General features: G+C 44.9%; 1 non-coding gene across 1 annotated transcript; it reads left to right on the plus strand.

Annotated features, from left to right (window-relative positions):
• The first annotated feature begins 392,300 nt into the window (after positions 1 to 392,300).
• LOC120364842 (small nucleolar RNA U13) lies at positions 392,301 to 392,402 on the plus strand. Its single transcript, XR_005579979.1, has one exon. It is a non-coding gene; the product is annotated as a small nucleolar RNA U13 (small nucleolar RNA).
• Positions 392,403 to 576,716: the final 184,314 nt, after the last annotated feature.

A 576,716-nucleotide genomic window follows, 5' to 3' on the forward strand; every position in this document is an offset into this window, starting at 1 on the left:
TGTTTTCATTTCTGAGGTGCTAGGAAAGTACATACATACACCCCAGCGGAAGCCGACTCAGGATCCAGCCGCTCATGGAGTTCCTCATTCTGCTCAGACACCAGGAGGGTTGCTGTCTGAGACTGAGCAGAGTGGGGGAATGGGGAGATTCTCCACTGCTTTGAACTTAAATGTAACTTGGGCAATTTGGACTTTCTTTGGGCTTTAATTCGCAAGGGTTAAATACTTTGATTTTGGACTTTAATCTCTTTGGGATTTTAATTTCTAAATTTTTCCCTAGGAATTTGAAAATTGGAAGGGTTTATATCCAAATTTGGGGCATCTTATTTTGGCATTTATTATTAAAGAAATCTTTATGCATTTTTTATTACCTCTTTATGCATTTTATTACTGAAGTATCTTCACTCTGCTATTAAACCTCATTACAGAACCTCTGATGAGGTTATTGGGCCATGTGGCTGGACATAAATTTGTATTGGAAATAGAACAGACTCTGAACTTTCCATCTTAGACACAGCATAGCCTTGGACTTGATTTTATTAACACACTGTTCTGGCCCATCTCAGAGGATTATGGAAGTGAAATCAACCTTGTCTTAGGATTGTCCAAGGAAGACACAGGAAGGAGCAGAGGTTGATGCTGGGGGAGCAACTTCCTGCTTAGATAGTTAGCTCATCCCCTCCTGAAGCCAGTGACCACAGACCTGGTTGTCCAGGGGTTAAATGTTAAGCCCAGCTGGTTGAGAGAACAAAAAGCTAGGGAGTGTTTATCTCTTTCTTTCTCTAGTTTTCATATAGAAGGACTTCCCTGAAGCCACACACCTGGCCCCTCTCTGCTCCTTTTTTGACCCAGCTAGGAGTGATTTGTCACTTGAATTTATGTGTGACCCACTCTCTTCCCCTTCCTCTCCCTCTCTTTTGGTATATGTCTGCCCTCGGAGAACACACCAGCTCTGCTGTCAGTGTTGTGCTAAGATTCGTGGGGCTGACTGTGCCCTGACTAGGGAAGCTTCAAGTTCTGGAGGATCAGAGCAGCTCAGGGGTAGAGTAGCAGGTCATTCTGATCAGACACAAGCCACACCCTCTATTTTCACATTATTAGGAATAAAGGTGTGATTTTGATCTTCATTTCTCTGGCTCTTGATCTGTCAATGGAGTAGTTCTGTAATCAGAGAGGGAGAAAATGGAGTTACAAATTTGTCCCCCTCAAACCTGAGAAGCAACCTTTTGGACCAATAGCGAAGTGATTTCTCAGCTGTGAACTAACAGTTTTCTTTTGGAATGAATCGTGTGCGTTCAATTTTCCACTTCAAAAACACACACTTCAGCAGAAGTCACTTTACAGCAAATGAAAGAAGAATTTTTCCCAGGGGAGAGAGGGGTTTGATACTTAGAGGATGGTAGAAGGGATGACTTAGGAGCATCTATTTTTCCCAACTGTAAAGTCACCAGGAGGTCTTTTTGATATTATTGCCCTTCCAGTTGGTAAGGCAGTGGTTTGCAAAATGCTAGCAATTAAGCAGTGCTCTAATTGGCCAAATTGTATCACACTGTCCCCGAGTTCTGAGAGAGAACATCGGAAGGGTTAGAAATGGAAGAATGTGTCTGACTCACAAGGAAGAAAGGAAGGAAGGGTTGGGTGTGTTTTATTGTGGGATAACTTTCTCAGAGCCTCCTCTATCTAGCTCTCCATATGGAAGCAGGGCTATCAAAATGGTAAGTTGTATAGAGTGGCCCATTGCAACTGCTTCTCATTAAACTCACTTCAGAGTCCAGAATGTGTTCACTCTCCTCTTCCTCTTTGTATTCTCACCACCACCATCACCACCACCTTCACCCTCATCATGATCCCTCTCATTTATTGAGCCCTGTGCTAAGCCATGATCTTCTCCTCACAACAGCCTTGTGAAATAGATACCATTATTCCCACTCCCTTTCCAATGGGTAAATTGAGGCTGGAGGAAATTGAGCCAATAAATGGTAGAGCCAGAATTCCAGCTCAGACCAGTGTGACTCCAGTACATTACACAATGCAGATGCCTATTCAATGTCTTCTTGGATGCTTCCGGTGACGACGTGCTCAGTAGCGCCTGAGCTTTCCATTGCACTGCTGAACAGAATGCAAGTCTCCCTCCCCAGGTCTTTTGACATTCTGCTGTCATTACCCAAAATGCATCCTGTAACACCACAGTGGCATGTTTGATGAGGCAGGGCCCCAGTTAATGCTTTGCATTCGAGCAGGGACATTGGGCTGGTGCAATGTAAAAGGCTGACCTGGGGAGTTGGCATTTCACTGAACTCACTGAGGCTTGAAATGGGTGTGCTGTGAACTGTACGGCCTTGCCCTCCTGGAGGGAGGGCCCCGAGGGACAGCTGGATGGCCTGGCGGAATGCCTCTCCTCCCTCTCAGCATGCCATGGCCTTCTGGAGATTTCTAGTTCCATGCTGAGGCTGTACTTCCCTCTCAGGGAGAGCCAGTTGCTCCCGCATGCTGTTTGCAGTGTTTTACATCTACCTCTGCAAACCTGCTGGGCGTTCTGGCTGGATGATGCTGTTCACATTCCGAATGCTTGTGTTTACCCATCTCCTCACTGAACAAATTTACAAAGTCAACATTTTGGGACATCTCAAAGATTAAAAAAAATCACAACACAAAGCTAACACAACTGTGTTGTCCTCTCCCACCCCCTTGTTTCTAATACATAATAGAGTGGAATTAACCGAGATTCTGGTCCTGGGCACTGGATCAATTCTGAGATGCCACCTCCACCCCAGTCTTTTCCCTAACTCTCACTGTTCTGAGAAGCGGTAGTAAACAGAACATAGGCCATTGTGTCAACTCCACCTGGCTCCCTATCCCAGCTCAGTCTTTCACTAGCTTTGTGATGTGAGTTACATAATCTCTCTGAGCTTCAGTTTCCTCGTGGAAAACTGATACCTACTTTGCATTGTTGTGCTGAGCTTTAGGCAAGGTGTCCAGGATGTAGATGGTTGTGGTTGTTGGTTGGTCATTCCGGGATTTCATCCTTTCCACCTTGACCAGTTCAGTGATGAATCGTTTTCATCAGTGAAGTCTGGATGATGGAGTAAGGAGAGGTGCTCAAAAGTCTCTGAAGAAAGATGAATAGCCCATTGTAAGCCCTGCTCGCTGCTGCCCACTCCTGATTATCTGTGGCCCTCGAGGAGAGAGCATACTCCTACAACAGAGGAGCACCCAAAACTGCTGCTCGATAACCCTGGGTGTCTCCTGAACAAAGACACTACTTCTTGGGGTATTGTTGATGTTCTTCATCCTCTGGTCCCAGGAGACTTTTGCAGTGGCATGTCTCTGCTCCCCTCTGGGACCAACCACTGCCTTGAATATACTGTGCCCATTTGCTCCTCTGGTCATCTTTTATTATTGGAGTGTCCTCACTTCAACCTCCTTTGCTCCCGTACTGCCCCACCAGGTGAACTACAATTCCTCCTCATGGTTTCCTCTAGGGTCCTCTGCTGTCTACACGGTTTTCTTGTTTTCACTCCTCCTGACTTCCTCTCTATCTTTCCCCCTCTTCTCTGCTCCCTGGACACGCGGCGACAGCCTCTGCTACAGCAGCTCGCATTGTGCTGCAATGTCTGTTTACATGACAGCATCACCTGCCAGATTTAGGGCAGGGACTGTGCTCATTCTTCCCCATGTCTCCAGTGCCCAGTAAAGTGCCAGGCAAATAATAGACAATTAATAAACACTTGTTGTTGAATTGCGTTCGGAGCTCTGCATGCCCCAGCTCTCTTGATCCACCTCTCCCTTCCCACAGCAGACTCACGGCCTCTCCTTCTCACCCTGCCCTCATTTCTCCCCTCCCTTGCCCCCTCACTGTCCTTGCTATCTCCTAATTGAATTTTTCTGGACAGTAACAAGGCCAGAGATATCTTGCAAAGTGAATACACCACCCACAAATAAATGAGTTGCTACCATTCTCTTAGGCAAGCACTATTTTGGGGATACTATTTATCTCCCCTACTACCCCTATGTCCACCCACAGGGTGGGTCATAAAGGGGACAGAGCAAGCTCCTCTAATTTGGTGGAGTCCAGCGTGGAACCAAGCAACCCATGTCCCTCCTCCTGCTCTTCTTACCTCTGCAGGCAGCTCTGGGCAAACAAGTCAGTCTTCATTAAGACAAGGCACACCTGTTACCTTCGAGCACTCTGCCTTCCTCCCCGGTGGCAATTAGCCGGGCTCCGGCTGGTGGAAAGGCATTGGCTTCCCCTGCTCTCTCTGTGAGCCTTTCGTAGTGAGCGGGCTATCAGAATCTCCTGCCCAGGGGTCCTGCTGTCCGTTATTATGTCACCGCCCCTGCCATCCTGCCTTTACAGTGGCCCTTGGAGAGGAATCTTAACATGTGCTGAAGACAGCAGCAGGATTAGGAGGGGCAAGACTAGACAAGAGATCCGGTTTCTGGGCAGGTGAAGGGGGCCTGCACTGTATTGTTTTAAACTTCAAAGAGACAGTTTCAGGGACCTTGTATTTATTTATTCCTTATTTCCAGTAAAGGTGAGAATGCATGGATAAAATAGAGCCGCCTGCACGGCAGGGATTGGGGCAGGGCTGGGGAGAAGAAAAAGTGCCACTTTGAACAGAGCAAGGAGGAAATGGGCTTTGTGAGGTCATTTAGTCCATCCCCCTGCCTCCCTAGCCTTCTGATCTATGAAAACCTTCCCTTTCCCTCAATTAGGAACAAAGCGTGCCAGGCCTCGCCTCAGACCTTCACACTGGCCCTCATTATGTCCGTGATCGGGTGAGGATTCTTGTCGCATGTCTCTCCACGTCCTTGCAGGGCAGTGTCTCTCTGCTTACAGCCTCAATTCCAGCAGGAAATGGAGGAAGAGTGCCCAGAAGGTGAAACAGAAAAGGCTACCCCCTGAGGGGAACATCCACATTTATTTGAGCACCCATCAGGTATCAGACATTATGCCTGACCGTTTTTACCCACAATTTTATTTAATACTCATGATAACCCAGAAAGTATTAATAGATCGATTCCCCCACTTTACAGAAGTAGTCACTAAGACCCAGAGAGAGGAAGGGATTTTCCAACATTGTCCAGCTGTACGTAGTGCCAGCCACACCCTCCCACCACAATCATCTAATTCATGGTCCATATTCTTTCCGGGGACACACCAAGCTATTGGGGGAACCAGGCTCAGGAACTAAGCGCAGCCTCTCCTCAAATCTTAGCCTCTGTCTGGTTGACCCCTTCCTCTGCTTGGTGCCTGGGCTCCCCTACAGCCTCCTGTGCTCCAGGCATCCTGCCCCAGCCAGTCCTCAGATAGAAGGCCCTTCTCTTTTCCTGATCCCTGAGAGAGGAAGGGTGTGAGTTAGAGCCTGTGTCTGACCAAGCCCCTCGTGAGGCTCCATGCCAGTGGCTCCTATTAAGTGCCTGGTTATCCCAAAGGACACCAACACCTCTCCTATAATGTTGGTCAACATACAACCCTTGTCCTCACTGTAGTGAGGAGGTTCAGAAGCCACCTTCTTGATTGTCTAGATTCAAGGACAGAGGTGCCTGGTGCTTCTGTGGTACAGACTAAAGGTGTCCATTCCCCACTTGAACCCTTCTCAAGACCCCAAGGCTGTCCTATTTGCCTTTCCCAGAAAGAAAACCTCATTTTGGCTCACGAGCTCCTCTTGCAGCTCCAGTTGCCCATGGAGGAGGCATGCTGCCATGCCCAAGCCCCCAGTTTTATTATTTTTTTTTATTTTTATTTTTTCTTTGAGTCGGAGTTTCGCTCTTGTTACCCAGGCTGGAGTGCAATGGCGCGATCTCGGCTCACCACAACCTCTGCCTCCCGGGTTCAAGCAATTCTCCTGCCTCAGCCTCCCGAGTAGCTGGGACTACAGGCATGCACCACCACACCCAGCTAATTTTTGTATTTTTAGTAGAGACGGGGTTTCACCATGTTGACCAGGATGGTCTTGATCTCTTGACCTCGTGATCTACCCGCCTCAGCCTTCCAAAGTGCTGGGATTATAGGCGTGAGCCACCGCGTCCGGCAGCCCCCACTTTTAATGTGACCTTGAAGTGCCAGAGGCTTGCAAGGGAGCTGCCTCTATCTCCCCGCCCCCATCCAGATACGGTTTCTGATTGGTAGCTGCCCTAAGTCCTGACTTCTTTTTCCTAATTATTCTGTCTTCTAGAATCACCCTCCCCTGCCCCCAGGAACTGTATTCCTCACAGTTCTGGAGTTGGGGAATCCGAGATCAAGGAGCCAGCAGATCCAGTGTCTGGTGAGGGCCCACTTCCTGGCAGATGGATGGCCACCTTCTCATTGTAGCCTCACAACAGTGGAGAGAGAGCAAGCTCTCTGGGATCCCTTTCATAAAGGCCCTTATCCCATTCAGGAGGGCTCTGTCTCCATAATCGGAGACTTGTGATCACCTCCCAAGGCCCTATCCCAATACCATTCCTACTCATACATCAATTTTGAGATTAGGATTTCAACATATGAATTTGGGGTTACACAGGTGTTCAGACCATAATGAACTCCTAATAATACTTGTGTGGGAAAAAAAAATGTATATATGCACACACACACACACACACACACACATATATTAAATTATTTTTAAAAATCTCTTATTCCCTATAACTTTACTTTTGTGACAAAATAACATGTGCTTATTGAAGAAAGCATAGAAAATTGAGATATGAAAAAAAAAGTAATGTGAAAATCACTCGTATTCCCATTCACACAAAAAGTACTGTCCACACTTTGGAGTAAATACTTTCAGTTTTGGTTCTTTTCATACACGTGTAAATGTCCATAGACACAGATCTAAATACAATCAAATTTTTAAAAAGTGAGATGATACATATATATTTTTTAAATTATGGTAAAATACACATAACATAAAATGTACCATTTAACCAGTTGTAAGTGTGCAGTTCAGTCGTGTTAAGTGTATTCATCTTGTTGTGAAACAGGCGTTCAGAACTTTCATCTTGCAAAACTGAAATTCTGTTCCCGTTAAACAACGACTCCTGCTTTAGCGCTTGGCAACCACCATTCTGCTTTCTGTCTCTACCAATTTGATGCTCTAACTGCCTCATGCAAATGGAGTCACACAGGATTCGTTCATTTGCGACTAGCCCATTTTGCCAAGCATAATATGTCCGCAGGTGTCACCCATGTGGTAGCATGTGTCAGAATGCTCTTCCTCTTTAAGACTGAATAATATCCCATTTTTGCGAAGCTCTCTGCACCTCAGCTTTCCCATCTCTAAAATGAGAGAGATAATAGTAGCAGCCTCACAAAGGTTGGTGTTAGAATTATAGTTAATATATACGATTCTTAGAAAAATACCCGGTACATCATAAACATCTTGCAATTGTTACCTGCTATTGTATTAATTATTATTACTTGCGACATAGTCTTGCTTTGTTGCCAAGACTGGGGTGCAGTGGCACATTCATACCTCGCTGCAGCCTTGACCTCCCTGGCTCAAGTGATCTTCCCACATCAGCCTCTGGAGTAGCTGGGACCACAGGCATACGCTAACATGCCTGGCTAATTTTTTATTTTTTATAGAGATAGCCTCTCACCATGTTTCCCAGGCTGATCCTGAACTCCTGGCCTCAAGTGATACTCCTGCCTCAGCCTCCCAAAGTGCTAAGATTGCAGGTGTGAGCCACTGCACCTAGCTATTATCATTATTATTAGTCTTTTATTCCTGAATGACAGAGCTTTCTGGGCTTAATAAAAATAATTACTATTTATGGAGCACCTTCTATATTCCAAGCATGTGCCTGGCTCTTTACATTAATTATCTTATTTAATCCCCCAAAACTGTACAATGTAATATTATTATTTCTATATTTCAAAGAAGTCAACTGAGGTTCAGAGAATTTATAGAACTAAGTAAGCAGCAAGGCTGAATCTCCAAGCCAGGGTCATGTAATTCCCACGCCCACACTTGCCACTGCCCTGTACCACTTCCCAGAAGAATCTGTGCGCAGGGGTGCTCTACTTGGAGATGATCCATCTCTGCTTATTATCATGTGAGGCTGCAGAACCTCCTTCTGTGGCAGAACCTCCCACCCTCCACACCTCCACCATATTCCAGCTGCAAAAGACATCTAGAGGCAGGGAGGCAGGTTTGTTTCTTCTTCCTTCCCCTCCCCTTTCTTCTTTCTCCTTGCTCTCCAGTCCTTCCCTTGCACGTTGAAGTAGCCCTGTGGAGCCATAATTGTGTCTTGGTGGGATGTCTCATAACTGAAGGAGGCTCCTGGTAGAGAATTTTGGACAAGGGGATCTTTGGAGGGGATTCCCCTTGTGTCTCAGAATGAGAAGTTCAGAGAAACAGTTGGTAGCCATTCATTATGCATGCCTACTCATACACAGGTCAGTGGGTTTCTCGAGAGATGAGTCAGGGAAAGCCTTGTTGCTAGTAGGGTTTAAACAGGGACTGGAAAACCATTGGCCAGGGTTATGAGAGTAAGGTATGCCTAGTCATACACAGATCAGAGATGAGGGAGGGGAACCCCCGTTACTAGCAGGGTTTAAACAGGGACTGGATAAGCCAGGGTTATGAGACTGTTACTAGCAGGGTTTAATAGGGACTGGATAACCATTGGCCAGGGTTATGAGAGTAGGGTATGCCTAGTCATACATAGATCAGAGATGAGGCAGGGAAACCCCCATTACTAGCAGAGTTTAAACAGGGACTGGACAACCATGGGCCTGGGACCTTATAAGGAGAATCCCCTCTATTGTCTGAGGTTAAAAGAGTTTCTACAGTTTAAGCACATAAGAGGGGAGCTCAGGGGACTTAAACCCAAAATCTGGAGACTCCTGCGGGGACCACAGTGGGTTCTGAGCCATAGAAATATCATTCACATTCACATCCAAAGCCCCTATCAGCTATTCCTAGGAAAGTCCATGCTGAAATGGCGTTATCGTTTTCTTAGAGGTTGCTGCTCTTAACTCTGACCTTTCTCATGCATCCATTTCATTCGGCCTAAATTCCCAAGAACAGAAAAAGACAGCAGAGAGCTAAGAGCCTTCCTACCTGTCTGGGACAAGTATGTGTTGTGTGTGTGTGTGTGTGTGTGTGTGTGTGTGTGTGTGCAGAAGGGTGCTGTAGGGGCAGGATGGTGACTCCTGGTGGCCTTTCCTGGCCTTTCAAGTCTCATGTACTGAATGATGTGGCTTCATGGGAGCTGGCCATGATTCAACTGTGGACAAAATTCAGCCTCTAAAATTCTGGAAATCTAAAGAGAGGTCTATTGGCTTGTAAGCCAAGGATTGATCAAAGTATACCAAATAGCAATGTCTGTGCATGTGTGTATTGGGTTGGGCATGCAGAGGTTCCTCCTCTTTAGGGCCATTATTTAACGCCCAACTCAGCCACATACTTCTCTTAGGACTCTTGGGAGTTTCCCAAAACTCAGCGAGTCTTCTTTTATGGAAGCATAGTAGAAATAATAGTAATCCTAAGTAAAGCAATAATAATGGAACCTATTCCACAAAAATGTGGTAGGACCAAGTGGATAGTGAATGCAAAAGAACTTACTGGAAAGGAAACACATGCTTTTATGGTTTGGCTCTGTGTCCCCACTCAAATCTCATCTTCAACTGTAATCCCCAGATGTTGAGGGAGGGAGGTGATTGGATCACGGGGGTAGCTTGCCCCCACGCTGTTTTCATGATAGTGAGTGAGTTCTCACGGGATCTGATGGTTTTATAAGTGTTTGGGGGTTCCTCCTTTGCTCTTCTCTGTCTTGTCACCTGGCAAAGAAAGTGCTTGCTTCCCCTTCCACTTCTGCCATGATTGTAAGTTTCCTCAGGCCTCTTTAGCCATACCAAACTGTGAGTCAATTCAACCTCTTTCCTTTATAAATTACCCAGTCTCAGTATGGCCTTAAAGCAGTGTGAGAACAGACTAACACACATGGCCTGGATGGGAGAGCTCATTTCATTAATGCTAAAGTCAGCAGAGCCTTGAAAGCAGCTTGCAAGCATGGGCTCATGAAGAGCCATGAGCCAACTGTGATTCCCTCCTCTACCCCAGGAGCTATGGGCTGAACCCCTTGATCAGCAGACTTTCCAGGATTTAAAGGAGAAAAGCTCAAGGAATTGCCATGAAGACTTAGTGTAGAGAGTAGTTTGGTGATAAGTCAATGGTCATTCGCCCCCACCTCAGGGTGCAAGACTTTGTAGTGAATCTTCTGAGTCCTGTGTCTCAATTTCTTTGTCTAAAAAATGGAGTGGTGGTCCTTGCCCTAGTTAACACGTAAAATTGACTTGATTTGAAAACCCTGAAATGTTACTTGGTGGTGGGCTTCAGGCTTCCCCAGGCAGGATCCTGCCGTGCTGGGCCATGCCTATGGGTCTGTGGACTGAGACATCATCAGCTCTTCTATCCAGCCCACTCCTCACACTCTCACCCCATCAAAAAGCCGGAGCTTTGTGCCTGCTAGAGGGAACAGAGTCTTACTTGGGGAGAAACAAATCTTCCTCCTGGTAGAGAAGAGGCAGCACGCTGGGTGTGTGCCTAGGAGCTCCACCCACTCTGGCCGTCCTCCCCTGGAAGAATAGGGAGCCAGGTCAGGCCACCTCCTCTACAGTAGTTTGCTGCCTTTAAACTGCTGTGCTTTGTGCTTTCTTGTGTTTCAGTTTATCTTCTCAGGATTTGGAATTGGGAAGCAGGACGCTCCTTCAGCTCAGATGTTTGCTCATGCCCCAGACCCCAGAGACCCTCTCCCACCTCCTTTCCTCCCTTGCCCCCTTCCAAGGGAGCAAGAAGGGCTCCTCCCTCAGGCCTTGGGGAGGGGCTCACATGCCCTTTGGAAGCTTCCATGAGGAGACAGTGGCAGAGGATGAAAAGGAGGAGCTAAAGCAGCAGAAAAAGGAAGAGAGGAGGAAAAGCCAAGAGATTACAAGGGATCGAGAAGAGGCTGTTTAAGCACGTGGCAGCGTACCCAGGAGCTGGGCTCCTGTGGCTATCAGGGCTGGAAGCTGCGTGGCAGTGGATGCTGAGAAGAAGCTGTGTATTTGAGAAGCCAAAAGAAGATGGTCTGTCCTCCTGCAGGGGCCTCAGGGACCTCAGGCAATTCTGGGCTCACAGAGGGTAGAGTGGGGACATCCATGCCCTCACCTCAGCCTAGGAGGCAACAGGTTTATCTGAAGCACTCTGCATGGGGCAGACATCGACAAAAGCAGTGTGTGTGTTTATGTGTGTGTAGATGCACATGGGAGACATATTTCAGTGTGCAGACTGCATGCGTTCATGTCTGTGTGTTTTCAAATGTGCAGGTGCGCATGCCTGTCAAAGAAGCTCATGGCAATCTGAAACCATGACTGGATGCTAGCCCAGGCTGCTACAGCCCAAAGGACAGCCCTTTCCCCATGTCAGGGCTCCTCTGACCATGTCCCAGCTTAGGCAGGGCAGTTGTTCAAGGCTATCACCTTGCTCTCTGCTGGGCTCAATTCATGATTGACAGGTGGCCAGGACCCAGTGGTTTACCAGGGATATTCACCCTCAGGCTCTCACGTAATCTTGGCAAAAACCATGTGGTGCACAGTACAGTTCTCTTTATATAGACGGGAACCAACACGTAGAGTCTCGAAAAACTGCCTTTTGAAGTCAGATACAGTATTGTGTCCTTTGTCTGCAAGTGTCATTAGGTACTGTTTCTTTATTTTGGGGCCATCTTCTCTTACATCTCTACCTTCTTAACCCCCTAAGGGTCAGAAGATTGCATAAAAGGCCAGAGTAGGGACCTTGCTTTCCCCATCCATGGTCTTTGTGGCTGGACTTAAATGGTCAGGGTGAAGGTGGGTCATGAGTCCAGAGTTCTGCTCCTTGGGGAGCTTCTTCGAAGGCCTGGAGCCTTATAAATTCCAAGCCTAGACTTACAGGGATTTTAAAGCTGGGAGCAGTTCTGTATAGGAGGGAAGAGGTGCTGCTATCAGGAGCTCAGAGAAGATTTTTGGAATCTGTTGGAACTCTGTTCAAATCCCAGTTATGTGACAGAGGCCAATCAGTACTCTCTCTGCATCTCAGCTTTCTCATCTGTAAAACAGGAATCTAACACAAATAATAGCAGTAAATATTTGTGGAATGCCAAAAAGGTATAAGGCTCTGTTTTAAGTACTTAATAGATATTAATTTAATCTTTACAACAATCTTGTGAGTCAGGAATACTATCCCCATTCAACGGATGAGAAAACTGATTCTCAGAATATTAAGTGACTTGCCCAGCATCACAGTGCTCCTACACAATGGATATGGGACTTGAGCCCAGCAGTCTGGCTACAACATCTGTGTTTAACCACTGCAGTACTTCACAGTAGGGCTGGCTGACTACCTGAACCTTGGGTGGTAAAAAACAGCTTAACAACACGTGGTGGTTTAAAACCTGTCTGCAAACTCTTTGATACTCCTCTATCAAAAGGCAGAATCAAGGTCTCCTCCCTTTGAAAATCCTAGACAAACTGTGTGACAGACTTAAAGAATTAGGATGCAGTGAACAGGATGCTATGAAATTTCAGGAAAGGCCTTTGGCTTCTGCTGGTCTCTCTTGGGATACCTGCTTTGGGAGCCTTCTGCTGCTACGTAAGATCCCTGGCCACCCTGGAGAGACAGACAAGAGGTGAGACGCCCGAGAGCCCTAGCTGTCTGTTTCTTCGCAGCCCAAGCTCCAGACATGTACTGAAGAAGCCTTCAGGATGGCTTCAGTCCCAGCTACTCCCTGACTACAACTATAAGACAGACCCTCTCCAGTAAAAACTGCTTAGCCAAGCTCAGGCAACTTCCAGTTTTAAGAGCAAAATAAAAGATGGTTATTCCTTTAAGCTACTATTTGGGGTGGTTTGTTACGCAGTAGTAGATAGTCACAGCACAATACTTACTTTCTAATATTTGTAAACTAAGGAATGAGGAATCATTTTAATGAGGAATTACTGAAAATGTAGATGTCAAGCTCCTGGTAGTGATTGCCACTTCTCTTCCACTCATTTATCAGTACTCTCTGGGTATCCTCACCAATACTTGTTGTCTTAAAACAAAGCCACTGATTCACAAGTTAAATAGCCACCTCCATCAGACTCTGGAAACCAGTGTCACGGACCTCAGCTTTCTCTTGTATAACTGGTGAGTTTCACGGCTCTTTAAAAAACAGAAAAACTGCACATGATGGTACCGGGTGGAGGCACTGGCATGTATAGTCAGGGAATTACCAGCACCCTATGTCATTCTAGAAAAGCTCCTGGAACTTACACTGGGCACACTCTGTTGCTGATCTTTCTCCCCTCTCTAAGTACGCCTTAGGTTCACACTGTGGCAATTTTCCCTTAGATTGTGGTTTTGTGCTGATAAAGGCTTTAGCTTTGTTTTATTCGTCCATGCATTTTGTGGATCTCATCACTGATACAGAGAATAATGCATATTAGAGTATAATGAGGGAGCTACAGGCCTATTCAAGGGAAAAGAAGTGGAAAATGAAAGAATAAAGAGGGAAGGGAGAACAGAATGAAGAAAGACTAAAGAAAAGAAAGGCATAGAGAGGAAGAAAAACAGAAGGGGGAGAGAGAGAAAAGAGAAGGAGATGGAAGGCAAATGAAAGAGAAGTGGGAGAAAGGAGAGGAAGGGGCTTAAGATGAAAGGCAAAATGCAATGAGGAGAAAGTGCCCATTTTGTTCTGACTGCTCTGCCTTCAGCTGAGTCCTGCAACCAGGGAGCCTGGAGGCTGCAGTCCCCAAATCTGCCCGCTGCACTCGGTGCCAGGGCTGGCCTTGCACACATAGCTCTTGCCTGCAGCTCAACACCCTGAGCTCCTTAAATAGCTTTGAACCGCACTGAGTGGTGGATAAACATTTGTTTCACAGCTCACAAAGCAGAGCTGCTGGCTACCAGCAGGTTTGATGTAATGAGTTCCATTCTGGACCCCGGGGAGCATTTAGAATGGGCTCTTCTTTGCCCAGGCTGCCAGTCAAGCTGGTACCAGGGGGAAAGAAAAAACACAACACTAATCTCTTCCCCACCATCCCTGTCCAGATCTGGAGTCCCCAGAAACCAAAGTACTCTATTCTCAGGGGACAGGATTAAGGAGCAGGGTGCCCCAGGAACCTGGAATGTGAGTGCCAGAAAGGGTGGCTGGATAACCTCCTTTTTATGCATCCTCAGGAAATTATTTGGACTCATGAGCAGTTCAAAATCCACCCACTTCTCAGGAGCTGAGAATTGCCAACAGAGTCTCTGGTCTTACCCCCTCTCTGCTTGCTCCACACAGCCTTATTCTGCAGCTGTGGAGCTCAATTCTTAAGAAAGGAGATAGCAGTAGAACAGCCTGGCATTGCTGTCCTCGGTTGGTGGCTGCCCTCCTTGACCACTGCTCTATACCACCCAGATCGTGCCCAGAGCTTCCTGTTTACTTCTGTGCTCGGAGAGCCACTGCCCTGCATTCTGACCACCATTCCCATCACAGCAGGGGAGGGAGGGTGGGGAGGAAGGGGCTTCTGATCTTCCTCTTTACCTCCCCCTTCCCCCCAAACTCCCTACTCCAGGACAATAATACATGCCTCCGGAAGGAGCTGAAGACCAGTTGATATGATGAATAAATGGTAATTACGTGGTTGGCCTTTCAGCACTTCCTCTGTGGATATTAATAGCCATTAATGCCCCGCTGTTTTGCACTGCACTGGAGCCTGCCAGACAGAGCACAGGGCAGGTCACTGCCCCAGCCCTGTGTCCCACCGCCCCCCACCAGCACTGCCTCATTTACTTCAGAATTTCAGGAAGGAAGTGAACTAGCAAAGACAGTGGGTAGAAAATTAAAAGGGGTGGAAACAAATCCAAGGGGGAAGTCATTTAGTTTTCCAGGCAAATTGGTTGTTGAATCGGCTTCTTGGACTGTTATGATTGGGATCGCCTAGGGGTCATCTTGTCTCTTTCCAGACTCCAGGCAGGAGTCACCATGAAAACTTTTACCCTTTTCCTTAGAGTTACTGGCATGGAGAGGAATTGGCAGTTGAGTACAGAGGCAGACTTGAATTTCCCCACCAATGCAAGTTGGGCAGGAGCAGGACTGACCAGGCTTAAATGGCAGAAGTGTAGACAAAAGTGGACAGACTGAACCCTACCATTCTCTGTAGCAGCAGCATAGTATACGGAAGGAGCATAGGCCTTGAAATCAGAGCCTGGGGTTAAACAGCTGGCCCTACCACATGCTAGCTCTATGCTCCGGACTACAGGAGATAACACGAAGAGTGCAGCCACAGCATGAGAAGACTCAACTTTATTGCTGTGTGATCTCGGGCAACTTACATACCTTCTCTGGACCCTAATTTTCTCATAGAAAAAAAAAAAAAAGACTTCCTAGAACAGGACAATATATGATAAATAAATACCAGATCTTGTTGAGTAGTGTGTTGGAGCTAGTGTGTACCAGTTCATGAGAGCCAATGGTATGCCTCCCTTCCCAAATTTGTGTTCAGTGGCACCACGTTGGTAGCTCAAAATTGACCATGGTAGGAATATTTACACCAGAGAAATTGGTAATGCTACAAATTAGGTCTATTTTATCCCCTTTAGGAGAAGTGGTTGTTCAACATATACCAATCAGCACACACTGCTCCTGCCCGTTTCAGCTGTTTGGAATAGCAGGGTCTTAGAGCATGTCCTCAGGCTCCTGAATGCCACAAGCCAGCACTTTACATGATCTATTTGCCTCCCATACACCTCAACGAACTGTTCACTTCTAACAGGGATTGTCAAAATCTCCTTGAGGCCCTATTAGAAAGCTGCAGCTCCTTGATCTATTCAGAACCAAAAGGCAATTGTCGAGGAAGTTCATTGTAGTTCAAATCCAGGTATCAATTCAAAATGTTTTTGCCTCAGACAACCGCATGCGATCAATCAGTAATGTAATCCTCTACTGGTAGAACACAAAAACAAAGCCCCACCTTGCCTCTTAAACACAGCATTATTAGTCTTAGGATAAACTATAAATTGATGCATAGAGCAAACAGCCAGAGCTGCATCTCAGGGAATGGGAACAGATGAAATGGCTTTACTTTATGGTGAATGACAAATCATTGCTCTTTCCATTCCCTATCAAGTGGAACACCATCAATCACATGGTGGACTCGCTGGATTCCAAGACAGATAGGACATCAGGAACAGATGCTACGGCTGGGACTGCTGGCCTGGGCAGTGGTGTACTTTTTGCTTTTCCTGGAAGGGGAAGAAGAGACCAATCCACTCTCTGTATGGTCCTGTCCTTCACTCAAGTTTATAACGGTGAGTAAGTCAAGGAGTCCTATCCATCATAATGTCCTTGAGGATAAGAACCTTCATCTTTTTCATGTTACACAAAGTCCTGTTTGAATGGCAAGGGAAAGGCCAGGCTTCTGACCAAAGAAAGAAGGAGCAGAGGACAGAGCAACTGCTTTTGATTTCAGAAAGTCATTAAAGTCCTGTCTGTCCTCATATAGTGACTCTCAATCTCTGGGTCTGCCATAGTGCCTGTAATCCCAACCCCTTGGGTCACTCTTTTATATTAAGGTATTATGTTCAAAAGAAGCATATTACTATGTGCATCCCAGCTCCAACACAATGGGGCATTATCTGAGCATGTAATAGGCGCTCAGTATCTATCTCTAAATGGATAACACCCTAAACAGATAAGTGGAAGGATGGATGCATGATAACACACAGTAGGTACTTTGGACGGAAGGAAAAGAGGAGCAAGAAAGGAGTGAGAGGTATGATTGTAAAATAAACATTAGAGTAGGCAGCACTGCTTTCAGGGACAGGAGACTGGAATGGGTGATCCAAAATAAAGGTGTTATTAGAGGGAAAGTAGGAAGTCCTGAAGATAATATCCATCTCCTTTCTCGTGTTTCCCAGGGCCAGTTGGTTTTTAAGCAAAGCATGTTGAGAGCAATAAAAATCAAAGCCTGTCTCTATTCTAACGGGAACACGAGGCAAGGAGGAAAAGTTAGGTGGTTGTGATTTGCTGCCGCTCATGCATAATCCCACAGGCCCTATTTCTGGCCTTCTGCCATTCATGGGGCCAGGGAACTGAGAAGCAATGGAATCTTTCTGACTGCTGATTTAATTAAGTGTGGCTAGTCTGTGACAGAGGCTGACTCGGCACCAAGCCAAAGTCACAGGTGAATTGGTCATGTCATTGATGGGCGAGTCCAGCCTTAAGTTTGACCAAATCAACCAGTCATTTGGGACATCTGAAGACTGACGGATAGCAATTGACGCTGCTATGCTGTTGGAAGACACTGGTGATCTGGTTAAAACCTATCAATACAGCCGGGCGCAGTGGCTCAGGCCTGTAATCCCAGCGCTTTGGGATGCCGAGGCGGGTGGATCACGAGGTCAAGAGATCAAGACCATCCTGGTCAACATGGTGAAACCTCGTCTCAACTAAAAAATACAAAAATTAGCTGGGCATGGTGGCTCGTGCCTGTAGTCCCAGCTACTCAGGAGGCTGAGGCAGGAGAATTGCCTGAACCTAGGAGGCGGAGGTTGCGGTGAGCCGAGATCGCGCCATTGCACCACTCCAGCCTGGGTAACAAGAGCGAAACTCCATCTCAAAAAAAAAAAAAACAAAAACCATCAATATATATAGTAAAGGACATACTGGTTAATTCAGGCAATCTGACATTCCAGGGTAGCTGCAACTTTAGTGATACCAAATATTTGACATTATGTAGTCAAAACCATGTTTGATTGACTAAATTTTTTTTCATTTCACCTAGTTGTTGTGGACATTGTGCTGACACACCAAAGGGTGGTTTGGAAACAGTTGGCATGTTTTCTTTATGTATTTTTCACCTTTACCATCTGTAACTGGGAAAGGGTAGTCTTCCTCCTGCCAGTTCTCCCCAGCTGAAGTCTATACAACCTTTATCCAGACATCAGAAACAGCTGTCTCAGGCAGAAGGCACTTGACTCCAGGTGGGCGCTCAGCAGCAAGGGCAGGTGAGATAATGAGCAGCAATAAAGTCCTTTTCAGGGAGGTGGGAGTCTGTTGGAGGGGTGAGTTGGTTAGCATATGCTGGCCCTTTCTTGGCTCCTAGCATTCATTCTTCCATGCAGCTTGTTTCTCAGTGTGATATCAGATTTAGTCTTCCTTCTTTTCCTCCTTTCATGCCTTCTTTTCTCCCTTCATTTACTGTGAATGACACTGTGCTTGATGCCACAGAAGAGTCAAAGATGATGTAGCTATCACCCCTACCCTCAAGGACCCGGCCACACTTTACCTAGGAAAAAGGCAAATCAAATGTAACCATGTCGCTAATAATAATAATAATAATAATGAAGAAATAAGAAGAGATTTAGCGTTTGGAGTTCAGGAGAGAGAAAGTAGTTGTGTGTTTGTGCTTCATAGAGGAGATAAATATTGTACACACAGGGGCCCATAAGGACAGGTGGGATTAGAATGGTTTCAGTACATGGGGTCATCTAGAAAATTATATGCAGGGGGAAAGGAGACAATAAAGATGAAAATGCAAAAATAAATTAGAGTAGTGTAGTTAAAGAAGACAAAAGTCCTGGAGAGAAAATACAGGTAGGTGGGTAATAAGAACAACACTTTTGCCTTGATGAAACAGTAGCAGAGCAAAGATGGTGTTAGATACCAGGTTAAGGAAGCTGGACACATTTTGGCCATCCCTTGGGAAACATGGAAGATTTCTTAACAGTTTATGATACTTAAACTTATCTTTGAGAAGAATAATATTGCATCCACGTGTAAGGTAGTTTGAAAGAGGGCAAGGTAGAGAGTAGAGATAAAAGTTAATAGATAGGAGTCCAGAAGACGCCAATTAAAATCTTATGCTGAGGCAGTCATGAGAAAGCCATGAGGGGACAATGCTGGAGAGCAAGTCTGGTTGGAATAAATAGGACATGGTTTTCATAACTACACACTAAGATGGGGAGTGAAGAGTCAAATGGCACTGCAGTTTTGTGCTTTGATATTTGATGGAACTGACATGGTAGAAAGGATGCTGATGGTGTCACTCTCCCTTTGATTTGCCTCTGATTGCATACGGCACAGCTTTAGTGGAGAGTTCCACATGGCCTCAGACTCACCCAGCACTTTACCTGCATCCCACCTCGAGGGCTCTCTGTGCTTCTTTCCATGTTGTGTCCCAGGACCTTCTTCAAAACCTAAGAGGCTGCTTGGCCTGGCCACAGAATAGCTTGAGTGAAGGGGAGATAATGCCCTGGGAGACTTACAACTAATGGGGCATGGGATCCATGCTGCACCTTGAGTCCTTCAGAAGAACAATTCAAAGCATCTGTCAACTTCTCAGGAGGTCCCAGTGGAATGGAGGCTCCATTGCCCATGGCACTGATCCTGATGATATTTCTTACATCAATGCTTCCTGCTCACAACTAACTCTCCCTGCTCCCTCACTCTTACATCCTGGGATCACCTCCCATATGAACTACCTGCACCCATTTCTTGCCTCAAGTTTTGCTTTTGGGAGAACCCAAGACAGACATACAGGTGTAGCTCTTCCTAAGACAAAGGTAATTAAATCCAGAACTCTAGAGAGAGGCTGAGGTTTGAGATATTTATTTAGAAATTATCTACATGGATAAGGTAACTGAAATTAGGGAAGGAAATACAATTGTCTAGGGGAGAGAATGTGGAGAAAAAAGAGAGAAGGGAAGAAAATCAGATCTTGGAGAATTTTCCACCTGGTAGATGCGAAGAGAACATGCAACCAACACCGCAGACAGAGAATAAGGAGAAGAGCAGAGAGATGGTTGTGGCAAAAGTGATCCTGAGAGTGACCCTCTGAGATGAATGCTGTGGAGGTCCAAGGAGGATGTGGCATTTACAAAGTCCTTGAAAACTTTGCAAGAGCAGTTTTGTTGGTGACAGTGAAAGCATTTGCAAGTGTCAATGGGATAACGAAGTGGAGGCCCGGAGTATGAATGGGAAGTCTTTAAACCTGGCTCTTTGGGTGGTCCATCTCCTGGACTGGGTGCACTGGCTCACGCCTATAATCCCAGCCCTTTGGGAGGCTGAGGCGGGCAGATCATGAGGTCAGGAGTTTGAGACCAGCTAGACCGACATAGTAAAACCCCATATCTACTAAAAAGATGAAAATTAGCCAGGAATGGTGGCATGTGCCTGTAATCCCAGCTACTCAGGAGGCTGAGACAGGAGAATCACTTGAACCCGGGAGATGGAGGTTACACTGAGCTGAGATTGTGCTACTGTACTCCAGCCTGGGCGACAGAGTGAGACTCCACTAAAAAAAAATAATAAATAAAAATAATATATATCTCTCTCTCACAATAGACCAACTGAATTAGCATCTCCAGAGAGAAGGGCTTCTCTCTCAAGTAGATTGAGGGAAAAGAGAGGTAAAGTAATAGTGTGATAGCTTGAGGTATCAAGGCATAGAGAAGTGTTAAGAGTAGAAGGAAAATAGAGACGATGTATCCAAGGTGAAGAGAACTAAGTCAGTGGAAGGGAAGATGTTAAAAATGCAAGATGAAGAGGTAAATGCCTGGAGAAGGACTCAGAGGAGAAGGGATCAAGAACACGATTTTCCTAAGTTTCGTTTTAATAAAGAAGATTCATCCATTCACCCATTCAGCAGGCGTGGGCTAGTTCCTCTGAGGCAGGGCACTCTGCATAAAGAAAGGGCAAGGCATAGCCACTCCCCTCTAGGAGAGAAGGAGGTAGAAAGAATCACTAGAAACTGGTTAGATTCAAGGATAGAAACATTTGTGATACTTTGAAGAGTACCTTTGCCCACTGACCCACTGAGAGACTCAGAAGATAAATTCCCAGGGCTTCAGTTTTCTCAGCTTTAACCACCACTCCCCTGGGTTGCCACAACAATCACACGAGAACATTGTGCTAATGTGCCCGGCACAGTGATGAGCACATCTCAAGCCTTCCAGAGAGCTTTGTTTTCTCTATTTGGGAAGCAAAATACAGTGACCCTGCAGAGGAAGAATTGTTTTGCTCTGCTCCAAGGGCCAAGTAAAGCTTTCCAGAAAAGCTATTGAGCAGATTAAGTTGGACCTGAGAAAGGGATAGAGAGATGCCATCTGAAAACCTGGGAACTGGAGCAAAGAGCAGGACAACTGGGGAAGGTAAATCAGATGGCTCTTGTATTCCAATAAACAGAAAGCAAGGGTGTCATTTGAGGGTACGTAGTATGGGCTACATTGCATTCCTCCCCTGCCAAATTCATATGTTGAAGTCCTAACCCCCCAGTACTTCAAAATGTGATTATTTGGAGACAGGGCCTTTAAAGAGGAAATGGAGGTAAAATAGGGCATATGACTGAGTGGGCTTTAATCTAATAGGACTCCCTGTAAGAAGAGGACATTAGGACACAGACATGCATTAGGAGAAGGCAGCCATCTGTTAGACAAAGAAAGAGGCCTTGGAAGAAACAAGCTCTGCCAACACCTTGATCTTGGACTTCTAGCCTCTAGAACTGTGAGGAAGTAAATTTCTGTTGCTTAAGGCACTCCGTCTGTAGTATTTGTTACAGCAGCCCTAGCCGACTCACACACTGAGGGTGTGGCATAGAAGCAGACTGGAGATATTGAGGAAAATGAGGATGCTTTGGAAGAGCCCTGATGGGGAGGTCAGTGAAAGCTAAAAAAATGGTTTCTGAAGAGATAGATGGTGGCCCAGCTCACCCTATGGACTGTGGGTGGGCCCATGAAAGAAGTGGGCACACTTCTTTCCCCCAGCCGTGTTTGCTGGGGCAGCAGGATGAACCTGTGCTGTGTTTGGGTTCTGGTACCAAGGGACTCATGGGTGAGGAGAGTGGGAACTTCCAGATTGGCTGAGGGCAGGATAAATGACTGGCGAGGGGCACAGGCTCAGGAGACTGATGAAGCCAGAGAGGACATGCTCCTTTCTTTATTCGGGGTGATTAAGGAGAATTCTGAAACGGTAAAAAAATTGGATAATTAAATGTGAGGGCATGGGAGGTTGGAAAGGACAGAGACTGTCACAGAAGGGTAGTGGGCTTGGAGGGATGCTCATGGTTTAAAAATAACAGACAGAACTTTGTCATCTCATGTGAGGACTGAATAGAATGGTGCAGTGTTGGATTTCCTCATGGAGAATTAGGGTAATGGTATTCTCCAGGTTCTAGAGGTCTGTGTTTTAACAGCAATGTACTTCGACATCCTGGCTTGAAGCCCCTTGTTGGGTGGATATGTGAGGCCTTGTACCCTTAATGTCTTGCCTAAAATTATTGTGCTCTAGTGGGGCTAGAATCTATGTCTTTTAATTTCCAATTTAGGACCCTTGACAACACTGCTTCCATTAGCAAGACCATGGTGGTGAGGGCACTGGCATCCTCCCTCCACAGAGAGATCACATTTAAGAGCCATTTTCTCCCCTGCTCTCCAGGATGAAGTGAACTTGTGATCAAGTACAGACAGGTGAGAGCAGGAACCACATGACAGAGCTGTGTCTTAGACTCTCATGCTCTATAGCCCAGACCTGACTCTAGCCCCCAAATCATCCCTAAGTGCTTAAAGAGGAATGGAAAGAAATGGGAATTAAATATCTTGGGAATGTCTTCGACCCAGGCCATTTTCTGTCAAATCTATGCTTTAGATGATTTTCTACATTTTTCATAAAGATATTCACAGATTCCAGTTACTCTTGCAATCACCAATCATGCCCGAAGCCTAGCAAAGAACCTGGCACCAAGCAGGCATTCATTAAATGTTTGTTGAGCTGTCATTGAATGCTCAAGTCTTCCTACCTGGAAGTTCTTCCTTATATCCTGCCACCAACGTATTTGTTATAGTGTGGTTAGCTGATGGTTTTGGTTTCTGTATTCCCTAGCAACAGTTCTGAGCTTAGGTGTCGAAACACACTGGTTTGCCTCATCTGTTTTGAGGTACACTGCAAGTAATTTGTTACCAATAATAAAACAAACCTCACATCTGAGAAGGTTATTTCATAAAACAGAAAATTTGAAATAGTGCTTATCGTAAGGTCTCTCTTGCTTTACTTGCATTTCAGTTTGCTTTCTTGAATGGGAGGGCAGTGGTAGAGTCACAGCTGGATTACAGGGGATTGTGTATCACCTCTGTTAAGGCAGTGGGTGTATTTGGAATTTGTCTCTTTCACCTGAGTGTTCTGAGTAAGGGGAGAAACAGCTATGAGACTCACTGTTGGAACATTCTTTCCTCCACGTGGAATAGATGGCTACATCTTTAGCTTTCTCCTTGCTAAACATTCGCAGATCTGCCCAGTGGCTGGACATTCAGCACACTCCTGAAGAGCATTTTAATTGGCTGAGTGGGTCTCTGAGGACCTGCCCCCATTAGCAGGAGAGTGATTCCTGAGTGTCACCCAAATATAGCAAGTTCAGCTGTGTCCTAACAACACAGTCCTGGGGACCTCTGAACCACGTCTCCCTCCATTGCCCTGGCTATTTCAAAGAGAACGTTAATAAGGTAGAATTGGGTGTCCAGAGGGTCACCGCACAATATACATTGTTACTGTCTTTTAATGGACTTTCCCCAGACGTAGTGATTCTTAAACTGTAGCATCGGCAGCTGCTAAGGCCAGGGAGAGCCATGCTGTCTGCAACCAGAGCCACCCTGCCAGTCCTGTCGAAGCAGATCTGAGCTTGGGCAGATGGATCGAGCTTGGAGAGGGGAGGAGGGGAAGTGGGTTTAAGGGGAGGGGGCATCAACAGAGAAGCTAGGTGGCCCTCAGAGGACTTTGTTATTGATTTAGCGTGAGGACTGAAAGTGGCAGGCAGGCAGGTGGCGGGGGCTGGCGAGAGGGGAAGACAGGTGTAGGCAATTGTGGGCAGTGATGAGCTGGGGTGGTGCAGATGTGGCTGGGGGTGTCAGCTGGTGGTGATTAGCATGGGTGCTTCTGAGAAGCATTGCATCAGATGGTGGTTTCAGAGTCCAGATGTGAGGAGCCAGTGGTCCCTGCCTTCCCTGCCTCCATATCTTTATCCTCTCCCTGCTCTACTCTCCCAAGCATGCACTTGCACTTTCACCTTCCCTGATACGACCACCCCTTTCTGGGCATGCCTCTCTAGGTGAAGGGCATGGACGTCAGATTGTTCTCCCCTCAATCTTCAGTTTTTCAGCCAAGTTCTGAGATGACAACACAGACTGAACACTCTCAGACAACAGGCAAGACGATGTCTACATAGCCGGTCAGTGAAGTCATGCTTATTCCCATGAGAAATGCACGTGGTGACAGAGGACTTTCATACCCCAGTGTCTATCTCCCTGTGTCCCTTTTTATAACCTACTTAAAATTTTTGTTAATATAAATATTTGTATGTTATTACAGTATATATAAAAAGTAAATATGCCAGCATAACTCCCACCCAGATCAAGAACCAGAACATTCCCAGCATTCCCTCGGCTCCATTCTGGTCACTAACTTCTACCTTTCTCTCCAGAAGTGATAACTTGACTTCAATCACCGTAGATTCATTTAGGCTGTTTTCGAACTTTATATAAATGGAAGCATACACAGTACTTTATGTTGGATCTGCCTCTTTTTTGTTTAAAATATATTTATAAGTAGCAGTTTGTTCTTTTTCATTCTTGCATATTATCCTATTTCTAAGTAAATCACAATTATTGGTTTCAGTGTTGAGAAACATTTGGGTCGTTTCTGGATCGGGGTTATATGAATAATGCTGTTATCACTTTAATGGGTCTTTTAGTATATATACACATGTATTTCTATATAGTTAAGAGTGAAATCGCTAGACTCATAGGGCATGGGTATATTGAGCTTTAGTAGAAACAAGCTGGTAGAAAGGATTTTTCAAAATGATAGTGCTGTATCTGCTCTGATATCTCGGGACTGGCTTACCCTCAGCCAGAGGCCCAGGTGCTGGTAGGAAGTTTCCACCATCAGCAGCTGCCTGTCTGAGGCATTCTGGAAGACCCACTGTAGGACTTCTGCTCACCTATTTCAACGCTTGGTTCCCTATATTCATCCTCTCAAGTCTTGGCACCCACAAACCCTGACACCCTATAATGATTTCAGTTCTCCTTGCATTGATGATCCCTTTAGATATGGCTTCTGTGACTTACTGACCAGTTTCTCTGCTCAGTTAAGCTCCTGACTACATTCCTACTCTGTTCCACAAAGCTGGATGAGAAGCATTCCTGTTTGGGCTCCACAGAGCTGATTTAAGCCAGTGCTAGTTTCTAGCCTCTCTGTTAGAGTGCAGGATGATTGGAGGTGGAGCCTGTTATACAAAGAAGAGAAGCGAGTGAACTGTAAGACAGGCAAATCAATGGAATTGGCATTTTTCTTTATTAATGGGCCCAATTTGTCCTGGGTTAATGGCTATTTACAAAGTTTCAAGATGCCTAGCCCTTTGAGTTTTATGGCGTCCTGACCATACTTTCTTGATGTAGTGTGTGTGCATGCGTGTGTGCGTGCGTGCATGCGTGTGTGTGTTGCTATTTCACAGCATCTGTTTATTTCCATGTCCGCAGCAAAGTGCTGGGCATGCAGAAGGACGATGTGACGAAGCGCCGTCACACGGCTGGTAGCGTGTGGTGAGTCACTGGACTTCTCGACTCCCACCTCACTGGGGTGGAAGGAACAGTAACCACAACACTCCACAAGTCGAGCTGTGCCCGCATGATTGGAAACAATCTGTGAAGTGAGTCACATCAGTTGCAAAAACAATTAAGTCAGTGGGAAAAGAAAATCAGTAAAACTGGTTATTTGGCTTGATGAAAAGAAAGCAGTCCATTGTTTGATTACATTTTTCACTTCCCAGCTGGTCATTGTGACACTAACTGAGGCTGGGCTTGCCTACACAAATGCTTTAACAGTTTTGACCAGGACTATGTCTACACAGCTCTAAAACAATCTGGCAAGTTACTCAACAGAGTCAAATAATCCGTCAACTATTTGACTCCACAGTAATTTTAGGCTCATGACCATTTTATGGAGACCCTACAGAAAATGACCATAGACATTTTTAAGAAAGACAGGACTTCCCACTCCTACTACATTCTGTGTCTGGAAACTCAGTGACTTCAGGCAGTCCTAGGTAATATCTCCTAGAGGGAGTGGGAGGCAGACAGGGGTTAGGTGGAGTTCAGAGCTGTGCGGTGCAGACATGATTCCTCCAAGTCATGCTGACTGAATGCCTTGCTTTCATCCTAGGTTGTGGACAGAACAACCCCGAAGAAACAGACTTCTAATTCTAGCCTCCTTGAGATGATTAACCCAACCGCCAGATTTTAGGGGGGAGGAAAGGGAGGCCCAGGGAGGTGGAGAAACATGTGCAGGACCACATGGGTGAAAAGTGAGTGTTTGCTTGGCTAAGTTCACCTGTACCTACTTGTCTCCAGCGACTGCTCAGGAACGAGGAGACCCTGATACAATGTAGGCCCTTGTGATGGAGACATTCCATCAAAAGTGGAATGGGGCATAAAGAAGAATGATCCCCTAAGAACTGGGAAGTTTCTCCTAATCTTTTTTAGGGTTTCTTCCCTCTGTCCCAGCTGCTCTTCAACTGCTGGGCTCTTGTCAGTCCCCAAAGAACAAGTGTCCAAAAGTCAGGGAATGTGTATGATGCCACGTTGGCTGGAGTGTATTTATGTCCTGAAGTGTGCTCTGATTGCCCAGATATTCCCATAAATGCTATTTTATTAAGCTGAGCTACACTAAATCTGTCATCTCCATAAGTAACACCACAGCAAATCTGTAGGTGAGCTCAGAACACTGCAGTGAGCCATGCTGGGCTATTAGTTTCAACTCAACGCTGTTACCTGTAAGTTACAGCATCTCAGGGACACAACTTAGGCACTGATTTTACAAGATTTGGCTCCTTCCAGATGCCCTCAGCTCCCCAAAACAACAGAAATGATCAAAGATGGAGGCAAGAGTACCTTAAATGTTTACCGTCTCTAGCATGTCTGGAAACAACTTGGACCAGTGTAGAGTGCTAGAACAGAGAATCGAGAGCATTAGGTTTGATTCCCACCCTTGCCAACTGCTCAGCCTGTGGAAATTACCTTGTGTTTCAGGCCTCACTCTTGCCATCTTTAAAATGGCAGCACATATACATACCCCTCTGCAGTAAATACAGAGGTCCTGCAAGCCAGAACGTTAAGTACTTAGGATGAAAAAGATGATGATTAAATTTATTCTATCACTTGATCTGATTCTCTCTGACTATTCTGAAGAAGGTAATGACATGGCCTGCAGATGGTCCATAGTCCACCATCTTCTGGTGAAAGAGAGAAAAAGGGGGTAATGTGTGTGTACACACAAAATTTTATATATGTATATATATTATATATATATATACACACACACACATTAACATTAATATATATAATTTATATACATTTCATACACAGTCTTAATATATATAAAATGCATATATACATGTTATGTATATAATATATATATAAATCTATATAATGTATATACATTATATAGATACACACATTAAACCCCCTTTCCTCTCTTTTCACCAGCATATGGTGGATTACATATATAAATATGTATACATTATATATATGCATTATATAATATATAATGTCTATATTTACATATAATGTATATATGTGCATTATATATATATTGTATATGTGTGTATCTGCCCCCAAAAGAAATTTGAAATAACTTGATATCTAAACACATTGTTGATTAACAAGGGTGACTAATTATCTACTTGAATCATAGAAGCCAGACTATTGTAAACATCTTAGCACTTCATAGTATATTAGGAATTTTCCGGAGCGAGCTGGCAATGTCTAAATCAGATTCAGTCCCACATATTGCACTCCAAAATTGAACACGGGCTACCATTTCTGGGACAAAGCTGAGAACATTCAGAGGAGGCTGTCTCTGAAGGGATAAAATTGAGAGGCATTTGCTTTAACAAACAGGCTTTAATTAGTTGTTACTCATTAGAGGAAATCACATTTCAAAGTTTCTAATAAATAAGGCAAACTTGTTCAAGATTTGATTCCATATCCAGCTCAATCTCTCTCCACAGCCTTTTCATTGCATCATTGTGAAGTCTTCTCTTGTTTTTGTTTGTTTATTAACTTGAGAGGAAAATTGAGTTTGGAAAAGGATGTTGGATGGATACAAGTCACAAGAAAGGTTTCCTAGACCCAGGGAAAATATGCTTGAAGAAAAATGTCTCCAACTGGGTCAGCAGACATTAAATTATGGACATGTGCATGGTTTGTCCAGATTGGTTACAGCATGTTTCTTTGCAGCAATAAAAAACAAGAGACATTAACAAGCCAGTGATGTTAGATGGAATTAAGTAGCATTCAAATGACGAAAGGGAAAATTAAGGAGCTAACCTTCCACTGTCCAGCCAGTTTGCATAGCCAGTAAAAATACAAGGCTATGTTTCCACCCTCTATGCCTTCAATGGGAGAAAGTAACTCTCATGGGCATGACCATTATATGCCCTGGGTCAGCTCTCCTGTCAGGACCGACCTGATGGCCTTGGGTGACTTAAATGGCCAGCTATATGCAATATGTTTTGACTGTGAATCTTGCCTCTCATGGTGGTTTCCTGTCACCTCCCTGATGCAGGCAATGCCATATATCACTGCCGTTCTTCAGGCATGCCACCCAGATAGCATCCGAAAGATTGTAAACAGGATGATTCACAAACTGGTGGCAGCAGCTAAAAGCAGTGCAGTTCGTGACCCTAAGCACATGCCAAGATTCTAAATGGGATGCTGCTACAACAAAGCAGCCTGAAGATTCTAAAACATAATGGTGTCACCAGGACATTCATAGGGTGCTGTAACCTGTAACTGACAAGCACACCTGTCCTCGTTTCTCCTCGGGCATGGGGCATCCTTGCACTCCACTGGGCCACCTGTTGCATTGCTGCTATTTATTTGCATCTACAAGCAGGGTAGCAAGTATGCTGTGGAAATAGCCCCAGAGAGGTGTCTGATTCCCATAGGGCCTTTGCAGCCAGCTACAACTGAATGATTTCCAATATCAGCTACTGAAAATCCTGACCATGACATGCAGACCATGGCAGATCTTAATGACAATAATATCATCTCACATTTTGACGGCATTTAACAGTTTACAAAGCACTTTCATATACATTATCACATTTAATCCCAGTAAGGTCGATAGTCTTCGCCATTTTATTGGCAGCTTGGTGTAGTGGAAAGAGCTCTGGAGTCAGACAGACTTAAGTTGAAATTCTGGCTCTGACTATCAAACCATGGACAATTTGCTTCACTTATCTCCCTTTTCTTACCTATAAGATGAGGAATCATTTCTATTTCTGAGGTTTGTGGTGATAATTAAATAACATATGTAAAGACATACAATATAGGGCCTGATGTATAGACGCACTCAATAACCATTAGTTTCTATCCACTTACAGAGGAAGAAAATGAAGCTTTGGAGGTTAAGGGAGTTGTTCAAAGTAATAGCTAGTAAATGGCAGAACTAAGACTTCATTTATTTTACAAACATTATTGAACACCTACTATATGCTGGTGCCTTGGGCATAGGAAAATGGACGAGTCATAATTCTAGTTCTTGAGATGTTCACAGTAGAGTGGTGGAATCTGAAATGCAAATAATCAATTGTATTCGAGCATGATCTGAGAGACAAAATGTACTTAGGGAATGTCCTAAAGCCATGAGTACACCCTAGAATATCTACACAAAGATAAGTCTGAGGAAGAGGAACCTTCCAGGAGGCAGCAGTAGAGTTATACCTGAAATAGAGTTTCGGCAGGTGGATGAAGGTGAGCAAGGAGAGGAGCATTCAGGCTAAGACAACCATGTGTTCATTCATCAAAAGGGTCAGAGGAGCCTGGCATGTCCACTGTAGCATGGAAGAGAACCAAAGCATACAGGAGACAGAGGAGAGGGGAGGAGGCAAAGAAGCAGGAGTGAGAAGAATGAAAGGGTTTGCAGGTAATGCTGAGAAGCAGGCATCTTTGTCAGTCCACACTGGCCCAAACTCTGTGATGAATTACAAAGAGAGCCAACCTAGTCAGATTTGCATTTTTGAAATTGTGGCAGCAATGTGAAAGATTGACTGAAAGAAAGGATAATGGAGGCAGTAGTTCAATGAGAGATAATTAGGCTGTGAACTAAGAAAGTGGCAGAGCAGACAATTTCAAGAGGTATACCAGAGGCCGAATTGACAGGGATCTGGCAATTGATTGGATGTAAAGGCAGGAGAGACAGAGAGGACTCTAAGAGTACTCACAGGTTATTAGCTTTGGTGGCTGGGTAAACGAAGGTGTCCCCCACTGACACAGAAGGAGAGAACGTTTGAAAAGATGATAATAAATTCATGTGGACTTGCTGATTAGGAGAGACTCATGGACATCGAGAAGGAGATGTTCAGTAGACAGCTTAAAATATGAGTCTGGAGTTTGGGAGAGGACTCACGATGAGATGCATTGATTCAGGGATCAATGGTTTTTAAATGATGGTTGAAGCTGGTTTTTTACGCCAAGGGGATTGAGCAGGAAGAAAAGTGGGTCCTGGAGAACTCTAGGGCATATCAATATTTAGGTGCTAGAATGAGGATTGTTGGAGAGATGGAAATACCAGAAGAAAGGGGGGGCTCAGAGGCCAGGGGAGGCAAGCGTTTTGTGATGATGAAAGTAGAGGAAAGTGTGAAATTCAAGTAAAGGATCAAAGAAGATGAGAACTGAGATATGTCTGTGGTTTGGGCAATGACAAGATCATTTTGGCAACTTTGGTTTTAGACAAAGTGGTTAAAAAAAGAGGCTTAAAAAAAAACAAAAAACTATGACTCAATATAACAAAAATATTTTAGGCCAGGCATGGTGGCTCATGCCGGTAATCCCAGCATTTTGGGAGGCCTAGGTGGGTGGATCACCTGAGGCCAGAAATCTGAGACTAGCCTGGCCAACATGGTGAAGCCCCATCTCTACCAATAATACAATAAAATTAGCCAAGCATGATGGTGGGCGCCTGTAGTCCCAGCTACTTGGGAGACTGAGGCAGGAGAATCACTTGAACCTGAAGAGGCAGAAATTGCAGTAAGCCAAGATCGTGCCAATGCACTTCAGCTTGGGCAACAGAGTGAGACTCAATCTCAAAAAAAAAAAAAAAAGAAAAGAAAAGAAAAGAAAAGAAAAATATTTTATATTGTGACCTGATAAAAAAGTTTCAAGAAACAATACTTACATTCTGACATGTCATGCTTCACTTATTCTATTCTGTTCTGTTCTTTTCCGTTTCGTTCCATTCCGTTCGGTTCTGTTCCATTTCATTCTATTTAAATGCTGCTTGGTCCTCACTAAATTGATTCTATGACCAACCAGTGAGTTTCAACCTGCAGTTTGAAAAAACAGTGATTTAGACAAATACAGTTTCCCCACACAAAAATTACATGGCAAAGTATGGGATAGAAGAAAGAATATTGGATTTTGAGTAAAGACACCTGATTTACAGCATGACTCATTTACTTTACTGACTGTGTGACCTCAGTGTGCCCATTAACCTCTGTGTGTCTCTTCTATTATCTGTAAAATTGAGATAATATATCTGCTGCAAAGGGATCTTCTGAGGATCAAATGCGATAAAATGCATGAATGCAAAAAGCGTATGTCTAGAAAAGTCCTGGTCAAACTAAAATTTCCATAGTCAAAGGAAGAGCAGAATGGTGCATGGTGTACCCCAGTTGTTTCTGCATCAGTCATCTGAATCCAGGAGCCACATCTCTCCAGAACATACTGAGAACCAGAAAAGGTATCAAAATAATTTAACCCATCAAAACAGGTGTTGCTGCTCTATTTATAAAATTCAAAAAATTTACTGACACAGAAGTCGGTGTGAAATCCCCTCAGAATCATTGTAGTCTTGTTCTGATACTATTGTGGCCATGTTGATTTTCTGATCTGTATCTATGGACCTGTATTAGAAAGCCATTCGATAAAATCCTATTGGAAGAGGAGCTGATAGAGGCAAGTATTTTCACCACAGTGTGAAATGACAACAAACAGACTGCAGGGAAACATAGCAAGATGAAATCATTTAATATAAGCAATACGTGAACGTCAGCAGGCCCTGGTGGTATCACTGTATTAAGGTATAACAAAATAACTGGTTTTTATGATTCATTCAACAAACTATTTGAGTACTCAATATATGTAGTAACCTAGGTGCAAGGAAGACAAAGATGACCAGGGTATGTTTCCTAACTCTAAAAAGTGTGCACACAGATGAATGAGACAGACACATAAATAGATGACTTCCACTAACATTGTACAATGAAGAAAAATATGCATCTGAGAATGATAAGATATGAATATGTCATGAGAGAAAAGAAGAACAGCTAGCCCAAAGTGGAATTCAGGGAATGCATCTCGAAGGTCATCTTGCCCCAGATGAGTCTTGACGAGGATAAATAAAGAAATACGGGGAAACAATTCAGAAAAATGAAATAGCCTGAGAAAGGCATGAAAGTATGAAACCTTGCATTATGTATATAATATTTCTAGATCATAAAAAGACAAGTATGGGCTATGTATAAAGAGGCAGGTATGGTCCTCAATACTGAGAGTCTTCTATACCAGGTTAAGATGTGTAGTGTGTATCACATTGATCAATGGAAGCCACTGATAGGGATTACACTGGAAGGCTTATGGAGGAGGAATTTAAAAGTGTTTTAGGCAAGTAAGTTAGGGAACAATTGCAGTGGTTCTGGAGAGACATGTTGAGGCCATTAATGAGAGAAGCAGTAATAGGGATGAAGAAGAGGGGTTATATCTGAAAAATATTTTTCATACTATATTTATATATGAAGGCTGAGGCCAGGTAATAAATGCTCTACTTCAGGGACAAAAACATGCCCTAGACCGCCCTATAGTATTGACTTTCTTGAGGTCATGATTGAGTCTATAGAAATTAATGCATGTCTACAAGGCACTATAATATGAGGTAAGTAAGAGATGCTAAGTGTTGAAAGAAAGGCACAGACATGTGGCTATAGGAGTTAGAGAAAAGAAGCATAAATTCCAACTGAACATTTTAGGGAAGTCTTCATGGAAAAAGAGACATGCAAGGAAGATCTTAAAAGACAATTAAGATTTTGCCATGAGTTGATAAGAAGAAACAGCATTTCTGATAAAAGGAGCATCCTGGAAAGAGACACAGGATGAGAGATGGTGTCATTTAGAGCTAAAAACACAGGCTCTGGAGTCACAAAATTGGGACCAAACTTTGGCTCTGTCACATTATAATAATAATATTGGGGATAATTTACTTTATACTTCAGAGCCCCTGCTCCTCATTTGTACAACAGTTATAACTAACACTTATATTATGGGATTATTGTGATGATTTTTCTTATTGAACTTGATTTGTTGATTACAATGAAATTAACTTACCTCTGAGTTTTATACTTTCATGTGTTTTTATATCGCTAATTAGCATCCTTTTTTTTTCAGCTTGGAGAATTCTCTTTAGCATTTCTTGTAAGACAGATCTAATGGTGAACTCCCACAGCTTTTATTTGTCTGCAAAAGTCCTTATCTCTCCTTCATTTCTGAATGATGGCCTTGCTTGGTTGACAGTTGTTGTTATTTTCCTTTAGTACCTTTTTGTTTTTCTTTTCCTTTATTAAAGAATTTATTTTAAACCTATTATGCCATGCAGTATGTTTTAAACACTTACATATAACTTCCTAATAAGATAGAGCAAAGATAAAAAAGTTTATCTTACTAGAGACAACATACATCATTACTTATAGTCTTTGTCAAACACTGCATTTTAATTTTCATAATTTGACAAAGCATTCATGAAACAATCTGCAGACTAGTTTAAACAGGCAAATAACACCTGTAGGCAGACATGATTGTCCTAAGTTGTTTATTACATTGGAATTTTACAAACTTTTTATTAGTAGTAACAGTAGAGCTGGAAAGTATTGTGCCTTCTACAAGCTGCAGAGTGAGAACCACCAATAGTGTGGTGGAATTTATGGGCCTTTCTGAGGCCATGGCTTTCAGCCTGCAGATATCAGCCCATGCATCTCCCTGTGTTCGTGAACTGGTTTGGTGATCCACTGAGTGTCAGAATTTTTTTCTGATACCTTTGTGGAATGGATCAATGAGGATAACCTCAAAAAATGTGTATGTGAAATCTTCACCAACCCACTAACAATTCAGTACTCTTAAAGCTCCACAGTGGTGTCCAGCTTACTCCTCTGCAGTGGACTGAAGGCTTTGAGCGAACTTTAGCTGGTTAACACCATGACAGACAGGCTTGCCATACGTTGTACCCTTAGGAACTGGGCATTTTTGGCCAAAATGTGTTTGGCTCAAAGTAAGCAATCAATACGTGTTAGCTGTTATTCTATTATGATGATGAAGTAACAGGGAGGGGAGAATAGGTCAGGATTTGTCATGAAAGGGAGAACGCATATGATGCAGAACCAAATGGAAAGAGTGAAGGTAGACCAGAGAGTCTCTTAGGGCTTAGGGCTGGGGTAAGATACTTGAACTTTATTGAGCTGGTGACAGGGAGCTGCTGGGGATTTATGCATAGGATTGAGGAGTTGAGCTGTTTTGACTAAGATTAATCAGCAGCCACACTAAAGATGCTTTAGAGTAATGAGGGACTAAAAGCATGAAGACCGTTTATAAAAATTATCATAAGACTTCTGCCTTTGCCCATTGACTGATGAAAAAAAATAAAGAAAAAATTATCGTAAGACCTCAGATGAGAGGCAATGAAGGTCTGAATTTGTGTAAGAAGGGAGAGGAAATCTTAAACATGCAGGAAGTTGTTAAAGTAAAATAAGGGGAGCTATCAGATATCTAAGTTTGCAATCATGAATACTAGAATGAGAATTTATAAATATTAACAAATAGTAGCACATGTTAAGAAGACTAGAGGAGAAGTAGCTCAGGAAAGGAGTTACAGGAGTCAGGAAATAGAGCAAAATGGTGGTTTCAGAGACTGTCAATTGTCCTGATATTCATTTCCTTCTGTGTTGTATAGTTGACCATCCAGCTAGAGACTTTATTTTTCAGGCTCCCTTGTAACCGGGTATTGCTCTGTGATTAAGTTTTCAGCAATGAGATGTGAACAGAGTGATGTGTACCACTTCTAGGCTGTTTCCTTAAAAAAAAAAAAAAGCTATTTGTTTTTCATTCTTTTCAGTTCCTGAAGGTCTGTACAGGAAAGTGGCATTTAGGATTCAGATTTCACCACGTGGGCAAAGGCAACATCCAAGTCAGTGATATTGGAACAGCGTAGACTCTAGCAGAGCTATTCCCATTCCCACACTTCTCAGACCTCTACCAGCTCAGATTTTCACACAAGAGAGAAATAAACCTGTGTATTGTTTAGGCCACGTTATTTTGGCTTATGTGAAAGCAGCTGAAACAGTACGCTAACTAATAGAGAGATGATGAGCTTATCATGTGGAGGTGGCTGGGAGAGAGTTTGGATAGAGGCACTATAGCAATAGAGATATGCTGGGGTGGAGATGTCCATCTAAGAGTCATCTGGATGATAATGATGAGATTGAAACCATCTAATGGAAACACTGTGAGAAAGGAGAGAGGATTGCTAAGGGAAACACTGGTGAAAGAGGGTCACAGAGAACCCTGACAGTACATATGGTGGGGTAGAGGGAGGAAGAAAAGAAACAGATTGATATGGAAATAGAGAGAGATACGGAAAGGCAGAGTTACAAAGCAAGACAAGAAAGCAGAGGAGACTAATGAATGGCAGGGGCAGAAGCGGGGAGGTTTTTTTCCCATGAGAAAGACTGGCCAACAATGTCAAACTCTGCAGAGAGATCACAGAGGATCAGAACTGAGAAAACATCACAGCATTTGGGGAATTTCAGTTTACTTATGGCAGGAGGTGATCTAGAGCAAGTCCAATTATGTTCAAAATAATCTACTTTAAAAGACAGGACATTTTATAGTAAAATTTCGGGATCAATCTAAAATTATTTTTTAATAGAGGGCACAAAACGTATGTATCTATCTTCCCCATCATGCAGTAGTGCTCAGTCCTGCCTTCCTTTCTACTTCCTACCCAATATGGGCTGGAGTTAGTGACTGGCTTCCACAGGAAAGAACACAAAAAGGTTAAAAAGATAGTGACTTCACAATTCAGAAACTTGGCAAACACTATCTACTTCACCCAAGTGATGAAGGTCAGCAGTAGCACTGACAAGTCGCATGGATATAATGCACCCCCTGATACGATGTGATGAGAAAGGCAATTCAGCTCGGTGGTAGGCTTTCTCAAAACCCATAACCCCAGTTTAAACAGGAGAGAAACATCAGACAGTCTCAAATTGAAGGACATTCCACAATATAACTGACCAGTACCCTTTAAACCTGCCAAGGTCATGAAAAACAGGGAAAGCCTGGGAAACTGTCACAAATCAGTGACTAAGGAGACATGATAACTAGGTGCCATAGGGCACCCTAGATGAGATCCTAAAGCAGAAACACATGAACAATCATGGAAAAACTGGTGCAATTCTAATAAAATCTGGAGTTTAGTTAACAGTATTGTTTCAATTTTTTTTTTTTAGTTTTGACCAATACATCATGTGTATGTAAGATGTTAATACAGGGCACACTGGATGAAGGATATACTCTCTCTACTTACTATCTTTGTAACTTTTACGGAAATCTAAGATTATTGCAAGATGAAAAGTGTATTTTTTAAAAGGTATAAGGCAAAGGCAGAGCTTTGGGATAGTGACTTCTAGGAATAAGCAAGATGGAAACAAAATATCTGGTCCCGCAGTTCCCCACCCTTCCCCTCCGCCTTCTCCCTAAGAAAAGTTTTTCCATTAGTCCATTATTACGGTACAATGGAATGTTCAATTTCACACTGTGTGTGACATTCCATGCCAACTAGAATAGTTAATGCAACTTTACATTTATGACTCTGCTTGGGTGTGAATTATTGTGTTTATGAAAATCTCCATATTAATGTCTGATTGTAAATCATTCTGCCGGCTCCTTTTATTAATAGCTCAATTCCCACTACTCACTGCTGCAAGCCATTCAAATTACCGCAACTGTACAGGAAAGGGGCTGCTTCTCATTTGTTTACTGTCTACATTGAACCATCTTGGGCTTTGCTCTAAAGCCCCATCCTCTGAACTGCTCAAGCCAGTTGTTTTTGACTGGGTTTCTTTGTGGGCGAGTTTGAGCAGCTTCACTGAGAAGTAGCATTTATTACTCTATGTTCCTACATTTTCTGCTCTTTAGAAATACCACTGGAAGTGGTTTTGGCATGGATTCTGGAGTCAGAGAGATTTGGGTTCAGATCCATGATCTTAGTAAGTCATTTAATCTCTCTGAGCCCCGTTTTTCTCATCTACAGTGGGAATCATAACACGTATCTTGTAGAGCAGTTATGAAAATTAAATATGATGATGTATGTAAAGTTGTTAGTACAGTTCCTGGCACATAGAAAGTGCTCAAGGGTCCTTTTGTTATGGTAATTATACCAACAACAATGTTAACAATATTAATAGAGGATGTAGTAGAAAGGATTTGAGGCTAGCAGCTGGAAGGCCTGAGTTCTGGTTCCAGTTTGTCTACAAACTAGAGAGATGATCTTTGGGAAGTTGCTTCAAATCTCTGGTCTTCTCTCAGTTGTCTTACCTGCAAAATGGGAAAACAGCCTTTCTTAGAGACTTCCAGCGCTCTAGAACAAGTAGTCCCTCCTGAGAGGTGTGTCCACCTTTATTTCTATTTCCACTCCTTCCCCAATCCCCATCCTCACTGACAGTTCTTTTTCCTTGGGTCAGACAGTGCCTCGCTGGAGGTGACAGAGTCTTCAGCTCGGGCTTTCTCATGCTTCCTCGCAGAACGGCTCAAATCAGATCCCCTACCCCAGTCCCCTTACTGGCATGAGGGGAAATATGAAATCTCAGCAGGCAAGGAGGTTTTTTATGCTTCTGTAAATCATTAAAGGGGCCAATATTTTCCTTTGCTGCGCTTCTCTCACCTCACAATATTTTTTTTTTTTCCTGCAGTGAAATCCATTCCCCCAGCCTGGAAATGTGGGCACTTTATAGAAAATCTTTAGCTTGTACCAGCACAAATGGATGGGTCTTATTTCCTGTCTGCAGTTCACGGTGTTGCAAAGGCATTGCCAAAAACTATTGACTGAGACATAAAAGCAAAAAATGGATGGAAATGAATGTGGACACGTTCACATGTACATTTACAAACATGATCAAGTCCATACTTAAAGAAAAAGATTTCACAAAGTGACCCCCTAATTCATAGCCCATGCTCAGGACCTCCTCTGCATGGGAGGAAGGAAAGGCAGGTATTGCCAGGCAATGGGATTTGATAAGCCAGGGAAGGCCCTAGACCCCTAGTAAGTCTCCCTGATCCTTGTGCCCTGATGTTGGATATGGCATTACTGGAGATCTATCCACTACGTAATTTTAAACATCCGAAGAGAAAAACACGTTGGACCCTCCGGGATTCTCTTTTAGTAATATGATACTTCGCAATAACACTTGTACTTTATGGTTTTAAAATGACTTGATATTCTGGTGTATACATAATGTCACAGATAACCTTCACACCAAATTTGTGAGTGAACTCCCATTGTGCAGATGATGAAACTGAGGTCCACAGGGATGAGGTGACTTATTCAACATCACACAAGTAGGGAGTAGAGTAGCTGGGCTCAAGCACAGTCTCTTGAATCTGGTCCCAGCATTCTTTCCACTCTACCACATGGCCTCCTGGGAGTGTCCTGAAATAGAGAGATAATTAACCTCACAACTGAGGCTTCTTTCTGATCCGAAGGCTCCGGGTCTGCGTGAAAAAAAGCGACAAAGCTCAGGCAGCAGGGAAGAGAGGTGGGGGCACAGAGAGGTGGGGGCACAGCCCTTTGTAGGGGTACAAATGTCACCCACTTCATTTACACCCTCCCTGTCTGCAGAGTACAACAGAATGGTCGGCAGACCCTGAGTTTGGGCATTGAGCTATGTCAAATCCACCTGCCCCATTTAGTTTCTCCCTGTGTGACCTATTTGTGCCCCATTTCTTTGTCTTTGGAAATGGATTGATTATATTGATCCCACAGGGTACTGTGAAGATTACTGAGCTATAATAGATGATGCAAAGAAAGAACTTCCCCCCCCTTTCCTCCTTCCCTTCTGTCCTCCCTCCTTCATTTTCTCCCTCCCTCCCTCTTTCTTTCATTCCTTTTGTCCTTCTTTCCCTCCTTCCTTTGCCCTTTGCCTTGCTCCTTCCTCCCTCCCTATTTCCTTTCTTCCTTTCCTCTTTCCTTGCTTCCTTCCTTCTTTGCCTCCTTCCTGCTCTCTCTCCTTCTTTGCTTTCCTTCTTCCCTCCTTTCCTCCCTCTTTTTCTTCTTCCATGCCTTTGCTCTGTTCTCTTTATACTGTTTGGTAGCTTAGAGCCCATATAACCTGAATCACCTCATTAGAGGAGCCGAAATTGTCCGATGTCCCGCTTCTCCCTGGGTAGCATGCCACTCTTGTCCTCTGGGTAGTGTAGCCCACGGGGCCACAGCTCTCACAAGCAGAAGCCTGCAGGCCAGGCCCACGTACAGGCACTCAGCACTAGCCACCCAGATTCAAATTTGGGGGCTTTCTGGACATCCTCTCATCTACCACAGACCAAATAACCTCCTGGTGCCTTGCCTGCTGTAGGTGAGGACTCCAGGCTTTGCCCACCCACTGCCCCCTTGCTTCCTCCATGGTAAGTAAACTCCCAAGAACAGGAATCCTAGTGCCTGGTGCTAAAGATCCCCGCAGACAGAAGTGGGCTTGGAGCCTGTGCTTCGAGGATCGACACAGTTCCTTTGGTGGCAGGGCTGGGCAGCTCAGGCCTGGCACCATCACGCCTTGCTCAGCTCTAGGTGCCACCTTGGCCCTTCTCCTGGCCCCAAGCTTAGATTTTCCTCACCCTCTTCCTGACTTCCCTCTTCCATCTCACTCTCAGCGCCACCCCCACCACATCACATCCCCCTTCCCTGGACGGCATGGATTCTCCAGAGGTGTGGGGACAGTGACTGTTTTCTTTTTGTTCCTCCTTAGATGTTCTGTTTGTTGAGCGAATTGTTTTCTTCCTGGCTCGGAGCTGGCGGCTGACACGGCTCACCCGAGCTAATTAGCTAAGCCAGCTGGTGCGTTGGTAAGGTTTTTCTGTGCTCCTCGGTGTGTGTTTCTTTTTTTAAACATGATCAATACCCTCTCCGGCTGGGCTCCCTCACACACTCCCCATTGTTCTCCTGTTTGCATTGTGCCCAAGTCCTGGTCAAGGACTCGGGGAGCCTCGGAAGACATGCTTTTCCCGAGGCTGGCGTTCAGCCTGGAGCCAGGGAGAGACTGCTCGGCAGATGTGGCTCGACCCCCTGCTCGGCGCGGCTGCAGCTCGCAGTGGTTTTCCGTAGCTGTGGAGCGTGCCCCAGGAAGCCCACATGGATGCCAGTTAGGTAAAGAAGAGAAATTGCCATGTGGCTCCAGGGCAAATTGCCTTCCCTCTCTGAGCCTCTGCTGCTTTCTTTGTAAAAGTTAGTTCCCAGTTCTAGTGTGAGTCCTCTAGGTACTATGATTCTCAAAGGCTTCAAAGGGCATCCAGAGATGGGGGCCCTCCCAGTGAGAGGGGCAGGAGGTCACAAACAGGACCTCGTTCACTCCTGCTGTGGCCCTGGAGTTAAACAATGCAGATTTTTGCCAGGTGGGCTCGGGAAGAGACCACAACATGGCGGGGGCAGGGTGAAGGCCTGACCACCCTGCTCTGGCTGGTGCTGCCCTCCCAACAGTCCCCTGGGGTCTGTCTGCTTATTTTGTGCAAGAGACATAAGGAGGTTCTCTGAGGCTCTCCTTTCCCACTGTTATTCAGCTGTAGTGACTGGGAGCCCATGACGTGCACTGCAGAGAAGACACCTCCAACACATTTTTGATATTGTATCTATAGAGTTGACCATTGAACAATATGGAGTTTGGGGCATCAACCTCATATACCGTCAAAAATCTGCATATAACTTTTAACTCTCCTGAAACTTAACTACGAAGGGCCTACCATTGACTGAAAGCCTTCTCGATAACAGTCAGTTAACACATATTTTGTTTGTATATTTTGTAAGAATATTGTATACAAAATATTCATACAACAAAGTAAGCTAAAGAAACAATGCTATCAAGAAAATCATAATGAAGAAAAAATGTATTTACTATTCATTAAGTGGAAGTGGCTCCTCATAAAGGTCTTCATCTTCGATGTCTTCATGTTGAGTAGGCTGAAGAGGAGGAGGAAGAGGAGGCATTTGTCTTGCTGTCTCAGGTAGCTAAGACTGAAGAAAATCCACATAGATGTGGACCCACACAGCTCACAGCTCAAGCCCTTACTGTTCAAGGGTCAACTGTGTGTATGTGTGTTTGTGTGTGTGTGTGTGTGTGTGTGTGAAAATATATATATATTTGAAAACAGATGCTAGTTCAAATATGATTTTATTCACAACTCATTCTGGGGTTTAGATGTTTCCTGCTGCCTTCTTTGGATTGATAGTGCCTTTTGAAAATCTCTGACGTACCAGGAACTGGAGAGATTTTCTGGTTCGTCTCTAAGCTAATGAAAATTTCTTTTCTATTTTCAAAAAGGAAAATGGTGATAATAACAACTCATCTTTACTGAGAACTTAGTGTGTGCTGGATATCATGCCAAACATGTAACGTAGGCTATTTTAGTAATCCTTGTGATATGTGTGTGTCATCCTCATTTTGCAAAAGCTCAGAGAGGTTAAGGAACCTGTCTAAGATCACACAGGTAGCAAGGAGCACAGAAGCAAGTCCTGGCCATTCTCTTAATAGCTTCGGAGAACCTTCTATCCTGCACCTTCTCCTTGGTCCCTGGTTTTAGTGTTTGGAAACACAGACTGCCAAGTCATCCACCACAACTGATAATGACACAGAAGAGTAGAGAGAGGACATTGGTCTCAGGCCAAGTCCATGTTTCCAGACCTGACTCTATGACCTCCTGCCAAAAAAAAAAGCTTTCCAAGCCTCTTTTATCCACTTCACACAATTACTATAAAAGTTAAGTAAGATCATACTCATGAAAATGCTCTGAAAATTATAAAGTACTCTAGGAATATTTAACATCACGTTTTGTTTTGACACTGTCCAAGACAGAGACCAGAGTTACCTCTATGCATGGAAAAAGTTCCGTCAACCTTTAGCAATGCCTGCCTCTCCTCCGTCAGCCCTGCCGCTGCAACAGAGGTGTGAGTGTTAAGCTTCCCCTGGCACTGATCTCTGCAGCAATCTCCAACTCCTTTCCTCTTGAGGCTCCCTCCGGACTTAGAGGAGGCCAGGATGGCTGAGTCAGCTGCATTTCCTTCTGTCTCAGGGCTCCCTTAAACCTGTTACTGAAATTGGCTCCGTGGTACCGGCAGGTTTGCTTGCCATCCAGCAAATCCCCTGGGGTGGCCCCATTAATCACATTTGCTCTCTCTCCCCTCTCCGGCTGGCTCTGAGGACAGCAGGTAGGTGTGTGGCACCTCTGTGTGTGTAGGTGTGTGTATGAATTTGTTTGTCCCCCGGGAGTAGCTGGAGACTAAGTTCTCCTGCAATAAAAGTGAGGTAGTTGCTTCTTTCCTGATAACCATAATGCATTCCACTTCTTCCAAGGAAATGACAGGCCCCTTGGTGATGTATCCCCAGGACTGGGAAAAATCGGCTATTTTAGTACTCTTTGAACATGGAGCAAGTTCTTGGAGCTGTCCTGTGGCAGCCTTCCAGGCCCTTCTGCTATGAAGAACACCCTCTTCTAGTTTGTTCCCTGGTTCCCGGGCTCCCCACAGCGAGCTATATGGGCTTCACAGCCCAGGAGATACCCTGCACTGCTCTGTCTGCAAGCTGGCCCATTCTTGGAGGTGGGATATACCAGAGCCTTTCAAATGTCTCCACCCAGCTAAGTTCCCTCTGGCAGAGGAGCCTGAGTGTGTCCTCCAGTGGGGCTGGGGGCAGCGTCTGGAGCAGCCCCACCACAGCATATCTCTTTGAAGTCCTATGTTTTATCTCAGGAATTTACATGAATTCTGCATTCTATTTCATAATATGTATGTTTGTTTTAATATAAAAATGTTTTAACCCCAAATTCAAGTAAAATCTTCAAGTAAAATCGATGCCCCAGGAAGATATAACTTGTTTATTCTATACCTTTAAACTGTCTAGTTTGCCACTGCACGCCCCCAGGGGTACAAGTACTCTCATTAGAAAAGCAGTTGCAATAAGAACAACCACCAAAAAGTGTGAGTCTTTACAACTTTCCCTCCCTGGTCTTCTGGGAAAGATCTAAGTCTAGCTGCTTGGTTGTCATGTCTGTTGTTCTGGACACTAGAAGAATGGGGAGACATGAAAAACTGAGGAAGATGCAGAGGCAATACTGATCCACAATGTCTGGAAGCTTCAAAGTGCTTGTTGAATGATTATTTTTCCTTCCTGCCTTAGCTGAGTCTCGTCATCGAGACTCAAATCCTAATCAGACCGTCTTTGTCTCCCTTCCTAACCCTATTCCAGCAGTCTATGAAGGTAACAGCACAGACGTCTTTATCATTTATCTGCATGTCATTTGTTCCAGCTTTGGAGAATAAAAGGTGGCTTCCTTCTAAGATAGGATGTTCTTAGCCGATATGACCATGAGAAATTTGGGAGAAAACAACAGGTGTTTTTTTTTTTTTTTTTTTTTCTTCTTTTCATTCTAATTGTCTCAAGAGGAAGGCCAATTAAGAAGAAAACTGATATTAGGATTGAGTACCCCAAAGAAGAGAAATCTAGGGGCTTTAGAAAACAAAAGTGGGTGGAATCTATCTGGCTCAGAGGAAGTCTTTTGGCTGATTCAGGGGATTCAATCTGGATTGGACAAGTAGATCTAGCTGGTCACAGGAGAACGTCCCCAGAGGCCAGACAACTCAACTTAAAACAATTCAGAGGCATTTCTGACCGAAGGTGGGGGCTTGTCCAGGTGACAAGCTGCAGCCTCTTCTGCCTCCCTCGCTCTGTCTCCACTACCCATTATAGTCCCCAAAAAGTGCCACTATAGGCTAGATAAATGATCAGACGCAAAGGCACAACCTAATATAATATTTGCAGTATTTCTCAGACAGACAAGGAAAACATCCAGCTCTGTGATTTCGCTTGATACAACAAAGCCAAACCTTCATCACACAAACGTACAAGGAAGCCAAGAGCGAGAGAGCTGTAAACATCTCAGAGCAGCTCTGCAGGCAGCCCCGTATGGAGACACATTTCAGTGGGGGTGGCAGGGGTGGGGAGGAAAGATGAAGCTTGCCAAGTCACAGGCACTCTGATTTGCAGGGAGTGTAGCATGGATATTTCAAATCATTTCCTTTTCGTTAGTACCTAATCTCCCAGCTGTTCTCTAAGCATTGGCTCAAATGCTGGGAAACAGTCAGCCTCAAATGTAAAAGCCACAGGGCTCCTTTAAATTATGTTGTCTTGCTACATTGATATGTCATGTCAACCCAAACTTGTGGTGTACAGCTTCTGGGAGAAGACAATTTTTGTCTGATGATGAATTTAAAGGAAAATGAGCCATTTTTATCAAGGTCACTTAAAATTAAAAACAATTTCAATCTGGTCTTACGTGAGGATTTTGATGTACTGGAAGGAGGCTTATTTCACAGCTACTGTTCCTGATCTCTCCTGCATCTCTCTGGGCTCTGGGACCAGAAGACACTAGGAGCTGATGGGGAAGTATAGCCCTCCTGCTTCAGTGAAGTAGAGCCAGTGTCTAGCCCCAGAGCCCCAGATGGAACTTTATCCCATTCACATTAATTGAATCCAGTGTGTTGAACTCTTACATATGTCTATTCATATAAATAAACTCACTTAGCCTCATGAAGCACACTATATTGGCCCCATTTTTTTTTTCTGATGTGGAAACTGAGGCTCAAACCAGTGAATCAACTTGCCCAAAGATCCTACGCTGAAAAGTTATGTAACCAGGATTGCAATGAAGGTTTCCGATGTCAAAGCTTGGGCTCTCTCTATTCCAACAGGAGTTCTCATTCTACATTCATGTATTCACTTACTTCTTTATTTACATACTCAACAAACTTGCATTGGGCATCTACTGTGTGCCAGGCACTAGGGACACAAAGATGACTTAGACGTGGTCCCTGCACTAAAAGATTGTAGAATCTAGTGGAACTCAGTCTAGTCTTGCAATATTTATTCAACAAATATTTAACATTTAGTAGAACAAACAACTAGCCTGATTAAGCACAGTTCTCAAGCAGCTGTTTTCATGTCCCATCATTGTCCTCGCTATTGTTTTAAGAGTAGGTGGCATTCTGTTCCCCTTACTCAACAGGCAAAGCTAAAGCTAACTCACTCAACAGACAATGCCCAGGAAGGCCTTGTCTCTGATTCATTAGGTCATGAGCCTTGGACATTGTATTTTTTAGAAGCTCTACAGATGCCTTATGTCATTACTAGCTGGAAACCCAAGCTTTGGGGTCTCACAAACCCAAGCTTTTGGGAGGGAGACACATTCCTTTGGGGATGTAAGTGTAATTTTGCCTTCCTGATTTTCATCTTTTATTTAGGGCCTGGAAAAATTAATAAAGAGGATTTTCCTCCATGTTTCATGATTTCTTGGATTATCATATTAGGCAGACTCTCAGTCATAGACTAGACATTAGCAGACTAATGTTGCACATTTGTCAGCAGTTGAGAATCACTCCTTTGAAACTACCATTATTAAATCGGCTGAATATTCATCCTAGCTCCTTCCCTACCCCATGACCCTTCTGAAGACAAACTCTAAAGCAGTGATCCCCAACCTTTTTGTCATCGGGGACTGGTTTGTCAGTGGAAGACAATATTTCCATGGATACAAGTGGCAGGGGGTGGTTTCGGGGTGAAACTCTTCCACTTCAGATCATCAGGCATTAGTTAGGTTCTTATAAGAAGCATGCAACCTAGATCCCTTGCATGCACAGGTCACAATAGAATTTGTGCTCCTATGAGCATCTGGCAGGAGATGGAGCTCAGGCAGTAATGCTGGCTCACCACTCACCTCCTGCTGTGCGGCCTGGTTCCTAGAGCCCAGAGAGATGCAGGAGGGCTGGGGACCCTGCTATAAAGGACTTCATCCTTCACCTCCCACTACTTTGGAAAATGTCACCGATGCTGTCTCTCGGCCTCTTCTAGCCGCCTTGCTCATTCAGTGGTGCCACACCTTTGCCACAGCTCTGCACCTGTTCTCTGCCTTCTTGCCTCATTGTCGTGCCTCTCAGGCCACTATCACCTGGTGAACACTCACCAGTACCTTAAGCCCTCTTTACTCAGGCCGGTTTCCTCGAACCCAAGTCCAAGCTTAGCTCAGCGGGCGGTGAGAAGACTTTCTGAGACCAGGATAATAATGAAAAGAAAAAGAAAAAGATGTACTCCTTTATCACCCCATGCACACATACTGTGGTGCTTAGGACTGATCATGTATCCCAGCCCTTCCACATTCATCTCCCCCTTCTCTTCCTCCTTTTTCCTTTTTAAATTCGACTCATCACTTAATTCAAAACAAAATCATCTGAAAATAAAAAAAAGAATCTAGGAAATGTAAGTCCAGTGACTTTGTTCGTTGCTTTTATTTTGTAGCCAATACAAGCGAAGCCCAGAAAGGGAAAGTGCTTTTTACAAAGGCACACAGACTCCCAGAGTCAGTAGCTAGAACTGGAACCCAGTCTGAGTTAAGACCTTGTGTTTGTGTCAAGCCCTGTCCTGAACACACTCCTCCAGATGGCTGAGGCTGCCAGCTCCACGCTACTCAGCCAAATACCAGGACAACTTCCTTCATAGAACCAGGTAGCAGACAAGTTCCAAGGTGGGTCAGGCTTGAAGTGTAGCCAGGCAGCCAGCAGAATGTCAGCCAGCTGGCCAGGGGGTCATTAGCATTCAGGAAATATGACAAGCCTCTGCTCCCTGTCTACCGCCATGCAGCATGCATCGCATGACACGACAGGAGTGGCCCTGGCTGAGGAAGGGAATCAAAGGCAGGGCCATCCCCGCAGCTGCAGGTTAATAGTGGACGAATTACACACTTGGAAAACAGTTTTTCTCTCGATGCATTATCTGGACCATTTCAAAGCCCTTTGTCTGGGCTAAGCAGGCTGTGGGTGATGTTTGCAGGCCAGGGACTTGCAGAAAAGATGTATTTTCTGACAGGGAGAAGGTCACCTGGGCAGAGGCCATTACAATGTGTGGCGGTCAGGTCAGAATTTCCCAGATCCCGATCGATGTGGTCTCAGGGCATTACTCAAGCATTGGGATTAGAGCACCAGCCAAGAAAATGCTCTTCAAATTGGTCGACAAGTCACACGACATGGGAAAGTCACTCTCTCATTTGTCCTCAGTTCCTCAATGCTTAAAGCTGGGCCTTGGGGTTGGAAGATTTCTGGAGGTCAGAATAGGGAGCTTAGCAGATAAGGGTGCTGCTGAGGGGTGGGCTGGGTGAGGGAAGCTGGGTGCAAGGGAAAGACTGAATTCCAGCTCCAGTTTGGCCCTGAACTCACTGAATAACTGAGTAGGTCGCTTTGTGTCCTGGGTCTCAGTTTACTCATCTATAAAGTGGGACTAATAATACTTTCTGATAGACACCTTTAGTACATTACACACAATAGATATAAAAAGTCTGAAAACCTGATATTAAAAAAAGTAAAAGTGATATTGTCTTCTGAACATAATTTCAGCAAACCAAAGCCCTTCTTTATCAGTCCTTTAGATGTGCATGGGTATGAACAAAATAAGTTCTATTAATAGGGGTGTCTGATCTTTTGGCTTCTCTAGGCCACATTGGCAGAATTATCTTGGGCCACAAAAAAAATACACTAATGAGCTGTATTAAAGCTGATGCGTTTAAAAAATATATCTCTCATAATGTTTTAAGAAAGTTTATGAATTTGTGCTGGACCACACGCAAAGCCATCTTGAGCCACATGTGGCCCACAGGCTGTGGGCTGGACAAGCGTGGGTTTTAATCAGTCCGCCAAGCAATCTGATCAACTTAGTGTGAGTAAAAATAATTCAGACAAAGCTGAGATCTATGAGTGCTGCTTTTAAGTGGTCATTCCCAGGCACTGGCCCAGTTTTGGGAAACAGTCCGTCTTGCCCATCCAATCTGCTCTGAGATGTGTGTTCCAAATGCAAGCTGACCCCAAAATCTAGCCCTGATTTTGGATGGTAATGGAGTTGGGTTGACTGACTTGTAAGATTTCTTGGTGTCAAAATGCTGCGAACCTGTGATTTTGTGTTTCAATATTCGACCCTTGATCATACAGATGTAATGAACTGCATCTGCTCTGAGAGATTTGGGATTGACTGCCTCATTACACCCTTACAAAACACACTTGGGAACAGAGAATGCTCTGCTTTGTCGAGGATTTGTGTCCACAGGGGATAGTGGGACACAGGTGAGACGTGCATGCACTATCAGGATTTTACAACGGACCTTTGGTTCATCATGACCCTACCTCCCTAAGCCAGTTCCACTGGACTCCGCCTGCCCATAAAGGTGGGTAAATGCTCACCGGATGCACAGAGCTGCTCCCTCATCTTCCCCTCTCCTTCCTAGCCAGCCTCACTTTGATCCAGATCTCCAGTTCCCATTCAGTTTCTGTGACTACAGTCATCCTGTCACTGACTTGTCCTTTGTTTCTTGATGGCTACTCAAAGCCCACCACAGAGCTGTTTATCTAGGCACAAATCATTTCCGCCATTGCTTTCTGTGGTGTTAAGGTCCTGAGAGAGGCGTGAGCTCCTTGGATTCTGAATGCCATGATACCATCACATTGTGGAATCTTCTGGCAGGAAGAGCCTTTGGATCTCATTCTGCTAATAGTAGGAGTCTTTCTTCTAACAAACCATCATGCAGAACTACAAGACATGAACTAGATATTTTAAAAGGTGGGAGCTTCTCTGGTAGAAACAGATTCCTAAGCTCCGTCCACTTACCCCACAGTATCCCTAGAGACCTAGCTAAAGATAAGCCATTGATCTCACCCAACCTCTTGAAGACAGAGAGGTGAAGTGACTTTTGCTGTGTCACACAGCTGTAAATAGTAGTGCTGAGAGCAATAGCGAAGGCACTCACCTTCTCAGTCAGTATTCCTTCCCTAAATTTCATCTATATCATCATCATCTTCATTTTCATCACAATGTTTCTCAGCCTTTAATAAACACTGTCCACTAAACCAGCTTCCTTTTGTGGCTGTTGGTAGTTTTGGACATGATCCATCCAGGCTACCGTGGTGTCCCTTCTAGTGACTTGGAGCACAGTAGCCCGGGAAGGAGACAAAAATAGTATAGCTAGGAAGAAATCTACACTGAGAGACAGATCTGAACAGGGCCTCACTTTCCTCTTCTGCAATGTGGGAGGAGCACCATCCACTTGGAAGGTTCCTTTGGAGAATCCAGTAAGGTGGCACCCCTGCAGTGCTTGGCACTGTGCCACAGTGGGTGTGCCAAGAAAATGCATTCCATTTGAATGGGAGACCCACAGGGAACCAGTTCGAGGAGCCTCTCTCTGCTTTGCCTGAGTGGACCCAGCATTTCCATCAAAACAAACTCACCTTCTTTCCTCTGCATTAATGCTGCCTTCTTTGGCACTTTCTGTGGCCTTAGCTGAAAAATAAATAAATAAACATGCGATGGGGTGAAGGGTGGGGAAGGGATGTGGCAAAAGACAAAGGAAGAAAGAGCGAGGAAGATTGATTTCTGGGCAGAATTTATACCGTTTTGGCTTTTTCAAAGGTAAATGAATAGATTGTTGTTGTTTTTCAGCCTGCCGCTGAGAGTGTGCGTGCGCCTCCGTTATGTATAGACCCTTTTAAAGGCTTCTGGAAGCAATCCCTAACATTTTCTATAGGTGCAGACAGATAATTGAATGCTTTCAAAGACCACTGTGAGGCAGGGAAAGTTCAATTTTGCTGTGTGCTGGTGCCTGCATTGACGGAGCGCCCCGTGTGTGTGTTTTCTCAGGAAGTTGAATTTCTTTTTTGCTTTCCTTCTCGCTACTGCCCCTTCACCCCTTGTTTCCCCCTCCACCTCTGATGAAGCACTTAGAGAGAGGACAAGAAACAATATATAATCGCCCCAAAGTCACACCAAATAAACACAGCAAAAGCTCCCAGCCTCTTCTCTGGCTGCGAATGAAAAGCACTGCCTCCTGGCTCCGGGGCCTGACGGACAGGGGGCCTTTCTGCTAGGCTATTATTAGAGCCGATGTGGCAGAAGCCCAGGCAGCTCTGGGCGGTGGGGGGTTCTTGTTTTAATTTGTTGCCTGTGCAGGCAGAACAAAGCGACATGGGGAGAGAGGACGGGGGAATTTCCTCCTGCTGCTGTTTCTCCACACGACAGCCACATCGTGTGTGTGTGTGTGTGTGTGTGTGTGTGTGTGCGCGCGCGCACGCGCGCATGAACTGGAGATGTCTATGTGCAGTGCACGTATATGTTGTGGTGGGGGCATGAACTGGAGATGCCCGTGTGCCCTGCATTGGTGTGTGTGTACATATGTGCATGTGGAAATGCAAAAGCCAAGCCCTGCCTGTGCCCACTGTGTAAAACAAGAACTTGCTGCATCCAGCTAGTGTTATGTTCCTTTAAGGGCTTCAAGGAAAATGCACAGGGGGGCTGAGATAAGGAGGTAAAGAAAGCCCACCCCTCCAGATTCACAGCCAATTCAAGTAACATTGACCAGCCGTCTCTACCAATGATATCTAGTTTCACTCTCACGCTACTCTTTCAAAAATTGTCTTTCTCATTTTATAGACAAAGAAACCAAGGCTCAGAGATATTGAGTCAATTGCCTAAAGTCTAGTTCAACTGACTCATATTACAGTATGATTTCTGCTCTATTTGGTACATCTTACTGGGTTTTAGGGTGAAGCAGAAAAAGAATTTAAGGTTTCAGGTCCAGTAACTGGGGAAGGAAGATTCAGCAAGGTTGTTCTTCATGGTGGACAGAGAAGGGCAGCAGGTACAGTGCCCCTCCTGATTTAGGAAAAAGGATGGCCCAGATGTTGCGTGGCATCACTGTAATATCTCCACTGCTGATGATACTAATGGGCACCTAAGGAGGGATAGCATGCCTTCTGCATGCCAGGCACTGGACTAGAGCCCTAGGTACGTGTTCTGCTATTCGCATGCTGTGCATCAGAGAATGCAACTCACCTGCTCAAGGTAACTAACTAATAAAGGGCTGGGCCAGCGTGTTAACCTAGGCCCCTTCTTTAAGCCATGTGGCTTTGTCTTCTCCAGAGGTATGGAAAGGGAAACTCCTTGGGTTAAGAGCACACTACCTGGCATCTAAGTTTCCTCCATGTTCCATCGCTGCCCCTCCTGGCTGGACTGAAACTGTACTAATTCCAAGCTGCCTTTCTTTGCCCTGAGGAGGACGTAGGAAAGCCAACAAATGCTCTTTTTCTGGAATGTTTTCCCTCCTTGAAAACAAAGCTGCAAGGCCAAGAGGTTTTCACTTGCTTGAATGTTTCATCCAATCTAACATTTCTAGCTACCACATATTAATTGAGCACTTATTATATCATACAGTGTGCTAAGTGCTTTATGTGCATCCTCACCTTAGACTCAGGAGGTAGGAATTACTGTTATTCCCATTTTACAGATGAGGAACTTGAGGTTCAGCAATGTTAGGCCACTGATTCATGCTCAAACACATAGTGAGTATTCAAACCCTATTTGAACCCCCAAATCCATGCTTTACTTCTTGTCTTCTTCCTCACAGTGTATGCTATTCAAATGCATTTTCTTTTTTCCTTTCAGCCTGTACCGTTACCGCTCATCCCAATTATTAGAGGTGTTTAGTGCTGTTTCAGCCTCCCATGGAGCTCTGGATTCCCTTGGTAGGATTTGTCAAACCTTCGATGAAGCTCTGCTATGTAATCACAGTGACACACAGCAGACAATCCCTATTGTTTGGAGAGTTCTAAAGGGGGTTCCCCTTGTCCTCCTCTTGTTACCCTCAGAGGCAGTAGGGGTTAAGAACTCGGGCTCTGAAGCCAGAAAGTCTGCATTAGAATCCTAGATCTACCTCTTATTCACTATGTGACCTTGGACAAGGTAATTGATTCTTTATGACTTGGTTTTCTCATCCATAAAATGGGCATGATTATACCATGTATAAGCAAAAAGTTCTTACGTGAATAAAGTGAGTCACATATATAGAATGTTTAGAATAGTGCCTGGAACATAGGAAACACTAAATAAATTTTAGCTAATATTATTTTAATATTGTTATCTTCTATAGAATCATGGATTTTAAATCTGGAAAAAATTTGACAAGTGGCATGGTTGGCTGAACATCCCATCTTTAGGCAAATACAGGATCTGTAATCAGAAGACCTGAATTTGAATCCCAGATCTACCACTTACATCTGGGATCCATAACTTTGGACAACTTGTTTGACCTCTCTTGGTCTCATTTTCTTCAAATGTAAACAAAATGAGTTGTAATAATAAATATCTTCCCATCTCATAGAATTGTCACAAGGATCACATAAAGGGATGTAATGAAGAAGGCAGATAGAATTTTATATTATTTGATTTTGTTTGAAGACAAATAAGACTCAAAGAGTGGTTTACCCAAGAAGAAACTCCTCACCCAACAAGATGGCATTAGCAACTCAACGATATGCAGTCAAGTTTCCACCACTGTACCCTTGAGTTTGGACTGTAGACCCAACAACTAGGAGCTGAATGAAGTAAATGAATGTTGGATCCAGGCAAGAAATTGTCAAAATAATAAGACTGGGGTACCAGGGTGCCAAATGGCAAACAGACTGAAGAACTGGGAAACAAAACAAGGTCAAACTATGAACAAACTCTCACCATAACAGAAGTTAATATAGAGGTTACATCAATGAAGTGTATGTACCAAATGGTCACAGTGTTAGGAGAAAATAATGTTTATTCGATTCTGCCTACTACCGTAGATTGAAGAAAGAACTACTTTCTTTCTAGGTTTCTTATTAAGGATATTTATTGTATTGCCTTTGACCAGCCCTGCCTTTAAGGACACTGCCCATTCACTAGCACCTAGCATCTACTCTCCCCAGGTTTAATGCAGGGGCAGCCATTTAAAACGCTGGCTCTTCCTCTCTGGTCTCAGCCTAGATAGATCTAGGTACAGGCAACTGACTCAATCTGGGCCAATCAGATCTCTTTCTTGAGATTTTTAAATTTTACACCCAGGCTGAAGCTTTAAGATCAAGCAGCTGTTGGCAGCTCTGTTGCTCCATTTATTACCATTCCTGAGAGCCAGCCCTTGTCTTTGGACCTGGCTTTCACACCTTGTCCCCTTTGTTCCCACATAGCTCCTGTCTTTACCCAAACTGATTGCAGTGGTTCAAGCTGTCAGCCCCACGTATATCCAAGAGCATCTGAATTCACAGGACACACAGGCTTAGTTTTCAGAGAACTAAGCTGAGATAAGGTACGGGATGTTCTATGCCCTTTGTTCGTTCTTCTTGGGAAAGACCTTGAATTCAGATCTCTCAAGGATGCTGAGGTTCTTGGACACAAGGCCCTTTTGATTCTCCTCTATGACATCTCCCTACCTCTCCCCACTCCCATATCTTTAGGAGCTACTAAGTCTTCTTAGTACCTATAATCTCACTCTAATGAGACATGGTCTTGGGAAGCAATGAGTCTCTTTTGTGCTAAGAAGTAAATATTCTCGAATGTGGTGATTTGCACTTAGGGTGTTGGGAAGCAGGGAGTGATATGTTTAAAATTTCTAGAGGGCATTCTCTTAAGTAGTTCAAAAATCCATGTAGAATATATAAATTGTTTTCATAATCTAAAACACAGAGACAACTCAATATAACAGTTTTATCTGGTTTTAGATATGTAGTAGTGTGAGACTATATTGAGGCACAGATTACAAAATTATTGAGAATCACATCGGGTTTTCTTTATCATTTTTAATAAGGTTTAACTTACATAAAGTATACAGGTAATAAGTGTATAGCCCAGTGAATTTTTACATATGTATACACATGTATAATTACCACCCAGATCAAAATTTAGAACATTTCCAATACCCTAAAGGGCTTCCTCGTATCTCCTTCCAGTCAATAGCTACCACCACCCTCCACCTCTCCAAGATAACCATTCCGACCTCTAATTATCATAGATAACTTTTGCATGTCTGGGAATTTCATATAAATGTAATCATACACTATATACCCTTTTGTGTCTGGCATCTTCTGTTTGACATTTTAAATGTGAAATTCATCCATATTGTATGAATAGTACTTTGTCCTTTTTCATTGCTGCATTAACACGAATGCAATCGAATCATTGAATAAACATGCTATAATTTATTTGCCTATTTTGCTGTTGATGGACATTAGGGCAGTTTTTAGTTTAAGTCCATAGGAATAAGGTTGGCATGAACATTCTTGTACATGTCTTTGGTAGACACAAGTGCTCATTTTTGTTGGATATAAACTCCAGTGAGTCATACAGCGCAGGTATGGTTAGCTTCACCAGAGATGGCTAGTTTTTCCAAAGAGGTTGCATCCACTCCACAATTTAAACACGTTGTTTATCAAACAGTCACTGAGCACCTACTATGAGCCAGGCACTCCACTAGGCATTGGGAATACTGAGAGAAAGCATGCACATCCACGGCCTAGAAGTGCTAATAGCCTGGTAATGATATTAACAGGTAATTTTTATATAATATGGTAAATGATAGGTGAGAGGTGTGCCTGATAGAAGGATCCTTTGGGACTCTAGGGTTGGCTTCCTGACTTTAGGTGACTAAATGCAAGCTTGGCCAGTTAAAGAAGGGATGGTATTTGAGAGAAAGGTTACAGAGGCTCCTCTAGCCCCTGCCAAATCTAGCAGGCTCTTCTCTGGCTAGGAGGCTCACTAATGGAGCAGCTAGGCCCAGGCCAGGCTGTCAAGAGCGAACAAACGGCTGCCAACATGAGCAATGATTTAAAGGAGACGGTTGAGACGTCGGTGAAATGAATACCATTGACTTTGCTGCCATCCTGGAAGCGATTCATCAGGGCGGCTTGGCAAAGAGGGGCATAAATCCCCAGCCAGCGAGGCCAAGCAGGGTTCTGGGAGGAGGAACAGGATGTGATGGCAGCTTCCAGAGCTGTCTCCAGCTGGGCTTGTGCCAGCATTTTGAAAAGCGTCGGTTGGGAGGAATCCCCAGAAGACGTCTTTGTAGCTAGGGTCCCTCCTCTCCAGAGTAGTGGGTCGCTGAGGAGGACACCCTCCCTGGTCACTTGCTGTGTGTGCTCCCCATTGTATGCACCCACTGGGGGCTTTTCTTGAAGCTGGTTCTGCCTTGCCTTTTCTTTCTCTCCAGCCTGAATCTTGCCACTCCTGGAGACTCCTGATTCAAATGATGTATTTATTTTCTTAAGGAAAGGGAAAAGTTAAGAGTGGGTGTGAAATGCATCCTCCCCACTCTTCTGACCCTCCCATGTACTTCCCCCAGCAACCCAAGGCCCAGCGCTGCAGACACCTGGGTATTCAACAGAAACAAACATGGGGTGGGCATTGCAGAGCTCGTGAGTGGATGAGAGATTTTTATGAGTGAAATTTGCTCACAAGCTTCTTTAATAATGTTATTCATCTTTCTGTCAAAGTCGTCACATTAATGTAGCGAGAGAGATTTAGAGGAGATGAATTAAGACTTAAATACACAAAATGACTTGGGGAATATTTAAATACAATACCTTTGATTCTGGTGTGGCATCCTTCCTCACGGGTGTTGCTCATGACTCTTGACTGGTCCACACAGCCTGGGAATCAACAAGTCCCCCTCCCCTGCCTTCTCCTTCCAATGCTTCATTCACCCAACGCTTCTGTGCACTGACTGTGTGTGAATTCATCGTCTCCACAGACCACATAAACAATAGCCTGGGTGTCTGTTCTGGCTTAGACAGGCCATTTTGCCTTTGGGGACCTCAGTTTCTTCATTTAGAAAATGGGTGGGTTTGGCTCTGCATTTCAACTTAGAGACAGTTACAGAGAAACAAAGGGAGCCCGGGATGCAGAGTCACGGCCCCTCTCCCATCCCTCCATCACAGTTCATGGCTATCCACCTGTATGTACTGGCAGTTATGTACTGTTTTATTTAAAATAAAGGCACGTTGGGTTTTAAGAAGAACTTATTTCTTCCTTTCTTCCTTCCATGAATATTTAGCGAGCCCCTTCTCTGGACTAAGCATTGCGTTAAGTATTCAGGACAGTCACTAAGCAAGTCTGACAGGGTTTCTGTCCTCTCGTTTGGGCAGTCCAGCTCACATTCCCAAAATAAAGAGTGCTCTGCTGCACTTAAGCAGAGAAAGCTTCCTGAAGGAGGTGGGCTTCAAAGTTCCTGCCTCTCCATTTGCTATGCCTGCTAGACTTCTGGGCAGACAAAGCTCCTTTCTTCCCAGGGCAGTGGGAGACTCAGCTCTGGCTGCAGAGGGTGAAGTGAGGACATCAGATTAGAAGCCAAAATTAGAGGCAAGAAGAACAGCCCAGACATTGGGCATCCACTCAATGCATCTCCCCACTGTCTGACTGGTCCTGAGCCAAGAGCCAGAGGTTGGGATCCTATTCCCTTCTCCCATTCACCATGCTCACCCCCCAGCCCCTACCACAACTCTCAGCACCCTCCCTTCGCTCTCCCACCTCTCCTCGTCCTCTGCTTAGAGTGGCTGGAGAAGGGGAAAGGGGCGCCTTTTTGGACTGGAGCCCTTCCCACCCTACTGGCCCTCACTGACCTCTCCTGGAGCTGCTACCCAACAGCAAGGGCAAGGCCTCTTCCCCTCACTGTCCTCCAAACCTCCCACAGATCATTGCTTTTAAGGCAGGGCCAGAGGAGCCCCTCAACCTAACCTAGATGGGTCGCTCAGGTTCCAGATTATCTCATAGGGGGCACAGAAAAGAAATAGACTGGCAGGGGCCCAAGAAAGCCCTGATCTGTTGTTTTTGCTCTGCCTTCTAAATCCAGGTTTCTCAATGATGTTCTCCGTGTGAGTTTTGGGTTCAAGGGAAAAGAAATATACTGAGTCTGCTGAGATTATTGCAAGAACACAGGAATGCAGCCTGATGAAAAGACAGGCCTGGGAGCCACTCAGGGGCCAACCAGCTTCTGAGACAAGGTCAGCAGATCATGCCCCCAGCAGCAGGCCTTGTCCCTGACCTAGAATCCCTCCACAGAAGAGCCCGGGTGATGCTCGGCATTTGCTTCTCTGGCTTCCACCATCACCAAGGAACTCAGCAGCCAAATCTCTGAACCTCTTACATTCAGAGTTCTGAGGGAGAGCACAACAGATGTGGCTCATCACCATCTGGACTGGCCCCCACTCACTGGGAAGATTGAAAAGCCTGACCACCACACAGTTCACAGGCAAGCTGGAAGTTGGCTGCCCTGGGGTCTGAGGCCTGCTCCTAGTCCCCTAGCTGTCATGAGAGGATTGGTTAGGCCTGGGGTGGGTTTGGGAGGAGAGTTCGAGGCTTGGAGTATGGCAGATCTGGGGTTCCCCAGGGAGAGAAGGCTACCAGTGTAACAGGTAGCTACCTGTTTATTCCCCAGGATTCCAGGGAAACAACAGGGTAGAAAGGAAAGGGATCTGGATTCAGGGATTGAGGCCTTCAGAATGTGAAATGCTCACAAACCAGGTCTGTGTGTGATTCTCTGCCTTGATCTCAAAGCGGCTTACACAAGGGAAGATTCATAACTCTTTAAAGTGCGTGCTTCATTTCTGTTGACCATGTCAGGCTGCAGTGGTGGGCCTGAATGCAGATGCCAGGGTAACGAAGCTTAGAAGACGTACTCGGAACCCAGCACAAGGAGACAGGCTGGGCCCCCAGTCCAGAAAACCAAGAAGAGGGGTTAGCTCACAGTCAGTAGGACCCATGCATTTCTTCAGGCCCTCAGCACCACTCTAGGGGAACATTCCAGGCTGTGTGCTTCAGTTCAGAAAGCTCCCAGGAAGAGATGATGTTCCACCCCTTTTTCTCTCTCTCGTTTGCATTGAGTGGGGAGATCTGGCTATTCCAAAGTCCATCCCAAACCCTTCCCTTTGCAGAACCTGAGGCCAGACTCCAGGGAACAGGATGACCCTTCTCAGATAGATGTGACTTCCGTCCCATGACCATACATTGGAGTTACTTTTCTTAGTGGTGAATTTAGGCATGTGCTGGGTCATCCACACTCTCTTACTGGGACCCCTTTGTCCTAAAGGAAATGGGTTTGTAATTCAGCTGGCTGGAAAGAAAATAGTGTATCCCACAAAAACTTCCTGAGAGATGAAATTGTATGAAAGTCATACACAGGCACACCGAGAACTACTACTTTTTCTCCCTAAGTCCCTTTAAGAAGCCAGGGCAAATCTTTCAGTCAATTGATGGTACAAGGGACAGGGAAAGGCCTCTTCAGCTGCTGCCAGGATTCCTAGCCTAATGAGGAGACATTTATTTTTTCCTGGAGACAAGAGAGACATGAGATGATTCCATGAAGTCCTGCCAGGCCTGCCTCCCTCTGATTTCTATCTGAGAGGGGCTGGAGGGGTCCTGGGGCCAGCATGTGTCTGTGACTTCATGCAATAGAACCCGCTGGTATTAGAGAGTAAGCCTCTAATACCTGGGCCTTAGTGACATTTGCACTGACAGAGTTTTCCAACCAACCCTCCTCTTTTAGGCTTATGGAGAGGATCTTTCAACCCTTCCAAACAAGAAAGAGAACGCAAGGAGAAGCTCACCTCTTTATTGCCTGCCCTTCTGTACCCCAGCAGAAGGGGGAGTCCAACATCATTGCTGCCGGAATTCTTGAGCCCCAGACAGATGGCAGTCAACAGCCTGGTGACAGGGTAAATGTAAGTGGCTCTTTGTGTCCTTCTCAAGCAGCAGACAGGCAATTTGTACGAAAGCATTTTGTGAAATATTTGTTGACACCGAAGCTATTGTTCTATTACCGTTGCTGTTGTCGTTGTTGTTGTTAATACAACACCCTTGCCACTCTCAGAGAATTGAGAACTGAGAACGGGAATGTTCTTCAAAGATTACAGTCCCCTTGGAGACCGGCTCTCTTCCAGAGGTATCTATTTTTAATTTCACTAATGCTTTTTTTCCAAGAGGACACAGAAGTCCCACTCAAAAAGGTGGGACCTACCTATAGTTCAGTCTCACAGCTTGTTGGACTGCCTGCCCTAGGAATAGAATATGAATCAATTTATGTTAGGGAATAAAATATACATTGTAATATAAATGTATTAAGTACAAAGGGTCTTGCCTTCCACCCCACCTTCCTACCACAGCCCATGAATCCATGTACCTCAGCCTATGGCAGATTTGATCCTAGACGCTAAGCTGACACAGAACACCCTCAATCCATGTAGCTTGGTGTGGTGATGACAGTGTTAGACTAAGAATAAAGAAACCTAGGTCAAAGTCTTCATCTCCCTTTACCGGCTTTGTGCCTCTGGGTGACCCTTGGGACCCTTGATTTCTTCAAAAGCTATGTAACAATTGCTATGACCTGCATGTTCACATCCCCCCAAAGTCACAGGTTGAAATCCGAGCCCACAAGGGGATGGTATTAGGACATGGGGTGCTTGGGAGGGGGTGATTAAGTTATGAGAGTAGAGCCATTATGATTGCCATTAGTGCCCTTGTAAGAGAATCCCCAATGAGTTGGATAGTCCCTTCTGCCACGTGAGGTCTCGATGAGAAGGCACCATCTATGAAGCAGAAAATGGGCCTTTGCCAGAGACACCAAATCTGCCTTGATGGTAGACTTCCCCATCTCCAGAACTTTGAGAAATACATTTCTATTGTTTATAAGCTACCCAATCAATGACATCTCGTTATAGCAACCTAAACAAAATACAGCAACAATAATACTGATTATTCTTGTTGGGAGGACCAAATGAGATAATGGAGATACTCCTGAGACCCAGGGCACAGTGAGGGCTTAGTTAAATAGCCACTAGAGTTGAAGAAAGCTGTTTACACAAATTAGGTAGGATTCCAGAGAAGGGCTGGCAGGAATGTGTTCTCCACAGGTTGAAGGCAAAAATCAGACAAGTCTACGCTACGTTTAGACCTACTCAACGACTAATGAAGGGAAACCCAGCTAGATGCCCCTCCATAGGACTGTCAAATTCTAATATGTGGATTCTGTAAAAATCAACAACACTCTTCCACGGATTCATTAAAGCAAACAGCCCCTCTTATTTATCAATGCTATTCACCCCAAGTGAAGATGACAACAATCAATTAAATAAACAAATCAAGTTTAAAAAAGCCTAACTCAAGGCAGACGTGATTAATTTCCTCATCATTGATTGACATTAACTATATTAGCCAGCTTTGCTATGGTAACAAACAACCCCTAAAATCTTAGTGGCTTATATCTACAAGCATTTATTTCTTGTTCACAGAGCATGTTGGCAGCTGCAGCTGTGCTTCATGAGTCTTTTCATTCAGGGACTTAGGCTGAAAGGGCAGCCCCTAATTTGGGACCTGCTGATCTGACAATAGAAAGAATTGACCAAGAGAACTGGCCGAACACACCATACTTTTTGTAGCTTCTGAACTGACTCATACTCTATGAATCCAAGCAGGTCACACGACCAAGCTTTATGGAAGTGTGCGGAGACAGCATACAGAGGCAGGAGGTGGGGGTGTAGAATATACTCCATTTTGTTTTTCTTTTCTTTTCTTTTTTTTTTTTTTTTTTGAGACAGAGTCTTGCTCTGTCACCCAGGCTGTAGTACAATGGCGCAATCTCAGCTCACTGCAACCTCCGCCTCCTGGGTTCAGGCGATTCTCCTCCCTCAGCCTCCTGAGTAGCTGGGATTACAGATGCACCCCACCACGCCCAGTTGATTTTTGTATTTTTAGTAGAGACTGGGTATATTCCATTTTCTAAAGGCCACCACAAGTCACAGGGAAGCAACATAGGTGCACAATACTCTCAAGGAAAAAAAGTGATTATCTTAGAACAATACAATCCTCTACTGTGAATCTGACCCTATCCTTCTCACTCCATACACACCCACATAGATTTTCATAGCATTCTTCTTTAGAAGATATTCTATGCCCTATTAACATTATCTTCATGCATTTGGTGCACTTGTAGGGAATAATTTGCAGTACAGGCCATATATCTGGGTGTCTTCTGAACAACCAGGAGCCCCTTCATCCAGACAGTCTGCATGCTTTCTCCTCCCATCATTCCTGCTAGCTCCCTTCACATATGCCTGGCCTTTCCAGGCTTCCCTTCTCTCAAACTGGGCTTACTCATTAAAGTGACCTTTCTGATGAGAGGGCACCAGACACAGCTACTTTGATGACCTCCTGAAATGCAGTGTAAAAGCTGGACTCTCCTCCGCCCCCAAGCACCCACAGGCTCCTGGGCAGGGCCATCCGCTCCAATCCAACCATCCCTCCAGATTGGTGCCTGAAAAACAGAATTTCTGCTTCAGGTAATGCAGCTGCTTCTCTCTGAATAATGCATGCCGTGCACCACACCAGACCAAGGACAAGCGGTTGAGAAATTGGGGAGCTTTCATTTGATTTCATTATTGTGCTTTTAGACCCAAGCATTTGCTGCTGTCAGACATTTCAAAGAGGACAAGACAACAAGGTGTTCTGAGACAAGCAGAGAAGGTCAGTCATCCTTGGGGGCTGAGGGGATTCAGAAGAAAAGGCTGGGCCAGGACAGCCCTCCTCAGGGGCACAAGGACCTAAAGAGGCACCTCAGCGGGTATGCCCCATGGGGGTCTAGGGAGACTTGAAATTCTGAGTAAACGAGCTTTCAGGGGGATGCTTCCAGGGAGGCTGGGGGCGAATACTTCCAACAACATCCGTGACAGAGGCGAGCAGGACACATGGAGAACTGTGAGATGGCAATTAGGAATCACAGAATCCAAAGCAAAGGATCATCGTTAGTGGAATAAATGGCCCTTGATGAAGGAAATTTGACTCAATAAACAGGTAGAGTTCAAGTCAATGAATTAGCATAGCTATAATAGAATCAGACATCAACCAGCTTGCTGGTTCAGGCTTCCTATAGTACCTGCCTGTGAGGTCCCGATGTGAATCACATTGACCCTAAAGATGTCAGCCTTAAGCACATCCACACCCCACCACCACAGTACACACAGGCTCTGCTCTCACAAATTTGGCTCTTTCCTTGTCCCTGAAGAGGACACATGAGTTCTCATCTCGTGTTCATGCCTTTGCTCACATCCATGCCTCCAGCGGAATCCTCTCCCAACTCCTCTCTGCCTACCCAGATGCTTGCTATCCTTTAAGGAGCAGCACGGGTCCTACTACTATTGAAGCACTGAGGCTCACAGTGATCTCTCCCTTTCTCCATTTCTACAACTACCTCTGTGAATGGCCAATTTGTGTTATCCTTGATAATAATAATAATAATACATTATTTCAAAGCATTTTCTCTCTGGTCCTCACATTATGCTGCTCAGAGCTATAGGGCACTCCTGGGCACCCTCAGGGCCACTCTGGGGAAACAGAAAGGCTGAGGAAGTGGGTGAGGATTATGTCCCTGTCCCTTCTGATTACAGCAGCTCAGCTCTTGATTTGTGTCTCATTTTAGAGTTTCACATACATTTTTTTGTTTATTTTAAAAAGGACTGCACTATTGATTTAGAAACCACTGCATTTTTTATTTCATTGTCATGAGAAGTTTGTGAGGCATTAGGACTAGGTATTATCACCCACATTTTGCAGCTGAGGAGCCTGAGGCTCAGGGAGACTAACTGTTTCATCAAGAGCGCACAGCTAAGGGAAGAGGGAGAATCCTGATTTCTGTCTTCTGAGTCTAAATCCAGTGTATTTACAACCCACACTTGGGCTTATTTCTAACTTAATTGTTAATGTCTCTCAGAAGCAGAAACTGAATTTTTATTATTTATCTAGTTTTCTTTTTCTTTTCTTTTTTTCTTTTTTCTTTTTTTTTTTTTTTTTTTTTTTTTTTTTTTTTTTTTTTTTTTTTTGAGGCAGAGTCTTGTTCTGTCACCCAGTCTGGAGTGGTACAAATGGTATGATCTCAGATCACTGCAACCTCCGCCTCCAGGGCTCAAGCATTCCTCCTGCCTCAGCCTCCTAAGCAGTGAGGACTACAGGCATGCACCACCATGCCCAGCTGATTTTTGTATTTTATGTAGAGACACGGTTTTACCGTGTTGCCTAGGCTGGTCTTGAACTCCTGATCTCAAGTGGTCCACCTGCCTCAGCCTCCCAAAGTGCTAGAATTACAGGCATGAGCCACTGCACCTGGCCTTTCTCTGTTTGCTTCTGACTGGTTGTGGGCACACAGTAGGTGCTTACTACTTACCTAGCCCTGATTGCAGATGCACCCTTGGCTCTGCTGGAGATGCATGGCCTGGCCTCACCTCATGCCTTCGTTAGGCAGCACATGCCTATGAGCTGAGTGATTTACAAGGCTGTACTAGGTACCTGGACATTTTATGTAATCAAAGGGATACTTTCCTGCTCCCTTTCTCTTGCTGTTGACATGGTTACAAAATCTTATCATTAGCCCAGAGGATGGGGTAATAGGACATGACATTCACATTTTCAGTGTTTTAAAGAGCTGTAGTTACCTCCTGGAGAATAATCTGTGTATTGTAGCAAGCAATAGTGCTGCTGCAGCACCTGGTGCATCTTCTGTTCTCTGGCTCCCTCTTCATCCTTCCTCGGTTCTGAAAATGAGGTGTTCCTACCAGGAGGCAAGATCCAGTATTTGGATCTTCTTTGCCACCCTGGCTACACTGTGTGGGTACTCTACCATTCCTGTCCTCATGACCCCAGGAGGAGGCATGCAGGGAACCTCCCTTAGGTAGGAGAAGGAGCAGAAGCAGTGGGCTGACTCACAAAGGAAAAAAAAAAAAAGATAAATCAAGATAAAATTGTTTCCAAATTGAATGTTTTTCACTATTTTCAGTGTGGTATCTGCAGTGCTCCAAGATGATTCCCTCTCGGGGGCTTCAGAAAAGCCGTAAATAGAATGAATTGCTTTTAGGGACTTACTCTGGTAGTTCGCTTCTCAAGAAAATATATGCTAATGCATGTAGACTATCATTATTGGGGAGACCTATGTCCCGACTCTTTTATGTCTATGAAGAGCAGGTTTCTGATTGCTAGCATTTTGCCAAAGTCTTTGTCATGCGTGGGCTGAATATCTAGCAGAAAGAGGCAGATTCAGCCACAGCTACATACTGTGTCTCTCCTAGGCCAAGGTTGGGGGAGGGGGGGTCTTGGTTTGCCCAAGAGAAGTTTCTTATGAACCAGAAACAGGGAAAGCACAGATTTTTCTAAGAGCCCCAATAAGAGCCAACTTGGTCTAGACTCGCCTGCAATTCTGGGTCCTCAGGGAGGTTTAAAGGCAGGGAGACCCTCCCACCAGCGGATGGGGGAACTTCCTTGGCCAGCAGGATGCGGTGCTACACCCAGCCAGAGGGTGGCAGCACCTCCCACACGCACCCCCCCGCCCCCCCGGCCCCCCCCGCCCCCCCCCCCGCCCCGCTTTCCCTGTCTTCTGACTGTTCCAGAGCACCGTTGTGGGATCGCCTTCCCCATGCCCAGCGAGCCTCTTCTGCTGTGGCAAAGTGGGTTAAACAGCGCGCGGATTTGCGAGGAACACAGCCAGCAAATGAGATATCAAACGCAGCTTCCCATGTCAGAGATCAGACTCCGGCGGGCCTACACGCCGGCGCTCTGCTGGAGCTCCTTGGCTCCGCAGCCAGCTTCATTTAGGATTCATAAATACTTCTGCGCAGTCCCGCACATACCGTCGCCAGAGGAATTTCATTCTGTATCATCTGCATTCAAATGCAACAGCGTGAAAAAAAAAATGCGGACGTTGAAAAGAAGGAGAAGGAAGAGGCACTGAAGAAAATCTGAGGCTTGGAGTGGTGGGTGTTTGGTAGCTGATGACTTAAGGAAGGCTTCCTCCATCTCTGTGTTCCTACAGAGAATTCTGTCCTCGACTTCAGTTCACCTGTCGCCTGGTGGGTCAATGCAGCCTAGATCTGCTGGCATGGAGTGTGCTGGTCAATGACATTTTTAAGATAATTAATTGGGGGCTTGTCAAGGTGGGCATCAACCCACCTTTAGTGCCTCCTTCCAGCTGCTGGGGATCTGAGATCTTTTGAGCTCCAATTTGGGTCTCAGCTAGCAAACTCAAATGCTTTTCAGAACCAGCCCGGGGAACCCAAAGTATGAAGCCAGCCAGATGGTAACTGGAGAGTCGCTGCTCAGCCCAAAGAAGGGAGCAGTTACTTCATCCCAGGTGGTTACTGTCAAGTGAGAATTGCCACGTCCCCCCATTTGTCAAAAGAAACCAGAAACGCGTGTTTTTAAAAACGTATGAAATCTCCTGGTTTTAAGTAATGAGCACCAGTTTAAAAACTGTTAAATACCCTGTAGCCTGTAGGTCAAACAGAACAATTCTAACAGATTACACCTTGTAGGAATTTTACCCTAAACACCCTAGTCTATCAAAGACTTACCTTCTGTGATTGTTTAAAATGCTTATCTGTGTCTCATAATTTGCCAGGTTTGATTTTTCTGACTTGTTCTCTAGCCTTTCATTGTTTGCTCAGCAAGACTATATGTATTTCAAGTGTAGGGACATGTCTTTCCACCTGGCGACCCCCCTCACCAAACATTCTCAGCTGACAGTAAATGCTTAGCAATTTTTAGTGAGTTATAACCTGACCTACTATATTCCACAAAATATTTGACAGTTTCTACATAAATGCATGCTATAGAAAATAAAACAAATAATTAAACACATCAGAGTAAATACATGGACTTGGGCTTCTAACTGGGTGCCTCTATAGGCATGGTGCTTGAGTGAGTTTCCTCGGGATACTATCCAATGTCTTCCTTAGATTATATGCAGACCCAAAAGCTTTGGAGGGTCCCTGGAATATGGGGAAGGTTCACATAGTGTGAATAAGGGTCAAGACAAGTGCAATGGCCTTGGAGAAGAGAGATCAGGATGTGAGATCCACCATCCACGTGGAACTAGGAACCAAGAAAATGAATGGCTGCCTCTCTGTGGAGCTTCTTTTGGTTGTAAGTGACAGACATAAAATTGAAACTGCTTAGGCAAAAAGAGGAATATATTACAAGGATGCTGAAATAATATCCCTCCAAGTCACAAGACAAGAAAGGATTCATGTGGACCCACAGGAAAATCTGAACTAGACGTATCATGGTAACACTGTGTTTCATGTGTCTGTTCTTCATTTTCCCTCTGTGCAACTTCATTTTCTCCCTCAGCAGCAGGCTTCCTCATGCATCAGGAACAGAATAACCAACAACCTCCATGCCTCCCATCCTTAGCTTCCACCCCCAGAGAGAACTGCTTCAAACTCTTGCTCATAGCAAGATGGAAACCCTTTGAGAAGGGCTCTGAATGCCTCACTGGAGTTTAGATGCCCACCTCCCCATCCTAATCAATGATGACAGCCATGACACTGGGTGGCCATGACTGCCCTGGCTTTGGAAAGATACCCACACACCAAGTAGCAATAATGGCAGCCTTTATTTAAAACACATGGTTCCTTTTAGGAGAGGATCATTTCCAAGAAGAGGACACTTCCTAGAAGAAGGGAAGGGTGCTGGCAGATCAAGTGTCCCTGAAGTTCATATAGCACTTGACTACAAATGGTTTCTATTTGTATTTTCTCATTTTATTTATTTTATTTGTCCTGCATAAAACTGTGAGTAGTGTGGTGTATCTATAATTGCTTCCACTTGACTGGTGGAATAAATAAGGTTAAGAGAGACTAAGCAACCAAGCTCACATAGCTTTTAAAAATGGCCAATCCAGTAATCAACCCATATTTTTTTTTTCTTTTACTTCAATTCCAATACTCATTCCACTATACAGGAGGTGAGTGGGAAGGTTGTGACTTTCCAGAAAAAGAATCTTTTATTGAAAGATCATGCTTTCCTGAATAATACAAATCCTTGGCTGGTAGATCTCTAGCTAGGCTGCTCTTCCTCTGCTCTTCAAGGTTTGCTGGAATTTTCTGAGCTGTAAGCATCTGACCTTAATGGCCTTCTATTCTCAGTTTAAGGATACTGTTGCCTGCCAAAGATCCATATCCAAAGATTCCAGGTCCATTCCGACGCTACTCCTGAGTGTGTAATCTGGGGTATTTAGAGGTACTTCTGCCTTATTAAATGGCTGGAGTCCTCTGGGCCAGAAGCATGACTACCCATAGGAAAAGAACTGAAACAGGGGAGAAAACACATCTGGGAATGCAGTACCAACTGAGATGAAGACGATCCTTTCCATTTTTTCAGCTGAAAGCAGCACCACTTGCCACTGGTGGATGGGACAGCCCTATATAGAGCACTATGGCCGTGTTGGCAAGGTACTTGGCATCCTCTATGCAAAGATGAAAGAAAGAGGCCTTCTCACCTGTATCACCAGAAGACCCCTGTAGACTCACTGCCTCATGGCCTCTCCTGCTTTTGAGGCAAATCATGAATATGCATCTTTCTTTCAACCTGTCCATCATGGCCCAGAGAAGTCCTGGATCTACTTGATTTGAGTTGGCTCAGCCAGGCCCTGTGTCCAAGCTGCCTCACCTGAGTGTAATAAGTACAGCATAGTCAGAAGAAAGAATTACTCTTGACACCAGGATTATGTCATTGCCAAATGCATCAATAATCTATCAAAGATGTGGGATAATATAACACTAGTTACCAATTGAGGGAAGCCATCCCGAGGAGAAGGCAAGTAAGGTTTCAATTTCCCTTTCTGGATGAACCCTGCCCCTCCATCCCACAATGATTTGCTGTTCCCTAGGTTTGGCCTCATGCATAATTCAGTGATCTGCATGGCAGGAAAACATTTAGAAAACTTCTTTTGCCTTCTCCAGGAGGCTGGGGCAAAGGTGGCTTACAGCTATTCATCCATGCAAGGAAAGCTATCTCTGCTGCAGCCCACTGGAAGAGACGGGGCCACGGCCTCTCTCATTCCTATTTGGGGACTTGCCTAAGGGTGACATAATGAATTGCTCTGACCCAGTCAGAGAAGAAAAATACAGGTTGGGTGAGATAAATTGATGCCACCTCAGTCTTTCCTGCAGTGCTGGTGAGGACAAACTCCTGCCTTGAGGTTTTGCTTTCTCAGAAGAAAACAGTGGCATTTTTATGTTGCTGATGAAGGTGAAGGAATGGAGTTCTCTGGGGTGTTACAGGGAAACTTACACAAGTTGGTCGGTCCCTAATGTTATATTTATTGATTTAAAAAATTTAATGATCATCTATTATGTTCCAGGCACTGTGCTAGGTCCTGGGAATACAATGAAAATGAATCTCAAAACACTCAGCATGTACTGGGAGACACACACAAATATACAGACTATTGTACTTTGCATCTTTGATGCCTGAGCTGTTAGAATCATTTATTATTTTTATTTATTCTTCAGGTAGATATTTTTGAAGCACGAGCTATGTGCCTGAGCCTGTACTAGATGCTGAGAATACAGCAGTGAATGAGACAAGATAAGGTTTCTAGGGAGGAAGATGAACAATAAAACAATAAGTAAAATACATGCACAAGATAGTTATAGATTGAAATATACCCTCTACAGGAAAGAGTGGATGACATAATAGAAACTGAAGGTTGTGGGAGTTACTTGGGATAAAAATATCTCTCAGAAGAGGTGATATTTGAGCTGAAATTTATGGAATAGAAGAAGCCAGTCATGCAAGGAGATAATGAGGAATACTGTTGACAACAATTGTGTGGCAGTAAATGTTTTACAGCCAGCTCTCTGGGGGAAAAGAAAGCCCTGATTTGCAGTGGTTGCCAGTTACCATGGTGTAAATACTCCCACATGGCCAGTTTAAAGCTGCCGACGTGTTATCCCTTAATGCAGACTTGGGAAGAGATGTGTACAGTGGATCCTCACCAGCATTTGAGAGCTGCCTCCAGCACACCACTGTTTGGCCGTTACCTGGCCCTGCAGAGGGCAAGCAGGGAATGTGTCCTGGTCAATGCTAAAGGGTCGATAAAAAGATGATGAGACTAGAGAAGGTTATCTGGAGCTACAGGTTGGGGATCAGAAGTGCTACATTCAGACATAACTACGATATATTATATGGATAGTACACCCCACCAGTCATTGCAAAAGGCATCATACCTTATTCTTTTTGATCCTATTTAAAATTGGATATTCTCATACCACCCACATATTTTATACTTATTTTAATAAGTACAATTTAACGCTCTCTCTGTGTGTGTCTGCGTGTGTGTGTGTGTGCATAGATGGATGAATAAGGCATGGCATTAGGGATACAAAAATGAGAAATACTAAGTCCTTGCCCTCATGGCTCTGGGAGTCTGATAGAGAAAAGGGAAATAGGGAAACAAAACTAACATTTATTAAATATCTACCACTAATATAAATTAGAGAGATCAGTAGAGGGAAACACAGATAGATCACATGTATTTGCTGTGATTTAAAGAAATGATTTTTTATAGTTTAATACAAAGCAAAATATTAAAAGGACAGAATTTCTGGGCCAGTTGGACTAGATGGGTGGTTTCCCTTGGCTCAGGCCAAAAAAAAGAAAGAAATCTGATAAGAGTTAGTCTTACTACTCTTTTGATGGTCATCTTGTTTACCCATCAAGGAGGCTTTGGGAAGGACCCAGGAGCTCAGCTTATAGACTTTGACTCTTGACAGTTTCCAAAACCAAGAATCTAAAACTCAGAGAGATGGATAATATGGGAGAGTTGTCAATTCATAAAATGCTTTAGCAGTAGCCAGAGACTCATGGGAGTGAATGTTCCCATCCTCTATTTGGCATGCAGATGCTATAATTTACAACATGAAGTCTACATAAGATTGTTCTTTCTGATTGGCATTTGGGAGATGGTCCCTGATGATAAGTGCACTCCTTTGCAGGGCTGGCCAATAATATTTCAGTCTCTGGCCTTTTCAAACCACGTTGTCAGAGGCTCTACAAAGGTATATTGATTTATCTTGTGACAACAATAAAGAGTTTGAGATCCTGGAAGGAAAACCAGAGGAGAAATCTGGCAGGGTTTTAAATCCAGGACCAAAAGTTGGGAGAGAGATGTGAATTGGTTATACATCCAGAAGAGATAGCTGAATCCATGGAATAGTGATTATTCCTTCACTTGGAAGTGAAGGAAGAACAGCAGAAAGGGGAAGACAACTTATAGGAATGTGGATGTTGGGGCAGAAAGAGGATCCAGAGAGGAAACTGGAAATAAGATGTTAATTTTTTAGAAACAAATGAAAAGGAAACCATACAAGTAAAGAGTTTCACAAAGATGAGCACGGCAAGTTCAAATGTGGACAAGACAGTATGAAATGGAGAACTGAGGAGAGGCCCTTGAAGCGTGTGGTCAAAGACACCACGGATCATCTTTGTGACAGCAGTTTCAGTAACTCTAACATCTGTACAGTGCTTTTCAATTCGTGGGGAGAAAATGTCTTCCTCATCTATCCGCTCATCTGATACTCATAGCAAATGTGATGAAGAAAGCAAGGTTCGGATAGTGAGTGACTGATCCAGAAACTGATCCAAGCCTTCTGATCCCAAACCTCATCCAGTTTCTGCTGTGTTACACAGCTGTCTCTCAGAAAAGCACCGTGGGGTCGAAGCTAGACTGTAAGAAAGAAGTGAGGTGCAAAGATGTGGCCAAGGTCAAGGGCAGCAAAAGTAGAGCATCTGCTTTACAAATATTAGTGAATAGAGGCTGAATAGTAATTTTAGGAACTTTTTTTGTTCTAGGATAAAAATAATTATAAATGTTTAGGGCCGGTAAAAAGCAAAGATTGGGTACCAGGAGAGATGGAGGAAGATCCCAGAAGGGGGAAAAGGGAAATGGGACCAAGAACTCATGTGGATGATCATGTCATGGCAAGACAGTGGGCCTTTGAGGATGTAAAGGCAGAAGAAACCCTAAGCTGGAGAAAAGAAAATTCCAGGAACACCCTACTGTTGGATGAAAACACAGTGAGGTCATCTTCTGAGGCTAAGAAGGGGAAGGGAAGCTGCTGTGGGGTCATTTTCTTGATGGTCTCCTGACACCTTCCTGGGGTTTGGGAAGTCACAGAGATTACACAACACAGCACCACTACTTTTTGGCACTGGCTGTTCTTCTTTGGGATAACTGTGGTACGATGTAAACAGTACTAGGGTTGGGCACCCCATACTCAGAGTACAGCTTTGTTCCTGAGACGTCTCCTTGGCTTTATGTCCAGGAACTCCAACTCCTGGACGCTGCACCTGAAAGTTGCACTGTTACCTCAAATTCACTGGACAGAATCCAGTATAAAATTATAGAATCTTAAGTGCCAGAAAAGTTACCTGGTCTAATTCTTGGATTCCCTTTGTAGCAACCCTACCAATTGCCCTGCTTGATCATTTCCTGTGACAAGGTACTCACTACTTCTTGAGGCAGCTTGCTCCATTTTTAGACATGTCTAATGGATAAAAAAGTCTTCCTTATATTTGTCTTAGATCTGACCTCTGGGCAACTCAGAGTACAGAAATAAATTGGCTAATTCCTGTTCCCCTGGGAGTGGTTGTCAAAGATTTCAAGAAAGCCATCATGTGTCCCTACATTTTCTATGCTTCAGGGTAAGCAAACCGAATTCTCGCTATTATTTCTAGGTTTCTCACTGACACATTAATTCTCCCCCATACTCATCCCGGGATGCCAACGACTGGTAGGTATGCCTCTGCTGAGCCCACCTTCTGACTCTACCCTTTGACCTATTCAATTTCCGATCCCCTTGACCAGAGCTCTTGCCTCTGATTCCTCTTCTCTCAGTCCCCTCTGAACACTACTGTCAGACTAACCATCCCAAACATAGTTTGTTACAGGTCACTTCCCTTGTCAGAAAAACTTCAGTGGTTCTCCATTTACTATGAGACTAAGTCCAAATCTGGCATTAAATGCCCTCCAAAATGAGGCATTTCAGTATTGCTTCAAGCTCTTTGTTCTGAATATATTCCCCTCAAATGAATTTATTCATTCTTCCTCCCATTTATTCATTGAAGAAACAATTACTGAATGTCTACTATATGCCAGGCACTATGATAGGTTAATGGGGATGGAAAAATGACAGAGAGGTGGTCCTTGACAAAACGGGGTTCACAGTATGATGGGGAAAAACACTATGTATGTACACAGGCAATTCAGTTTATTACATACAGCAAAATACAATCATTAAAGAGCACACCATTGATGTATAGCAGTAACAGGGAAGGAAGAGACCCACTCTTCTTGGAGTGAATGGGAAAGGATTCATAGGGAGGGTGGTATTTCAATTGAGACTTGAAGGATAATAGAAGTGTGCATGGTTAATAAGAAAAGACAAAAATAAGTAGAAGGAACAGCTTCTGAAAGGCCATGTTCTAGAAAGTTCAAGTTGTCTAACATTTCAATAGAGTATGTCTAACATTTCAATGTAGAAATGTGAAAGAAAGCAGTGATGAGCTGGTAAAATTTTAACAACCAGATTTTGGGGGTGGTTTTAAGCATGCCAATTTCTATAGCATAAACATACCCATCATGGCTGAGTTCAAACTTCCATTGTAACATCACTAAAGTCAAAGCTGGAAAAAATATGCTGAATTGGCTCTAAAAAACCAGCATGAAGTAGAGAAATGACAGATACAGGTGAAGGGAAGGAAGGCAGCAAACCACACTGCCATGTGTGTACATATGCAACAATCTTGCATGTTCTTCACATGTACCCCCAAACCTAAAATGCAATTAAAAAATTTATTGATTACAAAACAAAAACAAAAACAAAAACAAAAACAAAACAAAACAAAAAACAAAACAAAAAAAATAAATCCACGAGCTGGTTTTTTGAAAAGATCAACAAAGTAGACTGCTAGCCAGATTAATAAAAAAGAAGAGAGAATAACCAAATAGATGCAATAAAAAACAATAAAGGGGATATCACCACCAATTGCACAGAAATACAAACTACCATCAGAGATTACTACAAACAACTCTATGCACATAAACCAGTAAACCTGGAAGCAAGGGATAAATTCCTGGACACTTGCACCCTCCCAAGCCTAAACCAGGAAGAAGTTGAAACTCTGAATAGACCAATAACAAGGGCTGAAGTTGAGGCAGCAATTAATAGCCTACCAACCAAAAAAAGCCCAGGCCCAGATGGGTTCACAGCCAAATTCTACTGGACATACAAAACGGAGCTGTTATCACTCCTTCTGAAACTATTCCAAACAATCCAAAAAGAGGAAATCCTTCCCAAATTATTTTATGAGACCAACATCATCTTGATACCAAAACCCAGCAGAGACTCATCAAAAAAAGAAAACTTCAGGCTAATGTCCATGAGGAACATAGATACAAATATCTTCAATAAAATACTGGTAAACCAATTGCAACAGCACATCAAAAAGCTTATCCATCACAATCAAGTAGGCTTCATCCCAAGAATTGAAGGCTGGTTCAACATACACAAGTTTATAAATGTAATCCACCACATAAATAGAAACAAACACAAAAACCACATGATCATCTCGATAGACACAGAGAAGGCCTATGACAAAATTCAACAGCCCTTTATGCTAAAAACTCTCAATAAACTAGGTATCGATGGACTGTATATCAAAATAATAAAAGCTATTTATTACAAACCCACAACCAATGTTATACTGAATGTGCAAAAACTGGAAGCATTCCCTTTGAAATCTGGCACTAGACAAGGATGCCTTCTCTCACCATTCCTATTCAATATAGTATTGGAAATTCTAGCTGGAGCAATCAGACATGAAAAATAAATAAAGGATATTCAATTAGGAAAGAAGGAAGTCAAATTGTCTGTATTTGCAGATGATATGGTTGTATATTTAGATGACCCCATCGTCTCAGCCCAAAATCTCCTGAAATTGATAAGCAACTTCAGCAAAGTCTCAGGATACAAAATCAATGTGCAGAAATCACAAGCATTCCTATACGCCAATAACAGACTTAAGGAGAGCCAAATCAAGAACGAACTGCCATTCACAATTGCTACAAAGAGAATTAAATACCTAGGAATACAACTAACAAAGGATGTAAAGGACCTCTTCAAGGAGAACTACAAACCACTGCTCAACGAAATAAGAGAGGAAACAGATGGAAAAACATTCCATGCTCATGGCTAGGAAGAATGAATATTGTGAAAATGGCCATACTGCCCAAAGTAATTTATAGATTCAATGCTATCCCCATCAAGCTACCTATAACCCTCTTCACATAACTGGAAAAAAACACCTTAAAGTTCATATGGATCCAAAAGAGAGCCCGCATAGCCAAGACAATTCTGAGCAAAAAGAACAAAGCTGGAGGCATGATGCTACCTGATTTCAAGTATACTACAAGGCTACAGTAATCAAAACAGCATGGTACTGGTACCAAAACAGAGATATAGACCAATGGAACAAAACATAGGCCTCAGAGGCAATGCCACACATCTACAACTATCTAATCTTTGACTAACCTGACAAAAACAAGCAATGGGGAAAGGATTCCCTGTTTGATAAATGATGTTGGGAAAACTGGCTAGCCATGTGCAGAAAACGGAAACTGGACCCCTTCCTGACACCTTACACTAAAATTAACTCCAGATTGATTAAATACTTAAACATAAGACCTAACACCATAAAAACGCTAGAAGAAAACCTAGGCAAAACCATTCAGGACATAGGCATAAGCAAGGACTTCATGGCTAAAACACCAAAAGCAATGGCAACGAAAGCCAAAATAGACAAATATGATCTAATTACCCTCCAGAGCTTCTGTACAGCAAAGGAAACAATCTTTAGAGTGAACCAGAAACCAACAGAATGGGAAAAATTTTTTTGCAATCTACCCATCTGACAAAGGGATAATATCCAGAATCTACAAAGGACTAAAACAGATTTACAAGAAAAATAAAAAAAAACAAAAACAAAAACAAAAACAAAAACAAAAAACAAAAACAAAAACATAGAAAAATGGGCGAAGGATATGGACAGACACTTTATAAAAGAAGACATCTATGAGACCAACAAACATGAAAAAATGCTCATCATCACTGGTCATCAGAGAAATGCAAATCAAAACCACATTGAGATACCATCTCACATCAGTTAGAATGGTGACCATTAAAAAATCTGGAGACAACAGATGTTGGATAGGATATGAAGAAATAGGAACACTTTTACACTGTTGGTGGGAGTGTAAATTAGTTGAGCCAATGTGGAAGACAGTGTGGTGATCCCTCAAGGAACTAAAAACAGAAATTCCATTTTCCCAAGCAATTCCATTACTGGGTATATACCCAAAGAATTATAAATTGTTCTATTATAAAGACACATGCATGTACATCATCGATATACTAGATAAAGAAAATGTGGCAAATATACACCATGGAATACTACACAGTCAAAAAAAAAAAAAAAAAACAAAAACAAAAACAAAAAAACAACAACGATGAGTTTGTGTCCTTCATAGGGACATGGATAAATCTGGAAACTCTCATTCTCAGCAAACTGACACAAAAACAGAAAACCAAACACCATATGTTATCACTCATAGGTGGGTGTTGAACAATTAGAACATGTGGACAGGACACAGGGAAGGGAGCATCACACACTGTGGTTAGTCGGGGTGGGGGCTGGTGGAGGGATAGGACATGGGGAGGGTGGGGAGGGATATTGAGGAAAAAAATATCAGATATACATGATGGGGGGGGATGAAGGCAGCAAACTACCTTGCCATGTATATACCTATGCAACAATCCTGCATGATCTGCACATGTACCCCAGAACCTAAAGTACAATTAAAAAACAAAACCTCTACACTTTTATTTCTCCCCGTCCACACACATTTTATGCTATTAATGTCATAATTTGAATCTTTTCTATTGTGTATCCATTTATGCATTATTATAGTATAGTATGGGGCAATATAGTTATTTTTAATACTTTTGTCTTTTACCTTTTAAACTAGAGTTAAAAGTGATTTATAGACTGCCATGACAGTATCACAGTATTCTGAATTTGATTATGTATTTACTTTTAGTAATAAGCTGTATAATTTCCTATGTTTTCATGTTGTTACTTCAACATCCTTTTATTTCCACTCAAAAAACTTTTTTAGCATTTCTTATAAGGCAGGTTTAGTGATGATAAACTCCTTCAGCCATTTTTAAAATAAATTTTATCATTTATACTTGAGATTTACAACATACATGTAGATAGTAAAAAGGTTACTATAGTGAAGCAAATTAACATGTCTATCATTTCACATAGTTACACTCTTTTGATAACAGATAAAATCTACTTATTTTTCAAAAATCCCTAATTCAATACAATTTTATTAACTACAGTCCTCAAATTTTTCATTCGACCTCTAGAATTGTTTATTCTACATATCTGCCACTTTTTATCTTTTACCTACATCTTCCCATTTCCTCTCCTCCATCCCATTTCTGGTAACCACTGTCTTATTCTCTATGTCTCTACCGTTGACCATTTTTGCTTTTAGATTCCACATTAAAATGAAATGCAATATTTGTCTTTCTGCATCTGGCTTATTTTACTTAGCACACTGTCATCCAGGTTCATTCATGATTTAGCAAATGGTAGAGTTCTCTGTTTTTAAGGTCGAATAGTAAGTTGAATATTATTCAAATATACATCTTTTTTTGCATTTTAAAATTTACTCATTCATTGATGTACACTTAGGTTGTTTCCATAACTTAGCTATTGTAAATAATGCTGCAGTGAACATGGTAATACAGATATTTTTACAAGGTAGTTATATTAGGCCATTCTCACATTGCTATAAAGAAATACCTGAGACTGCGTAATTTATTTTTTTAAAAAAAGAGGTTTAATTGGTTCATGGTTCTTCAGGCTGTATAGGAAGCATAATGCTGGCTTTTGCTCAGCTTCTGGGGAGGCTTCAGGAAACTTTCAATCATAATGGAAGGCAAAGGTGTAACAGACACAGTGCCTGGCAAAAACAGGAGCAAGAGAGTGAGGTGGGAGATACCACAAACTTTTAAGTGACCAGATCTTGTGAGAACTCACTCATGATCACAAGAACAGCATCAAGAAGATGGTACTAAGCCATTATCACAAATATCCCCCTCTCCCCATGATTCAATAAAGTCCCACCAGGTCCCACCTCCAACATTGTGGATTACATTTCAGTGCAATTTGGGTGGGGATACAGATCCAAACTGTTTCAGTAGTGAGTTCATTTCCTTTGCGTATACACCCAGAAGAAGGATTGCTGTATCATACAGTAGTTCTATTTTAAATTTCTTTAGAAATCTCCATAATGTTTTTCATAATGGCTGTACCAATCTACAGTTTCACTAGCAGCATACTGAGATTCTGTTTTCTCTACACTCTTACCAATATTTGTTATCTCTTCTCTTTTTGATAATAGCCATCCTAATGAGTGTGAAGTGATATCTCATCATGGTTTTAATTTATGCTTCCCTGATGGTTAGTGATATTGAGCACCTTTTTGTATACCTGTGGCCATTTGTATGTCTTCTTTGGAGCAATGTTTCTTTAAATTCTTTGCCCATTTTTTGATTAGGTTATTTGCTTTTCTGGTCTTGAGTTGTAAAAGTTCATCACAAGTTTTGGACTTAAACTGTTCATCATATATGTAATTTACAAATATTTTTCCTAGTTTCAGGTTGCCTTTTTATTTTGTTGGGTTGTGTCTTTTGCTGTGCAGAAGTCTGACATAGTCCCATTTATTTATTTTTGCTTTTGTAGCCTGAGCTTTTGGTGTGATATCCAAGAAATTATTTTCAAGGACAATTTCAAGATTTTTTTCCTGTTCTTTTTTAGGAGTTTTATGATTTCAGGTTTTACATTTACGTCTTTTATTCATTTTTAGTTGATTTTTGTGTCCCATAGCTTTTGTTTGTCTTTGAATGTTTTTACATCTTCTTTTATTCAAATAAGCACTTTTGCTGCATATAGAATTCATTTTCTGCCCAGCTGTGGTGGCTCAGACCTGTAATCCCAGCACTTTGGGAGGCCAAGGTGGATAAATCACTAGAGCTCAGGAGTTTGAGATCAGCTTGGAGAACAAAATTAGACCTCATTTCTACAAAAAGTACAAAAATTAGCCAGGCATGGTAATGTATGCCTGTGGTCCCAGCTACTCAGAAGGCTAAGGTGGAATGATGGCTTGAGCGTGGGAGGCAGAGGTTGTAGTGAGCTGAGATCAAGCTACTGCACTCTAGCCTGGGTGACAGAGGTAGACACTGTCTCAAAAAAATAAAAATAAAAGAAAGAAAGAAAGAAAAAGAAAATACTCTACCACTTATGGAAAAGAATGTTTCACCTTTTATTTTTAATATATATTTAAAAGAATATATGTCCTACTTTTTTTTTCTTTCAGCACTTTGAATATATCATCCCATTCCCTCCTGGCTTGCAAGATTTCTGTTATGAAGTCAGCTGATTGCCTTATGATGTTCCTTTATTTATGATTAGTCTTTTATCTCTTGCTGCTTTCAATATTCTCTCTGCTTTTGACTTCTGACAATTTGATTTTAATGTGTCTCAGTATTCTTCTTTGACTTGTCTTTCTTGGGGTTCTCTGAGCATCGTGAATCTGAAGGCCCATATCCCTCCCACAATTTGGGACGGTTTCAGTCAGTATATCTTTAAATAAGCTTCAATTTCTTTCTCGCGCTTTTCTTATTCTGAGATTCTCATAATTTGTGTAATTGTATGTTTGATGATGTCTCATATCCCTATGCTTTCCTCACTCATTTTCAATCTTTTAAAATTTTTGTCCCTCCAATTAGCTGTTTTCAAATGACCAGTCTTCTAAATCACTAATTATTTCTTCTTTACAATTGAGTCAGCCATTTGAGCTGGATATTGAATTTTTCAATTTCGTAATTGTGTTCTTCAATTTCAAGATTTCTGTTTGGTCATTCTTTTAAAATAATGTCTATTTCTTTATTGAACTTCTCATTAAATTGTTTTCTTATTTAATTTCTGTCTTTTATTGCATCTCATTGAGCTTCTTTAAGATGATTATTTGGAATGCTTTTCTTTTGGCAATTCACAGATCTCCATTTCTTTGGGGTCCATTACTGGAACTTCATTAGTTTTGTTTGTTTCTTTCGGTGGTATCCTGTTTGCCTGATTTTTTGTTATTTGCGTTACAGTGTGTTGGGGTATGCTGATTTGAAGGAACAACAATCTCTTTCAATCTTTAAAGACTGGTTTCAGCAGTTTAAGGCCATCTCCTGTTAGGTTCCTGGGCTGATGAGATTTCCTCCAGCATCATAGTCACATGGAATTGAAGTCAAGTCATGTAGCCGACAATGGGTTCACAGTAGGTTTCATGGTTGTTAGGATTATTGCCAGAGACTCTAACAGGTGTGGTTCTTCTCTGGTTCCTGGTGTACTGCACTGTCTTCAGGATCTTGATCCATAGAATGAGCACTGGGATGAGGATTTGCTTCAGAATCCACAGATGGCCATCTTGTTACCAAGTGCAGGGATGGGTATGGCTTTCTTTAGGGCTCTGAGAGGACTCCCAATGGATTGCTTTGTTGGTCCCTGTGACTAAAATTACTGGCTCATTTGTTAAGTGTATGTTTAAATTAAACATACACTTGGAAAAATGGAAACTATTTCCCAAAGTGGCTGTACCATGTTACATTACTACCACCAATGTATGAGAGCACTTGGTATTGTTAGATTTTTGTTTTTAAGTTTGCCTATTCTAATTTGTATACATTGGGTATCTCTTTGTTCTTTTCCTTTGCTTTTTAATAATGTTGAACATATTTTCATGTACTTCTTTGCCATCTATATCTCTTATTTAGTGTAGTGTCTGTTTAAATATTTTCTGACTTCTAGTTGAGTTGTTTGGCTTCTTATAATTGACCTTTAAGAACTAGTTTTATTTTCTGTGTGCCAAAATTTCCTTTCCACATAGAAGCTTTTTTTCATCACCTTATAGTATCTTTCTAAGAGTAAAAATCTTCATTTTGAGAAAGTCTAATGTACCAGACTTTAGAAAGAGACTACGCTTTTTGTACTATAAAAAAAAAAGTACCTCACCCAAATTAACAAAGATTTTCACCTGTTTTCTTGTAGAAGATTCATACTTTTAGGTTTTATATTCAACTATGTGGTGGATTTCAAGTTAATTTTTGTATATGGTGCAAAGTATAGTTTGAGGGTTTTGGGGATTGGTTTGGTTTTGCATGTGGCTGTCAAATTATTTCACCTCCATTTATTGAAAATACTATTCTTGCTTCATCAAATGACATTAGCAGTTTGTAAAAATCGATTGATTATATATTTATGGATCTATGTTTGGACTTTTTTTTTTTTTTTTGGCCAATACCACATGATGTCAATTACTGTAGCTCTTCATACTAAGTCTCGTAGTCTTACTATAAATCTTTCAACTTTGTTTTCTTATAAAATTGTTTGGTGTGCTCTAAGTATATCAGTTATCTATGGTTGCATAGCAATTTTCCTAACACTTAGAAGTTTAAAACAACAAACATTTATTATCTCACAATTTTTGCCATTCAGGAATTTAGAGCAGTTTAGTTCTGCTTTTCTAGATAAGATTATCTCATAAAGTTGAAACAGAGATGTCAGTCAAAACTACAGTCATCTGAAGGCTTGATGGAGCTACAAGATTTATTTTCAGTTTCACTTAGATGTTGGTTAGGGGCATCAGTGTCTCAACACTTAACTTCTCCATGAGGCTTCTCACAATATGGCAGCTAGCTTCTCCCAAAATGAATGGTGTGTGTGTGTGTGTGTGTGTGTGTGTGTGTGTGTGTTAGAGAGAGGGAGAGAGAGAATGTAAAAGGGTGTCTTATCACCAACAGAATATGGTGAAACTAATAGTATGTCACCTTTAAATTTGGTTAATTCTGCCATATTCTATTGGTTCTACCATGTTCTATTGGTCACACAGAGACTAACCTGAATACCATGATCATTAGGGGTTATCTTGGGGACTGATTACCACAATAGAGTCATTGCCCATCTATATAAACTTAAGAGTAAACTTGTTAATTTTTACCCTACCTGCTAAGAAAAAATCTGTTATGGTTTTGATAAGACTCCATTGAATCTATAGATTAATTTAGTTAAGCTGATGTGTAACAATATGAACACAATATCATTGTGTTTCATTTATTTAGGTCTTCCTTGATTACTGTCATTAATGTTTTATAATTTTCAGAATAAAAATCTTGTATATATTTTGTTAGAATTATCCTTTATGATTTATCTTTTGTGTTAACATTATATATGGTACTCATTTTATAAATTTAACTTTCCAATTGTTCATTGCTAGCATATAGAAAACTGATTTTCAAAAATCTATATTCTGCAAACTTGCTAAACTCACTTTTTAATTTTAATAGCTTTTTTTTGATTCCTTAGGATTTTCTATATAGAAATTTATGTTGTCTGAAAATTTATCTTCCAATTGTGTGTTTTTGCTTCCTTTTCTTGTTTTATTGCACTGTTGGGGACCTCCAGCACAATATTTAAGAGTGGTTAAGAGTAGACATCATTGCATTTTTCCTAACCTGAGTTATAGATATTCAAAGCTGTCATTTCGATGAGTTCATGTCCTTTGTAGGGACATGGATGAACCTGGAAACCATCATTCTCAGCAAACTGACACAAGAGCAGAAAATCAAACACTGCATGTTCTCACTCATAGGCGGGTGTTGAACAATGAGAACACATGGACACAGGGAGGGGAGCACTACACACTGGGGTCCGTTGGGGGGAAATGCGGGAGGGACAGGGGGGTGAGGAGGTGGGAAGAGATAGCATGGGGAGAAATGACAGATACAGGCGAGGGGACGGAAGGCAGAAAACCACACTGCCATGTGTTTACTTATGCAACAATCTTGCATGTTCTTCACATGTACCCCAAAACCTAAAATGCAATAAAAAAAATAAAAGAGAGAATGTTCCCTTTTATTCCCTATTGATGAGAATTGTTATCAGGAATAAGTGTTGGATTTTGTCAAATAATTTTCCTATATGTATTATCATGATCAACTGTTTTTCTTCTTTAGTCCATTGAATTGTAGATTACATTGATTAATTGGTAAATGCTGTACTGACCTTGCATCCTGAGATACCTTTACTTGGTCATGATGTATTATCCTTTTTGTACATTACTAGATCATTTATTAATATATTATTGAGAAGTTTTGCATCTAAGTTCATGAGGGATATTTGTCTGTTGTTTTCTTGCAATGCTTGGTTTCTACATAAGGGTAATGCTGACCTCATAAAGTGTTTCCTCTTTTATTTCCTGCAAGAGTTTGTGCAGAATTGGTATTTTTCTCCTTTGACTATTTAGCAGAATTCATCAGTGAAATCACCTGAGACTGTAGTTTTTTTGTTGGGACCTTTTCAGGTTACCTGTTTTTTTGAGTGAGCTTGTGCTAAGTTTGTGTCTTTCAGGGAATGTATTGACTTTTCTTTTTATATTTTCAAATTTATTGACACAATGTTGTTCAAAACATTTCTTTATTATCTTTTTAATATCAGTATAATCTGTAGGATATTTTCTTTTTCATTTGAGTTATTGTTTATTTCTATCTTTTGCTTTTGATCAGGTTTGGCTAGAGGTTTGTCAATTTTTTTTGCTCTTTTCAAAGAACTGTCTTTTGATTTTGATTCTTTTTTAAATCTATTGTTTCATTGTTTTTAATTTTACTTATTTCTATTCATAATTATTATTTCTTCCCTTCTGCTTTTTTATTTAATCTTTTCTTCTACTTTTGGTTTCTGAAAGTAAAACTTAGGTAATGTATTTGAAATCTTTTTTATTGCCTAATATAAATATTTAATGATGTAAATTTATCTCAAAGCACTTATTTTATCTGCATACCAAAAGTTATGTTTCAATTTCCATTAAATCCAAAATGGTTACTAATTTTTCTTGTGATTTCCTCTTTGATATATTGATTATTTGAAAGTATAGTGTTTAATTTCCAAATACTTGGGGATTTTCTAGATATCATTCTGTTATTGACTTCTATTTTAATTGCTTCATGGTCAGATAATGTGCTTCTTATAATTTTAATTATTTTAAATTTTTTAATTGTTTTCGTGGCCCAAAATATGATCTATTTTAATGAACATTCCATATACACTTGAAACACATGTGTATTCTGTTATTGTTGGATAGAATGTTGTATAAATTTTAATTAGGTTATATTGGCTAATAATATTGCTTATGGAAATTTAATCTTACTATTTTCTGTCTACTTGTTCTATTAATTAATGAGAGAATGATGACGTCTTTGACTACAAATTATAGATTTCTCACTTACTTCTGTAAGTTCTATTAGCTTTTGCTTTGTGTATTTTGAAACATATTTTTTAGGTGCATAAACATTTAGAATTGTTAGTCTTGGGCCGGGCGCGGTGGCTCAAGCCTGTAATCCCAGCACTTTGGGAGGCCGAGGCGGGTGGATCACAAGGTCGAGAGATCGAGACCATCCTGGTCAACATGGTGAAACCCCGTCTCTACTAAAAATACAAAAAAATTAGCTGGGCATGGTGGCACGTGCCTGTAATCCCAGCTACTCAGGAGGCTGAGGCAGGAGAATTGCCTGAACCCAGGAGGCGGAGGTTGCGGTGAGCCGAGATCGCGCCATTGCACTCCAGCCTGGGTAACAAGAGCGAAACTCTGTCTCAAAAAAAAAAAAAAAAAAAAAAAAAAAAAAAAAAAAAAAGAATTGTTAGTCTTCTTAATACATTTATCAAGAGTGTACTTTTCAGCCAAAGACTCAAGGGTATTCCTATGCTGTTTTCTGGAGCTCTTTATCTGCGTAACTTCCCCTCTTCAGTATTTGGTCTTATAAATTCCTGCCACCTCAGTCTCACTAAACTCTGATATCTAACTTCTCAATTCAGTAAGATCATCAGGCTGCTTTTACTTACAGGTCAGGAATTGCTTCAGTGAAGAAAGCCAGGGTGATTTTAGAGCTCACTTGGTTTGTTTCCTTTCTCTCATGGATTACAGTACTGCCTATCTCTTATTCAAGGTCTGAAAAATGTTGTTTTATGTATGTTTTCCAGTTTTCTAGTTGTTGTTGTCAGTTCTTTATAGCCAGAGTGGAATTTGCTATATTAGTGTACAGGCGTATTGCCCAGTTGCTTTCAGCTGTACTCCTCTAACAATGTTTCAGAGTTCCTTAATTTCTCACCACCCCTTACTTTTATAAATCAAATAGATGTGAAGGGACAGCTGATTTTTTAAGTTTGGATTTCCTGATTACTAGTGAGGATAAGTGCCTTTCTTTTTATGTGTTTTTGGATATAAATTTCCCCAGTTTATATGCTTTAGTAATGGTGACCAGATATCTTTGTTTACTAAGAAACTCCAAGGGTATATTTTAGGGTAGAAAAATAGCATTAGATGTTGTATATTTATTGTGCTTACTGATATTTGGATTCAATTATACTTTTCATTGTTTTATTCTTCTGCAGACTTTTCTGCTTTCTCTTGCTTTTAATTTGATTGATTGTATTTCTTTTTAATTCCCTTCTTTTATGCATTATATTCCTATTTTTATGTGTTTGTGGTTAGCTTTACATTTTTAACATAACTGCTGACTTGAAAAATCTAAAGTTAATCAATATTTCTACTCTAAACAAAACAGGAAAGTTTGAACATTTTAACTTCCAACTATTATGCTCAAAATATTTTACTTGATATTATTGCCTGCTATTTTATTTTCCACCTTCTTTTTGTAGTGCTCAAGTTACTTATTTTTATGATTATTGTTTTATATAACCCATTGTTGCTAATGTTGCCCATGTGTTCACCAATTTATTTATTCGGCATGAATTTTGCACCTTGCTTTTTCTTTCTGGGTTCACTTCCTTTGTTTAATTTTTCTCTCAGCAGGATTCTAGGAGTTATAAATTCACTTAACCCTTATTTTTCTGAATATATCTTTATTTCTCTTTCATTCTTTAAATGATAGTTTAGATTAGTGAAAAATATTTTTTTGGTAATTATTTTTCTTCAGCATTTTAAAGACATATTACATGATTCCTATAGTAAACTCTTCTCAGTTTCCTTTTATAAATTTCTCTTTGTCTTTGGCATTTGACAGTTTCATTATGATGTGCCATTATGGATTTATTTTTATTTATTCTGCCAGATCATTGTACTTTTAAAATATGATTAATTAAGTTTGTTATCAATTCTGGGCATTTTTGCCTTTTATGCATTATCTTAGTTCCTTCCTTCTGGAACTCCTATTGGGCATTTATTGAGAAATTATCATTCGATTTCTATTTTTCTATTTTTTATCTGCTATGGTTTGATTTTTTTTTCCCCCAAAGTTCACGTACTGGAAACATAATCCCTAATGCAATAATTTTGAGAGGTGGAACTTTTAAGAGGCTATTATGGATCATGGCAAACAGAAGGCAGGACTAGATTGCAGCTTCAGACAGGTCAGCTTTCAGAAGCTCACATTGTGAATTTTACCTCCAGATGGACTGCAGGAACAAACCAGTAATCCTGAGAGGACCCACAGACCCTCTGAAGGAAGCAGACTGCTCCTACAGGACCCAGGAGACACACTAAATACTGCGAGTGCCCCAACTGCAGAAATAGAAAAAGAAGACCCTCTTTTCCTGAACGTATACTCACAGTCCCTGGAGAAGCTGAAGGTCTGTTTGCAGGAGAAGTTTCTGACTTTAGCTGGAGCTTAGTCAATTTAGAGAACCGAGTGAAATATAGGGGTACAGGAAGCAGCAGAAAGGCCCTGGGAGCTCACTGTGTCCCCTACCAGGCCATTACCACAAGAATTCATCTGGATGATGACCAGAGGAGCAGAGGGTAAAACTCCACAGGGAGAAGGACATCTCTAGCTGAATTTTGTAACAATTTGAAAGGGACAAGAAGCCTCCTGGCCAGAACTTGGTGGAGGGTACAAATCCAGTGTGAGACTCAACAGGTAGGGGAAGAACCAAGCCCTTTTCTTTTGCAGGTGGAAGGTGGGTAGTCTGGGGCAAGTTTTGAAACACATCATGCCCTCCACCTGGAAACACACTCGGGACTGTTGGGGTGGGGGCACAGTGGGAATGAGACCAATCCTTCAGTTTGGGTGGGAGCTGGGTAAGGCCTGTGACTGACCGCTTTCCCCCACTTTCCTGACAACCTGCATAACTCAGCAAATGCAGCCATTATCCTCCTAGGTTCATAACTCCAGTGACCTGGGAATCTTACCCCCAGCCCTCACAGCAGCCACAGCAAGATCCACCCAAAGAGAGTCTGAGCTCAAACACGCCTGGCCTCACCTGCACCTGACAGTCCTTCCCTATCCACTCTGTTAGCAGAAGACAAACGGCATATAATCTTGGGAGCTCTAGGGCCCCACCCACCACTGGTCCTTCTCTATATTACTACAGCTGATGCTTTCTGGAAAGTGCCAGCTCCTGGCAGGAAGCCAACCATCACAAAAATAGAGCATTAAACCCCCAAAGCTAAGAACACTCATGGAGTCTATTGCACCCACCTGCCATCGCCACCAGAACAGGCATAGATGTCCATGGCTGAGAGACCCATGGACAGTTCACTTACAGAATTCTGTGCAGACAACCCCCAGCACCAGCCCAGAGCTGGGCAGACTCACTGGATGGCCAGATCCAGAAGAGAGTCAACAATCACTGCAGTTTGGCTCACAGGAAGCCACATCCATAGGAAAAGGGAGAGAGTACTACAACAAGGGAACATCCCACGAGACAAAAGAATCTGAACACCAGCCTTCAACCCCAGACCTTCCCTCTGACAGAGCCTATCCAAATGAGAAGGAGCCTGAAAAACAACCCCGGTAATATGTCAAAACATGGCTCCTAAATACCCCTCAAAATGACACCACTTCACCAGCAATGGATTCAGATCAGAAAAACATCCCTGATTTACCTGAAAAAGAATTCAGGAAATTAATTATTAAGCTAATCAGGGAGGAACCAGAGAAAGGCAAAGCCCAATGCAAGGAAATCCAAAAAATGGCACAAGAAGTGAAAGGAGAAATATTCAAGGAAATAGATAGCTTAAGGAAAAAAAACAATAAAAAATTTAGGAAACTTTGGACACACCTTTAGAAAGACAAAGTGCTCTGGAAAGCCTCAGTAACAGAATTGAACAAATAGAAGAAAGAAATTCAGGGCTTGAAGACAAGGTCTTCCAATTAACCCAATTCCACAAAGACAAAGGTAAAAGAATAAGAAAATATGAACAAAGCCTGCAAGAAATCTTGGATTATTTTAAATACCCAAATTTAAGAATAATCAGTGTCGTTCCTCAGGAAGAAGAGAATTCTAAAAGCTTGGAAAACATCTTCAGGGAAACAGTTGAGGAAAACTTCCCCAGCTTTGCTAGAGACCTAGATATATAAATACAAGAAGCAAGAAGCACAAAGAACACCTGGAAAATTGATCACAAAAAGATTTTCACCTAGGCACATTGTCATCAGGTTATCCAAAGTTAAGACAAAGGAAAGACTCTTAAGAGCTGTGAGACAGAAGCACCAGGTAACCTATAAAGGAAGACCTACCAGATTGACAGCAGATTTCTCAGCTACCCTATAAGCTGAGAAAGGAACTGGGGCCATATCTTCAGCCTCCTCAAACAAAACAATTATCAGCCAAGAATTCCGAACCCAGTGAAACTAAGCAACATATATGAAGGAAAGATACAGTCATTTTTAGACAAACAAATGCTAAGAGAATTCACCATTACCAAGTAACCACAATAAGAACTGCTAAAAGGAGCTCTTAATCTTGAAACAAATTCTGGAAACACATCAAAACAGAACCTTTTTAAAGAATACGTCACACAGGACCTACAAAACAAAAATACAATTTAAAATGTAAAAAAAAAAAAAAAAAAAACAAGTACACAGGCAACAAAAGGCACAATGAATGCAATGGTACCTCACATTTCAATACTAAGATTGAATGTAAATGATTGAAATGCTCCACTTAAAAGATACAGAACTGCAGAATGGACAAGAACTCACCAACCAACTATCTCCTGCCTTCAGGAGACTCACCTAACACATAAGGACTCACAGAAACTTAAGTAAAGGGGTGGGAAAAGGCATTTCATGAAAATGGACAACAAATGAGAGCAGCAGTAGCTATTCTTATATCAGATGAAATAAACTTTAAAGCACCAGTAGTTAGAAGAGACAAAGAGTAGTCAGAAGAGATAATTTTGTCTTCTTTAATGAATAGCAGGCAGGAAAAGAGACAATTTTTCCTGCTTTTGAAATCATGATACACAGGCATAAACTCATTTTGTTCTAAACTGATCTAAAAAGGATGAAATCTCAATCAGGAAAAAGAGGGGAAGGTGGGACTCAGGTCTTCAGGGTTGTAGTAAAAGAACCATTGCATTTGGGTCTTTGGAATTTGGAGAAGCTTTAGGGGGTCTGCAGGTCTAGGGAGGAGCCTGAGAGGTGATTCTAAGCTGAACCAGCACCTGCAGAGGAAGGCTTAAGGTCTGCCAAAGAGCTGAAGGCTGAAGGATGATTCGTTAGAATCTTCAGCTGCAGCTACTCTTGGCCAAATGCAAGAAGAAATGGGCTTAAGCAATTGCAAGGGGAATCCAGTTAGGGTCGGGAACTGAGAAGGCTTGGGTTGGCACTGGCTTTAGCCAAAGCTAGATTCAGGGCCTCAAATGATGCCGAGTCTCAGTCCTTTTCTAGGCCTCCACTCTGCCTTCTAGAATTCACTGTCAGACTCCTCAGGATGCCTCCTAGTGGGACAACCATAAGATCTTCCTTGATGCTAGCAGTCCTGGTGATAGCAGAAGAGCACTCCTAAACATATCATCAAGGTTTGGTGAGGAGACCAAAAGCCACTTTAGGTATCTGGAAGAGGAACGAATTCAATACAGGAAGTTAAATCTACACAACCATTGGAAAGAGTAGGGGAACAAAGACGAGAAAGGCCGCTGCTAACTTCCAGGAAAACTGGATGCAGAAATCTCAGGGAGACTGCCATTAGTGATCTCAGGTGCCCGTAGTGCCTACGTGAGTGATTCACAGGAGAATCCTGCAAATCTCCATGTGGCTGGAGAAAAAAAAAAAAAAAAAAAAAAGGGGCTTATTCTTCTCTTCCACCTTTTACATCTTGAACAAGTGCATCTTCTTGGTGGACCCTTATAGGGACCAGGCTGTTGTCAAGGGCATCTGGGAAAGATAATTTCCTGGCTGTCTGCCCTACATATCAGGAAAGAGCTCACAATGGTGGGAACAGTACTGAGTATCAACAGCCCCTCTCTCACTAGTTTCCTTGCAAAGGGTTGATTGTATTTTCTTGGCTTTGCCTGGATTAGGTGACTATTCCTGAACAAAGCTCCGGGCTGGGACTTCCCATGTTTCAGAGCTCTCACAGTCACAAGACCCCTTGAAGCTGGGAACTGAGTCAATTGCATTTGAAGCACTAGAACTGACAGTAGGGAAAGGTGTCTCTGGAAAGGAAAGTTGTGCTGTTGTTACTAAAAGCAGCAGGAACTAATAATACTCAGGAGCCAGGAAAATATTCAGATTATAACTTCTGTCTTGAACAGACAATTTGAAAACGGACTTCAGGGCCAAATGGAAACTGGTTCAAATACCCATCTGATGTGGGCAGATGTCTTAAATTTCTTGGAGCTTAATTTCTTCCTGAGACTAAGATAGTGCTATCTAGTTAACAGAATTAGTGAAAGACTCATGAGTAATAAATGCCTATACCTGGTACAGAATACATGCACAAAAATGTTCCTCTGTTTCCTTTATCTTTCTGTTTATTTACTGATTGATTCAATAAATATTAACTAGGAACTTACCGTAACTACCAGCACTCTGCTAGATACTGAGAATCAAAGGTGAATATGATACAGTTTCTAATCTTTACTAGGCCAGAGTCTAGGGGGTAACATAGTTATAACAAGTACAAAAAAGTGCATTAAGTAGAGTGATGTTTAACACAGAGTCTCTCTATTCTGATGATGTAAGGCGATGTACACTAAATGACATTTCACTAATATTCAGTACCACCATTACATGCAACCAGGGCTATCTTGGAAAAAGCGGAGGCGCTGTCACTGCTCTGCCTTCCTCCTTGTCCCTACCATGGCCCAGAGCTGCCTACAGGCAGTGAACTGGATGGCTCAATTCATTGCGGTCCTTTCCTCTTTCTCCATGTCACACAGCATGGAGCTCTTTTCCACAAATAAGAAATGCAGGGCTGGGGATTCCAGAAAATCAGATAACTACCTGCAAGACAAACCGAACTAGTTGTTCTTAACTCTCTGGTTCTCTCCTCTGCTTGGTTCCCTCTCTCTTGGTTTGGACTGTGCCTGGCTCCTGGGGATTTGGTAGGACATGAGGTCAGGGAGGTTGCTGGGCTTAGTTCTTCCTTTGTAAGATAATTCTTAAGGCCTATGAGGAAGAAATTTCAGGAGTTTAAGCAACTTGGTCAATTAGGGGTTAAGCTCCCAAGGAAAAGGTTCTTGGAGGCCCTGGCTGGCCTGTCTCTTCACTTAACAATGGCAAAGCTTCTTCCCTGCAGTAACCTTTGCTCTAATTGCACACTTGCCATCATTCAACTGGACTCACAATTCTTTGCCGAGTAGGGAAATGACAAGAGACTGAAGGGCTGTGAAAGTTCAGCTCTTGGCTTCATGGCTTTTTGCTGCAAATGCCACTCAGGCCCCTGTGGTAGCAACGTGCCACCATGGCTCCAAAGTCTACATGCCCTGATAGCAGGAACCCTGGGGGGTCAGAGCTGTGGCAAAGGTGGGAAGGATGGAAGACAGGGGTGGGGGGACACCCTGAGGTCATGGTTTCAATGCTCAGCTGTCACAGAGATGACATTGAAAAGGGCATTGGAACCCAAACAGCATCCAGGCTGTGTCCAGATGCGTGGCTGCATTTACCCAAAAGTTTGACTGTGGGCAGGTCAGAGAGAGTGAAGGACCTGAAGCAGGTCCAGATAAGAGGAAGCAAAGTGAGGAATGGACGGAAGGTGCTGGGATGCCTCTTGAGTCTTAGAGGAAAATACCAAGAATGCAGATGGCAGAGTCTCCATCAGATCATCATGGGGAACGGGCTGAGCTGGAAACATCACAGGGAGAATGGAGCAGCCAGTCCCAACATCCACTGGATCTCCAATGTGGGGCTTACTTCTGCCTTCGCTCAGGCCCTCAGGACCTCCCGTTGAGGTGACTGGGCCCACCGTGGGCTTGCAGCCTGGGCTCTCTGCCTTCTCCCTTACTGCTCTCAAGGTAAGCTTCAAAAACTACAAGCTAAGTAATTCACCTTCCCCTAAATCTTTCAATAGCTCTCAAAGGGCTAAAGGATAAGTTCAGACTCTTTGGTGTGGCTTTCTCGGGTCATCTCAGAATTGGCCTCAACCACCTTTCGAGTTTCAGATTCTGGAACATCCCTCTGCACACCTTGGGCTCTGCCTACCTCACTGAATCTTCCCTTACTTGAGCATGCCAGGCACTGTCCTTTGTTGGCATGGCCTTGACTGTATCTGATTATCTCCTCTTCTTTGCCCATGGGCATTTAATCTGTGTTTCAAGTGCCTCTGAAAAGCCATCACTGATCTCAGGTGAGAATTTTTGGCTTCTTGCACCTCCTGATTTGACTCTAACTGGAGACAGGCCACCTCTTTGAAGTTGCAAGTAGATTGAGGTCAATGACAGTGTAACAATCATTTGGTGCTGTCTGCTGTGCCCAGCTCAGTGCCAGGCTTATAGCAAGTGTCCCGTGGATGGTGAATAAATGAACCAGAAGCCCTTGCTCTAGGTGAGTGATAATGAACCACAGAGGTGCTTCCAGGAAAGGCAAGGTAGTAAAGAAGCTGTGAAGAGTTGTGTGTCCCTTTTCTTTAACTATCATTATTCATTTACCAGGCTGAGCTCAGCAGCCCTGCCATAGAGTTGGAGGCCTGGAGGCCTATTCCAAATGGGTCCAGCTATTCTTGGGAGCTTTTTGTGTAATAAAGAGAGTCCCCTGACTGGCCCGCTGACCTTTTCCCAGACTGCCTGAAGGCTGAGTTATCACCTTGTGGTGCATAGAATGAAAGCTGCTTCCCTCCCCAGAGAAAGAAGAAAAAGCACGAAGGAGGGAGGATAATAATAGCTTCCACTTACGGAGCATTTGCAATGTGCCAGGCACTCTGCTAAGCATGTTTTGATATATTCTCCTGTTTCATTCTTAGGACGCCTTGGCGAGTTAGGAATGATAAGAATGTGAGGCTCAGAGTGCTTAAGTCACTTGCTTAAGATCACACAGCGAGGAAGTGGTGGAGCTGGACTCTAGACCCGGCTCTGTCTAACTCCGGGAGTCCACATTCTCATCAACTGCACTTTACAGTCTCAGGATGGGGCAGGACATCTGCGGCTTTCTTGCTCTTTGGGAGGACGTCTGTCATCCAGAGGCTGGTTCCAGGGCTCTGGATGGGCAGTTGGTTTGTGAGGGCTACTCTCTCCCCTGGGGGATCTGAGGAAGAGGGAGAGGGAGAAGTGTGGGGGAGAGAGAGAGTCAGAGATAGAGGAGAAAATTTATTCCACTGATTATGCTGCTCATTCTGTTGGGGGCAGCCTGGGTGACAGAAACATGGTATGCCAATAAACAGTGTCTTTATGGTCCTGCCGACCACAGGGGCTAGAGAGTCTCTAGCTGGAGATAAAGTCAGGAGAGATGGATTAGACCCTGTCAGGATCTCGGGCAGCAGAGAAAGGAGGAAGCAGGAAGCTCAGATGGAGCCTGCGGAGCTTGGGGGCTGTGGGGGACTGTGGGGGGCTGTGGGGGGCTTGGCCTGTCATGGCGGCCACTACTCATCTCACAGAAGGTGGGCACTCTTCCTGTGTGCCAATTCCCATCCGCTAAGCCTCTGCTTGCCTCTTTCTAAGAAAACTCTAGTGTTGTACGAAGCGCATTCTAATCACCACATCTAATTACAAAAAAGAGAGTAAATCACCAAACAAAATTAGTTTTCAGAGTCCTGATTATCACCAGAAAGAGTAATTAATAAGGAAAACAGGAAATGACCCAGCCAAGTCCTACAGCCGGCAACGATGTGCTTCTCTCCTTGGTACACCTTTGAGTGAGGAGTGGGCGGGATCTGCAGCACCAGAGGGCAGTAAACATTTCCTAGGGCTGCACACATTCTCAGAAGTTTGCTTACCTTTCACACTTAGTTTGCAAAGTTTCTAGGTCATTCCTTCTAGGCCTCTTTCTTTCCCAGGCCTTGAGGCCAGAGTAAGGCAGCAGAATTAGAATAAATAGACTGACTGTCCTCTCCTTTTCTCTCCTCCAGTGTAACAGGCTCTGGGCCAGAAACTCTCAAACCAATTGATAATAACAAGCTCAAGTTCAATGCCATTGGCTGTCTGGTGAGACCTCCCTGGCTTTTCTTATCTCTGCTCTCTGGTTTGTATTTCTTTATTTATTCATTTTAATAGTAGCATCATATAAATAAAACACCATTACAAAAATGTCGCAGAAAGTTCAAAACTATTCATTATCCATTTCATACAGATTAAAATTGCCATCAAAGCTGTTTGGATTTGACTTGCGTTCTTTTCCTTCTAATGAGCCGGATAGAGAAGGCAAAAGATGCTAATTCATCCTTACATCTCTATCATATCTTGGCTTTTACTATATAAAGCATCAAGGTCGCATTCTGGGGAAATGTCTTTTTACCAAAGGTGCTATAATAATAATGAAGAAGCAATTTGTTTCAGCAAACTGCCTGCAGTAATGAGGCTTAATTATAACCATGTTATTAATACCGCTGCTTAAGGTAATTCACTTCTGAGCAGGGTGCAGAACAGTAAACTATAATTTAAACAAGAATCGAGACCTAATTTAAATCATCGGATCTACTGCGGAAAAAGGCAAACAGAACGACTATATTCTGCATGTGATTTAGAGCTTCCCCTTGGTGCCATTTCCGGGAGAACTAGGTGACTGTCAGAGGGGCAGGGAACTGGGATCGGGTCTCAGTCCTTCCACTCTTTCAGGAGGCTCGGTGTGTGATGCAGTACCTGAACCTGTATCTAGGTGCCGGCTGCCTCTTGAACTTTATCCTCATGTAGGTAGAGGAGGCTGAGAGGCCAAAAGGAAGGTCTTCTTCATCTCAAGGAGATCTCCAATGTGCTCTGGAACCCATTTAAATCCCCCACTAATTTGCTGTGGGATCTTGTTCTGCCTTATAGTCTCTACGGATGGTCATACCCAGGCAAGACAGGGTCGATGTCTCACCTAAGAACACACAGTTGGCTGCCAGGTATGAACCAACATCTTCTGCTCCCCACACCAGGGCTTTTGCAGCAATATCGGCATCAACTAGTGGTCAAAATGTCACTAGGCTGCTCTAACATGGCATCCAGGACATCTAACCCAACAATTCCAAGACCTGGTTGTTCCTCAGAATTTTCTGAGATGCCTGGTAGAAAAATATAAGTCCGTGGGTCCTACCCCACCTCCTAGACTCTGATTTTTTTTTTTTTTTAGTCTGGCTTTGGGCCTGGGGATCCATGTGTTTATCAAGAACTCTGGTTTTCCAGATGCAGCTGGTCTAAGGGACCAAGCATATATTTCATTCATCTGCCCAGCAGCACCAGTACATTTAAAATGTACACAAAAATGTGTGTGTGTTTTGTGTTTTCTTGATTACCTCCTCTGAATTACATTTATTCACTCATCTATTCAACATTTGTAGGGTACCAATTATGTGCAAACCGCAGTTTATGCACATCAGCTCTTCCTATTTGACTACGCATTAATCCCTGCTGCTGTAGTTTCAACGAATTTTCCTCTTTTTAATGCAGGACTGTACTCCATGTTTCTCTAAATGCAAAGAAACAGGAAATTGAGAACAGACTTAAGTAGTGGTAGGTATTATTAAAGACCATATCTAGTTTCATGTTTTATACCAATGCTCTATGCATGTTGAATATCAAGAGCTGCCCTTTCTAAGAGTCTAGCTAACTAAGACCTAAGAATTCCTGGCAGTCAAGGCTAAGTTAATGAGGCAGTTATGAACATTCCATCACTGAGAATTTACAAAGGCAGGAGAAATTTCTGGAGTGGGGGCAATGAAGACACTATTTCCAGCTTTAATTCTATGACAAATCGTAGGGGCCTCTTCACCCAGTAGATAGACGGTCTTTGACTGATTATGTAATTCCTGCCTATCCGTCCTCCATCCAACCAGCCGATCAGCCAATCTCTTCCATTGTCCTAACTCAAGCCTGTCCATGGAGCTAGGAGGATGCAGGGCATGGTGAGCTGTGAAGCAGAGAGAGAAGCCAGTAGCCTGAAACCCAGAGCTCACCAAGAAGACACATACCTTTAAAGACTATGGTCTGCCTGCAAAGCATGGAATTCCTCATACTTCACACTCTCAGTTTTTCCAAGCCCCGTGCACAGAGGCAGGTACAAAGCAAAGCTAATTGTGGAACCAACTGCATTCAAATTGGACATCTTTTCAGAGTGAATGCTCTTCAGCAACCTTTCTCCTAAGTTCTGAAGAACTTTTTTTAAAAGGTTCACTGCTTTGTGAAATGTTAAGTGTGAAGGTTTGATTTCAAATGGGTCAAAGACAATAGAAACTGTCCTTTATTTTAAAGGAGATAAAGGCCTTACTTTGTCTTAAGGTCAGCTCCTCCCCAAACCAACACCCTCAGGCTTGCCTCAGTTTACCTGCAGTGTCACCCATAATTTCTTTGTCTCTGTTCAGGAAACCTGCTATCCCTCACCTCCCTCTGCCTCCTCTGTTTTTTGGTTCTCTCTCACTTTTGTTCTTTTTTAAAGACAACTCCACCATCCTGGGTTTCCTCACTGGCACAGGAGCTCTGCAGAGCCAAATGACACCAAATGATGTCTCCAACTGGTGGTAATGATTGGGCTCTGGCTGAACCACAAAAACAAGGCATAGAGCTGCAAGGCAGAGTCCAGACAGCACTGTATTGGGAGTCGTGCTCTCTCTCTCTCTCTCTCTCTCTCTCTCTCTCTCTCTCTCTCACACACACACACACACACACACACACACACACACAACCTGCCCCACATTTACATGCATGCACATACACATGTACACATACAAATTTACAGACACACAGACATAGATGCTGGTTTGTGTGTGCAAAAACATATACCCATGTGTTAATAGACACAGACTCAGACATAACTTCAATGCAGCAACAACCCTCCCTTTCCCCTTAATTAACCCCTCCTTCCTTCCCAATGTGCTGGATTCACCCCACCAGTTATAGGGGCAGGTGTCTGGAGATGTAGTCCATTTCAATCCTGGAGGCACAGTGAACCCATCCAGATAAAAATGTCTGGAGAGTAGCTGATGGCAGTGGAGTGGGGGAGGAGAAGGAAGGCATAGTGTCTGCCGCATTTCCCTTAGTTGGGGGAAATAAAACACCCTCTACCAGTGTTCCATTTCCTTGCAAGCTCCTGCAGGCTGTTTCATCTCATATTGTGTGAGCTCTGAGGGGGTGTCCAATTTGAGGAACAATAAGTATAAAGTCATTTGCAGTGCCCTGCTGTGGCACGGTGTCTGACTGACCTGGCTAAACACTATGCTAGTTCTGCAGAGCTGTTCCTCACTGTGGGCCTTGCATACAGCCATCTCCCCAGTCCCCAACCCGATGTCACTGGGGCCCAGGCTCAAGTCCCTCAGAGGACAGCTTTTAGTTGTGACTCGAGAATTTCAGAGGGAAGACAAGGATGGGCTTATCCTGTACAAGGAACTAAGAGGGCTAGGCAGCAGGTGGTGGGACACCCTGAGTGGATGGGAGAAGGTATTTAGAGAAGCCCCTTCTCATAGCTTGAGTCTGGAGGCTGACTGTCCTACAGAAACCGATGACTTTTTGTTAGGAACTTCAGGGTTGCATTTAAAAACTCTGGAGTATTGGAAACCCTTTAAAAAAAAGTCATGCTGGATAGTGTCACCTTCATAGATCAATTGGCCTATCACCTGGTCTTAAGATAAAATCTCCCCTCCCTGGGACAGAGTTCCTAGGAGGGTCTCTGCTCTTTGAAAGGACCACTCAGCCTTCCTGGGTCACTATTCTGATTTTTTAAAAATCTCTTTTATCTTATACTTTTCAAAGCACTCTCACATCCATTAGCCCATTAATTGATTCATTCATTGTACACATTTATTGAACACACAAAGCACTTCGAATCTTTTTAGAATAAGGCAGAATCTAGATAAATATATGCATAGATATTGAGTATCCACAAAGTGAAAGTTTCTCTGGTGGGCACTGCAGGGACTGAGGAGGGTTTTATAGAGATAAAGGAAGCATAGGCTGAGAGTCCCCCTTCTCAGATCTATAAGTGAGAGGCACATCTATTCTGCCAATTTCCCAGCCATGTAAACCAAGGGCCAGAGAGGTTAAACAACTTGCTAAGGTCACAAAATTAGAGATAGATCCAGAATGCACCTCCTGATTCAAATCGGATATGCTCTCTGTTTATTATGCTTTCTCTCTTTTTTGCTTTCCAGAAAGTTCCAAGTTCCAATCTCCCCTTCCCTACCTCTTTTCTTGATTTCCCTGGAACAAGCTATCTCAAAGGAGAAATAGTCACATCACATTTTTTTTTTTTCTGGGCTCACGTGAATGTTGCTTCAGGGACAAGAAGAAGAAAAAAATTGTCTTCTCTATTTCCTTAAGAAGGTCAGCAAGACGGAGCAGTTGTTTGCATTTCATAGGCAGCCTCTCCAAGGATGTTCGTTTTGTCCAGCAGAGCCCGGTGCGGGTGAGAAGGGCCAGCTGTGTGCAGCGTCTATTGTGCACGGCATTCAGGACAACATCCACCTCGATCCCCGGCTCTCCTCACAGACGGAAGAGATAAAGGAGCGTTCCTCTCTTGACCTTCCCACCAGGGAGGCTGTTGCTGAGAGAGGTTAAGGGACCTCCCAGAGTCATCCTCAGGTGGGAGCAGAAGGTTGGCATTGCTGAACCCCCATAAGCTTTTACCTGAACTTGAACTCTTGCCTGTCTTTGTTCTGAGGTAAGATGGTGTGTGTGTGTGTGAGTGTGTGTGTGTGTGTGTGTGTGTGTTTGTGTGTGTCTGTGTGTGCATGTGTGTGTTTGGAGGATGTATGAGGCAAGTTCAAGGTCGAAGGCAGGAAGCACCATAGCTACTTTCTCTCTGTACATGTCATCTTGTCAAAATATTCTGAGACTCTTCAAGTCCCAGGACCCTCACAAGTGAGGTCGCGATGTCACCCTGGCAGCAGCTTGATTAGCTACGGGAATGGGATTGGAGTTGCCTGGGCAGCTGAGTGAGGTGCTGGCCTTCCCCGCCCATGCCTGCTTGCCTGTGCCCAGGGGTGGAGCCTGACTGTCAGGAGGGCTGCTGTGGGGCAGACCTGGCACCTCAGGAGTGTCCTCTGTCACCTGCAGGCTCAGTTCTTAGAAACAGAATGTCTTGGCCTTCTGTTCCTTGAAGTAGGGGGCAAGTGCTTTGTTGCAAACAAGAGGAACTCGTTCTGGGTGGAATAAATGGAAAGAAAATTTGTGGAAGGCTATCAGGGCCAAGGAATGTTCAGATGGTCTGGGACAGTCAAAGACAAGGAGGATGATTACTGATTTTTAGCAGAAGTCTGGCCAGGACATCACCCCTCTGCTACATGAGGCTGTCCTGCCTCTCCCAGCTATTCCCTGCAGTCCCTGCTACTACTGGACACCATTTGCCTGTGTCCTCATCTCAAGGGCCAAGGGTCCTTGAATGCCACTCTCTCTGTCTTTTACCCACCCAGAACCAGAGGCCCACATGGGAGCAGGGGATGGGTTGGGCTCAGCCCACATACCAGGGCTGGGGCATGGTAGGTTCTGTTTTTATTTTTTAGGGGGGTTTCAACAGGGGGAAAAAGGCATATGTTCATCAGAAGAATGCTGAAGAATCTGGCACATCTTTTGTGAGGGAATTAATCAGAGTAACAAGGCTTAATAATGTTTCTCAAATAACAGGTGTTTCCCCCTTTTTTCCTTCCAGAATATGATGGACAGATGGCAGATGGAGAATGAATGGGCTTAAATTACTGCAGGAGGGTGGAGAGAAAATGTGTGAAGGAGTTTCCTGATGGTGGTGGGTGGGCTCTGGGCCCAGGGTGGGGTGACTCTGCGGCTGGTAGGCCTTCCCTGTGAAGAGCAAAGGGGATCTCCCCACTGACTCCTTTTCCTATTGCTTCTCCTTGGAGGACTGGAGGCCCCTTAACTCTAGGAGGATTGGGGCGGCATCCTCTCCTGACATATATGGAGGGACATAATGATGGGAGCAGGTGGCAGAGGCTGAGCCTGGAGCTCTTGAACTGGGATTGTGCAAGAAGACACTAATGGGGCCTTTTTAGCCCTAAGGAATGAGACAGAAAGGGAGCTCCCAATCTGAAAAGGTGGTATTTGCTAAGTTAGAAAATAGAAGTACCACCCAGGCTGGGGGATCGCACAGGCACCCAAGAGGGCACCAAGCCACTAGGATCGAGCTCACCTGAGAGTCCCACCCTGCCCCCAAATATGCAGATTTGGTGTCCTGTCCCTTTAAAGCACTCCACCCTGGAAGTGCCGTGGCCCACATGGAATGGGCCCAGCCAACAGCTCTCCAAGGAGCCCCAGCAATGAATGATGAGCATCTCCCCTGAACTCATCCCCCCGACCCGGTGTTTAAAGTGAATTGAAACGAATATCTGATAAATGAATAAACCTGTAGATGAAATCAAAAAACCTTATGAACCTGAAGGAGAAATAAGAGTCCCAGGTCTGTTAAGTCTAAATTGAATAAAGCTGATCAACTCCCTGACGATTTCTGCCAACGGTTTTTGAAGAGGAAGAAAAGAGGTGAGCAGAGAAATAGGGCAGAGGAGGGGAAGAGAGAGTGGGGTAAGGGAGGCAGGCGTGGCTCAGTCATTACACCAGAGTCCCCGGTGTTCCTCAGCTGGGCTAATAAAAAATGGATGACAATAGGAGTTCCTTGCAAGTGTGGCTGCTCCTGTGTGTCTGCCCAGAGAACACCTCTAGAGAACAACAGATCTGACTGAAATGGGGCCAAAGTCTTCTTTGGGGCCTTTCTGGATAAGGAGCTGAGGAAGAACTGTCATCTAACTGGCATCCTGGAATCAGCTACTGGGCCTAGATGAGCTCAGCTGCTGGGATAGGGTCCATCTAGTTGGGTAGCTGGTACCGGAGGCAAGGAGATCACCTTCAGGATGCGCTCAAGGGCGCTCAATTTGGCCTGCACCACTTTTTATGTTGGGCAAGTTATTTCCTGCCATGGTTTTGAACGTGTCCACAGAATTCTGCAACACTCGTCCTAGTGAGAGGTGGTGGTGGTAGTGGTGGATCTGTGTCCTCTCTTCTTGAATCTAGGTGGCTTTGTGACTCCACCACTAATGCAGAATAGTGGTGTTGATGCTGTCTGACTTTCCAGGCTAGGCTGGGTCAGAAAAGCTTGTGGAACTTCTGCCTGAGTGTCTTGGGATACTCTCGTTGGGGGAAAACAGCTCCTGTGCAGGAAATCCAATTGCTCTGAGAGTGCCATGCTGGAGAGGTGTTCCTGTTCGAGGCCACGCCCTGCTGAGCTTCCAGCTGGTGGCCAACATCAATGACCAGCCATGGGAATGAACCCCGTGAGCCACCTGGTCTCACCCAGCCTTCAGATGACTGCAGCTCCAGCCCAGGTATGACGGTGGCAGCTAAGTCACAGCTGCCTCATCAAACTCTCTCCACATTTTTGACTTGCAAAATTACAAACACTATGAACTTATTGTTTTAAGCTGTTAATTCAGGAGTAATTTGTCAATAGCAACCAAAACACACCCCCTCTTGGGTTTCAGTATTTTTTTCTGAACCATGAAGGGTTAGACTAGATAATTTTTAAAACCATATTTTGAAAGTTATAAGTAGTAAACTGTTTTCAATTATTTTTATTGTGAAGTTTATATAAAATTTACCATCTTAAACATTTTTAAGTGTACAGTTCAGTAGTATTAAATATATTCACCATGTTGTATAACCATCATCGCCATCCATCTCCATAACTCTTTTCATCTTGCAAAACTGAAACTCTGTACACATTAAACAATAACTCCCCATTCCCCTTTCTCCTCCAGCCTCTGGCAACCGTCCTTCTACTTTCTGCCTCTATTATTTAGACCACTCTAGGTATCGCATATAAGTGGAATCATACAACGTTTGCCTTTTGGGCCTGGTTTATTGCACTCAGGGTAGTGTTTTCATGGTTCATCCAGGTTGTAGCATGTACCAAGATTTCCTTCCTTTTTAAGACTGGATCATATTTCATTGTATGTATATACCACATTTTGCTCATCCATTCATTTGTTGATAGACACTTGTGTTTATTACATGTTTTAGCTGTTGTGCATAATGCTGGTGTGAACATGGGTGTACAAATGGAAAGAACTTGTTTCCAATTGTGTTGAGTAGATACCCAGAAGTGGAATTGCTGGTTTGCATGTATTTTATTTTTAATTTTTTGAGGAACTACCACACTATTTTTCACAGTAGCTGTCTCATTTTGCATTCCCATCACCAGTGTACAAGGATTCCAGTTCCCTACACCCTCACCAACACTTGTTATATGTATTTTTTTACAGTAGCCACGATGAGTATGAAGAGGTATCTCATTGTTGCTTTGATTCACATATCTCTAATGATTAGAGATGATGGACATCCTTTCAAAACTTTTTTTTTTAAAAAAGGAGTTCAAATAGCATAAAAAGATAACAGAAATTAAACAATTTTCTTCCCTACTCCTGAGTTCTTCTCACCACTGAGAAAGAAATTAAAGAAAATTAAATAAAAGAAAATTCTTTAATTTGGTAACTAACTTTAACAAATGACTGATTCTTCCAAAACAGTTTGATATGATTACAACATAATTATATCTTTATAAAATGACACATAGAATTATATCATACTTGATTTTGGTAATTTCCTTTTTTCGCTTACTAATACAGATTGAAGATATTTCCATATCAATATATATAGGTCTATTTCATTCTTAATTTCTGCATAATTCCATGGCATGGCTGGATCAACATTTACTTCTCCAGTCACTGTTGATGGGTATTTCAGTTGCTTCAGGGTTGTTCGGTTGGTGTTTTTTGCTATTGTGATACTGCATTGACTGTTACTGTACACTTATTTATGCTTTTGTAGGTCAAATTCCTAGAAGTACAGTTTGTGGGTCAAAAAACATATGCATTTACAATTTTGATGATTATCACCAAATTTGTCTTTTAAAGAGGTGGCACACATTGATACCTCCACAATGAGGGAGCTAGTATCCTGCTATCTTTATTATCTTCCAGGTTTTGTCAGTCTGCTGGAAAAAACTAGTGCTCTGTTTTCAAGTTTTCATTTCTTTAATTGTGAAGTGAGCATTTTTATATGCACTTTGATGATTTTTTAAAAATATTTATTTATTTATTTATTTATTTATTTATTTACTTAGAGACAGAGTCTCTCTCTGTTGCCCAGGCGAGAATGCAGTGCTGTCATCTCCGCTCACTGCAACTCCGCCTCCCAGGTTCAAGAGATTCTCTTGCCTCAGCCTCCTGAGTAGCAGGGACTACAGGTGTGTGCAAGCACGCTAAGTTTTTGCATTTTTAGTAGAGATGGTGCTTCACTGTGTTAGCCTGGATGGTCTCTACCTCCTGACCTTGCGATCTGCCCACCTTGGCCTCCTTAAGTACTAAGATTACAGGCGTGAGCCACCACACCCGGACCACACATTGATGATTTTTATACAAAATTTCAATCATATGCAAAAGTAGAGACTATATCATGAACTCCCATAAGTAGATGATCCCAAGTCAACAGTTATTATGGGTTTACCACTTGTCTCAGGTTTGATAATTTTTAATTTTTATCTTTCTTTGAATAGCTGATTTATATCCTTTGCCAATTCTACAGAGTTGTTCATATTTTTTTTAAAACTGGTTTGTAAGAGCTTTTCTTATCATAAAAAATTAACTTTTTGCCATTGTATATTACAAATGTTTTTTCTATTAAACTGTGTTTTGATATTATTAAAGGTCTTTTTGTATATAGTTTTACTTTTTATATCAAATTTATCAATCTTTTAAGATTTGTAGCTTCATGTTTTCAATGATCTTCTCTATTCCAGGAATATAAAATAAAATAATAAAATACATCATCTGTATTTTCTTTCAGGATGTCATATTTTACATTAAAATCATTGATGTATTTGGATTTTATTTTTGGCATAGGGAGTGAGATAGAGATATGATTTTACTTTGTACATATGGTTAGACTACTTGCTAGCCAATAGAAATATAATGTGAGCCGCATATATAATCTAAAATTTTCTATTAGCCTCATTAAAAAGTAAAAGTAATTATAATATATGCTATGTTATTAACCCACTATATGCAAAATGTCATGTCAACATGTTATCTAGATACAAATTATTAATGAGCTATTTTACGTTATTTTATACCAACTCCTCAAAATAGGGTGTGTATATTTTAGACTGGCGGCATTTCAAGTGCACAGGAGCTGCATATGGCTAGTGATTCCTGTACTAGACAGCACAGAATTAGACAATTCCCTCAAATAACACTCATCAAGTACTTCTTTTTCTCCATTGATTTGAAATGCCACCTCTATCATAGGCTAAATAAATTATGTTTTATATTTAGGCCTATTTCTGGTTTCTATTTTTTTCCATTGAGCTGTCTCTGCCTTCCCACGCCAATAATGGGCCATTTTAACTGTGCTGGTTTTAAACTATTTTTAATACCCTGTAGACAAGTTTCTTTATCTTATTTTTGTTTAGATTTTTTGTGGTTCTTCTGGTTTAGTCCTTTCGCTAGATAGACATTAATATCTAATATCAGATATTATCTAATACTATAATATAGATACTACACTATAATATATATGCTATAGTATGATATATGATATCATAATATAGATATTAATATTTATTAGAATCTATACTACCTACTACACTAATTAGTATGTATTACTATTAGTATCTACTAATATTTATTAGTATCTATATTATAGTATCACATATCAAACTATAGTATCATATGTATACTATAGTGTAGATAGTAAAAAAACCAACCAACCAACATAGAAGCAACTGAAATAATATTAGGCATTAATATTCAAGAATATATTAGTTCAAATAGCAAACAAGCTACATTATGGGTATTGATAGGGGGATTGTGATGAATTTGAGGCTCAGGTGCTTAATAAGGGTCCTTCTACTCTAAATCTCAGTGGCTCCACTTCGCTGCCAGCAGACGGAATGTGGGGGCTGGAAACAGTTCCACCCTGTGTGACGAGTGTGGTGGGCTTGTCTGTGCTGTGTGTGGCACGCGTGTCCCCACCAACCGCACGAGCTTCCGGCAGGTCCTAGCTCCCATATGCATGGTGTGAGATGTGTGTTTAGGAACCATCCAGTGGTAATAGTTCAGCAGTCCGACACTAGAATTGCTTTGGAGGCTGGCTGGGAAGAGGAACTTGGGCTTCTCTCTGGGGTTAGTTGTCTTGGAAGATGAAAAACTGAGGAGTTGTTGGGTAGGGAAGAACAAAGGAGTGACAGGCTAAGACGGGAAGAAAGGGAGTGGGTAGGTGAGAAAAATTAGGGAGAAGGGAAGGAAGGGGGGAAGATAAAGGCAGAAAGATGGGAAAGAGAGGAAGGAAAGGGAGTGAGAATAGAGGTAGAGGGTGCAGGGGAGGTTTTCAGTAGGACAGTAGACTGGAAGAGATGGGGTTCAGGGAGAACCCTGGGAAGGAGGAGAACACGCTCACTGGAGAGAAAAATGCTAAGGCTCAGGAGAGCTCTGACAGGCAGGCTGGGGAGGTCTGGAGTGCCCACACGTTCTCAGTGCCGGCATCTCTTTTCAAGTCAGCCTCATGGCAATGATGGATCAGTTGACAATAGGAGGGAGAGCTCTGATCTACGGGAGGCTGCAGTGTCCCTGAGGGACAGGGTTAATGGTACAGAGTAACCTGAGCACAGGCCTGATTGTCAGAATCCATTGTGCCTGGGGAGCTGGGCCAGGAGCCCAGAGCAAAGGCTGACAATTCCCAGCTTTCAACAATGTTGGTGGCTGGGGTATAGAGATCCTTCTTACTCTCAAGACCTGATTGTCCTGGGTGTGAGAGAAATAAAGTTGAGGGATGGTGAAGTTGTGCTAACACTGAGGAATAAGAGAGGGTGGGCTCCGCTAAGACACAGGGTCCTCAAATGTCACTTAGTGTCTTAGTGGTTCGAGGCACTGGGCTTCTTTCAGGAGGAGGAGAATGGCCTCTCCTCAAATAACCCTCTTGACTTTCAGTGTCATCTGCCTTGCTGTGATCCTCACATCAAAGCAGGAAATAAGAAAGGACAGGCAGATTATCTGCCTATGGCACCCAGGGAAACTGAGGCCCAGAGGCACAATCCTACTTGTCCATGGCCACCCAGGAGGCTGGTGGCAGGCCCTCTCCTGTTCTGACTGAATGCCCTTGCCAGGTATTTTTTCTTGTCCCTACTCTGTCTGGAGAAGCAGAAAAAGGAATGTCAGGCGTTGACTCAAGAGCCACTGGATTTTCAAGGAGTCAGAGAGTCACGGTGAGCAGGAAACAAAAGCGGGAAAAAAACCCCACCTTCACAGCTGCCAGGATGCGCAGCCTGTCTCCCCAGACTGCTTGCTCCTCATCACAACAGCGACAAAATGCTATTTTCCTTTCAGTGGTGTGCACAGGTGCCAATCCAAATGAATATTATTCACACACTTCTGTCCAAACACTGTGAAGTCTTCAAAGGTTGATTAAACCTCTGACATTGTTGCTTTACTTCCCCTGCACTCCCTGCCAGGTGAAGACCTCCCTCCTGTGACCTCACCCCTCCTACTCCCCTGTCCTTCTCCACACAGCCTGCCTTCCCACACAGGAATCCAGGTCTGCTAGGAGAGGATATGTCCAGTCTCCTTGGGATGGGAAAGGGGAATGGTGGGGAGCCCCGCCTGAACTTTGGTTTGCTGAGGACTCAGGGAACAGGGCATGGTGAAGTCACCTTGCGTGTGATGGGGGCCAGTGGCAGGGGCACTTAGGGGTGGGCAAAGTGAGGGATTTGACTTTGATTACCCAGCAAAAATCCATTTCCTGCTAGTAATGACTGGCTGGTGCATATTGGAAATCACAGCCTCCCTGCTCTACTCTCCCCGCATCATTAGTCCCCAGTGGAGCGATGTCTCATTGGAAATCACACCGGGTGAAATGAGGCATGATGTGAAACTCTACAGACCTGCCTTCCCTGGGTAGCCTAATGGTGGCAACTTGGAGATGCTCAACACTGGCCAAGGTCCCTTGATAAGCCAGGAGATTCAGTCATGCTGGGCCATTCTTAGGCCTTCCTTCTTCTTATCTGTCATCAAGGCAGGCTGTGTACAAAATCTGAAAGCAATCTGTACCACCTGCAGTGCGTCACATAGTGCCTGGTGTCCAAGCACTCCACTGTTAAGATAGCACAGGAGCAGGACAGTGTCAAAGATCGAGGTGCCCAGCGATCATGGAGTCTCTCTAAGTAGCATATGTTTGCCCCAGCATCCATTTCCCTTTCTTTTGGTCACAGCATTCCAAGTTTCCTTGAAGAATCACCCCTTTTCATTCCAGTCCAGAGGTTTGGGTGGGATTCTCTGCACCCTCTGCTCCACCCTCACGGGTGGGCATGTGACTGAACACTGGCCATTCGGCATTTGACTGATGCAAGATTACTATGGAAAGCCAAGTGCAACACTGGGACTACTGATGGGAAAGAGGTGTGCTTTTTCACCTGGAGCTGCTAAGGTGATTAGATGTAAGCCTAGAGTTACAGGGAACAATCTTGCCACCACACAAAGTGACCACATCTGTGGATAATAAAGAGGAAAGAAAGTGGAGACACATGTACAATCACATGATTTACAACAAATGTTCCACCACCATTCAGGAGAGGAAGAGTTGCATTTTTTAATTGATGGTGCGGGTTAATTGGATATTCATGCGGGAAAACGATTAACCTAAAACTCTATCTGACATGATTCCCAAAATGAATGCATCAACGATCATGGATCTAAATGTGAAAGCCAAAATAATTACATTTCTAGAAGAAAACAAGGGAGAACATATTCATGACTTAGGAGTTTTCTGAGTTTTCTTTAACAGCTTCTTTTCATAAAAAAATACACCACTAAGAGAGAGACGAAGCAAGCTACAGATTAGGACAAGACATTTTAAATTTATGTATCAGACAAAGGACCATAATATTCAGAATATATAAAGAACTCCTAGAAATCAGTAAGCAAAAGACATAACATGCAATTCAAAAATGCTAGTGGGAGTATAAATAGTGCTCACTGCTTCAGAAGACTCTGAAAGTTCTGCAAAGACTAAACCACATAGGCTCTGTTTTTCAGCATCTCTACTTCTAGGTGCCCAACAGAAATGAGTGTTTGTTGACTCAAAGACATGCTCATAGCAACTTGGCTCATAAGAGGCGAAATTGAAAACAATCTATGTGATTATGAATAAAAATAATTTGTGGTATGTGCATATAATGGAATAGTACATAGCAATGGAAAGAACAAACTTCTGAGGCATACATTGCACAATCATGATTTTGACTGAGCAAAGCCAGCCATCTAAGAATACCACCTTATGATTCCATGTGTATGAAAATCAAGGATAGGAAAGACTAAACAATGGTGACAGGACTTGGCATACTGGCTATCCCCTTAAGGGGTTGTTGTCTACAGTGAGGCAAAGGGAAACCTTACAGGGTGCTGGAAATTGTGTAGCTTGATCTGGGTAGTGATTTTTGGTGTAGATACTCGTTGAAATGTACACTAAAGATCTGTACATTTTACTATATGTAAGTTATGCCCCAATTTTAAAGAAGGACAGTGAAGAGAGGGAAGTAATTGATCTTGAGAATATATCATCTGAGCACCTGGATCCAGCCATACCTGAAGACAAACAGAGACCATTAAGAGCCCTTAAGACCCCTTAAGAGCCAATTAGTTCTCCTTTTTTGTGTGTGTGAGTCAGCTTGTGCTGGGTTTTCTTTCACTTTCTAGTAAGATTGTCCTCAAAACTGCCATCTCCCTGCTTCTAGGCCAGTTTTCCTCCTTCAACCTGAGCAGGTGGAGAAGGCTCTATACTTAATGGAACTAAAGGGAAGCAAGTTTCTCAGTCTGTTTCTGGTCCTACCAGCATGGGCCATCAGGCAGGAATCCAACGTCTTTGTTTCTTAGTTTCCTCATTTGTAAAATGAAGCTGATAGTAGCAACTTCCTCATACATTTGGTCAGTTCCCTTGTGGAGTCTCAGATACCTTCTCTCATAGTCTCTGGTCCTCATTTGATTACTGTTTGTATTACGACTGCCATGGGGACAGGGATTGTATGTTTTTTTCACCACCGTATCTCTAGTGTCAAGGCCACCAGCAGGGTATGTAGAGTCCTGGGCACAATGTCCCCCTTCCCCGCAACCCCGTGGAGCCTCTCTCTATCTAAGCACTGAGTCAGGAGGCCAGCACCATCCTAGTGGCCATATTTCATGGGACCCCATGGAAAAAATACTGTCACAGTCAGAGGGAGCAATGTGCTTACTAGTCCAATCTCCCAGAATTGCTTCAGAGCATCTGGTCAGCTGTGTGTGTGTGTGTGTATGTGTGTGTGTGTGTGTGTGTGTGAGAGAGAGAGAGAGAGAGAGAAGGAGAGAGAGAGCGAGTGTGTGTGCGTGTCTGGGGTAGGGTGGGGAGAAACAGGAACAGGGCTCACGTAGGTCTCAGGAGTCTCTACCTGGTCAGCATTGGCAGAATCAGCAGGTACCAGGCACCAGAGAAGGGCCTGGAAAATTTCCAGGAATGTGCTTCAAAGCATGAAGCCCTGAGGTGAGGGTCCCTTTCACCCAAGTCTAAGGCTAAGACTGCCCACCCTGTGTAACGTCTGGCACCTCAGAAGTACTCCATTCATGTCTGTTTGAAGGAATGAGTAAATGAAAGGTTTTGCCAGGATTATATAACACGTGGTAAGTGGTGAATGATGTTGGGTAGTTGTATTATTATTCCTGAGAGGCAGGAACTCTCCTTGCTCCCATGCCCCCTCGAGCAAAGGAGTCGGGCAGCAGGGTCTTGTGACTGTGGCTTGAGTGCGTCAGCATCTCACAGGGTCAGGTTTGGGAAAAGTCCCCATTGTGGCCCTGTCACAGAGGACAGATTCCCAAGGAGGAACAAAGGGGCCTGAAAATCAGGCCAGGGAGAAAAAGACCATTTTGGGGTTATTTAGCGCTTATTAATTGGTCACCTCGTTAGCAGCCCATCTGCAGCCTGACTCCAGCAAGTGAGTGGGTGAAAGGGAGGGGCCACCCTGACCAAGACTGGCTTCACAGATTCAATAATAAGGACAGAGCAATTACCGGAACTTCTAGAGCCAATTCCCGTTAGGAGCACGCCAGGCCGGGCTTTGTCCTACGGAGAAGAGGAAAAGGTCAGTGTGCTCTGTAGGAGGAGAAAAAAAGAGCCCTTCACAGGGAAAGAGCCTGCCCGAGGGAGGGGGACAAAGAAAAGGAGGGCTCTGCGGAGGTGAAAAACTAAAGAAAGAATGACATTTGGACGTTCCTCAGAATGAGGAGAGGAGAATAATAAAATAAAAATTACAAGGGAGAAGTCGCCAGTGAGCAAACCAGGAGAGGCCAAGGGAAAGAGCACTGGAGATCACTACTGCCCTGGAAAGCAGCTGGTGGAGGTGCCCTGGCAGGGACTCATAACCAAGCCAATCACAACCCGCTTGGCCTCAGTTTCTCCATTTGGAAATTGAGAGGCCATCTAGATGGATACCCACTGGGCCTCTGGTCCTGTGCCATGCAGGTGTGTGGAGGAGAGGAAAGCGAGGCTCAAAGGCACTACTAGGAGTGCTAATTTTGTCCAGCCCCTCTGACACGGTCTGGGGCATAAATAGTGCTGCTTCCCAAATGTTCCCTCACGTGTCCCAGCCCCTCACACTCAGGTGGAGCTATAGGACTGGGTCTGGTCCATGAGCAGCTCATGTCATTTGTAGGCTGAAGCATAGGAGAGCCAACAAATGGCTTTCCAGCTGTCTCCTCTCTGCCATAGCAAACTCCAAAGCCTGGGTCCCTGAGTGACCAAGTGGAGCAGAGGCCTCCACTGACCTATATGGGACAAGTATCATTAATGGAAATAGGCCTTTGCTGTTTGTAAGACACTGAGATTTGGGCTTGTTCTGAAGAGAAACAGGTAAGGGTCATGAGCCACCCTATTTGCAGAGGATGAGGGGCTGCAGTGTGGACTTGATTAGCAGAGGTCAAAGGCTGGAACATGTGTCTGACACAAGCATGGTCTCCCTAGAGCCTGGTTGTCTATGCAGTTACTGGGTGTCCCTCTGCCTCCCGGACATCTGCTATACTTGGTGGACAAACCCCCATTCACTGAGATGAAAGGATGTTTCTACCCTTGATTGAATGGAAACTGAGGAACTGAAAGAGACACAGCCATCTTTGTGAGATCTGCTTGTGGATCAGCCCTCTGGGCATGAGCCCCGTGAGATGGGAAAAGATCGGACTTTTTCCAAATCCAGGCATAAGTCACATCTAATAATCTTTCTTTCATAGTGTGTGGTATGCTTGACCAGACCTAAACCTGAAGGGGATAAATGGAAGTTATAAAACCAGCATTCTCCCTTCCTCAGTGCTACAGAATGTCATTAGCTGGGGGTCCTTGATTGGGTGCAATGATTTTCTCTGCAGATCTTGGCCAGTCCAGGAAGCCCAAGTGCAAGATCAGGCTTCCATGTACTCACCCTTCCCTTCCCTGGGATGAAGCAAGACATCAAAAACAATAAACTCAGGGTCTGTCCAGACAGGCACTGGCTTTAGTCTATGGGGGGAGGGGGGCAGTTTCTCCTACCTCCCCTCTGACTTTGTTTCACAAGCCATTTGTCATTGCTTCCCAAGGGACCATGAATGGGAGTGAGTGGGTATGGGGATGGAAAGGCATTTCTGCAGGACAACAGGAGGAGTGAGTGCAGCATGGAGCCCAGCACACTTTCTTCTTCACCCTAGCCTTCCTGCCGGCATCACCATATCCCTCCCTCTGCTTCCTTCCCAAACAGCTAAGTCTGCTCCTGGGCTCTGACCACTGATCTAAGGTCCTTTGGTTCTTTTTTGCCTTACTTTCCTCCACCCTCATCACCCACAGCAATGGGTATTCATTATTTAAACAACCCATGCCTCTGAAGTCTTATTTATCCAACATCTTTCTACAGTATATGTCAAAATTTACAGTAAGTGCATTCATCCCATAATAAACATTTGGCTTTGCTGGTCTACTGGCGGCAGGGCTAATTAGGGAGAGGGATTCCCTTGTTATCTGAAGGGAGGTCAGATACAGCAATTAGCATTGTTGCACAGCTTTAATTGTGACTTGGAGGCTAGGCCCTTTGGTGCCAGGTGGGGTGGAGAAGTTGGCAGGGAGGAAAGGGGAGCCTTCCCCAGCAAGTTCTGGGAAGCCACAGCCATGCTATGAAAGGTAGCCCAACTAGTTGGTTTCCTGGACTCTGAAGCCTCTGTATGCAATTTGAGCTCCCTGCTGGCCTTTCATCTTCCAAGCAGGGCCCAATTCTGAGAATATTTTCCCACCGACCTCTATCTCCCTAGCCATCTTTGTGAGCATTCAAGAGGATGCTTCCACTTAAAAATTCTGTCATTGCCTTAAATTCAGAATATCCGAACCAAATGGACACATCCAAGAATCAGCACCGTAGGATTTGAGAAGAAGCTTAAAGAACACCAGGCTCATTGTTCACCCCTTCTTCTGGATGTTTCCAGATCAGGCAATTGTTCCGCTTTGGTGGGTCACTCTCTGGACCCCTTTCTCTGGGGAGGGAAGAGATGAGTGCTCTGGTTCAGGTTGGGATTCTCTAGGAGCAAAGGCTGGCCATGGGCCTGGCTAGGCTGATTGCTGGATACTGCGTGTGCCATCCTGGACAATGCAAACTTGAAGGCAGAGAGGTCCAAGGGGCAGGTGTAAGGAAATAGGTAGAGAGCCAGGCCAAGATCTAAAGCAGAAGGGGATAAGATGGGGGTGGCAGGAAAAATGGGGGTCAAGAAGACTGCCATTCAGGGCCCCCCAAAACTACCCTTAGCTTTAGTAATTCACTAGAGGGACTTGTGGAATTTCACAAAACTGTTAGACTCACAGCTACAGTTTATTAGTAAAAGGATACAGGTGAAAGTCAGCAATGGAAAAAGGTGCAGAGGCATAGTCCAGGAGAATCCCAGGTGTGGGTTTCCAGTGTCCTCTCTCAGTAGAATCATCAGACAGCTCCCAATTCCCTCAGAAATGATGCTGGCAGCACACACAAAGCGTTGCCAACCAGGGAAGCTCACCTGAGCCTTTGTGTCTAGTATGTATCAGAGGTTGCTCATGTAGGCATGGAGCACCTGCAAGACTTACCTCAGTTTCCTGCCCCTCCAGAGGTCAATCTGAGGCTGAGACCAAGGACCTCAGGTAAAAACAAAGCTGCTCTTACTGGACAGATATTCCAAGGACTGAGAGGCTAATTTTCAGGAGCTGGGCAAGGGCCGAACTTCTCTGTGCAAGGCGAATCCCTACACTCCCCCAGGAAGCTATCAGAAGGAGGTAAGGCCTTGTTGGAAGAGCAGGCTCCAGATGGCACAGAGGTCTAGGCCTGTCCCCAAGGCAGCCCCCTGCCTCTCCATTCACATTGCCTTAGTGATGGGTCAAAGAGACACCAGCATCAAGTCCAGAGGAGTGCTTTTCCGCCTGGAGATGGGCTGGTCTCTGAAGAGGACATCTGAGGTAGGAGGCTGTTAACAATGTGAGAGTGACACAACACCAGGGTGAGGAGTGAGGGCATAGAGCTAAGTTCACTCCCAGGGTCTGACCTTTGTTGCTGAGGGGCAGCAATTAGGGTGAGGTCCTGGAATCAGGTGGGGTTTAAAGCCTGCAGTGTGCACTTACCAGCTTTGTCGCTTGGGCAGATTACACAACCACCTTGAGACTCATTTTTTCCACTTGTAAAATGGGGGTGGTAATAGATGCTGCGTAACCAGGCTGCAGCGAGGGTCGCATGAGATGAACATGAGATAGATGGTAGCTACCTGTACAGTCACCATTAACACCTTTCCACGAAGCCAAGTGCTTCTTGAGATGCTCTTGGCCTCCATAGGGTTCTTTCTCATACTGAGATGAAACCTACGTTTATAGGACTTTCTGTTACACTGTTCTGGCTCTCCTTCCTGATCGTCCAGATTTTCCATTTCTGTCAGTGGTATCATCATGTTTTCTCCAGGACCACTAATTATTCATTCATTCATTTATTCCTTCACTCATTCATTCAATACATGTTTATTGACATTTTTGTCTGTGGATATTGATATTGTGCTCAATGCTGGGTATAGAAGAGAAAATAAAATATTCCTAACTCTCGAAGGACTCTTGGTTAAGTGGGATAGCAAACAACTGCATAAAATAAGCAGTTAAAATGTTTTGGTTGGCAAGTGCAGTGAGTACTTGGGGCATAAAAGAAGCAGTGATCTGTTTTATCTGCTCCTTACCCTCCCTAAGGCATCTTCACACTTGCCTTTATTCCCCCCTTGAGATAACTTCCAAATTCTCTCTTTTATTTTTATTCTTGTTGCTATGGGTTCAAGAATTGTAAATAAATTGATTCTCAGGTTGGAACTCACAATAACTGCTAGTGATATCCTAGAGGATTCCAAGGCTGCGTTTTGGCCAGTGAGACCAGATAAGACGGTCTATCAGAAAAGAAATACAAAGCTGTAATCATGGAGGAATTCATTCTGGTGTACTCTAGCATTGTAGGATGACTATAGTTAACAATAATACGTAGTTCCAAATAGCTAGAAGGAGGTTATTAAATGATTCCAACACAAATAAATGCTAAATGTCTGAGATGATGGGTATGCTAACTATCCTGATCTGATCACTATATATCATGTGTATTAAAACATTGCTGTGTACCCCATGAATACGTATAATTATTTGTCAATTAAAAAAATAAAGTTAAAATAAAAGAAAGCTGTTATCATGATACAATTCAGCCTTCTGCCATTTGTGCATACTCAAGGCTCAGATTAGGCAGACACCCTGGCTACATGAAAGCCCCCTCCCTAAGTGCTACCCGCTTGGATGCCCCCCCTCCCTGTCAAGCACTGCCCCCACCCCATGACTCACCACCTCCACTCAAGCACACCCCATAACTCACGGTGGTCTCTCCCTTCCTGGAATAATGCCCATTGCAGGACTCGCTGCCTCATGTCTGCTGTGATGTCTTCATTATGGATAATATTGTCCTTGGGTGGGAATTACCCATTTTATCTCATTGGTGTCTCATTCGTCCGTTCCCAACCCCAGCTTAGTGTAGGTCTGGGCTCCTGATAGTTGCTGACTGATTGACAGACAGCTATTCCAGGTGATTACAGAGGGCCTCTGGCTCCACAACACTTTCTATGTTGGAGATGCCTTGGCTACGTTGCCTCCAGGTAAGGCACTTGCCCTAGTATCTCTGAAGGGACAATGTGATGTTAAGAAGCAAACGCCTCTTCTCCAGTTCTCTGTTGCTTACACTCAACCTTTTGGTGCAGCAACATCTCTCTGCTACTTCCATCCACACAACCCAAGACAAAATGCCCAAGTGAATCTGGGAGCACTCCTAGCCTGCACGGTGCTCACTCTGTCAAAGTTGTCTTTACAGAGATGACACTCAGAAAAGAGTGGGGAGGAACATCTGGGGGCTCCTGCAAGGAGACGGGAACTCCACAGAGAAGCCAATATTTCACATATGTGACCTTCTATAATGCAAGCATAGGAGGATGGGAAGGTTTCCTGGGACAGGGAGGTGCAGCCCGTGAGGAGCTAATCCTGGTGAGAGGGGCTGTGGCGCTCCACTCCTTATGAAAGCGGGAAGGGATGAAGATGACTGGGAGGGCCTCGCTATTAAAATCTGGAACTAAGATGCTCAGAACAGTGACAAATTGAATCCAAAAGTCTGGAAGTTATCCTTCAGCAAATGTTTACTAAGCAGGGTTCAAGAAGGCATAAGAGAAGTGCCATTGAAAGTCATCCATACATTCGCCCATCACCCATTTCTTCAATAACATGTTCTGCACAGCTACTGTGAGCCAAGAATATCATTAGGGACCAGGGCCACAAAGAGAAATACCATATAGTCCTTGTGGAGGCCTGGGGGTGGGAGGGTCCATCAGGGATTCTGAAACACAGGAGACAAGGCAGGAGAGGAAGGAATGAACTTGGAGAGATCAGCTGGAAGCAGGCAACCAGGTGTTTGGAACAGCAAGCTGGAGAATGTGGTCTTTGTGGCATCTAGGGAGGCCCTGAGGGCATTTAAGCACGGGAAGGAAGGGTATGTTTAGAAAGGCTGTGGTGGTAGCAGCACGGTGGACTGCTTACAAGGGAGCAAGCAGAAGTCAGGAAAGTCAACAAGAATAGAGTAGGAAGCCAAAAGACTTTTGCAGTGAGAATTTACTTGAAAAGTATATACAAAGCTCTCCATGAGAAACTGTGCGAACTGAAGGAACCACTCGGTTTCAGCATGGTATGGAAGCAAGACAAACTAGCAAGGAAGAATTGTGACCCCCCAAATGCCAGATGGAATGAGGAGAAAATACACTCACCTACTGTGAAAATTTACTTATATTGAAAGGCAGTAGAGAAAAGTGGTACTAACACCAGCTCTGGGGTCAGAGAGAAAAAAATTGACAGTAGTTGTACAGATTTGACACACCAGTTGACCTCTCTAAGACTCAGTTTCTTCATCTTTAAAGTGGGCTCAAACTGTTTTAAGGATGAAATGAAGTCATGTGTGTAACACTTAGCCTAATGCCTAGACTGAAGCAAGTTCTCAATAAAAGTCAGTTGTATTTATTGTTAGGAATTAGTTGACAACAACATTTATTGTCATGGAGTGTTCTTTTTCTCAAAAGGCTGGAGAAGGAAAAGGGGAGTATATGGCACTGTAAACAGCCTGGCTAATTGTGGGTTAGCCTGCCTAGCAGTCATAAGAAAGTATTCATATTTAGGAGCTGAGCACCACTAAACGTGGAAGCAGCTCCTGAAGAATTAAAATACAACTGTGAAGCCTGACCTAGGTGCCTGTGCTTTGTGCTGCAGATTTTTCTCCATTGAGTTCTCTGAGAGAAGTGAAGCATCTCCTGGCACACCAGGGGAATGCAGCAGCACAGGAGGAGTGAAAATTCAATACCGTAACCAGGCTGGTGCTCTAATACCAGCTTTGCACCTTAGTGACAGCCTTAAGCACTTTAGAGTTAGACGCTAGTTAGCTGTCTCATCCCTCCTCTCTCTCACATGGTGGCTGTCTTTATTGAGGGGCAAAAAGAAATTCTAAGAAATGCAAACCTCTTCTGGGATTACCTTCTAAAGAGCATCCAGAAGTGGGTGAGCTGCTTACAGCCTGCCCTTGGGACTTTTTTCTTCACTCAGTTGGCTCCTCCTCCTTCAAGAATTTTTGGTGACAGGATGAGAGAACTCAAGGCTCCAGGTTTACGCACCACAACTTTGTAACCTTGCTTTTGCCATACAGTCTCCTTATACCTCCACTATGAAATGACCAGGACTCTATGCTTTTTTCTCCTCTCATTCCTCCTCTTTTTCCTTCAACATAATCTCTCTTTATTGAGAACTTACTGTATGTTAGAAACTATGCTATATACCCATACTATATCTCATTTAATTCTTGCATATCCCTGTGAGGGAGGCAGTCATATGAGAAAACCAGGGCGTAGAGAAGTTAAGCAAATTGTCTGACGTCATCTAGCAAAAAACTGGCAGAGTCAAGATTCAGGCTGAAGTCTTTTTGATGCCCAAACATACATAGTTTACCTCTAAAAGTGTGGCTCATGGATGCCTGCAGTTCCCTACGTCCTTTGCAGGGTTCTGTGAGATCAAAACCATTTTCATGATGCTATTTGCCTTTTTCACTGTGTTAACATTTACACTGATGGTGCACCATCAACAATGGGTGAAAATGTAGGCTGCTTAGCCCAAATCAAGGCCGTGGCACCAAACTGTAACACAGAACGTTATACTCTTTACTAGAATGTGCTTGCAGAATAAAAAGAAAATCACTTTTACTCAAGAATGTCCTGACGTGGCAGTAAAAATATCAATTTCCCTACATATTGACCCTTGAATACATGCCTGTTTAATATTCTGTGTAATAAAATGAGAAGTATGCAAAAACAATTTGTGCTAAATATGTTTGTCTTGAGGAAAAGCACATGTGGATTTGAGTTGCAAGCTGAACTAGCCACTTTCTTAATAAAACACTCGTATACTTGAAAGAATGAGTGACAGACAATTTATGACTAACTAGACTTGAGTATTTGGAACATATTTTCTTACAGATGAACAAAGTGAAACTGTCACTTCAAGGAAAATGACTGACATATTTGTTGCCATCAATGAGATTGAACTTTTAAAGCATATTAGAATTTGAGAAAATTTGTATTCATATTGTAACAGTCATGGTCTAGCCAGCAGAGAAAAACCACCTCACATTTAAATAGGGATGATTTAACTTAAAGAATGAACTATGTGCAAGAATAAAAGAGAATTCTAAAGAATACCCTAAGACTAATGGAGAGTTCCAATGAAGGAAGAAACTTGGGTGGGATTCAGACTTACTGGAGCTGGTATCATGGTAGTTGGAGTTGGTATCCTGTCCACTGCCTGACAGGAAGCTACTCTGGGGCAGAGCCCACCCACAGCCAGTGGGCCAAGCCTGAGAGATAGGAAACTGCTTGTGATGGTCAATGGAACTTGCTGGAAGCTGTCGTGGAGGCTGGTGAACATGCTGGGAAGACCAACTGTGGCACACACAGGGTTCAACCTCTTAGGACCACAGAAGCCCCTCTCTGCAGTCCTAAGAGGTTGTTCCAGGGAGGAGGTGCACTGATGCACGACCTTTCCATAAAGCCACTCTCCATCATGCCAAGGGAAGCTGCTAATGGGGAGATGCCAGCTCCAATGAACATGACATCATTTAGTATCCCATGCAATGCTGGCTACCATGCACCAAGGAGCAAGCCGAGAAGATCACTGGAACCAGGGGGAAAAGCACTTTCCTTCTCCAGTGTCCTTCCAGTGCTATCTACTGACAAAAGTTCCAACTGGCCAGTAAGAAACATTCCAGTATCACAAACTGGAATGAAGGTAGTTTTGGAGGTGAGTAGCAATAATTTGATGACTGCATAGTCCATCCTTTTGCTTACACAGCTTCTGCACACACTTGAACTTCCATATGACATTGAAACAACTGTCTTTCTACCTAAGGAGTTATAGGTATCCTCTGAACTAGTAAAGTTCTCATCCTTTTCCTAAACAGACATATGGTCTCAAGAGGTATCATATCCATTGCTGGGTATAGTAGCATTTTCTTACATTTAGCCATGGCACTACTGAATAATACCTAAACAGAACATTATAAAGTTAATCTCCAACAACAACTTGTGTATAAAATGATGATCAGGGCTCAACCTCAGCAGCCTGGCACCTCTTCTTAGGTGGTTTCCCATGGCATCCCAGAGGAAGGGTTTCCAGGGACTTCTGCTTGGTGTAGCATTTCTCTGTGGGCAGCCTTACTGGGGGCACCTTCCTGGGGAGTTCCATAGGTTCCCAGCTGGCTTACCAGTAAGCTCACTGACATTGCTGAAGAAGGCTTCCCTGTGAGTTTCATTAGTGCCCCAGAAGGGGCTTTCTGTTTCCCAGTTCCTGTTTCCCAGCCTCAGCCCATTGACAATGATCCAGCTTGGGTCCAGACAACACAGAGAACTTCTCTGCCTTCCAGCAGTCTGTAATCGCACCTTCTCCAGTGAGGTCTGAATCCCAGTGGCCCTTGAACTGGGAACTACCAAATAGTTAAAGATTTTCTGACATGATCTGAGGTGATTTGAACAAATGTGGATTTCCAATATTGCATCATGAAATGTATCAACATTTGCAAGATCTCTATAACTCAGTGAACCAATGTTTCCAGATGATCAATCCATGATGTAAAAATTCCATTTAAAGTGTAAGATGGATCAATGGATTTTAATGTAACATTGTATGAAAAGCTTTCTCATTCCAATCTTCAACTAAGCTTTAAGAAAGCACCATTTTTTGAGTTTTGATGTAATTTTCATAAATATCCATAATTATCAGAAAAGATTATTAAGATATTCCTCCCCTTTCCAAATACATATCTGTGTGATGCTATATTTTTTTCATATGCTTTAACAAAACAGCCTATCACAACAGGGTGTGTCCAGAAGCAGATACCCAAAACTAGCTGGTTTCTGTTAAGGCAGACATTAAAGAGATTTGTGTATATAAAACAAGGCCACTGTTCTCACTAATTTTGTTTTGGAAAATTAAAAAAAAACTATTGTATATATTCACATATAATAAATTTGTTTTTTTAAAATGAATAAATATAATTTTCTGTGTTATCTTGGCTCCCTACAACCTCTGTCTCCAGGGCTCAAGTGATTCTCCTGCCTCAACCTCCTGAGTAGCTGGGATTACAGGTGCCTACCACGCCCAGCAAAATTTTGTATTTTTACTAGAGACAGGGTTTCTTCATATTGCACAGGCTGGTCTCAAACTCCTGGCCTCAAGTGATCCACCAGCTTTGGCCTCCCAAAGTGCTGGGATTACAGGGGTAAGCCATCATACCCAGGCAATTTTCTCAGTTTTAATATCTAGTACGGTAAGTATCAATAGACATAACCTACATGAACACGAGCTCTTGGGGCCCCAATGAGAAGTTCTGAGACTAAGAGTCCTGGGAGCTGCTGTTCTAGACTAGAGTAACCTTCCTTGCAAACGTGAGGCCTGTGAGCTTCAATGTGGATAGCAGCTAAGGGCTGTGGTGCATCAGCCCTGGGGGTACCTCTGTATCTGGGGCTTGAAAATTCGTAGATATTTGCATGCAGATGCCTAGAGAAACTTCAACTCCCACCTCATTTTTACAGCACTACACTTGCTTGCTGGCTGTTGGCCTTTGTTGATGCCTGCCTGAGCCTCTGCTGAGTGCCAGTGATGAGAAGTGTCTGCTGTTTTGAAGAAGATAGGACTGAGAGAGAGATGTTGATGACTTTGTAAGAAGGGGCTTTGGTCAAATTTGGGGAGCCATTCTAAGGACACCTTACGTGAGCACCAGGACAAGCTGCTGCTCGGGTGGATTTCTCCCCCTCACCACTCTGGGCTGCCCATCTATTCTGTTCTCCCTTCTCTCTTAAATCTTACACTTTAAGATGTAAAGGTTTTCACTTTCCCCTCGTGGAGTGGACTATCTCTGTATCTTGTCTGATTTGTTCATGCTAGACTTTGGGGAGGAGGCACAAGTAAAATGAATAAAGACTGATCACATGGAGCTTTCAGGGAGGTGCTCACTACCTTGAGAGGCCAGGAGCTTCCAAGAAGAGTGGATAAGTCTGAGAGTGAACTCTCTGTATTGGAAATAGGGTACAGTGGCAGGCTGTCTCATCTTTGCTAGTTATACCAAGGGGCAGGAGTGGCCCTTGGGAAGGTGCTTTGTGACTTAGGTACAACAGTTTGAAACATGCTTTGTTGAGCAGTGTTGGAGATGCCCACGGTCTGGCTCTCAGTATGAAGAAGACATAATGGAATCACTGAAATCCCCCAAGACTGTGCAGACCAGGCAGATCAGGGTCTTTTTTACTCATCTCAGGCTCTTTAAGGGCCAGAACTACCTGGAAGAAGAGGTATAGGGAAATCTGCAAGAAGGTGTCCTACTCAAACCATAAGGAGGAAGCAGTTTCCTGCACCCATACATTATTCAAACAACAGATGCCCTTCAGTGTCTGGTGGGAAATGTCACTAAGAGGAGCCCTACTCTGTACTTTCTGTCCCAGGTCCCAAGTTGCTTTTGAGCTCTGCCTCTGACCCCCAGGGGAGGCTTTAGGCTGACCAGCTCAGCAGAGGTGAACAGAAGAGGGAAGCCTCCTCAGTCACCTTTGAGATAAAAAGAAAAAAAAAATAAAAGAGAGGGAGAGAAAGAGAGAGAAAAGGAAAAAAATCAAAGACTAATCCTAAAAATTCTCCTTTAATCTTAGAGCTTACAGACCTAGTTTCTCTTTCATCTAGGACTTCGAAGTTATCTGGTTATTTTATGGGTAGTGAAACCACAAGGCGAAGAGAGGGTGGTGGTGGGGAGATTAAATTAATGAGCAGGTAAGCAGGTTTATTATTTCGTCTGATCCTTTCTTCCTTCCCGCTAATTTCTCTGAGCCAATTTGGGAGGCAGAGCCTATCATGTTAACTCAGAGACAGAGTATTGTATCCATGTTCTTTCTGAAGCCATTTATCTGAAGGATATTAAAGATCCAATTTACATAGACATTATAACATTATGAGGAGGGTGTGTGCATGTGCGCAAATGAGAGCAAGAGAGAGTGCTGGGTATCCATCCAAGTGGGCCTCTGTTTGTGTACATGCTCAACCTGCAATGAGTGCCATCTCTCATGAGGCTCTCAAAGAAGTTTTCAATCACTCAGCAAGTTAGTTCAAGAAGTCACTGGGCCTTGACAGAAATCAGGCTCCAAGCAACAGCGGAAATGTTTATTAAATTTGCGCTTCAAACCTCGGGCTCCTGCATTTCCTTATCATAGCTCCTAGGTTCACAGTAGAGGAAATAGGGCTCTCTTGAGCTTGATATCTGCTTAATTAAATGCCTGATCATGTTGCCCTAGCCCATGCTTGACAGATGCACAGAGGAGGTCAGATTCCCAGGTTAACCCTCTGCTCCTGGGTTAACCCAATGCAGTGCACAGAGAGCCCTTGATTCCCCACAAGGAAACTCGGTGACCTGGGACATTCTATGTAATCTGGCAGCTGGGGCTGTCATTTTAGTCACTCACGAAACATAGATAAAAACTACCTATTCTGCTTATGATTCTTCTTTATTATAAGCGTGGAATGAAGAGATATGTATAATAGCACTCTACACAGAATTTAGCAGGAATGAGAGGATACGAAGCAACCATAGCGGTTTGTTGTGAAGATTCTTTCAGCAACAGCCAGTGTCCCTTTGCTGATGCTGGGCTCACCAAAGAGCCTTCTGATAGATAATTTGGCCCCCTAGGCAGACTTTCTCACTGGCCCATGTCAGTGCCTAGTGCCAGTGGTCCTATAAGGAAGTGATGCTGCCATTGTGAATGACTGTGCTGGCACTTACCTCCAATGATTCCATTCATTTATTGTGTATTAGTCTGTTTTCATGCTGCTAATAAAGACATACCTGAGACTGGGTAATTTATAAAGGAAAGAGGTTTAATTGATTCACAGTTGCACATGGCTAGGGAGGCTTCACAATCATGATGGAAGATGAATGAAGAGCAAAGTCACATCTTACATGGCAGGAGGCAAGAGAGCATGTGCAGGGGAACTCCCATTTATAAAACCATCATATCTCATGAGACTTATTCACTACCCTGAGAACAGTATGGGGGGAACTGCCCCATAATTCAATTATCTCCACCTGGCCCTACCATTGATACATGGGATTACTACAATTCAAGGTGAGATTTGGTTGGGAGACACAGCCAAACTACATCACATTAGTTCTTCCGTTATTCAGCTGCCATTCATTGATTGTTTGGTAAAACTGTTCATAGCCTTGACTTGACTTTAGATCACCTGTAAAGTTGTAACCCTCATGCTTGGGCCTGTTCCCAGACCAATTAATTCAGAGGCTCTGAGAGTGGCTCCCAGCCACTGGTATTTTAGTAAAGCATTCTAGGCTGTTCTAATGAGCAGACAGGGTTAAAATCATTGACCTGGTATATGCCCTACATTGTGCTTGTCTCAGAAGACACGTGGATGAATAAGATGCTCTTAGCTCAGTACAAACCATCCCCCTAGTGCTGATCAACCTTGGGAACATGGGTCGATTATATTAATATTTCTGATTTTCCAAAGTTGAGGATCAGGATGAGACCTAAACTTTCTGACGACCCCTCTAGATGATCTTCTCCCAGCCTTTACCCCACCGGCCTGATCCCTGCTCTTCAGAATAATAGGCACTGTCCAAGTCACCAGTATCACTGAGATCACCTCGGCCTCCCAGTCTAGCCTGTCTCCTGGTCCAGGCATGTCCCAGGTCACTGCCTGCAGCACAGTTGGTGAAATTGGTTTGGTAATGGTTGGTCTGTTCTCCACCCAGGTTCTGGGTCAGGTTCTCCTGGAATCCATGAGAAGACAATACTCTCAACAGCTTTCTGCCTCATATTTCTTTCCTCCAGTTGCTCTCAGAAGACAGACTCTTTTCTTCCCTCTTGAAGCCTGCACTCTCATTTGACCTGCAGTGAAGTTTATAGGTGGCTTCTGAAACACCTAAGCTCATTTGAAAAGATGGCTATGCTTCTGTGGATGGATTGAGGTGAAGTGATGAGCTGTGTCCTCTTCAGAATTTTATTATTTGGTCAGGTGACACCTCCTTCAGGCAGTAATCTTTCAAAGGAGGCCATTTTCCCACAAGATGCCTTTGTCCTGAAGTCTTCCATGCCTCAGTTATGTTTGCTTCTCCTGTTCTAGCAGTCCCGCCCTGAGCAGCTTGCACCCTGCATTCTTAGTTCTGTGCCTGTCACAAGTCAGGGAAGTGGGAGTAGCTTAGGTCAAGGAATAGGCTTATGGCTGAGATTAAAGTCATGCTTCCCAATCAATTGTTTCTTCCTTGACTCCCCCTTCAGAGCTGGCTGCTACAATCGGATGAGATTGTGATGTTTTATCATTCATGTCTGTTAAGGATGTTTCTTTCTGCAATCAAAACTTTGTTCCCATCTTCTCAGTGACTTAAAATACTGTCCTTGAACTGAGACGGGGCCCTTGCGCATTAACACACTGGCAACTTCAAAGCTATGCATGTGTTGCCACAGAGGGTCCCAAGGGAGCGTCAGTAAGAGATGTGTGTTTGCTGTAGTACAAAGAGAAGCCTTGCTTCTTGATGGAGTTGATCTGAGAGGTGGGGGTGCCGGAGGGGTTTGTTGTTTGTCTCCAAAGGAAGAGAGGGTTAGGGGAGGAGAGGTCTAAACTCCAGGAGAAGCTGCTGGCTATCAAAGCCTCCTTCCCAAAGAGGTTCATGGTCTCCTACTAGGGTGGGGGTGAGGATGATGCCAAGACCCCTGAGGCACTACCATGCCAGCTGTTTCTGTCCTTTGAATAATCCTAAAAACACTACCATTTGTATAGCATTTTTCCATGTGCTACCTCACTTGATGCTCACACTAGCTCTGTGAGTAGGCAATCTATTATTTCAGTTGTCAAATGAAGAAATGGAGGCTCAGGAGGTCAGATTGCATGCCTGTGCTTGCCCAGCTAATGTTAGACCTATGTCCTTTCTTCTATCAAAAAGGTGGCAAGTAGATTTCAATACCTGATTGATTGATAGCTGTTGCTTAGAAAGAAGGCTGGGTAGAGAAGGATTTTGAGGTTGCTTCTGGGCTCAGTGAGAAAGAAAGCTGCAGTTGATTTGTATGGTAAACTTCCATTTTATCATTCAAACTGGGTCGCTTTTGAGAGTAAAAGGAACTGGGTTAATCGTGATGCCTGAATATCAAGTATAAGCTTGAACTGTCCCAGACAAATTAAGATGTTTGACACCTCATTAAGTAATCATGTGTGGTCAGGATATTGGGCTGGGGTGGTTAGCAGGGCCCACAGTGAACATGTCAGCTCTGTCTTATTTCTGTGACTTCTTTCTACGGGGACTTCTCATCCCACTGTCAAGGGGACTGGCTCCAGCCTTTTATTCCCTGAAAAAATTGAGGGAAGAAGTCACAGAGCAGAGGTCATTTGATATGACCACAATCTAGATCATAATATGTCTTTCCCACTTGTGCTTCCAAATCCCCAGTCCCCTCATCTCCTGTGTGCATAAGGTAAATAGCTCATTTCATCGTCAGTACTACCACCATCTTTAACTACTCCCTCCCCATCAGCTTGAAGATGGCTCAGAACCTCTCAAAAGCCCCTCTTGTGCTTATTCGATAAACATTTGTTCACTGGTGGAATTCATCAGACCCACATTGATTCTGGCTCTGACTAGTTCAACAGCCTCCTTGCTCCTAAATGCCTCCTCTCTTGCCTTCTCCATTTCATTATGGTATTTCCGAAAATCTAAATCTAACTGTACCAGTTCCTAAAAATTGTCTTTGATTTTTCACGTCTAAAACCATTAGGCTCACGTTTCTAGCCCTCCAGGATCACCCTTCATTACTTCCCACACAGACCATATTCTGACTTTCCCAGATTATTCCCCATTTTCTGAATGCATATACAAAACAATTTTCAAGCCTCTATACCAGCCTACCATTCCTGCTGCAGTCTCTTCTCTTACCTCTTTTTCCACCTGATTAATGTCTATCTACTTAACCCTTAAAAGCCTGCAACTCCTATTAAACCCTCCCCTTTCCTCAACCACAGGGATGACTAATTTCTGCATTCACATAGCATGCTTTCACTTACAGTATAGATACTAGCTTGCAGCTTTATTTCTCCTACTCAAAGGACTTGTATGTTGTTTATTTCTAGCATGGTGCCTGGCAGAGTAGCCACCTAAATACTGTTTGAGAAATGAACAGATGAATGATGCCAGACACCTGGACAGAGCTTCTTTCTTCTAAAATGTTGAGGCCATCATGGAATTGCTCTTACGGCTTCGCTTCTAGGGACTGCTCTTACTTAAGGGATCAAAAAGGATGAGGATTGTAGAATGAGTGGAGCACACCTACAGCTTTGCCTGCTGTCCTCTGTGGACTTAAGGTAGAGGCCAGAGGGCAACAGTAGGGGCAATGGGGTTGGGGAATGGTGGAGAGGGGGTGGTGTGCGTGGTCGACCTAACTTGTCAAGAATGCTCTGCTCTCTGCAAAGAAGTAGAAAGTGGAGTCTGGAGAGTGGAGAATGAGCTGGAAAAACAAGCTCCTTTCTTTAACTTCATATACCCTGTACTTTACCTTAAGCTTTCTTTTCTGCCCAAAAGCTGTGAGTGACCTTCTTTGCCTGACCTTAGTAGCATTCACTCCTGCCTCTCCCCTTCTTCCGTGGCACCGGCCTTGCCCTCTGAGCAGTGCAGGAGCCTGCTCTCCCTGACCTTCCCTTCTCAGCTTCTCTCTGGAACACCAAGCTTAGTAATGTACCTCCCTTGTTCCCACCAGCAACCACCCCCACAGTGACGTTGCAGAGGAGAGGGGTGGGGATGGGATTGGGGTAGGAGGGTCGCCTGGACCTCAGCCTGAAATAGCAAGTTCAAGGGCTCACAGCCCCTGTGAGCTGCCCCAGCTGCATTCTGAAATCCACTTGATCCCAGTGTCTTGCTGGGTGGAGGGGCTCCGCTGTAGCTTTGCCCTGGCCTCACCATTGACCCCTTGCTACAAAACTGTTTATCCGCCTTTCTCCTCTTTGCCTTGGCACATTTTGGCAGCCCAATTAGTGCCTTGCAGATAGTTTCTTGAGTCTGAGCAATCCTCCTACCCAACCTTTCCCCTGCCGACTTCCCTTTCCTGCCCTTGTAGGGAGATGTTTGACAAGCTCTTTTCCATTTCATCTTCAAGCAGGCTGACATGCTCAGAAACTCTGCTGCTGGCTTCCAAATGAAAAGCGGGTTAATGAAGGCATATTTTCCAGCCTGTTTTTAAAGGGAAAACAAAAGAGAGAGAACAGGTATCCTAGTTAATGGTTCCTAATTGCTTCTTTTCCAAAAAGTCTTCAGCGTAAAACAGCCTAATTGAGAACTTCCTAATCTCGTGCTGAAGAGGAAGCAGGGCTGCGCCTTGCGCCTCGTAACTCCCACTCATCCTTCAGATCCCGCTGGCTCCCAGCTCCTCTCGGGAGCCTTCCCTGCCCCTTAGACAAAGTCAGGTGATTATACGGGACACTGCGCTGCGCAGTCTAGAGTGTTGTGAAGGACAGAAGTGTTTATTCTACCAGCTGCTGGAAGAGTTTTTTGTAGACAGTCCTCACCTGTCAGCCTCTTCAGGAGTTGTCCTCATTGAAGGGCCATCTTGTCCAAAGTTGTCCCTCTTTCCTGGGGCGGCTTGCATCTAATGATTGGCCCATGCAAAGACATGAAGGCCTGGACCATTCATTTCAGCTTGGCAAAACTCTGAAATGCCATTCTAGCTTGTGGTGGCATGGGCTGAGGCTATTAATGAGACTGCGTCCCAGCCCAACATTTCCCTCTGCCCCTTCTAGCTTCCCTTCTGCACACTAATCTCCAACTCAGGGTCTGCTCCCTGAGGAATCTGACCTGTAACAGTAATCTTCCTTGGCATTATCGTATATCCTTCCTAATCCTTCTCATCAGTGCACAGTGGTATGTTGGGTGCCAAAAAAGGCATTTTAGGAGGGGCGTGATGCAATGAGGCCATTTGTGACTTTCACTTTAGCAGAGGTAGATGAATTTGATCTTTGCAGACTTCTCATGCCATGTTAATTCCTACAAAACATAATCAACCTATCTACGTACCTATCTATTGTCGTCTACCTATCATCTGTCTGTCTGCCCATCCATCCATCCATGCATCCCTTCCTCCCTCCATTTATCATATATCCATCTGTAGTAGAAGTTGTAGGTACCCCACCAGGACTCCCTTTACTGACTTGCAACCCCATCTCCCAGCTGCTGTAACTGTTGGCACATAATAATTCACAGGTGCACCCTTTTTCTGGCGTGCTGGCCTTGGCCAAATGGAAGCTGCTTCCCCATGGAGACTGTGCTCTCACCTCTCCTTCCCCAGTGGCAGACCTCAGCTGATGACTGACTGGCACAGGGTAAAAGGGCAGTTCTCTTGCTTTAAGGTGAGACAAGCTCTGAGGAATTCACACTGCAGTGCTCCCTGCCCAGGAGATCAGATTGAAGCTAGTCGTCAGCCAAGGGCACGTTCCTCATTAGCTTTTCTCCTGGCCTTGTTTTGCTTCTGATATGGTTTGGCTGTGTTCTCACCTAAATCTCATCTTGAATAATTCCCACGTGTTGTGGAAAGGAGCCTGTGGGAGATAACTGAATCATGGGGGTGGTTTTCCCCCATACTGTTCTCATAGTAGTGAATAAGTCTCACGAGATCTCGTGATTTTATAAGGGGAAACCCTTTTCACTTGGCTCTCAGTCTCTCCTAGCCTGCTGCAATGGAAGACGCGGCTTTGTTCCTCCTCACCTTCTGCCAAGCTCGTGAGGCCTCCTCAAGCCATGTGGAACTGTGAGTCCGTTAAACCTCTTTTTCTTTATAAATTACCCAGTTTTGGGTATGTCTTTATTAGCAATGTCAGAACAGACTAATACAGTTTCTCTCCTCTTCTGAGTATACCACCCTAAGAAAAAAGCTTTAACAAGGGTCCTCATATCAGGTTCTGTTTTTTGAGAAGCCTGACCTGAGACATTTGGTGTTGAGCATTGTCCTAAAAAGCGATTTCTGGAACTGGATTGCAATGAAGCAGGTGAAGTGCTGATAGTCCCTGGCAGGCTGCAGCAGCGGCTTGCTAACATCTTTACCTTTGCCTGTGTGAACCGGAAAGGGTCTGTACCAGCTGGCTCAGTGTCTTGGGAATTGGGAAGATGTCTGCTAGGGCTGTCGTAATATCGCAGACTGGGTGGCTTAAACAAGGTCTGCTTTCCCATAGTTCTGGAGCCTGGGAGTTTGAAAACAAGAGATGGTCAGCTTTGGTTTCTCCTGAGGCTCATTCCTTGGCTTACAGGCGGTCGTCTTCTCACTGAGTCTTCAAATGACCTTTCCTCTGTGCATACATCCCTGGTGTCTCTTCCTCCTCTTATAAGCACACCAGTCATACTGGATTAGCGCCCAACCCTTACAACTTCATTTAAACTTAGGGCCTTTAGAGAGGTAATTATCTCTAAATACAGTCACACTGGAGGTTAGGGTTTCAACATATGGATTAGGGTAGCAGGGTACAATTCAGTCCATAATAGGAGCTTAGGGAAAAATAACAACTATACAGACTGTGGAACTGGGTGGGTTTAGCTAAGCACCACTGATTTGTTGAAGAGAGAAAATGACAGGCTCAAATCTATTAATTAACAATTTAAAGCAAAGTGGTAGCGTTTAAAAGGACCTTCCATTGCTACAGCCAGGGGCAGGCAGAGCTAGAAACCAGGCTCAGGGTGTAACTGTAGAAGTGGCAGAACTTCAAAGATTGAATTCTCAGCCTACGTGAGTCACCTATGCTGTCAACAGGGCTCTGACAGGGAAGGTGTAGGACATTGACACGTGGGATGGGAATATCGGACAGCTGTGCTCGAGACTGAATCCTCAGGAGTTTCCTGAACTGTTTGGGCCTGCATAAATGACCCCCTGCCCTGTTAAAATAGAGGCCCCTGCTTGCTTGAAAATGATGCAGAGGCCTTACATGAGGCCTTCTACCAGGCTAGTGGTTGCTCTCCTCCGGATTTGCCCCCACCTTTCCTCCTGGCCACCAGATCATAAATCGGTGTCAAATCTCAGCATAGCCAGACTGGGGAAGTGCTGGGCCTGCTGAATGATTAGAGGATACTCTTCAAAGCTGCAGCTGTGGGACCAGGAATAAGGGGTGGATCCAAAGAGCCTAGACTGGGGAGGGGGCCAAAAGATACAGCTGATTAGGGAGAGTTTTCTGTGCAGGGGATTCTCCCATGACACAGGATAGAACATCCTGGCTAAGACCCCAATCTACGCTTCTAATGCACTGCTGAGATCGCTCTTGGAAGCTTGGAGAAAACACTGGCCCACATTAAATAAAACATAGTTGCTGGAACTGCTATGGTCAACTGGGCAGAAAGAGACCAAAAGGCTCAGAGAAGTGGGCATGCTAGAGTGGGCCTGTTCTCTAATACCAGGAAATCCACTAGCAAACTGTTCCTCAGGAAGGCCTGGAGATCACTTGGTTTACTAGGGTGATTAGGAATGTGTCAGTGAGGAACAATAGCAGCAGCAGAGAGGTCTGGATAGGACCAAAGAGATAGTATTTCAGAACTGGGCTCCCTAGTATAAATGGTAAGAATCCCAGCATAGCAGAGGCCAGGTGGTAGTACCTAACTGTCAGAAGCAAGGTGGGTAATTACTGTAAGGGGCAGCAAGGTTGCCATGGTGGCCAGGAGAGCCCAGACTACAGGGGTTTCTGGAAATGGTACATAAATCATGAGATTCCTAGAGGTAAAATAGATGGGCAGCCAGCAAAGATACATGTGTGTGTCTGTGTAAAATCATAAGAGATCAAGAATGAATGAACATAAGACAAACTTCAACCTTTCCAATAGAAAGTCAAAATGCCCTGCTAGTTTCCAGAGCTGAGCCAGTTCTCAAACCCAGAGCTTATTGACCATTGACTAAAGAGGCCAAGTTCCCACAAAGAGAGACCGTAGTAAGTAGACACAAAAGTGATTCCCCCAGTTTTCCCCCAAAGGTCTCATAGTTGTTTACTCACATAACCAGACACTGGAAAGAGGGAATACCCGGAGCCTTTTGAGGTCTGTTGGAGACAAGTTCTAACTTTACACCTCTACTTGGGGACACAAGCACCATTATGACACTCCTGTTAGAGAGGTCGGGGGGGCCTGGCCATGGATGGAGTTCTGGCCCTGGCATGTCTCAGAATGGTCCACCTAGTGGTCATTTCCCTGGTTACTGAAATATAATTGGATTGGACATGTTTGGCAAGAGATGCAAGCTTTTCATTAGTTCTTTGACCTATAGAATAAGTACTATTTAATAGGAAAGGCCAGTAGAATATCCTGAAAGTTCCCTCTCTCCACTAGGACAGCAAATCAAAAACAATATCACATTCTAGGGAGGATGGCACAGATTAGTGCCATTCTAACTGGCTTAAAAGATACTGAAGAGGTGGTTCCTGTCATTATACAGGACAGGCTGTTCGTATCCCACATAATACACCAGTCTGGCCCCTGCAAAACCCAGGTAGATTATGGCAGATGACAGTGGATGACTGCAAAGTTGGCCAAATAGTAGTCCCAATTGTAGTTGTCACACCAGTCATCATATATTTACTAGAGCAGGTTAACATGGCCTTGGGTAAATGGTATGTAGCTATTGATCTGGTGAATGCATTTAAAAAAAAAAATCCATTCAGCAAGAAAGATCAAACACAGTTAGCATTCATATGGAAAAGATAGCAATGTAAATTCATCATCTTGTCTCAGGGAGAATGTTAATTCTGTGTTCATAATGTAGTCCCAAGTATCCTAGACTCTCTGGACATCATACAAAATATCAGAAGGGTCCATTGTATTGATGCTATCATGTTAATTGGACGAATGAGAAGAAGTGATAAATATTCTGGATGCCATGGTAAGATAGATACATGCTTTCTACAGGGTTGGTGATGAACCCCAGAGACTTAGGGTGCTGCCACATCAATAGCCTAGGGATAGCCCCTCCCCAGGACAAAGAGGAGGAGGGGCTATCCCTCCTTGTATTATTACTCCTTGTACTTCCCATCATTAAGAAAGAAGCATAACACTTAGTTGGCTTCTTTGTGTTTTGGAGGCAGCATATTCCACTCTTAGAAATTCTGTTTCAATCCATTTATCAGGTGACACTGAACGGCTCCTTACTTGGACAGCTCAAGCTAGGTCAATCCACCAGGCAAGTCCCTTAGACTAGCAGAAGCGCTAGCTAAATGTGAGGGGAATCTAGAATGGGCGGAGGTAGAAGATCATGAACAGCAATCACAGCCTTGGGAACATGCAGCAGGGCTGTGGTTCAATCTATTAACCTTTCTTTTGTGCCAACCTAATATGTCTCCAGGGAAATTGTGATCTGTCAGAATTCTGAAGATGCTGTGTCTGGGTGGAGTGAACTTAGTAGCAGAAAGTGGATTGGAGCTGTGCAAAGAGTGAACTGCATTAGACACTATTGGTGCCCAACCCAGATGCTCTTTAGCCCCTGCAGATACTGGACAGCTGGCTTGGAAGACCACAGTCTCTGGGAGTTTATCTCAGATGATGATTGACTGTCACATGCAAGACATAGGTCCCCAAGGTAGGGCTGACTCAGGGGGATTTAGAGCTCTTGGTTAGAGCTGGCCCATGGGATCCGAAGGAAGTCTGAAGCTACTTTCAGTGGAGTCACATTTTCACTTAGATCCCTGTCTCTCCTGCCTTCTCCTTCCCCCTCACTCCTAAGAGTACTTCCTCCAATCAGTCTTCCTCAATAAATCACTTGAACAAGAATCCCTACTCAGGATTCACTTCTAGACAATATACACGTGTGTGTGTGTGTGTGCATTTATTATTTTAATATACCTCTTCAATGCCACCATCCAGTGTACACCCCACAAACCCAGTTGTCACATATGCATTCCCTGAATCGTGTTCATTGACTACACGACCCAGAGATATCTAAGCCCAACTTACTGTATGGTTTCTCATACCTCAGCTAACTAATTCCAATCTACATTTTTTGAAGGATGGGAAATTTTGCATTAGGAAGATTTTACTAGTTCAAACTGAGTCAGTGAAGTCACATCACATAAGTGAATTTCAACTTCCTGAATTTCATCATAGAAAGTCAGAGAGCGAGCAAGAGTGAGAGCCTTTTATTTACCTATTGTCCTCTCTTCCACAGCTCAAAATCAAAGAGAAATAAAAGGAATTAATTTTTTGGGGTTTGAGAGCCCAGCTCTTGGAGATTTTAAGGATTTTCAAGGAGAATTTTGACAATACCTATTTTTACCTTGCATGTTTGATTTTAAAGCAGGCTTTCCTGCTTAAGATAAAACTCAACTGTGATAAACTATTGAATTATTCTATAACCTAGACTCTTCATTTCAGAGAAGGCTTCCCCACTTTGGTTTGGATTAGTGAAGTTTGACTAAATGTGGACAGCAAGTGAATCGCAAATTATATGTAAATGTGTATAAATTAGCACCAGTTATTAGAATAATTTGCATTTACAACTCTATAATTAGGCAGCAGCCTGGGAGAGAAGGGCAGTGGGCAAGGGACCCAGGAAGCTGGGAAGGCAGCCCAGAAGTCCTGGGGTCCCCACCTCTATGTTAATGAGGCTCAGTTTTCCCTTCCCTAGTACCCTTAGCATGAGACCTTGGGGATCTAAAACCCAAACCCCAACTTTTGGATTTCTGGTTCTTGCTAAGATTCTTCATTGCTGCTGCTCAGGGGACTTGGCTTCTCTGGCTCAGTGTAGCACAGTGACAGGTCATGGGATTTGGAGCATAGAAGCCTTAGATCTATTGCTTTCTGGGTGACTTTGGCCAAATTACTCTCTGATCCTTAGTTTGCTCATCTAAAAATGGGGTTTATAACAAATACTTGCCCCGATACTATCACCCAGTACTATGGGGTTCACATGAGATTCTGTATGTGACCCTTACTAGCCTTTACAAGCATTTGATGTCATAACAGCTGAGTTCCTCTAACCAACACATGGCGGATCCAGGATTTAAACTTAGGTTTGTCTGTTTACATCACCTTTGTATCACTGTGTCCCATGACCCCAACAGGAAGCATGCATGAAGAACAGTTTATTACCACACCATCCACTCTCTTGGCCCTGCCTGGCCTCCTGCCTCACTTGGGTGCAGGTCTCTGGAGGCCAGGGATGGGCCCTTAATGCCTTTTACACCCTGTCCTTATTCCTAGTAAAGCATGCTTTGATGAGTGACCAGCTCTTGGAGCCCATGCCTGTCTATAAGCTTATCTCAAGTATTTCTCTCTCTTTCTCTTTAGCCTGGAACAAGAGAAATAGCATAAAGCTCTCACCCACTTCTCTCTAGCCACCCTTGGATAACTCCCACTTTAGTTGAATGAGGGTAGCTACAGAGGCACAGGGAGTTAGAAAGAATGTATGATAAAAACATGATCACCTACTTGCATGTGGAATCAGATAATTAAAAAAAAGAAATTGCCACTTATTGCTGTGAAAACACATGTCTGTTCTCTGAACCCAGCCTGGAGGATGATCAGAGGGGAAAAGGTACTAAGGGCTGGAGGTCATCCCCAGGCAGATACTGGAGAAAGATCACAAGATTAGGTTAAGAATCATGTACTGGTTCCTGCTCCGGGAACTTGTAAGCCCTCTGAGCCTTCTTTTACCCTTCACAGAGAGACTGTGAGGATGAAATGGGATTTTAGATGTAAAATGAATTTGCTGTCGCTTCATTATTATCAAGGACATGCAGCACAGACCAGTCAGATCTTCAGTTCCTGCCCATCCCTCCATCCCTCAATATACACGCCATGCACCAGTGGTAGAGGACTCCTGGTCATTCCGGCCATCTTCAGTCATGCTGCCATCTTCTCTCAATGGCTTTTCTTGCTTCATTTGCTTGCCCAGTGTCTACTGATTAATTAACTCATTCAATAGATGGATGTTGAGCATCTACTATAAGCCATCCACTGTGATGGACACAATAGTGAACTAAAGAAAGATGGTCCCTGTGCTCATGAAGCCTGTATTTTCTGAACCATTTCATACTCAGCTTAAATATGACAGCCCTTTCTTGACATAATGCAATAAAAATAATAATAATAGTTGGAAGCACTCCTCCTTCCTGCCCTGCCAGTGTCTAAGTTGTTTATCCTATGCCTTTAGGATTGCACTAACTCTTGCACATTCTACTCCCTCTCTCCTCTTTTGCCCCTCCCTCTTCTCTTTGCCTCATCTCTTTCCTTTCTTCTGCTGCCTCCTTCCCTCCCTCCTACTGGTATCCATCTTCTTTGTCCTTCCTTGGAATTTATGAGGCCAATCCTTGAAATAAGAAGGTGACTACTTTCAAACAGATAAAAGAAAGCCCTTCTTTTCCCAGCAGATAATTAATTTGTGTCACTTGCTGGTCGTGGAACATAATTGAGGCCAAGGGCTTAAGAAGGCCCTGAGAAGGAATTAGACACGTAGTCACACCAGGGGGAATGTATCACTCACTCTGCTTCCCCATCCCTGGAGGGTGAGGTTAGCGAGCCCTGCCCCGAGCTGGGTAGCAAAGAGCTTCTCAGCCTATTAAGGGGCCTGGCCAAGCACAGTGTTCACTTACCACATAGTGAGAAGAGATAGAGCTTTCTGGCATCAGAGATGTGTAGTCAAAGGATAGATGCAGAATTAGAATGAAGCCTTGGATTCAAGTCCCAGGTCTGTCATTTTGCAAGCTGAACGATTCAGACACATTCATTTCTTTACCTCTTAAAGCCTCCAGTTCCTTGAAAACCAGGACTCCTATGTGTCCTGGATTGTGCTGTTCCTCCCTGGGCTGTGAGAGGCCCAGGAACTGTAATAAACTTGGGAGAGTGAGAGAAGAAAAAAGGAAAGAGATAAGGCAAAGAAGAGAAGGAGAGGGCAAGAGAAGAGGGAGGGAGAAGAGGGTGCTAGAGTTAGTGCAATGTTGACAGCTCAGCAAGCTGTAGACGTGAAGGGTTGAGTGCCCCATGGATGCTCATGGTGTCTCATCTTTGGGCATAGTGAAAGGCTGGACACTGGAGAAGAAGGAATGTGTCCCAAGCTTAAAGTCTAAAGCTGCTACATTGGTCTTGGCTAAATGGAGCATCTTGTAGGCATAGGATAATCTCAGGTGAGATTCTGGGAGCAGAAGTGATCTCAGCATCCCCTAGTTCCATGCCTGCATCCAGTACTAACCAGCTATGAGGTCTTGGCAAGCACTTTTTTCTTCCTTGACTCTCAGTTTCTTCATCTGCACAATGGGCATTGGTGGTTGGAGCAAGGAAAACCGTACCCAATCATGATTTCATAAAGCCTATTCCTTGGAACGTCAGTGAAAAAAATTAAGAAAAAGCAAATTCTGAGGGAAAAAAAGAATTCAAGGAAAAAAATTTGAGAAATGCTGCATAATATATATAGATAATCAGAGTGCAGATTAGCATACTGCAGCTCTTGAAAATCCTATAATAGGGAGAATTGTTTTTGTTTAACCTGGTTTGGTCCAAATTTTGCAGAATCCCTTATTAACATCCTGTGGGTATTGATACTACCAGGAACATGCCTTAGGAAGCAATCTTTCGGGTTGTCTGTCAAACATTTTGTGCCTCCACATCACTCACAGGGCAATTCCATACAGACTAGGGAGGAAAGGGAGGGTTCAACCTCACATGAATTGTCCAGTGCTTAGTGCTGTGCTGTTTTAGAATGTCCTGCTGAATCTGTCTGCAAGCTTCATCCTGCTGATTGTGTTCGACTATGTTAAGTGACATTCAGCCAGCTTTCCCTAAGCAGGCAACACCCGACAGAGGGAGGAATGGTGGCCTGGGACCCAGCAGATGGGGAGCCCTGAGTAGGTAATTGGGAGTGCATTGCAGGTGCAGGCATGTTGTGCATGTTGCAAACTAGACCCCCAAGTCATTACATGAAATGAGTCTTGGGTGCCTGGTAGCAGGTGTGTTAACCTGATATTCTACCTGTAGAATGCCAGCAAGGAGAGTGAAACTATGTGACGCTACTCAGCATTTTCAAGAAAAATGCATTGAGTACTTAAACTGTGCCCAGCACCGTATTGATTATTCGTGACAAAGAGGTGACTCAGGCACAATCTCGGCCTGTGAGGTACTCTCTGGTTGGGGGAGGGAGGGAACAGGAAGCAGCATGTAGATAGATAAAAACACCTATTCTCAGGCACTGGTGGGCAGTAATAGCCTGGGAAGTCTGTTAGAAACTCAGGTTCTTGGCCTCTGCCCCAGATTTGAGGATCAGAATCTGTGGATTGGAACCCAGGCATCTGTATATTATGGTATGTGACTAGGTTGGGGAATGATTGAATTACCTTGACAGGGTTAATGGGGAAAGCATGTCCTTTGGAATCAGAATGTCAGCAAAGTGACCCTGGACAAGTCCCCCTACCTCTCCAAGCCTGAGTTTCTTACCGTGTGTGGGGAACCTAGCACAGTGTCTAGCAGCCCACAGTCAGGGAGTGGTGGCCATTCTTGGTATGTTTATTGAAGTACAGTAGAAACATAGAAAGCAGAAAAGCCACCCGCTCAAGTCCACTTCCACAGGCATTACCCCAAATGTAGGGAGGAGCCAGGCTGGGTTCTAGCCATTTCTGGTACCAGCTGGAGCAGGGCACACTAAGTGCTGTACATTGCTGTAAAGAGATACCATTTAATTGCAGAAGATGACACTGGGCCTAACACTTCAGTGCTTTTTACAAGGGGGAGTTTGAGAGACTTCTGGAGTTTTGCAAAGCTACATGGCTCTATTTAGCCAATATCCAAATTCTGGTTACAGCAGCTCCTTTGGTCTGATTCACACATTTAGTAGCAAAACGTTCACTTCTTTACAGCATTATTAATTTCCTGTGGGCATGCTTTATTGCCTTCGCTAGGTCCTTACAGCCAAGGTCTGGACATTTGACACCTCTTCTGTCCCTCACCCAGTGTTGTGCAAACAATAGATACTGAATAAAAATTTGTGGCTAATTGATAATTGATCTGTTGCAGTGGGGAGGGCAGATGTCAGCTGTAGCTGTTTGTCTTCAATTTGGGTTCATTTCTACCTTTAAAGAGCTTGTGCATTATTATATTATCATATTATGCAAACCAAATATCCTAAAAAGACTGATAGTTAACAAACAGACTAGTAGATTAGGGATTGCCTGTGGGATTCATCCTAATCAACCAGCCTACTTATCTGCCTGTGATCAGGGCCCCGAATCTTTATCATTCAGCTGAGTGAAGCAACATACCAGGTTCCCAGAGGAGTAGAACGGGATTTCAATTACATATCCATTTTTTTTTATCACTTCACTGAAATAACATGGGCTCCCTGGCTCTAAATTGCTAAAAACCAGTTTAAGTTAGGGAGACAAATAGACACTAATTACAGAGCAAAGAGGAGTCCAAAGCATCAAGGCGCTTGGCTGAGATGCCTTCCGTCACTTCCTCCAATGTGAAGCTGGAAGAAATTGAAGTCTCCTCCTCTCCTGCTTTCCCACTCTCAGGAACCCCTCCCCTCAAGGGGTAGGAGTTTGGGGGGTGGGGTACAAAAGAGCCATCTGTGGAGAGAAGTTTGGATGTTCCTCTTTTAGCCCTGGCAAGCTATTAACTTGAAGACCATGGCATCTGTTTCTTTTGTATAATAATCTGTGTCGTTGTCTACATACTTATCTATTTAGAGGCTCCCTCAAATCCTAATCAGTACTGCAGCTTCCCAGTGAAAAGAGTAATAATGCACAGGCATGAGGTGACCTGAATCCTGCCTGTTTCATGATCAAATGGTTATATGACCTTGACCTTGGACAAGTCAAGTCACCTCCTGGGCTTCAGTTTCCTCTTTTGTACACGATGTGCTGGTCAATATTTAACCAACTCTTCAGGGGGGAAAAGCCCTCATTTGTAGCTTTTGCCAATTTCCGTGGTGTAAATGCTCCCACCATGGCTGATTTCAAGCTGCCAGCCTGAAGTTACTGAACCTGGCGTTGGGAAGAAAGGCACACAGTCCACTCTCTGGGGGCTGGTGTAAGACAGCTTCTGCAACCACTGGCTGAGATCTCTTCCAGCTCTTACATCAAATGATAATGTGATGGCCATACAGAGCTCATTTAATCTCCCTCCCTGTCTAGGTAGATACATATCTCCAGTTCTTAAAGGGGAAATTAATTGATGGGTAACAAGAAAATCACCTAGCTTCTGTCCCTTTCAGACATGGGGAAAAAGTAAAGAAAGCCATATTTTCAACATGAGATAAAAAAAAAATACACCATTTCATTCATTATTTATATCAGTATTTAATGAATATGTAATAACATTTATTAAAGTAACAATCACATTCAAACCTGCATTGAATGGGAAAAAAAGATCTCTGCTTTTGCGCCTTTGTCAAAGAAAAGGTGGAACATTAATTCCATACAAAGGGAGTATGGAATTCCTTTCTCCGCATCTGTCACACCCAAGTCCACGTCAGCAAATACTTGGTGACTGAGCACTGACAAAACTCCTTGGCTGTGGGGGCTTTCCTCTTTTACAAATGGCAGAGCTCTGGCAATTGGGTGCTGTATACTAACCCAGCCATTCAAGATTCTCCCAACATACATTGTGATACCTATCCCTGCAACTATTTGCCGATTTCAAATACCTCGTCCTCCAGCTTTACTGCAGTTTTCACCCTACCCTCTAGAGCATATTCCTCTGACCCACCATGGCACTTTGACCTTTCTTATGGCACGTGTCTTATCCTGCCTTGACTGCAGTCATTAGTGCGCTTGTCCTATTGCTAACCAGATTGTGAGCATCTTGAAGGAAGAGGTTAGGTCTTATTAATCATTTTTTTAATTTCCTGCGGTGTGCTTAATAAATGCTTTTGGAATTTTAATTGAATTTGTATGACTAGAAGGTGATGTAGTTCCATAATCCAAAGAGTTCTTTAAAAATGAGTTCTGAAGTTACATTCTATTGAAGAACATGCAGGATAACAGTAGGCAGAAATGTTGGTGTGCAGAGGAATAGCAGACAACAAAAACTCCCAGGATGCTTTGTGGGATGCCAAAAAATACCCCCCCTCCACAACATATAGTGGCTTGTTTGATATCTGATGTTACTTATTTCAAATAAGTATCCAGCCATATATGCATTTGTTAATCTTACAATTGAAATTAATTGAACAAGGGATTTTCAACATTATCTTTTCTAAGGACATATTGCTAGGTGGCATGAGAGATATGGAAGTAGTACAGTATACTCTCTGCCCTCAGGGAGCTTGGAGCTGGGGAGGTGGGCAAGATCAGTATCCTTCACACATGAGTAAGTGATCCAGAGATAGTTAGATAATAGTTGACTTAAACCTTGAAAAATGAAGTCGAATTTAAGAAGAGGAAAGAGAGAAGGAGATAGAAACAGAAGTATATGAGAAGAAAAGGAGGAAGGAAAATAAAGGAAGAAAAAAAGGTATTTTAGGAAGCAAAGGGGAAGATGTGGAAGTGGTGGCGGTAAAGCATGATGGGGAGGGGTCTTGACTGGCTGGTGTGAGGCTTTCGTGTTGGGAGACAGTCTCATAGTTTTGCCTGAGAACTAAAAGATGTAAGGCCTTGAACCTCTGTTGAGCTTGGGTTTTAAGAAGCACTGGGAAGCCACCACAAGCTTTAGGATAAGGAAGTAGCATCACAGGGACCAGATGTTGGAGGCTAAGCACTGGAGCCAGACAGCACGGGCCAGCTGGGGTCGGAAGCCTCCAGTGGGACTAGTTGGGAGAACTGGAGATTCCTGGCTTCATGATGGCAGTAAGGATGGAACGGAACAAAAGGGATCGGGAGAAGAAGGAAGCATCCATACAACTTGGGAACTGGTCGAGCTATTTGACAGTTTGTCACAGAGTAGAGTAAAAGGTGATGGGTGGGTAGCTGTTGAAAAGATACATGGGGTGGGAATTAGAAATGAACCCCAAAGTCATTGAGAAACCCAGGAAGATCTGTGGAGCCAGCTCCTCTATCTGTCTTTTTCTCTCTTGAACTGCCAGGTTGATCTCTCTCTCTCTCTCTGGCTCCTAGAATCGATCCTTCTCCTTTCACAGCTATTCCATTCTCTTCTCTCTTCCATTGCCTTTCGATGATCAGCTACCTTTTTCTCTCTTTCAATAACTTCAGCTTTTCCAGATCAACCATGACCCTACAGCCCGCCCACTGCTAAGTGACTCAGCTGCTCAATATGTGCCTCTTGATACTTCCACAAGAGGGGATCTGATTGACTCAGTGTTAGCACCTGTTAAATTATGGGAACAGCCACCATGTCTTGGCTCAGGTGCCTTCTCCTAGTTCCATCTGCTGTGGTCTGATGGTGGTGATGATGATAGGGTGGGGCCAGAATCTGGATCACATGATGGAAAAAGCCAGGGACTGTTAGGCAGGGCCTCGGAAAAGGCTGTAGGTGGGGGGCATCATGGCTATTAACTCCACGTAGTTTTGCATTTAGGGTATAAAGATAATGATGGAGTAAAAAATGACTAAAAAGTCAGGAAACTGGCTAACTGGAAGAATAAAGTGGCAGTGACAATAAGATAGAAAAACGGTGGGAAAGCAGGGTGGAAACAAGTAATACGTTCATTTAGGGCTAAGTTGAATTTCGCTTTTTCATTTAGCAAATGTTTGTCTCCTGTCTACCACATGCCCAGGAGTATGCTCAGTGGGGACTGAGGAATTAATAGACCTAAATATTGAACATGACAACTGAATAAATTATAGTTATACCTCCCATCCATGAAGCTCTTATGGTATACAATGTGCTTTCTTTTTTTTTTTTTTTTTTTTTTGAGACAGAGTTTTGCTGTTGTTACCCAGGCTGAAGTGCAATGGCGTGATCGCAACCACCATCTCCTGGGTTTAAGCAATTCTCCTGCCTTAGCCTCCTGAGTAGCTGGGACTACAGGTGTGCACCACCATGACCAGCTAACTTTTGTATTTCTAGTAGAGATGGGGTTTCACCATGTTGGCCAGGCTGTTCTTGAACTCCTGACCTCAGGTGATTTACCTGCCTTGGCCTCCCAAAGTGCTGAAATTACAGCTGTGAGCCACCACACCTGGCTACAATGTGTTTTTGATATACTTTCTCATTTAGCCCTCACAACCATCTGATAAAGAAGACATTAATTTCATTTTATAGTTGAGGACACTGAGGCTAGTGAGATTTGAACTTGGGTCTGTCTGATGACAAAGCCCTGGTGCTATACACTGGATTTTATGAGGACAGTGGGTCTGGAGTTCCAGAGAGAGGGGTCAGGGCTGTGGATGGATTTTTGGAATCCATCTTCATAAAAGTGTTAAACACATTCAGGAGAATGAATTTATTTTATAAAAGAAGAAACTCAGATTTTCCTTTGAGGGGAAACCTATGTTTAAGGGAAAGAAAGAGGAAGAGGAGCCTCCAGTCAATGCGTAAGAGCAGCAAGGGACTTAGCCAGGGAATGAGGGTAGTGCAGGGCCACCTGGGAGGGGAGTTCTGGAGGGAAGGGCGCAGCTGCTCAGGTCAGTGCCATAGATTCCAGAGACTGAAGACAGAGGAGACAGACTCCAGGTCAGGTTATTTTTTTTATTTTTATTTATTTATTTTTTTTTTTTTGAGACGGAGTTTTGCTCTTGTTACCCAGGCTGGAGTGCAATGGCGCGATCTCGGCTCACCGCAACCTCCGCCTCCTGGGTTCAGGCAGTTCTCCTGCCTCAGCCTCCTGAGTAGCTGGGATTACAGGCACGCGCCACCATGCCCAGCTAATTTTTTGTATTTTTAGTAGAGACGGGGTTTCACTGTGTTGACCAGGATGGTCTTGATCTCCTGACCTTGTGATCCACCCACCTCAGCCTCCCAAAGTGCTGGGATTACAGGCTTGAGCCACCGCACCTGGCCAGGCCAGGTTATTGTCAAGATTCAGGTGATCTCACGGGTTGGATGAGTCCCCGAGGACCCATCTGCGATAGCTAATGGCTACAGTTTTGGGGTTGATGAGATATCAGTGGACACCATTACAGATATGGTAGAAGGAATAGTCTCATAGTGGTTTCCAAAGTGGAGACCCTGGAGCTGCAGGATCGGCATCACCTGGAAACCCATTAGAAATGCAGACTCAGCTGTGGGCCCAGCAAGTTATAGTTTAACAAGCTCTTCAGGTGATTCTGATGCACTCTCAGGATTGAGAAGCACTGTCTGGGAAGGACACAGTCTCCTCAGACCTGGATGTCACCTCATTCTAGCTGTGTACTTTGGGAGGCGCACAGACCCACTGTAGCACCTTCAGATAGTGAGGAGGAAGGTGAATTAAAAGAATGCCCAGATAAAGGAGTACTCACTATGAGATAAAACACCAGCAGAATAATAAAAGCTGCTTCAAATAGGTATGGATTTTGAATATGAACCAGGCACAGTACTTGGCACAGGGAATGGTGTGAGTAAGGCACAGCCCTTGCCTTTACAGAGCTGACACTCCAGTTGAGGGGACACATAAACACACAAGACCTCAGGTAGTCAGAGTTTGTAATAACAATAAAACATTGTGAAATAGTGGGGAAGGCTGGAAGTCTATTCCAGTCAGAGAAGGACCTGCAGAGTAAGTGACATTTGAGTGAAATCTGAATCCGTCGAAGAGCAAGCCACAGGAAGGAACAGCAGAGAGAAGAGGGGTCTTGGTGGCAGGAGCTACAAGCACAAAGACCCTGAGTCAGGAACAGGCTTGGCTTGATCAAGGAATAGACAGAAATCCAGTGTGGCTAGAGGCTGGTAAAAGAAGGGAGCATGGTCAAAACTCAGGGCGGAACTTACATGGGCAACAACATCTAAGGTAGGGTCATTTAGTCCAGAGTAAGAGTTTTAGACTCATGGTAAGTTCAAGCTAGGAAGTCTACGGAGGATTTTAATAAGGAGAAGGACATTATTAAATTTCTATTTTCAAAAACTTATTCTGAGGACTCAGCTAGAAACATCTACACCAATGTTCATAGCAGCATTGCGTACAACAGCCAAAAGGCAGGAACAATCCAAATGCCCATCAACGGATGAATAAACAATTGGTATAGCCATGCAATGGAATATTATTCAGCTGTAAAAAGGAATGTAACTCTGATATAGGTTGACATAAATAAACCTTGAAAACATGATGCTAAGTGAAATAAATCAGACACAAAACGAATGATTCCACTGTATGATTTCATTTATGAGGTGCACAGTCACATTCATAGAGACAGAAAGTATATCAGAGGTTAGAAGGGGCTGAGCAGAGAGAAGTGGAGTAGGGGGTGGTTACTGTGAATGTTATAAAGCTTTAGTGTGGAGTAATGCAAAAGTTTTGGAAATTGACTGCAGTGGTGGTTGCACAACAATGGGAAGATACTGAATTGTACACTTAAAAATGGGTAAAGTGGTGAATTTTGTTATACCCAGCATACCACAATAAAAATGTATTACACAGAAGTTACTCCGGCTGCTGTCTGAATTGATTGTGGGGTGTCATGGGTGAAGAAGCAGGAAGACCAATGGGGCTGCCGCGTGACCTTGTTCAGATGCTGGTGCCTGGGCAGAGGAGTGCCAACTGAGATGAAGAAAAGGGGTGGATTGGAAACCGAGAGCTGATTGGATGAGTTATGCATGAATGGGGTGAGGAAAGGAGGGTCTCGTGCATCCCCCAGTGTCTTGTCTTGAGACACAAAGTGCATGGTGGTGTCCTGATATTTTAAGGGAAACAGCTGAAGTGCTGTCAGGGGAAAGAAGTATTAGGCTTGCTTAGTGCCACATGAGGGGCAGATGGGATTGTAGGGAGACAGGGTTGGGCTCGATATTTAAAACCAAACAAAAAAAAAATCTTTCAAATTGAGCAATTCTGAGCCTGAATGAGGGTGTGCGGGAGCAGGGGATGAGACCTTTCTTAGAGAGACCACCATGGAGAGAGGAGGCTAGGACTAGGTGATCTTCCTGGTGGATTCTCAATAACTCTCAGATGCCTTTATTCCAAGTCTTTGGAAGACTTTGGAAATGGGATTTCTGTTGCAGGCTGAGGCAGAAGTCAGATTACAGAGGTGAGTGGTGAGGAAACGAGACGGTGGCTGGAGGCTGCTAATTTGAGATAATTGTCAGGAATATTGTAGCTAGGAAAGCCAACAGGGTTAAAGAGGGTTTTTCTGTTTTCTTTTTCATTCTCCTTCCTTCCCTCCCTCCCTCCCTCTTCCCTCTTCTGAGATGGAGGAAAATGAGCTCACACTGTTTTCTAAGAGGTCCCTGGGAGCAAGGTAACATGAGGATGGCTGGTCATTTTTGGTTAGAATTGGGGCCCATGGAACAATTCTTTCCTTCTAATCTGGGTCCCAGCTCCGTGTTCCTGCAGCCACCACAGCGATTCTGACGTATCATCACAGTCAGCCTCCTTGGCTCAAATCGCTTCCCGCTGTGCACCCATAACACACAGATTGGAGGTAACTTTACTCTAGAGAACCAATTAGCACAAACCCAGGCTAGGTAATTACAGTTTGATAAGATCCTTGCAGCCGATATCCAGGGCAGATAAAGCGCTAGGAAGCCATTTCTCAGCAGGACTTTGGAGGAACCGGAATACAACTCACCTTCCTCCTTCCCTTCTCTGCCCTTGGACCCTACCCCTGTCTCTCTCAAACTTGAAACTGGCCCCAGAGAGGAAGTGGATGAAGGGGATTAGGAAAAAGTCACTCAGAGGCTCTGGAGTAGGCAGCTGCTCCTCTCCTAGGCCAGGCCCACTGCTGGCGCCTGCCTGCCTTTCAGCCTTAAGAGGTCGCTGTTACTCAAAGCTGGGGAGATGGTATGAACTCACTGGAGGGAGAACTAAGGGCTTCCACCCTGAGTAGCAGATAAGGAAAGGGATGCCCCATATATGCCATCTGGATAGACAGGCAGATGCTGCAGTGTTGCTCAGGGAGGCCAGGGCCACCCTCCACAGCCCCTCAGGCCCTCCAGGGTCTCTTGTCTCCTTCTCTCCCATTCCCTTTGGACTTGTGCAGGAGTGGCTGCTGTTGTAAAGCCATTTCTTTCACCTTCTGTTCTAAGTCACATTTTCATCTATGTGAACCTCTCCAACCACCCCTCACTGGCTTCCCCAGAACCACTGGGGCTCTCTTTAATCCACTGTCTGCACTGCAGCCAGAGGGATTGTTTCCAATGCAAATCTGGTTCTGTTGTTCTCATACTTAAAAATCCTTCCATGGCTCCACTACCATTGAGATCATGTGCAAACATGGCCTTGGCGTGGCTGAATTTTTTTCCTTCAGATTTTTCAGTAACAAAGCATTGCAGATCCTGTTGAAATTCACTGCATGCCATTCTCCACTTCCATTTTCTTTTTTGAGATTTTTAGCGGTGAAATTTTCTTTTGTGACTTTACATTTCACTTTTTAAATTGGCCAGTGGCAAAGTTAACTTAATTTCTTTGCTATAAAGTTCTATGAGTCTTAATACACATAAGATATGTAGACTGCCATCACAACCAGAACACGAAACAATTCTATCACTCCCCAGACTCTCTGGTGCTGTCCCTTTGTAGTGACAATGTGCCTCCTTCCCTAGCCCCTAACATGCACTGATCTGCTCTCCACCACTATAGCTTTCTTTTAAAAATGCGATAGAAATGGAATCATACAGTGTGTAACCTCTGAGAGCCCTCCAAGCAGCTTCTCGTTTTTATGGCTGAGTAGTATTCCATCACATGAATGAAACGTGGTGAAATATGATTTCCTTTATCCACGGTCTTGTTGACATGGCTCCTTTGTCTCCTGACATTTGTACACACTGTTCCTTCTCCCAGGGACATTTCCTACCTCCTCCTCTTTGCCTACAAAACGTGCTGTCTCTGATCAGAGATTAGTTTGAATGCTTCTTACCCAGGAACATCACTTAGACTATAGATAGGATTAAGTTCCCCATACTAGGTGCTCCTACTCACTCAGAGTTTCTTTCTTGAGCTGGATCCTCACACTTTTGGGTAGGTTTTGGTTAAATTGCCTGTCTTCTCCACCATGCTGTGAGTACCATGAGGGCAATGTGCTGTTCTCTGCTATGTGGCCGTCACCTGGCAAGTCCCAGTATATACTTGTTGAATTAATGAATGTTATTTGCTTTCATATCCCAGGGCCTAGTATTGTAGTAAACATTCAGTAAATCACAATGCATGTCTGATGAATTAATAAAAAAAAGTCTTTGGTGTCCATCTCTCAACTGATGCATACATTCGTTTGTTTTGGTTACACTGCTCAGACCACTTTGTCAATCTTTCTGTGTATTCTGAGCCACTGCTTTGCTTTGCGTTTTTTTTTTTTTTTGGAAGAGCTGCAAAAACAAATTGAGAAAGCTTGTAATAATGACACACTACAGTAAGATACAAATAGAGATTAATGATTGGGATCAAGTGAAATAAAGGAAGAATAAGAATAGGAGACCTAAGCTAGAACACAAAAATTCATGCCATGAAGTCTGAGCTTCCTAGCAACCAAAGACAAAGGGGAAGCCATCAGTAGCAAATCTGACATTGTCTGTTAGTAAAAATTATAGCAGTTTCTCTGGATAAGCTGAAGTTAAGGGAAATTTCCCATGTGGAACTTCAAAAAGGGGCATAGAGATCTAACAGGCAATTTTTAAAGTGCCATTTTACATTAAATGCAATAGCTAGACTCATGTGATTTTCCTTGAAGCATTTCTTCAGTGCAAACTTGAAACCGTATGCCTAAATACAAGTCAGGAAATCTGCTTCCACAAGAAACGAAAACCATTTGGTCCAAATACACAGCACTGATCGTCGGCCTTGATCCAGAGATAAAATCTAGTGTACCTATAGGAGTGGATGGGCTGCCTGTCCTTCAGATAATCCTCCATGAATAATATTTCTTGCACCTGGGCTTTTCAGACAGCCAGCAGCTGGAAATTGGAGTTTGTTTCCCAGGGAGGGTATAGAGGATCTTCTTGTGACATCAAGCACCTTAACCCAGGCTGTCGCCTGAGCTGATTGCCATTTCCCCACCACACTCTGCTGAGTCACCAATATAACACAGGTCGTAGAAGAGAAACTGAAGTCCTCCCTGTCCACTTCCATGCCCCAGGTATATGCATTACCAAGAACCTGGAATATGGAAAAATTTGGTTCAGTTTCAGGAGAATTTGGGCAAGAGAACTTTAGAAGAATCCCAGATCCTGAGATTAAACATGTCAAAGAGAATGTATCAGCTAACATTTGGATACAGAATGTGTTCCTATTTGCATAGTTTTTCATTGGTGTTCACAAATGCAGGGCAGGAGGCAGGCTGGGCAAGGCTTACCATCACTCCCATTGTACAGGGACAAACAGATACTTAAGAGGGTAAATGAGTTGCCTGCAGTCTCTCGGCATAATGTGTCAGAACTGAGACTAGTTTTTCTGGACTCAAATCCCATGTTCTTTGCACTTCCCGTTTAAAATATTAACATACTAGAATACTACATGCTAATGTAGTATAATGATTTCCTAGAATAATAACAGGGAGAGGCAACTTTTATCTTTAGATCAAGAAGGGGTTTCCAACTATAATAAATGGGATTTGGATTAGGCATCGGAAAGATATCTTCCTGGCCATTCTCCTTTTCCATTTCCATTCTACCTTAAATCTCTATCAGCGAGAGATGTGAGTCATAAGAACAGGCCACTGAGGGAGACTGAAATTTTCCCACTTATAACCTTTAAAAATGTGGATACTGCTCTTGATCAGGAAGCAATTTTAGGGTTGTCCTATTTAGAGACATCCATATCTCCCTTGAGCGTTCTTTTGCCTTTCTCCCTATCCTCCTTAGCCAAGCCTGGGCATCAATCTGGGCCACCTGCCAGTCATTTATCCAGCCAGCCAGCAATATGTTGTGCTGGACTGTAACTATATCAAAGTCTCAGTAGGAGATGTTTCCCCTCAGACAGAATAGATAAAGAAGCTCTGAGGAAGGGACTAGTTACAAAGGTATGAGGGGGCTAAGCAGACCAACAAGGCGTGGCAAAGGATCAGAAAACTGGAATATCAGAACGGCCAGGAGAAATGGAGTTACTGGAGCCCATGAGCATGGGAATCACGGAAGAGAGGCTGTTTGGCAAGAGCTGTAGCAGCTGTAGCGGTAGAATGACCCTCCTGCCAGATCAGCAGTGTCAAAGCAGGGAAGGAGTGGCCTCTGATGCACACACTGGCCACACCCAACAAGGAGCCAGTCATCAAGAGTGTGGGAGGTGCAACAGGCAGAGGTCAGCCTCCTGGGGCCAGAGCAGGTTGCAGAATAGTGGAGCATGGTTTGGAGGGGGCAGAAGGCAAATGGAGAATACCAAAGCCACACAGTCCTCACCCTCCTCTGGCTTTGATTCTAATGAGGCAGCCAGATAATAGATATTTACACACAAAGGATATGGTGCAATAACAGCAGTGAGAAGTGCTGCAGAGAAAAACAGAGCTGCCCGAGCTGGAAATTGGAAGCAGAGCTATTTTAGATGCAGTGGTCAGGGAGGCCTCTGAGGAGGTGAGATTGTGCAGAGAACTGAATGACATGAGGGACTGGCCCAGGGGTCTCCATATGAGGGCCTGGCAGCCAGATTCCAGTGAGGGGAGATAACCTCATTAGGGAAAAGTGAGGGGGATGAAGTGAAGGCTGGCTCTGCAGAGTATCCCCCACCCCCACAGCTTAGGGTAGAGCCTGGACCCAGTCATATCCCCCAGCCCCAATGCACGATGCAGAAACTTGAGGAGAGGACAAAGGGAGAAGAAATGCCACTGAAGGTGTGCCCAACATCACTGGTGATGAGCGTCAGAGAGCCCAGAGCTCCCATCTCAGCTGGCTCTGCTCACACGCTGCACACACAGCTCCCCACACAACCATAGCAACAGATTCATTCTGAATGAGGCGGAAGCGTGTCAGTGCTGTGCGGGGGTTTCGGAGCTTACTCAGCGAGAGACAAATGTGGGGAAGGAAGGCCGCTGTTACCAATTGCTAGGCAGTGACCCAGAAAATGCTTCAGACTCCCGTGGCTGCTCCCCAAGAGTTAGAAGAAAGTGGCAGCTGGTGGACAGGTGGTAGAGCACCCACACTCAGCGATGCTTGTTCTCCACAGTGGTCTGGGGCTCAGCAGTGGGCTATAAATGGCATTGTGAGGGACTTACACCCACCTCCCACTAACTCACACACAGAGGCAATCTCTTTCTCTCTCTCTCTCATACATACGCACACACACACACACACACACACACCCCTAGAAATGCAGGATTCCATAAGAATATGTAGCAGAAACACAAAACAAGTACATGGTGGTTCCTGGAAGGCTTCCTGGAATAAGTGACATTTAAACTGAGATGAGAAAGCAGAGTTAGCTGAGGAAAGAGAAGGTTCAAAACCATTCTAGGCAGAGGTAATAATGTGCAGAGGCTCAGAAATGAGAGAGAGAGAGAGCAAGCTGGCCCAGGATAAGGAACCAAGAGAAGTTCAGAACAGCTAGAACAGAAAGTGGGAGAGATTCTGGAACAAATGTAGCTGGTGAGGGGTCATCCACATTCTCGTTCCTCCTGTGAGCCCTTGACTGGGAAGGTGACGCTCTTATTTCCAGAGCAATGTACAGTTTGCAAAGCGCTTCTGTGTCCGTTTTTCATCAGTTTCCTTGTCACACTCATGATGGACAGCAGGGCTGGGACTGAACATGGGTGAGAACAGAGGCTTTGTGACATTTAGCTGCTTGTTCAAGGGCACACAGTTGAGGGTCAGCACCAACACATTGCACTGCTGACTCCTGCTCTGATACTGGCCTCACTGGAACCGCCAACCACTCTCATGTAGCAAATACAGCTGGGCATGTGGTCAGCGCAGCCTGTGCTTCTATAGCCACCAGCCTGCAGGCTGGACCCCATTAGAGTGAATAGCTGACTCCCTGCTAGCCGGCCTTAGGTACATGGCCTGGGCATGCGCATGTGTGAGTGTGAGCATGCTCAGCCTCCCAGGAGGCCCCGCCTGGCACTAGGTTCTGTGGAAGCTTTGGTTTCTGAGTCCCGTCCTACTCCCCAACTTGGGCCAAGTGGTTCCTGGACAGAACCTTCAGCACTGTTTCCAAGGCGCTTTCTCTCTAAGACGAGGTTGCAAGTCCTCCAGTCTCACCATTTTGTTTCGTGGCTTTGCCCTCTGACATTTTCCACCTACCCCAACTGCCTTTCATGCCACGCTTCTGCGTGTTCCTTTCACACCTGCATCTTTTCTCTCATGTTCCTTCTCTCTTTGTTCTAGGGCTTCTGTGATCTGCCCTGAGTGCTCCATCCTTTCGAAGGCTCTGCCTCCTTTCCCTCCCTCCTGTGCTAGGCTGCCCAGCCTCTCTATTCTTCGTACCCCTTCCTCTCCATCTCCTTCCCCTCTGGGCCAGCCATCCTCCCATTTCCACAGCAATACCTCCCCAGAGAGAGACACCCCAGACCCTAGAAAAGCTGGCCCCAGCCCCTAGAAAATCTTGCTTCCCAGATCTGTGCTTTGGGGAGTCCAGTGGATGAGGAGGCATCCGACTCAACTGCCTTTGAACGGGAGGGGAGGAGAAGGGAGGCACAGACAGACTGAAGGAAAGAGCAGCTATTAGTCACCAGGGAGAGAGAAAGAAAAGGAATCGGTTCAGCAGCAGGGGGTCCGAGAAAGCTCACACAGCCCAAATCAGCCCTGAATTTAATAAGGGGATGGGAATTAGAAGCAGGCAGGGAAAGGCATTGCTGCTGGGCCGGCTTCTCCCCTCCTCCAGCCCAAGGGGAGGAAAAAAGGTGAGCCTGCGGGCACCTGGGGTGGATACCTTTCCGTGTCTTTGGAATCTGAGGGGAGGCATAATGGGAGGCAGAGAACCCAGATAGAGGCAGGAGAGAAAGGGACAAATAGCTGTTCACATTCCTTCTGTGCTTTTTAGGGGCTTCAAACATCCCTTATACACCCCAGCAAAACAGTACGGAATGCATGGTCCTTTGTAGCTGAGTGCTTTTCCTTCCGTTCAGTTCTTTCCCTTTAACATAGTTTGGTGACAGGAACAAATATTTGAATAAATTCAATAATAGTGTTTGCCACCTCTATGTATCAGGCCCTGGGTAGGTGCCAGGGATCAGCGATGAATAATGCATGGTCCGTGTCCTGAAGACTAGCACAGTCTAGAAAGATATAAAGACAGGTACAGAAACAATTCAATCTAGTTGACCATACATGCAAAGTCCTGTGGTGACCCAGCTCTGTCTACAGGGTTAGTAAGACTTCACAGGACATAGACTCTAAGCCAAGACTCAGAAAACGAGGAAGAGTTAGGCAGCCAGGTAGAGAAAGGGTGATCCCAGCGGTTGGAAGAACATTGCTCAAAGCTTCAGAGCCATCCTGAGTCTGGTGTGTTTGGGGAATGTGGGGGGATGTAGGAGTAAGAAAGAACAAGCCAGGAGAGGCTCACAGCTGATGTGCCCTTGGGGGCTCTGGTGGACAAGCAGCAGAAGGATGGGAAGTTCAAGAAGTTCCTGGAATTCAGGGATAAAGGAGTCACCATGCATCTTCCTATGTGACTCCCAATGTGACTAAACCACTCTTCTCAGGGAAGGTTCCAGAGAAGGGCAAGGGGATGAGGACCTTTACAGAAGTCTTAAAGGAGTCTGAGTTTTTTTTTTTCCCACCTGGCTTTTGGGGGAGGTGGCAGGTGTTATACATCCCCATTTAATAGTACCCTCCTCTCTGCTCTTGCTTCTAGTTATAAAGATCTTCATTAATTCTTCCCCCAATTCCCCTGCTCCAACACACACATGCTCCTTGGATAATGTTCATTTCCACTCATCTATAATGGCCTCAGGCCAGAGTTTATTTGTTCTCTTCCACTCCCACCCCCCAACTCTCATTCTATGGCAGAAATGGGAATAGAGCCCTGAGGAAGCCCAAGGAAAAATAGTACCAAAAACCTTCAGAAGGGGTTTTCTTATAATAAGCATAATTTGGAAAGCAAATTGGAAAACTATATCAAGAGTATGCTTAAAATCCCTATCGGCTCTCTACTACCTTGAAGACAGAATGCACGGTACACAGGCTGGCCACCTTCTGCTCAGCCTCGCCTCCATCATCAGCCTCGTCTTCCGTCATCAGCCTCTCCAGACCCTCTCTGCATGCTCGTCTATTCCCTGACATGATCAAGCCACCAGCAATTCCTGGAATACCTCGCGTATTCTACTGCTGTCATGACTTAAAATCTTGCTATTTTCTCTGTCTGGAATTTTCTTCTCCCCCACGCCCACCCTGTTGACATCTACATTTTCAGGACAAGTACATGCTGTTCTGGAATGGCTTGCTCAGCCATGTGCCTCTTGCTTGGCTCAGGGAGAATCACTTCCCTGGGGCCCCAGTAACCCCCTTACCACAACTAGAATATTTATAAACTGTGTAGTTTATGTGTCTATGTTGCTGCCAGACTGTTCTGATGGCAGAAACTAGCTCTTCCATCTTTGTATTCCCCGTGCCTAGCCCAGTCTCTGGCATGGAGTAGGTTTTCAAAAAATATTTGGTGGAAACATGGATGAGTCATAAACATTATTCTATCCCTCTTCTTAGTAATTTCAATTCGAGAAATTTATGATTAGGAAATATTACAGAAGAAGGAAAAAGACGTACACACATAGATATTAATTGTGGGATTATCTTCATTAGTAGAAAACTAGAAGCATCTAAATGCCAACATTAGGGGAATTGTTAAGTGAATTATAGACACTGCCATTAAAAAGAATAACTGTTGAGACCAGCAACAATATAGAAAATGTTTCTCTCACAATCTATGGTTTTAAACAATGGTATACACACGGTGTGTTCACTCTGATTATAATTATGTAAAAGTAAGAGCAAGGACTAAAAGATAATATACAGAAAGAAAATTACTTGTTGGTCTGGGTTTAACCTGCTAGAGTTATTTTTTTCCTTCTCTAAAATTCATTTTAATGCTGTTATAATAATATTTATATGGAAAAATAATAATATTGATATGTGGGGAAACCCACGCATTTATATGCATGAATCGTGGAATCCAGCCTCTGTCTTTAAGAGATTTTGACCAATATATTGTCCTTTTGTACAACAGCCTTAAAAATCCTCAGATTGCCCTCAAATGCTGTGGCTTCTCCGATTATGACCCTGTGAACCATAACATATTCAAAATTCTTCAGGCCGTTTTTGTTTTCAGCTCGTGATGATATAGATTTGGTTTATATCCTTTTAGCTTATTCCTCCAGGCCAATAAAGGCTTATCTTTAGTGAGTCTGCATATGGTGCTTCCTACCACCACCTTCATCACATCAATCATTCCGTGATTCTTTCCTGGACCTGCTCCTTATCTATTGCAGTGTTTGCATATTAAGTATCAAGTGCTTACCTTATGCCAGGTAGGGTGACCAACGAGCTCCATTTGCCTGGCATGATCCTAGTTTTAGAACTGAAAGTCAGGTGTCCTGGAAAACCAGTCAGTAGCAGGAAAGTCAAGATAGTTGTTCACCCTAGTACCAGGCTTCACATGATACGCTGAAGTCAAAGTTATGAACCAGATGGAACACACTCCTGCCCTCAAGGAGCTTAACAAGTGGAAAACACTAACAAGTGGGAAATGACCAAAAATGTAATAGACAATTTGAATGTGCTGCTACAAAGGTTGGCATCAACAACTACGAACGCATAGGCTAAAAAGCAATGACTTTTGCAAATGCGCGCGTGTGTGTGTGTGGCGGGTGGGGGGGTGGCTAGGGCTGGCCTACAGAGGAGATGGTATTTGAGCTGGCCATTGAAAGAAATATAGGTGCTTTTTCAAACAAATAAGGGACATTGCAAACAGGTGTCTTCCGGAGTCTCGGGTCTGGTTCTGCACAGCACTATGTGTGGTTGCACTGTCACTTTCTTCACGGGAAGGACAGTGTTCCTGTTGGGTTTCCAACACCCTTCTTTCTGTGACCCAGCAGTTGGCCCTTTCTGACATCTGCTCACTGGGTTATAGTCTTCTTAGAATAGAAAGGAGTCCAGGCACGAGGCCCTGTTCTTGGTCATGTTTGCACCTAGGTGTGCATAACCTGAGAATGAAGGGTGAATGCTCTCTCCTTGCTGTAATGTGGTCTAGTATTCTCCAGGCTCTCCCATTCTAAACACCCACCCCAGGCAGCCCTCTCCTGGCCTTGCATGCTTTGACTGATACCCACCTTTGGTGAGGGGTGGTATAAGGGGTAGGGATTATTATGGTCTGAATTCTGTCTCTTCTCTAATTCTATGCCAAAGCCCTAACACCAATGTGAATGTATTTGAAGATAGGGCCTATAAAAAGGTAATGAAGGTTCAGTGAGGTCATAAAGGTGACTTCCTAATCCAATAGAACCAACCAGTAGCCCTATAAAAAGAGGAGGAACCCTGGAGACCTCTGTGTCTCTCAGGAAAAACCGTAGGAGGGCACAGGGAGAAAGCGTCAGTTTGTAAGCTGGAAACAGAACCCGCGCCAGCCACGGAATTTGCCAGCATCTTGGTTGTGGATTTCTAACCTCCAGAAAATAAATTTCTGTTAGGCCACTCAGCTTGAGGTATTCTGTTATGACAGCCTGAGCAGACTAAGACAGGGATGCTTTGCTGTTTCCCAGGTGAAAGTCTGTTTTCCTTAAGTGAAGTTCAGCATTTAGGAGCAGGCAGGAGCCCAAACCCAGGCCATGAATCCCTCACTGGGCTTTGGTATGGGGCAAAGCACACAGTAGGTGAGCAATAAAAACCTAGTCATTTATTGAGGGAGGAGATCTCTTCCTTAGAAAAAGACCATCAACCATCAAGCACGTGGACGAAGAAGCCAGGGACACCCACGCTCCCCTCCTCTTAGATGCCTTTCCTCCCTCAAGAGTAGGGGTACAGATTGTTCCTTGGTGATGTTCTAAACATGTTTTGTAACCAAAGACCAAAATCTAGAGACCACCCATGTTCTAGAATCCAGAGAGCGTTCCTTGGCCATTTGCCAGACATGTATTTCAGTTGCGAAATAATTTTATAGCATCTCATTTGATCCTTATAATCCAGGCTTAGAAGTAGGGACCTTGCATTGATCTTTGCTTTACAGGTGAGAAAACTGAGGCTCACAGGCCAATGACCTTGTTCAAGTTCACACGCCCACTAATTGAGATACCTGGTCTCACACATGCCTGTTTCCCTCCAAAGCCTGAGATTTTTCTGCCCCACTCCCCAGGAACAAGTATCTCATTGCTTGGGCCAGCCTAATGCAGGCTGCCCCTCCGACCAGCTCCTGCTGGAGCCCCTTCTCACTCCTGTCCTGTGGTCAGGGAGCATATTTCCTAGGGTGAGAAGAGAGCCTAGAGCTACCCATTGACAATTGCTCCGTTCAGTCTAGATTTGGTTTTTGATTTGTTTTCTGTTTGTCTTTTCTTCTAGGGAGGGAGGGAGAAGTGGGGTAGCCTCAGCCTTTTCTGAGAGCTCTGTGTTTATTTCTTCTTCTGTTGTGTGGGGATTTTAAATGATGAGGCTTTGATTTTTCTGCCTCCTTGGGGGACTTGTGCAATTTTTTAAAAAACATACTGGCTCTGGTATTGCATTTCTGCTTGATTTTGCCTGCTGAGGAAGCCAAGGGACTCAAAGCTGACTCTAGGGCCGTCTGTGACTGTCTGTGTTTCTTCTCCCCACATTTTGTGGGACGTATGAAAGGCATTGACTCAGTGTGCTTTGCTGAAGTTTAAAGTGACAGCAAGGGGTGGGGGGGAAGTGCCAGGTAGGAAGAAGGATAACTCTAGACCACATGGCTTTGCCAGGCTGCGTTGGAGCACTGTGCTTGAACATACAAGTGTGGCCTCCTGGCTATGAGAAACCATTATGCCAGGCGTCCCCAAACTACGGCCCCCAAACTAGCAATTGTCAATGGGTAGCTCCCCCTGAGGCCATTTATCTGACCCCTCACCGCACTTCAGGAAGGGGCACCTCTTTCTTTGGTGGTCAGTGAGAGGAGCACAGTATGTGGCGGCCCTCCAACGGTCTGAGGGACAGTGAACTGGCCCCCTGTGTAAAAAGTTTGGGGACGCCTGCGATTATGTGGTCAGAACAGGGGAAGGCAAGCATGTGTTCACTTTTGCTCAAGTGCATACATTTGAGGGGGCAGACTTAGAATGCAATGCCACGTATGTTCAAACAGATTGAGTAAGGAGAGATAGGTTAATCATACGTACTTGGACATACAAGTGTGTTCCCACATCTGTGCCAGGCCTTGGGTGTGAAGACATCCATACAGCATATAACCACAGACTTCTTGTGGACAAGTATGCAAATGTGTAGAAAAGATGTCAGATTAAACTGTGAGTGCCTACATGTATGAAAATCGTTTTGGAGGCTGGATAGAGCATCAGGAGGCTTTGATTCAAATCTCCAGCCTCTGCCTGGCTACCGTAGCATGCGTTTTTAAGCATCCGTAGGCATGTGGAAAGACACACATGCATATTTTCCATAGGTGCAAGCATATGAGCACAGCAAGGTGTGTCTTTGTGTTAGTGTGGGTGCACACTCGTGGGTGTACGCAGGGCTCTGTGGGCACATGTGTAGCGGGACCCTGGGAGAAGGGCTTGGATGTGCGTATGAGGACGTAGGGCTGCTTTCCTGGGTTTGGGTTCCTAATCCTGGAGAATTTAAAACAATAGCAACAGCAACAACAACAAAGAGGGTTGGAAGATGGCGTAACACTGCATACATTTCTGGAGCTTCAGGAACAGGCCCCGTGCCGGCTATGATTCCAGCAGTGTCCGTTACCATGGCTATCGCTAAAAAGACACTGCTGGCTCTTCTGTTTATTTTTAAATCCTCATCCCTTTGACAACCCCTTCTGAAACTCAAATCCCATTCCCTCGGTGCTTCCTTCCCTCTCAGATCAGAAGATGAGCCCAATTCCCTCCTAGTCTTTGGGGTGGGGGGCCAAAGAGGCAGCCAGCCAGGCTATCATTACAACCCCCTTTCCCTCCCCAGACCCGGGTGCCTCTGGGGATGACTTAGGACCATGGGGCTCCTGGAAAACTAGAGAGCTCCATGAAAGTGGATGGCTTCCAGCCTGCCTTCAGGGGTTCTCCTGGCTTCACCTAGGAATAAGTGGCTACCAGGGTCTGGGAGAGGGAGGGGAAGGCTGACACAGAGTAGAAACTAGATTTCATAAGCACTGAGCCCACTGGCCCAGGCCAAGGGGAACAAAGAGACAGAGGAAATGGCAGACAGCAGAGCTTGGCCCTAGCTGCCATGGGTGGGCCTTCACGCCATCTCAAACACTCCCTTTTGGCCTCTTCTCTGTCTGTGACTGGGTTTGGAGGAGGCTGGAGGAACTGGGGATTGCCATGCAGGAAGGCCGGGCCACACCAGGATGCCTCCTCTTGCTTATAGGGTTTCTGCTTGTGAGCTCAGCTCTTTAAAGGCCCAAATAAGTCTGAATTTCCTTTTGTACATCAGCTAGGCAGCTTCAGCTATGGCGGGCTGGAGAGGCAGCCCTAGCCCCTAGGTGCAAGGGGCAGCCAACAACACCAAGGGGAAACAGGGGCATGCACCAAACACTCCCCACTGCCAGTGATCAGCAGCAGTGGGCCCTGCTCCTTCCACCAGATAGCTCCGGAGGGCAGGGAGGCCACACCCAACCCTGCTTCCTTCAGGGCACTGTCTTGTCCTGGGCCCTGATGAGGAACATGCACACCTCGGTGCTTCCACTAGGGAGGCTGACTGTGTGCAGGGATGGCTCTTGACCTTTCCCCAGCATTGCTTTCTTCATCTACAGAATGAGGAGCTCGGATTGAATTAGCCCTATACTCCTGCACTGACATTTCATGATTCTATTAACTAATTGAATTGGATGGACATTATGGAGAATGTTCAACAACAGGCTAATTTCTTTTTGAACATTCACCAGATCCTCAGCTGTGTCATAGTCAGGTCAGTGGAAAAGAAAATACAAAATAATTTCATCTTCTTTCCTTTCATAGGTGAGCAGATTTGCCAAGTCCTTCCTGAAATGTGCAATAGAGAATTTGGAGTGTCCTCAGTCCCATTTATGAGTTTTCTGGCGGTTAGAATGCTTTGGTCACTGGCTGCCCTTTAGGCTAGGTAGCCTTGGGCTCCCTTCCAAGGGAAGACTGTCGGCTGCAGCTGTTCTGTTCCTTCTGGTTTGGGAGAGTTAAGAGGGAGCTATGGGAAAGGTCTGAGATTGAGAGGCAGGTCCTGGCTGCTCTAACAGATACAAATAGCAAGAATGTGTCTTTGTTGAACAAAAGGTATAGGTACTGGAATTTTCTCTCCAACTCCTGGCTTTCTGGGTCACCCTCTGGATGCGCTTTTACTTCTTTTGGATTGATAAGTATTATGTGCTTCTTGTGTCACCTTGACATACATGTTGATGTCCTAGCCCCCAGTGCTTCAGAATGTGACCTTATCTGGAAATGAGGTCCGTACAGATGTACGTAGTTAAGAGGAGGTCACCCTGGAGTAGGGTGGACCTTTAGCCCAACATGACCATGTCCTTAGACAAAGGGGAAATTTAAACACGGAGATCCACACAGAGCGAGAACGCCATGTGGAGATGAGGGCGCAGTTGGAATGACGCTTCTACAAGCCAAGGAATGCCAAAGATGGCCAGGAAACCACCAGAAGCCAGGGGAGGGGCATGGAGAGGTTCCCCTCAGCCCTCAGAAAGAACTGGCCCTGACAGCACCTTGATCTTGGACTTCCAGCCCCCAGAACTGTGAAACAATAGCTTCTGATGTTTAAACGACCCAGTCTGTGGTATTGTATGGCCGCAGCTGTATCAGACTCATACGAGGAGAGATACAACCTGATAGAAAAAGCCCAGAATCTCAACCAGTCTGTCTTCAGCCGCCCCCACTCGCTCTGGCTTCAACCCACCCCTCAGGACCCCACCCAAGTACATTAGGCAGAGGCAATGTAATAGCAGGTAAAAATCCTCAAGGAAAGTGATTTCTCCAGACCAGTTTAGTTTTATAGCTGCTACTATCTATCAGGAGGTCCTTCCTTCTATCCCACCTCAATCCCACCTCCTGCAACTTCAGCACATTCTGTCTTGTTTGTCCTCAGAAGAGATGGTGATCCACCAGAAACCCCACTAACAGAAAACAATCCTTCGTTGCCTAAAAATTACAAGTGGAATCTCCTTTCCATAATAGCAGATACCTCCCACCCTCTGGTTCAAGGTAAACCTTCCACTCTCAGCCCCCACCCCCAGGCCAGACTCAGTCCTCCAAATGTCCCTGCGTGATGACCTTTTCTCTGACATCCCAGAGCAGGCCTGCAGGATCTGGCCTCCTCCTCCTCCCCCTATCTCTCGCCCCATCCCTCCCCTGTCTCCTGGATCCCTCAACACAGGCCATCCTTCCAACAGATAGTGCTTGTTGTGTACTCACACATGCCTGCCTTGTCTCCAAACACAGCATGGAGAGAAGTCATGAGGACTGAGATGCAGCGGCTGGGAAACCACAGTGACCGATGAGAGGGCCTGATTGCTTGTGCATAGCTGCTGAAAGGGGTCTTGACATTTTAAGTGCTCGTCAGAGTGAGGAATGACAGCGGCAGACAATGAGACACTTCCTCTTTGCCTTTTGCTGGCTATTAATAAGTGTTTCTGATTCTGCAGATGTGGGAGAGATTCTGGGCCATTGGGCTGGGTGTGCTGTGTGGGTTTTTTTCTCACTTTGTCTTTCTCCCGGTCCTGTTTCCTCCTCTCTCCCCTGCCTCCCCCTGCACGAACTGCCACTCTCCTTCTCTCCCAGGCACTGCTGGCTGTTTGTCTTGGAGTCGGATTTGTTAGTGCTCAGGAAATGGCGTTAGGCAGCTGGACTCAGACCTGCTCTTGGCTCTTTGCTGGAATTCAATCTCTTAGTCTCCTGGCTTGGACCCCCTGCCAAACTCTGCTCACTTTCCCCAGGGTAGGAGAGGCAGGGAAAGAACACAGTGGGAAGGCAGAAAAGATAGCGAAGAGGTGTGAGTCTAGAATTGGGGAAGGGGCAACCAGGAAAGGAAGCAAGAGGGACCATTAAGACAGTCAGTGCAAGCTGGGACAAAGGAGATAGCTTTGGGGACAGACAACACAGAGAGAGCTGGGAGATGGACCTTCCCCTCCCTTCTTCCTGGAGCTGCCTCCTTCCCTCCCCTTCTTGTGTTCTCCCATGAGCCCTGACCTCAGAGAAGCCTGCACCAGCCATGTGCTCCTGTATTGCCCACACTGGGCAGGGATGCTACCTTCTGGCCTCGGGGAGAATGTTGTCTGCTGAAGCCAAGAGAGAATGGTTTGGTATCCTAAGTTCCCCGCCTGGTTCTCTAGGTTCTGAAATTTACCCTCTCCTGAAATTAAGGTGACCGACCATCCTGATGAGCTCAGAACTGAGAGGTTCCCCTAAGTGTTAAAACTAGGGCAGTCCAGGCAAATCAGGATGCTTCATCATCGTCCTCCAAAGCCCATGCATGACCAGTGGCCTGGCCTGATGCCCCTTCTCCAGAGGCCCCTCCTTGGCTTTAATTTCACTTTGTTTGAACAGGAAGTGAGCAGTCAGGCTGATACAAGAGGATGGAGTGGGGTGAGACAGGAGAGACTCTTCACACTATAGGACATGGACTTCTTGTCTTAGCAAAAGAGAACAGAGATGTCCAGCCAAGAATGAGTGATCCCTACAGATGCGCTCCAGCCCTCTCCAGAGGGGGTCTCTGGATTTATGGGAAAAAACAAGGCTTGAGGGAACCAAGCAAAACCAGGAGCAGCCCCCTGCCTCCTCTCAGGGCCCACCCATCTGGCACTCTGTTCCCTGGGCCCTTGTCCCCTCCTTCTTTCCCTCCCCTGGCCAGTGCCCTCCAGTCAACCCCCCTCTAGCCTGGCTTCACTGGAGTCCAGCTCCAAAACCTTATCCCAAGCCTGCAGCCTCTGGATCCCTTTATTCTGATTCAATTACATACACAATATGAGCTTTGCAAACAGAAAATTACACGCTGCAATAATTGAATTCTTTCCTGAACTTGAAGCTTGCTGGGCTGTGGTGTGGAGCTTCCAGATACCCAGCCTTGCCCCAGGCCCCACCTTCACTTAACAAAATCATAACTAACATTTAAACATCATTTGATAGTTAATGGCATTGCCAGCCCCACCATCTCCTTTGAATTTTACAATTATGTGGAGATATATGTGGGTATCCCATCATTATTATTTATCATTCCCTCTCGACAAATGAGGAAACTGAGACAAGGAATAATTATAAGCCATGCTCAAGGTTACAGAACAAATAATGGTGACACAGCCAAGATCTAAATCCAGGTTTTCTCAGACAAATTTCATGTTTTCCCCAATCTAGGCTGTCCCATTTCCTGCTAGCTCTTACTAGCACATAAGCCTGGTTCTCCTGGTCTCTAGGGTTCAAGGATAAAGGGGATGGTGACTTTTCTCCCTTTCCCCAAACCTAAGCCCATGTATTATCTCCAGAGCTGGGGACACAACTGATCTGTCCCCAACCACAAGCCAATGCTATTGTTTCAAAACCTGTGAAATGCTTACAAACCAAGATAATTGTTGGCCACTTTGAAGAGAATGTTTTTCCCCCATTGGTCTCCCAAACCTTTTCCCTGCAGGACCAACAAGGCAAGTAGTTTCATTTTATTTCCCCTGCCTTCCTTTACAATAAAGCTAAACACATGGATTCCTTGGACATATGCGGTAAATACGGCTGTGACTTCTGTCACCCTCGACAGCACTTCCACAATTGTTTATTGAGCATCTGCTATATGCCAGGCATTTGTTACCTCATTCAATCCTCACAATAAATTAGTGAAATAGATACCCTTACTTCTCTTTTAGAGATGAGGACCTGGAGCTTAGAGGAGCAAAGATGCTCAGCCAAGTTCCTGCTTCCAATAGAGACAGAACCTAGGTCTCCCAACTTCAGGGCCTGCGCTTTTAGCCACTGTAGCACATGGCGGGTTAGAGACCGGGCTCCTTCCCCACTCCCTAGTTTGGACCAACCTTCTCTTTGAACTGGGCTATTGAATTTCCTCTCAATGGTCTCCCTGACTTTGGTCTTATGTGCATTAAATCTATACTCTACATTCAGCCAGTAAGTTGTTAAACAACTCCAACAAAGCCATTTCCAGACTCCAAAAACACTTTAACACTACAGGAAAAAGCCAAAAAGCCAAAAACAAAGTTCAAGCTCTGTGAAGCACTGGACAAGGTACTCTTTTATGATTTCTGCTTATCTCTGAAGGCCTGTCTTCTGCCTCTTGTTCCTTGTATTGCATTCTATAGCTATGCTAAGCTGCTTTAATTCTTTTATCACAATCATCAAGAGATTTCACATTTTACTGTTTTTATGAAGACCTCCTCTTCTCCCTGGAATGCCCTTCCTACTTTGCTAGACTTAGCTTCCTGCTTCATCAAGGCTCAGTTTAGGCATTATCCCTCCAGAAAATCTTTGCTGTGTCTCAGGTCAGCTAAGTTTTCCGTGCTGTGATTCCTTAGTAGCCGGTACACTGTTCTTAGAGGACAATTACCCGGTCACCGCCTGTGATTCCTAGGCCTGCTCCCCAATCCTGAACTGGAAATTCATGACACAGAGACTGCAGATCATTCTCTTTGTGCCCCAGCAGCTAACACAGTTCCTGGCTCATGGTACTCACTCATTACATATTTGTTGAAAGTCTTTAAATCACCATGTTTAGCTGGATGACACGACATGCACAATCATATCCTCCTAAATACCTAACCTCAGAAGATTTTCTCTGGATCCTGATGGTGAATATTAAAGAAAGTATTTGCTCACATGGCCTGGAGTTGTATGCAACCAAGGAAACTGTTTTTTAGAGCTGCAGTATAATTTTAGAATAAGAAAGCCTCTCCTTCCATGTCAACTAATTTCTCACAGATTTCCTGAGAATCCTAAAAATTGAAAGTTTGAAATGAGTACCAAGTTCACCTGTTAGTCCGAGGCTACCCTGACACATAGGTAAAAGACAGGGCAGAGAAGAATGCAGTTAATAAACGTTATGGTCATTAAAGGAAACCTGGGCAAAGGAAGACATTTACTGTGTGCCTGATAAAGAAGATTCAATATTGCAAAGATGTCAATTCCTGCAAATGAATCTATAAATATTTAGTGTACTCCCAATCAAAATCCCAACAAGATTTTTCATAGAACTTGACAAGCTAATTTTGAAATCTATATTAATAAATATCAAGAAAATTGAGATAATTAAATGAAAAAAGGAAGGGAAACTTGCCCTCTTAGACATCAAAACATACTATAAATGTATTTAAACAGTGTAGTTCCACAATATTGACTTGCAAATAGACAAACTGGTGGATAGACTTGAATGCCAAGCCAAGAAAGAAATATATTTGTTGGGCACGTAATAGGCGTAAGACAGATATTTGTTGAATAAATAAAGGTGGCATTTCACATCAGTTGCACAATAAATTGGAGTGGGGCAATTGACTATTCATCGAGGAAAAAAAATAGAGGTGGATTCTCCACCTAGTATCAGTTACTAAATATCAATTCCAAATAGCTTAAAACCCTAAATAAAAAAAATATCCAGAATGTTTAGAAAAGACTATAGAATAATTTGTTTATGACCTCGGGACAGGAAGGGCCTTCTTATGTAGATGAAAATGAGCAAAATACATCAAACAGAGGTTGGCAAACTACTGGCCATGGACCAAATCTGGCCCAACAAATTTTCTTAAAAAACCATTGTATTGGGACATAACCACATCAGTGTATTTATATACCATCTGTGGTTGCTTTCAAGCTACAGCAGTAGAGTTGAGTAGCTGACGACACAGACTGTATAACTCAGAAAGCCAAAAATATTCATTTGGACATTTACTGAAAATGTGCTGACCCTTGACAGAGTAAAAAGGATTAATGAATATAACTACTACATCAAAAATTAAAACTCGTCAGTCGCAAAGATGCCATGAACAAAGTTCAAAGAGCAACACGCAAACTTAAATATTTTCAAGGTGTCTCACAGTGGATGATTACTGAGGTTATGTATATGAGGACTGCCTACAAATCAAGGAGTCATTCTAACATGAAAGAGTGGGCAGAGGATATGAACAGGAAATTCACAGAAAACGTTAATATGGCAAACAGAAACATGAAGAGATGCTCAGCCCCACTGATTTTATTACTCAAGGCCCAGCAAGAAACAGAGGGCAAGACGAGATACTCTGAGAAAAGTATAATAAAGGAATTGTTTATAAAGGTCTGGGCTGGATTTAAGCAAGGGGTGATACAATATCCTGGGGCCAGTAATTTTGTAATACATATGTTTTTGTTATATATATTTTAACATAATAGCATGGACTCCACCTACCCCCCTAAAAAAACCCATTAAAAAACCAACTGGTGTTTTAAAATATTTAAAAATCAAAATAAAGACAGGTTGAAAAATAGGTCTAAAATAAAAGATGTAAACTGCAAAGTATAAGCATTAAAAAACTTATGTGGCTATATTTCTTTCAAAAAATAGATTTCAAGACTAAAAAATTACCAGAAATAAAAAAGTCATTACGTAATGGGTCAATCCGTTAAAATGACATAATAATCTCAAATGTCTATGAACCTAATAAAAGATTTTCAAATACAGGAAGTAAAAATGGACAAATCTAAAGGGAAACACAGACATGCACACACATAGTGTTTATTTTAACACATTCCTCTTAGTAATTGATAGAACAAGTAGCGAAATACCAGCAAGGATATAGATGGTTTGAGAAACAGGGAAGGAACTGTTACCACCCCAAGGCTGAAGATGCACGTGAGAATCCAAACCTGGGAGGACTCTTCAGGGGCTTATCTGACAGAGCTGTGACTTTGGGCACAAGGATGCACCACCCTTGCAAGGCGGAAGAGAGGGAGAGGGAATAAATGCCCCAACCTAATTTCCTCCCACCCTCTGGATCTTGTATTGGCTAAATCCAACCAAGAACAAGGAGCCTGTTGATATAGTCCTTATATATAGGTCAGCTTCCAGGACAATGGAGTGGAGAAATGTGGAGAGTGAATCTGGGGTGCAAACTGAAGGTATGCAACACACTGGTAACCAGGGAAATGGAAATGAAAGCAACAATGAGAAACCTCTTTTCACCCACAAGAATGGTAAACATTTGTAAAGTGTCAGTGTTGTGACACACTCTCATACACTGATGATGGAGAATAAATCAGGACAGCTGCTTTGGAGTCCAGGCCATCAGTTGCCATGAAATTTTAAATGCACATGTACCATGATCCAGCAACTGCACTTCTCTGTATCCAGAGAAGCATCTGTACTACTGCACAAAGTGGTATGTACAAAGATATCCCAAATTCCTATCATCTGTTGATGAACAGATACATTATATTACAGCCAAATACATTGTAGTCATATGACAAGATAATATGCATCAGTTAAAAATAATAGGGTAGGTTGGTCTAATGTATACTACTATGGGTAGCTCTTCAAAAATGTTATTGAATGAAAATTATAAACAGTATTTTATTTATACAAAACAATCATTCTTAAATACAAGTATGATATCTACTTCAATGTAAATTTATGGACAGAGTCTAAAAGGATATGTGTCATGATTAGCAATGAGATAGTCAATTATTTTTTATAATATATTATTTGTGAAATTAAAAATTTACTATCACGAATACTGAAAACAGCAAAATAATAATAATAAAAATAAAGAAGACAATCATTGGACCACAAAGCTGTTTCTTCCATAAAGCCTTCTAGTTCTGTCAGAATTCCTCACCCTCTGCTCTCCAGGTACCATCTGGGCCAGGCATGTCTGTTCTAGCATGTTCCACAGTCAGTCTTATACAAGAGTTCATTGTTTCTGTGTTTGCTTCTCCTTCTGGATTGTAATCTCCTGGAGACCTGGAACTGTGTCTGTGTCACGAACATTGTTTGCTTTCCAGTCTTTACCACTTTCTGGCAATTTCCCTGACTTAAGCCAAATCACAGATTACAGTGGTGCCCCCCAGGAACTCTCCTTATCAGGTGGTCAACTAACCAAAGTTGGACCAATTAGGGTCACTTCCTGGAAAATGAGGAAATAGGGCAGAGGGGAAGTTAAATCTGCAATATGTCACCTGCCATGTTTCCAACTAGAACAGAGAACTGTTATGGAGAAGAGAGAGAGAAGAATGAAAAGACATGTGTCAGGAACAAAAAAATGAAGCTTGCTGGTGTTTGAGACTCTGATTAAGGTTTGCTTCATCAACATCCTTGTACCGTTATATAAAGCTCATCCTTGCATCTTTATAACAAATACGCATGTTTTTGACTAACACCTCCAACTGGTTTCTGTTGCTTGTAACCAGAAGAATTCTAATTAATAGTGAAGAGTAGTTTGCTTTTCGATTTTCCACTGCACCTACTTCATAACAGCCTGTTTATGTAGATGCTCAATAATTATTTGCAAAATTGGACTGAAGATAGCATTCATTCCTCCTTGCAGGTGCTCACCCAACCTCTGGTACTTGCAGTGCTTCCAGCTCATCACCTCCCAAGATACCCCATTCCACTAATGAGAAGTTCTGACACCTCCGCAGTGGTCCCATGACCCCTCTTTATCATGGTGACTCTGCAAACATAGGAAGTCTTCTCTTTTCTGAGTTAAACATCCCCAGCTTCACCGACTATTCCCCATAAGGCACTATTTCCAGACCTTTCTTCCTCTGATAACAGTCCTCAGGACAAACTCCCGTTTGTCAGTGTCTCTCTTAGAACAAAGTGCCCCAAATTGGCTCTTCAGAACTCAAGTTTCTGTGGCCTGTGAGTGACAGGCAGAGCTTCGGGAGGTCACAGACAGACTCCACAGGGTTGAGAATTGGTAAGGGGCTATATTTTATTTTGCTGAGTATTTAAAAGAGAATTATTATCTGTAGGGAACCAATTGGAGATTGTCCTAATATAGAAACTCTTTGCTATTAAAAGTGTGTGAGTATGAAATGTGTTAATACCCATAATTTGGTTTGCTGATGTGAAACCCCAAGCACAAAGTGTTAGTGTAGCACAAAGCACACATCTCCCCAATCAATCCCACAGTCCCTTCGTAACCATGAATCACTCACACTCAAGGGGCAGCTGGCATTCCTTTAACTTGGAATCGAACTGCAGACTTCGCAAAGTCAAGTGGCAAGTAAGACTGTCAGAGCATCCTAGAGCCAGGAGGATACCTTAGAAGGGATCAGCTCATCTAATCCCCTCATTTTACACATAAGCCACCTTAAATCCGTTCTGAAACAAGTGGGGCATTAATAAATAAATAAAATAAAGTAAATTTTACCTGTGAGGAAGCTGAGACTCAAAGCAGTTAAGTGGTCAACCCAAGAGCATGCAGTAGGTTGGGAGTGGAGCTAACACCCACCCTTGCAGGTCCACGGTTCTTTGCTCTGCACCTACCCCCTTGAAAGAGGAAGTTGGCACACTGTATGGGCAGCCTCTAAGTGCTAAGAGGCTTCTCATCTTCCCCTTGAGGACAGCAGGGGTAGACCAAGAGCCATTTGTTAAAAGCCAGAAATGTAGGAGCAGCTGAACAAACCAAAGCTTGCAATTAGGGAGCATACGTCAACCACACTGCCCACCCAGAACTGGTTTCCCAGCTGACCTTCTTCCCCAAAGGCACCCAGGGAGTCAAATCAATATTAGAGTTAAATTCTTCCCTCTTCTTAAAGGCTGAATTTGTGGAACCGTAAGGAATAGCAATCGATTAGAACACAGTCCGAGCTTTATACACATTTACAAATCTCTTTTCCATAGACGTCTCTTCTCCATAGACGCCTGAATCTCGCTTTATCCCGTGGTAAGACTTTGGGAGGCTGGAAGAATTGTGTCTCAATGCAATGATCAGACAGCACATGCCACCCCGTTCTCTGATGGCTTTCCCAAGCTCTAGCATCTCTGGTCTGTGGAAGATAATTGATGTATTTCACATGGGGAACAATCAAACCCTTCACCTGTAGTCATCACAGAGTGACCTGGGCATAGTGAGAAGGCTTCAGACTGTTTGCAATGTGCAGAGGAGCCTAGGAAGAGACCTGGTCAGCCTGTGCTCCCCAGAGTGGCTCAAGGGTGACAGAGACAAGCCAGGTCTTCCCTAGGGCTGAGTTTAGGTCTCTTGGGAATTGCAAAGATTGGCAACTTCATTTTCTCCCTGAGAAGTGACAGAGACCAGAGAGACAGTGTAGGGCAGGTATCCCCAAACTTTTTACACAGGGGGCCAGTTCACTGTCCCTCAGACCGTTGGAGGGCTGCCACATACTGTGCTCCTCTCACTGACCACCAACGAAAGAGGTGCCCCTTCCTGAAGTGCGGCGGGGTGGGGGGGGGCAGATAAATGGCCTCAGGGGGCCGCATGCTACCCGTGGGCCGTAGTTTGGGGACGCCTGCTGTAGGGCTTGAGGAAAACTTAACAACCAACAGTGGAAGTGACTGAGAAGAGAAGAGATGATTGCAAGAGTGAGCCGAATCTCAAAGGCTTGGAGCACATTTCAAGCCAGAGAGTTCCGTGTACAGGAAAAACCGTGACTCTGGCCCCACACCAGCCTCATACCTCCCCATTGCCCCATTGGCACTTTTTTCCAAATAGAAAACCTCTTTAGTTAGTGGCTTTGCTTGGATGCCCAGTTTCCGATGCCTTTCAGAAATAACATTTATCTGGCTTTGAAGGTCTTATTCTGGGGACATTTCTTATTTTCCTTCTTTCTTATTTCAAAAAGAAAGAAAAAAAAACCAGCAGCTTTGACTAGTCTGAGGGTGACACGAACGCCTGATTTTTATGCAATGTTGCAAGTGCCTTTCAGCAACACAATGGCAGGTTCCTTGACAATGTCATGTGTCTATTCAAAACAACCGGCATGCCAGTCAGAGGCCTGGGCGTTTGCACAGTGCTTGTTCTCTGTAGTGATAAGGCATGTTAGATTTTCCCATTCTATTTGAGAAATAATTCTGGTCTTTTTTAAGTCCCCTGCTTTTTTGATTATTTTTTTTTTTTCTTGCCTCTTTGCTGAACAATAGGACCTGTCCCTACTTGATTCCTTACATGATGCTTGTGCAGTAACAACTTGAGAAAGAGAGAAAAAGAGAGTGGAGATGGGTTGGGGGTGCAGGGTAGAGGGGAGAACGTGATGGCTTAACAGTCTGAACCAGGTGCTGGCCACGAAAGGGCCGGCATTAAGGAGGGGCTGAGAGATTAGCACCGATAATTTTGCTGGGTCATTTTGTGCAGCTCCTTTTGTTGGAAGCCAGGGCTTGTCAGAGGATGGGCTAATTATCAGGCCTTCCATTCCCCTGTCTGGTCTACCACAGCAAACACTCTCTCTCCCTTTAGCAGGTGTATAATGCCAAGGACGGAACGTCTGCTTCCTGCCCCTGCTGGAAGCATGATGGATAAAAAGAGAAAAGGGGAATAGGGACCGGGATAAGGGTTAAGAGGGTGTGAAGACATCTTGTTTTGCAAATGGAGATAAAAAGGTCCCAACTGCCTTCTTACCCCTCAGGACCCCCAGTTGGGATTTGCCGGCTCTAATTTTCATGTCTCCAAATAGATTGCCTTTCCAACCAGGGTTATCAGTCAGTGTTGGCTGTGTAGTAAGCTACCCCAAAACTTACTGGCTTTAAACAACCCTCATTTATTTAGATCATGATTCTTCTGGGTAATTCTTTCTGGGCTGGGCTAGGCTGATCTCTGGGCTCACTAACGTGCTGGCAGGTTGTCTGCGGGGCTGACTGGCCTGCACAGGTGGCCCCACTCGCACATCTGGTACACGCTGAAGCTAAGAGGATGTCGGGGTCATGTGGCTCTTATAATTTAGCAAGCTAGCTGGGCAGGGCGGAGGGGGGGTGGTGGTGGGGGTAGGTTCCAAAAGCAGCAAGAGGGCAACACCGAAAGTACACAAGCTTTTCAAGCCCTTCCTCTGTCTTCTGTGTTAATGATGGCCAACTCAAGTCAAGGAGTAGAGAAATCAACTTCTGAACTCCACCACTGCATCAGAAGCCAGAGGAAAAGAATTTGCGGCTATTTTTCCTTTTGTCTGCTACGACTTGAATAGTCTGGGTTCTCCCTGTCCCCTTGTCACCCAGGAAGACACACACACTAATAATAGATTGAAAAAGCTTCAAGAGCGCTTCCTTCTTGAACACAACACTCAGTTATTCTCATGTTGTTCGTTTTCTTTGTGTTTCTACTAATGTGTGCCTGCTGTTGGTTTGCTTTATACCCTTTTCACTTGGAAGAATTTCAGAGCCTGCCTAGCCTCCTCCTTTTGTGGATGAATAAACTGAGGCCCAGGGAGGCAAGATGATGTGTCTGATGTCACCCATCCAGCCCGTGGAATACCTGAGGTCCCAGCCCCCCAACTCTAAGCCCAGGTATCTTGCTCCCATGCCAAATGCCTTATGAAGTTATTGTGTGCTTTTCTTCCAGCACACAAAACTAAATGGACAATGCCTCAAAGTTGTGTGTGAGAGTTTTGTGCCCCGCCTATTACCTGAAAAGGATTCAGAGCAGTTTTCACACAAAAACACAATGAGAAAAGGAACAGAGGCTGTCGGAGGAATGGAGAAGCAGTAGGTGCTCTCGGACCTCTGGAGTAGATAGATGACACCACCCGGACCACCTTACTCTGAGTTTCCCAGCTGCTGAGGCACAAGAGAGGGAGTCACTGAGTTACACAGACTTTATCTTCTAACAAAAGAAAGCTTACAAACTCATCTGTTAAGACAATTCAGTTTTGCTGGCACAAAACTTGAGTAAACATTTACCAGCTATAACTTTGTCTACAGAACATTGTGCAGCATTTTGGACAGTGTCCTCCATCATAATCCCCACATCATATTTATTTGCTGTGCCCCTTGTCTCCTACCCCACAGTGTCTGGCATGGCGTATTGCCCGCAGTGGGTGCCCAATCAATGCTGTGGGCTGATTGGCGTGTGACATCAGTCATTTTTGACTCCTCACCAGGAGTGGAGTCTGTAACACTGGGTGAGTGAACCAGGTTATTTGGAAGGCTAAATTAATTGATTTACTATTGATCGAACTACAAATCTCTGCCCAGTATCTCTGGAATCCATAGCTTCCTCCATTGAAGAAGCACTTCAAATTCCATCTGGATTTTATCTAAGCAGAGCAGATTTGTAAATCGCTACAAAGACCAGACCAGAATTTCAGCCCCCACCTTATTATCTACTCAGGAGTGGCACTGAGCAGATTCTTTCACTTCTCTGAATGCCTACCTGTTCATCCCACATCCAGGTACTTTCAGGATCAATGGATGTGACATGAGCACAATTCTAAGTGCAGCGCAGATGTAAGGAAGCTTAGTGATACTCTCAGACTCTCAGTTCAGAGCTCAGCTGAACTTCTCTCTTTAGTTTCAGGACTTGAATATCTGATTTTACCCAAATCAAGTGGTTTTTGGTAACATGAATTACAGAAAAAGGGAGGAGAGGCTAAAGAGTCCCCATGGGACCAAACTACCACTACCATAGCTGGTATTCGGCTGGCAGCTCTTTGTAGGGTTAGAAGCTCCATCCTGCAGCAGTGGGGTATGGTAGATGGCAGGCTCCTTCTACAGCCTGTGTCCTGCTCTATCACTTGGTCTGGGGCAGTGCATCTCAAACTCTGATGTGCATGTGAATTCCTGGGATCTTGTTAATATGATTCAGTGGATCTGGAATGGGGCTGAGAATCTGAATATATAATAAGCTCCCAGGTGAGCTGCCAGTCCAGGGACCAGCTCTGAGTATAACTAGTGATGGAAGAACCATCACCACACTGACGGATAGGACTCATTATGCGGCCTCAGTGTGTCCAACTCAAAAGGCACTGTCTGAGCAGGGAATGCAGCTGTGGTGGGTCCTACGTACCCCTGCACTTCAGAGCAGGTGGGTTAAGAAGGGTCTAGAGTGTGGAGGAAGTGCTTATTATCCTTGTAGTTCTACCATAACCCCAGGGTCTTTCTGGAATTCAGGATGTGATGAGGTAGACATGAGGGTTACAATTTTCTATTCTGCCCTGGCTGTTCCACATTTAAGGTGGGAGAGGCACAGGCTGTTGAGCAATCTGGCTTCCCACCATGTTTAACCAACAAATGAAATCACACAGGATGTACTCTTTACTAAGCACCTTCACGTACATTATCTCAGTACATTCTGTAGTGTAGATGCTTTTGCTAACCCCTGTTTAGAGATGAAACAGACAGGCACAGAGAGGTCAAGTAAACAGGCTAAGGTGACTCAACCAGGAAAGGCTGGTCAAGCTTAAGGTCTGATCCTGCTCTCCAAAGTCTACATCTTTCTAGGACACTGCATGAGCTCAAAAGTCAACAAGCCAGAGAGCAGCCCAGTGAGGAGCCCCTGCCTAGGGCCCAGCAAGTGCCAGCAGCCAGGGGAGAATCTCTCCCCGCATTTAGAAAGGAAAAGACAGTCCCCCAGCCCCATGTTTCTTTCCCACTCCATGACAAACTGCCTCAAGCACAGCAAGAGCAGTCACACTCCGAATGTCACCAGGGACAGAGAGGGGAGTATACCGAGATACTAATCAATTACTGAGGAAACTGACAGTCTGGGGGGTTTCACTTAAAAACAAGTTAAAATATGTCACTTGCTTTTTATTATTTTTAAGAGTGCAGTTAGACATGGGGAGTTTAGCATGAATAACCTCAGATTTATGTGCCGATCAGACGGATCCTTAAACTTCCTAAGTGCTTAAAGTGTACACATTTTAACTTGAAAAATTACCAGGTTTGTCTAAAGAAAAATTTTCAAACATAAAACACGAAGCTCATTTGAAGGGAGAGATTCTCCAATGGAGTGAACCCAGCCTGTCATAAAAAAGTTAAGCCAGGCATAAAGGAAAATGTCATATGTGTGGGAAAACCAGCTGTCTCTCCTCTCTCTCTCTCTTTTATTTTTATAACCTAGATCAGATTATGGGAGAATATATGAATGTCTGAGGCGGGGCGTTGGGAGGGCCACAGGAGAGTGAACCTTACTCCCCTGGGTGAGGCTGAGCTCTCTCGGAGAATGCATTTTTTTAAACTTCTAAATAAAGCACTCTAGAGTGGCACATTTATAACCAGCAAAGAATTACTCAAATAAGAAATGCTGTCAGCTATTTATTTTAAAAGCTTTTCTACTGAAGGAGAAGGGGAAAAAAAAAATCTCTCCACTCTCCTCCATATGTCTTCAAAAGGTTCGTGGGTGAATTCTTTCCTGGCTTTATTCTTCTCCTTAGGAGAGGAGCCTGTCTCCTGGCCACAGGATTATTTCTGTCCCTCTTTCTCTCTTCTCTCCTCCCAGCAAAACCATCTATCCACCTTCCACGAAAAAGCGAAGCTCACGAGAGTGTGCAGGAGATGGGACATGTTTGAGTGCATGCTTGTGGGGTGCACAAGGGATTCTTTGTCAAATTCCTGCAATGACACTCAACCAGAAAAAAGGAAGAGAAGGAGGGAGGGATGCAAGGAGAGAGGAAAGGATGCAAAATAGAAAGGAAGAAGCAGGTGCACCACGAGGACTGATTTTTTTAAAACAAAGAAGGGAGGTAGAAGATAAGAGTTTTGTTTTTGTTTTCTTTGTTTTTTTTTTGTTTTTTTTTTTTTTTTGGATGGAGTCTCACTCTGTCTGCTACAACTTCACTTCTAGGCTGGAGTGCAGTGGCGCAATCTGCAACCTCCCCCTCCCAAGTTCAAGTGATTCTCCTGCCTCAGCCTCCTAAGTAGCTGGAATTACAGGCACCCACCTCCACGCCCAGCTGATTTTTGTATTTTTAGTAGAGACAGGTTTCACCATGTTGGCCAGGCTGGCCTCAAACTCCTGACCTCAGGTGATCTGCCCGCCTTGGCCTCCCAAAGTGCTGGGATTATAGGTGTGAACCGCTGTACCTGGCCTAAGAAGAGAAGAGATTGAGAGGAAAGGGAAGATTAATGAAACAAAGAGGAGCTCCTAGTCTATGGCAGCAATGTGGGATTGAGGGCTGGGTCCCCACCTTCCAGCTCCTGCTGCCTTTGGATAAACGTTTCCCTTTTGGTCCCATTTCTGATCATGCCTAAGGTGTGGGCTCAAAGCTAAGAGTGGATGCCATTCAGTGTTAAGCTACTGCAACTCAGGCTTGGTTGAGCACTTCCCTTTACAGAAAGTCCTGTATTGAATGGGGTAAGCTGGGTCTGCACAGTGGCCCCAAATGAAAGGAAACAGGGATGGACTTGTGGTCATGAAAATGCCAGAAAGACATTCACTGGGAACAGAATAGAGGGTTATGCTCTGTTGAAAACAGCAATGCTAGTTGAACTGACTCCTTTTTCTTCTTAGCAGGTGTCACCTAGGCTAAAGTAGACACCCAATTAGCTGATGCCTGGCTGGTGTGGTGAGAACACTATGTCTGCCTACTGCCTTCTGGTCTCCTATCTCCTTCTGTTAGAATCCTGACAATTTTTCAAATTTTCTCCATCATGTACCCATTGGCCAGGACTGACCTCTTTCTCTAAAATCTTTACTTGTATTTCAGAATTGGCACCTTATCCCATTCTGGTCTGTTAGTTATTTGAGTGCACCCCTAAGGCCAAGGGTAGGCTGGTTCTTTTTTTTTTTTTTTTTTTTTGAGATGGAGTCTAGCTTAGTCACCAGGCTGGAGTGCAGTGGCAAGATTTCAGCTGACTGCAACCTCCACTTCCTGGGTTCAAGAGATTCTCCTGCTTCAGCCTCCTGAGTAGCTTGGATTACAGGCATGTGCCACCATGCCTAGGTAGTTTTTTTATTTTTAGTAGAGACGGGGTTTCACCGTGTTGGCCAGGATGATCTCGAACTTTTGACCTCATGATCCACCTACCTCGGCCTCCCAAAGTGCTGGGATTACAGGCGTGAGCCATCGCACCCGGTTGGCAGGTTCATTTATGTATTTCTCACAGTGTTTGGTGCAGAATAGGTGATCAATAAAAAGACTCAGGATATTACTAACCCTATAACCAACACATTAAGGGCTACCAGAGGGCAGGCATTGCTTCAAGCACGTGTTCGTTCCCTAGAATTCTCACAGCGTTGCTGTGAGAAGATGCTATAGTTGTCCTCACTTTAGAAATGAGGCAACTGAAGTGCAGGGGTTGAACAACTTGCCCAAGTCATGCAGCTTGTAGGTAACAGGGCTGGGATTTGAATGCTAGTATCTGGTGCTGGAGCAGGGCTTCTTCAACCCATGTACTATGTCCCTTGAAAGCCTCATTTGCTACACACGGTCCAGTTGAACAATTTAGTAAACATTTTTATTATGTTTAATAGTCCAACTATAAGGCCATTCATTAGCCTTAAAAATTATTATTATCATTTTGGTCATGTTTATGCTGTGCACTCCCACCCAACTCCTGCCTTGAAACGCACAACAAACCAACTCTGCAAGATTCAGATGTGGGTCTGCTAAGCCCAACACTCTATTTGTTTTTACTCTGTAATGTTGGACATGGAGGCGGAACAGCACAGGAAAGATCAGAATTCCAAACTTGTCACTTATTCACCTTGCAGAATTCACTGGAATGATTCTCTTATTACTGAGAATTCACTAGCCTGATACTGCCACATGCCTACAAGAGAGCCTAGCACAAAATTACTCATGACGATGGGAATGGGAACTGCATCATAAGGCCATTGCGATTAGCATCCCTCTGAGCTCTGGTATCTCGAACTCCAAACCCAGGGAGTCAGCTACTTTGCTGTGTGTAGTGTGGGGCCTGAGTGTGTGTAGAGTTCTCTGACTCCCAGGGATTCTGAATCAGACAGACCCACATTCACATTTAGGCCACTGGGTTGTGATCTTTGTTTTGTTTTTTTGAGACAGAGTCTCACTATGTCACCCAGGCTGGAGTGCAGTGGCTCAGTCTTGGCTCACTGCAACCTCCATCTCCCAGGTTCCAGCAATTCTCTGTCTCAGCCTCCTGAGTAGCTGGAACTACAGGTGCCTGCCACCATGCCTGGCTAATTCTTGTATTTATAGTAGAGTTGGGGTTTCACCATGTTGGCCAGGTTGGTCTCAAACTCCTAACCTCAGGTGATCTGCCTGCCTCAGCCTCCCAAAGTCCTGCAGTTATAGGCATGAGCCACCATGCCCGGCCTGGTTTGTGATCCTAAACAAATGATTTACTTCTCTAATCCACAGTTTCCTCCCCTAAAAGATGGGGGCATGGCTATAGCTCTCTCATGATTACTGCGAGGGTGAGGGGAGATGGCCTGCTTTAGTGGCTAAGCACAGACCCTGCAGTAGCCGTGTTCAATAATGTCAAGTATTACTTTTTGAGCCTGAACAGAGAGGAGGACACACAGGAGGCACTCCACAGATGCTTACTGATCAACGCTTCCTTATAAAGTCTGTACCTGTGGCTCTTCCTCCAAAACATTCCCCTTGAACAAGCCAATTTTACTAAAGCAGGGGGTGGGATGCAGCAGCTGTCAGTGCAGGCTAAGGGAGGCAAGGAGAAGGGGAAAGGAGATGGTACGGAAGAGAAAGGACTTGTCAAAGACACTCTCTGCATTGTCCCCGGCTCAGCCTGAGAGTAAACACTTTCTGCGGCCAGGAGCTACCCTGGCTGTGTCTGCCTCTCCGTCTTGCCAGTGACATGCAGAAGACACAAACGTGGGTGCTCTTGTTGATGCCGCTCTTCATTCACACACCACATCTCCCCAAGGTGAACTGCTCTGGGATCTGCATTGCCAGCCTGGCCCTTCAATGTACATCCACCTCCTCAACTAAGCAAAAACATGGATCATTTGCTGTCCCAGAAATAGCCCAAATCAGGGAGTTGGATGGCTTGAATCCTTTGGACACTCACAGCTTCTTCAGACACTCACAGCTTCTGCCAGCCATGGGTCACTTATCTCTACAGAAGAATAGCCAGCAAATTCTCTGTCCACCTTATGAGGGTGCTAGAAAGCTCAAACAGGGTAACATGGGAAAGAACTTTAGAAGGTAGAAGAAGCCACTAAAAGCTAATGGAAAGGATTGTAATAATGTAATCCTCATTAGGGTGTTACGATACCCAACGAAACCTGTGGGCCTTATACTACTCCATGAGCTGCTCAACTCCCTCTCTGATAAGAGCATATGTAAGCTGACATAGGCAGGCTTAAAGCGGTCACCTTTGTGAAAAGCTAAGAGAAGCCCTGCAGGGAAAGGGAAGAGCATGTGCAAAGGTCCTGTGGTAGGGAGGAGCTTCAGATGTTCCAGACACTTGCAGAAGACCAGTATAACGAATATTCACTATTTGTATAGTGAATAGGTCATGGCTGGAGAGAAGTGATGTATAGCAGGTGCTCAGTAACATTTGATGAGTGAATAAATCGATTGGTGAGTGAATGGGTTGCTGGAGGGATCTTGGAAACCCCATTTGTCTGATCCTTTTCCAGGGGTTCAGAACATCTCTGTAGCACCACTGAACACTTCTGGTGGCCTTATCCTGAACTTTCAGGGGGGTTGCTTGCTCCCCCCCTCCAAGATCCAGCAGCCCATCTAGTGATCAGACATCAGCTGGAAGCTCTGGCCTTTCCACTCAGCTGCCCTTGTCCACCCTGCCCACTGCAAGAGCCTCTCCTTTTCTCCTGCTCTGGCTCCCTCAGGGGACCACTGCCCGTGTTTATGAAAACTGAACATGTCATTCAAACCAGCACCTCTGGCCTCATGAAGCCGAAGATCAGGAGCCACTATTTTTACCTCTCCTTTCTGTCACTGGACTTTACAAGCAAAGGCTGGTCTCCCCCTTGGCAGTTCCCAGAACCTTGCAGACAGTAATGAGTCTGGGGTTGGTGTTAAGCTCAGATGTCAAACAGAGTGGCCAGGGCCTCCTGAAACGCCGAGAGAGCCGCGAGCTTCTCCCTCTACAAGGTCAGCTTGTGTGTAACACTTCATTAAATTGCTCAAACACTGAGCCGTGTCTTTAACCAATACCTTTAATGTCATTTTCTGCAGACTTAATAGAGGAGCATTAGCATACCTGTCAAGTCTTCCCATTTAAACTTCGAAGCAAGTGAAGTTTAAAGTGCCTCCTTCAGCCCACAGTGGATTTAGCTTCAAACTTTAGTTTAAGAAAAGAAAAAAAAAAAAGAAAAGAAAAAAAGAAAAACAAGAAAGAGAAGGAGGGGAAATCCTCTGTGGGGCTGTGTGACGAACTAGAGGGTGTTATCTTATTGCAACCTTTCAAGTCTCTCTTCCTGCCTCCAGGAAGTATACCTAGGTTAAGAACAGTGGGAGGCACACCTCAGTGTTTACTATGACATGACCTTTCCTTGTCTCAGATTTACAGACTGGGACAGATTCCCAAGAGGTCCATTAGTCCATTCTGCTGCCCCCTCAAATTCATGCTGCTCAAGAGTAGGACATGAACCACTCTGGTTAGACATAAAGACCAAGGTAAGGAAGGTGCTATGGCCTAAATATTTGTGACCTCTGCAAAATCCAAATGTTGATGTCTAATCCCCAGTGTGAAGGAATTAAGAGATAGGGCCACTGGGAGATGACTAAATCATAAAGACTCCATCCTCACGAATAGAATTCATGCCCTCATAAAAGAGACCCCAGAAGACTAGAGCCCCTTCTACTGTATGAGGGAGCACAAAGAAGATGTAATCTATGAGGCAGAGAGAGAGCCCTCACCAGACGTAGATCTCAGACTTCCTAGCCTCCAGAATGGTAAGAAGTAAATTGCTGTTGTTTACAAGTCACCCAGCTTAGGAAATTTTTGTTACAGCAGCTCTAACCGATTAAGGTAGAAAAGTATGGGAAGGGTGCATTATTGGGTGCAAAGCTAATTTGGATCATTTGGGATGAAACTCTGAGGCTCCTTCTGAGTGGCCTGGATAGTATGTGTGCACAGCTCAGTGTGTGCAGATAACTATATTGCTCTGTTCTTTGCCCTGGTGGGATGAGGAAAAGGAACTACAGCAGAAGAGGAAGCCAACAGGCAAGGGCTGGTGAGAGGGTCAGCAAAGGTCTTCGTAGTTTTTGAATGGAGTCACTGTTTTTTGGGTCAGCCCTGAGCTCTTGGCAGAGAAGCCTAAGCTGTTAACTCATAATAGAGCCTGCCCTCTGGTCTGAGACCCTCACATGAAGAAGGTGACTTAGACCATTCAGGCTGTTTAACAAAATACCATAAACAGGGTGTCTTATCAACAACGATTCAGAATGTATTTTTCATGGTTCTGGAGGTTGGGAAGACCAAGATCAAGGTGCTAACAGATTTGGTATCCAGTAAGGACACTGCTTCCTGGTTTATACACAGGACTTTCTTGCTGTGAAGTCATCATCTGGCAGGTGGGGCAAGGCAGCTTTCTGATTCTTTCTTTCTCTCTCTCTTTAATTTGAGATGAAGTCTTGCTCTGTCACCCAGGATGTAGTGCAGTGGTGAGATCTTGGCTCACATTGCAACCTCCTCCTCCCAGGTTCAAGCAATTTTCACACCTCAGCCTCCCAAATAGCTGGGATTACAGGCGCTTGCCACCATGCCCTGCTAACTTTTTTGTATTTTTAGTCAAGACAGGGTTTCACCATGTTGGCCAGGCTGGTGTTGAACTCCTGGATTCAAGTGATTCACCTTCCTTGGCCTCAAGAAGTGCTGGGATTACAGGCTTGAGCCACCGTGCCCAGCCTGATGGCACTGATCTTCCAAGAGGACTCCACTCTTATGACCTAATCTCCCCCAAAGGGTGCTTGGGAATTAGGATTATAACTTTGGTGTGAGGGGAGTGCACAGATATTCAGCCCATAGCAGAATTGTTAATGAAGAACACAGTGATTAGAATGTTCCTGGAATCTGTTGGTGGTGGGGAATGTCCTTCTCGATAATCCATTATCTGTTACCATGGAAGGATAAGACCAGGACTCTGTGCTCTGTGATCTTGGCTGGACCAAAGACCAGGCATTCGGCCTTAGAAAGTCTCATCTGTGAAATGGGTTCATCTATAAGCGGGAGCTCAGCTCTCACAGAAGTGAGGGTAGAGTGGGCATTGAGTACTCAGCACTAAAGGCTTGACAGGAGTTAGGAAACAGGATAATGAATGTACTTCTATCATTAAACCACTAATTGTTAATTATCCCCGTAGACATCACATAATGTGCTACCCAGGCAAAAATAAAATTGCTTGAACTTTTCTACCGAGTTCTAGTTTTAAACAAATTACTCGCATCAAAACTATTTACCAAAGTGAGTAATTTTAGATATTTATCAGACTTCATAACATGCTTTAATTAGTGCCAGCTAATAAAGTCCTCATGTAATTAAGCATACATACATCCCTTGTTGTTTTTTATTTTGAATTTTTGCTTATGATAATTCTTTGAAATGATTTGATGCCTGGCTTCCAGAATACATGTATGTGCATGGAGGTGTGTGCCTTTGTGTGCATATGTTTCCAGTGTCACTCTGTAATGAGACGCCATGAAATTAAAGCACCCCCCCTTAATTATTAATGCTGCAATTAAGGCAAGAAGGAGGAGCTTCTCTTTCAAAAGTGGAAATTTGATCCCTTGCTCCCAGTGCAGTGGGAACTGGAGCAGACTGGCACTCTCGCCCACTTGGTCCCAGAAGGCAGATTAGACAGCGTGACTTGTGCCTGGATGCCCTTAGGGAGCAAGCAGGTCTATAAGGAGCCTGCTGGTTTCCTGACATACTCCTCCTGAGAGGCTCCAGAGTGAGGATGGCAGTGGTGACAGTTCACTCTCAGCTCAGAAACCTGTCACTTGGAGATCAGCATTTTAACTACCCCCTGCCCCTCAAGAAAAAAAAAAAAAAAAAGAAGGACACCTTAATTTACCCTTCTGATTGGCTTGATAGCTGTCAGAGTGACAACCTGTCTCTGGCTGAAAGGGACCTGGTGTTAGTTCTCAGGCTGGCTTTGTGTGCATTATATGGTCTGCTTGCTCCGGGAAATGGCAACACTGAGAGAACTGCACTGCACCCTGATATCTGCTCTTCCCCAGCTCTTGCCTCCCTATTCATTGGCCATGGTGTTCAGGGCCAGACAGGCCATAACTCCAGACGGAAGCAGGGAGTCATGACTTCTCCTTTCCCCATGCTTGGTGTTCCCAGTGAATGCTCCAGGGCATAGATGGACCCTTCCAAATATTCGACAAGATTGCCTGAGATTGCCTAAGATTCCGAAAATAATCGACAAGATTTGACACATTGCCTGTGTGTTTGAGATAGGGCCACCCATGACACTAGCACATGGATGCCTCCGAGTTGACTGGTATCCTACATAAAGTCTAAGATTTAGGCCAGGCGTGGTGGCTCACACCTGTAATCCCAGCACTTTGGGAGGCCGAGGCGGGTGGATCACGAAGTCAAGAGATCGAGACCATCCTGGTCAACATGGTGAAACCCCGTCTCTACTAAAAATACAAAAAATTAGCTAAGCATGGTGGTGCATGCCTGTACTCCCAGCTACTCAGGAGGCTGAGGCAGGAGAATTGCCTAAACCCAGGAGGTGGATGTTGCGGTGAGCCGAGATCGTGCCATTGCACTCCAACCTGGGTAACAAGAGCGAAACTCCGTCTCAAAAAAAAAAAGTCTAAGATTTAATTTAACCTTCACATAAGACTGTGCAGTCCTTGTACTTTCTTCTCTCAGAAAATGAGTTTGATAACTTAGGATGACAATATCATCTGAGAAGCTGTCTTCCCCAAAGGGCTAGTATGTTCCTTAGTCTTTGTAAATCCATGCTTTTTTTATGTTTTGGTAAACATTAAAAAATCCCAGACCCCTTAAAAGCCCCAGAAATTCTAATACAACTTCCATACTTTGCTGAGAAGCCCTCATATGTGATTGACAGTTCTTCTTCAGAGTATCTTCATTAAGATTTTGTCAAGGTTTGTTGTTTGCAATTTGTGTTTATAAACTAGATTGTGTGTGTGTGTGTTCTAAGTATATTTAACATTTCTTTTCTTTTTCAAAGTACACAGTGCTTCCCTAAGGCATGTGTATACCTTTCCCTGCCCTGCACGTCTGTTTAGAGGCACGCTTACGGTACTAGCTACATGGAGCTATTGAGCACTTGAAATGTGGTTCGTCCTAATTGAGCTGTGCTGTCAGCCCAAAATACACTGACAAACAGTATGAAACAAAGAATATAAAGCATCTCAATAATTTTTATATTGATTACATATTGAAAGAATACAATTTTGTCCATGTTAGGTTAAATAAAATATATTGTAAGTTAACCTAACCTGCTTCCTTTTACTTTTTCAATGTGGCTATAAGAACATTTAAAAAATGTGTGGATCTCTGTATTTTTATATTGGCCAGCACTGATCTAGAGGATGATGACAGCTTCAGACATCTATTGCAGCTGAGGGCAGAGGGGTTGCCCTGCATTGACCTGGCTTTGTCCAGCTCTTCTGCTCCTCTGCTGGCCTTGGATATATCTCTACTTCTCTGGGCCTCAATTCCCTGAGAAAGTTGACTATGTAAGATGGCCAGTGAGATCTGGTCTGGTGGTATAGAACAGGATGGTCATCTCTTGGGGGAACCTTATAGAAGGCAATGGATTCTCTCTGCTAGCTTCAGAGATGAGGCCATCATTGCAGCAGACAAGAAGGGTCATAGCGACCTCTGGCACTTCTGATTGGCTCTTGGTTGCCTTGTAACTTCTCTTCCTAGTCACCTTGGGAATTAGACTCAAGCTCCCAAAGGTAAGGCCATATGAACTTCAACCTCTCTATCCTAGTTCCCTCACTCCATTTTTCCAGGCCGAACAGCACCTGTGGAGGGACACACCTGTCCCGTCCTTTAACCCATGGTGATAAGTCACTGATCAGCACAATTGGCTCTAATAGCTCCCCAGGTGGATTCCAGAGAGCAATGAGCTGAACATAAAAATCCCTTTATTATTGCCATTTCACTTTTATATACCCATCAAGCTTTCATATTTAATCTCCTACATCACAATAGCTGATCATTTTTAACATTTGACATTGATAGAGTGCCCACTGCTATTATTCTGACATACTATAAAACATTACACCCATTTGCAATAGAAAAGGCCAAGAATCAATACTCAGCCCCATTTTCCACTGTGGCTGTAAATCACGAAGCACCTAACAAATTGGTTTAAGTAGAAGAAACTTCAGAACCAATGAATGGCCTGACCAATCTCCACCCCCTGTTAGAACTGACAGGGACCTGGAGGCTGAAGGTGGGAGAAGTGAGCAGGGGAGAGAGGGCTGGAGGGAAGCCAGACTGCTTTGTAAGGCAATCGAGATTCTTCAGGGACAAAAATTGTCCCTCTGTCTGAGCCTTAGAGACACCTACAGAGAATAAGGACACCCGTCCTCTGCTCATGTCAGCTTTGGTCTTGACTCTTAGCAAGCAGCTCCACGTTGGGAAGCTGGTGACTTCCTAATTCCTATCCCATCTTTCTATAGACTCAGAGACCCATTTTCAAGATTATCAGACTATTTTTTTAGTTGTCCCACTCATTGGAACAACAAGATGTTAAAAAAAAAATGTCTTTTATTTGGCTATTTAATCAAATTGACTTTAGGATGAATTGATCAGACAGTTCGAAATGGCCAAAGCCAGAGGTTAAAAAAAAGTCATAGATTTAAGCCTTGCTTAAAATATGTAAGGTAAAAGGTTGTAAATATTCAGTCATTATCTTTGTCTTTGAACTGAATGACATTTTAAAAATCTAAAAGTTTAAAATATTCAGAAAATTGCCATTGCTTTTTATTCTTTGGGCATCATCTAGATCCAGTCTAAGGCTGTGATGATTTTGTTGGGCTCCATCGAAAGCTTCTTTCAGTCCAAGTTGCTTAGTTGAAAATACATGAGCCTGTGGTCTGATTGTGGGCAGTTGCTGGGATATTGGAATGTTCCAGGACCTGGTTCTAGGAGAACAGAAGGGAAAAGTAGCTTATTTAACCATTTATTTTCAATTCAGGACTGGATTTCTTATAGAAGCCTGGCATATGAGTATAAACATTTACCTGACTTTACTGCAAGAGGTACACTCCTAAAGCCACACAGAGACCAGAGTTTTGCAGAACAAATTCCTTTTTTTCGATTAACTTACATTATAATTTCAGAAATGATTTGCCTGCATCTCAACTAGCAGTGAGTGATTGTTTACATTATCTGTCTTACTCAACCCCTTAATGATCCCACGTAAAATGAAGAACTTTGGTAAAAATGGATTCTTTGGAAAAGGAACACACCCTAGTGATTTGTGGACGATTTTGGACCTATTTTGCCCATTGAAACGACACAGGTGGGAGCTCACTAGAGGCAGAATTGTAGCAGTTCTTTTGCAAGCTTGATCTAGTGCTAAGAACATCAGATTGTGAATGAGGAGGTTTGAGTCTCATCCCGCTATTTTCCAATCGTGTGATCGCAGGGTAGATGAGATATAGGACCTCTGTATGCATTTGGTTTTTCATTTGTAAAGTGGGGATAATAATTTTTTATCTCGGAAATGAGATAATGAAAATAAAAGAATTTATTATTACTGGTATTACTGATAAGGCAATAATAATAATAATATATGATGAGAAAAGAAACAAGATAAACCATTTTTATATCAGTTCTATTTTATACCAATGGTAGCAAAGCATAAGAAACTCAAATCTAGGTTCCTCAGTTTTGTACCCTGGGAACTGAGAGTCAGTCAGATCCAAGTGAATTTTAGAGGACCTCTAAGCCTTAGAAAATTGTGACTTGTGCCATGTGTTGTGCTTTCTTTGAGTGTATTTGGGCATATGTTAATATATTTATTAACTCAGTTGAGAAACATGTATTGAGTGCTTACTGTGTGCCAGGCCTTGTGCTTCATTCAAAATGTATAAGAAAAGTAGACAAGCTAGTGGTCCATGTCGATTGTCTATAGATGAGGTTTTCAAGCTCTCTGCACATCAGAATCACTTCCCAGGCCCCACTCCAACTCTACAAAATCAGAATTTCTCATGGTGGAAGTTGAACGCCTATATGTTGACAAACTCCCCAGGTAATTCCAACATTTGGGCCACTGGTCTATATGGAAACAACCTGTCAATCAGCCATGACCAGGAACCATGCTTCTCTCACCAACTGCGGTGTTCAGAGTGGGAAATTATCTTGAGATTTCTGATTTCTGGTTTTCCTAAAACGGGGACATGACTAAAGGCTGATGTGCTCAGCTAGTACATGACCCCTGCAGGGATATGGACATGGGCCAAGCCCTTTGTTCTCAGCATACAGTTTTACTGCTGGCTCGCTCCAAAATAACCTGGTTTGTCTGGCATCCTGGACTGCAGGCCTCCTGTCTGTGGGCCCAGAGGATGACCCAGAAATCCCATTGTTCCTTTTATCATCAAGCATGGATTGGTTCTCTTTGGACTAAGTCTCTGTTTCGTGCTTGAGAAAGAGAAGGAAGAAATCAAAGGAAGAAAGGGAAGGAGGTGTAAGTCAGCTCCCTGGCGACTTAGCCACATTGTTCTCAGAGCTAAAGCAATACTCCGAATACTGCACACTGCTATTCACCTGCAAAAGAGCTTTTCCAGAGCAGTTTTCCCGCAGTCATCACGTGTGAACCACCTCTCAACAACCCTATGAAGAACCTGGGGTAGATGTCACAACTTCCGTTTGATGGATGATAAAGTTGAACTTCAGAGCATTGCAGTGACTGACTTTGCAAATTGAACAGGCACGTGATCCCTAGGGTGAAGAGAGTATCAGTTTTGATCACCTTTGTACCCTTTAGCATATTTCTAGCAATATAGGAGAACCTTGAAAATACTGTATTTGTTAAATGAGTGAATGAACAAATGCAAAAGAAAAACAATCAGTTAGAGCTGGACCAGCATCAGACTCTCTCCTAGGTCCAGGGGCTGATGACCTGGAGCTCTCTAGCTTCACCAAAGAAAACCGAACTGAGGACCTCCTCCTGTCTCCTGCTAACATGCCCCAGTGAAGTCTTATCATTTTCAATAATCATGTTGCTTCAAAGGTTGCTGGAGCCTTTTGCAATCCTCTTGTGATGGGCCCTGAGTGGCCCTTTTGATGCCTGTTTTCACTTTTTGCCTGAGCCTCAGTTAGGTTTGGCAAACAAATTTATACCTTGTCTTGTGGTCTGGACTTTCTGGATGGGGAGCTATTCTTGTCTTGCACTTGCATCTGATGATTTTGCAATATCATGATTTCAGTGAAATGAAAATGCATCTTATTCCCACAGAACTGCACGGAGCCCTGTGATGGGAGCCAATCTCAGTAGTGTTGTAGTCTGGTAGAGTAGTGTCGAGGTGAGACAGTGGCAGAGCTTCCCAAATGAAAAAGTCTTAGAGGAAAGAAAGGGCAGAGAGCCTATCAGAAGTTACCCTGAACTCCCCCGCCAGGGACATTCTCAGCCCAGCTAAGTGAGAACTTGCATATAACCTCCCCTGGCCAGGAGATTTGACTTAGCACCAAAGTCCGTTTCCTGAGCCGAAATGTAAATTGCATTTCTTCTTGCTCAATCCTCAGTGAATTTGGAGAAGCTGTCCTGCATTTAAGCCCAGAATGCTGGAATACACAACCAAGCAAAACTGTAGAGTATCTTTTCTGAGAGTGCTGGAAGGAAAGATGAGAAATTTTTGCCTCTTAGAGTTCCATGAGACGCAGGCTTGCCTAGAGGCAGGGGCTGGAGCTGATGACCTCCTGCACCACCTCGGCTATATCCAATTTTCTGTGACACAAATCCATCTCTAGCAGCAAGTTTCAGATGATGGGAGGACAAGAGGCAGGAGCCCAGATCCTGTCCTGGCAATGAGGAGAAAAATAAGTTGCAACCATGGAGTCACACAGACCTTACTACAAAGGAGCCTGGGGGCCAGACAGTACTAAATAATTCTGCTTTTCAGACACATTTGAGCACCCCAATCTTCCCTCAGTTCCTCCTTCCACTTGGCCCAGGTGGCCAGGACCCACGCTGCCTCTTGTCCTGTCAGAAGTGACCCTTTGATATTTGATCTCCCATCTGCTGGGCTAGGCATGTGGAAGAGACAGCTGGCATAGCCCCTCCCGGGGGACTGCAATTAGGGGATATTTAATCCTGTCACCTGGTTCATTTACAGTGATGGATTTGGGCTGGAGTGCTGAGTGGCGCCAAAAGGATATTGGATTACCAGGGCCCATCCCTTTCACCCCTCAGAGAGAGCTGCCCTTCCCCTGCCCCTGCACCTGTCTTCCCTCACCCCAAGGTGAGCCACCAGGCTCCCATGAATTAAGAGCAAGCACTTGCTGTCAATCCCCTCCCCCAACTGTTGATATTTCACCTGAAACCACCTGCAGATGTGAAAACATCGATGGGATTTTTACCCCCATGAGTACCCCCCTGACCTCTGCTTATTTTGGAGGTTCTGACTTCCAGATTCTAGAGCTCAAGGAGATTTCACATCATTTCACTTTCCAGACTCTCAATGCTGTGAACTTTGCATTGACTGCTGTTTATTTTGAGGGCCTTTTTCTAAACCACAGTATCAGTCTAAATTTACCTAATTTGTTCCCCCTTAGGCTAGCCAAGAATACTGGAAGGAGATAAGACTGGGACTCAAAGATCTGGATTCAGTGATTTTTATCCAGTCATTTCTTTTCCTTGGATCTCCATTTACTCATCAATAAACTAAGCAGATTGGATTAAGTGTTTTGTAAGGTGCCTTCTAGGTGAAGAATAACTTGGGCTAAGTCATAAAGTGAGGAGTTTGGATTAGACAATGGGAAAATTCCAGAGGGGGATCCAACGGATACACAAACAAAACAAGATGCTTATTGGAAATGAATTCAATGTGGAATAAGCACTAGTGTGCCTAGAATAATTTTAGGGTGGCCTCAGTGATTTTAGGTGACTCCCATGAGACAGTTTTCATCAGTCTTCCATCTGCTCATTGGCCTGGGGTTTTAAGGAGCCCACACAACAGAGGTAGCTTCAACTTTCTGGACTTTCCAGTTCGATGTATCTTAAAGCACTCTTTAAGGATGGCGGCCTATCTCTCCACAGGGCAAATTCCATGTTTCAGGAGTGAGGAGGAGTCTGCGCTCACACGGGAAGTTCTGTTACTGTTACTAAGATTTTGCACAACAGCTGTCACTTCCCATGAGAAGGTCAGATATGAAGCCTTTCTGGGGGTCAGGGGGTCATCACATCATTTCTCTGATTCAAATGGTTCGGTGGCTTCCCGTTACACTTGGAATAAGACCTCAATGCATTACCATAGTTACTAAGCCTGTGCAATCTGGCTTTGCAGTCTTCTGTCTTAATTCTCCTCCTTAATGCCCTCTCACTCCCTGCATTAGACCAGTGTGTGTATGCCTGTGTGGGCCAGCACGTGCACATATCTTAAGAGTTCTCAACCTTGTCACTGCCTCAGCAGCTTTGAGCTTGCAGTTCTCTCTGCCTGGAATACCCTTTCCTTAGTTCTTGATATGGTCAGTTCCTTATTATCCTTCAAGTAGTGGCTCAACTATTTCCACTTCAGGGAGATCTTCCTGGACCTCTCTGGGTGACATCACTGTTTATTCTCTTAGTATCCGTATGTTATCTCCGTAAAATAAAGTTGCAGATTTCCTTTTTTCTCCCACTTGAATATAATCTCCATGAAACCAGTTCACTTTTTTCTTTTGTTTAAAATCACATTCCTAGAATACAATTTTAGCACCTAGAATAATAGCCAGTATATCATAGTAGTACAATAAATATTTGTTGAATCAATGAACATGGAGTTCCTATTGTAGGGTGAGGACTGAGGCCACATGTCTGGATGTTGTTTGACGAAAGCAGATTGTAAGCTAGGCCAGGAGCCTCCCCACTGCCCCACCACCCTCAGTAGCAGGTGCCTGTGCTTCCCACCTCCAACCTTGAGGTAGATAAACAATTGTCCCCCTGGCTTTGCCCTCTGCTGATCTACTCAAATTACCTGTTCCTATGATGATCAAAGGGATTGGAACAAAGACTCATAATCGAATGAGTTCTGTGTCACATCCTGGAAATGGGGGCACTTGCAGAGCGAGTACAGCCCTGGGAGAGAGCTCTTGAGAGCAGCAAAGCTGCTGCCTTCAAAGGGTTGATGTGAAAGCAAAGGGAGAAGCACTTGAGGAGAGAGCGTTTCTCTCCAGAGAGGGGAACACTTTAAGCCCATCACCCCACCCCTCTAGCCACAGAGATGAGTGTATGCCTGTGTGTGTGTGTGTGTGTGTGTGTGTGTATACACAAGTGTGTTTGGTGTGTGTCTCCAACAGAGGAACAGAACGTCTCTGGCAAGCACTATGGCTCTGAACTTACAAAGAGTCAGTGGCCCACTCTCCTCCTCCACCCATAGTACAGAGAATTTTGCGAATTTTGTTTATCTTGCCAAGGCATCCCATATAATTTATTGTCTTTCCAAGAAGCTCCCCAGTTAACAACTCCTGCCTGTATGGTTTTCCTGAAATCCATCAGCATCTGTCAGAATTTGAAAATGTGACTGCTTTTAGGTAATTGGATACATCATCTTAAGACATGTTCTAAGGCATGTGCTCTGTTTTCTGTTCCATTTATCAACTTCTTCAAGGCAAAATCTATATTTTGTTTTCCATTTGTTACCCCCTCCACAAGAGTCCAAAGACAGAAGTTTCCTCAGTGTGTTTGTGGTCTGAATACATTTTTGTAGTGTGAGAACTCTTGGATGCAGATTTTAGTTTACTCATTAATTTATTTAAAATATTTGCTGAGGCCCATTATGTGTCAGGCAGTATGCTTAATGCTGGAAATTCCGTGTCGAAGCTCACAGTCTGGGGCACAGATGGAAACACACACAAATAACTATAATACAATGTGGTAAGTGCTATAATATAGGAACGGTATACTCAGAGTGCTACGGGAACTCAGGAGGGAGTTTATGAAATAACTCAGTTAATGTTCTAATGTCTAAATGTGAATGTTTAAATAACGTCTTTCTTTTCTAAATGCTTACTGCTTTTCATGGCATCTTTTTACTGTTCATTATCTTATTTGCTGATTGTTGCTATCCCGTTAATAAACTCTTACTCCACAAACTCACCCTTACACAGAGTAGGTGCTCAAGAAACATTTCCTGAAAGACAGAATAAGTGAATGGATAGTCGATGTTATTAGCTCTTGGTGACAGTTAGATAAACAAAATGTCACAGAGTGATTTGCCAAAGCTCATAAACACGCATTAAATACCTACTACATGAGGGCCACTATCTACTACGCTACTACAGATAAAAGAAAGTACAAGGCGTGTTTCCACCTCCTTGATCTTCCAGTCTTTTTGGTAAAAAGCGATGTGAATCACAGGTAGTTCAGTAATAGTAGAAGAGACCAAGAACAGCTCGGAGAACAGCACGTGGCAGTCCATGGTTCACCACTGAGTGAATAAAGCAGACCAGGAGGACCTCAGGAGGCAGGCGAGGCTGCTGGAGATTAGGGTGGTCAAAAAAGGCCTCACAAGTGAAGTGGAATTTAAACTGGATCTTAAAAGAATGTAAACTGAAAGAAAATATAGGAAAAAAAGAGGTAGAGAATAAAAGGTATGTGCAAAGGAAATGAAATCCAATAACCCCCGAGCACCTTGGCCAGATCCAGATCCAACAGGGAGGCGGCCCTCAGTGGTTGTGTCCATCTCTACCTCATCGTGTCTCAGCTCATGTGTTCCTGCAAATTTTCCCCATACAGCTCTTCACTCCAGCCCTTACCTGGCAGCTGGCCTGTGAGTGTTTACTTATTTCCAATCCAGAACTACTGAATTGTTAAAAAATAAATAAGTAAAAATTCCTGGCCGGGCACCATGGCTCACTTCAGTAATCCCAGCACTTTGTGAGGCTGAGGTGGGTGGGTCACCTGGATTCAGGAGTTTGAGATCAGCCTAACTAATATGGTGAATCCCCATCTCTACCAAAAACATAAAAATTAGCCGGGTATGGTGGCATGCATCTTTAATTCTAGCTACTCAGGAGGCTGAAACAGAATGGCTTGAACGTGGGAGGTAGAGGTTGCAGTGAACTTTACTCCAGCCCGGGCAGCAGAGTTAGACTGTCTCAAAAAGTAAAATAAAATGAAATATTCCTGTATAATCAACTTCGTCACCAGGGCCCTACCTCTAATTGAAAACTGAGCTTCCCCCTGGTGGTCGGGGCTTCTTCTGTGTCCTCTCCATAAGACACTCTTATTCTCCCACTCACCTAGTGTCATCTACATAGAGGAAGGACTGAGGGTCAAAGTCCTGCTAAATTCCCCACTTATTTCTGGATCATTATTCTTCCTCTTATGTGGAAATGCTGCATCATAATTTGAGGCTCATGGCATCTGCTAAGACCCCTCTCTACCTCTATTCATTGATGCTGTCTGTCATCCTCTGGTTCACTCTGTGGAAAATGATGTGGAGAACGACACTTCTGCCTAGGGATGTAATGCTTATCTTCAGTGTGCCTTCTTAACCCTCAGTCACCCTGGACTTCAACTACCGTGTAATATGGGAGTGTGGTCTAGAAACTGTTTATATTATGTGGCCCTGATCCTTTATCCCTAGGTCATAGGACTCAGTTAGATTCATGATCCAGGAGGACCAATCCAATCCTTTTCCCTAGGAGTTGGTAGAGGAGACCAAGAGGTTAGTTTCAATCTGAAATGGTCCCTTGACCAGAGGAATAGCAAACTGGTGAGCTGTATGGTAGCCACGTGTGGCCACGTGCACACAAAGTGGGGAGACCAGCCTGAAGGAAGGTGGAGAAGAAAAAGGCAGATGTGCAGAGAGAGGCACGTGACAGCTTTCTAGTCTGTTCAGAGACTCAACTGATTCTCCTCTATGTCCTTAAAATATTCCCATGTCTTTGAAATTATCCCCACCTTCACCCAAGTTTCAAATTTTGCTTGTTTGTTTTTGATACTTACAACAAAACTAACTTTGCTAAAAAATAAAATTAAAGGTGGATGGAGACAATTGCCATCAAGTTTTGAAGTTTACAAAGGTAGAAATGACCCAGTTAAAACAAAAGGGCACTTCTGCTCTCATTTGATTACCTCTCTAATGGGAAGCATGGTCATTATGGAAGAAGTATGCCTTGTGGTTAAAAAAAAAAAAAAGGTAAATCATTATCTGAAAATCTTCCACTAGAGTCATCTAGGAATATTTAATATTTGAACAAAAATTGTTGTTTTCTTTCTCAAGAAAAATGTTTTCATACAAATGAGAAAACTAGGACCCAGGGACTAGTTTGACTGATGTTGCAAATGCAATGGAAGGGGTGGAATGGGAGAGATTTTTGTCTTGGTAACCTTGTGTTCACACAAGGCAGAGAAGTGAAATTGATATCTATGCATAAAACCAAGATCAACTCTAAATGCACACACCCAGTGAATATGTGAAATAGGAAACAGAAGTAACTTATGAGCACAGGGCAACTATAAAGAGCTTTATTTGCTTCTGCCTGTGCTTTGGATGATAAAAGCAAATGTTCTCAGTGAACTAGAAAATCTGAGTCTACATACTCCATGGGTTTGGGGTCCAAATTTATTAATGACCCTGTTGTCTAGAAAGCCCAAGCTAGTAACTTAACATAAAAAGAGGTTCCTGCTCAACAGAACCCTGGGAACCGCTGATGGAAGAAAATGTTAATCTGCTTTGGAACTTCGTTCCCACAGTATGATCTGCAATGAATTTTCACAGAGAAAAAGAATTTCACTAAACGTGAGCTCACAATAAAAACAGACAAAATACACATAGACATGGTCTATCATGACTGAGAATCAGCATATGCAACTAACAGAAAGACTGGAACATCAAAAACTTAATAGAATGGCAGTCTGAAAGATTATATAGAATAATTGTATTTAAAGTGAATACAAACCTTTAAAAAAGTAATGTCGTCTCTATGACACGAACAATGCCCTATGAAACAGAACAGGCAAATTTGAAAAGGAACCAAATAGTAATAAAAATGCAAACTTTGAAACTAAAAGTTCAGTGGAAACATGTTGGAAATAGAAGAGAATAAATGAATTGGAAGGTGACAAGAGGTTTTAATCAAAGTGGGATATAATGAGAGAAATAGATGTTGTCTTAGCACATTTTGTGCTGCTATAACAGAATACCATAGACAGGTTAATTTTTAATGAACAGAAATTTATTTCACTCGTGCTTATGGAAGTTGAGAAGTGTGAGACTGAGGGGCCGCATCTGGTGAGGGTCTTCTTGTTATGCAATTTCATGGCAGAAGGTGGAAAGACAAAACAGTATTTGCAAGAGAGAAACAGAAAAGAGGCTAAACTCATCCTTTTATCAGAAACCCACTCCCAAGATAATTAGACTTCTCCCACAATTATAGCATTAATTCACTCATAAAGGCAGAGCTCTTATGATGTAATCACTTCTTTTTTTTTAGATGTACTACATGCATTTTATTATTTTTTAATTTTTAATTTTTTCACAAGTTATTGGAGTATATGCAATATTTGGTTACATGAGTAAGTTCTTTAGTGGTGATTTGTGAGATTTTCATGCATTCTTCACCTAAGCAGTCAGTACACACTGCACCATACTTGTAGTCTTTTATCCCTCACCCCCTCCCCACAAGTCCCCAACGTCCATTGTATCGTTCTTATGCCTTTACATCCTCATACCTTAGCTCCCACATGTCAGTTAGAACATATGATGTTTGATTTTCCATTCCTGAGTTCACTTAGAATAATAGTCTCCAATCTCACCCAGGTCACTGCATATGCTGTTAATTTATTCTTTATATGACTGTGTAGTATTCCATCTTTATATATATATATATATGTGTGTGTGCATATATATATATATACACACATATATATACACATATGTGTGTGTGTGTGTGTGTGTGTGTGTATATATATATCCTTGTTGACTATTGATGCTAAAATCCTTAACAAAACACTGGTTAACCAAATCCAACACTATATCAAAAAGATAATCCACCATGATCAAGTAGGTTTCATACCAGGGACGCAGGGGTGATTTAACGTACATAAGTCAATAAATGTGATACACCACATAAACATAATTATATATATACCACAATTTCTTTATCCACTCGTTGATTGATGGGTATTTGGGTTGGTTCCACAATTTTGCTATTGTCAATTGGGCAGCTATAAACATGTGTGTGCAAGTATCTTTTTTTGAATAATGACTTCTTTTCTCCTAGGTAGATACTCAGTAGTGGGACTGCTGGATCAAATGGTAGTTCCATGTTTAGTTCTTTAAGGAATCTCCACACTGCTTTCCATAGTGGCTGTTCATAGTTTACATTCCCACCAGCAGTGTAAAATTGTTCCTATTCACTGCATCCACACCAACATCTACTGTTTTTTTTTTTTTTTTTTTTTTTTTTTTTTAGTTTTTAATTATGGCAATTCTTGCAGAGTAAGGTGGTATTGCACTGTGGTTTGATTTTCATTTCCCCGATCATTAGTGATGTTGAGCATTTTTCATATGTTTGTTGGCCATTCGTGAATCTTCTTTTGTTATTGTCTATTCATGTCCTTAGCCTGGTTTTCCATGGGATTGTTTGATTTTTTTCTTACTGATTTGTTTTTGTTCATTGTAGATTCAGTCCTTTGTCAGATGTGTAGATTGTGAAGATTTTCTTCCACTCTGGGTTGTCTGTTTATTCTGCTGACTGTTCCTTTTGTCAGGCAAAAGCTCTTTAGTTTAATTAGATCCTAGCTATTTATCTTTGTTTTTATTGTATTTGCTTTTGGGTTCTTGAAAAGAAATCCTTGTCTAAGGCAAGGTCTTGAAGGGTTTTTCCAATGTTATCTCCTAGAATTTTTATAGTTTCAGGTCTTAGCTTTAAGTCCTTAATCCATCTTGAGTTGATTTTTGTATACAGTGAGAGATGAGGGTCCAGTTTCATTCTCCTACATGTGGCTAGCCAATTATCCCTGCACTATTTGGTTGAAAAGGGTGTCCTTTCCCCACTTTATGTTTTTGTTTGCTTTTTGAAGATCAGTTGGCTGTAAGTATTTTTTACTTAAAAGTTCTTTATTCTGTTCTACTGGGTCTGTGTGCCTATTTTTATACCAGTACCACACTGTTTTGGTGACTATGGCCTTAAAGTATAGTTTGAAATCAGGTAGTGTGATGCCTCCAGATTTGTTCTTTTTGCTTTTTGATATCATCATCATTTTTGATTATGGGGATTGCATTGAATTTGTAGGCTGCTTTTGGCAGTATGATCATTTCCACAATATTGATTCTACCCAACCATGAGCATGGGATTTGTTTCCATTTGTTTGTGTCACGTATATTTTTTTTCAGTAGTGTTTTCTAGTTTTACTTTTAGAGGTCTTTTTATTCCTTGGTTAGGTATATTCTTTTTTTTTTTTTTCAGTTATTGTAAAAGGGGTTGATTTCTTGATTTGATTCTCTGCTTGGTCACTGTTGGTGTATAGAAGAAATACTGATTTGTGTACAATAACCTTGTATCCAGAAACTTTGATGAATACTTTAATCAGTTCTATGAGCTTTCTAGAGGAGTCCTTAGGGTTTTCAAGGTAAATGATCATATCATTACCATAGTGACAGTCTGACTTCCTCTTTACCAATCTGGATGCCCTTTATTTCTCTCTTGTCTGATTACACTGGCTAGGACTTCCAGTACTATGTTGAAGAGGAGTGGTGAGAGTGGGCATCCTTGTCTTGTTCCAGTTCTCAAAGGGAATGCTTTCAACTTTTCCCCATTCAGTATTATGTTGGCTGTGGGTTTGTTGTATGTCCCTTGTATGCCAGTTTTGTTGAGAGTTTTAATCATAAAGGGATGCTGGATTTTGTGAAAGGCTTTTTCTGCATCTATTGAGATGATCATGTGATTTTTGTTTTTAATTCTCTTTATGTGGTGTATCACATTTATTGACTTACAAATGTTAAACCACTCCTGCATCCCTGGTATGAAACCCACTTGATCATGGTGAATTATCTTTTTTATATGGTGTTGGATTTTGTTAAGGATTTTAGCATCAATATCCATCAAGGATATTAGTCTGTAGCTTTTTTTTTTTCCATTATGTCCTTTCCTAGTTTTGGTATTAGGGTGATGTTGGCTTCATAAAATGAATTATGGAGGGTACCTTCTTCCTCTATCTTGTGGAATAGTGTCAAAAGGATTGGTATCAATTCTTCTTTGAATGTCTAGTAGAATTCTGCTGTGAATCCATCTGGTCCTGGACTTTTTTTTTGTTTGTAATTTTTAAATTATCATTTCAATGTTGCTTCTCATTATTGGTCTGTTCAAGATATCTTAATTCTTCCTGATTTAAGCTAAGAGGATTGTGTTTTTCTAGAAATTTATTCATCTCATCTAGGTTTTCTAGTTCATATACATAAAGGTGTTCATAGTAGCCATGGATGATCTTTTGTATTTCAGTGCTGTCAATCGTAATATCTCCTGTTTCATTTCTTGGCAAGGTTATTTGGATTTTCTCTCTTATTTTCTTGGTTAATCTTGCTAATGGTCTATCAAATCTATTCATCTTTTCAAAGAACCAGCTTTTTGTTTCATTTATCTTTTGTATTTTTTTTTTTGTTTCAATTTCATTTAGTTCTACTCTGATCTTGGTAATTTTCTTTCTTCTGCTGGATTTGGGTTTGGTTTGTTCTTGTTTCTCTAGTTCCTTGAGGTGTGACCTTAGAGTGTTATTTTGTGCTCTTTCAGTCTTTTTGATGTAGGTGCTTAGGGCTATGAACTTTCCTGTTAGCAATGCCTTTAAGGTTTTGATCAATTTTGTCATTATTGCCATCTAGTTTGAAGATTTTTAAATTTCCATCTTGATTTTACTTTGACCCAATGGTTATTCAGGAGCAGGTTATTTTAATTTCCATATATTCGTATGGTTCTGAAAGTTCCTTTTGGAATTGATTTCCAGTTTTATTCTACTGTGGTCTGAGAGAGTGCTTAATTTAATTTCACTTTTCTTAAATTTATTAAAGCTCATTTTATGGCCTATCATATGGTCTATCTTGGAGAAAATTCTATGCACTGTTGAATAGAATGTGTATTCTGTGACTGTTGGACAAAATGTTCTGTGTATATCTGTTAAGTTTCTTTGTTCCAAGATATAATTTAAATCTGTTGTTTCTTTGTTGACTTTGTCTTGGTGACCTATCTAGTGCTGTCAGTAGACTAGTGAAGTCCCCCACTATTATTGTGTTGCTGTGTATCTTATTTCTTATATCTATTAGTAATTGTTTTATAAATTTGGGAGCTCCAGTGTTAGGCACATGTATGTTTAGGATTGTGGTATTTTCCTGTTGGACAAGGCCTTTTAACTACTAACTGTTTTATCTCTTCTAACTACTGTTGTCTCCTTTTCCCCAATGCTCTACCTGCCATTGCCCATTTTCACCTATCCTCATAGGTAACATTTTAAGATTCTATGATTAGGTGTCCACAGTTTTGTGTATTAACGTAGGATCTCTGGCCACCATTAAAATGCAAATCCCTTGTCAGAGACAACAGAATAATGTTTAGTAGTCAGCACCTCTAATGCAAAGAACAGGATTTCTAGACTCAAATAATGCAAGTGTGGCTTCTACCTAGTGGCCTCAGGCTAATTTCTTTGAGCCTGTTTCTTCACTGGCAAAATGGGAACAACAGATCTCCCCTCACAGGCTCTTTGTGAGAGCTGAGTAGGATAGTGCCTTTGCTCATTGTGAGATTCTGTTGCTCTGATTGTCATCATAGGTGACTGAATTATTGTGGCATTGATTGAGAGCTTACTATGTGCTAGGTACCATTAGCTCCAAGTAGGGCTATAATTGTCTATGACAGGGTTCAAGATACACTACCTCAAAATATAGCACCTTGGCATTTGAGAAAACAGTAGAAGAGGAATATCATTCCCAAACACCTCCTTCCCCCACCAGTGCCCTTCTTCCTTGAAGCAGCCCATAAAACCTAGAAATAATTTTCTGACCTTCCCCTGAAGTAGATCATAAAACCCTCATGTGAGAGGTGCCCTCTCTACACCCAAAGAAAAGGAAGATCCTTAACTCTGATGACACAGGGATGCATTACAATGCAAAGAAGAACACAGAGAATAATTTGAACACACAGGCCTTGCTAAGTTCCAGTTTATTATCCTTAGCTCACACCCGCCTTGCCCAGTCCTACTTCTCTGCAATGATCTAATTCTTCATCAAATTTAGCATAAAAATACACAGGTTCCTTTATTTCTTTTAGTTTTCATTTCTGAAGGCTCCTATGTCATATAAAACTTACGTTGAACAAATTTGTATGCCTTTCATGTATTAATTTGTCTTTTGTCATAGGAGCGTCAGCCATGAACTTGAAATAGAAAGAAAAGTTCTTTCTTTCCCCTAAATCTGCCTATTACACATATGGAAACTACAGCATGGAGAGGTTGAGCTACTTTACCAAATAGGAGAGTGAGACAGTATTTGAACCCAAGCAGTCTGATACTGAAAACCCACACTCCTAATCTTTACTTTACATAGTGGCCTGGTCAAATATTTTACTGAAATACTTTGCATATTTTAGAATGTGAAAAACACATGGTACCTGGGAAGCAGGAGAGGGGGCTTGGTTGGGGAGAGAAGGTGCTGGGAGGTGGGGCCGGTAAGATGAGCTATCCCAGGCCTACCTCCTGGCTCTGTTTAGCCCAGCCCAGTGGGCTCCTATATTATTTCTTTTCCAACTGAATTAAGTGAAGGTTTATTGAGCAACTACTGCCCTAGATTTTTGGAGAGACACAAATATATAGTCATAAAAAGTAGAGGAAAGTTACTAATAAGAACTTTTTAGAAAAAGAAACTGTATCTACCACACATGTTCAATATCTCCTAATTCATTGTGCGCGCGCGCGCGCGTGTGTGTGTGTGTATGTGAAATTGTAAAGTATCTCATACAAACAATAAAGTATGTATTATATACGGACAATCCCCTGCAGTTTTGACCTGATTCTGAGGGGCAGCCTTAGGAGTAGACAGGGCTGCATGGGAAGAAAAAGCCTGATTGCCGTTAGCTGTGGGGCTGGGCAGGCCAGCCTTCCTGCCCTGCCCCTGGCCCAGCTTTCTCACGAAAGGGCAGGGGCCCGTCCAGGAGGCTTAAGGGAAGCTGCCTCCTTCCTTTCATTTCTGGGCTAGTAATAATTTCCGGCCTCTTCATTTGCATCCATAATTGACAGTTCCTTAGCAGCTCATTAGGAAAGTAGGGCTCTTTGTGACTAACAAAAGAGGGGAACAAATCCCTCGGGTTGGGGTGTCCTTGAGAAAACTGTTTGAAACTCTGAAAAGGACAGCAGACAGATTGTCAGGGACCAAAAGCGCCAAGGAGCTTAGTGATCATCCCTGGCTGTGAGCTTCAGCTTTTCAGCATACTGCAGTGAGCCTAGAACCTGTGCCTGTGGCTGTGCTGGAGTCAGGGAAAGCAGGAACAGTGGTCTGGAAACTGTGGGGCCCTGTAGTCCTGCATACTAAGGGAAGCCAGCTATGATCTCTCCCCAGTCTCCTTCGGGCCCAGTTTGGGCCCTTGGGTCCCCATAGCATGGGAAGCAGTGCCTGGCCCCTTACCCTCTCTGAAACCCCTTACTGGGGAGGGACTGATGGGAGGAGAAAACCATGCATTTGTTCTAAAACATTTATTGGTCACCAACTATTTAATAGCCATATCTTATGCACTAGGTTGTCTTAATCCTCACAATAGGATTATGACACAATAACCCTTTACATTTATTTTACAATAAAAGGAAATCATAGCACAAAAAGGTTTATTAACATACTGAAAGTTAAGTGGGCTCTGAAGCCAGATCTTACCATCCCAGTAACCTTTTCCCCACAGCAGATGAACAACCCAAGAGTGGAGTGCTGCATGGAAGGAGATGCATGGACAATAAATCCTATAGGAATTCAAAGGAGGTAGAGGCCACTCTGGAAGAGGGAAGCCAGGGTAGGCTTTCTAGAGGAGGTGGGCCTTGAGTTAGATCTCAAAGAATGAGTAGAATTTGGAGACAGATGGAGGAAAATAGACATGTGGTAAGGGTTGGGGGCAAAGGGTGGGCCAAGTGGTGGTTCCCCAGGAGGAAGGCTCCACATACTGTGGAAGCCAGTAAAGGCTGGAGTACCTGCAGCAGAGGATGTGAATGAGTGAGAGCAGAAGGCAAAGCTCCTGTGTGTGCTGTGACCTGAGCCTAGGGATCAGAATTGCTGGGTTAAGAACTGAGGACCACATCTTCTGGGAGCTGGGATGTAAGATGCTCAAGAAAAAAATACGGAGCTTCAGAAAGATAAATCCTTACAAGATGGGGATCTTATTCACTTGGGGTCTAGGCAGCCTAATGAGGGTTGGCACCAGCTCTGAGATTCAGGAAGGGGACAAGCTCCTCTGGGCAGCTTCAACCAATTCACTGCTCTCTCAAACCCCTGCAAGCTTTAGTTCCCTTTGCCTGACAGTACCCCCTTCAGCTACCATCTCATCCTCCTTACCCTCCTTTCAGATGTGCAATGCCCAACACTGTGCCCTGACATACCCACCCCATGCCAGAGCCTGGCTTTATACACAACATTCCCTTACAGGATGTGCTCCCCTGCCTGCCTCTGCAGGAAATATGTCACCCATTTCCCTCCCCACAGATATCCTCCCTTCCCTAAAGATTCCCTCTTGAAACGCTGGCTATCATCACCCCCTAAAGTTGGATCTTTCTCTGTTCCCCTGATAGAATTTGTGTGTGGCTCTATTCACATTTCCTGACATATTTATTGGTATAAATTATTCCATCATTTTTCATGGATGTCTTCTCTCGCCAAGTAGATTATCAGCCTGGCACAAGCAGGGGCTGATTGCTCTTTTCCCTGCCAACCCTCTCCTGACAACCCCATCCATGGGCCTCTTTCCTTCCTCAGTCCCCACTGCTCATTTGGACACTAAGCTAGCTGTCATGGATATCTGTTTCCCATTCATTCCTTCACTCATTCGCTTACTTATTCTGGGGGGGTAGCAATGATTACAGAGGACGTAGATCTGCATCTCACTATCTTGAGCAAGTCACACCAGACTGCAGTTGCCTCATTTGTAGGATATAGACAAGAGCGACAAATCTGCCAGAAAATTTTCCAGATATTAAGTAAGCTAAGGTTTATGAATGTGTGTAGCACAGTCCCAGGTACCAAAGCCAATTGATAAGCATCCAGTGACTAAATTAGTGAATTTCCCTAACCAGCATTCTCTGAGAATCCACACAGCCCCTATGTTTTAAAGAACAGCAGAAAACTCATAAGCCCTGGTACTTACCATTTCCCACCCTCCTTTTAATCCCTTTGTCACCCTATTCCCTTTTACAACTGCTAGACCTAGTGCACTGTTGTGTACAGAACAAGGTTCAATAAACATCTGTCACCTTCGTGGAAGTGAGTTTGCATTCTCAGAGCAGCTCCCAGGGCACTCATTCCATGTTGGCAATGGTGGAGGTAGGAGAAGCACTGGAAATCCTGACCCAGTTCCTCTCAGGGGTCATTTCTACTCACTGACAGATCTGTAGTCACAGGACAGGACGTGGTTGCAGGAAGGCAGTGATGGGCCATTTAGTTGAACCCTTGCTTTCATTGCCAACCTCTTTGGCCAGTAGGAACACCACTGCCCCTTTTGTGGGGCTGTGGCATTGGTGCTCAGGCACTCACCAAACATCTCACATGTCAGATGGCCTTACTATCAGCCCCAAGCTTTTTCTCCTGGGGTCTGCAAAAGTTCAGGTGAGCTCAGGCCTGCCTCCCTCCCTCCTCCATGAAGCTGTTTGTGCCCAAAGCCATTTGGAGGATTTGGTCATGACTGGTTTCAGGAGCCCAACCCAACAATCTGAAATTAATATTGGTGTTGCAAAGAGAAAAAAGGACAGAACTGGGACACCAGCTCTAAGCTCCAGGCCCTGTTCTGCTGATAACTAGCTGAGCAACTATGGACAAGTTAATTCTCTTACCAAGATTCCTTCTTCTCTGCAAGTACAGCTGCAAGGCTGTACTACTGACTGTCCTCTGAGCTATCTTCTAAGTTCAAGGGTGAGTGATGCTGGTATATTAGAAATATCAGGGTGTTTTTTTCAATCAGCTTCAGCCAGAAAGTCCTTCTGAACCAGAACACTTCCTCCTAAAAATTGAATTTACTTTTTCCTGTTAATCTCTAGGTTAAAAGCAAACTGTAATTGTATTTATCTCTTATTCTAGTGTTTTTGGCAAGAATGAAAGTGGGGAGTTTGAATCAATTCAGAAATAACATGGATATTAGAATTAGCACACAATAATATTAAGCCAGTTATTATCACTGCATTTTATATGTTGAAAAGCTAAACAGAGATGTAGAAGTTACCAAAAAATATTTAAATTGAACTTGTAGAATAAAAATTTCAATATGTGCAATGAAAAATACACAAAGTAGGATTGATGGCAGATTAGACATTGCAGAAGAGAAGATTAGTGAAATTGAACTGGACCAGAAAAGAAAAAGAAGGCGGCTTAATATAGCTGGCTTCTTTAGCTGGCTTCTTTCATCCTTCAGGACACAGACTAAATGTCACCTCCATAGAAAGGCCTTTCCTGACCACTCAATCCAAACTGGGTCCCCCCAACACTGTCAGAGACACCCATTATTCTCTATGAGTGCATCATTCATACTCTATTTCATCTGCAGCAATAAGCACTACCTGTAATTTAATATTTGTTTAATATTTGACTCCATATTGGTTTTCTATTGTTGCTATAACAAATTACCATAAACTTAGTGTCTTAAAACAACATACATTTATTACCTTGGGGTCTTGAAAATCAAAAGTCTGAAACCAATTTTGTGCTAAAATTAAGGCCTGCATTCCTTGGCTCATGGTCCCATCCTCTATCTGCAAGCCAACAGTATGTCATCTTTAAACCACCCTCTCTCTCAGACTCTGCCCCCTGCTTCCATTGTCACTTCACCTCTACCTCTGCTTTCTGCCTCCCTCTTATAAGTATCCTTGTGATTACACTGGACTGACCTGGACAATCCAGAATAATGTCCCCATCTCACGATCCTCAACTGCATCTATAAAGTCCCTTTTGCCATGTGAGGTACCATATTAACATGTTCTGGGATTAGGATGTGGACATCTATTCAGACTTCACTACACAATAAGATAGGTAAATTATAAAAATTTACCTATCTTATTTCTTATGGAATTCTCAGTGCATAAACACTATAAAAGAACAAAAGAATGAAGAAAGAAAAGAGAAAAATACATTTGGTAAAGAGGAAAATAATGGTTTTTGCCTCTGTCATTAACTAAGGCAAACAGAGCAGATCAGTTTAAGTTTCTTTGCTTTTCTTATCCCCCAGACAAGAAGCTATTATGCCACAGAAAATATGGTCTTGACAATGAAGTATGACAGAGAAAGAGAATTCTAGGAGGGAGCAAGCCACCTTGCAGCACTGCAGAATAAACCTTGGGCATCCTCAGAGGACCAGCCCAACATACTCCCCTACTGTAACCTGAGAAGATATGCTAATGCCCAGCTCTGCCCCTCCTGAAGCCCCAACTGCTGCTGGCATCTCAAAGGATAAAGTAGGCCCTCCTCTTCTAGCCAAGATGAAGTAACAAGGAATTTTTCCTGTTGACTATGTCTTTCTGTTGACTATTGGATACAAAAATATCCAATAATCAACAGGAAAAATTCTTAACCTGGAGTCCAATAAAACATTGAATGCAAAGGAGCAGAAAACTACCACCCATAAGGAGGAGCAAAAGCAATCCACTAGAATCAACTCAGAATCAACACCAATATTAGAATTAGCACACAATAATATTATGCCAGTTATTTTCACTGTATTTTCTATGTTGAAAAAACTAAACAAAGGTATAGAAGTTACAAAAAAAAAATTTAAATTGAACTTGTAGCGATAAAAATTTTAATATGTACAATGAAAAATATACAAAGTAGGATTGATGGCAAATTAGACATTGCAGAAGAGAAGATTAGTGAACTTGAGGACATAGCAATAAAAACAAACCAAAATGAAACACAGAAAGAAAAGATAATTGTTTTAATGTACAGAGGATCAGTAAGCTGTGGAACAACTTCAAATACCCTGATATATGTGTATTTGGAGTCTCCAGGAAAAGAGACAGAAAAACATATTTGAATAATGGACAGTAATTTCCCAAATTTGATGAGAACTATACATTGACAGATCCAAGAAGTTCAAAGAACCCCAAGCATAAGAAACATTTTTTTAAATGACAGCAAGTCACATCAAAATCAAACTGCTCAAACTCAGTAACAAAGAGAAAAATCAATAGTAGCCAGAAAAAAAAATCATTTTATGTACAAAGGAGAAAAGATAAAGATGACAGTAGATTTTTCAGCAAGTGAGAAGACTGGAGTGAGAAATATCATTTAAGCACTGAAAGAAAAAAAATGCTCCACCCAGATTCTGTACCTAGCAAAAATATCTTTCAAACGCAAAGGCAATATAAAGACTTATTTGACATAAAGAAACTAAAACAATTTGTGAGTAGCAGATCCACACTACAAGAAATATTGAAGGACAGTCTTTAGATGGAAGGAAACTGATATCAGAAGGAAATATGGATCTGCACAAAGAAATGAAAAACATCAGAAATAATAACTATATAGGTAGATATATACTTTTTCTTACTGTTTAAATATCTTTATGTAGTAATTGACTAAACAAAAATAATAGTGATCAAGCCTAGGATTTATAACATAGGTAAAATGTGTGACAATAATGGCACAGAAGTAGCATAAAGTGAAAGTAAACTGTTGTTAGTTTCTTACACTGTATTTCAATGGTTTAATGGCCTTTAATACATTTAAATAACTGTGATGAGGTAAGGGTATGAGAAATCCTAAAGTGACCAACAAAAAGTAAAACAGCCAGCCGCAGTAGCTCACACCTGTAATCCTAGCACTTTGGGAGGCCAAGGCGGGTAGATTGCCTGATCTCAGGAGTTTGAGATCAGCCTGAGCAACACGGTGAAACCCGTCTCTACTAAAATACAAAAAAATTAGCCAGGCATGGCAGCGTGTGACTACAATCCCAGCTACTGGGGAGGCTGAGGCAGGAGAATTGCTTGAGCCAGGGAGGCAGAGGTTGCAGTGAGCTGAGATCGCAGCACTGCACTCCAGCCCTAGTGACAGAGTGAGACACCGTCTCAAATAAATAAATATATAAAGGTTTCTCTGATAAGATAATAAAATTGAATTATAAAAAATAATAAAACAGACTTAAAAAAAATAAACAAAGCCTTCCAGACCTGTGGAACTATAAACAGACCTGATATGTGTATTATCAGAGTCTCAGAAGTAGAGAAGGAGGGAAGGGTGAAGAAACACTCCAAGAAATCATGACTGAAAACTTTCCAAATTTGTCAGCAGACAGAAACATATAGATTCAAGAAGCTGAGAAAATTCCCCTCTTCAAAACTCAAAGACATTAGTGCCAAGCCACATCATAATTAAAATCTGAAAAGTAAAGACAAAGGAAAATTCTTGAAAGCAGTCAAAGAAAATGGAAAATTCCCCTCTTCAAAACTCAAAGAAATTAGTGCCAAGCCACACCATAATTAAAATTCTGAAAAGTAAAGACAAAGGAAAATTCTTGAAAGCAGTCAAAGAAAATGTCAGCTTACCTATGGTAGAGAAACAACGCAAAATATAGCAAGGTTTTGTTTCTTGTTGCTGTTGTTATCAGAAACCATGTGGGCCAGATGGAAATGGCACAATGTATTTCAAGTGCTAAGTGAAATATATTTTCACCATCCTCCAAATCCTATTGCCCAGCAATATATATCTGTATATTTTGCCCTGTATCTGGCAAAATCATCTTTCAGGCCTGGAAAGGAAATAAAGGTGTTTTAAGAAAAAACAAAACTAAGAAAATTTTTTGCCACCACACCTAATCTAAAAGAGGGACTAAAGGAAGCCCTCTAAACAGAAAGGAAATGATAAAATGAAGGGACCGTGGAATATCAGGAAATAAAAAAGGAACACAGCAAGCAAAAATACAGATAAATTCAATGGGCTTTCCTTCTCTTGTGTTCTGAATTACATTTAACAGTAGAAGCAAAAATTATAATATTGCCTGATGTTCTGAATGAATGTAGAAGCACTATATAAGGTAATTATTTGACACATAGGGAAAGATAGATAGAGAGGTATAAAGGGAGGTAAGTGACATAATGATACAGAGCTGGGAAAGAGAAGTGCTGGAAGGAGAGGGTGTGGTGCCTTTAAATGATATGGAAGTGGCGAAGGGAAGTGCTGGGTAGAGGAGGGCATGGTCCCTGGCTAGGGCTCCACCCCCAGGCCTGTGCCCATGGACCTAGGTGAGGATAGGCATTTTTGTTTTTCTGCCCAAATGGTGAATTTCCACCCCGGCCTGCCATGCCCCCATCCAGTGCCTGTAAAAACCCCAAGACCCTTGCAAGCAGACACACAGGTGGCTGGACGTTGAAAGGAGCAAATCTGTGGAAGAACATCGAGAGGAACACATCAACAGGCACTGGCATGCCGGCAGGCCTCCGACCGGCAGAACAAAGTGGAGTTTGGCCGGGGCAGTCAGAAGAGAGCCCAGGCTGCCAACAGCCCCATTCCAGGGGAAAACCATCTCCCTTCTGGCTTCCCCCATCTGCTGAGTGCCACTTCCACTCAATAAATCCCTGCACTCATTCTCCAAGCCCACATGTGATCCGATTCTTCCGGTACACCAAGGCAAGAAACTTGGGATACAGAAAGCCCTCTGTCCTTTCGTTAAGGCAGGAGTCTAATTGAGCTGAGTAATACAAGTCGCCTACAGACAGCAAAACTTAAAAAGCACCCTGTAACACACTGGGGCTTCAGCTGCTTCAGCTGTAAACATTCGCCCCTAGACACTGCGGTGGGGTTGGAGCTCCACAGCCGGCCCGTCTGTATGCTCCCCTGGAGGTTTGAGCAGCCGGGCACCGAACTCCATTGCACACCCTGTGAGGAAGACAAGCGAACTTTTCCTATTTCAACTGGGGGCTAGTCCAGGAGTCTTTTTGCCCCTTTAACTGTTTTTCTCTCTCTTTTTCCCCCCCTTAAGTGACAGAGCTCCCCCTCCCAGCTCTGTTTCTGATAGAGAAGGAACAACCCCTGCTGGCTGAGAACTGCAAATTCAGCGGGGCACATTTGAGACACACTAAACAGATACAAACAACCTATAAAATATCTTTTCAGCCCCAAACTCAATTGTAAGCTTCAGGCTGAGGCTCTAGAAAGAAAAACCAAGTCTGAGGGAAGCCAGGCAGCAGGCACAGTGTAAATGGGCAGGACCAATTCCTGCCGACTGAACCCCACCCCATGGAAGGAGGCCATGCTTCATGGCATAAACAGGCCCAGGGAACTCAAAGTTTGCCAACAGCGGAAGAAAGAGAGGTGTCGGTGAGGGCGGGTTATTCTTATCCTTCAGATTTTCCCTGCTTCATGAGTACATAGCACACTGGTACCCATGATTGGCACCTGCCAAGGTTGCCGGGACTCGGGCAAGAGGTGGAGAGTGAAGGGAGGATGCTCACTTTCTCTCTCCATCACACCCTGAGTATTCGCTGAAAGAAGAAAGGGATTGAGGGACACCTTTATTTCCTGTCTTTCAGAATGGGCAACCTGTTCTCTTCACCATCCCCAGCTACATTCCTCTGGAGTATATCTTGAACCACTGGGACTGCTTTGACCCTCAAATTCTGGCGGAAAAGCACCTCATTGCCCTCTGCACAAAGGGCTGGCCAAATCATGATTTACCTGAAGGACTTTCTGATTAACAGTAAGGAACCATTCATTTCAATACCATCTGGCAGTTGGAACTTTTCTGTAGATGTGAGGATAGATGGTCTGAGGCCCCATGTATGCAGGCTTTGTATATCTTGCAAGGCAATCCAGACCTTTGCCATCTCAGGCAAGGCTGCAAGGAGCAAGCCCAGAGGCATTGTTTAAAGATAGAAGTCCCAGAGACATCCCCAGCGGAAGAGCCAGCTCCCTCCAGCCCTGCTCCTCCGGGTCTGCCCCAACCTCCCTATCCAGCTTCAGCCTGACATTTGCTCCCTCCTAGAAATCCTCACCCTAAACAAGCCCCAGCCTCACTCTTGCCTCTCCAACAGATGTCTAGTGAATTTGGGCCCAGTAAGGTCCAGATCCCCTTCTCCCTACAGGACTTAAAGCAAATTAAGGGGGATCTTGGCAAGTTTTCAGATGACCCTGATATATAGAGGTTTTCCAGAATTTCACTCAAATATTTGAACTCTCCTAGAGAGATGTCATGCTACTTTTGAATCAGACCCTGACAGATACTGAGAAACAGGCTGATCTGCAAGCAGCAGAGATTTGGGGCTGAACTTTGCATTACATATAGCATCAGGGAAGGGGGTGATATTATCCAACTGAAAGAGAAGCAGTACCAGTGAATGACCCTAAGTGGGATCCCAGTGATGAGATGGAAGCCCGGAAGAGGAGGCACTTTCAGGTTCGCATAATGGAGGGCTTACATAGGACTAAGACCAAGCCTCTCAGCTATGCTAAGTTGTTCATGATTGACCAGGGATTGAATGAAAATCCCACTGCCTTCCTGGAAAGGCTGAGAGAGCCCCTGGTAAAGTACACCTCTCTATCCCCTGATTCCATTGAGGACAACTAATCCTAAAGGATAAATTTATTACTCAGGCAGCTTCTGACATCAGGAGGAAGTTGCAGAAACAGGCCCTGAGACCAGATAGTACCTTAGAGGACCTCCTCAAAGTGGCCACCTTGGTGTTTTATAACAGAGACAAGGAGGCCCAGAAAGAGAGGAAATTTAGGAAAGAGGCAAAAGCTTTAATGTTCATCATGCAAGCCCACAAACCCCAGGTACGTTAACTGCTAAAGATATGGCAAGAACAGTTATCTCTCTTCTAATGTTTATCTGCTCCCATGCACAGTTTAATTTCTTTCACCAGGGTGAAACAGCTCAAGGTACAATGTTGTTGTTACTATATTTCACTTCTTATCTCTGTAATCTTTCACACTAAATTCTTTCCTTGTATAATACACATGTTTAACCCATGCATACTTAACCTTATAAAACTTGTTTTTTTTTCCTCGCATGCCTAGAATCCATCAAACTCCAAATAGCCAGGCAGCCAGAGCCTCAAACGATGGCTTCCTTTTGCTAGGAACCCTTAGGCAGACTTCTGGGAGAAATCTGACTGCTGTTTTCCCCAAAACAACATCCCCTGTCAGCAGGAAGCAGCTAAACCATCATCTAACTGTAGTTAGTTGTACCTCTTCAGAGGGAGGAAATGATACAGAAGTGCTGGAAAGGGAAGGGTGTGGGACCTTTAAATGATATGGAAGCAGGGGAAGGAAGGGTGTGCTTTTTGGTTAGGGCTCCACCCCCGGGGCCTGTGCCCAAGGACTAGGTGAGAACAGGCATTTTTGTTTTCCTGTCCAAATAATGCATTTCCCAAGACCACCCGGGTCTGCCACACCCCCATCCTGTGCCTCTAAAAATCTCCAATGCCCTAGCAGGCAGACACACAGGTGGCTGGATGTAAAGAAGAGCACATCAGTGGAGGAATACACAGGTGGCCAGACATCAAGCAGAACACATCAGCAGAAGACACAAGCGGCTGGACGTCGGGAGGGTGTCTAGGGGAGCATATTGGCAGATGCCAGCAGGCCAGAAGGCCACTGACCAGCAGAATGACGTGGAGTTTGGCTGGGGCAGTCAGAGGAGAGCCCAGGCCACTGAGCGGCCCAACTCCAGGGGAAAACCTTCCCACTCCATCCCCTTCTGGCTCCCCCATCTGCCGAGAGCTGCCTCCACTCAATAAAACCTTGCACTCATTCTCCAGGCCCAGGCATGACCCGATTCTTCCAGTACGTCAAGGTAAGAACCCAGGATACAGAAAGCCCTTCATCCTTGCAACAAGGTAGATAGTCTAATTGAGCTGGTTAACACAAGTCACCTACAGATAGCAAAACTAAAAGAGCACACAGTGGCCGGGCGCGGTGGCTCACGCCTGTAATCCCAGCACTTTGGGAGGCCGAGGCGGGTGGATCACGAGGTCAAGAGATCGAGACCATCCTGGTCAACATGGTGAAACCCCGTCTCTACTAAAAATACAAAAAATTAGCTGGGCATGGTGGCACGTGCCTGTAATCCCAGCTACTCAGAAGGCTGAGGCAGGAGAATTGCCTGAACCCAGGAGGCGGAGGTTGCGGTGAGCCGAGATCGCGCCATTGCACTCCAGCCTGGGTAACAAGAGCGAAACTCCGTCTCAAAAAAAAAGAAAAAAAAAAAAAAGAAAAAAAGAGCACACAGTAGCACATACCCACTGGAGCTGTAAACATTCATCCCCCAGATATTGCTGTAGGGTCGGAGCCGCACATATGCTCCCCTAGAGGTTTGAGCAGCAGGGCACTGAAGAAGCCAGCCACACCCCCATCACATACCTTGTGAAGAGGACAAGGGAACTTTTTCCATTTCAACATCAGTAGGCAGTATGTGATGTATAGATGATATAATACCTAGAACAATCACTTGAAAAGCTATACAAACAGATAAACAATAACAAAAAACCTGTTAATAAATAGAAGTAGAATTCTAAAAAAAAAAAAAAAAAAAAAAAAAAAAAAAAAAAAATCAAGTAATCCAAATGAAAGCAGGAAAAGTAAATAGGGAAAGAAAAAACAAAGAGATCAAACAGAAAATAAAAATAAAGTAGCACACTTAAACTTTGATATATCAATAATTACATTAAATATAAATGGTATATAGGTACACAAATTAAAAGAATGGGTTAAAAAACATGACCTAACTATATGCTATCTTCAAGAAACTCATTTTAAATGTAATTATATGGGACATTGAAAGTAAAGGAACAAAAAATGATATATAAACAAACACTAATCCATTGAAAGCAGAAATAGCTGTATTTTGGGTTTTGTTATTTTTTAGAGACAGGATTTTACTCTGTCACTCAGGCTGTAATTGTGGGTGTACCACCTGCAGCCTCATACTCTTGGGTTCAAGGATCCTCCCACCTTAGCTTCACAAGTAGCTGAGACTATAGGTATGTCCTACCACACCTGGCTAAGAAAGGAGCTATATTAATATTAGACAAAGTATATTTCAGAGCAAAGAATATTACCAGAGACATAAAGGAGCATTATGTAGTGATAGCAGAGTTAATTTACTAAGAAGACATACCAATCCTAAAAGGGTATGACCCAAACAAAAGAGAAAAATAGTGAAGCCAGACTGGTAGTGCTGGAAGGAGAAATAAAACACACACACACACACAATTATATTTGAAGACGTCAACATTCCACTCCCAGCAATTGGTAGAACAATAGAAAACCAGCAAGGGGCCGGGTGCGGTGGCTCAAGCCTGTAATCCCAGCACTTTGGGAGGCCGAGGCGGGTGGATCACAAGGTCAAGAGATCGAGACCATCCTGGTCAACATGGTGAAACCTCGTCTCTACTAAAAATACAAAAAATTAGCTGGGCATGGTGGCACGTGCCTGTAATCCCAGCTACTCAGGAGGCTGAGGCAGGAGAATTGCCTGAACCCAGGAGGCGGAGGTTGCGGTGAGCCGAGATCGCACCATTGCACTCCAGCCTGGGTAACAAGAGCAAAACTCCGTCTAAAAAAAAAAAAAAAGAAAAGAAAAAAGAAAAAAAAAAAAGAAAACCAGCAAGGATAGAGAAGAACTGAACAACATCAAATAAAGGGATCTAATTGGCATTTCTAGAACATTTTACCCAACCACAGTGGAATATATATTCTTTCCATGTGTCCATAGAACATATACGAAAATAGACCATGTCCTGGGTCATTAAAAAAAAAAAAAAAAACTCAAAAAAGTTAAAATAATTAATGCTGCACAAACTGTGATCTCTGACCACAATGAAATCAACTAGAAATCAATAATAGAAATAGAGAAATTTTTAATTAGGTATATATCAGAAATATAAATACAAATATGTGCATACACACACACACACACACACACACACACATATATATATATATACTTTGCTCTGAAGTATACTTTATCTGATATTTTATGTAGCTAGATGATTGATAGATACAGACATACATATAGATATAGATATAGGTAACCTGATGTATATGTGTGTACACCAGAAATATAAAAATCACCATGCACTTGGAAACAAGACATTTCTAAATAATCTGTGAGTCAAAGAAGAACTCAAGTGAAATCTTTAAAAAGTCTATTAAACTGGGTGAAAATAAAAATATAAGGTAAAATTTGTGAGACACAGCTAGAGCAGTGTTGGTAGGGAAACTTATAGCACCAAATACATACATTAGAAAAGGAGAAAAGTCTCACATTAATAATCTAAGTTCCCACCTCAAGAACCTAAAAAAGGAAGCACAAATTAAACTTAAAGAAAACAGGGGAGAAAATAGTAAAGATAAGAGGAGAAATAAATGAAATTAAAAGCAGAATAAAAAAAATGAATAACTGGTTGTTTGGAAAGATCAATATACGTAACAAATTTCTAGCAAGACTAACAAAATATAAAAGATACAAATTACCTGTAATAGGAATGAAACAGAGGATATCACCGCAAACTCTGAAGACATTAAAAATGTAATAATGGAATGCTGTAAACAACAAACAACTCCACACACATACAGGTGATAACGTAAACAAAATGAACAAATTTCTAGGATATTACAGAGTACCACACTCATCTAATACAAAATCTTTTGAATAGCCCCATAACTATTAATAAAATTAAAATTGTTCTAAAAAACTTTTCTAAAAAAGAAATCTTCAGCCCTAGATGGTTTCACTGGAGAATTTTATCAAATAGAATTAACATCAGTTTTACACAATCTCATTCAGAAAACAGAAAAGGAGAAAATACTTTTTAATATATTTTATGCAATTACTCTGATACCAAACCAGATCAAGATGATACAAAAAAGAAAATAATAGACCAGTATTTCCTAAGAATATAAACACAAACTTCTTTTAAAAATATAAGCAGATACAATTCAGCCACATATTAAAATAATTATACACCATGATCAAGTGGAGTTTATTCCAGGGATGCCAGATTGGTTCAATAATCAGAAATTAATCAGTGTAATCTACCATATTAACAGGCTAAAGAAGTCATATGATCATGTTAATCAATGCAGAAAAAGTATTTGACAAAATTCAATGTCCTTTCATAATAAAAACACTTAGAGAAATAGGAATAGAGAACTTCCTCAACTAGATAAAGAAAACAAAAAAAACTACAGCTAACCAGCTACCACGATACTAAATGATGTGCTACTGAATGCTTTCTCCTTACACAAGGGAATACTATCTACCATCACCCCTCTTATTTAACGAAGTGCTAGATGTTCTAGACAGTGTAATAAGGCAAGAAAAAGGAAATAAATTGCATGTAATTGGAAAAGAAAGAAATAAAACTGCCCATATTTGTAGATGGCATAACTGCCTGTATAGAAGTCTAAGTAATTTACAAAAACTTGTAGAACTAATAAGTTCAGCAAGGTAGAAGATAAACATATACAAATCAAGTATATTTCTATATACTAGAAATAAACACATGGAAATCAAAATTTAAAATATCATTGACAATCACACATGAAAAAACTTCTCAGATGTAAATCTAACAAAACATGTATGGTGCTTGTATGCCAAAAGCTACACAATGTTTATCAAAGAACTCAATAAAATCTAAATACATGGAGAGACATCAGTGTTCATGGACTGAAACACTCAACAAGATGAGTAAATATGTTAATTCTCCCCAAATTTTAATATACAGTTTTAATGGTATAAATTCCAATCAAAATTTTAGCCATATTTTTGTAGATATAGATAAAATTATTCTAAAATTTATATGGAAAGGTAAACTATAATAGCTAAATCCGTTTTGAAAAAAAGAATAAAGTGGAAGGAATAAGCCTACTTGATTTTTAAGATTTATATAGCTACAATAATCAAGACTGTGTGGTATTGGAAGAGAGATAGACACAAAGATAAATGGAACAGAATAGAGAATCCAGAAATAGACCCACACAAATATGCCAAATTGATTTATGACAAAGGTACAAAAGGAATTTAATTGGAAGAAAATTTTCATTTTTAACAAATTGCATTGGAGCAATTGGACATCCAAAGGCAAAAGAAAAGAAACTCAACCTAAATCTTAGGATCACAGAATTAACTGTAAAATGTAAAACCATAAGACATTTAGAAAAAAATAGGAGACAACCTAGGGCTAGGAGAAGCGTTCTTAGACCTGATATTAGAGCAAGATTAAAAAAGAAAAAAATGTCAAATTAGATTTCATGAAAATAAAATACTTTTGCTCTGTAAAAGATCTTGTGAAAAGGTTAAGACAAGCTACAAAGTGAGAGAAAATATTTGCAAACCACATATGCAACAAAGAACAACATTTAGAATTTATAAAGAACTCAAAAATCTTAACAGAAAAAAAAAATTATTAGAAAATGGGCAAAATACCTAAAGAGACATTTCACCAATGATGATATACAGATAGAAATTAAACACATGAAAAGATAATCAATATCATTAATTTTAGGCAAATTAAAACTACAGTGAAATATCACTACATATCCATCAAAATGGCTAAAATTTTTAAAAATAGTGACAATATTTTATATAATTTGAATGTCTGACCCTCCAGATCTCATGTTGAAATGTGATTCCCACATTGGAGGTGGAACCTGGTGGGATGTGATTGGATCATGGGGATGGATCCCTCATGAATGATTTAATGCCATCTCCTTGAGGATAAGTGAGTTCTCACTCTATTAATTTATGAGAGGGCTGACTGTTTAAAAACCTGGGACTGCTTGCCCTTCCTTTTCCACCACAATTGTAAGCTTCCTGAGGTTCTCACCAGATGCAGATGCTGATGTATACTTCCTGTACACACTGCAGAACTGAGAGCCAATTAAACCTCTTTTCTTTATAAAGTACCCAATCTTTGGTATTCCTTTACAGTAATGCAAATGGACTAATATAACATAAATGCTGATGAGAATGTAGAAATGCCAGACCACCTATACATTACTAGTGGATATGTAAAAAGGTACCAACACTCAGGAAAGCTGTTAAGCAGTGTTTTGAAAAACCAACTTGCAATTACCATACAACCCAGCAAGTGGACCATCTCAGTATTTATCCCAGAGAAATAAAGACTTACACTCACACAAAAACCTATACATGAATGTGTATAGCAACCTTATTTATAATAGCCCAAAATCAGAACGAACGAAGATGTCCTTCAATGGATATATGGTTAAACTATTGTATATTCATATCATAGACTATTAATCTGGAATTAAAAAAAAAAAAAAGACTATTCCTACATGCCACAACCTGCATGTATCTCCAAAGAATTACTGAGTGAAAAAATTCTAATCCTAAAATGTTACAGACTGCATAAGTTCATTTATATAATATTCTTGAAGTGATAGAATTATTGAAATGGAGAAGAGATTTGTGGTTGCCAAAGATTAAGGAAAGGTGGGGATGGGAATGGACATGGCCACAAAAGGGTCCTTCACTGCATGAAGGATTCTTGTGGTGATGAAAATTTCTGTATGTTGATTGTATCAATGTACACAGCCTGATTGTGATAGTGTACTAATGCTTTGCAAGATGCTATCATTGGGGAAAACTGGTTAAAGGGTACCTGTGATCTGTCTATATTATTTCTTACAAATATATGTGAATCTATAATTATGTTAAAATAAAAATTTTAATTAACAAATAATGTTTAAAACCCCAAATACAAAGACCATATTTTGTATGATTCTATTTATATGAAATGTCCAGAATAGGCAAATTAATATAAATTGAAAATTACTGCCTAAAACTGAGGGTGGGAAGAGAAGTGACTAGGGTTCAATGTCTTTGGGCAATAATGAAAATGTCCTAATATGAGATAATGGTGATGGCTGCACAACTCTGTAGATATATTAAATATTGAATTGTACACTTGAAATGTGTCATTTTAGGCTGTACAATATGTGTCAATGACTCTGTGATAAAGAAAGAAAGCTAGAGTGATTATATTATATTAGACAAAGTAGATTTCAGTGCAAAAAATATTACCAGGGCTATTTTCCTGTAAATTTATTTCAAAATGAAGAGGAGGTCAATTCATTAAGAGAACCCAATAATCCTAAATATTTATGTACCTAATAACAAAGTTCCAAATGACATAAAGCAAAAACTGATAAAACCACAAGGAGTACTAGGAAAATCCATAATTATAGTCCAATATTCAAATATTTCTTTCTCAGTACTTGATAGAAAAAGTAGACAGAAAAATCACAAAATGTATAGAATATTTGAGAAGCATTATCAAACAAATTGACCCAATTGACACTATAGAACATTCTACCCAACAATAGCAGAATGCAATTTTTTCAAGTGCAAGATTGTTTCGTAAGTTAAAACATATTCTGTACCACAACCAAATATCAATAAATATAAAAGAGCTCAAGTCATACAAAATACATTTTCTCAATTTAATTGGATTATATTAAAAATTAATAACAGAAATATCTCCAGAACATTCCCCAAATATTTTTAAACTAAATAACAGACTTCTAGATAACCTGTGAGTTACAGGTAACTCAAAAAGGAAATTAGAAAATACTTTGAACTGAATAAAAGTAAAACATAATCTAACCGAAACTGTGGGAAGCCATTAAAGCAATACTCGGTGGTGGTGGAGGGAGAAAGTATAATATTTATAGTCCTAAATGCCTACATTAAGAAAGAAGGAAAAATTAAAGTATCAAATCAGAGAACTTAGCTTTCACCTTAAGAAACTTAAAAACAAAGAGTAAGTTCAATCCAAAGTAAGCGGTAGGAAAAAAACTATTAATAAAAATCAGAAATCAATAAAATAGAAAACAGAAAAATGACAGAATCAATAAAACCAAGATTTGCTTATTTAAGAGTATCAATAAAAATAGATAACCTGAATTTCAATCTATTTTAAAAATTGAATGTGTAGTTAGAATCTTCTGACAAATAAAAATTTAGCAGCAGATAGATTTATTGGTGACTTCTACCAAATAAAGAAAAATAATACAAATTTTATACCTTCTTCTAGGTCACTGAAGAGGAGGATATACTTCCCAACTCATTCTATAAAGTCAATGTTACTAAGTTACCAAAATCAGACAAAGATATTACAAGAAAAAAAAGTTTCAGATTAATATCACAGATTAAACAAATTTTAAACAATTTTTGGAAAGTTGAATTCAACAATATGCAGCCATAAAAAACTATGAGCTCATGTCCTTTGCAGGGACATGGATGAATCTGGAAACCATCATTCTCAGCAAACTGACACAAGAACAGAAAATCAAACACCACATGTTCTCATTCATAGGCAGGTGTTGAACAATGAGAATACATGGACACAGGGAGGGGAGCATCACACACTGGGGTCTGTTAGGGAGGACTAGGGGAGGGACAGTGGTGGGTAGGGAGTTAGAGAGGGATAACATGGGGAGAAATGCCAGATATAGGTGATGGGGATGGAGGCAGCAAACCACATTGCCATGTATGTACCTATGCAACAGTCCTGCATGTTCTGCACTTGTACCCTAGAACCTAAAGTGCAATAAAATATATTTTTTTAAAAAAGGTAATAATTACGACTAGGTGGAATTTAATCCTGGAATTCAAGGTTGATTTAAAGTCTAAAATTTATCAGGGTAATTCACCACAAAAACACATTTTAAAGAAAAGCCATATGCTCTATATAGACGCAAATAAAGAATTCAACAAAATCCAACATTCACTCAGGACAAAAATTCACAGCAAAATAAGAATAGAAGAAACTTTTTCAACCTGATAAAGGCCATCTATAAAAAAGATTAATGCTTTCTCACAGGACACATCACCAAGACCAAAAACAACAGCACAAGGATGTTCTCTTCCATTCAACGCTGTGCTGAAGGTTCTAGCCAGTGTAATAAAATATAAGAAAAAAAAATAAATGAAAAGGAATCAAGATTGAAAAAGGAGTAAAACTGTCTTCATGTACACCCAGCATGATTGTTTATGTAGAAAATCCAGTGAAATCTATGAAAAGCCACTGGAACTAACAAATGAGTTTATCAAGGTTGAAAGACACAGGATAAATATACAAAAATTCAATTTTAATATACTAACAATATAGTAATGATAATCAAAAATTAAAATTGAGAATACTATTATTTACAAGAACATCAGAAAATATAAAATATTTATGAAAAGATCTGCAAAAGTTATGAAAGATATGTACAACAAAGTCCCTAAAATAGTACTTAAAGAAATTTTTAAACACCCACATAAATGGAAATGTATATACTATGTTCATGAATTGGAAGCCTGAATATTGTTAAAAGTAAAATGTCAGTACCCTCCAAATTCATCAATAGATTCAATGCCATCCCATTTAACATCTCACCATGCTTTTTAGTAGAAAGTTTTAAACTAATTCTAAAATATTTCTAGAAATTCAAAGAACCTGACATAGACAATGCAACTTTGAAAAAAAAAAAGAGCAAGTTTAGAAGATTAGCATTATCTGTTCTTATGAGTTATAAAAATTCTAGTATTAGAATAGTGAGGTATTGGTGTAAACATCAATGTAACAGAATAGAGGCCAGAAATAGATACAAACATATATCTTTATATATATAGCTGAGTTTTGACAAGCTTATAAAGGCAAGTAAAGGGAAAATGTTTAAATCTTTTCAACTAATGGTATTAGAACAACTGGATATTCACATATAAAACTACGTATTTTTGATCCATTCTGTGCACCACATACAAAAATCAACTCAAAAGGATAATAGACCTAAATATAAAACCTAAAACTTTAACACTGCTAGAAGAAGGCATAAGACAAAAGCTTTATGACCTTGGATTAAGTAAAGGCATCTTAGACATAACTGCATTAAAAAAGAACTTGTAAATTGAACTTCATCAAAATTCAAAATTGCTTTTCAAAGACACTGTTAAGAGAATAAAAAGACAAGCTGTTAAGAGAATAAAAGACAAGCCACAGACTGAGAGAATATATTTTCAAACCATACATTTGGTGAAAGATGTGTATCTATAATATATAAATAACCTTCAAAAATAAATAATAAGAACATAAACAATGTTATTTAGAAATAGACAAAAGATTTGCCTTCACCAAAGAAAATATACAGAAAGCAAAGAAACATATGAAAAGAAACACAACATTATTACTTGTTAGGGAAATGCAAATTAAAGCTACAATGAGATACCCCTGTACTCCTATTAAAATGGCTAAAATTAAGAAGCCTGAACATACCAAGTATTGCCAAAAATGTGAAGCAATTGGAATTCTCATACACTGGTGAGAGAATGTAAAGTGGTACAACTAATTTTGAAAGCAGCATGGCAGTTTCTCAAAAATTTAAACAACCACCTACTATATGATCCAGTCATTCTCCTCTTAGGTATTTACCCAAGAGAAGTGTAAGTGTATACCGATGCCAAAGCTTCTACGCAAATGCTCGCAGAAGCATTATTTGTAACAGCCAAAAAAGTGAAAACATCCCAAATGTCCATCAATTGGAGAAGAGACGAGCTGTGGTATATTCATATAATGAAATACTATCAGAAATGAAAAGAAATGAACTATTGATATATACTACAACACAGATGGATCTCAAAATAATTATGCTGAGTGAAAGAAGGCAGACAAAATGTGTGCATATTGTAGCTTCCATTTATATAATTGTAGGAAATGCAAATGAATCTATAGTGACAGAAAGCAGATCAGTGGTTGCCTAGGGATTGGGGGTGGGGGGTGCAAGAGAGAGGGATTTCAAAGGGGCACAAAGAAACTTTTGGAAATGATGGATATGTTCATTATCTCAAATATACATATGTCAAAACTCATCAAATGGTATACTTTAAATATGTTCAGAATATTGTATGTCAATTATATTTTAATAAAACTTAAAAATAAAAGGTAAAGGCATCCATGAAGAGATACAGGAGCAATAGGGAAGATTGTTTCGTCTCTTCCCTTCTCATATTCTACCTTCCCAGTCACAGCCTGGGGATGGTGAAGGAAGAAAAAGAGTGAAGATGAGGGGATATTGGGACTTGGGCCAACCCCAGGAAAGCCACAGCTTCCCTGTTCCTCCTACCTGCTATCCTGCTCACTTCCACAGCCTGTTTCTTAAATTGATGTGTGAGAGCTGGCAGGGACCTGAGAGATGATAAAGTCATATGCAATAGTCAGCAAATGTTTGTCAAACACAGTATTGGTCAAAGAAACAGAACCTATTGCAAATATAGATATAGACATAACTATATATATATGACTATATATATAACTCTCTATATATGACTACATATATATAGTCATATGTTGCATAATAATGTTTCAGTCAACAATTGACTACATATATGAGAGTGATTCCATAAGATTATAATGGATATTTTATACTCTACTTTTACTGTACATTTTCTATGTTTAGATACACAAATAATTAGCATTGTGTCAACCTACCTGCAGTACTCAGTACAGTAACATGTCGTACAAGTTTGTAGACTAGGAGCAACAGACCATACCATATAGCCTAGGTATATAATAGGCTATACAACCTAGATTTTTGTACATACACTCTATGATATGTCCGCAATGACAAAATTGCCTAACAATGCATTTCTCAGAAGGTAACTCAGTTGTTAAGTGACACGTGACTATAGACACACACACATATACACATACATACATATAAAGAAAGAGAGAGAGAGAGAGAGAGAGAGAGAGAGAGAGAGAGAGATGTTTATTAAAGGATCAGTACATGCAATTATGGAGGCTGACAAGTCCCAGTATCTGCAGCTGGCAAGCTAGAGACCCAAATGAGTTGATTGGTGTTAAGTTCCAGTCAAAGGGCAAAGGCCTTCTCCCAGCTCCAGGCATTCAGGCAGACGTGGCCTCTTACTCAATTTTTCTGTTTTATTCAGGTCTCCAACTTATTGGATGAGGCCCACCCACATTAAGGAGGGCAGCCTTCTTTACTAGTCCACTGATTCAAATGTTAATTTCACCCAGAAACACTCTCAGAGACACACCAGAATAATATTTGACCAGATGTCTGGGCACCCTGTGGCCCAAGCAAGTTGACACAGAAAATAATCCACCATGCTCACTGTGGTGACTCTTATTGAAGGTGTGAGCAGGGGTAAGAGGAAGTGACAAGGGATAGTGCAGCACTGTGGGACTAACAATGTAAAGGAGATACTGCCACTCCAAGGCTAGGACCTGGTGGGGAGCAGCTACCAGCACCTGAACTCAGTATCTGCAGGAGGTGAAACTGGGGTAGCGGCCTTTTACAGAGAGATGCAGACAATTCACTGCCTGGTAATGTGAGAGCAAGGGAAGTCCATATCTTAACCTTACTTTTCTTCTGCCCCAGTTTCTGTACTGATACTTCACATTAGCCAAAACAGAGGGAAAGCAAGCCCATTCAGGCAGTTCATACAAATCAGCCTCCTGAGGTCCAGAGCAGGGCAAAGAAGACTCAAAAGTAGCTCAGGAGGGGTCAATGAGAAATATACAGTGCACTGTTGAAAACCACCAGTGAGGCCATTAAGGCTCAGAACAGTTAATTTCATAAGGAACAATTAGGAGAGCCAGAACCAAACTGGCTTTTCTGACACTGAGTCCAAAATTCTCCCTAACTCTTCCTGCTGGCAGTCTGTTTTTTTTTCTTCTTCTGAGTCAAGGGCCTTCTCTGGGATTCATGACGTAGATATTGAAAGGCTTCCAGCTTGATCTGCAGATGTGATTGGGACCCTGGGATCTGCATTCCCTATTGTCCTAAGACCTCCCACTCCTGACCTCTGCCTACTTCACCAAACACCTTTTTTTTAAATTTTTTATTTTGTTGAGACAGAGTTTTGCTCTTGTCGCCCACGCTGGAGTGCAATGGTGCCATCTCAGCTTACTACAACCTTCATCTCCCAGGTTCAAGCAATTCTCCTGCCTCAGCCTCCTAGTAGCTGGGATTACAGGCACGTGTTACCACGCCAGGCTAATTTTTGTATCTTTAGAAGAGATGGGGTTTCACCATGTTGGCCAGACTAGTCTCAAACTCCTGACCTTAAGTAATCCACCTCCCTTGGCCTCCCAAAATGCTAGGATTACAGGTGTGAGCCACCGCACCTGGCTTCACCAAACACCTCTTGTCCCTTTAGTCACTTCAGCTGCTTGTTTTCTTCCAGTCCCTCAAAGGCGCCAGCCTTTCTCCTGCCTCTGAGCCTTTGAACACACACTTCCCTCTGCCAGTAATGCCCTTCCTCTCACTGTTCTCCTAGCTCAGTCCTCTTCTTCTTTCTCTTGCAGAGATATTTCCATTACCCACCCACCTGCCATTTGAATTCAGCCACCTTTCTATTCACTCTTATGGTCCCCTGTTCATTTTCTTTATACTCTTATAGAATGTGTAATTATATTTATATTATTTGTACTCAGAAATGCTAACAATTGTTTCATAACTGTCACTCCCACTGACTTTGAAGTTCCATTGGGGCAGGAACTATGACTGTTTTGTTTACTGCTGTAAACTCAATGATTTGCACAGTGCCTGGCATACAGTAGATGTTCAGTAAATATTTGTTAAATGAATTAAGCAACTAGCTGTGTAACAAATCTTAAATCCCAGCGAAAGAGAATCCATGAGAGGCACTAGCCAGCAAGGCGGGTTCCCAGACTCAGGGCTTCCCTTATGAGGAAGCTATCACTTTCCAGTAGAGATTTTGGGAGCACCTCTCTGTTTTATGACAGGCTTATAGAATGCCCCCATTAAAGCAGCAAACCTTCAGTTTAAGAAAACTTAGGTATTTTATTCCCTTGAGAAAATGATAATCCCCTGAGAAGGAATAGAGATTTTAAGCTCATCAGTCACTTTACCTCAGGGTAGATATTTATTGAGTCCTTTGATCCTTTATAAGAAAAGTACGAGTGAAAGAATGCCAGGAGGGACATGGAGGAAGGACCCCAGAAAAAGGAAGGATAGAGAGTGAGGAGGCTAAGACAGGCCCTGCCTAGATTCAGATTCATTTGACCATTTGTTGAGCATAAACTATGTGGCAGGCATGTGCCTGGTGCTTTGCAGACATTCTTTCTAATCCTCACAAGCTCTAAGAGAGGCAAGAACACTAGCCCCATCTTATCCATGAGGCCAGTAAGGCTCATGAAGGTAAAATAACTTGCCCAAGACCACACAGTATGCAAGTAGGGGAACTGGGATTTCAGTCTTGATTTGTCTGGCTCCAAAATGCATGGTTTTTTTCCTCTAACTTGACAAGTTCCTCCAAAAATCATGGGATAATCTAGGGAGAATATCAAAACTTAAACCTCCCTGTGGCAGAAGTCCTGGATAGACTCAAGCAGATATTCCCATCAAAAGCAATGGAAGCCACAGCTGAGATCCTCATGTATTTAATAAGAACAATCATATCAAGAGTAACAGTAATAATAATAACTAATAGCAAGTGCTTATGAAGCCCTCTGGCCAGAACCATATTAATGAGATCCTCTCCTATATCCCTCACCTCAACCACAGGAGAAGGTGCCTTTATGAGCCTCATTTTACAGAGAAGGAAGCTGAGGTTGAGTGAGGTTAAGTTATTTGCCCAAAGTTACACGGTGAATAAGCCAGGAGGCAGGCCCCAGAGTTCCAGCTCTGACTGCTCTACCCCATTCAAGGAGTACAGCTCTTCAACTCTCCATTGGGGTGTGATTTTTCGGGCTGGGGGGCTTCCTTCCTAAACAACGGCCCACTGTTTTGGCACCTGGGGCGCACCATGCCTCTCCCTTCTTCCCTGCACCACCCCACAGCCATGTGGGCAAACACCCTGCCTCTCCCCAGGCAGGGGATGCCCAATTTGCATAACTTAATTAAATTCTGCATTCTCGTTTTCGGAGGAGCAGGCCTATGAAGGATGCTGAGTGCATGGTCTTAAGGCAAATCAACGCAGATGATGAAAGAGCCTATTTCGGTTAAGCAAATTATGAGGAGGCGGGCGATGTCCTCACTCTAATAATTTCCCGTGAATTATTTATATGGAAACTGCAATTACATCGGGCAAAACAGTGTTGTGTGCATAAAGCTCATTTAATTACCCAACCACCTGTTGGGACACAGGGTCCTCTGCCAGCCCATTTCTTACCCCAACAGGTCCTTTCTTTGGAAGGGCCAGGAAACCGGGGGCCGAGGCAGGCGGAGCTGGGAGGAAAACTGGCTGCAAGGCCAGGAGGCGCAACCTCCACTAAGCACCCAGCCCCCAAGCACAAGCCCTGCTGCCTCTGGTCCAGCCTGAAGCGACACTCCCCATTCTTTAGGGCCTGGGCAGTGCCAGGCCCTTCCGTGGCTCTAGCTCATCCCTGAAAACGAGACAGGAAAGTGAGGAGTAAGAAAGGGAAAAACAAGAGAGGAAGAAATGCGCTCCACACCCTTCCCAGCAAACCCTGTAACCAAAGCAAACGAGACTCCTTTCATCAGTGCCTGGTTGTTTAACTGGAAATGAGGGTTGCCATGGCAACCATCCTGTCACATAGTATTTCTTACCACTTGCCAGCGGGAGAGGCGTTGATGTGGAGCGGAGAACTCCGACTGGGTGAGGAAGGCCGGAGAGGTGGGGGTTGGATTGTTTGTGATCCATTTGTTAAAACACAAGGTCACACAGGCCTGTCCCTAACCCGGAGCATCTCGGGTTCCTCTCCGTTTCCAGGATCACGTGGGTGGGGCATGGGAAAACAGCTCCTTCTACTCACCCCCTGGGGGGGGAAAACACATTGTAAATGTCAGAAATGTGATGGAACTGTCAAAAATGCATGACATCGGTAATACAATAAATGGTGAAACATATATTCTTCTTTGCTCTGTGACTGTAAAAATCACAAAATTTTCTCCAAGTAAAAGTAAAAACAAAGAAAATGTATGACCACCAGGAGAGGATGGACAGGAATCAAGAGCGTGGGTTGCAAGACGGGGGCAAGTAGCCCTCCTTCATCCCCGAATTTCAATCACGATATGTCCAGAGCCCAGGCAGCAGACATGGGTCCGATTAAAGGTGGGCAGAAGGTAACGTTAGTCATGTATGCACTAGGCTCGTGGAGAGGTAGGGTCTGGAGATCAGGGCTGCCTCCTAACTGCTGGTTACTGAAAGTCCCTGGAGATCAAGAATCCTGGCTTCTAAACCTGATCTATCACTTACTGCTATACAATCTTAAGAAACTGATTAATGGGGGGAAAAAAAAGAAACTGATTAACAGAAAGATCTTTTAGTTAGCTCTGAAGTTCAAATACAATGAGTGCAGTACCCTGATTTACTTCACAATTAATGATGCACATAGCAAGTGGATAAAATAAAAACTGTATTTAGTAGCTTAAAATAATGATTATAGTTGACATGCATGGAACACCACATATATGTCAGCACTATACTGAGCTTCATATACATTTATCATAAATCCCATATCAGCGACTGAAAAACTGAGACAGAGAGGTTAAGCCAGGCGTCCCCAAACTTTTTACACAGGGGGCCAGTTCACTGTCCCTCAGACCGTTGGAGGGCCACCATATACTGTGCTCCTCTCACTGACCACCAGTGAAAGAGGTGCCCCTTCCTGAAGTGTGGTGGGGGGCCGGATAAATGGCCTCAGGGGGCCGCATGCGGCCCGCGGGCCTTAGTTTGGGGACGCCTGGTAACCATGGGCCCTACCTACCAAGTCAGGAAGTGACAAAGCCAACCTGGAAACCCAGAGCTGTCCAACTCAAAACTCATGCCCTTCTTGGTAAGAGGAAGTCTGGAGATCATAATCCAAGTTTTCCGACAGTCAAGCTCCCAGCCCACGTCTCTACTGTAGTTGGTCTCAATCCAGTCTAGGACCGGCTGCTTAAGGGATGAAATTGAGTGTTTTTTCTCCTTTAAAGATTTACCATGTATAAATGTATGAGAATATTAAAGGCAACAATTAACTTTATTGGAAACCTTATATTCTCCAGCCTCATTAGAGCTGCCAACAAGATCTATTATTAGTATTACTATGCAGATACTGTAATAAAAAGGGTATTTAAAGTGGATGGTTTGGCAATGAAATAAAATAGCTTTTCTCTCTCTTTCTTTTCCTTTTCAAGATATATGTGTGTATCAGAGATGGTCTGGAGCAAGGCAAAAGCCCATGAGACCTGAGGACTGAAGAGCTCATAAAATTTCCCTTTGCCACCATTGCAGACAACTAGGACAGTCAGGTGGGGGCAGGAGCTAGAGGTCATCAGAGCTCTCTTAGCCTCTCAGCAGGCTTGCCCCCAATACCAGTTGGAAGAGAAGGATTTCTGCAGGAGAGAAGATCCTGTTTATTCGAGCAGAAATGTGCTGTAGGGTCCAACTGCTGTCTCTGTACAATTATGGGCATCTAACCAAATCCATCTTGGTAGCTTCAGCTTCTTTCATCTCATCCACTCATCACAAAGATGGGAAGTGATTCTCCTCACCCTTTCCCTCTCTCCTCCTCTATTTACTCCTGCCCTGGGTTATGGAAAGTCAAAAAGAAGGAGAGCCTGCCTCCTTGGTCTTCTGTACCCTGGCTTGCCTCCCTCCTAGCTCAATTCTTTCTTCTCAACTCAAAGCCTCCCTGGATGAGGTGAGAATTTCTCCCAGGTCTGGCTCAAGAACACAGGGAGCATGGGTTGCTTGGGCTTCCCCACTCCTCAGCCTGCTAGCTTCCATAACACGGAGAAGATGCTGCCCTCCCTCCCAAGGCCACCTGTTCCTCCTCCCTGAGCAGTGGCTGCCTCAGTCCCCACTGAGCATCCAGTGATGCCCTTTACTAAGAACCTGGGATGGGTGAGTCAGAAGGGGCAGCTGGCATCATCTGATCTTTGACTCCCTGGAAGCACCCCTGACCTGCTGAATGGAAAAGTCACAGCTTCACTGGAGGCTCAGTTCTCCTGTGAAGCCTCAGAGAGCTAAGCCCACACTTATGATTCCTACCCCTTTTATTAATGCTAATAGTTACCATTTACTGCCTGCCAAATACTGACTCGTTTACTCTCCATGGCCACACTATAAGGTAGGTTCTTGTTATGTTCATTTTTTGAATAGAGCAAGTTAAGTTTCAGAGAGAAGATATAATACACTCAGCCTTCATCAGTGCTCACCTGGACCTTTACAGTAGACTTCTCACTGGTCTCCTTACTGCCACTCTTGATGATCTGCAATTTGTTCTCCAGTACCGCAGCACCCTGTAAATCTACTGAATGTGTCAGCCCTTTTTGTGCCTCAGGGCCTTTGCACTGGCTGTTTCCTCTGTCTCGATAGAATGTCCTTCCTCCATATTACCTCTTTATCATCATTCAGATCATCATTCAGACTTCAACTCAAGGAGACCTTACCTGACCACCTTCACAAGCACGCACCTGCCTGTTTTATACTCCACACTGTATCACATGTCCAGTACCTAGAATAGTATGTGGCACATAGTAGGTGCTCAGTAAATATTTCTTAAGTGAATATTGATGAACTTATCCAAAGTTACATACTAATCAGAGTTAGAGCAGAGAGTCAAATGCAGGACTGTCTGATCCTTAACCACATCGCACATACGTGTGTGGTTTGGGTGTTCAGGAGAAAGAAGAGTGGGATGGGGGCTTCCTAGGGCCACTCAAAGACAACTCACCAAGAGCCCAAGGCCCTTTATAGGACCCAACTAGAAGCCAAGCAGTGGAAAGGCCAGGTTGAGGACATTAAACCCAAGGAAGGAGGGAAGGAAGAAGGGTTGAGCCCGCAGTCCTGGGGCACTGATGGAGAGGACACAGGGGCTGTAGACTGGAGGCCAGGGTCACAGTGAGCACTGCTTGAATATGTGATCCCCACTCCAGGCTACCAATACCCACTAATCCTAGATGATAATCACTGGCTCTTACTTGCCCCTCTCAAAGAGAGAGAAGACAGGACTGTGCAAGAAGCTTGGGAAGCCCAGGACCAAGTCTCATGGGCTGGGTACCTGGCTTGAAGGACACACTTTATGCATTCTCCAGTTCTGGACTTCCGTTAGTGAAGTCCCTTTTACCCTGAAACAGCAGTCAAGCTACCTGGAGCAGGTGGGGCTGGGAGGCTCTTTTGTGCCACGGTCCCAAAAAGACTTCGCACACCCACCTACACCCAGGCAACACTAGCAGTCAGTTGTGCTTTCTGCCTGTGACCCAGGGAAGGCTATTCTATACTTCACTTTTAACTTACAACAAAGTGTCTAACATGCCCAACAGTAATCACTGAGCTCGTACCATTATCATTTTGAGCTCTGGGAAGACAGAAAGAATGCAGAAAACACTATCTCTTTTGGGAGATCTATAGTTTAACTGGGAGAAAGACATGCACACACACACAAGGCATACTACGTAACTGCTTACGAGCACGGACTACATCAGGCCAGATAGACTTACATCCAAGTCATCACTCAGCCACTTCCTATTTGGGCAATTGTTTCCAGCTATCTAAGTCTCAGGCTTCTTGTGTGTGCATACACAACGGTGCACACATCCCTCACACACTATTGGGGAAGCAAATAGCAAAGCCCTTCATGAGCTGTCTGCCACCCACGTGCTCAATAAGTGAGAGGAGTTGTTGTCGCTGTCATTGTTGTTACAGGAAACAGCCTACAGGTCACATATTAAGAAGTACAAATTAATTCATTCATTCCAGGCGAATGCAGCTCATAACTGCTCAGAAGACCCTGATGAAGAAATATCATTGAACGATGCTGTGGGGGCGGGCAGACTTCTTGGAATAGGCAAGTTTTGAAGCTAGGAGATGACTCAGAATATTAGCATATCAAGAATGATTTCTAGGGCTTCTCAACTTTTCCTTTTTTACAGTATACCACACAGATAAAATGGCAATATTTGCTCTGCATGCTGGAGTCAATAGCACAGGCTACTCGCTGTTAGAGGAGACCTTGCCAGGGGCTATCCTGACCCACCCAGGCATCTCACGGGCAGAGGGACTTGCCCTCTCAACGCACAGGTAACTTAGTTGTGGCTCAGCAATGTGGCACAGCAACTTAGTGGGGAGCTCTGGTTTAGAACAAGCACATCAATTGACAGATGACCAAACAGACTTGGGGAACAGAAGTGACTTGGTTGAGGTCACTCCGGGCCAGCACCAAGCAGAGAACCAAAGGTCTTATACTATATTGTCTGTTCTCAAAAGATAGGAGGACATCAGGTCATGTGAGAAGGTCAAGTAGCTCAGCCCAAGGCAAAGGAGTGGGGCGAAATAGCATTAATGGAAGAGACCTGACCCAGTAAATAGTAAATCTAACAGTAGCTAAACTGGGCATCCAGGGTCTCTGGCACTGTGCTGAGTGCTTGACATGCCTTATCTTGTTCATGGTAATGGCCCTATGAAAGGTCACTCTGTTAATCAAATTGTGATGTCAGCTTTGATGGTCACCAGAGGAGAAAAACCGGGGTGGGAGGCTGTCTCCAGGGCCATGCTAGTCACACTTACTTGGAGCCGGAAGCAGGCTGATCCTTTAGCCTCAGACCTCCACAGCCAGGGCCAGAGAAGACAGCCCAGAGAAGAATGGCAGACCTTGCTTCATCTGAGCTGAAGGAAGCTCCCCACCCCACCCCCTCATTCTCCTCCTCTACCTTCCTTACCTGCTGCATCCACGGGAGCAACATGCTTGCCCACTGCCATCTTGCCATATGTGTCTTTGGCAGCCCATCTCCCAAGTGAGAAGTATGTCAGCATGGCACGCACTCCACCACTATTTAGAACCTTCCAGCCAGGACTTCTGAGGGCACCAGCAGCATGCAGGGAAGTAACTCACAGACACTCAGCTTAATCAAGGATACGCTTGGCTCAGCCTGAGGCCCAAGTCTGGCTTCTTCCATCTGGATCTGTTAAGGCCCTGGCTGGTGAGACAATGCCTCTTGGCCTCAATCCTTGGATATACTTAATCCTTTCTGGTCAAACCACCCTCTCAGTTGCCACCTGACAGCCTTGGTGCCAGTCTCAAAGGTCTTCCTCCAAGGCTTCTTTGCTTGTGTCCCCTCGGTGTCCCCTCCCTTGGCTGAAGGCAGCTGTATGCGCCCTACGTCCGGCCCTGGTCTTCAGAAGCCCTCTCCTTCTCATGCTAAGTCCCTGCATTTTCAGGCTGTGTTCTGCTTCTGGCCTTCCCTGACCCTGTGCCACTTAAACAAACACAGCTATGACCTTCAGAAGGCACGGCAGAAAGGCGAATAAAATTGGCATTCTTCCACTTAACTCGGAGGCCCGCTGCATGACCTTGCCCTTGCCTTACTCTTCACCCTTATCTGCTGGCACCTTCTCTCGCACCCTACTCGACCACGCTGATGTTGGTGGCGGGTGGTTGTTTCTTCCATGACACCAAACTCTCCTCCCGCAGGGCTTTGTGCAGGCTGCTCCCTCTGCCTGGAACACTCTTGACCTGACCCCTGCTGATCCTGCTTATCTAAGCTCAATATAATCACTTATTCAGATGAGCCCTTTCTTACCACCTTCTCTAGATAGTAAGCCCCCTCTTGGCTTTTGTCTCTTGTATCATCGCCCAGATATTTTCCTTTGTAGCGCTTGTAAAAATCTAGGATGATATGTTCATCTCCCGCACTCCGAGGCAAACTCCTTGAATGCAGACCATGTCTTCTCACTCTCCATTTTCCCCGTAATTCTTGGTATATACTGGGCATTGATTTAAAATGTATGGAATGAAGGATTGAATGAGTTATATATCCTAAATTTCAATTCCAACCTCGCTGCTGACTAGCTGTGTGAACTTGGCAAGTCACTTCCTTCTTTGGGACCTCAATGTCTCCTCTGTCGATGGGGATAGAGAGGGAGATGGTTGAAGTCATCCCAAAGGTTCTTCTGGCTCTGCTCCTGCTGCAGCCAGGAGGTAACCTAGAAATCAGCATTAAGAGCACAAAGCACACCTCGTCCAAGGAAAGATCTCACTTCCCCGTGCTCAAAGTAAGGAACCAGTAGGCAAAAGGTATGAAAAATATTTCCTTTATAGGAGAAGTAGCTTACACCAGCATGAACAGCCTGAAATGGAGGCAGCCCTGGGGCTGGTAGGCCTTGGCAGAAGCCCCAAGGCCCAGTGGGCCACAGTGTGGGAAAAGATGGGAGCCTGCAGGAAAAGCGCCCCAGGCCTTGTCCAGAGCTGGCTGGTGAACAGAGGAAGCCTCTAAGCCTGGGTCCTTGCATTCAACAGAGCTCTGAACCTCTGTGAGGGAGCACCCTGGGACCCAGGATAGACACTGTACTTGTCATCAGAAAAAGGAAGCTGTTTAATCTATGTTTTAAATTTTAAATGATTCTACCTGAGACTTACTGCTCCTGGCCTCTCTCATCTTCCAACCCAGCTCTCAATACTTCATTCAAATTCCATTACTGTGCTGACACCCCTCCTGGAGTTGAGTTCATTGCAAGGAGTCCCCCACTTTTATTTCCATATAAGCCTCCCACTCTCCATCTCTGCAAAGTTCCTTGACCCAAAGGCAGCTCCGGAAGCCATGCTGGGATAACCCACTCACTGTCTAATGGGGATGCTGGGCATTCAACAGGTGAACCCTAACCCCGGCTAAGTATCTGAGAGGCTCTGAGCTCCTCAGGGCTCCTGAAATTTGAGATCTCATGGCACATACACTGTTTTATCTCCTCCCCCTACAGCCCAACTCTTAGAATTCTTTTATCATGCTGAAGTTTGGGACAGACGTCAACTGTAGGGTTGTGTGTTGGGCCTAGGGTACTGCGAAATCTCACAGACAAGCCTCTTCTATATTAGTTCTCTAAGCTTCAGGTGTGTGTCCAACCTCACCACATGGTCTTGAGCCTTCAATGGCTCTATGGGTGGTTTCACCAGCCACCATGGTGTCAAAAAGCTCTGGGGCTTGGGTAGCTTTGACTTTCCAAAGCTCTTCCTTTCTCTTTTCATATTTGATCCCCACAGCACCCGTAGCAGCAGTCTGCTCTGGTCAAAAAACCAGGATGAGGAGTTAAGGGCCTGATTCTGCCCTTTCCCAGCCATGAGATCAGGCAGATTATGGCCTCTGCTCTTCCCTCCATCAGGTGAAAAGTGGGCCAAGTGAAGATTAGGTCTCTTGGTTCTAATATTGTAGAGAAGCAGAGCAAGTTTTAACAAGAAAAAATGAAACTGGGGTTCAAATCACAGATACGATTTGCCTGAGATCCCAGGACTGTTAGCTTAGGAACCAACCCTGGAATTCCTTTCCTGACTTCCATTCTTATTATCTTCATGGGACCATGGGACCATGGGAAGTTTGTGGCTACTACACTGGACAGCAAAGATAGAGAACATTTCCATCAAGACAGAAAGTACAATCAAGCGGTGCCTGTTTGGAAATCATCTGTATACGCCTTTCTCCCCTCAGTTAGATTGGTCTCCTGAAGGGCAAGAACCTTAGCCTCCTCATCTCAACACCTCCAGTGCCTAGCCCTGTGCTTGGTATCACAAGGGCTCTAACATATATATATCAGATGGAGCTGTTTGCTGGCAGAAAGCCTCGCCATCCAGCTAGGAGCTGGGTCTCAAGCTCAGCCTAGGGAACACTGCTGGAGACTGGGGTCTGTATGGGATGGAGTATCCCTGTCCTCGGATGGGGTGGCCAGGAGCCTGGGTGCTGAAACAAGAGGCCTCACTAATCCATCGGTATTCCACAAGGACAGGTGAAGAGAGCACCTGGTGTCAAGTGGGATCTCAGGTGGAAGGGAGCAGACACCACCCATAAAGGAAGCCAGAAGAGGGCGCAACTTCCTCCACCTACATAGACAGTCCAAGCTGGGCAGCCGCCTCGTTAGCACCAGGAGGCAATCCTGCTAATTACCAAACCCAAACTCAGGATTTGTACTTTTCTGAAATGCTCACCCAGGAGGCAAATCTTCTGCCTTAAAAAAAAAAAAAAAAAAAGCCAAGATGGATAGAGGAAGAAAAAGCTCATACCAGTACATACTAATTCAATCTAATCTTGGTCATTTCAGTTTCTATAAGAGAGTGCTTTCATAAAGCTACGAAGCTAACATCCATAACTCTCCAGTTTCCCTAGACAGGATACCTCTGCATTAAGTTTCCCATTTATCTTCGGAGATGGCAAACCATCCATTTATAATGGGATCTAATAAAGCAAGCTCCCGTTGCAGTCCCAGCTGCAGAAATGCACCTCAGATCCAGAGGCACTGCTTTGGAGCCCGTGATGGCTTCACCTTCTAGGTGTCTGAGTGCAGCTGGGGCATCAGAACACGACTTAGTTGTGATACCATGTGTGTGTTTGGGGGGAGGGTGTGGCCTGCAGGAAGCAGCTACTCTACTCTCACCAGCCAGCCCATAGATCCCCACCCCCTGCCAAGACCAATGGAGGAGCGGGGCTGGGCTTGAGACTAGCTCTTTCAGGTAGGCAGAGCGGCCTGTAGGGATGACAATTTGGAAAGGAATAGGGTTTGGCAGGCTGACACGGAGGCTTAGCTGAGTAGGTGGGGGCGATGTCCCACTGTCACAGGTCAGGTTGTCTGAGAGCAGCTCGAGATGGAGTTTTGCCAGTGGGGTGTTTAATAAGAAGTGGCATGGGACCCACGGCAGCAGCCATGCAGGGTAGGAAGTGAGCCTGGGCAGAGGGAGGAATCCAGCTTTTATGCAGCCCAAAGGCAGCCTTGGCACCCCACAAGGAGTTGCAGAGCCGAGAAGGGGCCTTGGGGTCCATCCTGAAGCCAGCCAAGATGGCCAGGTCTTTCTATTTCCACATCAATCTGTCAGTGGATGTGGGCCACCCCAGAGGGGCACAACCCCAGCACAAGGCTATCTGCAGCTGAAGTGATCTCTGTAGAGACCGATCGTGGAAACCTGTCTGCTGACTTTCCCAGCTGGTCAACATGTTCTTCACTGACAGGAGATCTGGGCTGGGCTGCGTATGACAGTGTCGCCACACCTGCTGAACAACCTGTGTCCCTCTCCTCTCCACCCAAAAATGTGGTTTTTATCATCTGTACCTGTGACCTATGGTGCCAGGCCTTGGGCAGTGGCAGACAATGAACCCAGCTTGACACTCACTCATTTCTATGCCCTGAACTTTCTCTGGACAGATGTCATAATAAAGCCCATAGACCAGATCTGATTGGCCCCTGGCTCAACATCTGTGGGAAGCAGAAGGACCTTTGCAGTGAAGGGGTTGGGGGCCCAGCCCTGGCTAGCGCTGGCACAGGCTAAGGGGATGCAAAGATCAGGCAGCGCCACATCAACGAACTGTGGTGAAGGGTTCTGGGTTCAGAAGATAGAGCTCTGCTCTGATGGAGCACAGAAGTCTGCTAAGCCCCTTTTGGGGAGGCAGGTTTGGCATCCTCTGCCATCTCATATGAGTAAGAAATGTCCTCTGCCTAATCCCCAAGCTGGGACAGGGAGTTCTGGGTTGAATCTGGTGCCATTTCCAAAGCCCAGTAGGAGTCTGGCAGTTATCAAGTGTTAGAAATGGAAGGAGGGAATCCTCAGAGGTCCCAGTACCCATACAGGGCAGGGGTCCCCTTGTCTTCCTTTGGGGTCTCCCAGAAGCAGACATGGAGACCGAGATTCAAATGGAAATCATCATTTTGGAGATCAGGAAACATCAGAAAGAACGTGGGGAAGCGGTACAGGGTGGGAAGGCAGCCAGTGAAGGATCCCTTATCCAGCAAGTTTGCACTGTGGGGAACCAGTGCTTAATCCTGCCGGGAACTCTGAGAAACAGTGGAAAACATTTGCCTTGGTGTGAACCCATCCAAGGGACGTGGGAACTGGGACATTTTTGTGTACCAGCTCCAGTCAGTCATCGCTTGAGGGCTCCTTTCCCAGGGAGAGGGTGTGGGCATTAATTCCCTCACATTTCCAGTTGATGAGTGGGCAGCAAAATAGACTCTGGGGGCAGAGAAGCCTCTCAGGCAGAGAAATGCAGGTGCTGGCTGCTGAGAGCTGGCCAGTGTGTGCTGCAGAAATAAGGGAAGGGAATATGGGCAGCCACAGGATCTGCTGTCCCTCCTCTGCATCCCCAGGTATGCTCATGTCACCTCTGATCAAACTCTCCCTGGAACAGGGAGCTTACTACCTCACACGACTACACATTGCATTGCTGGACAGTTCCAATTCTCAGAAAGTCATTTCTTAGGTTTAGCAAAAATCTGCTCACTGGTCAATCTTGGTCCAGTGCCTTCCACGAGGACCAGCGTAGGAATTTGTGTCTCCGTGTTTCATGGCTATCTCCCCAGCATCTATAAAAAACACCTGGCTTCATCAGCCCCCTGCCTCTTAGGAGTCTATGACTCTTTCCTGTTTCTAGTTTGCTTTTCCACTTATACCCACGTGTTTAAGCACACAGCGCGGTGGCTGGAACAAAGCTGATCTCCAGTGCTGGTACTCACCCATTCGACAAGCAGTTGGTGAACTCCTACTATGTGGCAAACACTCTTCCCAAGTGCTCTGGGCTCTGGCTCTCTGGGTCGTAAAGTATTAAGACAGAGGTAGAAGGAAAAAACAAAAACAAACCAAAAAAAACACACCTGGGATTATGCTTTTAGGAAAGATGGGAGGTGTTGAGTTCATCAGGCACGAGTCAAGGCACACACGGACATGCCCCCCACCACCACCCCCGCACAGCTCACTACGTATTCCTTTTAACAGAGCTGACTCTCCCAGTGTGGACACTGAGGCCCAGCCAGCCCTTAAAACACAGTCTTCAGGAAAATTAGCCCTTCAGCTCTCCCACCAAAGCCTTCAGGAGAAGGCATGAAGAATGGTTTTCCTCACAGTCCCTAGGACACACTTTCTGTTGCCCATTAGGTCTGGAGAACTTGGCTCTCAGAGCCCCTCCCAGAAAGAGCCACAGCTCCCTCTGCCATTTGTGTTTCCTTTGAAATGTCTGTGTGTGTGCAGTTGGGTGGGGGGCGGATTAGCTCCCCTGACTGAAATATGGCTCGGATGCCAGGAAGAGCAAGCTCGAAGCAGCAAGGCGAGTGAAGCTTTCTGCCTCCAGCCGAGGGCTTAGCGGTGCAGATTACAACAGCAGGTGATGAGTAACGTTAGCTGCTGCTGTGGAGACTGTGAAAATCCTGTTACAGGGCAAAGGCGTTTTAGCTACAGCTCCAAATTTCAAAGAATGATTGAGTTGGAACACGGCAGGCAGGAGGCAACTGGGGACCAAAATTATTTAACTTAAACTGAGAACCAGGCCTGAGGGGGCCCCTGGGGCAAAGAATTCTGGAGAGGGACATGGGTGTACTGCCTCTGCCCATCATCCCCTGGGTAAAGACTTGCTCCTCTCTACCCAACAGCATGCCCCCCTCCTCCTTTCCCCCTCCCCTCCCTTCCTCACCCCTCCCCTCCCTTCCCCTCCGGTCCTTGCTCCTCTCTACCCAACGGCATGCCCCCCTCCTCCTTTCCCCCTCCCCTCCCCTCCCTTCCTCACCCCTCCCCTCCCTTCCCCTCCGGTCCACTCCTCTGCCCATCCGTAAGCATAAGGAACTTTCGTCTGCCTTGAATCCTGTCTTCCTCACCAATCTATAAGCCTCTGGAGACCAGAGCCCATGTCTTCAACCCTGTGGAGTTCAGCACAGCTCCTGGCACACATAAGTGCTCAATAAAGTTTGTCAAATGATCAACTGGTTACTGCCTAAAGGTGTATCTTCCTTGCCTAGTTTCACCTGGTTCCTGGATTCCCCATACCACACACACACGCCCAGCATACACACTGAGCACTCCTGGGAACCCTCATCTTTACACAGCCACCCCTGGTTCCTTGAAAAAGAAACAGCACCTAGCTGCAGACCGGAATCCAACTGCAAATGACTCACTTAGGGCAAAGGGCAAGGGAAAGGTTTGTGAAACCAGTAAAAGAATGAGGCTTGAGTATTTGCTTTACCCTGTGTAGTGGGAAAATGATAAAGTCACAGGATTTAAGAGTCTTTTTAGGCTGGGCACGGTGGCTCATGCCTGTAATCCCAGCACTTTGGAAGGCCAAGGTGGGCAGATCATGAGGTCAAGAGATCAAGACCATCCTGGCCAACATGGTGAAACCTTGTCTCTACTAAAAATACAAAAAAATTAGCCTGGCGTGGTGGCATGTGACTGTGGTCCCAGCTCGAGAGGCTGAGGCAGAAGAATCACTTGAACCCGGGAGGCAGAGGTTGCAGTGAGCCAAGATTGCACCACTGCACTCCAGCCTGGTGACAGAGCAAGACTCCATCTAAAAAAACAAAACAAAACAAAAAGAGTCTTTTATGCTGGGTGCAGTGGCTCACACCTGTAATCCTAGCACTTTGGAAGGCCGAGGCAGGTGGATCACGAGGTCAGGAGTTCAAGACAAGCCTGGCCAATATGGTGAAACCCCGTCTTTACTAAAAATATAAAAATTAGCCAGGTGCAGAGGCATGCGCCTGTAATCCCAGCTACTTGGAAGGCTGAGGCAGGGGAATCGCTTGAACCCGGGAGGCGGAGGTACAGTAAGCCAAGATCTCACCACTGCACTCCAGCCTGGGGGATAGAGTAAGACTCCATCTCAAAAAAGAAAAAAGAAAAAAAAAAAGAATCTTTTCCAGAGTCTTTGAGTCCAACACCCACCACCATCACCACATCGACCCTCCTACTCCTCCATGACCCATATTGGCCTTAAGGGGAAGTAGCTTGAAGTGGAGGAAAGAGTATTTGGGCTTGGAGGCCATTGGGCATCTAGGTTCAAATTCTACTTTTTCAAGTCACTTAACCTTTCCAAACCTCTGTTTCATCATCACCACACTGCCCATCTTATAAACTATACCCTGAGACAACGTCTATAAAGAAATGACTCAGTGTTTAATACACAGTAGAGATTAATTCAATAATAATGGCATTGTTATTTCAGGAATTCTGATTCCCCATATGCTAAACCTCTATCTCTAAGGAAACCCAGTTTACAGAGGACATGAGGTCCCTTGAATTGATTTTATCCTTACAACAGCCCTATATGAGGGGAGTGATGATTATTCCCTCTTACAGAGTGGAAACTGGGGCTCACAGAAATAACTTCCCCAAGCTTGCTGGGCTAGAAAATATGAAGTCTCACCTGGAACCCAGTTAGTGATGCTAAAGCCCAGAGCTGTTTTCTATGCCAGAGTACCCGCCAGACAGGAGCAACTGACTGTCACAGGGAACCCTTATCTGGGTGGGACCCATTGTCTGGCAGACAAAGACGTTAAGGGCAAGTCTTTCCTCCCTCCCTTCCTCCCTCCCTTCCTTACTTCCTTCTTTCCACCATGCAGTGATTAAGCGCTTGCCATCTGCTCAGCCGCTAGTAGTGAATATGTGGGATAGAGACGGTCTGGTCCCCGCTGAAGGCAGCTAGCAATCCAGCTGAGGAAATGAAACAACAATTACAAGTAATTTCAGAGCACTGGGTCACATTCCCAGAGGACTATCACGGCGCTTCATGTAAAATGCACATGTGGGGCCAGAGGAAAAGAGGAATGGTCATCAGTGCCACAAAGCAGGACAAGAAACACTGCAGGGCTCTGAAGACCCTGAAATGAGGAAGGGAAGATCCTAGGAGACTGCTTGCCTAGGAAGGAGCTGTGCAAAGATGAAATGAGCTGCCTTGGAAGATAGTGAGGTTCCCATCTCCACAGGTATTCAAGGAGTGTCTGAGTTACTAACATTGGATCCCTCCAGCCCAAGACTCTCCATATGTATAACAGTGCCTGTTAAAGAGTCCATTGTAAGAGGAGCAAGGGGATCCAGAAAGGTCAGCTCACACTCCCTCCAGAGAAGCCGGAGCTTCCCTGAGCAGGGCACAAGTCAATCACTTCACAGCTCAGCTTAACACGACTTCAGTCTCCTCATCTCACATAAGCCATTGCCCCTCCAACTTCCTGTGCCTGACTCCTCCAGACCCACATTTAGAAGACCTGCAGCCGCTGCTGCTTCCCCTAAGAGAAAACAAAGGAGAAACCAAGCAAAGACCATCCGAAAATCCCCTTGTTTGCCCTCCTCTTTGGAGTCTCTGCAGAACACAGGCTGGTTATGTCCCAAACAAACAGGAGGCTGGGCTCCACTTCTGCTGTGCCCTTTGCAAAGGCTCCTGTCTATATCTCCTCTGCCAGTAAGATCTTGCCCTCCCAGAACTGGGGGAGGGACTGCAGACCATGAGACTCTGGGGCAGCAGGCCTCTCATTCCTCTACCTCTCCCTTTCCTTGATGCTGCAACAATGAAGGTGCCTCAGGTTACCTGCTCTGGAGATCCTCCTATGTCATGCCCAGGATCCCAGACCTGGAAAAGATGGCCTTCAGTAGCCGTGTCCTCCAGTCTCTTCATTCATTAGCTACTGAAGATGACACAGCAATGTCAAACCTGCAGTGACCCCCTCTATACTGGCTACCAGCTGGGCAGAGCTATATTGTTATTGTTAGAATTATGTTGAAACTGATTATTGCCCCTCTACCTTTAGGCAGAACAGATCATAGAACCTGCACAGGCATATAATATCCCAAGATGTAGCAGAAAGAGGAGGGTTTGGAATAGATCGGTGCTGGATTCAAATCCTGGCAGTTTGCAGCTATTTGACTCTGTGTTTGTAACTCTCCATGCATTAGTGTCCTTGTGGTTAAAATAGAGATGAGACTGACTGGCCCATGCTAGGTGTTTGTGCAGCTTACAGGATATGATATGTGTAAGCCTCTGGCATCTAGTAGGTAGCCCCCTTCCCCCAATCTTTGAGGCCCTTACTAGTGACTCCTAGGGACAGGGAATAGAGACAGAAATGAGCCTTCTTACTTCCTTGCTCCAAAGATCAGTCCCAGGATTCTTATTGACCTCGATCACTGTGACTTCTGTGATTTACAAGAATGGAGAAGAGCCCTCCTCCCTCACAGTCATTTGTTTTTAGATCCAGGCAGAGGCCAACCAGCATCACCCTCTGGCCACAGCACCCTGATGTGTGCCAGCCAAGCACCACATCTGGATGTGCTGGGGGAGGGAGGGCAGGGCAGATGGCTCCTCTGGTCCAGCTGAGGTAAGGGGAGCCAGCCACCGCCCTGTGCAGAGAGGCAACCGAGTGGAAATTGAGGCATCTTCCAGCTGGGGCACCCAGGCCTCCTCCCAGGAGCAGTGGGCTGAGCTGGACACTGGGCCCCCTTGAGGGCTAGCCCTCCCTAGAAGACCAGAGAAGGAAGACCAGGCTAACTGGGGAGCAATAGAAAGAAAGGGTGGTGGTTAATTTTCTGTGTCAACTTGGCTGAGTCACAAGGTGCCCAAGTATTTGGTTAAACATGATTCTGGGTGTTTCTGTGGAGGGTGTTTAGGGATGAAATTAACATTTGAATCAGTAGCCAGTCAAAGCAGATTCCCTCCCCAATGTGAGTGGCCTCACCCAATCAGCTAAAGGCCTGAATAAAGCAAAAGGCTGGCCCTCATCCTAGTACGAGAGAATTCTTTCTGCTTGATTGCCTTCCAAGACATCAGCTTTTTCCTGCCTTTGGACATAAAACATTGGCTGCCCCTGGGTCTCAAGCTGGTCAGCTTCCAAACTGGAACCTATACCATCAGCCCTCCTGGATCTCAGGCCTTCAAACCCAGGCGGGAACTTACAACCCAGCTCTTCCATATCTCCAGCTTGCCTACAGACGTGGCGACTGCAAGCTTGGGACTTGTCAGCCTTCATAATCATATGAGCCAATTTGTTAAAATAAATCTCTTTGTATCACACACACACACACACACACACACACACACACACACACACACATTGGCTGTTTCTAACCCTAATACAGGAAGATTCCTACTCAACAGTGGAAAAGATATTTGAACACCCTGAGCTGCCCAACCATGGGATAAGCCATAAGTGGGAGAGGGAGGGAGCAGCCCCAGCCTCCAATGCAGAAAAACCAGGCCCTATCCAGCATACATGTGGATTCTTGACTTGGATGAATCCCAGGCCTCTCCGGTGTGCCCTCCCCGTTTTCCTCCCTCCCAGGCCCTATCCAGCATCCATCAAGGGGTCAGTAGGAAGATGAGTTCTATGTTTTCCAAAGACCCTTCCAACTCTCAGAGGCTCTGATTTTAAAACAGAGACAGGGAGGGTGTGATGTGGTCATTCTCCATAGATGTTGTCCCGTGCAGTGTCCCCAGGGGAAAAGGAGCGGTAGGACATTCGTCATCACCGTAAGCCTTCCTTTCTGCCTTTACCCACTTAGATCAATGGCAGGCGAGGTGAGTTCTCTGTTTCTCAATGCTATGGTCTCTTCGTATCGTAAAGCCAAGAGGTGTGTGAATGAGGAGGGAGGAAGACAAGACAGGGAAGGCACACTAGAGAGGCCTGGGATTCATCCCAAGCAGGAGCGGTGAGAACAGAGTGTGGGTCACCCAAAGGAACCAAGAGAGAGGTTCCCAAAAGCCTGGCCCAGCTCCATAATTTAGAGCCACAGCACAACTGGAGGGCCTCCCGATCACAACGGCCTGCGTTCTCCGTCTCCAGCAGGAAATGATGGGAGAATTATAAAGACACGAGGGCTACTCAACCTAGAAAAGAAAGTTCTCATCTTTATGTACTTTAAATAAAGATTTAAAAGAAAACAGTATCTGTCTTGCTTGAAATGTTTTTACAATAAACCTATTATGAAGAAAAAGTGGGATAAGGGTTTTCTTCCTGGCTGTGACAGCAAGTTTGGGATGAAAGAGAATCTAATTCCCACTGGTCTCTCTTCTCACTCCTCTCCTCCACCTCTTTCCCACTTGTATGTCCCTCCCTACATGCCCCATGCCCAGCAACATCTAAAATGTGTTCCTTCTCACTCTCCAGCTGGCTCTGCCCAGATATCTTCAGGGAGACCTGAAATGACCAGCTGACCGCTGTGGTTCAGAGATGAGTCAGCCGGGGCGGTGGTGGCCGTAGTGGGAAAGCTGACAGCACAGCTGCAGGAATGGCAGCGGGGAGTGGAGCTGGTAAGACATAAGACGGGACTGCTGAGCAGAGCCTGGGGTACCCTGGGGGTTCAGACTCAGCGCAGGGAGGTCCTGAGGGGACTCTGCCCACCCCTTCCCCCAGAAAACCCAGCAGATGGTATCTGTGAAAGGGGACACACTCAAGCCACCAGCCTCTTTTATAACGGATTCCAGGGTGCTGCAGTAAGCCAAGAAGACCCAGAGTATTAGGAGTCGAATTATCTCCCCAGAATTCATATGTCAAAGTCCTAGTTCCCAAGGCCTCCAAATATGACCTTATTTGGAGATGGGTGTTTACAGAGATCACTAAGTTAAAGTGAGGTCATTAGGGTGGTCTCTAATCCCATATGTCTGGTGCTATGGACTTGGGATGTGTCACTCCTCCAAAATTCATATGTTAAAGGCCGAGTCCCCAGTGTCACTGTATTTGGGGATAGGGCCCATGAGGAGGTGGTAAAGATTAAATGAAGTCATAAAGATGCACCCCTAATCTGATCGGTCTCATGCCCCTGTAAGTAGAGGAAGAGACACAAGAGCTCTCTCTCCATTCCATATGAGGACACAGTCAGAAGGCAGCTGTCTGCAAGCCAGGAAGAGTCCTCGCCAGAAATGGACCCTGATGACACCTTGAGCTTGGATTTCCAGCCTCCAGGACTGTGGGAAATAAGTTCCTCCTGTTTAAGCCACACAGTTTGTGGTATTTTGTTACAGCAGTCCAAGCAGACTAATAGAACTGGTGTCCTTAGAAAAAGGGGGAAATGTGGACACAGAGACACACGCAGAGGGAAGATGATGTGAGAAGACACAGGGAGAAGACGGCCATCAGCAGCTGATGGGAGATCCTGGACCAAATCCTTCCCCTAACACCCCTTGGGAGGAATCAACCCTGCTGACACCTTGATTTCAGACTTTTGGCATCCAGACCTGTGAGACAACACAGTCCTATTATGTAAGCCACCAATCTGGGGTGCTTTGTGAGGCAGTCCTGGCCAACTCACCCACTGGACTAGACACAGGTAAACCACAGGTCAGAGGCAGGTAGGATCAGGTTTGCCCCCCATGCACCCCTCTGCTCTTAAACCTCCCCTTGGCCTGGAGGGGAACAGATTCTCAGACATCAGGGTCTTTCTTTCCTATTGATATGTCCTGGGCCCCTGGAATTTCAACTTTCCGTCTCACTTTGGGGGTGGACTCCAGACAAGGCCTTAGTTTGCTATGCAAGAAGAAATCCTTTTTAATCGGGAAACAGTGACTCTCAGAGAGAGAAATCCATGGAGACAGAGCAGGCCTGGTGCCAGGGAGAAGGCCAGTTGCCAGAGCCCAGTTCCCTGTTTTAATTCCACGGCTCATGGGGGAGGGCATCTCCGCCCTGCTGAAGGGGAGGAGAAAGACAGGGGTACTTATCAGCAGAGGCAGATGCCCTCCCAGAGGCCTGGCTGGTGCCCTCCTCTCGCTGGGCCTGCCCCAGCATGATGGCAAGCTGAATTGGAAGGAATTGGAGGCAAAAGCAAGCAGAGGCAAAAGGAAAGGGGTGGGCTCAGAAGGGAAAGGTGGGGGCCAGCACCAGCTGCCTAGCTGTGCCCCGCCCCTTCTCCTCTCCTCAGTGTCTGCTCCCCCATCACACAAGGAAGGAGTCCCTGCCATGCAGTTCCAAGGAGGGACAGAGACAGGGCATGGAGTCATACAGACAGGAAGGAATCTGGTGGGCATCCAGAGAAGGCTGGCATGAGAACAAGGGACAAAGATGGGAGTTAAATGCACTCACGCGAAGCTGCCTCCAAAGGCTGCTGGGACGCTTCAGAAAGCATGTCAGTCCAGCTTTCTTGCTGTCTCCAGACTGCGCCACCAGCACCTTTGGGATTCTCCCATCACTAGACATTAACAACAATGCGGCCATCTGCCCCCACCCAGCTGAAACGCTCCTCCCATCAGCCCTGAAAGCAGTCCGTGCCAATAGCTGAAGAAAGGAGCCCACTCCCAGGGGTAGGGAAAGGGAAGAAGGAACATGGATTTCCAGATCATAGAGTGAAATCCCTGAGCCATCAGGCTGATTTGGGATTCTGGCAGACAAGCAAATCTGCAGAGGGGAAGATGCTAGGGCGGCTTAACAAACAAATTCAAAGCGAAAGAACGACACTGACAACAGTCCTCCCCACCACGGGCCCTCTTACAAGAGCTTTGAATTCTCAGCAATGGATCCAGAAGACAGAGCAACATCTTAGCCAGTGGTGGCAGCAGCCTGTGTTTGCAGGAGCCAGGCACATCAAGTTCAGTTCCAATAAGTGCACTGAAGACTCTGAAGCCTAAAAATCCGACAGTATTTTTCAAGGCACTGTGGAAGACAGATATACTTGGAGCACGCAGACCTAGGTTTTGATCCAAGCTGTATTTCCCACTAACTGGGTGACATAGACTAGTGACATAAATATCTCTGAGCTTGCTTGATTTTTAAAATAGGGGTTTGAGCATCTACATTATGGGTGTGGCGAGTGGATTAAATGAGATTAGTATGGATTCAGGCACACAGTAGGTAGATACTCGATAAATATTCTCTTTGTGACCCTAATCCTCACGCACTTCCTCCCTACCTAATACACCCAGGTCCTAGATGGGAAAGGGTTGCCCTGGCTCTGTTTGAAAATCTCTAGTGGCAGAGAACTCGCCACCATGCAAAGGGTAAAAGCTCTCCTGGTCAAAATGTTATTTTGCTTATTATAAAATAAACCAAAATCAGTCCCATTGATCCTTATTCTGCCCCGCCCCAACACAGTCACAAATACACCATATGAAGAGAAGGAGAATGCTCTCCTTCACCTTTAACAACAACTCCTGCTATCACATGTACCTTCCGCAGTCATGGCTCACTCCGTCTATTCACTTCCTCACCTATTCAACAGGTGACTAGCTAGCTCCCCTAAGACAGTATGGAGGACACAAAGACAATGGTCCTGAATTCATTGTGAACCAGGAATCCCCAGCTGGCTAAAATCTCAGAGTGCCTTTGCAAACTCTTTTTTACCCTCCAGAGGCAGTGCAAAGGGAAGGAAAGGCTTGAACTAACTTTGGCAGTGACTCCAGCAGGAAGGCCATGCTCTCCGCACCTCCAGAGAATCTAAAGGTTGGCCGCAGAGGAAGCATGGTGATCCTAATTTCTCGTTCCCAGGAGGGCCTAAATTCACCTTACAAGGCAGGAAACCGCTCTTGGCTTTGAAATGAGCCAGCTCAGTCTTATTTGCAAAGCTGTCCCCAAAGTCTCCATAGGAAGTATAATATCGCCATAAAGAATCGTTATCTTCTCATGTGACTACTTCTCCCTCTTTAAAGAAATAGTCTGAGTTTGCAGTGAGCAAGCCTCCTCCTCTCTTCCCTCTCCTTCACCTGATACTATTTTGGCTCCCGATAATTACATTAGGTATAGAAACTGACTTTATGTTGCTAATAATTATACATGCTTACAAAACAGATGGGTCTGGGGATCTGGAGGGGGGAGTGTTTATGGACTCGGAAATGAGATGTTTTGTTGGTAGGAAATGGATAGTTATTTCCAGGTTTTATTGCTGTGTTTCGTAGGACTCTTCCTAAATCTTGTTGATAATACTTTGCCTGTATTGCCTTCCGTGCATTTTATAAGACTTAGATCATCAATCCTGAGTATGCGGGGAAAATGGCATTAACTGCCTGGAGCAGGAGGGGAAGGCAGAAATGACAGGGACAGGCTGGTGCCACTCAGAAGAGGCTCATACTGGGGAGTCAAGAGATTCTTCTTACCAATGGAAGGCACTTACTTGGAAAAGGGGGGATATCCCATCAAATATCTGAATCAGAAGGAACCTCAGAAGAAGTCACCTGGTCATGCAGTTATTGTGGTCCCCAGACTGGCAGGACCATTATCAACCGGGAAACTACTGAAAATGCAAATTATCAGCCCCTTCACAGAACTCTGGGGACAGCCTCCAGGAATCTGCCTTTCTCCTAGGTGATTCTGATGATTGCTAAAGCTTAAACATCACTAATCTTGCTCAATCATTTTGTGTTTAAAAGTGAGTAAACTGGCCAGGAATGGTGGTTCATGCCTGTAATTCCAGCACTTTGGGAGGCCGAGGCAGGAAGATCACCTGAGGTCAGGGGTTCGAGACCAGCCTGGTCAACATGGTGAAATGCTGTCTCTACTAAAAATACAAAAATTAGCCAGGCATCATGGCAGGCACCTGCAATCCCAGCTACTTGGGAAGCTAAGACAAGAGAATCACTTGAACTTAGGAGGTGGAGTTTGCAATGAGCTGAAATCGTGCCACTGCACTCTAGCCTGTGAAACTCCATCTCAAAAATTAAAAAAAGCAAGTGAGTAAACTAAAACCCAGAGGGACTAAGTGGTGTGATGATGTGACCCAAGTCACCCAGCCAGTTAATAGAAAAGCAGGGTTAGAACTTACAACTCACCACATTAGTTCTCTCCCCAAAACACTACGTTGCCTCCTAGGCACTAGGCACATGAGCTAGATGATGCGCTTCTCAAACGTTGATGTGTGTGTGAAAACCATGTTGAGAGCTTGATGAAATGTATATTCAGCAGCTCTGGGCTCTGCCTGTCTAACAAGGCCTCTAGGTGACAGGCCCTAGAGGCCCATGGAGGTCCATCCAAATGATGACCCTAATGTCACAGCTGGAACAGCGAGGTTCTGGGATGATCCAGCTTGTGGGACTTTAGGCAAGTCTCTTCCCCACTTCAGCCTCACTTTCTCCATTTGGACAGAGAAGGAGCTACAGCCCTTGATGTGCCTTTTGCAAGATGAGTCTATGCAGCAGTGACTTTGTGTCCACTGCTCCCTCAGGATCATTCTCTATGGAGCTTTGGTCAGTGGACTGCAGCCCAACCGGTCCTTTGTCATCCCTCTCCTCTCCAGGCTGCCATGTTAACTTCAGGAGGGCTGGTCATCTCCCATTTTCTCCAGAATGTACATGACACACAGATAATAGGCTCTGGAAAAACTGAAACAGGTCTCCCCTTCTTTCAAAGAACTCTTGGGTAAAAATCTCAGGACCTGTTCTTGGTCTCTCTGATTTGGATTTCGCTTTGCTCATTGGTAATGAGTTCCTCATGATATCTGACCTAAATCCCTCTGGCTTTAACTGCCCCTACTCCGTCATTTAATTATTCACTTAACAAGAACTTTTTCAGTGCTCTCTGAGTGTGAGCACTGGGATAGATATTCGGTAAGTGAACTTCCTCTTCCCTACCTTCTTTTCCCCATCATTTGGGGCTCAAAGTGAGCTAGGTTCAAACCTAAAACTCCAGCCAGGGCCAGCCACTTCCTGTTGGACATATATTTACTGAACATCTTCTAATTTCATCTGACTGACTTCTCCCCCTCCCCAACCAGGTAGACTCGCCTTATCCTCCTAATAGGGAACACCCCATCTTTCCAGCCCCAAACACACCCATTTGTCAGCTGCCAGCAGGCTCGGCTCTGCCTCTTTCATATCCCGTTTCTCTTGGAATCTCACTCCCTCCCCACCAGGTCCCTTTCTTTCAGACAAACATTGATAATGAATAAATCTCTTTCAGAGTAGCAAGTGGGCTGGCATGCCCACGGGGAAGGCCCAGCAGACACAGGCAGGATGGATGGCTGGTAGGAGCAGTGCCGTCGGCTCTAATTAACGTATTGTTCTCTGGGCTCCTGCAGGATTATGGATGAGCTCCACAAAGCGGCCCACTTAACCTGAGCATCCTAGTTCCAATCTATTACTTTCTCCACTGGCTTCAGCCTACAGTTTGGCCTGGTGTGGAGGGGCTGGGTATGGGCAAAAAGCCAAGAGAGCTCAATTTGAGGAGCTCCCCAAATGTACACACCCAGCTTGCTTCTACCTGATAGGTTAGCTTGCTGTAGGCCTGGGCTTATTCCCCCAGTAGGCAAAGAAAGTACCACCAGAAGTGCCATGAAGTGCTGATTTCAGATCCCCTCTGCATAGCTTTGAAGATAGACACAGAGGGTTACCAGCTGGCCAAGATGTGGGAGCTGTCTCCTGATTGCTGGCTGACAGGAAACAATCAAAACAACTTTAATGCTGGCCTCTAAGGCAAACCTTTCATTTGCATAGCACAAAAAGTCTCTCATCTTCTGATCATTCTTTCCTGTGTTAACTTTTGCCTGAGGACTGTTCTATCCAAAGGTATGAACTGTGCAAGACTCGGCTCTCACCCTCATGAAACTCACAATCTAGTGAAGAGGTTAAGACACATTTGTAGATGCCCCCATCACCAAATGAGCCTCCAAGGGAAGTGCAGTGTGGAGGCGTGGAGCATTAGTGCAATGACGTGAGAATGAAGATGATCGTGGTGTTAAGAGAAGGATCTTAGACGTGTAAATAGGTGGGCAGGAAGGAGAACCACCCTGCAATGAGGATCCCTGGGGAAGGAAAAGGACAGCCTGGCAGGAGCATTTGCTGTGCTCAGGGGAGTCAAGGATGGATCATCTGGACAGGTAACCTGGGGGCAGAGTACAAAGAAAGGGCTCCACTAAGGAGTTTGGGCTTTATGGAGTAAAGGGTCATGAAATTGTTGAGCAGAAGAAAGACATGGTGAAAACGTATGTGTGCAACTGAGAAGACTAATCTGTCAGGGACACGCGGGAAGGATTTGAAGAGGAGTTATGTGCTGCTGGGGAGACTAATCAGGAGGCCATTGCAGCCTGAGAGGTCTGGAATGATGATAGTGGTGACAATCTCCAGTTCACAGGGGAAAGAGGGTGGTGGCACCGAACCCCACAGAATTTCAGTGAGATGCCCAAAGTTACACAGTTAATTATGGTTAGGAGTCTCTTGACTCCTAACCCAGGACGCTTTGCTCAAGGTCGTATAATGAGAAATCGATTCCCAGCACCGACAATATTCCAGGTGTATGGTTATCAACTAAACTGAGCTACAACAGCCTAGGCTTGCACATGGTTTCAAATGCTCCCCAGAGCTGCAAGGACTCTGCCCACTCCTGACCTCACTAGCATCCTACTTAAGTTTCACCAGGAATGTCTGCCTTGCAGGGCAGAGAAGGCTAACTCTCCACCTACCCTACCTCCAACCCCACACCCAGTGGGAGCCATAGCAACATAGGAGATAGATGGGAGACAGGAGCCACGAAGTTCTGGACTCACACTCTCTCTCTCCCACAACCTCAGACAAGCTGCTTAATCTCTCTAAGGTAGATTAGAGAAGGTAGTGTTATCTACATACTTTATGGGGTGGCGGAGAGAATGAAATGAGAGAGTGTACACAATATAACAGATAGGAGCCCAATAAATCATTAGATATTACTGTCATTATCATTACATTCTTATAAATGTAAGAGCTTCCAGACCTAGAACATAGACCAGAAGCAGCGTTCTGTTGGTAAAACTTTGCACTTCAAAGAAACATGCTAGAAGGGGACTGCACAGGCACTGGAATGAAAAACTCAGGTCTGAGAACTGATTCCACTTCCATTAGTTGTATAATTTTGGGTGTGGTGGAAACTGCCAGGGCTCACCAATGTCTGCATTCACCTCTTCTTCCTGAACTACATTTCCCAGCCTCCTTTATTACTAGCTATAGCTGTGTCTCTATTCTAACCTAAGGAATATGAACAGAGGTAATGTGTGCTGCCTCCTGAATTGGCCTAGAAAAAGCATTCCACAAACAACCCTCACCTGTTCTTCTCCACTGATCAGCTAAATCAAGAAACTGCAAGTACCTTGAGGATGGCAGAGTCACAGGCAGAAGCAGCCTGGGTCCCGGACTCTACTGCATCAAGCAGAGCATCCCTGCTGAGTCTCACTGAAGAGGGCATATTTGGAAAACTCTTACTGAGCTAACCCACTGAGATCTGGGGATGTTTGTTACAGCAATTAGCCGACCCTGACTAATACAGTTGGCAAGTTGCTCACCTTACCTGAGCCATAGATTCCTCATCTATAAAATAGGCCCTTTAGTTAATACCTGTCCCATTTTTATTTCAAGATGATTGTGATAATAGAAACAGCCTAATGAAGGAAGAAGCATTTTTGCAAACAGCCCAGGATTTGCAAAAGTCCATTATTGGTACTGTTGGCATTGAGCAGTCTTGAGCCTCTGATCCAGCAACTCACTTGTGCTTTGACCCCTGAGTGTGAGTCAGGATAGAGGCCGCAACAGAGACGGGCATCAGAGTTAGCTATTTCTTCCTACTTTGTTCTGGAGAAAAGATTCAAATAATTTACCTACATTCTTATGCTCCCATTTCCCTATCCAAAGTACATCCATACAGAGGTTTTCTATCTCCCTTGAATGAACGCAAGGCAGGTGCCAGATGGGTCTGTTGAAGCCACTGCACCCTAGTCTGGGATAAGGCAGGCACCTTTCAATCATCTTTGCAGCAAAGAAGCCACAGGGACTGCCACCCCATATTTGATTCTTTCATTGCAGAAGTCAAGAGGGAGGCAAATTATCAAGCACCCATATCCTTATGGTAGGAAGTAGATGAGAGTGGACACAAGTCACTAAAAAGTGACTAGCACTGCTCAAAAAGGCACTCATGCAAAGGAAAGGGCATATGCACCTGTGTGCATGTGCATGTGCATGTGTGTATTTGTGTATATGTTTCAGATGTGTCACTGTGTGGATGTATTTGAGTGGTACATGTGGGTATCTGCGAAAATCTATTTGAGATGTGCAAACACATGGGTTTGAGTGTCCATGTTTATGATATGTACACACGTGTTTGTTTGCACTTGAGGATTGCATGTGTTTGTGGCTATGTCGATAGGTTTGAGACGACCACACATGTGTGTGTGTCTGAGAGGTGCATGTGTGTGTAACTGCATGAATGTGTTTGAGGTGTATGCATATATACATGTGTATCTGAGGGGTGCATGTGCATGCACCTATGTGGATGTGTGTAAAGTGTATGCACTCATATGCCTGAGGACTGCATGTGCATATGCTTATGCAGATGTGTTTGTGGTGCAAGCATACACAGGTGTGTGCATGTACATAGGTGGATGTGTTAGAGATGCGTGCACTCACATGTATCTGAGGGGACCATATACATGTACATTTGAGGTGTATGCAGTTTTGTTGTTTGAGTGGTGCATCTGTGTATGCCTATGTGAATGTGTCTAAGGGGTGCATCTGTGTGTACCTATGTGAATGTGTCTGAGGGGTGCATGTGTGTAGCTATGTGGATGTGTGTGGGAGGTTGTGTGCTTGTACCTATGTGGATGTGTGAGGGATGCATGTGTGTGTACCTATGCGGATATGTGAGGGATGTGTGTGTGTACCTATGTGGATGTGTGAGGGGTGTGTGTGTGCACCTGTGTGGATGTGTGAGGGGGGTGTGTGTGTACCTATGTGGATGTGTCTGAGGGGGTGTGTGTGTACCTATGTGAATGTGTCTGAGCGGTATGTGTGTGTGTACCTATGTGGATGTATCTGAGGGGAGTGTGTATGTACCTATGTGGATGTGTGAGGGGTATGTGTGTGTAGCTATGTGGATGTGTGGGGGGGGTTGTGTGTGTGTGTATGTGTGTGTACCTATGTGGATGTGTGAGGGTTTTGTGTGTGTGTACCTATATGGATGTGTCTGAGGGGGGTGTGTGTACCTATGTGAATGTGTCTGAGGGGGGTATGTGTGTACTTATGTGATGTGTCTGAGGGGTGTGTGTGTGTGTACCTATGTGGATGTGTCTGAAGGGGGTGTGTGTGTGTGTGTATACCTATGTGAATATGTCTGAGGGGTGTGTGTGTACCTATGTGGATGTGTCTGAGGGGGTGTGTGTGTACCTATGTGGATGTGTCTGAGGGGTGTGTGTGTACTCTGCGGATATGTGAGGGGTGCGTGTGTACCTATGTAGATGTGTCGGGGGTGTGTGTGTACCTATGTGGATGTGTGAGGGGTGTGTGTGTGTACCTATGTGGATGTGTCTGAGGGGTGTGTACCTATGTGGGTGTCTGAGGGGTGTGTGTGCATCTATCTGGGTGTGTCTGAGGGGTGTGTGTGCATCTATCTGGGTGTGTCTGAGGGGTGTGTGTGCATCTATCTGGGTGTGTCTGAGGGGTGTGTGTGTATCTATCTGGGTGTCTCTGAGGGGTGTTTATGTACCTATGTGGTATGTCTGAGGGGTGTGTGTGTGTGCCGATGTGCATGTGTCTGTGGGATGCGTATGTGTATACTCTGTGGATGTGTTTGAGGTTCTCTCACTGTGTGTTTATGCATATGAGTGTTATCTTGGAGGGGAGGTGACAGGGTCTTGAAAAAGGTGTAGGGAACACCTTTCTATAAGTCCTTCAAGTCTCACTCCTAGAGAAGCAGTGACTAGAATCTCAGGGAATATCATCACTGTTAGTAACATTCTGGTCCCCCTTTCTAAATCTTTTTCCTGGAAATTTTAGAAGAGGAGCTTCTTTCCTCCTCCCCCTGAAAAAGGCAGAAGCATTTGCTTATTCATCTGTTCTTTCATGCTTTCACTAAATATTTGTTCTGTTCCTACCTGCACCAGGCCCTGAGCAAAGCTCTGGACTCCAGCATCCAAGGCCCCTCAGCCCATCCAGCCTCTCCTTTCCAGCCCTGGTTGAGTGAAAAGTATGTGAGAGCATTTTCTTAGAAACAAAGAAGGCTGGGAGGCCAGGTAAGTGGAAGAGTGGGGTAGGGAGGAGGTCTACAGCCCCTCCTGGGCATCGAGGGGAGCAGAACTGAGCAGGCTCTCAATTCTCAGCCCCGCAGGAGGCCAAGGGAGAAGGGGCTCCCAGCAGGCCAGAGCTGCCGGGTTAGTAACAAGCCCCTGACACAAGGGGTTTGCACAGGCGCACAAACGAAAGAAAATCAGAGGAGATGAAACCATACAAATTTCGGGTAATAGAAAGAGAGGAAAGAGATGTGCGTGTGGCCTGGGTCTCAGCTCAGAAAGGTCAATTCCAAGAAGACGCTGCCCAACTTTGTATTACTTTTCAGAAAGCCAGTGAGCTGAAAAATAACTCTCACCTTTTTTTATATATATATTATTATTCGGGGTTTTTTCAGAGCTTCTTCTTCACATTGTTTTGTGCATCTCAGTTGTTCATTTCTCCCTGGCCTGATTTCATTTGGAGATTTGGCCTGGAGCCTGGAGGGGAAGATGGCCTCTTATTTCAAATTCTTAGCAGCCTTTGCTGGGTCTGCTGAATTTGGGGAGTGGGGGGTGGAGGGGGAGAAGACCAACCCCCCCCCTCTAGTTCACAAGAGTCTGTGTGTTGTTCGTGGTGGACACAGGCATGCATGAATGTGTGCATGTGTGAGTGGGCCTGAGGTTCCTGAAAAGGCATGCTTGTGTGTCTGTACATAAGTGGCAATGTGCCCACTGGGTTTGCAAGTGTGAGGGGCTCTGTAAGTGTGCAAGTGTGAGTGTGTGAGGTACTCTTAAGTATGCATGTGTGTGTAAGGAGGACTTGTGAACATGCATGTGTACCTGTGTGTGTGTGAGGTACTCATAAGAGTGCATTGGTGGGAGGAGCATGCGTGAGTGTATGTGCGTGAGTGTGTGTGGACCCAGCACCCCCTCCGGGTAGGAGAGACCTTGTGTAGCTAGGTTTTCTGTTTCACTTGAGTCTACAGTGGCAGTAACTGGCTCCCTCACCTTTTGCCCAGCTTGGCAAGGCGCAGATGTTGTTTGAACCAAGGAAAATGTCAGCCCCCAGGAGGAGCCCAGCTTTAACTTACAGTGAGCCCCTAGGAAGCCTGGCAGTGTATTCTGGGTATTGTGCTTTGGATCCATTTGCATTTGCTCTTTCCAGTAACCAAGGGCTGGTGGGTGGTGTGAAGGCGGGGGGACTTTTCCTCAGTGTGCCCTGCCCCTCCCAGCCTCCTGAGGCCCTGGTGAGCTGGTACCAAAGGACACCATGGAGTAGCAAGAAAAAGAGCCCTAATGAATCCCCACGTCTACACACTCCAAGGCAACCTAGAAGGATTCTTCTAGTAGCCTAAAGAGCCAGCTACTGGGTTTCAGAAGGGAGCTCTCACAACAGAAGCTGGGTGCTTCAGGTTAGTTACAGTTCCGGGGCAGACATCTATGGAAACTGTTAGTCACAGTCCCAGGGCAAACACCTAAGACTGTTTTCTGGGGCAGGTGGCAGAATGCCTGAGCTTTGCTGGAGCCAGCAGAGGGGAGGATACAAGTGCCTTCCCTTCTCTATTGCCAGTATGATCCTTCTCCAAGCCCCAGACTTAGAGACTATGTGATGCCCACCCCCTCCGAAGGAGCACCCAATGCTGCGCAAGAGCACTTATAAAGGGTGTCCCTTGCAAGCGAACTGCAACTCCAAGGTCCCAACACCCCAGGGGACTAGGATTCATTAGGGCCACCCCTCCATTTAAGCAGATGGGGAAACTTTAGCTCAGAAAAGCTAAGTGACTTACCTGGGGGCACACAGCCAGTAAGCAGAGGAGCCGAGTGCAAACTCTGCCTGGGTCAGTCTCATCAACGGAAATTGATATGCAGGGCTCACTCCTAGACCAGACAAGCTGGGAGGAGACAGAGCTCAGAGAGAGTCAAAAGGAGAAATGCTTTAAGCTTGGATTTTACCAGGTCACAAGCAGACCTGGGCCCAGCCCCAGGGAGCCCAGTGGCTGGTGAAACAGGACCTTGAGCAGGGCTGAAGTCACTGGCGTCTCAGCCGCAGGAGGCCCGCCGGGCTGCTTTCCAGTCTAATACTCAGTTGCTGTCATCAATCTGTATCTGCTGAGTGCTGAGGGAGGCAGTGGGGTGTAATGAAAAGATTCTGTGTGACCACGTTCAAGTCACTTAAACTCTCAGCATCTGCAAAATGATGATGCAGATGGAAGCCTCCTTCACAGGGCTGGGTGAAGTTGGAATTTGCTGATAGGTGCAGAAATACCTTAGGAGTTGCCGGGAGCATGGCAGACGGGGTACATTTCTCTTCTGCTTCAGTGGGCCAGGGTAGCCCACAGGTGAGCTTCACTTGTGGTCGCCTCTCTGTTCAGCCCCTGCGAACCACTCACCAACATCATCACCATCAGAAGCTGGAGTGGCAGCCATGGAGGTCAACTCAGTCAAGGCAACGCACTGATGTGGGCAGTCCCTGGTCCTTCCACTCGTGGTGCTGATTCTATGGTGTTACCAGGCAGGAAACCTCTCTCCATATCCTTTCTGTTCAGGACCAGAAGCAACCAATGGCTATATCACAAAGGTTCCGGTTTGCCCTCCAGAAGGTCTCAGAGAGAGGATGGCCTCGGAAGCCTGCCTTTTCCTTAGCACCCTGGACCTCTACACACCAAATGTGACTCTTCCATTTGGCAGAAATCCCCTAATCATAACTGACATTTTAAAGCTCATTATCGTCAAAAAGCATCTTTGCAGCATAGCAAGATATTCAGGATATGGGTTTGGGCGGGAAAGAACTTTGGTTAATTGGGTGATGTTGGCCTGTTCTCTGCTATGTAAACTGACTGCAGTGAATCCTAACACAGAGGGATGTTGAAATAATTAAATTAGGTAATAGATGAATTAGTGTGACCCAACAGCCTAATTAGTCTAAAATGAACATGATAGCACTAGCTGTGTGACCTTGTGCAAATTACTTAAACCCTCTGTGTCTCCATTTCCTTATCTGTAAAATGAGGCTAATAATAATATCCACCTCATAGGGTTAAATGAGTATTCAATGAGGATTAACAGAGGATTACTTGAGTTAATATTTATAAGGCACTTGGAAGAGTACCTGCCACATGGTAAGTGGTCGGCTAGTTATAACCATAAAACGTCCTAGAATTGTTGTTGCCATCACAACTACCCTTTGAAATAAAGAGCATTGCTATTCCATTTCACAGATGAGAAAACTGAGGTTAGAAAGCTCAGTCCCTCTCCCAGGACTTGCACTCTGGACTTTGTGGGCCAAGTGAGGCTTCTTCACCCTCCTTCCCTCAGTGGTGACTTCAGTGGCTTTTCCTCTATGGGAGACTATCCAGGAGGACTCTGCCTCCCTCAGTGTCCCTTACAGCCCCACCAAGACATCCTCCCGTTGCCACCTCCTGCTGAAGCCACCACCATCCAGATGGATGGCTGGGTCCGGCTTCCCCTTAGGGAGGCAGGGACATCTGCTTTCTCCCCAACAAGGCAGCAGCCTCAAAGCCTGGGGCCACCAGGCTGGTTTGGGATGACCCCTGCGACAGTTAGTGTTTTCCAATACCCTCATATCAATAATCATCCCCTGGATCTCTGTTCTTAGGCGGATCAGAGGCTGGGGGTCAGAGCTGACACTGTGGGCGTACACAGGTGTGTGTTGGGGTGGGGAAGGTAGAAATATGAGGGGGCTCCTCTTCCCAAGTCACCCCAGGCGCTCAGCTGCAACTGGAGCCCTTCGTGAGGGTCTGGATGACACAGCGCCTTCAAAGGCATCTCCTGGGAGGGGTTAGGGTCCCTTCCCCCGCCACCCCCATGCACCCCAACACACATGCACGTGCGCGCGCGCGCACACACACACACAGCGCACACACAGATGAACACAGAGGAAATGATCAAGCGCAAAGAATCCTCATGTGCTACTTTATATGGCAAATAATTGAACCGTACCCTTGTGGTCTCAGTGAGGAGTTTCATCCATATTCATGCCTCGCGTTTCCTGTGGAAACGAACACGCCAGACATTCCAGCACAACGCGGGAGCAAGAAATCTTAAGCACTAATTCAACGTCTCTCCATTCCCCATTCCCGGCTGCGGCTCCGGGGAGAGCAGATTTAGATAGTGTCTAAGCAGCCGGGAGGCAGCGCGATCACCACGGAGCCTTGTCCGTCCTTTGTCCCTGCCTTCCCTTTCTCTGCCTTTGTCTCCTTTCTCCTTCCTTTACTCTCCCGCCTTCACACTCTGCTTCCCCTGCCTCTCTTCTCTCCCCCCACTATCCTATTACCTCCCCTCCTGCCCTTTTCCCGGGTCCTCTCCCCGCAGCCTTCCTCCTTCCCGCTCCCCCTCCGCCCTCCCCGGCCTCCCAGGCCTCCTCCTCCAGCTCCAGCAAAGTTCCCGTCTGAGCTTGGACTTTCACTTTTCCGGGTCTGGTTTTGATGGGGAGGGGATGCGGCCCGAGTGCTGGGAAGCCGGTTTGGCGAGTGCGTGTCCATGAATACCAAGCACGTTAATAGGTTAAAGTAAATCTAAAGTAACATTTGAAAGCAGAGAGATGAAAGCAGATCACAGGCCAAAGATCAAACAATCTAGAGCCACTTCTAAGCCTTTTACAGCTGGAGATTATTAGCATTTGAAAGTGAAGAGCATTAGAGGGAGAGAGGGAAAAAAAGTTGGAAGGAATTTTTGTTGTGGAGATAAAAACTGAAATAAATGACAGTGGAAAGGGAGAACTAGAAAGAGGCTGACTTATTTAAAAAACCACATTAAGACAGTGGAAGGGGGGGATACCTGTCGTTATATTTTTAGCCCATCAACCAGCATCGGTGCTCAGTGCTCCGTGAAGCTTGAGGTCGCCCCGCCTTCCTCTCTCCTCCTCCCTTCCTTGCCTTCTCTGGGGGAGGCATCCAGCTTTGCCATGCTCGCTTCCTTCCAGTGGTGAGACAGATCCCCCTGCTCTACGTGAGGAGTGTGGCAAGGACGAGGGGAAAGGCACTGGGGCTGAAACCAGGCCTTTTCTTTTTGCTTCCAGGCACACCAGGACCCTCAGACCACTCCCTCCAGCCAATCTTCATAATCCTAGAATATTTAAGATGGTGCGACCAAAGGTTATCCACCTGTGAGGTTATCCACCTGTGATTCTTTTTCTGCAATCACAGGCATAATTCCCCTCCTACCCACAGCTGAAACCCCTAGATTCTACCCAGCCTTCTTATTTTACAGAGGAGAAGACTGAGGGCCTCGCCTCCAGTGCAATAACATCGTTAAATAAAAAAGTATATAAAACCTCCCACCGGCCATACTTTTAATTTAGCTGATATCTATTTCCTAAGAACCTCAGATGTGCTGGGCACTCTGCTAGGTGCTGGGACAACCGTGCTGAACAAAGCAGGCAGGGTTTCCATCTGTGGTGCTCTTGTAGGCTAATGGGGGAAGCAGATATTAAATAAAGACTTCAGGTGAAACAGTGGGAATGGATCCCAGTCATTTATCACAGTTCCCTCCTGAAATTACACTAATATGAAATTCAAGCCACTAAAACCCCACCAGGAAAGAAAGAAAGTGGAAGAAATAACAACAGCAGAGGAAAAAGTCTTCCAGTTTGAAGAAGATGAAAAGCAAATGCAAGAATGACAACTGGATGGGACACGGAGGCTCACGCCTGTAATCTCAGCACTTTGGGAGACCAAGGCTGATGGATCACTTGAGGTCAGAATTTCAAGACTAGCTTGAACAACATAGTGAGACAAAAATAAAATAAAATAAAATAAAATACAAAAATTAGCCAGGTGTGGTGGCATATGACTGTAATCCTAGCTACTCAGGAAGCTGAGGCAGGAGAGTTGCTTGAACCCAGGGAGTGGAGGTTGCAGTGAGCCGAGATTGTGCCACTTCACTCCAGCCTAGGCGAAAGAGTAAAACTCCATCTCAAAAAACAAACAAACAAACAAACAAACAAAAGAGTGACAACTCACTTAACAGGGTGAAGAATGTTTAAATGGCCAGGCCTGTGGAAAGAGAGGTCTAAGAAAGACGATATGGCCCTTGTGAATCCCCAGGAAACCTGAGGGAATCAGTGACACTGGCCATGGCAGAAGGTAGGATGAGGCATTGGTTAGACCTCCAGGTTCCCTTACTCAGCCTATATAGTCAGGCAAGAACCTCCTCCTAACCTGGGTGGGTCGAGGGGCAGGGTAGGTGACTCAGCCTCTGAAGGAATTGATCAAGAGAGGACCGGAGGACACCATGCCCATCAGCAGGTGGGAGTACAGTACTGCACATAACACCAGAAGATGGTGCTAAGTGTCACATCCTAGGCAGGGAGACTCTCAGCCCTCTTCCCCAGTTGCACTTTTTTGAAGGAGAGTAGCCAGGATATCACACAACTTCCATTCCTCGCCCCAGGCAGAGGCAGGAGAATTCTCTGAAAAAACAGAATAACCTACGGGAGTAAACAACAGTACTGATTTGGGGGGAGTCCTCTAAAGAAAAAGTCAGCTCCCTGTCCAACTCCCCGACAATGCAGCTCACCAGTCATGGGTTGCATTCACGCCCATAGCGCTGCCAATCAGGGCTTTTTCTCTTTAATGGTTCACACTCTGAAATATAGACAACTAGGGATCACCAGACATTTTCAGAAAGCCTCTGCCAATAAAACCCTACGAGCTAATAAGTGGAGAAAAGGGAACTTGGAGGCAACAGAGACAAGGTCAGAAGTAGAAGAAAACGTCAAAAACATATATCATAAATACCTTCAGAGAGATAAGTGCAGATATTTCACCTGAAAGAAGAGAAGGCGAAAGAAAGAAGATAGATAGACAGATAGATAGATAGGTAGATAGATAAAATCAGATTTATACTACCACATATAAAATCAAAGCACAAGAAAGAGCTTTTGGCTATTAAAAATAATAGCTAAAATTCAAAATTTAATAAAAGTTTTGAAAGATAAAATAGAGCAAATTTCCCCGAAAGTGGAACAGGAAGAGAGAGAAAGAGAGACAGAGAAAGACAGATAACGGGAAAGAAAATGAGAACATTAAAGCATCAGTTCAAGAGGCCCAGCATTTGACTGTTAAGAATTCTAGACAGGTTCAGAGAAAATGGAAGGGATAATTATTGAAGAAATAATAGAAGAAAATTTCCCCAAACTGAAAGATGTTGGTCTTCAGATTGAAAAGGTCACTAAAGGTCTAAGACGTGATCATGACGTCAGACATCAGAGATGAGAGGCACCTAAAAGCCCAGAAAGAGGCAGGAGCAGAGCCACTCTCAAAGATTGGAGGGTAGTTTCCTTGCAAAAAAAAAAAAAAAAAAAAAAAAAAAAGTAAGTTATAGATTATCTGATGCACTTGCTCATGTGGCAAATAATATTGATAGAGGTTTTCTGGTTTTCCAGTTTTGTTGAATCACAAAGAAAAAAGTATGAGACATGCATTGAAAAGCAAGCAAGCCAAAAACAAGGAAAAAGCATCGAGTTGTACAGGAAAGGAAGCACAATCACTGTATGACACTGTATCAGGAGTGAACAGCTTTCCTTATTGTTGCATAAGAGAATATTAACTTAATTTTTAAAAGCGTGACATCAGTACATTACGGGAAGGAAGGCAGAGCTATGAGCTAAGACTCATTCCATAAATGGAAGTCAGTAGATAAGGTCAAAAATTGTTTGGTCAAAAAATAGGGTTGAGAGAGAGAAAGAGAACCAGAGAACAGTAGCTGCCCACCTTATGTGGGTAGTGGTTGGCATTTATTGAGAAGGTATGTGAGGAAACTCTGTGGGGTAATGGCAAAGCTCTGATTTTTGGTGGCAGTTTGATTAGACAGATGCATTTGTCTGAACTCGTGGACTGGTACACTTAAGATTTCCACACTCCACTGCATGCAGAATTTGCTTAAAAAAATAAAATAAACTGCAAGCAAATATGGAATTCTAATGATATGCACAGTTGAAGAATTTAGGAATGAAGTGGACTCATATCTGCAACTTACTTTGAAATGCACCAGATAATAAGATGCACTGATGAATGGATGGAAGGATGGTAAATTAGAAAGATATGTGGTAGAACAAACAGAGCGAAGCATTAAGTGTAAAAGTTAGGTGATGGGTTTAAGGGTATTCACTGCAAATTCTTTCAATGTTTTTATATATTTGAAATTTTTGTAACGAAGTATTAGGGGAAAAAAGTTGAAGTCAGTTGTTTCAATTCAGGGATTTAAACACAAGAGAAACATCCCAGAGTTCAAGGTGGCTGTTTCTGGAGGGCAGAAAGAGAGATGATCAAGGCCTGAAAGATTTTCCCAAGCAAACCTCATGATGTTATTTGATTTTTAAGTTCTGTGTATATATTATTTTGATTTTTAAAAAATCTAACCCAAAAAAGAAAAGAGGACTTATTTAGTGATATGTATATCAAAACATGCAAAGTATACAGTTTCATAATTTGGGAGGTGCTATGAAAAACAAGATCCAGGCATCACAGCAGTGAGAGGAATGCCAGGGGTTCCTCAGGACTGAGAGTTCTGGAAGGCAGCTCAGAGCTCCGTGGAGCAGAAGAGTGCAGTTCCAGGCAAAGGGAAGACCAGTCACAGAGGCCCAAGGTGGGAATTAGAGAAGGAGCCTGTGTACTGGAGGAGGAGGAGGAGGAGGAGATGAGGAAGAAGGGGTCTGTACACCCCAGATGACCAGCAGGATTCAGGGCAGAAGAGGGCTCATTGACCATTTGCTTAGTGTAATTGCTACTCATGAGTCTTCCACCAATTTTGCTTTGTTTTTATAAAACCTGTGCTATGGAAAACCAGAAAAGGGGTTTCAGGCCCTCACCTGTGTGCCCAAATTACAAAGGATGGAGAAGGGGCAGCAAGACCTGGCCATAGCACGGGAGGCAGGGGGACTCCTGTGCGGGGCTCCCTCTCCCTGCCCCACTACCATCTGCATCCCTCTCTCAGGTCTCCTCTTCTGCTAACCTTGGAGGTCCTGCCGTTTGTTTTAACAAGGACCACTGTTGCCCCTTGCATTTCCACCCACTGTGCAGGTTCACTGCCTGAGGGAGAACGGGCACAGAGTCCAGGGACGTCTATTTCCTTGCCCTTGAACAAGACCGAGGTCCCCATCTCCAGCAGTATTTTCCGGGGTCCCTGACTTGCCCTGGGTAGAAAGAAGTTGGAGGTGGAGACAGGACATCCTAGCTCAGAGGGAAAAGAGAATTAGAAAAGAGGCGTGCGGGACAGGGAGAAACTGCACCCAGTAATGCTACAAGGGCAGAATCTTCCAGTCAGAAAAGTGGAGGAGACTGGGGCATCTGAGGCCCTCATGGGGATGGGAAAGTGCTGGGGACAGAGGTAGGGGGGCCATTTGTCCCTGGGGAAGAGGTTTGCAGGTGCCAGAGCAGGCTGCGGGGTGCTGAGAGAGCTTCCCGCTGGAGATGCTGGGAGTCTGGGGAGCCTGGTATGAGAGACAGCCATGCACCTCTAGCTGGCAGGTGCCCGCCCCCGGTGACAGTGAATGGCACTGAGCAGGGACGCCCAGGGCTCTGGCACAGAGCCGGCTGCTGCTGCCACTGCAGAGGTTTTTATGCTAATGCCACTTGTCAAGCCGTCAAGCTCAGGGCAGCTGGACCTGGCAGGGAAGCATCTGAGTCCCCTGGGTCTTGCTTCCCCTGAGCCTCTCCCAGGTCTTCAGAGATGACCAGCAGGAGCTCAGAGCAGACTCACCAGAAGAGCTGGAGGGGGAGGAGAGGGGACACTGGGGGCCACAGTGAGGGCTGCAAAGGGGAGAGGGAACCATTTGGCCTCCCAAGGGGTTACACTTGAGGAAGTTCCATCCTCCTCTAAAATTCCACCCATTCTAAAGTGAGACCTCAGCAGAGTGGATGGGACAACTGGATTTTCCCTGTAGGAGAGGAACACAGAATTCATTCTAGATCACTCAACTGAGCTCCAGGGGCCCTGCCTGGGGTATGTGAGGGGAGGTCACATGTTGCAGAAGGGCAAGCCCAGAGCAGAGGAAATAGGGATCTGGGTCCTAGTCCTGGTTCTGTCACTCTTACTGTATGACCTTGGACAAGTAACTGTGCCTCTGCAGACTTCAGCTTCCTCCTCTGTAAACTGACTGTGGATGGTGGAGACTCAGATGCATTTACTGAGCATCTATTCACTGAGTATTTCTCATGTGCTAGGAAGACTGTTAAATGATGTAAAGATGAACTGATACAGTTCCTGATTTCAGATAGATTGCATTCTGGTAATAAGAGGGGGACATTCTTCAGTTCTAATGGTCCAGGACTTGGGTTTGAGCTATCTAGGAGGTCCCAGGTAAGGGTGTGCCCTCACGGGACGTGAATCCAGCATGGAGGCGGTGATAGTATCCCAAGTCAGCGCCAGTGACCCCACTTCGGCCTGGTGTCTGCAGGATTCCTGAGAATGACTTTTGGAGCACTATGGCAGGCAGGATCTGTGGTGACATCTGCTTTCTGACCTGTGTGTTGCATTTTCTGGCCTGAGCATTAGTACCCTGTGAAAGCACTGGACTTAGGGTTGGGAGACCCACACTAGTTCCCAGCTCTGTTACTCAGGAGCCCTGAGACAGAATCAGAGTCAAAGTGAGAGTAGGGACTCTTCCTGCGTTTTGGGTTTTCCCTTGGTAGGATGGATCCCAACTATCTTGAGAACTCACTGCTTCTAAAGGGCCGAGCTCACTGCTAACTCTTTCTGGGGAGTCATCCTGCTGGGTGGTGCCATGTCCTAAGAAGGGAGCCAGCCAGGGTGCCACCAGCAGGTGCGACCCTCAAGAATGCCTGATGGCCGCAAATGTACACTTGCTCATTACCCACCCAGCTGCCCACCGGTACTCCCTGCAATGTGTGGGCAAGTTTCCTGTAATTGGTTTATGGATGGTTCACTTGGTGTTGTGTCTGGCCATAAAATATACTCACTTAATAGTCTCCAGGGAACCGCGAGGCCTTCCAGGCTATAACTCCCAGCCCCTAGCCCTCCTGCCTGGTGTGACACCTTGTTTGGTGAATCTGATTTGATTTTGATCTTAAATCTGCCCTAAATGTCTCAGTGCAGTAGCCACCAGGAGCGGGTGGGAATGACGGAGAGGGAGAGGATTGCTGAGAATTATGACCCAGGCCTATTAGGAAAGCACAACCACTCAGCACAGCCCCTTCTAAATCACACCCGAGGAGACTGCCACTGAATGCCGGGAGAGCAGAAGCATGGGGACTCTCTCCCTGGCCTGGGTCTCCTCCAGGTTCAGGACCCCGCGTTCTGCACAGACCTCCCAGTGACTGCTGTAACCTGGGTGCTCCCTCAGCCCTGCCCAGCAGTTCTTTCCTGCCTTTGCAGGACCCTGAGAAGTGGTACCCAGCAGGTACCGTATTACAGGGGGTGCAACCCCCGTGGTGACAAGGGTGAAAAGCACCAAGTTTCTAGTCCTCCTGAGAGAGGATGAGTCACCCACGTGTTCCTCTGTGACCCCACCTCTTTTTCTCTGAGGAAGGGGTAGGCAAAAAAAGAAAAAAAAAAAAGGGGGAGAAGCAGAGCTGCGGCTGCTTTCTCTTCCAGGAGATCAGGCCACACCAGCTGCTGGCCAGAGGTAAGGTCCCTCGTCAGGTCTGTGTGCAGAGTGCAGAATGTCTTGCTACTCCAGAGCTATGGACACCTAAGGATCATCAGACATTTTCAGAAAGCCTCCACCAATAAGCCCATACAAGCTAATAGGAGGAGAAAAGGAACTTGGGAGAAACAGGGACAAGGTCAGAAGTATAAGAAAACTTCAAACTCTTGAAGTTTTGAATAAGAGTTCACGCACTAGACCTCCATCATAACAGCCCCTCCTCTAGAAAACCCTTCCCAAACCTCCTTGGAAAAAGTGAACCCTCCCTTCTCTCTCTTCTTTTAGCATTTCAGTCAAAAGACCGTTTAATGCAGAGGCTGAGGACCCGAGCTCTGAAATCAGGCTGTCTAGATTTGAATCTGGATTCCACCACTGACTGTGTGACTTTGAACAAGTTACCTAACCTCCCTGTGCCTCAGTTTCCTTGACTAAAGTGCAGATAATGAGAGTGCACACCTCTTAGGATCATGGTGAGAAGTATGTTGTAAAAACTTGATACACGTAAACTGCTGTGCTCTTTGTTAGTATTTATTACCTGGCGGGGGGAGCAGTGGGGAGGGGCTCAGGAAGTCTGCTGAATAATCACTTTCCATTAGGCCATGTCTTTTTAATTTTTCCAAGACCTAGGAATAAGTGAATAAATGAATGAATGAGTATCACTGTACATGACAGTATGGGGAATGCAGAGACCCCAAGGCATGGTTCTTGCCCCACAGCACTTACGCTCTGCTTGGGGAGACAGGACATCCATCGCAGAGAGAATGTTTGGTGACCTGGATTACAGATGACCACTAGGACCAGGGGTTCCGAGCGGGGAATGGCCAGATGTCTGAGGTTTGGGAGGGCCCAGACACCCTCCCCCCACCAACATCACAGCTCTTTAGGGAGCACTTAGGGACACTGAGGCCCAAAGAGCCACCATACAAAAGCGCAGGGTATACGAATCACCCCGTTTACTCTAATTAACACTTCTAAGGTTCTACGTAGAGTTAAGATTTCCTAGGTTACTTTGACCCCTGGATATTAACCAATGGATCATTTAGTGCTATGGCTAGGGATCTGAAAAAAATCATAAAGCCATGGTTTAATTTTTTTTTTCTTTAGAACTAGAGGGGCTTTAGAAGCCAACTAACATTAACTCCTCATTTTATAGAAAGGAAAACTAAAGCTCAGAGAGATAAATGGCCTTCTTAAGTCTTTTTAGCTTCTCTCCCAAATGTTTCCTTTATACTTTGTCATTGTATCCCTAGCTCCATTGTTGGTGGGGAGAAACAGGGATAATTTTCCCAGTTTTAGGGATTGAATTAAAGAATTAACACCGAGATTGGTGAAATGCCTCATCCAGTCATACTACAGATAGGCAAAAGAACTAGCCAACCTGGGAGTTCTGACCTCCAGACAGGCCTCTCCCCAAAAGATCACCTGCACTGCTCCCTGTCCAACCCCAGCTAGCCCCTACTGTCAGAAAGACCCCGATTCTACAATCTGCATCTGTAGCCTTCCTCCCGGTGGGAGCTGAGCACTCTGTAGGCCAAGATGCTCCTGCTGGGGTGGAGGGAGAGCCCCCGACCCTGAGCTCCTGGCTAGAGCTGGCCCTCCACAGGCCCTCTGTCAGTTGCCCCTCTCAGCAGAACACACCACAGCCCAAGAAGGAGCCTCGAGTGTCAGGGAGGCTCCAAGCCGGTATCAAGAGGATTTTCATAAACACAACTGTCTGTGTCTGGGCAGCCATGTGGAAAGTTGCAATATAACCCACTGATGTCATGTGGCAGGGGAAACAAGATTTCCAGAGGCAGCGTGCTGCTCTCCCAACCTCCGCATGGAGCAGAATCCCAGACAGGCTTCTGAAAGAAAGGGAAGAAAAAACCCAGCAACAAATTGCAAAACAAAACCTTGGTTCCAAGGTCTTGAGGGGAGGGGAGGGGAGGGAAGAAGATAGGGAGGATCTGCAGTCTCCAGGGAGTTTGCTGAGCTGGGGCCCTGGATCTCCCTCCAGGGCTCCATTAGAAAGGCAGGGGCAGCCTGAGGTGGAGGGGCTGGTGAGCACTCATGCTCCTTGCCATCTAATACCTCAGATCCCTGCACTTTCAGAAAGCACCTTGGTCTTCCTCTTACCTCAGGCAGGATCTGTTCCCAACCTGGACCAAACACCCACTCTCCTAGTCTTTAAGGACTCCAGATTTCAGATTTCTGCAGCCCATTCTACCAGCAATTCTGGGCTCACATCTAATAAAGTCCAAGCAAATTCATCCTTCTGCAATTTAAACATAGTCTTGGTCCTCTAGAGAAGTGGGACCCTGGCAGAAGAGGGGAGTGGTGTGGAGGCATGAGGGGATGTCTTTCACCTTCTCTGTTGCTGCCTTGTAGGATATCACCTAATTTCTCCTGTCTCTGCTGGTTGGGTCATTTAACTTCTCTGGCCTGCACTTTTCTCATTTTTAAAATGGTAAAGAAGGGAATATATATTTAAGGTTCCTTTTAGCTCAAGAAACCTATTATTTCATGACTGTTTACAGGTAAAAAGCAGTGGAGTAACACAGATTACATAAAGAATATTTTGTGGCTTTATTAATGTGTCTTGGGAGCTTTTAAATTATAAAAGTCATCATTTTAATTGCAGAAAACTTGGAAACCAAGAGTAAACACTTTTTAAAAAACCACTTATATCCCAGAGATAATCTCCATTAACCTTTTGGAATGTGTTATTTTAGCCTTTAGTCTTTGCATAACCATATACTTTTAAAGAAAAATATTATGCTATAGTAATACTCTGCAGTCTGTACTTTAATCACTTTGAATTGCATAGTAACTATTTTCTTAAATCAACATTCTTCTATAACATGGTGTTTTCTTATATTTATACTTTTTTCTCGTGATTTTTAATATTCTGGCAAATCACAAATGAAGAGAAATGCAAATGGTCAATAAACGTGAAAACCATTAAGCATCAACAATAACCAGAGATAATAAATGAGATATTGTTTTTACATATGAGATTAGCATAGATTCTTTTTAAAAGCTGACAAAAATCTAGTTGTTACCTAGACAAAGAAATGGACAATCTTTTGCAGGGCTGAAGGGTAAGAACCTATCTATTTGGGAGACAGTTTTATGCATCAAAATATAAAATATGCATGATTGTTTACTTAGCAGTTCTATTTCTAAGAATTTACCTCATGGGAATAATTGCTTAAGTATGAAAAAATATAACTAAGAGAATGTTTGTTGAAGCATTATTTATAGCAGCAAAATTTTAGTGACAACCTAAATGTCAATCAATAGGAAAATGTTTCAGAAAGCATGACACATACACAGAGCAAAATAGTATGCAATCATTAAAAATGATAATGTAGCTCTGTACTTATCGACTTGGAAAGATGTCTTTGACAATTTATGGAGTAAAAAAAAAAAAATCAGATAACAGAATAGCATGCAAAGTCTGAGCCCACTTATGTAAAGCTATATGCACAAATCTGCAGGTGTCTTACAGAAAGAAATGCCTGAAACCTTACCGGCTCCAGATAGGAGGTGCTTAAAGGTTGCAATCTGATTAGCACAGGGGAGTGGGAGTGGGGAAAGGATTGGGGTCTCACTCTGAAGCTGCATTTGCTAACTAACCAATCAAGTTTGTGTTTTTTTTTCTTAGAATGCACATGCATTTAGGATGGTAGGGAGGGACACTGATGGAGATTATGAATACCTCCATCTGCCAACAGATATTGACCAAAATGTTAATAGTGATTATCTCTTAGAGGTAGAATTTGGGATGTTTTAATTTCCTCTTTGAACTTTCAGTTATTATTTAACTATTGTACAAAAATACTTTGTGATATTTGTTGTTACAAAAGGTTCACAGTGCTGGTTTGTATGTGGTTTTGTTGGTGGTGGTTTTTGCTTTACAATATCCTGATGGCCTGTATTTCTGCACCCTGCCTGTCAACCTCTGCAATCTGATGACCTTTTCTTACCTTGCTGTCCCCCTTCCTCCCAGAACTTCAGTTCTCTCGTTCTGAGTTTTGGGTATCTGGGTCGTTGCAAACTTACAGGAAGCTCCATATTCAGAGCCTATCTGCATCACACTCCCAACACCTGCCTCCCACCACCACTGTCACGAGGATGGTGTCCAAAACTCTTCTGTCTGGGCTGACCAAGGGCACTTCCTAGGCTTTGGTTCTTGCTCCCTCACCTCCCTCTGCCACCTTCTCTCAGATTTTCCCCTTGGATTCTGATTCTACCACTGAGCTCTCATCAGACACCGAAGTCCCTGTGATCAATTCTGCTACCGACCTCAACTCTGTTCATCCTGACAATGCCCAACCTGGCATCTGGCCTTGTTTTGTCTTTTATCTTTGGCTTTGCTGCACCCTGGCAGTTTCAGGTCACCCCCCACTGCCTTAGGTGTGACCATGCTTTATCCGACTTGATCCAACAGTTCAAAACACATCTATTGAGTGCTCATTATGTGCATGGCCCCTGGGCTGGGTCTTGTGGACACAGAAACTGTGACTCTAGGTCTCTACCCTCTTGGAGAACTCAGTCTGTCAGAAGAGACTGAGGGATGGCTACTATGCTGGCAGCTGACACCAAGAGTTTCTTATTGCCAGACACTGTTTTAAATGCTTTGTATGTATTATCTCATTTAACCCTCACAATGACCCTCTGAAGTAAGTACTATTATTATATGCATTTTAAAGACAAGGAAACTGAGGCATAAAGAATAACTTCTCCAAGGTCACAGTGAACCAAGTGGCAGATCAGGGATTGGAATGCAGGTAATTTGGCTCCAGAGGCATCAGTCTTAAACATCATGTTCTATGAAAAGGTGAAGCCACCTGCTGAGCACTGTGAGAGACATTTGTGCAAAGGGTTATGAGAGTTCAGCAAAGTGGGTCATGCCTTCTTCTGGCTCTCAGACTCTTGGCTTCTTGCATGAGAGCCAGACATATAGCCAGCTTCCTCTCTGCTGCTCACCAACCCAACACTTTGCTTTGATCTCTGTCCTGGTGGGACTTACACTAGCATCTATTCTCAGTGGCCAATGCCTGTCAGCCTGGCCTCCAGTTCTGTGTCCACCTGGGCTAAACTGGAGTGTTCACTTCAGGCCCAGCAGGCCAAGTGCCTGGTCCCCACCCCAGTGTACAGTGTTGGACCTGGAGCTTCCCACTTGAGTCAGGACTTCCTCCCAATGCTCCATGGGCCTTCGGTTGGGGAAAGGACTGATGAACATTCCCCCGTGGCCCTTCGGCTTCCATGGGCAGGACGTGTTTTCTGCAATAAAGGTGTTCCAGAAAAGCTTGATTCAAACTAAATCTTTGTAAATTGAATCTCATTCAGAATATATTGGAATAGTCAGGTAATGATACAGCAGCAGTAAGTAGCATTGAGTGCTTATTATGTACCAGGTACTTTGCTTGTAATATTCATTTAATTCTGTAAGGCAGGTACCATTTTATTATTTCCAATGGAGAAACCTAGCCCAGAGAGTTAACAGACTTGCCCAAGATCACACAGCTAAGAAGTAGCGAGCTGACTCCTGACTTGGCAGTCAATCTAAAGCCATCACTCCAGTGTGTCTTCTCAAAGTAGTACTCAGTGAATCATTAGGCAAAAATATCTCTTGGAGATACAAATTTTCCAAGTTCCAGTTTCTAATGTGTGTCAAAGAAAGATCTCATTTTCTTGGCTCTATCCTTAGCCTCCGGGCTGGGGTGAGAGGCCATCTAAGAGTTGCTGGATGATGTGTAGGGAAATCAGTAGAGGGTGCTCACCACCATCATCCAGGAGTCAGGGCTCTAGAGCTTCCCCTTCCTCCACTGCAGAATGAGCATGGAGGTGTGCACAAACACAGACATGTGCATGACATTCGTGCACACACACACACAGACACAGACATGCATATGTACACACATGTGCACACACACGTGTGCTTTTCTAGTCTAGCCCAGGACTGCTTCTTTGACCAGAGCAGCTGCCTGGGCACATGGGACTGAGTCATTGGTAGCCTGGGCAATTGAGAGTAAGGCAGCTGAATAAAGGCCGCTAATACTATATCTATGATATGCAGCTTTGGTTGTCATAAACACTGCAGCTGAATATTCCCGTGGGGACTTCCTAATGGAGGAGATGGATACACTCCAGAACAACCCCAGGGGCTTCACACGCAGCTCTGACTAAACTCCCTACAAAATCAATCCCACCTTTCCACCAGTTGTGACAGGGTGTTCTAATATTAATCCACTCTCCTTGTCAGTCAGTTCCCCCAACAAAGGCTTTAATGATCTTTAACCAGGCATAATAAACACTACACATTCAAGCAGAGAATGCCGGAGCCGGGGGAGCCCCGCCCCTCACAGCCACTGCTTGGAGTCTCAAAGGGGACAAAGGAGACCCTGTTGGCCCCCTTGAGCCACCGTCCTCTCTCCCTGCAGGATGACCTGTGGAGGACAGTCCCCAGGGAGGACAGCCTGGCTGGGTGAAGGGTGTGCAACCCTCCTGCACGGGCTGTCGAGCCAGGCCTCCTCCACAGGAGCCCAGCGGCTGCCAATCTGGACAGACTCCCTAAATGCTGATTGTTCCGGGCAGCCCTGCTTCTGCAACTCTGCCTCTTACTCCTTTATCTTGAGCATCTCCTCTGTGCTTCTGACAGCTCCCCTTTCTCTAGAGGAAAACTGGGTCTGAATGGAGGATCCTAGCAGCCAGGGGAAGAAGCAGGGGTGCCTGGTGTAGCTTCTGTGCTTGTCCCCCTTGACACCCCAAACCAGCATGCCAGCTACCTGCACCCTCTCTCTGCTCTCCCTGCTCCCTCCCTCTTTTTTTTAGCTCCCCTGTGCCTCCAAGGGGCCCCAGAGAGGGGTAGATCTGAGTCCAAACAAAGGATGGGCAGACAGGTAGTGGCAGGGCCCGAGCTTGGGACCCTAGAGGGAGCAAATACATGGGAGGATGACTTCCACCTCCAAACCCATCTCTGCATCTTCAAGACCTCGTGGGGCTTATCTGAGCCAAGCAGGGACCCTCCACTGGCTTTGGCCAAGGCTTCTGTCTCACACATGAACCTATGTAGGAGGCCACAGTACAAGCTGTCTGGTCTGAACCTCCCAGCAAATTCCCTAGGGTGACAGCAAGCTCAGACCTTGAGTTTGGCCTCTGACTTCAGAAAACAACCCAAACCAGCCTCATATATTTAATGCAGCACACTGGCTACTCTGACCCACAGAGGGGCAGCTCAGCAGGCCTCAGAGGCCTCCCTGCTGGTGATCAGCTTCTCCTGCACTCCTGAGGGCCCCAGAGAGCTGCAAAATGCCTGGAGAAGACAGAGGTGATTTTGCTCTTTCAATAAAACTTAGTTTAATTTTTTTTACATTACAAATGAACATATTTTACTTACAAACATAGACAAAAATACAAAACTTAGCCCGATAATGGTAGCGCATGCCTTTAGTCCCAGCCACTTAGGATGCTGAAGTGGAGGATCACTTGAGTCTGGGAAGTCAAGGCTGCAGTGAGCCAAGATCGTGCCACTGCACTCACTCCACCCTCAGTGACAGAGTGAGACCCAGTCTCAAAAAAAAAAAAAAAAAGGCAATGTGAAAAGAAGGGAGGTCATAACCTACATCAACCACTGTTAATATTTAAATGCATTTCTTTCCCATTTTTTTTTTCTTAAAAGGGTTGAATCAGGGCTTTGCCTTTGGACTTGTAGCAAAGACCTGTGCGTGGTCTTTTGCAAGAGATCCCTTTCACAGAGGAAGGAGGGATTCGAGCTCATGACATAAGAGGTGTTCAGGGCAACTTTCTTAACTCCTGTGCCTCCATTTTTCTCAACTACAAGAAGGAGATGATAACAGCACTGATCTTATAGGGTGATCATGAGGATTAAATGGGTTTCCTATACAAAAAGCACGTAGAACAGTACCCCATGTATACTATACATGAAATAAACGTGGTGGTGCTATTACTGACAATATGATTATAATTATTGGTACTATCTTTCCCATGAGGAATGGGGGTAGGGACCATCAACCCTCCCTGTAGCCATCATGGCTTCCCAGGTGGTAGCCTAAGCACCCAGCTGTGTAACAAGCTGACAGGACTGTGCTCAAGAGAGTATGTTACTCTGGAAGGACAGAAGGCTAAACACCACCAACCCAGGACTCTGTCTTTGCTGGGGTGAAAGGGAAGAGGCATGACTGCTCAACCCCCTTTGAGCTCTTATGTCCTTCTAGCTCTGTGGTGGTGCCTCTGTGGCAAGCAGCTGCTCCTGTCTCTACCTTGCCCCTGCATAGATCAGGAATTCAACACCTCCCTCTTTTCCCCTGAGCCCAGCCCAGGCTGCAGATTGCCTGTAACGCTGCGGTCCAGTGAGCTCCTCCAATAGCCAGGGCTAGCTTATGGCCACCTACTTGCCCTTTAAACTTTCTGACTTTAGGCATCAAATGATCAGAACATCCCTGGAAGGAGCCTCAGAGAGCCTCGATATCTAATGATAACCACAGCTTATACTGCTCAGCACTTACTATGTGTCAAGCCGTTTGCTAACTGCTTTCCATATATTACCTCATTTAATCCTCACAACGAGACTGTGAAGTAAGGAGCCATCATGATCTCCATTTCACAGATGAAACCATGGCTCAGAGCGGCGAGTCATCTGCCCAGGATTGATGCCCTGCTACATCTGTGATGGAGGCGTCTTGAATTTCACTACGGAGAGGCTGTCCTTTGTTCTGGGAAACATTGCTACAGACCTTTTAGTTTTCTACCGCTGTTCATCTAGGGGAAGCCTGATGCCATTGTTAACCAGAAGGCTGAAAAATGAAGTGTTTATTTTGATCATGTAAGCTGGGTATGTCTCTTATCTGGAACATAAGACAAGACAAATGAGAAGGAGAAGAAACGGAAACCCAGAGAGGGCAAGTCACTTTCCCTGACCATACACAGCTAGAAACAGAACCCAAGTTTCCCTAATCTCACAGTCTTTCTAGGACTTCCTGCCCCTCTTTTGTCCTCTTCCAGAGGGCAGAGGCCAGAGACCATGTCGCACACTTCTCCGGTATTTGCCACGTGGTACCACACGCTTAGACCAGCCTGGGGCTCACCATAGGTGCACACTCAGTCCTGGATAGCAAATTGAGGTTAACCCTCTGCAGGAGAGTGAGCCGCACACACTGAGTTGTCGATCCAAGCTTCCACCTGTCATGGGTGGAACCAAGCTCATTGCCAGCCTGAGCCTAGCCTAACCTCATAATTCCTGAAAGCCGAGTCCATTCTACAGCCCCTGGTCTCTCTCCACCTTCACCAAGTCCACCTGCTCTTTCCCCTCCTTGCCTTCTTCCCTTTCCTCCCCCTAAAAACACAGCACATTCTCCACCCAAGAAGGTGTCCCCTGAGAGGCTAAGATTGTACAAAAACATCCCAGAGAGGGAGAGCTGATTGGATTCTTGGCGATGCCGGTGCCTGATTTCCTCTGGGCCTTGCCTAATTTCTCCCATTCACAGGCTGGGGACTTCTTTCCCGTTGCCTAACAGTGACTGCCTCAGCCTGAGCTGTCCCTGGGACCACAGACTAGAGCCAGGTGGCTCGGACAGGCTTCTCTAGCAATGGCATGTCTGGGTAGTGGTTAACTCTGCATTTTTATTGAGGGAGCGAATTAATGGGCATGTAAAACATACACAACTTGTCAGCCCGTTAGCTGCTGCCATTGCCAGGACGGCTCTCCTGCCTCAGGCTCAGCTAAATTGCTCATTCGCTTGCTCTCTTCCTCCCTGTCCTTGCCTTGTGCTTTTTTTTCCTCTCTCTCTTTGCTTAGGGTCTCTTTCTCTCCTTCCAAACTGCATCTCCATCCTTCCCTGAACAGCTAAGGAGTTCCTGGGAACATTTTTATTTATTTATTTATGTATTTATGTATTTATTTATTTTTTTGAGACGGAGTTTCACTCTTGTTACCCAGGCTGGAGTGCAATGGCGCGATCTCAGCTAACCGCAACCTCCACCTACTGGGTTCAGGCAATTCTCCTGCCTCAGCCTCCTGAGTAGCTGGGATTACAGGCACACGCCACCATGCCCAGCTAATTTTTTGTATTTTTAGGAGAGACGGGGTTTCACCATGTTGACCAGGATGGTCTCGATCTCTTGACCTCGTGATCCACCCGCCTCGGCCTCCCAAAGTGCTGGGATTACAGGCTTGAGCCACCGCGCCCGGCCATTATTTATTTATTTTTAATGATTTTCCTGGGCATCTAGCTCCAGAGATGCCTTGGCCTTGGAAGCTCAGCTGCTTCTGCTAAGTTAATGTTTTGTCTTCTGTCCCTGACTAGGAGGCCAAGGTTCAAGGACAGCAGCAGTGTAGAATGAGCTTCAGCCCAACAAAAGAGCGCATAGCTTGGGAGCATTTTCCAGATGCTGATACCACTGTCTACATGGACACACCTTTGGTGGCACGCCCTTCCTCAGCTGTCTGCATTGGCAGGCACACTACCAGTGTGCACCCACCCTCAACAATCACAGTCCTACACATATGCTCACGACTGTCCATTTCCACATGCACATTCTCTACGACTTACACACCCCACCAATAGCCAAAGCTTGCACACTTCCAGTGCTCATGCACCTCTCACAGGCCATGCACACGTCCTGGATACACTCAGCCTCAACAAGCCATGTCTGCAATGCACATTCTGGCATACACGTCCACTGTAGGCAGCCCATGATCCAACATACATCTCCCCTATATATATTCTCCCAAAATCCCTGTATCTATTGAATATTTACATACACCATCACTCCCACTGGCCCATCTGCAATAGGGTCTTTCATGTATACTTCATGTATATTTGTATACACCTCATGTACTCATGCACACTATATCCCATGCTACATATTTCTAGCTTGCACACATAAACCCTTAACCCCCTATTTGTATGTCCTGTGTAGAGATCCCACAATATTTTATTGTCTGCATGTTAACATTATATGTATCCACATAAGACCCCAATTCTGAGCCCATGATCATACTTTAATATCTTCCTATCTGCATGCACATTTCAAATGGACACCCCCAAATGCCATATCTACATGTGCAAGCATATACGCCCTGCAGTAACACCATGTCTGCTCACATACACCCTAACTCAAGGACTTTCACCTAAACTTGCTATTTCCATATGCAAACATAGCCATATATTAATACGATTCCCTCTAACACACCGTGGCTCTATTGAATGCCCACTTTCAATTCAATTTTATTAAACACTTTAATTAAATCTAAACTAGACTATGAACCCTTACTAAAGATTAGAACTTGTGCTAAGTCCTGGAAAGACACAAGTGAAGAGGAGCAGCTCGTACCCTCAAGGAGTTCCCCATCCAGGAAGAGAGATTCAGACAGTTACAACAGAGTGTACGACTCCAGTGGTGCAATCAGTTAGCACGCAGTACTTAGAAGACAGAGTGTGATGCTCTCAGTGACAGAAGTATGTACGCATCCAAGTACATGCCCTCTGTAGCTCTGATCGAAACAACATCATATACCTTAAAAGGGAAACAAAGTATAGGCAAAAGGCAAGGAAAGTAAAGGAATTCAAATGCTGTCTTTAACTCATCCAGCAAATGTCTACTGAGTGCCTCCAATTTGCCAGACACTTAGCTGGGCACAGGTTATAGCAGTGTACAAAACAGAGCTCCTGCTCTCCTGAAGCACTCAGTCTATTGGAAACACTGAATTACATCTTAAACAAGTGACTGACAATATAGTGAGAACTGTGATAATATCAAGAAGGGGGAAAATAGGGCTTGTTGAGGCCAGAGAAAGAAACTTAGAAGTCCTTTGATGGCTGAGCGCAAATGTGTGAGAAATAACAGGGTAGAGGGATGGGACGAGCTTCCTGGATACCCCAAGGTGAGAACTGGGACCAGTAGAGCACAGGAGTTTCAGGCAGATGCTGTCTCAATGTGAAGAAGAGATTTCCAACCACTGCCCTACAATGGACTCTAATCTGTATGGGGTTGTATGCCCCATATTATTAGGGAAGGAACATCATTATTATGGATGGATAGAGAGGACTGATGCTCAAGATTGGCCAACATGACCTCTGAGATCCTTCTGCTTTCAAGAGGCTCAGAGACCAAGTGTGAGTGTCACCACTGCCTCCCAAGACGGTGCCAGGTTAAGCTCTGCTATATTCCCTCCCTCCTTCCCAGCATCCCCTGCCCTGCTGTGGCAGATGTAAGGGCAACCTCTCTTCTTAGTTTTTTTTTCTTATATTTTCTTTTTTAATTTTTGGGGGGCAACCTCTCTTCAACTGGTTCTTGGGTGCCCATAAACAGCACCGAGTGCTATAAGGGTGTCCACCACTCCTCTGGTCACTACGGATTCATGCATTAAACCTTACCGGCCCTGAAAGTGAGTTTCCATACCAGCTGGCTTCTAGAAAGACCCTCAGAACCTCCTCCCACCCTTTCCCATTGGACCCCAACTTTCTTCTACTTGCTCTTTCCTCTTTAGTTCCAAACTCTTCCAGCCCTGTGTTGAGCCTTCCAGCCCCTCTCCTTCCTGGGCCTCAGCCACAGCACCATGCCCGATCCCACTTTGCAAAGGAGTCAGAGGAAGATATCAAAGCTCTGTCCCTTCCCTAATGCAGGATTATCAGTGCCCATTCCTTGCTCATCCCATGCCACCAGAGAGAGGCTGAGCTCCTGACTCTGGACACTGAAGATATGGAAGAGGGCAAGAGAAAAGAGAGGCAGGCAGAAAGAATAAGGCAAGGTCCAGAGGAAAAAAAAAAAAGAAAGAAAGAAAGGAAACAAAATGCAAGGCAGACACAGGGGCGAACGGGGAGAGCCTTAGGAACTCTATGCTTAAGTGGTCTGATAATTAAATGAATAGTGTTTAGTTGGGGAGCCCACCTTTCAAAATTCCCCACTGATGGTGAAGCATATAAAAACCTGAATAGCAAATATTTACTCGGAATTAACACAGAGCAGATTCCATCAGGCAACCTTGGGGCTGTTTCTGGAGTCTTACCTTAATGTCTTGTGTGGCATGGGAGCCCAGGCGGGCACTAGACCTGGCGTAATATGCTAAACAAATCTAATAGTGTGCTTTATTTCCCCCCTCAGCAGAACTCTTAATTATGTATCTTGCAAGTGCACAGAGCAAATGGATTAGCCACGGCAGCTGTTTGCTGCTGGAGCGGCACCCTCCCCAGAAACCTCTGCAAGGAGACCATGAGCCAGCCCCACAGGCTGGGCCAGGGATCTGGCAGGAGTCTGGAAAGAGCATAGGTAGAGGCTGTTACAGAATAGGAATCCTCAGCCAGGAGATGTCTGTTTCCTGGCACCCAGAAGGAGAGGCAGGATGTGATTAAGGAGTGTGTGGTAGTGGTGGCCAGGCCAGTCTTGCAGCTCCATGGGCTGAGGTAAGCTCTTTGAAAGGTTTCTCTGCGAAGGCCATCTCTCCTAGTCCCCATCCCAGAGCCATGCCTGAAAGCCTCACCTGGCCTACTTGCCAGGATGTTGCCTACTAGTACTCCCTACTGCCGCCTTAGCACCTCCTAGCACATTGCAGGAACCCATGTGTCAGCATAGCTAACCGTGACAGCATAGCTAACTGTGGAGTAGGGAGAGGGAATGGGGCCCAAGGGGGAAGAACAGTCAGGAAAGTTCAGAACCTGGGCTACAGCTGGGGAAGGCAGGCCAATGGAAATCAATAGAGGGTGCTATAAGGATGTGGGTATAAGGGCCAAAACTCGTTTTGAAGTAACAATATGGGGACTGTGCTGAAGACCTGGAAATGGGCAGAGTACTGACACAAGCTGGACACAGGCCAGAAACAGAAATATCACTGAGACCACCTGTCCACTGAAGTTAGAGAGGTCAGAGGTGCTGATGTGCATGTGTGTGCATGTGTAAGTGTGTGTGTGTGTGTGTGTGTGTGTGTGTGTGTGTGTGTGTGTGTAGCATGCAAACATGCATCGGGCAGTCCCTGCCTAGAGCATAAAGATCCTTCCCACAGCCTTTGGCACGGACATCTTGGGCAGGAGAATTCCAAGCAGGCATGTAAGCAGCCTGGAGTAAGGGTATATGTTACATTCAGAAGTCAGAATTAGGCAAGTTTAGGGCCAGGGCAGGGCCTGGGGAGCAGGAACAGAAGCACTCTGCAAAAAACAACAAAGCTTTGAAACAAGGCAGCACTGCTTCCCATGCTCACCAGATGGCGCTGTGCAGAGTTCCCAGAAGCGTCTATTTCGTTTCATTCAACCAGAGAAATCAGGGAGCATTTAACAGTGCACCAGGCAAGGGAGATGGACGACAGAAAGGCATATTTCCTACCCTTGTGTAGCTTACAGTCTACCAAGAGAGGCTGATACTACTCAAGGAATTGCAAGTGCGATGAGTTTGAAGAAGAAAAAGATTTGAATGTATACATTAGAGTAATGCTAACTGCAAAAACAAAAAGACCCCAAAATGTACTGTGGCTCAAATTTAAGAACTTTATTCTTCACTCGTGTAACAAAACACAGTGAATGATGCTGAATGATAAGAGAAGCTGTCATCTTCATTTTTTCCAGAGACAGGCTGACAACAGCTCTACTGTCACCAACATACATCCCCCAAGGGCTCCCTAGGGATCACCATCCTAGTCAGCCAAAAGTCACCATCCCAGTCTTGATCTTTTGCAAGAAAGAGTGTGCCCAGAGGTTTTCCTGGTCCAGGCCTGGGAAGGGCACACATCCCTTCCACTCACATGCAAATGACTAGACCTCAGCCACTTGCCACAGCTCGCTCCATGGGAACAGCTGAGAACCTGGAAGGAAGAGGAGGTCATGGATTTGATGAACTGTTAGCAGACTGTCCCCGTGGGCTAGAGAGGATGCTTGCACAACACATTCCCTCTGCGTGGAATGCCTCACCTTGCCCAAATTCCCTTCTTTTTACGCAGCAAATGCCATGCCTTTATAAACAATGGTATATAATACTGTATTAGTCTGTTTTCATGCTGCTGATAAAGACCTATCTGAGACTGGGAAGTTCACAAAAGAAAATGGTTTAATGAACTTACAGTTCCACATGGCTGGGGTAGTCTTGCAATCATGGCAGAAGGCAAGGAGGAGCAAGTCACATCTTACATGGATGGCAGCAGGCAAAGAGAGAGCTTGTGCAAGGGAACTCCTCTTTACAAAACCATCAGATCTCATGAGACTTATTCACTATGGGGAGGGAGAAAAGCACGGGAAAGACCCATCCCCATGATTCAATTATGTCCCACCAATTCCCTCCCACAACATGTGGGAATTCAAGATAAGATTTGGGTGGGGACACAGCCAAACCATATCAAATACTTGATTTTAATTTCTTTCTCTTCTTGGATGTATAATCCCCTTCTATTCTCGAAAGCCCTAAAAAAACTGTCACCGATATACAACTTACACTAATGGTGTCTTGGGAAGACAGAAGGTTTCTGATCACATACTGGGAAAATCTGGGTAGGCAGAAAATTGAGCAGAAAGCAAGACATCAGGAAAGGGTTTCAGAACTGAAGCAAGGACAGGAATTTAGAACCACAAGGAGTTAGCAGAACACAGGCCCACCCAGAGAACCCCCAAAACTATGGTGGAGAAGGACTCCCCAGAGGTGTATGGGATGGAAACTCAGATTATTTTATTTAGATATTAAGAAGAGAGTGAAGGACTCTTAATAAAATCTGGAGGAAACCTAGGGACATTAATGAAGACTCTTAACACAAGATGTTTCACAAATGTTCATTAGATCAAAGACTAAGACACATTATTTATAATTGTGTACCAACTACTGTACTTTAAAAAAAGAAACTAAACAGATGAGGTCTTGCAACGCTGTCCAGGCTGATCTAGGACTCCTAGCCTCAAGTGATCCTCCCACCTCAGCCTCCCAAAGTGGTGGGATTACAGGCATGAGCCACCGTGACTCGTCCTTCCAAGTACTGTACTTCGTAACAGCCCCTTAGGTAAGAATTATTATGCCCAGTTGACTGATATGAAAATAACCCAAGACAACTGCACAGACCATAAACAGGAGAGCTGAACTCAAGTTCAGGTTCTTAACCATTATACTGTCTCTGGACTAAATGAGAGAATGAGAAGAGAAGGGTAAGTAGATAGTATTGAGTAAGAGCTTGGGACAAGGGTGGGCACAATGGAGATGCAGTTGTAACAAGGGATCAAAGCTTTCAAAACCTGGACTTCCTGGAGAGAGGGCAGCCTGCCAAGGAGGGCCCAGGCAGCTTCCAGGTACCTGTGGGAGGGAAGCTGGTGATTGCAGCTTGCCAGCCGCCCCCAGGGGAGAAGGCAGAAGCCTGCTCCCCCAGGCAGTGGTTGCTCCTCTCTGCTGGGGCAGAAGGAAGGGAGCTCTTGGCAATGCTTGACTTGCTAAGCCTCAGGGGAGAAAAACTAGGGAGTTTGTGAGAGCAGCTCCCTAAGGTGCCTCAGGCAGGATGCAGCACTTTCCAGCAGAGAGTGAAATCAGGAAGAAGAGAATCAAGACCAGATGGAGTTAGTGTTCCAGCAAGTGCATGTGGTTTTAGAAATGAAGGAGAAACATGGATTGAGGCCAAATTCAGTCCTCAGGGTTCCACAAACCTGCAGCCTCTGGGGAATCATGCAGATATAGGATGTGGAGGCTCAGAGGCATCTTAGAGATCATCCTGTCTGTGCTGCTCATTCCACAATGGGGAAAACCGAGGCTTAGAGAGAGGAAGGTAGTGAAGGGCTGGGAACCTCTCCCAGATCACACAAAGGTAGTGCGCACACAAAAGGCCAGCACGGCTCCCCCCTCCTGCATTGGCAGTGCTGAGCTCCGCTAACTGAAGCATTTTCAGGGCTGCTGAGGTGCAGGTGTCTCCATGCTAGCTCCTCTCCATTTTGCCCTTTGCCCACTACCTCAGTCCCTACTCCAGCCCTATTCCAGGGCCTCCAAGTGCTTTGGTAGCTTGGGTGACCCTGGTAAGACACTTAGCCTCTCCGTTAACCCAATTCCTTCACCTATACAAGGAGGGAGGAGAACAAGAAAATTTCTATGTCCCAGTGCTTTGTCTATTAAGGAGCTAGATCTTGGCCAAACCCTTCCTGTGCCTTCGGGGGCCATGATATAAGTGCAAAGGCTGAATTTGGGAGAAGTCGACCAAGATTGTTCCAGAGGATGTACAGGTCTTCTCCTAGCATTGGTGGGGTCCAGCGCAAGGAGGCAAACAGAGGCCCACAGACCATATGTCTAAGTATTTAAAAGGTACGAATCAAGGTAACAAACTTTGATAAAATATGTTTATCTTCTGCTATAAATTGAGTGCTTCTGTTTCCCAAAAATTCATATGTTGAAATCCTAGCCCCTAAGGTGATGGTGTTAGGAGGCAGGACCTTTTGGGAAATGTTTAGGTTATAAGAGCGGAGCCCTTATAAACAAGATGAGTGCGCTTACAAATGTTGCCCAAGAAATCTCTCATTTCCCTTCTACCATGTGAGGACACAGTGAGAAGCCACCATCTGGGAGCCAGAAAGCAGGCCCTCCCCAGACACTGAATCTGCCAGCACCTTGATCTTGGAGTTCTCAGCCTCTAGAACTGTATAAATTCCTGTTGTTTATAGGTTACTCAGTTTATGACATTTTGTTATCACAGACAGGATGGACTAAGACATCCTCCTACCTTGACAAATATACCTTCATGTATTTGTCAAAATATAAGTGTAAAGTCACAGTTTTCTTTTATTATGACTGAAAGTTGGCAAATATCAAAGATAGATGAATTTAATTATTGCACGTGTTTGGGTGCTGAAAATGTTTGAATGAGTAATAAAACAAAGATAAAATAATTCAAAAACCATTATATATTTACTCCAAAATTATTTTTCTTGCCTTTATTTAAACAGAATCCCTAATTATGTTGTTATAATTAAGATGTTTACATAATTTGTATTCTATTGAGATCAATGCCAACTTAGACAACATTTCTTGAATCGTTGTAGTTCTTAAATCATTTTTTCATTAACTTCAATTGGGAAAAACTTCTCTGCTGAGGCAGTAGAAATTGGAAATGACAATTTAAAGCCAAACTTCTATATATTCAGAAATGACCATTGAATTTTACTTGTTTCCAAACATTGTAATTTGGTCACATATGAAAAATTATCAGTTCATAAAATATTATAAAATAGTTGATTTTCATCACTGTTTCTTACAGCAATATCTAGATTCATAGAGTAATGTAGAGAATCTGTGTCAGTCTGTATCACACTTTATACATGTTATATCTAGACCCACATACATATACATTTAAGAAAAGTATAAGTTATTTAATGTTGCAAAACGATTCTCAGTTTTTACATGCAACTATTGCAAATATCATGCTAATTAATGACTACCTCCAGAACCACAAATTTAAACACAAAGGAAACAAGAAAATAGATGCTCAGCACTGTGGATACTTCATTATGAAAGATTCTATTGCACCCGTGCTAATCTGACAGGAAGGATTTGACAGGTAATTAATTGGTCTTATATCTAAGCATTTCCACTGCTTCAATCCCTTGTTCCCCACCACCTACTCCAAAGCACCATATCCCCTTTGTGGGCAACAGCACAATTCACAAACTTTCATGGCATTCTGACTCAGCTGCCTTTTGTTTCAAGGACATAGGGCAAGAGACATGGAGAAGCACTTCTCTGGGGCCTGAGTAGGGTTAGTTTTGAGTGTGGATGTTTAGGGTTAGGTAGGGATCACTCCAAGCCAGGGGTGAGCACAGAAATCCAGTAACAGAGGCACGCATATGTTCTTTAATAAAGGTATTAATGGAGACGGTCTAAATGGGCCTTTTAAAGTACAGAGGCCAGGTGAAGTTCTCCCTTTGCTCATATAAGAATATTACCTCAGAAGTCATTTCTTTCTTTTTTTTTTTTTTTTTTTTGAGACGGAGTTTTTGCTCTTGTTACCCAGGCTGGAGTGCAATGGTGCGACCTCGGCTCACCACAACCTCCACCTCCTGGGTTCAGGCAATTCTCCAGCCTCAGCCTCCTGAGTAGCTGGGATTACAGACACATGCCACCATGCCCAGCTAATTTTTGTATTTTTAGTAGAGACAGGGTTTCACCATGTTGACCTGGATGGTCTCAATCTCTTGACCTCGTGATCCACCCGCCTTGGCCTCCCAAAGTGCTGGGATTACAGACTTGAGCCACCGCGCCCAGCCTCTCAGAAGTCATTTCTAAGTTCTTCTGGAGAGCATGTGACAGCAACTACTTCATCCTTTTCTGCCCCATGCACTTGCCCACCAGTCTCACCAGACTACTCAGACTTCTCTGCAGTGCACTGCTGCCCCTCTGTGATTCTGTTCATGCACTTACCTCTGCCTGAAATGTGCTTCCCCCTTTTGTCAATTCAGGTATTATACAGTTTATACTCAGCAAGGCATAAATCTGACTGTTCTCACACTGCTAATAAAGACATACTTAAGACTCAGTAATTTATAAAGGAAAGAGGCTTAATTGACTCACAGTTCAGCACGGCTGGGGAGGCCTCAGGAAACTTACAATCATGGCAGAAGGAAAAGCAAACACGTCCTTCACATAGCAGAAGCAAGGGGAAGTGCCAAGCAAAAGGGGGAAATGCCCCTTCTAAAGCCATCATATCTCATGAGAATTCACTCACTATCACGAGAACAGCATGAAGGTAACCAACCCCATGATTCAGTTACCTCCCACTGGGTCCCTCCCACAACACATGGGGATTATGGGAACTACAATTCATGATGGGATTTTGGTGGGGACACAGCCAAACCATATCACTGACATTTGTATTTCTAGCTACACCTTCCATCATGTTCTTTGGAATCTCTCATTAACAAAATCATAGACAGACACCTTATCCTCCTAGTCACTTTCCTGGGTCTGGAGTCATTACTGCTGAGAACAGGAAGGGAAATTAGGAGAAATGGCTGGAGTCATTGTGATAACAGGTAGCTTGATCCCATGGGGAAATCTCTAATTGGCTCAGCCTGGTTTCATCTCCTGCTAGTGACTCTGCCCATGTGATGACTTCTGTGCACAAGATACACATTTTCTTACCTAGGTGTTCTAAGTCACCTCTTGCTGCTAATAATGTCAGGAAGTGACGGCCATGGCTACCTTGGCCCCCTGCCTAAATCTAACCCCCAACCCCTAAATGAAGGCTCTCCCTTCATTTAGTGGCCACCTAGAGAGCCCCACAGAAACTCCTCCTCCTCTATTCCTTGCTTTTTCTGATCCATGACCTTCTGACTCTTCTTTGGAGCCCTTTGGGAGCAGAGGAGGATTAAGGTGCAAGGGAGACTGCCCGATCTTCTTCCCAGACTCACTGTTCTCCAGTTCTTTGTGGCCTTGATCCAAGCTGTTTCAACAAGCCACTCTTCTCCTTACTTCCTGTCATCCCTACTCCTCCTTCAGGAATCTTTGGGGAAAAAGCAAGCAGAGGACACAGGGCAAGTTCTCCCAGCAGCCCCCTCACCATCCTCAAATCCAGCTGAAGCACTGCAATGTTTCATTTTGCCTGGGAGTCAGATGTAAATCTCTCTTCTTATAGGCACTCCCAATCTCTATCAATGTCTTTTTTTTTTTTTTTTGAGATGGAGTTTCACTCTTGTTACCCAGGCTGGAGTGCAATGGCACAACCTCAGCTGCCCGCAACCTCCGCCTCCTGGGTTCAGGCAATTCTCCTGCCTCAGCTTCCTGAGTAGCTGGGATTACAGGCACCCACCACCATGCCCAGCTAATTTTTTTGTATTTTTAGTAGAGACAGGGTTTCACCATGTTGACCAGGATGGTATCGATCTCTTGACCTTGTGATCTACCCGCCTCGGCCTCCCAAAGTGCTGGGATTACAGGCTTGAGCCACCGCACCCGGCCTCCATCAATGTCTTAACAGTCTCCACTAAAAGAATGGTTTGCTCTCTCTCTTCTTCCATAGCATGGGACATTGGGCACCAGGAAGTGGTGAGGAGGTGGTTATAGGACCAGATCTGCCTCTTAATAACCCCTGGAAGAAGTCCATGTGGTTGATGTCTCTCTTTAGAATTCTTACCATTTATTGTACTCAGCTTTCAATCCCATTGCCAAGTCAACATCCTAATACATTTGCCTAGTGTAGGTCCATCAAGAGTAGTCAAGCTCCACTCCCCCACAGAGCATGCCATAGCCCCCCCAAACAGCCAGTCTTAATATCTGGCTTCCTTTGCTGTTTGCAATGTCTTTCCTTGGCATATGAATGCCTAAAAGTCAGGGACAGGGGCTTATGCATCTCTGTACTCCCAGGACCTTGCACCAGATCTGGCACCTCTCAGACACATAATAAAATTTGTTGAATTAATACATAAAATAAATGAACTTAAGAAATACTGAATAAGTCAACTCTTGAATAAAGAAGGAAATGAATATATGAATGACTGAAGGAATAAATGAACAAGCCCAGAGCCCGACTGGGTCCCCCTCCTGTCCTCCAACCTCCCACAAAGCTCTCAGGAAGCCCATTTGCAGATGATCCCCAGCTCCTCAGATTCCAGTAGAGCAGGCTACCCAGCCCATGGTCATAGAACTGTTAGCTCAGGAGGCAACAGCCTCACCGTGTAAAATCACAGTCTATTCTAGCCAAATTAACTAGGTAATACTCTGCATTGTTGTAAAATTCTCCATCAAACCATGAAGACTGGCATTTAAAACATTTAAGACCTGAGAAGGGGAGGAGCAGGCAAGAGAGAACCATTGCTTTTCCTGGCAAGTAATGGTGAAGGGTTTCCCAGCCTCGCCAAACAGGGCAGATCCCCACCTGGGATTCTCAAGGCTGGTGCCTGTTCCGTGCTCCTGACTGGGCCTCCTTGCCCAGAGCTCCTCATAAGGTCTTTCCATTCTTGGGGTCACTGACCCTACACTGGGCCCTCCTGTGGACGTTTAGTTGGATGATGCTGAGGGCGTCACACAGAAGGAAGACTAAACTAGAATCGCCCCAGGCAAACACACCATGGAATTTCCTGACAGCCCCGCCCCATAACCCTTCTTATGGGGAAGCCACCCCTCCACTGATTCCAGAGCACCCTTACATTCTTAAGATTCAGCCACCTTACATTCCCAGTGGTGCCCAGGGGTCCCCCTAGTGGTCCCATAATTGAAGTGAACAGAGACCATCCCTGACTTGTGGCTGGATATTAAGAAGAATACCTTTTTCTGTCAGTAACATTTATTGGGCACCTCCCACAGCCAGGTGCTGGGACTCTTGCGAGGGGTCACAGGCCTTGGTTATAGATAGCCTGTGAGCCTGCGGGGCGGGACTGTGTGTCTTTGCCTTTCTGGTGCCCACGATGGCATCAAGTCAGTGCTGGCAAATGGTATAACAGATACTTGCATTCAGCAATAAGTGAGTAACAGAAGCAGTAATACAGGACACCTCCACGTACACCCATCAAACTGGCAACCACTCATCCCAGCCCCTTGGGGCTCAGTCCTGGGGCCACCCACAGGAGGGGGAGAAAAGGAGGCAGCCTCCTGGGGGATTATTCTGTGCTGAGGTAGCATACTAGCTGCTGTGCCCTGGGGAGCCAGTTCCCTGCATAAGCGCACAGATAGACAGACAGATATATTAAGCATACAACATTCAGGGGCTTCATTTGGAAAAGACTGATTCTAAACGGCTGTTTGCCATTGACAAGGCACATCACCAAGGCTAACGCAGACAGCTCCAGGTTATCAAGCTTGCATTCCTGCCAACTCACCATCCCCTTCGTGGGCACACACACGCACCCTAGGGCCCCACTTGCTCTAGCCCTGTGCCCAAGTTGATACTGCATTCCGGGTGGCAGACTCGGTTGGCAGAGACCAGATGCCAGCACATCCCTCCCTGTCCCCTGGGGATCTCAGGCCCAGCTGCAACAGCCAGGCAGCCTTGGGACCCTACAGTCCTCACCCATCCCCCACCCCCAGAGCTCATCAACACAACCCCCCATCTCCCTGTCCCCTCTCCCACCCTATCCTCCCTCTTTACTGCTTATGCCTGTGTAGGCAGGAGGCAAAGCGATGCGAATACATTAACATTTCCTTAATTCTATCTGCGCCTCCAAAACTCTGAGTCACAACTGGGTGGGTTTTCATGCCTGGTGAACTGTCAGCCTCATTCAGAAATGCCATTTTCTACTTTGCTCCTGGATCAGCGAGAGGACAAGTGCGGGGAGGGGGGCCCCACAAGGGTGGGACGTGGCACATACAACATTGACTGGCTCTCAACTGATGACAAGATTGGGGCCCCTGCAGTCCCTAGGAGAAACTGTGCGAGTTTCATGCAAGTTTCTACCGAGAACCCTAGTACCTTGTCTTTGTATAGCAATGTTTACATTTTACAACATTCACTTATCTACCTTAGTTTGTCATCTGTACGCCCATTTCATATATGTGAACACTGAAGCACAAAGATCTGAAATGCCTTGCCTGGATATCACATAGCTAATAATGATAGAGTCAAAGCTCTATTTTTTCTTCTGGCTCCAAATTCATGCTATGCCTCCTGACCTTGCCGCTGCTGGAAAACTTCCAGGAAAAGTCACCTTTTCCCTGGAGTTTGAGAATTCAAGTTTGACCTTGTCGCAAGAGGAGTGCACAGGATACTTCAAACACAGATTTTGGTCCAGGGTTTTTTTCTTTTTTTAAGGTGTGTTTCTAGATGTCTTAGGCAGAGCACAATTTCTCCAGCTGCTCACGTGATCCCCACCCCCTGCTGTGTTATAGGACCAGTTCACATGTGTCCATTTCCTGCCTGGATCCAGAATTTGACCTTCGCACAAGGTTTCTGTCACATAAGGCCAGTTCTCTATTCATACAGAGAAGGGGGGCACCAGTGGAGTATGATCCCCATGATGCTGGCCAACCCCTTTTGCTCAAAAATGACTCACTTTTAACACACATTAATACTGTGTGCAAGGCAGTCTGTTCAGCACTGGGTAGATATAAAGATGAATAACTGTGGCCTTTCCCTCCAGCAATGAGGTCGGTCATAGAAAACAGACACAATAATTACATCTCAGCCAATGGTGTAAGTACAAAAATGCCCTAGAATCAGGCCAGCCTAGGGGACTGGGGAAGAAAGGGGAAGAGGATCAGATCGTGGGTGAAGGATGCTGAAAGAAAACGCGAGAGGATTAAAAAAAAAAAAAAATTAACCTTATTGCCTGCATGCATCGAAGACCAAGACCTGAGTGACCAGGTATCCCTGTACTCAACCATCCAGGACTCCTGCACCCGTCTTTCCACACCTGCATACATCCAGGATTCTGATATCAAGATTTAGTGCCTCAGCCTTGACCACAGTGGGCGAGTTCAGCTGAGCGTCTGCCCTCTCTGGCTTAGCATCAGGGAGACTGCAAGAAGCTGCCAGACTCCTGCCTGAACACAAGGAATGCTGGAACCTGAGCAGGAAGGGCCGGTGGGAAAGGAGGAGGCGTGCAAGGGAGGTGAGGCCACAATGAGGAAACTCATGCGGTCAGTTGGCTTCTCAGAAACCCAAGCGCACAGGGAAAGTTCAGACCTGTCTAGAGCCCGCACTGATATCCAGGGGTCCAATCCAGTAGGCGAGCCCCACAACAGGAATTTTACATAATAGGGATGTTTCCAGAGGAGCACATCTTAACCCACAGGTCTCTATGAACTCAGAGGTATTTCCCAAATATTAATGCATCCCAAATAATAAAAAATTAAAGTTTACAAATAACGTGTTTGATTAAATCAGGGTAAATTTAAATTTAACCATAGAAAAACATTTATTCCTTTATTCTTTGGCCATTTATTCATTTCACAAATATTAAGCCCTGATTATGTAAGCTAAGCACTGTACCTCTCATTCTTAATCATTGCATTCCTAAGTGTACTCTTTTTTAACAGCTTTATTGAGATATAATTCAAATGCTACACAATTCGCCCATTTAAAGTGTACGATTCAATGATTTTTTAATGTATTCCCAGAGTTATGCAACCATTACCGCAGACAATTTTAGAACATTTTTATTCCAAGAAGAAACCCCACATCCTTAATCTATCACCCCCTATCCTACCCCAGACCTAAGCAACAACGACTCCACTTTCTATCTCTATAAATTTGCCTGCTCTGGACTTTTCTAGGAATGGAATCGTATAGAGCATATGGTCTTCTGTGACTCGGCTTCTTTCACTTAGCATAATGTTTTCAAGATTCTCCATGTTGTAGCATGTATGTAGTACTTCAATCCTTTTTGAGACCAAATAATACCCCATTATATGGATAGACAACATTTTGTTTACTTATTTTCCAGTTGATGATCTAAACATACTCTTCAACGGTAAATAAAAGTATGAAGAGACCACAGCAGGGATTGCTCATGACGCAGGCATGCCCTCAGAATGTCCTATATGTTCCTGGTATAGGTATGTATGATGGTGAAACAAGTTGAGAAACCCCATTTCAAAGGCTGGCTGGGCACTTTCTGCACCAACCCACACCTTCCAGTGGCCATAGGCCTCTGGGGCTTATGGCTGGGCCTGTAGCCTGCAGGCTGTGCACTCCACCTTGATGCATCAGAACCTGCCACATAGACAGTGTTATCAGACTCATGGTTATTCAAAGCACACCCCTTCCACCACCCTCTAGAGATTCAGTAAGTTCATCTTCTTCAGGTGTCTTATATGCACAAACACTCACACCACCTCTTCACCAGCTCACATTTCAGGGCCCCAACACTATCTCCTTTTCCTGTTCTTTGTCCCAAGACAGACAATGCTCTCTTTCCTCCTTGCATGTATTATATCCCATTCTCATCTAGAGAGAAGCTGATAGACTCATTGCCCCTCGTGTGCCAGTGCTCAGTAACAGCCTAGTGTGCCCTATATGGAGTCCCTTCTGGTCAAATGCCAGGCTCTTTTAGCTACAGGAAGACGGTATTTGGGAGGAAACTTAGATTAGGATTCTCTACTCCCACCTGATTTTACAGATTAGGAGGCTGAAGCTCAAGGATGAAGAGACCTTTTCCCAAGGACTGATTAATCATTGTATCAGTTAGCTATTGCTGCTTAACAAATCACTCTCAGAACTTAGTGCCAAAAAGCAACAACCATTTATTTAGCTCACAGTTCTTGGGTTTGAAATTTAGGCTGGGCTCAGCTGGGATCTATCATGCAATCTGCGGCTCCCTGAAGGCCAGCTAGGTGGCTCTGCTTCTGGGGATCAGCTAGCGTCAGCTGGGCAATGGTGGCAACTGGGCCACATGGCTAGTACCATCTCATCCAGCAAGCTGGTCTGAGTAGCAGCAGGGTTCTCAGAGAGTGAACTGAGAAAGTCTCAAGCAAGACTTTCCAAGGCTAGGCTTGGAGCTGGCATATCACCTCTTCTTACACATGCTATTGGCCAAGGCAAGTCACAGGACAGCCCAGATTCAAAGACGCTGGAAACAGATTTTACCTCTTGAGAAGAACTGTAAACTCACATTGTAAAGAGTAGGGACACAAAGAGAAATGATACTATGGCCACTTTTTGCAATCCTGAACTAGGACTGGAGCCCAAGTCTGCTGACTCTATTCTGAGGGTACAGCACCCACTTCTGATTCTATCTGCCCAATCTTACCTATTGTCCATTCCAGGCCCCTCCCCTACAACTCAGCAAAATCATGTTTGCCAGAAGAGAAAAAAACAAATCCGGCCGGGCGCGGTGGCTCAAGCCTGTAATCCCAGCACTTTGGGAGGCTGAGGTGGGTGGATCACGAGGTCAAGAGATCGAGACCATCCTGGTCAACATGGTGAAACCCCGTCTCTACTAAAAATACAAAAAATTAGCTGGGCGTGGTGGCGCGTGCCTGTAATCCCAGCTACTCAGGAGGCTGAGGCAGGAGAATTGCCTGAACCCAGGAGGCGGAGGTTGCGGTGAGCCGAGATCGCGCCGTTGCACTCCAGCCTGGGTAACAAGAGCGAAACCCCGTCTCAAACAAACAAACAAACAAACAAAACAAACAAACAAACAAAAAACAAATCCAGCACAGGCAGTGGATCAAGTTCTTCTGTGTCCTTTGTGTAATCTGGAGAAACGGGAGGAGCACAACTTCCATGCAGCTAGACCAACATCCCTCCCACGGCTCCCCTCACCCACAATTCCCACTTCCTCTAGGACAGAGGCCAAGAGAAGTTCCCCTCCACCTCCCCTCTGCAAAGGCTCAGATCCCAGATTCCCTCCCCCGCCCCTTTTTTTTTAATCGATCCCACATTACTACAAGCTCTCTATACTGCTCCATGGTCCTGGAAGAGGAGACAACAGCCAATTTTCCAGCACTGAATAAGGTAACCCCTAGAGTCACTTTTGAAACACCACCAATGCGTTATGCCAACTTCTTTTCTAGGGGAGAACAAAAGCTATTTTTCTCTCTTTCCTTCTCCTGATGGAGAGAAGCAAGACCCCCTTTTAAATTCAACTTTCTCTTCTCTGGCATAAAAAAAAAATTTTAAAAACAAATCTGTCAAAATTCCCACCCTGCCTTCCTAGTTACATTTTTTAATTCAGTTGGCTCCATGTGGGGGAGTCTTCTATTAATAGGTATACCAGGAGGCTTAGCAACTCAGGCAGAAGAGTACCTAGGAGAAAGCTGGAGAGGGCTGACACCGGAACAGTGAGCAGGAATCAAACTGGGCTTAATTAGGAAAACATGACTTCCCTATTAACGTCCCTGTCCGTGTGATGCTGCCGCTAGAAAAAAAAAAAAATGCCAAGAAGCTTATTTGTTTTGCAATTACGGATGAAATAAAAAATTACTTGGTCTAATTAGACCTCTTTTACTAAAAGAAGCGTGTAAAATAACCTCAGTTTCATTAGCAACTCAAAATACACCATTCGGTGTGCTACATATGTTTAAGTGAAAAGTGGAGGGTCAATTTGCTATGTAAATTTCCACAAATTTGGCTAAACTAAAACGATTAACCTAATGTGTATGCAAATTAACTTAATTGATAACGACTTTTCTCCAGGAACTTTAAAAGGGGGGGAAATATATTCCAATTCTAACAATCCTCCGAAGTGTTCCATCACCCAATAACAAAATGATATCCTGACAAATTAAAGAGAATATAATGAAATCAGATTAATTAATGCCAAGACCAATTAGCACATGTTAAAGAAACAAATCTCACTAATAGACAAATTCAGCAATTTGAATGAGATTTTTGAAAGCTTTTCCTATTTGTCAATTTGTGTGTTTGTGTGTGTGTGTGTGTGTGTGTGCATACACATGAGTATGTAATTCCATCTTTGAAATGTTGTTCCCTTTTGTTTATGATCTAGAATGTTAGACCTGGAAGAGTCCCTGGAGTCTGAAACCCTCTACTTCAACTGACTAAGAAACTGAACCTCAAAAAAAGGTGAATTTATCTGGCAAGGTGCCACTGACACCCTGGGATGACAGTACCTTGTCTTCCCTTTGTAGCACCCTGCCTGTCAGCAACACCCACTGACGCCCAGAGGCAGAGAAAGCATTCCTGAAGGCCCTTTCGGCTCTGGGAATGCCTGATCTTATAGTCTACACTGGAATGTTTACCCTATTAGAATGCCGCCTACATTAGAATATACCTATATATTTAAGAATTGAAGGGATTTTCATCTTGAGTCTCTTTCTTGACTCTGGCCAACTTTTTCACACCAAAAGCAATCAGCAAAACAAGCGGCAGATCCTAAGCACCCAAGGAGAGTCATTTTCCCAACCCTGGTCCACATTAGACTCCCTTTGAACCCTTTTGCAGTAAGCGTTTGAATTCTCGAGGCTAATCACTGGGATATGAGGGTTTCAGCCCACCTTTGCTCACCCCCTCCACCCTCAGTTAAGGCCTGGGCTAATAGGCAGAGCTCTGGCTTGGGTTTTTATTTTTATTTATTTTTTTCTTGTTATCCAGATGTTTGCTGAGAGTTTGAAGTCTGGATTGCTTTCAGTGGGACCCTCAGACAATGGCAGAGTGGAAAGAGAGGCAGTTGTGGATGGAGCTTGGGCAGCTGAGAGCAGTTGAGCCCCAGCAATGCTGATGGAGGACACAAGAGCAACACAAGCAGAGCCCACTGGAATCGTTTCACAGCCTCTAGCCTGGGGCTGCCTCTTTTAGGCCTTTGGGTGCAGCTTTTGCCTGGATCTAGACAGGGCAATAGTACGGCAAGCTGGAAGAATAAGAGAAGGAGAAACAGACTCTGGCCGGGGAGTCAGGAGATTGACCTGCAGGCCACTGACCTTGACCACACCATTTCCACTCTCTGGCTCTTAGTTATCTAATCTATAAAACCAGGACATGAGAATATAATCTAATAATCCTTTCTAGCTCCATCTGTTAAGTCTCAGCCTTCTGGGTATGGTTTTAGCCTCTAGAATAGCATCAACCCTGTGGAGTTGAAAGGGTTAATGAGTAAATACATATGAAGTGCTTAGAATGGCACCTGCCACATCGTAAGTGATCAATAAATACTAGTTCATGATTTTTATTCTTCCAGGTAGTCCTTGAGCCCTGCTTGAACATTTCAGTGGTATGGAAGGCGACAGTAATGATATTCGGATAAATGTTTACTGGCTGACTGAGGGTGGGGCTATGCTTTGTAGTGTTTGCCCATTACCCTGGTGTAAATAATCCTATTATGGCTTATTTGAAACTGCCAACATGAAGTAAAACAGCTCATGAAATTCCTGAAAATGTAACCACTGGTTTTTGAAAGCCAAGGGGATCCGGCTGCAGAGTGCCTCCGACAATGAAACACCCTTCCATTCTCCATTACCATTCTGTTTAAACAAGTAGCTCACTGTTGCACCTTCTGCCTGTATAGAGACTAGATGCTAATTAAATATAAAGTACTTGTGACTATTCTCCCACATAACACTCTTTTGGGACACCACAAATTTCTTCCCCATCTACCTACTCCTACCTCCTCCCCCAGCCCTCCAAGCAGAACAGTCTGTGTGTACTTTGAAAAGATAAACTCACATTATCATTAATCTAAGCCAAGCATCATTGAGAAAGTAAATCTGCTGAAAAGGAACATTTATTCATGTTTAAATTTTGATGATGTGTATATTAATCACTGATGGGCATTACTCCCTTCACGTACCCTTCAGTGTGCCACCTTGTCTTCATTCTCTCTGTCCTGTGCTTTGACCCCGGCCTCAATTCTGATGGCCATGGCCTATCTTGGGATTGCTTCACCTAGAACCTGAACTTGACATTCCTCCCGCTCTCAGAAAGTTGGTTATTTACCGACTGAAAACGGAGAATGAAAAGTGGAAAAATAAAACACCTTTCCCAGTGGAGCCCATAAAAGGCTCATGAAGTCATAAAGACAATTACTGGCAGGCCTATATGGAATACCCTCCGTGAGTCATCTGTCTTCTGCTGGCAATAAAGGCACATAGCAAATTAACCATGAGGGAGGCCGGCTCACTTACCCTGTAATTAGACGGAGCTGCAAGATGCTTCCTTTCAAACTTCACGTGGGAGGATCTGTTTTGGATCCAGAAGGACCTGCCTGCTAGCCCAGCCAGGCCTGGGCTCTTCCTTTGGCTACTGCCCCTACAGCTCTGAGCCTGGAGCTATGAGACAGTGACAAGGCAGCAGCAGCAACACAGTCCCACCACTCAAGGCCTGTGCAGTCTGTTTAGAGAGTTAGGCAGTGCATAAAGAATCAGGTGATCGTAAGCTTCTCAGACGAGCAAAGATGCCTTTCCTTCCCACTTCATCTTGCACCACTCGCTGTCAGACACTCTGTGTTCTAGCCACATTGTACAGGCTCTTTCTCAAGTTCGTCACCTGCCTTCTGGCCTCCATACCTTTGCACATGCCACACCCTCTGCCTGGAATCTTCCTATCCCTACAAGATCTTGACTTGCAGAGACATCGTGCAAATTACATTTGCACTAAGCAGTGCAAATAACATGACGCCTTCCCTGACAAGTCTCTAAGAAGATTAACTAGCTTCCCTCTCCCTGCAAAACTTTGTGCAAAATTTCTACTTAGCACTTACCACATTGATTCTAAACAATTATCTCACAATCTTTTTTCTCTGGATTTCGACTTTGAGGCAGGGCAAAGATTAACTCATCGTGGAATTCCATTCCCCATCCCACCTCTATGTCTAGCATCTAGGTCTGTATACGTATAAAGTAAGTGCTCAACAAATATGAGATGGAGGAATAAAGTACATAGAAACATAACCTGAATCAAGTATAATCTGGATCTATGATGAATTCAGAAGGAGCAGGGGCTGGATGTAGCTCTTTAACCAAGTCTCAGTCCCAGGGAAGATAACAGAATTCCAGGCCTGATCCCCTGCATTTGGCCCGAGCAATTCCCATCCCTTCCCCATAGGAGATGAGAAGGGGTCAGGGCAACAAAGCCCTGTGTTTCAGGACATCACCTGAGAGGTTTAGCTCCTGGAGGGCAGTTAGGCATGCAAATTAGCACCGGCCCACAGGCCCTATGCTGAAAATAAATCTGCTGGAAGCAAGATCAATCATTGCTTAAAAATAAAAGTTGAGGCAGTGCTGATTCTGTGTTTTCCTGAGCCCAGTGCATAGGCAGCCAGAAATTTCTTTCCCAGGACACTGTTGAGTGAACAAAGGGCAAGAGATGTTGGGAAAAATTAAAGAGCTTATAAGTCTATGCTGAGGATCTGAATCAGTGGCCCTTTTGGGGCAGGAAGGAATGGACAGAAGAGCTGCCTCAGATGCAAGATGCTCAGATGAGGATTTTCACCCTGGGGAGAATCATCCTTTTGAAAGTCCTGTTACCAAAGCCTGTCCTAAGCTTCCTATAGGATGAAGGAGGAAATCAGAGAAAGGCCTTTTAGTAATGCAACAAATATTTATTTATTTATTTAGAGACAGGGTCTTGCTATGGTGCCCAGTCTGAAGTGCAGTGGCTATTCACAGATGTAGTCACAGTGTAGCTATATAGTGCAGCTATGAACTGCAGCTCTAAACTCCTGGGCTCCAGTGATCCTCCTGTCACAGCCTCCCTATAGGCACCTACCACCATATCCAGCTTATTAATTGTCTACCATGTGCCAGGCGCTGCTCCAGATGATAGAGATGCAGTGATGAACAAAATAGTACCAGCCCTCATGGAGCTTCCAGTCCAGGAGTGAGCAAGGGGAGGCTAGATACACAGTAGTTAATGACAACTGCATAGAAGAATGACCCTTTGTCATGAGAATGTATGATAAGGCCCTACTCAAGTCTGAGAGGTTAGAGCAGGTGTCCCCAAACTTTTTACACAGGGGGCCAGTTCACTGTCCCTCAGACTGTTGGAGGGCCGCCACATACTGTGCTCCTCTCACTGACCATCAGTAAAAGAGGTGTCCCTTCCTGAAGTGCAGCGGGGGGCCGCATGCAGTCCCTGGGCTGTAGTTTGGGGACGCCTGGATTAGAGAAAGCTACCCTGAGGATGTAACATTTGCTTTGAGCCCAGTAGGATGAGTAGCAGTTTGCCCCTTCAAAAAGGGGAAGACTGTTCCATGGAGAGAGAGCTACCAGTGCAGAAGTCCCCGCGGCAGCAAGAAGCTCCCAAAGGAATCCAGTGTGGCTACCAGGTGGGTGGGAGGGGAGACTGATGGTCGCTGAAACTTGGCAGCTAGCACATACCCTGTAGGTCACACTGAGGATTTTGACTTCTCTCTGGGCTCAGCTGTTTCAGGACAGCTGCGTGTACTTGTGCAGGGTGCTGGGCCCAGGGCATGAGAGGGGGCAGAAGTCCCATCCACTTGGCTCTCACCAAGCAGTGCATCCTGGCACAGGGCTGAATCCCCCAAGAGAGGGCACCTTTTCTACATTTCACAAAGGCAGCATCTGCTGGCCAAGCCCACAGCACCGTGGCCATCCAGTGACAGAACTATCTCCAATTCCCTTTGGCACCTGATGAATATATTAGACAGACAGTCTCTGAGGCTCCTCTAGCTCTGGTGCCATCTATAAGCCCTTGAAAGAAGTGGGCAATTGTATCATAGTGGGAATGTTGAGGTAATAGATCCAAAGCCAAAATAGATGTCTGTCTCTTCAGTGTTCTATCTGGACTTTCTCATCTGGGCATCTTACATCTGATGCAGCTCTTCTATCCACTCCGCCCTGCCCCAAAGGAGCCACTGATTCAGATACTAAGCATAGACTTGTAAACTCTGTCCACATCGAGGATCAAGTAGTCTGCAGCCCAACGGTTCCCTCACCCCTCCTAAACTCAGTAGAGGGGACAGATTGGATGAGGTCTGGGATGTGAGCATGGTGTTGCAGCAGGCTGGCTGTGGATGCCACCGTTAGGGCTGCCCTGGGCAGAGAGCCTCTGTGGTCTTGCTGGCTCAGTGCTCCATGCTGTCGTTTATTTCAGAGGACTGCCCAGGGAAGTAGAGCCCCAAGGGAGGAGGCATTGTTTGCACAAAGTATCTGTCATTGCCTCAGGCCTGCAGCTCACCTGGACTCAGTCCCCTGCTGGCTGGGGGTTGTATTCCCTGTGCTGGGGGCGGGAAGGAGGACACTCTGTCAGATCCCATCCATCAGGATGGGCACTGCAGGCACAAGTGGCCCAGGGCTCTGCCTCCAGCCCATGCGCTAAGAGGAAAGGTAGCTTCTTCTCTTTCCCTGCTCCATGGCCTTATAACAGACACAGCCCAATGCCAGCCTATCTCCCCATCCCTATCACACCCCTGGAAACACATTGCCAAGCTCAAACTTTCAACCCTACATTGGCAGGCTAAGCATATCAAAACTGCTATCCTGCTTTGGTTGCTGAAGCCACTATAATAATAAGTTTCTATCTCTTGATTCTACCAAATGGGGCAGTGTCCCAGGTGTACAAAGCTGGAGATGCATCTAGGAACAGACACAGGCTCACCCCTGTGGCATTATTGAAAAACTCTGTGGCATTTGGCAGCTATATAACAGGTTGAGCTTCAGTTTCCTAATCTGTGGAAAAAAAAGGGGTAGTAATTGTATTACAAGGGATTGTGGGGGGTAGCAAATGAGATAAATATAAAAATAAGGTTCCTAGTACATAATAAATCCTCAATAAATGTTAACTATAACTATTAGCTCCTGTTTTGTGAGGATCCCTGGTGTACTGGGCACTGTGGGATTTACAGACATTCTGCCTTTCAGTGCTTACCACATCCAGACAAGGTATGTAGTATCATCCCCATTTCACACAGGTAGGAAGGAAAGCACAGTGAGTGGAATATGAGGCCAGGCCAGCGTGACTTCAAGCCATTAAACTGTAGCGACCGGGTGGGGTGTTCACATCGGTAACCTCAGCACTTTAGGAGGCAGAGCGGGGAGAATTGCTTGAGGCCAGAAGTTCATGACCAGCCTGGGCAATATAGTGAGACCTCAGTCTCTAAATTAAAAATATAAATAAATGACTATAAACTGCCCACTAGGTCTGGGACTCAGGCACCCTCATCTGTTCCTGTGGAAGCATTTCTTCAGTCAAGTTCTCTCATCAGCCCACGAGGGAGGGAGCTTGGGAGTGAGGAAAGAGAGACCAGTGCAACCAATATCTAGGGCAAGAGCTGTTACTCTGCAATGTTTTTAGTCAAGTTGGATGCTCACATTGTCTACACCTGAACAAAGGGAGAGATGGTGGGAAGTCTGGAGATGGAAAGTAAGTAGGATTCAGAGTCCAGCATCCTGGATTCCTACCTATTAGCCATGTGACCTTGAGCAAGATAAGGAACGTCTCCAAAACTCATTTTCGCCACTTGTAAAATGGGCTAACTCCACAACTGCCTTCTCAAAGCTGCTCTGAGGATGAACTCTGAGATGCTGCCTGTGAAAGTGAGCTTCTCCACTATAAAGTGATATTCACTTGTGAAGAATTCTTATTTATTAAAGGGCGCTTGCTTAGAGGAAATACATTAAGTTGTAACAGGACCTCAGTTTAACACATGAACATGAGTACTGAGTACCCACTACAGTCAAGGCATATATTCAGATTCAAAAAGGAGATCAATAAAAGGCATGCAATGCCTTATTGCATGCTGTGGGTCTCACAGGACCAGGTTCAGGGTGGAGGCAGTATTTCTTCCAGAGGTGTTTGCACCAAACATTCAAGAAGAGAATGGGCAGGATGTTGATGGGCAGTACGGTGCAGAAGAGTGTTCCGGGAAGAATACAGATTGAGCAAAACAGAGGCAGAGAAACCAGGACTGGGCCGAGTTTGAGGTGGCTGGAATGCAGCCACCTTGAACTGGAGAGGCTGTGAAGCTGGCACAATTGTTAGCCCCATTTGACAGATGAAGAAACTGAGGTATGTAGCAGTTGCAGAAGGTCACAAAGCAAGTAAGCAGTGTGGCAGTCGGCCAGGGATCTGGCTCCAGAGTTCCTTCACAGAAATCCTGGTCTGTCTTTGCTGTGAAGCCTGCAAATACTTGTCACCCTATAGCATCTCTGTGTGCCTTCCCACAGAGGGAGGCAGATTCTTCCTCCCTAGAGAATGCAGCTCCCTGACCTTATGTACTTGGGCAAGGGAGTATGCAGACAGATGGGCACAATGGAAAGAACTTAAGTTTTGGAGGCAGACCAATGTAGATTGTGTTCATGGCTGTGCCACTCGCAAGTTGTGTGACCTAGAGAAAACACATTCATCTCTCTGGGCCTCGGCTTCCTAGACTGTAGAGCAGGGACTAGTAATACCTACCACACAGAAAGGAGAAGTGCAAGAACCTAAAGTAAGTTGATACAGGCCCATCCCAAAGGGTGCTCTGTACGTGCGAGGCCTCTTCTCTGAGTCCTCTTCCAAGCCCGATGTCTAGAGAACCTGTTCAGTGGCATTTACTGTTTGCGCAGATAAAGACAGGTAGCCCCAGGCCTTGTCCCCAAAGGCACGGACAAATGGAGAGGCCTCCCTGGCCACCTCAGAAATCCGTAGCTCCTGCTCCAGCTCCCAGAGAAACCCTTTGATGTGGATGCGACCCTGGCCTGCAGCCTCATTGCTTATGAAGAAGGTGCTGAAAGATTCATAGAGGAGATCCGTGTGGGACATAGCAAGAGGAAGGCAAGCAGTCCACGTGCCTGGGGATGGAACATCTGAGAGAAGAAGTGATTACAGACCTGTCCATGTTAACAGAGATGTGAGCAGAGCTCCGTGCACAGCGGCTGGCCAGCCACTTGAGACACCCAAGACGGGGAGGAAGCAAACGGTGGTGGGCACGTGCTGTGAGCAAGGCCCACTCCTGCATTGGCGCATTTGACCCTCATAGCAATTATATATTGGCAGATGAGGAAACTGAGGCCAGAGAGGCTAAACAACTGTCCTGGTGCTATACAGTATCACACACTTCAAAAGAGATGGTGTTTGAGTTGGGCCTTGAGAGATAGGTAGGGTTTCTATAGACAGGTGGCTGGCCTGGGAGGAGCCCCGGCCTCTGGGCAGGGCCAAAGCATGGGCAGAGAGCATGAGATGAGTGAAGATCAGGAGGATGAAGACGAGCCAGGTGTCACCGAGGATGGGCCTGGCCAGGAGCATGTGTCTAGGTAGACAGCTTACCAGTGTTAGGCATTCCCAGAGCCTAACAAACTTGCTTAAGGTCACATAGATAATAAATGTAAGGGAGAGATGTCAATATCTACCTCCTGACCTTCTTACTAAACCAAGATGCAAGCCCTACACCACTTGAAGAAACAAAAGATTATTGGATGAAAAAGGCAAAAAAAAAAAAAAAAAAAAAAAAACTAGGAATGCAAAGTTCAGAGAAGAAGAGACTAGGGCATGTGACAGTAAGTGTTGTTACAAAGGCTGATGACCAAATGTTCTCTTCCATCCTCCCCAGAGGACAGGAAGGGGGAGATGGTTGACACTCTCCAGGCCCCACCTTCCCCTGGTGACCACTGCATCAAATGTAAGTCCTTAGCCCTGGATTCAGTCTCCACGCCAACGTGGGCTCACCCTCTCTCCACGGCCCAGTCTCCCAATGTTGCCCACAGTGCCCTTGCTTCAAACAGGGCTCCCACTGCCTCACACAGCTCCAAGCCCTTCCTCCAGCCACTCTCCTTTGCTGGATAACCCCACCTCCTCCTCCTTCACTTGCAAAATTCAAGGAATCCCAACTACATCACGGATTATGTCAGGATTCGATGAGATGACTCATTCTCGTAGTCCAAAGATATTTCTTGAGCATATTGAGCACCTGCTTCGTGCCAGTCACTGGACTTGACACCAGAGGAGATCAACCCTGAGACTTCACCCTCAGGAAGCTCACGGGCTGATGGGAAAGGCAGAAAAGGCCAAGGTTGAGCACACTTCCACCTGGTAGTGGGGGGATCGGGGAAGGCTTCCTGGGGAAAGTGACAGCAAGGCTGAGACTTGAAGGATAAGCAGAACTTTCTAAAAGGCAACAGGGCTGGGCACAATGGCTCATGCCTATAATCCTAATGTCCTGGGAGACCTACACAAGAGCATCACTTGAGGCCAGGAGTTCAAAACCGTGCTGGACAACATGGGCAGACTCTGTCTCTATAAAAAATCAAAAAATTGGCCAGGTGTGGTAGTGTGCACCTGTAATTCCAGCTACTCAGGATGCTGAGGCAGAAGGATTGCTTGAGCACAGGATGTGAGCTATGACTGCCCCACTGCACTCCAGCCTGGGCAATAGAGCAAATCCTTAACTCAACAACAACAACAACAAAAAAAAAAAAAAAAAAAAAAAAAAAAGAAGAAGAAGAAGAAGAAAGAAAGAAAAGAAAAAGAGCAAGAATGTTCAAGGCACAAGGAGCAGTATTTGCCAAGGCTGGAGGAGAATGAAGGGCATCACATGTGGAGAAACTGCCTGCAGATCAGTACAGATAAAGGATAGCATCACTGTGGATGGGAGGACGTAAGCAGCCAGGTATGAGGCCAGGTGTGTGCAGGAGCCACATCCCACAGGCCTTAAGGCAAAGGCCCTTTAACCTTGCCATGCACTACGGACTCCTTGGGGAGTCTAGTAAAGCCTTTGGACTTCTTCCCAGAATTATGTCTTTAAATGCATAAAATAAAAGACATAAGATTACATAGGAAATAAATTATATTGAAATGCAGCTATGAAAATGTTTTTTCAAAACTAATTTGTGATATAGAGATATGTGAGTTTTTTATTAACTCATTAAATAATACATTCTGGTGGCAGGTCTAATTATATAATTTTGAAGTAGTGCTGAGAGAAAACAATATTTCAAGATAAGCGTAATAACTGTAATATGATATAAAAATATCTGTGATTTCAAAATTAGCTGGGCATGATGGCACACACCTGTAATCCCTGCTACTCAGGAGGCTGAGACAGAGGAATCACGTGAACCCGGGTGGCAGAGGTTGCAGTGAGCCCAGATTGCCCCACTGCACTCCAGCCTGAGCAACAAGAGCAAAACTCTGTCTCAAAATATATATATATATTTGTGATTTCTATGGGTGACAAAGTCACAGGGTACTACTGAAATTGCTGTGAATTAGATGCTAGGGACGGTGCCTACATTTATAATTAAGGGAATGCTAAACTTCAGTTGGAGATAGTGAGAATGAAGCCTTTTATTCCTCATCCATATTTATGATCCCCTGCTTTAAAGACTTGCTATGGAGTGTGTACTTGATCCTGAACTCTTAAAAGCACTTACCATGGCCATAACCCCCTCCCCAGTGCTCCCTGTCTACAGCCTGCCCACTAGACCACTCCTCTCCAGCTCTAGTGGCCCCAGAGCTGTCTCCCAAACACACCAAGCACACAGCTGCCACAGGACCTTTGCACATGCTGATCCCTCTGCTTTGATTTCTGTTTCCAGAAATATATATACGTGAATCCCTCCCTCCCTTCTTTTAGGACCAGGTTCAGATGTCACCTAATCACAGAAGTCTTTCCTGCCCACCCTAAGAAAATAGCATCACCCACTCTCCCCTGGGATTCATACCCTGCCCTCTGCTTTACTTTTCTCTATCACACTTAGACCTTCTGACATGTTATGATTATGTTTATTGTCTTTTTCACTCCGCTAGAATGGAAGCTTCATAATAGCACAGACTTGGTCTATTTTGTTCACTGCTGTCTCCCCAGCACCGGGAGCATCACCCAGCACACAATTCACATGAGAAGACTATTCCTTCCTACCCCCTTCTACTTATCTCAAGCCTTCAAGACCCAGACAAGGCCTGCCAGCTCCATGCAGCCCTCATCCTCGCTCCAGCCTTTCCTGAGCATCTGTGTTTAGAGAGACAAGGCCGCTGAGGGTGAAAACTATGCCTTGCATTTCTAAAGCTTCTCACTGGGCCTGGGTGTGGGGCAGGCATTTGCTAGACTAAGAGGTCAAAAACTCACACAGCAGCAGGCCCAGGAGGCCATGCAGGTGATTAAAGCAGGCTGGATGAGGCTGTAGACATCCATCTGCAGTGAGCTGAAAGGTATGCCCATGCCACAATCCCCAGAACCATGAATGTGACCTTATTTGGGCAAAGGGTCTTTGCAAATGTAATAATGTTAAGGATCCCAGGATGAGGAGTCATTCTGGTTTATCAGTGTGAGCCCTAAATAGCAGCACCATGTCCTTATAAGACAGGCAGAGGGAGATGACATGGACACACAGAGGAAAAGGCCATGTGAAAACAGAGGCAGAGACTGGGGGGACATGGCCACCAGCTCAGGAATGCTGGGAGGCACCAAAAGCTAGAAGAGGCAAGGAATGAATTCTCTTCCCTCCATCCTCCAGAAGGAGCACATCCCTGGCAAATTGTGGACCTTTGGCGTCCAGAACTGTGAGGGAATCAATTTCTGCTGCCTGAAGCCACCCGATTCCTGGCACTTTCTTACCACTATCGCACAAAACCAATACACCATCTATAGGTTTGCTGTGGGGAAACACAGGCCTAACACAAGACTCTTTTTTTTTTTTTTTTCAAAGGAAACTGGAAATTCACACTTTTATGTGAAATCTCCAGATTTCTAAGCATGGCAGTCTGGGTTTTCGGTTGCAAACACAGAAGCCAACTCTGGTTGGTAATAAATTCTTTATTAAAAGGACACTGGTGAGCTCACAGAATTGAAGAGAACACTAAAGAACAGAACTCGGAAAACAGGCAGGATCCAAGGGAGACATAGCCTGCCATTTCCAAACCTCAGGGATATCTGCTTAGGACACTGAAACCACCAGCCACTCATGGCCACATCACTGGCTACCACTGGACACCAACACCGAGGTCACATGGGAAATATGTGACCAAGTGAGCTTCAAGCTCAGGCAGTCAGGATCAGGATGAATGTGTCCAGGGATGCTCTGAAATAAGGCAAATGTTTGGTGTTGGGCATTTCAAATGAGTACAGAGACCTTCCAGTTTGTTGTCTGGGACCCACAGCAAGCAATGCATTTTAGATCACAGACCAGCACGTAAATACACCACATGCAAAACTGGAACAGCACTACCTTACCATGTGTGACCCATATTGACCGTTTTCTTTTATTGCTTCTCTTTTCTATTCTATTCTATTCTATTCTATTCCATTCCATCCCATCTTATCCTATCCTAGTTACCCCATTCCATTTTTGTAGAAATGGAATACATATTCACTTATATAAATAAGTGAAGCTTATTTATGAAAGTAAGAGCAAATAATGCCCCATATATTGAAAGACTCAGAAAATACACTGAAGAATGAACTTAAAAATAGATTTCTCCCAAAAGCAAAACTTAAGCATAGGCAACTTGGGCTCCCTTCTAAACTGATTTTAGGATCCACTAAGGGGTTATAAATCACAGTCTTAAAAACACTACACTCAAGCACTGATTCTATTTAAAACAAGAGTCAACAAGCAAAAAATAAACAGTTAGCCAACAATATTTGGATTAAACAAAGAATGTCTTTGTGCTGGACACAGTCTGGGGATTGCCAGTTTATGGCCTCTTCACTAAAATCTTGATATATTGATTAGTAGATTGATTGAGTCAACTGTAGCAAGGGACAATGTGAGAAGAGACTCTCTGGCTTAGATTTTTGATGATAGCATTAATTCTAAGCAGCTAGTACAGGGCCTGTCACACATTAGGTGCTCAATAAACACTGAAGTGCAACTGAAAACACACGGTTTTCTTCAGTCACTTGGCCTGCTGCAGGCCCCACTGAAGATCAGGTGCATCCACAGGTGGCCAGGGGCCCTGCAGCACCTCTGCTCCATCCCTGCCTGACTTTCCATCCCAGGCCCCATTTATCGCCATCTTCATAAACACTCAACCAGGGAAGGCTTTGTTTTCACATCAACCAGGGTAGCCCTCTCCACCCCCTCTCCTTTTCTCATCTCTCATTTGGCAGTGATGTTTGTTAAACTGCAAAAACACACAAAATAAGGTTCTATGGTTACAAGGTGGGGGAGACGAAGAGATGAAAAAGGGGGAGAAGGAAGAGGTGCTTTTCCAACTTTGCGTCTAATGTCTTCATTAATTGAACTCATCAGCTAAAATCATTTGTGAAAAGAAAAAAAGAGAGACAGAGAGAGAAAGGAACTGATCATATGCAGGAGAAATAACTCAGATGTGAAAATCCTTCAGAGTAGGAGATTGCACTATTTATTCACCCAAGTGTCCTGCTGTGTTTCTGAAATGCAGTGATTTAATGAGGTGCTGCAGAGGTATTTGTTATTAAGAAATTCTGTCTCTGCTTATTCTCCTCTGTGTGATTAGGACGGAGCCCGGCGGAAGCGCCTAACCAGCACGCTATTAAAGATTTAGGAGGCTGCTGTTCTCCCCATTGCTCCCCTCTTACCAGCGCCTTTTGAAATGGTTCCAAAATTAAATATTGTACAAGCCGATCAGCCTTGTTTAACGCAGATGCTGAGTGAGATTTAAAAAGAAATTAGAAAAGCATTTGTGTTAACAGATGTTCTTCCTTTTCTCTCTTGGAGCTGAGATGATTGGGGCTGGGTCCCTCCCGAGCCACAGAAGAGCCAAGAGGGATGAGCCCCAAATTGGTAGCGAGAGGGGGCCTTGCAGGCCAGGAGGGCCTGGAAGGGACACCTGGGTTCTTAGTCTCTCTGTTAGTGAGGACTGGGGGACCCTGCAGGAAGGAGCAAACCAAGCTGCCAGCCTGGCAAGCTTTTCCCCAAAGCTCCCGGATTTTGCTGGAGCCTCTCCGAAGGCAAAGGCTTCAGCAGGTGTTCACTGGAAATCTGCAGCCATGCAAATGCCATTACTCAGCGCTTTGGGGAAATCAGCAAAGGAGCAGAAGTCTCTGTCCCCAAACTTATTCAGCTATTGACCCTGATGATTGACAAAGTCCTCCTGAAGCTTCTAATCTAGTCCCTTTATCCAGAAAGACCAGCTCTGATCCAGTGCCCCCAATAAGTTAGACACCCCCACTTCCTTACAGTTGTACTGTTTCCCTCCTTCACCTCTAGTTCTGATGTCCATCTGGGCTAACTCTTGATAAGTTCTAATCTCTGCAATCTCTCATGTATAGACTTTTTGTTCTGTCCTTGGTTAGAACAAATGGGGACTTGTATGAAGAAAACCATCCATGTGTTCAACAAGTCAAAGCTTCTCCAAGCACCTTATACCTACTCTGTGGATTAATCTCCATAATGCCCTATAGAACTGGGGCTCAGTGGTGGGAGTACTAGTAAGGAACAGGGCTGGAATTGGAACCAGCACTTGGAAACTCAGTTAACTGTCCCATCTGATAAGCTTCAGGTGTTGAGAAACAGATTGGGATGCTCACTGCAGATTAGATTTAGTTTTGTTTATTTTCACTGGGGAGACACGGTGATTTGCTCATGATCCCACAGAGTGCCAAGGGCAGAATCAGGCAAGAAACTGCCTCCCAAAGGTCCAGGTGAATGTTTCTCCCATCGCACTATCTACAAACATCTATCAAGTACCTGCTGCTTTCTGGGCTCTGTGTGAGGCACTAAGAATACAGGGGGAGACAGACTGGACTCTCAAGGAGGTCCCCACCTGTCAGAGGAAACAGGCCCTGAAGATACAATTGCAGATTACTAAATGCTGATAAAAGAATTTTTAAGTAGAGGTATGTTGGTTCATGAGTATATAGGAAGAGAAATATAACACGTCTAGACACCACTGACTCCAAGGTAAGGCAACTGAAAAAGCAATGTCTTTACCACGGCCAGAAACCAACTGCAGATCAGGGGCTGGCTGGCAGGAGTGACTGTTCCTTTACCATGTCCCTTTACCATGGGGCATCTCTGCCACATTCAGCTAGCTCCTAGTAGGTGACCATCCTCACCCCTCCGGGCAGCCCTTGCTCCCTTAGCTGTTGAGCACTGTCCTTCTTGTCCCCTTCCCATGCCCAAACATGCATGGCAGAGGAACAAGCTTCACCCACCATCATCACCATAACTAGCCATTTCTTCTCTGAAGAGCCAGCTCTGTATGCCTGCCCCAAAAGCAAGAAGAATGTCAAGCAGAAACGAGAATCAGGCAACCTTCGAATTCACATTCTTGGGAACAGCCAGACCTCTACTGCATGCAAATGAATAGAGGCACCTACAGTCACCCGAGTCTTTTTCTCATTGTTCATCTTTGTATTAGTCTGTCTTCACGCTGCTAGATAAAGACATAACTGAGACTGGGTAATTAATAAAGGACATTACTTTTGATTAATTCACAGTACTGTATGGCTGGAGAGGCCTCAGGAAACTTACAATCATGGCAGAAGGCACTTCTTCACAGGGCGGCCAGAGAGATAATGAGTGCCCAGCCAAGGGGGAAGTCCCTTATAAAACCATCAGCTCATGAGAACTCACTCACATCAAGAGAACAGGATGGGGAACCACCCCCATGATTCAGTTATCTCCACCCGTCCCTCCCATGACACGGGGATTACGGAAACTACAATTCAAGATGAGATTTGGGTGGGGACACAACCAAACCACATCAGTCATGCAAAGGCTTCAGTGTGGACTGAGCAACAGGCAGAGGGAGGCGGCATACTGAGGTGAAGGTGGCTCTGGATGGGACTGGGAGGGGCAGTTCTGAGACGGAACAAGCTGCAGGGCCTGGACAATGCTTCCTGCTTCCATGGTTCTTGTCTGCTCATATGCATAGTGGGGAGTTAGTCAGGTGCCACCTGGGATCTGGAGTCTCGCTTCTCCCTCCTGGCTTCCTTCCCCTAAAGCGCTACTGTGGAGCTCAGCTGATAATGCCCATGACCCCCTCTTGTCATCTACGTCAGGGCTCAGTCACCTCTTCTTAGCTCTAAAATGCCCCAGTGAGCATCGGAATCACCTAGGGGACTGTAAATAAAGGCAGATGCCTGAGTGCCACCCATAGAGACTCTGGTTCAGCTGATCTGGGTGAGGACTCTGGCACCAACTTGGTTTATTTCGGCCACTTTAATGGCCAAACAGCACCAAGAGCACTGCCTAAGTTAGCAGGACCAGAGCTCCTCCCTGGAGGCAGAAGAGGCCCTGGTAGGCTTTCCCTTTTTGGGTCCTACTATTGGGCCCTCCCAAATTCCATAATAGAACCGAGGGCAGGGGGATATTAAGTAGCACTGTGACTCTCGGGCCTCAATTTATGCTTTCTTCTTATCTAGATGACTTCCCACCATCTCTCTCCTCTTCAAAGACCTCCTCCACGAGGTCTTCCTCAATCTCCTAATACAGCCAAATCAGTCTTTCCATAGGAGTTATCAAGTATATGTCTATGCAGCCTTTAGTACCTTCTGTCTTGCCCTATAGTTAGCTGTTGATGTGTCTGCGGTTCCTCTCTAGGCTGTAAATTCTTTAAGAGGAGAACTGTGTCTTATTCATCTTTTTCTCCTCCTTACACCAAAGTCTTGCATAGTGCTTTAAACATAATAGGTGTTCAGATCTTTCGCTGGAGAACCAATAGTGGCACACATGAAACATACAAATATATTTTGAAGAAGGCAAAATAGCCTTAGGTATAGGCAAAACAGCCCTAGCATAGGAGTAAGAAAAGTGGGATCCTACAGATTTGGGGAAACCCGTAACAACGCTGGGCCTCAATTTCTCTGTCTATAAAAGCAGGTGGTTGGACTCACTGTCTCTAGACTGCTTCCTCAGCTTCCACATTCTGTTTCTCTCATCCCAAGCCCCTAATTGCCTCTAGGCATTCAAAGAAGCAGCCCTTACTCCACATTGCTTGAAGAATCCGCACATGAACAAAATCAGGGCTTTCTGCTTTTTCAGTCTGGGACATGACTGGAAAAGCGGAGTGGAGGTTTCCCTTCCCTTCTAAAAACATGTGCGCATACACTGGCATACTCACATGGATCATGTCTTCCTTTGTCTATTCTAAACCTCTACCCTCGTGGTTTATAAAATCCAGGAAGTCATCGAAGCTATACCAATGATGTCTTTGAAGTGAATCAAAAACCAAAAATAATATACTAGGTGAAATTCTATTAAAAAGTCTCATGGGCCAAGTGTAGTGGCTCATGCCTGTAATCCCAGCACTTTGGGAGGCCAAGGCAGGTGGATCATGAGATCAAGAGATTGAGACCATCCTGGGAAACATGGTGAAACCCCATCTCTACTGAAAATTACACAAATTAGCTGAGTGTGGTGGCACGCGCCTGTAGTCTCAGCTACTTGGGAGGCTGAGGCAGGAGAATCGCTTGAACCTGGGAGGCGGAGGCTGCAGTGAGCTGAGATCGTGCCACTGCACTCCAGCCTGGCGACAGAATGAGACTCCGTCTCAAAAAAAAAAAAAAAAAAAAAAAAAGTCTCATGATGCCCACTCTTCCAGAACTAAAGTGTCCCACCTTTCTCTAGAGGGGAAAACCCAAAAATACAAAGGTCTTTTCTGATAGTAAAGACCTGCTGGCTTAAGCTTTCCTCTCAGCTTGGGATTCCGAGAGTTGCAGACCGGGAGGTCTGGTGCTGGCCATCCGTTTGGAGAGTAATAAGCTAAGGTAAAGGCTGCTAGCTGCTCCCCAGTAGCTTCTGTCTCCTGCTTTCTTAATAATAGAATAGAATCCTGACTTTTAACCAAGCACCTAGCTAAAAGATGACACTTTCCAATCTCCTATTTAACTAGTGTGATCATACACTAAATTCTGTCTAGTGAGATGGAAGTGTTGCGTGAAACCTCCAGGAACTTTCCTTAAGGAGAAGGCCTCCTCCTTCCAGTCATTGGATGCAATGGCTGGGGCTCCAGGAGCCATCCTGGACCATAAGAGAACTTGGGGAGGAAGTTACACATGGCAAAGGGACATGATAAAAAGAGTCTTGGTCCTTAACACCGCAGAGCTGCCATTCCTTCTTCTGATTTGCTTTACATCACAGTGGTCTTCTACGTTGCTTCTGATTTGTTTTACATTTGAGTTTCTTGTTTCTGATTTATTTTTCATCAGAGAGTAGTCTTGTTAAGTCACTGGTTTTTGGGGTGCCTGTTGCTCACAGCTAAACCTAGTCCTAATTGATACTGCAGATGAAATGGACAAGATACTCAACTGGGAATGAGGACTCTCCCTGGAAGACTCCTGAGTGCCCCTGGGTCATTTCCTAAATTGCCTGGTCTGAGTTTTATTATCTAAAAAGTGAGCCCAGGTGGAAAAGGGAATGAACTCCAGTCTGCAATGTCCCTTCAATTTTGAAACTTAGATACTTTTATTAAAATTTCAAGATGTTCCTGTGACTTAGGGTTGACCAGTTGGAGAACACAGTCTTAGAGTCACCAATAAGAGCACTTTTCATCAGCACAGATGCCATGAATGCTAATAGAAAGAGACACCACTAGGGGTGTTCAAAAATTCCAAGACCACAGACTTCAGAACCATATAAACCTGACTTCAAATCCCAATGCCACAACCTACCAACTCTGGGACCTCAGACAGATCACCAGTTCTCATCCTTCAAACGGAGCAGGCAAGGCCAAACATCACAGGGATGTTGGGTGGATTCATAAAAACGTAAACATCAAGCTTTCCCAGGCACCAAAGGCGCTGAGTTCATCTACGTGGATTGTGCCAAGCAAATTGAATGCCTGGGAAAAAGTCTGGGTACTCTGGGCAAATGTCCTCTGTTCCTCATGAGTCCCCAGGATGGGGTCCACTGTCCCCACTGGGCTCACACTAAGCCATGTTAATGGAGAGAGCCAGGCCAGGTTTCATTCCTCTCCATAATGAAAAAGAAGGAGGGAATCACAAGAGGAGAAAGACAGACAAAATCGAGGAGCTGAGATTGGGGTTTGTGAGCACTTCAGCAAGAAAACAAATATCTTTATTGGCTCTGGACAGTCTGCCAATCAGCCACAAAATTACCAGCTTCTCTATTCCTCCCAGAAGGGCCTCTGCGGCTGCACACAAAAGCTGCCGAAGGAACTTCGGGACCTGGAGAATAAAAGCCCCTCTCTGCTGAGCACAGGCTGATTTGCAATGCATTGCTTCGGCATAATTTCCCAACTCTGCAGCCACACAAAGCCATTTCTGTCCCTATCTGTGAGTTTAATAATTTCCATTTCCTACACCTTGCATTCATAATGCATCCTCCCAACATGGGCTTGGGCTGGGCACTGGCCTCAGGCCTCTGACATGTCAGCCTTCTCCAGGGCCTCAGGCTGGAAAACCATTTATTAGACAATTTAGCCTCTTCGGAGGATGCAGCAATAGAAGGCAGACTGCCTGACCTCCTTGAAATGTTCCTCTTGTACCTACCTTACCCTTCACAGCCCTTTCCCTCATTTCATTATTTATTCCACCTACTATATGGCAGACGTTGTCCTGGACACTGCAAGGCCTGGTTTGTTATCATCAATAGCACAGCACTGGTGAGATGAGATAGATACACAGAGAGTCGGGATTCAATATGAGAAGTGCACTTGACCATGACTCTGTGAGGGCTGGCACCATGTCTGTTTAGGTTTACTCCTGTTCTCTCCAGCGCTAGACACAGAATAAGTGCTCAATTATATCCGATGAATATTGAGTGAGAAAATAAATGAATACCAAGACCTGTAAATATAATGAAAAGAGATTGGTTTGGTTTGGGTTGGGTTGGGTCAGGATGGTTTGATAGAGAGGGAAGCAGAGGGGGGAAGCAGGGTACCACAGAAGCCCTAAAAGCAAGGGTAACTATTAAATTGGCAATGGAAAAATACAGAAGTACAGTTTCACAGAAAGAGGCTGAGGTTGAAAGAAGTAACTTCCCCACCAGGGGAATGAGCCCCTGCCAAAGCCAGAACAGCACTGAGAATTTGCAATCCTTCAGGCCACCTAAGCCTAGGGTTAGGGATAGCAGAGCAAGCTAGAAAAGTATGTCAGCCCCAGTGATCCAAGACCTCACTCATATACCAAGTCAGGAACAAGTAAGGAGTCAGACAAATCCCTGGCGTGAGTCCAAGCCCCATCTCTGATCAGTCATGTGACTTTGGTGGCGAGAGCTAACCTTGCTAAGCCATGGTTTTCTTCCCTGTAACATAAGTGTCCGCCTTCCAGCCTCATTGTGAGGACTACATACAATGGCCATACACAGAAACACAAGGCACAGTGCCCAGCTCAGCTGATTCCCTGGGCCTCAGGTGGAAGCTGGAGCCTGCCTTGAACAGGAATTCTGAAAATTCTGATGCAGGTATATATTAATCTTCATTCTTCAGATAAGCAGAACCAGTAGGACATATATAAATATATAGAAAGGGATTTACTATGAGGGGCCGGCTTATGCAATTATGGAGGCTGAGATGCCCCACAATCTGTCATCTGTAAGCTAAAGTCCCAGGAAAGCCAGCGATAGAGTTCCAGTCCAAGCCCAAAGGCCTAAAACCAGGGGACCCAACGGTATCAGTCCTTGGCTGAGTCTGAAGATTCAAGAACCAGGAGTGGCAATGCCTGAGGGCAGGAGAAAATGGATGTTCCAGCTCAAGCAGAGAGAGAATCTGCCCTTCCTCTGACTTTTTGTTCTAATTTGTCCCTCAGCAGATTGGATGACCCCATCCACACTTGGAGGAAGATCATCTTAATCAGTCCATGGATTCCAATGCTTACATCTACTGGAAAGACACTCAGAGACACCCACAAATAATGTTTTACCAGCTATCTGGGCATCCCTTAGCTCAGTCAAGTTGACACATGAAATTAACCATGTAAGGTATCTCTGACACTGGGTGGAAAACCAAGTGAGGGTCACGGATAGACTCCCATCTCCCTTCACCTTTCTGGCTTTAGAAAACACCAGCATGATCTGCCACGCCACTCCTAGCCCTCCAGGAAAAGCCAGTCCAGCCAAAGGAAAGGTACCAGGCACAAAGTGCTGTGAGCAAACCAAGTGCCGGCTGACACCAGTCAGAGGACAGTCAGGTGAGGGATCCTGAAATGGCCCTTGGTGTGCATGTAACCCAGGCATTTTCCCTAGCAGGCACCCCATGCGTCCTTTCTCAACTGGCTCTTCCTCACACACACTTTCCCTCCTTCAGACAGTGAGGAAGGGGATCTCTCTTCTTCTCCTCCACCAGCTGATCATTATCTCTTTGCATCCCTCAGACTACCTCTCTCAGTGCTGAACCCAGAGTAACATTTGAAGGATGAGACATGAAATAAACCCATATCTTTACCCTAATCATACAGATGAGAAGATGAGGGTCAGAAAGGGCATGAGACTGGCAGGGTTGGAAGCTGAGTTAGTGGTGGAGGCTGTGGGCACTTAGTACACACAAACTAGTTGGTTGTTTCTGCCTGTGTTAGGAACTTTCTAGCTGTGAGTAAAAAAGTGTTCAACCCTAAAGGACTTAGGCAATAAGAACACTTATCATCTGATATAACAAGAAGCTCCGTCAATTCAGTCAACCAATATCAAGAGTCTAGGTACTTTCCCTCCCTGCTCTGCCCATCCTAAGGGTGTTGGGCAACTGTCCTGAAGCTTTTCTCCTTATGACGGTGGAGTGGCTGCAGGAGCTCTAAGCATCATGTCTTCACACAATAATACTCCTCAAAAAACAGGATGCAGCTAGCTGTGGTAGCACACACCTGTAATCGCAGCACTTTGGGAAGTCAAGGCAGTAAATCACTTGAGTCCAGCAGTTCAGGACCAGCCTAGGCAACATGGCAAAACCTCGTCTGTACAAAAAAACACAAAACCTAGCTGGATGTGGTAGCAGGCACCTGTAGTCCCAGCTACTCAGGAGGCTGAGGAGGGAGGATCACCTGAGCCAGGAAAGGTTGAGGTTGTATGAGCTGAGATCATGCCACTGCACTCCAACCTGAGCAACAGAGTGAGATCTTGCCTCAAAAAAAAAAAAAAAAAAAAAAAAAAAAAAAGCCAGGCACAGTGGTTTACACCTGTAACCCCAGCACTTTGGGAGGCCGAGGTAGGCAGATCAGGAGTTCGAGACCAGCATGGCCAACATAGAAAAATCCTGTCTCTACTAAAAAAAAAAAAAATTAAAAAATCAGCTGGGTGTGGTGACATGTGGCTATAATCTCAGCTACTTGGGAGGCTGAGGCACAAGAATCACTTGAACCTAGGAAGCAGAGGCTGCAGTGAGCTGAGATCATGTCACTGCACTCCAGCAGGTGACAGAGTGAGACTTTGTCTCAAAAAATGAAAAAATATAGGATGTACCCATTTTAGGGTGAGAAATCTAAGAATCCCCTGCAGGCTGTTTCTTGCTGGTTACAATTACAAGTAGAATAGGCTTAGTGTGATTGGCTGGCTCCCTGTGGGATATATCCTCTGGACCTGGGCAAAGCCAGTCTTCCTTTAAGCATCTGGGTTCGGACAGCTGGACAAAGTGAAGGTTCTGCCAGCAAAAAAAAAAAAAAGGTGGAGACTGACTGGAATGTAGGCGATGGACAGCCGGACATGCTGCCCGGGTGTGACACTGGGTCCCAGCTTCCTAAGGGCAAAAAGGAGACAGCTTTTGCTGAAATGCAAGGTCTGTCAGCATTTGTTACAGCCTAAGTCCACACTATCCTCCTTTTTGCCAAGAACTCAGACACAGAGCTAAGCAGCTGGGATGAAATCCTGACTAGCAGTGTCAGATGGAGCTAGCAGCGCATCCTCCCGGAGCCTCAATTTCCTCAGCCTCTTGAGAGCAAGGGCTATAGCCTCCTGGGCTCTTAGCATAAAACCTCAACACATAGTAGATGCACAAAAAATATTGCCGAGCAAATGAGTAAATGCTATAAGCCTATGATAAGTATCCCTCTCTTAGAGGGTTGTAATTGGAATCCAGTGTGATAATGTAGAAAAAAGCATTTTGTTAAAAGTGCAAGGAAGTGTTAATATCTTCATTATTTTCCTCTCTTCTCTTTCTTATCTACCTCAAAAAATCTGACTCTGTACAATTTTTTTTTCTTTTGTACAGGTGAGTCCTACATAAGACTCACCTAGCCTGGCTCAGAAAACTTGAGGATTTCTAAGAAAAGGAGGGACTCTTAAGAAACAAGTCCTAGATCAAAGTCTGTCTTAATTAGCTGGGGCTGCCACAACTAAAAATACCACAGATTGGGCTTAAGGCTTAAACAGCACCTTTATCTTCTCACAGTTCTGGAGACTGGAAGTCCAAGATCATAATGCTGTCAGGGTTGGTTTCTGGTAAGGCCTCTCCGGGCTTGTAGATGGCCTCCTCCTCAGGGTGCCCCAGACGGGCTTTCCTCTATGTGTGCACGGAGAGACAGTGAGAGATCTGTGGTGTCATTTCCTCTTCTATAAGGCCACTAGCTCCATTGGATTAGGGCTCCATTCTTAGAACCTCATTTAACCTTAATTACATCTCTAAAGGCCTTATCTCCAAGACAGATATATTGGGGATAAGGGCTTTAATGTCAGAATTTTGGAGGGATACAATTCAGTCCATAGCACAAGTCATATTATGCTAGAGCCCACCTTAATGACTTCTCCTTAACTTGATTATCTCTGTAAAAACCCTATCTCTAAATAATGTCACATTCTGAAGTACAGCGGCTAGGATTCCAACGTATGCATTTTGGGGGACACAATTCAGCCCCTAACAAGATCTAAGGAGGATTCCAGAATTGTCCTTCTGTCTTGAAACCATAAACACAGCCCTCCCTCTCATGATTTATGTCACAGCAGAATGTCAGCATGACAATGTTATCTGTCCCAGATACATCCTCAGATCTCCAACTGACCATGTCACTCTTGGTACCACTCACAGGCTCATCCATCCCCAGTTCTATCTATCAGCAGTTGCCATTGGCTTTTTTTCTCTGACTACACCACTTGCACAAGGGTCTAGTGACCCATTCAGATTCTAATTTCCGGTTTCCTAACCCCAGCTTTTTGTTGAAGTGAAGAATCTGCACATATCTTTGATTTGCCATGACTCATTGGGGTATATTAGTTTGTGTTACTGTTTCTAGCAGGTCCAAAATCCCAGTCACTTAAGACAGCAAATTCATTTAACTAATCAATATGCCTAATGCTGTTGCACATGGGGCTCTGCTCCATGCAGTCATTCAGGGACCCAGACTGATGTAAATTCCACCAGATCATGACATCACCATCTCTGAATTCACTGCAGCAGAGGGGGAGGTTGAGGCGGGCAGGAAGGACATGGAGAAAGGCACACCAACTCTTAAGTGCTTACATGTTATTCCTGGTGACACTCCACAGCCAGAACTAGCCACTTAATTCTGACTAATTCTTTCATGTGAACAGAAAAGGGAAGATATTTGGAAATATCGACGAGCACTAATAATATCTATCAAACTTTTATGAACCCTCCCCAGCCAGGAGAGCTCCACATTCCCTTCTCTCCTCCCTGCTAGAGACAAAATACACACTTAAGCATTCTCAACACACACACCCAAAAATGGGCAAAGAGCCACTCCTTATTTCTAAGGCAGTAACTTCAACATTTTTCTTATAAGTGATCCAGCAGTGAAAAGGAGTAACTCCAACTTCATCCGCCCAGTAACTGGAAGTACCTCCACCTGCCTAGAGACAATGTTTCCCTGCCCTTTCCTATAGCAAACATTCCATGGTTTAGAGGACCAACAAGAAAAAAATCATCAGCCTCACCACTGCTCCCAACCCCTGGGAAGGCTTACGCTGGAGAGCACTTACACACACCCACTGTTTCCCCTCCTCCCAGGTCCCCAGTCCCACTCGGCCAAGGAACCCAGAGATAAATAATTCAAGCCAAGGCATGCTGCCGTGCTGCTGCCATTGCCGGGATTTAGTGCACACATCGCTCATGCTACTCTTGCTGCCACAAGAAAAATTACAAATTGATCCACAGGACCTGACTCCTTGCTCACATACTTCTCCTGAGCTGTTGCTGCTGCTTCTCTCTATAAGTAATAGCTAAGATGGTGACAGTAGAATTTTGGTCTTGTATAGGGGTGGGGAGATTGAGGACAGTAAGCAGGGAGTGTGAGAAGAGTTGACAGTGGGAGGAGGAGGTGCCAAAGAACCAGGGCTTCACCTCAATGCAAGATGCTGGGATACTCAGCCCAGAATTCCCATGGAGGAATAAGGCAAGCACCTTGCTGCTCGATAGGCAGAGACTTTGTATTTTATCTCCTATAGAATAAGGTCTAAAAATACTATCAGCCACCAATTTTTGAGCCTTTGTTTTGTGCTAAGTACTGTTCAAAGTGTTTAATGTGCAACAACTCATTTGAACTAGTTCAAATTCAGCTTGGCTGGGAGTGGCAGTAAACCCAATATAACAGTGATTTAAGTAAGCTAGGTGTTTATTTTAGCTCCAGAGATAAGCTAGGGCTAGTATGCATATCACAGTGTTTAAAACCTAGGTCCCTTCTAGCTTATTGCTCTACCTGCCTGGCTTCCGAAGTTACTTTGTGCTCCATGGTGACTGTTTCAGCTCCAACCAATGTCTGAACTCCTGCTGGCAGAAGGGAAATAAGAGGAGAAGAGCATGCACCCTCTCTTTAAGGGCACTTCCTAGAAAGTGCACATACTTCTATTTGTGTTTGATAGGCCTGAACTCAGCGATGTGGTTGCACTAGCAAGGGAGACTGGGAAATGTAGTCCTGATTCCAGGCAGTTGTATGGTCAACTAGCATTTGCGAGTTCTATCACGGTAGAAGGAGTGAAAGCGACTGATGGACAACTTGCAGCTCAATGGCATCGTTCATCTCATGACGACTTTTTGAGGTAGTATTGTTACTAAATGCATTTTACAGATGAGGTAACGGGCACACAAGATTTTCACATGAAACTCCCTGATTGAAATCATTTTTATCCTTCAAGTTACTTAATGAACATCAATGACATTTTACCTTGTATTAATATTAAGTGCTTACCTAACTGGCTACCACAAGAGACTATGGCTCCTGAAGGGAAGGACTATATATGTAATTTATCTCTTCCTGGTGCCTATTATCATGCCCAGTATAAGAGATGTTCAGCAGATAAACATTTGTCATGTTAGATAAAATACAATCCTTTCCTTTGCTCTGTCATCATCACTGTCATTATAAAAAACCTATTAATTAGCTGTTAACATGCATTAACACTCATATTTCACAATAAATAGATGTAGCACCCACTGTCCAGGAACTCATAGTCTAAATTTGGGAGAGAATCTGAAATGGAAAGAATAACATTTACTTCTTTCCCAACTCTCTTATCTAGAGAAGTGAGACCCTGCTCTCCTGGTGGAAGAGTCCTCCCTTGGCTTTCTATCCAGGAGGGATGAATTTTTGCCTCCCTAGGGAAGAGAATCAGAGCTGCACCCAAGAATAGGAAACTGCAGCTCAGCATCCTTCACAGCCCCACCACCCCCGGGAGCCGATGAGGCGGAGCAGTTCAGGCAGAGTTCATCTTAAGTGACTCCCTCATCACCCTGCTCTCAGCCCATTCTTTGCGGCATTTGCAATTTCTCTGCTCCGGGGGTCAAGTCTCCAGTGTGCCCTCCCTGAGTAATTGTGAAATTATTATGGTTGGTGATTTTAATTTAAATTGGATGGAGAAATGTCATACTGCGGTCGACTCATTTGCTATGGATTTTCACTTAACCAAATTGATTAGTCAACCAACTAGACTTAACTTGAGAGTTGTAATCATTCATTATTAGATCTCATTTTTCCCAACGCACCCAGATGATGTCAAGAAATTAAAACTGCAGCAAAAACTTCAGCAGTGTCTTCACATCAAGGCAGTGAGGTCTGCCTGAAAGGCTCCAGAGATGGAAAAGGCTGTGGAAATCCGTGGGGAGCCACAAAGGCCAAATTGCTGGGCTAAGAGTGGACAAAAGAAATGAGCTGGGAGTTCATCTGGAGGAAATCAGGCTATCAGAAATTGAGCTGCCCCTCCTCCCCCTCCTGATGTGTCAAACTTCTACTCCTCCTTCAAGATCCCTTCAAGTGCTACCTCTCTTTTGAAACCTTCCATGCCTTCCCAGGCAGAGTAATCTCCCATTTTTTCCCATTCTGATAGTACGTCTCTCTTACAGAAACTACTAAGTTACTAATTCATTTTATTATTGTTTGAGTACCTTTTCTGAACTGTAAGCTTCTCAAGGCCAGGCTCAATTTCAATTTTGTGTTCTGACTTCTATCACTATGCTTAGCACACAGCAGGCACTCAGCAAATGTTTCTCAGTGGACTGAATGAGTCAATAACTTGCCTAACAATTCATGTGGTTAGGCACTGGAATAGATTTTATAAGCAAAGCAAAATTTATCACTATAAATTCTAACTGCACAAGAGTGGGAGAGAAATGGCCCAACTGTGGCAGCTATAAATTAGACCTAGAGGTTAGAGTGGACATTATGCTGAGTGTGACTCACCTGTATGCAATAGCTGCCAGCAAAGCTAATGTGATCACCAACTGCTTCAATAACACTAAAGAGTCTATGCAAGGCTGGGTGTGGGGGCTCCTGCCTATAATCCCAGCACTTTGGGAGGCCAAGGTGGGGAGATCACTTGAGGTCAGGAGTTCAAGACCAGCCTTACCAACACAGTGAAACCTCGCCTCTACTACAAATACAAAAAAAAATAATTAGCTGGTTATGGTGGTGGGCACCTGTAATCCAAGCTACTCGGGAGGCTGAGGTAGGAGAAGGGCTTAAATCCCGGAGGCAGAAGTTGCAGTGAGCCAAGATCATGCTACTGCATTCCAGCCTGGGTGACAGAGAGAGACTCTGTCTCAAAAAAAAAAAAAAAAGTCTCTCCAGAAAAAGTGACAGTCTCTCAGCTTCTGCCCCAGACAGACTAACCCTGGGACAACAGCTTAGAATGTCATCACTTAGAAGTCATCACTGCTGCTGAGGCAGGTGGATCACAGGGTCAGTAGTTCAAGACCAGCCTGGCCAACATGGTGAAATCCCATCTCTACTAAAGATACAAAAAATTAGCTGGGTATGGTGGCGTGTACCTGTAATTCCAGCTACTTGGGAGGCTGAGGCTAGGAATGACTTGAACCCAGTGAGCCAAGATGGCGCCATTGCACTTCAGCCTGGGTGACAGGGTGAGACTCAGTCTCAAAAAAAAAAAAAAAGAACTCATCACTGCTGACTGAAATCTGGAAACAGAGGCCCCACATGGTCAGGGGCAGGTGCATGGGCTTGCAACCTGTGGAACTGCTGCTCAGAAGGTACCTGTGGCCTAATGCTGTCTGTTGCCACCATCTTGAAATTGTCACAGGGCCCTGCATTTTTACTTTGCACCAGGAAGCTCCATAAATTATGTAGCTGTTGTAGCATATGGTGAAACCATGATATGAAACCATCTCGTATGAGAAATGGCTGAAGAAACTACCATGTTTTACCTGGAGCAGGGAAGCCTCACTGTGATATCCTGTCTTCAAATGCCTAAGGACAGCCATATGGGAGAAAAATTAGGCTGTTTCTGGCTGCCCCAGAGGATAAAACCAGAACCACTGGGTTGAGATTCATCTACGTTGGAGTTGGTCTTGCTGGGGGTAGGGAGCACTTTGCATTGACTACAGTGATTTGAGAAAGACACCCAGGTAATGTCTTTGACCAGAGACTTCATACTGAGACTACATTTGGCACAGGATATTGCAGGGCAGAGGTGAAAGCATCAAATAGTGGTTGGACTGAAAGATTCATAAAATCCTTTCCAGTGCTTTGATTCTATGCTTCCAAGCCTAGACAGCCCCCTTTCTAAAGCAGAGTAGAGCCAAGTGGAAAGACATCAGGGGAGGTAGAGGAGGAGAGAAATCTACAGTCTGGGCTAAATAGATGTGGACCCCCCGACTCAATTTAGAACAGGTACAGCCAGAGATGAAAAGAGGCAGCTTTACAGTTGGCCCTGCCTCTAGACCTTACTTAAACAGTGTTCCCTCCTTTTGCCCAGGTAGGTTTAACCTCCATGAACAGTGTTACCGGTCAGCACTTTCTACCCCACCCCAGCCAAGAAACACAGCCCAGATGGATTTAATCACCTACCTAGGGTGTCCTGGGGGTGTAGAGGAGCTAGAAGTGGCTACAGAGAAGTCAACTGCATGAAAATCCTCAAAGTTATCTTAAGTGGCTTTAATCCAGAAAGATCCAGGGAGTCTCAACACATGAAAAATAAGTTCAGGGCTGATTGCTTCCTTCCTGGCTTCTGGAATCATTTTTCCAGCTCTGCTGTCTGCACACCCCATGGGAGCTATTCATTAACGAGGGTGAGAAATGCTTAAATTACACCTCTGGTTCATGTCCAGCTCATTCAGATGGTAAGAAAGTGAGATAACTCACTCCTGCACCATTTCGATTATCATCATCGAGTGATTTCCCCTTCAGCACAGAGAGGCCATAGACCAAAGGAGCAAAACTGCACACTTCCTTCCTCATTTCTGCATCCCACTCTGACCTCTGGGCTCTTCCTTTCCATTCCTGTTTTATCAATGGAACCTTTGTCTCTCCCTTCTACCTGGCCACCTGATCTTATCTGTTCCTGCCTTGTTATAAGCTCAACAATATCACTGAGCACTTTCGATGGTCTTTTCCCTGGAGCACAGCAGTTTCATGCTCACACTCATTACCGGGAGGCGGGGGGAGGAATTGATAGTGCAACCGGTGCCCTCCTCATCTCCCCATCCCACCTGCCCACTGCCACTCCAACTTCAGATGGACTCTGAAAACTGCCACTGTTTGGGGGAGAACAGAAGGCAGAGAGGAAGGTGCTGAACAAAGGCTTTATTCAAACTCTTGCATGCTAACATCTCCAGAAAGCTTTTAACAGAGACCATCATTTCCCTCCAAGAATCAATGCATTTTAATTCATACGAAGATATTTGTCTGCTGCTCCGTTCGTTTGAGGTGCAGAGACACGTTTAACAAAACAAGTCAGCCTCTCGTGGAGACAAACGCTCCAGCTTCTCCCTGAAATTACTGGAAGTTCATTTTCAAAAGCCGTCCTGTTTTCTGGGAATCAATGCATATCAACTAAAATCAATAGCTTCTCCGTGCGGATGGGCTGAGACACCAAACTGATTTAGCGTTCCAGTGCATTTGTATCCAAATCTAGACGTTCTCAACAAGTCAATGAATTTAAGCGTCTGCCAGTGTCTTTTCACTTAAAACTAATCTGTTTGCTGATCGGACTGTACATTTCCAGAGTGCGTAGTAATACACTGTGTGTGTTTACCAGATCCAATGTACATAAACTCATATCAAAATTTTCCACTTAAGTTAAAATCGAGTTTGTCCCAACTTCGGCAATGCTCACGGGAATTAACTCTAGCCCAGCTCTCTAGGAGGATAAGGCTTGATCCATCCCTTCCATCTGGTGCCGGGGGTGGAACAAAATGCTTCCTGCTTCTCTGGACCATAAACTCGAGGATTAGAAGGGCCTCGGAGGGACTCATTTGGTCTAACCCTCTGCTTTCAAAACTCTAGATTCTCCCTAAGCCTGGAAATCACCTAGGCGAAGTCCCTCTATGGTCATTTATTCCTGCACAGTGTGATGTTCAACTGAGAACTGTTCTCTAACCAGCCACTTCGAGAGCACCTACTATGCACAAGGCTCTGTGGAGATTCAAAGAAGTAAAAAGCAGTCCCTGCCTTTTAGGAACATATTATCTGGTGGTGGAGAGGCCTAATCCACGTTCAGATGGTCGTTCAACAAATATTTCTTGAGAGCCCAGTTGTTACTATTCTGTGCTAAGCACAGAGAGACAGTGATGAACATTTCCAGCAAAGTCCATTCCCTACAACCCAACCCATCCCTGCCCCAAGAGAAACATTAAGAAAATCAGTACATGAAACCAATGATTCATTCTATGTATGTGCCGAGGGCTGAAGGAGGAAAATGAGAGAGCTGGAGGAGCAAATAACAGCATCTCAGTGAGTGGCGGGCTGGAAAGCAGGGAGGAGTCTGCACCTACCATGCACAAGAGCTTAGGCCAGCACTGTTCCATTCATTTACAGTACTTTGAATAATCCTGACAAGACTAGAGAAAGTTGCTAGTTTCCCCATTTTGCAGGTGAAGAAACTGAAACTCACAGCTTGCCTAGTAGCTCTGTGAGAATAAATAGTAGGGAGTGATGCTTGTCCTGTAGGAATAAATTAGGAAGTGGTACAACCATGATTCAAGCCCAGGACTATCAGACCCTGGGACCCACACATTCCCTCTGCTCTGCCACCTGCCCCTCACATGCAAAATGAATCAAAAACCATTTTGTGTTCCCAGAGCACATCAGACCCGGAGAAGCAGGGGTGCCGTCTGGATTTAGAAGAGGAAAAAGCCTGGGCACTCAGTTTTGCATCAGGGAAGGCTTCCTAGGGAAGGTGGCTCTGGAACCAAGTCAGAGAAATACCAAGAAAGGGAAAGGTCCCAGACAAGGGGCACCGCTGGGGCCAGAGCACAGAAGTAGGAATAGATACTGTTTCAGACGTGAGGAGTGAGGAGGTCAGGCAAGGCTGAAGTAGTGGCTTTGGGTAAGGAGGTCATAGGAGACACATCTGTACAGGAAGCATAAACCAGGTTCTAGAATACCTTAAATGTCCCACTATGGATGTGTTCTTTGAGTGGATCCCAGGTCTCAAAGCTGCTGTTGGGCTTGCAGAAGCAGAGGCAACGATACACCACCAGCACCCAGGGCAACTGAACCGGGACCTCCTTTGATCCAGCAGGGTCCCCCTTCCCCACTTCCACCTGGTACTAGCAGCCTGGCTAATGCTGCTGAGAGAGCTCAGTCCTCTGCTCTGAAAAGCCTCAAAGCATCACCATGGAGATGCTACATAGACCGTCAGCCACACAAAAGGAGCTGCAAGCTCCCAAGCTCACCTGGGACTCCAGCTAACAAGGAAGTGGCGAAAGTGTTTCATTTTCTCTTTTCTTCTTGCTCTCTCTCAAAAACAAGAGGCAATTTACACAGGCAAACAAACCCCACCCTGCACCTGGAAGGAAGCTATAAGCCCGCCCTTCCGTGGGGCTGCCCCGCTCTGAAAGAAGGGAGACCCCTGTGTCTGGGTTCCACAATGGGAAGTTCCTAGGAGAGAAGGGATGGGAAACCAACAGGAAATGTAGTAGGGCTGTTCCACTTTTCTCTTGCCCATACGGAGGGGCAAGCTCAGGGCTATGTGAACTTAATGTGAATGTAGGTTGGTATCTCCAGAGTCACTCACTTTGGAGGTCTGAAAAGCAAACAACCTCTGTAACTGACTATAAAGCCTGGGCCCTTTCTGTGGGGATAAATAACACCAATTGGGTATACCAGGAGGTTTCCACTCCATCCCCACTCAACAATTCCATGACAGATTAAGCATCCCAGTGCAGCCAGTCCCCATATAACAGCCCAGTGACTCCTGATGACTGCATGCAAAAGGACCAGGAATGGCCTCCGAATAGCGGAGAGGGGAAAGCGAGAGAAGGGACCGAGGGGAGGGGCCAGGACCTCCAGCAAGAGACAGGGCTGGGCAGGCTGTGGAGAGAAAGACTGTTGCTTCTAGGTTGGGAAGGGAGGAGCTCAGAGCAGCTCCAGCCAGCAAGCAATCTTCACACTTTCATTGTCATTCTCTTCTGCAAAGGGGTGAGAAGAGGGGAGGGGGAGAGGTGGCACCAAGAGAGGGAGCAAGCGGGAGAGGTGAGAAATCCAGCATCTTCAGACCTGCCCACACTGCTGGCTCCTCTGCTGCGTGCAATACCTCATCTCACAGTCATTAGAGAGAACCCACAGGAAGGATGGAAGCCGGACACCCCGAAGGGTGGGAAAATGAAGAAAACAGATGTAGACAGACAGACGTGTGTCCAAATATCTTAGGAGAGATGGGACCCAGCTTGGTGCTGTCCCGGCCTTCAAAGTTCCAGAATCCTTGGAGCCTTGGAGTGGCAAATGGACCCGCACTATGGTCACTTCGAAAGTTGCAGAGGAACCCAGCGAGCAAAGTCTCCATGTCTGATGTGAGCTCTGCTCCTTTTTCTCTGCCTTCTTCTGGGGCAAATAGGGACTCAACATCTCCTCCAGTCTGGCTCAGCCTCTTCAAGCTCAGGAGCAAAGAGGTGCAAACTGGAAGGAAGGATGGGGGAGGGGGGCAACCTAGGAATAGTCTTGGGAGGAGGAGCACTTGCTGCCGAAAGTGTGAGTCAGATCCTGACAGTCTGCTACGCAGAGCCTTGCAACGGCTTCCATCTCACTCAGAGTAAATGCCAAAGTTCTTACATCAAAGCCCTACAAAATCTGCACACACATACACACCCCTCCAACCTACTGCCTTTGTGAACTCACTTGGTACCCTGCCTCTCACCTGCTCTGATCTAGTTGAAGGCCTCCTTCTGATTCTCCAAATACCCTTGGACCTCAGGGCCTTTGCACTTGCTTTTCCTCTGCCTGGAACACATTCTCCAGATGTCTTCATGCCTCACTCCCTGCGGCCTGTATTTCAATGTGACTTTCTCAGTGAGCCTTTTGGTCACTCTACGTAAAATTGCAGCAACCTCCAAAGTCCCTATCCCTCTTCCCGGTTTTGTCTTTTCTTAGCTTTAATCACCAACGTTACGTACTTGTGTATAAAGTTTACTGTCTGTATCCCTCACTGGAGTCCATATTCCATGGAGAACATGACTTTTTTGTTCACTGCTGTACCCTCAGCACCTAGAAGCATGTTGACAGACAGTAGGTGCTCAATAACTATTCACTGAATGAAAGAAACATCCCTAAGCTTGCTCCCCACTCGGCCCCTGAAGTACCTAGAAAAATGTCCCTTCTAAATACCTCAGAAGACAACAGCCTTCCTGGAAAATTACTTGTTCTTTGGACCCAAGCTGAGTCTAGACATGAGAAGGTTGGCAGGGCTAACAGGACGGAGGCCTTTCTCCTGCCAGGACCTGAGTGAGTGGAATGTGGATAAGGGGAGACACTTCTGAGGGAGAATCACTCTGAATGCCTGGATGACACCATCGCCATGTGCAAAGAGTGAATTCATTTGATCTCAAGCCTGTCCTTCAGTGAGGGCACACACACACGCACACAGACACACACACACAAACAGGCACGTATATATGCACATCCATTTCCATTTACACCCCAATTCATTGAGGCTTGAAGAAAAGAGCTCCAGAAAGAGCAGACTTCATTTCCGGTCCCTGAGCCATCACCCCCAGGCCCTGCAGCCTTTAGTGCCAGCAATCACTTTACTCATCTCTGGAGACCCAGAAGTGCCTGCTCACCCTGACTGTTCACCAAGATTGGCATGAGGGTCTGGCGTAGGATCAGGTGTGACCACCTTTAGAAACATCATCCCACTGGAAAGTGTTCTTAATACCTACATCACTCTGGCTGATTTCTGCCTTTCCTTGGTGATGGTGGGCTTAGGAAGGTAGAGAAGCAAGAGCAAAAGAGAGAGAAATATACCCCCAAAAAGCAAACCATGAGGCAAAGCACTAATCAGCTGGCTGGGCCGATTTCCTGTGGAAGCAAATGCGTTTTGCAAGGTTGGATGAATAATGGGCACCGCAAACTCAGACCGCTGGCTCCCAGGCATGGGCGCAATCCCAGTCCAGCCTTCCCCTAACCTCACTGGGGTGGTGGGACCCAGGGCAAGGGCGCTCATGCTTCTGGCAGTCTGGGCACATGCCCATAATACCCTAAAGGTGCTTGAGGCTGGGAGGCACTGGGCCATGGCAGCCTGGCTGCAGTTGGCACCCTTGGCCCAGCTGGGCCAGCCGGGCATGATTTATAATTGAGCTTATCATGTGCAACCCTCGCTGTTGCTGTCAGAACCATTTGATGTCGCCGAGCCTTTGGAAAAAGGAGAGGGGCGGGAGGGAGAGGCAAAGGCAGGAGAAACAAAAGAAGTTTCCTAGCAGGACTTCAAAAAAGCCAAGTGTTTCAAAAGATCTTTGCTAAGGTTCTGACCTACTTTGCATGCGGATAAGCCATCTCCTTCGCTTTAAAAGAAAAAATCCTGTACAAAGTGGTCACAGCTCTATTCAGGAGAGCCAGGGCTGCATGGCAGAAAGGGGCTTTAGTGCTGTAATCAGAGGCCATTTAGAAGCCATGATTTGAGTAATTATATAAGATTTCAGCCTCTTTTCCTCTAGGGCCATGCATAGCCCCGGTAGAGAGGCCACCAGAGCAAGACAGCCAGGGATGAAAGAGCCAGTGCCTTGCAAACCATGCCTCAGGGAGCAACCTCTGCTCTCTGGCAGGAGTCGCATCTGACCCAGGTGCAGACTCTGACACCTCCCGGCTGTGGAACCTTGGGTTCCTGACCTAGACTCTCAGGCACTCACTTTTCTCCTCATCTGTAAACCTCAGAGGAAGGGGTCAATAATGGTAACTCTCTTCTCCCAGTTTTCTAGAATGAGTAGGGAGGAATCATCTCATCTTGTTCACAGATTCCTTGGACCAATTAATGTCAGCTGGGTTCCCCAGTGGCCAGTGATTAGAACGTAAGCAGTGGGCCAGGCGCAGTGGCCCATGCCTGTAATCTCAGCATTTTGGGAGGCCAAAGTGGGTGGATGATTTGATGTCAGGAGTTCAAGACCAGCCTGGTCAACATGGTGAAATCCCATCTCTACTAAAAAAAAGTACAAAAATTAGCCAGGCGGTAGTGGCGTGTGCCTGTAATCCCAGCTACTAGGGAAGCTGAGGCAGAAGAATCGCTTGAGCCTGGGAGGTGGAGGTTGTGGTGAGCGGAGACTATGCTACCGCACTCCAGTCTGGGTGATGGAGTGAGACCCTGTCTCAAAAAAAAAAAAAAGAACATAAGTAGAGTCAAGTAAGGGCCCAGCTCAACAACTGGAAACCCCAGCTTGAAGAGAGTTCTGAAGAATCTGGGGCAAGGGACACCAGGAATTGCAGGTGGAGAGCTTGGGACATTCTGCAGAGAGCAGATGGCAACACTGGTCATGATTCTCCCTCCCACCACTCCTGTCCCATGGCTTTATACCCCTGCTGGTCTAAAGTGCTCAACCCTCTGAACTCGGCTCCTAACAGGCAGAAAGAAAATCTAATGTGGGGGAACTTCTAGGATTGTTACCATACTCCAGAGCAAAGAGGTGGATTGGGATTTAAAAGGAATCAGAAGAACCCCTTAAGAAGTTAAGATAAGAGTTTATTGTCATTGAAATAATTGATAGCATTAATATTATTATTTTATGATCCTCACAACCATCCTATGAGGTTGATACTATTAGAGATTCTTACTACTCCCATTTGACAGACGAGGCAAGTGAGGTTTAGAGAGAGTCCATTGTTCAGAAACACACAGCTCATCCCTGGGGTCTGCGTTTGAATTAAGAGTCTGGGCTCTTGGTTACTGTGTATTGCCTTTAAAGCCTTTGCATTCATTCATGGAAGATGGACTGAGCATCCACTGTAGGTGCCAGGCTGTTTCAGGCACTGGAGATGCAGTAATAAACACAAGCAGATGAATAGAGCTCTGCTGTCAGGGCACCTACATGGGTAAGCATTACAGGTTTCACCCACACCACACCCCTGCCCATTCCCCCAGCATGGCATGGGACTACGTCAGGGATGTACTCGGAGAACGCAAATAAACCCTTTTAATCTCAGTCAAATTCAGCCATCTAAGGGTAGGTCAATCTCCTTTGAAAATCTAATCATTTCATGGATTCCAAACAAAGATGAAATTAATTGTAGATTATCCTTTGGCTTTAGGTTACTCTGCCCTCCAAATGCAGTTATCAAAAGCTCTTCTGGCAAAGGAGCTACCACTGGCTTTCCAGGTTCTGGTCAGAGGGATTTCTGAGGATTAGAGTGCCCAGTGCCTCCTCCAGGCCTTTGAGGGGGCACCCTTGACTGCCCTGTTAGGTGGAAATGGGTACCCTTTACCCTCAACACTTTGCTTTCCATCTATGGGTCATCAAATCCAAGGGCAGAACTGAAGGGCCAGAGCCTGGCTAATCTCTATCCCTCACAATTCAGGCAAGACTGAAAAAAAAAAAAAAAAAACACTCCAACATCTAAGCTCAGGGTAAACGTGCAAGCATCTTGCAAGCTAAAAAAATTCACATGCTTTTTTGATCCAGAGTTTCATTCAAGGAATTAGCATATAAAACCCTTACACATTCTGCACTAAGACATATGCCTAAGGATGTGTAACTCAGCATTGTTTATGTAATAAAAAAGCGGAAGTTCATAAATACCTCCAGATGGGGGAATTATGAAGTCACACCATGGTACATCCACACTGTGAAATACTAGATGGCCATTAAAAAGGTGGCAAAGAACAATGGACACAGATAGGAAAGATCTCCAAGACACGTTCAGTAAAAAACATAAGCCACAAAACAGTATGCTTGGTGTAATCCTATATTAAAAACAAACAACACAGAAAACCTGTGTGTGTGTGTGTGTGTGTGTGTATGTGTGTGTGTGTGTGTGTGTTTGTGTAGGGGAGGTACATATAATTTCAAAAAAAAGAGAAAGTATACAAAGCTTTCACATAGTGTCTGGCATATGGTAAATTCTAGGGACATTGAGCTATTATTTCTAAATAATATGTTTTAAAGATGGATTGAGGACGGGGCCAGCCGTGGTCATCCCTGCAGGCAGGAGCAGGGTGGGGCGGTTTTGGAGTTGAGCACCAACAATTCACTATACTGGGTTGTTCGTATAACCATGCTTTTAACCATGTTAATTAGCCACAAGTGTGTTGACTTAGAACCTCTGTTATGAATAAAAGTGTGGATGGACAGAGAGTCTTGGTCGATTGGCTGCTTTTCACCCTCTGGAAGCAGCCAATGGCCATCCCTAGCCCACTTGTATCACTGTAATGGAGTGAGTGTGCATCCATTCATCCGTCATTTAGTCAGGGTCTGCAGGTCAAACTTCCGCAGGTGGTGGCCCAGGTCTCACTGGGTCTGTTGTGTGGGTGTCTGACATAATTTTGCAGCTTTCAAAGGGAGAAGGAGGATGTGAAGCCCCAGTTTCGCCAATACTGTCAGGAGAGAAGCTTCTCTTGATCCTTGGTCCTTTGTTTTCTAAAGTTTTCTGGTGTGCTCCCTGAGTGCCTCTGGTACCATTTCATGCCTGGGCTTCTAGCCTCCTTCACAAAGGAGAATCCCCTCACTGTGACTCACAGCTTCGGTGATGCAGGCCCCTCCATGGTTGGGACACTCAGGATTATCCCTGATGCTGGGTCATGAGGGGTCGCGGGGGACAATGCTTGTCTCTGGTCCATGATCATCCTGCCATCCTGCCATCCATTTGGTGAAGGGGTCCTGACTTGGTCTCGTACATTTCTGTCTCTGTCTTGACTCTTATTTTCTCTCTTTCTTGCCCTTCCTTTAAACTCTGGCTCTCCGTTTCTTCCTGACACACGCACGGCTCTCTGCACAAGAACAACGCAGAGCTATTCAGCAGCTGTGCCTCTGGCCTGGGTCTCTCTCTGCCAAGGATGGTGAATAGGGTTGAGCTGCCCTGAGATAAGGGGACTAGCTGGGTTGTAGCTCTTGGCCATGAAGAATCACAGCCCCAGTCCCTCCACCCCTCTGCCTCTCCAATCCCACCTGAGCGGTGGGATAGGTGTAAGAGGACCAGAAGGTGATACAGTTCCAAGACATCAGTCCCGCTGCAGCCTCCTTCCCACTGGGAATGTCCCCTGATGCTGGGAGAGAAGCAGGAAGCCAGGACCCTGATGTTCAACCATCTATCAAGGTCGTGTGTGTGTGTGTGTGTGTGTGTGTGCGCGCGCGCACACACACATAGAGAAAAAAAGAGAGAGGGTGAACAGTTTTGTTTCCACTGGTCTTGAAAGCGCAACAGCTCTACCCTCAAAAGGTCCAGAAATGGATAAAACAGGGCTCCCAGCTGTACTTTGGGATGTGGCTGGAGGGCAACGAGAAGGAGGTTCTGGAAGACATCCTGTCAGGCAGGTCTCAGTAGCTTTGGCCCCTGACCACCTGCAGCCTTGCTTCAGAGAAAAAGCCAGAGCTCCTGGTCCAGACGTGTGACAGGATCTGCTCTGACAGTGAAGATCCCAAATAGGGAATGCAGGACTCTGGGCCAGCCCCATTCTTTGCGTCTCCTGTCCTTCCCATTCTACTATGTAGTCGGAGGAACAGCTGGCTCTTACTCATTATGAATAAAACACAAAGAATTTCCACCCTGTCCAAAAGACTTTCTATTACCTTCTCTGGCTCTCACAGTGAGTTAGGTCAGGCAGATGTGATGTTCCTATTCACAGGTGGGAAACTGAGGTCCATGGCCACTCACACAAGGGTCAAGGGCAGGCCCTCGTGCCACAGTGACCAACTCTCCTGGCTCCTGACCTCTTTCCACCATGCTGGGTCTGGCCTTAGATGAGTTTTCTTTCCTGACGCCAGCAGCTAGATAGACCACACTGCCAGGATTATCCACACTATCGTCTAAAAGCACCGAAGGGGTCAAATCCCAAGATGTCCTTTAGGAAGGAAATGAGCATTTCCCAAAGTCTTGGAGTCATAGTTATTAGAGATTTTCTGATCCTCTTATTTTACACATGAGGGACCTGTGATCCAGAGAGGTGAAGTAACTAGTGGAAGGTCACACAGCAAGGCAGAGCTAAGATTCGCCCCTAGTGAGCCCAGGTACTGGGCTGTGAGTTTCCTCACATCAGGGTGAGCCCCACTCCTGCTCCTCCCTCCTGGCAGAGGTTGGGCGGGGCCCCATGTGGATGGTGTTTTCTTGCCAGTCGTATTGAAGCATATGGTGGGATTTTGGGGGGAGAAGTAACTTTGCACCAGTGTCTCTCTTGTTCTCACATGCATCTTGCGTCAGCAGAGACGTGTGAAGGATTTCAGCAGGAATGCTGTCTGTGCCTGACAGTGCTTAGTGACAAACCCCACTCCTTCCAGGCAGGTCTGCTCAGTCGGTGCTGGGACATTAGGATCCAGAGGAGGAGGAGACACCCCACCTCTGCCCCACCTGCGGGGCACCTCACAGGCAGGGCTCGAACTTAGAGTCTCCACTGCAGTTTCTACTTCAGCCTACTATATATTCACCTGAACCCAAAGCTCCAAGACATCCTGGATGGAGCACTGGAATGGGAGTCCAAGAGGCCTGAGTTCCAGCCTCAGCCCCAAACCAATTCCCAGGCAGGGTTGGATAAGCTCCCTCAATACTCTAGGTGTCTGTGCCCCTCCCACAAAGTGAGGTTGCTGGACTAGATCACCCTCCAGCTCCGCCACACACTTTGCCATTGTGGGAAGAAGGGAATCAGGGAAGTAAAATGTGTGCATGTCAGGAAGAAACCAGGTTGAATAACGGCCGCAGCACTTAACATTTCTGAAACACTGACTGCATTCTAGGAACCCAGCTAGGGGCATTACACATATCCTTTCTTTTGATCCTCACAACAATCTTTGAGATACTATAATTATCTTCATTTTTATAAATGATGCAACTGAGGCGCCAAAGTGTTAAGTAATTGTCTGAGGTCTTGCAGCTTGTAATCAGCTAAGTTAGAACTGTCTAGCTTCCCTCCCTCACTTCCCACCCACCCACATCATACGTGCGGGCGCATACTAACAACACACACACAGACACACACACACACACACGCACGCACACACACGCACGCACACACACACACTACAGTCTTTCTGGCCCCAGAACTTCCCAGGTGGGGACCACAAAGATGCAGTAGGAAGTGCCTCCCACAGTCAGCGTCTAAGATTATCTGGCTTTCCTGCCCCTTCTCTGATATCAGTGCAGCCCTAACTTTCCAACACCTTCTTAATTTCAAAGACTCTTGTCAGACCACAAGTCCAATTTTTGCTCCAGAGGAAATGGCTCCATTCCCTAAAATCTCATTCATTCTCTTCTGCTCTTTACCCTAAATCTTCCCCTCACCTCCTCCAGGTTCCTGCTCATTTCTTGTCTGCAGCCCATACTCCTCTGCTTCTCAGGCTGTTGGCTGATCAGTGTGTGGGTATGTTCACCTCTGTTCTCTGAATCTTCTCAAATATGGCCCCAAAGGAGGCTCAGTGCAGGGGACTTAGTGAGGGGTTGATTGCCGACATCTGGAAGCTCATACAACTGACTACAATCAGGAAAACACGAGCGCATGGATGGGCTCCACCACAATGAGCTGAAAATGTTGGCAGTGTGGTGAGGAAAAGGCCTGGAGGCTGAGGGCCCAGCTGGGGTTAGATTGGCCAGCGCAGAAGGGAGACAGGCAAGGGCGCCCCAGTAACAGAGAGGAGGGGGATTTTTTAAAAAAGCCACAAGGCTTGCTGAGTGATTATCACCTGGAAGACGAGAAGAGGGAGCAGGGGAAGATGACCCAAGGCTTTGGGGAAACCTGGGGGGTAGGGAAAGTGTGGGTGAGCCTCGGAGACACAGAGCTGATGGGAGAGAAGTGTGTGTGTGGGCATGTGTCACGTGCACATGTGTACATGTGCCTGTGTGATTGCGTGTGTGTGTGTGTGTAAAGAGAGAGTAGAGAGATGAGGAGAGAGGGCGAAAAGTCTTGTTTCCAACACTGTTTGTGAAAGCACAGAAGGATTTTCCAGTACTGGGTGGTTGGAAAGCTACCAGCGTGGCAGGAGCATGCAGGGTGGGGACTCTGGGGGACCTCACCATGCACTGCACTCTAAGCTGCATGAGGAAGGGTCCCGATATGCTCGCCATTCCCCTTCTCCCCAGGTGTACCAACCCAGCCAGGAGCCTAACTCAGATGCCTCCAAGAAACCCTGTTGAATGAAGCAAGTGATGCCATCCTGAGAGTGATGCATATAAAGATGGCACTGCGCCCCAAGGGTGGCCACGGCCCCGATGTGAGTGCTAAGGACAAAGCAGATGGTGGGATGGACCCTGTAGGCAGCTGCATTGAGGGGTGGACAACAGTGTCCCCCAGAGGCACAAGCAGCAAAGGGAGTGAGGAGGGAGAGGAGCCCCCGGGATGGGTAGCCCAGGAGAGCGACCTCAGCATGCAGAGGACTGGAAGAGAATGGATGGAAGGGCAATGTGAGTTTAGGGGAGAGAGAGGAAGGGAGGTTATGAATGTTGGCTGGAAGAGGTAGTTAGGAAGGTCACGATTGGTGATTTGTTCCATTTGACCAACACTTACTGGACACCTGTTATATGCTGGGCACTGTGCTGGGCAGTGGAACACCGGCATGAATCAAATCCCTGCCCAAGGTAGGAAACAGAGAGGGCTCTTCAAGCCACAGGGAAGAGGAGTAACTGAGCCTGACAGCAACAGCACCGGGAGGGCAGCGCTTTGACGGAGGTATGAGCTGTGGGTGCAGGATGCATGCACTGCGGGGACACGAGGAAGGTCACTGAAGTTATCAAGATGTGGCTTGGAGGCCAGGGGTCAGCGTGGTGCCCAGACACCTTAGGGCCACAGGAGACAGCAGCCTCTCCCTGCCAGAAGCCAGACCTCCTTCAGTCTTCATTGAAACTTCCAGAGATGTGTCAAGCTTCCTAAGATCTTTAAGCCTTCTAGAGCCCAGACAGGACAGAGCCTCTGGTCAACCCTCTACACAGGCTCTCTTCGCCCTTCTAGGTTGAATTTCCCCTGGTTGAATTTCAGTGGATGCTGTCAATGTGATGTCCCCTCTCCAACACACCTGTGTGCATGCGTGCGCGCGCACACACACACACACACACGCACGCACACACACACACAGAGCTCCAGTGCAGCAAGCCAGAGAGCCAGAGCCATTTCTACCAAGGTCACACAGGGAGGAGTCATGGAAACCCCAAAATGGATGAGTAGGAGGGGGACAAGCCCCCAGGGTCACTGCCTTTGCTCAGACCACCCCATAGCCTCCATTCCATCTCCAAAAGGCACCTTCCTTTCCCCTGCCTTTCCCCAAATCAGTCCCGACATCTCCTTAAATCGAAGTCAGCCACAATGAAAGGGTGGTGCAGAATTTTGTTTACCGTTCCTGGCGTCTAATTAAAATTAGCTGATGGTTCTTCTACTTGGTTTTTGTTCTGACTATTTTTAAGCCAGAGCCGCTAGATCAGCGCAGCCACTAGTAAGCTGTCAAATCAAATTTTCAAAAGCAAATTGCTTTTATAATTAATTTAATTATTATTACGGCTCCCAGTTTTGTGTTGCCTTAATGAACACAATCAGGTTTCACCCTCTGCTTCTCCTCCACACGCACTCGGCACCCCCTCACCTTCCCAGACCCACCCCCCACCTCTCCGAACCAAGTTGGGCAAATGGAAAGGGAAAGAAGAAAAGCAGACATGTTCCGAGTCCCCTCCCCAAACCCCCCAGTAGCCACCTCCTTGCTCACGCCCTCACCTTCGGAGTGAGTAATTAAAGTTCTGCTCCCTGTTATGGAATAAATGGCACATGTTTTAATTACCCCTGAGCCTACCCAGGCATCCCCACACCTCCCGCCCAAGTCTGTGAGCCTATGTGGTTTTGAGAGGGACAGTGAAGAGAGACAGAGAGAGAGAGAGACAGAGAGAGAGAGAGAGAAAGTGTTTCTGTGATGACAGCGGTCTGTCACCTGGGGCCTGGCATTCACTGGGGAACTGTCAGTTACTAAGGAAACTCGGAGGGAGGGAGAGAGGCGGTTAGATCCAATTTTGGGTGGCAAGTGTGAGGCATAAAGATTTTGGCCTCCGCTGTGCCCAGCCCAAGTGAAATCTTTGGGGGTGGGCAGGGGGCCGGCCAGGGAACAGGCAACACCAGGAGGCCACGCCCTTCTTAGGAACCTAAGGCAGGTCAAAGGGACAGAGACACTAAGGCAGGATTGGCACAGGACCAGGGCGGTGTCCAGAGGGGAGTGTGTGTGTGTGTGTGTGTGTGTGTGTGTGTTCATGTGCACACAGCCGTTCACGCCCTCATTTGTGTGTGCCTGCCTGTGCATTCATCCTCCTTGCTGCCTTTTGAGTATTTTCTGTTTTTTTCCTTTTGTTTTCCTCCTTCCTCAGTTTGTAATGCATTTAATTTCCATCCTTCCCCCATTCTTTTTTTTTTTTTTTTTTTGGTTCTTCTATTCTGTCTTTTCTTCCTTTCTCTCTCTCTCTCTCTCTCTCTCTGTGCGTGTGTGTGTGTGTGTGTGTGTCACACATACTCTCTCTTCTTCCCTATCTTCCTCTCTTTCTCTGCATCCCCCTACTATCTTTTTCTGCGTTTGTTCCCAGGCCATTCCCCCTCTTCTCTGTCTCTCCCAGGCTCTGGTCCAGACCTGTCCAGGTGGATCTACACGGGCGAGAGACCCTGAGGACCATCTGAGCCTCTGTACCCTAACCTGACTCCCCATCCAGGCCTGGCTTGATCATTCCGACCCAAGGACACAGTGAACCCTCGGAGGAAGGGTCTGAGCGAGTGCTGACATGGAACCTCAAAGATGAGCTCTCAAAAGGGAGGTGGGTGGGGTACAGAGCATGCTGCACACAAAAAAGTCATCATTATTTCTGGAACAGGAGCAGAGAGCAGAGCTCTCAACCAAGACAGACAGGGGAGGACAGGGGGCAGGCTGGGAACCAGTGCACCAAGGAAGGTGCACGGGGGGTGAGGGAGACAGGGAAATGGGCCCAGGCTGACTTCCAGGGCTTTTGACTTTCACAAAGGACCCAATGACACCACAGAAAGAAGCATGTGAGTCACCAACTCTGACTCAGGCCCCGGCTGGCTGGTGACAGGACAGGGCATTCCAGATGTCACTCAGGAACCCCAAGAGGACTCCAAGCCTGGGGAGAGCTCCTGCTGCCTGAGACAAAGAGGCGTCCAGCAGAGGCAGGGACCTCCCACTTCCTTCCCCAGGACCTGAGGCCTTCACACTCGCTCTCCAGGGAGCTCCTCTGGACAAGTCCGGCCTCGCTGTGGCTTGCCACCATGCCTGTCTTTCAGCTCTCACTCTCATCTCTTCTCCCCGGCATTCTACTGACCAGCGCTTGGGTCTTCTGTTCTGCTCCTGGGGGACCCTGGGTTCGCATGTGGCCTGAGCCCTGGCTCCTGGGGCCCCTCGGGGAGAACTCAGGGTGCTGTAGGACAGTGTCGCAGCTGTGCTGGTCAGAGGGGTGGGCGAGAGGATGGTGCTCAGCTGCCCTACCGCCAGTGCGCCTCCCAAGGGGCCCTGCCCGCCCCCAGCAGGGGTGGTCTAGCCGACACCACAGTCAAGCGCTCACCCCGCCTAAAACCAGGGCCAGCTGGGTCCTTGGGATGCCTCCAAAGACATCATCAGGTCCCTCCCAGTGCCCCCAGCCCTCCACCCAGCCCAGCCAACCAGGCACCCACCAAACCCCAGGGAGGCAACTCAGCCCTCCCTCCTCCAGGGGGCGCTCTCCGGCCCACGCAGACAACGGCCTGGAGGCACTTTCAGGACACCAAGGCGCCCCTGGACACAGAATCCCAGCAGGAGCCCCACGCCTAGTGGAGAGGCCTCCGCCCTGCTTCTGAAGCGGCGGGCGCTGGCCTCAATAATCCCCCAGCCGCGGGCCGAGTTGGCATCCTCCGACCCCTGCGGCCACTGCCAGGTAAGTGCTCCTGCCAAGGCATCAGTGTAGAGCAAGCCTGCCACCTGGTGGTGAGGCCACCGAACTACAGGCCGGGGCTCTTGGGGGCCGTGCCGTCCCGCGCCGAGGGCCCCACACCCGGGTGCCCGCTGGCTCCCGCAGAGCAGACCCTGAAGGCGCGGAGCCCTGCCCAGGGCCCTTCTAGGCACTGCTGAGTTTGTGAGGGCAGAAAAGCAGAAGGTAGGGGTGAGTCGGGTTCAAGGGCAGAAGCAGAAGACCCCCGGGGAGGGCCTGATCGGAGGGACTTGTGAAAGAAGGGATTCAGCCTCCCAAGGGACTTACGTGCCCCTTCCCTGGGCATCTACCAGGAAGCAGCACCTGGGGCCGTGGAGAGGCCCGAAGCCTGGGTTCCACTCCTGGCCCCACCACCGCCCACAGTGGGGCTGACTGTGGCTCCCGTGCGCCGCTCCAACAGCAGGAGCCCGGGAAGACGAGTCCTCACTCCAGGAGCTCACTCGAGTCCGGACAGGCCCAGGCCGGCAAACAGATGGGAAAGGCAGGTGTATTGGGGCTGGAAGAGACTTTGGGATCTTCTCATTTAACAGAGGCTGCATCATGAGTTCTGTGGGGCCCTTGGCATCTTGGTCTTCATGGGTCTCTTCCTCCACACACACAAATTCATATTAAAATCATATTTTACGGCCAAGCAAGGTGGCTCATGTCTATAATCCCAGCACACCAGCACTGTGGGAAGCAGAGGTGGGAGGATGGCCTGGGCCTGGGAGGCAGAGATTGCAGTGAGCCAAGATTGTGCCACTGTACTCCAGCTAGGCAACAGAGCAGAATTCCATCTCGAAAAGATTACATCTTATGACTGCTTTGATATCAAAATGAATGTATTAATATTGTATGTTAAAAATATTTTCCTCAACCTAAAAGTATGTTCTTTCTCTTCTGACTTTAAAATAAATGGAGACATTTTTGTATGCCTGCTGTGCTGATGGGTAAGTGGGCTCTGAGTCCCACCTCCTCCTGTTGCAGTTGAGGAAACTGAAGCCCAGAGAGAGGAAGAGGGCTGTTTAATGTCACATAGCCGCTGTGGCAGGGCTGGGGCCACAGCAAGTCTTCAGGGTTCCAGGCTAGGGCTCTTTCCATTTCCCATTTAACTTTTTCAAGAGGTGGAAAAATTCCTGCCACTTACGGCGCAGGCCCAGGAAGAGCCCTCTCATCTAGCCCAACCATGCCCTGGAAACCCTGGCTGGTGTCTGCATGTCCGCCCTCACTGGCAGCAGCTTTCCCTCCCCCTGCAGCCAAGTCACCACCACCACAGAAGCTCTTTGGCCTGCTGTCTTATTAATTCCTAATTTCCAATTTGCAAGAAGAGAGAGCCTTAAACCTCCGTCTCACCAGCCCAGCAATCACACAGATGATCCAAGTATCTCTGGACAGCCTTTAATTTATTTCCCAGCGCACACAGGCACTGCTGAGAGACTTGATGGCACCAGCTTAAACATAATAAATTACTCAAGTACCAGAGATTAGTTAATAAAGCTCCAGGCTCCCTCCCAGCCCCTGCTGACTTGGTCTGTGACACCAAAGACTCCTTTGAGGATACCCAACTAGAGAGGTGGGGGGCTCAGAAGCGGGGGTCTCCAGGTCTGAGTCAGCTAGCCAGCCCGCCTCAGGACCCTTGATGCCAGGCAGAAGTTGTGCCGAGGCTGGAGAGGTGGGACTCCAGGAAACCACAGGGTGGACTCAGGCATTTTCTGCTCCACATCTCAACATATCAATGGAAGTCATAATCGAATGGCAAATCTGATCCTAGCATGAGCACTGCTTGGAAGGTAAGGAGTCAGATGTGTGCTGATTACCTTTGAAGCTAAGCAAAGGGAATGGAGATGCTTTTCATGGAGATGCAGAGGGTCAGGATACTCTTTAAGAGTCTGCAGGCTGATCCCTGTCCCTCACTCCCATGACCTCCCAGGTGTGTCTTCACAGGACATCATGTCCACACGCCATCCTCTCACCTCAGTGTCTGGCCCCGGCCTGAAAACAGTTGTGCCTCACCTACACCTGCATAGTCCCCAGCCTCCCCGATCAGGACCATCTGTAAAACTCACATCTCACCATGTTGCTTCTCTGACTACAAATTCCTGATGTTCTGCTGTTGCCAGCCTAATAAAACGTGGTGCCAGACCCTAGACTTCGTCATCTTCCTCTAGTGGTAATGAAAATATGGGACTGGAAGAGATGTTTGAAAGAAAGGGTATAGCTCGCCTCCTGGGGAGTCTCAAAAGAGAAGATTCTCATCTGCTTGAGTGGCTCAGCAGATTCCTGAGCAAGATGAAGAAATGGACAAGACAAACTCAGAATTCAGTCCTACCTCGTGATACAGCCTTGGCGGGGCAGGGGGAAGAGCAAGGTGTAGAGAAGGGATGTGTAGAAAGTGGTAGGAGTTGGGCAGTTCCCTGACCTCTCCCAGGAACCCCATCCTCCCTAAGAACCTCACCCCCAGCCTCATGCTGGTGCCCCAGAACTAATGGTCTCAAGGAAGACAAACCCAATAGCTTTTGTCCCGACACCAAAGCCAGAGCTCCTGGCTCCCAGGCCCCTGACCACTCCTAGCCCCCACATACACTGTTTAATCCAAAGCCAGACTCGTGAGCAGAGAGCTGGACTTCTTCCCCAGCCCCGTGTGGCACTGCAGTGCTCCTGAGGCTAAGGACACTGTGATCCCCAGTCACCTTTGTTCCCAGGCGCTAGTATTACTCATTGTTATTGGCAATAAAGACCTCTTCAGTATCTCTAATTCTTTCCTTCGGTAATGCTGAAAATACTGCCTACACACGCTCTTGTTTATGCAGAGAGGGCCTCCCTTCACACAATAGATGGTTGCTGAATATGGTGTAAATTGAATCACATTATAAACACACTAGGGGAATCCTAACATGAATCCTTTCATAAAGTGAATAATTATCCCCTAATTTATCATTAGTGTAAGCCCAGGTTTTTATATAACCAGTTTTGATGTGAGCAAAACCTGCCAGTATGCCCGCGCACACACACACACGCACGCACGCGCACACACACGCACATGCACGCGCACACACACACACACATGCACGCACACACACTCCTGAGGAGCAAAGGCTGCAGTGTTCCACACAGTGCCAGGCAAAAATCAGTCTTAATAAAAGTTTCTGAGAGTGCCACGGCTGAACTGAAGGACCAAGAGTGTTGTTTCCATTTCAGACAAAAGGAAACTGAGGCCCAGAAAGAAGCAGTGGGGTTGCTGCTATCCATCTCCGTAGAGATCATTTTGAGAATTTTGTAAGAACTTTAGGTACTCCTTGGTCACAGGAGGTGGCGGGGAGGTGGGGCACATGGAGGGATGATTGACTGGGGCACTGGGGTTGACTTGGGAGAGAGTTGGATGTCACATCAGTTCCTTCAGGCTCATAGGTGGCCCAGGAGTGAGTCTGTGTGAAGAGGGAGTAGATGGAATGCTATCTTTTAAGCCTACCTGACTTCTGCCTGAGGGTGAGGTTTCAAGGAGTGGGGGGCTTCTCTGAGTCCCTGCAGATAGGGCCCTGGGGTCCAGCAGCAGGCATTCACCTCTTCCTCAGGGGATGCAGCCTCCCCTGATCTCTCTCCCCAGGCTTTCCAACACTGCACTGTTTGGGCACCATCCTTCCTACCTGTTCCCTCCAGATACCTCTAGATGTGGGAATTGTCCATATGTGAATAGCCCTCCCCAAACCTCATCGGAGCCACTGGCTTGAGCAGGTCAGAGATCCAGTGTCCCAGGTATACTTTCCATAACTTTCTGTTCTCTAATCCCACTCCTCTAGGTCCTGGAAAGACCCCCAGCCTCCCTAAGCTGGGGTCCCTGGGATCCCCCACCCCAGGAAAACCTGAATTCCATGCCCTACTCTGCCACTGCCAACAGTCCATCCGATTTGCATAGGCTTTAAAATTGATAAGACACTTTCCTGTACCATCTTGTTTAAACCTCACCATAACGCTGAGAGGCAGAAATAATTAGGTCCATTTTGCCCATGAACTGATGCTCAGGGTGGTCAAGACACTTCACCCCAGGTCTTTTAAGGGGAAGCCACTTGTCTTCCCTATCACAGTAATAGCTCTCTGTCACACCCGTCAGTGCTTCAATGATGATTGCTAAGCCTTTTGAGCAGGAGGCAGCGATCCCAGGAGACAAGTCAGAGTTTTTAACTTTGGGACCACAACATCATTCGACAGCCACCAGTTTGTAGCAAGTAGTCTTGTTGCCATTAGGAATAAACTAGACGTAGAAACTAGAGTGCATTCAAGATTACCCTTTTAAAAAGATCACTTATATTTCTTGTACTTCAGTGTACCCTCAGCTGAGACAGGCAAGGCTTTCTGGTGAGGAGTCAAGTCGGGTAAGCTCTAAGGCCCCTTTCAGCATTGATATCCTTCCGTCCTGTGAAGCCGTGGCTCAGAATTTTGCAGCAAATCCAGGGAGACTGCATGGAGTAGGTGGGTTTAGAACCAGGTGTGGAAAAGGAGGAACAGAGCTGGTTGTGGAATAGTGGGAAAGAGTCCTGGGTTCTCTCTATCAAGGGACTGCCCAGTGCATCTGTCTTTCCCTCCATGTTTTAAGAAAATAAGAAAAGATGAACAGTAGCCTGTGGGACACATAAAGGCCACCTTTATTGCTAATAGAGGTGAAGTTTGAGGTTATGGCTGAGTGAGAGAGCTAATGGGCCTCCTGGGCCGCAGTCAGAGGTCTTACCCATGCCATCATAGATGGCATAGATGGCAGTCTCTGCACTTGGTGCTGGTGATGGCAGAGGGTCTGCCCAGCTACCACCAATGTCATGGATGGGTGGAAGGCAACCTGGACTCTCTGCAATCAGTCTCACCCTTATCAGAGGAAAGAAACCAGCAGGAGCCGAACTGAGCATGCCCTGTGTATTCTCCCCAAACCTCCAATCAGAAAAGACTGCTCTCCTTCCCTGGAGCAGAGAGAGTAATGGAAACAGAGAAGCCAAGAGATGCACCAAGAGAGCTCCCTCCACAGAGAAGGAAACATCGGAGTGGCCGAGAAAGAAATGTGTCCTCCCACAAAGGGAGCACTTTCTGCACCCCCTCACCTCGAGTCTGGTTCCCCCTTGGGGTCCTCAAAGAGTCAGAGGACAGGGCCACCATTGCCCCGAGATAAGAATGAGCCCTCTTCCATCCGTGCCTCCTCAGCCCACTATCAACTCCCCATGCACTGTCCCTGGATGCGGAAGGTACAGGTGCTGGGGAGATGGCTTTGCTCATTTTCTGCAATGGAGATTCTGGAAACTTTCTTTTCTAACCCATAAATTCCAGCTCATGACCTGCAAGGAGGTCAAAGGAAACCTAAAGAATAAAGTGTTAGGTTCTGCAAACCCCTAATTACAAAATTTTCATCAACTGATCAAACTTTTTAAAAACATGTGTTTCATTTTCAAGACACCTTATTTAATATGCATTGTTGATTCACGAACATTGAACCCAAGGCCAACAGCAGCATAACTCTTGATGAACAAAACATCGAGAAACACCAATTTTCTCCGCAAGGCAGGAATACTAGACAGCACTTCAGCACTACCCTCGGGCCCCCTGTTTTTTCTTTTTAGACATGGGGGTCTCCCTATGATGCCAAGGCCGGAGTGCAGTGACTCGTCACAGGTGTGATCATAGCATATCACAGCCTCGAACTCCTAGGCTCAAGAGATTCCTCAGCCTCAGTCTCCCAGATTGCGCCCATTTTAAAGAGTGAAGTCACCAACAAAAAACAAAAAAGTGCCAAAAAAGTGTTTCACTAAATAGACCACAAAAAGGACACTTTTAAGAGCTGAAACACAAAGATAAAGTGTTGCCTTACTTAATCAGCTGGGAATGCGTGCATCGGGCATGTCAAATTTTTCACCACTCTGCCCATGTCTACAATTGACTGTGAAGTACCATATGTATTGATTTTTAGGCTAAAATTTTAGCAAGTAGGCAAATTTGCAAATATAGAATCCAGGAACGATGAAGACCGACTGTGCGTGAACACTGCGGAGTACGACTCAACAACAAAAAGGAACACACAATGGATACACACAAGAACTCGGATGACTCTCAAAGGCATTGTCCCAAGAAGCTAGTCTCAAACAGTGTCACACTGTGTGAGTCCATTCATTCCCACATTCTTGAAGAGACAGAAGTAGAGTGATGGAGAACAGATCAGTGGTAGTCAGGGGATAGAGGCGGAGGGAAGTGTTGTTGTAATAAAGGGATAGGGCAAGGAAATTCAGTGGATAACAAAACTGATCTGTATCATGATTATAGTGGTAGTAACACAAATCTATACATGTGTTAAAATTTCATTAAGCTGTACATCAAGAGTAAACAGCTAATTGTATTGGCTGGCGATTTAAAAAACAAATCGGTAAAATACCATAACAATGAGTAACCAGAGATGCGACACCCCAGCTCAAATCTGGACTGCCCCCCTGCGCGGAATGGGCCTCCCAAGCAATCTTGCTGGAGGGAGGACAGCTGCCACCTGTGTGCTTGGGTTATGGCCTCATGCCCCATGCAAGTGGCTCAAACAGCCTGCCAGTCTCCAAGAGGGCACTAGCACGGTCCTGGGGCTTCCCAGGTACTTTCCATTTATTCATTCCTCTGTGAGAGGACCCCATTCCTACAGGGTCCCAGGGCACTGATTTTATATCCACATGCAAAGATCCCCCCTTAGAATTTAGTGTTGCCCCTAGCAACCAGCTCTTTCTCCAAACTGCTTTGAATACAGACACACTGCCTTAGGAAGACTGCTCCTCAGAACTGATTTCTAAAAGATCTCCTATCACTATGTGAACAAAACATTTTTAAACAGAAAATTTAACAAGATTTTAAAACAAAGGTTCAAAGTATTTTTACCATATTCTGACTATGTTTGCTGAGTGGCTTGAGGGGGACTCTCTGTACTTTGCAAAGGAAGATAGAAGGAATGATGGTGGCAGATCATGAAATGGTCCCTGTTCTGAAAGACCTATGAGAGCTAAAATTGAAATAATGTGATGTCCTGTAGAATCCCCTAGTACAAGCATAGGCACATAGTAGGTGCTTAATAAGTGCCACAGGAAATCAAGACAAATCTCCAAATATAAAAGATGTATACACTGTAATTATTAAAATGCATTCATTGATCACCATCTATGTGGTAGGCTCCCTCTGTATTGGGGTACCACAAGGAACACAGAATGAGTAAGACATGGCCTATACTTTCTGGGGACTTCGAGTCTAATGGAGAGAAAGATATACATAAATAATAGAACAAAACACAGATAGCATGCTGTGGGAAAATTAGTAAAGGGCAGTTTATTAATCAGGGTTCTTTGCTTGCAAGTGACAGAATCCCAACTCAGGTGAACATGATCAAAACAGCAAATACATTGGTTTACATAATTTGGAAGGACATAGGTGTATCCAGAGACTCAAATGGATGTTGGTGGGAAATTCTGCTCTTCTGTAGTCCTTTGTCTTTCTCTGCTTTCATGTAAGAAGTTTTAAGTTTGGTTCCCAGCCAGCACCAAGTACCTCTGGCTACCTTTACTCCTTTCAGCAGCCCTAGGACCCAGCTACCCATGCAGGTCCAGCAACGGATACTATGATGGGGAGCAGATAATGGGTCTGACCCTTTAAGGAGCCCATCTAACTACACAGGTGTTCAGATTACTGAACTCATTCAGGAAGGGTTATTTCCCTAGCTGCCCACTGGATTGCAGCCATTGATGCCTGGCAAGATGATGAACCCCAAGACCTTATGCCTGCCTTTCTTCCACATAGCTCTGAGCACAAACAACCTGAACCCCAGGTGAAGTTCAACTCTAGACATCATCAAACCATGGAACCACCTAATGATGGAGCACTGAAGTCCAATGGGAGCAGAACTCATAGGGATAGAATGTTTGAGACTGCTGAGATTGTGCTGGAATTGTAGAAAGAGCTTGGGCTTTGGAAATAGATCTGGCTTGAATCCTGGCTCTGTTACCTACAAGCTGAGTTTTTCTGAGCTGACAATTCCTCATTTGTAAAATGGGAATAATAATACCTACCTCACAGGTGTTAGTGAGGCTAAAGGAGGTAAATTAAATTACAACAGTAATTGTTGTTAATGAACTTTGTACCCCTTTTCAGCTCCAGTCTTCTAATTCTCAAACATCATTTTATTCATTCGTCCATCCATCCACCCAAGCACTCATCCAATCATCCATCCATCTAATTTTTATGAAGCACCTGCTCTGTCTCAGACAATACGCAATATATCAGGAATGTAGATATTAATAAGATAGACCTCCCTACCCTCCACTTAATTACAATTATGTGAAAGTGAGAAGATAAGCAATTGTGAAACACAACATGTAGGGAAGTACAGAGGTACAAAAAATCCCTTAAATCTGTATAGTGCTTTTTATTCTTAAAGAACACTTTCACACCCAGTATTTCACTAAATTCTCATAACAACCTCGGTGTCAGTGAGAGATACGAGTAAGTTCCACTTTCTGTGATACTAAAGTCTTGGGGAGCATTAGGAATTTACTGGCCGGACATGGTGGCTCATGCCTGTAATACCAGCACTTTATGGGGGGCGATGCAGGTGGATCATCTGAGGTCAGGAGTTCAAGACCAGGCTGCCCAGCATGGTGAAACCCCATCTCTACTAAAAATACAAAAAAAATTAGCTGGGCATGGTGGTGGACACCTGTAATCCTAGCTACTCAGGAGGCTGAAGTAGGAGAATTGCTGGAACCTGAGAGGTGGAGGTTGCAGTGAGCTGAGATCACACTGCTGCACTCCAGCCTGGGGACAGAGCAAGACTCCCTGCACTACCTGCCAAAAGAAATTTGCTGAGGGGGAAACATACTTGTTCTGACATTATGTTCAAATAATCATAGTGACCAATAAAGAAGCTACAACCCAAACAACTAAAGGGAAGTAGGAGAGAAGCAAACCAGATAAGACACAACCCTGCAAGCATGAACGTGGGCAAAAAAGCAGTTTGCCATCTGTATAGAAACGTCTAGATTAAAGCATGAGCGGCTGAATCATATCAAAATGCTCATAGTTTTCCTTTTCAGCCTTGATGGAGATTTTACAGTTTTCCACATTACCATAGAACACTTAGAATTCTGACATGGTACACAGTATACATGCTGAATCTCATTCCTATTATACTTCTCACATTTACATATTATCTTTTTGCGGGACAGTAAGATGGTTTTGGCTCCCACCCCCTCAATCCTCAGATTACATTTAGTTGAGGCAAATACTATACAAATACTATAAGTGATGTGCCCAAGGTGATGCAGCCAGTAGGCAGGAAAACTGGACATGAAGCCAGGTCTTGAGATAACATGCTCTCGCTCATTAGTCACGTGACACTGCACTCTGTACCAGATACCAGAGGCAGAGAAGGACTCAAGTTCCTCAGTGCCCCACCTGGATATTCCCTGCCTGGAGGAGTCTCCTGTCATGATCTGAACTTTTTCCTCTTTCTTCTCTCCCTCTACCTGGAATAAACTAACCAATCTTGGATTGCCTTTCTTCAGGTCTCTTCATTTAGAGGAATGAGGTGAACATGTGCCTCCCCACTGTGTTGGATCAGCAACGGAGAGATCTGGAGTTGGAGGAAGGGTCCTTTAGGACTCCCAAGAGGCTGCCTACTGCACCCATCGGCATAGGCACCTCTGCTGGCTGTGCAAGGGAGACCTGATGCCTTTTGGCCTTTCCAGAATCAAAACTACCTTCTGCCATGGGATGAGGCTGCCACCATGGGGGCCAAGTGTGGGGCTTAGAGTATAAGAATAGTGCCGTATTTTGGAACCAAGTACCTGGGTTTGAGTTCCATCTCTGCTCCCTCCCAGGTGTATGATCTAGGCAAGCCCCTTTACTTTCCTGGCCTTCAGTTTTCTTCTCCACTAAATGGGGTGGTGATGACACTAATATCTATGTTAGGGGATTGTTGTGAAAAACAAATGAGTTCATTTAATTTATGCAAATACATTTTGTCAGGTGTGAGGGTAAGAAAATGCTGTTCTTGACAAGTGAGGGTTAGGGAGAAGACTGTGAGTGCCCCCAGAGATCCCACAGGAAACTTCCAGAAATTCCCTGGGATAAAGAAAGCAGAAAAGCTTTGGGTAAAGTCATAAAGAGTCTCACAACCAGGGATAGCATAAAATTCTGATTTGGGGGCTTGGGTTTTTTTAAATCCCAGAAAAACTGTAAAGTAGTTGTAGAAGGAAGAGTAGATAAAATGGGGGAACAAATGGGACATTTTCCCAGCTGGGCAGGAGGATGCTGATTGAGTACAATCAATGCCACCAGCCCGCTAACGAGACCCAATCAGGCGGGGCGATTAGAGATATTCTTCAGGGAAAGAAGCCTGACAGCTGCAGGAAAGTTTCTGCTTTTCTAGAAGAGAGAGAGTGGGAGAGACAGGCAGAGTAGTGTGGCAGAGAGAGGAGGGAGAGTGAGGGGAAATGGAATCAACAAAGCTGAGCACCCACCCAGCCCTTCCTTGAAGAAGTCAAAGGAAAGAGAAAGAGGGTAAAGACTCTGGATAGATCTTGCTGCCATCTCCATTTTCTTAAACATTGATTTTCATATTCGCTTCCACTGACTTACCCCTCCTGCTGGGCTAGGGAGGGGTAAGTCTGCCATAGTGGCCTTGAGATGGGCAGGGCTTGAGCCCCTAACAAGGATCCCAGCACACATCTGCAAAGCTTGTTATAGGTTGCAAAATTCTCTCATGTGCAAGATCTCATTTGGGCCTTGCTGAAACCTTTGAGGGCAAATATTTTTAATTTATTCCCCATTTGGAGGGCAAATTTTGTACTGTTCATTTCAGTACATATTTATTATCAACTTTGCACACAGCATTGGTGTTAGAGTTTAATAAAAACACAACTCCTGCTTTCTGGGAGGTCACAGCCTAGTGAGAGAGACTTATATCATTTCAATAGTGTGTAGTAGCTCTTCCTTCCAGTAGAATGGCAACTAATACATGTAGGAGAAATTATTTCACCTAAAAAGTCACCATTTTGCAAATACCAAAATAATGATTTATTCAAGCAAGAATCATCAATTGATGCTGAAACCACTGGGTGCAAGTTGTATGAGGACTAGGATATTTACAGCCTCAAAGTATATCCCCATAGATTACTAATTAAATGTAAAGGAGGAAATGATAATCTTTCAATTGAGAAACCTAGAGGATAATACTTAACAAGGGGATCAAAGCAAATAAGACCAAGAACTGGACAAACTGATACCATGTGCCTCCTGATACAAGGCAATGAGGAGGACACAACATAATTTGTATAGTTCTCATGCCAAAAATGCTTATTATGAAATTAACCATGGGGAAAGCACCATACATATCTAAACTGAGGGAACATGTTATGCAACATAACAACTTGCCAGAAACTTCAAAACTGTCAATGTCACAAAAGATAGGAAAATGCTAAAGCATCATTCCCAATTAAAGATACTGAAGAGGTATCACAACTGAAAGCACTATATGATACAGGATTGGGTCCTACATCAAATAAAGAATTGCTCTAAAGGACATTTTGGTGGAAATATGGCAAAATTTAAATATGGACTACATAAAAATAGAAGCCTGTTTGGAGTAGATATGTGGACAGCAAAACTCAACTGCCTACTTTACATCTACACAGTAATGTTTAAAAAAGGATTTCTCTAATAACTCTTGATTTATCCCATTCCCAGACCTGTATCTGTCATATTTCCCATGTGGATCAATGTCACCACCATCCACCCAGTTGCTTAAGGCAAATGCTTGGAAGACATCCTTGATTTTTTTCTTTCTATTGCCCCGCTAGCCTGTCTGCCAGCAATTCCTTATGACTATACCTTCAAAGCATATTTCACATTGATCCACTGCTTTTCATCTCTACCACTACCACTCTGGTTCAAACCATCATCATCTGATGGGAGGACTACAGCAATAATCTCTTCATTTGTCCCTATGAGTCATCATTAACAAAGAGGCTAAAGAAGTTTTCTTTACTTGTAAATCAATACATGTCACTACCCTGCCTAAAACTCTTCAAAGTTCCCATTGAGCTTAGAATAAAATTCTGAAAGCTTCTGTCTCCTCCTTGAAAGAAACCTTCATCTTCTATAGCCTCAGGGGTGGGAGTTCTGAAAATCCAAACCCAGAATGCTATCCTGCAAGTGACTGAATCACAACACAGATTGTGTTTCCAACCTTGCATGGCATCTTCCAGTAAAGTGAGGACATGGATTGGAAAGAAGTAAGATCCTGAAAGTTAGAATGGGGAGATATGGGCAGATCCCAATGAATCGTAGGGCCTTGTGCACCTAAACTCTGCTGAGTCTTCTTTGCAGAAGCAGCTCTTCTACCCCTGCCTGAGGAGACTGCCCTCCTTTGCCTGAAGAAATGTTAATGGTCTCACTAAAGAGACTTTGCCTTGCAAGGCATTGCTGATTCTTCTCAGGACCTATCCCTGACAATCCTCTTTGCTTCTAGACCTATAACTAGACTCAACTCTCAGATGGCCTCAAAGGGTAATGTACAAAGAATGAGCTACAAGAAGGTTTACTACACTTCAAAACAGCTACATTATATCTGGGTTTGGTGGCATATGCTTATAGTCTCAGCTACTCAGAAGGCTGAGGCAGAAGGATCCTTTGATCCCAGGAGCTTGAGACCAGGCTGGGCAACATAGCAAGACCCTATTTCTATAAAAACTTTTTAAATTAATTGGGCATGGTGGCACATGCCTGTAGTCCTGGCTTCTCAAGAGGTTGAGGCAGGAGGATCACTTTGAGCCCAGAAGTTTGAGGTTGCAATGAGCTGTAATTGCACCACTATACTCCAGCCTGGGTGACAGAGTGTGACTTTTTTTTTTTTTTAATTAACACAGATTGAAATCTGGAGAATATGTGTGGGAATGAATACGAAGAGTGTGGGATCAAAGTGAAAGGAACATAAAGTTGGGTCAGGCTGAATTTATTGATATGGGCTGTTTAAAAAAAGTTAGCCCAATTAAATTTTTAAAAATTTAATTGAGAAAAGAATGATTCACAAATAGGTCAGCCTCCCAAATCAGAGCATGTTCAGAGACTCCAGCACAGCCATGTGGTGGAAGATTTATCAACAGAAAAAGGAAAATGATGTACAGAAAATGGAAGTGAGGTACAGAAATAGCTGGATTAGTAACAGCTCAGTGTTTCCATTGTTTAAACACAGTTTGAATAGTTGACCACCTTTAATTAGCCAAAACTTGGTGATTGACACAGGTGTAGACTACAGTCTGTATACAACTGAATTTAGGTTACAGTTCATGATGTACAGAGAAACCTTTCAACTGAACTTAAAGTGTGTAAGGAGACAGCTTTAGGCTAAACGTGATTTAACAGGGCCCACTAAGCAGAGATTCTGGATGCAAGTCCAGCTTGAAGGGCTGAGAAGAGCTTTAACAATTTGGTTGGTTGGTTGGTTGGCTGAAACAGGGATCCAAATATGGCCTCCACTAGATGAAATTGAAATACCCAAAATACTTTGGTACACTATAGAAGAAGGTTTCCAAAAGCTTAGGAAGGCTGGAATACTAGAGTGAATCTATCATATGAGACCTGTTTACTCACACCAGGGATATATTAGTCTGTTTTCACACTGCTGATAAAGACATACCCAAGACTGAATGATCTACAACAGAAAGAGGTTTATTGGACTTACAGTTCCACGTTTCTGGGGAGGCCTCACAATCATGGTCGCACTACTGTACTCTAACCTGGGTAGAAGCTGAAAGGCACATCTCACACGGTGGTGGACAAGAGAAGAGAGCCTGTGCAGGGTAACTCCTATTTTTAAAACCGTCAGATCTCATGAGACTTGTTCACTATCATGAGAATCGCACAGGAAAGACCACCCCCATGATTCAGTTACCTCCTACCAGGTTACTCCCATGACACATGGGAATTGTAGGAGTTACAATTCAAGATGAGATGTGGGTGGGGACACAGCCAAACCATATCAAGGTGGGGGGTCCAGAGGACACATTTTTCCCCATGACTGTAAGAAATAAAATTCATGAAGGGAGCCACAACATCCTTAAAGAGTTCACTGATTTTCCTTACTAGTCAATCAGAAATTACAATGGGAACTGCTACCACTGAACTGGAATCCCTAAGTTTAATGGCACAATGGGATCCTGAGTGGCATGGCCCAAGGGAGGTGGCACTTGGTCTTCCCAAAGGCCCGGTGGGCATGGTTACAGTAATGGACAATGGCGTCAAAACAGCCATCAGAATAGCCTGACTCTTGGAGATCTATGACATTTGATAGTGATCATGGTGTTCTTAAGGGAAAAAAACTGATATGCGGTCCACTAATTATTACCTGACCTATATAAACAGAAGAATTCTAGGTCTGGTGAAAAGAAGTCTAGTTTGAATTACAAAAACGGATGGTCATGGCCCCTCAGTCAATTCTCAGATTTGAGCCAGTTTATAGTTTCACTGAATGAAAGGGAACCTAGGTCTCCTTAAGGAAAGATGCTACTATGTTGCCAAACATTTATACTGTTAATCTTCCCCATCCCCACCCCCACCCCCAGCCTCCAATCTTCTCCAAAGGGATCTACAGTCATTTAATAAAGTAGCTGCATCAGGGAGAGACAGACACAACTTTTAGGAGTTACTAAACATTGGCTCTATGTTGACATTAATTCCTGAAGATCTAAAATGTCACTGTGGTCCACTAGTCAGAGTAGGAGCTTATAGAAGCCAGATAATCAATAGAATTATTAGCTCAGCCCTATCTTTTTTTTTTTTTTTTTTTTTTGATACGGAGTTTCGCTCTTGTTACCCAGGCTGGAGTGCAATGGCGCGATCTCGGCTCACCGCAACCTCCGCCTCCTGGGTTCAGGCAATTCTCCTGCCTCAGCCTCCTGAGTAGCTGGGATTACAGGCACGTGCCACCATGCCCAGCTGATTTTTTGTATTTTTAGTAGAGACGGGGTTTCACCATGTCGACCAGGATGGTCTCGAACTCTCGACCTCATGATCCACCCGCCTCGGCCTCCCAAAGTGCTGGGATTACAGGCTTGAGCCACCGCGCCCGGCCAGCTCAGCCCTATCTTACAGGGATCCCAGTGGAGCTTTGAACCCATTTTATAGTTATTTCCCCCAGCTCCAGAATGCATAATTGAAACAGACATTCTCAGCAACTGGCAGGATGCCCACATTGGGTGCCTGCCCTGAGGAGAGAGGGCTATTATGGTGGGAAAGGTCAAGTGGGAGATGCTAGAACTGCATCTACCTATAGAAATAGTAAACCAAAAGTCATACAACGTTCCCTGAGGAAGCACAGAGATTAATGCTGTAGAGGAGAGAAAGCAATACCTTTTCTGCACTTATCTCAAGGGTCATGGTTAACACCCCTACAACAAAAGACAAATGAACAAGGGAAAACATAGCAATTTAACCAACATTGTACATAACATAGGAGCCTTCAGAAGTGAAGACACAAAGACCCAGGAGAAACTGCATATGTTTATGTTGTCTAATGAAAGAAGTAGATGTGGAGACATAGAATTGGCCAAAAAGGGGATGTGACCTAATGGTAATAACTGGGGGAACTTAATAAAGCCTGTTTGCTCAGATTCTTCTTGGTCTCTGGGTATAGGGTAAGACCCCTCTAGAATAAGAGTCTTATGACCTACTTTCAGGTGAGAAAGTTCAGAGAATTCCTTTATGACCATGCTTCAGGGGAGTAAGATGAAAGTCAGAGTAACCTTTTTGCTTCTGTAATTCTCTCATTTGCCAAGATGCCATATGTTGTGGTATCTTGTTCTAAGCCCCAACAATGCCACCATTAAGGACTTGAAAGATGGAGGAATAGTGATTCCCATCACACTCCCATTTAATTTAACTAGGCAGAAGACAGATGGATTTCAAAGAATGACAGAGGATTATTGTAAACTTGGTTTACAGTGCCAGCTAGGTGGCATTATCTTGCAGGGCTAGAACAAGATCCCCTAGAAGGCTGTATATAGTCTAAATCAGCATTTAATATATGGTGCTGTTTCTCCCATAGCCAGGATTCATGTATCGAGAGATCAGAGTGGAAATGGGAGTGGCTTCATTAACTATTACTGCTAATGATTCACAGCAAAACATTTGCTTCCCATCCCTGCAACTTTAGGCTCTGCTGGTCTAGAGGTCTTACCTCCAAAGACAACAATACTTCCACCAGTAGATGTAACAGTGATCCCATTGAACTGGATGACTGCCACCCAGCCACTTTGGGCTTCTCATGTCTCTGAATCAATAGAAGGAAATTACTGTATGAGTTTGGGCGATTAATCTTGATTGCCAAGGGGAATGTGGGTTGTTGCAACACAAGGGAGATAAGGAAGAGTGTATCTGGAATACAGGAGATCCTTTAGGGCCTCTCTTAGTACGTGCATGTCCTGTGATTAAAGTCAATGGAAAACTACAACTCAATCAGACGGGACTGTTAATGGCAGAGACTCTTCAGGAGTGAAGGTTTGAGTCACCTCAGCAGGTGAAGAATCAAAACCAGCAAAGATGCTTGTGGAGGACAAAAGGAATGTGGGATGGGTAGAAGAAGGTAGATTATGTATCAGCTATGGCCAGGTGACAGTTGAAGAAACAAGGCTTGTCATAGTTAGGAGCATTTCTTCCTTATTTTTATGACTGTATACAGACATACACACAACAAATATTTTTACTTATTTCTTTATTATCTAACATAAGCTATATTACTAATAGTTTTATATCTCAGTACTTAAGATACAAGACAAAGCACTGACCATCAACCAAGAGCTTTGTATTCTCTTCTAGGGAAAGTGTTAATGTGTTTTCAGTTGTACCCAGAACATGTTAGGCAGAAGTACAACCTTGTTATTGTCTTTATTTGGAGATTAAGTGTGGTTTAAGGAGATGTATATGAGGGCCAAGTTGACAAGGGGTAGTCTGTGTTGGTCTTTTTGATGTGTCAACTTGGCTAGGCTAAACTCTCCATTTATTTGATCTAACACTAATCTACATGTTGGTGTAAAGGCATTTTGTGTATGTGCTTAAAGTTCATAATTGGATGACTTGAAGTAATGGCAAGAGATAACCTAGACAGGCCTAGTTTAATTGGTCGAAAGACGATTAAAGCAGGGTTGAGGCTTCCCTGAGAGAAGAAAAAATTATGTCTGTGGACAGCAGCTTCAGCCATGCCTGAGAGTTCTAGCCTGCCTTCCTGACAGCCTGCCCAGCAGATTTCAGACTTGCCGACTCAGGCATGCTAACTCCTCGTCATAAATTTCTATACATCTCTCCCACTGGTTCAGCTTTCCTGATTGAACCCTAAGTGATACAATTGGGGGTCATAAAATTGTACGTAGTAAAGGACAGGTGGCAGCGCTTAACCATTAGAGGCAAAATGGGTGTAATTATCAAAACAGTTTGCAAGACCTGAGGCACTGTGGGAGGGGCCTGAGCTTTAGGTATCTGTAGTAAAGGTAATTGATCATGGAGAAATAGAAAGCTACCTACAGTATCCTATTGACTGCATACTAAACAAACAATAAAACAAGAGCTGAGAAGGAGAAGGCCAACATCAGATGCCACAATGGAAATTTATAGTCCCTCATCCAGTTTCAATATTTAGAGCAGGCCAAGAGCCCATAGAAAGTGGAGTCTGGGTCACTTTGTGGACAGATCCCGCAATGTCACTACAAATAGACACAATTTTACTACCCAATCCTTCCCCAAAGTGATGAGACAGAAGAATAGGGTCTGGAGGCAGGGAACCTCAGGCCAGTTCGTGCTAACTTCCTAGAACTAAATCAAAAGGAAAACCCCAACTTTCCACACCTAAGTAACAAAAGGCTAGACTGTCTCAAAAAAAAAAAAAAAAAGGACCCGAGGCTACTCTCTTTGCAAATCCTCCACAACCAATTGGTTACTTTCCACAACCAATCAGACTGACTGCAGACAAGTCTTCATTTGCATAGAAGTGTAACTTTGTAACTTCATTTTAGCCTCTCATTGGTTGCTTTCTATAACCAATCAGACACTTTGCATAGGGTGTAATCTTTGTAACTTCACTTCAGCCTCTAACTGTGGGCCACTACTTCCTTTCTGTAGAGTATACACCAAGTAACCAATGGAAAATCTCTTGAAGGTATTTAAACCCCAGAAAACAGGGACTCTTGAACCCCTCTGCTGGGACCTGTTCCCACCCTAAGGAGTGTCCTTTTGATTTCAATAAATCTCTTTTGTTACTTCGTTCTTTCTTTGCTTTGTTTGTACATTTTGTCCAATTCTTTGTTCAAGATGCCAAGAACCTGAACACTGGACGCCCTCCACTGGTAACAGTGACATGAGAATATTTGTCAGGATAACTGTGCCCTTAGAAAAAGAAAATACCTTGACTTTTCAAGAATCATTAGGTATAGGATTTGAGCTGACTCTCATACCAGGGAACTCAAAATGCAACCATTATCCTCTGGTTAGAGTAGAGGTTTATGAAAGCCAGATGGTAAATGGAGGTTGGTCCAAGCCCATCCACAGTAAGTCCCCTGAGTGTATCAAGCCATCCTGTGGTCATTTTTGGCATCTGGCAGAACCCATATGTTGATTCCCTGGCCTGTCAAGTAAGGCTTTTAAGGCAGGCAAAAAGAATCATGTAGAAGCCCCTGACACGACTTACCCTCACCTCTGACCAAAATAGTATATCAGAGACAAAGTTGCAACTGAGGGAATTGTGTAAGTGTCACCACCAACATCAAAGATTTATATGGTGCAGGAGTAATTCACATCATATCTATTTTCAATTCATCTATCTTGGCCCTGAGAAAATCTGATGGATTACGGCAGATAATGGCATACTACCTAAACTTAACCAAATAGTAGTCCCAATCGTAACTGATTTGTCAGGTGTTGTATCTACACGGAGTTAGATCAACCCAGCTGGGAATATAGCTAATCTGGTAAATGTGTTCTTGCTTCTCATCATTAGAAAAGATTTTGAAAGTTTGCATTTACACAGTGAGGACAGCAGTAGACAGGCACAGTCTTTCCCAAAAGCTATGTCATCAATTCTTTGCCATGTGTCATTCATAAGGACCTTGTTCATCTTGACATTCTGCAGACCATCAAGAAGTCCACTATATTGGTGACTGTACTTAGTAAATTAAAGTAGAAAACACTAAATGAATGCTCTCCAAACATTCTTGGAAGACCTAAGTTTTATTCTTCAGTTCATCATGGACTGACACTTTTATAAACTTTAACACAAATGAATTACTAGAAAAATGAAATAAAGACATACAAAATGATTTTAAATTACTAGATTCAACATATGTAATGTTATATTTCAATAAATTGTAATAAGGAAAAAATATAGGAAAAAAGAATTTTAAAACTGTAGACTGTTCACTGAAAGCATACATTAGATTATTAATCTAAAAATCACTATTACATTCACAAGTTTTTGGGAGTTTTTTTTTTTTTAAGACAGGGTCTCACTCTGTTGCCTAGGTTGAATTGCAGTGGCACAATCATGGCTCACTGCAGCCTCAGCTTTCTGGGCTCAATCAATCCTCCCACCTCAGACTCCAACATAGCTGGGACTACAGGCATGCATGACTATACCTAGCTTATCTTTTGTTTTTTGTAGATGAGGTCTCACTATGTTGTCAAGGTTGGTCTTGAACTCCTGGGCTCAAGAAACCCTCTAGCCTGTGCCTTCCGAACTGCTGGGATTACATGCATGAGTCACCATGCTTTGCCAAAACTTTTTTCCATTCTTTATTTATAACTAAACAAAAAGTTATAAGCAAAATATTGATTTCCTCCATATTAAATACCTTTAAGCATGCTTGCCTCTTGCTTATAAAATTATCTAGATTAAATTGATGGCAATCCTATTTACAAGAATTAATGTATATCTGAACCACTTCTATGATTTATTTTAATGACATGACACTCATAGTAGAGAAACAAATCTTAAAGAGGCATGTAGCCAGGAATGGAAGAAAAGATTTTAAAATATTTTGAGCAATCTCAGGGTAATTTTCAACTTTTATCCAAAAGGAAACCAGTGATGATATATATATATTTCCAACTTTTATTTTAGATATGGGCGTACACAATCAGGCTTGCTACATGGGATATTCCACTCAGGTACTGAGCATAGTACCCCACAAGCAGTGTTTTGGCCCGTGACCCCCTCTCTCCCCTCCCCACTCTAGTAGTCCACAGTGTCTGCTGTTCCCATGCCTATGTCCATGGGTGCTCAGTGTTTAGCTCCTACTTATAAGTGAGAGCATGCCATATTCGGTTTTCTGTTTATGCATTAACTTAGTTAAAATTATGGCCTCCAGCTCCATCCATGTTGCTGCAAAGGACATGATTCCATTCTTTTTTGTGGCTGCATACTAGTCCATGGTGTATATGTACCACATTTCCTTTATCCAATCCACCATTGATGGGCACCTAGGTTAATTCCATGTCTTTGCTATTGTAAGCAGTATGGCAATGAACATATGAGTACCGTAACGCTGTATTTTCAAAATCGTTCTTCAATTCTTCATTATCCATCCCCAATACTTTACCTTATAAAATTATACTTAAACATAGATTATCTTTTAACCAAAGGAAGTAATTCATGGTTTTACACACAGAGATTACAGTTGACAAACTATCCTTAAAATATCACATTATAATGTGACTAATACACAGCTTATACTACACGGAACTCCTTGTGTGAGTTCGATAACAGCCAAAATGTGTCTAACCTGATTAAATAAGACAAATCTACTTATAATGAATTTAGATGTCACAATGTCAAGTTGCTATAAAATTTTCTAAAAGCTTACCTTTCAATTTTTGCCTTTATCTTATTGCAAAATGGGGACAGATAGTGCATAAGCCAGCTTTACTCACAGACCATACTTTGAATATTACTGCTCTAGATAGCCTAGTAAGAAAAATGAGTGCAACAAATAAAAGAAAAATTCCAGGAAGATTAAGAATTCTGTCAGATAGGTGAAGTTTTCAGTACTCTAGTGATCTAGGACAGGCTGAGACATTGTCTCTAAGATAAATGACAAATTCTCGTATCTAATGTCTCCTACCACTTAAAAAAAAAAAAAGGCACGCATTTGGGAAATAAACTGCACTTGGGAAGACTGCTCTGACCTATTATCAGGTGCCTTGGAAGGCTTTCAACAAAACAGGTTCTTTGCAGCATATCTAGGCTAAGGGTATAAAGCTGTTGTGCCACTCAGGCCACGTAAACCAGAGGCAGAAAGAGTTATCCATATTATATAAGGTTATTTTGTGGAGTCTTTTGTAAGCACAAACTGGAGAGACCCCTGCCATGCTACTGGGCCCTAGAGACATGTGTGAAATCAAGAAACTATGTAACCAGAGGTGTCCATTATGACCTGGGTATTATCAGATCCACCAAGCTGTAAGGTTGAGTGGGCACAACAGAAATTCATCAAATAATGGACACAGCACATTTTGGATTGAGCCAGAGCAAGTCCAGAAGACACAAGTGAATTGCCAGAGAAAACAAAACAAAACAAAACAAAACAAAAAATAGTTCTTTTCTCTCTACTCACAACACTTACATCGCCAAATGTGGTTTGGTTTGGTTTTGTTCCACACCAAAAAACAATTCTTCAACCCTCTGGACACTAACTGGGTATCCTAGAATTCAATTCAGTTCTGATACTATCTACTTAGAATTGGCATCAGATCTCATAGGTTGAGGGCTCAGTTCCACAAGACCGTTCACACTTCAGAATGCCAGTCACTAGTCCTGGACCCCCTGTATTTCCGACCCACTTGGCTACAAATCAGGGATTTCCACGACCTGCTCCTAAGGCTCGATAATTTGCTATAATGCCTCGCAGAACTCAGGGAAACACCTTACTCACTATTACTGGTTTATTCTTAAGGATACTATAAAGGGTATGGATGAAGAATTATACAGGGCAGGGTAAGTGGGAAGGGGTACGGACCTTTCATGTCCTCTTCAGATGCACTTGAAAACTCTCCAAGCCCTGTTGTTTAGGGTTTTCATGGAGGTTCCATTATGCGGACATGGATTTAATTTCTGGTCATTTCACCAAATAAAATGATGAATCCTGGCCTAATCGTGGACCTCCAGTATATCTGATCCACTTAGCTACAAACCGGGTCAGAAATACTGGAGGTCCAGGACTAAGGCCAGCATTAAATCATTGGCCTTTGGTGATTGAACTCAATAACCAGCCTCTCTCCCCTCCCTAGAGGTTTGGGGATGGGGCTGAAACTTCCAACCTTTTAATCAGATGGTTGATTCCCACCCTGAAGCTATCTAGGCGCTTTGAGCCACCATCATTTCATTAACATATACAAAGACATTCTTATCAATTCTGAATTTCCAAGGGTCTAAGAAGTCTGTGCCAGGAAGCTCTGTGCCAGGTATTTGAGGACAGAGACCAATATATATTTCCAATTATGTCACAGTATGTTAATAGGTGGGCTAGACTTCCATGTCTCCTACCACTATTCGAAGAGGCCTCTCCCTTAAATCACATTTAATACTCGTAGGACCAATTAGGGAAAAGAAAGACCTCAGGCCGGTTTGTAAAAAGTACAATAAGTTAATATTAGCCAAAAAATTGTAGTTGAATTAAAGCCCTACTCAAGAGTGACTAAAGAAAATTTTCTCAGTGGTAAATATTCCCAATGGGCAGACAGGGAACATTATGCTGTGTCATTCACTACAGGTAAAGGAAAGAAAACCTGAACTATGTATATACATGGACTCCTGAGTGGCAAAGGGCTTAGCTGGAAGGAACCTGGAAGGAACGTAACTGGAAGCTTAGGAGCAAGGAGGTCAGGTGAAGAGGTAAGTAAACAGACCTATGGGAGTAGGCATAAAGCATGAAGACCTTTGCACCTCCTGATACACACCAGAGACCACCTACTACTGAAGAAGTGCTCAATAACCATAGATTTGTCCTATGGAATCAGCCAGCCCATCTCCTCAGCCAACCAATGTGGATACAATGATCCCATAAACAGAGTAGCAGTGGTCAAAAGGATGGAAGCTACACATGGACCCCAAAGCATCGGTTCTCTCTCATTGTGATTGATTGAACAATTTCCACTGATGACTGCCAGACACGCAGCATTAGAGACCTGCCCTGAACGTTGATATGGCACAACTTTTCCGGAAACCAGCCAGCCACTTAGAGACACTCTGTTATGTCAGACCCTTACACCCTAGAGGAGGCACCAATTTTTCCTTACCAGAATTGATACTCTGGATAATTTTGCCTTCCTTGCCTATAATACCTATAATACCTCCACTGACACTACCACCATATGTCCGACCTGTAAACATGATATCACATACAGTGTTGCTTCGGATCAAAGCTCTCATTTAGGACCCAAAAAAAGGTGAACTGATAGGCTCATGACCATGACCATGGGATACACTGATCTAACCTGGTACTCTATCACCCCAAAATAGCCAGTCCAGCCAAAGAGTGGACTGACCTGTTAAAACTCCAGCTAAGGTGCCAGCTAAGGTGAGTACTCTATGGAATGACATTCTCCAGTGTTAGCTATGCTGAAATCATGGCCTATGCTCTGGCCCCAATAGCTAGAATTTACAGAAATTGAAATCGAGGGGTAGAAGTAGGAATGGTCACTCTCACCATCACTTCCTGTAACCCACATAAGGAATACATCCTTCTCATCTCCACGACACTACACTAAACCAGGTTAGAGGCCCTGGTTCCCAGAGGCAGAATACATGTGTCAGGGAACACAGTAAAGATTTTGCTGAACCAAAAGCCGTGACTATCATCTAACTACTTTGGGGTACCCATGGCAATGGACCAATAGGCCACAAAAATATTACCATATATATATAATGGCTAAGGAAACTACCAGTCAGGCTGGGAAGCACACCCTGATTTCGATGAGGAGTTGGGGTTATTGCTACAGAATAAGAATAAGGAGAAATATGTCTGGTATCTAGAGGTTTGCAGGTATGTCACTTGGTGCTTTCATGCCCAGAGATGATACTAAATATACTTATAGCAACCACAGCCCAACGAAGGCTACTAAAGGCTTAGACTCCTCAGGGATGAAGGTCAGGGTGGCCCTACCAAGATGAGTCAGAATGTTCACTGAGGGCGAAGACATCGAGAGGAAAATGAGAGATATCAATTACAACTTTGGGACCAGCTGAAGTTACAGACATAGCAGCTTGCCTTACAAACCTCTCACTTTGAGTCTTTTCAGAGATTGTGACTAGCCTTTACCTTGAAGGGAATTCTGTGCATTATGAGACTTGTAGCTTCTACAAGGGGAAAAAAGAAGGCATCTTCTTTCATAAAAATAAGAGTGTTCAACATAAGCAAAATCACGGAGGCAAAAAACATCAAGCAGTAGCACATTGCTGGGCAAACTGTATTTAGGCGTGATGGGATGAATGCAAAGTCTTGTCTAAGGGCACATGGAGAAGGAGCATAAGAGACCTCAAACTTAGGGCTTCTTATCCTAAATACCAAACTCTTTCCCCTACATCTTGGTATTTACTGAGTAAGAGCCACAGAGCAAGCTTCTGTTGATGTAAAGATGTATATATGTGCCATCCTTGAGGATTAATTTAAACTTGTCCTTAAGCATGTATTTTCAAGTAAAGAATAACACAAGGCAGCCAGAGCTAAGTGCCAAGAAAATTAATTATACAGTCAGACGGTGCTAGTAGAGCTCCTGAAGAAGAAATAGTTCCCCAAGCAGGGCCAGATGGGTGGGTGCCACCTGCTGAGCTTGAGCTTGTGCTTGGCTTTACCAACTACCAGTGTCTTAGAAGCAAAGGTTGAGGGAGAGCTGTTCTTGTAGATGCAGTGACTTTTCATTTGGGCATAACTCTTGTGCCAGCTATGAAGCCAGGAGGATATTTGTGTGCCATGTAAATGCTCACCAAAGGGCATCCAGTGCAGATGAGGCTCTTAATAAGCAGGAAGATAGAGAGAATATGTAACACATTCTTTGGATGTCAGTCAGACGTTTTTCCCTAGGCACTCCAGTACTTGATCGGGGGGCCTAGTACAAAGTGCCATGATAGCATAGATAGAAGCTATTTATGGGATCAATAACATGAACTTTCTCTCTCCGATGCTAACTTGCCTATCCCCATTGCCAAATGCCTAACCTCCCAAAAGCAGAGATCAGCACCTAGCCTCCTAGATGGCACCATTTCCCAGGGGAATCAGCCAGCCACCTGGTAGCAGGTTGACTGCATTGGACTCCCTCCATCATGAAGTGGGCAGAGAATTAGACATGGGATAGACAGGTACTCTGGGTTAGAGATTTGCCATCATTGTTTGTAATGCTTCTGTTAGCACCACTATACACAGGATTGCAAAATGCCTTATTCACCATGATGGTATTCCTCACAACATTGATTCTAATCAAGGAATTCATTTCTCAGCAAAAGAAGTGAGGCACTGGGCTCAAGCCTATGGAATTCACTCTTATTATATACCTCATCACCCAGAAACAACTGGCCTAAAAGAATGGTGAAATGAGATACTTAATTTTCAGCTGTGGTTCTTCCAATTAGGAGCTAGCCCTCTGATATAATGGTGTTCTGCCGTACAGAACAGAGTATACACTTTGAATCATGGACCAATATCTGGTGCTATCTTTCTCATAGCTAGAATACACAGATTTTAGAATCAAAGGGTAGAGGGAAGTGGCTCCCCTTACCATTACACTTAATAACTCACAGAATTTTTGCTTCCTGTCACTGCAACTTTGAGCTCTATTAGTTTGGAGATCTTGGATCCTGAGGAGAAAAGCTCCCACTAGGAGAAGTAGTCATGATTCCATTGAATGGGAAGTTGAAACTCCTGTCTGGCCATTTTGGGTTCCTGTGCCACTAATCAACAGATAAAAGGGGATTACTAGTTTAAGTGACTGATCAAGAGCTGGTTGCAGTAATGACTATGCCCAGAGTTCAGGGGATTCTCTGGGGCACCCCACACCACTTCCATGCCCAATAGTAAAAGTTAATGAAAATCATAGCAAACAAAAATTCACAAGATCTCTAATGATTCAGACTCTTTTGGAATAAAGATTTGAGTCATCCAACAAAATAAGAAATACTGAAATATAGACCAATTGATGTCCTGGCTGAGGATGATGAAAACACAGTACAGGTAGTGGAAAAAGGAAGACTGCACATAAACAGATAGGCAGACACACACACACACACACACTTTAAGACCAGTTATATCAACAAGGACTGTAGACTTTATACATATTTTCTTCTTTCTGTGTGTATATATTACTTTATTTTCTGCCTTTCTTCTCTTACTATGTTATGCCACACACATTGTTAGAGATTAACTTTGCAATTTACTCTTGAAGGAAAAAAATATTCAGATGATGGAACTGTGTCTACCTTTGAGGACAGAATTAATGTGACCTAGTAGTAGATAGTGTGACTCTCTCCCAAAAATGAATGCAATGGCTGTTGAAACTTTGCAATCCTCATTTTGAAGGAAAGAGTAAGAATCTCTTTCATTGTACAAAAGAACGTTGCCTCTTGTTAGGTGAAAGAATAAGATGGTTTTAATGGTTGTAAGAAGTTCAAAGAAAGGACTGTATAAATAGTGAGTATCCAATGGGTAACCTGTTACACAATTGTCTTTTCAATTTGAAAATTCAAATGACATCCTCCTAAATTCTGCTTTGTGATGCCGGGGCTTCTGCTTGGCTACTGGTCCCTATCAATTGAGGCTCTGTCAATTGAGACTGCTGGAGGAAGACTAAAGAGCTGGAAGAGGAGTAAGGAATTTGGTCCTTCCTGTTGGAGTCTTGTTTCTGTCAGACTTATTTACCCAGTGATGGCAATTTGTTTCATAGCAGCAGCTGAATACAGTTTGAAGTTTTCCCAACACAGCCTCTCTGTGCCTCTTCAGAGACATGAGTTGTAGACCCCTTCCTTAGAAGGATTGAGTCTCAGCTCCATGGGGCCCCTTAAGAGACCTCAGAGACATTAGCTCCAGCCAAGCAGCTCCCCCTTCTCAGAGGTTTAAGTCTCAGCTCTGTGCGGCCCCCATTCTTGGGATAGTAGCTGCTTCCTGATATTGCTAAGTCCGTGATACCCTATGTTCTCTTTTGCCTTTTCAGTTAGTTAGCAATACTTGGCTATTTAAAAGTCCTTTGTATGAATTCCCTATGTTTAAAATGATCACAATACCTGGTATGGTTTCTGTCTCCTGATTAGACCCTGGCTAATATGTCTCTTAAAAGAGAACTGTACGAAGAGGCAGTGAGACAAAGGCAGAAGTCTTACCTTTGAATGTGGCCTTCATACTTCCTTCTCCACAAAATCTTACCTAAGTCTGAGTACAGCACTCCCCATCTCACATGTGATGCTCCAGCAGCATTGGAACTGCCTGCAGCCCTGCATACACCCTGTGCTGTCTGCTTCTGTGACATAAGTGTCATGACAGGACCATCTCTTTAGACCAAAGTTGAGTAATAAGGGATGGGGCTGGAGACATAGGTTGGGCCAGGCCTTGAATGGTTCACCAAGAGTTTGACTTTCTGCTGCTGGAGGATAAACTTCCAGAAAGATTTTTAAGCTGAAGATTCATATGAAAACAGCAGTACTTCGGGAGCGAAAACTGGAAGCCATATTGGAATGTTCTTCCAGCCCAAAATTTCCCCTCCCATCCTAACATTCCTATTAAGGAAAATATGTCCCAAAAGCTTTACAACTCTTTCTTCCTCTCCTTACCCTGTCAGTGTCACCCTGAGGGCAAAGCTTGTACCTTTTTGCCACCAGAGGAGATGCCCTCCATCCCCATCATCATGACCACCACTACCACCACTGCATTTTGTAACTTACCAGTAGTGGAATGGAGAAACCTGGCCAAGGAGGTGGAAGACTGAAAAAGGGGAGAGTAGAGGCTGATCTGAGAGGAGGCTAGAAAAGAGAGACAGGTAGGAAAGAAAGAAATTTATAAGAGGAGACATGAGCTGATGCTGGGAAGATGGCTGCCTAAGAACAGCTCAGGACTTCAGCTCCCAGTGAAAGTGCAGAGGGTGAGTGGACGCCGCATTTCCAGACGAATTTTTATTGCCCACAGACCAGGAGATACTCAGGCAGAGGGGTTGCCAGCACCGCAGTCCCGGCCGGTGTGGCTGTTTTGGCCCCCGTGGGGCTGATTTGGCCCGCGTAGCTGCTGTGACCACGCCCTGTTGTGGTGGTTCTCCGTACAAAAGCCACTGGTCTGGGAGCCCTCTTAGCGGGCGATCGGAGCCCTGAGACAGCAGAGTTGCCCATTCATCTGAAATAGCGAGCCAGGCCAGGAGATTCCTAGGCAAAAAATCTGCCAGGAGCAGGCCCCGCTGTTTGAGCCAACTCAGTGAGTCGCAGCACGGGAGATCCTGGCGCCTTTTCAACAAGCAATTGGAATGCGGGGTCATTCAACTTAAAAAATAAAAGACTCTGAGTCAGGGAGCCAGGTGATCAGGCTCAGTTGGTCCCACCCCCAACCCCCACCACAAGGAAAACAAAAACAGTAACTGGAAACCCTCTGGGTTGAGCCCTTCAAACCAAGCACACATGAACCCCGGATGGTCCAGCTCAGTGGGGGAGGGGCTTCCGCCATTACTGAAACTCTCCAACACTACAGAGGGAGGCCGCCGTCACCGAGGCAACCCGCCGTTGCCGAGGCAACCTGCCACAACAGAGAGAGTCCGCCATAACAGAGGCGGGGCCACCATTGCTGAGACAGTTCTAAATACACCCATATAAACAGGACTGCAGGGAAGAGCACAGGGCAGCTGGGCGGAGCCCATAGCAGCTCAACAAAGCCTCTGCAGGCAGGCAGTGGCTAGGCGTGCTGCTAGCTGGGCGGGTCAGACCTGAAAGAAAAATCAAAAAAGGCAGTAGTGCAATGGAAACTCATAAAGTTCCAACTCCCTGGGACAGAGCACCTGGGAACAAAAAGTGCTTTATGAGTTCAGCTGCAGCAGACCTAAACGTACCTGCCCAGCAGCCCTGAACGAACAACGGGAGCTCACAACTCAGGACTTAAGCCCCAATAAAAGATAGACTGTCTCCTTAAGTAGCTCCCTGAACCCCATAGATCCAAAGACTCACCTCATAAAGGAGAGAACGGACTAACAGTAGGCGAGCATCCTTCTGGGACAAAGATAGCAGAAGAGGAAACTGGTAGCAACTCTTACGGTTCTGCAGCTGCTGCAGGTGATCCCCAGGCAAGCAGGGCCCGGAGAGGACCTCAACAGTCCTACAGCAGAGGAGCCAGACTGTTAGAAGAAAAGCTTAAAAAAAAAAAAAGAAGAAGAAGTAGTAACTTCAGCGTCCATGAACTAGAAGCTCACTCAGAGACCCAATCTGAAAGACAGTAACTACAAAGACAACAGGTGGATAAACCCACAAAAATGGGAAGAAACCAGTGCAAAAAGGATGAAAACTCCCGAAACCAGAACACCTCTCCTCCTAAAAGGGACCACAACTCCTCACCAGCAAGAGAACCAGACCAGATGGAGAAGGATTGTGATGAAATGACAGAATCAGACTTCAGAAGGTGGGTAGTAAGAAACTACAGTGAGCTAAAAGAACATGTTCTAACCCAACGCAAAGAAACTAGGAACCTTGAAAAAAGATTGGACAAAATGCTAATGAGAATGGACAGCATAGAGAGGAATATAAGTGAATTGATGGAGCCGAAAAACACAACACGAGAACTTCGTGAAGCATGCACAAGCTTCAACAGCCGAATTGACCAAGCAGAAGAAAGGATATCAGAGGTCGAAGATGAACTCAATGAAATAAAAAGAGAAGGCAAGAACAGAGAAAAAAGCACAAAAAGGAATGAACAAAATCTTCAAGAAATGTGGGACTATGTGAAAAGACCTAATCTACGTTTGATAGGTGTACCTGAATGTGATGAAGAGAATGAATCCAAGCTGGAAAATACTCTCCAGGATATTATCCAGGAAAACTTCCCCAACCTAGCAAGGCAGGCCAATATTCAAATGTAGGAAATACAGAGAACACCACAAAGATATTCCTCAAGAAGAGCAACCCCAAGGCACATAATCATCAGATTCAACAGGGTTGAAATGAAAGAGAAAATGCTAAGGACAGCCAGAGAGAAAGGTCGGGTTACCCACAAAGGAAGCCCTTTAGACTCACAGCAATCTCTCAGCAGAAACCCTACAAGCCAGAAGAGATTGGGGGCCAATATTCAACATCCTTAAAGAAAAGAACTTTCAACCCAGAATCTCCTATCCAGCCAAACTAAGCTTCATAAGTGGAGGAAAAATAAAATCCTTTGTGAACAAGCAAGCACTCAGAGATTTCATCACCACCAAACCTGCTCTATAAGAACTCCTGAAAGAGGCTCTACACATATAAAGGAACAACTAGTACCAGCCACTCCAAAAACATACCAAGTGGTAAAAGAGCATCAACACAATCAAAAATCTGCATCAACTAACCAACAAAACAGCCAGGTAGCAGCAAAATGACAGTATCAAATTCACACATAACAATACTATCCCTAAATGTAAATGGTCTAAATGCCCCAGTCAAAAGACACAGACTGGCAAATTGGATAAAAAGCCAAAACCCATCAGTGTGCTGTATCCAGGAAGCACATCTTACATGCAAGGATACACAAAGGCTCAAAATAAAGGGATGGAGAAAGATCTACTAAGTAAATGGAGAGCAAAAAAAAAGGCAGGAGTTGCAATTCTCTTCTCTGATAAAACAGACTTTAAAGTAACAAAGATCAAAAGAGACAAAGAAGGGCATCACATAATGGTAAAAGGATCACTGCAACAAGAAGAGCTAACGATCCTAAATATATACACACCCAATACAGGAGCACCCAGATACATAACGCAAGTTCTTAATGACTTACAAAGAGACTTAGACTCCCACACAATAATGGTGGGAGACTTTAACAACCCATTGTCAATATTAGATCAACCAGACAGAAAATCAACAAGGATATCCAGGACCTGAACTCAGACCTGGAACAAGCAAACCTAATAGACATTTATAGAACTCTCCACCCCAAATCCACAGAATATACATTCTTCTCAGCACCACATCACACCTACTCTAAAATTGACCACAGAATCGGCAATAAATCACTCCTCAGCAAATGCAAAAGAATGGAAATCATAGCAAGCGTCTCTCAGACCACAGTGCAATCGAGTTAGAACTCAGAATGCAGAAACTAACTCAGAACCGCACAGCTTCATAGAAACTGAACAACTTGCTCTTGAATGTTAACTGGATAAACAATGAAATGAAGGCAGAAATAAAGATGTTCTTCGAAAACAATGAGAACGAAGACACAACATACCAGAATCTGTGGGACACATTTAAAGCAGTCTCTAGAGGAAAATATATAGCAATGAGTGTCCACATGAGAAGAAAGGAGAGATCTAAAATTGACACCCTAGCATCAAAATTGAAAGAGCTAGAGGAACAAGATCAAAAAAACTCAAAACCTAGCAGAAGACAGGAAATAACTAAGATCAGAGCAGAACTGAAGGAAGTAGAGACACAAAAAACTCTTCAAAAACTTAATAAATCCAGGAGCTGGATTTTCAAAAAGATCAACAAAATAGACAGACCACTAGCCAGATTAATAAAAAAGAAAAGAGAGAATAACCAAATTGATGCAATAAAAAACGATAAAGGGGATATCACCACAGATTCCACAGAAATCCAAACCATCATCAGAGATTATTACAAACAACTCTATGCACATAAACTAGTAAACCTGGAAGAAATAGATAAATTCCTGGATACCTGCATCCTCCCAAGCCTAAACCCGGAAGAAGCCGAAACCCTGAATAGACCAATAATAAGGTCTGAAGTTGAGGCAGCAATAAAGAGCCTACCACCAAAAAAAAGCCCAGGTCCAGATGGGTTCACAGCCGAATTCTACCAGACATACAAAGAGGAGCTGATACCATTCCTTCTGAAACTATTCCAGACAATCCAAAAAGAGGGAATCCTTCCCAAATGATTTTATGAGACAAACATCATCCTGATACCAAAACCCGGCAGAGACTCAACAAGAAAAGAAAATTTCAGGCCAATATCCATGATGAACATAGATGCAAAAATCTTCAATAAAATACTGGCAAACCGATTGCAGCAGCATATCAAAAACCTCATCCACCATGATCAAGTAGGATTCATCCCAGGGATGCAAGGCTGGTTCAACATACACAAGTCCATAAACATAATTCACCATATAAACAGAACCAAAGACAAAAATCACATGATTATCTCAACTGATGCAGAGAACACTTTTGACAAAATTCAACAGCGCTTTATGCTAAAAACCCTCAATAAACTAGGTATTGATGGAACGTATCTCAAAACAATAAAAGCTATTTACAACAAACCAACAGCCAGTATCATACTGAATGGGCAAAAACTGGAAGCATTCCCTTTGAAAGCTGGCACTAGACATGGATGCCCTCTCTCACCACTCCTATTCAATATAGTACTGGAAGTTCTAGCCAGAGCAATCAGGCAAGAAAAAGAAACAAAGGGTATCCAAATTGGAAAGGAGGAAATCAAATTGTCTCTATTTGCAGATGACATGATTGTATATCTAGAAGACCCCATTGTCTCAGCCCAAAATCTCCTGAAACTGATAAACAACTTCAGCAAAGTCTCAGGATACAAAATCAACGTGCAAAAATCACAAGCATTCCTATACACCAGTAACAGACTTAAAGAGAACCAAATCAAGAATGAACTGCCATTCACAATTGCTACAAAGAGAATAAAATACCTAGGAATACAACTAACAAGGAACGTAAAGGACCTCTTCAAGGAGAACTACAAACCACTGCTCGACCAAGTAGGAGAGGTACACAAACAGATGGAGAAACATCCATGTTCATGGTTACGAAGAATCAACATCGTGAAAATGGCCATACTGCCCAAAGTAATTTACAGATTCAACGCTATTCCCATCAAGCTACCAATGACCTTCTTCACAGAACTGGAAAAAAACACCTTAAACTTCATATGGAACCAAAAGAGAGCCCGCATAGCCAAGTCAATTCTAAGCAAAAAGAACAAAGCAGGAGGCATCACACTACCGGACTTCAAACTGTACTACAAGGCTACAGTAATCAAAACAGCATGGTACTGGTACCAAAACAGAGATATAGACCAATGGAACAGAACAGAGGCCTCAGAGGAAATACAACATACCCACAACCATCTGATCTTCAACAAACCTGACAAAAACAAGCAATGGGGAAAGGATTCCCTGTTTAATAAATGGTGTTGGGAAAACTGGCTAACCATGTGCAGGAAGCAGAAACAGGACCCCTTCCTGACACCTTACACCAAAATTAACTCCAGATGGATTAAAGACTTAAACATCAGACCTAACACCACAAAAACCCTAGAAGAAAATCTAAGCAAAACCACTCAGGACATAGGCGTAGACAAGGATTTCATGACCAAAACGCCAAAAGCAATGTCAACAAAAGCCAAAATAGACAAATGGGACCTAATCAAACTCCACAGCTTCTGCACGGCAAAAGAAACAGTAGAGTGAATCGGCAACCAACAGAATGGGAAAAAATTTTTGCATTCTACCCATCTGACAAGGGGCTGATATCCAGAATTTACAAAGAACTAAAACAGATCTACAAGAAAAAAACAAACAAGCCCATTCAAAAATGGGCGAAGGATATGAACAGATACTTTACAAAAGAAGACATACAGGAGGCCAACAAACATGAAAAAATGCTCATCATCACTGGTCATTAGAGAAATGCAAATCAAAACCACATTGAGATACCATCTCACACCAGTTAGAATGGCGATCATTAAAAAAATCTGGAAACAACAGATGCTGGAGAGGATGTGGAGAAATAGGAACACTTTTACACTGTTGGTGGGAATGTAAATTAATTCAACCATTGTGGAAGACAGTGTGGCAATTCCTCAAGGACCTAAAAATAGAAATCCCATTTGACCCAGCAATCCCATTACTGGGTATATATCCAAAGGATTATAAATCATTCTACTATAAGGACAGGTGCACACGAATGTTCATTGCAGCACTGTTTACAATAGCAAAGACCTGGAACCAACCCAAATGCCCAACGATGATAGACTGGATAGGGAAAATGTGGTACATATACACCATGGAATACTACGCAGCCATCAAAAACGATGAGTTCATGTCCTTTGTAGGGACATGGATGAACCTGGAAACCATCATTCTCAGCAAACTGACACAAGAGCAGAAAATCAAACACCACATGTTCTCACTCATAGGCGGGTGTTGAACAATGAGAACACATGGACACAGGGAGGGGAGCACTACACACTGGGGTCCATTGGGGGGAAATGGGGGAGGGACAGGGGGGTGGGGAGGTGGGAAGAGACAGCATGGGGGGAAATGACAGATACAGGTGAGGGGATGGAAGGCAGCAAACCACACTGCCATGTGTGTACTATGCAACAATGTTGTATGTTCTTCACATGTACCCCAAAACCTAAAATGCAATAAAGAAAAAAAAAAAAGAAATCTCAACTTCCAAAAAAAAAAAAAGGAGACATGAGGAATGGGCTCAGTGAGAATAGCATGCTCTCATTAATAAGTGAACACAGTGCATCCTTTCAATAACTACAGAGTGAAATGGACAGAGGGCAAACACTCCTCTGACACTTCTCTTTTTAGCATAAGGCTATGCTCCCTTCATTTGAGAGCAACTTGATTAGCAACTTGATACTGCGAATCTAATGGGAATGAGAATGTCTCATAGGACAATCTTTCCCTTAATCTATACCACTTCATTACTCAACAGGGAATGGTGAAACTTAAGAAAAGTTAATTATGGAACAGAAGGAAGAGTTTACTTCCTGACCCCTATCATCCCAGACTTTGACTCTTCATCCATTAAACAAGTATTTCAGTGAGTCTATCTGTGTTAGATGTTGGGCTTACACTACTAAAAGAGACAGGCAGTATGCTTGCCTTCATGAGGTTTATGGTCAGAAATTAAGGTGTGGACACAGGCCAGGCACAGTGGCTCATGCCTGTAATTCTAGCACCTTGGGAGGCTGAGATGTGCAGATCATTTGAGGTCAGGAGTTTGAGACCAGCCAGGCAAACATGGTGAAACCCCGTGTCTACTAAAACTACAAAAATTAGCTGGGTGTGGTGGCACACACCTGTAATCCCAGTTACTTGGGAGGCTGAGGCACAAGAATCACTTAAGCCCAGGAGGTGGATGTTGCAGTGATCTGAGATCACGTCACTGAACTCCAGCCCGGGTAACAGAACAAGACTCCATCTCAAAAAAGAAAAGAAAAAGATGTGGACATAGCAGAAAGTGTTAAGGGTTGTAATAGATAAAGCATCACAGGAATGTAAAAAACAATAAGAAATTTCAATTAGCAATAGATGGAAGAGAAGCAAAAAAAAAAAAAAAAAAGACTTCGTGAAAGCATGGCATTTGATCTGGGTTTGGAAATGCAGGCAAAAGTTTGACAAGTCAGAGAGGAAGAGGAAGGGCTATAGCCATAGGAAGGGAAGCACGGACTAAGCAAAGGGATGGGAAATCCTGGGGCACAGATGGCGAGGAGTAAGCAGGATTATCTGGACAGAGCCTAAGGTGATCAAGAGGGTCTTCATCTCCCTCTCCAGCCCTCACAATCATCTCCCCAGCCTCATCCCTCTGGAGCCAACCCTCTCTAGCTTTCCCATCTCTTGCTACTTACACCTCCCCATCTGTGCCCCCAGGGAACCCTCAGTCAGAACAGAGGGATTTATGAGCCGCAACTTTCCCTTCCTCAGATCAATAGCCTAAGATCAATAGCTATAATGCAGAAAATTAATCCATATTCATTAGAATTGAATTGAGCAAATGATATTATTAATATAAAAATTCCCTTGGAAATCTATGGAAAGGAATTAAAGAGAAAATTGTTCTAATGTCACCACTGTCTGCCAAGCCACAGGTTTAAGAAATTCAGGCAAGGAGAACTGTTTATGTTCAAAGAAATCTTTAAAAAGTCCTTTAAGGGTACAGCTACATTTGCCATTCAGATGCAGCAGGTGTGGAGATGGAAGAGATGCTTTCCTCCCTACAGATTTGGAGGTCTAGGAAGTAGAATTGACTAACCCACTTATGGGTCACCTCCAGTCCTAGAATCCTAGGACTTTCGTACTTCTCCCTAACATCAGGAGTCGCAGATGTGCTTGAGGGATATCAGCCAGAATCACTAACTCAGAAAACAGCCTTGACTCCTGAAGACCATTCTCTCTCCTGGGCCCCTCTCCTGTCCCAAGGAGTCTGGCCATTCTCAGAGCCAGAACCCCAGATCCCAAACCATCATGCATTCACGAAACAAAAATAGATATAAGAGTCACAGGAAGCATTGTTAGAAAAAACTCAAAGGGGTTGGATAGGGTGGCTCATTCCTGCAATCCCAGCATTTTGAGAGGCCAAGACAGGTGGATCAGCTGAGGTCAGAAGTTCTAGACCAGCTTGGCCAACATGGTGAAACCCTATCTCTACTAAAAATACAAAAAACTAGCCGGGCTTGTGGTGCATGCCTAAAATCCTAGCTACTCGGTAGGCTGAGGCAGGGGAACCACTTGAAGCTGGGAGGTGGAGGTTGCAGTGAGTCAATATCCTGCCACTACACTCCAACCTGAGCAGCAGAATGAAACTGCCTCAAAAAAAGAAAAGAAAAAACTCAAAGAGAAGGCACAAGTGTGGCCAGGTGAAAGTTCATGGGAATGCAAGCAGAAGGCCTGATTCTAATGTTTACTTATTCTCTTACTAGCTGTGGGAAACTGATATAATTCCTTTGAGGCTTGTTTTCTTTATCTGTAAATAAAGACAATAATATAATAATTCCTACCCTAATAGGGTTGTTATGAAGATTAATTAACACAAAGTACTATGAAAGTAATTTGCAAACTGCAAAATGCTATTCAACATCATTATATTTCCCCAAAAGCTCAAAAATGTTATTCTGGAGGAGGTATATTATTAATGGGATCTATTGGTGGGGTCCATGAAGTCCATAAATGCCCTGAAGTTATATGCCAAATTGTACATCTATGTATGTCGGTGCACTTTGAAGTAAAAGAGGGCCCATAGCTTTTAACAAATTCTGTAGGAGGTTTGTGACCCACTAGAGATTGAGAATTGAGAACCACTGACATAAAGATACTGAGTGACAACTCCCCATTCATGTGCAGATTGAACCAGAGTCTTTTATGTATTAAAGCAATAGGTTTTCTTTAAGCAGGAGTTGCTGCAAGATGAAGCATCAAAGCCATTGAGGAAAGCTGTAAAATCTTGGTTGTTAGAGACAGGAACAGTTTGGGTGCTGACTTGCCTAAAGCACGTGGATGGTCTTCATGGCTTCTTAGCCACTCCTTCAACCCTACACCCAGGGCCTCCACACGGCCCAAATCCAAGGAGCCCTGTTCAGCCCTATGTGATTAGAGCCTTTTGGAGCCCAGCTGCAGGGTTTGCTCTCCTCATACTACATGTGGTGCTCTCTGGGGATGGGCAATTCTCAATCCTCACAGCTAAAGGAGTCAGAGATTCTCTGAGATCCTCTTGCTTTCTCCAAAACTCTAGTTGCTTCCTTCTTCTGGGCATGAGAGGAGATTTCTGCTCAGAAGGTGAGGGGAGGGTGCATTCAGATTGCATTTTACTTTATATTATCTCATATTTGCAATCCACAGTTGGGTACAGGGTGGTACCATACTCTTTTCTTCTAAGTGAGGCCTGCCTAGCATCTCCCTGGGGTCTCTGGAATCCTCCAAGGGGAAAAAAGCTGATCAGCGACCCAACTCAATAAAGTTATAACAATTGGCCAACTGCTGAGTTTTTCTGGTTTTATGACTTACGTCACTTTATTCCCCACTGATACCGCATGCAAATCCTATCCAATTGGAAGGCCCCTATCCAATTCTTTTTCCAGTGCCTATAAGCTGAGGTCCCCCCAGTGCCTATGATCTGAATGTCCCCCCAAATTTATGTGTTGAAACTTAATCACCAATGTGACAGTATCAAGATGTGAGGCTTTCAGGAGGTAATTAAGTCATGAGGGCAGAGCATTCATGGATGATATGAGAGCCGTTACTTATAAAAGGGCTGGAGGGAGTGGGTTCACCCCTTTCCCATTCCTTTTGCCATATGAGGACATAGTGCTTGTCCCCTCTGGAGGATGCAGCCACAGGCTGTCATCTCGAAAGCAGAGAGATGGGGCCCTCCCTAGACACCAAACCTACTAGTGCTTTGATTTTGAATTTTCCAGCCTCTGGAGCTGTGAGAAATAAATTTCTACTACGTATAAATTACCCAGTCAGTGACATGTTGTTACAGCAGCACAAACAGACTAGGATGGCCCCATATTGGAAGGGAATGAGAAGGTCCTCTTGTCCTTGCCCCTGTTAATCTCATTTATCTCTTTCCCTGAAAGGCTCCCGGGATGGGCATTTTGCAAACTCCCCTCATCAAGAGACCAAGAGCCTCCTCCCAGGGTCTAACCCAAATGCCATGAATAGTGCCATGTGAAACAGGCCAAATGACTCCTCTCTGGGCTCAGACCCTTGCAGCCCTGATTTTCAGCCATTCTCAGGGCCCCATTAACTACAGTGGGTCTGTTTTCTTCCTCTGGAATGTATGTATCTTTTCCTGGGAAACTGCCAAACATTTGGGGGAGACAGTATGGGCAGAAATGATCACAAAGCTAGAGGGAATGCTTAAGAAGTCCAACAACCATTCAACACGGATTTATTGAGCATCTGTCGTGTTCCAGGAACGACGCGAGGCACGTGGGAGAGATGGGCTCTGGCTGAGTGAGCCCCTCCAGCAACCTAGTTTCTGAGGGCATAATAGCCACTCTATGAAGCAGTTCCACAAACTTCTCCTACCTTTGCAGAATTTATTCCAGTCTGTCTAATGGGTAGCATGGCAATTTGTGTAAACAACATAACATCCTACCGGACCATAAATGCCTTAAGGGTGAGGAGGATCCACACAGGTGTTCTGTACCTGTTTGTTGAATTAATCAAAAGCAGAATTCATCCTCTGTTATTATCTCCGGAGGTGGTAGGGAGCAAAATTAAACAGGGAAAGAGCAGTGACCATGCACAAAGCTCCTGAAGCTTTATCCTCTATTAAACACACACACATGCCCGCACGAATAGGCACATATGTATGTGAGTGCATACGCACAAGCACGCGCGTGCACACACACACATTTAAAAGGGACTCTCAGCTCCCTGCTGCTTGCTTGAAAATGCAAGCTTCAAGAGACAATTAAATATTGATATCTTTACATCTCAGTATTTTCTTTCCAAATCCAAACAGCCCCAACAGGGGCCATCGCTGATACTTATTTAACTCCTTAAAAATATTGGCAAGGGGTTTTATCTTTTTAAAATTAAGTCATTAAATGCAGAGAAGATGGAACAGGCTATGGGGTGGGAATAGGCTAAATCCCCTGAAACAAGCCTCTGGGGAGTCCCAATTCACTCTCATAGATTCCGCCTGGGAGGACTGGCTATAAGGGGCCTGGCCAGCTCTCCTAGATCCCGAATTCTGGGCCCAGCCCCCCAGGCCACACCCCCTCCCTGGTCTGAAAAGGACAAAGGGATGCTCTCTTGGCAGCTTTCCCCAACAGGCACTTGTGCTCCCTGCAATCAGAGGCTTGGCAGAGTTATGCAAATTGCCTGTGCACAATGATGTCCTCGCTGAATAGATTAACTCAGCAAGGGGTACCGGACAAAAGCAAGCAGGTGCTGGCTGCTGGGCCCTCAACTCTTTGCCCCAGCACCAAGGGTGGTGCCAGTGCTTCTGGCCCACATGTGTTAATGGCCTTCTCATCACACTATACTCTTCCCCACCTACCATACCTATCACACACCTCTATCCCAAACACATTCTTGCCTCTTCTCCCACAATCAGTCCCAACAACCTACCCTCTAGGATCTCCAAGGTCAGGGGTGGAAGGAAAAGTGATAAAACCCTTTCCTAGGAGTTGTTTCAGTTAAGGGAGCTTTCAAATGGCTGAATCTTAGCCCCTTGAGTCATTGACAAACGTGTCCTACACGTGTCTGTGTCTCCTCATTCTCCATCACGTGGGCAGGACCCATGTTCTCATATTCTCCACAAGACCCAATCAAGGACCTTCCACACAGTCAGTGCTCACCAAATTCTTCTGGAATAGAACTGAATTCCAAAATTATAGAGCAAGAAAGCATCTTTGAGGTTATGCAAGCAGCAGCAGGCATGTTCTGATTGTGACGTATGTGCCATGCCCTGCATGAACGCTGCTACAGGGACTCTAGCCTAGCTCCTAGGAGTTCCTGGAAACTACAGGCACGTTATATCTTTATGTGCTTGTTTACAGGGAGAGGGTCCATGGCTTTCACTAGCTCCTTCATGGGACCATGGCCTCTCCCTAAAAAGAGAAATGAACAACTTCTAGTCTAACAGGAAGAACAGATGTGAAACCCGACAACTACAACAGTGTGCTATACCCTGGGACGGAAATCAGCACAAGACGCTTGAGGACATACAGGAGGGTCCAATCTAAGAGGGCAGAGCCCCGAAATCAGGATTGCTCCTTTCTAAGGTAGATGTTACTAGTTGCATATCACTAATAAGGAAAATGAGGCTCAGAGAGGTTGAGCTACTTGCCCTAGGTCACACATCAGTAGAGCCAAAATCAAAATCTAATTCCAAGCGTAGCACTGTTTTGCACTGCACTTGGCATTTGAGAGCCTGGCCTTGAGACCCCTCATGTTCTCTTAGGCATGGGAGCCCCCTGCAATGGCTGTCGGAATTCTGAGCAGCCGTGGAGCGGGATTGGCAGATAGGCCTCTCTGTCCCCGGTGTGCACATCTTTGCATGCTTCAGCGAACTTTGTGGAGTCTATTTACCACATCTAAGACCAATTTCCTTCCCTTCAGTTGCTTTGAAGATAATTGAAGGTACTTGCATTGTCTGCCTGGGAATGTAAAAAGCCAGCTAATGCTGCAATCGATGCTTCCTGCTTAATGCTGCGCCTCTGCCCAAGCCCGCCCTGAGCAGCAGCTAACACAGCCTTCAATGATGGCTTCAGCAGATCTTCCTGGCCAGCTACTTTGTTCATCAGAAAGGGGCTGGGGGCTGCGGGGGCCCTCAGGATAATGGCAGGCAGATTGAGTTGTTAAGCCCGAATGAAATATTTAGTAGCACCATTTGCAGGATTCGGCTGGTGGGAGCAGTACTCTTAGCACTGCTTGGGGATGGGAATGGGGGAAGGGTGCCCGCCTTGAGCTCCCCAAGCGAGGGGCACTGATTCGTCTGTTTCAGTCTGCAGTGATGGAGGGAGAGGCAGCACCAACCCCGGCTGAGGAAATGCCGCAGAGAGGAGGGAGGCGAGGACCGGCCAGGACATGACCTCCTAGCTGGCACCTTTCCCAGGGCAGGCTGGGACTGCCCCAGGAGGGCAAGATGCCAGGCTCTGCAAAACCACATCTGCAGCCCCTTAGAGGGCATGAAACAGAAATACCCACAACTATGGAAAAAGCTCCTTTTGTCTTCATTTATCTCCACCTCTTCTAGGCTCTTATGTTCTGTGTTGGAGCTCAGCTTAACATGTAAGTTTAACAAGGACATCTAGAGTTGGCTGAAGTACGGGATTGTGAGAGGAAGGAATGGAAAAGATGGTATTCCCTGTTCCTCCTCCTAATCTACTCTGGAAACATAGCATCCCAGCCCTGTGTGCTTTATATCCCACCTCCACACCATATTGACTTCCTCACTTATAAAATAATGGAATCCTGGCATTAGATGGGACTCTGTAGATCATGTTTGCTCAACATTTATTGTGCCAGGGAAGGTGGCTGATGTCTATAATCCCAGCACTTTGGAAGGCTGAGACAGGAGAATCACTTGAGCCCAGGCATTCAAGGCTGCATTGAGCTATGATCATGCCACTATACTCTAACCTGGGTGACAAAGAAAGACTCTGTCTCTTAAAAAGGAAAAGAAAGGAAAATATTTATTGAGCTCCTAACTTACTACAATCAAGTATATACTAGGCCATCTAGCCCATCCCACATTCAATATTCTAATCTCCTCTGTTTAAGGTTAAGAAAAGTTAGGCTACTTGCCCAAGGTAGAGCCAAAATCAACATCTAAGTCTCTCTGATTCAAAGCTCAGTACTGTTTTGCCCTGCATTTGGCATTTGAGAGCCTGGCCTTAAGACCTCTCATGTTCTCTCAGGTATGGGATCCTTACAACTGCTGTCTGAATTCTGAATAGCCATGGAGCTATTGGTCAATTGGCTTCAAGTATTGGCCTATTGGCTTCACCCCAGGTAGCCAATCTTTGAATGCCTTATGAATAAGAAATGTATTGTTTCATATTGATCCACATTCTAACCCATCTTTGTTAGAAATACTTCCTTTTTATCAAGCCAAAATTTGTTTGCTTTCAGTTTCTATGTATACCATCTGCTCCTGTTCCCCTAACCCCTTTCCCATTATTGCCAAAGCCACAGTAGAGTCCTTCTGATATCTGAAAACAGCTTCCAGGTTCCTTCCAACCCAGTAGCAAGACTAAAATGTAATTACTAATCTGAGGAACATGGTGGACTGCAGCAATACCAAGCCTCTTGGATGTCAAGCAACCTAATCTTTTCCTATCTCTTCTCTCTCACGTTTATTTGATTCTTGTTCTCCTTAATCTCCAGGTCTAACACAAAGTCACAAACTCCTTCATAAAAGCATGTACAAGATTTCATTTCTTGTCTGTGATAAACTGGCTTGAATCAGACAGATTCTCCTGCTAATAATTTTTTTGGCTGGAGTGTAGTGGTGATCTTGGCTCACTACAACCTCCACCTTCCGGGTTCAAGTGATTCTCCTGCCTGAGCCTCCCGAGTAGCTGGGACTGCAGGCACATGCCACCATGCCCAGATAATTTTTGTATTTTCGGTAGAGATGAGATTTCACCATGTTGGCCAGGATGGTCTAGAACTCCTGATCTCAAGTGGTACACCCACCTCAGCCTCCCAAATTGTTGGAATTACAGACGCGAGCCACAGCACCCAGCCAAAAAAAAAGTTTTTACAATTATTGAAGATCTACGTATGAGCAAAAATTCCAAAAAGAAGAGAAATGAATTGAAAAGTACCCTCCATTTATGATTGCTTTTCCATTGGTGTATTCACTGAATCATATATAGCAGCTCAGACTGAAAAGACAAGTATCAGACATGAACTAAGATACTATAAGGCCAGGCAGAGCTTTAAACAGTTTCATGTGGCTGAGGAGACAAATAGAAGTTCAAAGCTACCAAGGCACTGAGGACATGAGGAGAGGAGATCCTGGAGAGAAGAGATCACATAAGTGAACCCAATATTCAATGCCAATCTCTCTCAAGGCATTTGTGATATATAATCAGCAGCCCAGGGGCTGAGAAACCTAACCAAAAAGTGGCTATGAGGCCAGAAAGTTTAAAAGGAGCATTTTAGCACTCTTAAAGTGCTAGGGAGACTTGAAGACCACCAAGGAGGAGACCTGGTAAACATTTCAGGCTTTCATTTGGGACACATGAAATACTAAAGCCAAAGACAAAGGAAAAACTCTCTACTCTGAAGGGCAAGCATTTGGCTCTGGGTAAGATAAGTTTATTTATCCTTTGAATAGGAGCAGATAGCTCCATTACATAGGAGAAAAGTGGCTCCAGATCTATCATCCTTAGAATGTGAGGAGCAGATGTGTCTGGAGACAAGAGAAATGCTCCATTGTTATAGCATGCCAATTTTCTTTGTTCTGAAAGCTCCATGCAGGAACATGGAAATATTCATATTGCTTTTCAATAACTATGATGCAAATAAACAACTATATGCTGCTTACAAGTGATATACCTTAAATATAAGACTACCAAAAGAATGAAAGGAAAAGGATGGGAAAAACTATACTATGCAAACACCAACCAAAAAAAGGTAGTATGGCTATACTATCTTTAGACAGAGTAGACTTTGAGGCAAGAGGAGTTACCAGAGAAAATGAAATATGTTTTACAATAACAAAAACAATATAAAAACATAATATGTTTTATAATAAGAAAAGGATCAGTACACTGGGAAGATATAAGAATTGTACCTATGTATGCACTTCATAATATAGGTGCATACGTAAATGGAAAATGCAAAATCTAGAGCAAGGAAAAATAAATAATTTCATGTATTTTTCCCAGTAACTGGTAGAATAAGCACATAAAAATAACATAAAGGATATAAAAGATTGGAAAAATAGACTTAATAAACCTAAGTTAATTAAAATATATATAAATACTATGCCTGACATCCACTTGGAGCCAAGGTAAAGTAACCAGTACCAGATATGCCCTCCCACTGAAAATAACTAAATTTTTTTTTTTTTTTTTTTTTTTGAGACAGAGTCTCTCACTCCATCGCCAGGTGCCAGGCTGGAGTACAGTGGCGCCATCTTGGCTCACTGCAACCTCTGCCTCCCGGTTCAAGCAATTCTCCTGCCTCAGCCTCCTGAGTAGCTGGAATTACAGGCGCAGGTCACCATGCCCAGTTAATTTTTTTTATTTTTGTTTTTTGTATTTTTAGTAGAGACGGGGTTTCACCATGTTGGCCAGGATGGTCTCCATCTTTTGACCTCGTCGTCTGCCCACCTCGGCCTCCCAAAGTGCTAGGATTACAGGCATGAGCCAACGCGCCCAGCCAATAACTAAAAATTTTAAGAAAATTTTACTTTCTTATTTATGAAACAATGTTCTTTACAACTTTGGACATTAAACAGCAAAAAACAGTGATTTCTGAGAGATGGGAAATAAAGGAGGTGAGTGAACTCTACAGCTGCCCTTAGCTCATTGCCTAAAGACAGTTTCTACAATGTGGTGCAAGGAGGGAAACCCAGGTGGGGTCCAGTGATCTCTGAATAGAGGAGATAGATCCAAGAGTCAGAGGAGACCAGGGCAGTTAGGGTTCATCATACCACAGCTCACTAATTCTCTTTATATTTTTAAATTCTTATTGTAGTTGTCTTTTGTTTTGAATCATTTCTACTGCTATGTCTTCAAGTTTCCTAATCTTTTCTTATACAATGTCTAAACTACCATAATTTTATTTAGTGTATTTTTTATCTCAAACATTGCAGTTTTCATCTCTAGAAATTCAAATTGAGTCTATTTTTATATCTTTTATGCCTCTACTTTACATAGCATAATTATTTCTTTTAGCTTTTTGAACATATAGATACAGTTATAACAAGTTTTGTTATGCCCTTTTGTACTAATTCTACCATCTGGATCAATTTTGATTGATTTTTCTCCCTGTTATGGGTATAGTTTTACACTACTTTACACACTTGGTTTTTTATGAGATGCCAAGCATTATAAATTTTTTTCTTTTTTAGTTTTGAAAAAATGATTATTATACTTTAAGTTCTGGGGTACACGTGCAGAATGTGCAGGCTTGCTACATAGGTATACAAGTGCCATGGTGGTTTGGTGCACCCATCAACCCATCATCTATATTAGGTAGTTCTCCTAATGCTATCCCTCCCCTAGTCCTCCACCCCATGACAAGCTCCACTATGTGATGTTCCCCCTCTGTGTCCATGTGCCCTCATTGTTCAAGTCCCACTTATGAGTGAGAATATACAGTGTTTGGTTTTCTGTTCCTGTGTTAGTTTGTTGAGAATGATGGTGTATGCTTAATCCATGTGCCTCCAAAGGACACGAACTCATCCTTTTTTATGGCTGCATAGTATTCCATGGTGTATATGTGCCACATTTTCTTTATCCAGTCTATCATTGGTTGGCATTTGGATTGGTTCCAAGTCTTTGCTACTGTAAACAGTGATACAATAAAGATATTTTTTATTGTGTATGTGTCTTTATAGTAGAATGATTTGTAATCCTTTGGGTATATACCCAGTAATGGGATTGCTGGATTAAATGGTATTTCTGGTTCTAGATCCTTGAAGAATTGCCACACTGTCTTCCACGATGGTTGAACTAATTTACACTCCCACCAACAGTGTAAAAGTGTTCCTATTTCTCTACATCCTCTCTAGCATCTGTTGTTTCCTGATTTTTTAATGATAGCCATTCTAACTGGCATGAGATGGTATTTTGTGGTTTTGATTTGCATTTCTCTAATGACCAGTGATGATGAGCTTTTTATCAAATGTTCATTGGCCACATAAATGTCTTCTTTTGGGAGGTATCTGTTCATATCCTTCGCCCACTTTTTGATGGGTTTTTTTGTTTCTTTTAAATTTGTTTAGGTTCCTTGTAGATTCTGGATATTAGCCCTTTGTCAGATGCATAGATTGCAAAAATTTTCTCCCATTCTGTAGGTTGCCTGTTCACTCTGATGATAATTTCTTTTGCTCTGCAGAAGCTCTTCAGTTTAATTAGGTCTCATGTGTCAATTCTGGCGTTTATTGACGTTGCTTTTGGTGTCTTAGTCATGAAGTTTTTGCCCATACCTGTGTCCTCAATGGTAGTGCCTAGGTTTTCTTCCAGGGTTTCTATGGTTTTAGGTCTTACATTTAAGTCTTTAGTCCATCTTGAGTTGATTTTTGTATAAGGTGGAAGGTAGGGGACCAGTTTCAGTTTTCTACATATGGCCAGCCAGTTTTCCCAACACCATTTATTTGTTATTATAGGGAATCCTTTCCCTGTTGCTCGTTTTTGTCAAGTTTGTCAAAGATCAGATGGGTGTAGATGTGTGGTGTTACTTCTGAGGTTTCTGTTCTGTTCCATTGGTCTGTATATCTGTATTGGTACCAGTATCATGCTGTTTTGGTTACTGTAGCCTTATAGTATAGTTTGAAATCAGGTACCATGATGCCTCCAGCTTTCTCCTTTTTGCTTAGAATTGTCTAGGCTATATGGGCTCTTTTTTGGCTCCATATGAAATTTGAAGTAGTTTTTTTTCTAATTCTGTGAAGAAAGTTAATGGTAGCTTGATGAGGATAGCATCGAATCTATAAATTACTTTGAGCAGTAAGGCCATCTTTACAATATTGATTCTTCCTATCCATGAGCATGGAATGTTTTCCCATTTGTTTATGTCCTCTCTTATTTCCTTGAGTGGTGGTTTGTAGTTCTCCCTGAAGAGGTCCTTCACTTCCCTTGTGAGTTGCATTCCTAGGCATTTTATTCTCTTTGTAGCAATTGTGAATGGGAGTTCACTCATGATTTGGCTCTCTATTATTGGTGTATTGAAATGCTTGTGATTTTTGCACATTGATTTTGTATCCTGAGACTTTGCTGAAGTTGCTTATCAGCTTAAGGAGATTTTGGGCTGAGACAATGGGGGTTTCTAAATATACAATCATGACATCTGCAAACAGAGACATTTTGACTTCCTTTCTTCCTATTTGAATACACTTTATTTCTTTATCTTGCCTGGTTGTCCAGAACTTCCAATACTATATTGAATAGGAGTGGTGAGAGATGGCACCCTTGTCTTGTGCTGGTTTTCAAAGAGAAGGCTTCCATCTTTTGTCTATTCAGTATGATATTGCCTGTGGGTTTGTCATAAATAGCTCTTATTATTTTGAGATATGCTTCATCAACACCTAGTTTATTGAGAGTTTTCAGCATGAAGGGGTGTTGAATTTTATCAAAGGCATTTTCTGTATCGATTGAGATAATCATGTAGCTTTTGTCATTGCTTCTGTTTATGTGATGGATTATGTTTATTGATTTGAATATGTTAAACCAAACTTGCATCCCAGGGATGAAGCCAACTTGATGGTGGAGAATAAGCTTTTTGACGTGCTGCTGAATTCAGTTTCCCAGTATTTTATTGAGGATTTTTGCGTTGATGTTCATCAGGGATATTGGCCTGGAATTTTCTTTTTTGTTGTGTCTCTGCCAGGTTTTGGTATCAGGATGATACAGCCTCATAAAATGAGTTAGGGAGGAGTACCTCTTTTTCTATTGCTTGGAATAGTTTCAGAAGGAATGGCACTAGCTCTTCTTTGTACTTCTGGTACAATTTGGCTATGAATCCATCTGGTCCTGGGCTTTTTTGGGTTGATAGTCTATTAATTACTGCCTCAGTTTCAGAACTTGTTATCGGTCTATTCAGGGATTCAACTTCTTCCTGGTTTAGTCTTGGGACGGTGTATGTGTCCAGGAATTTGTCCATTTCTTCTAGATTTTCTAGTTTATTGGCATAGAGGTGTTTATAGTATTCTCTGATGGCACTTTGTATTTCTGTGGGATCAGTGGTGATGTCCTCTTTATCATTTTGTATTGTGTCTATTTGATTCTTCTCCCTTTTCTTCTTTATTAGTCTGGCTGGTGGTCTATGTATTTTGTTAATCTTTTCAAAAAATTACCTCCTAGAGTCACTGATTTTTTTTAAGGGTTTTTCATGTCCCTATCTCCTTTAGTTCTACCCTGATTTTAGTTATTTCTTGTCTTCCACTAGCTTCTGAATGTGTTGGGGCATTTTCTTTTCTCCTTTTGCTTCTAGATTTTAAATCTTTCCCACTTTCTCCTGTGGGCATTTAGTGCTATAAATTTCCCTCTAGACATGCTTTGGCTGTGTCCTAGAGATTCTGGTATGTTGTGTCTTTGTTCTCATTGGTTTCAAAAAAATTAATTTATTTCTTCCTTAATTTTGTTATTTACCCAGAAGTTATTCAGGAGGAGTTGTTCAGTTTCCATGTAGATGTGAGGTTTTCAGTGAGTTTCTTAGTCCTGAGTTCTAATTTGATTGCAATGTGGTCTGAGAGACTGTTATTATTTTCATTCTTTGGATTTGCTGAGAAGTGTTTTACTTCCAATTATGTGGTCAATTTTAGAGTAAGTGTGATGTGGTGCTGAGAAGAATGTATATTCTGTTGTTTTGGGGTGGAGCATTCTATAGATGCCTATTAGGTCCACTTGGTCCAGAGCTGAGTTCAAGTCCTGAATACCCTTGTTAATATTCGGTCTCGCCAATCTGTCTAATATTGATAGTGAGGTGTTAAAGTCTCCCACTATTATTGTGTGGGAGTCTAAGTCTCTTTTTAGGTCTCTAAGAACTTTCTTTATGAATCTGGGTGCTCCTCTGTTGGGTGCATGTATATTTAGGATAGTTAGCTCTTCTTGTGGCATTGATTCCTTTACCATTATGTAATACCCTTCTTTGTGTTTTTTGATCTTTGATGATTTAAAGTCCATTTTATCAGAGACTAGGATTGCAACCCCTGCTTTTCTGTCTTTTTTTTTTTTTTTATTTCCATTTGCTTGGTAAATATTCCTCCATTCCTTTATTTTGAGCCTATGTGTGTCTTTGCACACTGAATAGAGCACACTAATGTGTGAATGCAGCACACTGATGGGTCTTGACTCTTTATCCAACTTGCCAGTCTGTGCCCTTTAACTGGGGCATTTAGCCTGTTTACCTTTAAGGTTAATATTGTTATGTGTGAATTTGATCTTGTCATTATGATGCTAGCTGATTATTTTGCCCATTAGTTGATGCAGTTTCTTCATAGTGTCAACGGTCTTTACAATTTGGTATGTTTTTCCAGTGGCTGGTACTGGTTTTTCCTTTCTGTATTTAGTACTTCCTTCAGGAGCTCTTGTAAGGCAGGCCTGGTGGTGACAAAATCTCTCAGAATTTGCTTGAGTGTAAAGGATTTTATTTCTCCTTTGCTTATGAAGCTTAGTTTGGCTGGATATGAAATTCTGCATTGAAAATTCTTTTCTTTGAGAATGTTGAATATTGGTTCCCCCTCTCTTCTGGCTTGTAGGGTTTATACAGAGAGATCCACTGTTAGTTTGATGGACTTCCCTTTGTGGGTAACTCGACCTTTCTCTATGGCTTCCCTTAACATGTATTCCTTCATTTTGACCTTGGTGATTCTGATGATTATGTGTCTTGGAGTTGCTCTTCTTGAGAAATATCTTTGTGGTGTTCTCTGTATTTCCCAAATTTGAATGTTGGCCTGTCTTGCTAGGTTGAGAAAGTTCTTCTGAATAACATCCTGAAGTGTGTTTTCCAACTTGATTCCATTCTCCCTGTCACTTTCAGATACACCAATCAAATGTAGGTTTGGTCTTTTCACATAGTCTCATATTTCTTGGAGGCTTTGTTCATTCCTTTTCATTCTTTTTTCTCTAATCTTGTCTTCACACTGTTTCATTAAGTTGATCTTCAATCTCTGATATCCTTTCTTCCACTTGATCCATTAGGCTATTGATATTTATGTATGGCTTACGAAGTTCTCGTGCTGTGTTTTTCAGCTCCATGCAGTTATTTATGTTCTTCTCTATTCCAGTAGCAATTCCTCTAACCTTTTTTTCAAGGTTCTTAGCTTCCTTGCATTTGAATTAGAACATGATCCTTTAGCTCAGCTTACCCACCTTGTGAAGCCTACTTCTGTCAATTCATCAAACTCATTCTCTGCCCAGTTTTGTTCCCTTACTGGTGAAGAGTTGTGATCCTTCAGAAGAGAAGAGGCATTCTGGTTTTTGGAATTGTCAGCCTTTTTGTGCTGGTTTTTCCTTATCTTCATAGATTTATCTACCTTTGGTCTTCAGTGTTGGTGATCTTCAAATGGAGTTTCTGTGTGGACATCCTTTTTGTTGATGTTGATGCTATTCCTTTCTGTTTGTTAGTTTTCCTTCTAACAGTCAGGTCCCTCTGCTGCAGGTCTGCTGGAGTTTGCTGGAGGTCCACTCCAGACCCTGTTTGCCTGGGTATCACCAGCAGAGGCTGCAGAACAGCAAAGATTCCTTCCTCTGGAAGCTTCATCCCAGAGGAGGACCTGCCAGATGCCAGCCAGAGCTCTCCTGTATTAGGTGTCTGTCAACCCCTGCTGTGAGGTATCTCTCAGTCAGGAGGCAAGAGAGTCAGGGACTCACTTGAGGAGGCAGTCTGTCCCTTAGCAGAGTTTGAGCTTGAGCAGCTGGGAGATCTGCTGCTCTCTTCAGAGCTGCCAGGAAGAAACATTTATGCCTGCTAAAGCTGTGCCCACAGCCACCCTTTCCCGCAGGTGCTCTGTCCCCGGGAGATGGGAGTTTTATTGATAAGCCCCTAACTGGGGCTGCTGCTTTTCTTTCAGAGATGCTCTGCCCAGATAGGAGGAATCTAGAGAGGTGGTCTGGCTATAGCAGCTTTGCCAAGCTGTGGTGGGTTCCATCCAGTTCAAACTTCCCAGCGGCTTTGTTTACACTGTGAGAGGAAAACTGCCTATTCAAGCCTCAGTAATGGTGGACACCCTGTCCCCTCACCAAGCTTGAGCATCCCAGGCCAACTTCAGACTGCTGTGCTGACAGCAAGAATTTCAAGCCAGTAGATCTTAGCTTGCTGGGCTCCATGGGGGTGGGATCCACTGAGCTAGACCACTTGGGTCCCTGGCTTCAGCCCTCTTTCCAAGGGAGTGATGGTTCTGTCTCACTGGCATTCCAGGTGCCACTGGGGTGCAATAAAAAACTTCTGCAGCTAGCTCAGTGTCTGCCCAAATGGCCACCCAGTTTTGTGCTTGAAACTCAGGGCCCTGGTGGCAAAGGTGCCCAAGGGAATCTCCTGGTCTTTGGGTTACAAAGACCATGGGAAAAGTGTACTATCTGGGCCAGAGTGCACCATTCCTCACAGCACAGGCATTCAGTTTCCCTTGGCTAGGGGAGGGAGTTCCCTGAACCCTTGCACTTCATGGTTGAGGTAACACCCCAACCTGCTTTGTCTTGCTCTCTTTGTCTTGCTTGCTGCACCCACTGTCTAGCGAGTCCCAATGAGAGGAGCCAGGTACCTCAGTTGGAAATGCAGAAATCAGCCACCTTCTATGTTGATCTCACCAGGAGCTACAGATCACAGTTGTTTCTATTCGGCCAACTTGCCAACCACCACATTATAAATTTTATCCTGTTAGGTACCAGATATTTTTGCATTCCTATAAGTATTCCTTAGATTTTCCTGAGATGCTGTTAAAATATTTGAAAACAGGTTGACCTTTTTGAAGCTTGCTTGTAAGCTTTGTTAGATAAGACTAAAGCAGCGTTTATTCTAGGGTTAATTTTCTCCACTACCAAGGCAAAACCCTTCTGGGTTCTGTCCCTAATGCTCCATGAATTATGGATTCCACTCTATATAGTGGTACTAGGCACCATATCAGTCACGTATGAGTGTCATACATTGTCCCATCTAATCTTTTTAGGTGTTTCTTTCCCTGGCCTCAGGCAGTTTCCTCAAATGCATGCTCTCAGTAGTATTCAGATGAATATTCAAAGACCCTCTGCAAATTTTTGAAGTTCTTTCTATCTTTTGTGTGACCCTCTCCTCTCCTTTAGTTAGACTGCAATAAGTTAGAAATGTATACTATAAATCCTGAAGAAAACACCAAAATTACAAAACAAAGAGTTACAACAAATAAGTCAACAAAAGTAATAAAATGGAATAATAAAAATACTCATTACAAATGATAATAGACATCTTAGGCAAATCTAATACAACAATATATTAAAAGGTTAATACGTCATGACTAGGAAGTTTAGGTTGGTTTAATATTCAAAAATCAACGTAATTCACCATGCTAACAGACAAAAAAATATAATCCTCTCAATAGATACAGAAAAAGCATTTGACAAAATTTAATGATCATTTCTTATTTTTAAAGTGCTCAGAAAACTGGAAATAAGAGAGAACTTCCTCACCCTGATAAAGTTCATCTGTAATAACCTATACCTAATATCACACTTGAAGCAAAAGTCAAGTACAAATGGCTTTACCAGTGGATTTTACCACACACTGAAGAAACAAATAATGCCAATACTACACAAACATAGATGCAAAAATTCAAAACAAATTATTAGCAAATTGAATCCAGCAATTTATAAAAAGAACAATACATTACAATTAACTTGGGCTTATTCTAAGAAAGCGAAGTTTGTTTACTACTTGGAAATTGATCAATGTAATTGATTGTAATTCACAAATTAAAAGGATGAAGAAGAAAAAAATTGCATAATTATCTCTATAGATATAGAAAAGCCATTTGATAAAATTCAATACCTGTTCTTGTTTAAAATTAGAAAGCAATAAAAAGCTTAGCAAATTAATGACAGAAGGAAACTTCCTTAATTTCATAAAGGACAACTATAAAAAAATTGCAGCAAACATCATTTTTACTGACAAATATTGAAAGACTTACCCTTGATATCAAGAGTGATGCAATGATGCTCACTTTCACCTTCCTTATTCAACATTATATCACAGATCTTATGTAATGCAAGGCAAGAGGCAGAGGAGGATAAAATAATCAAAAATAAATAAATAGGATCATCTTGTAGTTCATAAGCATGATGATTGGCTTTTCACACACGTATGAGATGTGCCTCCCTCAAACCTTGGTATTATGTTGGCACATTACCCATCTGATGTGAAACAGAAAAATAAAGAAAAGAAAGAAAAATAAAGCTGTCTCTTGGTATATCTGAAAACTGAAAAGAATGTACAAAGAAACTGATAGAGTTAAAAAATTAATTTAACCAAGTCAAGCAAAGTCACAGCTCAATATACAAAAATTAATTGTATTTCTATATACAACCACTATATATATATATATATATATATATATATATATAGTCCTTTTCTGTAGCATCAAAACATAAGTACCCTTAAATAAATCCAAGAAAATATGTGCAAAACCCGAAGACAAAAAAACCAACATGCTTGATTAAGATAAATTAAAGAAGACTGAAATAGGTGGGGTAAGACAACACAGTTATAGGTTGAAACAAATCAATATTGTAAATGTATTAATTCTCCCCAGATTGACATAAAATTCACTGCCATTCTAATAAAAAAATCTCAACGTTTTGAAAAATGTTGTAGACATTGATAAACTGATTCCAAAATTTATGTAAAAGTGCAAAGTATCAAAATAGCTAGGAGAATCTTGAGAAAGAGTAACAAATGTGGAGGTCTTAAACTACCAGATATTAAGCTACATTATAAAGCTCCTGTAATTCAGACACTTGTAGAAGAGCACAAAGTTAGCCAATGCACAATAGAACAAAATAGAGAACCCATAAACAGACTCATGTGTGCTGTCATTTGCCTTATCACAAAAATAAGATGACAGAACAGTGGGAAATAGTCTTTTAAATAAATGAAGCGGCGGATGCTGGGAAGATGGCCGCCTAAGAACAGCTCAGGACTTCAGCTCCCAGTGAAAGTGCAGAGGGTGAGTGGACGCCCCATTTCCAGACGAATTTTTATTGCCCACAGACCAGGAGATACCCAGGCAAAGGGGTCACCAGCGCCACTGTTCCGGCCGGTGCGGCTGTTTTGGCCCCAGTGGGGCTGATTCGGCCCACACGGCTGCTGTGACCATGCCCTGTTGCGGTGGTTCTCCGTACAAAAGCCACTGGTCTGGGAGCCCTCTTAGCTGGTGAGCCCTGAGACGGCAGAGTTGCCCATTCATCTGAAATAGCAAGCCAGGCCAGGAGATTCCTAGGAAAAAATCCACGAGGAGCCAGCGCCACAGTTTGAGCCGACTCAGTGAGTCGCGGCACGAGAGATCCTGGCGCCTTTTCAACAAGCGACTGGAACGCTGGGTCATTCCACTTAAAAAATAAAAAAAAGACTCTGAGTCAGGGAGCCAGTTGATCAGGCTCAGCTGGTCCCACACCCCACCCCCAACAACAAGGAAAACAAAAACAGTAATTGAAAACTCTCTGGGTTGAGTGTTTCACAGCAAGCACAGCTGAACCCAGGATGGTCTGGCTCAGTGGGGGAGGGGCATCCGCCATTACTGAGACTCTCCACCACTAAGGAGGCAGGCCGCTGTTGCTAAGGCAACCCGCCATTGCTGAGGCAACCTGCTACAACAGAGAGAGTCGGCCATAACAGAGGCGGGGCCACCATTGCCGAGGCAGTCTAACTACACCCACAAAAACAGGACTGCAGGGAAGAGCTGCAGGGAAGAGCACAGGGAAGAGCACAGGGAAGAGCACAGTAGCTCAGCAAAGCCTCTGCAGGCAGACAGTGGCCAGGTGGGTTGATAGCTGGGCGGGGCAGACCTGAAAGAAAAAAACAAATGCAGCAGCACAATGGAAACTCATAAAGCCCTAACTCCCCGGGACAGAGCACCTGGGAACAAAAAGTGGTTTATGAGTTCAGCTGCAGCAGGCCTAAACATACCTGCCAAGCAGCCCTGAATGAACAACGGAGCTCACAGCTCAGGACATAAGCCCCAATAAAAGATAGACTGTCTCCTCAAGTAGCTCCCTGACCCCCATAGATCCAAAGACTCACCTCATAAAGGAGAGAATGAACTGACAGTTGGCGAGCATCCTTCTGGGACAAAGATAGCAGAAGAGGAAACTGGTAGCAACCCTTACTGTTCTGCAGCTGCTGCAGGTGATTCCCAGGCAAGCAGGGCCTGGAGAGGACATCAGTAGTAGGGCCAGACTGTTAGAAGGAAAGCTTAAAAAAAAAAAAAGTAACTTCAGCATCCACGAACTAGAAGCTCACTCAGAGACCCAATCTGAAAGACAGTAACTACAAAGACAACAGGTGGATAAACCTACAAAAATGGGAAGAAACCAGCACAAAAAGGATGAAAACTCCCGAAACCAGAACACCTCTCCTCCTAAAAGGGATCACAACTCCTCACCAGCAAGAGAACCAGACCAGATGGAGAAGGATTGTGATGAAATGACAGAATCAGACTTCAGAAGGTTGGTAGTAAGAAACTACAGTGAGGTAAAAGAACATGTTCTAACCCAACGCAAAGAAACTAGGAACCTTGAAAAAAGATTGGACAAAATGCTAACGAGAATGGACAACATAGAGAGGAATATAAGTAAATTGATGGAGCAGAAAAACACAACACGAGAACTTCGTGAAGCATGCACAAGCTTCAACAGCCAAATTGACCAAGCAGAAGAAAGGATATCAGAGGTTGAAGATCAACTCAATGAAATAAAAAGAGAAGGCAAGAACGGAGAAAAAAGCACAAAAAGGAATGAACAAAATCTTCAAGAAATGTGGGACTATGTGAAAAGACCTAACCTACGTTTGATAGGTGTACCTGAATGTGATGAAGAGAATGAATCCAAGCTGGAAAATACTCTTCAGGATATTATCCAGGAAAACTTCCTCAACCTAGCAAGGCAGGCCAATATTCAAATGTAGGAAATACAGAGAACACCACAAAGATATTCCTCAAGAAGAGCAACCCCAAGGCACATAATCATCAGATTCAACAGGGTTGAAATGAAAGAGAAAATGCTAAGGGCAGCCAGAGAGAAAGGTCGGGTTACCCACAAAGGGAAGCCCATTAGACTCACAGCAGATCTCTCAGCAGAAACCCTACAAGCCAGAAGAGATTGGGGGGCAATATTCAACATCCTTAAAGAAAAGAACTTTCAACCCAGAATCTCCTATCCAGCCAAACTAAGCTTCATAAGTGGAGGAAAAATAAAATCCTTTGTGAACAAGCAAGCACTCAGAGATTTCATCACCACCAAACCTGCTCTATAAGAACTCCTGAAAGAGGCTCTACACATATAAAGGAACAACTAGTACCAGCCACTCCAAAAACATACCAAGTGGTAAAAGAGCATCAACACAATCAAAAATCTGCATCAACTAACCAACAAAACAGCCAGGTAGCAGCAAAATGACAGTATCAAATTCACACATAACAATACTATCCCTAAATGTAAATGGTCTAAATGCCCCAGTCAAAAGACACAGACTGGCAAATTGGATAAAAAGCCAAAACCCATCAGTGTGCTGTATCCAGGAAACACATCTTACATGCAAGGATACACAAAGGCTCAAAATAAAGGGATGGAGGAAGATCTACTAAGTAAATGGAGAGCAAAAAAAAAAGGCAGGAGTTGCAATTCTCTTCTCTGATAAAACAGACTTTAAAGCAACAAAGATCAAAAGAGACAAAGAAGGACATCACATAATGGTAAAAGGATCACTGCAACAAGAAGAGCTAACAATCCTAAATATATACACACCCAATACAGGAGCACCCAGATACATAACGCAAGTTCTTAATGACTTACAAAGAGACTTAGACTCCCACACAATAATGGTGGGAGACTTTAACAACCCATTGTCAATATTAGATCAACCAGACAGAAAATCAACAAGGATATCCAGGACCTGAACTCAGACCTGGAACAAGCAAACCTAATAGACATTTATAGAACTCTCCACCCCAAATCCACAGAATATACATTCTTCTCAGCACCACATCACACCTACTCTAAAATTGACCACAGAATCGGCAATAAATCACTCCTCAGCAAATAGAAAAGAATGGAAATCATAAGAAGCGTCTCTCAGACCACAGTGCAATCGAGTTAGAACTCAGAATGCAGAAACTAACTCAGAACCGCACAGCTTCATGGAAACTGAATGACTTGCTCCTGAATGTTGACTGGATAAACAATGAAATGAAGGCAGAAATAAAGATGTTCTTCGAAACCAATGAGAATGAAGACACAACATACCAGAATCTGTGGGACACATTTAAAGCAGTCTCTAGAGGAAAATATATAGCAATGAGTGCCCACATGAGAAGAAAGGAGAGATCTAAAATTGACACCCTATCATTAAAATTGAAAGAGCTAGAGGAGCAAGATCAAAAAAACTCAAAACCTAGCAGAAGACAGGAAATAACTAAGATCAGAGCAGAACTGAAGGAAATAGAGACACAAAAAACTCTTCAAAAAATCAATAAATCCAGGAGCTGGATTTTCAAAAAGATCAACAAAATAGACCACTAGCCAGATTAATAAAAAAGAAAAGAGAGAATAACCAAATTGATGCAATAAAAAACGATAAAGGGGATATCACCACAGATTCCACAGAAATCCAAACCATCATCAGAGATTATTACAAACAACTCTATGCACATAAACTAGTAAACGTGGAAGAAATGGATAAATTCCTGGACACCTGCATCCTCCCAAGCCTAAACCCGGAAGAAGCCGAAACCCTGAATAGACCAATAACAAGGTCTGAAGTCGAGGCAGCAATAAAGAGCCTACCACCCAAAAAAAGCCCAGGTCCAGATGGGTTCACAACCGAATTCTACCAGACATACAAAGAGGAATTGGTACCATTCCTTCTGAAACTATTCCAGACAATCCAAAAAGACGGAATCCTTCCCAAATGATTTTATGAGACAAACATCATCCTGATACCAAAACCCGGCAGAGACTCAACAAGAAAAGAAAACTTCAGGCCAATATCCATGATGAACATAGATGCAAAAATCTTCAAAAAATACTGGCAAGCCGATTGCAACAGCGTATCAAAAAGCTCATCCACCATGATCAAGTAGGATTCATCCCGGGGATGCAAGGCTGGTTCAAAATACGCAAGTCCATAAATGTAATTCACCACATAAACAAAATCAAAGACAAAAACCACATGATTATCTCAATTGATGCAGAGAAGGCTTTTGACAAAATTCAATAGCCCTTTATGCTAAAAACCCTCAATAAACTAGGTATTGACGGAAGGTATCTCAAAATAATAAAAGCTATTTACAACAAACCAACAGCCAATATCATACTGAATGGGCAAAAACTGGAAGCATTCCCTTTGAAATCTGGCACTAGACAAGGAGGGCCTCTCTCACCACTCCTATTCAATATAGTACTGGAAGTTCTAGCCAGAGCAATCAGGCAAGAAAAAGAAATAAAGGGTATTCAAATTAGAAAGGAGGAAATCAAATTGTCTCTATTTGCAGATGACATGATTGTATATCTAGAAGACCCCATTGTCTCAGCCCAAAATCTCCTGAAACTGATAAGCAACTTCAGCAAAGTCTCAGGATACAAAATCAATGTGCAATAATCACAAGCATTCCTATACACCAGTAACAGACTTAAAGAGAGCCAAATCAAGAACAAACTGCCATTCGCAATCGCTACAAAGAGAATAAAATACCTAGGAATACAACAAACAAGGAACGTAAAGGACCTCTTCAAGGAGAACTACAAACCACTGCTCGACGAAATAGGAGAGGTACACAAACAGATGGAGAAACATCCATGTTCATGGTTAGGGAGAATCAACATCGTGAAAATGGCCATACTGCCCAAAGTAATCTACAAATTCAATGCTATTCCCATCAAGCTACCAATGACCTTCTTCACAGAACTGGAAAAAAACACCTTAAACTTCATATGGAACCAAAAGAGAGCCCGCATAGCCAAGTCAATTCTAAGCAAAAAGAACAAAGCAGGAGGCATCACACTACCGGACTTCAAACTGTACTACAAGGCTACAGTAATCAAAACAGCATGGTACTGGTACCAAAACAGAGATAGAGACCAATGGAACAGAACAGAGGTCTCAGAGGAAATACAACATACCCACAACCATCTGATCTTCGACAAACCTGACGAAAACAAGCAATGGGGAAAGGATACCCTGTTTAATAAATGGTGTTGGGAAAACTGGCTAGCCATGTGCAGAAAGCAGAAACAGGACCCCTTCCTGACACCTTACACCAAAATTAACTTCAGATGGATTAAAGACTTAAACATCAGACCTAACACCATAAAAACCCTAGAAGAAAATCTAAGCAAAACCATTCAGGACATAGGCGTAGGCAAGGACTTCATGACCAAAATGCCAAAAGCAATGTCAACAAAAGCCAAAATAGACAAATGGGACCTAATCAAACTCCACAGCTTCTGCACTGCAAAAGAAACAGTCAGTAGAGTGAATTGGCAACCAACAGAATGGGAAAAAATTTTTGCAGTCTACCCATCTGACAAGGGGCTGATATCCAGAATTTACAAAGAACTAAAACAGATCTACAAGAAAAAAACAAACAAGCCCATTCAAAAGTGGGTGAAGGATATGAACAGACACTTTACAAAAGAAGACATACAAGAAGCCAACAAACATATGAAAAAATGCTCATCATCACTGTTCATTAGAGAAATGCAAATCAAAAACACATTGAGATACCATCTCACACCAGTTAGAATGGCGATCATTAAAAAATCTGGAGGCAGCAGATGCTGGAGAGGATGTGGAGAAATAGGAACACTTTTACACCGTTGGTGGGAGTGTAAATTAATTCAACCATTGTGGAAGACAGTGTGGCGATTCAATGACCTAAAAATAGAAATCCCATTTGACCCAGAAATCCCATTACTGGGTATATATCCAAAGGATTATAAATCATTCTACTATAAGGACACATGCACACGAATGTTCTTTGCAGCACTGTTTACAATAGCAAAGACCTGGAACTAACCCAAATGTCCATCAATGATAGACTGGATAGGGAAAATGTGGTACATATACACCATAGAATATTACGCAGCCATCAAAAACGATGAGTTCGCGTCCTTTGTAGGGACATGGACGAACCTGGAAACCATCATTCTCAGCGAACTGACACAAGAGCAGAAAATCAAACACCACATGTTCTCACTCATAGGTGGGTGCTGAACAATGAGAACACATGGACACAGGGAGGGGAGCACTACACACTGGGGTCCGTTGGGGGGAATGGGTGGGGGTTGGGAGGTGGGAAGAGATAGCATGGGAAGAAATGACAGATACAGGTGAGGGGAAGGAAGGCAGCAAACCACACTTCCATGTGTGTACCTATGCAACAATCTTGCATGTTCTTCACATGTACCCCCAAACCTAAAATGCAATTTAAAAAAATAAATAAAATAAATAAATAAATGAAGCTTATTCAATTGGATATTCATATGGAAAATACAAATTTTGATCCCTACCTCACACCATACACAGAATTAATTTTGAATGTGTTGTAAAAGAAAAAGTGAAAAGTAAAACAATAAAGCATTTAGAACATAGGAGAACATGTTAATCACTTTGGAGTAGGCAAATATTTCTTAAACAGGGCACAAAACACTGTAATCATGAAAAAAAATATTGATAATGAAATGTTATCAAAATTTAAAACTTCTGTTTATCAAATGGTACCTTAACAGTGTAAAAGCAACCCACATAGTAGAAGGTATTCACAGTATATACTGTGAATAAACTCATATTCAACATATATAATGGAATTCCACAATCAGTAGAAAGAAGTATACATATCTCATATTTTTCAATAGAAAAATGTCAAAAATATGAATAGATACTGCACAAAAGATGAGCATGTACCCAAAAAGCATATAAAAAGGCACTCAATTTCATTGGTCATTAGGGAAATATAAATTTTAAAACTGCAATGAATTACTACTACATACTTACCAGAATAAAAAAAAAATTTAAAACACTGATAACCAAATATTGGCAAAGATGTGGAGAAAATGGAACTCTTATAGATTGCTGGTACAAGCATCAGTTGGTAAAACCACAAATCTGCTCCTAAGTATATACCTTAGGAAATGTCATGTAGAAAATATGTATGGAAATGCATGCATATGTGTACCAAATAACATTCCTAATAGCAACACAATGGGTTGGGGCAGGAGGATTCCATCAAGAGTAGAATGGATAAATAAAGTGTGATATACTCACACAGTAAAGTAGTACACAACAAAAAAAATAAATGAATTAGTACTACCACGTACAACAGCACAGATTTACCTTATAAATATGAAATGGAACAAAAGAAGTCACACAGAAAAGAACACACACTGCATGATTCTATTTGTATAAAATTCCAAAGTAGGCAAAACTAATCTGTAGCAATGGAAGTTAGAATAGTAGCTATGTTTAGTGGGGTTAATGACTAAGAGAGGAATGGGAAACGTTTGGGGCTAAAGGCAATAATGTTTCCTGATCTGGACGATAGTTAGTTATATGACAGTGAAAATTTGTAGACTTGTACACTTGTAATTTGTGCACTTCTTTGTATTTTACATTTTCATTTTGTAAATGATTGCGAAAAACAATTTAAAAGATTATAAACATCATCCACAGAATAATTCTATATAAGTAAGTTTGTAAAAATAATATGTACTAAGCATAATATATAAAACTATATGTAACAAAATGCTAACGGTAATTATACCTGGGTGTTGGTTTATGCGTCATTTTTACGTTCTTCTTTCTACCTTTTTTGTATTATCTGAATATTTTCAATGAAAATGTATTGCTTTCATAAAAGCTAAAATAAAGTTCATATTTTTAGATGGTAACATGTTATTGTGGTTATGTTTAAAGAATAAGAGTTCTTATCTCCAGGAAACACATAATTGAAGCATTTACAGATGAAATAATATGATGTCTAGCAGGAGGTAGGGAGAAGTAGGAAACATAGATTTTTTTTTTAATAGCCATATGTTGGTAATTGCTGAGGCTCAGTGACAGTCTATGGGGATTCATTATACTTTTTCCTCTACCTATGTGTGTTTGAATAATAAAGAGTTGAAAAACAAACAGTCTTTCATAAACATAAAATTTACGCATGGCAGATATTACCCATAGCAAAAACGATGCATAATCTATATACAGCCAGAGAGAAGATGGATTATTAGAGAACATTTTCTCAATAACTGGGTGGAGGGCAGCTGGATTCCACTAAAAACTAAGACTGTGTTCATGCCTTGTTAAAGGTCCTCTGGGATCTAAGCATTAGTCAACAGTCCAGCCTCATAGAACAACTGCCCCAAAAGGAGGAAACTACTCATGGGACCCTAGCCTCCCACCAACCTAGAAAGGATCTAAGCCCCAACGGAGAGTGCAGTCACTCAGAAGATGGAGCACCAATATCTGACCCTTCTCTAGGTTTTTTCTAAAAGATGACAAAGGACAACTTCTTTCACAGAGAATCAGAACCTACCTTAGAAGTTTCTCGCCTTCTTAACCCTGGGAGTAAGGTGTCAGGGACAGAAATTGGTGAGGAGATGGGGAGAAGAATCTTATTGCCTTAGATGAAAATGCTTCTGGCATTTTCATGAGCTCTGGCCAGACTAGAGGCCTTTGGCTGCTGCCTACAGTGGCCCTGAGATCCTAGCTCAGATTACCTGATTGACTCTGGTCCTAACTTCAATCTACTCTTTGGTCACCTAAGCCTGATCCAGCCTTGATCTGAGTACAACCATACCTCAAATTGTCTTTTTGACCAACCTTGCATTGACATTCTCAGATGCTATAGTCTTTTCTATAAATCCTTTTGGTTAAGTGGATGAAAGTACCACTAGTTGAATTTTCAGTAAATTTCAAGTACAGGTCAAAGACCTTAATTCCTTCTGGAGAGGGATGTTAAGTAGGAGGAGTCAGTAAGGCAGCTTAGAAACCTTCTAACTGGGGAAAAGACTGCCATGCTTCACAAAAAAACAGAATTAAGCTGCTGCCTAAAATTTATGCTTCACTTTGGCTTTTAATCTAGGAACAATCTGGAACTTGAAGATTGATCAAGGACAGCAAACTAAGGCCTTCTCTAGAATAACATTGTCCAATTAGAATATAATGCCAACTACAAATGTGAGCCACATATGTAATTTTACAATTTTTCATAATCAATTATTTTATTTATTTATTTATTTATTTATTTATTTATTTATTTATTTATTTTGAGACGGAGTCTTGCTCTGTTGCCCAGGCTGGAGTGTAATGATATGATCTCAGCTCACTGCAACCTCTGCTTCTCAGGTTCAAATCATTCTCCTACCTCAGCCTCCCAAGTAGGTAGAATTATAGGCATCTGCCATACGCCCTGCTAATTTTTGTATTTTTGTAGAGTCGGGGTTTCACCATGTTGGTCAGGCTGATCTTGAACTCCTGACTTCAGGTAATCCACACGCATTGGCCTCCCAAAGTGCTGGATTACAGGTGTGAGCCACCGCACCCAGCCTCATAAGCAATTTTAAAAATAAAAAAGAAGCAGGTGAAATTAATACAGTAGTATGTTCTTTAGTCTAATATATCTAAAATATTATTTCAATATGTATTAAACATTAAAAATGTTAATTGAATATTTTACCTCCCTTTTTACTACATCTTTGAAACCCAGTGTATATTTTGTACTTAGGGTACACTTCAATCCAGAATAGCCATATTTCAGTAACCCAATAGCCACATGTGACTGATAACCATTTTATTGGCCAAGGACAGCACTAGAAGCCAAGGAGGGAACTACTCTGTTCTGACTACCAAAGACTATTATAACTGAGGAACTGGACTTTCCATCACAAACTGTTCTAACGTCCCCCAAGTGTCAGCCGAGCACAAGCCCTGGAGAAATCAGTGGTGAGCTTGTTCAAGTCCTGAGATAAGATTGGATCTACATGAAGCAATAACTGACGATAGCTATGGAATGAGTAAAAATGTTATCAAGCTGTTCCCAGAATCTATTTTATTCATCTTGAATGATGATACTTGACTATTTCAATAAAGTTGAATAATTTATATATTTAAAGTATAATTGACATGTAAAGGTGTGCTAATATCTCTTAAAAGTCATTGGAAGCCTGGTGGTTCCAACCAGATGACCCTCTGTCAGTGATGAGCAAAGTACTCAGAGGAAAATATAATCACACTTCCACATGCAAAACTTGTAGAGATAATCCCAGAAAATGAAAAGAGCTCAATGAAATACCAAAAAGATAAATCTGGGGAAAAAATATAACACGATGCAATTAATTGCAGTTTCAGAGTAAGGGGCAATGGGCAGGATGACGTGATGAAGCAACAGGAGTTTCGAGCAATACTGTTTGACCTTGAGATGTCTCCAGTCTCTATTCTCTTGCCTATAAAATGGAACAATGCTGTCTGCTTCTCAGTGGCTATGAGGCTTAAACGAGGTAAAACATGGTACTTTATCCAGGGTAGATGCAAGTGCCTTATCCAGGGTAGATGCAAAAAAAAAAAAAAAAAAAAAAAAAAAAATGCATTATTTTACTTTTTGTCAATAAATACTTGTTCAACAGCCACTATGTAACAGACACTGAAAAACTCACAGTATACAAAGAGGTATTAGTGGATGCAGGGTGGTGAGTACCACTTAGAGGGCTTGTCTTCTCTAAGAAAAGCTTCTACTCAGCTCTGTGACCCAAGATAGGATTTGTGCCTTGTGTACCACTCACTTAGGGATCTCTAGAGCAACAACCCATTGGCCTCAGGAGTTTAGCCTTGTCCAATCCCTTGACCATTATTCTGGCTTTTGACAGACATTGCACTCAAGAAGGGGTTGGGAAAATTTCTAGAGGGTGCAGAGGGCAGATGAGGACATGTCCACATAACTCAAAAGTGCAGAATTCAGGGGAGCACAATACTACAGGAATGAAAGGACGGCAAGAGAGAGACAACTACCGAAAACCCTCTGTGACTTTCTGGATCACGTCTTTCTCTTGCCTTGCTCCACATTGCTTTGGAGTGCCCACTGTTTTCCAAGCTGCCCAATGCCAAGCAGAGGACCACAGTACCATAATGAACCAGTAATAATTTCTGGAGAGCTACAGCTAAACAGCATCTCACCTGCCGCATCAGATTTCAACAGAAGTGCAAGTATGGAGCCGGGAACCATGTTGACAGTCTACAGCAGGCGTACCCAAACTTTTTACACAGGGGGCCAGTTCACTGTCCCTCAGACCATTGGAGGGCCGCCACATACTGTGCTCCTCTCGCTGACCACCAGTGAAAGAGGTGCCCCTTCCTGAAGTGCGGTGGGGGGCCGGATAAATGGCCTCAGGCGGTTGCATGCAGCCCATGGGCCATAGTTTGGGGACGCCTGGTCTACAGGTACATGCCTAGACACACAAGATTTAAGCACCAGCTAGTAATGGGGTTGTTAGTGTGCGGGGTTTTATGCTTTTGTTCTTATTCAGTCACTTGGCTTTGCAATGAGCACCTCTACCTGCTCCCACCTACTTCCCTCTCCCAGCATCTGGATTCTTGCTCCAGCCATCACCCCGCACCCTTCTGCAGCACATCTGCAGAGGGCAAACCATGATCTTGAGTTTCTCCTGACCTGCTTATCTCCCGACAAGCCAGAGGTCAGCAATAGCTCCTAGGGTCCTGCATCTCACCCAGGGTAGGTGCCTGCCAGTCAGACCACCAACAGGGATTTAGTACACACGAGGCCCTTTGCTGGGCATCAGGGATATCACAGTAAATGAGACCTAGGAGGAGACAGCCAAGAGACAGTGAGGGAGATAAGAAAGCCCAGATCCTGGGAGAGGTAGAACTACCTTTCAATCCTACCATGAAATATTGCACCTTCCCAGCATTGCCTAATTTAGCCTTCAGCACAGCTCTGTGAGATAGAAACTGTTAACCCATTTCACAGATGAGAAAATTAAGCAACTCAGAGAATGAAAGTAATTTATCCAAGGTCCTCTTTACAGGATTCATCAGAGCCAATACTGGAAACCAAGCCCCTCTGAGGTCGGTAATGTGTTCACTACAAAGTCACTATACTTTATATGAACACCTACCAGCATCTTAGACCCCAGCAAGTGAACCTACCCAAGAAATTCAGTAGATTGTGTACGGAAGGGGCAGTTTGGGTAGCATTCTCCTTTTCCTCATGGGAAGCCTCACTCAGTTAAATCCCTCAGCCGCTGTGATTCTGTGCCTGGCTCTCTGGCTCACGCGCAAAGAACATTCATCCCATGAGACTTTCACCCTGCATGTGCCCAGTCACCTTTGGGACCTGCCACCTCCTGCACACTGTAGAGCAGGCACAGAGCAGCTGCAATGAGCCTCAGCTCAGCCTGGAAGCTAAATCATCAGTGACCCAAGTCTTCTCAAACCTGTTCATCACAAACAAGAAGTTAGACCAGGCCCTGTGGCCTCATTCCCAGGTACTCCCATGGGCTCTGGCAGCCAATTTGTTAGTATCTCTATCAGGGGTACACCCAGGCCCCCACCACCACCTTGCAGAGACTTTTGCCGCCAGCCATTGCTAGAGGAGATGGCCACATACAAGCGGAACAGGTCACATTGCCAGGACTTGGCATGGGCTCAGAAACTTCAGAATTCTTTGGCTATTGCTGTGGGACAATCTGCCTCTTCAATTCCAAAGTACTACCTTCTTCCACATATTATGGGCAGTCCAGGGCAAATAACAACTTCCACGTAACTGCCTCTAGAGTTGGAAGTGCACACTTTATTTTCAAGGATATTCCTCTACGTCCTGCCATAGGAGCTCTTCTGTGTTTTGGAGGACCCTTTAAGAGAAGCTGCAAAGACTTGGGCTAGAGAATGGGACAGTATCCTGGACTACATGCTGGGAGGCTAAGACTCATGGCAAAGTTATCTGAGGACGTCTGTAGAAACTGTCCTTTGCCCAGTGATGAAGAGTGGCAGGAAACTTCACCCACACATTTTGATAATCCCCTCAGATCTGAAGGGCACATCTTAAAGTTCAGCCTGAACCCACACATGTGGCTCACTCCTGCTCCCCACAGTTACACAATCAGCCTGCCTGACTGACGAGGCTGAACCACCGGAAGAGAAAATGGCACTCCTCCTGCAACCTGGCTGTGACATCACACCAGTTCTGAGGATACACGCAGGGGACGCCAGGGGCAGCTCCTGGGCAGGAGGACCCTGAGACTGCTGCGTGCCTCACAAATTTCATGTGCCATCAAGACATGTCCCCAAGACCTTATAATCAATTAGGGGACACATCACACCCTGGTGGTGGCAGCAGAGATGGAGTATAGGAAGTTAGCCACACAGGAAAGGCTGGAGGAGAGACAGTAGACTCTCAGGAGGAAACAAGTGGGCGATCTAGTGGATCTTCTGAAGTCAATACATTTGCTCTAGTAATTCCTCTGATGCTGGCCTAAATAGGGCTGTAATAGCCAACACTCACCGGATGGTACCCTCAGGTCCACGCACCCACCCTCCCCACACCTCTGGCCCAGCCGGCCCACCCCAGCTCCAGGCCTAAGGCTAGGGAACAGTGTAAAGGGAGAACCAGCCCTCTTCATGAGCCTCAGTCTCCCTTTCTGCAGCTTTCCTTCCACACTCCCAGGCTCCCCTCTCATTCTACCCTCCAGCTCATTCCCCATTTAAAGCACTCACAAAGGAATCAGCCAAAGCTCATTCACAGTTGCACATTGTCTTTTAAAACACAGATGCATTAAACTAAGAGAATAAACATTCAAACGTTGGAATCAGGCATCCATACATGGGTAGAGTGGCCAGGCATGGTGGCTTATGCCTGTACTCCCAGCACTTTGGGAGGCCGAGGCAGGTGGATCACCTGAAGTTAGGAGTTTGAGAGCAGCCTAGCCGACATGGCAAAACCCCATCTCTAGTAAAAATATAAAACTTAGCCAGGAGTGGTGGCGTGTGCCTGTAATCCCAGCTGCCCGGGAGGCTGAGGCAGGAGAATCACTGGAACCCAGGAGGCGGAGGCTACAGTGAGCCGAGATCACGCCACTGCACTCTAGCCTGGGCAAGAGAGTAAGACTCCATCTCAAAAAAAAAAAAAAAAAAAAAAAAAAAAAGACATGGGTAGGGAAGTACTTCTGGTTCAGGAAGTGGGAGGAGATGTTTCCAACATTCTACGGTCCCTGTGGTTGTGCCTCCCCGGGTTCCCATGAAGCTGTCTTCCAGGGCTGGGAATCTAGTCAGAGAACAGCAAGCATCCACTGAGATCCCTTTTCCGCATTCACAGCGCAACTGTGGGCCAGCATCCACACTCAACCACAGATATCCCTGGCTAGATCCCACCCAGCCAAACCACGGGCTCACCATGTGACCAGGGGAAAGCCTCTTCTCCTTGGTTCGTTTTCTCCTAAGTAAAACAGAGGGCTTGAAGCAGTTGTTTCTAAAGCCTTTTCCTCTCTGCCCTCTGGTCGCCTGGGTCTCTGCCACAGCTGACACTCCCTAACTGGTAGGAGAGGTTGTCCTCCTCTTCCCCCACATCATCTCTCCCTGGTGACCTACATTCCCACCCTCAACAGAAAGGAAGAGTCACAAAACATGTGCTTAAAGGCTCCACTTCTTTTCAGGCACTTTCTTTGCAGGCCCTTGGGATATACTGTTGGAACAAGAACTGGGGAGCAGGAAGAAAATCTCTTTAATATCACTAATAGATCAATTAGATATTTTCCTCCTGGCGTAGGATGAGGAGCGGAGAAAGGAAGTCCCAGAGGTTGAACTTGATGCCCTAACCCAATTAGATCCTAATTTGAGCAAACATTCAGTCCTGAGTTCACTCCAGTGCAAGACACATAGACAGAGGGAGGCCAGGGTCACGTTTCCTTTCTCGCCAGGCTGGGCTGCACCATCGTTTTCCAGGAGGGTTAGCAAAGGGGTTCAAGCTTCAGACAAGGAGCTGGACTCACTCATCTCTAAGGCCCCTTTTAGATCTGGCATCCTATGAGAAGTGGGGCCCAGGTGGTCATTTCCTCAGGCCATTTTCCTGAAGTAGCTGCAATGCCCGCCTTGTCTGTCCCTGCTTGGAGATCTCTGCCAGCCAAGGGCCCAATTTCCAAGGCTGGATGGCCATGTGGGTCACTGTCAGCATCACCACCACCCTCTACCACCCACCCCTCTGTGCACACACTGGCAGATTCCTATTTATGGACCTGGGAGAGGCAAGCAGATCGGGAATCAGCCATTTCTATGCTAACTGCCCACATGTGACCTGGGGGTTGAAAAATGAAATAGTAAAACTGCTCAGAAATTAGGAAAGCTGGAGTCCCTCAGCCCTGAAGGCCAAGGAGAGCCTGGGCCACCTAGGTCTGACCTGAATTTGAGCCCTGCCCTCTGACGCTGAGGGCCCATCAGGCTGGGGGAAGGGCTCCTGGCCCCAGAAGCCAGCGGCCATTGTAACTGCACTTAGAACACTGCTGTGCTAACGATCAGGAAAGCACTTGACCCCCTTAGCAAAGTCACAGAGGCTCACGGCCAGCCTGCCCTTGCCTTCTCCTTGTCAAAACCGACTCTCAAAGAGGAGAAAGTCATGCCCAGTGGAAGAAGTATACCCGGGATTCCAGAGACGGGGTTCTTCCAACTGTGCCACCATATCACCCGGGTCATGGCCCTCTCTGGGCTTCAGTTGCCCCCTAAGGGGATTAACCTATACAATCTTAAAGCTCTTTCAATGGGATGTCCTCCTAGCAGGCGATCTGATAGGCTCATGTGCACTGAGGTACACCTCAGTGATAAGGCTGAAGCATTTCCTCTCTTGACTCAGCTCTCTTCTAACAGAGAGAAGAAACTCTACCAGAAGCACAAAGGGACAATAACAAACTTCAGATGGAAGCTCAGTCCAGCTGGTGTACTCTCTTGAGACAAAGAAAAGAGGTGGGAGATGTCTTCTGATAAGGGTGAAAGGTTTGACCTAGAGTAGAAACTGCAACCTCACGATTTGGCTAAGTCTCTCACCAAAACAAGCAGAAAGAGCGAGGCGGTCATCAGCCTTTGCCCCAACACTCCTGTGGACAAGTCCAGGAAGGGGCAGGTGTCCCCAGATGCCCCCCGCTGCCCACTGAGCATCAGCCCTACTGCCAGACTGTCCACTGGGGACAAAGAGACCGGCCACTCCCTGCCAATGCCACGGCTGTGGGGCTGGGAGTTCCTGCAAATCACATTCTATATGCAAAAGACACCAGATTAAAATAAGCACTAAGGGCAGACTTACAGGATGGAAGTTAAAAACAGTGCCTGCAACCCAAGGGAAGGGGCTAGCATAACTTGGGGGAAGCAAAGCCCACCCATTTGCTTCAGTGATTAGGAAAAAGGAGCTTGGGTGGATTACATGTGGCATATGAATATCTGGTCTTTTCCATTATTTCTGGCTAAACCACCTGGTGGCCTGCCCAGCACCTAGTAAATTGTACATGGACTTTCCTCTCTCTGTCTCCTCCTTTGTCTAGTGTAATAACATCCAGCATTAAGTTATTATTTTAACCTATATGTAAGAGACCCCAAATTTTGTCCATACGCATTATCTCATTTAAATATTTTTGCATATCTCATTTAAATATTTTACTAACAAGAAAATTGGGGCTCAGAAAGACTAAAAGACTTAGGTAAGATCAGACATTCAACCCTGGGACTTGAACCCAGGTCTCATCCAGACTCTGCATCCAGAACTCTTCTACTGCATCGGAGCTGCTGGGCTGGGTGGGGAGCAAGGAGGCGAGGGCCCACTTGTGAGCAGGCCTTAGTCAACTCCCCCAGACAGGAGGGCAGCCGGGCTAGCGCTGTTGGAGGCCCTGGAGCACGTAGCATGGCGGGGGAGTTTCCCCACAAAATGGAGCAGGCAGCCAGCATGTTCATTACCCAACCCTATTCCATCTCATAATAAATGGAGCCCCGGAGGGCCAGGCACGATGGGGTGGGGTGAGACGGGGAGCGACGACTATTACGGGATTTTAACCTTCGTCTTCTCTTCCCGGGCCTCTGGAACAGCTGTTGCACAAAATGGATCTGTGCAGACAATCATTTTTGCTGCATTACTTAATATACAGTTGCTCTCGGCAAGAGATATAATTGACTTGCTTAACTAATCAATCTTTCTATAAGCATAGCTGCTTTTCCTCTCCCACTGGGGGAGGAAAGCAGGGGGAGAGGGAGAAAAAGAGAAATTGCAAGGAAGGAGCAACCTTTGGCGTGAATTACAGTGCTCTAACACCCAGCCGAGGTTTCAGAGCTGGGGGCAAACATTACGGTAAAGCATTCCCATCAAGATTTCTGCTTGGACCAGATGTGGTCTGTGGTGGCCTGGGGTGGCAGTCACTCAGCATGAAATAGGGGCACAAGGGCCAACAGAGGTCAAAGGGGATTGTGGCCCAAACAATTCAAAAATTACTTTGGGTTGTCTTTGGAGTGACTTGTATATTTGGTAAGATGAGTGTGTTCGATGACCAGGAACTTCACGACTGTCAAGTCACGAAGCCATGGGCTGAGCAAGAAAATACCCGTCTTCCCCTATACTTCACCCCTGACCTCTGCCCCCTTCACAGCTCAGTTTCCCTAATTCTCCTCTTCTAGGGGATGAGCAGTGCCAGCATCACCCAGGAAACCCCTCTAGAGCCAAGGTTGCTCTCTAACATGTTCTGCATCTGACTCACCCCTTCTCTTGATTCAAAAGAAGAAACTTAACACTCCTTCCTTTCTACCTCTAATCTCCATTGCCCTCCACACCTACACACACAGGCTCCCCGGGGCACTATTGAATTTGGGGTTATCATTCTAAACGCAGAGGAAATAAAGCTGGAAAATGAGTCACAAAGTACAGAGGATGACTGAGTTAAAATGATGATGGTAACCAAATAGCTAGATGATGAAATCAAAAATGCCCCTCAGGGCCCATTCCCCACCCGCTCCCAGCACTCCTGACTTCAGATGTCATCATTATTTGTCTTTGTGCATCTCCCCGACTCCACAGGGAGCTTTGTGAAAGCAAAGATTTTGGCTTGAACATCTGTGCTTCCTCAGTGCCTAGCACTCTGCCTGAAATATAGTTAGGCATTCAATGTAGGATTAATATAGAATTATGAAGACAAAAATCACGAACGTTTGTATTTCAAAAGAATGATTTCCTGCCACCCAGTGGGAAATCTTTCTCTAGAGAAGAGGCACAAGGCTCATCTTCTTTCTCATTCAACATTTTTACCAATGGCATGGATGAAGTTTGAGTAAGGATGATTACTTAATCTGCATATGGCAATCTTTGGAGAAATTAATTACATGGCAGACTAAGACTCTCACTATTTCAGCAGGCTAGAATATGAGCCAAAATCACACAGAAGAAATCTCGTAGTGTGAAGTATGAAGTCCTACATTTAGGTTCTAAGAATCAACTGGACAAGTTCAAGATAAAGGAGCTCTAGCTTGGCAGAGATCTATGAGAAAAAGATCTTGGGGTCTGAGTTCACCACAAGCTCAATATGGTGGTACAGCTGCTAAAAAGAGAAAGAAATCTTAAAAGTGTACAATTAGAAGGGAGGAAAAAAACGGCCTCTCTATATTTCACCTTAGTTAGGCCCATCTGGACCACTGGGTTATGCTCTATCTCACTTTAAAACAAACAGAGGAGAGTGACCAGGATACCTACAACTGTAGCAAAGACTCAGTGTTCTGCCAAGAACAATTGGCAGTTTCAAATATGAGACAGGCTGCCACCTGAAGGAGAGAGAAAATGAGACCCACTTGGCAGTTTACAGAGGTTTAAAAGGTATGCTTAGGAGCGAGGCTCTCTGTGTTCTAATCCCAGCTCTGCCATTTACCAGAGGGGTGACCTACGGCAAGTTTCTTGACTTCTCTGTACGCCATTGTCTTCATCTATAAAATAGCCAGAATGTTTCTTACCTCCTAGGTTAAATGAGTTAACATATGCAAGAGAATCGCTTGAACCCGGGCAGCAGAGGTTGCAGTGAGCCGAGATCATGCCACTACACTCCAGCCTGGGCGATAGAGTGAGACTCTATCAAAAAAAAAAAAAAAAAAAAGTACCAGTGGAGTGTGGGTGGTGGGGGGTCATGAATTGAATTGACCCAGAAAAGGGGGACTAGGTGGGAGTGGTCAGATGTTCTGGTGGCTGCAGTGAAGTTTTGAGCTAAGGAAATACCACCTCAGATCGCACTCTGCATGGGCCTTGGCTTGGAATTAATGATGATGATTTTACCATTCTCTCCCAGGCTGACCTGGAACTGAGTTGTTTCACCTGTTTGAGACTGAGTTTCCATATCTACAAATGAGGGCCTGTTCTGGTCGCCCTCAAATGCCCCTTCCTGCTCAAACACAGTTTACCAAGAAACCTTACATCCTCAGGTTAACTCTCCCCACAGCCCAATGAGGAAGACAGGCAAAATTCTGGAGCTTACAGAAGGGGAACCATTAACGGGGATAAAGCACTTGACTGAATTCCCAGATCTAGGAAGACAAAAAAGGGAGACTAGAGCCCAAGCCTGTTGGACCCACAAAATGGGACATTTTTCTGCAACTACTTGCCCCTTCCTCACCCCACATAGGGCATCCTGCCCTGATGTCCCTACCCCAAGTCCCATACACTCTCCTCACTGAGCAAAGTGTTATCCCATTCACAGTTAGCTGGGCCGGGGCAAGGAAGAGGACTGAGACTGCTGAGGGTCACAGCCAGCCCCTCCAGTTCTTCAGACAGCAGCTGGAATTGATCCTCCCTGGGAGGCAGCCTCCTGGCCCCCTTGAGAAGATCGATCGGAGTTTGATGCTGTGAGTGCACAGCCTTGTTTTGGCACATTAGCCACGAGCCTTTCTCAGCAAATGGATGTGATTTTTATGGCATTGTTTATGGAGCTGAATTTTCAGATTGATCATCTTTTCCCTTTCTCAGGGCTCTTCTAGGAAGGAACAGAAACACAGCAACTCCCCTCCCCCTGGGGGTGGGAAACTGCTCCCCACACTTCCAGGATAGACAATGGCTCAAGTCCCTCCACACTGCCAGTCCCTCCACAGTTCCCCAGGAATGCCCTGGTAGAGCCTCAGAGGCCTCCCAATCCTCATCCAATTATTCCCCTGCAACTTAGAAGCCCGTGATCAGAAAAAAACAAGACCACACAAATAAAACCAAACAAAACAAAAGAAAAGGCAGTGCCTGGGCTATTTCATGTTGGCTGGGTCATCTGGGGCATCTGCTATTCCAATCCTCCACAGAGTCATTTATCTCCTGGTAATCTCTGAGCAGGTGTCTTCCCATCAAACAAACAGGCTCCATTCCCTTTATTCACTAATGGAGCAGCAATAAGCTGCCTCCTCCTCTCTGCCAGCCTTGATTCTCACCTAAGGCTGCAAGCCCCCCCTCCACGCTGTATTTAAAAAGGGGGGTGCCTATTATTCACACCTCAACCTGAGGCCCCCAGCACCTGGCCACCTGCTGTTCCTTGGTAGGAAAGAGTGTGACATCATCCGCGGCAGAACCCCACTCTCATCCCAAACCGCTAATCTCCCTGAGGAGTTTGGAGGGTAAGAGTGAACCTGAGAGGTAACTCTGTCCAACCTCTACCAATAACTACCTAGACTAGTATATCTGCATCCTCTCCCAAACCTTGGCTCTCCATTTACACACAACAAGGAAGTGTTCTGAGGTCCAACATACTTTCCTCCTCTTACAGATTCCTGAAGTATATCAATATCTGAAAGGCACCCAAAGTCCAACAGGGAAGCAACATCTTCTACTGTGTTTAAAAGTTCTCCGGGCTTATTTGACCATGATGATTGCCATTTTGGAACAAAGTTTCCATGGAATAATTCGGAAACTCTGAACTAGCTGATTATCTGGGTGCCTTGCAAACCCTGACAGTTTAGGGTCCTGTAAGCAAAACCTTTACAGCAGCAATGAACATGGCCCAAGATATGTACACAGCCTCTCTGGGCCCCTAAGGCATGCCTCGGTGGTCAGTCAAGCTCTGTCTATGGGGCTATTGAAGGTCTCTGTTGTTACCTGCCAAAAGGGGAAAGGTTTCAAGGTCTATACCCCTGAATCTCAACTCTACTGTTAATCTTTCTACCCACTGCTCCTACAGCAGCACAACTACAATGGGCTCTTATGAGACGGATTTCAGTTCTATCTCTGCCACTTACAGGCCATGGGGACTCTCTCAGGCAAGTCACTGAAGTTCTCTGAGCCTTAAGGTGGTATGCAAAATTCTAAGATGGTTCCCAAGATCTCCATTCCAGGTGTACCTCCCTATACAATACTCTCCCCGCTTGAGTGTGGGGTATCACTCACATGATTAGATTACCAATCAGTGGACTTTGTTTAATCAAAAGGGAAGTGATCTTGGGTGGGCCTGACCTAATCAGGTGAGCTCTTTCTGAAAAGGAAGTCAGACCCAGCAATTCTGTAACTTGGTATCTACCCAGAGGAAAATAAATCATTGTGCCCAAAAGACACCTGCACTCACATGTTTATCACAACACTAGTCACAATAGCAGACATGGAACTAACCTAGGTCCCCAGTAAGGGTGGATTGAAATGTGGTACATACACACTGTGCAATACTAGATAGCCATAAAAAGAACAAAATCATGTTCTTTGCAGCAAGATTGGTATAGCTGAAGGTCATTATCCTAAGTGAATTTTTGTAGAAGTCAGAAACTAAATACCATATGTTCTTACTTATTAGTAGGAGCTAAACATTGGGTACACATGGACATAAGGATGGAAACAATAGATGCTGGGGACTCCAATAGAGTGAGGAAAGGTAGGAAGGTGGTCATGGATTGCAAAACTATCTACTGGGTTCTATGTCCACTATTTGCATGACGAGTTCAGTTGAAGCCTAAACCTCAGCATGACACAATATATTCACGTAACAAACCTGCACATGTACCCTGAATCTAAAATAAAATAAAATCTAAAATTTCTAAACTGCCCAGTTGCTATATTTGCACATCAATTTATGCAAACCTAGATGATTTTAAATATTTTTTACTTAAAAAATTAAAAGGTGGTCAGAACCCAGCAATCCCATTATTGGGTATATATCCAAAGGAATAGAAATCATTCTATTATAAAAGTATATGCATGCATTTATTGCCATAGTAGTCACAATAGCAAAGACAAAATGCCCATCAGTGGTAGACTGCATAAAGAAATTGTGGCACATATACACCAGGGAATACTATGCAGCCATGAAAATGAACAAGAATATGTCCTTTTCAGGGACATGGATGGATCTGGAAGCCATCATCCTCAGCAAACTAACACAAGAACAGAAAAACCAAACACCACATGTTCTCACTTATAAGTGGGAACTGAACAATGAGAACACATGGACACAGGGAGGGGAACAACACTCTCTGGAGCCTGTGGATTGGGGAGGGGGGAAGGGAGAGCATCAGGAAAAATAGCTAATGCATTCTGGGCTTAATAATACTTAGGTGATGGGTTCATAGGTTCAGCAAACCACCACGGCACAAGTTTACCTATGTAACAAACCTGTGCATCCTGCACATGTGCCCCAGAACTTAAATAATTTTTTAAGTCTACAGCAAATATTATACTTAGTGGTAATATGTCGAAAGTGTTCCTAATATGTTGAAAGCCTTCCTGAGGTTAAGAAGCTGTACTGGCAATCCTAGCTACCAACATAATTTTGAAAAAAGAAGTTATGATAATTATCAGAAATGAAGAAATAAAAGTTTCATTAACTCAAAAGAGATTTAGGGGAAAAAAAAAAAAGGTGGTCAGAGAATGCTCCCAACTTCCCACCCCATATGCCTCAGCAAGGGGGAGCAGATAGCCACACTGTGAGTTGCCTATGGATGGAGTCACTGGGCTGGGAGCTATGGGTGGCCTTCAGTTCTAAGAGCAACCCCAAGCCAACAGCCAGCAAAAATTAGGAACAACTGCGGCAAAGTGAATGCTGCCAACAACACAGGTGAGCTTAGGAAGGGACCCTCAGCCTCAGTGAGAAAACAGCTCTGGCTAACAGCTTGCTTTCATCCTGATCAAACTGAGCAAAGAACCCAGCTATACCATGCTTGGACTTCTGACCCACAGAAACTGTGAGATAATAAACAAGCATTGTTCAAAGCCACTATGTTTCACAATTTATTATGTGGCAAGAGAAAACAAACACACTCTGTTCTGTAAGTCAGGGATAATATCTTCTTTGTAAGTGCTTGTGAGGATCCAATGGTGTAGTATGTGTTACCTGCTCAGCACAGAGCCCAGCACATGTTAGACGGTCAATCAACAGTCATTTGAAAACAAAAGTAGTAACAATATCTACTATTTGAGATTATTGTGAGGATGAAAAGGCAAAAATGCATGTAAAAACACTCAAAACCATTCGTGCCCACAAAGATTACAATTATGACTGGAGCATAGGACAGGCCACCAGGGGTGACAGCAAAGTTGTAAAGGACCAAATGTTCCCTTCCAGACACAGCCTTCCTCCCACCCAGGAGGACCTTGAGCTCCCTCTCACAGCACACTTGATTGCCACCTACCACAGCCAGATGCCTTCTAGGAGCCTGATCACTGCTACTCTTTTGCACGTCTTTTTCTCACTCTCTTTCAGGACTGTCCCTGGGTGTGCCTTGGAATTAAGGTGGGCTGATGGAGATTTCCACCTTGCGAAAAAAGAAACCTCTCAAGAGCAGATTAACAAATTTAACCTCGTGGAAATAAGGAGGTCTTACCAAGTTTCCAAATTCTACTCACCAGAAGGTCAATGATTTTGTTCAATTGCAAGCATTTATTGTGTGCCAACCACGTGTTGAGCCTGTGCTAGGCATTGAGAATAAGACAGTAGCCCTGGACACAAGAAGCTCCTAGTGTGTTAGGGGTGCAAATAGGTGGTGACAATGATAAAATTTCCATCAGTGACCCAGCCTTGCATTGGAATCCAACAGACCTATTCAACTGTGAATATTAAAAGTGAGACAATGACTATTTCTTTGGGGCAGATATCTGATGCCCAGTTATAAGATTTTCAAGCAGTCCATTATCAAGACTGCCCGCTAATTCTAAGGAAGCAACCACCCAGTTTGGGGAAGAACACGTGCTGAATAGAGACAGAGTACCTGAATCAGGTGTACCTGTAGATCCACGAAGGAGAAAGTCAGCAGGAGGAAAGTGCTGAGAGCCGCACTGTGTGAGCACTTACCATCTCCTTCCCCTGGCAAAAAAATAAAGAGGAAAAAACTTATGTCGAAGTCTCAGAGAAGGACATTCTGGCACATTTATTCAAAAATCCAAGGGACTACTACGTACCTGGGCATTGTAGTTTACAAATGCAGGGTGGAGTGTGGGCAGGTTACAATTTTAAGTAAGTGGTTAGTGTGGTCTCATCAAGAAAGTGAGACTTGGCTGGGCACAGTGGCTCACACCCATAATGCCAGCACTTTGGGAGGCTGAGGCAGGCAGGTCACCTGAGGTCAGGAGTTCAAGACCAGCCTGGCCAACATGGCAAAACTTCGTCTCTATGAAAAATACAAAAATTAGCCAGGAATGATGGTGGTAATCCCAGCCACTCAGGAGGCTGAGGGGAGAATCGCTTAAACTTGGGAGGCAGAGGCTGCAGTAAGTTTAAATTGCATCATTGCACTCCTGCCTGGGCGACAGAGTGAGACTGTTTTTTTTTTTTTTTTTTTTAATAAAAGTGAGACTTGAACAAATACTCGAAGAAAATGTGAATGTGCCAAGAAGATACCCTGAAAAAGAGTTCTTCGGCCAAGGAGATAGCTAAAACGAAGGCCCCAGAGCAGAACCTCATCTGAGAGCAGCAAGGAGGTCACTGAAGGTAGAGCAGGGTGAGCACACAGTGAGGGTGGAAGAACATAAGGTAAAAGCAGGGAGGAGGGAGGTCTTCAGCTTTAACTCCAAGGGAAATAGGGAGTCACTGCAGAGTTTTGAGCAGGGGAGAGACATGATCGTTATTAGGTTTTAAAAAGATCCTTGTGGTTGTTATAATGGTGATATGGTTTGGCTGAGTCCCCACACAAATCTTACCTTGAATTGTAATAATCCCCATGTGTCAAGAGCAGAACCGGGTGGAGATAATTGAATCATGGGAGCAGTTTCCCCACTTCTGTTCTCATGGCAGCGAATAAGTCTCATGAGATCTGACGGTTTTATACATGGAGGTTCCCCTGCACAAACTCACTCCTGCCTGCCGTCATGTAAGATGTTGCTCCTCCTTGCCTTCCACCATGATTGAGACCTCCCCAGCCACGTGGAGCTGTGAGTCAATTAAACCTCTTTCCTTATAAATTACCCAGTCTCAGGTGTGTCTTTATTAGCAGCATAGAACAGACTAATACAAATGGGAATAAGAGGAAGAGGAGAGTCAGGGAGACCTATTAAGAGGCTACTGTGGTGACTCAGGTGTGAGATGAAGGTGGCTCCGACCAGCGTGGGAGCAGCGGAAGTATGAGAATTGGTCAGATTCCATATATATATATATATATATATATATATATATATATATATATATACACACACACACATATATATACACACACACACATAGAGCCAAAAGTAGAGTGTTTCCTGGTAAACTGGATATTGTATGAGAGAGAAAGGAGACAAAAATGACTGTATTTTTTGGCCTAAGCAGCAACCAGAAGGTTGGTGTTTTCATCAGCAGAGTCAGAAAAGGCCATAGGTAAAGCAGATTTGGAATGGGTTGAGGGAAAGGTTCACAGGTTCTGTTGGGCATGTTGAGTCTATTAGAATTCAGGCAAATGCAGGAAGGCTGTGCACTTGTAAATAGGTCAAAGTAGGCATATGGAAGCTATAGGATATGCAAGTCTCAAGTTCAGGAGCGAGGTAAACATTGGGGTCATCAGTATACAGCTGATATTTCAAGTCACAAGAATAGGTAAGATCATATAAAGAAGATGATCCAAGCTACCATTAGGAGGCCTAGCAAAAGAGATGAGGCAGCAAAGGAGGTGAGGGAGAATCATCTGGGCAGATCATCTGGGAGAGCAGTGGCACCACCTGAATCAAAACATTGCTGATAGGTCAAGCAAAATGCAGGCTGAACACTGTCCACTAGATCTAGCCATGAGGAGGTCACCGGTGACCTTGATAAGAATGGTTTCAGCATGGTGGTACTGGCTGGTGCCAACTCTTTTGAGACTTTTGCTTTAGTAAGAAGCAAAGATATGGCAGGAGCTTAAAAGAGAAATGGAATCAAGAGAAGGATTTTCTTCCCATGAGAGAATAATAGCAGATGCTTATATGCAGACTGAAATGGTCCAATACAGTGCCAAAAATTGATGATACGAAAGAGAGGCAAGAACTGCTGGAGGTGAGAAGGGAGGAATATGCACGCTGGTGGAGGAGCCGGCTTTAGAGAGCAGCACAGACGGTTCGTCCACAGCGTCGTGCAGGAAGGGCAGAGCATCAATGGGCAGGTGCTGGTAGTTGGCAGATGCAGTGAGAGAAGTTTGTGGAAGTTCTCCTTCGACTCTTTCCACTTTCTCAATGAAGTAGGAAGCGTAGGAGAGGTGTCCTATGAGAAACCTTTGGATGTGCTGCCATCATTGACAGGATGTTCACACATACATTTATGAAGCTTTTGCTCCCTACCACGTACTAAGCTCTTGACATGCAGCATCTTCACAACAATCCCCAGATTTTAGTCATTATATACCCTTTAAAGTGGAGAAATGAGGCTCCGAATGATTAAGCAAATTGCCCTTGGTCACCTGGCTGATGAGGCTAGAGCCAGGATTCAAACACTAGGCTGCCTCACTGCAAAGGCTGTGCTTTTAGCTGGGGTGGGAGTGCAGGGCAGAAGGAAGGGCGATGTGTGGAGGGAAGAAGAAACTTGCCCTAACCTGAGGCAGTGATGGGCCAGAAGGAGGGGACTGGCTTGGCTGCCTCAAAGACCTGTGAGTAAATGACTTAGCCAGTGAGTTGTTCAGATGTTCCCCACACCTGCCAGGTCCCTTTTGGGGGCTCTCACCATGTTTTATACATATCTTAATTAAACACAGCACTTCCCATGGTCTGTTAGACTCTGCTACCATGTGCCTCAGCCTTCCCTCAACCACATCAGCCAGATGCAGGACATCTGAGAAACATGAGTATTTCTGCATGTATTTCCTACTGTTGCTAAAACAAATCACCACAAGCTTAGTAGCTTGGAACAACACAAATGTATTATCTTATAGTTCCAGAGGTCAGAAGTCTAATGCAGGTCTTACTGGCTAAAATCAAGGTGTTGGCAGGACTTTGTTCCCTTCCAGAGGCTTCAGGGAAGAAACTATTTCCTTACTTTTTCCTGCTTCCAGAGGCCACCTGCACCCCTCGACCCATGGCCCCTTCCTCTATCTTCAGAGTAAGTAATGCAGGCTGGGTCCCTTTTGCATGGAACCTCTCTGATCTCTTCTACCTCCTTCTCTTTTTTAAGGACACTTATAATTACATTGTGCCCACTCAGATAATCCCTTCATTATCCTCACAGGTTCAGAAAAGAGACACAAGGGTTGATATTATTCTGCTTACCACAATGAGTCTAAATGTGTAACTCATAGCCTGCACAAGTCACACCTCCAGTACGCTAGTTTGCAAGTCTTTATTGTCTTCATTCATTCATCCATTCATTCAGGAGTCTGAGCTTTAGGAACCAGCCTCGATCTGGGAGTCATTTTCCCGCTTCCCCTACAATGTTGATTTTATTTAGGGGATGTGTTATTTTGCTCAGAAAGCCTGCAGAATGTCTGAAACGAAAAAGGATTTTGCATCTAAACCACTGTGTGCTCCCGGAGGTGTGGGAGGTGCAGGAGAGTGTGGGGAGTGGGATGGGGTGGAGACGGGACTGGTCCCCTCCATTTTTCCAGCATCTTCTTTGCTTCTTCCCTGGCCAGGATATAACAGATGTATGGGGTGAGCCCTGGTAGGTCGTGGGGATTTTCCTGACAAACTTTGTTAGCAGGGCTATTTAAATCATTCTAATTACTCCAGAAACACCCCATTAAGTTTCCCAGTGAGGGATGCCGAGGAAAAGGGCGAGGAGAAATTAAGGAGAGGCTGAACAAGAAAAACTGCCACAAACCTGCCATTCGGCTCTGGCAACCCCATGTACAGTTTGCTTAAAACAAGAAGGCAGGGGAGGGAGCCAAGGGCAAGAGAGAAAATAAACAGATAGTGTCAGATCCTGCCATTAGAAATGCAAAATTCATTAGACCAACATTGATTGCAAAGAATTGATTTAGTAGTGATTTGATTGTCAGGCATACACTACATCCAAGGAAAAATTTCATTATAATTCAGAATTTGTTAAAAAGAAGCGAAGACAGGAGGCAGTGGAGCAAGGACTTGCTGCAGCGAATACCTGTTTTTGGGAAGCCACACCTGGCCTGGAACTGCTCTGCAAGATGACCCTATTATTGCACCCAGGAACCAGTGATCTGCCTGTTGCTTCCACAGGACATAGAGTCTGTGTACTCTGTAAAGAGGCATAGACCCCTGGGACATGACCCCATTGTATGGGCTGGTTGGGACAGTTTCTATTTGGCTTCCATCTCCCAGTTGGTGAGACCATATGCCAGCCTAGGTACCCCTCTACTGTTCCTCCCTCTTCCCCTGCAGAGAAGTTACACAGCTGAATCTGGGGCCAGATAAAGAACAGGGGCTTCTGATGACCAAGGATGCCTAGCCAAATGCCTTCCTGGTCCAGCAGCCCATTCCTTAGAGAGCTTTGCTAAGCTTTGCTACCTCTCACCGACCACCCTGCCTGTGGTCCTGGAGCCTCTTCCCTCTTCTCTCTCATTCTACTGCTACTTCTCGCTCCTCTAGGTCCCTGGAAAAGCCAGGTCCTTCCTGTTTGGGATACCGTGGTATTACTTCTGGCTTCCAGTATCGACTTCACCTTTCTCACCAACATGAATTTGCTAGAAAAAAAATCTTGACATTTTTCTGTCTTACCTTTGCAGCCCTTGACAAAAGCCAGGCTCCTCAGCTGATTCTGAACCTGGCTTCCTATCTGCTGAAACCACTTGGATGTTTTCTAGCTTATTGTTGAGAGATGTATTCCACTGGGTTCTGTCCCCATCCTTGCACGTGAGCTCTGCCATCATCTGCCCTCCTGCCTCCTGTCCCATTTCTTACCTAATACTGTTTCGTCTACCCTCTCTTTTACCAAACACCAACCACTAGCTTTTCCCAGTTCTGCTCCTTTAATCCCCTGGACAACTGGCCGAGTGTAGGATCTTTTCCATCACTCAGCTTGAACATCATCTCCCTTTACAAGGCTTACTGACCTCTTATCCTAGATCCTCCTTTGTAAAATGAATGCAATTAATAACAATTTGCCTATCTACCACAGAGGATCAGATATAATCACACCATGTAAGTGCTTTACAAATCGAAATGTCTACTCACATGTAAGCTGCATCATTTCTCCAATTCAGGGATTCACAATATAATTTGCATTTTGAAAGCAATCTTTAGTTATTAAATACTTAAGAAATACTTTTGGCCAGTGATTCTCAACCCTAGGTGAAAAATAGCGATTCCATTGTTCTGGGTTGAGGCTTAAGCCAAGTGTTTTTGAAAGTCCCGAGGTAATGCAAATTTTTATCCAGGGTGGAAAACCAATGATTTGTACTTGACTTTCTTGATTTTTTATGAAGCCGTCACCTACCTATGCCCTTGATCCTTCCTTTACCTACTTTCCTCCCTACTTTCCTTCCTCATTTTCTTCACCCAAAGTGGGTCTTTGGGAAGAGATATGTAAAGGAGACGAGAATCCTAGAATTTGAGAGACAGAAAACAAATCTTGAGAAAATAATCACCCCTCTCTGAAGTTTCATTTCCTAGGGGGCACTCACAGAGGAAGAGAGAAGTTCTCCTCCTCCTTCTCACAGCAATGAGAAACGCAGCTGCAGTGAGGCACCAACTAAGCCCCTGCTTCCTGTTTCCTCTTTTAGACATCTTGCCTGCCTCACCCTTGTCCTGGCCCCACCTCTTCCTCTTCCTAGCATCCAAATGTGACTCCAGTGTTGACTTTATTCAGTCAGCCATGTGTCGGGCCCAACCTTTGCTAACAGGTGGCTACCTCTTTCATCATTTCTAAGGTGTCATCATTTGTAAAATGCACCATCCCGCTGTGTACCACTAAGAAGAAAAGCATGTTGTCAAATAAACTGTGAGAGGGCATTGATAGTGAGATGCATTTTGACTTCAGGGACGCTAAAACGTGAATCAGTGTAGACTTGATGAAACGCAAATGCCACTCACTGATTCTACCTCTTGTCCTCCATCAGGTATCGGATGTTCATCAGCTGCTTCTCTAGGGCTGACCCACCTCAGCCCTCTGGTTTCCCCTCACTCCACAATTCCTGACTCCCTCTAGCTGTTGGCTAACAAGAAGAAAAGCATTCCTGCTCTCAACCCCCTCAGTCTTCTCCATACTAAAGAGCTGGTCTGGTGAAAACTATGAAATCAGAAGAGGCTGGGGCCAAAGGGCCAAGGGGTGTTGAGGGAATATTTGCAAAGAGAAAGCTCCTTTTGTCCCAGACAAAGCCCCATTGGAGCAGCCTTCTTCCCCACTGTGATGAACTGGCAGGAGCCACCACCACTCAAGCAGTATTCACAGGAATACGTATACCAAATGCCAAACACTGAGCTGGATGCTGGGGACACAGTAGTAGCTAAGACTTGCTCCCTGACCTCAGGCATTCCATCTAAGTCTAGACAGCTGCCAACTCTAAACATGTGTAGTTCTCTATGAGGGGACATGATCTAAGTGAGGGATTTGCTAACTCTGGTTGAGGCTGGGGTGAAAGTCAGGAAAGACGTCACAGAAGTAACAACAAGCCACATCTAGAAATATAAAGAGAAAACTAACAAGTCAAGAAGAGGGGAAAGGTATTCCAGGCAGAGGGAAAAGCATAAACAAAGAAAACCGGGTATAAAACGTCAACCATACTGAGAAGCTACAATGGCCCAAGGTGCTATCATGAGGGGTTATCCTGGGGAAATGGCAAGGGAGAAAATGGAGCCTGGTTGTGAACATCCTGAATGATAAGCTACAGTGTTAAGACTTTGGCCCTTTCAATACGGAGTCATGGGAGGTGTTTGAGCTGAAGTATAGCATACCTTCTATGCATGCATGTAGCTAACTTGGTGGCTTAGGACTTCTGTTAACTGAATAGATATTGGTGACCTTCTGACCCATGGCCTCCTCATATTACCATGTTGTTTCATAGGCTCTACCCCACCTCTGCTTCTGGAAGAGCTGAAATTCCAAGAATGTCATAGATACCAACTTAGAGGACTTAGCTTGGGGGAAATCCTCAGAAGCACTAAGTGAGATCATTAGACCTAACCCAGGTTGCAGCAACAGAACCTACTCCCTGCTGCAGCTCATAGGGCTGGGGTCTGGAAGACCTCTTATCAAGACCATTTGGGAAGAGGAAAAGGTCCCAAGCTGGGAGGGAGTTTGTTAAGAGAAAGTCAAATATGAGCTCCTGGTCAGCAAATGTCACACAGATCAATCCTCCAAGGGGCAAAGTCATTGGCCTGAAGAGATAATATGTGCAGGTAAAGCTGCCTCTATCCAGATCTTAAATGATGATTCTCAGGCATTAGGAGTAAAAGCCAGTGATACTTCTGAAGAGTGAAATTTGCTCAAAGGACAGCCAGAATTGCTGTAATGAGCACATCCATTAATTTTATTCTACACTGCAGGAACAGTCACCATGACGACTCAGGCTTTCCCGCCAGGGTTGGGCTGCTCCAGGGAATCAAGAGGGACCCCAAACTTTGGCATCCTGTGATTTGGGGACAAGGTCGGTGAGAAGGGACTTGGGAGTTTTTTCCTGAGGGTGATGTCCTGACAAAGAGGCAGCGTATTAATTAAGGTAATGCTAGCTGCTGACACAAATAAACACAAAATCTCAGTGGTTCTGCCCAATGGAAGTTTTATTTCTTCCTCTCATAGGGAAGTGCTATGCTTCAAGGAGTCAATTAAGGACCCAGGTTGATAAATGCTGCTGCCATCAGCATGTGGTTACCCCATGATCACCCTGGGCACTAACTTCCAGCCAGCAAGTGGGGAAAGGCAGAGAGTCCATGCCAGGGAGGGTATCATGAACAAGGCCTGGAACTGGCATAGGTCAACCACCTCCTCCCACATCCTCAACATTCTATGTTTAGAGCTCAGTCACATGGTCCACGTAGGTGCAGGGAATGATAGAAGTCCCTATCCGGGGGCTCTACACTCCAGAAGAGAAATCTCAGTCTTGCTAGACAGCCAGCCATCTGCCCTGGGCAGCCCAGTGTAAATGAGGGAAATCACACTGGGCTGAGAGCCCGAGTGCCATGTCCACTCTAGGCTCTATCACCATCAAACTATGTAATCTCCAAGTCCCTTTCCTCCTGGGCCTCAGTGCCTTCATCCCTATAATGGTGGGAGGGTGGATTTAATAGTCTCTGGAAGGCTTCGATCATAATGCTGAGGCTCAGGCTGCACTGTGGGAAAGAAAGAGTTACTCGAGCCCAGAGGAAGTTCCACCCAGTGAGCTGCCTCTGGGGCATGGAGTCACACTGCTTCAGGAAGACTACACCAGGCTAGTCTCACTCCCAACCTGACATCATACAAATGGGACCCCAGAGAGGCTGGAAATTGAACGCTCCCCACAGGAGAGGAATCATGAAAGGTTACATGATGCAAGCCCTCACAGGGGTCCAAGCGACCTTTCCTTGAGTGGAAAAACACAGGTTGCCGGCTGAGTGGCCAATAAGGCAGACAGCACCAGGAGCTGGACTGCCCCCAGGGACCACAAGGATGGAGCAAAGGGCTTGTACTGCCAAAGTCACAAAGGTGAGCATGCGGGAAATGTGGGAGCTATACGGAAACAGACACACAAGCCATCTGTTACCACAACACACACAGCATTTACAAGGCTGCATACCCACAGTCAGGCACATATCGTAAATGCACGCACATAGATGTACACACATACATAAGTGCACATAGATGGGAATGCAGTCAGTACATACTTGCCTGGGGCAGACAAGGGTGGACTTGTACATACACTTACAGTTGTCTGTGAATGGTATACACACTTTATACACACAGAGGGCATTTAGGGGTATGTCGCACCAGGACCCATGGTGGATATAAAATTAGGTAAACACAAATTGTGTACATTTACACACACAGAAATCACAGCATTCTCATGGATATACACAGATAGAAACCCACCCAGGAATACATACACAGGAACACACGATGCAGCCACCCATACATGACTAAGATCATGGGACTATCCACACATGTACATAGAGTACGAACAGGTGAACACCTCACAGTTAACCACATAACCCCAGAATGCACACAAATGGGAAGCTGGGAGCTAATCCTGAACCCTGGTCAGGTGTGTCAACCCTAGGCAAATCATTTCTTCTCTTTGGGCTTCATTATCCTCATCAGTAAAATATGCGGGTGGGACTAGGTGTCCTCTAAATGCCAATTCTGAACCGACTGATAAATGTTGACAATTAAATTAGGAGAGGTGGCCGCTGTCCCTGGGTTGCTACCAGTCTGATGGGAAGTGGGCAAACTCAGTTCAAAAATGACAGGGAGGCACATAGACAGCAATCAATGCGAGTGACTAATGGTGCCATCTATGCAGATAGGCAGGATCCTAGGGGTTAGAATAAAGATGGCACCAGAGCTTCCCTTAGAGAAGACTTGGCTCCCTCAAATGGAGGATGAAGACGTGAGACAGATGGCCTGCCATCCCTTCCTGCCAGGGCAGCCTGCAGAGGGCAGGTTTTAAGGGGTATTTAGAAAGGAAGGGATGAGCAGGAGTTTCTCTCAAGCCTTGGGACCAAGGGGGACAGGGATCTGTCCAGGGATCCCCCAGAAGGCCAGCACCATGCTAGGAGGCCCAGACTGGCTACATGCTGTGAGCTGTAAGATACAGCCTTAGTGATAGGCTAGATGCTGATCACTCTGCCAACATGAAGCCCATCGCCCTTCCTCTGGCTTAGGGAACTCCATAATGTGGCTCCAGTATAGGTCTGTGCACTCTTTCTTCTGCTGTCAAATGGCTCCTGGCTCCCTGCAGGATATACATAGTATGGGCCCCTGGATACAAGTGTGTCCACATATGACAATCTGTCTATGTATGTATATGTGTGAGGCTGTGTGTGTCCATTTACTGGGTCTCAAGGCACATGACTGTACACTACATAGGTGCTAACTGTTTACAAGCGTATTGTTGCTCACCTGGTCCTTCTGGGTAATATACATATAAATATGCAAATTGTCTGTGTGCAAATGTATTTGTATATGTTTTTTACCCATTCACCAGTACCCAGACATAAACCATTTCCTGTGTCCCTGCCCTGACTCGTACAAGTTAGGAAGAAATCCTCTGCCCTCTTCTCCATCTGCCTCCCTTCCCTGGCTCTCTCCTTATCTAATTGGTAAGACTGGGAAAAGACAGGGTCATGGCACCTGCACGGCTGGCATCACTGGTAGAATGCTCATGTTTCTCCTCCTCGGCCACGGGTAAGCCATGGCAGGCTCTGCCCAAGAGCAAGGAGGCCTGTAGGTGTCTGGATTCTTGGCTTGCAACTCGGCAACCTCAAAGCCGAAGGGAAGGGAAGGAAGCCCATGGGAGCTTTATGTCTTTAAATCAACTTTGTTAGTGATGAAGCTGGCATGCTGACAAATCTAATTGGGGTACATTTCATAATCCACAAGCTGCCAATTGTAAAACACACCCCAATTTCTGAAATGTGAAAATAAGTGTGTCATAAAAATGTGATGAGATAGAGGAATATCTTGATCCCTGTCTGCCTGGTGTGCCTATTTTTTACTCAGTTCAAAAATTGATGGGAAGAGGGACACAGTGATCATCCCCAAATCGCTATACACTTGCACATAGCTGTACACAGGGGTATCTGTGTGTATCCAACCGTTTCAGCCGGGCCCGCGGTGTCTGTTGATCTGTGGGTTACTGTTTGTGTACACGGCTTGCTGAGAAACTGCACTTATGTGTGCGCATCGCTGAGCATGTAACAGCTACACACACAGGTGTTCTAATGCGAGTGTGAATGATTTCCTGGGTGCCTGTACTTGTCAGCATGTGCTGTCTTTGTGTGTGAATGTGAGTCACCGCCCCCAACCCAGACTCCCCAGCCATCATCCTGAGAGACCACTGGCTATAAACAAGGATTTACAAGAACACAACAGCCCCTCTTCCTTGCTCCTTCACTCTCCTTGCGTTGGCTTCTTGCTCTCCAGGAGAGGTCACCCAGAGGCCCCTCCAGAGACAGGCCCCGCCTCGCCTGTCTGAGAACAACAGGCACAAAGCAATCTAGTAATTAGTAATAATCGTGTCTCCCTGACAAGCCATTATTTCACCAGGACAAAGAAGGAGCTCAGGGGGCTCCAGTGGCCAGAAACAAGGAGGTTGGAAGAATGACTCCTTTACATCTTTGAGTTTGGTGGAATCTGGGGGCTCCTCAGAGCCGAGCAGGGGCCCTCATTCTTTCAGGGCCTCAGTCTCCTCCCCATCCCCATCCTTCCATTCTCTCCTTTGCCCAAGCATCCAGGCAGCCCTTACTTCCCAGCCCTGCAGAGGGAATGAACCGGATCAGGCACCAAGGGACACAGACACAGCCCAAGGCTCAGGGCAGGAGCACAGGAATAGCGGATAGGGAAAACCTGGACTTGCCAGTCCTCTGCCCATGGACTTGAACTTAGCAGGACATACATTTTGCAGAGGTGAGTAAGCATGGAGCTGCCTTAGAAAATAGCTCTTACAGGACCTGCCTCAACACCCAACCTAGCGCTCTGGTCTCACTGATGCTTCTGAAAGACAGATAAGTTCTTAATCCCTCCAGCATTCTCAGGGATATTCAAGGGGACACAAAAGTCCAGAAGGTCTGGTCCTTTCCCTCGAGGGGCTTAAATCCAACAGGAAGGAGAGGAAATGTCCACAGATGACTGAAATACAGAGCACAGAGAAAAAGCACCATGAAAAAAAGGCCAAGAAGTGCCATGGGAGATGAGACCACTGCCACCTAGGGAAACGGAGAAACGCTTCCCAGGAGAGGCGGGTAAAAATTAAGAAGTAGAGCTGGGCACAGTGGCTCACACCTGTAATCCCAGCACTTTGGGAAGCTGAGTGGGTGGATCACTTGAGGCCATGAGTTCAAGACCAGCCTGGCCAACATGGTGAAACCCTGTCTCTACTAAAAATACAAAAATTAGCCAGGTGCAGTGGTGCATGCCTGTAGTCTCAGCTACTAGGGAGGCTGAGGCCCAAGAATTGCTTGAAACCAGAGGCAGAGGTTGCAGTGAGCCAAGATAGCACCACTGCACTCCAGCCTGGGCAACAGAGTAAGACTCTATCTCAAAAAAAAAAAAAAAAAAAAAAAAAAATAGAAAGAAAGAAAGAGAAAGGATTCAAAAGCAGAAGATGGGTCCAGGGCATTTTGGGTCCAGGGAATTATGAAAATGAAGATCCTGATGATGATGATGACGATGACAACAGCAAAGATAAACATCAAGGATGACAATGAAAAAATGTTGTCATCTCCCTCTAGCATCTTCTCCTGGGGCAAACTCAGCCACTCTGCTCCCTGCTGCCTGACCAACTCCAGGCGCCCTAACCTCTCTGGCTTCTCTTCCTGGAATTTCTGAAACATAGACATGTCCAGTCTGCCCTCCACAGCAGATCCACTGTGATACGGTAGGAGACAGGTCTTTGGTCCTGGCTCAATTACAGGGCAGGCTGAGAATAGATGAGAAGATAATAAAAGGAAAGGGAAAAAAAAAGATAATACTTGGCATCTGTATAATGCTTTATAGCTTTCAAAGTACTTTTATATACATTATCTCATGTTTGCAAGAAAGGTAATATCGATCACGTTGCAAAGATGATAGCCAGACTCAGAGAGGTGGAGATTAGGCGAGATCACGCCGCTGGCCTCGGCTCCATCTGCTGCCCTGACACTGTGCCTGGGAGGGCATGTGTAGACCCGCTTTGAGCCCATTGGAGAGGGCAAGCTGTGTGCTCTGAGGATTAATCTCACGACAGTGTGCCCTTCTACCAGACACATTCAGAAGGATGGGAGGGGCCAGATGTCCAGCAAAACCATGGCCAGAGGGCCAAGCCCAGATTCCTGTATCTAATTCCATCCCTTCACAGCGTCACACTGCGCACAAAGCAGGGATCAGCCATCCCAGGGATGCCCCACCAAAACTGGCAAGGGGATCCCCGGTGCCTATAGAGCAGGTGAGCCTTCCACAATCCGGCCCAACCGGACCTCCCCCTACCCCTCCTTGTCCCTCTATTTCTTCCACAGTACTGGGATGCTCCCCATTCATCCCCCAAACTCACCTGCACTCCCCACCTCTCTGCCTCTGCTTTTCAGTACCCTTCACCTAACACATCCCTCGCTTGCCTTTCTGCTGACCTTCCGACTTTATCTCCTGGATGAGGTCTCCCTCTTCCCATCCACACTGTTGTCGGTCAGCACTTTCTCTCTCCTCAGTACTGTACCTATCCCAGCCTGCTAGGTCGCAGAATGATGGTTGAATTCTTCCCCTTCCCATAGTGGACTGTGGGCCATAGAAAACGATGAGGCAGTTCTCCCCACTCCCATCAGGATGGCCTGAGAGTAGATCCAGGATGGCAATCTGGGGCAGTCACAGATCTGGCTTCTCTGGGGCAGAGGAGTACAGATGAAGTGTCCCAAGCCTGCCAGGCTCTGAAAGCCCTATAGGAACGACCCACCTGGGAACCGCCATTAGCAACCGCCTCTCTCAATCAGGCTGGCTCAGGAAAAGAAAGATACTGAAGACCATTCAGATCCCCAGAAATGTCAACACTCCTTGAAAGAGGTCTCTGCTGGCCTGGAAATCTCCAGGCTGCCTGCACTTGTGATAAGCACAATAAATAAAACAATGAAACCCATTTGAAGACACTTGTGAGACAGTAGAGCTTTGAGAACTTGACTTTGATGAGTTTGAAAGGCAGAGGAAAGAAAGAAGAATGAGTTTCCTCTTGGGCTCAGGTTTGTTTATCCTGCTTCTAGGGAATCAGAGCTTACAAGCTTGAAGGTTTCAAAGGCCCCTAAATGTTTCTGGAATCCCAGACCAGGCTACAATGGACCTGAAAGCATCCGTTTGCTTGGAGCCAGAAAAGGCATAGCCACATCAACTCCCTGGAGGATTCCTGTTGGGGCTGAGAAGCAGGCACAGGGTAGGGGAACACCAAGCTGGAGTCTACCCTCGGGAGTGTGCAGAGGAGGCGAGCAGCTCCACATAAAGGGAGAATCGCAAGGTACAGGCAACCGTGAAAAGCTGACTGGGAAGCCTCAGTGGGGTGAAGGAGTGAAGGTGCCCTTTGTGGGGACTGAGAACAGAGTCCTGGACCACAAGCCCGGAGTACAAGGCTGAGCCTGGATCTGCCGCGAAATTGCTCCATGCCAAGTCTCTACCCGACTCTGCGTCTTCGTAAAAGGTCCTCCCTGAGGTTCCTCTGAGCCCCTGTGTTGACTCCATCACTCTTTAAACAGGTGGCTCTACCATGGGTCCCCAGGCTTCTTCCTGATCCTCTCCTCCCCATCCCACCCCAAGCCCAGTCCATCTGGACCCTATTCTGCAAGAGCCCTGCTCCCTCTCAGCCGTCAGTGCACCCCTACCCACGACCCAGTCGTCCTCTGAAAACGTCACTGTGGTACCCCGAGAGGTTTTCCTGCATTATAGGGACTTGAAACCTGCCCTCGGGGCCACAGTCTATGAACCTGTGTGTCCTATGCATAGTTAATAGTAATCCCAAGAGCCTGATCGTCCTTCAGTCTATGCCATACGTCAAGTCTTCATACACACCCTTCTGCATAGGAGCCCTTTCTACAGGGGAGAGAAAGCTGAAGCTTGAGAAGAAGATTCAGTCACTTGCCCTCCTGTTGCCTTCGCAAAGGGCCTTGGCAGCCATGTCATCCTCACAACAAGCCTGCCAAGTGGACAGTCAGATATGCCCATTTTAGCACAAAGGAAATGGAGCTGAGAAAGGCGAAGCAACTTGCCAAAGTCAGAGCTCGCAAGGAGTGGAGCTGGGGTGGGGCAGGATCCTTTTCCCCCAAGTGGCCCTGCCTCCCGAGGCCTTCTCCTGCTCTCCTCCGCCTGGTGGCCTTCTAGGCCCACACTCCTGGAAGCCGCTCGCAGGCTCACACTCTAGCTGAAGAAGCGGGCAAGCACTGATCGAGGCGAAAAGGCCACCTATTGACCCCGCTCAGTGTGCACCCCTTCCCAGGACTCCAGACACACTCCCCGCCCACCGCCTTGCCGCAGCAAGACAATCAGCCCACTCCGCCTCCCCTCTGGCTCATTCCAGAGTGTAGTCAGATACTAATTGACTCTGAGAAGTGATTACTTCAAGGAAGTTCCCATCGGACCAAGATTTCTCGGAAAAAACAAACAGCGAGCACCCTGCCTGGGGAGCCTCCCGCCCCAGAGATGGGTTTTCTGCCTGCCTGTAGGCGGCGCTGCCGAGACACGCGGCGCGGCTGGACCCCGCCCTGCCTGCGGCACCATCCGCCGCCCCGCGGTGCGCTCCCTCTGCTGTCGCCCCGCCTTCAGGGCGTTCGAGCTGGAAGGCACGAACCCCAGGCGCAAGCAAGGCCAGAGAGGGATTGCAGCCTCGTCAGAGTCGCACAGCCAGTGGTTAGCAGAGCTGGAACTAAAACCCGCCAGACTCGATGCTCCGCCCCTCCCTGCCCTGGGTCGCTCTGTACTCAGCTAGCTGCTGTCCCTGGCAGCACCGAACCCATGCCCACGGGTAAGGCGCGGGTGGAGGGTGCTCTTCAGGCAGCAAGCGGGGCCCCTGCCGAGGGCACGTGCTGGAGAGCTCACCGAGGCTCACCCCACCCTTCCTGTGCAAACGTGCGCTCAACACCTAACACGTCCTAGGCCCGTATACCCCTGGGGATTCCGAGAGAACAGGAGACTGCCTCCCGCCCCTGACACTGACAGTGTGGCTGTTGACAAAGCATATTTGCTTATGAGCGTTCCTGGCCTTCCTCCCCACCGCCCCTGCCTTCGAAGAGGAAGTAGCCATGGACGTTTGGGCAGCCGCCTCTGGGCCTGCCCTGTCTAAAGTGTTGAAATCAGGTGGAGGCTAAAAAGGGAATTCAAGAAGCCCAGCAAGCTTGGCTCAGAGGTCACGCCTGCCACCACGGGCACCTGGCCCACCGTGAGTTTTAAAAAGATGTTTGAGATAGTGTCCAACAGTTAAAGCTCAGATTTCTCATTAAGATTCAGATTCCTGGCCTCTCGTGGTAAACTAGGAGATCTGGTCATGCCAGGCCCCTATTCCTTCATTCATTCGTGCTTTCATTTAACCATGGGGCTGGTCTCATCCCAAGTGCTGGAATACCAAGGTGAGCAGGACAGTCAAGTCCCCTACTCTTGAAAGACATCTCTTCAAGGAGCCACCTAGATCACTTCTCGTGTTTATGATCTTTGTCTGACCACCGTTTATAACCACCTCCACCATCGGCTGATGAGAAGGTGGCTTACCTTACTCTTACTTAGATAACTCTTTACTTTCATTCTCATTTTTAAATTTAAAAATGAAAAATTCGGCCAGGCACGGTGGATCACAGCTGTAATCCCAGCACTTTGGTACAGTGGCTTAGCTCTCTGCCCTTTCTCATTGGCTGATGAGAAAGGGCAGAGAGCTAAGCCACTGTACAAAATACCCACCTCTCTTTAATCTGTGGCAGGTACATGAGTGTTGGTCTTATTATGTTCTGTTTTTGTATGACTATTTGAATTTTCCTTTTTCTTTTTCTGTTTTTCTTTTTTTGAGTTGGAGTTTCACTCTTGTTGCCCAGGCTGGAGTGCAAATGGTGCAATCTCAGCTCACCGCAACCTCTGGCTCTTGGGTTCAAGCGATTCTCTTGCCTCAGCCTCCCAAGTAGCTGGGATTACAGGCATGTGCCACCACACCCAGCTAATTTTGTATTTTCAGTAGAGATGGGGTTTCTCCATGTTGGTCAGGCTGTTCTTGAACTCCCGACCTCAGGTGATCCACCTGCCTCGGCCTCCCAAAGTGCTGGGATTACAGGTGTGAGCCACCATGCCTGGCCAAATTTTTCATTTTTAAATTTAAAAATGAGAATGAAAGTAAAGAGTTATCTATGAGTAGAAATCTAGAAGCATGAAAGGTGTGAGAGAAATCAAAGCAAGAAAAGGCTGTGTTTGGGATGGCTTTGGGAAGATTTAGTAAGGGAAAGAGAATGTGGTGATGCTGCCATACTGTGTGGGGTATCGAGAGAGATCTGGGGGGTGGACAAAAGAGGTTTTAAAAGTTTTGCGCTATGTCAGGAACAAATGCCCCTTTGGCATTTTCCAAGCGGCTTCATAAAAGATTTAAATTATTTCTCAATACTTTTTGGATGTCTGCCTTCTGCTTCTTTTGAATATAACAGTGTGGGATGGGTGTGGGGAGAGAAGATAAATAAAACATAGCCAGTTCCATGATGGGGAGGTGCAGGGTGCAGGGGTGGCTCCTGAGAAGAGCACCTCCTGATCCGGAGTCACAAAAGGCCCCTAGGGAGGAATTGTTCAAACTACAACGTGGATGAGTAGATGTTAGGCGAACCCAAGGCAGAAGGTGGTGAGAGAAGAGGGCAAAGTGTATTCCAGGCAAGGGGAAGAGCTTGTGGGAAAGCTTGGAAAGCAGACTCCAGGATCTGGAAGCAGTTTAGGCTGGTGGGATCGTCTGCATGCATGTGGTAAAGATGTGCAGAGAAATGGAGCTGAAGGGCCGGCAGGGACACTGCCAGGCCTCAGGAGCTATGTGACAGCCCATGGACTATGTCCAGTGGGCAGCCAGGAGCCACTGTGGGTGTTAGCAGGACAGTCATGTGGTCAGATTGTACTTTAAAATGTTCGTCTGTCTGTTCTGTGGGAAATGGATTGGATGAGGCAAAACAGAGGTGTGTAGACTAGGAGGCTATGGGGATAGATTGGACAAGAGACCATGGCAGCTTGGGCTGGTCATTGCCAAGGGAAATAAGAAATGGTGCTGGATTCTAACAGCATGCAGGAAATGGAGGCCAGAGGGAGTACCTAATTCAGCACCATGTCCCTAGCACCTAGCTTGCTTCCTGATACTCAGTACAAAGGGATAATACATATTTATTATAAGACACAGTAAATGAACAGAAGACCTAATAAACACACAAATAAGCTAGTACTGGCATGTAAATGTTAGCGTGCTTAAACCTCATCCCTTCATTGTGCAATGTTCAAAAACAGTGTCTACCCATTTCTAAAGACCTGCTTGAACCGGGTAAAGGTATGAGGTACTTCATATGGACGATCTCCATGTCACCTCTGCAGAACTCCTGTGGCCTAGGCATTTCTCTTCCTATTTTGCAGGTCACGAAACATAAAAGTGAAGCAGCTTGCTCACATTCACCTGGGGACTAGGAAGCAGTGCTAAATTCTCACCCAGGAGTGTTCTTTCCATACCTTGTGAGCCCTTAGAATGACCTCTTCCAGGTTGAGGCACCCCCACACCCAGCTCCTCCACTCCTGTACCCACCAGCTTCATACTGCAGCTGAAGGGGAACAGCTTCCAATGAGAGGCTGGAAAGCACCAACCTGAAGTTCCAGAATATCCATTTTGGATATATTTCATTAGTCATCTTCATCATCATCAACAAACATTTTAGTGAGCACCTACTATATACTAAGTGCTGTGCTAGATAATAAGGGTACAAAGAACTGGATACCTTCCCTGTCCTGAGGGAACTCATAGTTTATTGGGGAGGAAGAGTGGTTGAGGAGGGGGTTTGGGTTCTGGTTCTGTAGGAGTTTGTGCAAAGCTCAGAACCATGGACACACTAGGCACATCTAGTGAGATCAGGGCATGGGGCCTGTGAGGGAAAGAGGTGGCAGAGGAGAATGAAGAGGCAGGTGGGTGAGAACCTGACTTGAGGCTATAATGGCGGGGACAAAGAGAAGAGATCAGAAGTTAAAGATGCCTCAGTGATGGGCCTGACAGGATGGTGACTACTTAGTTATGAGAATGAATGGACAAATGCCCAAATGCCCACCTGGAGGTACGGGAGATTCTGGATGTTTCAGCCAACTGGCTGCCCAGCAGACACCTGGCCCTGGCTCCAGTGTGACTGCTGAGATCTTTCATTGATCCCCAAAGCCAATCAATCCCTCAGGAATAAACTAAGAGACAGAGAAGGGACTGTCTGTATCCCAACTCCCTTGACAGACAAAAGTTTCTGCTTTCTTTGCTTCTCTCCTTACCTGTCAAAATTCACAAATCTGATCAACCCTCTTGGCCCCTCAAACCAAATAACTCCGTCTTTGGCTAAATAGAGAAGAGGAGATCGAGGATTTGAAGAGACACTTATTTATCTCTTTACCAGACAGTCTAATGAATAATTTCATGTTTGCAAAAGCTCATTTTGAAATTTGAAGACAAGAGATATATTGCCAAGGCGGCTCTAATACTGCGACATTAATTTTGCACTGAAAGATTTACTCAAAAATTAGATTTTACAATTTTAATGCCTCCATTCTTTTCTTTAAATAAGCTGTGAAATACAGTTAATTAGACTTAAACCCTAGAAGCTTAGACGTTTGAGCTTTGGTGTAAGCTACAAAAGAAAGCAAGCTTTTTCACTTGCAAATTAAATCTAAATTCATTACATGCCTAAACCTATACCACTTGCAGAAATCATACTGGGCTGAGGAAGGGTCTTCTTGAGGCTCCAGATGTCTCCCTATAGAATCCTGGCTGCAGAGAAGGATTGGGAAAATGAAAGGAGAGACAGACTGGGGGTGGAAATGACAGAAAGCCTCTGACAAGTTGTCTTGGACAATGTTAGCATATTCTGTGGAACATCAGCCCTGAGAATTGCCCCTTGGAGGAAGGAAAGGTTCTGTGCAAACACACACACAAAAAAAACAAAACACACACACACACACACACACACACACACACACACACACAAGATAGTGCATATCATGCTCCCATCTTGGAAAATCACAAAGTTCAAAGAAGTAAAACAAACAAGCAAATAAACAACAACAAAAACTGTTTAACTGTGTCTCACCCAGAATTTTCCAAACATATTTGACAGCAAAGCCCTTTTTGTCAAAACCCCTGATGTCTGGGTCTGTCCACTGCTCTGTGGAACACGGTCTGCTCTGGGCTCTGACAGCTCCACAAAGACCGCTTTCTCCTCCCTAGACATGGCCTCAGAGACCCAGCTCAAACCTGCTCTCTTCCATGTTGATCTCTTCAGTGTGAGCAGTGGAACAATCACATGCACAACCATCTAAGAAATACAAAATTGGATTCACAACAGGTGGAGGAATTGGGGGGCCCAAGGTAGATACAGTACAGGTATTCACCTAAGTGATGCTGCCTGCTAAACACTGCTCAACACAGTAATCAGAGAAACAACCAGTTTAAAGGTGTAAGGAAATGCAGGGACCTTTTAGCCTAAGAGTCTACATAATGCTAAAATCTCTTCACAAAGCCCATGTTGGGCTCATCCAGTGCCTGAACACTCATGACAGGGAACTTGCTGCTCCCTGGATATCCCTTTTGTCTCTGGAAAGTTCTACCCCATATGTAGATATAAGGCTGCCTCTTTAGAAAATCCCTCACTAGCCTAGAGTACAACTTGTCCAGGACCCTGCCAGGCGGGCTTCAAATAAGCTGTCCATGGGACCCTACTCCCGGTCACCGCTAGGACTTCCCCATCTATGCCTACATTTCTGAATCAAAGGGAACACCCCCACCCCCACCGACCCCAGCTATTAGCTATTGCCACATTCCATAGCCAAACCGTTTCCTTAGGGCACTGCTTTCTAAACTTTCTTAGGACCATGGATGCCACTGAGTTTTCTAATGAAACCGATGCGTCTTCCCAGAAGTGTCCAATATTAGAAGCTTCACACACACCTTGCAGTTTATTTCATTCTTGTCCATGTGACATCCTAGTGAAGGTATCTTGATCTGATGGCTTGCGTTGACTAAATCTAATGAACTCCAATAGACTTTCGGGATTTTTTCAACTGTCAGCTGCAGACCTTCCTCTTGTATCCTTTGCTATTGGGGACGCCCTCTCTGCACACTGCCTACCATTCTATTCAAGACATAATTTGTCTTTGAAAAGTAATAATAAAAATGATAACGATAACAATTCCACCTTACTTTTGCAGTCTACAGAGTGAGTGCTGACATACACTTTATTTAATTTGACCCTCACTGGGCCCAAGTCATAGAAGTTATTATTTGCTTTTTTTTTTTTTTTTTTTTTTTTTTTTTTGAACTAGAGTTTTGCTCGTGTTTCCCAGGCTGGAGTGCAACAGTGCGATCTCACTTCACTGCAACCTCCGCCTCCTGGGTTCAAGCGATTCTCCTGCCTCAGCCTTCCAAATAGCTGGGATTACAGGTGTGCACCACCACACTCAGCTGATTTTTTGTGTTTTTAGTAAGAACAAGGTTTCACCGTGTTAGCCAGGCTGGTCTCAAATTTCTGACCTCAGGTGATCCTCCCGCCTCGGCCTCCCAAAGAGCTGCCATTACAGGCATAAGCCACTGTGTCTGGCCTATCCTTTGCTTTTAACAAAGAAAAAAACAGCCTCCGAAAGGTTAGGTGACTTGCCCAGTACCAGAGCCAAAAGACAGGTTTCCTATGTTCTAGTTCAGTATCTTCTACATTATCATGCTGCCTCCAAACTAGAAATCCCAAATTCTACGTTTTCACATAGTACCCATGGTCCTTGGTGACCAGAGGGTGACAGAGGGGAGGGGACGGCATATATTCTCTGCATAGCACGTGAAAGGATCAACAGATTATTTTGTATATGACAGGATTAAGAACAATACTTTGGATTTCAAAGCACCAAGGTTCACCACTGACTCTGTTACTTGCCAGCTATGTAACTTTGAACAAGGTACTTCACCTTTGGAATTAATAGGGAAACTGAAGTCCTGGAGGTACTGAAAGGGCTAAATGAGACAACACACACAGAGTGCTTGGCACGTGGTACACACTCACGAGGTGTTAGCCTAAAAAAGAATGTGGCCAGGGAAGCCATAAAAAAAAAAATAAAATAAATTTTAAAAAAGTCTTGCTGGGTGAGGTAAGATTTAAATTGGGGTCAGGAAGCGGTTGTAGGTGTACATATGCAACAAACAGAATGAGGCCTCTGAAAAGGTGTCAGGGCAGGCAATTGTAAAGTGCATTGAATAGGGGAAAGCTATAAACACTTGAGCAGTAAGTGTTACATGCGTGGAGGGAGCAGAGAGTGGGAAATTGAGTCAATTTCCCTTTTCCTGTCCTTGGCACCCACCCACCCCTGATCCAACTCACCATGTTGAAAATAGCTTTGGAGTCTGGGCTTTTTTCTGAGGCCATGGGAAGCCATTGAAGGATTTTGAAATGGAGAGGGATGCAGGGTGATAGTCAGTTGGCTGATAACTGGAAGCAGGGAAGGACTAATGCAGGGTACCCCAACCCCTGGGGGACTGGTACTGGTCCATGGCCTGTTAGGAACTGGGCCACACAACAGAAGGTGAGCAGGCAAAGCTTCATCTGTAAAGAAAAGGTTGAAATGGGACAAGACCAGCACCTGGGGCCCTCACAGGCTGTGCCCACCAAGTCAATATTTTGCTAAGTGCTCAGTTTGCAACTAGAAACAATCAAATATATTGAAATATGCAAACATATTTCTCTTATAATTCTTGATATTTTTTTCTTGTTTTCCTTACAAAGTTTTTTCCCCCTCTTTAATCCCATTGTGTGTGTATTTGCAGATCTAAGAAAGAGAGCTATGCCTCCATGGCTAGCTGAGGTAGCAGCCACGATCTCAGTCAAGAAGAGCCAAAGCAGGTATCTGGAGCATGCAGAGAGGTGAAAGCAGGGGCCCCTCAGGTCAAGGGAGGAGGGATGTTGGCCATCTTACATGCTGGCCATGCCTTCATGATAGGTGGCATGCAGTTTTAATGGACATAGTCAAATGGTCCAAATAAATGGAGGCCCATGAAAGCTTCCCTGATCCTTTCTTTTTAGAACAGCCATAGCTGTTTAGCTAGAGCTATTCCAAAAAGCTCTGTGACTCATGCTTGACCTTACGCTATAGTCATTCTTGCACATGGCTTGCCCTCTGTACCGGGTTGCAAGCTCCCTGAAGGCTCTGCTGCTCTCATACTGCTATTTTCAATGTGGTGAGTTGGATCGGGGTGGATCCCAAGGACCGGGGTCCAGTCCCCAGGAAGGCAGCACTTAAGAACGATCTCAACCAGAGATTCAAACTGTTATACAGGCCAGCCCATTAAAATGGGAATCTTAGAATAGGGTTCAGCACAGAGACCCAGTGATTCTACCTAGGATCCTCAGGGTGAGGATGGGAGGGGGACCTGGAGATTGGGAAGAAGGCAGGGGCACCTTGCTGGAGCCAAGAAAGAGGTAAGAGATGATTTTACATCTCTGTCACCCAGGTCCCTGCAGTAACCTCCAAAGTTGTATCTACTCTTCAGTCCAGTGGTCCCCAACCTTTTTGGCACCAGGGACCAGCCTTGTGGAAGACCATTTTTCCACAGATTGGGGCAGGATGATGATTTCTGAATAATTCAGGTGCATTATATTTATTGTGCACTTTATTTCTATCATTATATTGTAATATATAATAAAATATTTACACAACTCACCATAATGTACAACCAGTGGGAGCCCTGAGCTTGTTTTCCTGCAGCTAGATGGTCCTATCTGGGGGTGATGGGAGACAGTGACAGATCACCAGGCATTAGATTCTCATAAGGAGCACACAACCTAGACCACTTACACCCACAGTTCACAATAAGGTTCGCACTCCAAGAGAATCTAATGCCTCCACTGATCTCACAGGAGATGGAGCTCAGGTGGTAATGCAAGCGATGGGGAGTGGCTGTAAATACAGAATGAAGCTTTGCTTGCTCACCTGCTGCTCACCTTCTGTTGTATGGCCCAGTTCCTAATAGGCCGTGGACCAGTACCAGTCCCCATGGGCTGGGGTACCCTGCTTTAGACTGTCCCTGCTTCCAGTTATCAGCCAACTGACTATCACCCTGTATCCCTCTCCATTTCAAAATCCCTCAATGGCTTCCCATGGCCTCAGAAAAAAAGCCCAGACTCCAAAGCTGTGCGAGAGGCACAGGCAGAAGCACAAGCAGAGAGCAGCATCCCAGGGAAAATGTGCCCTGCTGAACAGAGCTGGCAGTGCCAGGGTAGCAGCTTCAGTCTAATGGGGGTAACTAGGGACCCAAATGGGAGACCAGACAGGTTCAAGAAGGCACTGAGGATCCCATGGCACCTGGGAGAGAGCCAGCCTTTACCTGCTTGGAGAGAAAGTGAAGTATCTCTTAATTATTCAGCAAAGAAAAGGTGGAGGCTTTCTTTGCTTCCAACTCAAGCCCCTCCTGACTTGGACCTGGAATAGTCCTCTCACCTGCCTGCCGCCCTGGCTACGTATGCTTGGTTTGCTGACCACTAAGTCTCAGTTGAAATTTATTCTCTTCCCAGAGAAACTTGCTCTGCACCCCTTGTGTATCCATGTCTCACTCATCCACTTCCAGGCAGCCTTGAGAGCTGACACCCTCTTTCCCTGGCTGGGTCACACTGTCACCTTCCCAGGATCAGAAAGAGATATGACCTCCATTTTTACCTGTAAATCCCACTACTCCTTTTACACCCACCCTCCAGTCTCCTGGGTGGACAGCAGAGTCAACCTGTTTACAGCAACGAGTTGACAATTGCAGCGGTGCCCTAAGCATCCTCCCTGCCTCAGACCTCCCCGGCTCTCATCTGTAGTCTACAATTCAGCAGGGGAAGAGCTTTCCATAGTGCATGTCTGTGCAAATTCCCCAGTCTCACACTCCTGCTCCCATTGTTCTCACAGAATCCCTGTGTCTGATTCATAGCCAACAGCACCCTGTGTGAGGCATTCCTCACCTGCCTTCCCAGTCTCATTCCTAGGCACTCCCTATCATTCTTCCCTCCACTCATTCTAGTTAGAGAATCCCAGATGTACCCTGCCTTTCACCGGCCCCTCTTCCTCCTGCCTGCCCTACCCCATAGACCTAAGGAATGTTTACTCAACCTCCAGCTCAAACATTGCCTCCACCAGGAAACCCTCTTTGACCTCCCTACACAGAGACAGTCACATTATTCTCTGTGGATCCCACAGTGCCGTATTTGGACTGTGTTACAAGACAATATTATTTCGATAATTATGGATGTTCTGTCTCCCCAAAACATCAAATGGTGGCCAAAAGCTCAGACTCAGAGTCCAACGGAGCAAAGATCAAATTCCAGCTCAATAATTTTCTAGCTGGGCGCCCTTGAGCAAGAGCAGACCTTCGTCTCAGCTTTCTCCTGTGTAAAATGGTAATAAAGATAATGAGACCTATCTTACAAGGTTGTTGTGAGGATTAAATAAGTTAATGCATATAAATCACATTGCCTGATATAAGGTAAGCTGCTATTCAATGTTGGCTTGCTCTACTTTAGAAACTGGAACCCGAGGCAGGCGTGGTGGTCACACCTGTAATCCCAGCACTTTGGGAAGCTGAAGCAGGTGGATTACCTGAGGTTGGGAGTTCAAGACCAGCATGACCAACATAGAGAAACCCTGTCTCTACTAAAAATACAAAAATAGCTGGGCATGGTGGTACACATCTGTAATCCCAGCTACTCAGGAGGCTGAGGCAGGAGAATCACTTGAACCCGGGAAGTGGAGGTTGTGGTGAGCTGAGATTGTAACATCACACTCCAGCATGAGCAAAAAGAGTGAAACTCTGCTTAAAGCATAAATAAATAAATAATAAGAAGAAAGAAAAGCAAAGAAACTGAAACCCTAATATCTTACCACATAGGAACAATTATTAAATTTATTTAGCATTTGCTAGCTTTACTTGTATCAACCCATTTAATGTTCATAATAACTGCACGAAGATACTGTTATCTCTATTTTGCAGACGAGAAAACAGAGGCAAAGAGGCTAACAAACTTTCCTAAATCAATGCAGTCAGTGAGCAGCAGATCCAAACCTAAGAAGTCTTGTTCTAGAGCCTTCTACTCTAGCAGCCATACCCCAGTACCTCTTTACATATTCACTAAACATTTATTATAAAAAATGAATCACTCAACCCATTCAACTTTGCATCCTTAGTGCCTAGCACGGGCCCAACACATAATGAGTTCTCAGAAACGGTTGTTGGTTAATGAGGAGCAGAGATTCCGAGTGAGTGCAAGGAACCAGGCTCTCCCTGGTATCAGTTCTCCCCGCTTCTCTGTGTGCTCCCATGATTTTGACTCAGGATCCCCAGCTAGGAGTGGGCTTCTCATGATCCTAGCACTTTGGTCTTCATGATAAACAAGTGCAGTAATGAGAGCGGGGTTCCCATTCACTAAAGAAGGGGGAGGAAGACCCCTCTGCAGCCCAGGCAGCCATAGCTCTGCTCCCACATGACCCCTGGCATCTACAACAATTTGCAGAGAGAGAAGAGGGAAAGAGAGCGAGCCCCAGACAGGGAGAGATAGAGAGAGCATCTGACTCATTAGCTGCGTATTAAATTCTGACGTTTGAACCTGACGGAATCTGAGTAGGGCCGGAGTAATGAATTAATCCCAGGGAAGAAGACAGGTCTGCAGCTCCTCAGCTATTAGCAGCCCGCTGTGCAGAGGAGCCCTGCTGAGCTGACATGTGCCACAGAGTTTGTTCCCCACCACCTGGCTCCTTGTGGAACCTCCCTAGTCTGGCCCAGGCAACCTCAGGAAGATCAGCACATGATAGGGATTTAATATGTGTTTGCCTATTAAGGCCCTAATTGAGGAATGGGTCACTCACCCTGGGGTTTGCTGGGATGAAACCAAGCCTCCTGTGAGTGAGTGCCCCAACTAGCAGTCCCCATATCTCCTAGGGGTCATTTGTTCTAGACCCTTACCATTGGACCCCTTTCCAGGATCACAGATTGGAGTGTATCCTAGTAATGGATCATGAAAGAAAAGGACCAAAGTGGTAATCAGCTTCCTCTCTCTCTCTCTCTCTCTCTCTCTCTCTCTCTCTCTGTCTCACACACACACACACACACACACACACACACAGAGAGAGAGAGAGAGAGAGAGAGAGAGAGAGTCCCCAAATCCATCACTCTCCCCTTCAGTCTTCCTGGCTACCCACATTTTTATTGATGGCAGCTCAGGGGCAGTCACAGGATGGTGCTGGCACAAATCTTCAAAAGAGAAAGACAAGACAGAGGGAGCCACAGAAAGCCATCTCTGCATCCCCCCAGCTCTCTTCTCCAGGCTGGGCTGTCTCTAACCCCAGGCCACAGAATTCATCGCTCACTCTGATTCAGTGGGACAGTTATTTTATATTATTAAAATAAGAGATTATCATCACCACCAATCTCCATCTCCTTTCCAATCTCATCTGAAAAGCAGGCATTGCCTCCTGCTCCCGGACCCCTAATTCTCTCTGCCTCGGCTGTTAAATCATTTAACCTGGCAAAGTGTCGGGAGATGCATTTTACATGAGAGACACGAGGCGGGATAAATCTGGGCTGACTGCAGCATCTGAAAAGAAATATCTGAGGTGTAGCCAAGGGTCAAAGGAAGCTTAGATGGCAGGCAAAGTCTGAAAGGGTGGGGCTTCCTTCCTCTGCCCTCCTGCTTAGGGAACTAGAGAGCCAAGCCTGGCCCTTGTTTACAGAGTGACAACTGAAACCCAAATCAGACAACAGCAAGAATGGACAAGCAGACATCAGGCAATCAGTTGAGACTTCTCCTGGACATCTAAGATGGGACATTACCATGCATGGCCCTACCAGGAGACGGGACTCCAATTAGATCCAAGATGCAACATTCAACTTGATCCACTAAGAGCTGGGCTGCAGAGCTTGGCACTGATGGGATTGTCTCAGAATGTCTAGGCTGTAGACCCCCCAGCATGAGCCTCTCAATTTGTACATGAGGAAACCAAAGCCCAGAGAGGTGTAGGGACTTAGCTGAGAATACATAATGCTAGCAAAAACCTGAATTTACATCCAGGTTTAAGCCTCAGGATCCAGGCCCATGGTCCAGTGCCTGGTCCAGTGGGTTCAAGATTGATTCTAACCCTGGCCATTCTCTGTACACTTAACACTTTGTGGTTTATAAATGACAACTCTGGTTACTCAGGGGCCTCAGTCAGAATACAAAGAAGATTCATTTACTCATGAATTTATTGTATCAACTCATATTGAGGGTCTGCCATGTGCCTGCTCTGGACTGGGTGCTGAAGACACAAATGTGGGCCAGACACAGCCTTGCCATCAAGGAGCTCATGGTTAGATAACCACAACAGGGATAAATGGAAGGTGCTATGGGTACCCTGACTGCAAGGCAGAGCAACTACCTGCTAAAAACAATGCCAGGTCTATGCTCTTGGGATCGGAGGTTGAGAATATCATTTTCCCATATGATTTATCCATCAAATGGAGATTTTGCAAACCGCTGTGTGAGTCCCACAAATGCTTCAGTGCCCCAGAATTCAAGGTTGCTAATTTCTCACTCAACCTGGAAAGGGAGAGCAATACTTCGCGGGACATCTGATATGTGGATAGCAGGCCCAGGGCTCCCGCCCCAGCTAGGTCATGCCTCTCAATTCAGCCTCTTACACTTAGAATGTACCAAGCATTTAAAACAGGGTGAGGGTATAGGATCGCCAGATTTTGCAAATAAAAATACAGAATGCCCAGTTAAATGTGAACTTCAGACAGATGTACACTAAAAACAAACAAACAAAAAAACCCTATCGTCTGAAATTCAAATTTAACTGGGTATTGTGTATTTTATCTGGGCATGGGAGAGAGAACCATTTAGAAATTGGACACACATGATTTGGGTGGGAGAAGCCTGGCTTGGGAGCCAGGGGAAGCGACTGGAGCCCAGTGGGTGTCATTCACTCCCAGGGGAAGCTAAGCCGTCCCTCAGCACAGCCTCTCCCAACCCAACAGCAACTTGAATGGCCTCTTGCAGCTGTGCTAACCAGAATGCTCTTTCCCAAACAACAGATTAATTGATTTAAAACTTTTAATGCCAGATGCTTGCTGGAAGCATTTTAATAATCCTCGAGTCAGAATTAATCATGTCTCCTGATCTTTAAGGAGGGCAGTTATTAAATCCTGTGGAGGGAGGGGATGGGGGCAGGGAGGAGGAAGAAGCTGCTTTGCCTGGGTCCTCTTCATTGCTCTGCTCTAATTAAGAGCCCTGGGGCACCTGTGGTGTGCAGGAGGGGAGCAGAAGCAGGGATTGCCCTGAGTGTGGTCTGGCTGGAATAGCCCCTGAAAGGCAGGGACTTGGTTAGTTTAGCCCCAGTTCCTGACAGAGCAAAAGGAAGACCCACCCCAGAAGATGCCCCATAGGCCAGACAAGAGGACCAGCTGATTCAGACTCAACATGGGCCTATCCAGCCCTGGGACAGGACCCCCTTTCTCCCTAAAGATGAGGCACCTACTGGTGAACTCTTCTCACTCCCTTTTTACTTCCAAAGAACTTTAGACAAATCTGCTTCTCTGAATCTGGGGATGAGTAAAAGGAAAAAGTCTACCCTTGTGATATCAGAGATCTCTTTGCCTCTCCATGTTGCAAACTGTCCACTGTCTCCCTGCTCCCTCCTCCCCTGCTCCCCTCCATGGCTGACGATGCCCTTCTCTGCCTTTCATTCTGACCGTGTGCTCTCTAGTCCCTAGAATCCGTCCTTTACCTCCTCTATCCAGAAGCTGCCTTGCTCCCCGCCTTGTGTCTCCAAATCCTCTTCCCCATACTTGTCCTGTTGCCAGTAATCTCTCTCCCTAGGTCTTCTCGACTCAGCTCCCCACACTTAGAATGTACCAAGCACTTCACCAGCATATGCTCCATTTTTTAATAGCCTTCTGATGCATAGTTTTTCTGTGTCCCCACCCAAATCTCACCTTGAATTGTAGCTCCCATAATCCCCACACGTCAAAGGCGAGACCAGACACAGATAACTGAATCATGGAGGGCAGTTTCTGCTATGCTGTTCTCATGCTAGTGAGTCTCATGAGATCTGATGGCTATAAAAGGGGCTTTTCCCCTTTCTCTCAGCACTTCTCCTTCTTGCCATCATGTGAAGGACATGTTTGCTTCCCCTTCCACCCAGATTGTAAGTTTTCTGAGGCCTCCCTAGCCATCCTGAATTATGAGTGAATTAAAGCTCTTTCCTTTATAAATTATCCAGTCTTGGGCAGTTCTTTATAGCCACATGAGAACAAACTGATACACCTCCTATGCAGCATATCATTAGCCTTTGTTTACAGAGGGGTAAACAGTCTCAGTGATGTTCCCTGACTTGTCTATAGCCACACAGTTGCATCATTTCAGCCTCAGGCCCTACCTCCACCTTGAAGGCTTCCTGGCCCCTGAGTGTCCTCTTGGCTTCAGGGTTCGTAATCATCTGAGGATGCCAATTTTGCACGTGACATACCATGTGTTTGCCCCATTCAAAGCTCCTGATGGTCAAGGTCCATGCTGTGCACGCCTCTCTAGTTTCTACACCCCCAGCACAGGGCAGTGTATCAGACCACCTGGAAATATTTAATTGACAGGAAGCTCACAACTGGGGTGAACCTGTCTGGGCACCTAAGCTTCCCAGTAACTGAGCTAAGGAATGCCATTTCCCTTAAGGATCAGTCACTCCTACTATTGAGAATGGGACCACTCCCACCTCACTCCATATACCCCCACCTACCTCTCAGCACTGTTGCATAAGCTCCAAGCAGGCAGAGGCCTCCACCGCATCTGAGGTCCAACCCACAAGCAACACAACCCCAGGACAGCCTTGAGGGTGACACACTCTGCCCCCTATTAATGCTGAAAACCCTGGGCTCCCCTGGTCCCCAGATGCCCCACTGTCAAAGCTAAATCGATACTCCCTTTTTTCTCTGCTAGAACATCTCAGTAATCCTAATTGGTCACCATGGCAACCCCAGCTGCAGCTCCTCGTGGCCTCAATGAAGAGACAGAAGGATGAGAGGGGGTGAGATGGAGGTTAAGCCTACTTATTGTATAATGCTCTGCCTTTGATATCACCTAGATCCACATGCTAAGTACCTGGAAAGAAACAAAATCCCGTGTAAATTAGAATGATACCATCCAATCCCCTGCTTATACCCTCACTAGCAGCAGCCGATAAGGCCATTGTCTGTAGCCGCTGGGCCTGACCTCCTCTGTCTTGGCGGCTGATGGGGTTTCAGTGGTGGGTCACATTCATCAGGGAGGATGGGCTGGGCTGCGAATCCTGAAGGGCAAGGTGGCCGTACAGGGGGCACTGCTTGCAACATCCCCCACCTCCAGAAGGGCCTCCAAGGGAAGTAGTGAGGCAGAAAGAGCCCAGCATGGAGCTTTGCCCTGTGTCTCCTCCTTGGCAGAACCATGGGGCTGGTACTCCATGTCCTCAGCAGATGAGTCACTCCCCACTTAGCTGAGGCACCCTCAGTGGACTCAAGAAGGAAGCCTCTCCATCTCTCACACACACAGTACTTGCTGGGAAGTATCTTCCCATCCAGCCAACTCAGAAAACCCTCTGCTCTCTTCATTCTTCAAAGACTCCTGTATTCATCAGGGTTCTCCAGACAAACAGAACCAAAAGGATCTACATAGGCATATAGAATGAGATTTATTATGAGGGCTTGGTTCATGTGGTTATAGAAGCTAAGAAGTCCCCTGATTTGCCATCAGCAAGCTCTGGAAAGCCAGTGGTATCATTCTGGTCCACACCTGAAAGTCTGAGAACTGGGAGGCTGATGATATATTCACCCTTCCTCCACTTTTTTGTTTTTCAGGCTCCCAGTGGATTAGGTGGTGCCTACCCACATCAGTAGAGCAATCTTCTTTACTAAACCTGCCAATTCAAATGCTAATCTCTTCCAGAAACACTCTCACAGACACATTCAGAAATCATGTTTTACCAGCTATCTGGGCATCCCTTAGCCCAGTCAAGTTAACACATGAAATTAACCATCACAGCTCCCTCCTCCCTTTCCCTCAGTGCCACTGCCTGCATGGGCTGGGTCTTCGTGCTGTGACTAATGTCTACCCTTTGTGATAGACATCCTTCTATCACCAGGGTGGAGTTTGGCCCTGTAGTTGCTGCCTACATTTGCAATGACCTCAGGTCCCTCCAGCTCTGCCCCCATATTGTATTCTCAGAGCCAGAATTTCTACCCCTCCCAGGAAAAGTGGGTCTGAGCTTTCTCTCCTGAATCGCTGCCCTCCTGATGCTCCACATGCCCCACATGGAACTTCTAACCTGTGTCCCACTTGCTGCAACAGCACTGTTTCCCCCAGGCTCCCATCATGACCTGGCTGAAGCCAGAGTCTAATCAGCATTTCTGTACAGAGTAGGAACCCAGCTTCCCCAGGCGCATTTGAGTGAAGCTTTAATCCTACCCTGTGGCCCTCAGAGAGTTCACTTTACCAGGAGCTCATCTAAGTTTCTCTGTGGCCCGTTTTGGTACTCTCCCCTTGGGAATACGAAGGCCCGTGTTTAACCCTTCACTCTTCTGAACGTTAAACAGAATGTGAGAGAGCCTTGTCCATTTGGGCTCTGTCTTTCTATTTTTTTTCCAGTCTCACTCTGTTACCCCAGGTGGAATTGCAGCTCACTGCAATCTTTACCTCAATGACTCAAGCAATCTTCCCAACTCTTAAATAGCTGGAAATACAGGTGCACGCCATCACACCTGGCTAATTTTTTGTAATTTTTTGGTATGGTTTTTTGTTTGTTTGTTGTTTTTTGGAGAGACAGGGTTTCACGATGTTTCCTAGGCTGGTCATGAACTCCTGGGCTCAAGTGATCCGCCCACCTCAGCCTCCAAAAGTACTAGGAATACAGACATGAGCCACCACACCTGGCCTTTGTCTCTTCCTTTCCTAATTCCCCTCCCCTTCAGCTCACACAGCACCACACCAGTGGTCATCCATTTCTGAACTTTGCTCAACACCCAAGGCTTTCTTTGCTTCCTGCCCCATTTGTTCTCTCGACCTTCTGTCTTAAAATCATTAGAGGTCACTTTACCATGTACCAGGCACAGTTAGAAATACAGAGAATCAGAGAGGTATTCCCATTTTCTCATCCAAAAAGGATTCAAGAGTTTGCATCTGTCCATGTCCAGTCTATAGAAGAAAAACTTTACTCTTAGGTGTGCCTGGGAAGAAAGAGGCAGAACAGCAGGGGGACAGGTGGGAAGAACTACAACTTTAGAATCACACAGTTCTTTTTTGAGACAGAATTGCTCTATCACCCAGGCTGGAGTGCAGTGGTGTGATCTCAGATCACTGCAACCTCTGCTCCTGAGTTTAAGTGATTCTCCTGCCTCAGCCTTCCAAGGAGCTAATACTACAGGCACATGCAACCATGCTCGGATAATTTTTGTATTTTTGTAGAGACAGAATTTCACCATGTTAGCCAGGCTGGTCTTGAACTCCCGATATCAAGTGATTCCCCCCACCTCAGCCTTCCAAAGTGCTGGGATTACAGATGTGAGATACCATGCCTGGCCTAGAATCACACAGATCTTGTTCTAAAATCTTGGGCAAATTACTCAACATCTCTGAACCTCAGTTTTATGAAGATTATTGTGTGCAGTGCACGTGACATTATATTGCCAGGAAGAAGGCTTTGTAAATGATAAAATGTGTTACAAAAGTCAACAACTGTCATTATCACAGCAATGATAAGGGATTGAGATCTCTTGGCCTCAATGAGTGGTCCTCCCATTTCTCCCTCATGAATCCCGTCTGGGAAAGGAGGAATCACTTGTCCCTACCAGGCTATGGCCCTGTGCATTCCTGCCTTCTCCAACAAAGGTTAGTCCAGGGTATCCCACAACAAAGCTAGAGAACTTAGAGATGAAGTCCTTCCTGTCACCTCTTGCCCATAAATGAGAGAGAGACCAGATCCTTTTAGCCTAAGATGTGATGATTGTCTTTTCACCTCTGTATCCCAACCTACCTGCCTGGGAACATGATGCTCCCTCCCCTTGTTAGGTAATTTATATCAGCAATGTAGATATATTTCAGGTACATTTTTTGAACCCCAACACCTCCTGTGACATAGATGAAGAAGGCATGGGCTTATGCTCATTATACCAAGGAGGAAATGCGGCAAGAGAGGTAAAGTGACTTTTCTAAGGCCATGTAGCTAGTGAGTTGCAGATCTGAGACTTTTAATTCCCAAAGGCAAAATCTGTGATGTCTTCCGCTGTGCTGCAGCTGCCTGCCTCCTGGAAGCCTGCTCCCTGTGCCCCACTTATCTGCTATTCTGGCAGAGTAAACGCGTGAGAAAGGCTCTTTGCACAGAGGGCATGTTGAGTGGAATATCAGGTCAGGGTTCATCTGCATTTTTGGCAACAGAAGGCTGTGGAGATAATAGGAGCCCCTTTGTGCTCAGTGGGGCTGGGTGGGAGCAAGCGGATGTCTGAAGGAGATTACAAGCAGTTCTGGATATTGCTTGTCATGCTACCATCAGCAGACGCCTTTTCCAATTGACTAGTAGCTTGTATTTCCAGAATAGGGAATGCCAGATGTATTTACTGCAGTGAAGGAGAGTGATGAAGGCCCTTGGAAAGATATCCAGCTGTTGAGTATCTGTGGAGAGCAAGGTAGTTTAACCCCTCACGGCCTAGTAATCAGAATTCCTGGGGAGCCAAGGACAGAAAGGCAGCACATGCCAAACAAATGACTTGAGATTTGAAAATCCTTTTTTTTTTTTTCTAAAACTCCTTGTTTGAAATGCAAAACTCACATTCCTGTGTAAACAATGCTGCTAGAACTAACACTTACTGAGTTCTGCAATGTGCTTGAGGGAATCAAGACATGCCATCTGTATTTATTACTATTATTACTATTATTACAACCTCACCTGATTACAACCTCACAATGTAGGAGTGGCAGACACTGGTTTGCTGTTCGCCAAGTCAGTAACCTTTTCCTCTTAGGTACACAGTCGTTTCTCAGCCTTCTTAATACTAGCTGCGTCCACGTGACCATGGAAATAGCTGGAACTCATGTGTACCATCTCCTAATCTAGCCCGTAAAAATGCCTACTGCTTAATCCTTCATGCCCTCTCTCCTCCATCTGCCTGCCTGATGCAGAGGCCCTCGTGGAAGGCTCCCAAGCCTCAGGGAATTACATCTACTAAATGGAAGGATACAGGGTTCCTGAATGCCTGCATAGAGCCAGGCCTCTCGACTGACCTGCATTGAACTGTGACATGAGTAAAAAATAAAATTTTATTGTGTTAAGTCATTGAGATTTCTGGGTTTTGTTACTGAATTTCCCCTATTTTAATGAACTTATTAAGTATCTGTACATATCAGCTGCCCCATTTTACAAGTGAGGAAACTAAGGCTCAGAGAGGTTGCATGGCATGCCCAACATTACACAGCGAGTAAGAGACAGAGCGAAGATTCAAACTTAGGTATGTCAGACTCCAAAGCCAGTAATTTTTCCACACTGCCTACCAAAATTGGTGGCCAGATTTCTAGGCCAGTGACAAAAATCTGTTTGATCCACAAAATACCCCATGTATTTTTCAACTACCGTTAGCCATTGCTCGTAGTGTTTTCAATAGGACAATGATTGAGATTCCACATCTAACTTTGGGAACATCTCAGCACCACTGCCTCACCCCCAGTGGTTTTGCACCATAATTCTAGACCCAGGTAAAAGAAGAGGCTTCTGTAGATGTGGAGGCTTCTTGGTCAATTGCTCCCTAAGGACTCTGAATTGGGATAAAAAAGCAGTTGTCTCTATGGAAATGGAGAAATCCACACTCAGACGTCCTTGTGCACCCCATGTTTCTGTCGCTAGGTCAAATTGTTGCTAGCTTGGGAGTTTGCTTGTGACTTAGAACAAGTAGGTCAGTTCTGGGTGTTAGTGTATTTCTATATTGATCCTATAAGCATTGGAAACATTGTATTTGAGCCTGAAATTCAAATCCATGGTCTGACTAGTTGAGGTGCACTTACGGTAACAAGGGGAAAGATTACTTAAAACTGCTGATGACTTGGAAACCCTGGGAACTCTGACTTCCATAAGCAAAGGAAAAATCATGGTTCTTTTCTGAATGGGACTCAGCCATAGAAAACAAACTCTTCAGTATGTCCTGGGTAGTCATGTGTGCCCAGCAATGTTCCAGCCCATGGAAGGGAGGAAGGTAGAAGAGTCACCATTCCTGCCCTCCCAAAGATTAGTTAAGAAGGGAGACCAAGCTGAAACACAGGAACTGAAATGCTAGAAGGCCTTCACTACCACACCTAGTGAAAAAAACTCTCCAGTCAGTCAATCCTAATTTGTATGTGTTCACATGTGGGACACAGATATTACTGTCCCTTTCGGCCTCTGCTTCAAGCTCCCAAATAAATCCAGTTGCACATAAGTCGATGGTATGGGGTTTACTAAACATTTGGTAAAGAATATGAAGATCTCCTTTACATGCCCCATTGGACTCTTCTTTAACATTTACCTAGTTCTCTCTCTTTTAGCCTAAGTCCCCTCTATACCTTGCCCCTTCTTGGGACTTCTCCTTCCTAACTATCCACATATTCCCTAGGAGTTTCTCACTCCCTTATCCAATTTTGCTTCCAAATCTCTCACTGCTGATTTATTATGCAGAAGAACATGGCTCTTTCCCAGATCCTGTCTTCAAATTTTCACATCCCAAACTGCCCCCTCCCCAATCCCCACCCAACACACACTATCAAGTTCTCAGCAAAAAAAGTGGTTCCTAGTTATCAAAGCTCATTCTAGGGAAAAGGGTGGGTATGTTATAAATAATCTGCTCCAAAACATTTCTGTTATTCTGCTTATGAAAATTCACCCGGCAGAATCTTACCCGCAGGTTCACAGGGAAGGGAATCTGCTGTCCATGGTGCTGGCCTGGGAGGCTATGGCTGGTCACTGTTTTTCTACTCACCATTCAGCCAGGAAATTGGATCACTTTGCTCTACTCTGAGACCCCACTCCACTCATCTTTAAAATAGGATTACTAATACTACTTACATCATGCAAAGCACTTAGCAACATACCTGGCACAAAGACCTCAATATGTGGTAGTATTTATTACTGTGCTATTATTGTACAGGACCCAGGAACTGTCCCACATCTCCTTCTTATTCACTGCCACTTCCCAGACACATTCTTTCCTCTCAAATTCATTGCTAAATGTACTTGGATAAATGATGCCACACATCTTCCTCCCCACACTTTGCTTTAAAATCAACACAAGTGTTCCAGGAGGGTTTTTTGTTGTTGTTGTTTTGTTTTTGTTTTTGTTTTTGCTGTAACGGTGAAAGGGAAACAGGAGCTAACAAAACAACTAGCAGGGGAATGTTGCAACCTATAAACAAGCTTAAATGTCTGCTATAACTGGATTCACTGGTTGAAATATAAGTGAAACTAACCCCCAAACTTTTTCAACTTTGATTTTGTTCCTTCATTGATTCATCTCTTGGCTCTCTTTAAAATACACACACACACACACACACGGATCTTGCCTGTAATCCCAGCACTTTGGGAGGCTGAAACAGGCAGATCACCTGAGGTCAGGAGTTCAAAACCAGCCTGACCAACATGGTGAAACCCCATCTCTACTAAAAGTACAAAAATTAGCCGGACATGGTGGTGGGTTCCTGTGATCCCAACTAAGGCAGGAGAATCGCTTGAACCCAGGAGGCAGAGGTTGCAGTGAGATGAGATTGCACCACTGCACTCCAGACTGGGTGACAGAGTGAGATTCTGTCTCAAGAAAAACAAATGTGGGTCTTGAAAGTATCTGCTCTCAAGATTTTCTGTGCTTGCCTCTCTAATAGCACATCTCATGCTCTGCTGAAACTGTCTGCTAATAAAGATTCTAAATTTACCTTTGTGTCCTCAACAACTTACAGAATGCCAGGCACATTGTTTGGAACTGAGTGGAAAAATAAGTGAGTAAACAAAAGAACAAATTAAATTGGGTAAGTTGCAATTTTTACCTTAACCTTTCACCCTCTCTGTTTATTCACCCCCTCTCTGTCTTCTTTTCCATGTGTCTCTGAAATTCTTCCTACTGAAGAAGAGGAGTGCAGTCTCTCTCCTCTTGACTTTGGGTTTACTATGTGAGTTTCTTTGGGCATATAACGAACCAGAAGTGACAGTGTCCCAGCTCTAAGCCTAAAAGGCCTTAACCCTCTGGCTTCATTGTACGAAGAATACACCCTGATCATGATCCCAAAAGGAGGATGACAGTCATGTGAGCAGAGCCACACCAGCTACCTGCAGATCTGAAGAGAGAAGCAAAATCAACCAGCTCAACCCACTCTTGCCACAGAACATGTATACTTAACTGAAATGAGACAGAAAATAGCTAAGGATGCTTATTTGGGTCCACACAAATACTGGTAGACTTAATTCACTTCCAAGAGAGAACTTGAAACTGAGTTTTTCACATTTGACCAGGAAATTCAATAACAAAACAACTAGCAGGGGAATGTTGCAACCTATAAACAAGCTTTCCTGTATTTTTTAATACAAAGCTCCCTCTCTACTCTACCCAATGCTTGCTTAATGCACTTTACAACCTCCCTATCAAGAGTCTCCCAGACTCCACTTAAACCCTCTAGTCAAAGGAAGTTCAGTTCTAAAGCAGCCTATTTCCATTTTGGACAGCTCTGACTCTGAGAAATCTCTTGCCTCTCTTCCCTAACCCCTAGACTAGGTCATTTTCCCTAGTTGTCAGCTTCTCATAGCACTCTATACTTTTCTTTCAGAACATGTATTATAGATTACAATTTAAAAGCTATCTGTGGAATAAGTTGTTCAATGTCAGTCCCCTACACTACACTGTGAACGTCATGAAAGCAGAGGTTGCACCCTTCACTCTTTTTGTTCACTGTTGTCACTTCAGCACCTAGTATACTAGTAAATGAATAGATATTCAGTAAATATTTATTACTAGATAGATGAACAAATTATTTTAACAGTCTTATGTAACACTTGCTTTAAAAGATTAACTCCCTTAATAATAAGTAAAAGAACAGAGGACAGTATTTGTCTTCCTGAACTTTCTCTCTCCCAAATGATACCAATTCTATCTCTTGGGGAGGGTCCCACTGAACAAGTCTCCTCCCTGAACCATCTCCTCATATTTGTTAGTGGTAGAGAAGTAACTCCTGGGAGAGTTCTGACTGAAGGAGACAAAAATGGAGAGTGAAGAATTTATAATTTATACAACTATTATTTATTGAGCACATGTTATATACCAAACACATTTGCAGGTATTGAGCATACAGCAGTAAGTATAAGAGACACCAAAAATATTTCCTTTACTCGTGGAGTTTATGCTGCCACAGGAGGAGAGAGATAACAAGCAAAATACATAGTGCATCAGAAAGGAATAAGTGCCTTGGGGAAAAATAAAGCAAGAAGAGAGAAGGAGGAACCTGAAAGGAAGGTTCCTATTTTAAATAAGGTGGTCGGGGAAGGACTTTCTGAGATGACATTTTCACGTAGATCTGAAGATGGTGAGGCAGTGAGCCATGCAGATATTTGCAGGGGAAGAATGAGCCAAGCAGAAAAAGTATCAAATGGAAAAGTCTTGATTTGGAAACATGTCAGGCAGAGTATGGAGAAGTGTGGAGGCCATCATGCCTACGTCAGGGTGAGGAAGAGACAGCAGTAAGAGACAGTCAGATGGCTGGGGGAGCCTTGTAGTCATTGGAAGGACCTTGGTTCTTAGTCTGAATAAAAGATAGAATGAACACACACACACATGCACACTCACACCCTTAAATGTTTTTAGGCAGTGTTGAGACAAGGCCTGATCACCTGGTTGGCAGGGTGGGTCTAGACAGCAGAGGGTCAAGGGCAGAGCAGATCAGCAAGAAAGACACGTCAATAATCTAGAGACAATAGCCAGGTGTGGTGGCATGTGCCTGGGGTCTCTGCTACCAAGAAGGCTGAAGCGGAAGGATCACTTGAGCCTGGGAGTTTGAGGCTACAATAAGCTAGGATCACACCACTGCACTTCAGCCTGGGCAACAGGGCAAGACCATGTCTCATAAAAATGTAAATAATAATAAGAACTTTAAAAAATAATCTGAGAGAAGGTGATAGTTTGGCCTAGGATGGGGTTTATTCTCCGCTGTATCCCCAGAATCTAGCACCTAGAGGACACTGGGTGAATGCTGAATAAATGAATGCTTGGATAGATGGATAATAGAAAAATGCTTTGGTCTTAGCGTCAAAACAACTGAATTTGGTCTTGGTATCCCACAGTTAAGTAGTGCCTATATCCCTGGAATGCGTTTTCTGTAGAAGCCTGTATTCAGTCTAAGGAAGAGAATGAAAGTTATTAAAGCATGTGTAAGAGTGGCTGGCTCTGCCAGATGCAAGACACCACATCTTGTATGATTCCATTTATATGAAATGTCCAGGAAAGGCAAATCCATAGAGACAGAAAGTAGATTAGTGCTTGCCAGGGGCTGGGGGAGAGAGACATGGGACATGACTGCTAATGGGTACAGAGTTTCTTCTTGGGGTCTTGACAACGTTCTGGAATCTGACAGTTGGGATGGCTGCACAACTTTGTGACTACTAAAAACCACTGAACTGCACACTTTAAAAGGCTGCATTTTATAATATGTGAATATCTTAATTTTTATGAAAAGAAAAAAATCATAAGTGACAAACTCTCATAGCCAAGAGGAACCTAAGGAGACAAGACAGGCCAGGCAGGGTGGCTCATGCCTGTAATCCCAACACTTTGGGAGATGGAGGTGGGCAAATCACTTGAGGTCAAGAGTTCGAGACCAGCCTAGCCAATGTGGTGAAACACCATCTCTACTAAAAATATAAAAAATAGCCACGCATGGTGGTGGGCACCTGTAATCCCAGCTACTTGAGAGACTGAGGCAGAAGAATCATTTGAACCTGGGAGGCAGAGGTGGCAGTGAGCTCAGATTGCATCAGTGTACTCCAGCCTGGGTAACAGAGCAAGACTCTGTCTCAAAAAAACAGTAGACATGACAACTAAATGTCACGTGCTACCCTGAACAAAAAATGGAGATTGGGTAAAAACTAAGGACATCTGAGTAAAGTGTGGGCTTTAGGTAATAATAATGTGTCAATATTAGTTCATTAATTATGGCAAACCTACCCTACTCTCATAGGAGGTTAACCAGAGGAACCTGGAGATGGGGATATCTGGGGACTCTCTGTACTATCCTCACAATTTTTGGTAAAACTAAAGCTATTTTAAAATAAAACATTTATTTAAAAAAAAAAAAGAGGGGCCATTCAGGCCTGGGAAGTGGAAGAAAAGAGGTTGTTTTCCAGGCCAGGAAGCATGGGGTACTCCCTCCACTGCAAAGCCAAGCCCCCCCACTCCAGGAGACTCAGGGCTTCAGGGAGTTAGCCTGCCCTGGCCATTCTTCCACAGTCTTTTCTTAGAGCTGCTCCTTCCCAGGTGCACCCTGGGCAGGAAACTGATTGTTTAAAATAATAATAATAATAATAATAAGGTAAGAAAAGTTTGATACAAAAAATATTTCTAAATGACTTTCACTAATGTCCTCTGGACTTCTGGGTGGGTAATCTGGGCCTCTTCTGTGTACAGGCAAATGTGATTACAGCAGGGCCTGCACTGGCTGGTCTCTGAGCTCCCAGCCCCTGGGGCTGTTGCCTTCCCTAACCACATTAGCAGAACAAGAGCCATCCATCAGACTAATCGGGGGCCTGGGACAGCCCAGCCCTGCTGCAACCAGCTGGGCCCTATGGTCAGGAAATGCCTGGCTCCCACTTCTCACAATCAGGATGGAGGATGGGCCTGTGCAACTGACCTCCCTGGTCTTACCCCTTTCTCCTGCCAGCTTCAGCTGTCCCCATTGCATCCTCAGAGCTGCTTGCTTGGGGATGTCTGGTTCCTGCAGACAGACCAAATCTGGCTGGGGCAAGAGGCTATGTTTCTAGCTGCCATCTGCCTTTCCCCTCCGATTCAGCAGGTGTCCACTCTTCTGCCCCCACCATCAACTCTCCCAGTCTCCCTGGCCCAAACCTGTCAAAAATAGAACTCCTTGGCAGCAGGAGCAGGAGAGTATAAGGGGCAGGGGGTCTTGTTTACCTAACACCATGCTAGTTGCTACAAAGGTCAAGGCCCATCTGCCAGGCAGCAGGTGCCAGGAAACCAGCTGCCTTCATGGCACAGGCACCAAACGTTTGCAAAAGGCAGGTGGACAGACCAAGAAATCACCCCTGGTGTCCCGGCCTGCAACGCACCCATGCACATGCGTGCACACACCTTAGGCCCAGGATTGACCGGGCAGGCCATGTGTAACCCTCTCACTGCCATGACCCGTGGCAAATATGAGTCCCCGTGTCAGCTCTACATCCATAAACACCATCCCTACCACCTGGGTAAGTTCAGGAAAACTATTGGAATTTTAGACTACATTCAAAGCAATTAAGAAGCCTAACTGGCTTATGGTTTGGGGGAAAATAACTGACACTGTAACTCACTTTAAATCTGAACAGAATCAATTTGGGAGCACTTTTGGCTTTGGGGACGAACTTCCGACAATCAAGAGTTGCTTCTCCAGGGACCCATGCATCCCCACCCCACTCCTGCCCCCTGCCCTCTGCTGTCTGGCTTTAGCCCTGTGGAAGGCCTGCAGAGACAGGGGCCATTGAACACAAGTGAGGCCACAACGGGGCTCACCTGAGAGCATCCTGAAGGCAGGTGAGGGAGAGACAGCTGAGCATAGTGAGCCCCGCCTCAGAGCTTTCATCAGAGAAATGGGGAAGATATCCCAGCCTAATTCTAAGAGGAAGCACCAGCTTTAAAGAACTTAGGAATGATCGCCAATGTGTCTCTCCTGAAAGTTCCCACTTCCCAAGATCTCACCTGTGGGCTCAGGGAAGCCAGGAAAAGAAATGATGGTCCAGAAGAGATAATCCCCTTCTTGAGGGTGTGCTCTGCAGATAGGTAGGCAGAGCTGAAGAGCACCAAGTCCAGAACAGCAGGTCCTGTGTTGTAAGCAAGGTTAGGCCCCACCTGACGGAGCCCATAGGTGGGGCTCAGTGCTTTGAGACATAATTTAAGGTAGGACAAAAGCCTACACAGGAGCCACAGAGCCCACACATGCCCAGAAACATAGCAACTTCAGGACAAGGGAACCAGGAGCTACGGAAGGCTGCACCAGCTGTGCAGCCTGGGCAAACCACTTTCCTTCTCTGAACCTGTTTGGAATCTGCAAGCTGTCAGGCTAGATCCCTGTGTTTGAATCTTCACCATGCATCACAATCACTTGAAAACCTTTTATTTTTTATTTTATTTTTTATTGCATTTCAGGTTTTGGGGTACATGTGAAGAACATGCAAGATTGTTGCATAGGTACACACACGGCAGTGTGATTTGCTGCCTTCCTCCCCATCACCTATATCTGGCATTTCTCCCCATGCTGTCTCTCCCCAACTCCCCACCCCCCGCTGTCCCTCCCCTATTTCCCCCCGACAGACCCCAGTGTGTGCTGTTCCCCTCCCTGTGTCCATGTGTTCTCATTGTTCAACACCCACCTATGAGCGAGAACATGCCATGTTTGATTTTCTGTTCTTATGTCAGTTTGCTGAGAATGATGGTTTCCAGGTTCATCCATGTCCCTACAAAGGACATGAACTCATCATTTAAAGTATACTTGCCCAAACAAGCCCAGAGATCCTGAGTTAACTGGTGGCAGGTGAGTCCACCAGTATTTTTCAGAACAGTGATTCTGAAGTTTAGCCATATCTGAGGAATACTACTACGAGCTCAGTGGGTTAACAATCAGTTAGCTTATATCAGAACAACCTGGAGGGCTTGTAAAAGCAGATTTCTGTCTCTGCCCTTGGGATTTCTGATTGAGTAGGTCTGGAAATCTGAGAATTTGAGTTTCTTTCTTTTTTTTCTTTTTTTTTTTTTTTTGAGACAAAGTCTTGCTCTGTTGCCCAGTCTGGAATGCAGTGGCGCAGTCTCGGCTCACTGCAACCTCCACCTCCCGAGTTCAAGCGATTCTTCTGCCGAGTAGCTGGAATTACAGGCGTGTGCCACCGTGACTGGCTAATTTTTTTAATTTTTAGTGGGTATGAGATTTCACCATGTTGGCCAGTCTGGTCTCAAACTCCCGACCTTAAGTAATCCAACCACCTAGGCCTCCCAAAATGCTGGGACTACAGGTGTGAGCCACTGCACCTGGCCTGAGAATTTGCACTTTTCACAAGTTCTCCAATGATGCTTGTGCTGCTGGTCTAAGGATCGCATTTGGAGAACTTGGACCACACTACCCTTGACCAAGGCAACTCAAAGCATGGTCCTCAATGTGGCAGCAACTGATCACCTGGAAGCTTGCTGGAAATGCAAATTAAGGTGCCTTTCTACAGACTTTAAGATATGTCCTTATATGATAGAGAAAAGGATGAGGAGGATGAGGAAAGGAGCTGCAGGGAGGTAAAGAAGAGGAAACTCATGTGGGAGAAGAAAGAAGCCAGCCAGAGTCATGGGTGTGTGATGGAGATAGGAGCAGGGGAGGCTCTCAAGCCCAATCATTGTTGCCCCTCTCAGAGATCTGTTCTCTCCCCTTGCCTTTCCACACTATTGTGAAAAGTTTTCATGAGCACTCCTCCAGCCCACATTGACATAAATTACTGGCTCATCCTCTAACCCCCCAACCATAATCCATCATTGCCAAGTTCATCACCTCATCTGTATTACAAATGAAAAAGAATATATGATTTGAGTGACTTACTGGAGATTCCAGGGCAAGGGCTGATTCATCTTTGATCCTGGATCTGTGCTCCATACTGGAGCTGTAGACAGGCTTAATCACATGGACAGGCTGGCAGGCTGAGTGTGCTGTATAAGCCCTGGCCCCAAGTGCTCTAGGCTTGGAAGACCAACCCCTTCCTTGGCCTGCTGCCTAATTTATAGCCGCAGCATCCCCTAAAACCCTCAGCTGCATAAATGCTATGAGGCATTAAGAAGAGAGGAGGTAGCACAGGCCACCTGGGAAGGAAGAGCCTTAGTGCTGCCTTCGGCTCAAATCCAACTTACTATGACCCTGGCCCGGGCACCTACTCTCTCTGGATCATAATTTCTTTCTCTGAAAAACAAAAAAAGGAAGCCTCTCTGGTTTCCTCAGATGGGCTTGCAAGCTATCTCACATACATTAGATTGTCCTTTATTTGAGGTTTTTCCCTCCAGTCACTATGGGCTTTCCTATATTTGGAGAAGAACCAGTAAGGAGGGGTGGGCATCACATGTGTCTCATTTACAGTGTTCCCACCCAATGCCCTAGCAGCTTTCCTCTGGGGAATAAAACTCAGCCATGTGACTGATCATGATGTAACATAACATAAACATCAAAGTGAGAATATGGGCTGATTCTAAACGCAGTTTCATTACTTACCCCCCTCCTCAGCACCCACTCTGGGAACTGCCAGGAGAACTTGTTGCACATGACTTTAAATAGTCTCATCTGCGGCAAATCTTCAGCCTTGGAGGGTGGATTTGATTGTTGGAAACAACCCAAAGCTATCCAGAGCCAAGAATGGTGAATAGAGTAAGAGATTAAGGCTGGGAAATACCACTTTTAGTCTGAAACAAGGTGTAACTATAATTAAATCGATCCAGGGGTTGGTCTGGCTGGTCTATAATGTGTCCTCCAGCTCCAACATGCTATGATTTTCTTGTATAAATAGAAAATGGATTCTGAAGGCAAAGGAAAAACAATCTACAGGTGTTTTTAATGAAGTAACTTCGAGGGAATCTTTATACAATTACTCCTTTCGGGGTGACTCCTTTAAAGGATAATCCTCCTTCCAATATATGCCTTATTTCATGGATTCAGAGACCACACATTTTTTTAAATTTTTATCTCTGAAATCAGGATGCAGGTAACAAGTAGAGGATTGTAGTTTAACGAACAACATTTTTTCTTTTTTAGTAGTACTTAAAGTCATGGTGCATCTTTCAATCAACGGCGTCTTAGACTTGATAAAACATGGTAGATCCTAAACTCTTTTAATTTTACCTTTCATTACCAGTTGCTTTAGAATAATGCTTCTTATAAGTTTTTACTTCTCAAGATTAGTATTTCTACTGATTATTTTTACTAATCAAGATTAGTATTGATTCTCAACATTGGCTGCATACCCCAGAATCTCTGAGCATAGGATTCAGCCATCAGTAGTTTTTAAAGCTCTTGAGGCACAGGTCTGCAATGCCATAAGATAACTACAGCTGCCTTGTAACCCAGGAATTCAGGCTCCTGGGAAAGCCAACACAATGGCCAGTGGGTCAGAGAAATGGGAAGGATTTTCTGGATTGAGCCATACCTGACATCCTCCATTATCTCTGGATTTTCATTTTGTAAGCAACACATCTACTTTATTAATTGAACTGATTCAACTTGAGTTTTCTGTTACCCAGAACCCACATAGAATATGATCTCAGCAACTGATGGAGCTGAGGAGGTAAAGGGCAAGGCAATGAAGATTTCACTAAAATGCCACCAGTCTCTTTGTTAAAGCATAGCAAGAGTGACCTTTGCTCCAATTCCCAATAAGTTCCTCATCTCCATCTGAGACCACCTCAGCCTGGACTTCATGTCCATATCACTAACAGCATTTTGGTCAAAACCATTCATTAAGTTTCCAGAAAGTTCCAAAGTTTCTCACATCTTTCTATCTTCTTTTGAGTCCCCCAAACAGTTTTAACCTCTGCCCATTACCCAGTTCCAAAGTCGCTTCCACATTTTCAGGTATCCTTATAGCAGCACCCCACTCACTGCAGTACCAAATTACTGTATTAGTTCGTTCTTACACTGCTATAAAGATACTACCTGAGACTGGGTAATTTATAAACAAATGAGGTTTCATTGACTCACAGTTTTGCATGGCTGGGGAGGCCTCAGGAAACTTACAATCATGGCAGAAGGGGAAGCAGACACCTTCACAAGGTGGCAGGAGGGTGTGTGCAGGAAAAACTACCATTTATAAAACCATCAGATCTTGTAAGAATTCACTTACTCTCACAAGAACAGCATGGGAGAAACTGCCCCCATAATCCAATCACTTTCCTTCCTTGACATGTGGAGACTACAGTTCCCTTCCTCAACATGTGGGGATTACAATTAAAGATGAGATATGAGTACGGACACAGTGCCAAACCATATCAACTATCCTGGGCCAGGAGGTTGGTCAGTCTTGTTCTGAGATAGCAAAACAGCTGATTAAACTACACAGCCTTTTTTTTTTTTAGAGGCAGGATCTCGCCATGGTCTCAAACTCCTGGACTCAAGTGATCCTCCCACCTCAACAGGTGCACACCACTGCACCTGGCTCCTCCCATAGGCTTTTTTATCTCAAGAGTTTGTATTGTGTTTTTGCCAAGACTTCAGTGTCCCAGAATGTGTTAGCAAAAATTCAAGGTGTTTGAGGGTAAAGGCTACTTTCTGAAGCTTTTAGTAAGGTTTAAACTGGCTCACCTGAACACAGCTGTAGAAGAAAATGAGAATTTGCTAAGACGTGACGCTTTTAGCTTGTTGTCTGCACTATAATTACCAGGGGTCTGGCTATTCATAATTATGCTTGCAGAGTTGGAAAAGCCACGTTCTCTACCTCCAGCTCAATTTTCTGCAAGTGGAGGTGAGAAGTAAGAAACTCAGCAGAAGACAGATCAGGACCTAGGAAAAGCCTAATTCCCCAGGTGTTTCTCAGGTACACCTGTTAAGCATCGTCGGCCTAAGACAAAAATGTAACTGTTAGAAAGATGTCTTAGAGATGCATCCTGATATGGTTTGGCTGTGTTCCCACCCAAATCTCATCTTAAATTGTAGTTCCCATAATTCCCATTTGTCATGGGAGGGACCCAATGGGAGGTAATTGAATAATGGGGGTAGGTCTTTCCCGTAATGTTCTCATGACAGTAAGTCTCATGAGATCTGATGGTTTTATAAAGGGAAGTTTCCCCGCACACGCTCTCTCATGACTTTGCCCCTGTGTCGCCTTCCACCATGATTGTGAGGCCTCCCCAGCCATGTGGAACTGTGATTCCATTAAACCTATTCCTCTTTATAAATTACCCTGTCTTGGGTATGTCTGTATTAGCAGTGTGAGAATGGACTAATACACATCCTCACCCCAGTCTGAGGTTTCCATTTGCCCCAAAGTACAGCCCATTGAGAGCCAGAGGAAAAGTAGTACAATGAGGCCAGACTCGTTGCTTGGAGATAGAAGTATCTGGACCCTGTTCTAGCCTAAAAGACTAATTCTCTAGCTTTGTCCAATAGCCAAAGGCCTAAAGCAAATAGACCTATGGGCTACTGGATCTGTTAGAATTGAGTTGATTGCCTCTACAGGAGCCTAAGTATAGTGGCTTCTCTATAATGTGTTTCCTTTTCCTCCCACCCCCAAAATAAAAGATGTATCTTAGGGATTGAGAAAATATCTGGTACATGATGAACAAATGAGTGACTAAAGCCAGCCCCAATGCTGGTCAATGGTATACAGAATATATAGCTCAAAGCAAAGCAAAGGGGTAGACAGTGAGAGCACAGTTCATTGGTTTGGGCTGGGAAAGAGGGATCTATGGTGAGAGATCTGAGCCTTAAGCCTAGACCTGAGCTGCCTCTTCCTCATCTTCCAGATAGATCTCCACTTTGCCCAGCAACAAACATAGTACTGAGAGTCCTCAATGTCCTCCCTGGAGGTGTATAGATTATTCAGTCTACAAACCTCAAGAATAGACTACTGTTCACTGGGAACCTTTAGTGTGCTGGGTGATGGACAAGATGGATACATCCCAAATTGTTCTCTATGATAAAGATGTAATAGACAAGGGAACCAGGAAGACAGTGTGTCTAATTCATATGGAAATGCAAAGAATCCAGAATAGCCATGCCATTCTTGAAAAATAAGAACAGAGTTGGAGGCTTTGCACTTACCAATTTCAGAACTTACTGTACGCTACAGTAATCTAAACAGTGTCAGACCAGGTGCAGTGGTCCAGGCACTTTGGGGGGCCAAGGCAGGAGGATCACTTGAGCCCAGGAGTTCAAGACCAATTTGGAAAATATGGCAAAACCTTGCCTTTACCAAAAATACAAAAATTAGCCAGGCATGGTGGCATGCGCCTATAGTCCCAGCTACTTGGGAGGCTGAAGTGGGAGGATGGTTTGAGCCTGAGAGGCAGAGCTTGCAATAAGATGAGATCACACTATTGCACTCCAACCTAGGTGACAGAGCCAGACCCTGTGTCAAAACAAACAAACAAAACTAGTGTGATACAGGCATAAAGACAGACATATAGATCTACAGAATAGAATTGAAAGTCCAGAAATAAACCTCTACGTTTATGGCCAACTGATTTTGGCACAGATGCTGAGACAATTTAATGAGGGAGAAAATAGTCTCTTCAGCAAATGCTGGGACAGTTCAACATTCATGTATAAAAGGATGGTTCTCTACCCTTAACTCATACCATACACAAAAATTAACTCAAAAGCAATCATAGGTCTAAATGTAAGAACTAAAACTGCAAAATCCTTACAAGGAAACATAGAAATACGTCTTTGTGACCTAGAAGTAAGCAATGATTTCCTAATTACAACACCAAAAGCACAAATGATAAAAGAAAAAAATTGATAAATTAGACTTCATCAAAGTTAAAACATTCTTCTCTTCAAAAGACACCAAGGAAATGAAAAGACAAGCCACAGATGGGGAGAAAACGTGTAAATATATTTACAAATCATATATCTGACAAGGGACTTTTTTCCATATGTGGTAGACAGAATATGAGCTCCCAAAGATGCCCATGTTCTAAGTCCTAGAACCTGGTGTATACTACCTTACATGTCAAAAGAAACTTTGCAGATGTGGCCAGGCATGATGGCTCACATCTATAATCCTAGCATTTTGGGAGGCCAAGCCAGGTGGATCACTTGAGGTCAGGTGTTCAAGACTAGCCTGGCCAATACGGTGAAACCATCTCTCTACTAAAAATACAAGTTAGCCAGGGTGTGGTGTCATGTGCCTGTAATCCAGCTACTTGGGAGGCTGAGGCAGGAGAATTGCTTGAACTTGCGAGGCAGAGGTTGCAGTAAGCTGAGACTGCACACCACTGCACTCCAGTCTGAGCAACAGAGTGAGACTCTGTCTCAGGGAAAAAAAAAAAAAAAAACTTTGCAGATGTGATTAAAGGACCTTAAGATGGGGAGATTATCCTGGTTTACCTGGGTGGGCTCAATCTAATCACTTGAGTCCTTAAAATTGGAGAATCTTTCCAGGTTATGGCCAGAAAAAGACATGACCCCAGAAGCAGCATCAGGGAGATGCTACATTGCTGGCTTTAAAGCTGGAGGAAGGGGCCACAAGCCAAGGAATGCAGACGATGTCTAGAAGCTGAAACAAGCAGAGAGATTCTGCCTTACAGCCTGACAACACTTTACTTTTTAGTTCAGTGAGACCTGTGTCCAACTTCTAACCTACAGAACTGTCAGATAATAAATTTATGTTGTTTTAGGCCACAAACTCCTGGGGCTCAAGTGATCTGCCCACCTTGGCCTCCCAAAGTACTGGAATTACAGGAATGAGCCCCATGCCCAGCCTGTATGGGAATATTTATAGCAGCACCCAGCTTGGACAACATAGGGAGACCCCATCTTGATCAAAAAATTTTTTAAAACTGTAGCCGAGGGCCAGGCATGGTGGCTCACACCTGTAATCCCAGCACTTTGGGAGGCTGAGGTGGGCAGATTACTAGGTCAAGAGTTCAAGACCACCCTGGCCAACATGGTGAAACCCTGTCTCTACTAAGAATACAGTATTAGCAAGGTGTGGTGATGCATGCCTGTAATCCCAGCTATTAGGGAGGCTGAGGCAGGAGAATTGTTTGAACCCAGGAGGAGGAGATTGCAATGAGCCAAGATCAGGCCACTGCACTCCAGCCTGGACCACAGAGCAAGACTTCATCTCAAAAAAACCCCCAAAATTTAGCCAAGTGTGGTGGCACGTGCCTGTCGCCCCAACAACTGGGAAGGTTAAGGTGGGGGTACCACTTGAACCCAGGGGGTTGAGACTGCTCTGAGCCTTGATCACACCACTGGCACTCCTGCCTGGGTGACAGAGACCCTGTCTAATAATAACAGATTTATAGCATCATGATTCGTAATAGCCAAAAAGTAAAAATAACTCACCAGTTCACCAGCTGGTGAGTGGATAAACAAAATAGTAAATAATAATATATAAATAATAAGAAGAAACAAAGTGCTAATATGTGCTACAACACAGATGAACCTCAAAATTATTCGAAGTGAAAGAAGCCAGTCATAAGGACCACATATTGCATAAATTCATTTAAATAAAATGTCCTAAACAGCAAGTCTATGGAGGCAAAGAGTAGATTGTAGACTGGTGGTTTCCTAGAGCTGGAGTGGGGGTAGTGCTGTGGGGCAGACTGATGGCTAAGACAGAGTTTCTTTATGGCGCAATACAATGTTCTAAAGTTAAATCATGGTGATAGTGGCAAAACTCTGTAAATATACTAAAAATCATTGGATTGTATGCTTAAGATGAGTGAACTTTATGGTATGTAAGTTATACCTCAATAAAGCTAAGGAAGAGGAGAAGAACGAGCAGAACTCTGCATTGTGGAATTATCAAACCTTTCAAGTGAAGCCTTTCCGGAGGCAGGAGGTGAATCTTCACCCTCAGGAGCCTGGGCTTTGAAAACTCACATTTGCGCAGACCTAGCTGGGTTCCTAGTTGTACTGATTAAATATAGAATTTGATTTTATTTCAGTAGCCTATAACATTGGGCAAGGTTAGTCAGAGCTTCCTAGAGAGAAAAAGAAGTCTTTTTTGGGGAGGGCTCACTGAGACCAGTGAGATTAAGGAGTGAATTTGGCAAGAGGAAAGGATATGGCTACAGTATCCATGATTGCCAACAAACATATTCAGAGAACAGTGAGACACATTACATGAATCCCAGTCTGGCAGGATGAGTACAGCCATATTAACCCCTGTCTGCACTTCGTTCCCAGAGGATTCAAAGAAGAAAATCTAGGTTTTGTGGCTGACCTGGTTCTAAAAGGGCTTGGCTCCCAGGCCAGGATGTGGAGGTGCAGTCACTTTATAATAAATGGCATCATACGAGCAGGCAGGAAACCCATGTGGGAATCAGCCTGTCGTTAAAGCAAGGACCTAGGTTGCCTGTGTTCTGAATACATGAAACTCATCCGCATCCATCTATCTTCACACCTGAGAGAGAGAAGGTGCTGTAACAAGCATCTTGATATATATGCATCTACAATCTGGTTATGAGGTTATCAAGCAAGAAAGACACCCTGAGGGAATGCAGATGCTTTTTTCATAGAGGAAACGGTGAGTAAATAGCTGGAATTTATCTTGAGGGAGATAATAGAAGCACTTTTTTAAAATGTGGAAAAAACAATATTTTCCCCCAGAGTATTAAAGTCTTTCCAGGTTTAGATCATGTTTCTCATTAATGGGTCTCGTAGCCAGATTCATCTTAGGTCCAGGAGACAAGGAGGGAAGTGAATCTGCCTGGTCAGTGGTTTTAATACAAGCCCAGTAGAGGAGGGAGGGAGGAAGACATCAGCGGCCCCAAACTTGGCCTTCGTTTCTGCCCAACCTCAGAGCTTCTTGGGGGATGGCCCAAGGGCATACACTGCTCATGGCCTCGGGGGTAATGGAAATTTCTAGAAGAAGCTTTTACTTCTAAGTCTGCTGGGATAACTATATGTCATCGCTGTCTTGGTGAGGGACTTTGGCCTTGTTGCCTGCATAAATGTAAATACTAAGTGTATTTGCTTTGCTGACCTATTTGTGTAAGAACTAGCTTTGCTGGTTGAGACAGTCAATGAGATCATGAATATGGAAGCCTTCGTGAATCAGGGAGCACCGGGTGGGGAGATGCGGGAGAGGTGGCCAGGAAAAGTATTTATTGATAACATTTACGGGCTAAGCACTTTCCTTTAGGTTATTTCATTATATTCTATTTTAAAAATCATTTTAAGGCAGGAATTTCCACTAACAGAGAGAGAAACTGAGGCTCAGGAATTACTTGGCATGTCTGACCCAGTTGTAGGTGGTAGGGCAGGATTCGAACCCCAGTTCTGCATGACTCTAAATCCAGGTTGATAATGAATGTTGTTAGACTGAAAGGGCCCCTGGGGCCAGGGATGGGGCTGGGCTTATTCTGTGCAGCCTCAGGTGAACCCCAGTGCTGCCTGGGACACAGGAACACTCTCCAAACCCACCATGTGACTGTCACAGCAGTCTTGGCATCTCTGATTTCATCATTTAGAAATCTCCTTGAACTCGCCTTCCCCTCTTTAAGTGAGGAAGTCCCTGAGTCAATGCTCTCAAATGGCTGCCTGCCCTGGAGATGGCAAGAGAGGTCTTGTCCATGACCCAGCCACTGTTTCCTTTCTGCAGGCCTAATCTTGTCCTGGTTCAGCACTTTAACCTCCCTCAGCCTGGAGCTCCAAATTCCAAACTTGAACAAGGTTGGTGGTTTTCAAACTTGTTTCACAGTGACTCATGCTAAGAAATATATTTTCTCTTATAAATCGGTTCACATGTAAATATATTATTTCCACAAAACAAAGCTTATCCTCATTACATGTGATACACTGTATAATTTTTCTGTTTTCTTCTATTTCTTTTGTTTTGTTTTAATGCTGACCACAATCCATTCACTGATTTTACTACCTTAATGGGTCATACCTATAGTCTGAAAGACTCTATTCTATTTTTGCTTTTTTATTTATTTTTTTCTTTTTTTGAGACAGGGTCTCACTCTGTTGCCCAGGCTAGAATGCAGTGGCACAATCTAGGCTCACTGCTACCTCCACTTCCTGGGTTAAAGTGATTCTCATGTCTCAGCTTCCCAAGTAGCTGGAACCACAGATGTGCTGCTATGCCCAGCTAATTTTTGTATCTTTAGCAGAGACGGCATTTCACCATTTTGGCCAGGCTGATCTTGAACTCCTGGCCTCAAGTGATCTCCCCGCTTCAGCCTTCCAAACTGCTGGGATTACAGGCATGAGCCACTGAGCAAGGCCAATCTTTTTTTTTTTTTTAACTTTATTTTTTACTTTTAAATTCATAAATTAATTTTTTCTTAGAGACAGGGTCTTGCTCTGTTGCCTAGGCTGGTCTCGAACTACTGGGCTCAAGTGAACCTCTTTCCTCCACCTCTGAAAGTGCTGGGATAACGGGCGTGAGCCACTGCGCCCAGCCCTAAAAGGCCCCATGGTAGACGTTCTTTAATGATCATTCCAGCTACGGATTTTTCCCCAGCCTTCTCTGATGCAGAGGGCTCCCTCAGAGCTGGTGAGCTCCTGTGCACCTGCCACTTCTCCGCTCCCTCCACATCCCCAGAATGCATCTCCTGGCAGCCTGTTTCACCGGTGTGCACACTTACCTTCATGAAAACCCTGAGGTTAAATGACTTGCTCAAGGTCACACCACCAGCTGCCAGAGCAAGTACTTTAACCTGCACAACCTGGCTGCAAAAAAGTCCAGAGTTTTCCACACCACCATCTGCCTCCTGAAACAGCGGTCCGGCAGCTCCCAGGCCTCCCAGAGAGAATGCCTTCCACCCTGCTGGACTGCAGGTGTTAGGCTCCCTGCAGGAGCAGAGCTCTTCTTCTTGCTCTTCTGCATCCAGCACTCCTCACCTTTGTGCTGGCCTTCAGCACACCCACACCTTCCCAAGGCCTATCCCTGATGTCCACTTAGGTACACCTGGATCATGTGTTTGGGAATGAGAAACAGGTTCATTGTCTATTTTGATCTATCTTGTCCAGGGAACAAGATCAAGATCCATGGGCATCTTTCTGAATTCTTATTCCTGTGGGAGCAGACATTTTACCTCACGAAAATTTTAATTGGATAAACCAAATGTGTCATTTAAGCTTTGTTTCTCTTCTAGTCCCAAGAGTAAAACTTTAATTGTTTCTGTCAAAGCTCCCTCTAGAACTGTGATATGGTAGCCAGGAGTCTCATGAATGCATGAGCCAGGGACACTGGGCAGAGTGGCGAGGGTTCTGGCTGTGAATGCAGGAAGCCACTCAAAACTTTTGGTGGCAGAAATGAGGCTCTTGTCCCAGAGAGACATCTGTAAGCAAAGTTCTGGCCTGAGATTTCTAATGTCTATTAATTACTGTGCATGAGCTTAGGTAGAGAAGAAAGATGGAGAATGATGGCTAGATGGCAGTTGATGGATGTTAAATAATAGATAGCTGATAGATAGTAGGCAACTATAGATAGTAGAGAATAAAAAGTAGCTGACAGATTGTTGCACATGGCAGGTAATAGTAGCTGCTAGCAGATCACAGATAACAAATGGAAGATACTGGATAATGGTTAAGGATAATAGAAGCTGATAGTAGATAATAGTAGATCGCTGATAAGAGTGGCTAATAATGGATAATAGGAGCTAGGTGATAATAGTAGCTAATGGTGGCTAATAGTTGGTAGTCATAATAGCTGCTAATAGAAGGCAGTGCTATAGCAGGTAATAGCGCTGGCTGTAGATCATAGCTGTTAGCTCATAGGTAGTGGCCTAAAAGACCACTAAATACAGAGCATCTCCTAGTTCCATCTATTATTCGAAATGGCTGTAAGACACACTTGGACAACCCTGTGTGAGCCTGTCCTGAAGCTTCTGGAACTCAAAGTGGCTGGAGTGGGGGACACCCAGCGCTGTAGTCACAAAACCTTATGACTACTTATTTCCAGTTTCATGTCCTTCTTTAGGTGTCTGATCCGTGAATGCCTCCTCTGTAAGGATGGGGATAGATCATCATCCCAGCTCTACCCATCACAGAGGGCAAAATGAGGATCTACAATAGGGTAAGCTCACCTTGACATTTCACAGGTTGATGCAGGAGTCAGAAGGCCAGCCAAGCCGGTGAAAGCCCATCCACAGGAGGCTGACCATTGGCCCTGGTTTGTAGCGGAGAGGATAACTGTTTTGCAGCCTCACAGTCAGCAGGACATCCCCTGCCCCAGGGGGGTCAGAGACAGCATTTGGCTGACAGGCTATAGCTCAACTACTGATAGGCCAGGGACATGCTTTCCTGGCCATTCACTAACAGTCACAATCAGAATATTGTTCTCACACTGTCCAGTAATTTCTGTTGTTTTGCTGATGACTTCCTCCACTGTACTTGAAATAAAATCTAAACACCTCATCAGGACCCACAGGGTTCTCCCTGATCTGGTACTCCCAAGCTTTCTGACCTCAGCCCTGCCCTCTCCCCACCATCCACACGGTTGCAGGGACTTCTGCTTGCTCATCCCCACAGGGCCTTCGCACTTGACCTTCCCTCCTCCTAGCACCATCCCCGCAAGTCCACACCCTGAGCTGCATGCACGGCTGGTTCCTTCTCACCATTCAGGCCTCTGATTATCTGTCACCTCCTCAGAGAATACTCCCCACTCCAGTCACTCTCTAACACATCACTCTGTTGTATTTCCTTTGTAGTATTTAATCCCTATCTCAAGTGATCTGTTTTATTTACATGTTAAGTTGTTCAGTGTCTGTCTCTCTCTCCCACTCAGATGTGACTTCCATGCAGTCAGGGCCCTAGCTATCTTTTTGTTGAAGCATCCCCAGCACCAAGAACAGTTCTTGGCATGTAGTTGCATCTCAATAAATATCTGTTCACTAAATCAAGGAATGAAAGAAAAAAAAAAAAAAAAAAAACCATGTGTCTGCAACAAGATAGAAGCTCTGGGGCCAGACAGGCTAGGATTCTGAGATGGCTCCCCCTCAAACTGGCCATGGAATGGCAGACAAGTTACTTAACCTCTCTGCTTATCTTTAGTTCACTCAGTTACAAACCTCAAAATGACGTCAACGACACTGAACTTGATCTGAGCCTTGTGCTCCTGAAGGTTGACAAATCCCTCCAACCCTCTTGTGTTCCTCAAAATAGCTAAGCTGTGTTAGTATATTCCCAGATAACACCCACCCCACCAGTCCTCAGCAACTCAGATAGGACCCTCCTCTACTATTCTCATGACTCCCATAAGACTCACAGATGGGTCCCTTATTTATCTGCCCCTATAAAACCCCAGGCCCCCTTCCTTCTCTTTTAGACATTCCTCATTAATGAGCACTCTCCCCATTGCAAATAGCCTTAATAAAGTCATCTTCTTAATTAACCGGTGCATTCTGTCTTTCACAATATTTTTTCCCCTTGCAGACTTAATGTGAGGATTAAGTGAAATTACATGTGTGAAAATTGCATTGCACAGCACCTTCAATGTAATTTTCCCTCAATGGGATTTGAATGATCTCAAATGATTCCCTAGATTGAGGCAGAATATTGGTCCACTCACAGGTCACAGAAAAATTAACCACAAAACATAATCATGGTTACTACAGGACTCCAAATCCCCATTACCTCTGCTCTCATGAAAAAGAGGAGAGGGGCCAGTTGCAATGGCTCATGCCTGTAATCCCAGCACTTTAGGAGGCCAAGGCAGGTGGATGACTTGAGATCAGGAGTTCAAGACCAGCCTGGCCAACACAGTGAAACCCACCTCTACTAAAAAGACAAAAATTAGCTGGGCATGGTGGTAGCTATGCGCCTGTAGTTCCAGCTACTCAGGAGGCTGGGGCACGAGAATTGCTGGAACCTGGGAGGTAGAGGTTGCAGTGAGTGAGCCGAGATCACACCAGTTCACTCCAGCCTGGATGACAAGAGCAAAACTCCATCTCAAAAAAAAAAAAAAGAAAAGAAAAGGAGGAGAGGAAAATGCCTACCCCATTTTTATTTTATATATCCATATATCTCTCTCCATGCATATATATATATATTTCCATGCATATTTTTTCATATATATCCATATGATATGCATTAATATGTAAATATAATACATAGTACCTACTATAATATTAGGAAATATTTGGTGTCTCCTGCATATTGTGTGACAAGCACTATGTGCTACTTATTATTATTCCTATTTTTTGGATGAGGAAACAGTTCTTAAAGAAGGTAAGTGATTCATTTGTCCCAAGGTCACACCACTAATTTGTGACAAAGCTGGAATTTGAACCCAGTTCTGACTAACCCCAAAGTTCATGCACTTTTCTCTACTATCTTGCTAACATTCATTTAACATGTATGATAAGTGCTTTTTCTGGGCTTATCACAAAGAGGAAAAGGTTATTTAGACAAACGTTGCCCTCAAAAAGCTTCCAGTCTGCTTTCTGAGGCAAGACTGAGACCCAGGGGCCAATGAAGAGATCATACAAAACGGAGTTGACAAATAAGATCTCAAGGGAGAGATTCTGAAAAGGAAAAAAATCAGTGTACAGCAAGGAGGCTGGAGGTGCATGCACCATTTTATGAGTGTGCTCAATAAACAGACTGGATGAATAAATGATTTAATTAACACTTAGGGATTAGGTGGGATTTCATCTGGGTTTTAATTATGACTTGCCCCAACACTGCTAGTCCTTCCATTGTCACAGGAAGGGAGTAAAGGTTCATTCTTACCCAAGTTGGCTTCTCCCCTGTATAGCTCCCTCCTGCCACCACTCCCCAGAGGGCTGGGTTCACCTTCCTAGAGAAAAGACCTTCAGCTGGGAACCCTAATTCTTTCACAGGTGGCACAGTGCCTTCCAGCTCCCCACGTGACTGTCTCCTAAGCTCCTCCTTAAAAGCTGAAGATGTTTAAGTTATGGAAATTAAGGAGTATGCACATTCCTCTATTCCCTGCATGGCACAATGGCCATTAACCAATTAATGGCTGGGCATGTGCCAGCCAGTACCAGGGTAATTATTACGTGGTAATTGCTATATCATTAGAAGGTAAATATAGGGTCGGACTGTCATCCACCCCGAAGAGGGCAACTGGGAATTCATTTTATTCCTATTAAGCATAATTACTCCCCAGTCTCTGGGAACCTGTGATTTCCAATATAATTATATAGTGTTTGCCAACTCCATCCATGAGGGATGGGGTTCAAAAACAGACAATGAGGGGCAGCCTAGGGAGATGTGGGGCAGGGGCTCAAAACTCACAGCAGCATCAAGGTTTAGAAGCTAAATCCACTGGGCATATTCAAAGATAAAAGGGCCAAGTAAGGAAAAGAAAGAGAGAAGGAAGTTTCATTGAGATTTCGAAGAATCCTCTTTTCTGAATGTGTAAAAAACAAATTATACAGGCCTTCATAGATGGTATCATTCACTCATTCATTTCATCCAGAGCTGTGGAGTCAGCATTACCAGGTGCCAGACATTCTGCATAGCACTGGAGACAGAAAGGAAAATCAAACTGGGTGCCTGGTTTTTAAGCGTCCAGGTATTTGCATGGAGCATGCCATCTTCATTCCTCACTTTACAGATCGAGAAACTGAGGTTCCCTGGAGCACTACCCTTGCTCATCTCTCTCCAAGAAATAGAACAGAGAACCTGAAAAGCAGAAGGTCACCTACAACGCCAAAAGGCGACTTCTCACTTGCAAACCAAGAACCACTAATGCTTGAAGGGAGCACTGCAGGTGTGACAATTGAGACATAAAGTTGATAAAGAACCCTAAGAGCTGCCGGGTGAGAGCAATAGGAAGCAACATTCCCAGCCATGGAAGACGTGAAGCTCTGACCCCGTGCAATCTGGGCCCTCCAGAGACACTACTTTTCACGCTAATGTGTAACAATGCCATGTATCACCTTTAAAGAGAACTTGACTCTAATAAACATTTACACCAAAAGTATTTTTCTATAAATCAAGTAACAAATCCTCAGCCTATCTGAGACATGCTCTGTATCTGGGAGCCTCCCTATTATATCAAGTATTGTAATTTGCTTCATAAATGTTCTGCCAAAAGGTTAAAATGCACAGACTCATAGCTCGTCAATCTCATGGGTTGGTGGGAAAGCCCTTTCGGTTTTCTCTTTATTATTCAAACCTTTTTTCAGTTTCCCATCTGGCTACCCTGTAGTTCTTCCAGGCTCGAGGGCACTGGATTGAGGAGGATGGGTAGCTGGTTCAGCTAGCAGAATAGGAAGGGGATTAACTAGATCAGAGGACTTTGATTATCTTCCAGTGATGTAAAAAAAAAAAGAAGAAGAAGAAAGAAGCGTAACAACAAAAATAGTACACTAATAGCTACACTAATAAACCTATTACATGCTAGGCACTGAGGTCACGCTAGTAAGAAAGAGGAGAACCAGATGGACAGGGGCCCTGCCTTCATGGAATTTACAGTTGAGCAATTTACAAGAACCTTTTCATCTAGTGTCACATTTAATCCTCACAACCTGGTAGGATTAGCCCCATTCTGCTGATGAGGCCAAGTGAACCACTCAGCTTCCCACAGATAGAAACAGGCAAGTCAGGGCTTTCTACCTAGATCTGTCTGGTTTCAAGCTCTTTCTATGCCCCGCATCCCTCCCCATGTACAAGAAAGCGTAGTTCTCAGAACACTAAAAAAATCCTCTACCTCAATTCCCACGTGGCCCTGCAGGTGTGACGTGTTGTCTCCTGTCCACCCAGCCTGCCAATAACTGCTCTTCAATTGTGTGCATATTGTCTTTGTAACACACAGTTACCGTTGCAGTAAAATTTATATTCAATAATACAGTACTACTATGATTTTCAACTACTAATGGAATTACTATCTTTGTTTTTTTCTATAAGCCATAGCAATAAAATAGGCTCCCAACAATACTCTTGCAGTTTTTTTATGTCTTTCAAATTTACTGGAAGTGATAACTATAATAAGAGAATGCCTGTAAACATGCAAATGACCTTCCCGGAAAAAGAGGGGCTTTGGTTTCTATCAGAGTGGGGCTCACAGAACGGTATATTGATAACAGCTTAGGAGGAAGGGGTTGAGAACCATGGAGGGCAAGAGGAGTCTGGGCCACATGAATCCAACCTTGGATGTTTGATTATTCAAAGAGTGAGAAGCCATCTCTTCTCCATGCCAAGAGCACCCAAGAAAGAGAAGAGAAGTTGAGGAGGAGCTGGATGTATCAGGAGCTCTGGCTGCCTCTCTTAGGGGAAGAGGGTATGATCAATGTGTGCTATGCTCTGGTTTCTAGTCCAGGGTTTAGGGCCAAATTGGAAGGCAAAGGCAGACAAAAGGAGAAACAAGACACGGGCCAAAAAGGCCTAATCTTGAAACTTCTCTGAAATTAAGACCATATGAATTTGAGTCTCAGAAGATGCCCTCCCCAAGGATGTCAATCTATGGCTCTAGGATTTGGCCTGGAATGGTCACCATTTCCTTAGGTTAAGATACAGCTCCAGAAGGGCCATGCCAAATTCCAAGTATGTCACGGTTGGCATGACATAGTCACATTCTGGTAGCAGTTAGTTTATGAATCTTTCTCTCTTCAAGAGCAGCACTCTCATGGAAGAAGTCCCCAGATAAAGAAAATTTGGGCCGGGCGCGGTGGCTCATGCTTGTAATCCCAGCACTTTGGGAGGCCGAGACGGGTGGATCACAAGGTCAAGAGATCGAGACCATCCTGGTCAACAAGGTGAAACCCCCTCTCTACTAAAAATACAAAAATTAGCTGGGCATAGTGGCACACGCCTGTAGTCCCAGCTACTCAGGAGGCTGAGGCAGGAGAATTGCTTGAACTCGGGAGCCAGAGGTTGCGGTGAGCAGAGATCATGCCATTGCACTCCAGCCTGGGTAACAAGGGCAAAACTCCGTCTCAAAAAAAAAAAAAAGAAAATTTGATGGGGGGTTGCGGGGTGAGATAACCTAGAAGAAGTTTCAGAGTACAAAGAAGAGAAGTAGGTCTGGCTGGTCCCCCATAATGAGAGAGGAGAAAGCTTGGACCAAAGGCCAGTGGGAGGAAAGTAAGAGGGATGAGTTCAAGAAAGTGGTGGAGGGAGGAGAAAGATGAGGAACTTCTTTCACCAAAGACAAAGATCCAGGAGTGGGAGAGGAAGTAGAGGCAGGGCCTGCTGGAGTCCATTTGGGTACAGGGGCCACAATGGCCCTTGATGCTTGACTGGAGAGCCCAGAATGGAAAGCAGGTAAGCATCAAAAGCTGAAGTTTCAGGGAGATGCCCAAATAAAATAACAAGATGAAAGAATAACAAGATGAAAGAGAGTGCTCTGAAAAGGAATTTGTCCAGGAGACCAGAAAGGCATGAGGACTAAGCAGCCCAAACATCAGGGCTTAAGGAATAAGTCAGCCAGTCTGACTAATGTACTCATCTGAGTCACATCAAATTAAGTGACCAGGTTATGATTATGGAACTTGCCAACAGGTGCATATTCTACACCTAGAACTTCCCTTCATGACAGCTGATGGACCTGGCTCAAGAAGCATAAATGCCCTCCGAGGAGATGAGACTCGATGTTCATGAAAGTGGGCAGAAGTTTCACCCATGGGGATCCTTAACCTGTTTCATCACCTAAAGTGGCATAGAAACGAGTGCAAAGGAAGAAGCTGAAGACCTGGAGATCTGTTTTCCCAGGCAGGCACATGTACAATGCATTCCCCTACCCCTCCCCACTCCTGGCTACCCACAATTAGTCCACTTTATCTTCACCCTCACCCTCATCCCAGCCCTCAAATTATCCAAATCCACTCACATTTCACCAACAACACCCAAGCCTGACTCTGCTCATCCCCACCATGGGGCTTCAGATGTCAGGAAATAGTCCATTCCCAGAGCCTGCTTCAAGGATTCTCAGGAGCCCAGCTGAGCTGGGCCAGGACCCAGTGGTGCACACACCATCTCCTGTGACCCCTGCATTGGAGGATGTCAAGTTTGATCAAGCACAGCCTGATGTTTGAAGAGCAAGAGGGCCAGGCTGGGAGCCATTGGATAGGCAGCTTCAAAGAAAAGAGACAGACACAGCAGGAGCTGAGCAATGCACAGGAACAATTTGATGCCCTCTCTGCTGCAGGCTTCCAGTGAAAAGATGATGAGGCTGACTAGGAGGCAGGCTGGTGCTATAGGGGGACAGATCTGGGTACACACTTGCTTCTGCTATGGATTGATTCATGTAAGCAATAGCCAGCTCTCTGCAACTCCTTGTGGAAAATAATCTGTGGCCAATTTCTAACAGCACCTCTTCTCCCCCACCATTCAGCACATTTCTAGGGCTCTCTCCAGACAGTCCAAGTCCCCACCAGGATTGCCCACTCACTTTTCTGCCCCTTCAAATTCTTCCCACTCTTGAAAGCCTAGCCCAAGTCCCCGCTCACCATGAAGCCTTCTCTAAAGACCCCAGTCCAGGAGGAGCAGCCCTTCCTGACCTGTAAGACTCATATTGCCCATCTCTATCCATGCCTTTGTCATGGGCCCCCTGTCTGAAGCTGCTTCACTTTTCCTGTATCACAAATAGAGTGTAAGCTCTCTACAGTCAAGGAAGACCCTGCCGTATACTGTTCTAGCATCGTTTACAATCTCCTATAAGCAAAAGCTTATAGTAGTTAGTTTTATATGTCAACTTGACTGGGTTAGGGGATGCCCAGATAGCTGGCAAAACAGTATTTCTGGGTGTGTCTGTGAGGGTGTTTCTGGAAGAGATTAGCATTGAATGGGTAGACTGAGTAAAGAAGGCTTACCCTCTCCAACGTGGGCAGGCACCATCCAATCCATTGAGGGCTCAAATAGAACCAAAAAAGCCTTGGAAAGGCTAATTTGTACCTTTTTTTTTTTTTTGAGACAGTTTCCCTCTTGTTGCCCAGGCTGGAGTGCAGGGGCGTGATCTTGGCTCACTGCAACCTCTGCCTCCCAGGTTCAAGCAATTCTTCTGCCTCAACCTACCAAGTAGCTGGGATTACAGGCACCTGCCACCACGCCTGGCTATTTTTTGTATTTTTAGTAGAGACAGGGTTTCATCATGTTGGCCAGACTGGTCTTGAACTCCTGACCTCAGATGATCCACCTACCTCAGCCACCAAGTGCTGGGATTACAGGCATGAGCCACCGCACGTGGCCCAATTTGTACTTCCTTCTTGAGCCTATGATAATCATCCTTTCCTGCCCTTGAAGATGAGAACTCCTGATTCTTGAGCCCCCAGACTCAGACTAAATGACACCAGCTTTTCCAGATAGCCAGCTTGCAGAAGGCAGATTATAGGATCTCTCAGCCTCTATAATCACGTGAGCCAATTCCCATAATAAATCTCTTCATAGATACACAAATATATCCTATTGGTTTTGTTTCTCTGGAGAGCCCTGACTAACACAATGCTCAATAAAAACTTCTTTATGAATCAGTATCAATAAGAACAGTGATCTCTTACAGGTGCTTATCGAGAAAGAGCTGATAACAGTTCAAGTTCTGGCTCTTTTCATCTTTGTGAGTTCAGGCAATTTATGTAGCTTTTCTAAGCCTCTGTTTTCTCACAGGTCCAGTGCAGAAATTGAGCCCTACCTCATGTTGTTTTAAATCCAATGAAATAGTATGTTAAAGCTTTCACACAATAATGGGCACAGAACAGGTGCTCAGGCAGTGCTAGCCTCATCTTACCTATCCTCAAGTTTATTCAGTGCTTTCTGTTTGACAAAACTCTTCCCTGTATGTCATCTTAGATGAGCCTTGCAACAACTCTCTGAGGTATATTCTATTAGTGTGCCTGTTTTACAGGTAAAGAAACTGAGGTCTGGGAGTTCATATAACTGTAGCCTAAGATGACACCATTAGTGAATCCCAGAAACAGACTTCATTTCGTTTTCTACAGGGATATGTAGGGTCTCCCTCTGTCATCCAGGCTGGAGTCCAGTGGCACAATCATGGCTTACTGAAGCCTTGAACTCCTAAACTCAAATGACCCTCCTGAGTAGCTGGGACTACAGACATGCACCACCACACCTGGGTAAGTTTCTTTGGTGTTTGTTTGTTTTTGTTTTTTGTAGAAATGAGATCTCATTATGTTGTCCAGGCTAGTCTTGAACTTTTGGCCTCAAGTGACCCTCCCACCCTGGCATCCCAAAGTGCTGGGATTATAGGCATGGGCCACCTTGCCCAACCCAGAAGTAGCTTTCTAATGGAGTCCATATGACTTCAAAGTCCAAGCTGCCTGGCCAGGAGCATGTGGCATCAAGGCAGTGCCCAGAAGTGATGCTTGTGAAGATGCTGTCTTACGTCTTAGGTAGAATAATGGGAACTTGCTAGGGGCGAGCCCCAAAATTCAACTAAGGGGGTCACAATCAATAGATGAGCACAGAGACCCAGGGGCTCTGGGTGGAACCAGCCTTCTCACACTGACCACCACCTTGGTGCAACAAGGCTACATAGCTAGCAAGACCAAGCTGTGGCCAGCATCCTACGAGAGGGAGCATGGTTGGTCATGCCTTAGTCAGGATGCTGAGGCATTCAGCTGCAGCTAGTCTCCATGGCAATGGTAATGGAGAAGGGATGCGGTGAGCTCTTCCTGGCCAGCCCTTCTGCTAGGGACAGAAAAACAAGATCTCCCAGGAACTTCCTGATCCGTAACCTCCAGTGTCTAAGCCCTCCTTATAGCTGCACCATCACAAGACTCGGGTGAGGGAGCGTAGCAGGGGAACAAAGAAACTAAGGGAAATTCAGGGGAGCCAAAGAAAGCCTCCATGGCCCCAGATGTCTCCCCCACCATTATGAATGCCACCTGGAGATATTCAACCTCAGGATTCAAGGAGGTGGGGGAGGGAAGAGGCATGGAGGGAAATGTTCCTTGATGGTCACCACCTGTGTGTCAAGCATTGCACTACATCCTTTAGGTCCACCACCTCCTTTGATCCACACAATATCCCTCACGAGAAAGGTATCAGTATCCCCATCATATGGATAGAGACAGCAGAGACTCAGAAAAGTGAAGCACACACCAGTACTTAGTCAAGCCAAAATTTGAGCGCAGACCTGTCTGATTCAAAATATGTGACTTTGAAGGGTTAATACATCCACATTTTATCATTCCATCCCTTCAGGGATTGGGGCTCATAACTGCTATTTGAGAGCAAGGCTGAGGATGCAGAATAACAGCTGGGGCAGGGCCAGGCCACAGGAAATACGGGAACATTTTAGGGGTGACCCCCAAATTTCAGCAAAAGGGGTCAGAATTTAACCTGTCCTCTTCCTCCCTCACACCCTTTCTGTCAGGAATATGACAAGCTAGAGGAGGAAGGTGAGAGGCGTGGTTTAGAAAGACTGTGGTATAGATATTTGGCACCCACTTGGGTGGGGTGGGTGGAAAGGGCAGCCCGCTCTCTCTTGAGGGCTTGTCCCTCTCCCCTGCCACAGCCAGAGAAAGACCATCCCCCACAACTGCACACTTGTATTGAAAAGAATCCAGGAAATAATTACTGGATGGAGAGGATTTATTAAATTGGATAAGTCCTGAATACAGCCTTCTTTTTAGGCTTTGAGTGGTTTGTGTATTTTTTTTTTTCATTAAGGCTGCATAATAAAATAATTGCGTAATTAGTGAGGAATTTGTTACCTTGCAAGGAAGAATCGTTAATTCCTCTGAATAACACCTCCCCTCCCCAGGCTCCATCTCTGTGATGGTAAGAGGAGGAAATAAGAGGAGCAAGGAGGGCTGCCCTACCCATCAACAGCTCCTCGAGGTGGGAAATACAGGTTGCCACCCCAACAACCTCCAAGCTTGCCTGGCTCCCTGCTCAATCCAGAGTCCTTGATTGTCCAGACTGGCCGAGCTACCTACCTTTGTTTTTTTGTTTTTTTTGTTTGTTTGTTTGTTTGTTTTGGAGACATATCTCACTCTGTGGCCCAGGCTGGAGTGCACTGGCATGGTCTCAGCTCACTGCAACCTCCACCTCCTAAATTCAAGTGATTCTCCTGCCTCAGCCTCCCGAGTAGCTGGGACCACAGGCTCATGCCACCACACTCAGCTAATTTTTATATTTTTAGTAGAGATGGGGTTTTACCATGTTGGCCAGGCTGGTCTCGAACTGCTGACCTCAGGTGATCGGCCTGCCTCATCTTCCCAAAGTGCTGGGATTACACACGTGAGCCACCACACCCAGACTGTCCACCTTTCTTGGACTCACACTGGCCTCTGCCAGTGTTTCCCAAATGTGTGGTTCTCAGACAGCCTCATCAGAACCTCGATAAAATGCAGTTAACTAGGATCCATTCCTACATAATCCAGGAGCAGAGCACAAATGCAGGCATCCGCATCCAGCACACTGAGCGACTTTTACTCCTGCGAAAGCTCGATGACCCCTGGTCCACCCAGGAACTCTGTGGGTTGAGGCAGGGTGTCAGGAAAAGGAGAACTCGGTGCTCATGGGAGAGGAGGAGAGTCATATGCCCCCTTCATTCCCTCTGTAACATGAATAGCTAGGAAGATCCTTGTTTAGTATCAAGACTGGCTACTGTCCCTTCTCCTATTTGGTCCTCACTTTTCCCATCTGCATAATGGGAGATTGTGCCAGAGAGTCTAATGTCCCTCCTGTTCAGCCCTGAGGTTCTTTGCTTCAGTGACCTGCTATCAACCAACTCCTTATCATCTATTACCCTTCACAGGTTCAGGCAGAAGTAACCCTCTGATGGTGATGAAAGAAAAGGGAAGTCAGGACAGGTTAATCTTGGAAAGAACTGTCCCCATCAATTCTAAAACTTAAAGCTGTGGTCCTTAGTCCAACACAAATATCCCTAGGCAGGGTGACAGTTTGGGCTGCTTCGGGCTTCTTTATTCTTGACAGCAGTTTTAATAGGAAGAGGAGAATGGAAAGAAAGACGTAAGACTGTTTAGATATGAAAGAGGTAAGAGGATGAAGAAATATGTAAGTGGTCTGGGAGCCCAGAGTCTGAATTCCAGGCCAAATGTAACCGTGAGAGAACTCTAACATAGTTGACTCCATCTTTCTTCTAACCTCACAGGCTGCCTTTGCTCATTTCTGCTGGTAGGCAAAAATGGGAAGAATTTACTTTATAGTTTAACTTTAAAGCAAGGATGATAATAGTTCTTTCCTAAAACTAATCCCCAAAGAGATAAGAAGGGCATACACACAAGGAATACTGTTATGCTAGAGATGTATAGGAGAGGTCAGGCAGGTGCAGTGGCTCACATCTGTAATCCTAGCTCTCTAGGAGACTGAGGTAGGAGGATCGCTTGACTCCAGGAGTTTAAGACCAGCTTGGGCAACATGGTGAGGCCCCATCTCTACAAAAATATATATACATATACAAAAAAATTAACCGGGCATGGTGGTGCACACCTGTGGTCTCAGCTACTCCAGAGTCTGAGATGTGAGGATTGCTTGAGACCAGGAGGTGGAGGTTGCCATGAGCCTCAGTGGCGGAGTGAGACCCTGTCTCAAAAAGAAAAAAAAAAGAAAGGATTTATAGGAGCATTGCGACCTGACCAAGGACAAAGAAGTGATGCAACCCCCTTGGACCCCTGTTGATCCCCCAATGTCTGTAGTCACCTGTCACCTCCTGAACTCTAACCCTCCTTGCTTCCCCTTCCCAATATGAAAAAAAAGCTCAAGATGCATGTCTTTCAAAATGGCTTTTTAGCGCATTCTTCCACCATCTTCTTGGCTTGCTGGCTCTCTGAGACAAAGTCACTTTTCTGCCCCAACACCTTGCCTTGTGACTTATTGACAGCCATGGGCTGAGCGGGATGAGCTTTGGACTCAGCTGCCCTAACACTGCAATGTGTAACTGCATGATGACAATGTTGACTTTTACCTGAGCCCTGTAATCCTAGAAAACAGTGAAGGTTAAGAAATCCACCCAACCTTTATCCTGGAAGACAGTGTAACTATCTAAACAAAAACACTTTCCATATGACTTAGATAAGACTCACAGATGCACCTCCCAAGTGTCTCACCATCTTGTTTACTTACGATCAGCCCAGACACAGACACTTCCCAGTCCCTTTCTTTGCCACATAAATGATTAGTTGAACACTTGCCCCCACTGACTAATAAGAACAAAATGCTTGTTAACCAAACTCTGATTAAACATCTCTCCTTCCACCAGTTTCTGGACTCTGGCCCCCTTCAGCCTGAGCCAGCAGAACAGGCTGGCTGCGGGGAAACAGTCTTCATGCCACCCATTCACCCGCCTCTTCACACCTCATCCCTTCTTGCCTGTTTACTCCTCTCTATGAAAGAAAACCTCTGTTCGCCTAACTCTTGGGATGCCTGCAGATCTTAGGGTCAGAGAAGCTCCCTACTGCAATCATCTCTTTCCCCACCCTGCAATAATCCTTTTAAATATAGTTCTAGAGGGTGCTCAAGACTTCAACCTTCAATTTCCCTCTGTAAATGTATTTCAGGGCCCACCACTGCCTGACCATTCTTGGTCCTCAGACCCCAAACCCTCCCAGGCCCCCAGGCCATCCCAGTCTCCCACCCAAGATTCCTGGGCCACTTCAGCTTCAAACAGTCTCAATCCAGAAAGCCACCACTCCCTTCCCCAGGCACATCCATCCCTCATTCATCACTGTCACATCCCACAGAGGCCTTTTATTTAACAACCAATTTATTTCCAATTTAACTAATCTGGGGATGGGCCATCTCTCTCTCTCACGCAAACCAACAATGCCTGGGTTGTAAATAGACTTACAAACCAGTGTGTGCTAGATAATACAAACTCTCATCACAGCAGCATCAGGAGAGAAGAGAGGGGAGGGAAGAGGGGTCATGAGACTGCAGGGTGATAAAATATTCAAGCCCCCAAGAAAAACAACCCCTGCAGCCCTCCCTCCTGCCCCTACACACAGCTCCGATTAGAATTATTTATTTATTTATCTCTCTGATTCCCTGGCTCACCTTGAGCCCAAGACAAAAGCTTCATCAACAATGTATGAGATGCTAACCCCTGGTTGGGTAGGAACCTGCAGGTGGTTAGGGAGGTGGCCATCACCTGGCCCCAGGCCAGGTTCCCCTGCTGGGGGAAGAGTTTGGTTACAAAGCCAGTTTGTGCTTGAGAGAAACAATGGCCCCCAGTAGGAAAATCTTGCTCTGTGAAAGGGAAAGCTAATCAGTAGTCTACATGGCCCCGCCTGCCCCAGGAGTGCATATTGATCCACTGGAGAAATCACAGGGCGGGAAGGGCTTTGTTTACATGGCTAGTAGGGCAGGGTTGAGCCTCAAGGCACCAGCCAGGCTGGGTGGGCTGAGGTGTGTCCCCGGTAGGCCTGGAGGCCCCCTGAGTATCTCCACTTCCCAGCCCTCCGCCTTCCTCCAGATTCTCAAGCTGTGTGCATACCCAATAGTCCCCTCCAGGGCTGGGGCCCTATATAGGGGAATAGGGGGGAAAAAATCACTGGTTTAGTAAACCAGGTTTTAGACACAGAGGAGCTTATGGCTGGGTGATTTTTTCGGAAGTCCCCTTACCTCCCACTCAGCTCCCTTTCTTGGAAAGGAAGATCTTGAACTAGGTGGCTCTTGATATCCCTTCCAGCTATAACCTCTTAGAAGTGAAGCCACAGAGAGGGCGACTTGGCTGCTCAGAGAGATTCTCTCCCTGGCTGCACGCCGACGCCTGCCAACACGACTTTAAATCACACCTCCTAAACTCTGCTTCACTCGGCACTTTCTCGGGCTACCTTAGAGGGCAGAGCAAGTTTATGTTAAACAAACACACTTGGTTATTAGAAACATATTTATAGTGATTGTGCAGCTCTGGGAATGAAGACAGAGCCATTCCCAGGCCGGGCCTCCAGGGAGGATGCTGCCTACTGTGCAGCCCTTGCCAGCCCCCAGAACCAGGACAGGAGCCCCCGCAGCCCAGATCGATCACATTGTTGTTTCCTCTTTCTGCAACTACCGTAATTCCAGGCCTTTATCATGCTCCTGGTGTCAGGGAGGAAACCAACTTTCAGGCCTGCTAATTTCACTTGGAAGGATGGTGTGTGTGGGAATGATCTTTAGTTAGATATTCAACTCAGTCCTAAGCCAATTACAAGAGGGTGTGTTTATGAGAGCCAAGGGCTGGCGTCGGGAACCTTGTTTCTGTTAGAGATTTGGATTGTAAGGGGATCCCTCTATCACAAGAGCAGGGAAAGGGTTCCGGAATAAGAGAGGAGGGAGAGAGCACCTGCCCAGCAGAGCCATAATTATCTGAGGAGGAAGCTGAGAAAAGAAAGGAGAAAGAAGGAATAAGCCCTTCATGCTGCAGCTCCTCTCCCCACATCCCGGCGTTACATGGCTGGATTCCTCTAGTGGCCAGAAATATTTAATCGAATACTTTTGTTTGGATCTTGCATCCCTGGTAACCTGAAGATGTTACCATGGCAATCCTGAGTAATACATCTCGATTATTTATGGCCTTGCAAATAGGGTGGGGAACCACTCCAGGCCCATGGAAACAGCAGGGAGGTAGAAGCCTCATTTCCTTCTCTCGCTGTTCCCAGGCAGCCCCAGAGGGAGAGGAGAAGGGAGGTGCCAGTTCGGTTGGATAGAAATAGTTCAAAGTCTTTTAGCATGGAGGATGTCACCTCATCATTCCCCTTTTGCGTCCCTTAGAGCTTTCCTGTTCCCTATCCCTCCCATTCTGGGTCCCCACAGGTCCCCTCTATTGTCTAGAGCATAGGTCAGTTGGGTGGGTAAAGGGGTCAGGGCTACCTAAGGACTTGAGCCCCCAGTTCTCAGCTGAGCTGGTCTAGAATCCTATTCAGGCCACCTGCTGCATCTATGACCTCAGGCACATGACCTGACCTTCCAAAGGCTTTGTTTCTTCAAGTGCTAAATGAGGATAAGAACAGGTCTTATTTCACAGACTTACTATGAAGGCTAAATGAAATATGCATGTAAAGCTCTTTGTACAGCACCTGGCATATAGTATGTGCTGAATAAATCAGAGTTGTCCGATAATAATTACATTATCAACCATCCTAACACATCCTTTTTTGTGGATACAAGTCAGGATTGTCGAGGGAGGGGTAGGAAAACAGAACTGGGGCTGGGCAAGGTATATGCAGGACTGAAAGGGGAGGTTTCTAATTTCCTTTTCTCGTCCTGAGCTCCTGAGAGCAGCATGGGCCTCTGTGACGAAGTTAACCCTGGGTCCCTGGAGTCCCACTCTTCTCTGGCGTGCCAGCACCTGGCACCTAAATGGCCAAATCTCCCTCCCAGCAACGGCTGCCCTGATTTGATTAGCCCTGTGCTGGGTTGAAAGTCTCCTAAAATTCATGTTCACCTTGTGAATATGACCTTGCTGGGAAATAGGATGTTTGTGGATACAAATCAAGTTAAAATGAGGTCACACTGCGTTGGGTAGACCCACTCCAATCCAGTGACCAGTATCCTTGTAAGAAGAGGGAAATGTGGACGCAGACACACACTAGGAGAATGCTACGTGACGGTGGAGGCAGAGATGGAGTAATCCTGCCACGGCCAAGGCAAGAAGATGGCTGCGACCACCAGAAGCCAGGAGAGGCATGAGAGAGTCTCCCTCAGACCCCCAAAGGGAACCAACCCTGCCAAAGCCCAGATCTCCATTTTCTGCTCTCCAGAATGGTGAGTGAATAGATTTGTTTTGTTTTTTTGTTTGTTTGTTTGTTTGTTTTGAGACGGAGTTTCGCTCTTGTTACCCAGGCTGGAGTGCAATGGTGTGATCTCGGCTTACCGCAACCTCCACCTCCTGGGTTCAGGCAATTCTCCTGCCTCAGCCTGCTGAGTAGCTGGGATTACAGGCACGAGCCATCATGCCCAGCTAATTTTTTTTGTATTTTTAGTAGAGACGAGGTTTCACCATGTTGACCAGGATGGTCTCGATCTCTTGACCTCGTGATCCCCCCGCCTCGGCCTCCCAAAGTGCTGGGATTACAGGCTTGAGCCACCGCACCCGGCCTAGATTTCTGTTTTAAGTCTCGCAGTTTATGGTAATTTGTTACAGCAGCCCCAGAAAACTAACACAAGCCCTCAGATATGGATTGTTGCTAATGTGTGTCTCCTCAGGTCTCAGAAACAGCCTCTGCCTCACATCAACTGCCATGACCACGTCCCAGTTTCCTCTCTGAACTCACTGGCAGTGTGTCCTTAACTGAGTTGCTTACCCTCTCTGAGCCACATCTGTCAGATGGGAACATTGATGCCTGTTCAGTCTGCTTCACAGACTTGCAGAGAAATCTGCATTTGATCCTGTCTATGAAATACCTTATTGTCTTTACAGCAGACTATACATGTAGCCAGTGGTGCTTGTTTTCATTATGATGTTACAGAAAAAGGACTTGTGCTTCTCATTTCCCTTGTGCCTGGAGATCTGGATCCCTGCCCACAGTTAAAAGCAGATGGAGGACTTCTCCCACCCAAACTGGGGCCCCTGGCTCACAGCCTCTGGCCTCTCCTGTCGGCATTCCTGATAGGGCACTTCCACCCACAACCCTGGGCAACCGTAGCGCAGTGCATAAATGCTTATAGTGGTCAATTACCTGGGAACACCAGGTGAGAACCATCTAATGAAGCTCCTGGAATTCTGGCTAACTGGGGAGGCTCAGAGGATGAAAATGGGAGGAACCCAGTGCCATAGCCTGAAGGTCTACATGAAGCCCACAGAGACCTCAGCCCAGCCACCAAGGTATTTCTGCCCTCCTGCCTCTGATGATGCTGTCACTCACCTGGAGGCCCAAGGTGCCTCCTCCTTCCTTCCTGCATAGCATGAGGCTCTTCTCCTGTCAGCAGTAGCTTCCTGTGGCTCGGCTTGACTTCCGCACTTCTGGGGAGCCACCTGCCTTCACTGTCTAAGCTGGCCTATCCACTCTTCCAGCCATAGTCCTACCTGGACCTTCCTCCCAGCTTCTTCAAGCTCATGTGGTTCTCTCCAAGGTGCAGGAGGACTCTTTTCCCCTAGGCACACATTCTGTTGTGGAGCCACCAAAAGACAGACGCCACCTGCAGCTGTCACCTTCCTATGTGCTAAACTCACTGGAGACACTCCTGTCATTTCCACAACCATGTCTGGCTCAGAATGATACTGGCTCCCTGTGGGGGATGGGAAATAATGGAAGAAGGGTGGTGGTTTGCATTGGCAAGCTACAGGATTGACCCCTAATAAGGGACCCCTCCCTGCCAGCCCTAACCAGTGCTCACACTGGTGTTGCCTGGAACCCTGCTCCTCAGGCAGGGCTTACCTTTCAGACACAATGCTACTGCAGGGTCTCAGCCAGTCACACTGTTCCTCCCACAAGGCCCCGATGCCTCCAGCCTCGGCTCCTTCCCACCTTGGGGTCCCCTGCCTTGCACACTCCCCCTCCGTTCTCCCCACCTGACTTCCCCTACTGTAAGGTCTCAGCTCCAGGCAATCTTCCCTAGACCACCTACAGGCTATAGTCCTCCAGCCTGCATGCCCCCAGAGTCTGCACATCTCTGGAAAGCTTCATTGCACTTAACTATACCTGCTTAATGCATCTTCCCCTTAGACTGTGAGCTCCATGAGAACAGAGGCCTTGTCTCTCTGGTTTGCAATAAATCCCAGTACCTAATGATGCCTGGCACATCCTAGGTGTTAAATATGTTTTGAGTGAATGAATGACACTTAAATGTCTCACTGTACTAGACTCACAGTGTGAGAAACAGACAGACTGTATCTAGTGAGGACATAAGGAACAACTCTTCTCTCTTACATATGTTCACATCTCTGTACATCTAGGATGAGGTGAGATTGGAAAGCTCGATGTTCTAGATTAAGATTGAACTACACTATTAGAAGAGAGAATGATGCCCATGGCTGTGTATGTGTGTATTCGCATATGGGCATGCATGCATGTGTGTGATTGTGTGTGTGTGTGTGTGTGCCTGTGTGAATGGGTATGTGTGTATTTGCATATGGGCATGCATGCATGTGTGTGATTGTGTGTGTGTGTGTGTGTGCGCGCCTGTGTGCACGGGAGGAGGGCTGGAGGGGGTATCGCACTATCTGCTCTGTCTCTGGCAGTGGTGGTAGTTTGGGAAGGGGTATTTTGCAGCCCTCTCTTTGAGGAGGAATGGTAGCTAAGCAGGTCATGGGGACGCAGAGGCCTGAGCACAGCAGATAAGAGGGTCCAGTTGATCTAGACCAGTGGTCCCAATCTTCTGTCCTCAGACCCCTACAGGTTCCCACAGGTAGTAATGGGGCTTGCAGGCTATTTTAATATTTCTGTATGCCTAGCAGAAATGACACATTTACCAAAGATAAGACTGCACAGACTACTAACTGAGACATCACTTCTCTGCGTTTGGCTGGAATTATATCAACTCAGTGTGATAACACTACTAATCTCATGCTGATCTGAACCTCTGATTGGCAGTCATACATGGCTTTGATTAATAAAAAATGGGAAAACAAATTATTTCTTGATAAATGCAGTTTGTTTGGTAGACAAAAATCTTTAAAAATACAGGGCATGTGGTGCAGAGAGAGAAGGAGAGATTACATTTGTCTGCTAAGACCACAGGCTCTGGCAGCAAATCTCAAATCCTGGCTGAACCACCTACTCACAATAACTTGCACAAGTCTCTTAACTCTCTAAGCCTCAGTTTCTTCATCTACAAAATGGAGTCATAATAATATCCATCTTATGGGGTCACTGTGAGATTAAATGAGATAATGTAGAGAAAGCACCTAGCTCATTGTCTGGTACATAGGACACACGCATTAAATATCTGCTGTTATTATCCTAACCACTGTCACCACTCTTACCATTAGCTGGGGGTGAAAAAGTTGAGAACCACTACACTAGATCATTCTAGAAGTTCAAGTCATTACTGTGCTTTTTTTTTTTTTTTTTTTTTTTTTTTTTTTTTTTTTTTTAATGGAGTCTTGCTTCATTGCCCAGACTGGCGTATCTTGGCTCACTGCAACCTCTGCCTCTTGGCTCACTCCAGTGGCATAATCTCAGCTCACTGTAACCTCTGCCTCCTGGGTTCAAGCGATTCTCCTGCCTCAGCCTTCCAAGTAGCTGGGATTATAGGCACACACCACGATGCCTGGCTAATTTTTGTATTTTTAGTAGAGATGGGGTTTCACCAGGTTAGCCAGGCTGGTCTTGAACTTCTGACCTCAAGCGATCCACCTGTCTCAGGCTTTTTTTTTTTTTTTTTTTTCTTGAGACAGAATTTTGCTCTGTAGCCTAGGCTGGAGTACAGAGGCATGATAATAACTCACTGCAGCCTCAATCTCCTGGGCTCAAGCAATCCTCCTGCCTCCACCTCCCAAGTAGCTAGAACTGCTTGGTGCACACCACTACAGATGCCTGCGTTTTTATATTTTTAGTAGAGATGAGGTCTCTTTATGTTGCCCAGGCTGATCTCAAACACCTGAGTTCAAACCATCCTCCCGCCTCAGTCTCTCAAAATGCTGGGATTATGGGTGTGAGCCGTGGCGCCTGACCTGTCATCACTGCTCTTGCAGTTACATGAGAACTAGAGGCAGTCGACCCTCAGCCCACAGGTGGGATCTCACTAGGGGTGTAGGAAGTCTCTGAGAGGCTAAAAGATTCGAAAATGAAGGAGGATGGGCATTTAGCTGACTTGCTCCCCGTTGATAAGAAAGGAGATTGTGTCTGCCAAGTGAGGCCAGAAATTAAGAAGGATGAATTCCAAGCCAGGTAACTGAATGTTAGATCTAGTGTGTTCATTTTTTATTGCTGCGTAACAAATTGCCACACATTTAGTGGCTTAAAACAACACCCATTTTTAATCTCACAGTCCATGGGTCGGAGCCTGGGCAGGTTCCAATGAATTCTCTGCTTAGAGTCTCAGAAGGGTGAAATCCAGGTGTCAGCCAGGCTGAGCCCTTCCCTGAAGACCCTAGGGAAGAATCCCTTTCTAGAGTCATTTGGAGCTCAGCTCCCGTGGTTGTAGGATTGAGATCTCGATTTCCTTGCTGCTTTCAGTGAGGGCTGCTCTCCACTCCCACAGGCTGCCCTCACCCCATGTCAAGGGGGTCCCTCCATCTGCAGGCCAGCAAGGGCTCATCTGTTCTGCTCATGCCTCTCTCTCAAGTCCCCTCCATCCACCAGCGGGAGAAAACTCTGCTTTGACCTGACTCATGTAATTAGATGAGGGCCACCCCAGTGATCTTTCTGTCTTAAGGTCATCTGTGCCAACACATATTCATATGTGAAATCACATTCATGGGTTCCATCTCCACTTGAAGGCAAAAGGATTTTACCAGGGTGAGTGTTGTTGGGGGAGGGTCATTGTCATATATAAGGGTCACTGTCATACATAATTAAACAACTCACCATAAAGTAGAATCAGTGGGAGCCCTGAGCTTGTTTCTGCAACTAGACAGTCTCATGTGGGGGTGATGGGAGTGACAGATCATCAGGCATTAGATTCCCATAAGGAGCAGGTAACCTAGATCCTTCTCATGCGCAGTTCACAATATGGTTTGCACTCCTGTGACGATCTAATGCCGCAGCTGATCTGACAAAAGGCGGGGCTCAGGCTGTAATATGCATGATGAGGAGTGGCTGTAAATACAGGTGAAGCTTCCCTCATTCTCTTGCTCACCCACTGCCCCCCTCCGGCTGTGCTCACCCCCTGCTGTGCAGCCCAGTTTCTCACAGGCCCACTACTGGATGGTCTCTGGCCATCCAGTCCTCGCTGCTGTCAGTCCATAGGTCAGGCTGGGGAGCCCTGACCTGTGGACTTGTTCAGATGCAGGTTTCCAGGTCTCACCAACAGAGAAGTTACTGAAGCTCTGAGGCCAGGCTCTGTGTTATTAGCAAGCCCACAGGGAATTCTGTGTGTGGCCTGTGTTAGACCTGCCCCTTCCAGGTCTAACTTTGATCTTTTTTTATTTTCTCTTTCTTTTTTTTTTTTTTTTTTTTTTTTTTGAGACGGAGTCTCACTCTTTTGCTAGGCTGGAGTGCAATGGCGCAATCTTGGCTCACTGCAACCTCTGCCTCCCGGGTTCAAGTGATTCTCCTGCCTCAGCCCCCTGAGTAACTGGGACTACAGGTGCCCACCACCACGCCTGGCTAATGTTTTGCATTTTAGTAGACAGGATTTCACCATGTTAGCCAGGATAGTCTCCATCTCCTGACCTTGTGATCCATCCACCTCAGCCTCCCAAAGTGCTGGGATTACAGGCTTGAGCCACGGCGCCCAGCCCCTAACTTCGATCTTTCTAAAAACCCCTGAATCACAGATGAGCCTGAGGACACCCAGTACTTTATTGATGAGGCCCAGCTGGATACAAACATCTCTTGAGGAAGAGGCAGGGGGCATTCTGCCACCAGGCTCTCTGGAGCATTTTAAATCATTTCCAATGTGTGTTCTGTCTCAGCAACAAGATTGCCTGAGTGTAATAGCATCCTCCTTGTTCTCTAGGATGAAGGAGAGTGGCCTTACTGTCATGCAGTCTTGTTGGGAAGGGGAAGGGGACCACACCACAGAGCAATTTGCTAGGAAGTCGCTTCCAGCCAGACTGCTCTGAGCACTCGGATTGTCTCGTTTGCCTGGTTGTTATGGAGCAATCTGACACACAGGCAATCAAACCCCTGAGAGAGGAAGAGAGTGAGCGACAAGTGTCATAGTGGGGAGAGAACAGATATTCCCTGTCACTCTGCTTGCGTTATCCCCCATAATGAGCTCTGGCCGACAGCTGCTCTCAGGGCTCAGCCTGTTGCAGGGTGCCCAGAGGAGGCTGCTTGGAGTTTATTCCATCCTCTACCTACTGTGAGTCTGAGGTGGCACGAGTGTCCCCTCCCCCAGTTGCCAGCTTGATGAACAGGCAGGAAACAAAACCATCCATAAGGCAAGAGGCCGACCTCGCTGTGGAAATGAGCAGAGCCACAAAGCCTTGTATGTCCTGCCTCCTTGTCTCATGCACGTAGAAACTGAGGCACCCCAGCCCATCAGCCAGGAGTTGTAAAGGATTGGGTCCTGCGTATGAGACAAGTGTGCATGTGCACCTGAGGGAGAGATCCATAGAACTATGATCTCCATGAGCTTGTGGTCAGACAGATATAAGACTGCTAATCACATGATGCCTGATGGACAACACACTGTATTTTAGGAAGTGTACATTGAAGTGCCAGATTGTCAGGGAGGACTAAGACCTCAGTGGAGGCTTGGGGGAGGAGAGGAGTTACACTGGGCTTTGGAGGAGAGACAGGACTTGGCCAGCAGCTGTTAGGTGATGTCAGGAGATGCAGGAGAGACTGGGCACGGTGGCCTACGCCTGTATTCCCAGCACTTTGGGAGGCCGAGGTGGGCGGATCACCTCAGGTCAGAAGTTCGAGACCAGCCTGACCAACATGGTGAAACCCCATCTCTACTAACAATACAAAATTAGCCAGGCGTAGTGGTGCATGCCTGTAATAATAGCTACTTGGGAGGCTGAGGCAGAAGAATCGCTTGAACCGGGAAGGTGGAGGTTGTGGTGAGCCAAGATTGTGCCATTGCACTCCAGCCTGGCAACAAGAGTGAAACTCCATCTCAAAAAAAAGAAAAAGGAGATGCAGGACAGCATCTGAACAGCTGGTCCCTGCTCCGGTTGTTGGGAGGGTCAGCCGGGGTCACTCATGTCGTCTCTTTTAACTGGCTTCTGCTCCATTTAGAAAAGGCAAGACACGGGGAGCAGTCAGATTGGGAACCAGGTCTTCAAATTCTTAGAGATTTTCTACAAGCCTGAGGGTGGAGTCGGGAGCTGTAGGTTCCAGTACCAGCTGCATGACCTTGAGCAAGCCCCTTAATCTCATCTGCAGCAGTTCCTGGTACACAGAGCGGTTTCAGCCAGAGCCATTTTGTACGACTCTGGGTGTAAGACTGCTCTTGAGCTCAGGAGACCACAGTTCCAACAATGCAGTTCAGGCCTGTCTGCAGTCTTGTCTTCCATGGGGCTGGCTTTTAGCCCAGCCAGGGATGAGGAATAGGGGTGGAGGGAGCTTCCCTCTTACATTAATACGATGTTGATTCTCCTAGCAGCTGTTACAGTGCTTTGGAGTTCCCTGGAAGAGAAGCTCTCTCCCCAGCCCCCATGCAAGGATTTCCCCAGCAGACCTCCAGAGGAGCGCGGCAGGTTGGAAAATAAAACAAAACTATCAATTCTTTAATTGTTTTCTTTTTTCTCCCTGGGGCATAATAAACCCATTCTCAGTTAACACATACTGCCTGCTCTCCTCTCCTCTCTATCTCTCTCTCTCTCTTTCTCTCTCTCTCTCTCTATTGCTACAAGCAGCTACAGTCTCTGGAGTCTGAGAGAAAGCTCTGGAGAGCCCAAGCCCTGGGAAGGGTCCTGGAGAGGCAGGGGGAAGGCCGACCCCTCCCGGCTGCAGCTGGACATCTGCCTATCTGGAGGTCCCTACTGGCTCCTCTGCCTCCCACAGCCAATGGGTGGGCACCTTGGACAAGGCTGGACCCAGTGGGGCCCAGTCCACAAGGGCCAGTCCTGCCCAGCTAGACCGGCTGCAGGATGCGGGAGGGAGAAGGGGACAGACAACCTGGGGAAAGCAAGATGCAGGGGCTTGGAAGAAATCTCAGTGGTTGCTGAACATTAAATGAGTTGGTGTTCAAATGACATGCAAATGACATGCAAATGAGCCTCTTGGATTTTTGAAAAGAAGCACCCAGCATTTGGCTAAGAGAATAGCAGTTAATCTCAGCACCAGGGTCATCAGAGTGACCTCTCCTCAGAGACATTCCCCTGCATTGAGGAGCTGTCCCAGCTGCTGAAAACCAGAACCCTGGTCCACTAGGTCCACATGTGCACCCCAGCACCACCTGCCCCGGAGACTCCTTTCTTTGTTCTACACAAGCCAGTTGGGTAAGGGACAAAGATGCACCAAGACTGGTAATTCACGGCACCATAGAAGTCTAGTGAAGGGGAAACCTTGGGATCATCATCTTTCCCGTTTCACCTTAGATGATCTGGCCAAGGTCATACAGCAGTTTTGTGCCAGAACCAGGTCTAGACCTCAGAAATCTAAGACTCATAAACTGCTCCCTCCAGCTCAGTGTCTGCCCCTGATCTCCCTTGCTGTCCTTTAGTGAAGGCAGAATTTCCCTGAGGCCACCCAGAAGGTGGGTTTTCACACAGTGGCTCAACCTGCAGTCTCCTCACAGTCCCCCAAATTCCCCAGGTCTTCGTGGCACCCCACCAATAAGGTCTCCTTTCCCTGACCTGTTCCCCAGGCATTCTTAGATCAGGGCCTTCACCCTCTGGCACCCCTGGGAGTCCTAGCTGGGGTCTGGGACTATCAGAAGGGAGGAAGTGATAAAATCACTCCCATTTCATCACTTCCTCAGTCAAAGGGAATTGGCCCTTCCCAGAGCTTCCACAGGCTTGAGATGCCAGAAAGGACCTCCAGAGGACAAAGGGGAGTTGGCCGAGCCTCCTTAAAAACTGGCAGTTGGGGAGGAGGAGAGGCGGGTAGGGAGGGTGAGGCACAGTTGGCTGGAAACATGGACTACAGTCTGTAGCTACTCCTCAAGAAGTCCCCACCACAAAGCGCTAGGCTCCCAGAGGAAGTTAGCCTGCACCGTGTCTCCCAGTCCCTGGCAGACACTGGAGCCCACTTTTCCCCTTCCTGCTCTCAGTACTCCTGGCTCTGCTCTTTCCAGCTGTCAGCCTCAACCCCAAGACCCAGGTACCCCAGGTGAACACAGCAGGGAGATGGGGCAGAGGATACATGAGGCATGGAGTCCTGGTGCTCACATACTCGGAAGCACTCTCTGACAAGGACCCCTTGAATTCAAAGCTGGGCCCCCCAGTTCACTTAACAAAATTGTGATAAATGAATATGTGAATTGATTGGCTCATTAATTAATTCATTATTGTTGGAGACCTCACAGCCAGTGAATTCTTCCCCATCCCCAGGCCTGTAATCTCCCAGCAGAGCCACTCAGGTGGCCCAAAAGCCACCTGGATAGAGCGAGTGCAGGGGCTCCCCTGATGAGCACATTTTCCCAACTCTGCAGAGCCTGCCTTATCAGGAGCCCCAGTCCTGGCCTTTGCTCCCTACAGGCTCTGGGAACCTGGGCAGCAAATGCCACCTTCTTGATCGTCCACACATCTGATTCTCCAGCATAGCGTTTCACATATTATTGTAGTGCCTCCCCTTGGGGACAGAGGAGGTTGCACAGAGCACAAGTAGAAAACCACCAAACTCCAATACTCTCATCTTCAGATTCAGAGAGAGATTCTGGACCCCAGAGCACAGAAGTGACTTGCCCAAGGCCACAGGGCTGGCCAGGTCTTCTGACTAAGCCACCTGCCTTCCATCCGCAGGAGGTGCTCATCCCACCCCAAGGGGAGAAGGGGGAGGATTTGGGGAAAAGGAGAAAGAGGCTATTGCTGAATTTTCTGTGTTCCTACACACCAGGCTTCGTTTGGGATCTGCTCTTCCCCCAGAAGACTTTCATAGTGCTGGAAACACAGAAACCCCTTTGTGGGCAGTCACCCGCCTAGGGTCTCCATATAATTTATCATCCAAACTGGGGCTCTTTCAAGGGTGAAGGAGGCACTGTTTATTATTCAACATGGCAATGGTGCACATGTTGGACTGTCCCAGGCAAACAGAGACATTGGTCAGCCTGGCCGTGGCTAGGTTTCATTTTCATATCCAATCAATTCTATACAGAAGATGATCACCTAGCTGCTTGGCTAAAGCACAGTGGTGTGATTGCAGCTCACTGCAGCCTTGACGTCCCGGGCTCAAGGGATCTTCCCACCTCAGCTTCCCAAGTAGCTGGGACCACAGCCACATGCCACCATGCCAGGCTAATTTTTTATTTTTGTAGAGAGGGGGTCTTGCCATGTTGCCCAAGCTGATTTCGAATTCCTGGGCTCAAGTGATCCTTCCACCTCAGCCTCCCACAGTGCTGGGAGTACAGGTGTGAGCTATCATGCCTGGTTGTTATGTGACTTTGAATAATTTATTCAACCTTTCTGAGCTTCAACTCCCTTACTTGTAAAACAAAAAAAAAAAAAAAAAGGAAAATATTAAATTACTTCATAGGGCTAATCTGAAAATAAAACAATAAATGTGTAAACTGCTTTGCACAGTGCCTGGCTCAAGGTAGCTACTCAACAGAAATTAGTTCTCTCTTCTTCTATTTCCAAACTAGTTTATACCTTTTTGCCTTTACTCCTGCTCTTCTGCCTGCAAGATACTCTCTCCTTTTCATGACCTACCCAGGCAATTCCTATTTATTCTTAGATGCCCAGCGTAGCATAGCAAAAGCCAGCATAGAGTAGCAGTTAAGAGTACAAGCTTTTGGCCCAGTGTTCCCAGGTTTGAATTCTGATTCTGCCAATTGCTCTGTGATCTTAGGTGAATGACTTAAACTCTCTGTACCTCAATTTCCTCCAGTTTCATTGTTGCCATGAGGATAAGTTAAAATGCATGCACTGGACTTCACAGTGGGTCCTATGTGAATTTTTAAAAAAAATAAGTCCAGACATGGTAGCTCACACCTGTAATCTCAGCACTTTGGAAGGCCAAGGCAAACAGATCGCTTGAGCTCAGGAGTTCGAGACGAGCCTGGGCAACATGGCGAAACCCTGTCTCTACAAAAAAATACAAAAATAGCCAGACATGGTGGTACATACCTGTAGTCCCAGCTACTTGGGAGCCTGAGATGGGAGAATCGCTTGAGCCAGGGAGCAGAGGTTGCAGTGAGCCAAGATCATGCCACTGCACTCCAGGCTGGGTAACAGAGTGAGACTGTCTCAAAAAAAGTAATAAAATAAATAAATAATAAAAATAAAATGGCCAGCTCAGAAATCATCTCCTCCAGCTTTAAAAATCTGAAATGTTCTTGAATTCAGCTGAACTTACAGTGCTGCTCATAGCTGTGAATAGTCTGTGCCTGGACTTGCCTCCACGTTACTGGGGTGGTGCTGGCATTACAAGGAAGAATGACAGCAGAGTGACATGAACTAAGTGGAGGGATCAGGGCATGGCCTCTGAAGGAGAAAGGTCTCACCTTGAGCGAATGTGGATGCCCAGGGGTCTTGAATCCTATGTAAACCCCAGGCCTAACTCTCTCTCACTTCTACAGTGTCAGTATTAGCTTGGGAGCCTAGAACCTGGACAGAGTTGTCTCCTCTGAAATGGCCTAGCCCCTGTCCTTTCAGAGAGAGCTTTTGAAGGTCACTGCAAACCCGGGCTCTCAAGGCCCCTCCCTATAGCCTCTGCTTTCCTTTCTAGGAGCAAAGTTCCACCAAGACCTGAACTCCAGCTGCAAGAATTCAAGATGTGTTCAATTCCCTTCCAGGTTCTCCTCCCACCTACTACCGGCCCTCTATCCCTCAGAGCTAGGCAGCAGCTGCTGTCAGGAGATCCTATCTAGGCCTGGCTTGACATTTCAACAGCCCGGAGACCCAGAGATAAAAGTTGTCACTGAACAAAGTTCATCCCCCTCTCCCTCTCCCTTCCTGGAGCCTCGATAGGCATCAGAGTGGGCACTGGGACAGTCTCTTGCTTTCGACTGCTGCTGCCGCCGCGGCAATTCCTGCTTTTTATTTTGAGGGGTGGGGGGAGCTTTCACAATTGATGATTACGAAGAAGCAGTTTATCACCTGTGCTTTTATGATTGTAGCAACTGAGCGGAAAAAGATGTCCTTTCAGATAAGCATTTGAAGGAGGGGCAGAAAGATTTTCAAAGCTCCCTTTGTTCTCCTGGAGGGCCATGCCTTTGAGTTCTGGCAGGCAGCCCGGGAGAAAGGAGGATTTTAAAAACACAGTCCGAGCTGACTTCCAAACCCCTGCTCACCATCCCTGTCATCAATTAGGGATGTTACTTAACAAGGGGTTTGGGCCATGGTCTCATCCAGCCTGCTCTCCCTAATTGGATGCAGAGTGGTGATGAATTATTTGGAAATGGGCTCCACGCTGCAGAGGTCATCGCCTTGGCCCCCTGACACTCGAGGCCAGCGCAGGCTGGGCTGGTGAAGGCCTCTGGGGCACGTTGCTGGCAGGGAGATAAGAGAAGGACCTTTCTGAGGCCCCTCAGTGCAGGCAAAGAGCACAGATCCAGAACCCAGAGAAGAGCAGGCTGCCAGTCCGTGCCAGGAACTGAAGCTGAGTCGCCAGGGAGAAGATGGGGGCTGCTTCTGTGGCTTCTGCCACTCCCAGCCCCCACTCCAGGTTCCAAAGATGGACCTCGGTGGGCACAGAGAGCTTTAAGGCCTCAGTCCACAAAGGGGTGGGTCTGAATTAATTACGTTGAACTGCCATAGACTCATAAATATTGTGTCCAGAGGCCCCTGGACCCTGAGTTATGGACTGAGCCCACCAAAGGTTAAAAAATGGCCATCTTCCTCAGCAAAGGAAAATGGATCTTCCACGGCTTGCAATGGAGAGAACTCTGCGTAAAAGAGAAGCTGGATGCCATGGCACCCTGGGTTGCCCTTACCTTTGGAAATGACTGAGGCCTGGGGTTCAGGATGCTCCCCCACTTTACCCTGCTGTCCCAAGTGTGGGACTATTTTCTTTCTTCCTAACAGTGTAACTGAGATCAAGCTGGAATGTTTCAATAAAACCTTCCTAAATGCCCAGGAGAAACAAAAGACAATCAAACAGAGTAATACAAAATCAGATCAACAGGTTTAAGACCTACAGTTAGCACATGCTCAACTTAGAGCCCTCACGAGTTACCTCTCCACCAGGATGGATGCCCAACTTGCTTCCCTTGCCAGAGGCAAGATTTCTACAGCTCATCCAGGATACTGGAAGTTCAATCCAAGCAAGAGACATAGGGTTACTCTCCAGTCTACTTAAGACGTACCTTCTAACTCCTGAGTTCTGTCTAGAACCTACCTCTTGGCTGTATAATTAGGGTAAGGAGGCCAAGCACTGTGGCTCACGTCTGTAATCCCAGCACTTTGGAAGGCTGAGGTGGGCAGATCACTTGAGGTCAGGAATTTTGAGACCAGCTTGGCCAACATGGTAAAACGCCATCTCTACTAAAAATATAAAAATTAGCCAGGCATGGTGGTGGGTGTCTGTAATCACAGCTACCTGGGGGCTAAGGCAGGAGAATCTCTTTGACATGGGAGACAGAGGTTGCAGTGAGCTGAGATCGTGCCACTGCACTCCAGCCTGGGTGACAAAGCAAGACTCTGTCTTTAAAAAAAAAAATATATATATATATATATATATATATTAAGATAGGGAATATCTACCAGATATCCTTGAGAAGGAATCATATGACCATGCAGAGCTTCAAATCATGAGAATATCAGAATGCAACCTCCCAGACTTACACATGGGCAAGAAATACACATGTTCAAATGCAATGGGCTATTTTTCTAGTTCCAATGGGCCAAGCTCACTTGAAGACTTGGTCCCCAGCCTAAGTTTTCTGCCTATCCCTCCAGTTCCCTTTGGCAATAGAGCCCTGCACTACTTGGCTAGAGCCCTAGGGCACCCCTGCCTAGCCCTTCCCAACCCCTGCTGATAGTGTCCAATAGTTTCAATACTCTTCCCTGGACTCCTATATTCTGACAGCATCCCTAGATGGACCAACTATACCCACAATGTGAATACCTACCTCACTTCCTGCACTAACTCCTCACCCCACCCTACTGCTGTGCTGTGCCCAGCTCACTGTAGCTACTGACATGAACGTGAATAAAGCAAACATCCCAAGTCTGTCTGAAACCTATGAATGAGGTATCTCACAGCCCTCACCAGGAGCCATCCACATGGCTGAGTCAGGTAATCGAATGAAATAGTCAGATGGAGAGCTCTTCCTTCTCCAGAATTCTCCTAAAGACAAACATCCGAGGAGGTACTATGAAAGATAAGTCTCCCTCAAGAATCCTAAAGTAAATGGAACTATTCTGCATAAGGCAAGGGTTAGCAATTGTTTGATTCTCTGAAGAGGGACGAGAGAAAAGAGAGAGAAAAAGAGCTGGCCAGATGGCCAGAGGTTAGGTTTCAAGAACTGAGTGGAACCATCTCTTGATTCCTGCCACCCGTAAATCTTCAGTAAGTCTATAAAAGCTCCCAAAGGCCAGACATGATCAGATGGTGCATGGGGACCCATGAAAGAGAAGATAGAAAGAGGCCTGGGAATGACATGTCAGAAGCATGAAAAATAAGTGAAGGAGCTCGAGAAAATCACAGCAGAGGCCCGTGTCTCCAAACATCACAGAACTGAGGTTTGATAGATCTTTAAAGGTCAAAAGATCTCAGTTCATATCTTAAATTGCAATCACCATGGCCACCCACCGTCTTAAGGAGCATCTCCTGTATGGCAAACTGTATTGTTTGTTTATTTAATGCTCATAATAACCCTGTGAGGTATGGATCATTATCAGTCTTAGTGGTGCAGTCACTGAGGTTCAGAGTGATAAAGTAACTGACTCCAAGAGCACACAACACACAGCTGTTACATGGAAGAACTAGGTTCGAAGCCCTGGCCAGGTGAGTCTAAAATTCACGCTCTTTCCACTGTGAGGTGTTGGGCTTCAGATATCTCTTGGTTCCCCTCCATCCTCTTCTTAGTTTCTTTCTATTTTCCCTTAATCTGCTCCTGACAGCCCAGGGTGGGTCTACACTGAGATGACCTGAGTTAGGCCACACCTAGTCACTCAACAAACAGTTCTTGAAATTTTAATGTCTGCCAGAAATTGTGGAAGAGATTGTATCCCAATGCAAGTGTGATACCAACAATACCAAGCCCTGGGTGCCAGGACAGACAAACATACATGCACAAGAAGGAACCCGGGTTCTGCCTTGAGACAGGTAGCAGAGAATATGGCATTGGATGTGCAGGGAGGTTCTGCAACCAAAATGGGCCACACACAGTCTCCTGTTGACAAACAGCTGGGCCTACAGCATGCCCCCACCCCGCCCTATCCACCTCCTCCAGGCTCACTTTACCCCTTTGCCAATCAGGAAAGAACAGAAACTGTAGAGAGTGCAGACTTCCTAGCACATTAAACCTTACCTAGAGGGAAAGAAAAATTCAACCTGACGTATTCTAAGTATCTCCTATGTGCCTGGCACCCCTTCACAACTCCATTTTGCTGAAGGAGTAACGAATTGGTTAGGGAGCTTGATCTTGGTCATTCTGCTGGGAAATGCAGAGCGTGGATTCAAATCCAGCCCCACCAACTCCAAAGCCCTTGAGAGGGTGATCTTTGCCCCACAGGCTGCCTCACCTCTGCCCGCCAGAACCTGCTGGATGTGCACATGAATGACCAATTGAACTGCAGGCACAGCAGGTAGCGTGGTGTGCCAATGGGATGTGCTAACCCTGCTGCTGCCAGGACCCTCCCCATGTCAAAGCGTATGAGAGAATGAAATATCTGAAGGTTTGGGATCCATGCTTGTTCACCTCTTCAGCCTCCTCTGCACCCGGAGACCCACCTCCCAGGCTACCTCGATTCCCTTGATCTCCACTTCCCAGCCAAGAAGTCTGAGCACCAGCCTCAGGAAAATGTCAGCCAGACCTGGCCAAGCATATGCCTGTGTCATTGGCACCCACAGGGAGTGCCAACAGTGAGGAGGTGGAAGAACCCAGTGCCAGGGGCGGGGCAGATGGCGTCTCATCAGCCCCGTCACTGCTCTGAGAACTCTCAAACCTTCTCTTGGCTTCCTCTCTGAAACAAGGCTGCCCATGAGTCTTCATCCCCCATGCCCATGGCAACCCACCCTGCCTGCAACGACATGCCAACCCATGAGTTGGCAGCGACACTGTCACGGCTCAACTCCCCCTACCACCTGCCTGTTGTCGCTCTTCATTGAGTGTCATTGGCCTTCCACAGGGCTGTGCTCCCAGGCTTCAGGCTTCCAATCTGCTCTCCAGGAGGCTGACAGAGGACGGGTGGGCTGGGGGAGGCCTCTCTGCCTCGCTCCCACCAGCTCCTCGCCCAGGGCCTGGATGTTGGAACAAGTGCTAGGAACCCAGATGGTAATTGCTGCCATCTAATTATGTGTGCATATGATATTAGCCAAAAGCATTTGACTATCTCCTGCGGTCTCAGGCAGATCAAATGGAGAGGCCGCAAGGGTTGGAGGATTACTCCAGCAAGATAATGGCTGACAAGACCGCCTGCTGCCACTCAGGCGGCCTCTGACAGGCTGTCTTCTCCCATCAGAGCCCTCACTCCTCACCTGAGGGAAGAGGATGAGCTGGGAGCTCAGTCCCTCTGGGGGCCCAGCAGGAGCTGTAGTCTTCCAAGGCTCAGAGCTCTTGGCCTTTCCCTAACCCAGTCCTACCACTCCCAATATTGAAGACTTTGAGCTTCTCCAAGATGGAAGCAAAGGGTTTGTTGTTTCCAAAAAATAGAATTACTTGCTCAATAAGAATGAACACATAATGTTCACGTCTTAATGATCATTAAGAAACTCCATGTTCTTCTGAGACTACCATCTCCATCTCAGTAGGCAAGCCTTCATCTAGAAAGAAACTCCTACCCATGCGGCACCCATTTGCAATTAATTGGGAATACCCATCATTGCCTTCTCCTGGCCCAGTTCCCTAAATGATACCTTGTTTGCTACTGTATTTTTTTCTGGAACTTAAGATACTTAGCACAGTGCTTTGCACACATTAGGAGCTCAAGAAATGTTTATTGAGCTCATTTTCACAATTTTAGTCAGCCATTTTCTAGTTACCTACTACAAGGCACCACAGCAGGCGTCATGCTAAACACTAGGAACACAAACGTGAACAAATCTCAGTTCCTGCCCTAGAGAAATACCCCACCTGACCCACTAACACTTCATTTTGGATAACTTGAGGGAAAGGAAGAAAAATCCCGAGAAAGAAAAGGACAAGTGGCAGCTAAAGTAGAGAGTAGAGTGAGTCATTATAACAAGAAGACTTCAGGTAAGATAGCAGCAAGGACTTCCTGAGGATTTCAATATTTGCACTGTCAATAAGTATTCATTGTTCACAGTATGTATAAGCCAGTTAATTCACAGATAGATGAGAAGGTCTTCCTAAAATCATCACTTAAGACGCAAGAGAATGGTGCAGAGGAAGCCTTATCGACTGCAGCAGTCAGAGTGCCACATGGGCTCTCCGGGTTTGGCAGAGAAGAGCAAGTCACTGAGAGCTGGATATAGTAGGAAGGGGCAGAGAGCTGGTATTTTCTGCTCCAGGGGTGGGCTAGGTGCTAAGGAATCTGAAGGCAATGACAGCGGAGGCTTAATCTAGTGAACAAGCAGGTATCAGTGGGTACCGGTGGTATATGGCTGTCTCCAGTCTTAGTCGAGGTGACAGTTCCAAGAAGATGAAGAGGAAGTGGTCCTTCAGAGGCTCATGTCGAAGGACTGGGATGCATCCCTAGAATGGAGATTGGTAGAAGCAAGGGCCAAGGTCTAAACCCCATTACAGGGCAGAAATTGAAGCACATAACCAAAGTCGTCAGCACAGGCACATACCATCAAAGAGAAATCAGCAAAGAGAATGCAGCGGCTCTCCTCGGGGCCCCTTGGAGCAATGCACCTCACTCATTTGTTCGCTCTGGCCCTGCGTGACTCCCCATCCCAGAAGGGGCAAGCAGTGGCCGTGGGCAGGGCAAGCAAGAGGCTGAGCCCAGGAAGGGGCTTCATGGAGCAGGTGGAACTTGAGTTGAACTCCAAAGGCTGCAGTGGGAGGGGAGCATTGTTGGCAGGAGCAGGAAGTGAGAAAAGATACAGAGGCAGAATTTTCTATGGCATATCTCTGACCCAGTTAGATAATGTATTCTGTTGGAGTATGATATTCAGATTAAAGAGTACCACTTATTACATTTGGGGATAGGGATCAGGGTTAGATTTTAAGGGAAGTTGAATATCAGACTACGGAATTTGTGAATTCTTCTGGAGGAACTCTAGAGCCAATGGTGGGCTAGAGATAAATGGAGGTGAAGAAATGGATATGGATAAGGTAACCTCTTGGGGTGTCATATCATCTGTGGGAAATCCAAGGAGAGAGTTGCAAATCTCAACATGTGTTACTGCTAACCAGGCAGAGAGTTCCAGCTAAGAAGGAAAGAGATTCACCCGAACACCCGTGTGTGTGTGTGTGTGTGTGTGTGTGTGTGTGTGTGTGTGTAGGACAAAGTGCTGGAGACTGAGCAGTGCTTTCATTGTGCTTGCTGGGGTCACCTTGTACCTAGCTTTGGGGTCAGGGGTTCAGCTCTGAAAATTACACATGGGAAAAAGACAAGTCAATGCCAACTTCTAGTTCCCACTTTCCCTCCAGCAGCCTCCTCTTATGCCTCCTCTTGAGGTCTCTGTCTCCAGATAGGATGTCTTCCTTGCTTATAGATCATGCAGGCAGAGGGTTGACACTACGTGGGTTATGAAGAGAGAAAACGCATCAGAGATGTTTAGAGGAGATGACAGCTGATCACAGAGGCCTCCTCCTCCCCCAGATATATTTTGTCAACTGCTCACTCAAAGCAGACCAGAAAGGAAGCTCACACAAGCCCCCTGGGTGCTCTGGAGAGAAGGGGGCTCTTTTGATCCCAGATATGCTCGACTCTGGTCTTTGCCACTCTCCTGCTGTTCCCCTGGAGTGAGATGGAGTGAGGGGAGGACAGCTCCCTTTGAAGTTCATCCTGGGACAGGGAAGAGCTTCCTTTCCCTGTAGGAAAATGAGAACAGCCAGCTGTGGTGTTCTTGGGAAAGGAATCCCCTGAGAGCCACACTGTCAGGGGTACCACAGCTTCTTCCATAGCCCGGACTTTTCCAGGGCTCCTCTGCTGCATAGAAGACAACGTCACATATGACTTTGAAAAGCCACCAAAACTCTCTAAATTAAAGCTTCATTATCTGCAAAACAGGTATAGTTTTGTGTTTTATTAAATCAAAGACACCACAGATTCAATAAAAGAAAGACCTACCTTTCTTTTATTGAACACTAGGAAAGAAAATAAGGGCCACCAATTTAATTATAGCAGGCTATCCCCTGTAAGACCCACCCTGATGACAGAGATGTTAAAATGAGGAAGAAAGTGTCATTGTGAGCATCTATGAAAGATGATAATAATAAGTCTTACTGCCCACAGTTTTGGAGAGGATCAAGTAGGCTAATGAGCGTCAATACACTCTGTAAATTCTGAAGCTCTGTGAGAGCAGGAGTGATGTTTATTATTAGAATGTCGATGGTGGTAAAGATCTTGATTGCACTGGAATCGGGAGGAAACTCAGAGACAGCTGGTCTGTCTCCTTCGCCGCCACATCCCAGGTGCCCGGAAGAGTGCAGCACATAATAGATTTGCAATGAATACTTCTGAATAAGTGAATGATGAGTACGCTGTGAAGTTCTCATGTATAACAGTCTCACCTCTGTGACAGGTACATTTCATGCTGCCAGGCCATGGGATGGTGATGAGTCCAGGGTCCAAGGCCTCTGCTGCCCCTCTTCCTGACCCCTTGCATGAGTACAATGGGAGAGCCTGGCAGAGCCAAGGTCAGGGCTTCCTGAGACTCACAGGTACCATCTCCTACAGCTTGGCTAGAGTTTCATCTGATGACGCTGGAACACTATCCAGACGGGAAACATGCCCATTTCTGAACAAGGCAGAAATTGGAAGCATACATTGAGCAACAACTTTATGAACAATCGGAATCAGAGGCTGAGTCCTGCGTGGGAGAGATACAAACATACGCTTATTTCCTCTAGAGTAGACAACCAATTAGGGAGAGAGATGCTGGTGAGAAATAAACAGAAACAATTTAGGCAACATGGGGCTTGCACACGACATTGGAGACCCGCTACTTAGTTACTTGGTTAATGAGTTTGTTTGCTAGGGTTGCCACAACAAAATACCACCAGCTGAGGAGTTTAAACAACAGAAATGTATTTTTTCACAGTTTTGGAGTCTAAACTTCCAAGATCAAGGTGTCGGCAGGGTTGACTTCTTCGGAGGCCTCTCTCCTTGGCTTTTAAGCGACCCTCTATTCCCTGTGTCTTCACATGCGCTTTCCTTTGTGTCTGTGTCCAAATCCCCACGCTTTTTTTGTTTGTTCTGTTTTGTTTTGTTTTGTTTTGTTGGTTTTGGTTTTGAGACTGAATCTCACTCTGCTGTCCAGGCTGGAGTACAATGACGTAATCTCAGCTCACTGCAACCTCCACCTCCCAAATTAAACAATTCCCCTGCCTCAGCCTCCTGAGTAACTGGGACTAGTGCACCACCATGCTTAATTTTTGTATTTTTAGTAGAGATGACGTTTCACTATGTTGGCCAGGCTGGTCTCAAACTCCTGATCTGCCCACCTTGGCCTTCCAAGGTGCTGAGATTATAGGCGTGAACCACAGCACCCGGCCTCTGCTTCTTATAAAGACACCAGTCAGACTGGATTGCAGCCACCCTATAGACCTCATTTTACTTCAGTCACTTCCTTCGAGGCTCTATCTCCAAACACAGTCACATTATGAGGTACTGGGGGTTGGGACTTCAACATGAGTTTGACAGAGACACAATTCATCCAGTAACAGTTAATTCTACCAACAATAATCACCTACTGTATACCAAGCACTTGCTAAATGATGAGAACACATAGATAAATAAGACTGCCCTTAAAGATCACAGTCTGGTGGGGGAAACACACACAGCAAGAAATAACAGTCCTTTTTTGTGGAAGTGCAATGATAGATACATAAACCTGATATTATAGGAGTGCTAAGCAAGGACACCCATCCTAGCCCAAGAGGTGGGAGGTGGTCAGGGAAGGAAGGTTTCTTGGAAGAGGTCATCTCTTAGCTGACTATGAAGGGTGACCATGAGCTAAACTGAGGTTGCAAAGAGGGAAAGGAGAGGATACTCCTGGAGGAGAAATAAGAGCTGAAGTGTGGAGAAGCCACATGGCAGCGCTGGAAACTGAAGGAGGCAAAAAGATGCTCTGCTCCTCAGGGGCCAACCCTGATGAGCGAGTGCCTCCTTAAATTTTGTACTCTAGGGACCTCATCTGTCTCCTCCCAGTCCTAATCCTGCCAGCAGTGTTTCTGAGGAATCAGTGGCTCAGTGTTGCTGGAGAAAGAGGAAAAGCAAAGATGACTGAGCAATGAGTAGAGTTGGAGATGGCCCTGGAGAGACCTGTGTGCAGGCCCAGGAGACTGGGCTTTGTCCTGTAAATGATGGAAGCAAAGAGGTCCAAGGGGGATTGTAGCCACGTGCCCTGGGGAGCGTTTCTTAACCTCTAATGTGTGGTCACATACCTTGCTGGTGGTTGTGACACTCATACATAAAGCATGTTGCCCAGTGCCTGGCTAGAAGCTCAATGGATCATAACAGTCACTATTGTTACTCTGCCAGGATGGTTCCTTCTCTGTGAAGAACGGCTAATAAAACCACCTCATAGGGTTGTTGCAAGAATTAAATGAGACAACCTATGTAACGAGGATTAAATGAGACAACCTATGTAACAAATCTCTCTGAACTGCAGCTTCATTATCTGCAAAAAGGTGTAATTTTATATTTTATTAAATCTAAGATACCATTGATTGTAAGGCCCGCCATTTTTTTTTTTTTTTTTTTTTTTTTTTTTTTTTTTTTGTTCACCACTAAGAAAGAAATGAGGATTAAATGAGATACCCCATGTAACATGTTCAGCGTCGTGCTTGAAGTACAGTAGGTGAATGAAGAGGAAAGAGAGGAGCTACCTCCTGCTTTGACTTCTGCCCAGTCGTCTAAGCTAGAAACCTGGGCACCCTTGACTTTTCTCCTCTCTTACCTCCCCATCTAATTGATCACCAAATTCTGGGCACGCTACCTCCTTCATGGTTTCAAACCTGTCCACTTCCACTTCTCCCTACTGCCTCACTCTCATCCCTTAATCCAAGCCACCAACATTTCTATATTTTTGCAGATATAGAAGTTAAGATGTTGTCTTACTGGGGTAGAGTGGATCCCTAATCCAATATAATTGGTATCCTTATAAGAAGAGAGAAATTTGGCCACAGACTTGCACAGAGAAAAGACAATACAAAGACAGACACTCACACTCACACACTCACACACTCACACACACACACACACACACACACACACACACACAGAGGAGAAGGACATGTGATAGTGGAGACAGGGATTGTTGTGACAGAGCTGCAGCTGAGGATTGCCAGCCACTACCAGGAGCTAAGTAGAGGCAAGGAAAGATTCTACACAGATCTCAGAGACAGCATGGCCTTGCCAACACCTTGATTTTGGATTTCTGGTTTCCAACGCTATGAGAGAATATATTTCTACTGTTTTGTGGTACTTTGTTAACAGCAGTCTTAGGAAACTAATACAAGTACCAATTCCTACAACAGTATCAGAACCAAGTTGGAATTTTATCAATATTTGTTAAAGGAGGAGAGGAAGAAAGAAAGGAAAAAAGGAGGGAGGGAGGGAGGGAGGGCAGAAAGGAGAGAGGGAGAGCAGGAAGAAGGAAGGGAGAGATGAAGAAGGAAAGAGGAAAAGGAAGAAAATGAAATTGTCTTTTGCTCCTGCTTGATCTCCTTCTAGACAGTTGCCAAGTTTTCTTTAGGCCCTGGGTATAGGAAGAAATTTTTTCCAAAGAATATTGTAAACTTGTATTTGATGCATTCTTCTAAAAGAGGAAGTAGATGAAGCTGAGGAAACATTTGCTTCAGATAACCAGTTGACAAAATAATAATATCAGGTTATAAAGCTAGGCTATCCCTATGAACTCATAAACTTGGAGAGGGAATGAAGCACTTTAAAAAAATTATAAAGGCAGCATTGTATAATTTCTCTAAGTGTCTTGTGGGCATCAATAAACTATAAATAGAGCATCTGGAGTGGAAACTGTCTTGGTGGGGAGGGTAAAGAAGATGGTGCCAGCCGGGCGCGGTGGCTCAAGCCTGTAATCCCAGCACTTTGGGAGGCCGAGGCAGGTGGATCACGAGGTCAAGAGATTGAGACCATCCTGGTCAACAAGGTGAAACCCCGTCTCTACTAAAAATACAAAAAATTAGCTGGGCATGGTGGCGCGTGCCTGTAATCCCAGCTACTCAGGAGGCTGAGGCAGGAGAATTGCCTGAGCCCAGGAGGCGGAGGTTGCGGTGAGCCGAGATCGCGCCATTGCACTCCAGCCTGGGTAACGAGAGCGAAACTCCGCCTCAAAAAAAAAAATAAAAATTAAAAAATTAAAAAAAAAATAAAAAATAAAAAAATAAAAAAATAATAATAAAAAAAAGAAGACGGTGCCACTCACAGACAGGCTGCAGACTCCGGGTCTTTCCAGATTTGTCCAGACCGTGGGGGTGGTGTGGAGTAGGGCTGCATCAGTTGGTGAGGGCTGCACTGAGCACCTTGGGACTGAAGATGCTGGGGTGGGTGAGGCCAAGGGGGATGGCGGGCTTGCTGACCTGTGAGGCAGCAGGGAAAGAACAAATTCCAGGTCCACATGTTGGTGGCTGTTTGGTCATGCTGCTGCTAAAGACATACCCAAGTCTGAGCAATTAACAAAAGAAAGAGGTTTAATGGACTCACAGCTCCACGTGGCTGGGGAGGCCTCACAATCATGGCAGAAGGTGAAAGTCACATCTCACATGGCGGCAAACAAGAGAAGAGACTTACTATCATAAGAATAGCGTGGGAAAGACTCACCCCTATGATTCAATTACCTCCCACCAGATTCCTTCCACAACACACGGGAATTGTGGGAACTACCATTCAACATGAGATTTGGGTGGTGACACAGCCAAACCATATCAGTGGCTCAGCAGCTGATGACCCACTCCTGGAAGGGATGGGGACTAGGGGTTATATTACCTTCTTGTGGCTGCTCTGCAAATTACCACAAATTTAGTGGCTTAAAACAATGCAAATTTATTATCTTACAGTTCAAAATGCATTTTACTGGACTAAAATGTAGGCTATGATCCCTTCTGCAAGTTCTAGGAAAGAATTTGTTCCCCGGACTTTGGAAGCTCCCAGAAGCTGTCCACTTTCCTCAGCTTCTTCATCTTCAAAGCTAGCAACGACATTGGACTGAATCCTGCTCCCACTGCCAACTCTCTGGTTCCCCCTCTTCTGCCTCCTTCTAGGGTCCTTGTGATTATATTGGGTCCATCTGAATAACCCAGGATAATCTCCCTATTTTAAGGTCAGCTAATTAGCAGCCTTAATTCCATGTGCGAGCTAGATTCCCCTTTGCTATATAAGGTAACATATCCACAGGTCTCAGTGATTAGGATGTGGACATCTCTGAAAGGAGCATTATTCTGCCTGCCAGTCTTCTCTCTGATCCCCAAAGACACATTCCATCCTACAAGCAAAATGCAACTACATTCATCCCACTCTTGGCACCAAAATCTACATTTGTCAGGGTTCAACTAGAGAAGCAGAGCCAGTAGGAGATGCATATTAAAAGATATGTTGCAAGGAATTATCCTATAATGATATATAAGTGTGAGGTTTGGCCAGGCAAGTCTGAAATCCACAGGACTGACTAGCAAAAAGGGCAGCCCAGAACTCTTGGGTATGGGCTGAGGCTACAGTCCACAGGCAGAATTTTTTCTTCTCTCAGGGAAGCTTCAGCCCAGCCTTTAAGGTCTTTCAACTAATTGAACCAGGCCTCCCCAGATTATCTAAAAATAATTTTCTTAATTTAAAGTTACCTAATTATGGATTTTAGTCATACCTACAAAATACCTTCACAGTAACACCTAGATTAGTGTTTGAATAACTGAGAACTGTAGCCTACTCAACTTGAGGTATCAAAGAGATCATCACAGGAATAAAGGTGGCTCACTAAAGACCAAGTGCTCTGCCCATCTTGCTAACCGCTCCCATAAATCTCAGAATGGATGGCAATTCCTGGGAATAGTCCTCTCTGTGGAGTTAAATCTATCTGATGAGTCATGGAAGCTCATTCTGATGCTCTGCTTCACTGCTCTCTGAGATTAGAAGCTCCTTAAGAACAAAGGCCACTATTTTATATTTATATTTGTATCTATCAGAACCTAAGCTAGTGTTCCTTCTACAGGAGATACTCAGGGAATGTTGGTTAGAAAAAAAACTGTCTTTGTCAAATAAGTAATCTCCCCTATTCCAACTTGTCCAATCAACTTAGGCAGCTACCAATTTGACTGCATTGCCAGGTACCAATTAAGACAGTAGTACAGCTACATCCTATCACAGTGTCATAAGATGGCCAGGTGGCATTGGTGGGATCATGGGAAATCATCTTTGGGATGGGAGTGGGATGGGTGACAGTGGAGCACAGTAGATGAGAGGAAAAGGCTATGGTGTCTTTTTATAGAGAATTCATAAACAGAAGAGCCCAGTCTGCCTGTTTTAGGATGAGTATCAACTTGTCTAGAGACAAGTGCTCCTTAGAATGTTCGGACAGTCTGGGGGATCACTTATTTCAGATCTTTGGAAAATCCAGGATGCCCTTGGTACCAAGGACATAGCAGAGCCCTCAGATAACATTATGTCTTCACTTATTATTTTACAGATTCTCAGAGTGGTAGAGTAATTGTTCACAGTCACCCAGCCAGCCACAGGGAGACAGATCTGGAACTGGAAGCCAGGGCTTAAGGTTTGTGATTCTGATGTATTTTTCACTATGCTATGTGTAAATCTCAATAGTGCCCTGTACCAGAATGCCCAGAACTTAATCTATGCATCTAGAAGAGTTAGGCATATTTCCCCAAAGTTCAACTGATACGTGCACTGATAGATAATCCAAAAGGTGATTTAGGCATGGCTTTAAACTCTGTCCCTGCAATGACTTTCAAAGGCATGCCAAATAAGCATGCACTCCATGTGATGCAGGCAAACCCCAAAACTGGGGCTAAGCCCAGGAGGATTCTTGGCTTTACTTAGGAAAGAATTTAAGAGCAAGCTGACAGTGAAACAAAGCAAGTTTATTTGAGCAACAGTGTACAGCAAAATGTCTGCTCCATAGACAGAACAGGGTTAACCCATAGGCAGAATGGACCAGAGGTAGCACTGGTGGATTGCTGGCTAGTTATATTCATACCCACTCTTAATTATATGTTAATTAAGGCATGGGTTCTTCACAGACTTTCTGGAAAAGGGGTGGGGAGTTCCCAGAACCATATAAGATAACTTACAGGTTGGTGCCATGGCAGTTGTAAACTGTCATGATGCTGATGGGAGTTTCTTATGAAAATGCTTTATAATTCCTAGTCCTAGCTGGTTTGGGCTGGTTTCTTTGCTACATCCTGTTTTGATTAGCAGGATCATGACTGGTGCTCAAAAAATGAGTCCTGCTGATCTCCCTTCAGAACTGTGGAACATCAGCAATAATCACAACTCTTCATTTTCTTTAGTATTGCAACTTTTCCTAACTCCAACAGAATCTGGCTACCTCTGGGATGCTGGCGTTGGGAGAAGGGGACTCAGTTCTTCTCTCTTTCTTGTATTTCAGCAATCACACCCTGTTGTCAACTCCAGATTCTGCATCATTGTCTTCCCAATCAGAATGCCTTTTCCAGGTCACCAGCCCTCATGGGGAGTACAAGAATTCTTGGCTCTTTATGAACCCCATATTGGGGTATAAAGATTCTGAGAAGCTACCAGGAGCTCATCAGGCCTAGACACCTCCAACCTCATTTTCCACACTGCTTAGGTGTGGTCCTTAGGTACACAAGGCTATGCTCTGGGTGGTTAGACAATAGCTCTTCTCCTTGAGAACTCTCTTCCCCTCCAGCCTGTCTGGGCTGCTGGCTATGCTCCAGGCCAGGGCTCAGTGGGATGGAGCCTCAAGCATTTTCTCAGGGACCCACCAATTTAAACTTGAACCAAGTTCAATTCTCCCTCCTCTATCCCCACCTCACCCCTATGTTGAAATCTTATCTCTTTCTTTGCTGGAAAAAAGAATGTTCTTCACAGTCTGGTTTATGGCATAAAACCTATGCTCTGAGCCCTCTGGCTTTTGCTTTTGATATTTAAAGCCAAGCTTTTGAAATTCAAAAATACCCTTTTTTCTCTCAAGCACCTTGCCCTTAGAATTGAAATCCATGGCTCTCAATACCATTGCCTCTACAATAGATTTACAAAAGGCTACTTAAGAGCTCAAAAGCCAGGAAAGGGACTCTTTGTTCTCTCTGCATGGTCCCCTATCCTAAGGGCAATGCACAGAGAAAGCCCTAGCTATAATTCAAATGTGAAGCGGAGAAGTGAGAGGGTTAAAGGAATTGAAAAGGTCCTGAACTTAATATCAAAATTTTACTGTGCAGCATTTATAAAATGCTGAGATATGTTTCCCCAAGGCTCAACTAGGTGTGGTTTTCATGACTCATTCCAGCCAAAGTATTAATAAAAGCAAACCATCGTGCCTTTATAAATACTGACACAAATAGTAAACAGGAAAGTTTATTATATTTGTTTATGTTTGTTGGCTGAAACTTTTAAAAAAAAATCTCAGAATTTCTACAATGTGCAGTTTTAAATACTTTACTTGTTCTATAATTGAATGAGTACCTAAAAGTATTTCTAACATCCACACATACATGGTACAAGGGCAAAGGTCATTTTTCCCTCCCCGTCTGAAAGTTCAAGTCTGCTGAAACAAACTAACAATAGACAGATTATCAAGTGAAAAGACACACAAATGTGTTAACATGCATGAGGACAGAAGCCATACATAATATGAGACTCAAAGAAGGGCCAGATGGTTGAGGTTTCAATACCCTCTTCATAGGAGAGATGGAAATGAGGGAATAGAGGAAATTTTGAGTGGTAGTAAATGAATTTTCAGGGAAATTGAATGAGCCCAAAGAACAGACAATGACTTGGGACAAAGTTCTGAGCTCTGGGGGAGGTGATGGGAAGGTGAGGGGCAGAATTTCACTATGAACAAAGGTTGTCTTATTATGCTAATAGAGTCTCTCAGGCAATCTCTCAGAAGAATTGATAAGTCTGTCTGGGTGTGGTGACAACTTTTAGTTTTTTCTCTTCTTCAGTGGTTAATCTTTCCTGGTTATTTGATGAGATTCCCAGGGAGGGGAGCTTAAGACAATTCCATTTTTTCCCCTTATATTTATTTATTTATTAACAAAGTCTTGCCCTGTCACCCAGACTGGAGTTCAATGGCATAATCACAGCTCTCTGCAGCTTCAACCTCAACCTCCCAGGCTCAAGCAATCCTCCTACCTCAGCCTCCCAAGTAGCTGGGACTACAGGCATGAGCCACCACATCCAGCTAATTTTTGTATTTTTGAATTTTTTTATTTTATTATTATTATTATTATTTTTTAGAGATGAGGTGTTCCCATGTTGCCCAGGCTGGTCTCAAATGCCTGAGCTCAAGCAATCCACCTGCCTCAGCCTCCGAAGTGTTGGGATTACAGTTGTAATCCACTATGGCTAGCCTATTGCATTTCTTTCGGGAACAGTTTTCCTCAGTCAGATAAGGGAACGCCCAGAGATACCCACTCCCTGCATTTAGTAGACTGGGAGGAGAGAAACAAGAGAAAGTTAGAAAGTCCTTGGTTCTGAGTCAGCTTCTAAGTCCTTCCAGTTTCCTTTAATTCAGCATGCCAAAGTATCACACTTTGGGATATCATTCTCTGTGTCCCACCAATGATGTCAAAGAAAACCAGAACAGGACAGATGTGAAAGTGGTGAAAAAAAGTTTTATTTAGCACTATTGCAATAGGGGAAGAGAGATCCTGGTATAATACTGGGATCTGAATATACCAGGGATACATAGGGATTTATAGCTAGGGAGGAAGGGGGCCAGTGGATGGAAAATTGCTAAGCAGAGACACCAAGTTCAGGAGAATTTTTGGCTGAACCAACCTAACAGGATTTCTGCTGAAGGCAGGCTAGTGTGATCAGATAACAAGGGTAGGGAGTGAAGAATTGTGATCAGATATCAAGGGTGTGAGATTCTTGCTAAACTGCCTCAGCAGCTTTATTTGTTAAAACTGAATTTTACAAAGAAGGGCACACGTGGCCCTAGAAGCTTCAGAAACCTGTTTGGCCATGCTAAGAGTCTTTGTCAGTGGATAACAGTTTTGATGATGGCATGCAGAACATGCTTGCCCAGAATATGGCATCTTGGCATTTGAGAAAACAGCAGAAGCAGGAAAGTCACTCTTACCTTCCTCTTGCCCTTTCTCCCCTGAAGCAGGCCACAAAAGTTAGCTGACCCTTCCCAGAATTATGTCATAGACAATGTCCTTATCTCTGAAACACAGGGACACAGAGCAGTATCTGAACAATCAGGTCTTGATAAATTCTCCACAATTTATCATTAGATCATACCCACTGTCCAATCACACTTCTCTGTAACTCTCTGCTCTTCACCAAACCTAAGCATAAAAGTACACAGGTTTCCCATTTCTTTGGCTCTTTATTTCTGAAGACTCCCATGTCACATAAAACATATTAAATTATAGAATAAACATTGTTATGCTTTTCTCTTGTTCATCTGCTATTATAAGTGCCTCAGCTGTGAACCTTCTAATGGGTGAAGAAAAGATTATCCCCCCACACCCACATTGACAAATACCCAAAAGAAATTCAGTGGAGTAGTCTTAAACAAATGGTATTGAAACGACTGGACATCCATAGCCGAAAATGTAACTTCAATCCACGCATCCCGCCATATACAAAACTTAATTCAGAATGAGTCACAGTCCTAAATGTAATATCTAAAACAATTAAACTTCTGTAAGAAAACATGAAAGAAGATATTTGCGACCTGGGGTTAGGCAAAGATTTCTCAGATATGACATCAAAAACATAACCCATAAAAGAACAAGTTAATTAATTGGCCTTCATTGAAATTAAAAACTCCTGCTCTTTGAAAGATACTGTTGAATGAAAAGACATGCCCTGGATGGAGAGAAAAAAATCTTAGAATATATCTGTAAAAGACTTATCCAGGATAAATACAGAGCTTAAGAAACTCAATACTCAAACAAATCACACATTTTTTAATGAGTAAAAGATTTGAAGACATTTACCAAAGGAGATACATGGATGGAAAATAATAAAAACTAATGATCAACATCATTAATCATTACAAAAATGTAAATCAAAACCACAATGAGATACCACTTCATATCTACTAGAATGACTAACATGAGAAAAGCTGACCACATGAAGTGTTGGTAATGAACTCTCACAAACTGTTGGTGAGGCTGTAAAATGGTACAACCACTTTGGAAAAAACACCGGCTATGAAAAAACACCTGAGACTGGGTAACTTGGAAAGAGGTTTCATTGACTCACAGTTCTGCATTGCTGGGGAAGTCTTAGGAAACTTATAATCACTGTGGAGAAGCAGAGACCTTCTTCACAGAGCAGCAGGATGGAGTGAGTGCAAGCAGAAGAAATGCCAGATGCTTATAAAACCATCAGATCTTGTGAGACTCACTCATTTTCATGAGAACAGCATGAAGAAAACTGCCCCCCATGATCCAATTACCTCCACACGGCCCCACCCTTGACACATGGGGACTATGGGGATTACAATTCAAGGTAAGATTTGGGTGGACACACGGAGCCAAACCATATCATACACCTACCATGCGGTTCAGCCATTCCTCTCTTGGGTATTTGCCCAAGAAAAATAAAAGCACATATGCATACAAAAGCTTTTCCATGAATGTTTATAGCAGCTTTATTTGTAATAGCTCCAAACTGGAAACAATCCAAATGTTCATCAACTGGAGAATAGATAAACAAACTGTGGTATATCCACACAATGGAATACTACTCAGTAATTAAAAGGAACAGATTATTGATTCAACGTAACATAGGATAAATCACAATGTAACACAGGATAAATCACTTACACTAAGTGAAAGATGCCAGATGAAAAAGAATACATACCGTATAGTTGCATATATGTAAAATTCTGGAAAACATAAACTGTGGTGACAGAAAGCAGATCAGTGATTGCCTATGGGAAGAATCAGCAAGAAGGGGTAAAGAACAGGGAGAAGGGATGGATTACAGAGACATGGGGAATTCTGTGGGAGTGATGAATATGTTCTTAATTGTAATCATAATTTCGTAGGTATATAGATATGTCAAAACCCACCAAATTAAATATATATTGTTTATTGTATGTCAATTATACTGCAATATAGCTCTTAAAAAGATATGTGTATAAAAACTGCATGTATTTCTGGGTCTGCTACAGAGACAAACTTCTAACACTCTGCCTACCTTTCCAAACCTGAACTTAGGGCACACCAACTATGTTTGCCTCTCAAGGATTTTATTGTTATACTCAAATGTCATACCTAAAATGAACATGTTTTATTATCTCTGATTGCCACAAAATACACAACTAATTTTTTTATTTTTTATTTTTTGAAACAGAGTATCCCTCTGTCACCCAAGCTAGAGCATAGGGGCACCATCTCAGCTCACTGCAACCTCTGCCTCCTGCGTTCAAGCAATTCACATGTCTCAGTCTCTCAAATAGCTGGGATTACAGATGCACACCACCACACATGGCTAATTTTTGTATTTTTAGTAGACATGGGTTTCACCATGTTGGTCAGGCTGGTCTTGAACTCCTGGGCTCAAGGGATCTGCCCACCTCAGCCTCCCAAAGTGTTGGGATTACAGGCATGAGCCACTGTGCCCAGCCTTATTTTATTTTTATTTTTTTAATGTTAATATTCCATCAGTAAGTATTAAGATCTGTGAACTTTGTGGCAGGTCCATCAGTCGGTGTCTAATCGTGCACACTGTGTTTTAAATGATGGTAGGTAGTCTTGGTGGTATCCTTCACCTGAAATATACAGCCCATCAAGGCTCCAGCAGCCTGAGTTACTGAAGTCACTGAGAGCTACAGGAGGGGTGAAAAAAGAGAAAAACTGTACTGGAAGGAGCCAAGCGGGGGAAAGTGAGAATGAGATGTTGAGCCCCACATGGCCTGCAAGAATCATATAATAGTCCTAGTAGCTACAATAAATTGCATATGCAGTGCTTTACCTATGTGACCTTGATTCATCCGTGAAACTTTAAGAGGTAAGTACTACTCTTAAATCCCTTAAAGGATAGGAGACTAAGGTCTGATAGAAAACTGAAATAACTTTCCTTATGTTAGAAACTACAACAGCTGGAAGAGTGTTTCCAACTGTATGTTTCCCATTGTTGCAGTAATTAATTACAACTAATTTAGTGGCTTAAAACAACACAAATTTATCCTCACACACTTCTAGAGGTGAGAAGTCCAAAGTAACTCTTATAGAGCCAAAACCAAGGTGTGGGTAGCACTGAGTCCCTTCTGGAGGCTTCAGAGGAGTATCCATTCCTTATCTCTTTGCATTTCCATGGGCATTTCCATGCTGCATTTCCATGCCAGCATTTCTTGGCTTGTGGCCACAGCACTCCAATTTCTGCTTGCATCATCACGTGGTCTTCTCCTTCCTTTGACTCTACTGTTTCCTTTCATGAGGACCTTTGTGATTATATAGGGTTCACCTGGATAATTCAGGGCTACACACCCACCCCCCACCATAATCTCAAATGCTCAGTTTAATCACATCTGCAAACTCCATTTGACCATGGAGAATAACATAGTCACAGATTCTGGGGATTAGGACGCAGACGTCTTTGGAGTCATTATTCTACCTACCACACCAACCCTGGCTGACATGACTCCTTCGACTGCTAATCAGTCCCCAGTCACTCTCCCTGTTCCATCTTCTCTCACTCTCCTCCCCAGTTTACACTGTGGCCAGACCTCATGACATGTGCTTTCTCCCTGTCTTCCTCCCAGTGATTGCCCTCTACTGAAATGCCTCCTCTTATCCTCAGCAGATCCTCAAGACCTGCTGAAATCCTAGCTATTCTCCAAGTTCTAATGCCAGCTCCCTGTGAAGTCTTTACTAATCTCTAGTTGGGAGTGCTCTCTGCTTTCTGAGACCCCCAGGACATTTGGGTAACACACCTGGCTTTGTGCTGGGGTGGCTGTATAAGTTCTTCAGGCTGGAATCATGTGTCATTCATTTGTGTAGATCCCACAGCCCACAACACAGCAGAGCCCACATACAGGGGACTTAATGAGCATTTACTCAGCACCTGACTGGATCAATAGATGGATACAAGCCAGGACCAGGTGAAGCATCCTCTGGCTCTTAGCATCACAATGGTCCTCCTCAGAGCCTCCTGCGCCTGGGGCCTGGCATGTCTCACTGCCAAGGTGGCCAGCACTGCCCCAGAGCAGTTTTGATTCTATCTGATGCCCACCACCAGGATCAGCATGTTTGTTGAGAGCTGATTTCGCTTGGAGCTTGAGTTGCATTGAACAGATGATGTATGTAAGGGAAGGCAGAAAGCAGGCGAGAGCTTTCACAGCTGAAGGGATCCAGTCCCTGCATTCCCATGGCTGAGGAGAGCAGAGCAAGGATGCTCAATCTGGGAATGTGTTGTTTCTGACTGTTTCAGGTTCCTGGGCCAGCCCTTTCCTGCCATGTGGGACTCTGGTTATGCCTTTGCAGCTGGAGCCACCCACCCCTAGAGACATGCCCTTGGATACTCACTTTACAAAACCACTGGGTTCAGAGTAGGCAGTGAAATCATACAAAGCTGACACCTTTATTTTACCTGCAAAACTCAGGGAGGGGAAGGTCCCACTCACCATTTTCATCAACCCACATTAATTGATGCAGTGGGAAAGAGGCACCAGGCTAGGCTCTGGCTCACCTACTCCCAACCCCTGCACACACAAGTGCAAACAAGTGTGTGCATGCATATATGAATGTGTGTACACCTGTGTGCACACTGTAGCACATGTAGAGTTGAAAATAGAGGCCCTTGGTATTCTTTAAGGCAAACCTAGGTTTCCATTTCTTATTAATTAAATCCATTGCTTTGCTGACCACCTCCTCTGTAGACAAAGAGGTTTCAGGCTTCTGTCCATAGAGGACATGGTCAGCAAAGCAATGGATTTAATTCTTTAAATTAAACTATAAGGCAACGAATCTAAATTAAAATATTTCAAACGTTTCTCCAGAGAATGTGTGAATATTGGGAGCCAAGAAGTAGGGCACTGCTTTTGGCCAAGTGTTTTGCATTTGTCTGAGTGTTGATTCTATCTGTCCCCAGCTTGGAGTAGAGAAGAGATACAGATAAGAAAGAAGGAACACGTCAGGCGTGGTGGCTCATGCCTGTAATCCTAGCACTTTGGGAAGCCAAGGCAGGTGGATCATTTGAGGTCAGGAATTCAAGACCAGCCTGGCCAACATTACAAAACCCTGTCTCTACTAAATATACAAAAATTAGCTGGGCATGGTGGCATGTACCTGTGATCCCGTATGAGTATGTGTGCTCTCCTGTCTCAAGAGGCTGAGGCAGGAGAATTGCTTGAACCCAGGAGGTGGAGGTTGCAGTGAGTTGAACTCGTGCCATTGCACTCCAACCTGAGCAACAGAGTGAGACTCCATCTCAAAACTTAAAAAAAAAAAAAAGGAAAATGAGATCTTTTTAGAGAACTTTCCACCTTTGCATTTGTCAGATTTTCACATGTAGTTTGGAAGCATATAAATTTCTACCCTCAGTTGTCTTTCATCTAATAGAACTTTAGAAATACCTGCTAAATAGCAATCAAAGATGGATTTTGGCTTGTCAGGTACTTGGGTCTGGCATAACACTGCACTTTTCTCTCAAGATACTTGGCAGCAGCCACTGCCCTGTGGGACTGCAGAGTTGATCACTCTAAGCAGTGGACCAAGGTCACACGGATAGGCAGTAGAGCACTGGGCAAATCTAGGTGGCCCCATTGGCACTGTGGCCATGCAGAGTCGAATCTTTGCTGTGAGTATTTTCCAGCAGGTGGCAGTGATGTGTCTCCAGGAAGGAGTTCTGGTTTCTCATTTGCACCAGGCACCGCATGAGTTGGGAAGAGAGCTGCGATACCCAGACGGCCTGGTGCCCCTAGGTCTCCTTGGGTTCTTTCCGTTAGCAATATGGTGCTGGAAACACAAAGATGGTCAGAGTGCCAGGCCATCCCAACCTGTGTCCATGTGACATATCCACTGCTAGCTGGGCTTTGAGATAGAAAGTGACCTGGGTCTGATAAAGACAAACTGAGCAGCTGCACATGTTTTGACTTATATTCTGGAGCCAGATTACATTCTGGCATGGAGGAAAGAGTGGACAGACAAATGAATGTCTTCCTCACTGTAGTGTCCCCAGAACTCAACAGAAAGTGTGAAGGATATATATTATTACGGGAACAAATGGATGGATGGATAGATGGATGGATGGATGAATAAATGAATGAACGAATGAGTGAATGAATTCTTCAACAGACACTCATGTATGAGTATGTGCTCTCCTGTCTTTGGGTGTATCCTTTTTCTCTGGTTTTCAAAGACAGAGAGAGAGAGAGAGAGAGAGAGAGAGAGAGAGTAAGAAGCAACACCCAGGGACTTCCACCTCTGAAGGAAGGCGAGAACTGCCTATATGAATTCACTAAAAAGATCTCCCACCAGGAAGCAGCCCCTGGAGGGTCCCCTTTCTGGGGAGCAAATCTCTTCCTTAATCACCACGTGCTGCTGCTCACTGTTATTGCTTGCTGGTCCAGCTGTCTGTCCCACCTCTCAGCAAAGCCTATTTTCCAAACCTATTTGCAAGTCTAAAATGTAATCACTGGCTTCCTCCTCAGAATATTAATATTCCAGTAGGACTTTCCAGAGCCAGGCTGGAGCTCCTTGCAGGATTAGCTGGGTGTGGTTCTGTCTGTCTCCTCCCACACCAATGTTGTTCAGCTCAAGAAATCCACATATAAGACAGAAACCAGGCAAAGTCCTGGGCTATGGCAGAGACACCTCTGCTGGGAATGAACAAGGTCAGCCTGGCTGTGAAAGAACCCAGGCTTAGGCAAAAAGCCTGGGGGGTGGCGGGAGTCTAAGATCAGGGCTCAGGAGCGGAGCTGAGGCACCCAGAACTGCCTCATCCCACTCTTACCTGCTCTGCTTGGTATGATGTCTGCTATACAATGTCTACTCCTCTGCAGGCAGGTCTGCAACCCAGAAGCTGCTGGGCTTAGTGGACAGTCTGGCTCCACTCAGTGAATACTCAATGAATGGAATAGCTCTAAGCAACATGATTAAGGCAGAGTCCAACTCATTTTTATTTGTCCTAAACCCACCTACTATTTCTTCCTGCAGCAAATGCTTTTTGAGCACCCACTACATGTCAGGCAATGTGCTTGGTGCCAGAAATATACCAAAGAACAAAAAGGCATGGCCCTGCCCTCGTGGAGTTCACTGTCAAGTGGGAGACATAAATAAGCAAGGAGTCGTTACAGTAGAGGGAAATAAATGCACTGCTAGGGCTTGAATCAGGGACGCACAACCTAACACAAAAGGATTCCTGGAGGAGGTGGCCATTAAACTGAGATTTGAAGGATGAGTAGGAGTTAGCAGACAGGAGAACCAGCGTGTGCAAAAGCCCAGAGGCCAGAGAAAGCATGGTACTTTCTAACAAGTCACAATTCAGGTTCACCAGAGCTGTGAATGGGAGAATGACAGGAGGATGAGGGGAGCCTGGTCTCCAAGAGCCTAGTTGTTAGCGATGCGTGACTTTCACCCTTTGTTCTGGGGACAGAAAGTTAAGCAGGCATGGAACAACAGAGTTTGGGAAATATGTGAGGCCAAAGCAAGTAGGGGCTGGGGATTAGCAAGGGACAATAAGGAGTTGGGCATCCTGGAAACCATTTCTGAGCATTTAAAACAAATTCTGTCTTCTTCAGTCTCCTCTAAGGGATAGGCGCACGGGTATAAAAGAAGGTTACAGATCACCATCTTTCATATGCTTCACACTCCAAAAGGGTTTTCATGTCCACCTCCTCAAGTGATGCTATCATAACGTGGAGGTCAGCAGGGTCACCCTCTACCTTACAGATGAGGAAACTAAGACCCAAGGAGGCAAAGAATTCATTAGCAACAGTATCATAAACACAGTTGCACAAAGAGCTTCCTAGTTTCCTCATGCAGTCAGTTCTCTGTGAGTTTCATCGTCAGATCTAACCAACTGTGGATTGAAAATACAGTATTCTCAGGATGCAAAACCTGTGGATACCAAGGGCCAACTTCTCTTATCTGTGAGTTATGCATGACCCATTATAGGACTTGAGCATCCATGAATTTTAATATCCGTGGTGGGGATAGAGTGGTCCTGGAACAAATGTGATCATCACATAGATTAAGTAAGACTATTAGTGTGTTTTCCAGGTGAGGAAACCTAAGGTCACAAATCTTACAGAGCCCTCTCCCCCCAGTGAGTGACCACACAGATGCAGGTGGATTTCCAGCACACTTTGCTCCCTGCACAGGAGGAGGAGTCAGCCCTGAGACCCTGAGAGCTGGCCCAGCACTCTCGGCATTCAGGATACACAGCTAGAGAGAGAGAGACCCTCAGAAGCAGCCCAGCACAGAGGCTTGGGGGATTAAATAGAGCCCTCAAAACCTGCAAAACTCTGGGGACTCACTTGAGTGAGCTGAACGGTATCCAGCCTAGCCATAAGCACTGCAGAGAGACTGTTGGGAATTCCAAACCCTGCACTGTCTTCCCATTCCTGCCCGGCTCCCTGCCTCCTAGAGCCAAGTCCCATGGCCTCCTAAGGAGGAGGATGAGGCCAGCCCAAAGCCCAGCAGCTCCTCACCAGCTTCTGGAAGCTGGGCCTGTCCTGCTGAGGAAGCAGGGCAGGAGCCAGCTCTCTCCGGCGTACTGCTTAGATAGGAAATTAAGTAATCTCGCTCGGAAGGGATAGCAGCAGCGAACTGTCTGAGGGCCTTCTGCCCGTCCCCTGGTTTCTGTGTATCTTCTCTGCCAGCAGTTTTTTCCTGAGGAAGGGGAAGAGGCAGGGGAGTGGGTGCAGACCTGGAGATGGATGTTATTCTTTTCTTAAGAAGGTCTTTGTTACTGTTATTTTCTACCTTCTTCCATGGGCCGAGAGCCCCTGCAGCGCCGTGAGGGCGGCTCAGTGCCATGGAGACAATTGTGTTATCAAAGGGAGAGGATTATGGCTCCGGTGGGGAGGGAGGAGCAGGAGCACCAGCCAGCAACTGACAAGAGAAGATGACAAGTCACTTAGGCCTCAGGTTGAGAGCCCGGTGGCAGGCGGTGAGATGCAGAGAGAGGTCTTGTCAATTCTGAAGGACTGCCAGTGTCACTGGAAACAACAGCCTCTTTAAAAAGGAGTCATCCCCCTGGAGTGGGGGACACCTGAAACAAAGCAGCTGGTGGGGTGCCGGGGGCGGGAGAGGACCATGCATATGGTGAAGGCTGTCCCCGCTACACATCACTGATGGAGGTGGGCTGGAAAAGGGACAAGTGGGAAGGAAGAGGAGAGGCAGGCCTGCTGGCCAAGGCAGAAGGAATGGTCCCTCTAGGCGGACAGGAAGGAGGTCCACAAGACTTTGGCAAGGTTTAAATAAACTTGTACGTGGTAAGGACTTAATAAACAAAAGCTCTAGAACAAGTGGTGACTCTGAGGGTTCAGATACCCAGGGACATATTGTGAGCTCCCCTTAGCCCAGCACCATGCTAGGCAAGTTGTAGTAGACAGCAAAATAGTAGACGTGGCCCCAGCCTTCCTGATGAGCTGCAAATCCGTATGGGAATGACGTAGCCTGACTTTTGTGGGGAGTTGGTGGGCAGGAAGTGGCCAGACTGGAAGAATTCTCAAGAGAATTCACAGCAGGAAAGAAGACAGAAGACGGAGTGGAAACAATCTACCTTATTTCTCGGGACCTCAGTTTCCTCAGCTGTACAATGGCGAACCTTCCATTCTAGGGTGCTGCCTCAAAGACACTCTGCCCACCTTTGACCAGGGTTTAGCCTCTTCTCCTCTTGGAGCACAGGGAGCGGATCCTGACATCCTCCTCTCCTGGAATATAAACGACTTGGGCCATGATTGATTACCAAGCAGAAGGAGAAAGAAAGAAAGCCATGTTGGTGTCTTCAAGGCAACTGGTGGCATCTTCCAAGACTCCCCTGCAACCACTATCCCACCCCAGTATACACCCAAAATAAACAGGGGGGACACATTTTCAGGGCTCTCCTGACACATCTAATGGATATCAGATGGAAGCATCCGCATAGCAAATAGGAATCTAATCTATCCCCTCATTCAGCCAAATGGAAACAGCAGGATCCCACGGCTGAGCCTCTAGCTTCTGGCGGGGAACACGTAGAAGGAAAATGGAAACAGATTACAGTCAGTCTGATATCCAAATAACAAATAGGCATCCCGGAGAGAAATTTGTTTTATTGATGTTTGGGAAGAGATCCACTGATTTCCTTGTCTGCTCTGCCTTGCCACTTTAATTGAAGAAGGTACTAGTTAGAAGCTAAAGGAAAAATAAAATGAAAGAAGGTGTTTCATGGCTGGCACTCACCTGCTGCCGAGCACATGCAATCAGGCGCACATTCCCACACACACACTCTGCAGTAAACTCCCTTCCTGACAACCCCAAGTGTCTGTAGGAACTGGCCATTGATTAGGCACAGTTCATTTTCCCAGGGGTTGACAGGTGTTCTAGGCCTTCGAGGCAGATGGATTGCAGGGGAATGGATCTGTCGCTGGGCCGGAGCCATGGGCTGGGGCCTGGGGAATGTCAGGTTTCTAGGAGGAGGAGTGTTGAGGCATTGACAACAACCCTCACAAAAACCTTACCGTGGACCTCAAAGAAACAGAGGGATAGAAAAAAAATGAAGCAAAATCATGGAAAGAAGGCAAAGAGCTGAAAGGAAAGGAAAGAACACAGGGCATAAAAATGCCCTGGCTGCTGCCTTCTAATCAGGACCATGATCTGCATCTGAAGATGCCAGGTAGGAGGGGAAACTTTTGTGATACTATAAATGTAGTTTATAGGCTTTGCTATATCTTTATGACAGACCCAATAAATAATTTACCGGTCAGTAAAAGATCAAAGAAACTGCTAGAACTGCAGCCCGAAACATCAACACCTCTAATGTTTATATGGAAGTTATACCATCCCTGCAAATTTACAGCTTGATGGGATAAGTTTATGGTTGTGTGCCCTGATCCCCAAAGGAAGACATTTTAAGAAAACAAAAGAAATAAAACACTGGGGCAAATAGACATGAGAACAGACATAATAACAACAGAGCTGTAACAGAGAGTGTGGCCGACACCACAGGGGTTTGTAGTAGTAACTGTGGGAAGTTACCAGGAACTCGGCCCCACCCCACCCCCTCGTCTGCTACAGGGAACCCTTAGAAGGGATATGGAGATTTGTAAAAGTCAACAAAATGTATCTGATTAACCTTCCAAGAAGTCACGGGAGAGAAACTCAAGGTCTGGTGAGTGAATGGCCTCCAAATTCAATCAAGGTAACACGGGCATTTTCCCAGGAAGACTGGATGTGACCATAATTAAGATCCTGGGGTTCCCTGGGGAAAAGGCTGTAATGATCCAGCTTTACCCCAAAGCTCAGGCCACATGTTTATGTTCTGTCTTCCTACTCCCTGCAGAGCAGCTGATCTTTAGCCATCTTTGGGCCTTGGATATGCACATTGGCGATAGACCTGGGGAAGAGGCTTTGGGAGTAGGCTTGGGGCTGTTCCAGCAGAGAATTCCAAGTCCCAGGTAGGAGGAAGGCCAAAGTGGGGCCTCTAAAACACAACCCTAGAGCAAGGACCCTGTTACCGCAGTCTTCAGGTGGTAGCAGCCTGAAGAGCAGACGCTTACTGGCGTTTATCCAGCACTGGCAAATGGAGAGAGACACAGACTGGCACCGGTATTCTGCATTTGCAGTGGTTGTAAGGAAGTTGTCAGCTCATGGGGGCCTCACCTTAGACCTCAGAAAGAAACAGCCCCTAATCCATGCTCACCTTTGGACTATTAATTCGCTTTCCTTATTGTCTTTGTTCAAGGAGTACTCCAGAGAGCAGAGAGAAGACTTCTGTCCACTGAAAAGGAACAGCTGCTTTGCAAATTATTCCTCTGCAATTGTTCTTTTTTTTTTTTTTTTTTCTTTTTTTGGTGAGGGGTGGGGTGGGGCTCAGGGTTTCACTCTTGTTGCCCAGGCTGGAGTGCAATGGCGTGATCTCAGCTCACTGCAGCTTCCACTTCCCGGGTTCAAGTCAGTCTCCTGCCTCAGCCTTCTGAGTAGCTGGGATTACAGGCATGCACCACCACGCCCAGATAATTTTTGTATTTTTAGTAGAAACGGGGTTTCACCATGTTGGCCAGGCTGGTCTGGAACTCCTGACCTCAGGTGATCCACTCACCTTGGCCTCCCAAAGTGCTGGGATTACAGGTGGGAGCCACCGCGTGTAGCCTCCTCTGCAATTTTTCATCGTCTTTTGTGAGTCTGATTAGCACGAGTCACTCCCCTTGAGCCCAATCACCTGAGTACCCTCATCTCTCCCTCCCTATATTTTAACAGGGCCACTATTATCATTTGGGGTGGGATAAGACTTTGTTGTATGGCCACTCCTGTTCATTGTAGAGCATTAACATCCTCGGTCTCTATACACCGATTTTTGATAGCCAGTAACTGCCCTTCATCACTGAGACCATCAAAATCCCACAGACTTCCCAGCACCATTGCTCCAGGGTGCAACACTACCTTCCTAGTGGGGAGCCAGTGCTCAAACAACTAGGGAAGAAAAACTTGGGCATAGACATGAAAGATCAGGAGACACAGGGGCTGGGAACACACAAACAGGACACATCCAACACACAGAAATGGGGAAAAGAAAAGAACCCTCGGGAATAGCCAGGACAATTTGTGATACGTGTCACACACACTCCTGTAAGATTCAACCAGAACACTGGCATTTTGCTCTTTCTCTCCATGGGAGACAGGGCTGAAGACGGCTGCCACTTGCCTGAAGATGATCAGCCATTTTCTCAGTCCATTAAGGCTGCTCCAAGAATCCCTCTGGGATTTGGAAACTTGTTAAAATGAAACTGTCACCAGAGCTGTGTCTCTTTTGCCCAGGCCACTCTAGCCTTCTCCTGCCTCCGTGGCCATCCTATCCCTAATGGAAGCCAATGCTGATAGACTGGTGGCAGGTTGCTTTGCTGTCTTCCTAAGTGGCATCCCCCTGCAGGGGTGGGCGGCAGCTGCTGCTGTGGGGCCAGCACGATTGTCATGCTGTAAATGAGCTCACCAGCAGCTTCATTCATTAGAGTGACTCCATCCAGTGCTTCCCACCCAGGCTGCAGCCTGTGCTACGCTGACACACTGGAAAGTCTCTCTGTGCCTACACTCACCCCTCCTCTGCCTGGCAGGAGATGAGGCAGGCACTCTGGCCTTTCTTCTGCCCTCCCAATGCTCAGCTTCAGGAATGTCCTATCGAAGAGGGAAGAGGGCAGAGGCAGGAACCCTCCAGGGCCCCAGGCAGATCTCTTTCTTTCCATTGTAAAGAGGGGACAGAGGACCTGCAGATGAAGATGGAATCTCTCTGTGCCCTTCCTTGTCAGCTTTGTCTTTCGGTGACGGCAACCTAGCATGGTCCCCATATCACAGCTCCTGTGCCTGCATCCCTGCACATACATCTGATCTAGGGCCCAAGCACCCAGAACTCACCAAGCATGTGGAGTTGGGGGCCCACGTGGAGAGTAGCATGCAACCAATAACCATGGTATTTGAGTCCCTTCCCCCATTGTCACCTAAAATTAAAAAGGAGGGCCCTTTCCAGTTGGGACCTCGGAAACTCAGCTCTGTGCCCCCAGTTTGTCTCTGTTTCCCTCCTCTTCTCTAAAACAAATCCGCTGTGGCTTTCCCTCCCTGCCATTCAGAGTACAAGAAACTACTTCACTGTAGGCTCTGGAAACTTGGGGTATGAACCACACATAAGTATATAGCACGGAGATTGATAATTAGTATCTTTACCATTTACAGAGCACCCACCGCCATGTGCTTTATACCAAATTCTTTAAATACATCATCTTATTTGATCCTTATAGCAATCCCATGAGTTAGGTGCTATTATTATTCCTTATTTTAAAAGCCAAGTCAACCGAGGCTCAGAGAGGTTAAAAAAACTTGCCAAGGGCCACGTGTATGCAATAGTCTACTCTATGGAGTGCAATACATAGAGACTTAATAAATGCTTGACAAATGAAAGAGTGAATTAAATGCTCAACTTTGTCTTCAGTGATTCAACCTTCTAACCCCACCCTGCAGCCAAACCAGGCCAGTTAAGCTATTTGTTTATTCGATAAATACTTATTGAGCACTTACTCAATTTTGTTCACTGCTGTGAAGGGGTACAAAAAAGCAGCCATTGGAAAAGTTAATGGTAACATTCAACTAATAAAAAGTTAGCAACATTTAACATTAACTTGAATTAATTTCAAGGTTATCTGTTTCCACTTTCGGCTAATTAAACGTTAGTTAAATGGTGCATAACTAGTTGACGACTATAGAATAATGTAGCAAAAAGAACAGTGGATTTGAAGTCAAGGGTCCTGGGTTCCAAAACCTTATCAGTTCCCCAGTGCATGAACGTAGATACGACATTGAACCTTGCAAGCTTCTGTCCACATCTCTACTCCGAGGCTGAGCATATTCCTAGCTTCCAACCTTCATAGCACCATGGTTATAAGCACTCAAAGGGAATGCTCATGGCAGCAAGATTTATAAACCTTAAGCTCCAGAAATGCATGAGATGGTATTCTTTTTTGAAGGTTGGAAATCAGTCAATTGACTCAGTACTTAAATTTTTTTGAAAGCAATAATGAGCAATTTGTTCATAAGCTCATAAATTTACTTGAAGCTTACCCTCGAAACAATTCATTCTTTCCACATAATTTGCAGAATGACAATATAACAATGTTGCTAGACTACCATGGCAAGGATTTTTTAATTTGATGTTAGTAAAGAAGGGAAACCATAATTCAATAAGGCAGGACAGTGATACCATTTTGTGCCCATAATCCAGCCTCTGGGTTTGCACCTAATTTTCAATAGTGCTCACACTTGGTGGTGTTTTACAGAAACCAGGCACCTTTATTTCAGTCTGACCACACTACAAGCTCCCTGGGGGCAAAGACTTGTCTCCCCTATCTTGTTATTCTTAACACTTCCCACAGACAAGCGCAGCACCTTGCTGAAAGAAAGCAGTAAATAAGTGTGTGTTGCATGCACCTGAATGATAAAGGAAGTTTGAATTAGGATCATATTCAACCCAAAGTGCCAAAACTTCATGTTCCGGTTTCAGCTTTAGTTGGGCAATCATTCAGGGAAAAGAAGCAAAGAAACCAGGCTTATCTCTTTGGGGGTGTGATGGTTAATTTTATATCAACTTAACTGGGCTAAGGGATGCCTAGAGAGCTGGTGAAACATTCCTTATAGGTGTTTCCAGAAGAAATTAACCTTTAACTCAGGAGACTGAGTAAAGATCGCCCTCACCAATGCGGGCCTGATTAGAACAAAAGGTGGAGGAAGGGTGAGTTTGCTTTCTGCTTTAGCTGGGACAGTCATCTTTTCCTGCCCTGGAATATGAGTGCTCCTGGTTCTCCGGCCTTTGGACTCAGTCAGGGCCTTAAATACCATAAATTCCCCTGGTCCTCTGGCCTTCAGGCTCGTATCAGAGCTACTCCACTGGCTTTCTTGGTTCTCCAGCTTGCAGATGGCAGACCGTGGGACTTCTTGGCCTCTACAATCCCTTACAATAAATTCTTTCTCTATATATCCTGCTGATTCTGTTTCTTCAGAGATGCCTAATGTTGGGGGTGTAAGGCAGTGATAGCAGATGTTCTGAGCCTGTTTCATTTTCATTGGCAGTTGTAAGTCTAATAACAGTTCTCATTGAGTGCTTCCTCCTTGTCTGACGCTGTTTACTTCATCTAATTCTCAGGCCAACTATGAAGTAGAACACAGTACTATTATTCATTCTGCTTTACAGACGAGAAAACAAAGGCATAGCAAGATCAAGAATCTTGAACCCCAACCCCCTCCCCACCCCCAGCATGCCAAAAGACCCCACAAAACCCACAGCTAATAAATAGTGGGCTGATCCAAATGAAACCCAAAGCCCCACATTCTTAACTGCTGTGTATGCTGCCTGGAGATGTAGCACGTAGGGCAAATGTCTTCTTGCTTGCTACTCAAAATGAGATTGTTCTGCAACTCTCACAAAAGGAGAGGGCCAATGAATCATTCTTTAATGGTGATTCTTTAATGATGATTTTTTAAAAATCCAGCTAAGTTCAGATTTGTCAGAGAATGATGAAGCTGAGCCGCATTTGGCTTTTGGCCAGAGCTGGTATGCTTGTCTTTCTAACTGGCTGTGACTGATCCAAGTTGCGACAATGCTGACTTCATTTTGCAAACACACAAGTATACTAGAAACAGGGTAGGTGTCAGCGCTGCTGGGCAAACTGGCAAGAGGTTTTCTGTGGTTGGGAGTTTCTATTTCTTCCAGGCATGAACAAAGTGCACTGTGGGAGCTGAACATGGGAGAAATTACCTGGCTTGTTACCAAGAATTTTTAATAGCAGCACCCTTCAATTTCTCTCCTGTGGCTTGACCCAATCTCAGGAGGAGATGGATACCTGGCAAGCCATGAATCTTACTCCAAAGGCTACTTTTTGCAGCCATAGGTTGAATGAGGACCCGTGGCATTTGTAGTTCCTGATAGACCCAACCTCGTAGAGGACTTGTATCCTCAGGCTCTCAAGAGTTTCAGAAAAAAAAAATATCAATCCACATCAAAGATCTTGAATGAATAAATGAATAAGTGAGTGAATACCATTTAGGAACTCCGAGCAGCCTAATTCTCAAAGTGTTTCAAGTCTCTAACTTTTAAGCAAGTTCAAGGTACTTTTTAAATTGTTGAATTTAAAAATTGACCACTATTTACATCCAAGGACATCACAGATAAGACATTAACCTTTTAGTTCATTAGTTATTGCTTAATTCCTACACCTGCAGGTGTGAGCTTTAGGGTCTGCCCACAAGGAACGAGCCTAGTAGGAAAAATGAGACATCTTCACAAATAATTGCAATTCAAGGCATCGTGTGATAAGTGCCACATGTACGGGGTAATGACCCGAGGGAGAGTTTTCTTCTAGAAGAGCAATCAGAGAAGACTTCATGCAGGAGGGTACCTTGGAATGGAACTTGAAGAATGAGCAGGAATCTAGTAGGTAGATTTGGAGGGGAAAAGGAGGAAAGAGAAAAATACAGCCCAAGACCTAGAATCAGTTTCACAGAATAAAAAGTGGTCCAGTATAACTTGAGCATGAAGTTTATGTGGGGAGATTAGTGGGAGATAGGATTAGAAAAGTAAATTGGGACCAGGTTGTGCTGAGCTCTGAATGTCATAGTAAGGCTTATGGGGTTTATTCAGCATACAACGGGGAGCCATTGAAGGTTATTGAGCAAGGAAGAGAAATGATGATATTAGTTTGCTCCCAGTTTCCGTTTTTTGAGAACATATGATCTTTTCTGGCAGATACTATGCATGGCCTAGATTGAAGCCAAAACTACTCTCCCAGGCAGCCCCTAACCTGGCTGTGCTTCCCGCCTGCTCTTCATGCCCAGAAGGCTCTCGAACAGTCCCCTTTCTGGGCATGCAGCCTGGGTCAGCTTCCCTGAGCTGCTCTCTCTAACTTTTGCTTTATTGAACGCACTCCATGGTTTGGAAACAAGGCTACTGATTCTGCCTCAGCAAAAATTCAATAACAGCAAACCTTTCTCTGTTCCCAGAAAAATAAGTTAATTGATGATTGCCTTAATTGTAAATTTTTCCACTATAAACTTACTTTTAACTATTGGCCTCTCCTATGGCTTGCCTCTAATAGAATCTAGTATGAGCTGCTGTTGGATTTAGCACAAAATTATATTTTTAATTAGCTTGGGCTTTGAAGTTGGGCCCATCTGGACAGGAATCCTTGGTCCACTGTTCACTAGCTCTGTGACCTTAGACAAATCAATTGCCATTTCTGAGCCTCAATACAGTCATCTGCAAAATGTGGGCAATTATGCCCCTCCCACTGGGTGTTGTGAGAATTAAATGAGATTAAACACATGTGTAGTACCTAGCCAAGTGGCAGACGCTTTGAAGTACTCAACAAGTATTCTCTCTTCCTGTTTCCGCTCCCACTCTTTTCCCTTCCCCCTTCCTTTGGGAATGAGGAATGTGCTTTATGCCAACACTTGACTTAGCAGCATTTTGTGATGTTCTGCAAAGAGAGAGCCAGCGCTGGATGGTGGAAGCAGCACATACTTCAGAGTAAGACAGACCTGGATTCAAATTCTCGCAGCGCTCGCTGGTGACATGACTTTGTGCAAAGCATTTATCCTCTCCAAGCTTTAATCTCCTTCTGTGCAAAATAACACTGTATTAGTTTGGTTCTCCAGAGAAACAGAACCAATAGGATATCTACACATAGAGAGAGAAACATAAGAGGAGATTTATTATGGGAATCGGCTCAAATGATTGCAGAGGCTGAGAAGATGCATGATATGCTGTGTGCAAAGTGGAGAACCATGAAAAGTGGTGGTGTAATTTAGTCTGAGTCTGAAGGCCTGAGAACCAGGAGCACCAGTGTCCAAGGGCAGGAGAAGATGGATGTTCCAGCTCAAGCAGAGAGCGAGAGAACTCCCCCTTCTTCTGCCTTCTGTTCTGTTCAGGCTCTCAAGGGATTAGACGATGCTCATCCACTTGGGCGAAAGTGATCTTCTTTACTCAGTCTACTGATTTGAATGCTAATCTCTTTCAGAAACATCCTCACAGACACACCCAGAAATCATGTTTACCCGCTATCTGGGCTTCCCTTAGCCCAGGCAACCTGACCCAGGCAAACATCCTGCACACCTACCACATGCAGTTACCATGAGGATTAAATGAGCGGACATCTGCAATGCTTCTCAGCACCATGCTTCTCACATAGTGGGAGCTTGACAAATGTTAGCCTTAGAAGCTTCCAGCAGCCAACCTGGCAAGTGTGAGCACCCCTGGGGCCCAGTCCTTTCCCCTCTTAAGCTCATTGCTCTTGGCTCCTCTTTGTTCTTCTGTTCTCATTATTTTCCATCCTCCTTGTGTTCTACTGGCCCTGAAGGAGGTTATCTTGGGTAATCATTTGGGTAATACTGTAATGGGTGATCATTTTGTCACCCACAACAAACCAACCTGCCTTAGAATCATGGCTCCATTACTTACAAGTGGAGTGACCTGAACCAGAGAGTTCATGTTTCCTCCTTGGATGTGTGTGCAGATCAAATGAGAAAATGCAGGGAAGAGCTGAGGGCAGAGTCTGCACACAGCAGCCCTCAGGAGGGTGAGCCACACTAACTATCCGTGGTGTGGTGTGTGTCCTTCCCCGACTCTGCACCCGGCTTCATCAGCTCTGCCCTCAGCCACTGCTTCCTAGTCATCTTGGGCCCCTCTCCAAATTCATATTCACAAAGTCCACAGCAGCGTTGATCCTTGCATCTAGGATAACAACAAAAATGAGGGTCCTTTTAAGGCCTAACTGGAAGGGATCCTCATTTTCTGGGGGAAGCTGAATGGGCCAGAGCCAGATCCGAAGAAGGCCAGGCCAGTGGGTCCCAGGATTTAAGATGAAGTGGACAATTTCTTCTCCTGTCTTTGTCCATTTTGCTTAAAACAAAGCTCATAGTCATCTCCCTCCCGTAATCAAAGCAATTGTTATTTCTGCTAACTCGCCCTGCTGCCATTAATTAACTCTCTGCCAAGCATGGCCAGATCCCACGGAAGTCAGTGCCCCATGAGACAGGAGGGCTCTCGGAGCAGCACACCCCCAACACATGCAGCAGAAAGCAGTGGCCATGTGTCCTCTGCCCCTGTGTCCCTGATGGCCCAGGCAAGCTGGGAGCTTTGGCCTCCAAAAGGAAATTATCCTACCTTCCTAAAAAACAGAAATGCCTTTGCTGCTGAAAGGATCTCAGGTATTAAAATAATGACTTCTGCTTGTATTTGCCTTGCCTGTTTACAACTCCCTGACCCCTACATCACCTCACCTATTAGAGTTGGAAAGACCTTAGAAAAAAACATCATCTGGCTTCTTCATTTCACTGCGAGGAAATGAGGTTTGGAGAGGCTGGGAGACTTGTTCAAGGTCATCGGAACTGCATTTGACTGAGCCAGAATGAGATTTCAGGCCCCAGGGTTCCTTCCACAGTTCTCTGGGAGGTCTCAGCCTCTACCCAGGAAGCAGGCACTGGCATGGAGTGGACTCTGAGTTCATCTGTTTCTCAATTAGCATTTATTGAGCACCTACTGTGTGCCAGATGCTGTTCTAGTCATATATATATATATTGTTTCCTAGGATGATCTTGCTCAGTTTTGGATCCTTACCAGCAGTGGCACACAGTAGGTGTTCAATAAATGTGGATTTTGTCCTCTTTGCCTTGGGAGCCATGCTGTGGAGTTGAAAGAGAGTGGGTTTTGGAGTCAGTCTCATCCCTGCCACTTGTCAGCTTTTTGGCCTTTACCTTCCTAAGGCCCACTTTCCTGGAGATTACAACTAAGTTGGAGTACAGTTACAAGTTTCAAAGTTACTGTATGCAAAGAACCTGGTACTCATAGTAGGTGACATTGGACCTGCTGTTATTGATATTGTTACTGTCTTCAAGGAGCTGAAAATCTCAGAAGCTAACACATACCTGAACAATCACAAAGCAAAGCAGACTGTGGTACAGATCACAGGAAAGACCAGGGGTGAGCTAGGGAGGGACCTGGGGTAGCCCTTATGCCTGGGGACATTGGAAAGCTTCCTGGAACAGGGGCCACACAGTTGAAAGGAGTTGAACCGGTTGATGTGGAAGGAAGCAGGGATGCAAACAGCAGGGCTACAGGTGAGGAGGCAAGAGGTGCAGCAAGCGTTCAGGTCCAGGAGAGAAGGAATCTCGGGCTGCTGGAAAACTGAAAGTTCGGGGGAGTGGTGGAAGATACATGTTGAAAGATCAGCAGGAGCCAAGTTGTGGCAACAGAAGGTTGGAGACCTCATTCTGCTGGGAGTGGGGAGTCATAGAAGCATCTCGAACAAGGTAATGCTACGAAAAGAGCTAGGACGGCCGGGCACGGTGGCTCACGCCTATAATCCAAGCACTTCAGAGGCCAAGGCGGGTGGATCACCTGAGGTGGGGAGTTCAAGACCAGCCTGACCAACATGGTGAAACCCCATCTTAAAAAAAAAAAAAAGAAGAAGAAGAAAAGAAAAGTGCTAAGACTTCAAGTGGGCAACGGAAGGCCTGGCATAAGGAGGAACCTGGGGAGGGAAAGAAGAAACTGGACACGATACAAAGAGCAGGGGTAAAATTAGAGGACCCAGCCACAGACTGATGTGGCAAAGAGGGAGAGAGAGGTGAGGCATACAGGAAGTTGAGAGAATGGCGATGCCACTGATCTAAGAGGGAAAGTAACCAGTGTTGATTGGAGACACAAAGAGAGGACAGAAGGGTATCTTGAAAGGATACCTCGCCACATGGAGAGATGAGTGGACAGAAAGACACTGAAGATGCAGAAGAAAGAGGGTAACTGAGAGCAGGATCTTGGACAAGGCCCCTGGGGGCCTTGGTCAGGACATGGAATGCAGAGTAGAAACACAAATGAAGACACAAAATAACCTTACGTTGGAGAGAAGAAAACTTGAATTTATTCACTGATATTCTCATTCATTCCATCAATTTCCACAATGGCCCACCACCTCCCAGACAGTACACTAACCCTTGCCAACTTGCACTAGACTGTCTACATGTTAGAGGCAAGGCTCCCTGCTAAGGGAAAGGGGTTGGGAGTTCTTAAGAATTTGTTTAAAATGCCAATTCCGGCTGGGCATGGTGGCTCACACCTGTAATCCCAGCCAAGGCAGGTGGATCACTTGAGGTGAGGAGTTCAAGACCAGCCTGGCCAACATGGTGAAACCTTGCCAGAGATGGTGGCACATACCTCTAATTCCAGCTACTCAGGAGGTTGAGGCAGGAGCATCACTTGAATTCAGAGGCAGAGGTTGCAGTGAGCTGAGATTGTGCCACTGCACTCCAGCCTGGGTGACAGAGCAAGACTCTGTCTCAAAAAAATTAAAATAAAACAAAACAAAATGCCAATTCTTTTGTTCATCCTGCAAAGATACCAATTCACTACCACTCTCCCAGGTGGTTCTTTGGGAAGTGTCTTAAAACCACAGTCAAGAAATCAATTTAGAAACTTGCAAGAGTTTTGAGGCCACAGCTGAGGTCCTAGATTTGTAGAGGACACAGGCTTCACACTTTATAGTCAGCCTTGGAGTTGCGGTGGAGGCAGTAAGTGGGGCTCACCCATTATTGGGACGAACAAGGAGGGAATGAGGGAAAATGAGGGAGAGTTTTGCAGGAATCACTAAGGGAGCATTGTGAATGGCCCAACTCTAGTCTCCATTAGGCTTTGCACATCCCCATTTCTGACTTCATCTTCCAACCTTGTGCAACCCCTAAAAATACTTCTAAGAATTCCAGGGAACTAGATTACCTAAGGCTTCTCAGTATCTTCAGCTCTAGTATTTAATTACAATTACACTTAAAATATATCAGACAATCAAATCTATTCAAAGGAGGAGACAGTCCTAGTGATAATGCCTGATGTTTGTGGAGAACAGCACAGTTTTCAGAGCAATGCCATGCATATTACTGTACATTACATCATATCAGCATTCCTCAATGAGTGACGCATAGCCCACCCATACCAACTTCACCTGTGGGAATGGCAGAAATGGAGATCTGTGGGTCCCAGCCCAGCCCTACTGTATCAAAACCACCTGGAGAACCAGGCCCCTGGAAGCTGGACTTTTAATATGCTCTGTAGTGATTCCAAAGAAAACTACAACTTGGAAGCTATGATATTTCTGTCCCCAGTTCCTGGCACAAAGCTTCAAAAACTCTTGGAATTTCCTGATAGGAACAATATCTTGTTATTCATAACAAACCCCTTTTGACCATAGTAAAGTTTATAAATGCTAATGGTGAGCCCTTAGACAGTTTCAAGGGAGAAGTTGGCCATGCTAGAAAGACCAAGCGTGGGATTAGAGAGTTGGAACATTCAGCCCCAGCCCCCAGCTCCAGGGAGGGGAGAAAGACTGGAGATTGAGTTCAATCACACGGCTGTTCATTCAATCAATCGTGCCCACATAATGAAACTCATATAAAGGCTCTGGACACCAAAGCTCAGTGGACCTTCCTGGTTGGTGAACATATTAATGTGCTAGCAGGGTGATTTCACAAGGAAAGGGAATGGAAGTTCAGCACCCCATCCCCCTACCTTGACTATTTGGTTGTTTCTGAGCTGTATCCTTTAAGATAAAACTGTCATGGTGAGTACAGCACTTTTAGTGATTCCCTAGAGTTGTTCTAGAAAATTATTGAACCTGAAGGGGACTCAAGCAAACACCTGAATTCGTAGCCAAGTCAGACAGAAGTACAGGTAGGCTAGTGATGGAGTGCAAGAGACGCTACTCCAAAATACGGCACCTTGGCATACTGAGTATTTTAAGTGAAATGAAACTGAGAAAACTGCAGAAGCAGGAAGGTTTCTCTGTCCTTCTCACCCCCGCTCTCTCCTGAAATAGATCATAGAAACTGAAATGCCCCTCACTTGTTCTTCCCTGGAGCAGGCCATAAAACCTGGGAAGGTCACTCTCTGACCTTCTCCCTCCCTCCTTCCCTGAATACCCTCACATGACAGGTGTCCTGGCCTATACTCAGAGGAAAGAATTATCACACAAGGATGCCAAGAAGAATCTGAACAAACAGGCCTTGCTAAGTTTTTCCTAGTTTATTTCCATTAGGGTACACCCTTTTGGTCCCCAATCATACTTCCACATGACTACCCATAAAAATACAGTTTTCCCTGGGTCTTTGGACCTTCATTATTGAACGCTCCCATGTCACACAAAAAAACTTGTAATGAATCATTTGCATGCTCTTCTTTCTTGTTAATCTGTCTTTTGTTACAGAATCATTTGCATGCTCTTCTTTCTTGTTAATCTGCCTTTTGTTACAGGATCTCAGCCATGAACCTTGCAATGAGTGAGGAAAAGATACTACTTTTTTTCTCCCCGGCACTGGGGACCCCATTTGCAAGTGATATCTAAAGTCAGGATGGTTTTGTTGATGACTTGGCCCTCTAACTTGTGGGATCTGATGCTGACTCCCAGTAGTTAGTGTCAGAATCCAATAGAATTGCAAGACACCCAGCTGTTGTCGGAGAACTGTTGCCAGAACACAGGAATCATAGTCTTATATAAGCCAAACCACACTCTTGTAAGTTACGGACTAATATCCCCGCATGACAGCTGGGGAGACTGAGAGACGTAAGACAAATGACGCACCCACAGACAGAAAGCCATTCTGGGGCAAAGCGGGGTTATGCAGTTAGGTAATGCCTCCTCCCTCCAGGGCACAGCTGTCCAGCATGGCCCAAGTTCATGGCAAAACCACAAGGCTTGGAAACTGGAAACTGCCTTGGGGGTTCACTTAATTCAGCCCATTAGTGCCAACTGCCAGGGAGGTAATGAAAAAGAGCTGAGGCCCTCAGACCTCTGCAAGTTTAAATTATACCTTTCTGACTCTGTGTGTCTTATATAATCCTCGAAGATTTGTAATTGTGACAGCCTAAGAAAATTACAGGTGACTTGAAGCAATTTGATGATAATAAAAATAAAATAAAAACAGCAAACAGCACTGCTGCTCCCCCTAATTTCCCAGCAACTTTATCATATAAATACCTCCCATTCTTTTCCCCATAGACGATTAATGAATCTGCAATTGTTGCTGGATGCGGTGCTCACCTCTCTTTAATTCTCTTTCTGCTGTAGCTCCAGCTCTGGAGGAAGTCCCTCCCAGCTGCACTTTCAGGGTTCTCGCACGTTAGCCAGACAGCAGAAGCTGCCCCCAAGAAGCACCCGGGCCTCCCCTCCTCCACGGACTGAACTTTCCTCACTTGCTCCCCACCCCAAGGCCCCAGAGCTGACTTCTCCAGCCAAGTTTCTCCAGGAGCCCTGCTGATTTGAGCAGCCATAAATTGACCTTCTCTCAGGGTGTCTCCTTGCCTTCCTCCTGGTGTTAATATGCGACTTAAAGAGCTGCAAACTCAAAAAGTCTCTGTTACGCAGGTTAATTCAGAGCGCAGCCAAGCTGTGATCAAATGACCTTTACCCACTTCCCTGCTAATTTTGATGGGCAGCTCCATTTTCCTTCTCCCTCCTGATCCCCCCTTGCTCTAAATTGGAAATCTATCAATTTCGAAGTAAATGGAAAATAAAGACACACAGGCACAAGCAACATACACACTCACACACACACACACATACACACTAACACTAAACATACAGTTGTTGAGACTTGAACCAGACTGAGCCTTTCGAAAAAAAAAAAAAAAATCCTAAACTCCCAAATCTCAAATGAAGGCTGTAGCTGGATCCTGAGCTGATGTCAAAATAAAATAAAGATTCCAAAAGACAATCTCTTCCCCTCAATTTTATTTCTTGCCTCAAGAGTGGGATATAATGATAGTAATAAATAAGGAGAATAATAATAAAAACTAACATTTATCAAGTGCTTACTGCTTACCAGTCACCACTCAAGGATTAACTTGTTTCATTTTCCTGACACTTTTGTGACATAAGAATTATCCCTATTTTATAGAAGAAGAAACTGAGCTTTCAAAAAATTATGGAAATGCTTAAGGACACACATAGAAAGAGGCAGGGTGAGCATCTGAACCTGGATGATTTGATTCCAAAGCCAAGTCTCGCTTTGTTGCAATTAGTTTGTTGCAAAAGTAATTGCGGTTTTTGACATTACTTTTAATGCAAAACCACAATTACTTTTGCACCAACCTAACAGCAATGTCACCTGCTAGTAATCATCACATCAAGCCTTAAGTGTTCTCATCTGCAAAACGAGGATCAGATCTACCTCACCAGGCTCCTGGAAGGGTAAACTAAATGAAGATCATATTTCACATGCTGCTAACTTCTATCAGTTTACCATTATAATAATTATTGTTATTAATTCAACTAATCAATTACTAATAGAAATATTTCCTATCACCTATGTGATCTAGGCCTTGATCTAGGCCTGGAGATACAAACATGGTCAAAATAGATAAATATCCCTGTCCCCAATGAGCGTTCATTCAAGTTGGGGACACAGACGAGAGAAAAAAAAACAAGAAAAATATATAGTATGCCAGATGAAGCTTAGCACTATAGAGGAAATTAAGTGAGAGAAGCGATGATGGGATCTTACATTTGTTGGTCAAGGAAGACCTCACAGAGAAGATAACACTTGGACAAAGTCTAAAGAAGCGAGGGAGCAAACCAAGTACTTATCCAGGGAAAGAACGTTTTAAGCAAGTACAAAGGCCCTGAAGTGGAACTAGCAAGGAGGCCATGGTGGAGGCAACAGACGGACGGAATAGGGAGCAGTAAGAGATGAGTCCAGAGAAATAAAGACATGCGTGAACCATGTAACACATTGCAGGCCATTGACCTGTAATCTACATACCGTGGGGGGCCATGGAAGGATTTTGAGCAGAGCAGAGACAGTCTAACATTTATAAAGGGTCACTCTGGCTGCTATAGGGGATAAGAACAGAAGCAGGGAGACCAGATAGGAGGCTGTTGCCATTCATCCAGATGATGAAAGATAGTAGCTTGGACCAGGGAGGTAGCTGTGGAGGTGATGAGATCTGTTTTGATTCTGAATATATTTTGAAGGCAGAACCAAGAGGATTGCTGATGGATTGGTTATTCAGGTATAAGGAAAGCAGGAGTCACTGATGACTCCAAGGTTTTTGACCTGAGCAGATGGAAGATTGGAGTTGCCATTTATCAGAATGAGATCAAGTGGCAGGAGCAGTGTTATACCTTGAATTTTGTCCCTGCAAAAAGATACATTGAAGTCTTACCCCTCAATACTTGAGAATGTGATCTCATTTGGAAATAAGGTCTTTGCAGATGTAGATAAATTAAAATGAGGTCATTAGGATGGGCCCTAATCCGATATGACTAGTGTCCTTTTAAAAATGGGAAGTTTGGACACAAAGACCCACAGACAGGGACAGCACCAGGTAAGGACTGGTGTGATGCTGCCAGCAGTCCAAAAACTGCCAGAAGCTTGGAGAGGCCTGGAATGGGTGTTTCCCTAGCACCTTCAGAAGGAGCATGGCCCTGCTGACACCTTGATCTTTTAGCGCCCAGAACTGAGACAATACATTTCTGTTTTTTCAAGCTGCTCGATTCTTAACACTGTTACAGCAGCTCTAGTAAACTAGCAGGTTTGGAGGACAGATCAGCGCTTCATCTTTAGGCATCGAAGTAGAAATGTCAAATAACTGAATATGAGTCTGGAGTTCAGGGCTGGAGATACACATTGGAGAGTCATCTTATCTGCTGTGAACTTATGACCACGGAACTGGATGAGATCACTCAGAAAAGATGTCCAAGGATTGAGCTCAGGGGCATTCCACCATTGAGAGGACAGCTGGGGAGGAAAAAAGGAAACCAGGAGAGGGCAAGCTCTGCAAGGTGAGTGAGGAAAATGTTTTGAGAAGTCAACAGTCAGTTCCATCCAGTGTCAGCCATGAGTCAAGTTGGATGAAGACAAAAATTCGCCACTCGATTAAGCAATTCAGAGCTACTTTTTGACCTTGGCAATGGCAGTTTCAGAGGTGGGAGGGAAGCGTAATTGGAATGGGCTGAAGACAGACTGGGAGGAGGGGAATTGGAGGCACAGAGGTGGACAACTCCTTTGAGGAATTTTGCTAAAAGGAGATGTGGGGTCAAGAGAACTCTTTTAAAGGTAGGGGAAATAACAGTATGTTTTATGCTGAGATAAATGATGCAGCAGAGAGGAGGAAAACTGAGGATGCAGGAGAGAGTAGGGAGAATGGCAGAGGGATGCCCTTGGAAATCTGGCAGGGGTGGGATCAGGTACACGCATGGAAGGGCCAACCTTGCCCAGGAGCACGGGTAGTTTCCCCTTGGTGACAAGAGAGAGGCCGGAAAACAGGCACCGGTGTATGGGAGGGAGGGGTAGATGTGGTGGCGGTGACACAGGAGGTGAAGTCACTGACAGTAAGGAGAGGGAAGAGGCACTGAGGCTTTGAGGAGGATGAAAGGAATGAAACAGCCATGGAGAAAAAGGAGAGAGTGAGAAGAGTGGGGAAGTACAGGAGTGTGTATGCAGCACACAGAGCCTGCTTGAGCTGAAGGAAAATCAGGCAGATTAGGTAGGATGTGCTTTTCCCCAGCCACTCAGCTGCACAAGTGTAAGCTCTGAGTCAACACAGTCAGGCTTTATCAGGATTGGGGTTTTGCTCCTTGAATATAAAGAGAGGAGGAGCAAAGGAGTGGAGGGGTATGCAGAAGAGTGGTTACAACAATGGACTTTAAGCTGGATAAAAATAAAAGGCGGGACCGGAGAAGAGCAGAAAGCACCAAAGAGTATTTGGATGGAGGGATTGTACGTGTCAATGAGAGAAGGATTGTTAGAGTCGGGGTACCAGAGCTTGTGAGCCAGAAGGATAAAACTAGGGGTCACAGAGTGGGCCCCTTAACATGGATCTCTTGGAAGAGGGAAGTTACTGGCAATGACAAGGTCCAGGGCACGACCGTGAGGTGAGTGGCTGGGGCAGGATGGAGAACAGGCACACTGGAAAAGGATGTCAAAGAACTGAGACATAATGGTCCTGAAAACATCAATGATATTGAAATCCCCAAGAAGTATGAGAGAGGTTGGAGCAAAGAGACAGTAAGCCCTGGGCTAAAGTCTTGGAAGAATCAGAAGTCGTCACCAGGTGTCATTAGGTAACCACATCACCTGATGACGTAAGTTTCACGCTAGGGGTTCTTGGAAGGGGGACAGAGAACAATGTGGAAGCAGCAATGAGAAGCAAGGATGGTTCCTGTGCTTGTTCCTAGAGGTGTCCAGGCCAAGAGGTTTGATGGTGGTGAGAAGGAAAAGGACCCTCAGGAGCTGCTGTACCTAGGGGAGAATGAAGGAGTGTCCAGAGAAGAGACTGAGGAAATGGGCCTTTGCTGCTGCCAGACCGTGAGTCCCAGAAGGCAAGAGCAAGGGCAGGGTGGGGGATGGGAAATTAAATCAGAAAAAGAGCCCAAAGGGGAGCAGACCCTGGACGTTAGGGGTGACCTAGGAGTCCCAGGCTTCTCATGTCATTGACATAAACCAGGATCAACAAACAGCCCTGGGAGATGAGAGCAGAAGGTGACTCTGAGGTGGTGAATCTGGGAACATAGCAGGGTGGGTGGGGCAGTGGCATTCTTTCCAGAAGCACCAGGAGTTCTGGGATCCCTAATCACTTTTGCCAAAGCTGATGTGGAGGGGCTTGTAGTTATATTATAAATATTTTATCATTATTATTATTACTACAGTGTCAGCCAGCCTTCTTAGATATAAATAACCCAATCCACTCTGGCTAGTTCTTGTGGAAAAAAAAAAAAAAAAAAAAACTATTTATTAAAGGATATAGGTAGTTCCCAGCAACCCAAGAGTCTAGGTCCAAAGCCGCACAGTCAGGACTCACACCCAATCTCACGGGGGGTGCTCTTCTGGGAAATCATATCCCCTCCATTTGCCTTCTATGATGCTCAGGACTCGATGTCAGAGGCCACAACTGTCTTCAAAGAACCAAACTCCTACACCACTGCACTGCCCAGAAAAATGATCCCCCTCTGCCTGAAGCCTCTGCATACTGTCCACCCTCTAAACAAGTCTCTATGGATGAGTCTAACTGGCCAAATGTCAGCCACAAGCCAGCTGCAGCTGCAAAGAAGCTGAGATGCAAGTCTTCTGGCCCCTACCTTAGAAAAATTATCACAATCTGTGCAAATTACCCAAGTCTAAGAAAGATGTTCAAAGATATTGGCAAAGCACAAATGTCAAATATTTACTACATGATAATAATAAAGAATTTGTATTGTTCTTCTGTCTGATCTTTGCAAGAAAGAGATGGGGAGACCTCTGTGCAGCCACTTCAGCATCAGAATCTCAGAGGAGGTTACTAACCTTCCAGCAGCAGTTGAGAACGCTGTTTCTATTGATTAGCGCCAAGGTCTCAATAAGCCACGTGCGTGTTCTCAGATGGGTCTGAGCCTTCCCAGATAAGATCAGACTTGTTTAGAGCTCACTGCACAGCAAAGCACTCTCTTGAATCTGGAAAGACAAGATGATAAAGGCTCCTATTTACTCAGCAGCTCCCATGTGCCAGCCACTGTAATCTTCTCTCGGCATGCATGATCTCATTTAATCCTCAAGGCAACCCTGTGAGGAAGGTAGTAGGATTACCATATTACATTTAAGGAGACAGAAGCTTAAAGAAAATATTAGTCACTTGCTTGTGACCCCCATCCCCCCACCCCTAGCTGCAAGGTCACCACGTGCCTATGTGCAAGCCGTGCACTGCACAACTCCACAGTGCATAACTGTATTCAGTGTGAATGGCACCACCTAGAGTTGTGCAGTGCACAACCTGTGTGCTTAAATATACCAGCTCTGCGTGCTTGATTCCAAAGTCCATTTTCCTCACAACTATATTACCAAGTCCAGTAATCAAAGTCTTTTAAGCAAGTGCTCCTTAAGGTCAGGGAAGATTTCTTCTTTGTATCCACAGAGAGTAGCACAACGCCTGGCACATAGCAGGTGCACAATAAATGGCTGCAAGATTAAAGGCTATCAAAGACGAACATGAATGTGCTCATCAAGTCCTGAATCACTGGATCTACAGAGGCACCACTTGAAGCCTGAAATAGGTAGTTTAAAACAAATGAAAGGAAGAGCTACTGCTTTGCACAGCTGGTTGTCAGCTTATAAAACTCATTAACCCAAGAGGTGGTATAGGCAGCAAATACTAATGGACTCCAGGTGTTTCTAAGAAAGTTCAAGGCTTCTACAACCATAATGTACTATTAAGGAGAGTAGCCAAGGGAACTAACATTGTTTGAGCATCCACTATATTCCAGGCACTGGGCTAGATGGAACACGTTATTACTCTGTCCAAGTCTGTTTCCATCTATATAAGATAGATCTAATATTACCTGCCCATTGCGGGTTTAGTGATCACTAACTCAAATAATGTATGTAAAGTGTTTAGCACAAGTCTGGCACAGTGTTCATACTCAACAAATGTTAACTATTATTGCTAGAAGTCATAATATTCATCGTATTACTAACAAAGTTGTGTTTACATTTCACTAGTAGGAAACTATTGCGCAAAATCTGCATCTCATACTAGGAAACCAGGTTCAAATTTGCCTTTATATAGACACTTCACTGATCAAGATGAAAAACTTAAGCTTCCACCTTAGGGATTGCATGTAAATAGAAAAATAATTTCATCATGTTTCTTCCTTGTGATCTTCTACCGGGGTCATCTTTTGCCAAAGCAGCAATATACTGATAATTCCAGTTTCATGCTTCCCACCTCCTCTAATTTCTACCAGAAGCTTTCAGAAAACAGACACTGTGTCAGGCACTAAATATATATATACATATATATATTCAGATGAGACTTTTGCCTTCCTATGTAGAGATTTTTGTGCAGAGTTTGTGAATACTGTGGTACACAGACAAGATGAAAATAGATTAATATTACTAGAAGCCAGAACTCAGAGAAAATTATCTCCAATTTCCAGCTTAGTGATGCTTAGAACCAACCTTCTTTCCTAAAAACCGAGTATAGCCCCTTAGAGGCCTATCATGCTGCACTACTGTGAGTTCCTTAAAGGCAATGATCATTCAGTTATGTATCATTTCTTCTCTGGGTCCACAGACCTCATTGTAGTGTATGGTACAAGGTAGACTTTGCCAGAGAGAGAGAGAGAGACACAGAGGCAGAGACAGAAAAGATGGATGGATGGACAGTGGAAAGATGTATAGATGGGTAGATGAAGCAAACATGAGTAGAGGATGGATGGGTGGGTGGGTGGGTGGATGGATGGATGGATGGATGGATGAAAAAAGTAGTATAATTAACATTAGCATAGGCTCTAAAGTGATATTAGCGTCCAAAACCAGCTCTGCCATTATTCAGCTGTGTGGCCTTGAAAAAGTTGCTTAATCTCTCTAGTCCTTAGTTTCTTTATCTATAATATGAGGATGATCATGGTTCCTACCTTGTTTGTTGCAAGCTTTTTAAAATTAGGAGAATAAATTAGGGGAAAGGGTGTACAGTTTAAATCACGGTAGTCAGGGTGAACCTCACAGAGACTAGGACATTTGAAAACGACTCAAAGGATTGAGGAAGTGAGCCATGGGGCTATCTGGAGGGAGACCATTTCAGGCAATGGAAACAGCCAGTGCAAAAGCCCTGAGGCAGAAGTGCCTGCTCTATCTGCAGTGCAGACAAGGCTGGTGTGGCTGGAGCAGTGGGAAAGAGCAGCAGAAGGTGAGGTCTATGAGGGAATGGAAGGTCAGGTCCCACAGGGCACTGGAGGGCACTGGAAAGCTCTGACTTCTTTTCTTCCAGACTGAAATGGGGATCCCTTTGTAGAGTGCTGAGCAGCAGAGGGAAATGATCTGACTCACCCTTTAACAAGGTTATTTGTGACTGTCGTATGAAGGGCCTGACACCTAATTGGAGCACAATGGCAGCTGTTATGAATGCTTGGCAGAAACTATTACGTTCTTGGGGGTCTTAGCAAAGCTGCTTGGCTTTCTAATTCCTTATGCCATCTGCTTTCATAGACTGAGCAAAGGGCTCTGCAGGGTTAAATAGAAGGAGGAAGTTGGCACTTCCAAGTAGAAGTTGGTGCTGCAACTCTGCATAGATGGGTCACTGTCAAGCTGCTCCCTGGAGAATGGGCATGCTATGAACAGGGGTTGTGCGGCACAAGGAAGAGACTTGGAAATCGCTCCTAAGGGATGCTTCCTCCATAGCTGTTAGGCAGCCTTTCCTGGGCCAGAGAGATGAGCACATTCTCCCAAGGTTGGTGGGAAGAGCATTCACAAGGGCCTTTATACCGCACTGACATCTCCTCCTCCTCCTTTTCCTTCTTCATCATCTTTATCATGTCCATGTCGTTATCTTTGTCAATATCATCACTATTTATTCATCGCTGTGATAAGCACTTCACATGCATTCACTAACTTACTCTCCACAACAGCTATATGAGACCAGTACTATCAGCCCTATTTAATCCAGGAAGAAACTGAGCCCTGAAGAGGTGAGGTAGCTTGCCCAGGGTCTCACAGCTGGTACATGGCAGAACAGGACTGTGAATGGAGATCGTCTGGCTCTGCAGCTGCTATGCCACCCGCCTGCCTCTGCTTCCTTCTGAAGGCTGCTGTTCTTCTTCATTCAGCCTACCTGAAAAGGTTGCCATCAAGCCCCTCAGGACACAGAACAGGAGCAATAATAAGGCAGGGCGGAAAGGACAAACACCGAGTAGAAGGTAGACCTGGCATCTCACTCCAGCGTGCTTGACTACGAGGCAAAACTGGGTCCAGATACTCATTCAGGTGCGAGCATGTGCAGATAGATGCATTTTTAATAGGTAGATTTGGGTATGGGTGTAGATATGGATCTGGCAGTGGACAAGGCCTATACGATGCCGGGAGGAGGACAGTGGATGTGGTTTAGGGCACCAGCTCCAGAAGAAGGTCCTAGCTCTGCCCTTCACCAGCTGGGAGACCGTGGAGACCTTCCTCTCTTTATTCTGCCATTTTCTCATCTGTAAAATGAGGTAATCACAGGACCTACCTCAAAGGCTTGTTAAGAGAATTAAATGTGCTCAGGCGCAATGGAATTGGAAAACCAACACACACCCTAAGTTGTAAGTTATAATAATAAAACAAGTAGACATTGACTAGTATCTGATACTCACCCCAGATGTGGCCATGGACTGGCCAGTCTTTTAAAGGGGATTTGAACTATGGATCAAATGGAAGGGATACCTTGGAAGCCTGGTACTAACCTTTGAAATTAAGAGTCATGGGGCTAGGGGCAAGGCATGTCTCAGGAGTGCCCACATCAAGGGAGGTGCCCTCAAACACCTGTTAAAGGCAGGCTCAGGCTTCTGTCCCAGAAAAGCACCCCGAGGAAAAGGAAAGGCTCCCAGTGATACTGCAGCTGTCCTGGAGCTGGCTCACTATCCCCAACAATCCTGTCTAGCCTAAAGGAGGCATCTACCAAGTGTCCATCCAGTGTGGTCAGGTGTGCCTTAGTGCCAGTGGCTACAAAGCATCTTCTGGTCACTCAATTCCCTCACTCTGATCATGGAAGAATAAGGTAAATAAAGCAGCCTCTTAGGATCACCCCACTATCTGGAGGAGAGCAACTGATCTCTGAGAGCAAGGGCTGTGTCTGCAGTATTCTCCGATGATTCCCCAGCACATAGCACAGGACCTGACACACCGCAGACATGCAATCTCTGTGGGAAAAAGGAATAAAGAAATGATGGAAGGGCTCCCTCTCATTCTCTCCTTCTCTCCCTCTCTCTCTCTCTCCCTCCTTTTCTAAAAAAAAAAAGAGAAAGAAGGAATGGAAGGGAGGAGGAACATGTTGAGCTTTTTAATAAATAATAAGAAACACTTTTTTCAGTTTTTCACCTGACCAAACAAATTTGCCAACCCCATGGGGAAGTGGCCCGGATTTTCTGGTCAGGAAAGCAATAGGAGATATGCCTGGGGGGTGAGTACAGTCCTGAGGGCCCCAACCAGGAGGATGACACCTTTCGATCACAAACACCATCCCAGACCCTCCTTCAGGCAGATCCTGCCTCCTTAGGAGCTTCTCTAGAAGCCCTACCCCTGTCAAGTATAAATAAAACAAACCACGTTACTGCATGCGGCTCCATCTGTTAATTAACAAATAAATCAGCCCCATCTTACCAATTAAGAAAAGATACCTGGGACTGCAAAACGTGACTTATTCCTCTCAGGGCTAATGAAAGGTGTTTGTCACAGGCCTTAAGGTGATGGGGGCTGCCCACCTCTCCCCCAGCCTCTGCCCTATTCACAGAGCCTAAACTCTCTCCCTAGGACCTGAGAGAAGGCCCCAGACAGCAGCCATGCTGGGGCCTCGCCTGTCACAGCTGTCTTGGTATGAGGCAGTGGCCAAGGCTGGAGCAGGAGGTCCAAAGCACTAAGGGCTACATGCTTCCAGCCCTCCACTTCTCAGGGGAGAACAGAACCTGAGTCTAAGGACCAAGAGTTACAGTGGTATTTCTTACAGAGAGGTCTGAGAACCATCTGCTCAGAATCACAGGAAGCTTGTGAACGTGCAGATCCCTCATGCCCCACACGATCCCCTCAGATCTGGATCTCTGGGAGTGGGACCAGAATGCTGCAATTGTAACCTGCTCCCTGGGAAAATCTTATAATTTGACAATCCCTGATGAAAAACCTGTCTTTTCCTCTGTGTGGGAATTTAGACTTTTCTTTTTCTTTTTTTTTTAATTGGCAAAAAAAAAAAAAAAAAAAAAGGCTGGGGGCAGTGCCTGGCAAATGGCACAGAGTCATAGAAGGTCCATGATGGAAAGGACCCTAGTCAACCCTCATTCTGCAAATGAGAGAAGGCCCATGTTACAAGTTAATTTCCTCCCTTTCTAAAAGATATGTTAAAGTGCAAACCTCTAGCACCTCAGAATGTGACCTTATTTGATTATAGGGCAATCAAATTAAAATGAGATTATTAGAATGGGCCTTCATCCAATATGATAGGTGTCCTTATAAAAGGGGAAAATTTGGACACAGAGACAGACATGCGCAGAGGGAAGACAATGTGAAGAGACACATGGCAAATGCCATGGACAGGTTGGAGTGACGCTGTCACAAGCCAAAGAATGCAGGACTACCAGAAGAAGCAAGGAAGAGCCTCTCCTACAGGTTTCAGAGCGCGCGGCCCTCCCAAACACCTTGATTGTAGACGTCTAGCCTCCAGAACTGTGAAACAATACATCCCTGTTGTTCTAAGCTACCCAATTTGTGGTACTTTGTCACTGCAGCCCTAGCCAACTAATATAGCCATAAAGGAAACATGGCTTGGCCAAGGCCATATAGCAAGACAGTGGCCAAGGTGGGACTTAGACAAGTTCCTGACTCTCTTGGGTTCCATTCACTCAGCCGCACTGTTTTATGGTCTAAGTCTCCCCTTCCACCTCTACAAGGAATGACGTCAATTCCTTTAGGAATGCAGAAGAGATGGCCATCTCCAAGGCATTCCTCCAATGTGCAATCAAGAGGGTGCTTGCTAGAGTGGTACAGTTCCTCAGGGTCCAACCTACAGTTTCCAGAATCCATCAGATTTTGCAGACCACTGGGCCAGGCAAACGACCACAGTGCAGCAGCCAAAGGGCTAAATGTGGGTGCTGTGTGCAGCTGCCATGTACTCTTTGCCTCCAACCCTGTTGAAGTCCAAACTGGCAGTCAACAAACACACCAGGGACCTCTTATGAGGCTGCTTCAGAAAGGCAACATGGGGGAGGCTTCTCTGGCTGCCCAAGGAAGACTGCACTTGTGGAGGAAAGTGGGAGTTATTCCAGAATCCAGAAAGTTCCCCTTTCACCTTGCAGCATCAGTGAAGCCAAACTACAAGGAGACAGTGAAAGAACCACAAGAGATCCCACCTACTAGACAGCAACCTGTGAGTGCAAACCATTCTCATCCGCGCTCACAGTTCCTTCCTCTGAGGCCAGCCTCTGGCAAAATCCAAGACCTCTGAAACCCACGGTATCTACCTCTACCCTTACACAGGAGGCAGGTTACGCCACAACCATTGTAAGGTACCTCACAAGCTTCTAATCCATGAGGCCTGGGTTGGGTGGGGAGACAAGTCTACTATTAGGATGGAGAATTCCGTGTGGCTGAGGAATTCTGCATAAAACAGCAAAGCAAAATTCTTTAGTGCTCTTGTCCCTAGATTTTGTTGTGGCTGATGGGAGGCAGACACAGGATTTCTTAGTACTCTAGAGAGATACCAGCCAGCAAAGGCTAGATATTCTTTAGGACCCTCTTCTTGTGTCCAGTGCTCCGGGCACAAGAGAGGCTGATGTCTAGAAAGAGGAGGACTCTGTAAGCAGCCGTGTGTGAGCAGGAGCTTCCATTAGTTACCATCACTGCTTTGAAGGGCCCGCCATGTGGAACCTTCCACCCCCTTGAGTAACATATGCATAGGAAAGTCATTTGTGATGAGAAAGGAGAGAGGGAGAGGAGGGAGAAGATGCAATCAAATTAATTCTAATGACATTGATAAGAAGTTGTGGAAGCACAGCCAATGACTCCATTAAAATAATGACTTTGGGTCCCTTCTGTCATCACCTAGGGTCTTCCCCCCTCCCTTGCCCACTCTATCTCCAGAGTGCTGGCAATGACCACTGTGTTGGGAGACAGGAGGGACAGCAGGGATAGAGACTGATGCCACAGAGGGGGAGGCCATCTTTCCACCCAGCAGATCTTAATTATCAGTGGTCGGCTCCCTTGGTTGGCAGCTGCAGGAAGGAAAATGAATCACACCATCACTATGGGAGAAAGAGACATGGATAAAGGAGGCTGGCCCAGAGCTTCTGCCACACCCCTCTCCCAGCCCCCAGTGGCACCCCAGAGTGAACACAGGGCCACCAAGCTCCATCCACATGGACCATCATGCCGGTGGTGTGTCCTGGAGATGTGCAGAGTGGCAGCCCTGGTAGATACCCACACATGTGTGAGTAGCTTCACAGAATGGCATAGGATGGCAATAAAGACATCCACTAGAATTTACCCGATGCCCCTGGACTAAGTTTGCACTTGCTTTCTGTTATTTTACAATTTGGTGTTCTGTTTTGGTGAAATTCACACAACATAAAATTAATCATTTCAAATTAAAAATGTAGTGACATTTGGTATATTCACAATGTTGTACAACCACCACCTCTGTCTACTTTCTTTTTTTTTTTTTTTTGAGACGGAGTTTCGATCTTGTTACCCAGGCTGGAGTGCAATGGCGCGACCTCGGCTCACCGCAACCTCCGCCTCCTGGGTTCAGGCAATTCTCCTGCCTCAGCCTCCTAAGTAGCTGGGATTACAGGCACGCACCACCATGCCCAGCTAACTTTTTGTATTTTTAGTAGAGACGGGGTTTCACCTTGTTGACCAGGATGGTCTCGATCTCTCGACCTCGTGATCCACCCGCCTCGGCCTCCCAAAGTGCTGGGATTACAGGCTTGAGCCACCGCGCCCGGCCTCTGTCTACTTTCAAAACACCTTTATCATCCCAAAAGGAAAACTCCATACCCATTAAGCAGTTAATCTCTCCCACCTCCCAGTCCCTGAAAAACACCAATCTGCTGTCTGTGTGGATTTGCCAATTCTGAACATTTTATCTAAATGAAATCATACTATATTAGAACTCTGTATTTGGCTTCTTTCATGTAACATAATACTTCCACGGTTCATTCACATTGTAGCATGCTCTGATTTCCCATTCCTTTTTATGGCTGAGTAATATTTCATTGTATGTATAGACCAAAATTTGCTTATCCATTTCTCTGTTGATGGGCATTTGGGCTGAATCTATGCTCTGAATGGACCCGACACTCTCACATTCAGCTTCCCCATGAATTAGCACACCAGGCCTTGCTTCCTAGCTGATTCTGCCTCCCAGGTTGGACCTAGCCTGTCTCTCATGCATACCCTACTCTAGCCCAGCTTCCTCAGCCGCATCTTTCTTCAGCCTAAGTAATGCCAAACTCAATACCCCATCTCCAAGGAGAGCTGTCTCCCCACCAGGGTGTTCGGCCTGTCTTCAGGTGAGAAAGGTAATGATGCTTTAACCAGTGTTCTCATTCTGACCCTTCCTCATTCAGGAAGGAGGAGGCAATTTCAACTGATCTTCTGTTTCAACTTTGGCCTTGAGTTCACAATCCCAAACTCAATCCAGAAGAATTTGGGGACAGGTGTGACGGCTCACACCTGTAATCCCACCACTTTGGAAGACGGAGGTGAGAGGATCACTTGAGGCCAAGAGTTTAAGACTAGCCTGGGCAACATAGAGAGACTCCATCTCTACAAAAAATAAAATAAAATAAAATATTAGCCAAGTATAAGAGCACATGCCTATAGTTCCAATTACTCAGGATGCTGAGGCAGGAGAATCTCTTGAGCCCAGGAATCCAAGGCCACAGTAAGCTATGATTGTGCCACTTTGCTTCAGACTGAGTAACAGAGCAACACCCTGTCTCAGAAGAAGAACAAGAAAAAGGAGAAGGAGAAGGAGAAAACTTGGTCAATGTGATTAATTTTGAACTACTGTATTTGCACATGTGTTCTGATCCTCTCAACCCCAGGGGATGGCTATCTGCTAAACTGAGCCTGGCACAGAAGGCAGTGCCATGGGCCAGGATTCAATTTCATTGAATGCATCCTCAGTAGGTACACATTCCATGCCAGGCACCATGACATACCCAGGGAGGTGCAAAAATCAATAAGGCAATGGCCAAAGGAGCTCATCCTCTGAAGAAGGAGACAGATACATGCAGGAATAGCAGTGAGACAGCAAAGACAGACTCGGACCCATAAACGGGTCTGAGAACCCCAAGTAGAGGAGCTGTCTGCTGGCAGAGCTATGGAGGGAAAGCTTCTCAGAAGATGTAACCTTAGAGGTTGAAGAAGGGCAGGTAAAATGTGACTGGGATGAAGGGCTTCCTGCCAGGACTGCAAGAGCAAAACCACAGAGTAGGGTGTGCTTGGCCCTGGGGCTGCTCTCCCCCTGCTTTGGCCATGATGGTGATGCCTAGGAGGGGGAACAGAAGGTGAGGCAGGAAGGCACCAGGTGGTAGAGGTCTTGGGGCATTTGGTTAAGGCATCTGTCCTCAAATCTCTAAAGGTTTGTTACCAGAGGAAGAGGAATCAGGGGCCTTAGAACCTGAGAAGCCTAACCAGCAGCGCCAGCTGAACTTCTGCAAAAGGCTGATTAAAGGGCAGCAATCTCCTAGAAAGGTGGTGAGCAGGCTTTGAAGACATTCACATGGTCATTTCTGAATGAGTGAAAAGACACAGAGGAGCTGCTGGAGGCTGGGAGGCTGGAGTCCCCTACACCACCCTCACCTCAGCACCATGCTGGTGTGAATGTGAGCATTGGCCACAGGACTCTTGGAGAGGAAGGCGCTGTTTCAAAAAGACATGTCAGAAAAGAGTGAACAGTACATTCAAGAATAAATGGCTGTGCCCCTGTCATGCCTGAGCCAGGAAATTGTCAGGAGAGCAGTTTCCCACAGAATCCATCCCTGTGAGGGGTCTCCCGCTGTTTGACACCCTTGTGGCCATTCTGAGTTTGAGGACAGCCTCCCAAGCCAAAACATGGGCTCAGAGAGGAAGGTGTCTCCCCTCCCTGCCCCTGGCTGAGCCCCCGATGCTCTCCAGCTCCCGAGGCTTCTTGTCTCATCTCTTCCAGACTGAGTTGCAGAGCCGCCCGGCAGGGTCCAGCCAAAGTCTCTGCCTCCTCCCTGTGCTGCCACTTGTCAGCGCCAGGCAAGAGAGATGCCAGCTTTGTCCCCAGCCTGAAAGCCCATTCAGGGTGCTGGAAGATGAATTATGTTTCATTTATATCAAAGAAGCAATCTCGGAGCCCATTTGTGATCAAATTTGCTGTCAGAGAAACTTTGCTTTATCTCATTACATCTGATATCTCTTGGCTTCTTGTCCTTGAGACTATTAAAGTTTAATGTCAAATTCAAGATGAAATGAAATCTTTGCTGTATCATCTCATCAGGACCCAAGCACTCCCCCTTCCATCTAAAATTTTTTGACAACTAATTACAATGGGGATGGGGGAAAAAAGAGAGACCTACTATTCTCCTCCCATTTGCTAAAAATGCCATCATTGGAAGGGGTTGCCAATGTGCCCAGTGGCAGTGCGGTGGCAAAGAACAAGGAGAAGTGCCAGTCACCATTCAACTCCTCTTCTTTGTCCCTTCACCCCAAACTCCCTCTCCCCTGGAACAATGACCTGCACTTTCATTCCTACTCAGACAGAGCATTCCTGCCCAGGCACATGGTGCAGGGGAAAGCACACTGGACCGGAGGCAGATGGGTGTTGAATGCCAGGCTCTGCCAGCTTCATGACCAAGGGCAAGTCACCCCCGCCTCTGGGCCTCAGTTTCCTCAACTAAAATTAATGGACTTGGACTAGAATCAGACAGCCCCATTTAGGAGCTAGGAGAGGAAATGGATGAGTGGACAGCTGTCTGTCCCCACCAGGAAGAATAGGGGACTGTGGCTAAGAGAAGCATACATCCCAGGCATAGACGCTCAACTACAAAATCATTAAGCAAACACCAGAAAAATCACATCTGCGGGCTCTATTTACCATGACAACCCCAAGACCAGTTGATTTCCAAGGCTTGTGATTGTCTCTAACTGAGAAAAGTGCCCACAGAAAACAGGCTTCAGACTAGGAATATGCTTTTCCCTGGAAAAAGAGTTGGTATTTTGATTACTAACACTGGTTGAAATTCACCTGTACAAAACAGGACCATCAGAAGTCCCAGAGACATACAGATGAGAACTCCTAAAAAAAAGAATATGCTTAAAAAAAAAAAAAAGAGTTTTAAAACATGATGTATTAACAACTTCATTTATTCACAAATACTTATTAAGCATCTCATAGGCTTCCACTGTTCTCGGCACTTGGGATTCAGCAGTTAATTTTAAAGGACAAAAATACTTGACTTCATGGAGCCTAGAGACTGATGGAAGAGGGGCAAACAATAAACATAATAAATAAGTAATTAAGTCATTTAGACTAATCTGTAAGTTCTTTTCTTTTCCTTTTTTTTTTTTTTTTTTTTTTTTTTGAGACAGTGTCTGACTCTCTTGCCCAGCCTGGAAAGCAGTGGTGCAATCCTGGCTCACTGCAACCTCTGCCTCCTGTGCTCAGTTGATCCTCCCACCCTTCCTAGCAGCTGGAACTATAGGTGCACACCACCATGCCTAGCTAATTTTTTTTTCTTTTTTTTTTTTTGGTAGAGATGGGGTTTCGACATATTGCCGGGGCTGGTCTCGAAACCCTTAGGCTAAAGTGATCCTCCCACCTCTGCCTCCCAAAGTGCTGAGGCTATAGGCATGAGCCACCAGGCCCCGCCTGTCAATTCTTAAAGTGGGTTGAGCAGTGAGGAGGCTGCTGGGATGCTGGGTGGCACCAGGGAGTCCGCTCTGCAGCCGAACTGCCTGGTCTCAAATTCAGGCTTGATCACTAACGAGCAATGGGATCTTCGTTACTTTGCTCACTTCTCTGTGTCTTTGTTTCCTCATCCATAAAACACAGACCATTAAGGAACCTACCTACTGGGGTTAAATAAATATATTTATGTGAAGTGCCCACAACAGTGCCTGGCACTTAGAAAGTACCCATCTCTATTAGCATAATCATGTTTCTCTGGGAAAGCTTTCTGGAGAAGTGGAACTTGGACCAGCAGGCTGTGGCGCCTATGCCTGGGGAAGGAGTGGCAGCTGCATTCCAAAGCAGAACCCACAGCTTAGAAGAAGGTCCTGGCCAGGCACAGTGGCTCACGCCTGGAATCCCAGCATCTTGAAAGGGCAAGTTGGATGGATCACGAGGTCAAGAGATGGAGACCATACTGACCAACATGGTGAAACCCCATCTCTACTAAAAATACAAAAATCAGCTGAGCATGGTGGCACACACCTGTAGTCTCAGCTACTCGGAAGGCTGAGGCAGGAGAATCACTTGTACCTGGGAGGCGGAGGTCGCAGTGAGCCAGGATCACGCCACTGCACTCCAGCCTGGCAACAGAGTGAGACTCCGTCTCAAAAAAAAAAAAAAACCAAAAACAAAAAAAGTCCCAGCCGAAGAAATCAGGAATAGCTTTAATATACTCTGCAAACTAAGCCCCCGCTTCTCAATAAATAATTTCCCCGTCTTCTCCATTCATCCATTCCTGTGCCTAATCATCTTCAGAGGAAGTTCTGCATGAGATCCAGCTCCTACCATTTCTATAGCAAACAAGGGTCAGGTATTTGCTATTCTCTTCACGGGAACCAGAGAACACCTTAAAATCCATTCTTAAAACCCAGTAACCTAAGTCTCCAAAGTCTCCAAACGTCTAAAGATAGCAATTTATTCCTTAGCCCTCTATTGGCTAGGAAAAAAAATAATAGTCCAAATATTTGTAGATGTTTTCTTTGAAATCAAAATAGCTGTGTGCCAGAGACAATATTACCTTTACAACAGCTCTATAAAGGAGATCTCATCCTCCCATTACACAGGAAAGTATACTGAGCTCCAGAGATTTTCAGTAACTACCCAATGTATCCCAGCAAGGTGACAGAACCACAACATAAATTGCATCTGTTGGCTCCAAATGACCTAATGTTAACCACATACCAGACTAAATCATGAGTTTGGAGGTTTTCTCAGGTGTCGACACAATTCTAGTGAGATTTCTCACAAGAGTCTTTGAATTATGTATCCTCTTTTAGAATATAAGCTTCTTTAAAAAACAAACCACACTCAATGTCCCTTAGGTCTCTGAATGATACATATCTGTGCAATGAGTGACATAAGCCATGGAAACGGTCTTTTTAATAAGCACTCCAGAGTTTACGTATCCAAGTTAATGTTGTCCTTGGTAAGGGGCTACCTGGGAAGGCTTCTCACATTCCAGTAATGTTGCTGTGGCCACTGTTGTCATTTTGTTTTGTTTTTTATTCCTTGCAAACCTGCTCAAAGATGTTAAACCTTTAATGTTTTGAGGACAAATTCAATTTCTGGAAAAAGACCAAACTTATTTGGAGCCAAATCTTTCCAATAAGGTAGACAAGTAGTTTACACTAAATTTAAAAAAAAAAAAAATCCTTGTATCTGGGGGTCAATAAATATTTGTTGGCCGGACACCAACAAATATTTGGAGGTGGGTGGATCACTTGAGGCCAGGAGTTCAAGACCAGCCAGGCCAGCATGGCAAAACCCTGTCTCTATTAAAAATACAAAAATTAGCAGGGTGTGGTGATATGCACCTGTAATCCCAGCAACTCAGGATACTGAGCCACGAGAATCATTTGACCCTGGGAGGCTGAGGTTCCAGTGAGCAGACATTGTACCACTGAACTCCAGCCTGGACAACAGAGTGAAACTCCATCTCAAAAAAAAAAGAAAGAAAAGAAAAGAAAGAAAAACTTGTTGACTCACAATGACAACAAAATGAAAATGAAATACACATTGTTTGATTGTAAAGAAAAGAGACTAGTTTTATTCTTTGGCTCAGAAGGCTTCTCTGAAAATAATTCAAGAAAAAAAATTCCAGAGATATTTTGAACAGCGGTGGGTCATTGCAATAAGAGCAGTATATCTAAGGGAGTTGCTGTTGGAAGACAATCTACAGTTACGCAAGCTTTAGATTTCAAATCAACAGGCATGTAAGGAGTCCCAATTTCATGCATGACACAGTTCTAGACACTGTTTCGTGTAGCTAAACAAGAACAGAATTCTCAGTGCTGCCAATCTCTGGTTGGGGAGGAGGGAGGCAGGATGCCCAGAAAAGCAATGAATACCCTTGATACAAAGCAGAACACAGACACTCCAGAAGGACTGGGGGAGGTGTCCAAGGAGGGATAGAGTCTTCTGGCTGGAGGGTCTAGGAGAGACTTTGTGGAGGAGATCGAGTTGAGCTGAGCCTCAAAGCAGGGCTTCAGTCAGGGCGCAGTGGCTCATGCCTGTAATCCCAGCACTTTAAGAGGCTGAAGCAGGCGGATCACCTGAGGTCAGGAGTTCAAGACCAGCCTGGCCAACATGGTGAAACCCTGTCTCCACTAAAAATACAAATTAGCCAGGCGTGGTGGTGCACACCTGCAATCCTAGCTACTCAGGAGGCTGAGGCAGGAGAATTGCTTGAACCGGGAGGCAGAGGTTGCAGTGAGCCGAAATCACATCACTGTACTCCAGCCTGGGCAGAGAGAGATTGAGATTTTGTCTCAAAAAAAAAAAAAAAAAAAAAAAGCAGGGCTTCCCACCCTTTTCATCACATAGCACTCACAGAAAATAGTAACAACTGGGTGGCTCACTGGGACACAAGGACAATGCTGCCATGGACAGGAGCACTGGCCAGGAGGGATTCTGTAGTGGCTCCAGCCATCTGGCTGCCCTCAGGGATAAGAGGAACGAATCCTGCGGTAACCTACTTCACAACACAGCAGTTGGGAAGCCCTGCCTCAAAGAAGGGGCAGAGCTTCCACAGGTGGGTTGGAAGGAAGGGTACTGCAGGTTCGGGTACACAAGGTGGAGAGGTGACAGTGTCAGTGACAGTATTCTGAAAACATTCTATCATCCTGTTTGGCAGTCGGCGGGGAGGGGCACTTAAGAAAGTTAGGACTAAGGAAATAGGTTGAGGCCAGCAAATTGAGGGCCTCGAGTGTCATGTTCTAGAGTTTGGACTTGATTCCATAGTCAACAAAGATCCTTTTAGAGTTCCTGATGGGGAGCTGAGTGGTAAGTTCCTGGGGTGGCGGGGGAACCTCACACTTCTTATGGTTTACGTAGAAACAGCCATAAATAATAAACTTTAAACAAACAGATAAATCCCCAAAGCTAAGATTCGGGCCTTTTTCCTGTGTCAGGCTTAGCAGGGTGTCCCGCTTAGAGAAAAAGTCTCAGGTGATTTCGAAATAAGATGAAAACCTCCAGTCCCCAGTTTTATGGAAAAAACACTCTGAAGCTAAAAAGTAAACACCCATGTTTCCTCAGGAGCCCAGGCCCCTCAGGAACTAAAAGCAGGCAGACTCGTTTACGTATTTTTTGTTCATCCTGTTAGTAGTTTGAGTTGCCACTGCTGTCATCCACCCTGATGAAAATGAGAATAAATATACACACGGCTTATAACCAGGCAAACCACCTGCCTGTATGAGAAGGATGGCATAGTCCTAACATAGGGCTGGGGGAGAGGACTTTTAAGATGGCTGCTAGCGTTGCTATGGAAATTTAATTCCCGACTAGAAGCAAATCCCATTCAAAAGGCCAAGAATGGCCATGTTAGGTCAAAAACGGAACATGAACTGGGGGAAAAGATTGCTTTTCAAGAGAGCCAGACAATTAATTTAGCAGAGGATCCACCCTACAAAGAGAACATTACAGATACCTAATGTGAGGGATCTTTATTCTGTTAAAGTCCATTTTTTTAAAAGCACCTACAAGGGATAAGGTGGCAGGAGAATGTTCTCCCTTTCAGCAGAGAAGTTTACATGGCAGCAGGAGGGATGAAGGTGAGAGGTCAGAAAAAACTTTGCCAGCAGAAGAATTGTAAGACACTGATCTATGTTCCTGAAGAGAGTCGTGGATGGGTTTCTCTAGGAATTCTAAGGAAAAGTAAAATTAGCTACATGTCCCGGTTGGTCCAGGTTAGTGCCTTCCAACATTTTTCAATCTAAAACCTTCAAGAGTCCACATCATTTTCTGAGGTCTAACTCTAACTCAGGATTAGAAATCCAAAGTCTCTTCAACTCCCCAGTCGGATGGTCTTTGTGCAGGCAAAAATTGTGTGTGTGTGTGTGTGTGTGTGTGTGTGTGTGTGTGTGTTCAACCATAAGTAGACTGCAGCTGCCTAAACAATTCATAGGCAATGTGTAGAAGTATACTCAAACCCAGGCATGCTGCCTCCTGTTAGATTTTGAAGAGAAGGCAAGGGTTAAAGATACACATATGGTAAGAGGGCGGCTTAGCAAATGCAGGCTTTCTGTCCAGCAAAAAACCTACAGAGGTGGAGGCCAGCCTAATGCCAGAGCTCACCGCTACTTACAGACTGGGGGTACTTATAGGTATGGGCAGGAGGGGTCTGGGCAGTATGGCTTGCCACCAGCAGGATATTGGTAAGATGTTCCCATGATGAGGCGGTTCTAGCCCTTGTTCTGGGGATATGTCATCATGGTGTTCCTTGGACCTTTGCCCAGCAAGATACAGTAGGGATGTTTCTTTAGTTGGGCCTTTGTCTGCCTTGTGGTCAGGTGGTCACACAGGATGTTTCTCATAGTCCAAACCCCTGTGACATGTTTCACTTTGACCAAGGTCTGCAAAATAGCAGGGAGCTTACAAAATGGTGCAGTTTGGACTAACATCTCTTACCCTTCTCTGTAGTTGCTGTCTTCATCACCCATCACCCTCTGCCCACAGTTCAAAGTCTATTAAGGGATGTATCAATTCAGTCAATCAGCAAATTTTACTTGAGCTGATTGACTGAATTGACTGAATTTATGTAACACTATGTTAGGTGCCATAGAAAAAATAAAAGACAAAAATTTTATTCCTGACTTCAGAGAACTTACCCCATAGAAAGACCACATGTGTATACATGAGGAGACAGTGGGTTAGTTTAGGGGCCCAGCAGTAAAGAGTATAAGCATTTTAGGGGTTCTGAAAAGGAAAAGCTCTTTCCTTGCCGAGCTGACCAGATAAGGTAAAAGGAGTATCTTTTTTTCTCCTAATTGTGGTTAAACATACACACACACACACACACACACACACACACAAAATGTACTGTCTTAACCATTTTTGAGCATACAGTCCAGTAGTGCTAAGTATCTTCTCATTGTTGTGCTACAGATCTCCAGAATTTTTTCATCTTGCAAATCTGGAACTCTATATTCCTCCCCGTGACTCTCTCCCTCAAACCCCTGGCAACCACCATTCTACTTTCCATTCCTATGAATTTAACTCCTCTAAGTATCTCATGTAAGTAGAACCGTAGAGCATTTGTCTTTTCCTAACTAGCTTGTTTCACTTAGGATAATGTCCTCCAGGTTTAACCCTGTTGCATCATGTGGCAGGATTCCCTACCTTTTTCAGGGTGATAATATTCCATTCTGCGTGTAGACCACATTTTGTTTATCCATTCATCCATCGATGGATACGTGGATTGCTTCCACTTCTTAGCCGTCATGAATACTGCTGCTAAGTGGGTGTGCAAAATCTCTCGAATACCGTGATTTCAGTTCTTTTGGATGTATAACCAGAAGCAGACTTAATGGATCATATGGTAATTCTATTTTTAACTTTTTGAGGAATTGCCACTGTTTTCTACAGTGGCTGTACCATTTTAGATTCCCATCAACAGTGCATAAGGGTTCTGATTTCTTCACGTCATCACCATCACCAACTCCTGTTATTTTGGGTTTTTATTTGTTTGTCTGTTTGTTTGTTTCTTTTGACAGTAGCCATCCTAATGGGTATGAGGTAGAATCTCCCTGTGGAACTGATTTGCATTTCTCCAATGATGTGTGTGTTGAATATCTTTTCACATGCCTGTTGACCAATTGTGTATCCTCTTCGGAGAAATGTCTATTCAAGTCTTTACCAATTTTTAAATCCAGTTATTTAATATTTTCTTGTTGAAGAAGGAAAATATACCTTGAGCTGGATTTGAAGAGAGAAGAATGTCTGGGTAGGTAAAGTCAGGGCTTTGTCAAGCCAGGAGTCAGATGACCCAATGAGAATGCATTCAGAAAGATGAATCTGGTGTGTGGTGTTGATAAGACAGGCAGTGAGCACGGGTAGGTAAAGTCAGGGCTTTGTCAAGCCAGGAGTCAGATGACCCAATGAGAATGCATTAAGAAAGATGAATCTGGTGTGTGGTGTTGATAAGACAGGCAGTGAGCACAGGCATGGTCTTCAGACCAAGATCCTCTAGCTCCTTGTTCAGGATTTGGAGAGGCCAAGAGCCCCAGACTTGCATACCCAGCTTAGCTAAACTGAATTTCTATAGCAAAAGCAGACCCGGTTTCCTTGTTACCATCACTAACCAAGCACATCCCTTAAAGGGAGAGGGCTCTTGGCCTCCACTGTCACCCCAAGTGACTGATGAGCAATCTTTTACATTTCTAGTTTACCTTCTGGTTGTTTTTTTGTTTGTTTGTTTGTTTGTTTTGGTTTTTGTTTTGTTTTGTTTTGTTTTGTTTTGTTTTGTTTGAGACAGAGTCTTGCTCCGTCTCCAGGATGGAGTGCAGTGGTGCAATCTTGGCTCACTGCAACCTCCGCCTTCTGGGTTCAAGCAATTCTTCTTCCGCCTCAGCCTCCCAAGTAGCTGGGACCACAGGTGTGCACCACCACGCCCGGCTAATTTTTGTATTTTTAGTAGAGATGGGGTTTCACCATGTTGGCCAGGTTGGTCTCGATCTCTTAACCCCGTAATCCACCCGCCCCAACCTCCTCTGGTGTTATTTTTTTATAGCCTCCAAGTGATTGGCACTTTGGTGCTCTCCCTACCCCCCCTACTGGCCTGCTATGGCCAGGGCAAGAGCCCAAATGGGAATCGAACTGATGCAGTGACAGGGTCTCAGGCGATGGGGCAAGATCAGTCTGGCACAAGTCCTGCCACGTCCTTGTGCTGGGTTGCACACTGCCCTGACTCGAGGGCTACCCCTCCAGCCAATGAATTTTATGGCCCTCTGTCTCCACTGGAAACAGGAGAGAATCCAGATCTGTCAATGCTGAGATCTCTTCTGAGAGCCTGCTGTCCCAGGTTTCCCACACCAAACACCTGGTGACACTCATCAAATGGCTTTTGTTGTGTGAACACTCATCAAATGCTCCCGATACACTGTCAACAACTAGCCCACGAAACAGTATTACTCCATGAGACCCCTATTAAAAGACAGAGATAAAGAGACAGCAAGAAGGGGAAGGACAGGGAGGTGATACACCTCGAATATGCAGAGTGGCTGCTTCTGGGTAGTGGAATATGGATGAATTTTTGTTCTTTGTGCTTTTCTGTATTTTCCAAATTTTTGAACATGAATATGCATTACTTTTGTAATCAGAGAAAAGGACAGCACATGGTAATTTTTAAAAAGCCTTTGTTGGGCTTTATGCCCACTTGGGCTTGGTGCCCTTGTGGATTCCACACAGAAAATTGTAGGGTCCTTGACCCTCAGAGCTTCTTATCCCATATACACGTGCTGCTCTGCCCGAGGGGTCCAGAGACAGGTCCAGGGAGCCACAGAACAGCCCTTGACCTCTAACCCCTCAGGGCACAGAAGACAGCCTGGGGTGGAGGGACCAGGCACAGAGTGAAAAGGGAAGGAGCCAGAAAGGGAGGTGGGCATTCCTGGGGACCTGGGGTCACCTTCATCTCTTCTCTGGCCAATCCAGAAAGCCCTCAGCCTTTTGGATGACATCGTAATTAGAACCTAGAAGGATCCAGCCTTGCAGATGAGACTGAGAGGAGTCCCGCATGGGCTCATCAGGGTGTGTAGGTGGCCACCCCAGCACAGCCTGACTCCTCATGGCCATTCCTCGCTGGAGAAATCCCTACATTTTCAGGGACTGACTCGCTCGATAGAAATCGGCTTGGTAGGGGAACTGGAATGAGTTTAGCAAGGCAGAAAGGAGGCTGAAAGACAGTATCTTGATTTGAATCAGTGGTACGAAAACCGGCAAGTCTGAGATTCTAACATCAGCCATTTCCCTTCCTACCCCAGGACAAGAAGCATCATGGGTCCTAAAGATAGCCCCATGGGAGAAAAGGGGCCTTCGAGGCAGCACTAAGCAACGATAGAGATAAAGTCTTCCCTCTGCACTGCCCCTTAGAAGATAAGGTGGGCTGCTGCTGGTTTATGCATAAAAGCTGCACATTATAACCATAATCCTGTGCATTTATAGAGCACCTTCTCTGCTCCCTAGGAGCTTTTATGTACTTCATCCTATTAGACAGGGGGGAAACTGAGGCTCAGAGGCGAAAAAGCAGCATGCCCAAGTGCATAGAGCAGTACAGCCAGGACTGCAGCCTGGTGCTTCAGACTCCCAAACCAGGTTTCTTTCCCAAGATCAGCTGAGTAATTTACACATGTCCACTTACCTTTCTGAGCTCCACAGGACTCTGCCCGGAAAGTGAGGTGCCTGTGTTCTGGAGAGGGTTGTCTAAGAGCCCAGATTCCCTCTGCTTTCACTCCTAGCCCCAGCCCCAATGCCTCCAAGTTGCTCATCTTATCTCAAGTTTGAACAAACCCACTCCTTACACTCTGAAAGATGTGGTTGGCCAGGCAAGGTAGCTCACATTTGTGATCCCAGCACTTTGGAAAGCTGAGATGGTGGATTATATGAGCCCAGGAGCTCACAGCCAGACTAGGCAACATAGCGGACCCTGTCACTACAAAAAATACAAAATTAAGCCGGGCATGGTGGCTTGTGCCTGTGGTCCCCATCTACTCAGGAGGCTGAGGTAGGAGGATTACTTAAGCTGAGGAGGTGGAGGTTGCAGTGAGCCGAGATCACACCACTGCACTCCAGCCGAGGAGAGAGACCGAGACCCTGTCTCAAAATAAAAATAAAAATAAAAATAAAAATAAAAGCAAAAGACACGGTTTTGAGGCCCTCAAGAAGAAATCCCTGACTGCCTACAAGCCCAAGAGGATACCTACATAACCTGTCTGCACAAGCCTTCTCCCGCCTCAGCTTAACAGAAGATGCCTTTGTGAACATTAGAATAGGGCGCCCCCTCCTGGCAGATGACTTAGAAGGCAAGGGGCTGGCTGTGCGCCCTCAGGTCCAGGGACTTCAGCTCTCTCCCAACCAAAGGTCGGGCTCTGTGCTGGGCACGCAAGGGGCCTCACCCCCAAGCACCAGAGATGCCCAGAAAGCCACCCCAGGGCTGTCTCCCCATCCTCTCTCCCTGTGCGCACAAACACTGTTTTCTCTCAAGGTTTCCACTTGGTTGATCCAGAAGGCTCCTCGTCCCACACCCCGCCCCTTGCCAATGGTCTGGATTGGATTTCCAACTCCCTCTGTAGAGCTGATGAGGTCGCATTCCCAGGGGGAACCGGAGCACTTTCCTCCTTCTCTGCCACCCCCACCCACCCCCCTTGGAGAGCTCCTTTATGCTCTATTTTTAGTTTCTTGATTGCAAGTGAGAAGTCGGAATCAGAGAATGTCGGGAAAATGCCGCAGGAACCAACCCTGAGAAATGGACAGTAGCATGGGGAGGGAGCAGGGGCGCCCGTGGGAGGGGGAACCGTGGCACCCTGAGAGCCCCCAGCCCCAAACTCACGGGTGCACAGGGAGGGCTCAGGAGTGTTCTCCGTCCTTCCCCAGGCCAGCAGGGAAAGGGGGCTGGAGGAAGGCCACAGAGCTGGAAGGCCCTCTAGAGGCCACCTAGCCCAGCCCGTTCCTTTCCAGAGGAGGAAACTGAGTCACGCAGCTGGGCAGTGAGTGGCGGGGCCGCAACAGGTCCCCTGATTCCTGAGGCGTCTTTCTGTGGCCCTGCACAAGGAGGTCCCACAGCTTGGCCGGAGCATTTCCCCCTGACGCCTCCTCAGAGTGGGTGTCACCTCCATACCAGCCTGAACCCTAAGACCCAGGGCGGCCTCTCTCGCAGTCCAGCCCGCTCAGGCCACAGTCACCCCCCCGCAACCTCCCACCCACCCTCGCTCGAGCTGCCCAGTGCTCACTTTCCCTCGCCCACAGAAGTCGGAGGTGGCCCTCAGCCCATGCATCACCTCCCTCCCGAGCAGAGACAGAAACACTCCGGGCCAGGAGCGTTCTCCGCAAGCGTTGCCGCACTCCCTAAATGAATGAACTGGCGGCTCCAAAACCGCGGCACAATTGGCAGTTATTGCTGGCAGTTTATCTGTATTAACTGATTAGGCCTGGGATGATGGAGACCCTGTCTCGCAAAGCCGGCCGCCTAGCAGGCCGCGCGCCACCTCGGCCGCTCCCAGGCAGCCTGCGCGACCCAGCTCCTTGAGGCGTCCCGGCCCGCGTCAGCCTCCCGAAGGCCCCGGCCCCGCGTGCACCCCCTCCCACTCTCCACGCGCCCCTCCCTGCAAAAGAGACACATTTAAATAAATAAAACAAAATTCAAATGAGGACACTAAATCTCCCCGGAGTTTAATTGATGATCATTATGCTTGGGAACCTAAACTCTTTTAATTTCACTGCGGTGCTGGGAGATGAATTATAGAATTACAGTCGCCAATTATCAATCACGCCTTTGCTCCGCGTCTCTTGGCTGCCCAGACGGCTCGCCCTCCCTCTCGCAGGCCAGGGGTTGAAGAGGCGGGATAATAGCATTGGAAACAGAAGCTCAGCGGGGGAGAGGGGTGCTAACCCGAGGTTTCGAGGCGCTCTCGCTCTCTCTCTCTCTCTCGCTCTCGCTCTCGCTCTCTCTCTCTTTCTCTCTGTCACCACCTCCTTCTCAACATGCCACCTTTGCCGCTTCATTTAAAAAAAAAAATTAAAAACAGCAGCAGAGAAAAGAAACTCCTTTTTCATTAGAGCTTGGCGTTGCATTCGTTTTGTTCAGGGTAAGATGTGCTGGTGGCTTCAGTCTCCATACTAGGCAGGATTCCAATAACAAATACTGCCCCCACCCAAGCAGCTGCAGCCCAGCCCACCTCACTTTGGGGCATGGAACGGGGGAGGCTTCAGAGGGGCCCAAGCAAGCTTGAGTGCCACCCCGCACCCAGGGCTGGAGCCCCAGCTTCCACCATCAGGGACTGATTCCATTGCCCTCTCCTTCCTGTCCTCCTTTACTGTGAAAATAATAATAATAATTTGAATAATAATTTCCACCAAAGCTGTGAATGATTTGCATTTGTATAGTGCTCTGCAATTTACAAAGTGCTTTCATGTGCATTATCTCATTTGATCCTCCCAATAATCCTGAGAGAGGTCGCTAGAGCAGGTATTCTTGTTATTCAAACGTTTATTCATTCATTTGACTAACATTTATTGAGTTTCTACTTTATGCCAGGCCCTGGGGATATAAAAACAAGAAAAAAGGAGGCCTCCCTCCTCAAGGATTTGCAGTCTGTTGGGGAGATCCTACTAAGTGAGGCCGAGGGACAAAGGGTTCCACTTCACAGGGGCAGGACAGGAGGCTTGGAGGGGCCCAGCAAGCTGACCACTGTTGTGAGTGACAGGGCCAGATCAGCCCCCACATTTGCTGCATATGGCTCTAAGTACGTGCTTTCCATCTGCATTATTATGTTGTCACCATTGTCTTCATCTCATCTGTTTTTTTAGAAGTGCCCACATAAATTCATTTCTAGCCAAAAATACGTACTTGTTGGCAAACAGTTGTAGGTCAGGAGAGAAAAGTTTGGGAGCCTCTGACACCATCAAATCTCTCAAGGCCAAGTGCATTCCCACTGCGTAAAGGGAGATGAGGGGTGAGCACGAGCACCAGATGCCTGGGTCCTCCTTGCGCACCTGGCACCTGAGGTTCCTTCCTGGGATTTTGCTTTGAAAACTCTGGTCAAGTTGTCATGGTTGATTGATTGGTTGGCTGACTGATGTGTTGTTTATAATAATCTGTTTTATTCCAAAAAAGATTCAAGGTGGACCAAGAGTTTGCATTCTCTCCGAGAGGAGTCAGAGGGATAAACGTGGTTTGCCCACCTGTCATTCATTGCTCTATTCACTTACCAGTTCCATCCCCAGGTTTGATCTACGAATGGAAGCCCAGTGTTTGTAGTCTGACTCTGCTCCATGGCTTCTTAATCACCCCAGGCCCTCTGCCTACAGGGGGGTAGAATTTAACCTTAGCCAGTTCACTGCATAGGGGCTTAGTCCTCAGAGTCCCTGAGCTAGAGACCAAGGCAAGGAATCACAGAGTGAGGGGACACTCAGCACAGCCAGATCCTCGTTGTCACCTCTTCCTGCAGAGCTAAATATCTCCAGAAGGAGTCCTGCAGGGATCACAGCCTGGGTCGGAGCCCACTGGTCTGCCTGGCCAAAGCCAGGACAACTCTATTCTGTCACCAGCTGGCCTCCCTGGGCTCTGAGCCACTGGCCTCCAGCCTCAGGCCAGGCACCCAGCCATGCCGGGGAGCCAAGCAGCCCTGGCAGGGACAACCCTGTAACATTCTCGTAGGTCTTGGAAGGCTGAGATGGAACCAGGATGCTCTGTCGAAATTACGTCTCCATCCTTAGATGGGGAAGGCCTCCCAAACATTTCCTGGCCCTGCGGCCTTCCTCCAAACCATATCCCACCCCACCACCTTCCCCTGCCCGGTGCCTGGTCCCACAAGGACAGGGGAAGTTTACCCTTCAGCTTCTGCTGCCTCCTGACCTACTACTACCCTCCCACATTTAACTTTGTCCTTTTTTTTTTTTTTTTTTTTGAGGCAGAGTTTTGCTCTTGCTACCCAGGCTGGAGTGCAATGGCAGGATCTCGGCTCACCACAACCTCCGCCTCCTGGGTTCAGGCAATTCTTCTGCCTCAGCCTCCTGTGTAGCTGGGATTTCAGGCACGTGCCACCATGCCCAGCTAATTTTTTGTATTTTTAGTAGGGACGGGGTTTCACCATGTTGACCAGGATGGTCTCAATCTCTTGACCTCGTGATCCATCCACCTCGGCTTCCCAAAGTGCTGGGATTACAGGTGTGAACCACCACGCCCGGCCAAGTTTGTCCTTTTATACCTCTCCAAGCCCTGCCTCTTATGCCCCATCTCCAGCCCTGCCTTCAAAACCCACTTCAGCTATCACCTCCTCTGACAAGCTTTCCTGCCTGTCCCACCACCATTACCAAACCAGAGTTCATCTCTGCCTCCTCTGGGTGTCCTGGGTATCTTGCACAAACTCCATTTAGTCAGTCCCCAGTCCCCCTACCATGAATTGTAGGACAAGTCATCTGTCTACACAGCTGCTCCTCCCCTGTGCTGTCACTGCCTTCAAGGCAAGGGCTGTTTCTGTCATTACTGCACCCCTAATACCTGCTACAGCACCTCACCCACAGTATGACCTCAGCTAGCATTCACCTGAAGCTCCTGGGGTCAGTCAGTCCTGGGGTGGCTGACTCAGGCTGGTTTGCCCAGGACTCCTTCACTTTTAGCACTGAAAGTCCTATATCCGGAGACCCCTCAATCTCCAGCAAACTAGGATAGTTGGTGCCCCTCCTCTGTGCCCGTCACTCACAGCTGAGAATCGCAGTCCTCGAGCAATGTGAGACCTGTCTGTAAGGCTGTGTTATCCAAGTCCCACGATGGCTTCAGGGCAGGGCGAAGCACCTCCAGGCATAGTTTTCACCACATAGGCCTGAGCATCCAGAGAGTTCCAGAACGGATTCATGTGACTCAGACTTTTTCAGAAATGGAGCACCTGGGAAGCCATCTGGAATAGGAAACTGAGGCCTGAACACATGGAAAATGGCCAACTCATGATGGCACTGGAAGATGGAAAGACACAGCAGGGTGACAGAAAGGACACGAGACTGGGAGTCCCAGGACTTATAACCCCAGCGCCACCATGACACAGGCTGCCTTTGCCCCTGAGAAGAACACCACACTGGGCCAGTGTAGCCCACCTCCCTCCACCCAGGCAGGGCGAGGAGAACTAGCAGCTAATGAATCCACAAGCTCTCCGCTCATTATTTGATTGACTTCTCCCAAAAACACTGTGCCATTTTACAGATGAGAAAACCAAGGCTCAGAGAAGCCCAGTGATTTTCCTAAACTCAACCTGCTGATGGTAGCGCTGGGTTTCTAACTCAGCCCGAGCCCTTTTCGCTACACCACCAGGCCCTAAATTGTTGTGGTTCAAGTTCCTGCAAATCTAGCTTTCTTTGGGTAGCCAGGTGTCAGGTACCCCACCGCTGTCGAATCAGATGCTCGGCTTCGGGGAGAGGAAGGAGATCTCAAGTGGCGTGAAACTGTGGGCATCCACCCGGGGACAGAGAAGGGCGTGGGAAGAGCAGGCTGGAGGCCACTGTTGGCCACACTCCTCTGAAATCCAGAGCTCAGCGGGGAGGAAAAGGAAGGAGCTGTTTAAAAAAGCTGTCTTGTTAAGAAAGAAAGTGAAGGGAAACACTGCTGGGAATGGAGCATGAGAGGAAGAAGCAAAGGAGGAATGAGGAGTCTTTGCAGCCGATGAAAGAGTCGGGGCCGACTTGCAGGTCGTGGGCAGCCAGGGGAAGGAGCCTCCCGCCACCTCCAATTTCCACCAGCCAGTGTCCCCGCAACACTCTGCTACCCTGAATGCTGTGTGTCTGCAGATGAATTAGACACAGGCTGTGCTCTTCAGACACCGCCACCCGCTCCAGGAGGGGCCGCACTACCCTCGTTTCTTGGACACCCCTTCTTTCTAAAGCCAGACCTACAAGAGCAAGGGTTGAAAATCTGCTTCTATCTGAGCCCATGAAACAGCCCTGCCCCAGTTCCTGTCCCAGTCCCAGCAGATGGTCAGAAGCTTCCACAGCCACAAGAAGATCCTGCTCCCAAGTCCCCAGCAGCTTGGACGGCCCATGGCTTGACTCCACCCACTTCCTGGAATACAGCATAGCATCGGCTGCTCAGCCAGGACTGGGGAGCCTCCTGAAGGGGCCCTGCAAGTTCCTGTCTAGTTCTGAGCCAGCCTCAAAGCTGACAGATGAGCTCATTAACCTCAGGAGCCACCAGCCCGGTCTCACCCACTTTTCCCTGTCCCCTGTTCCTTCCAACCTATCTTTCTGGCCCAGACCCCCATATCTTCTTTGCAGCCTCAAATAGCCATATTTCGGAAATGTAAAGTGCAGTTTCTCTTCTAATTACAAAAATAACAG

Source organism: Saimiri boliviensis, chromosome 6, assembly GCF_048565385.1.
Source record: "Saimiri boliviensis isolate mSaiBol1 chromosome 6, mSaiBol1.pri, whole genome shotgun sequence".
Lineage (NCBI taxonomy): Eukaryota > Metazoa > Chordata > Mammalia > Primates > Cebidae > Saimiri > Saimiri boliviensis.